This window comes from Homo sapiens, chromosome 12 (genome assembly GCF_000001405.40).
Source record: "Homo sapiens chromosome 12, GRCh38.p14 Primary Assembly".
Lineage (NCBI taxonomy): Eukaryota > Metazoa > Chordata > Mammalia > Primates > Hominidae > Homo > Homo sapiens.
In genome coordinates, this window is record NC_000012.12 from 104,434,118 (window position 1) to 104,971,253 (window position 537,136).

General features: G+C 42.9%; 2 protein-coding genes, 1 non-coding gene and 1 pseudogene across 27 annotated transcripts, besides 67 other annotated features; 3 read left to right on the top strand and 1 right to left on the bottom strand.

The window, feature by feature from the left end:
* Positions 2,044-2,213: an enhancer, noted in NCBI's record as "experimental_23909 CRE fragment used in MPRA reporter constructs". NCBI's record gives its function as "activates a minimal promoter by MPRAs in K562 erythroleukemia cells, with activity observed for both the introgressed and non-introgressed 12:104830024 variant alleles {active_cell/tissue: K562}" and the evidence as "EXISTENCE:reporter gene assay evidence [ECO:0000049][PMID:34662402]".
* Positions 18,218-18,720: an enhancer, noted in NCBI's record as "H3K4me1 hESC enhancer chr12:104846113-104846615 (GRCh37/hg19 assembly coordinates)". NCBI's record gives its function as "activates a minimal SCP1, AML or CMV promoter by ChIP-STARR-seq in primed H9 embryonic stem cells {active_cell/tissue: H9 hESC(primed)}" and the evidence as "EXISTENCE:reporter gene assay evidence [ECO:0000049][PMID:30033119]".
* Positions 22,500-22,549: an enhancer, noted in NCBI's record as "active region_6911". NCBI's record gives its function as "activates an Ori minimal core promoter by ATAC-STARR-seq in GM12878 lymphoblastoid cells {active_cell/tissue: GM12878}" and the evidence as "EXISTENCE:reporter gene assay evidence [ECO:0000049][PMID:35858748]".
* Positions 22,570-22,649: an enhancer, noted in NCBI's record as "active region_6912". NCBI's record gives its function as "activates an Ori minimal core promoter by ATAC-STARR-seq in GM12878 lymphoblastoid cells {active_cell/tissue: GM12878}" and the evidence as "EXISTENCE:reporter gene assay evidence [ECO:0000049][PMID:35858748]".
* Positions 22,720-22,849: a silencer, noted in NCBI's record as "silent region_4794". NCBI's record gives its function as "represses an Ori minimal core promoter by ATAC-STARR-seq in GM12878 lymphoblastoid cells {active_cell/tissue: GM12878}" and the evidence as "EXISTENCE:reporter gene assay evidence [ECO:0000049][PMID:35858748]".
* On the top strand, positions 22,831-327,897 carry CHST11 (carbohydrate sulfotransferase 11). Of its 4 annotated transcripts, none has more exons than NM_018413.6 (3): positions 22,831-23,412; positions 167,789-167,874; positions 322,832-327,897. In NM_018413.6, exons 1-3 carry the CDS (start codon positions 23,295-23,297, stop codon positions 323,684-323,686), a joined length of 1,059 nt encoding a protein of 352 aa, NP_060883.1. In that variant the 5' UTR covers positions 22,831-23,294; the 3' UTR covers positions 323,687-327,897. The 4 variants fall into 4 exon arrangements, with proteins under 4 accessions (NP_060883.1, NP_001167453.1, XP_047284870.1 ...); NM_001173982.2 differs by having other exon boundaries at positions 22,831-23,397; XM_047428914.1 differs by lacking the exon at positions 167,789-167,874.
* Positions 22,930-23,099: a silencer, noted in NCBI's record as "silent region_4795". NCBI's record gives its function as "represses an Ori minimal core promoter by ATAC-STARR-seq in GM12878 lymphoblastoid cells {active_cell/tissue: GM12878}" and the evidence as "EXISTENCE:reporter gene assay evidence [ECO:0000049][PMID:35858748]".
* Positions 23,140-23,419: a silencer, noted in NCBI's record as "silent region_4796". NCBI's record gives its function as "represses an Ori minimal core promoter by ATAC-STARR-seq in GM12878 lymphoblastoid cells {active_cell/tissue: GM12878}" and the evidence as "EXISTENCE:reporter gene assay evidence [ECO:0000049][PMID:35858748]".
* Positions 23,570-23,619: an enhancer, noted in NCBI's record as "active region_6913". NCBI's record gives its function as "activates an Ori minimal core promoter by ATAC-STARR-seq in GM12878 lymphoblastoid cells {active_cell/tissue: GM12878}" and the evidence as "EXISTENCE:reporter gene assay evidence [ECO:0000049][PMID:35858748]".
* Positions 24,010-24,149: a silencer, noted in NCBI's record as "silent region_4797". NCBI's record gives its function as "represses an Ori minimal core promoter by ATAC-STARR-seq in GM12878 lymphoblastoid cells {active_cell/tissue: GM12878}" and the evidence as "EXISTENCE:reporter gene assay evidence [ECO:0000049][PMID:35858748]".
* Positions 24,310-24,369: a silencer, noted in NCBI's record as "silent region_4798". NCBI's record gives its function as "represses an Ori minimal core promoter by ATAC-STARR-seq in GM12878 lymphoblastoid cells {active_cell/tissue: GM12878}" and the evidence as "EXISTENCE:reporter gene assay evidence [ECO:0000049][PMID:35858748]".
* Positions 28,819-28,868: an enhancer, noted in NCBI's record as "active region_6914". NCBI's record gives its function as "activates an Ori minimal core promoter by ATAC-STARR-seq in GM12878 lymphoblastoid cells {active_cell/tissue: GM12878}" and the evidence as "EXISTENCE:reporter gene assay evidence [ECO:0000049][PMID:35858748]".
* Positions 39,317-39,456: an enhancer, noted in NCBI's record as "active region_6915". NCBI's record gives its function as "activates an Ori minimal core promoter by ATAC-STARR-seq in GM12878 lymphoblastoid cells {active_cell/tissue: GM12878}" and the evidence as "EXISTENCE:reporter gene assay evidence [ECO:0000049][PMID:35858748]".
* Positions 39,317-39,582: a biological region, named in NCBI's record as "ATAC-STARR-seq lymphoblastoid active region 6915".
* Positions 39,413-39,582: an enhancer, noted in NCBI's record as "experimental_23914 CRE fragment used in MPRA reporter constructs". NCBI's record gives its function as "activates a minimal promoter by MPRAs in K562 erythroleukemia cells, with activity observed for the introgressed 12:104867393 variant allele {active_cell/tissue: K562}" and the evidence as "EXISTENCE:reporter gene assay evidence [ECO:0000049][PMID:34662402]".
* Positions 44,604-44,653: an enhancer, noted in NCBI's record as "active region_6916". NCBI's record gives its function as "activates an Ori minimal core promoter by ATAC-STARR-seq in GM12878 lymphoblastoid cells {active_cell/tissue: GM12878}" and the evidence as "EXISTENCE:reporter gene assay evidence [ECO:0000049][PMID:35858748]".
* Positions 48,815-49,315: an enhancer, noted in NCBI's record as "H3K4me1 hESC enhancer chr12:104876710-104877210 (GRCh37/hg19 assembly coordinates)". NCBI's record gives its function as "activates a minimal SCP1, AML or CMV promoter by ChIP-STARR-seq in primed H9 embryonic stem cells {active_cell/tissue: H9 hESC(primed)}" and the evidence as "EXISTENCE:reporter gene assay evidence [ECO:0000049][PMID:30033119]".
* Positions 57,891-58,094: a silencer, noted in NCBI's record as "fragment chr12:104885786-104885989 (GRCh37/hg19 assembly coordinates)". NCBI's record gives its function as "represses an EF-1alpha promoter that drives an FKBP-Casp9 reporter gene in an ReSE screen in K562 erythroleukemia cells {active_cell/tissue: K562}" and the evidence as "EXISTENCE:reporter gene assay evidence [ECO:0000049][PMID:32094911]".
* Positions 59,179-59,348: an enhancer, noted in NCBI's record as "experimental_23928 CRE fragment used in MPRA reporter constructs". NCBI's record gives its function as "activates a minimal promoter by MPRAs in K562 erythroleukemia cells, with activity observed for the introgressed 12:104887159 variant allele {active_cell/tissue: K562}" and the evidence as "EXISTENCE:reporter gene assay evidence [ECO:0000049][PMID:34662402]".
* Positions 59,971-60,160: an enhancer, noted in NCBI's record as "active region_6917". NCBI's record gives its function as "activates an Ori minimal core promoter by ATAC-STARR-seq in GM12878 lymphoblastoid cells {active_cell/tissue: GM12878}" and the evidence as "EXISTENCE:reporter gene assay evidence [ECO:0000049][PMID:35858748]".
* Positions 63,381-63,430: an enhancer, noted in NCBI's record as "active region_6918". NCBI's record gives its function as "activates an Ori minimal core promoter by ATAC-STARR-seq in GM12878 lymphoblastoid cells {active_cell/tissue: GM12878}" and the evidence as "EXISTENCE:reporter gene assay evidence [ECO:0000049][PMID:35858748]".
* Positions 63,541-63,590: an enhancer, noted in NCBI's record as "active region_6919". NCBI's record gives its function as "activates an Ori minimal core promoter by ATAC-STARR-seq in GM12878 lymphoblastoid cells {active_cell/tissue: GM12878}" and the evidence as "EXISTENCE:reporter gene assay evidence [ECO:0000049][PMID:35858748]".
* Positions 63,601-63,820: an enhancer, noted in NCBI's record as "active region_6920". NCBI's record gives its function as "activates an Ori minimal core promoter by ATAC-STARR-seq in GM12878 lymphoblastoid cells {active_cell/tissue: GM12878}" and the evidence as "EXISTENCE:reporter gene assay evidence [ECO:0000049][PMID:35858748]".
* LOC124903004 (ATP synthase F(0) complex subunit C1, mitochondrial-like) lies at positions 79,830-80,417 on the top strand (annotated as a pseudogene).
* Positions 86,333-86,382: an enhancer, noted in NCBI's record as "active region_6921". NCBI's record gives its function as "activates an Ori minimal core promoter by ATAC-STARR-seq in GM12878 lymphoblastoid cells {active_cell/tissue: GM12878}" and the evidence as "EXISTENCE:reporter gene assay evidence [ECO:0000049][PMID:35858748]".
* Positions 89,214-89,508: a silencer, noted in NCBI's record as "tiled region #14866; K562 Repressive non-DNase unmatched - State 6:EnhF". NCBI's record gives its function as "represses a minimal TATA promoter and a strong SV40 promoter by Sharpr-MPRA in K562 cells {active_cell/tissue: K562}" and the evidence as "EXISTENCE:reporter gene assay evidence [ECO:0000049][PMID:27701403]".
* Positions 92,674-93,264: an enhancer, noted in NCBI's record as "NANOG-H3K27ac hESC enhancer chr12:104920569-104921159 (GRCh37/hg19 assembly coordinates)". NCBI's record gives its function as "activates a minimal SCP1, AML or CMV promoter by ChIP-STARR-seq in naive H9 embryonic stem cells {active_cell/tissue: H9 hESC(naive)}" and the evidence as "EXISTENCE:reporter gene assay evidence [ECO:0000049][PMID:30033119]".
* Positions 117,662-117,721: an enhancer, noted in NCBI's record as "active region_6922". NCBI's record gives its function as "activates an Ori minimal core promoter by ATAC-STARR-seq in GM12878 lymphoblastoid cells {active_cell/tissue: GM12878}" and the evidence as "EXISTENCE:reporter gene assay evidence [ECO:0000049][PMID:35858748]".
* Positions 121,201-121,703: an enhancer, noted in NCBI's record as "H3K4me1 hESC enhancer chr12:104949096-104949598 (GRCh37/hg19 assembly coordinates)". NCBI's record gives its function as "activates a minimal SCP1, AML or CMV promoter by ChIP-STARR-seq in naive H9 embryonic stem cells {active_cell/tissue: H9 hESC(naive)}" and the evidence as "EXISTENCE:reporter gene assay evidence [ECO:0000049][PMID:30033119]".
* Positions 122,865-123,699: an enhancer, noted in NCBI's record as "H3K4me1 hESC enhancer chr12:104950760-104951594 (GRCh37/hg19 assembly coordinates)". NCBI's record gives its function as "activates a minimal SCP1, AML or CMV promoter by ChIP-STARR-seq in naive H9 embryonic stem cells {active_cell/tissue: H9 hESC(naive)}" and the evidence as "EXISTENCE:reporter gene assay evidence [ECO:0000049][PMID:30033119]".
* Positions 123,960-124,129: an enhancer, noted in NCBI's record as "experimental_23947 CRE fragment used in MPRA reporter constructs". NCBI's record gives its function as "activates a minimal promoter by MPRAs in K562 erythroleukemia cells, with activity observed for both the introgressed and non-introgressed 12:104951940 variant alleles {active_cell/tissue: K562}" and the evidence as "EXISTENCE:reporter gene assay evidence [ECO:0000049][PMID:34662402]".
* Positions 132,050-132,109: an enhancer, noted in NCBI's record as "active region_6923". NCBI's record gives its function as "activates an Ori minimal core promoter by ATAC-STARR-seq in GM12878 lymphoblastoid cells {active_cell/tissue: GM12878}" and the evidence as "EXISTENCE:reporter gene assay evidence [ECO:0000049][PMID:35858748]".
* Positions 135,853-135,942: an enhancer, noted in NCBI's record as "active region_6924". NCBI's record gives its function as "activates an Ori minimal core promoter by ATAC-STARR-seq in GM12878 lymphoblastoid cells {active_cell/tissue: GM12878}" and the evidence as "EXISTENCE:reporter gene assay evidence [ECO:0000049][PMID:35858748]".
* Positions 145,998-146,107: an enhancer, noted in NCBI's record as "active region_6925". NCBI's record gives its function as "activates an Ori minimal core promoter by ATAC-STARR-seq in GM12878 lymphoblastoid cells {active_cell/tissue: GM12878}" and the evidence as "EXISTENCE:reporter gene assay evidence [ECO:0000049][PMID:35858748]".
* Positions 148,776-148,825: an enhancer, noted in NCBI's record as "active region_6926". NCBI's record gives its function as "activates an Ori minimal core promoter by ATAC-STARR-seq in GM12878 lymphoblastoid cells {active_cell/tissue: GM12878}" and the evidence as "EXISTENCE:reporter gene assay evidence [ECO:0000049][PMID:35858748]".
* Positions 149,652-149,721: an enhancer, noted in NCBI's record as "active region_6927". NCBI's record gives its function as "activates an Ori minimal core promoter by ATAC-STARR-seq in GM12878 lymphoblastoid cells {active_cell/tissue: GM12878}" and the evidence as "EXISTENCE:reporter gene assay evidence [ECO:0000049][PMID:35858748]".
* Positions 157,516-157,599, top strand: MIR3922 (microRNA 3922). Its single transcript, NR_037487.1, has one exon. It is a non-coding gene; the product is annotated as a microRNA 3922 (primary transcript).
* Positions 169,386-170,013: an enhancer, noted in NCBI's record as "H3K27ac hESC enhancer chr12:104997281-104997908 (GRCh37/hg19 assembly coordinates)". NCBI's record gives its function as "activates a minimal SCP1, AML or CMV promoter by ChIP-STARR-seq in naive H9 embryonic stem cells {active_cell/tissue: H9 hESC(naive)}" and the evidence as "EXISTENCE:reporter gene assay evidence [ECO:0000049][PMID:30033119]".
* Positions 170,014-170,640: an enhancer, noted in NCBI's record as "H3K27ac hESC enhancer chr12:104997909-104998535 (GRCh37/hg19 assembly coordinates)". NCBI's record gives its function as "activates a minimal SCP1, AML or CMV promoter by ChIP-STARR-seq in naive H9 embryonic stem cells {active_cell/tissue: H9 hESC(naive)}" and the evidence as "EXISTENCE:reporter gene assay evidence [ECO:0000049][PMID:30033119]".
* Positions 171,062-171,649: an enhancer, noted in NCBI's record as "H3K27ac-H3K4me1 hESC enhancer chr12:104998957-104999544 (GRCh37/hg19 assembly coordinates)". NCBI's record gives its function as "activates a minimal SCP1, AML or CMV promoter by ChIP-STARR-seq in naive H9 embryonic stem cells {active_cell/tissue: H9 hESC(naive)}" and the evidence as "EXISTENCE:reporter gene assay evidence [ECO:0000049][PMID:30033119]".
* Positions 171,650-172,237: an enhancer, noted in NCBI's record as "H3K27ac-H3K4me1 hESC enhancer chr12:104999545-105000132 (GRCh37/hg19 assembly coordinates)". NCBI's record gives its function as "activates a minimal SCP1, AML or CMV promoter by ChIP-STARR-seq in naive H9 embryonic stem cells {active_cell/tissue: H9 hESC(naive)}" and the evidence as "EXISTENCE:reporter gene assay evidence [ECO:0000049][PMID:30033119]".
* Positions 189,636-190,373: an enhancer, noted in NCBI's record as "NANOG-H3K4me1 hESC enhancer chr12:105017531-105018268 (GRCh37/hg19 assembly coordinates)". NCBI's record gives its function as "activates a minimal SCP1, AML or CMV promoter by ChIP-STARR-seq in primed H9 embryonic stem cells {active_cell/tissue: H9 hESC(primed)}" and the evidence as "EXISTENCE:reporter gene assay evidence [ECO:0000049][PMID:30033119]".
* Positions 198,244-198,745: an enhancer, noted in NCBI's record as "H3K4me1 hESC enhancer chr12:105026139-105026640 (GRCh37/hg19 assembly coordinates)". NCBI's record gives its function as "activates a minimal SCP1, AML or CMV promoter by ChIP-STARR-seq in naive H9 embryonic stem cells {active_cell/tissue: H9 hESC(naive)}" and the evidence as "EXISTENCE:reporter gene assay evidence [ECO:0000049][PMID:30033119]".
* Positions 209,100-209,149: an enhancer, noted in NCBI's record as "active region_6928". NCBI's record gives its function as "activates an Ori minimal core promoter by ATAC-STARR-seq in GM12878 lymphoblastoid cells {active_cell/tissue: GM12878}" and the evidence as "EXISTENCE:reporter gene assay evidence [ECO:0000049][PMID:35858748]".
* Positions 210,047-210,096: an enhancer, noted in NCBI's record as "active region_6929". NCBI's record gives its function as "activates an Ori minimal core promoter by ATAC-STARR-seq in GM12878 lymphoblastoid cells {active_cell/tissue: GM12878}" and the evidence as "EXISTENCE:reporter gene assay evidence [ECO:0000049][PMID:35858748]".
* Positions 237,294-237,898: an enhancer, noted in NCBI's record as "H3K27ac-H3K4me1 hESC enhancer chr12:105065189-105065793 (GRCh37/hg19 assembly coordinates)". NCBI's record gives its function as "activates a minimal SCP1, AML or CMV promoter by ChIP-STARR-seq in naive H9 embryonic stem cells {active_cell/tissue: H9 hESC(naive)}" and the evidence as "EXISTENCE:reporter gene assay evidence [ECO:0000049][PMID:30033119]".
* Positions 253,826-254,021: a silencer, noted in NCBI's record as "fragment chr12:105081721-105081916 (GRCh37/hg19 assembly coordinates)". NCBI's record gives its function as "represses an EF-1alpha promoter that drives an FKBP-Casp9 reporter gene in an ReSE screen in HepG2 liver carcinoma cells {active_cell/tissue: HepG2}" and the evidence as "EXISTENCE:reporter gene assay evidence [ECO:0000049][PMID:32094911]".
* Positions 257,900-257,979: an enhancer, noted in NCBI's record as "active region_6930". NCBI's record gives its function as "activates an Ori minimal core promoter by ATAC-STARR-seq in GM12878 lymphoblastoid cells {active_cell/tissue: GM12878}" and the evidence as "EXISTENCE:reporter gene assay evidence [ECO:0000049][PMID:35858748]".
* Positions 261,605-261,744: an enhancer, noted in NCBI's record as "active region_6931". NCBI's record gives its function as "activates an Ori minimal core promoter by ATAC-STARR-seq in GM12878 lymphoblastoid cells {active_cell/tissue: GM12878}" and the evidence as "EXISTENCE:reporter gene assay evidence [ECO:0000049][PMID:35858748]".
* Positions 274,133-274,937: an enhancer, noted in NCBI's record as "NANOG-H3K27ac-H3K4me1 hESC enhancer chr12:105102028-105102832 (GRCh37/hg19 assembly coordinates)". NCBI's record gives its function as "activates a minimal SCP1, AML or CMV promoter by ChIP-STARR-seq in primed H9 embryonic stem cells {active_cell/tissue: H9 hESC(primed)}" and the evidence as "EXISTENCE:reporter gene assay evidence [ECO:0000049][PMID:30033119]".
* Positions 274,938-275,742: an enhancer, noted in NCBI's record as "NANOG-H3K27ac-H3K4me1 hESC enhancer chr12:105102833-105103637 (GRCh37/hg19 assembly coordinates)". NCBI's record gives its function as "activates a minimal SCP1, AML or CMV promoter by ChIP-STARR-seq in primed H9 embryonic stem cells {active_cell/tissue: H9 hESC(primed)}" and the evidence as "EXISTENCE:reporter gene assay evidence [ECO:0000049][PMID:30033119]".
* Positions 286,241-286,330: an enhancer, noted in NCBI's record as "active region_6932". NCBI's record gives its function as "activates an Ori minimal core promoter by ATAC-STARR-seq in GM12878 lymphoblastoid cells {active_cell/tissue: GM12878}" and the evidence as "EXISTENCE:reporter gene assay evidence [ECO:0000049][PMID:35858748]".
* Positions 286,389-287,017: an enhancer, noted in NCBI's record as "H3K4me1 hESC enhancer chr12:105114284-105114912 (GRCh37/hg19 assembly coordinates)". NCBI's record gives its function as "activates a minimal SCP1, AML or CMV promoter by ChIP-STARR-seq in primed H9 embryonic stem cells {active_cell/tissue: H9 hESC(primed)}" and the evidence as "EXISTENCE:reporter gene assay evidence [ECO:0000049][PMID:30033119]".
* Positions 286,389-287,040: a biological region, named in NCBI's record as "H3K4me1 hESC enhancer GRCh37_chr12:105114284-105114912".
* Positions 286,991-287,040: an enhancer, noted in NCBI's record as "active region_6933". NCBI's record gives its function as "activates an Ori minimal core promoter by ATAC-STARR-seq in GM12878 lymphoblastoid cells {active_cell/tissue: GM12878}" and the evidence as "EXISTENCE:reporter gene assay evidence [ECO:0000049][PMID:35858748]".
* Positions 288,982-289,600: an enhancer, noted in NCBI's record as "H3K27ac-H3K4me1 hESC enhancer chr12:105116877-105117495 (GRCh37/hg19 assembly coordinates)". NCBI's record gives its function as "activates a minimal SCP1, AML or CMV promoter by ChIP-STARR-seq in primed H9 embryonic stem cells {active_cell/tissue: H9 hESC(primed)}" and the evidence as "EXISTENCE:reporter gene assay evidence [ECO:0000049][PMID:30033119]".
* Positions 306,876-306,925: an enhancer, noted in NCBI's record as "active region_6934". NCBI's record gives its function as "activates an Ori minimal core promoter by ATAC-STARR-seq in GM12878 lymphoblastoid cells {active_cell/tissue: GM12878}" and the evidence as "EXISTENCE:reporter gene assay evidence [ECO:0000049][PMID:35858748]".
* Positions 308,632-309,253: an enhancer, noted in NCBI's record as "H3K27ac-H3K4me1 hESC enhancer chr12:105136527-105137148 (GRCh37/hg19 assembly coordinates)". NCBI's record gives its function as "activates a minimal SCP1, AML or CMV promoter by ChIP-STARR-seq in naive H9 embryonic stem cells {active_cell/tissue: H9 hESC(naive)}" and the evidence as "EXISTENCE:reporter gene assay evidence [ECO:0000049][PMID:30033119]".
* Positions 316,945-317,522: an enhancer, noted in NCBI's record as "OCT4-NANOG hESC enhancer chr12:105144840-105145417 (GRCh37/hg19 assembly coordinates)". NCBI's record gives its function as "activates a minimal SCP1, AML or CMV promoter by ChIP-STARR-seq in primed H9 embryonic stem cells {active_cell/tissue: H9 hESC(primed)}" and the evidence as "EXISTENCE:reporter gene assay evidence [ECO:0000049][PMID:30033119]".
* Positions 317,512-317,561: an enhancer, noted in NCBI's record as "active region_6935". NCBI's record gives its function as "activates an Ori minimal core promoter by ATAC-STARR-seq in GM12878 lymphoblastoid cells {active_cell/tissue: GM12878}" and the evidence as "EXISTENCE:reporter gene assay evidence [ECO:0000049][PMID:35858748]".
* Positions 329,144-329,293: an enhancer, noted in NCBI's record as "active region_6936". NCBI's record gives its function as "activates an Ori minimal core promoter by ATAC-STARR-seq in GM12878 lymphoblastoid cells {active_cell/tissue: GM12878}" and the evidence as "EXISTENCE:reporter gene assay evidence [ECO:0000049][PMID:35858748]".
* Positions 348,004-348,173: an enhancer, noted in NCBI's record as "experimental_24027 CRE fragment used in MPRA reporter constructs". NCBI's record gives its function as "activates a minimal promoter by MPRAs in K562 erythroleukemia cells, with activity observed for both the introgressed and non-introgressed 12:105175984 variant alleles {active_cell/tissue: K562}" and the evidence as "EXISTENCE:reporter gene assay evidence [ECO:0000049][PMID:34662402]".
* Positions 367,684-524,629, bottom strand: SLC41A2 (solute carrier family 41 member 2). 22 transcript variants are annotated; one of them, NM_001352169.2, is made up of 12 exons: positions 524,484-524,629; positions 497,515-497,674; positions 493,856-494,577; positions 475,538-475,645; positions 461,157-461,228; positions 454,916-455,060; positions 452,176-452,322; positions 432,315-432,462; positions 427,174-427,253; positions 411,726-411,857; positions 410,355-410,503; positions 367,684-371,220 (listed from the first exon to the last, which is right to left on the bottom strand). In NM_001352169.2, exons 3-12 carry the CDS (start codon positions 494,408-494,410, stop codon positions 371,035-371,037), a joined length of 1,722 nt encoding a protein of 573 aa, NP_001339098.1. In that variant the 5' UTR covers positions 494,411-494,577; positions 497,515-497,674; positions 524,484-524,629; the 3' UTR covers positions 367,684-371,034. The 22 variants fall into 22 exon arrangements, with proteins under 22 accessions (NP_001339098.1, NP_001374057.1, NP_001374055.1 ...); NM_001387128.1 differs by lacking the exon at positions 497,515-497,674 and adding an exon at positions 399,974-400,064 and having other exon boundaries at positions 524,473-524,629; NM_001387126.1 differs by having other exon boundaries at positions 524,473-524,629.
* Positions 390,274-390,568: a silencer, noted in NCBI's record as "tiled region #12146; K562 Repressive DNase matched - State 5:Enh". NCBI's record gives its function as "represses a minimal TATA promoter and a strong SV40 promoter by Sharpr-MPRA in K562 cells {active_cell/tissue: K562}" and the evidence as "EXISTENCE:reporter gene assay evidence [ECO:0000049][PMID:27701403]".
* Positions 431,211-431,340: an enhancer, noted in NCBI's record as "active region_6937". NCBI's record gives its function as "activates an Ori minimal core promoter by ATAC-STARR-seq in GM12878 lymphoblastoid cells {active_cell/tissue: GM12878}" and the evidence as "EXISTENCE:reporter gene assay evidence [ECO:0000049][PMID:35858748]".
* Positions 450,494-450,663: an enhancer, noted in NCBI's record as "experimental_24038 CRE fragment used in MPRA reporter constructs". NCBI's record gives its function as "activates a minimal promoter by MPRAs in K562 erythroleukemia cells, with activity observed for both the introgressed and non-introgressed 12:105278474 variant alleles {active_cell/tissue: K562}" and the evidence as "EXISTENCE:reporter gene assay evidence [ECO:0000049][PMID:34662402]".
* Positions 495,214-495,508: a silencer, noted in NCBI's record as "tiled region #3023; K562 Repressive non-DNase unmatched - State 22:ReprW". NCBI's record gives its function as "represses a minimal TATA promoter and a strong SV40 promoter by Sharpr-MPRA in K562 cells {active_cell/tissue: K562}" and the evidence as "EXISTENCE:reporter gene assay evidence [ECO:0000049][PMID:27701403]".
* Positions 495,214-495,508: an enhancer, noted in NCBI's record as "tiled region #3023; HepG2 Activating DNase matched - State 8:EnhW". NCBI's record gives its function as "activates a minimal TATA promoter and a strong SV40 promoter by Sharpr-MPRA in HepG2 cells {active_cell/tissue: HepG2}" and the evidence as "EXISTENCE:reporter gene assay evidence [ECO:0000049][PMID:27701403]".
* Positions 496,407-496,836: an enhancer, noted in NCBI's record as "active region_6938". NCBI's record gives its function as "activates an Ori minimal core promoter by ATAC-STARR-seq in GM12878 lymphoblastoid cells {active_cell/tissue: GM12878}" and the evidence as "EXISTENCE:reporter gene assay evidence [ECO:0000049][PMID:35858748]".
* Positions 523,562-523,891: a silencer, noted in NCBI's record as "silent region_4799". NCBI's record gives its function as "represses an Ori minimal core promoter by ATAC-STARR-seq in GM12878 lymphoblastoid cells {active_cell/tissue: GM12878}" and the evidence as "EXISTENCE:reporter gene assay evidence [ECO:0000049][PMID:35858748]".
* Positions 524,082-524,351: a silencer, noted in NCBI's record as "silent region_4800". NCBI's record gives its function as "represses an Ori minimal core promoter by ATAC-STARR-seq in GM12878 lymphoblastoid cells {active_cell/tissue: GM12878}" and the evidence as "EXISTENCE:reporter gene assay evidence [ECO:0000049][PMID:35858748]".
* Positions 524,630-537,136: the final 12,507 nt, after the last annotated feature.

A 537,136-nucleotide genomic window follows, 5' to 3' on the forward strand; every position in this document is an offset into this window, starting at 1 on the left:
GATCAGGTCACTGCACTCCAGCCTGGGCAACAGAGCAAGACTCTATCTAAAAAAAAAAAAAAAAAAAGATTTGCCTGCTTATAAACTTCACATGCTTGAACCATAGCCTGTGTAATTTTTTGTGGCTGCTTCTTTCCTCCACATGGTGCTTGTGAGATTCATTCTTGTGGTTGCCTGTGACAGTTTTTCCTTCATTTTCTTTCCTGTATAGTATTCCATTGTGTGACTATACCACCCTTTTTTTTTTTTTGGAGACAGGGTCTCACTGTGTTGCCCAGGGTCACTGCAGCCTTCGCCTCCCAGGTTCTATCAATCCTCCCACATCAGCCTCCTGAGTGGCTGGGACTACAGGCATGCACCACCACACCTGGCTAATTTTTTTTTTCTTTCTTTCTTTCTTTTTTTTTTTTTTTTAGAGATGTGATTTCTCCATGTAACCCAGGCTGGTCTCAAACTCCTGTGCTCAAGTAATCTACCTGCCTCGGCCTCACAAAGTGCTGGGATTACAGGCTTGAGCCACTGTGCCTGGACTGCACCACATTTTATTTATCCATTCTGGAGTTGACAGAGGATTTTTTTTTTTCCTCCTGGTTTGGGTAGCTCCACTTTTTACCATTTTACTATTATTTTATGTCTGTGTGCAGCTCACAGTCAAAAGTGCTGGATTCATGTCCTGGATACTCTACTTACCAGCTCTGTGAACCTTGGGAAAACTAGCCTTTCTGAGTCTCATTTGTCTCTGCAAACAATAATGCCTAATTTCCCTTGGTTTCCTATTCAATCAGCAAGCGTTTATTGGTCACCTGCTATGTGCCATCATTCTAGGAGATTTAGCAGTGACCGACACAAAGATCCCTGCTCCACACGTTTGTACCTTTGTCCCTTCAGTTCCCTTTCTTTGGGAAGCTCTTTCTTCCCAGATCCATCCTTCTTCTTCCTTACTCCCACCCACATTTTTGCTTCTTTATTTTCTGCTCATCCTTCTAGACTGAAGTCTGACATCCTTTCCTTTCCTCTAGGAAGCCTTACATGGCCCCTGGCAGAGCACTGGCCACTGTTTACTGAAATGTTGGGGGCTTGGTCTGCACACCTGTCTCCCCCGTGATCTGTGAGCTTCCTCAGGGCAAGGGCTGATTTCCTGCACCTTTGGCATCTGCAGTGCCTATCCCAGGGTTAAGCTCAGGGTAAAGTCTTAGTACAAGTTAAGAACTTTTGTTTTAGCCAAATAAGCCAGTGTGATGGCCACTCAGGTCATACCTGCTGAGTTAGCACATCAAGACGGTAGTCCTGCCCCTGAAACCAGAACTTATTCCAGGTGGTTTTCAGGGGGTTCAGCCACATTACGGGGGTGATTAGGTATAAGGAGCCCTGGAGTTCTTCGGGCCAAAAAACTTGCTCTCTCCAAGCCTCTATTTTGTCAGTTAAATGGCTACCTTTTCAAGGTTATCTGGGAGACTTAGAGAAAGTATACTCGAAGTGCCTGGCGTCTAAGAATAACGATTTCATTGACTGAAAGCTTATTATATATTCAGCTTAAAAGGCACTTTACATATTTTAACTAATTTAATCAACACAACAGCCTGTGATGAAGGAGCTGTCACTATTTGTGTCAACTTACAAATGTGGAAACTGAGGCACTGAGTGTTTAAGGGACTTGCCTAATGCTACACTGACACAGCCAGTAAGTGGTAGAACTAGGAAGGAGACTGGTCTTGACTGCTACAGCCCACCTTGCCCAGGAGCTGCAGCCGCCACCCAGAGACCCAGCTCAGAAACTTCCAGACAGCATGGTAGCACAAAAGGCTGCAAAAACCTTCCTGATCTTTCTCTTCCCCTTTCCTTTAGGGCCAGTTCAGGCAGTGAAGTCGGAGCTTCCTTTGAAGTCTTCTCCCTCCTCTCCTGATGAGGCCTCAGGGAAAATGAGTCCTTTCCTTATCTCAGCAGCAAAGAAATTGTCCAAAGACAGCAGTAGCATCTCCGTGGGAAGCTCAGGAATACTAATGATAAAACAAATTGATAAATTCAATTTCAAATGTGTTGATGAGAAAAACTAATTGATAAGCTCATTCATTTATTTAACAAGTATTTATGGAGTACCAACTCTATGCCAGTGTGGAGAATTAACTCTAAACAAAACAGCTGAGGTCCCTGGCCTGATGAAGCTTATGTTCTTGAGTTGGGATGTTACCAGAGGCGAATCTGTAGGGGTCTGCAGCAACCTCAGTTCTTGCCTCTTTAGAAGAAAGAATTTGACCAAGGGGCAGACAGTAAAAGGAGAGACTGAGGCAAGTTTTAGAGCAGGAGTGAAAGTTTATTGAAAAGCTTTGCTGGCCGGGCGCGGTTGCTCACACCTGCAATCCCAGCACTTTGGAAGGCTGAGGCAGGCGGATCACCTGAGGTCAGGAGTTCAAGACCAGCCTGGCCAAAATGGTGAAACCCTGTCTCTACCAAAAATACAAAAATTAGCTGGGCGTGGTGGCATGCACCTGTAATCCCAGCCACTTGGGAGGCTGAGAGGCAGGAGAATCGCTTGAACCCGGGAGGCAGAGGTTGCAGTGAGCCGAGATCATGCCCGTGCACTCCAGCCTGGGCGACAGAGTGAGACTCTGTCTCAAAAAAAAAAAAAAAAAAAAAAAAAAAAAAAAAAAAAAAAAGCTTCACTGCAGAAACAAAAGGAAGGAAAGTATACTTGGAAGAGGATTAAGTGGGTGACTTAAAAGACAAGTTTGACCTTTCGACTTGGGGTTTTATATGTGGGCATGCTTCTGGGGTCTTACGTCTCTTCTTTCCTGATTCTCCCCTTGGGATGGGCTGTCCTGTCCGCATGAGCAGTGGCTGCCAGTGCTTGGGAGTGGAGCATGCGCAGTGTGTTTACTGGAGTTGTACCCATGCTCACTCGAGACGTTCTTCCCTTACCAGCCCAATGTCCCTTAGGAGGTCATATTCCAGTTAAACTCCACCACTTTACCTCTTAGGGCACATGTGTGAGCCCACTCACCCAACTGCTAAGATCTTACCAGGAAGCTACTGATCACCAGTTTCAGGTTTTTCCCTTTGATAGGACGACTGCGTTTCCCTGGCACTGGCTGGACCAATTATTATTTTAGAGAGACAGTTAAGAACCACCTGACCATCACCTGATGGTCCCCTGACATTCCTGGTGGTGGGTGGGGGGCCTTTCCTGCCCTGTTCATGTCTGACTAGCTACCTACTGTAACAGTATAAATATCTTTTTGACACTTTCATTTACAGGAAAGAAAATGCAAGAATGCTTGGAAAAAAAAAGACCCAAATACCAAAATTTGGACAAACTAAACAAGTAAAAGAAGAAGTGGCAGAAAGAAAACTTAGACTTCTTGAAATAATTAATGAAAGGATGTTTTGAAATAGCAAGTTTGTCCAGTATAGGTATAATGAAATTTGATTTACCAAAATTCCATTTTTTTCCAAGAATTTGTGGTATAACATGAAGCTTACCTTTCACAGCCAAGGCAAGGTCATCCCCCCCTTGGAGGACATGGTGCTGCTGATGACTCTTGAGACATCTCAACCTACAGTGGCTTCAAAACTTATGCCTTCAGCTCTGCCTCCTCCCCACTCCCAAGCTTCAAACTCAAATATTCAGCTGCCTGCCTGTCTATAGATCCTCTTGGATGTATAATAGCATCTCAGCTCCAGCATAACCAAAAGATAACTCTTGATTTTCACCCAAATCTTGTTTTTGGTTTTTTTCCCCTTAGTCTTTACCACTTCCTTAAATGGCAACACCTATTCAATTGCTCAAGCCAAAAACTTAGGTGGCACCCATATTCTTTATTGTGGCTATCAATAGCAAAGGCAGCTATTGTTTAATTGAGGGTAACAGAGACCCAAAATAACTGTGACTTAAAAAAATAGAAATCTACTTTGCTTATTTCTTCCTCTGGTAGAGAGGGAGGTAGGTAGTCCAGACTTCCTAGTGTATCTAAACTCCATGAACTCCTCGGGGATGCAGGCACCTTTCAGGTCATTGTTCCACCATCCCTGGATGTGATCTACCTCTTCATGACACAATACGACAGCAAAAGCACCAGTCATTGCATCATGGGTCCAAGTGGCAGGACCCCTGTAGGAAGGAGGCATGGAAAAGAAGGGGCAGAGAGCATATACTAGCTATCTTTTAAGCAAGGTAATTTTGCTAAGACTTCACTGGCAGAACTTAGTCACATGACTACATCACCTAACTATAAGAGAGGCTGGGAGATGTAGTTTTTATTGTAGGAAGTCATGTGCTTAGCTAAAACTTGGAAGTTTTATTGCTATGAAAGAATAGACCAGATATTGGGGTTAGTAGGAATGGCCAAAAGTTCCTGCCGTATCTGGGTTGTAAACTCTAGGCTACTGGGCCCCTGCCTGCTATTTGACCCCACCTCCTCGACCATGTTCAACACAATGTAGCCATTCTGGCCTCTTCTAATGTCCTTTGAATACACCAGGCTTATCCCTGCCTTAGAGCCTTTGTGCTGCCACTCTCTGCCCCTGAGATGCACCCTCCAGATTTGCACATGGCTGACTTCTCATTATTCCAGTTTTGGCCCAAATGTCAGATCCTTACTGGGCCTTCCCTTGACCACCCTTTCTAAGGCAGTGTTTCTGCACCAGCCAGCTTCGATCACATAACCCCATTTCATTTTCCTCAAAGTACTCCAGAGTAACTCTCTGAAAACATCTTCCACTTTGTGTGTGTGTATGTGTCTCCCTGTTCCAGTGAGTAGCTAGTCAGACATGAGCAGGGCAGGAGAGGCCCCGCTCCAACCCAAGCAGGAATGTCAGGTGGCCATCAGGTGATGGTCAGGTGGTTAACTGTCTCTCTAAAATAATAATTGGTTGCAGCCAGCCCCAGAAAAAGGCAGTCTCCCTATAGAAAAGAAAAACCTGAAACTGATTATCAGTAGCTACCCGATAAGATCTCAGGAGTTGGGAGACTGGGCTCACACATGAGCACTAAGGGGGAAAATGGCGGAGTTTAACTGGCACATGACCTCCTAGGGACATTGGACTGGTAAAGGAGTAACACTGTAAGTGAGCATGGGTACAACTCTAGTAAACACACTGCGCACGCTCCCCTCTCAAGCGCCAGCAGCCCACCCCGAGGGAAGAATCGGGAGAAGGAACGCAAGACCCTGGAAGTATGCCAACATATAAAACCCCAAGTCAAAGGTCAAACCGTGCACTTGCCTTTCACGTTGCCCGCTTGGCCCTCTTCCAAATGTATTTTCCTGCCTTTTGTTTCTGCGGTAAAGCTTTTTAATCAACTTTCATTCCTGCTCTACAGCTTGCCCCAGTCTCTCCTTCTGCCTTCTGCCCCTTAGTCGAATTCTTTCTTCTGAGGAGGCAAAAATTGAGGTTGCTGCAGACCCCTACAAATTTGCTGCCGATAACATATTTTGGTACCATGTGAGTTGGATAATTTTCACCACTAACAATACGATCTAAGAAACATGAAACTGCAGCATCAAAAAAGAGCTTTCTGATCCTGACACCTGCCTGGAGTGAACTCCATCTGAAAAATCCTGGTCTATTAGCCCTGGCAGGTGCTTCTCAGATCTACTAGGCCAGTGTTTCACAGGCATCAATTTATGGAATGGCCCCTGGATTTCAGGGAATATTTTCTCACTGGTTAAACTTTTAGTGCTGAAGTTATTTACATTTGACCCACCTAGACACAAATGGACAAACACCTTATTCTCCATGGTCAAGCCAAAACTGGGAATTTTTTTTACGGATCTATATATAAATATAATTTCTTTATGAGGATTTGTGGATTGTATTAAGGATAATGAATAAAAAAGAAAGCTTAATAAAAAGTTCCTAAGTCTACTGAGGAATGTAATGTGTGCTTAGGATGTTATTTGTCTGTGCTGAGACATACACTCACACATAACTATGCAATTTTCATGTGCAATGGTCAACAATTTAGGTATTTTATAATTCCCACTCTCATCTGACAGATAAGAAAACAGGCCACCAAACGTGTGTGTGTGTGTGTATGAGATGTGTATATATGAGATGTATATATATGAGATTATATATATGAGACGTATATATGTATATATAAGATGCATGTGTATACATATATGTTAAATGTATATGTTAAAATATCTAAAAAACACACACTGGCCCTATCTCTTCCATATATATGCAGTCATCCACACCAACCCTAGGCTGTGAGGCTTCTCTCTCCAGAGAGAGAAAGGCTCCATCTAGAGCAAAAAGGTCATTCATCAGATTTGGGTATTGAAGTAGCATGAAAAGCCAGAATTTACCAAGAGAGAAAAGGATTTCTCTATTTCATATATATATATATATATATATATATATATATATATATATATATATATATGTATATATAAATGGAAGAGATAGGGTCAGTGTTCAGAGGAGATGGATCTGAGCATGGACTTGGTGCTGGAGAGTCCCAGGAACTGGCCTGATGAGGGGGAGACCAATTCTTTCGTGAACAGATTGCCCTGGACTTGGTGCTGGAGAGTCCCAGGAACTGGCCTGATGAGGGGGAGACCAATTCTTTCGTGAACAGATTGCCCTGTCACCTGCTGAGTGGGGAGGGTAGAGGTGGACACATGGGAATAGTGAGAAAGTGACATTTTACAATAACAATGACACAGGGCTTGAGTGTTTGTTCACATTACACCTAGAAGTATCCAAAAATGTAGTGAATGGTAAGAAGGAGAGAAATCAACATTTAGTCCAATAAGTAATATACACAACCTCTGGAAGGGACGTGCCTGTCAGCTGCACACTCAGTGGTTCAGATTCCATGCCACTCCTGCTTCTCTGCAAGAGTCAGCTGGGTGTATAGAAGAGAACTCAAGGGACATCTTGGAGGCAGGGGAAGAAAGGCCTGAGTCGGGGATCCCCACAACCACCCTCAGCTCCAAAGACTTGCTAGGAGGACTCATGGGACTCAGCATATAGTCACAGTCATGGCTATGATTTATTATAGTGAACAGGTGCAAAATAAAATGAGTGAAAGAAGGAGACACATGGGGCAAAGCTGGAGGAGACAAGATGCAAAATTCCAAGAAGTCACACAGGGTATACTTAGTTTATTTAGAAAGAATTGTGACAACCTATGTGGAATGCTGTCTACCAGGGAAGTGCCACTAAGCCTAGGAGTCAGTCCAAGGATTTTACTGAGGGTCAGTCACATAAGCATCTGTGGCCTAGGATGTACCAAAAGTCCGGGCTTCCAGAAGGAAGGCAGGTGTTCAGCATAAACCACATTTTTGTACAAAGAGTTCAGGCGCAGCGAACTGCTCCTGTCCTTTCTGGGAGTGCTGGGAACCCACCCCAAATCCAATGTAGATGCCAGCCAAGGGCCAACCTTGCAAGCAGTCTCAAACTGACTATGTTAACTCTTTTCTGCCAGAGGCCTCAGAGCCACATGTATCTCCCTCATCCCTGGACTGGAGGCCATTGAGTCACAGTAGGTTCTAGGTCCTGCTGGAGACCATTTGCTCTCTGAAGCCCTGTACATCCTGGGCAGGCCATGGAAAGCCAGGAGGGTTGTGGCAGGCCATCTAGCCAGACAGGCACTTCCCTCCACCAATGCTGCCACCCTGGGCTGGATGTGACCACATGGGGACTTCTTTGCCATGCTCTCCCCTCCACTGGTACACATGGGGAAGTCTAGCATGACCTCCTCACTGTCTAGTAACCTAAGTGCCCCTTGGGTCCTATTATCCATCTGTGTTTGTCCCAAAGTGGCGGATGGGAAGAGGGAACAAGAACGCTGGCATTTGAACTGCTCACTCTGCCTCTTTGTCTTTTCTCCTGCCCATAGAACACTGAGGTGGGAATACATGGCTTCCCATGTCTCTAAAACCACATCATATCTGCAGTAAAACTGGCACCTGGGCAGCCAGTTTTAGCTGTTGTTAATGTGTTAACACATTATATGACCTAATGGCCACATAACAGGACCTTGGAGAGTATAGAAAATCCTTTTATCTCTTGGCAAATTCTGGCTTTTTATGCTACTTTTTTTTTTTTTTTTGGAGACAGAGTCTTGCTCTGTCACCCACGTTGGAGTGCAGTGGCATGATCTGAGCTCACCACAACCTCTGCCTCCAGGGTTCAGGCGATTCTCCTGCCTCAGCCTCCCGAGTAGCTGGGATCATAGGCGTGCACCACCACGCCCAGCTAAATTTTTTTTATTTTTTTTGTATTTTTAGTAGACACAGGGTTTCACTATGTTGGCCAAGCTGGGCTCAAACTCCTGACCTCAGTTGATCCACCTGCCTCGGCCTCCCAAAGTGCTGGGATTACAGGTATGAGCCACTGTGCACAGCCTCATGCTACTTTAATATCCAAATCTGATGAATGACCTTTTTGCTCTAGATGGAGCCTTCCTTACTCTGGAGAAAGAAGCCTCATAGATTAGGGTTGGTGTGAATGACTGCAAAGGTGAGTGAAATTTCATATCCCCCAGTTTCATTCCATGATTTTCATTCTAGAAATGATAGTTTGCATTTGTAAACGTGTTTTCATGACCTTTTGGTCATGATAACTCAGAGATTGAGGTAGACATGTCCATTATACAGACAAAACTACTGAGTCAAAGAGGGCTAGTTAATGGTGGAGTTTAGACTTGAATTTATATCTTCACACTTGACTCTACTAAACTTCTTGCTACATATTATTTGTTGCTAGCATTAGATCTTTATTGTCTCTTATAATCTATGGGCAGGTGCAGATTCTGTAAGGAATATCTGTTCTTTCCCATCCACAAAAATGGCCTCCCAAATATATTCCTGTCCTAATCCATGGAACCTGTGATTATGTTACCTTGAATGGCAGAAGAGACTTTGCAGATGTGACCCAATTAAGGATTTTGAAATGGAAAGATTATCCTGGATTATCTGGGTAGACCTGATGTAATTACAAGCATTCTTGTAAGAGGGAAGCAGGAGGTGGGGTGGAGGGGAGAGAGAGAGAGAGAGAGAGAGAGAGAGGAAGAGAGGAAGAGAGGAAGTGAGGAGGAGAGGAGGAGAAGAGAAGAGGACAAGAGAAGAAGAGAAGAGAGGAAGAGAGAGAGGGGAAGAGAGAGGGGAAGAGAGAGGGGAAGAGAGAGAGGAAGAGAGAGGCTATACAGTGGCTTTGAAGATGGAGGATGGGGCCATGAGGCAAGCGATGCAAGTGACAGACCTCCAGAAGCTATAAAAAGACTAGGAAACAGACCTTTTCCCCACAGCCTCTGGAGGAGAGGCAGCCTTGCTGACACCTTGATTTTGGCCCACTGAGACTGGTTTTGTACTTTGGAACTCCAGAACTGTAAAATGACACATTTGTGTTGTTTGAAGTCACTAAGTTTGTGGTAATTTGTTACAGCAGCAATAGCAAACTAACACATGCAGTGTCCTCTCTTATTAACTACAATAGAATTCATCTCGGCCTCTCCAGGTAGTTGCCTCTTGGAGAAACTACCTGGCCCCATTCTTGGTCTGGTGATGTGAGTGGGGCTGACCCCACTACTGGCTCCAGGGCAGAACATAGCCTCCAGGCCTGGGCAACAAGCATGCTACATTCTCTGGTCACGGTGGCTGGTCAGGGTCGTGAGCAAGACCCTTCAGAAGGCAGCTCTAGACTCTTGCTGGAGCTGTTAGGAAGGGGGTATGTCCTTTCTACAGTGGATACTGAGCTGGAGAGAAGTCTGGAACAGGCGGGCAGCCACTTGAGAATGAAGACAACACAAAAGAAAGCTGAGCCAAGGACTGGAAAGAGAGGCATTCTCCTTAAGACACAGCTAGAAACCTGAATCAGGTCATGTCTAAAGACAGCTTAAAGATCCCAATGACAGGAGCCAACCAAGTCTCTTTTTGTTTAAGCTAGTTGGAGTTGAAGTTCTGAACCCAGATGTTTCTGACTAATAGTGTTATGTGGTTAGGAGTCACCTAAATTGGATTATCTGATTATTGATTTTGTGGAAGTTCAACACTATGGAGCACCATCCAGTACCACCCAAGAGAAGGCATGTTAGTACCCAAATGCCATTGATCTTACAATTAAAACCGGGGAGAAAATTTGAGTCCCTTTCCCCCAGAGGATGTTCCTGCTGAGAGTTACTACTTCAGTTCTTTTCACTTAACAAATCCTAACCCTTGTACATCAGTATACTGCTTCCTCACGCTTCATCTCATGCAGCTATGGAGACCCAGGGAAAGGGAGTGACTGGCTGCAGGACACATGTCGGCTGGTGGCCAGGCTGGGATAAGAACTCTGACCCTAAGCGCTGTGTGCTCTCTGAAGCATGCTGCTTCGAGCTTTCTTGGGAGCGTAGTCACTCCTGTTTCTATGGCTCTGAAAATTCACACCCTGCTGTGTGCAATTAGTTCTTGTTGCTCTCCCCTTGCTGATCAGCATTCTCAATTTCATTTTCAGAGCCTAGCTTTATCATTATCATGAAGAGATTATCTAACATATTGAATATTAAAAATCTGACACCACAGAGTAAGATTTGCATTCCAAGGTTATTGCTATTTACCAGAACTCATCACTTGACCTGCTGTTTTTTGAGAAACATCACTCCGAAGGGCAAGAGACAGCTCCCCAGAGCCTCCTTATGGAGATCACATTTTAAAGACTCTTCATTTGAGTTCCTAATATTGATGGCATTGATCTGTCACTTCTCCATGAACCAAGCTCAACTGACAATTCTAGAATCAACCAGAATAGGAAGGGATGTTAAAAGTTACTTGGTTCGATCCTTGCATTTTCCAGGTGGAAAAGTGAGACTTGGAAAGTCAAGTATGTATCAGTCAGAGTTCTTGCTTAGAGGCAAGTACTCTGCTAACTTAAGAACATGAATGTTTTAAAGGTAGCTTACAGAAATTCCAGGAGGGTCAGAGAAGCAGGTATGTGCCTATGCAACTGGAAACAAGAACTGCAGGGGCTGCCCCAGTAAATATATCACTATCACTGTCTACAGTCAGTTGAATGGTGGCCACCAAAAAGATATGTCTACATCCTGACCTGTACATGTGACCTTACTTGGGAAAAGCATCTTTGCAGATGTAATTAATGTAAAGAGATGGTTCTGGATTATCTTAGTGGGCCCTAAATCAAATAACAAATAATAAGCCTTTATAAGATACAGAAAAGGAGACAGCACAGACACATAGAAGGCCATGTGAAGACCGAGGCAGAGACTGGAGTGATATGGGGACAAGCCAGGGAACACTGGTTGCCGCCAGAAGCTGGAAGAGGCAAAGAAAGACTCTCCCCTAGAAAGTTCAGAGGGAGTACACAGCCCTGCCAACATCTCAATTTCAGACTTCTGGCCACCAGAGCCATGAGAGATTACATTTCGATTGTTGGCGTTTTATAGCAGCAGCCTGAACAGATTGATTCAGTGACTTTGGGTAAATCACTTTGTCCAGGCTTGCCAACATGGTGAAACCCGGTCTCTACAAAAGATACAAAAATTAGCCAGGTGGGGTGGCACACACCTGTAATCCCAGCTACTCAGCCGGCTGAGGCAGGAGAATCACTTAAACCCTGGAGGCAGAGGTTGCAGTGAGCCGAGATCGGGCCATTGCACTCCAGCCTCGGCGACAGATCAAATGCCATAGACTGGGTGGCTCCAACAACAGACATTTATTCTCATCATGCTCTGGAAACTAGAAGTCCAAGGTCAAGGTGCCAGCAGGGTTGGTTTCTGGTGAGGTCTGTAGACGGCTGCCTTCTTACTGTATCCTCGCATGGCCGTTCCTCTGGGCAGGCACAAAGAGTGAGCTATCTAGTGTCCCTTTCTCTTCTTGCAAGGATGCCAATCCAATTGGATTAGGGCCCCAGCCTCATGACCTCACCTAACCTCAATTACCTCCTTAAAGGCCTTCTCTCCAAATACAGACACATTGCAGGTTAGGGCTTCAGCATATGATTTTCAGTCCGTAACACTCCCACAGCTAGTTAGAGGCACGTTGAGATTTGAGCCTAGGCCTCCTGACTGCGAACCCACCTCTGAGTTCAACCCCCATAAGATTTGGGCAGGCTGGGTCACAAATGCATTTAGAAAAACAAAGGTATTTAGAAAATAGAATGACACTTACGATGACTGGTCTTTGGGATCCATTTTAGCTTACTGCCTAGTAGCAAGGGGCCACAAAAGGGAAAATATCAATCTCCTTAGACATTGGTGGCCCAGCTATAGGTTCTGCCTCTCTGCCCATACCTTGTGATCTGTATCTTCAGGGCTCTTAGCTGCAAGCAACGGAGAGCATGATTTAGGCAAAAAAGGAATTTATTGAAAGTGTTGTGGGTAACACAGAGAAACGCTAAAAAGGCTGGGAAATGGCTTGAAAATCAGCAGGAAGGAAGGGAGGTCAGCAATAGCCAAGATCACAGCACACGGTTGGTCCACTGAGGCCACCACGGCCACAGCCATTGGATTTGCTGTGGCCATCCCAAAAGTGGGTTCTCTACCAGCTCTGCTTCTTTGCACCACCAGCTCCTGTCCCAGCCCATGCTGTAGGTGCCTCTGAGTGCTCTGACTTAGGTTTGTGTAGTCTTCACAACATCCTGAAAATATGTATCATGATTCCCATTTTACAGATGAGGAACCTGAGGCTTAAATATGCCAGGTGACTGGCCACAGGCAAATTCAGGCCTGTCTGACTCCAAAGCCCACTCTCCCCGTAATCACAGTGTGGTAACTCCATCCCATGGCTGGGATAAAAGAATTCCAAAGTATACTTCAAAGAGGTTGTTCCAGTTGCTTCTACCAGCAACACCTGGGTGGCTCCTTTGCATTCCACCCTTTCCAGCCTCAAGGGAATTGTATTGTCTAACACACATCTTTGCTAATTTGATAAACTAAAATGGTGTCTTATTGTTTTGGTTTGCCTCTTTTTAATTATTGAGGTTGGATGCTGTATTAGTCTGTTTTCATACTGCTGATAAAGACATACCCAAGACTGGGAAGAAAAAGAGGCTTTATTGGACTTACAATTGCACATGGCTGGGGAGGCCTCAGAATCATGACAGGAGGTGCAAGGCACTCCTTACATGGCAGCAGCAAGAGAAAAATGAGGAAGAAGCAAAAGCGGAAACCCCTGATGAGATGTCATCAGATCTCGTGGGACTTATTCACTACCGCAAAAATAATATGGGGGAAACCGCCTCCATGATTCAAATTATCTCCCACAACATGTGGGAATTATGGGAGTACAATTCAGGATGAGATTTGGGTGGGGACACAGAACCAAGCCAGATTAGATGCTTCCTTATATTTTACTATCTGGTATATTTCGTGTGTGTGTGTGTGTGTGTGTGTGTGTGTGTGTGTGTGTGAAAAATCTTGTCAATTGTTTTTGTTCATGTGTCTATTGGGATCTTTGTGGGGTTAACTAGTTGTCTGTATGAGATCTTTATATATCACAAAGAAGTTTTTCTTCCTTTTATTTTAGATTCATGGAGTACCTGTGCAGGTTTGTTACATGAGTATATTACGTGATGCTGAGGTTTGGGCCTCTAATGATCCTGTCGCCCAAGTAGTGAATATAGTAGCCAATAGGTAGTTTTTCGACCCTTCTGTCCCCCATCCCCTTCCCCACCTTGTGGAACCCCCAGTGTCTACTGTTCCCATCTTTGTGTCCTTGTGTACCCAATGTTTAGCTCCCACTTCTAATGGGAGATGTGTGAGCATATCACAAAGACGTTTAACCTTTTATCTTTCATTTTTCTTTTTCTTTTTCTTTTTTTTTTTTGAGATGGAGTCTCACTTCGTTGTCCAGCCTGGAGTGCAGCGGTGCGATCTCGGCTCACCGCAACCTCCGCCTCCCAGGTTCAAGCGATTCTCCTGCCTCAGCCTCCCAAGTAGCTGGAATTACAGGTGCCCACCACCATGCCCAGCTAATTTTGTAGTTTTCACCATGTTGGTCATGCTGGTCTCGAATTCTTGACCTCAGGTGATCCACCCGCCTTGGCCTCCTGAAGTGCTGGGATTGCAGGCGTGAGCCACAGTGCCTGGCCTATCTTTCATTTTTCAATGAATATTTTCACCACATTTTTTATGTGCTGTTTAACTTTGCTCCTTTTCCTTTGACATACGAAAGTTTTACATTTATGAACAAATATTTAACAAATATTTCTCAGGCTGCCCGCATAATGCAAGGGATTGTTTTAGGCCAAAAACTCTCTGAATACTTAGATAATTCCTGTTCTTGGATTCCCTGCTACCTCCCAGTCCTTTGGGTGAGCAGGTTTATAGAGAGCCCTTTCATCTTTAGAGAGAGGTCCAGAAACAACTCTGAGAGACATGCTTTTTCACTGCACTTTAGGGCAAAAAAAAAAAAAAAAAAAGACAAAGGTGAGAATTGTTTGCACCAATTATTTACAGAGACTCATTTTATCCTTATTTCTAAACAACTATTTTTAGGGAAAGAGAAGGGGAGGACAGGGGGCTTTAAAAGTCATGAGATTTGCCCTGCGGAAAGTCCCTGGAAGTGAGCAAGTCTGTGAGTGAGAAGGGAGGACCTATCTGCCTGGGGGAAAAGCTCTCCTTTAATTGCCTGTTTCCTATCCTGCAGCCCCAGGCTTCTCCCAAGCTCCTTTAAAGGTTGATCTTGACAAGAAGCCTGGAGATGGTGCTTGCTAGACATGGGTAGAACATACAAATATGAGGCCAAGTGCTGTGGTGGTTCACACCTATAATACAAGCACTTTGGGAGGCCAAGGCAGGAGGATCGTTTGAGCCCAGGAGTTCCAGACCAGCCTGGGCAACATAGTGAGACCCCCATCTGTACAAAAAATAATAAAAAAATTAGCCGTGTGTAGTGGCGTGTACCTGTAGTCTCGGCTCCTCACGAGGGTGAGGCAGGAGGAGCTTGAGACTTGGAGTTTGAGGCTACAGTGAGCCGTGTTTGCATCACTGCATTCAGCGTGGGAAACAGAGTGAGACCCTGTATAAAAAAAAAAAAAAAAGAACGTATGCTGGATACTCTCAGACTCTCAGAAGCATGGGCCTTGCTGCCTTATAAGCTTGGTTCAAATCCCACCCCACCTCTGCCAATTAACAGATGTGTAAGTAAGAGTGAGTCCCTTAAGCTTTGTGAGGCTCAGTTTTGCCATCTGTGTGAGGGGATACTCATGCTGCCCTTGTGTGATGGATGAGGATCAGTGGTCGTGTATGTAAAGTGCATAGCAGAGTCTGCCCACAGTGGGTATGCAATCAGAGGCCATTCTAACATACCAGGAAATTAATCGGCAAGTTCGTGTGGGTCATCAGTGTGTGGTCAGCATTGCACCAAGTTCTGTGACAGCAGGTTCTAACAGTCAACCTGCGTGAGCTTGTATGGTGTGGCCAAGGAGATAGGGCACAGCTCACAAAATGACTCTGCAACTGTATATGAAGTGCCAAATTATAGAGGAGTGGTTTAATTCTTATAAGCATAAAGATAACTCTATGGTTTGAAATAATTAGAGAAAGCGTCACGGAAGAAGTAGGAGCTTAAGTTGGGTGTTGATGATTTAAGAAACATATTCTTTGATTAGACAGAATTTTTTCCATCTGAAAATGAAAATAGCTACATATTTTTCCTTTTAAACAATAATATGTACTCTTTTAAAAATACTTAGATAATACAGTAAATCAATTAAAAAGTCTCACTGCCCAAGAATACCTACTATCAATACTTTGTTGTATGGAGAACATATATATTTGTATATGAATACAATTATGTTTGCTTATTTATGCAAAAAACAGGAGAATATGTAAATATAGTATTGTAGAATATTCCATTATACAGAGGCTTTCTAATTTGTTTAAATCCTTATTACTAAAAATTTAGGTTATTTTAGCACGGCTAAGTACATGAATGCCTCAGTTTCATCAATCAATAACTTAGTGATTTTGGTCTTGGATCACTTTCCAGAAATGTCATAAAAGTTGTATCAATTTATACCACCTTCCACCATCAGTTTATAAGAGTTCCCTTTTTCCTACACCCTTCCCAGTACTGACAATTGTCAGTGTTTTACAGTCATTGCCAAGCTGCCAGGTAAAAATTATATTACTCATTTAATATGTATTTTTAGACAACTCTGTGTTAATCAGTGGTGATAAAGACATGGTCCTAGCCATCCCCTCTGAAAGCTCAGAGACCAGCAGGAAAAAGAGACATTAAACCAGTAATTACTGTAAACTGTGATGAGGGGTGTTGTAATTTGCATTTCTTGGATTATCCAGTCAGATCCTTAATGAATAAAGTAAAACGGGCCCACTGAGGTTTTACAGTGATGTGGCCTCTTGTTTCTTGGTGGACAGATGTTCTTTTTTGCCCGTTGTTAACTCATGGAATACAACAGCTAGTAGGTGAACAACACAGAACATCCTGAAGGATTTTCTAGGGGAACAACATGAACTAGATTATGCTTTTCTGGCCTCATTTCTACAACATCCTCAGAATCTTAGGTCTATTATCGATGCCTTGAGGACTATACCTTGCCTGTGAGGATTATGTCCCGATGTAGCATACTCTAATTGCACAACACGGGATAAAATAATAATACAATAAAATGGTGCTAGAACAACTGGATACCAGTATGAATTTAAAAATGGGCAAATGATTTGAACAGCCATTTTATAAAGAAATTCATGAATGATTAACAAACATGCAAAGATACTCAACACCACTAGTCATTAAGGAAATGTAATTCAAACCATAATGAGATACCATGTCACACTCAGTAGAATGGCAAAAATTAAAAAGATTGACAACACTCAGTGTTGGTGAGGATGTGAGACTTTCCTACCTTGCTGGTGGAAATGCAAAGGGATATAGCCACTTTGGAGAAGAGTTTGGCAGTGTTTTATAAAGTTTCCTAAGTATTTTCCCAAGATAAAATATTTGTCCATACAAAACCTTGTATGCAATTGTTCATAGCAACATTTTTTGGTAACAGCTAACAACTGGAAACAGTGTAAATGTCCATCAATCAAAACTAAATTATGGTAAATCCATGCTCAACAATAAAAAGGATTAAATATTAATACATGCAACAAGATGAATGAATTTCAAAATAACTTTGCTAAGTCAAAGAAGCCAGACATGATGGGCTGTGTCCAGTATGGTTCCTTTTATAAGAAATTCTAGAAAAGGCAAAACTATAATGAAAGCAAGATGATCAGTGGTTGCCTGGGTCCAGGGTCTGGGCTGGGGATCAACAGCAAAGGGGTAAGAGGGAGCTTTCTGAATGATGGAAATGCTCTGTGTCTTGGTTATGGTGATGAGGGTTTGTATACACCTATAGACAATTGCCAAAACTCAGCAGGCTGTATACTTAGAATGAATATATTTTATTTATGTAAATTATATTTAAATAAAGCTGAGAGAAAAAACATTAACAAATCTGAACTTTGCTCTTTTAAAAGGTATTTCCTTCTTGATTTATTATTGTTTTTTTGAGACAGAGTCTCACTCTGTCACCCAGGCTGGAGTGCAGTGGCACGATCTTGGCTCACTGCAACCTCTGCCTCCAGTGTTCAAGCGATTCTCCTGCCTCAGCCTCCCAAGTAGCTGGGATTACAGGTGCCTGCCACCATGCCCAGCTAATTTTTGTATTTTTAGTAGAGATGGGGGTTTCATCATGTTGGCCAGGCGGGTCTCGAACTCCTGACCTCAGATGATCCTCCCAAAGTGCAGGGATTACAGGCGTGAGCCAATGTGCCCAGCTTCCTTCTTTAGTATTATTTCTATTCTGAATTACATATGGGAGTGGTACACCATAAGCTCCCAGCACTCAGAGGTTCTCAGCATCTTAATCTGGCCCTGGCACCGAGCATGACAGGCCCTCTTGGCCACACGAATCACCTCCAAGGCATCTGCCTGGCTCTGTCCTTGAAGCTCCCTCAGGTCAGCAGTTCTGTGACTTTTGTGCCATGCTTAGGGCACTGGAATCCCTGGTGGCACTGGGATCACTGTGCCAGGTTTTAGCCATCCCAGGTACTAGTACCTATGGAGCATCCACCTCCCAGGCAAAAGGGGGCAGGGCACTCACTTATTCCTTCACAAATCCACCCCCAACACCCCCTTCTCTCCCTGCCATTATCTCTTCCACAGTTTTAAATTTTTCTCCCAGGAAGCCTTCATCAAATCCCTCAGGCAAGGTGGCACAAAGCCTGCCTGAAATGGAGGGGGCGTGGAGAAGTGGAAGTAGGAGGATAACACACACAAATGAATATTTCAATAAATTATCATGCCATGAATGTCAAAGTGTGCTCAAGAAATGCTAATGTCCTTACTGAGGAGCAGCAAGAGGCAGGCAGGGGGCCTGGAAAGACTCCATAGAAAGACCTGGATGATCTGGTGGATGGGGCCAGCAGAGGCGCTGGCAGGGGCAAAGTGAAAAAAACACAGTGAAGGCACCTGGTGGGGTGAGGAGGGGTACTGGGGTGGGTGGAGGGCCAGGAGCTGAAGGTTTCCTAGTTATGCAGATAGAGTTTAGGAGTTGATCAGGGGCCACCAGTTGAGAAATATTTGAGAGGGATGAGTGGCTCACGGAACTGATTTCTGGGCTGTGCCTGGAGACGGGGAGGTGGCCAGGGCTATCCAGAGGGCAGCTGGAGTCGGCTTAGGGTAGGGCCCAAGGGTCCCACAGACCTGGTCCTCAGTAAGGGAGGGAGAGGAGTCTTTCGGGCCTAAACTAGGTGGAGGAGCAAAGGCGGCATCAGAAAGTCAGACAAGGCCTGGCGCGGTGGCTCACGCCTGTAATCCCAGCACTCTGGGAGGCTGAGGCAGGCGGATCACTTGAGGCCAGGAATTGGAGACCAGCCTGGCCAACATGGTGACACCAATCTCTACTAAAAATACAAAAATTAGCTGGGCATGGGGGTGCATGCCTGTACTGAAGCTACTCAGAAGACTGAGGCAGGAGAATTGCTTGAACCCAGAAGGCGGAGGTTACAGTGAGCTAAGATCACGCCACTGCACTCCAGCCTGAGTGATAGATTCTACCTCAAAAAAAAAAAAAAAGAAGAAGAAAGTGAGACAGAATAATGAGGGATAGTCCTTTCCTCCTTCCTCTCCTCTCTCCTTTATTTTCTTCTCTTCCTTCTTCCCTCTCTCCTTCCTCCCTCTTCATCTTGTCTTCCCTTCCTTCCTCCCTCTCTCCTTTCCTTCGTCCTTTCTTCTTTTCTCTCCCTTTCCCTCTCCCATCCTTCCTCCTTCTCTTTCCCAGGCAATTCTTTTCTTTTCTTCCCCAACCCTTTCTCCTCTCCTTCCCTCCCCCTTCGTCTCTTCCCTTCCCCTCTTTTTCTCCCTTTCTCTTTCCCTTCTTCAATCCCTTTCTCTCTTGCTGTCTTTTTCTCCACCTTGTTCAGAAAAGCCTGCAAAGCAGAGCCTGCTCTCAGAGTCATGTCACGAGTAACCCATTTGTGTTACTTGCGGTTTACCTACCTGTAGAAAATTTGTACCCTAAGATCTCCACATACTGCGGGCAAATGGTTTATAATTCAACTTCACAAATATTTACTGTGCTCTGGTTAACTGAGTATCCTTTGTGCTAGAGGTGCCAGAGAGATGCAAATGGCAGCGCCAGTCCTTGGAGGAGCCAGTCTGGGGCCCCTGGCTGATGTTGGCAGAAGACACATCCCTCTCTCCCTTCAAGGATGCTGAAGAGCTCTCTGTCTACTAGTACCCTGGGCCCACTTTTCTCTCCAACAAGGTGCAGAAAAGGGCATCGTTGCCAGGTTTGCAAGATCGTAACAAGACAGTGCATTGTAGGTATAATCTGCCGGAATGAGGAGGCGCTCAGCCTGCGCGGATTGGAAGGGCCACATAAACATCTGTCAGTCCATTGACAACAGCACCCAGAAGCCCGAATTGTGACTTCACACCGATTTCTTCCCCTGCTATAAATTCTACAAGATCGTCAACATAAATAAGACTTTCTCCTCAACCAGTTTTTCAGGGCCATGCCAGGCTTTAAAATGGGCAGGCCCCTGGCCGGGCGCGGTGGCTCACGCCTGTAATCCCAGCACTTTGGGAGGCCGAGGTGGGCGGATCACGAGGTCAGGAGATCGAGACCATCCTGGCTAACATGGTGAAACCCCGTCTCTACTAAAAAATACAAAAAATTAGCCGGGCGTGGTGGCACGTGCCTGTAGTCCCAGCTAGTCGGGAGGCTGAGGCAGGAGAATGGTGTGAACCCGGGAGACGGAGCTTGCAGTGAGCCAAGATCGCGCCACTGCACTCCAGCCTGGGCGACAGAGTGAGACTCCGTCTCAAAAACAAAACAAAACAAAACAAAACAAAAATGCAGGCCCCAGTTTCACTTGCATGTTGTTGAATTTGGAGAGTCAATCAATCAAGCCAGGTCCCACAATGAGCACAATGCCAATCTGCAGAATCTTTCAGGGCAAAAGGGAATTTAGAAAGATGAGGGAGAAAGGATCTGAAGACTGATCCGTTCCTCTTTCAATGTTCAAAGTATAAAATTTTTCTCCTCAGTTTTATCAGTTAATACTGTCCTTTACTTGGCTAATATTTATTATATAGCATAAGATGTAACAAAATTTTCTTAGGCTAGGAATGGAAAGAAAGCAATGATTCTAACTGTAGTTGGGCAGTTTAGAGTGTGATGAAGGAGAAAACAGAATTTTTTCATCACCCCTCAATGTGCATAGAACAACAGAATCACAGACCATTACCACTGACCTTTGTCATAGATTTTAGAGGTGATCTAATCTAACTTCCTAGTCCAAGTAGGCATTACCTCTCTGCCTCTGACTTATTTGTACCTACTATGTACCAGTCATTGTGCTGGGCATTAGAAAGAGACAGAGATGAAGACAACTTGGATCTCCAGGAAGGAGTTCAGCCTAGTGGGTACAGTGGCCCAAAAGAGGTTTGGACCTAGTGCTCACAGCGCAGAGGAGGAAAGTTGCAATTTCAGGTGAGAAAACAGCAAAGACTTCTTGGGAGAGGTGGTAGCTTATGTGTCACAGCCTTAATCCTCACTGTGTTTGGGCAGGTTCCTGATTGTGGGAATGCAAGAATGGATGTTGGGCATGATTCACCATCCTCCCCCACCATGTGGGCCAACTCCATGATCTCTGTGACTCACAGGGAATTGGACTTCTGATCTCTTCCTTGACCCTGTGACTTCCCAAACTGCCTTGTGCATGTCCAGGCTTTGGGGCAGGTAACTGAAGTCTTTGGCCTATGAGGTGAGAGGTCACTTGGGTGACCTGGGAGTAAATCCCTTCCCCTCCCTGGCTCTGTAAAGCCAAGTGTTAAATGAGAGACTTATATTCCAGGCAAAGGCTTTGTGCAAATGCCCATCTAAGCCATGCCCTCTGCAAGGAATCCCCTTTCTTAGTGATGATGGTGGGGAGGTGGGGAGGGTGCAGTGCAACTCCCATTCCTGATCTCCTATCACCAGAGCAGAAGAATCACTGGAGAACGACTCTGTCTGAAGCTTGTTCAGCCTGGCTTCCTTGAGCAAGCAACTTATTCACAGGTAAGTCCAAATTAATACAGCGCACACCGGCTACATAAATATTGTGCTTTGATTGTCTTCTGTAATCAAAGGCAAGGCTGCTGAGTTTGTTACTTTCCCCACCATGCAACTGCTGGAGGAGAACTCTGGGGGAAGGGAACTGAGGTTGCCCAGGTGGTTTTTGTTGCATGTGTCTAACTGCAAGTTGTGTCTCTGTCTATCGAGGGGAGGATAAGGCCCATTACATTCAGATTCAATAAGAATTTATCAAATGCCTATTTTGTGAGAGGCATTGAAAGACACAGTATCTTATTTCATTTTTAATTGAATTAGTAATGACTTGATAAGGCACAAAGGTTAGTCTAACTAACATTTTTTTTTTCCCTGACATACGAGTGATCCCTACACTATTGGCTGTGTCCACTTTATTGATTGTGAAACAGCCTAAATGCATGGAATTGGAAACTGGAAGTCATTCTACACAATACAAGAAAGCAGCACCATCTTTCCATGTACCTGCCAGTGCTATGGCTGGCTTGGCTTTTCCAGCAGTTTTCTGGACTTGGTTGAGGTGGCTTCCTAGGGGCATTTTCTCACCCCCTCCCAGCTAAGACTGCTGTTAATTTTGAATAATTTGGAGGATGCTCTACCCTTTGGGGTAGCAGAGTTTTGCAACCCACAGATCCCTTTTGCCTTGAGGAATGGTGGTGATGGTGGGTGTCAGAGATTCTGTCTGTATAAGTCCCCGGGAAAGCTCAGCTGTCGCCTGACCCGAGGGTCGTGCAGTTTCCTTAACCCTGACTTTAAGTCAGCCCTCTTTAACCCCGACTCCCAAGCTGGGCTGTCCTTTGAAAGAAAAACGAAACCGCCCAGTTCTGAGCGTCGGAAAATGGGCACTCGCTCCCTGGGGGTTTGGGGCAACTTCCCCGCTACGTCGCCCAGGGATTTTAAATAATTGCCAGCCACCAGAAACCCCCTAACCCTTAATTCTTCCCTCCGAGACCCAGCCCGCTGCTTGCCACTTCCCTCTCCAAACGCTGGCGGGGGTGGGTGGCAGCACCGAGGCGATTTTCTTCGTCTTTTTTTCCTCCGGGTTTTGTCATGGAAACGCTGACACAACCTCCAGACGGCGGCCGAGCCCGGCCGGGGACTGAGGGCTTTTGGGACCCTGCGGGAGCGCGGCGCGCACACCGCACTCCCCGGGCAACAGCTGGACGCGACCATATCCCGGGTAGGGGCGGGGGGAGCGCGACGCTCCGCCCCGGCGCTAGGGTCCCTCCCTCCTCCCGGCTCTCCGCAGGCGCCCTCCCCTCGCCGGGGGCCGCGAGTTGCATTTGGTAAAACCCAGCCCCGGAATATATAGATCGTTGGAGCGCAATGAAGTAGCCTTTGGAGAGAAGGGAGAGGGCCCGTCGGACAGCCACAGCGGCCAGCGCAGCGGCAGCGGCGGCGGCACCACCATCACCGCTCGCACCCCAGCCGCCCGGCCCGCGACCAGGCAGCGGCGGCCGCCGGCGGGATCGGAGGAGGCGGCGGAGCGGCGAGGAGGAGGAGCAGGAGCGCGCAGCCAGCGGGTCCACGCATCTCAGCACTTCCAGACCAACTCCGGCACCTTCCACACCCCTGCCCGGGCTGGGGGCTCCGAGAGCGGCCGCGAAGCGACTCCGATCCTCCCTCTGAGCCTTGCTCAGCTCTGCCCCGCGCCTCCCGGGCTCCGGTCCGCGCGGCGGGGTCCCTGCTCCTGCGCCCCGGGCGCGCTTCCCGGACACCCCGGTCCCCGCAGCCAGGACAAAGCCATGAAGCCAGCGCTGCTGGAAGTGATGAGGATGAACAGAATCTGCCGGATGGTGCTGGCCACTTGCTTGGGATCCTTTATCCTGGTCATCTTCTATTTCCAAAGTATGTTGCACCCAGGTAGGGGGCGCGTTAGCGTGGTTTTGTTGGATATTTTCTTCTCTCTCGCGCTCTAGCTCGCTCCGCCTGATTTCTGCCTCTTCCAACCCTACCTCTCCGCCTTCGGCCTCTTCGGGGCTCCTGGCTGCCCAGAGCTCCTGGCTGCCCAGATCTACCCGGGTCACCGCGTCGGGATGGGGAGGAGAAGGGAAGGTGTGCTTCGCCCTCTTCTTCCTACCGGCTCCGGGCTGGAGGATGGGACCAGGAGGGGCGGTAGTTTTTTTTTTTTTTTTTTTCTTCTTCTTTTTTTCTTTGTGTCCCTTGTCTGTCTGTCTGCGAGGTAGCAGGGAAACGGAGAGGTGTGGGAAGCAACCGGGGGTGAGGGGCTGGTTTGAGGAGAACGAAACTCCCTCCCTGCTGCTGCCGAGGTCGGAGGATGAAAGAGTTACCCGGAGCCGGCTGCTCTGCGCCCGGGCGAGCCGCCTCTTCCTGGTTGCCGGGCCGGGGGCGAAGGGTGTACGCCCCGGCGAGGTTGCGAGTCCCTGCAGCAGGCTGGGAGCCCGGGACTGGGCTCCCACGTGTCCCGGGCTCCGCGCAGAGCTGAGCAGGTGTGGAGAGTGGTCGGGTGCCCAGCGTTGCCCCTCCACCACGCGCCGGCCGTTTGCCCCCGGGGTCCGGCTCCGCAGTGACCTTGCGGCTGGTGCCCCGGGGCCTGCTCCAGCCCCCAGCCCTGAGCTGGAAACTCCGAGCTCCTGGGTCACGCCTTGACCACTGCAGTTTTGGAGGAAACTTTGGCCAGGTCCTGGGCTGACCGTCCGTTTGCATCCCCCACTTCTGGGATCCGAGCAACGGGAATCCCCCGGGCGGCGTGGGAATGAACCCCATTCCTCCGGTCCCTTGTGGCTCAGGCAAAGTTCCACGTCCGAAATCTGGACTGGGGGAGGGACGAGGCTCGTCGCTTCCTAGGGGTGCGAGGGAAAGTTTGGGTTCTGGAGAGGGAGGGGCGCCCTCGAGCGCGGCGGCCGGGGGTGAGCAGCTCGGCTGCGAAGCCCAACAGGTAGAACGTTCCGAGAAGCCTTCCGGGTAACGCGGGTCTCCCCGCCAAGCCGTGGCTCCCCTGCTCCCTTTTACCCTCCCTTAGCAGCCCCCTGCCGGGCCACGTTGGCTCAGAAATCCATTTTCTACGCCTCCGAGTTGCCTTTCTCAGCGTAGTCACAGCAATAATTTGCTTTTCTAATTGCAAGGAGGAGGGAGGTGGAAACGCATTTCCTTCCAGGGAAGTGGGGTTGGTGTTTTTCATTTTTGCCTCCCGCCTTCTCCTTTCACTGTGTATCTAACACTTTAAACAGACGCAGTCCCGAATTCATCAAGCCTGCGTTTGGGTCGATGGCAGAGGAATAAAGCTGTTCTTTCCATCAAACAGGCAGGGCTGCAGGCTGCAGATTCCTTGACAGCGCAGGGACAGACGGCCCCTTTGCCCCACTCGGTCTGGAGCAGTTGTTAAGGCAGCCACACTGCCAAGGATATGGTCCGACTCTACCACATGTAACCTCAGGACGTCCGAGCCAGCCCTGTTAAAGATGGCTTTTGTTTGCAGCTGGGTATTTTTAGTTTAATGTCAGCAAACTACAGCGGTGTTTGTCTCCTCACCCAAACCTGCGGTTGTGAAACTTATAAAGGAATTTAAAAATGGACCTGGCTTGCATTCCGGCAGGCAGGCCTTGGTTGCAGTGGGCAGGGCCAGACAGCCAGGGGTATCTCAGAGTGCCAAGCTCCAGGGCCCACCGGAGACCGGGCCAGACTCACCCCAGAGCGCCAGGGGACTGGTGGTGTACAGATACACTCGGGTTCAAACAGTTTAAACAAGGGGCCGGTGATTTGGTCTAGACTCTAGAGCTGTGTTCAGGTTTCGCTGGGACCGTGAATGCCAGTAATGCTCTGTACGAATGCCCAGAACACGGATGAGTGTCAGCCTTCAGCAGGAATGCGCTTGAGCTTCTGTGTACCTGTTAATTGCCCAGGGAAATACAATTGTCATGGAATTCTTTGTGAGAATTGGGAAATAACTTTCTAGCCAAAGATACTAGAAAGAAACTTCCAACTTGTAATTGTCACTTTGTGAAAATTTCCAGCCCTTGTTAGTCTTAAGTTGACTTGAAAGTGACATCATATCTTTTCAGCCTAGCCTTTTGGAAGAGGCAGAGAACCTTTTCTAAGCTTGTGCTGAAAAAGATCCTCTGTCGATGATCCTGCCCCATCCTTTATGTCCCCCTCTAGTCCTATTTTCTCCCATTGTTTATTATTTAGATCTCTATAAATATACTTTTCTGATATTTCCCTCCAGTCCATAGCAAATACTACTTTCAAAACATTGTGTTGAATGTAGAATTACAGATAGTTCAGTTGAAAGGCCTTCCTTATTTCAGATTACTTACAGTCCACAAAAGCTCTGTGTCAACAGTTTATCATTACACGGGGCATAAAAATATACTTTCAAATCTACATTAAACATTTTCTTTTTGAGGGGTTCATTTTATTAAGCTACACTGTTAATGACCACTGATGTGGAATCTCTTTCACTGGTTTGAATTTCTTTAAAAGTTAAAGATCCTTGCTTCTCTGAAGTATCTTGGGGGTAAGGAGAGCTGATCCTTCAGCCTGGCTCTGCAGTTTCTGTCTCTCCAGATCACCCTGGGAGAGGCAGAAGGGACCACAGCATGGCACGGATTGTGTAGCTAAAAATTTGGAGGCCTCTGGCAGGGGTTCCAGATACCTACATGTGAAATAGAAAAATAGTATTGCAAAAGCAATGGGTTCCAGGCTTCGTTGGTGGCTGGAGGGTATGAGAGGAGGGAGAGAAAGAAAAAAAGGAAGGCAGGGCGCGGTGGCTCATACCTGGAATCCCAGCACCTTGGGAGGCTGAGGCGGGTGCATCACTTGAGCTCAGGAGTTCGAGACCAGCCTGGCCAACATGGCGAAACCACATCTCTACTAAAAATACAAAAATTAGCTGGGTGTGGTGGCACACGCCTGTAATCCCAGGAACTCCGGAGGCTGAGGCATGAGAATAGCATGAACCCAGGAGGCAGAGGTTGCTGTGAGCTAAGATGGCACCACTGCACTCCAGCCTGGGCGACAGAGTGAAACTGTGTCTCAAAAAAAAAAAAAAAAAAGAGACAAAAAGGAGACAGCTGGCAAGGCTGGCTGTCCCTCTCTCTGATTCTAATCTGGGGCCCATTATCTTTTCTAATTCATAGAATTGATTAATTTGCAAATTTGAGTAATTGGTCATCAGTTGCACAAGGGTTTAGCAGAAGTGGGCCTTGTCAGTAGGATAGTTACATTTAGAAGTTTTTGATACTCTGAGTTAATAGTCTTCCTTAAGAATATTTTATAGGGCAAGGACCAGGTTTTAGACTCCATTTTAATCCCGATGTTTTTTGCACGGTGTCTGACAACAGTGGGTTCTCAATAGAATGTTTGCTGGATGAATGCATGAAGTGGTTAAACTCCAGAAGTAGACCCACTTCTCTGGTTTTCAGGAAGGTCACTTCTAGCCTTGCCAAGAATGCCTGGTCAATAACTCTGGCTCTGTCTGGTGGGGAAACTTCCTGCCTTCCTGAACTGTGACACGGACCCAGTTTAAACTAATCAGGCGCCAGACAGGAGCTTTCACCGTGACCTAAATTTGCAGCCCGTGAGGTGTAGGCAGCTGAGGCACTGCTCTGTGTCCTGGATTCTGGAGAAGGTTGGTCTTGTTTAGCCACTTAGATGGATTCTAAGGAAATCCATCCATAGAACAGACACCTTCTATGGCCGTGAACTATTCCTAAAGCTAGGGAGAATGGAACCATATACCTGTGATTTCTACACAGGTTTGAGTTCACCAATGAATGCTTCCTATGCAAGTTCATCAGCTTGCATTAAAATGTCTTGCATACCTGCCCCAGATGGCTGGGTTTTGATGGAGCTGTGTCATGCAGTGCAAAGCTGAGAGGCCCCCCAGGCTGCATTGGCACAGAGTGTGTAAAGGCAGCTCTTCAGAACCTTCCTTTTGTGTTACTCCATAGGATTGTGGTTTTTGTTTGAAATCTACTGTTCATAGAAAGAAGCCTTCAGAGGAGAAAGCCTTTTCTCTCCTGTCTGCTTCCTCTCTATTATTTTTATTTTTGCAAAATGTTTATTTTCACTGTCACCTGGGATTTCTTTGCCTCGGTTGAATGTATTGAAAGATTATATCCTTTATTTAAAGATGTCTCATTTTACCCCCTTGCACTTTCACTTGATCAGGTTGAACCTAAAATGCATTTTGTATTATAATTTTAAACGAATTGTAAACATAACATGTGCTCATTTTAGAAAATTTAGGAGGTGGCCAGGTGCGATGGCTCACACCTGTAATCCCAGCACTTTGGGAGTCCAAGGCAGGTGGATCACCTGAGGTTGGGAGTTTGAGACCAACCTGACCAACATGGTGAATCCCCGTCTCTACTAAAAATACAAAAAAAATTAGCCGGGCGTGGTGGTGCACGCCTGTAATCCCAGCTACTTGGGAGGCTGAGGCAGCAGAATCACTTGAACCAGGGAGGCGGAGGTTGCAGTGAGCTGAGATTGTGCCATTGCATTCCATCCTGGGCAACAAGAGTTAAACACCATCTCAAAAAAAAAAAAAAAAAAGAAAAAGAAAAGAAAAAAAGAAAATTTAGGAGGTATAGAAGAAAAACAATCATTATTCCACCACCAAGAGGCAACTGGTACTTTAAAAATATATTATAGAATATATTTATATATATTTATATATTCTGTATTTTTCTCAACTATGCAAAATGCATATACATAGTTGAGATAACATCATGCATTTTGTATCCTGTTTGATAATAAGTATTTTAGACAAATACATCATTGTCACAACTAGTTATTAAAGTTAAAGACAAAGTTTAACCATAACTGTTTAAATGTATAGACTTGCATGTGTCTCCACCTCCCACCCTACCCCTTTGCAGGATGTCAGTCTGGTATTATTTTTTTTGCTGTGGTTGCACAAATTTAATGTTACGTTACAGAATCTTTTTGCTTATACATGGAATAGTTTGGAGTCTTACCAATTTGTAGGGGCTGTTCTTATGTTATACACCTGAAACTTCCATTGAAAAGGTGTCAAGAGGGTCTCAAATATGAGACTGTTATGAATTCTGAAAACAGCATTGAATCACTGAAGGATCTCATGTACCCCATAAATATATACAACTACTATGTACCTATAAAAATTAACAAGTAAAAAAATAACTGAAGGAGAAGACATTTTTAGCATGGGGTCTCTCCTTGATCATTTAAATGTTTGCACCTCGATGGAGCATTTTCATTGCTGTGCTCAGATGAGACAGATGTAGGTGATCTCCTTTGATTGTTACAGTCCTCATTTTCATTGCCTTCCAAAATAAAAAGGGGTGATCAGGCACCACAGAAAGGGTGGTTTGGGGGTTTCCGTGGGGTGAGGGGTGAGGGAATCCATCCTTCAGCAGAGGTATCTGCTGTCAGTATTTGTCTGGTTGAAAGATCATTTTGTTCATAGCTTTATCAGCACAGTCATTTCAAAACAGGAAGTCAAAGGCTCATAAGCAAAGGCACCACCCTTTCCCTTCTTAAACCCACCAAAAGGACCTCTCTTTAGTCTGGAGGTCAAGTGAAAAAGGCTCTCATGAAAGTCATTGCCAGCAGGCCTCTTCTAAGTTCAGACTCTGAGGAAAACCAGAAGTCATTCTGCTGATTCATTTTTTTTTCTTTTTAGTTTTTCTTTTGAATTTTTGGGACACCACCTTTATAACAAATAAAAGGGGAGGCAGTTCTTCCTATGAACAATCTGATCTGTCAGTTAAAATTTCCTAGAACTTGTAATTTGATGCATCTTAGATCCAATGTGAGTGATTGAAACTTACAAGCAGACTTGTTCTCCTCCTCCCCAGCCCCCTGTCTGTCTGTCTCTCTCTCTTTTCCTTTCTTCTACTCTGTGCCAGATACTGTTCTTGGCACTGGAGATGTAACACATACATACATCTCTGCCTTCATGGAACTTAGATTCTAGTGGGGCGGACAGACTTTAAGCAAATGCAGAAGTGACATATATGGTATATCAGATGGTGTTAAGAGAAAAACAAAACAGAGAAGATGGTTGAGGGGTGTGAGAGGCAGGGGTTGCAATATAATATAGAGGTAATTAGGGAATGTCATTGATAAGATGACACTGAGAGCAGACACCTGCAGGAAATGAAGGAGCCGGCCATGTTCCAGGCAGAGAGCAACACAAGTCAAATCTGGTCCCTGAGGCAAGAACACGCATGGCAAGGTGGTCAGAGTGCCCAGAGCAGAGGGACGGAGGCAGCCAACAACCACAGTGGGGAGAGACAAGTCGGAGAGAGACAATTGTTTTGAGCCTTGGGTTTAACTGTAGATGGGAGGGAAGCGCTGCAGAAGCTTGAGCAGAGGTCTCTTGGGGCAGGGAGGCAAGGAATAAGGGTGGAAGCAATGTAGCAAGATTGAAAATGAAGTCTCCTACTTGCACTTTTTTTTTTTTTTTTTTGAGGTGGAGTCTTGCTCTGTCACCTAGGCTGGAGTGCAGTGGTGCAATCTGGGCTCACTGCAACCTCTGCCTCCTGGGCCCAAGCAATTCTCCTGCCTCAGCCTCCTGAGTAGCTGGGATTACAGGCATGCACCACCACACCTGGCTAATTTTTGCATTTTTAATAGATACTGGGTTTTGCCATGTTGGCCAAGCTGGTCTTGAACTCCTGACCTTAAGTGATCCACCCTCCTCGGCCTCCCAAAGTGCTGGTAGAGGTGTGAGTCACTGTGCCCAGCTCTACTTGCACATTTGTGCTCATCTTTGGGCAGCCGGTAGTGTACTTTGGTTAAGTGGTCACCATATAAGTCCCATCTCCCCTCTACCACCTGCTCCCCCTTGACCCCCAACTAGACCATCTCCTTTTTCAATTTTTTAAAATTTATCTTTATTTTTAAAAACAGGGCCTTGCTCTATTGCCCAGGTTGGAGTGTAGTGGTGAGATCACGGCTCACTGCATCCTCGAACTCCTGGGCTCAAGGGATCCTCCTACATCATCAGCCTCCCAAGCAGCTGGGACTTACAGGTGTGCCACACACCCAGTCCCATTTCCAATTTTTAAAGCAGTAATGAAGAGATCTGAAAAAGAGATTTGAGAAAAATTTTGACTGAGCTTGTAGTGGGAAATTCGTAATATCTTCAGGGTGCAATCGGTGGCATTTGTTAATAAAAATATCCAGAAAAAGTGCCAGACTTAAATCAGCACTCAATAAAAATAAAACGATGAAATGGATCAGCGCTCTGGGAGTGGAAGACCCGAGTCCTAGTCTGGGGTCTCCCATGTCCTATCCCCATAAATTATTGTGTATTATTGATTCCAGAACATATTTTTTTCACATTTTAGTGATTATGCAATTTGTGTTGTGATTGATGGCATCTCAGCACCGTGCTGCCCTTTAACGAGCAACTGTTTCGTTTCTTAGTGTTCCATCAAATAGCAGTGTGCCTTCACCATGGATGCCTTCTGAGGCCACCTCTGTAAATTGTGAAAGTACTTTATGTAAACTGTGGCACACTTCATAACCTCAGTAAGTGATGAAAAATGGCATTCCTCCAAGATGCAGAGTCTGAGGGCTCAAAAGTACCTGGTTAGTCTTGAGTACTTGCTTCTCAATGGCCAGACTGGCATGCAGTCTGTCCAAGTCTTTTTAACTTTGCCTGGCACTTATTTTCAGAGCCCAGGGCTTGTAGTTAGTATTTGTCTGATTAACGATGAGGTTGGTTAAGAGTTAGAATGGGGAGGGTGGGAAGTAAGTGATTTAACTTGAGGCTTGAACCTGGAAGTTCATCTAGAAATAGACATAAACATTGCCCAGGGAAAGTATCACCAATGTGGATTTTTGTTTCTTTCAAGGCTACTGAGCTGTCATGACTTTGTCATTTCTCTTTTCTGGCCCTTTTAGAAATGTACTGTGGTTGTTTGTTTTTTTGTACATCTTCCTCTTTTGACATAGCAAGGCATGGATTCTGTCAGGTTCATCTTTATAGCCTCTGACCCTGGCCCAGAGGTGCCTAGGAAACATTTAAAGAGTAAATAATTGATTCTCAAAGATAAGCCTTTCCACCTCGGTCACCACCCAATCCATGTGCGCAGAACTCAGAAGGAGGAGCCAGGTTGGATTGTCATGTACAAACAGCATCTGCTGTGGTCTAGTCCCTTTGTCTCCCAAATCTCTTTGCTTCTGTTCTGCTGTGTTTCAGGGCAGGAAATAGAAATCAGTCTAGATATTTTATTTTTTAATTTAATTTAATTTTTTTTTTTGAGACAGAGTCTCACTCTGTCGCCCAGGCTGGAATGTAGTGGCACCGTCTGGCTCCTCTGCCTCCTGGGTTCAAGCGATTCTCCTGCCTCAGCCTTCTAAGTAGCTGGGATTACAGGTGCCCGCCATCACGCCCAGCCAATTTTTGTATTTTTAGTAGAGACAGGGTTTCACCATGTTGGCCAGGCTGGTCTCGAACTCCTGACCTCAGGTGATCTGCCCGCCACGGCCTCCCAAAATGCTAGGATTACAGGCATAAGCCACCGTGTCCAGCACCAGTCTAGGTATTTTAAGCAGAAAGATATTTACTAGAGGGAATTTTGTGCTTATAGAGGCATAAGGGGGCTGGAGGAATGGGGCTCCAGGAATGTCTCCCAGCTAATGGTAGTAGTTTATATAATAATTAATAAACAAACGTATGTTGGCATGGCTGTTCAAAAAAAACAAAAAACAAAAAACAAAACTGACTCACTAGGGGTGCTACACCCTCTGATACTGTGTCTGGAACTATTGAGTTCAAGAACAAATTGATGGCAAAGCCGGAGAGTGGACCCTATAATGCTGTTGCAAAAAACCCTCGTGACCCCATCTCCATGCTTGCCAGCGGCCAAACAGCCCCAAAGGCAAGAAGATGGCCTCTCTGCCCCACATCTGCTTTCTAAATCTCAAGTGAGTGCTTCTATTTGGGAGAGCCAAATTCACATCTAGAACCTTAGCTTCAAAGAAGCCTGGGAAATACAGCTTTTCAATTACCAGCCTCTGCAGGCTAGAAAGCTTTCTAGAAGGAGGGTAGAATGAACGATGAGCAAATAATCACAATACTCACCACACCCTATTGGTAAAACATATTTGAGCAGCCATCCCTCAATATATTTTGTTTATAAATAATTTCTGCATATTACTACCATTATCTACATATCTAGGATAGGATCCTTTCTGACTAGTGACTGCAAACCCCTATGTCGTTATCTGTTGGATAATTCCGTTGGCTGACTCTTTATCAATTCTGATTCTTTCATCCTTTTGACCTTGTAATGTTGTCCACAAAGATACAATGGAGAGCTAGTACTCAAGAGGGAGGAATGCCATTTTCTTGTGTGCCTGGATTGTGACAATTATCTTCAAGTTGTGGTTTCTTGGCTGGGATCTCTTTAGGCCTCAGTTCTATTTTGTGAGGAATAGGATAGTTAAAAGTAGATAATATAATCTGTAAATTTACTTATGATTCAGTTGTAAATGGTTATTCATTGAAATATGCTGAGAATGGTGGAATTATTGAGGTGGTCACTCCAGTTCATTTTGTGGTTGAGGATACCTGCCTGAGTTTCATAACTGACATGTAATTTGATATGACAGGTTAGATGGAGTTGTTTGTGGCCATTTGTATTCTTGATATAGTTAAAATTTTTTTAGGTTAACTGAAAATGGAAGGTCTGGTGTCTAGATGAACAAAAAATGGGAAGTCTGATGTTTCCTTCCCGGACCCCTTTTGTGGCACAGTGTCCACTAGGATTTTGGAACTCCAGGACTAGACCTGCCTTGAATGTCATTGGTTATTGTCAAACCTGCCATTGTCAACTCTGGGTAAAAGTACAGTGTTAACCTGGTGCCAGTTCTAGCGGTGGTGGAGGCTTAGTTTGGCTTTAGATAAGCTGTATGGGGAGGGCTGATATTTCCAGCATCACCAGGACTTGGGTTCTGTCTCATGTAGATATGGATAGAGACAAAGAAACCTGGTAATGGAAGTGTTTCAGTCCTTATCATTCTCTGGCTTGAATCGTTATCTTAAATGCCTTGGGAGAAGAAACTCACAAAGGCAACTCAAGTGAAAGAAGCTGGTGGCTGGGTTTCTGTTAGAAACTGTTAACTTCGAAGAATCTCAGAAGAGGGAAACCACAGAGGCCCCTCTAAGGTAGTGTTGTAACAGGACACTTAACATTTCTTAACGGTTGTCATATTTTACCTTTAATATCATTGCATAAGGTCACTCATTATAGTGAAAAGAGCACAGAATTTGGAGTCTGGACACCAGCTTTTAGGATTTGGCTGTTCCCTATATCCATTTGACATCATTCAAGATATTTTTGTTAAATGCTTACTAAGAGTTAAGCTCTGTTCTAGGTGTAGAATCAAACAGGTGAAAATCCATGTCCTCATGGAACATACATCATAGTGGGGGAGACACAATAACAAATGGATATTAAATTATAGAGTATGTTGGAAGGTGACAAATGCTACGGGAGGCGGGGAAGCAAGGAAGGGGGATGTGAAGTGGCAGTGGTGGGGGGATTGAAATTTTAAATAGGATTGTCAGGGAAGTTCTCTCTGCAAAGGTCGCTTTAAAGATTGAAGGAGATGAGGGTAGATGGGAGATGAACCAATGAAATAGTAAAGATATTTATTGGATATTATTTACCGAAGGCCAACTTGGGTCAGGCATTGAATATAGATTACTCCCCCATGGGACTCGTATAATGTATACGCTATAATTACCACCATTTTACAAGGGGGGAAACTGAAGCATAGAGCATTATCACTTGTCTAAGGTCCCCAGGAGAGGAATGGATGGAATAAAAACCAAACCCGGCTGTATGACTTCATATCCGCTGCTCTGAACATCTGGGAGGGCTCTCATTTGGGCATTACTCTTCCCATCCACCCTAAAGATTGGCGAGAATGATTGCAGTTTAGTGATAGACATTCTGCGAAGGGTGGGACCTTTCTGCCCATCAAAGAATCATTCTGCCCAAATGCCACCAATGCCCCTCCTTGAGAAACAGCTCAAAACTCTATGTGTAAACAGCATCTGGCGTAGTACTTGGCTGCATCCCATGACTTGGGCAAGTGCCTGGCAAGTGTAGGGGCTTAATAATTGATTGAATGAGTGACTGAGTGAAAGTCGCAGACAAGAGATTTGGTCCCCTCATTTGCCAAGTGAAGGTAGTAATGTTACCTCTTTTATGGGTGGCGGTGGTAAAGATTAAATGAGAAGTTAGATGTGAAAATGCATTGGGAATGGATGTAAACCTATGTAACAAAACTGCATGTCCTGCACATGTATCCTGGAACTTAAAATTAAATAAAATTAAATTTTAAGAAAAGAAAAAATGAATGTAAAAGCAGTATAAACATGTTGTTGTTATGATAAATTACCTGTGTGGTTCCTCGTTCAAGGATGTGAATCTCCATGTCAACAAGATGCTGTTCTATTTAATTCTGTTTGAAACCTGAGCAAGTTTTTATCCTTTTAACATGTGCGTCCTACACTGTAAGATTTACTGAAAGGATCTGACTTCTATAAGTGTGAGGCTCCTGTGAATATCTTCTCTCTGTATGTGCTCACCCTCTGTCTGCCGTACTAACAGGCATACCCGCTGCCAAGGCCAAAACTGTGTAGCAATTTGCAAAGCAGAGTTTATATTTGGTCAGAAATCAGCCTTGTGTTTTTTTGCTGAATGCAGTGACCGCAGCATTTCCTCCCAATTATGCACTTAATTACTCCTCAGGTTCCCATTAGCTTTAACTAGTGACACTTGGGAAATAACAGGCACTGGTCAATGCCATTTCTGAAGCTGAACTCCGAGGAGGATGAAAAGCAGTCATTTCAGAAAAATAACAGTGGTAGCATGGCAGCCTGTATGTGAGCAGTTGTTGGGTGGGTTAGCATGGCTCATTGCACAGGACAGCATCAATTGGCCCTATGTCTCCACATTGGGCTTGTTCTGTGCTGAGGAGGACTTTAAGGGCTCTTCCTGTATAGGGGTCAGTCCTTCCCACTGCTTAACTGCAGGTGTCATGGAGCTTGCTCTGTGGCTGGCATTTGTAGCTGGGGCACAGACCCATTTCCTCCCTTCTTCACCAGACCAGGTGCTGAAATTTAGTTCAAAGACTCCATAACCCTGATCTGGGCTAGGCCCGGCATTCTTCAACCTGAGGCCAGGCTCACATTTGAAATAGTCCCTGTTAGGCTGCAGAGTTATCATAGAGGAAGGGGAGCATATTTGTCAGGGCTCACATTTCTTTACAAGTTGAAAAAGTTTCTATCTTTTTAAGCACCCAGACCTCTTTCCATTCCACCTAATCATTGATTTAGACTATTTGTTTGCAACTGGTTTGGGACCTCCTTCTTCCCCCATAGGGGACAGGTGGCAATGTCTGGAGACATTTTGGGTTGTCATTAACTGGGGAAGGTGTGCTACTGGCATTTAGTGAGTGGAGGCCAGGGATGCTGTTAAACATCCTACAATGGATAGGATAGACTTCCCCACAACAAAGAATAGGCCAGCTCAAAATATCAATAGTCGGGAAACCCTGTATTAGTCTGTTCTTATGCTGCTGTGAAGAAATACCTCAGACTGGGTAATTTATAAAGGAAAGAGGTTTAATTGACTCACAGTTCTGCATGGCTGGGGAGGCCTCAGGAAACTTAAAATCATGGCAGAAGGCACCTCTTCACAGGGCAGCAGGAGAGAGAATGTGTGCAAGCAGGGGAAATACCAGACACTGATAAAGCCATCAGATCTCATGAGACTCACTCACTATCATGAGAACAGCATGGGGGAAACCACCCCCATGATCCAACTAACTCCACTTGGTCCTGCCCTTGACACATGGGGATTATTGCAATTCAAGGTGAGATTTGGATGGGGACACAGTCAAACCATATCAAACCCTTATTTGATTCAACATTTTTCTGATGCTTTATGAAAAAAACCAGTAACAACAATGACCACTTACCAAATACTTGCTCTGTATCAAACAGTATGTCAGCTGCTGTATTTGGATTATCCATCCTATTTAATCCCCACCACAACCTTGTGAGATGCACATTTACCAATCCCATTATACAGGTGAGGAAACTGAGGCTTAGAGAGGTGAAGGAGCCTGCCTAATCGGAAAGCTGGAACAGGATCCTGGCTCAGGTCTAACTGACAGCAAACACTGTACTCTTCACCTCACTAGTATGCCCATCTCCATGTTCTTGGTTTCAGATAATTAGGTCAAGAAGTAATTATTTCATAAAGGCCTTAAGCTCAGCTGTAAACTCTGTAAGTGGGACATTCAATGATAGCCCCTTCTCTTCTTACCCTACACGCTATCCCTGGTGAGCTCATCCTCTCTTGGGGCCTGGGGTATCATCTGTGTTTAGATGACGCTCATGTCTTTCTTCAACTTGGATGTGACCTTGGGTCGAAGTCTAGTTCATGTATTACCTCTTGTGTTACCATCCATCCCCTCTTGGTCAGAATGAGGGGATAGATGTCCTTCCTGTCATCCCTGTGGTACTTTGTGTGTGTACATCTCTAATATTACTCATTCTGATACATTGACTCCTTCAGGGAAGGGGCCATGTCTTGTTTAGCACAATATCCCAACATCTCCAATAGAGCCTGGTACATAATGGTCACTCAGTAACTATTTGCTAAAAGAAGGAATACACTGATGGTAATTGGTCACTAAGAAGAAAATCCCCCTTTTTGGGATAGCGGGTATGGAATTTTCAATGCTGATTTGATTTTCATTTTGATTCTATGGTGAGCTGTCACTTAAGAGAGCCAAGAACAACCCCTTTTATACCATGGCTAAATGTGAACAGCCAAAAAGTGAACAACTGTCAAAGTTGTAGGAATTGCATCACTGTAACCACAAAGGTAATTAAATGTGTCCCAGAAAGGGATCTGCTAATTTGGTTTGCAACGGGAGGGTCTGAGACAAGACTTCTGTAGAGCAACACTGTCCAGTGGAAATACACTGCTGCTGCACACAGAACTAAATCTTCCGGTAGCCATTTTTACATTGAAAAAAGTGAAAAGAAACAGGTGAGATTAATACCTGAAATATTGCAACAGGTACTCAATATTAAAACTCACTGCAATATTTTACATATTTTTGGTACTAAGTCTCCAGAAATCCAATGTGTATTTTTACAGGACATCTAAATTCAGGCTAGCTGCATTTCAAATGCTTACTAGCCATACGTGACTAGGGCTACTGTAATGTATAGTGTAGCTCTAAAGTGTTAGAGAACCTTTTCTACATTGAACTAGGGCTTTTTTTGGTCTCCCCTCACCCTAATTTAAAAAAAAAATTTATGGTGACAGAATCTTGCTCTGTCACCCAGGCTGGAATGCAGTGGCATGATCATAGTTCACTGCAACTTTGACCTCCTGGGCTCAAGGAATTCTCCTCAGCCTCCCAAGTAGCTGGGACTACAGGTGTGCACCATCACACTTAGCTAATTTTTGATTTTTTTTTTCTTTTTTTTTTTTTTGTAGAGACAGGGTCTAGTTATGTTGCCCAGGCTGGTCTCAAATGCCTGGGCTCAAGGGATCTTGCCTCAGCCTCCTGAAGTACTGGGAGTACAGGCGTGAGCCATTGCGCCCGCCCCTTCCATTTTCTTAAGGGGATGTTGTCTTTCCTGGGTTTTAGCTATACCCTTTGGGAATAATATTGATTATCTTAAGGCTCAACATGTTAAATACAAGATATTGGCTGCAAAGTTTTATACACACACACACACACACACACCCCTCTAAAGTCATTTCAGGCCTCTAAGGTATCTTCAGAGTCTTCTAGTTAATCAGTCGCTATCTGAAGCTTGATTGTGCTATTGAGATCTTGACACAGTCTGCCATGTAGCAAGAGCAACTGTTACTAGCTCCATTCTACAGATGAGGCAATGGAGACTCAGAAGGATTTAGGGAATTGCTTAAATTTTGTTTCAAATGGTTCTAATACCAACGTTTAGCTGCAAAGTCTGGCCCAAGGAACATTCATTCTATTAGGGTGGATGTAAACACACATACTTCACTGTCTTATGGGGCCAGATGCGATTGCTGTTACAAAGAGAGACAAACTGTGAAGGAAAGGGAGAGGAGGGTGATTGATTTTGGTGGTGGTGGTGATGGTGGTGGTTGTGGTGGTGGTGGTGGAAGGAAACCTTCCAGGGAAAGTTGAGGTTGGCACCGGGCTCTGAAGGATGAGTAGAAATTTGCTGGCGGAATCTGGGAAGGGAGAGGAAAGACATTCCAGGTGAGGACGCCTGCCAGAGCAGGGAGTGGGGCAGTGAGGAGAGTGATGTCTGGGAATACGGGAGCCCAGGGGTGGAGAGGTGAACCTGGATGGCTCTGAATGCTCTAAAGTTTGAGTTTTATTCTTGGTACCAGGGAGCCACAGAAGGTTTAGTGTCTCCTGTTTTTCAGATGATGAAATTTAAGCTGAATTTAAACTCTCTTGTTTCATTAGAAAGGCAGTAGTTTCAAACTCACTTTCTCAAAATGAACTCGGGGCCATTTGGAAATCGTTTCTATTATCATCATTTAATGGGAGGTAAGATTATTCATGAACGACTAAAGTGCAAAGTAAGAAAGAGCTTAAAGGCACTCTGTAGTGGGATTTGAAACTCCTCTGTTTTGCATTGCTCGGGCCAAAATTATAGGCCATGGAGGTTAAATTTCAGTCTCTCAGTTGCTAATGGTGCCCTAGCTTCACCCTCAGAGGGCTCTGGAAGCAGTGGCAGGAGAAAGGGAAAGTGTGTAAATAGTCGCAGGGAAGAGAGTTTCTTGCTTCAGTGGGAGCTCATGGGTGTATCCGGGTCAGGCTGCAGCTGTTGGGCTGCCCTAGAGATGAGCAGTGAAGGATGGAGAACAAAGTCTGCTGCTTCCTCCTGGAAGCGAGACCCAAGTTCACTGTGTGTGGGGTCTGAGTGCATTGTACCCCTGAAAGATGCCGCCCTGTGTCCTCTTTAAATCAAAAGACTGCCTCTTTTTTTAGGCTCCCCTTCCTGGGCTGTGGGAGAGGGCATGGGGCTATTGTAGAGCTCATACACAATGTAAAAAGGCATCTCTCTGTGGCTTTCACAGTCACTTCTGGGGGCCATTGTGCTTGGTACAAAGCTGAGGGCTGCCTGTATTTTCTCTGCTAGACTGTAGCACTTGACGCCTGTCGATGAATAATTGAGAGCTGGTTTTCTCATAGGGGCATCTCACCACCTTTGATCCCCTTTATTTTCCGTTAAAACATCACCATCATCACCACCACCACCACCACCACCACCGCGACCACTACAACCACGACAGGGAGAACTCTTCCAAAGGCTTAATTGAAAAAGAAACTAATATAATGTAATCACAGATATGCAGCGTGTTTTAAAGGGGGCATGTGGACAGGCAAGCTAAAAGGGTTTCTGGATTTACACTTGCAAACTTATAAAGATTTAGGGATTAGAGATTGGAAGGTCTAATTGAGGTAGTACTTATTATTGGAAGCCTATGCAAAGGTATTGGAATGGGGATTATTTTGCAATTGGAAGAATTAGTGAAATCCTTTAAGAGCGAAGGTTTCATTATATATAGGGTTTTCTGTATAATTTTGCTATTCAAAAATGGAAGTGCAGGTTTGAGATCAGAAACTGAACAGGCAATCTTTTAGTTAATTGTAATAAAACAGCTTTCTTTGGGAGAGTGTGAGCCATCATCCGAACGACAATTATGTGCTTAAAAATATTAACTCGGAATAGTGGCCTTGCTCACTTTAGGATAATCCATTGCATTCAGGAGGGGAGCAGCTCAGGGCTCTTTCTTGGGACTCTGCAGAGAATTCTTTCAAGGCTTATGCTGACTTTGTTTCCTGTGCCTGTAAAAGCAAAATGAGATTTTTAAAAATAAATCCAGGGCTGATAGTAAGTGCCTTCCTGCAAATGAGATTTGAGGGATGTGCAGGATGTTGTCATTGGAAAGTCACAGCAACATTCCTTTTTTATTTTCATGGGAAATAAACAAGGAATGGATTAGGAACACAGAGGTCATTGCTGAGTGTTCGATCTGTTATAAAACTCCAACAAAGTAGAAAGGGCATTGGGTGGGCATTGGGTGGGGCATCAGGGATCTTGGGTTCTTGTCCCAGTTCTTCTGCCCCCTTTGGGGACCCCACATGTGTTACTAACAATGTAGATGTTGGCAGTTTTCAAACTACTCCTCTAAGCCGAAGCATGGGGGAAGGTCCTTGGACGGCGGTAGGGGGTCCCAGTAAACCCCACCCCCATCAGAGTGGCTCCTTGCTTATCTGTTTCATATTTTTGGGTTCTGAGTAAAATTTTGTTAGAATTAAGTATTTCAGGGCTAAAACCAACAATTTTGCAGTTGACTACTTAGACTATTTAGACTATTTCTAAGGTCTCTTCCCAACTCAGATCTGATGCTATTAGCAGTTCTCAAAATCAATACACATTTACATGAGGGTTAAATCATAATTAAAATGAATAATTACTGTTCATGCAGTATGAACTGTCTGACATCTCTCCACCCCTCCATCCAGCACTCAAACATTTATTGACCAAATATTTATCTGAGCAAAGAGACAAATCTAAATAAGACTTAGTTCCTGCCTACAAATAACTTGCAATTTAGCAAGTGGTGACAGACCCATAATTGTTAGCTGTAATGCTTTATAATAATGGCTGTGGGTGGCTAGGAAAAAAAAAAGAGTAATTAGTTTAGGGGAGGTCAGGGAACTTGACAGAGGAAGGAACATTTGAGCTGGGCTCTGGTCATTTGTTCAGTTATTTAACAAGCATTTGTTGAATGGCTACTGTTTGTGCCAGGACTGTTCCTGTGCTAGGGAAACAGCAGGGGACAAAACAGACAATGATCCCTATCTTAATAGAGCTCACGTTCTTGGCATAAAATTTATCAAGGGGCAAGGTTGGTGGCCCCACTGGCTCCTTCACCATCATCTCCCTCCCCTGCCCTATGATGCCTCAGAGTAAAGCAGCATTATATATATATATATATATATATATATATATATTTCTGATTATGAAATTAATTCAAGTGTATTATAGAGAATTTTGAAAAAAGGAACTTACTTCCAAAAAAAGTTACCCCAATCCCTGCCATATATATGCATATATATATGTATTTATATGTATATATCCATGGAAAAATAGACCAGAAGGTCAAGAGATTTTTCCTGGGTGGCAGGGATTAGGGATGAATTTTTTTGAAAGTAGGTCCCATATATATATATATGACTTTTTTTTAGAAGCGGGTCCCTTATATTATATATATTTACAAAGATATATTTTAAAAAGTTATCCCTCATATATTATTATAAATGTATACATTTATAAATAAATATATTATAATATATACATATATGTAATACTTGTAATATATAATTACATATATGTAGTTATATATGTATAAATTATAATTATATATAAATATAAATAATAATATATAATATAATATATTATATATTATAATAAATATATAAATAAATAGAATTATAATTATAAAAATTATAATAAACACATGCAAAAACAATATTACATATATGTTATATGTAATAGCATATGTTACACATATATGTAATATATGTAATATGTACACATGTAGTATATACACATATGTGAATAATATATACATATGTTATACACACATATAATATATACACATATATGTAAGATATGTAATATATGTGTGTATATATATTTACAAAGATGAAATCGTCAGGCTTACAGTGTATTTTGCTTTTTCCATGTAGCACCGAATCATGGGCATTTTCTCATGTCATTCAGTTTTCTCTGACAACACTGTAATATTCCATCAGATGGATGTATTTTCATTTTGCCATTCTCCTTTGTTGAATATTTTTGAGAAAGATTTTCCCTTTTAAAAAAATGCCGTTTTTTTTGTAAACTAAACTTTTGTCTGAGTTTCTTAATGTCCCTTTCAGATAAAATTTCAGAGGGGCAATTCAGAGGTTATAAACCTTTGAAGGCTCTTGATAAGTGTAACCAAATTATTTTCTAGAAGATTGTATCTATTGATGCTCCAACCAGCAGTGTGTGAATATGTCCATCTTACTATATCCCAGCTCCTTTGATTAAGCTGTCATCCAGATTCCTGATGGAGCCTTCCTCTATCTCAACATTCATGCTTGCATTGAGTTTTTGGTCCATACTAGATTATAGGCTTCTGGAGGCCACAAACTGTGTCCCCAGTCCCTGGCGTATGACAGACTTGTAATAAAATAAATGTTTGTTGCATACATGCTTGCATGTCTGAATGAATGAGCCAAGGAAGGTAAGGAGAGGTTTCACTTGATCTGGGAAGAGAACAGAACTTTCTTCAGATGTCACAAAGTATCTTATTAATGGGCTTCCAGGGATAGGGGGATTCATGAATGGACAAGTAGCTTGCTGTAAAGCCACCTCCATACCCTCAGTGCCTGTCCAAGAGTCCTATAATAGATCATCCTTAGGATTCAAATTCAATGAAAAGATACATTTTCACTGCTACTCACTAGGTACCCATTACAGGTGTTAAATCATTTAGTCTTCTCCACAGCCTGGCGAGGAGAACTGGCCTCATCCTCATTTTTAGGTGGGACTCAGAGAAGTTTTGTAATTAACTTAAAGTAACCCAGCTAGTAGTTGGTGGAGCTCGGATGCCCTGGCTCATCTGACTCAAAGTGCTCTAATAAGAACTTCTCTCTGCAAAGCGTGGGCTGGCATCTGCGAGAAAAATTTCTTTTTGTGATTTAGGAGGAAAAACATATGGAGAAACCCTATTGTCTGAATGCTGCGTCTCTCCCTAATTCATGTGTTGAAACCTAATCCCCAATATGAGGCTCTTAGAAGGTGGTGGTCTTTGGGACGTGATTAGGTCATGAGGGAGCCCTCATGAATGGGATTAGTGCCCTTATAAAAGAGACCCCAGAGAGACCCTCACCTCTTGTGCCATGGGAGGACACAGTGAGAACCAGGAAGTGGGACCTTTCCAGACACCAAATCTGCCAGTGCCTCGATCTTGGACTTTCCAGCCTCCAGAACTGTTTGAGCAATAAATTTCTGTAGTTTACAAGCCACCTAGTGCAGGATATTTTGATATAGCAGTCCAAATGGACTAAGACAAGGAACGATCCTTGAGCTGAAAGGAAAATGAACAATTGCTCTGCAGTTGGAAAGACACAATGATAGCTCTAGGAGGCATTGTGCACTCAATTGTCCTCAACTGATTGGAGAAAGGAATTCAGTTATGAGGAAGTTCATTTAGTGAGAAGGTCTAAGAGCTCTTCACATGTCTCCTATGACTCTAAGAAGGGTGATGGCTGGCAGCACCCTGAGAATGAAGCCTCTCCAGGGAGCTGTGTGTTGATGGGGCTCTCAAGTTTGGGAAGCAACCCCCCTAACAGGAAGTGGGGGTGGGAGACAGGGAGAGAAAAACCAAAGCAAACCCATAACTCAAACTGTATCTTTCTTCTTGCAAAAGTGAAAGACATTGCTGATCGTTACACACACACACACAAACACACACGGCAGATGGAGCTTCCTGTGTAGTATTTCTGTTACTTATATCTCCAGAAGGAAGGCCTGGGTATATTTTAATTTTATTATTTTCTTTTCTTAAACATTAAAAAAATGATTTCCACTAGCCCATACCAGAGACCCCAAAATACACTGTAAGTAAAAATGTGATGTTTGCCACGTGAATGCAGTGCCAGCACCTCTCTTCCACCAGGTCCACGTCCCTAAGCCTTTTTATATCTGAATTCTGGAGTCTCCACTGACCCCTTCCCCATAGTCTCTTTTATGTACACCCTGACTTCCCAGCAGCAGAGTGCCGAGATGGAAGCGGATGAGGGGAAGTGAGAATAAGTCTAAAATAGCTGTCTATTAGGTTTCCTGTTAAGTAGGATGTGGTCAGTTAGCTTCGGTTATCTGTAAGTCTAGTTCAGGCTGTTCCTGTTAACAGCTGAGTATTCACGGGGCCCCAGAGCATGGAGGTGCTTGCCTGGGAAGGAAAGCAATTATCAGAAATGTTGGGGCCCAGTCACTACCTTGAGGAAAACCGGTGGGATTTAGCCTTTTGGGAAATAAAGGTGGTGTTCCCTGTGGCCATCAGCAGCAGTGGCAGGCAATTTCAAGAGCTTCAGGAGGTGACTGGAACCATCTAGTCTCTGGTCATTTGGGGGATGAGATGACATGGTTTGGTTCTTAACACATAGTGGGAGAGGCAGTGAACTGGTGCCTTCATTCTAGGGGGTTATTGAAAAGGAGGTTTTTAAAACTGGAAATGACAACATGGAAGGAGCCTTTAAACAGTGCATGTCCAAGGCATGTCCAAGGAAAAGCCGTTTTCAAAAGAGTCACCTGTCTTTACTTGGCATTTCCAAACTTGCCTCAGATATCTTTCTGAGGGACTCTTAACGTATTGGTAGAAATTGGATGCAACTCCTTCCTTTCCCAACCCAACTCAAATTGGTTTAAGCAAAAAAAAAGGGCCCCCCCTTTTTTTTGGCTCAGGGAACTGAGCCAAACTCAGTGTGGCAGAGACCAAGCACCCTAGCATGTGATTGTTCATGCTGTGTCTGTCTCCTCATGGTGGCAAGATGGCTGCCTGCGGTTCCAGCCTCCATCCTAGCCTTTCAGCAGTCCCAGTAGAAAGAGAGAGTACTTCTTTTTTCCAGCAGTTTCCACAAAAGTTCTGGAATGTAAAGTTCTTAAGGGCAGGGATTTTTATATTTTGTTTACTGTCATCCCCAGCTCCTAGAACGGTGCCTGTCCTACAGCAAGTGTTCAGTAAAAATCTGTTGAGTGAGCAAATCTCATTGGTGTGGCCGGGATCACATGCCCAGTTTGAGAGTAAGGTTGGGAGTGAGAGAAAGAAAACTGGAGATGCTCTTATCCAAGACAGGCATCAGATCTTGTTTTTCTGATGAATAACAACCAAGAGAGGCAAGAGGTAAAAAATATATAATTAGATTTTAAAAAGTCTTGCACTCTTAGGTAGTAGGTAGTATGCTAGGAAGTTTTTTGCCACTAGGAAAACCTATTTGGACTGAAAATGGCCGCATGAACTTTTGATTCTGTTTACCTCCTGTTGCTAGAAGACAAATGTGTTCCTATGGCTTGAAGAAGCCACAGGACATATTTTTCTCATGTATGCATGCCACTTGTTGAAGATGGCTCACCACCATGTCTGCCTTCCTGCCAGTGGGAAGAGGGAGAGAGGTCCAGCGGAGGGCATTCCCCTTGGATCCATCACTTTTGCTTAAATCTCACTTAGCTCCAGCCATTTATGTCTGTGGGGGAGGCTGGGAAAGGTAGTCTTCATTCCGTGTGGTCATGTGCTAAACTTGTGTTTTCTTTATTCTAAAGGAAGACAGAGAATGGATATTGGGGGTCAACCAGGAGTTCTGCTGCAAAAGGTTCTATACTTTAGTTGGTCAGTGCTCTGAGCCCCTGTTGAATTCAGGCCTATCTTTCATAAACATCTGCTTAGTCAGTGCACTGAGTTGATAGTGTCCCCGCCCCCCCCTCCAAATTCATGTTCTTCCTGGAACCTCAGAATGTGACTTGACTTGGAAATAGGGGCATTGCAAATATAGTTAGTTAAGATGAAGTCAACCAGGTGCAGTGGCTCCCACCTGTAATCCCAGCACTTTGGGAGGCTGAGGTGGGTGGATCACGAGGTCAGGAGTTTGAGACCAGCCTGGCCAAGATGGTGAAACCCCGTCTCTACTAAAAAATACAAAAAATTAGCTGGGCATGGTGGCGGGTGCCTGTAATCCCAGCTACTCAGGAGGCTGAGGCAGGAGAATTGCTTAAACCTGGGAGGCGGAGGTTGCAGTGAGCTGAGATCGTGCCACTGCACCCCAGCCTGGGCTACAGAGCAAGATTCCATCTCAAAAAAAAAAAAAAAAAAAAGATGAAGTCATATTAGAGGACAGTGTGCCCTTAATCCAATATGACTAGCGTCCTTATTATAAGAGGAGAAGAGACACAGAAACACACATAAGACCGTGTGATAATGGAGGCAGAGACTGGATTGATGCTGCCATGAGCCAAGGAATGCCAGGAGCCACCAGAAGCTGGAAGAAACAAGAAAGGATCCTTCTCTAGAGGCCTCAGAGAGGGCATGGATGGGCCTGCCAACATCTTGATTTTGGACTTGTGGTCTCCAGAACCATGAAGGAATACATTTCTATTGTATTAAGCCACCAAGTTTGTGGCACTTTGTTATAGCAGTCCTGGGAAAATACTGCAGTCTGAAGGAACACATTTCTTGCCTTGACCCAGTAGGGATTCTTTCCAGTTGGAGTCAGGGGATGTGGCTTCTTAGCTTCACCCCTGTGCCGGGATGTGACTCAGCAGAGGTCACTTAACCTCTCTGTGCCGTACTTTCCAGCTATGAAATGGGAAGAGAGCTGCCTTTCTGCTCTGCTGTAACACTGCAAAGGTACAGCCTTTCATGACTTCTCATTGCACCCAGAAGAGAAACCCAAATCCTTAGCCTGACTTCAAGGTCCCGCCTCACTGAGGCCTGCCTGGTCCCACTTCCTTGTTCCCCTGCCCAGCTGGACTTGCGCCACTCTGCCTTCTTTCAGTGCCTTATGAGCACCACACTCTTGCCACGTCACGAATTTTGCACTTGCCGTTCCCTGTGCTTGGCGTGCTTTTCCTTCAGGTCCCGTTTAATGTTGCTTCCTCGTATTGGCCTTCCCAGTTGGGTGCGCTGGAATAAGTTATCACTTAAAAAAAGTAATCTACTGTCATACTTTACAATTTTTAGAATTTGGCCCAGCTTTTTAAGCCACTGAAAGAAATGGTTTCAAAAACCAAACCTGGGTGCAGTCACCTGAGCCCACTGTTCCAGCTGGTGGCTTCCTTCTGTAGGGAGCGGTCATGGATTCTCTCACGCGTCGATGGGGGGCAACGATATCAGATATGGCAAAGATTGGCTAAGAAAGGGAAGGCATTTTTGGAGAGGGCTTTGGGGTTTCTGATACCTAAATGTCTCATCCAAGTGAACAGAGTATTTACTCGTCTATGACTTGAAAAAAGAATATCTTTTTGATGTTATTGTAAATAGGACTGTTTCCTTCCTTCTTTCCTTCCTTCCTTCCTTCCTTCCTCTCTCCCTCCCTCCGTCCCTCTTTTCCTTCCTTTCTCTTGCATTTTTTTTTTTTGGAGTTTTGTTCTTGTTGCCCAGGCTGGAGTGCAATGGTATGATCTTGGCTCACTGCAGCCTCCACCTCCCATGTTCAAGCAATTCTCCTGCCTCAGCCTCCCGAGTAGCTGGGATTACAGGAACCCGCCACAATGCCTGGCTAATTTTATTGTATATATATATATTTTTTAGTAGAGACAGGGTTTCACCATGTTGGCCAGGCTGGTTTCAAACTCCTGACCTCAAGCGATCCACCCACCTCAGCCTCCCCAGGATTGTTTTCTTGATTTTATTTTTGGATAGATTGTTGCTGATATAAAGAATGTATGGCTCTTTTTTTTTTTCCTATTCCTCACTACCTTCTGCCTTCCTTTCGCCTTCCCCCATCCCTTCTCTTTGCTGAAGACGGTGTGTCATCTGGGGTAACCCTGGGTATTTACGAGCCAGTGGAGGCTGCTCTGCCACCTGGGGCTGCTGGGCCCCAGAGCCACATCAAACAGGGAGCCCCCCCCCGCAAAAATGAAAGGAGGCCATGTCAAATGGGCAGCTGGTGTTTACTTCTTTTAAGTTTAGGCACATCCTTTACATCCACATGGCTTTATTTTTTAGGCAAGTGGGCTCACCACTTTCCTAGACCATGTGGCCACTGCCTCCCTTCCCTTTCCCCACCCTCAGTGTCATTTTGGCTTTTCCCACAGAGGAAAGGCTCACAGAACTCCAACGTGGTTCTGCTTGCTTAGATCGATGAGACAAGATTTTGGTCCTTTGAGCAAGGTAGGAGTTGTTGTAATAAGAGCTGACAATTATGGAGGACCTAGTGTGTGCCCGGAGCTTCACACACATTGCCTCAAATTCTCACAACGGCCTCATAAGGTACATGTTACCTGGACAAAGACAGCAGCTCAGAGAACTCATTCCACTTACCCAAGGTTGCAGATTTCAACTCGGTCCCAACTCACTCCAGAGTCTGTGCATCCCCCCACTTAAGACTTTAATGTCTTAAAAATGTCCCCACTTCTTCTGTCTTTTAGTGGCTTCACGTCTGAAGTCTCTGCTTACTTTTTGGAACAGATGGTGGTTCTCATAGACTTGGCCCGGAGTCAGCATGGGAGAAAGTCATCCTGTCTGAAACAGTGCTGATTCGGGTCACCACAGATTCAAGGTTTCTAACCTTGGCTCTACTTAAGAACAACTTGGACATCCTTTCATGTAGTTCATTGATACCCACATGCCTCCTGGTGCAATATCTCCAAAACTGGACTCCTGCATCTTCACATGCTCACCCTTCACACCCCATCCATTCTCCACACCCTTCACATCCCAGTTCCTGAAGGCAGGTCCCTTGGTTACAGTCTCTCCCCATGCATTTGGTTGTTTTTTGTTGAGATGGAGTCTTGCTCTGTCGCCCAGACTGGAGTGCAGTGACGTGATCTCAGCTCACTGCAACCTCTGCTTCCTGGGTTCAAGAGATTCTTCTGCCTCAGCCTCTCGAGTAGCTGGGATTACAGGTGCCAGCCACCATGCCCGGCTAATTTTTGTATTTTTAGTAGAGACAGGATTTTGCCATGTTGGCCAAGCTGGTCTTGAACTCCTGACCTCAGGTGATCGGCCTGCCTCGGCCTCTCAAAGTGCTGGGATTACAGGCGTGAGCCACCGTGCCCGGCCTCCCCATGCACTTTGACTTTTTTTCATTGCACTCCATTTGTCCATGCAGCAATCCCTCAGGATGTGATTCATTCAGCCTGCCAATTTTGGATAATAAGAGAAGAGAGTTCAGATACAAACTCCCCAATGTTACCTGCATCTCTTTGGTTCCTGCTTTTGGAGAGTAAGGGGTACCTGAGTTTGTTTTATGTCTCTTCTTCAGTATTCTGCTCCACAAGCTCCACGTGTACTTATTCCTCAGTACGCCCCCTTAGTGAGTTTGTTTATTGGGTGAGTGAAAGGAACAGATGAGTAGATGAATGACCCAGGTGAGGCCTGGGGTCGGGGAGGACTGTGGCTCTTCTTACCTGCTGTTGAAGCTGGCCTGGTGGAGGAGGCTGGAGGCAAAGGTGGGGACGTAGTCTCTGTAGCTTCTGCAAGTAGAGGGTCTGCTGCTGGGGTCAGGGAGGATCTGAACCTGGGCCTGCTTGACTCTACAGTCTGTTTGTTTCTACTACTGTCTGCGAAGGTCTGCTGTTTCTACTGCTACATAGTCACCTGCATCTAGGTCTTCTTTTTGCCATTGTTGGGAATTGGCATAAGATGGAATGAGATTAGATGGCATCATGGTCAGAGTGACCCATTTCCTAATGGTTCCTCTCCTGGTTAGTGGCTGGAGTGGGCAACAGAGACAAGTCATCTTTCAGTGGGTCATTGCCAAGGAGGGAAAGACTGGGCTTGGAGAGCTGTGTGCTGGTTCCTGGGAACAGGCATCCTTGGCTTGAGATCACAAATGGGACAGCCCCATCATGACGATTCACGATCACATTAACATACTCAGTGCTCTGGGAAGTCCTGCCATTAAGAACCCCAGTTAACCCAGAATTTCTTAAACTTACACAACCACAGAATCTTTTTTGGGGACTGGAGAGGTACCACTTCATTTATTCATTAAATAGTTACTGAGCACCTACCCTGTGCAGATGCTATTCACACCTGAGATATGGAGGTGACAAGGCAGACCTGGCAAACTTACAATGTTCTCATCTATAAAATGGGTATACAGGAGTGTCTACCTTGCAGGGTTATGGTGAGGTCTACATTTAATGAACTAATGCAGGGTAAGTGTTTGGCACAGCCCAGGGACATTGTAAGTGGTCAGTGATACATATGTATGATTGTTATCACCCTAGTGGAGGATCAGATATTAAACAATTAAACAGGTACCTATTTAGTAACAATGGCGTTAAGTTATACAAAAGAGAAGGACAGGGTGTCAAGAGAGCACATAGCAAGGAAACCTAATGAATGTTGGCAGGTGGGATGGCGGTAGTGGTCACAGAAGGCTCTCTCCTGAGCAAGCCATGCTGAAGCTAAGACATGAAGGATGTGGGGATTGTTGGAAAAGAGTGGGAAGGGAGTGAGGCCTCCTTGCCTTGGGAATCATGGCCCGAATGTCAGGGGCTTACACACACGGGTGCCGTCTGGGGAGTTAAATTCTCTGGACTGTCTATTTCAGAATTAGGGAGGTAGGGGCAGGCTCTAGTAGGCTGTGGGGTCCAGAAATGAATGTCTTTAAAACTTACCCCAGAAATTTGGAGCACCCTTGGGAATATTTTTTGGAATTGCTGCTCCAGGACAGCGGGCCTCAGAGGTTCATGTGCTTAGAAATCACCTGAGTCTCACTCAAAATGCAGCCGTGGGGCCTGGGAATCTATTTAACAGACACATCCTGAGGCGATTCTGCTGCAGGAGGTTCCCCGACCTTGCTTTGAGAAACACATCTCTGGAAGATTGACTCTTATAAAAAATCGGGAACACGAAGGCACGACAGCAAATGATTCCAGCAGAGAATATACAGGGGCACCTCTAGAGACTTTGTATTTGATCTTAGAAAGTACACAGTGGGCAAGAAGAGTGGTATGCAACCCCATGTCAGGAGGGCCACAGCTGCAGGGAGCGGGGCTCGGAGGAGCTGCAGATCCTAAGAAGGATCCACGACCTTTGGGAACCTCGCTGTTTCTGGCCTTCTGCTCACCGCAGAGGGTGAACTGGCCATCTGACACCCAGCTCCAACTTCAGGGTTGTTCAATGTCTGTGTGCAGTTGTGACAATGGCAGAAACAATCGGTTTAGACTTTCTCTGCAGAAGGTAGACTGACTCGGGCACTTCTCTATGTTCCCTGACATTGCCAGTCTTAGGAATTGGTCGTGGGGAGCCTTGAATTCAAGCCCAAAGCAACTTTAACATTCATAACCACAACGCATCTGTAATCAGCGGGACTTATCATGAGTTCTTGAGCTGCAAATGGAAACGGTGGAAACTGAACAGACCTCCTACCACAGACTTCCTGCTGATCCACCTGCCTCCTCCCTTCAGGGCCCCTTGGGTTGTAATCACTGATGCACCATTGTTAGGCGGCAGGGTGATTTAAGGTGAATTGGGCCTTTGCACGGCCTGCTTGGTTAAAAGCTGGAGCATAAGTCATCGCACCATTCTGTGTGCGTGTGTGTGTGGGCATGTGTGTGCATGTGTGCACGTGTGTGCCTGTGTGTGCCTGTGTGTGTGTGCCCATCTTCGTCTTCCTTCCCCTCCCAGCCTTCCCTGCCTGGGCTTTGGGGCTCCCTGTGCTGTGAATTTCACTTTGCTGGGTTACTTCCAGTGCATGCTGCTAGTCATTCTTGCTTGACCTTTAAATTTTTCTCTTTAGGGAAAATATGATCATTAGTCTGTGTTCTCCAGCAGATGTATACCAGTCACGGGCAGTCTTCCTGCTTCACTTCACATCCATGGGGAAAAAGTGTTTTAAAGTCAGTGTGATTTTTTTTTTTTTTTAATGACACAGAAATGAATATTAGACTAGAGGGCCGCTCTGTCGAATGGCTGTTTGGACAGGAATCGGGGAATGCAGCGGGGTGCTCCCAGCTTTCACAAATGATGACTTCAGCTGTTTGGGGGTCTGACTTCTTGCCTGTTGGTGACACAGTGTGGCTGGACTGTGGGGTTCACCAGCCAGAACTTAATCCTGGGCTTCACAGCCCATGCATGCATGAGAGAGTTTGACAGATGTGGGCTGCATTTTCTGGTACGTCTGGATGGTGAGATTGTCTAGAAGGGTGTGTTTCTGGAACTTTCCAGTCAGGCTTCACCATGGTGAGTATTTAATGACCACACACGAAAGCCTCATTGCCAGGGCCGCTCCCTGGCACAAACCGAATCATAGAATCATGGAATTTCAGAGCTGGAAAGAGCCCCTGAGCCGACTGAAGGGGAAAAGAACTTCCCTGGGAGTAGGAAGACCCAAATTCGGGGCTCCTGCCCTACTCCCATTGCAGCTGAACATGATTTCTGAAGGAAGAGCATGTTTAAAACGAAGGGGGGCATACTAGCCTTCTACCCTTTGTTACACAAATACATAATAGTCCAATTCAGCAATCCAACAGCGCAAGGCTTTTATAAAGAGGCATGCCCAGATAGAGTTAGGAATATACCAAAGCAAAGCACATTTCTGGTCTGAGATATTTTAAAGTCCTCTCTTGGTTTTCGGTGAATCCTTTGGTCGATACAGTAGACTTTATAAATGAAGAACACAGGCTTGCCAGATTATAGTTTCTGTCTGCCTAAAAATAGCCTTCTTTCCATCCCATGACTGTCAAGAATTCTTGCTTGTAATAACCCCGTTATCAACATTACTAGACTCATAATAATGACTGTCTCTTCTTGAGTGCCTGATACATGCTATGCCAGGTGCTTTAGAAACAATATGTTGGTTTTTCTTTTTTTGTTTTGTTTTTCTTGAGACAGGGTCTCACTGTCTTCCAGGCAGGAGTGCAGTGGCATGATCATAGCTCACTGCAGCCTTGACTTCTTGGGCTTAAGCGATCCTCCCACCTCAGCCTCACAACTAGCTGGGACTACAGGCACATGCCACCACACCTGGTTAATTTTTAAACTCTTTGTAGAGACAAGGTCTCAGTATGTTGCCCCGGCTGGTCTTGAATGCCTGAGCTCAAGCGATGCTCCCGCTTCAACCTCCCAAAGTGTTAGTATTACAGGCATGAGCCATTGCTCCTGGCATTGTCTTGTTTAATACAGCTTTAGAGATGTTTTCATTGTCCTTATTTTACTGATGAGGAAGTTGGGCTTGGAGAGGTAAAGATATTTATCTGAGCTCACCAGCTGAACTTAGATTGCTGGCTCCTTTAAGAATCCTGTAAAAATGCATACGAAACAGTATGTACCTATTTTTTTTTTTTTAAACAAAGTGGAGCTTCCTGGGTGAACATAGAGTTGCGTATCATTTAATTATTTGTATTCTCTTGCATGTCTCCTTGCGTGGTTAAAATACTGGTACATTTTTCTTTTTTTTTCTCTATTTTTTTTTCACAAGGAGATACCACTTCGTACATCTATTAGAAGATTTATTTTTATTTTTATTTTTTGAGACAGAGCCTTACTTTGTTTTCCAGGCTGGAGTGCAGTGACACAATCATAGCTCACTGCAGCCTCGAACTCCTGGGCTCAAGCAATCCCCCTGCCTCAGCCTCCCAAGTAGCTGGGACTACTGGTGCGTGCCACCACGCCTGGTTTAAAATCCTGGCAAACTTTTCAAAAACAAACATTATCTGGCAACTAATTTTTTTATATGGATGATTTTTTTTTTCTTTTTAATTAAGCTAGCTTGTTAGGGGCCCAGGGCTTCTGAGAATTGGCTTTGCACATGGGAACCACGTTCAAAGGACGGAGAAAGATGTTGCTGCCCAAGATGGCAGGTGCAGGTGAGGGTGCTGTGGAGGGTGAGGAGGTGCTCCACATGCAAAGCCCCTTGGGGAGCCTGAGAGTAGAGAGGTCTGTGTGTGTGTATGCATGTGTGTGCGTATGTGTATGCGTGTGTATGTGTGTGTATGTGTGCGTGTGTCCAGGTATGTGTATGTGTCTATGTATGTGTATGCATGTATGTATGTGTGTATATGCATGTATGTGTGTATGCATGTGTATGAGTGTGTGTATGTGTGTCCGTGTATATGTGTGTGTATCTCTGTGTGTATATGTGTGTATGTGTGCGTGTATGTGTGTGTATGCGTGTGTATGTGTGTGTATGTATGCGTATGTATGCGTATGTGTGTATGTATGTGTGCATGTATGTGTGTGTGCGTGTGTATGTGTGTGTGTATGTGTGCGTGTATGTGTATGCGTCTGTGTATGCGTATGTGTGTGTATGTGTGTATGTGTGCGTGTATGTGTGTATGTGTACGCGTGTGTGTGTGTGTGTGTGTGTGTGTGTGTGTCTATACACATACCAAGCCTGTTTGGTTGTTCACCGTTGTGTTAGTTTGCTAGGGCTGCTATAACAAAGTACTGCAAACTGGGTGGCTCGCAGTTCTGGAGGCCGGAAGTCCAGGATCAAGATATTGGTAGGTTGGTTCCTCCTGAGGCCTCTCTTCTTGGCTTGATGGCCACCTTCTCACTGTGTCCTCACATCCTCACATGGTCTTTTACCTCTGTGCACCTCCCTGATGTCTCTTTCTGTGTCCTAATTTCTTCTTCTTCCTCTTTTTTTTTTCCTTGAGATGGAGTTTTGCTCTTGTTTTGCCCAGGCTGGAGTGCAATGGCATGATCTTGGCTCACTGCAACCTCCACCTCCCAAGTTCAAGTGATTTTCCGGCCTCAGCCTCCCAAGTAGCTGGGATTACAGGCGTCCGCCACCATTCCCAGCTAATTTTTGTATTTTTAGTAGAGATGGGGTTTCACCATGTTGGCCATGCTGGTCTCGGACTCCTGACCTCAGGTGATCTGCCTGCCTCGGCCTCCCCAAGTGCTGGGATTACAGTTGTGAGCCACTGCGCCTGGCCCTAATTTCTTCTTACAAGGACACCAGTCAGATTGGATTAGGGTCCATCCACTGTTTTGACTTAATTACCTCTTTAAAGGCCCTGTTTCCAAATATAGTAACATTTTAAGGTCCTTGGGGGTAGGAATACCCTATCTTTTATTTATTTATTTATTTATTTTTGAGATGGAGTCTCACTCTGTCGCCAGGCTGGAGTGCAGTGGCACGATCTTGGCTCACTGCAACCTCCCCGTCCTGGGTTCAAGTGATTCTTCTGCCTCAGCCTCCTGAGTAGCTGGGACTACAGGCATGCACCACCACGCCCAGCTAATTTTTGTATTTTTGGTAGAGAGTTGGCCAGGATGGTCTCAATCTCTTGACTTTGTGATCTACCCACCTCGGCCTCCCAAAGTGCTGGGATTATAGGCATGAGCCACTGCGCCCGGCCAGAATACCCTATCCTTAAACATGAATTTAGGGGAGGGGAGGACACAATTCAATCTATAACAACTATCACTGGCTGATTTTGGCAGAGGCCTGTGGCCTCCAGTATTTTGAGGGAGCTGAGGGCCACTGATCTCTCCATATGCTCTCAACATCATGGGACTAGTAGGATGAAAGCAAGCCTCAGACCAGATTCTACCTCAAGCAGGCACACAAACATTCATGCAGCTTCTACTTGGAGCCTGATGAAGTTCAAATTGTTTGTCCTCTGAGGCTCTCTTTGCATGGAAATTTCTCCCATGACAGATGAGAAAGTTCTGGGGCAGCATTCAGCTTTCTAGTTGGATTAGGCAACAGAATCCTTTGAAAATGTCTGTGCACAGACCAGGTGGCTCTCTGGGCCAGTGTACTCTGAAAGATGTGTGTCCTGGCCTAGCTGGTTGAGGAAAAGCAGGGCAAGCCTAGCCAAATCACACATCTTGAACAGCCCTCATTCGTTATACTAACTTTCCCACCCTCTGGTGTGTATAGGAGATAAAGATGGCAGACGTGCTATTAGGCTGCCAATGGGAGTGGGCTCTGATATGGTCTTTCAAATATGAATCACCCCTGGCATGTGTGTTTCCTGTTTAAGGTTCTCAGGTATTACCCAACTGCACCAATATTAAAATGGACACATACCGTGTCATGCAGTTGGTGCCGAAGTGTTTTAAGGGAAGTTGTAGGCAATGTGAGTTTATCAGAAAACTTCACCATATCAGCATTTTGCCCTGAGCTTACACCATTCCCAGATCAAGGTACAAGCACAATGATTTCCTTTCTTGAAAAGTTCAACAAAAGCAAGAGAGAGAGATTGGAGTTGATGCTGCATTTTTATTCTGTGTTAAGTCTTGAACCTGCTGTTGCTGAACATTGGTCAGGGGAATTTGAGAAGTGGAAAGTGGGCTTTTTTCACCCTTTGAAAAGAGAGGATGGATTCTTCACCAGAACTGACATTTAAAAAAAGTCAGCGTGGCACGTTTTAGTATGTGTGGCAGATCTAAAGAGACAATATTTTGATCTCAGGAGTGTTTATTCTTGAACCATTTTCAGAACTCTAAGATTTGAGAAATAATAAAATATTGACCATCCTTCAAAGAGAAAAACACAGGGCGATCTTTGGCATAGCCTGTCATTTTGCTCACATTTCACTTCTCTCTCTCCAACTTCAGAGCCCCTGCTGTGGAACAGGTGCTGTGCTGGGTGGCAGGGGAGGTCTCTGGCTTTTTTTTTTTTGATCTCCGTCTTAACATCTAGCCTACTGGAGGAAGTGTATTTAATCATCCACTTATCTGTTAACAATTATCTCTGAGGGCCCGTCACATTCAGAGAAGATTCTAGGTTCTCTACAAGTATCCTCTCACTGTGTACATACTAAATCAACATCCTGCTGGATTTCCCCCAGACATCTCCCTTCATCACCATTGGAGAGTATCCTCTAATTGCCAGCCCTATTCACCATACTCATCTCATTTGATCTGGAGTTTTCTGAGAGTGACCGGGGGTGGGATGGACAGGATAATTTAGCAAGAGTGTATAAGTAAAATCTATATAATAAAAGTTATCTCCCTGTGCCCCCCATGATCTATTCTTTATGTAGCAGTCTGAATGAGATTTTCAGAAACAAGAACCACTTTACCTTAGTCTCTTCTTCTTCTTCTTCTTCTTTTCTTTTCTTTTTTTTTAGTATTATGGGGATCTGTTTCTGTTGCCCAGGGTGGAGTGCAGTGGTATGATCTTGGCTCACAGCAGCCTTGAACTCCCAGGCTCAAGTGGTCCTCCTGCCTCTGCTTCCCTAGTAGCTAGGACTACAGGTTTGTGCCACCACACCTGGCTAATTGAAAAAAGAAATTTTTTTTCAATAGAGACAGTGTCTTGCTATGTTCCCAGGCTAGTCTCAAACTCCTGGCCTCAAGTGATCCTCCTGTCTCATCCTCCCAAAGTGTTGGAATTACAGGTGTGAGCTACTATACTCGGCCAGTACCCTTCTCAAAACACTTCAGCACTTCCCATTGCACTTGGGTTGAAATTCCCACCACTCACTGGGGCCCACAAGACTCTTCAAGACTGAATCCTTGCTCAACATTGTGACCTGCCCCCTACCACCTGCAGCCTCACTTGCTGTGCTCCAGCCATGTGGATCTTCCTCCTGTCTCTAAAACTGCCTCAGGTCATTTGCACCTGCTGTTCTTCCCAAAGGCTGTGTGATTTCCATCAGTCAGTCTTAGCTCGTATACCTCCTTGGAGACACCTCTTCTGACCAACCAGTCCAAAGAATCTCCTCTTACCATGTCACTCTGTTTTATTTATTTATTTAGAGATGGAGTCTCGCTCTGTCACCCAGGCTGGAGTGCAGTGGCGCGATCTCTGCTCACTGCAAGCTCCACCTCCTGGGTTCATGCCGTTCTCCTGCCTCAGCCTCCTGAGTAACTGGGACTATGGGCACCCACCACTACACCCAGCTAATTTTTTGTATTTTTAGTAGAGATGGGGTTTCACTGTGTTAGCCAGGATGGTCTTGATCTCCTGACCTTGTGATCTGCCTGCCTCCACCTCCCAAAGTGTTTTATTTATTTTAAAGGCATGTATCACTCTCTGAAAATTAGCTTCTTTCTTCTTTTTCCTTGTTATCATCCATTTCCCCGAACCAGAATAGAAGTTCCTGAGGCCAGAACTTCTGTCTCTCTGCCCCTCACTATGTGTCTCTGGCACATACCCCAGTGCCTGCCTGCTCTAAAGTAAAATCTTAGTAAATATTACTGTTGACTAAATAAATGAATAAATCCCTTTTAATGCCCTTTGGAAGTTGCAAGTAAAGAATAGGATCCCTTTTTAAGATTACACTTTTGGCTATTGATCTGTGTGTCTGGAACAAGATACAGTTTGAAGATACTACCATGGGACATGACATCAGTTGAGCTGATTAAGGTTTTAGTAATAAGAATCCAGGATGTGTCCGGGTGCGGTGGCTCACGCCTGTAATCCTAGCATTTTGGGAGACCGAGGCGGGCAGATCACGAGGTCAGCAGTTTGAGACCAGCCTGACCAACATGGTGAAACCCCGTCTCTACTAAAAAATACAAAAATTAGCCGGGTATGGTGGTGTCCACCTGTAATCCTAGCTACTCAGGAGGCTGAGGCAGGAGAATTTCTTGAACCCGGGAGGCGGAGGTTGCAGTGAGCCGAGATCACACCAGTGCACTCCAGCCTGGGCAACAGAGCAAGACCCAGTCTCAGGAAAAAAAAAAAATCCAGGACGTAACTGAGGAAAATGAAGTGGAAATGAAATGCACACTTACCTATAGCTGTGTTTCCTACTGTCAGTGAGGTCAGATGTTTTTGACCAAAAAAAGATCGGAAAGTGAAATAAAACTAATGGAAATGGTGCACGATGGCTCAGTGGTTTGCAAGCAATGCAGATGGCCTCAGCCATTCACATTCAGGCAGGAGCCGCTGATCCTAGTGTTTACCTTGGAGCTGGTATCCAGTAATGTGGCAAGATGTTTATTGCTTTCTCATCAGATGATGGATGTGGAAGAGAATGTTTTTGCCCTGGAACCAGGTAGGCCTTGGGCTACTTAATTTGCTCTTTAATAGACATAGGTGTTCTTGAAGTACACCTGTCATTCCCTTAACAGAGCACCTATGAGGTGCCAGGTGCTGAGGGTTCGTTGGTGAATGAAGTACATTTTGTGGCTTCTAATCCAGTGGCTTTGGACATGTCCTGGTGAGAGGGGTGGAAATAGTGTATGCGAATGTGTGTCAAATGCCTCAGAAGTGGGAAATGGAGGGAGAGTTTGAAGGCCTGAAGGCGTTCCATCAAAGCTTCCTTCCTTGCCGTCTCTACCCTTCCCTCAACTCTGGCTCAGGCAAATGCTCAAAGTGACTCACCCTGGTAGGCACGGAAAGACAAGAGAGACTTGGATGTAGAAAGACACATTTACAGTTTGTGGAGGGCCGTCCCTTCGGACACATTTCATCAGTGGGTGTGATGCTGCCTGTGGTATCACATGTGCAGCAGCAGGGTGTTCGGTTTTGTTTTTTGAGACTGGGTCTTGCTCTGTCACCCAGGCTGAAGTGCAGTGGCACCATCTTGGCTCACTGCAGCCTCCATCTCTTGGGCTCAAGTGATCTTCCCACCCCAGCCTCCCAAGTAGCTGGGACTAAACACACACACCACCATGCCTGGGTAATCTTTTGAGATCTCACTGTATTGTCCAGGCTGGTCTTGAATTTCCGGGCTCAAGCAAGCCTTCTGCCTTGGCCTCCCAAAGTGTTGGGATTATAGTGTGAGCCACCGTGCCTGGCCTAACAAGATGTCTGTATGTGAAGCCACATTCCTGGCCCATCCACAGTCACGAGGACTTGGGACTACAGGCTGGGTGACAAAATTGAGCTGATTTCCCCAAATCTCCAAGGAGATCCCCTCTGAAGAGATGCCGTGCCGATGAGAGACAGAGCCTGCACCACGAAGCAAAGGCAGGAGCTTGTGAGCTTGTGAGCTGACCCCTCTGGCCTTGGCCTCTTAGTGTCTATAGCCCGTCACTGCCTTAAAGCCACCACATCACATGTCACTGTTCTTCAACACTGCTCTTATTTGAATGTCTCAGTGATAACATCTCAGAAATGAAAAACAGGGTCTCCACTTCTGAGGATGTGACAAGTGAGTTGGAGGCAGTTTCCCAGGGGAAGGATTTTTGTCTCAAAGCATTAAAATAGAATCCGTTCTAAGTCAGAATATTCCTTTTAAAGTTAACTTCACAAAACTTCTCTGATCTTGATCCTCTTGCTAGCAGCTGACTGCCGAGGATGGGTTCCAGCGCTTCTCAGAACAATGTCGTAGGCGTATTAGCTCTGTAAGTCACCACGAATTCAGAATAATAACTGTGGGGTGGGGTGCGGGCTCACTGATTGACTCGGAGGCATCTAGAGTTCATTTTGTAAAACACTTAAACAATTCAGGGTGTTTTGTTTTGTGGGTAGATTTTTAAAAATAATTTTAAAAATGTAAAATTGTGGTTAAAAAAGCACAATGTAAACTTTACCATTTTAATCCTTTTTAAGAGTACGGGTCAGCAGTGGTAAGTATATTCATACTGTTGTGCAACAGATCTCCAGAACTTTTTTGTTTTGCGAAACTGACATGCTGTACCCACTAAGCAAACAACAACTCCCCATTTTCTCAGACCCCCTGAGCTTCCAGTAACCACCGTTCTACTTTCTGTTTCTATGAGTTTGATAACTTGAGACACTTCAGATGCGTGGAGTCATACAGTATTTCTGTTTTTGGGACTGGGTTATTTTGCTTAGCTTAATGTCCTCAGAGTTCGTCCATGTTGTAGCATGTGACAGGATTCCTTCCTTTTTAAGGCTGAATAATTCATTGTATGTGTACACCACATTTTGTTTATCTGTTCTTCAGTTGATGGGCATCTGGGTTGTTCCTGTGTCTTGGCTGTTGTGGATACTGCTGCTGTGAACATAGGTGTGTAAATATCTCTCCGGAATCCTGCTTTCAATTCTTTTGAAAGAATTGAAAGAAGTGGGATTGCCAGGTTTTGTGGTAATTCTATTTTAAATTTTTTGAGGGCCCACCACACTCTTTTCCACAGTGGTCGTGCCATTTTATATTCCTACCAACAGTACACAAGGGTTCCAGTTTCCCCACATCCTTGCCAACACTTGTTACTTTCTAATTTTATTTTTTTTTGATAGTCACAGTCCTAGTAGGTGTAAAGGAATATCTTATTATGGTTAAACAGTGTAGTTTTATTATTTATACTTCAGGTAACCAATACATAAATTAGTACTAATAAAAATTGATAACTACTATTTATTGAGTGCTTATTAAGTGTTCTAAGCATCTTGCATGACTTAATTCTCATTACATCTCTGTGAGGAAGAGGTTCCATTTTTACCCATTTTATAGATGAGGAAATTGAGGCTTGGAGAATGTAAGGAACTCATACAAGGTCACACAACGAACTGAAGCCTGTGCCTGGATTTGAACCCAACCGTCTGGCTACTAGGGTGTTCTCTGGCTTTCTTTTCCTAATTGACTATGCTCTTTAAAATTCACATCTTCAGCTGACCCATATCAAGAAAGTTATAGAAGATAATGACATCCTGACTCCTGAATGGAGTTCCTTGAAGTGCCCAGGAATGAAAACTTGGAATAAGGCCCATGCCTCAGTCATCACTGATGCCTCGGATAGCAGACTTAAGCGAGGGCTTTAGAAATAGTGGCCTAGTCTCCTAAGCCCTGGGCTTGTAAAATACTCTGTACTTTTTTGGTTTGAATTCCCTTGTTAAATGAATAATAGAAAATGTGAGGAGAGAGGCACAACATTTTTTTCTTGACACTATTCCACTTTGAGTTTGGTTTCTATTCCAAATCTGTGTGTGTGTGTGGCAGTGGGGAGGAAGGTGTGTTGATGAGTTATTGTTGCATTAGAAGGTTCACTCTTAGAGCCACCAGATTTTCTGGAAAGCCATACATGTGCTATAATGCCTGTCAAATAAAAAATCAATGTGACACAGTTGGTTTAATTTTTGTTAATCTTTATCATATTTAATTTTGTTTTTTGACTAGACCTAATAATGGGCCAGAGGCCTTTAGGCACTGTTGAAGTGACTGCTGGCCACAATTCCCCAAATCAGCTGTAATGTTTGTGTTGGATTATTGTATTAACAAATGCTTCAAATTACATTAGAAAAAAATCCGTTATGTTATTTTAAGTTGGGGGACCAATTCCACACTCACATCTGGTAATCCTATCAGTAAATAATGGCACAGGGCCATTCTAACAGGGCCAATTAAGTCTGCAGGGCCTCTCTTCACTCTTTGATATGTTTTGTGAACATTTTTCTTATTTTGGTGCTATGAAATGAAGTCTCTGTCAAGAGCTCAAGTCATAGACTAATCCTCAAAACTTTTTTTTTTTTTAAACAAGACAAAGAAAATATGAGATGTTGTTTCCTGCAACAAAATCCTAGAGAGTTTGTAGGATGTTTTATGTATGGTGTGTTTTGAGGATCGTGGAACTGAGAAATCCACAAGAATTTGCCATCCAGAAAAACTTTCCACTGGAGGTGGGGAAGAGGGGCCTGCTTGACTCCCTCATGGGCTCAGGCCTACCTCTGCAGTTATGATTGTGGATAATTTAGCCCCTCTTGCAACAGTGTGGTACTTGCTACTCTCACCTCTGACTTGTGGATGAGAATACCTGCCTCCTGGGACCTCTCCTGGATATCAAGCCCCTGGTTTCTGTCATAAGACGTTCACTTAACAGGTGCTATACCTCAAAGGACAGATATTGTCATTTTTGTTTGCTGCAGGCTTAATTTTGTTCCCCTAAAGTTCATATGTTGAAGACCTAACCCCCAGTACCTCAAAATGTCACTACATGTGGATATGGGGTCTTAAGAGAGACAAATAAATGATTATGAGGTCATTAGGATGGGCCCTAATCCAATCTGCCTGGTATTCTTGTAAGAAGAGAAAATTTGGATGCACGGAGGCACCACGGTTGTGCACGCACAGAGGAAAGGCCTCATGGGAGGACACGGCAAGATGGTGGCCGTCTGCAGGCCGAAGAGAAAGGCCCCAGGAGAAACCAACCCTGCTTGACACCTTGATCCTAGACTTCCAGCCTCCAGAACTGTGAGAACGTAAAATTCTGTTGTGAAAGCCACCTACTCTGTGGTATTTTGTTATGGCAGCCCAGGCAAATCAATACATGATTAAACTCCTCTGATGCTTAAGTACCTCACGTATTAAAAAAAAATGTTTACATCCTGTTTTCTCTACACTGTTTCCTTGGTGGTTTCTTCTTAAGTTGTTTTCTGGGGTTTTCCATGAGGAACCAAAGTCTCTTGGTCTCTGCTAACCTTCTTACCGTATGTCCACATCTGTCTTCTTTCTCCCTGCCTTGCTGAGAACCTGGGTCTGTGATAGTGGGTGACATGGACTGGAGAGAGGGGACCGGATGGTAACAGTGTGATCAGCCTGCTGTTTCTTCACAAGCTGATTACATGCAGACAGGTGCATATGGGGCAAGTGCTCAGGGTCCCGCTCCACCCTGCATGTGCTGAGTATCTTCCTGCCCCCTCTTTTTTTTTTTTTTTTTTTTTTTTTGAGACAGAGTCTCACTCTGTTGTCACCCAGGCTGGAGTGCAATGGTGAGATCTTGGCTCACTGCAACCTCCGCCTCCCGGTTCAAGCAATTCTCGTGCCTCAGCCTCCCGAGTAGCTGGAATTGTAGGCATGTACCACCACACTTGGCTAATTTTTTGTATTTTTAGTAGAGATGGGGTTTTGCCGTGTTGGCCAGGCTGGTTTTGAACTCCTGACCTCAAGTGATCCACCCACCTCAGCCTCCCAAAGTGCTGTGAGCTGGGATTGCAGGCATGAGCCACTGCACCAGACCCTGTCCCCTCTCTTGTTCTGTCCTACAGCTCCAGGGCTGTTAGGCTTCACCTGTCATCTTAATAACAGTTGCCATCTCTGTCACTCTTCTCCCTCCTGGGCTGGGGGTGGGGCAAATGTAAGCTTCTCCACTTCCCCAAGCATATGGGTCCATTTTATTTTAAAGGCTTTATTGCCAATCATGACTGGGGAATAGTCAGATAGGATCGGAAGTGACTAGATTTTAGGGGAATTTTAAACTGTCAGTGGGGCTTAACCTCAAACCACTAAAAAGCCAGAAGAACAAAGGGATGTGTACAGGAAGGCTGGGGATGGTGTTAGCGCCTCATGACTGGGATAATCTACTGTGGAGTTCACGGGAGGGCCAGGCCTTCAAAGATGCTTTTATTGAAAACGTCCCTATAGGACCTTTTTCACTGAGAGTTTCACATCTGGGTTATCCAACTTGTTGGGAAAGGGTCTTGGTTATTTGTGCAACTCTTAATGATTTCCGAGAGAGCCTGCTCAAGCGGATGTGGGGTGGATTCAGTTCAAAGACTTGGAACACTTGAATTAGCCGTTGATTTTAATCGTCTTTTGCAGCCGATAACATTAAGGGTTTCTTTTATGAACCTTTAATACGATAGTTTTTAGGTAGTGGGAGAGAGGAGTTGTTTTTGTTTTATATGCTTTTCCAGAAGAAGAAGAAAGGTGATTCAACTTTGAATTTCCTTTGATCTTTTCTTGATCTTCTTAACCCGTTTTCAGAATGGCTACCACTCTACCTCTCCAGAACTTTCAGTGGCTCACTATTGCCAGTCCTCATTCTTTTTTCCTCCCATGGCTGGTTTAATTTAGATCTCCCTATCTGGAATTTGATTTCTTTGCAGCAGGGACCATGATTCTTGTTTTTCAGTTCACATGGATCCCAGAGAATAGAGTAACACTCAGCAAATACTTCTTTTTATGGGAGAGGGTGTTAGGTTTTTAAAATCCTTTTCTCATAGGCTGTTAGATTTGATTTACTGCTTCGTACCTGGGCTTTCTGTTGAGGCCAAGGGGTAGGAGTGTCTTTGGGAGTGCATCAGAGTCCGGGTGAGGCCTGTGACCAGCCAGTGGGGCCCCAGAAGCTCAGTTAGAACTGCTTGTACCTCCTGGTCCCCTGCCTTCATGGAGTGGAAAGGGATGAATTAGGGACTCCAAATCCAGGTCCTGGGCTGTTCTCCAGCCCACCCTAAGCCTGGAGCAGCAACTGGTGATTGGGCCATTAACTTTATGTAGTTCTGGGGCCAGACTGTGTATCCTATAACCTTGGCCTCAGCAAGAAAACATTAAAGGGGAGACCTGGAGAAAATGTGCTTTGATAAATAGATACAAATTCATCCTGGTGGGTCATGAGTGGAAAGAAATCATTATTATGTAAATCAAATAGACACTTAAGTCTGGACAGCAGGTAGCTCAACGCTGGAAGAGTTCACACCAAAAAAAAAGAAGGAAAAAAGGCAGGAAGGGAAATGATCAAAAATAGGGGTGGGTTTTCTGGGCCTGGGGCTGCCTCCGGTCCTCAGTGCTACCTTCCCTCATTCTGCCCCTCTGTTCTCTTGCTGTCCTCCTTCTGCCCCCTGTGGCCATGGGACTGCCCCCACAGGTTCTGGGGACATTTTCTGAGCCCCCTGCACCTGGTACAGCCAGCCCAGGGCTCAGTGGGGGAAGTGCTCCATCAGTATTTTTTTGATGGTGGTAAATAAGATTCATACAGCTTTGCAGTGTTTGATTGTGGACTTTTAATCTGGCACCCCAGGTGACCCTTAAGCTCCTTCTATTTTTCCCTGTAGCTGTCTTTTGAGATGCATTTGCTGGGCCTTGTTAATGGTTTGTTTTTTCCCTTTTGATTTATTAGATTAGAAGCTCAGTTCTTGGCCTCCCCCTTCCTGGGAGAAGTTCTTGCTTCATCTCCATAAAACGTTGCTCTTGGGCTTTTTCCTGTTTTATTACTTAGCATTAATACCTGGCAGCTTATATCTGAGCTCTCATTTTATTTTCGTAACATATAATATTGCCTCTCCTCTGGCAGCCTTGGTGCTTGCGAAGGGTTTAGTGGCCTCTTGTTTTTTTACATTGGGAGGTAAGAATTTAGATTTATTAGTCCCAGCTTGGCGATGAGTGGCACAGAGAATTTTAAATGATTTGTTTTAAGCCACGTAGCTAATCAGGGGACAAAATGAACCAAGGATACTAGAAATGAACGAGCAAGGAAGAAGGCAAATGAACTTCTGACTTCTTCTACCCTTTGATGTTTTACCAACACGAGACTTATTCGTTTTTTAGTTTGGTATTTCTCTGTGAAATGAGCAGAAAGAATGACATGAGCTAAGAGAGGAACAAATAGGCAAGGGATTTGTGAACACAGTGCTCTGATAATGATGACATTGGCTCTCTTGAAGCTACATATATGTTTTTCCCCACAAAGTCTATCTTAGAAGAGGAGTTGCAAATCCCTTGCAAGGGAGGGTTATAGTTGGATGCCAAAGTGGTCAGTTTTTGACCTGGGTTTGGTGTGGGGTGTGTCCACAGAGCTTTAGCTTTCAGTGCATCTGATTCTGTGAAAGAAATAAGAACGGAGTAGTGGAAATGAACTATTGCGGTAGGTTGGCAAGTAAGTCTGGTGACGTTAGGGAGTAAACTGGGAGGAAGTTCCCTAGGCTCTGATCTCTGTAGGATCACGGGTGGGAGGGCAGGTTTGATCTCTGCCCTTGTGAGGAGGTTGGATGGAGCCCTTTGATTCCATCCCTACCTCCGCTAGCTCAGCATTTACAGCAAACAGCACCTGCTGTTCAGGACACTTCATTATGCCTTCGGAGTCCTTCAGGATCTTGAGGATCAGAGGGTATCTAAGTTTTTCTGCCTTATAAAAAAGTGGAGGAGCTTTTCAGAGCATTCTAGAATAAGAGATAAGACTAGAGTCTGGGAACGGAGTAGAAAGATGCTCAAGGAAGGACTCCTCTTCCTTGTTTCCACAGCTGGGCCACAAGCCCAGGTCTCTTTTGCCTTTGACTGTACAACCTGCTGCCTGGGAGTTCCTGGGAGGGACAGGTTTCAGAGTGTGTCCTTGATGGACACATAGTAGAGCCCTGGGATCCAGGAAGTAACAAGAGGGCACTTCCCAGTCCCTGAAAGCAAACACCTTAATTTTGCTAGGTAATTTTGGGGAGGCACCAAACCTGAAGGTTCAGGATCTGAAGTACTTTTTCTCCCTCTTAGGAAATGTGGCCTAGCATTTGGTGGTCATGTTCAAATCCTGGTCCAGTCACTTACTAGATTTCTAATCTTGGGCAAATCGCTTAGCTCACAGATGCTCATTTGACCTGCAAAATGGCCCCAAGCCGACACTCTGAGCACCCTCCTTGGCATTTGTGATTATTAAATTCCATAATGCAGGTAAAGTGCTCAGCCGAGAGCCTGGTCTGGTATTTATAGTCAGCCTGGAGAAAATGAACTCATGAGTTATGGTCTGCAAACGGTGAGCTCCTTCAGGTCCACCCACCAGATGCTGGGTGAAGGAGTCAGCCTCTCTCTAGCCAGGCAGGGAGGCTGAGAGCCTTTGCAGAAAGAAAGTCATTGGCAAATCAGAAGTGCCATCCAGTAAACCCTGGCTTCAGTCACTGTGGAAATTGTTAATCAGACACGTGGCCCTTGCTGATTTTAGGGTAAGGCACAGCTGTGAGCAAACAGCTCACCTCTTTCTCTTTCCCTAGCAGCACATGAGTGGACTCCTAGGACACCACACGTGTGACCTCAACTGTTCTTTCCTTATTTCTTCTTTTTTACTTTTTTTTTTTTCTAGGACAGTGTCTCACTTTGTCACCCAGGCTGGAGTGCAGTGGCATGATCATAGCTCACTGCAGCTTGAACTGCTGGGCTCAAGGGATCTTCCTGTCTCGACCTCCTGAGTAGCTGGGGCTACAGGCCTGCACCACCATGCCTGGCTAATTTTTACATTTTTTTGTAAAGACCTGGGGTGTGGCGGGGCAGTGGTCTTGCTGTGTTGCCAAGGCTGGTCTTGAACTCCTGGCTTTAAGCGATTCTCCTGCCTCGGCCACCCAAAGTGCTGGGATTATAGATGTGAGCTATTGTGCCCAGATTCTTCTCTTATTTCTTCTAAATGCTTGGCTTTTAGAACAGTCTAGGAAAATAATAATTGGCCAGATGACTCAGTTAATAAAGATGTACATTTTTCGAGTACCCATTGGTTGCTGTGGGGAAAAAAAGTCATCTCCTCAGATTGCTAGTAATTTAATTGGAAGGAAATCAGTTGATTTGTGAGTGATGATTTATCTCCACTCCCTCTGAAATTAGTCCCTTAACTTTTAGCCCTACTCCCCGCATCTGAGAAACAAGGTGATCCAGATGGAGAGAGCACCAGGTGTTAAATTGGGTAGCTGATCTACGTTCCAAGGAGCTCATGGTGCAATTCAGACTGTCAAGTGCAAACTGAGTTAAGAGAGACACCAGCGTGGGGCATCATCAGGAAAGAGTTCATGAAAGAATTTTAACAATGGAAAGTTATAAATCTTCAGTTAGAATCCAAGCACTACGGAGGCCCAGAACCCAGGAGAGGAGAATTCAGAGGCAGGCCCTTCTACTGAGTCAGCAAGAAAAGTGCCATATCAGCGCCCCTCAAATCTGCACATGCATAGGAATCGCCTGGAGTTCTGGTTAAAGTGCAGATCTGGATTCAGTAGATGTGGGGCAGAGCTGGGATTCGGCCTTGCTAGCAAGCTCCCAGGTGATGCTGATGCTGCTGGCCTGAGGCCACACTTTGTGTAGCAAAGTCTTACATAATATTTAGGTTAGAGAGTAATGTATAGATGCAGGTAATATGATTAAAGGTGCTCATTACAAGAGAGAAGGAGCTGTTGGTAGATGGGAGCAATATGCCCATCCAGACATCGTCAGGGTGGTGCGCGACATTGCCTGTCTCTATCCTAACCCCAGATCTGCTGCTGCCTGGCTGTATGACCTCGGACAAGTCATTAACAGGTAATGTGATTAAAGGTGTTAGTTACAAGAGAGAAGGAACTGTTGTTAGATGGTAGGAGTATGTCCATTCAGACATTGCCAGGGTGGTGTGTGGCATTGCATGTCTGCATTCTAACCCCAAATCTGCATTCTAACCCCACACTTCCTGGCTATGTGGCCTCGGGCAAATCGTTAACACTATCAGAGCCTCACTGCACACCTGCACGTTGGGGCTGGCATTTAATACCCACCTTCTAAAGTGTGTGCATGTTTAGGAATAAAAGAGCAAATCCATGTAAATGCTTAGAACAGCTCCTGGCACACCTCAAGTAGCCAACAATAAGAGTCTTTCCATTCTCTCACTTGGGAGCTCCTCTTCTTACTGGGACTTGACCAGTGAGACCTTCCGTGCCTGGGCCCTGTATCTTGTGTCCCCTAGAGGCCCTGCAGGACTGGGAAGCTGGCCTCCGCTCTCCTGATTATGATGGTGCTTCCTGATCTTCCTGGGAGTTCTGGCCACCACCAGTGGGACATCAGCACGGGACACAGTTAGTACCCGTTCGCTTTCTCTGTGGCCAGGGATTGCTTCAGGAACTGACCAGCGGAAGCCAAGGAAGGGCTGTGAATGAATGCATGAGGACTTATGGGGAGAAAAAGAAAATTTTGTGTGGAGAGGAAAAAAAGTCATCAGGCAGATTCCTGATTAAAAATGGTAAAATGCTTTTGGACTCAACCTTGTAATTTTGGGCTCAGAAAGCTGGTGAAATGAGATGTAAAATGCCTCAAAAGTTGGACGCACCCAGTCAATGTTAGCTTTTCTTTCTGGCTCTGCAGAGAACATTCCATTGAGTTTTCTCCATCAAGATAATCATTCTCACTCTCTAGGTCTTACCTGGGTGTACCCCACACCCCCAGGGCAGTCATCAGCGCCTTGCTGTGGGGAGAGTTGGTGGCTGGGAGGAAGGGCTCCTCTGGGCCCACTTCAGTGCCTCCCATAGTTTTGCAGCGGCAGAAAAGTCCCATTTCTCCCCGACTGCTCATGGCTGAAGCAGCCCTGCCTTGCCCAGCTTGGTCGAGCTGTGTTAATGTAATTAGCTCACTGGCTTCTCACCGGGGTGGACTCAGGCGCAGTGGCATGTGTGTTAAGAAAACCAGATGCCAGACTCCTGACTCTGGCACTGCTGAGTCCTGTTTCTTCGATGTCACCTCAGTGGCAGCAGGTGGGCAGCCCGTGCTGGGCTAGATGGCTGCCCTGGGAGTCTGAGGACTCTCTCGGGTCTGGTGACTTCAAAGTAAGCTGTAAGTGACACATCTGGGTAGGGAGGAGGCCTGGGGCACAAGAGGTCAAATCCTACAATTTAGGGTCCCTGGGAGTGTTCTCGTCTAGTGATTCCTAAAAGCCTGTTCATGGCCTAGGTACATTTGGATCTTTTGAGGATCTTGTTTAAAAAGCGGGGGCTGAGTGTGGTGGGTGGTGTGCGCCTGTAGTCCCATCTACTAGGGAGGCTGGGGTGGGGTGATCCCTTGAGCCCAGGAGTTGGAGACCAGCCTGAGCAACATAGTGAGACACCCATCCCCCTGTCTTGAAAAATAAGCAACATCTGGGGCCCCATTGGAGGTTCTGATTTGGTTTGGGTGGTTGGAGTGGGGGAGGGGGAGCCTTAATCAATATTTTAAAAATGACTCCCAGGTGATCCTCATAGGCAGCAAGGTTTGGGGAAGCCATGCCAGAGTCCAGCCTTGCACTGGTGCTGAATGCAGAGGTGCAAGTCTGTGATTCTGTCACCAGAGCATGTCAGTGACAGACCTGTAGCCAAACCCAGACCTTGGAACTCAGAGGCTCTTGTTTTGGCTTACAGACACCTATTAGACTGGCTTCTGTAATTTTTGCCCACAAACCCCAGATTTATGCCAGAAATTCAGCCTGGCAGAACAGCGCTGTTATAGACACCAGCAGTTCTATTCTACCTGGGGGCTATTTCACTTTCCCAGGGGACGTTTAGCAATGCTGGAGACATTTTTGGTCATTATGACTTGTAAAGGGGTGAGAGTTGCTACTGGCATCTGGTGGGTAGAAGCCAGGGATACTGCATGGAACAGCACCCCCCACACCCCCCCAGCAGAGAGCTACCCTGCACATGATGTCAGTAGTTCAGAGGCTAAGCAACCCTATTCTAGACGAACGTTTCTCAGACTTAACTGCACTCACTGGGTCCTGATTTAATAGGTCTGGGGTGTGGCCTGAGAGTCTGTATTTCTGAAAAGCTCCTGGGTTATGTTGACGCTGCCTGTCTGGGGACCACACTTTGCATAGCAAGTTATTTTCAGAGCAATTGATTTCAGAGTGACTCAGGAGTGGGTTGGAGTCACAGCTGTACCATCAACTAGCTGCTTGATCTTGGACAAGTTATTTTAACCTCTGTCACCTTAAGTTTATTCATCTGCAAAATGGAGATCATATCACTTAGGGCCAAATTAGATAATATGTGTAAAGAGCTTAACACAGGTTATTGGCCTTGGCAAGCATTCAGCAAATGTAGCCGTTCCTTTCACTCCGTTATTATTTGCTTAGCAGTTCAGCTTTAATTGTCCATTGTTTCATTATTTACCTATTTTGTGTCTCATGCTTTGCTATAAAAAAATAAGATGAGGTGGGAGGTGATTGAAAGCATTATCTCTGTGATGGTGAGTTATAAAGATTACTAGCATTGTTTTTACTCCTAAGTCACCACACCTTCTGTCATGGGGTGGGAAGTGAGGCTGGAATAGGACTTAAAATCAACTCCAAGAGAAACATTTTGAGAACTGGAGGCATCACCAAGTCATTCTTCAAATTCTGGAAACATGGTAGTTATTCTCCACTCACTCAACAAAAGTGACTGTGGAAGGAATGTCCCAAAAATCAGGTGTCTGATCTGTGCGTTTCCATTCACCATGGTTTTAGGGACCATAGAGAAGGATGACAAGCGAACGCAGATAACCAGTTTCATCAGTGTCCTGAAATACTCAAGTCACCTATTGCAGGAGTATTTCAGAGTGAGTTTTGAGTATGGGATTGAGCTTTGTTCAAAGTCCAACATTGCCACGTATTAGCCGTGTGACCTGGGGTTATATAACATCACAAAGCCTCAGTTTCCTCATATCTAAAATGGGAACAAAATAGTATCTGCTTCTAGAGTTGAAGTGAGGCAGAGGTGAGATGATGCATGTAAATTACTGGATGACTTGACCAGGATGGACGGTCCTGCACATTAGAAAGGCTGTTTTCAAATGTTGGAGTGGGACAATCACTTGGAAACTTATTCAGAGGTCCCCCTCAGATAGTCGATTCATTAGGGCCAGGATGAGGCTTGGAATCAAACAGGCACCCTCAGGGATTCTAGCTGTGCTGTGCCACTTTGAGAAACCTAGTCCAGGTGCTAAATTTACAGTGATCACCTTGGGATTCTGGTGTCCGACAGAGATGGAAACTTCGCAGGAAATGTTCCCCAGGCGGGAGGGCTAAGAGGACACAGTAACTCTTGAGAGTTGCTCCGACAGACCTTTTATTTTGGCAAGGGCTTGTGCTTTCTTTGCCAAGCCATCATTCGTTACTTGGCTAGAGGAGGGACCACAGGGAGGGGAGAGGGGACATATACAGCTGGCTGTCAGAACAGTCGACCTCTAAATGGGATAACCTCAGAGCCAGGCATAAGCAATCTGGAAACAAGGAGGGGAGGTGATGGAAGGTGGGAGCAGAGGCAGGTGCTGGAGACATTGCTGCAGACTTCCTGGAAGGGGTTGCCAAGCCGGGAAGATTCAGAGGGGAAGAGCACAGCTGGGGAGAGAGCCCCTGCTGGCTCCAGGTGCTGGTCCCAGAAGGCATCTTTGGAGGGAAGGGTCTGAGCTGTGACGGTTCAGTGCAGGGACAGGTGGGGTAAGCTCAGGTGTGCCGGGCTCCCTGTGCGTGTTGCAGAGCTCCCGGGGAGGGCAAGGATGTGAAGTGCGAGCAGATGGTCTCCGTCACTGCCAACCTAAATCAATGACTGGAGAGGGCGAATGCTGCCAATTAGCAGGATATCCAGAGCTCTTTCTCCCAGCCCAGTGGCCCCACCTGGGAGCCAGGCAGCATGCTTTGCCTCCTGCTGAGACAGATCCTGCTTTTGCTGCTTCCTTGAGAGAAGTTTTAACACATGAAAATGGCTAAGAGCAAAGGCTTTGGCACCGCTGCCTGCTTTCAGATTGCTGCTTTTGCTAGCCATGTCATCTTGATCCTGTTTCTTCCCTTCTCTGGGCCTTGGTTTCCCCATTTGTAAAATGGTAATGGTGGCAATAGTACTCATCAGTTATTGCCACCACAATGCTGCCCAGCAAACTACCTCAGTAGCACACAGTAGTAAGTGTTTGTTGTTCACACATCTGGGCTGGCCAGAGGGCTTTGCTGGTCTTGGCTGGCCTTGCTCATGTCTGGATGGCTTTGGCTGAGGGGAATGACTGAGATGATTTGTCTCAGCTTCCTGTATCTCTCTCATCCTCCTCTAGTGGTGTAGCCCAGGCAAATTCTCATGGATCTGGCAAAGGTACAAGAGCCAGTGAGCCACTCATGTAACTGCTTTTAAGTTCTTTTCTCACCCGCCCCCCACCATGTTTGCTGCCATCCCATTGGCCACAGCAAGTCACATGGCCGAGCCCAGCATCAAGGCTCCTGGCAGACTGCACTTCCCAGGATGGCACTGCAGAGTCACAGTGCCAAGGTGTATGGAATTGGGGTGTTTTTTGCAATCTACCATGAGTACTAACCTCACAGTTTCGTATGCAAGCAAATCCTCATCCACTTACCAGTCTTAGGACAGAGGATCCTCACTGGTCTCCTCGACCTTGAGACACCCAGATTAGGAATTCTTTTCTCCTCTGACTTCTTGTAGTTCCCTCCATATACTGTTCTATTACCCCCGTCCATGACACCTTTGTACTGCTGTTCCTTCTGCCTGTAATGCCTACCCCTTGGCTTACCCATCTGATCAACTCAGCTCTGGGGTCAGACTGTTTGGGTTTAAAGCTGGTTCATGTCATTTATTTAAAGCTTCATGACCCTGGCAAGTTTCTCACCCTCTCTGGGCTTCAGGTGCTTCCTCTGTAAAGTAAGTATCGTAACCTTCTTCCTTCTCTGCCAGGGTTGTCGTGTGGATTAAATAAGAATTGTAAAGCACGTATCAGTGACTACAAAAAACAAAAAGGAAATGCTCAATAGATGTTTGCTTTTGTAAAGCAGAGTTTACATTTTCCCTGTTGCTGTTGAAGCAAGGGTGTGCATCATATCCAATAACTGGGAAAAACAAAGCAAAATAAACCTTTTTAACCTTGAGATGTGTCAGAAATAACAGGGTCACTCTGTCTCATTCTGGTCCCCTGAATAAAGGAAATCTTGACCATTTTCCATAAGCCTGGATTATCCAACCATCAGCTTTATCCTTAACTTGGCAATGATGATATGATTGCTTCTTGTGGTTATGATCATATATGAGAAATGTGGCAGCAGCAGAGGTAATTATCTCTTGTGATTATTTATGTGGTGTGACAGTCTTTCTTATAGCTGGTCCCCCTGAACCTCTTTGCAAGTAAGATTTTTTCTTTCTTAAATGCTTTTCTCTTCCTTCTATGTGTTGCTGCTACTGTTACTCCTGCTGTTTCTACCACTACCACAACAACCACCACTGCCGCGCCACCACCACCATCACTACCACCACTACCACCATCATCACCACCATCACCCCAGCTCAACCAGAATGACTATAATCCTTCACACCCCTGCCAGGTTATCTTCCCTATGATGACTTTCTTAACCAGCTTCCCCCAAACAAGTAGTAACATTTTCCCCACCCAAATCCATCTTGAATTGTGGGAAGGATCCTGTGGGAGGTCATTGAACCATGGGGGCAGGTCTTTCCTGTGCTGTTCTTGTGATAGTGAGTAAGTCTTATGAGATCTGATGGTTCTATAAGGGGGAGTTTCCCTGCCCAATCTCTCTCTTTGCCTGCTGCCATCCATGTAAGATGTCACTTGCTCCTCTTTGCCTTCCACCATGATTGTGAGGTTTCCCCAGCCATGTGGAACTATAAGCTCATGAAATCTCTTTCTTTTGTAAATTGCCCAGTCTTGGGTATGTCTTTATCAGCAGTGTGAAAAGGGACTAAGACAGCATTCTATTATTTTGTATCTTGTACCTGCTTCTGTTTTAACACAGTGTATTTGAAGTACAGTTTTTGAGTCTCCTGTTTTCCCCTATATAAGGGGGCAGAAAACATGTCTCTGTACCTTAACATCTAAGAGAAGGATTTGGCATATAATAGATGCTCAATTTATACCTGTTGAACATTGATAGAGGAATTTCATCTTACTCTCGTGATATTCTTGTTCTAAAACCAAAAATTGCAGTAAAAGGCCCCCGCCCCCACAACCATGGTTGCAGAGGTGTGGAATAGAGTAGAACTCATGAATGACATGAGACATTGGAATTCATGGATAGGCATATGCTAGCAAGCCTGAGATCCAGTGGGGCCTCTAATTTTGATATTTATAAATGGACTTTCCATATTGCCTGTGTTATTTAAGGTAACATGAACTTCTGTAACGTAAGCCCCAAAATCTTGGTGAATGAACACAAGAAAAACTTAATTTCCCACTGATGTGAATAGCTTAGAGTAGGTGTTCTTGGTTGGGGAACTCTCCTCCATTTGGTGTTTCAGGGACCTAGGCTCCTTCCATGTTGAGAATCTTCCATCTTTAACACAGGCTTTCAAGGCCACGGTGAAGGTCATCTACTTTTTTGGCATCTAGCTGGAGGGGATAAGGACATTGAGCTTACTGAATCAGGCCCAGAAGAGGTCCCCATCACTTCTTCTCCCATTCCACTGGCCAGAACTTGGTCTTGGGGAGGCTGACAAATCTAGTCAGCCATGTGTTCATTTTCTGTTTAGTAAGACCTCACACATCAGTGTTTATGCAGGAGATAGGCCAAAACATTTTTTTTTACACCTCTATCTGTTTTTCTACTGCTAAACCAATCTTAACCAAACCCTGCTTCCATTTCATGCAATATTGGCTCTAGACTGCAGCCATGTGACTAAAAGGGGGCCCTTGAACCAGAAATGGGGGAAGGGTTGGAGACTGTGAGCTGCTGTTTGCAATTTATGCATGATGAAGATAAGAATGTTACTTCGTGCTGTTCTTAGAACCCAGTTCATTTTTAGACTGAATGTTTATATGGCTGAGAGCTGCAGGAAACACCATGCCCACCTTGCTTGGTTTAAAGCCTTTGAGATCTATGGTGGCTGAATGTGCTTCCAGGAGCAGAATTTAATGTGCAGGGAGTGGGTGACTATTAAATTCAGTGACTGCAGCAAAACTTTGCTCCTTGCTCCTCTTTGTGGAAACACTGTTTGTACAGCATGTCTTTCATAATCAATACAAGGGAGACATTAATGAAGAGAATGTCTTGTTTGGCAGACAAAGCCTTCCCTTTGTTCGGATTGAGATGCTCAGTTAATTTCCTGGGAGTGTATTTATGAGAAGTTGGTTAGTGATTCTTGTAAGTGTATGTGAGTTTCTTGTTTTTTCTTTTTTTAAGAGAGGAGTCAACAACCCATTGTATTACTGTAAAATATTTGATAGCTTGTACTTTGAGGAATGTACTCATGAGAGCCTAGTCTTATAGATTTGGGATATTTATACATACTTTAAAATGAGTAGGTTGGAGGGGAACTTTAAATATGTATATTTTACTTAAAAAAATAAAAGCCCAAAACCTTTTGTTTGAAATGACCATAAATCAAAGCATTATGGGAGATAAATTTTCTAGACTTTGTGTGTGGAGGAAGTTCATTGAGAAAGATAAGGTGGACAAAATGCTGGAGAAGTTTGGGACAACCCCTGGGTTGAATCAGTCTCCACTTTCAGAGAGTTTATAGCCTAAGTTCCCTTCCCTTTTTCAAAAGGAATTTTCATCTGTCTTGTTTAATAATAGAATCTCTTCTTCCTCCTCCCAGCCTTCTCCTCACCTCCCTTCAGGCAAGCAGGGACTTCCTTCTTTGCATTGCTCAGGAAATTATGTTTCCCACTTGCGAGGCTGGCCAGCAAAACTTCTTTGGAAGTTGGAGAAGAGGATGCCAGTTTCTGCCTTTCTGCTTTCTGCTCATAGAAGGCTCGTGTGATATGTTATCATCCAGTCTTGCTGGCTTTCTTCTGGGTCTTCTGGCTTCCCTGAGTTTGAATCTGCATTATGTTACAGCAAATGCAGTTGACAGTCAGTGGTATAGTTGGAGCATGCATGGCCCATTTCATGGCTTTTTTAGTATGCTGAATGTTATGCCACCTCGGCTAGGTCATGAAATCGTTTAAACAAAATAATGCTTTGGAACTGAAATGTTCTGGTTGGTGAGTTTTCTGGTCAATGGAAGGGAATGACCTTGGGCAGAGTCTGTGACCACAAGTGAATTATCTATCCTTGCAGAGCCTCAGTTTCTTCACTTGGAGACTAGGCACACTATCACTTTCCTTATTAGGGCTGCTGAGAGAATGTAGCTGAGGTTCCTTGGCTACTTAGCAAATGCAGGACTCAGTAATGGTAACCACAGTCATCTCTGGGTATCCATGGGGGATTGGTTCCAGGACCCCTCTCAAATACCAAAATCCAAGGAAGCTCAAGTCAATGCTATGAAATGGTATAGTATTTGCATATAGCCTACACACATCCTCCCATATACTTTAAGTCATCTCCAGATCACTTATAATATTAATAACTAATATAATGTAAATGCTATGTGAGTAGTTGTTCCACTGTATTTTTTTATTTGTATTTTAAAATTGTTATATTTTTTCCCCTACATATTTTCAGTCTGTGGTTGATTTAATCTGTAGATGCAGAACCTGAAGTTATAGAAGACTGAATGTACTATTAATAATTATTAAGATATACAAAATCACTGTTAGTGAGAGATTTAAAAACATCCAGGGTAGAAAGAAAATGAAATAGACTATCAGAAGCAGTAATTTTCTGGTATGATTTTAATTAGTAGCGCTCTACAGGATCCTTTGTGGAGGCAAATGCATTCTAGTTAGTAGTATCTGTGATATCATTTAGGGCTCCTGTTTTATAGATTCAGTTCCACAAATATTTATTATCGAGTGCCTGTGTTATGTCAGGTGCTGTGCTAGGAACTGTTCAGTTAAATAGGTAGTACAGTTAAGAGAATAAGTCAGGGTGTTCTCCCTCCCAGGCCTTAGAGTTGGGGTGATTGTGTGTCCCAGTTTTCCCTGGACAATCCTGTTTACTGCTCTTGTCCTAGCATAATTATTCACAGTGCCCCTTTTATTTTAAGTGTCCTGGTTTGGGAAACTAATTATAGGGTCATCAATATAGGCTATTATTGAGGTAGAGGGAGTTTCTCCAGAAAAGGACTATGGAAGTTCTCTAAACAAGAAGGAGCATGATGAAAAGTATTTTTTAGGGAGTTGAATTCAGGCTAGATGGTAGGACCAGTGAAGAGGTGGGAGAGGGGAAAGCATTTTGGAGATAGAGTAAACCAAATACTACCAATGTGATGGACAGAACCCAACTGGAGGTGCCATCTGGAATTCCAGAGTGTGAAGAGCAGCCTCAGGTGCGCAGCCTTTTTAGGTTTCACCAATCAGCATATCTCAGATGTTTTCTTGGAGACTCCATTAGGCTTTAACAATTGCCTTAAAAATTCCCCAGCAAAAGCATTGTGGGAATAGGGAACAACTCCAGGTTGCACATGAGATGCTTAGCTAGGTCATTGGTTTGTATGGCCATTTCCCTCCTGAGTCTAGGTATGCAGGTCTTGAGGGGTGGAGCTCAAGGCTACTTTTGCATTTCTGCCAGTGCTTCCAAATGTCATGACTGGGGGGGGGGGGGGTTGGGGGTGGGGAGGGAGGGAGAGGTGGGCCAGGGTAGTACCCTTCCTTGACTTAGTGTTTGAAACTTGAAACACAGAAACTTAGTGTTTCTGTGCCATGTCTCACATACACAGAGAGAATACTGGTTGCAATAATTTCAGAGACAGTTAAAAGGTGATATTTTCTATATTCAGAGATTATTAAATTCGTTAGCAAGAGGAATGCAGTTCAGACTTCTCAGATTTGGGAGGTAAATCTCCCCCACCCCCAGTGTTTGCATTTGGTTTGAGTGTCTTAATTACCATTCCAGAACGTTTGTGAAATTAAGGTGGAAAAAAGAATTCTGGCTTAGGTACTAACATATAACCTTTGTGTGTTTATTATGAAGCCTTCATCTTTAAGATTCTCGTTTGCAATCCTGGGCAACACAACCAATTTTCTGTGTCATTAACTTTTTCCTGTAACACCAAAGGGCAGGAGGATGCTGGTCTCCACCTTTTCTTTCTCCAAGGCAAGTTGAACGACCATCTGTGCCATAAGATGGATGAGGCCCAGTGATCCTCTTGTTGATTTGGTATTTGTGTCTTCCCACAAGAATCTTTGCTGATTCCAATGCTCGATTCACTGGAATACTCCCTGCTGTTCTCTGAATTGATGATGGATTAGTTGAGGTCTTTGTATTCATTATTGGCAAGGTTTCGAGACAGTCCCTTAAGTGCAGGAAGAATTCTGGCAGTGGCGTCAGAAGGCCAAGGCTCGGCAACCTTGGATAAGTCACTGTCTGAGTCTGTTTGTGTTGCTATAAAGGAATACCTGAGGCTGAGTCATTTTTAAAGAAGAGAGGGTTAGAGCTGGGCGAGTGCTGTGGGCTTAGCAGGGGCTGCAGGGCAGTGGGAGTGCAGACTTAAAAAATGCAGACCCCCGGGGCACTACTCATTTCTCTAGCTCTGGTTTACTGTGGTACCAGGGGTCTAATCAGGCCTGTGTCTGCCTCCTTCTTGAATAGCCCAGAGAATTCATCTAAACAGCCTTCCTACAGCAGTTCCCTACTCCAGGTGGCCACATAGGAGTTCCAGACCAGTGTTGTCTCCGGGGACATTGACACAGCAGCCAAGTTTATTGGTGTTGGGGCAGCCACAGTTGGTGTGGGTGGTTCAGGGGCTGGCATTGGAGCGGTGTTTGGCAGCCTGATCATTGGCTGTGCCAGAAACCTGTCTCTCAAGCAGCAGCTCTTCTTCTATGCCATTCTGGGCTTTGCCCTGTCTGAGGTCATGGGGCTCTTCTGTTTGATGGTTGCCTTCCTCATCCTCTTCACCATGTGAGACTCTGTGGGGGTCACCTGCCTGTCCCTGCTGCTACGACTCCATACCATTACTGGTGCTGGGATGTGCTAAGCTTTACAACATTTCTCTAAAAAAAAGAAAAAAGAAATAGAGGTTTACTTGGCTCACGGTTCTGCAGGCTGTACACGAAGTATGACGTCAGTGTCTGCTCTTGGTGAGGGCTTCAGGAAGCTTCCACTCAGGATTGAAGGCAAAGAAAAACTGGCTTATCACATGGTGAGGGAGGGAGCAAGAGAGAGAGGGGAGGAAGGTACCAGGCTCTTCTTAACGATCAGCTCTTGTGGGAACTAACAGAGCGACAAGTCACTCGTTACCCCAGGATGGCAAGGTCTGCCCCCATGACACACTAGGCCCCATGTCCAACATTGGTGATCACATTTTAACATGAGATTTGGAGGGGACAAATATCTGAACTATATCAATGAGTCACTTTGTGCCTCAGTTTCCTCAGCGGTAAACTGGGGTAAAGAAGGATATGAAGAACCAATCTGTTAGGGTCGTTCTGAGGATGAATGAGATGGCCATTGTGAAAGGACTCTGGGTCGTTTTAATGTGGTGTCGTATTATTGGATGAAGCATCTAAGTTCATGACTGAATCTAGCCCGTCTCCCGCTTTTGTATAGCCTGTGAGCTAAGAATTGTTTTTACATCTTAAAATGGTTGGGAAAAAAAAATCAAAAGAAGAACAATATTTCTTGACACATGAAAAGTCTATGAAATTCAGATTTCAATGTCCTTAAATAAAGTTTCGCTGGAACTCAGCCATGCTCCCTTGTTGGCGTACTTTCTGTGCCACTTTTGTGCGATAATGGCAGAGTTGAATAGTTGCTCCAGAGACTGAATAGGCCTGTGAAGCTGAAGGCACTTATCTGGCCCTTTACAGGAAAAAATGTGCCAGCCCCTGATGTAGGACAGTGGTTATTGTTCATCTTGTAGCAAGGTGAATCGCGTTCTACACAGAGGTCTTTCCCTCCGATGGTGTTAAAGCTTGGGGAAAGCTAAGGCTCTCAAATTTCTGAGGAAGAAATCAAAGCTAGTTTGTTTTTTCATTCATTCATTCATTCATTCATTGTTTCACCAAATATTCTTTGAGTTCCTGCTGTGTGCCAGACACTGTTAGGGGTGGTAAGGAAAATGCAGTGACACAGGAGAAAATGCCTGCCCTCCTGGAGCTTACAGTCTAGGGGGAGGAGTAAGATAATACACAAATAAAAACTCCTGACCCGCCTGAGGGTGATGGATGATATGGAAGGGCAGGGGGAGAGAGTGGGGACTATTAGGAAAGGCCATACTGAGAAGGCCATAGGTGATGTGAAGGAGGTGGGGTGTGAGCCCTGAACCTACATGATGGGGCTGGGGCAGCGGGGAGTCTGCTTAGGCAGAGGGCGAAGCAAGTTCAAAAGCCTTGGGGTGCAAGCATTGGAGATGGTCAAAGGAGAGCAATGTGCATAGAGCATTTTTGTGTGTATTTTAATTTCAGCATTGGCTACAGAGCTGTGGTAATCTGATATGTGATCCTGTTTTAAAAAAATTATTTTATCTTCAGAACAATAGGAAACACGAAGGGAGACCATGTAGTGCAGTGGTTAAGAGAAGGAGTTCCAGGCAGATAAGAGTTGAAGCTCAACCTTGGCAGTATTGACATTTAGGGCTGAACAAAATCTTTGTTGCTGGAAGCTGTCCTGTGCAATGGAGGCAGTTTAGTAGCATTCCTGGCCTTTACTCACTAGATACTTGTTGTGATAACCAAAAATGTCTCCAAACAATGTCATATGTCCCCTAGGGGCAAAATTGGGGCAAATGTTAGTTGAGAGAGCAGAGACCCTGACTCTTTTTGTCTCCTGTTCACCTTTTCTTCAGCAGAGAGCACGGTGTCTGTTCATATCCTGGTGAGAAGTATACGATTTATGTGATTGGCTCAGATCCTTGTGTTAAAATACAAGCTACTAAAATGGTCATCTTTGCAATTTTTTCATTGCCTTTTTTTCTCTTGCTAGTCATCATCCCTTATGTGAAGCAATGAGGTGGATATCATTTCCTCCATCCACTTTTAGGCGTGGTTGGAATTGGAGGGCTTAAGGCTTACGAAAAGTGCCTGAGCCCCTGAGTCCATGCTTTTGGCCCATCTGAACTCCAGGAGGGGAGACATACAGATAAAAGAGTGAGGTGCTTTTATAGTGTTCCTCTGAGGCTCCCTGGTAACATGCCATCCATTGAAAATTGGCCTCTTTGCCTGGGGGAGCCCCTAGGATGAGTTGATACCTAAGTCACCACTGGGCATGCTGAATTAAAGGCATGCCTTGCTGTAAAGAGGAACGGAAGCTCAGGGCACCAAGCAGAAGGGGCACATTAGGAGAGCCTAGCAGAAATGTATTTTTGAATTTGTGTGCCCTGTTGGGCTCATTTGGATTGATTTCCTCCACTCTACCTTCTATCCTATGCCTAAGTTGATCATGGAGCAAAATGTTCCTGTTTGTTCTTCCTTCTAGAGTTACGAATGGTAAAAAGGCAATAACTGATGTTTACTGAGCACTTCTTATGTGCTCTAAGCTCTCTTCATGCATTCTCTTTCCCCCCTTCCAAATCCTCTCCATCATAGCTGTTACTGCCACTTAAAGATGAAGGAAGAGCCTTGAGAGGTTTAGTAACATTCCCAGGCTGAGTGGTTAAGTAACTGGGGGAAGCTGGAATTTGATCTCTGCAGCCTTTTTTGTCTGTAAAATCTTGGGTGCACTGTAAGAGAAGCCCAAGAATTGTCCAGCGAAATTAAAACTGCACCCCAAAGTTCAGCGCCTGGGCTCCATCCTCAGAGCCTTTTATTGCACCCGCGCTTGGATGGGTGTCTTGAAGCCGATTTAATCCTGGTCTGTCTACACAGGGGAGCAGCAAGCTGTTGACAGCCTCATTTTATGGTCATCAGTGCCCTCTTCCTTCTGAAGCTTGTCAATTTTAATGTCTGGAGAACCAGGGGGTGGTGTAGGGGCTTCCAGACCCCTGTTTGCAATCATCACTTGTACACCAGAGCTTCTCACACTTAGATGCATGTGGAATTCCCTGGGGTTGGAGTTAAGTTGCAGGTTGTGATTCCATAGGCCTGGCCTGGGGTCTGATCCTGCATTTGTAACCAGCTCCCGGGTGATGATGTGGAGGTGGGTGTCCTCTGGCCACACTGAAGTCCCTAGTTCTAGATGCCATCACCCTCACCCTACTTCAGAGGCTGTACCAAATTCTTAGAAGAGAAATTTTGCCTCAAAAGCGACCTGGGAACCTGACCTCAGGAAGAATTTCATCTCTGTGGGAATGTGGAATCGGAGTGATAGAGGTGAATGACAAGGATGTGGTGTTCCTTAAGCTGACTCCTGATGAGCTTGGCGAAATGAAGCCAGACATTTTATAATTGGTCCCTTTTCTTTGTGTAGTGTCTAACACTTTTTGAATACCTACTGCATGTCAGTGCCTTTTCCCACTGAGGATCGTACTGGATAACTTTGGATCTAAGGTCGCTTTGGCAGTGAGAAGTTCCCGCCTCTGAGTCAAGACCACCTTTGAGTCCAGAAATGGTGGCTCACGCCTGTAATCCCAGCACTTTAGGAAGCTGAGGTGGGAGCTTGGCCCAGGAGCTCAAGACCAGCCTGGGCAACATAGTGAGACCCTTACTTGACAAAAAAATAAAAAAATTAGCCAGGCGCAGTGGCACGTGCCTGTAGTCCCCGCTACGTGGGAGGCTGAGGCGGGAGGATTGCTTGAGCCCAGGAGTTCAAGACTGCAGTGAGCCATGATTGTGCCACTGCACTTCAGCCTGGGTGAGAGAGCGAGACCCTGTCTCAAAAAAATAAACATAAAAATAAAGACCACCTTTGAGTTAGCAAGTATGACAGGAGCGCGTGAGTAGGAAGGAGGGAAGATTCGGATGATACACATGTTATCATGCTGTATTTCCTTCACTAATTATATGGGCTCGGTAAGGGATATTCAGAGGTTGTCAGTTGCCTTTGTGCCAGATTCAGTTGGACTCTGATAAAGACCTAGGCAAATACGATGTCTGTGCACCGTGTTCTGGGAAGCACTTTGAAGGACCCCGGGCAGATTCACTGGCATAGTTAATACACCCCGGACTTTCCCTCGCCCTGCATATGGTGGCTTATGAGAAGAAAGCGAAGACTAGAAAATCATTTGTGTGTCACTTTGCAGGAAAAACACTTCAGGTAATGAGACAGGATTTGAGTGGGAAGGTGATTATAACCAACCCTTCATTCATTTTCTACAAAATAGTCAACATGCAGTCTTCCAAGCTGCATAATGAATATAGCATCCTTTAGCTGGGGATGTTGGGAGGATTTATTTTTTATCTGTGATCCAATATTAATTTGCCTTAAACAAAAGAAGCAATTTACTGTGTAATTCTGAGGTTTATGGTGTTTCTACTAAGTCCTTTCATCTTTGAAAGATGGTGTTATGCATTTTAATAGAAACCATTTTTTTCTTAAAATCTTTTCTTTTTCTTTTTTTCTTTCTTTTTTTTTTTTTTTAACTCTTTCTTCTCTTCAGTCGGATTATAGAGTTGGAGCAAATGTCATGATGAACTTTGAGGCCTAGGCCTGGACTCTTGAGGTGTGTGTGTGTGTGTGTGTGTGTGTGTGTGTGTTTCTTTCTCCATAATAGTCCCAACCCTAAACAGGGGTATGGCACAGTACTTCTTATGAACAAAAGTGCTATTGGTCTACAAGGGGACTTGAGCCTGCACTAATTGTATTTGATTAGGATTTTTGTGCTGTCTGTATGATGTTTAACCACACTGTCAATTACAGACTTCCTTTAAGGAATTTCCAGGAAACCCCCTTACCATAAGAGTTTAAATTAATAGTTTGCTAGTTTAATGACAGCAGTTGGTAAAGGAAGCACCTTTCAGACCATTAGCTAAAGCCAACTTCCTTTAAACTTAAAGGAGGGCACAGCATGATAGATGGAGATCTGCCCCAGTGCGTCATCATAAATGCCTCGAGGCAGCCACAGGATGGGTTTTGACCTCAGTGGGGATAGGTTTGGTTAGAGGGTTGGGTAGAACCCCCTAACCTGTAGAAGAATCTAGAAAAGTGAGATGAACGCCTTTCTCTTAAGGCTGTCACTTGTCCAATTCCAACTCCCTCTTTAGTAACCACCTCCCTGCCTCCCAGCGAAGTGACCCCAGGGAGCCGGTTATTATGGCCCTGCTTGATGGATAATTACTGGTTGAGGCTTGATTTGACACCAGCATTTTGCATGATAGCCTGTTAGATTTGCTTGGCTCAGATTGATATTTTCATTCCTCTAAGGCTGCAGCATGGAAACATGGTTGAGTGGGGTTTGCCAAGATGGGATGATTTCCTGTGCTGTGGCAGGACCAGGACAGCTGTTCTGAGAACTGTTTCGGCAAAGCCTTCACAGTTGGTTTTGTTGAAGGCTTTTCTGCAGGTGCAGGGTTGGTTCCTAAAGGACAGTAGTCTGGTTTTCCTAGGAAACTACTTATGGAGAGTGCGTGTGTTTAATTTAGGAGGCACAGCTGTGCAAGGGACTGGGACTCCATCAGGGAACGGGGTGCAGGAGCTCCATGTTCCTTATGTCTTAGCTTCATTCCTAGTTGCTGGCGTCGGAACTGATCAAAGTTGTCTGTTGTCTTTCTGCACACCCATGCTACAGGCAGTAAGGGATGAGGCAGCAAAACCAGTTCACTGCTCATCAGCTGGGGAGGCTTCAGGACAGTCTCTGAACTACTGAGCATTAGTTTCTTTATCTGTCCAATGGGCCCAATGGCACCTGCTCTGCTCATCTCTCAGGATCTTACATGCCACATAAGCTAATGGAGAAGTAAATGCTTTATAAGCCTAAAGGAATGGACATGGGTGCATTCAGTGAGAGGCAGTAGGACTAATGGTTAGTGATTAGTTTGCTAAGTAGGAGCAGCAGTTGTTAGTGTAAGAAGGGCGGGTTAGTACATGGGTGGTGGTCAGGAGGAGCACCACTGCTGCTGCTACTTAGCCACTTGTGTAACCTTTTTTTTTAAACAAAACAAAACAAAAAAAAACAAACCTCTCAGTCTGCTATAGGATAGATTGTTCCAGCATCTGAAATTGCAAAGCACTTCTTGAAGGGGATTCTTAGGATGGCGTAATTTTGTTCACTCATAGGATCTTCTTCCTGGGGCATGATCCTAGCCATGTTCAGGATAAGCCCTGAGCATCAAGCTGGTGCAGTGAAGTGTTCTGTGGCTGGAGGCTAAATCTGTCCCAGGCTCACAGCATGGGAGCGGGGATGGCAGGGGCTTTTGAATTCCCTTGAGGGCACTTGGCCTTTGCTTGTATCTGCTCAGGAAGTCAGACAGTCTGCAGCCAGTGGCGTGTGCAGCCACCCCTTCTGTTCTCTGACCCTGGAGGCTTGTGGTCCATTTGTTTTAAAGGTGACTGTCTGATATTCCTTTGGAATACGTGAGTCCGGTGGGAAAGAATAGAACATATTCTGAATCTTAATGGTGGATTTAAAAAATCTATTTAGAGAATCTGAGCACTTAATTAGACATGTCTTTTTTTCCCCAGCTGCCCTAATTAAATAGTAATCATAATAAGGATAAGGATAATAGTTGATCTCAGTATCCTGTCTCCCAGTGAAGTTGCTCAATACATATTTGTAGATGAATGACTTGGAGATCCAAAGGAAGGTTCAGAGATTTGCCATTGTATTCGAGTCTACCCTGGTGGGACCTTTAAGGTGAACATTCTTCTTCTCTGGGCCTCCACCTTTTCCCTTCCCATATAACTATTTTCTCCTTATCTGCATGCTTTTCTGCAATGCATATCCGCAACAGGTGAGCCTGGGTGAATATGATTACATGCAGGTTGGTTTTTCTCCCTTCTTTGTGGTCCGCGTTTTGGGATTAAATCCCCCTGCAGACTTTTGTCTGGTCAGCCTGGTTGTGACTGTGGATCTTGGTTTCGTATACTGTCAGAGATGGCAAGGAATTCAAAGATGATGTCGTTTTACGTCTTTATTTTATAAACTCGGGCCCAAAGTGAAATGACTTGCCCAAGAATACACTGAGTGAGTGAGGTGGTCATAGAGAGCTAGCTCTCCTGACGCTTAGCTCAGACCTAATTCCAGGAAGGTGACTGCATCTAGCTTCTGCCCCAACACATCCTGGGAAGAAATGGTATCCTGCTAAGAGAATGAGGGCTGGATGGAGGTGTCCTGCGTAACGGTGTCAAAGTACTTCACTCTGTCCTCTGGGGATCCCACAGTGATTCTTTGATTCTATGCCCACTGAGGAAAAGTTGATTTGAGTCTACTCCACTGTTTGATTGAAATGGGCCTCTTCTGTCCCCAGCCTGGTGAGTCGTATCTTGTTTCCCTGCCAGTGGGCATTTTCTGCCTTTATCCCCGCTCATGGCTGCTGAATGGGTCACCCAGGCTGGGGCAGGCTGAACTACAGGCTAATGAAATTGTTTGGCCTAGTTCCTGCTTGGTGGTGAAATCTCAGACAGGATCTTATCACCCTCTCTGTGCCCGGAAAATTCGACTCTCCTGGAGCTTATAAAATTGGGATGTCTGTTTCCACTAGCATTTCTTTCCCAGTTATATTAATCAATAATGTGAAATTAAATCAAGAAATTCCTTATGCCGGCACTGGCTTCTCCAATACATTTATCTCTGTATTCTAGTATTTGCTTTGGCTCTTTTTCTCAGAAGGGGATTTTTCCACACAATTTAGGAGCACAGAGCGAACTTCCTGGGAAAGCCTAGAAATTCAAACATCCTTAGCTGCATAAACTTGGGAGTATCAGTATATCTCACTGAGCCGTGTTATTTTTAATCTGTAAAATGGGCATCAGTGTGCCACCCTTGCAGATGTTGTAAGGATTACATGAGATTGTATGGTGTGTAGGATACACCTCACTTCGTGTTTGGCATTTAGTGGGTCTTCATGTGGAGGTCCGAGCTTTCAAGACAGCCTTTTGCCTGATGTAGATGTATTTACGTGTATTGGTGTAGGGTTCTCAGGCAGGCTTGATCATCAGAATTACCTGGTGTACTTTAAAATAATCCCAGCATGAGCATCAGATACCAGGGTTCCCCCAGACCACTCACTCATCCGAATCTCTGGAGATGGGCCCTATGTTCCATCATTTTATTTTATTTTTCTATTTTTTTTCAATATTTTTGTAGACGTGGCGGGTGGAGGGCTGGTCTTGCTATGTTGCTTGGGCTGGTCTTGAACTCCTGGCCTCAGGCAATCCTCCTGCCTCAGCCTCCTAAAGTGCTGGAATTACTGGTGTGAATCACTGCGCCTGGTCCTATCGCATCATTCTGAAAGGCTCCCCCTGTGCTATTTTGAATCCTCAGCCACATTTGGGGACCTCTGTAGGATGGGTTTTATTTTTTCTCATCATCCTTGATAAAGGCAAAATGGTGGTATGGTATAGAGACTTGAGGATTTCAATCTGATCATTTTTTCATGCTTGATTTGGGCTCTGTTCACAGCAAGTTTGTTGGGATAGGTGGGGTAGGAAAGGGGGACAATTTAAAAATAATCGTCTAATAAGAGAAGCTGTGATGCTTGACTAATTAGAAATGGAGAATTTGCTTCTTAAAAAGGCAATCTTCATAGTACTAAAGACAACCAGATTATATCTGTTCAGGCCACCATAGGGTTTGCCTTCAGATGCAGAAACTTATCTCTGAGATGGCTTTAAGATGGAGTGGTGAGAGTCCACATTGAGTTTCCTATCTGTTTCCAGATGTGTGGGTGGGGTTTCTTGTCTCTGTCTCTGTCCCTCCTCCTCTGGCTGGCTTAATACTGGGAGAATTCTTTTCGCTTCCTGGAGGACCCACATGCTTTGGAGTGAGGGAAGCCAACTTGAATTCTGGCTCCAATCCTTAAATCCCATCTGGAAGTGTCATATAGATGGGATCTGTTCCCAGCTTGGAATCTACCTGGGTATAACCTGGCACTCAACGTGTGGCCTCAGATGTTTTTGTTGAGCAAAGAGAAATATATCAGAGAAAGATGAAAAAAACCCCAAATCAGGAAATCTGTCCATTTCCACTTCCTGATTCTGTGACCTTCAGCAAGTCATTGAACCTTAGAGAGTGAGCCTTGGTTCCCTTATTTGTGAAATGGAGTGCTCACATTCCTTTCCTTAGCTTTCTCAAGTGAAATAATATTTTATGTAAAAATGCTTTTGTAAAACCGCAGAGCAGCCTCACCCTTACTGTAAAAGGAATATTTTGTTGCTTGTTAGAACACTGGCATTTACTCAGCATTTTTGCTGGTTGTTTACCTGTTATCTCTCTCTGTGTTAAACATGGAAAATTATTTGTTTATAAGTTTTCTTTCTGCTTTTTAGTCTTCTGGGAACCCTGCAGTGCCTAGGCACTTTGAGGAAGGGTTTTCTGGAATTTCACATGGGTTTCACCTCACCCTATCCACATAGCTTGTCTTTAGAAGTCCCTATCTCCCTGTGTTTTCTGGGGTGAAAGACAGAAGCTCTGATCTGCAACCTCAAAGCTGCAGTGTTCAGGAAAGCCAGATATTTTTGTTTTCTTTCTTTCTTTTTTTTTTTTTTTTTTGCCTCTCAATTGGAGTCATATAGTGCTGCAGCAAGACTTGTTTTCTGGATTAGTTACTGACCCAAAGTATTTTTCTTGCGAATAAATGTTGCTTCCCACCACAGTGACTCGAGAATAGGAAGGACACATGGAGAGGATTATAAATAGGTTTTGGTGCCAACAGATAGGGCAGCCTTCCAGAAAAATTATTTGCATTCACCATGTGTTTGTTAAATGGGCAATTATGGAGTGTACAGTTGCTAGCATTTGTTTGCCTCTCCTTGGGAAGGCGATAGTTCAGTAGTGGCCTGCATTTGACCCTTAGTCAGAGAGCTAGTGGGCTTTGCAGCTAGTTCATTCATTTGTCCTAATCCAGGATGGACTGTTTAAAAATATATATCCAGCCAGAAAACAGACATAGACACGTATAGGGAATGAGTTCTTGACAGAGAATTTCAGTATTTAACCATTGGTATAAGCATCCTTCCATCCATCCATTCATCTACTTATCCACCTTACCATCCATTTTCCATCCCTCCTTCCATTCATCCATCCACTCACCTACTCTTCTACCCATCCACTCATCCATCCGTCCGTCCATCCATTCATCCACCCATCCATCCATCCATCCATCCACCCATCCATCCATCCATCCTCCATTTTGGCAAATGGTTATCAAGCACCTACTGGGTGCCAGTTCTGTCCTGGGTTTTGGGGATGAAAAGTCAAATAAGACAGGATCTCTGACCTCAAGGAGCCTACAGTCTGCGGTACAGGATGTTTTCCTAAATTTTAAGTCAAATTCTTCCTTGACACATACCTATTTTTATTTTGTTTTGGTTCTCATCTCTGTGAACAGAGCAAAGCATGCAACCATTGTAACACTTTCATTTGTTTTTATAAACTCAAGTTCTAGAGTTGGATTTCATGATTTGCATAACTCGGCATAGTGTAAGTGCTTGTAGTTTTAAACAGAAAAAGAGGGAAGAAATGACAATCCAGAAAAAAGATCAAATCTTATGACTGTAATTTATTAAGGTATCCAATGGAATTCTTTCCTTTTTTCTTTCTTTTTTTTTTTTTTTTAAGAGACAGTCTCAGTTACATAGGCTGGAATGCAGTATCATGATCATAGTTCACAGCAGCCTTCAACTCCTGGGTTCAAGTGATCCTAGAACTTGTGGCCTCAAGCAGTCCTCCTGCCTCAGCCTGCCAAAGTGCTGGGATTACAAGCATGAGCCACTGCTCCTAATTCTTAAGAGATATTTTTAAACCTCATAGTGTATACTCTTCAGAATTACTTTTTGAACCATAAGTTTAAATGGCAAACACTTTCTAAATGTATTTTACTGAAAGGCCAGTTGAGAAGAAGAGGATTCCATCATCTTTTGAATTAGCATGAGGACAGGCCATTAAAATTCATGATTAAGAGCACAGGATTTAGGTCTGACAAACCTGGGTTTGGATTTCCATTTTGCTGTTCTCTACCTGTGTGACTTGGGGCAAATTACTTAATCTCCCTGAGCCTCAGCTTTCCTCTTTATAAAATGGGAATAACAACAGTATTTACCTGAGAGAACTGGTATTAGAATGAAGCGAGAGTAAAGATTTGCAAAGTACTCAACACAGGCCTGGGATATAGTAAGTGCTATTTTGATTATTTTTAAGGGCAAAGAGATTAGATAGTTAACAAAAAAAGGAAAACCAAATATTGGTCATTGGAGGGTTTCTGTGGAAATAAGATATGTGATGCCTTTTGGTATTACACAACTAACAATCTCCTGAGAAATCGTAAGGTTTCTCACATAGCCCTTATTTGCATCTTTGCTATGATGCCGATTTTTACCAAGCTGTTTTTTGCAGTTCAAGGATTGGTGGGAAACGTTTGTATGTGTTGGGGTGGGGGTGGGAGAAGAAAGAGCGTCAAGCCTATAAACAATGCTTCAGATTTTCAGCTAATTTTAACACGAATTAGATTTTAGGTTTTTAGCATGTCTTTTCGGCAGACGACCCCACTTAGAAAATCCAATTCTGAAATTAATTTCAACAAATCAGAAAGGCTGATTGGTAGTTGTATCTGACTTTTTTTCTTGTTGACCAGTGAGTTGACTTTTATATAACACTTGAGGCAAAGAGTTCAGTGTTGTGGGAATTATTTTCACAAATGGATCATTTTCTTAAAAAAAAAAAGAAAAGAAAAGAAAAAGAAAAGAAGGGAGAATTTCTCTTGGTGTTTTTGTTCCATGGAAGGTAGTTCTACATACTGTTTATAGAGGCCTTGATCCTTTTTAAACTTAAGGAGCCCAGTTGGCCTCTATTGCAATAAATTGAGCTCCATATAGGGGCTGAGGGACATTTAATTTATGTGCCTGACTCTTTTCCCCAGTTCAGCCGGCTACTTCCTGGGATGGTGTTCTTGATTGATGGCCCTTCTGGCATGTTGTGCTGCTGGGATGTCTTTTGAAGTTTCTCCTCCGGGCCTGAGGTTTGCCCCTGTGAGGTGTTAATGGGCTTCCTGCTGGGGCTTTATTTGTGAGGGGTGCTTGTTAGAGGGGGCTTGATGGGCCAGTGGGGGCACCAGAGCGCCAGTTCTTCCACTCTGAAGAGTTGATTCTCAGGCCCTGGACTCGTGTTCTCAACCCACTGCAAGTCTTGTTTTTATTTGTGCTCCTCAGGTAGAAATGTTTAGCTTCTGGGGGTTCCGAGAACCCTGGCAGGTTTTGGGAGTGGGTGATCAGGCCCAGCCAGGGAAGGGTTGCTTTGAGAACCCACACAGATAAGTGGACTCCTCCCCACAGGGGATGGCAGGGATTTGCGGTGAATAATAAGGGGTTGAGTCTTGAGCAAGATGGCCCATACCTTGTCCTCTTTTCTCCCGGGTTGGCAAGGCCTCCGTGTTCTCCTCCCTGGGTCCTCAGCGGCCTGACTGCCTCTAGCCTCCCCTCCCAAATTCCATTCTCCTCAGCACCACACGGCACTCTTTCTAAAATGGCTCTCCTCTTGCCAGTCCTTTCATGGTGTAACGGGTTGAATTGTGTCTCCCCACAAATTCCTAACCCCCAATGCCTCAGAATGTGACTGTATTCAGAGATAAATAGGGCCTTTAAAAAGGTGATTAAGGTAAAATGGGGTCATTAGGGTGGATACTAATCCAGTCTGACTGATGGGCACAGAAACCAGACCTGACCTGCCAACACCTTATCTTCCAGCCTCCAGAACTGTGAGAAAATAACTTTGTTGTTTAGGCCACCCAGTCTGTGGTACTTTATTTTGGCAGCCTGAGTGGATTAATACACATGGCTACCTTGACCGATGGGGTATATTTCCAACCTCATGGAGTGTCACAGGAGGTCTTTTGTCTCTGGCTGCTGTCTGCCTTTCTGACCTTGGGCAGAGCTCTCTTCTCTTGCCTGAGAAACTACAGATCCTTTATGACTCAGTTCTAGGCTACCTGCTCTGCGTGAGGCCCTCTGAGACCATCCTTCTCTCTGTCTCCCTCCCCTCCCCACCGACGTGGATCTTCTATACTCTTCTGAGAACCTTGAGGGCAGAGACAGCACCTAGCTCTGAGCCTGGTAGTTAATCAGTGTTTATTGAATTAGTTAAGACTTACACTTTATTGTTTTGTTTCCTTAGGAAGCTACCCGCTATGCCCAACTTAGTGCTCTATTAGAAAAGATGATGTATTAGTCTGTTTCCACACTGCTGTAAAGAACTACCTCAGACTGTGTAATTTATAAAGAAAAGAGGTTTAATTGATTCACAGTTCTGCATGGCTGGGAGAGCTCAGGAAACTTACAATCATGGCGGAAGGTGAAAGGGAAGCAAGGCACGTCTTACATGGCAGCAGGAGAGAGAGTAAGGGAGGAAGTACCACACTTTACAACCATCAGATCTCATGAGAATTCACTCAGTATCACGAGAACAGTATGGGGGAAACCACCCCCATGATCCAGTCACCTCCCACCAGGTTCCTCCCTTGACACGTGGGGACTACAAGTGGAGATGAGATTTGGGTGGGGACACAGAGCCAAACCATATCAGATGATAAACCTTGATTTTTCACAGGGTGTTAATAGCTTCATACAGGTATGTCCCAGATGATGATGGTTATGTCCGTGATAACACTAGTAATTTTAGCTAGTATTTACTGAGCACGTTCTATACACCAAACAAGCATGTGCCTCACCTAACTGTCACAACATCCTTTCAGGTAAGCGTATTTTCAAGTAAATTTGAGCCAGCTTTATCTGGGAGATGGCATAGCCCAGCTGTGAGCAAGAAGATTCAAAAGCTAAAGGCTTCTTTGCCTCCAGATCATTTCTGGCAGGGCTTGACACTCCAAAGTGATTTTTCTTCAGGTGCTCAATCACATAGTAAATTTCAATGAAACTGGCGAGCAAATGAAACCTCCTTTAACTCACTCTTCATTTGCAAACGTAGGAAGAAATTGTTCAGTGACAACTCTGTTCAGTAGAACCATCATGAGTTCACTGGGTCCCCCTGCAGCTTGGGGACTGGGTGGCCAGTGCTGTTCTTCCACCTGCCACTCTTTAGATATGGAAAAAGAGACCTGGAGGAGTTTTCCAAGATGTTGTCAGGTTATAAGAAGAGCTAGTGAGTGCACTAGACTGTGCTGTTTTTCCTTTGGTGTTCAGATAGAGAGAATTTTAAATTCACTTTTTGCTCTAGGTGCTATCAAGGCTTTTAGTTATTTTTCATTTTAAAACCCTGGGAAAGAAGAGGGATGACCTGGCCATTTTCGATCCAATGTACTTGACAGTATTTCCTTGTGCTGCAGTGTCCCCAGGACTGACTTTGCAATTCTTTCTGAGTTGTGCCATACCACTGAATCCACTGAGGGCAACCTTACCTTTTGGAAGGGAGGTGAGAAGAATAAAGAAATGTAGAAATTCAGTAAACACACCGCTGGGCAAGTAGGACCTCAGTCTAGTGTAGAGAGAGCTGGCTGCCATCAGGAAATAGCTGTGTCCACAGCTTTCTCATTTTACCTTAGTGCTCAGGCAGACCCTGTGGAGGAAATGAAATTTAAATAGAGAGGTGGACAAGTCTCTGCCTGAGCTTCCCTGAGGCTGGGGAAGGAGATGAGGGCAAATTGAGCACCTGGAGACCAGAGTAACTAAGGAGTTGTGCCTACTTACTCTTTGCTGGAGAGATTGTTAGGTCTGGCATACATTTCTGGGGGTTATTAGATTCCTTCCTTGGTTTAGGTCAACTTGTTGTGTGACAGGGAGACATTGTATTCTAATCTCTGGAATCTGGCTGCCTTTTTCCATCCCTGGCCCTGCCACTTACTTTGAGAGCTCAGACAAGTGGCTTGACTCTCTTTGTTCTTTTATAGGGCTGTGTGTGGATTAAATAAGATCATGCATGTAAAGTATGTAGCCCAGTACTTGTTTTATCAATTCAGCTGCTTTGACAGAGAGGCCCCAAATAATGATGACTTTAAAAAGATGTAAATTGATTTCTCCGTGATACATGGTCAGGGTAGACGGCCTAGGACTGGTTCTGCAGGTTCCACAATGATCAGAGACCCAGCCTTCTATAGCTTGTTGTTTTGCCATCTTCAATGTATGCCTTTCATCTCCTGGTCCAAGGTGGCTGCTTCAGTTCCTGCCATCATTTCTGCATTCCAGCCAGTAAGGGAAAAGGGGATATGGAAGGCATGGCTCTTTCCCTTAACAACATGACCGAAAAGTTACTCACAACACTGTCTCATCTCACTGGCCAAAGCTCAATCATGTGATCACATTATTCACAAGTGAGGCAGGGAAATTGTAGTCTTTAGCTGGATGCCCAACTAAAAAGCATGATTACAGGCTGGGTGCGGTGGCTCATGCCTGTAATCCCAACACTTTGGGAGGCTGAGGTGGGCGGATCACTTGAAGACAGGAGTTCAAGACCAGCCTGGCCAACATAGTGAAACCTCATCTCTACTAAAAATACAAAAAATTAGCTAGGCATGGTGGCACAAGCCTGTAATCCCAGCCAATTGGGAGGCTGAGGCACAAGAATCTCTTGAAACCGGGAGGTGGAGGTTGCTGTGAGCCGAGATTGCGCCATTATAGTTGAGCCTGGGAGACAGAGTGAGACTCTGTCTCAAAGCACTATTACTGTATAAGAAAGAGAGGTGGGATACTGGGGACAACTTGCAGTATCTATCCAAGAGTTAAATGCTCAATAAATGTTAGTTATCACTACCACCACCACCACCATCATTATAATCATCATGATCATCATCATTTCTGGTCTTAGCCTATAAATTCCTCCACGTCCTCACTTCTTATTTGATCCCCTTATTCTCCATTTTAGCCCATGTTAGCTTGTGCTTTGTTCTATTGCATGATTTGCCTCTGTCCCTGTCTTGAGACCTTTTTATACCCAGAGGCTGGCAATGTAACTAGAGTCCTACAATAAGCTCCTGTGTGATGAAAATGGATCTTAAAGCTGGTGAGGACATTGACAGTTTAGGGAGACTAGAGCATAAAGTCTTAGCAATCTACTTGGCAGCTTCATTGACATACTACAGGAAAAGGTGACGGAAGGAAGAAAAAAGTCTAGCTATCTTGAAATGTAGGTTAAGCACTTGCTTCATTTTGTTGTATTCTTTCCACTCACTTTTGTGAACTTCCACTGAAGATGTCTTGAATCTCCATGGAATTCTTCTCAAAGCTTCAGCCTGGATATCCAGCCTCCTGACTCACCTTTGGGGTTTCCAAAATATGATAAGTTCAAAATCTGTGGCCTTAAGAAGGTGGTGGAAGCCAAGTTTCTTTTGGTTCAGAAGCACTTTGAGTATATAAATGGATTCGTGCTGTAGACCCTGATTCATGATTTAGATGTTTCGCAGGAGCTTTTCAGGATAGAGATGGTTCATTGAAATTTCACGTGGATTTAAGGCTCATTAAGGTGTTGGGGAAGCCGGATGCCACTCTGTCAGTATAAATCCCAGTGAGGCTAATTTAGTGGAGCTGTAGCCAGCTTTCATGTTTTCCATCAGCCACACTTACCTTCATCTCTTCCCTTCTCCTTTCTAAAATACTGTATCAGAAAGTGACATTTTTTTTCTCCTAGGAGAAGAATCGCTCAAAGATGATGGTCTTCCTTCTTTCTACCATGGTATTTGTCTTTAAAGATTAGGCGATGTGGTGGGTGGGCATGGTGGCTCATGCCTGTAATCCCAACACTTTGGGAGGCTGAGGTGAGAGGGTCAGTGAGGCCAGGAGTTTGAGACCAGCCTGGGCAACATAGTGGGACCTTGCCTTTACAAAAAATGTAAAAAATTAGCCAGGTGTTGTGGTCCATGCCGGTACTCCCAGGTACTTGAGAGGCAAGAGGATCGCTTGAGCCCAGGAGGTTGAGGCTGCAGTGAGCTATGATTGTGGCAACAGAGGGAGATCCTGTGTCCAAAAAAAAAAAAAAAGAGAGAGAGAGAGAGAAAGATTAAGTGACATGGATACAAAGGATGGGAAAATCCTGCAAAGAAAGATTGAAGTCATTGTTGATTTATTTTTTCTTTCCCTCATTCTTTCTTCTTTTCAGTCCCTGTGGGTTCTCCCTGAGATCTCTCTTGGGAATTCCTCTCATTCATTTCTTCCCTTGTGTTACTGTTCTAATTCAGGCCCATAGTATCCCTTGCTAGGACTGGTGCAGTAGTCTTCTGGTTTCCTTGCCTCCTGCCTCTTCTCCATCCTGTGCATGTTCTCCCAGCACTGATCTGGCCCAGTCACTCTCTCTGTTACACATAGTACCTTCTTCCCATTACTGTCAATGGCATACACCCTTCCTTGGCATGGGATCCAAGACCAGACCATGACTATGGTTGTTTGCTAACAGTCAGAATATCTGGCATCATGGTAGGCATTGTTTGTAAATCTTTTTTACAGTGAAGGAAATGGAGGCTAGAGGGATTAAGTCACTTGCCCAGTGGCTCCTGCTAAAAAGCAATGAAACCAGGATTGGGCTCTGGGCAGCTGCACTCCAAAACTGGTGCTCTTAATCCCCACATCATGTGTTGGTCTCATCTCTGTCTATCCTCTTCTCCCACCGTCTCTTTCCCTCACACCCTGGCTTCCAGCCCCACGAATCGGCTTTCATGTCCCTGTCTTGTTGCCATCAACAGCATGACTTGAAGTTGCCCATGTCATGGTGTCTGAACCTTCATGTTTGCTGTCCTCTCTGCCTGGAGTGCCTTCCCTCTCCCTTTTGACTGGCAAAGTTTCACTCCAAGGTCTAGTTCACAGCCCTTTTGTGATGATTCCCACCCCCACCCCGTTATAAGAATGAGCCAAAGACGGTGTATTGGTTCCTAGGTTGTTTCTTCACAACAGACTGCACCTAACAGTCTCAAAAACCTGTAGGTTCCAAACTCAATTTTTAAAATATTTATGAGTTTATTACAAAGAATACCAAGGAACAGTCCGATGCAGAGGTACATAGGGCAAGGTGCGGGAGGGGTGCAGAGCGTCCATGCCCTCTCCAGGCATGCCATCCTCCCACCACCTGTGTGTTCACCAGCTCAGAAGCTCTCTACACCCCTTCCCAACCTCAAATTTTTACACATCCATTTGTTTTAAAAATAGCCAAAACAAGCAGATTTCTAGCCATTCAGGGCCTGCCTACTTTGCATACCCCACAGAACTATACCCACCGTGTGCCAGCCATTGATGAGACAGAGCCTTATGGTTATAAGACCTAAGACTGCTCACTGTCCCAATGATCCTACAATGCTCCTGAGCTACATCATCCCCTACAGTTCCCCTCCCCACCCCAGACAGTGGCCCCCACACCCACCATAACCCTCTGGATGGTCTCATGCTATGAGGGACTTCCCTCTCATGCAACCCTGTTTAAGTGCTGTTGTGTGTCACTGCCAAATCTTTTTTCTTTTTATTTCCTTTTAGAGATAGGTTCTCGCTATGTTGCCCAGGCTGGTCTTGAACTCCTGGGCTCAAGCAAACCTCCTGCCTCAGCCTCCTGAGTAGCTGGGGCTACAGGCACGCACCACCATGTCTTGCTTCCAAATCTCTTTTCTTGATGAGCTCCCAATTACTCAAACCCCTATACCCTCAACAGATTCCATCACTCTGTTTTATAAATTTCCATGGTATTTTGAACCCACCTCCATGACTGTACTCATCACATCATGCTATAGTTAGTTGTATACTTGATTATCATCCCTTTGGATTCCTGACCAAGACTTGAGGAAGCCAGGGAGCCCTGGGTTGGAAAGAATAGGAAGAAGTGTAATGAACTCGTAAACATGATCAGGTGTTCCCAGCGTCATGGATTCCTTTGTGGTTTTGTACTTGGCCATGCTTTATCTTGGTTGCTGGCATCAAACCTGAAAACACTGGCATTTTGTGAAGCACCTGGGGAAGAACTTATAAGTTTAATTTCCTCTGAGCCTGAAAATATGACCAGGTGAAATGTATGAAGTAGGGATGATTACTAAAATGGAGACTTTTCAAGGCTTATTTTGATGGTTCTTTTGTTTCCTGCCATCTCCCCTTAACCTGGACTTGACAACTAAAAAAATGAATAAATAAATCAATAAATAAATGAGTGGAAGGATTCTCCGCGTGATAATGATTCTTCTGAGCACATTTTCTTCCAAACTGTGCTCCCAGAAGACACTTGGAGTCTTAGATGGTTCATGGATCATTATCACTTGTCGGGGACAGTGGAAACGTAGGAGCTGGTTGCAAGTGCCAATCAATAAGCAATGAAAAGAAGGCACTGTGAAATGGCCTCAGCCAATGGATGTTCAGAGAGACAGAGACAGGCAGCTTTTCTGGATAAGTCTTTTTGGCTGTAGCTCATGTCCCGTTACAAAAATTTCCGTTGGATTGGGCCGAGGCTGGGAAATTGAAGGCATTTATTTAGAATGAAACTAAAATTTACCCCCATCCCCAAATCCTTTCAATGAAATTAAAGTTACTTATAATGAAAGAGAGATCTTGGGTTAGTAGAGATGCATTTTTTAATAGAGAAAGGGAAAACTAAAATGTGGTTTTCTTAAGCCTTTGGCAAGGTTCATGTTGAAATAACAGTTCTTTTTTTCCTTCAACATTGTCAGTGTAATAGTGATATAAAGTTTTATGAATAAATAAATGTATTTAGCAAAATGACATATTTCAGCGATAAATTTGGTTTCTTAGTTCAGAATATTGCTTTGACTAAGGAAGGAGAGTGACAGAATGAATATCAAGGACTCTACCCCTCATTTCCATTTTCTTTGACAGTGTGATATGGGCCACAAATGAAGACCTTGACCCTGAAACCGTCTGTGGTTTCTCTAGCAATTCTCACGACTTAGCCTCTTCCTCCTTCTTCCCTCAGAACCGGGCAAATAGAGCAAGGACAATTTCCCAGCAATATTTTTCCAAGTTGCGGTTAGTCACTTGCTGCTCACGGTTCCCATTTAGTGATTTCGATTTCAATGAACTTTTTGCTTAGTGACTTTTGAATTCGTTCTTATCACATTACAAACACATACCTGAAGGTTGCCAGGTGGATGGATTTCAGTTGATCCCACTGAGAGGGCAGGAGAGGCCACTGTCCTCTTTAATGTTTCCTCCCAGGAAGGAAGGATTCATCATGTAATCCTGTATCGGTGCTGCATGGTTTCTGGTGTGAGTGGTGCCTGGCCTTGAAGCTCTGCTAATCTCCAGACGGCCAGACTGAAGAGCATAATGCATGTGTAGGCTGATTTCTTGGGAGCTTTTGTTTTGATTATTTTCATTTGCATACTGATTTATTAAGCACCAGAATGTAAGGGCTAGAAATCTTTTTATTTCATCTTATTAAGAAGCTCAATTATTCTTTCTTCGCAGAAGCCAAGTTTCTGATTAGCTATACCAACCCCATCTCCATTAGGCAATTTAAGATGTGAATTATACATTTTTTAAAAAGTAGCTAATTATGGTAAAGCCTGACACATTTATATTTCTGTGAAACCCCTGTGGCAAAGATTCTGGCTAGAAGATGACATCATATGGGGTTATAAAATCACTCCTTGTGGAGCTGTTTCTTCATGTTGTAAGAAAACTTGTAAATCTGAAAAGATTGTACTTATGCCTTCTGATCCTCCTTCCCTAGGCCTCACCTGCCCTTTGGAGTCTGTGAGCTGAGTTATGGTGTAGGGACTCCGTCCTTGATATTCTCATAGAGATGCCCTCGTCCTCCTGGATTTCAGGGTGGAAGGAATGGGAATGGTAGGTCAAGTCTGAGACATTGAGGTCTGACGCTGTCTTCCTGTTCAGATGGTAGCTTGTTTTGGGGACCTTTCAGCGGAGTGTCTGTCCTTAGTGCCTCATGGGCTGCCATGCACTGGGTTTTAACTGCAAACTGTTTTAGAATAATCTGGTCTTAATGTCTGGGAGTTCTAATATGTGCATCCCAATGAGGTTCTTAGACCTCAGGGCCAGATCTCACACTGACTCTCTTTGACCATGCTGCATTCCACAGGCAATGTGGAATGTTGCTTACCTCAAGGAACATAAACCTTACATTGTGGAATAGAGGTATTTGCAAATATCTTCTCCTCTCCCATTGCCAGGGTGGCTCAGTGTCTGCTAAAATTGAATCCATATGGGTACACCGAGCAGAAGGGGAGGGCGGAATGGGTGGGAAAGTACATTGCAGTATTTGTTTGTGATGACATTCATTTAACCAGAGCTAACCTCGGAGTTATAAACCAGGGCATTATTTCCTAAACAGTATCATGTATTCATTTGTGGCAGTATAGAAGATTTAATTTATACATGTATTTATGCATAGACATATGAAAGAGATCATAACTCTGGATTCAATGTGATAAAAAGCAGATTCATTCTAGAGTCCCATATACAGTGGATTGTGAAGAACAATCCTTTTTATTATATAACATTTACTTTCCTCTAGGACATCTGTTAGTTCAGCTGTTTTCAATGGTGCATCAGCAACATACAGAGGGGATATGCATTAGAAATGAGGGTGAGACTGTAATTTGATAAAACATATCAATTCACTTTGCTGGTTTTTTCCATACAAAAATACAGACAGCAAAGCAGGACAAGTCTTCTTGCCTGGCAGGGACGTGAAAATGATGGACTGGGAAAGTATCTTCGGGATGAGGGCTCGTAAAGGCTGAGAAATGATGCCTTGGAGCTCATGAGAAATAGTATTTGCTCAAACCCTTTCAAGACAAACTATGACCACTTAATTTACTTTAAGTCTGGTGTTTATGTCATAGACTCAGTATTTAAGTCTAATGAGGCCAACCTCTTCTTCATATAGAACTGCCCATGAGTCGATGCCCATCATTGCTTGGTAAAGACTTCCTACTCAATGTGTGGTCATAGGACCAGCAGTATCAGCACCACAGTTGTTAGATGTTAGCAGTGCAGAATCTCAGGCCTCACTTGTCCATATGATGTACTTGTGTAAATTTTGCATGCCTTTGCTTCATTGTTCTTCCACGTCATCCACAGCAGCCCATGGTAGCATGTCTCATTCTCTTCCTTTGATCGGGAGGAGTCTGGATTTTTGGATCGGATCAGAACTGTGCTCAGCTTGGCTCTGCCTGTCTTTTCATTGCTCTGCCTTGCTTTTCTCTTCTATAAAGTGGAGATACCAACAGCAACCTCACAGGGCTTTTAAGAGAATGTTTATAAAACACTTGGCACAGAGCGAGGCAGATAGAAGATGGTGGTTATTACTGTGATGACAGTGATGTTTATGTCCCATCTCCCCTGGTGGTTGTATGTTCCTTTGAAAGAGCCTCCCTGTCCAGTTCATCTTTCTATTCCTCCAGGCCGGCTTCTCTGTGCCTGGAACATGTTTGATGGCTGAAGGGATAGTTGTGCAGCACTACCATCTGTACCTTAAGATCCTTGATCTCTGAAAAATTCAGTTTGAGTCAGAGGCAGCAGTCCTAATAACTTTAGCTCCCAGGGGAAGCATTCTAGAAGCTGTTAGGAAACAATTTCTTCACTGTCAGGTTCAGGCATGTGCATGGCTGCCCTCTGGTTACACACCACATTGCACGCAGGTGTGTGGAACAAAAAGGGGTAGTTGCTGAAAATATACCAGCTCAAGGTTTCCATTATCATGTCACTCTGGAATGAGATGGAAAGTGAAGAGCTCAAATAACAGGCTTCAATCATCCACCAACTTGGGGAGTTGTCATCTTGGATTGGGATTATGGTTCTAAGATACAGAAGACCTAAAACAGCAGAACCTAAGATGGTGGGCTGGTGCTATCCATAGAAACAGCTGACCAGGCAGGTGCCCAGCATTGAATTAGCATTGACCTTGAGATACCCAGCATGTGGCTTTCCACGACATTAGGGGGGTAGTGGGGCCAAGCAGTTAACAGGGTGGGCTCTGAGGTCCAATGACTTGGGTTGGAATCTTGGCCCTGCTTCTTATCAGTGGAATCACAGGCAAGTTACTTAACTTCACCAACCCACACCACTCACAAGAACATTAGAACACTGGAGATGGATTTATGCCCTGACTGGTTAAGTTCAATAGAATTTTTAAAAACCCTTTTAATGTATTTTTAATTTGGAATAGGTTTAAAATTCGAGAAAAGTTGTGAAAATAATACAGATAATATAGTTTTCATCTGCTCCTCCCAGTACCTCCCTGCTTTTTTTTTTTTTTTTTTTGGAGACAGGGTCTCACTCTGTTCCCTAGGCTGGAGTGCAGTGATGCCATCATGGCTCACTACAGCCTCAAATTCCCGGGCTCTGGTGATCCTCACACCTCAGCCTCCTGAATGACCGGGACCACAGGTGCGTACCACCATGCCCGGCTAACTTTTTACTTCTTGGTAGAGATGAGGTCTTGCTCTGTTGCCTAGGCTGCTTTTGAACTCGTGAGCTCAAGCGATCCTCCCACCTCAGCCTCCCACAGTGCCGGGATTCCAGGCATTAGCCACCCAGTGTTGTTAACATCTTACATTAGTATGGTACATTTGTCATGACTAATGAACGGATATTGATACATTATTATTAACTGATGACCATATTTTACTCAGATTTTCTTAGTTGTTACCTAATGTTCTTTTCTTATTCCAGAATTCCATGCAAGAGATCACATTATGTTTAGTTGTCATGTCTTCATAGGCATGTGGCTGTGGCAGTTTCTCAGACATTCCTTATTTCGGTGATCTTGCCCATTTTGAGGCATGTTGGTCAAGTGTTTTGTAGGACATTCCTCAATTGGGATTTTTCTCATGTTTTTCTCATGAATTGACTGAGGTTTGGGAATTTCAGGAGAAAGATCAGAGAGGTAAGGATCTGTTCTCATCTCATCCTATCAAGGGTGCATCACCCTCTCAACATGAGTTATCACTGTTGATGTTGACCTTCGTCTCTTGGCTAAGTAGTGTTCGTTGAGTTTTTCCGAGGTAAAATTGCTCTTTCCCACTCTTCCCCTACTGTATTCTTTGGGAGAGAGTCATTATACGCAGCCTAAAGTTATGGAGAATGTTAAAGAGAATATATATTTTTTGAACTTTGCCCATCCATACCTTTTTTCAACATTTTCTGTAGCCCACATCCTATTAAAATCCACTTCATTTCTTTCCTCCACCAGATTGTAACCTCCTTCATGGAAAAAGCCAAGGCTTATTTGTGTAAACAATATAGGTTAATTGGCCAAATTACTTGACATTTCAGATCAGTTCCCCCAATTGCCAGTGCATATTCTAATTCAGCATTATAACATCTGGCAGTGAGAAACAGAAATTTACTATCTTTATTTTGAGAAGTGTTGATTTTTGAGTAATTGAGGCCTAGAAGTTCCAAGCAGTAATAACAATGAAAGCTCACACTTACATAGCACTTCTTGTATTTCAGACACGGTGTCTGCATTCAACATATGCCAACTCATTGAATCCACACGACAATCCTATAAAGCAGTCACACTTATTATCCTCATTTTACAGATGAAGACACTGAGGCCAAGAGAGTTGTCGTGCCCAGAGAAGTGTTGCCCAAGGTTACACAGCTGGCAAATTGCAGAGCTGGGCAATAGGATTTTGAAAGCAAAAAGTTATCTATATATCTGCTAACCGTTCTTCCCTCTACCCACAAGCAGCTTGATAACGCGACTCTTCACTTTTTTCCTGTGATAGCACAGAGTCCAGACTTTGGAGCACCACAGCCATATTGTTTATTCCTGGTTCCAGCACTTGCCTGCTGTGTGACCTTGGGCAGGTTACTTCACTTCTCTGTCTCTGCATCTGAAAAATGGGGATAATAATAATATTGGTACCTCCCTGGAGGCTTTAATAAGATAATGCACCACACCTAGTAGTTAGTGTTTGTTTTTGTTATTTTTTAGCATTTATTACAAATACAACTGCTGTATTTCCTGAATTAAAAGTATGGGGACATGGATGAAAAATTGCAAGTGTCTGTATGGGGATACGATGAAATATTTAAAATAGGGATTGTTTCCTGAAAGTGGGATGGCTGAACAGTGGGATTATAACATGCTTGTAAGAAAGATGGAGGAGCTAAATTGTAGAAGGGACTGAGAAAGCCAGGACACGTTAGGACCCTTGGCACTGAGGAGGGATGCAGCTCACACCCCCAAAATTGTCAGCCACAATGGCATAATTCATAGTAAAGCATACACTGAAAGACTTTGGTTATCTTTTCAGACTTTTAATAGTTATCTAAATACAGTCGTCCTTTGGTATCCTTGGGGGATTGGTTCCAGAACCTCCTATGGATGCTAAAATCTACAATGCTCAAGTCCCTTATATAAAATAATGTAGTAGTATTTGTTTTTTCTTTTCTTTAGAGATAGGGTCTCACTGTGTTGCCCAGGCTGGTCTCGAACTCGTGAGCTCAAGCAGTCCTCCCACCTCAGCCTCCCAAAGTGCTGGGATTACAAGTGTGAGCCACCACACCCAGCCCTAAAAAGGTGTCTTAGTATTTATTTGCATATAACCTATGTGCCTCCTCCCATATACTTTACTCTCTAGATTACTTAAAATACTTAATACAGTGCCTATACATCACTTCGTTTGTGTGACTCAGTGTAGCACTGGTTGTGCAGCAAATTCAAGTTTTGCTTTTTGGAACTTTATGGAATTTTTTTCTGAATATTTTCCATCTGAGGTTGGTTGAACCCATGAGTGTGGAACCCATGAATGTGGAACTCATGAATATGGAGGCTGATTGTACAGGACAAAAAGTCATAAATAAAATGAATGAATAAAGCCTACTTTAAAATTGATATATATTTAAAATTTTTAAAATTGTAATTTGGGAGCCATAAAAAAGAATACAGGTAGTGTCTCAGATTTAGGAAAAGTCATTATTTTTAGCTAAGAACCATCAATTCTAGACTTGTTAATCTTATCTTCACTTTAATCAATAGCTCTGGCAGGCCACTTTTTGGGGAGAGCCATATTTTTTGTAAAGGAAGACTGAAAGTCAGAAAGAGTGTGTATGTGTGCAAGAGACAGGAACCTCGAGCTATTGGGCCACAAGGGCACATCCCCAGTGACCTGAGGCCCCTCTCCTGTACTCCTCCACCCTCACCTGGGTGATCTTGTCTTAGATTGGTGCCTCAGCAGAATCAGAACGATTGATTACATGTCAAGGACCACCAGGGAAACCTGCAGATGGGTGAAACCGCAGGGTTCAGTCTGGGAAAGCCACGGCTCCAATCTCTCTAATTACAAAATTAATGAGGGCTGGAGGCAAAGCCTCCAGACGGCCCAGGGTGAGCCAGGGAGCATTTTGATGCCCTAAAACAGCTCATGTTTATTTCGTGGTCTTACCTGATCGTGTGTGGATTGAAGTGAAGGGGTGAGGTAGAAATGGAGCTTCCCCTCTAAGATTTTGCTTCTTGAGTTAAGGTTGGGGTCAGGTCAGAAAATGCTTTTTCATCGCTAGTGTTTTGATAGCAAAAGCAAAGAGCCAGTGGCAGAACTTTTCAAATGACTCTTAGAGGAGATGACCCAGCGTCCCTGAGGTATCCAACACACTAGCTTGTAAGAATAAGGATCAGAACATGACTCGTATGTTTGTATTCTGCAGAATCTCTCCCTCTCTCTCTCTCTCTCACACACACACACACACACACACACACACATTTTAAAAGCTTTCATGTGCCCTGATCACGCTGTGCTTCTTTTGTGATTAATTGAGAGTCTTTGGCTTTGCTCTGGAGATGCAAAAATCCTTGAGGTGACCTCCACAGAGTGATGTAAACCTACAAAGTGATTCATCTCGTGTCAGTGAAGTTGACATCTTAAATGACAGTCTGGCTTGACATCCCTTTTGGGGGTATTTCTTCTCAGAGCCTGCAAGACCCTTTTCATGAAACGTGGTCTGTGTTCGGTTTGTATAGTCATCTCGGTGCAGCTTTTTCTTTTCACTATAACAAAATAACGATGGTGTTTTCTTTTTAATTCCTTTAGCTTCCTTGCCTGAGTATTTAGGAAGCAAGTACTCTTAACATTTTTTAAATGTCTGTGGTGGGCTAGTGGATATTCTGAAATAGAGTTTTGGCATCACCTCTTTCTTTCAAATCCCCCTGTTGGGCATAGGATATTTACTTTGAATGAATTTGTCTGAATTTTAGAGACTCTCTTGCTTTGCTCCATCTCATGGGGAAATTGGGAAAACAAATGAGAAAAAGGGCAGTGCAAATAACTTCAGGTCAGCTAATCTGGAGGGGAAAGAAGTGTCTTAGGAGTAAAGATGGTTATTAGTTAGGCACGGAGGCAGGTGCCTGTAATCCCAGATACTCGGGAGGCTGAGACAGGGAAAATTGCTTGAACCCAGGAGGCGGAGGTTGCAGTGAGCTGAGATTGCGCCACTGCACTCCAGCCTGAGAGACAGAGCGAGACTCCGTCTCAGAAAGACTGTCAGCTACCAGTTGCTATACCAGAGGTAATAACTGAATGATAATACCCCTGCATTTTACTTTCTAGCAACTTTCATGTCCACTATTTCATTTTTAACATCTTGGATGTGTAGGACCAAGTTATGATAAGCAACTAACTTCATCTTTCCTCAATTGAGAAGAGTGAGGCATGCTTCTAAATGTAGTGTTGAACATTGTGGAGGATATGCTAACATTTTAGAAATAATCCAATTTAGCCACTGTGGGAAATGGTATGGCAGTTCCCCCAAAAATTAAACGTAGAATTATCATGTGGTCCAGAATTCTACTTCTTGGATATATACCCAAAAGAACTGAAAGCAGGGACTTGAATGGATATTTGTACAGCTATGTTCATAGCGGCATTATTCACAATAGCCAAAAGGTGAAAACAACTCACGTGTCCATCGAGGGATGAATGGATAAACCAAATGTAATATAAACATACAATGGACAGCTATTCATTCAGGCTTAAAATGAAAGAAAATTTTGACACATGCTACAACATGGGTGAACCTTGAAGACATGATACTAAGTGAAATCAGCCAGACACAGAAGGACAAATACTGTGTGATCCAATTTCATAACAATGTAAAAAGCACAGGGTATTTTGGGAGAGACACACATGAAACTGGTATCAGTGATTATGCAAAATAGTCTAGGACCTGGAGCCCCAGTGTCCAGCACATAGTGTGTGTTTTAGAAATACTAATGAGTAGACAGTTGTTGCCTGGGTAGAGTGGGGATAGTGGGGAAGACCTATTTTTCACTGTATAAACCTTTTAGTGCCTTTTGGTTTTCATACCATGTGGCTTCGTTACCTCTTCAAAACATTAACCCTTTAGATCCAGTGGCAGTGAAGGTGGTAAAGGGAGATGTAAGTTCCCATTTAGGACATTTTAGGACCCCCAAGGGTTGTTACCCTAAAGAGTAGTTGATGATTAAATTAAATCTCTGAACCATCCTCATGCCGAAGGGGTGTTGACAGGGGACAGTGGCAACCAGTGTGTTAGTCCATTTGTGTTGCTATAAAGGGATACCTGAGGCTGGGCAATTTATAGAGGAAAGAAGTTTGATTGGCTTACAGTTCTGCAGGCTGTACAAGCATGGCACCAGCATCTGCTGAGCTTCAGGTGAGGCCTCAGGAAGCTTCCAGTCATGGCAGAAGGTGAAGGGGAGCCGGGGTGTCACATGGTGAGAGAGTGAGCAAGAGAGAGGGGGAGGAGGTGCCAGGGTCTTTTAAACAACCAGATCCCATGTAAACTCACAGTGTGAGAACTCACTCATTACCAAGAGGATAGCACCAAGCCATTCTTGAGGTATCAGCCTCCATGACGCAAACACCTCCCCCTAGGCCCACGCCCAACATTAGACGTCACATTTCAACATGAGATTTGGAGGGGACAAACCATCCAAACTGTGTCATGCAGTATTTTTCCAGGCTTAGTTTTTACATTAGCAGGACAGGCATTTTTGGCAACATGTCATATTTTGTGTTTCCATTTGCTCCTGATAGGGGAGGAGACTAGTGGTCTCTTCTAGCTTTTTATGCTTTTAAACTGTTTTGCAGAGAAATGTGGTGTTTTCCCCCAACCCCTTCCCATCCTTCTCGTCCCTGGACTCGGCTCAGAGTCTTACAGGAGTCCAGGAGTATAAGTTGAGGGAAATTAATGCATTTGGTTGGATCCTGCCTGATGTACTTTATCTATCAGTGGCATCATGAGACCTGACGACAGTCACTGAAGTCACTGTATACTTTTTTTCACCTCTTCCTGCCTCTTCCCTTACCCATCTCCCCTGCCCCGGTAACTAACAGATTCCTTCCAGTCAAGGAGCTGATTATTATATTTTTCCCTTTACTTTTTTGGGGCACTGCTAAAGATGTATCTGAAGCAGGGCATGGAGGTATGCACCTATAGTCCCAGCTACTCGGGAGGCCAAGGCGGGAGGATCCTAGGAATTCAAGACTAGCCTGGGCAACATAGCAAGATCCCCATCTATGCAAAAAATTTTAAAAAATTAGCCGAGCCTGGTGGCATACACCTGTAGTCCTGGCTACTCGGGAGGCTGAGGCGGGAGGATGGCTGGAGCCCAGGAGTTTGAGGCTGCAGTGAGCTATGGTTGAATCACTGCACTCCAGCCTGGGCAACAGAGAGAGACCCTGTCTGTTAAAAAAAAAAAAAAAAGAAAGAAAGAAAGAAAGAAAGAAAGAAAGAAAGAAAGAAAGACCTGAAAAGAACTAATTAACGCTCATACATAGAATTTTTGATGAGAACCTTCTGGCTCTAAAGAAAGTATTGGTCAACTATACTGTCTAGGCTAATTTCTTAGAAAATAATGAGCATAGTTAAGGATAACTGAGAAAATGTAAACTATGGAGACTGTATCCCATGTCAAAATTAAAAAATTGGTGGATTGATAGGGAGAGAGGAGGATAAGGGAGAAAATGTATTTTGCCATTGTAGAAATCAGAAATTTGGGCCGGGCACGGTGGCTTACACCTGTAATCCCAGCACTTTGGCGGGGGGATCACCTGAGGCCAGGAGTTCGAGACCAGCCTGGCCAACATGGTGAAACTGTGTCTCTACTAAAAATACAAAAATTAGCTGGGTGTCATGGCAGACACCTGTCATTCCAGCTACTCAGGAGGCTGATGCAGGAGAATCAGTTGAACCTGGGAGGCGGAGGTTGCAGTGAGCTGAGATCGTGCCACTGCACTCCAGCCTGGGTGACAGAGGGAGACTTGGTCTAAAAAAAAAAAAAAAAAGAAATCAGAAATTTGAGCAGTCAATGATGTGCCCTGGGGGTCACAGTCCCCCCACCCCGGAGATAATGGATTTGGTGCTTTCTTTTTGATTTTTCAAAATAATACTAAAGTCATTTTCGCTTCCCTCTGAATTACTGCAGTAAATTTATATAGGGTGGATGTTGGCCTTGCCACAGCAATTATGTCGTTTCGAAGTATGCCATTGTTTTGTCCTGCAGCTGAAAAATGGGTGGGTTTATTAGGTCCACAGGGCAGCGTCCTTGTTCTGAGAAGAGGGAGGCATGCAGGAATGGCCAGCATTCCTTTTTGTTGGGCTTGTCCCTGTGGATGGCAAGAATCCCCTGGAGCCAGGCACAAATCCTGTCTGAGCAGCCCTATTATTACCCTGCAGAGTAAAAGGGAGACAAAGACCCAAGGTGAATTTCGTTACAAATTGAAAAGCAAAAAAATCAATCCATTCATTGCCTTCTTAAATTCTCTGTCATGTTCCTCCACACTCAGAGGTTTAAGGACCATCAGGGAATGGCCCGTTTGAGGGTGGGGAGGGCAGGGCCCAGCCCCATGAGCTGCCTCAGGGCTTCTGCAGAGCTGGCCACATGTTGGGCTTTATTGACATCAGGTGTTGTGACCCATGGACTTGATCAATCATTTCGGCCTTCCCTTGTGGAGCCTGTCCAGGAGAATGGATGTGGACTGTGTTCTGATGGAGGAAAATAAATTGTTCTTGGTCAGGTTTTTGAAAATAACAGTCCTTGTCTCTCAGGTGGGCACATGCTTGGCTGATTGATGGAATATCTAGAAGCCTTGGCTTAAATATAGAACAAATGATATTGAGCTACTTAATCTTACTATCACTGTACCAGGTTCCATAAAGATGATGCCTTGGTCAGCTCAGGCTGCTGTAACAAACAAAGGCACGTTTCTTATAAACAATAGAAACTTGTTTTTCACAGTCTGGAAGCTGAAACTCTGGGATCCAGGTGGCAGCTAGTTGGTTGTTAGTGAGGCTCTCTTCTGGGTTTGCAGATGGCTAACTTCTCACCATAGCCTCACATGGTTGAGGATGGCTGGAGAACTCTCTAGGGTCTCTCTCTCTCTTGCTCTCTGTCTCTCTTTTTTTAAAAGCAGCATCTCACTTTGTCACCCAGGCTAGAATGCAATGGTATGATCTCAGCTCACTGCAACCTCCACCTTCCGGGCTCAGGTGATCCTCCCATCTCAGTCTCCGTGCCCATCCTCTAGGGTCTGTTTTATAAAGGCATCAATCCCACTTATGAGGGCTCTACCCTCATTACCTAATTACCTCCCACAGGCTCCACCTTCTAATACCAGCACATTGGGGATTTCGACACACGCATTCAGTCCATAACAGATGAGGAGCCAACATTGTTGAATCATAAGTGATCCATTTTTTTTTCTTTTTATTTCTGATTGATCAAGGCTTGCAAAAGATTTAACTTTCCTGGGTTGGGTAGAGTGGCTCATACCTATAATCCCAGCACTTTGGGAGGCTTAGGTAGGAGGATCACCTGAGGTCAGGAGTTTGAGACCAGCCTGGTCAACATAACAAGACCCCATCTCTACAAAAAAAAAAAATTAGCCAAGCATGGTGGTGCATGCCTGTAGTCCCAGCTACATGGGAGGCTGAGGCAGGAGAATCGCTTGAGCCCAGGAGCTCAAGGTTGCAGTGAGCTATGATCTTGCCATTGCATCCCACCTTGGGTGACAGACCCTGTCTCAAAAAAAAAAAAAAAAAAGATTTAAATTTCCCTTTTAAGTTTTTCTTAGCTAGCATAATAAGGGATAGTCTGAGCAACTCAGACTGCCTATTTAGAAAGCTCTGGGTTTTGCTTCAATATGGATGGAAAAGGGAATTGAAAAAGTTGACACAGAAGGGCATGCAGTCTCAGAAAGGGCCATTGCAGCACCTGGCGATTTTTTTTTCCAGGATGGAGAAAAGTTTTCTTGTCAGGCTACTTCCTGATAGGTTCCTGCAGCTGCTTTGATCTAACTTCCTCTTTTCCCCACTGGACAAAACCAAAACAAAGCAAAACAAGTCCAGAAACAAAAGAGAAGTGGGGATAGGACCAGCCACGTGTGTACCCTTGGGCGGTTGGTACATGCTCAGGGCATGAGCCCAAACTTGCTGTGACAAGTATGGTCCCAGGCTGTGCCTTTTAGAACAGTGTCCTCCAAAGTACTAGTGAAGTGGTACTGAGATTTCCAAAGACTGTCTTTGCAGTGCAGGATTTCTGATTCTGACAGAAACCAAGGGGAGAACTCACTTTTTCTATTTAAAAAATTATCAGTAATAAAGCACTCAGGTCTTCGACCACTCTTGCAAATACTGTTGTTTTTCTCTAGCTGAGTCTAGGAAGGAATACGAGTTTATAGTGCAGTGCCAGTAAGGTTGGAATTTTCTGTGATAGGGGAGTAATTGAGACAGGTACAAATCGTAAGATCTTCCCGAGGACTGGATACAGGAGAAAGAAATGCAGCCCCAGAAAGGGAGGTGTGCAGTTGCAGGCAGATGGGCCAAGGAGATGGTCTGATTGCCAAGTGGATTGGAGCCCAAGTCTTCAGGTTTTCAAGTGGGTAATTAGAACAGGAAGGAGCCAAACACAGGCCTGCTGGCGCCAGGAGCCGCAAGATTTTCCGTTCAGGTTGTGTCGTCTCAGAGCTAAGATGGGTGCATGCGAGTACTTCCCCGGCCAGTTAACAAATGCGAGCATCCAGTACCGTGCCCATGACTGTGGGTGCAGGGAGCAGAGTGTAGGCAGATGAGCAAATGGGGTTTCCATGCCTGAGGAACAAGAAGTCTTAGGCTAAGTGGTGAGTACCTGCAAAAATGAGAGAATAGCACAAGACGGCATAGCTGAGTAATACATTGCATGGTTTTGCTTCCAAGTGCCAGCATCTCCGAGTAGTGTATCTGACACCAGCACACTCTGGTGTCAGAATCTTGGGTTTATATTCTGGCTACTCAAACTGTGTGGTCCTGGGCAAATTCTTTAATCTTTTTTGGGTTTCAATTTCCATAGCTATAAAATGAGAATAGTTGTAGTATCTATCTCGTGAATTTATTATGAGAATTAAATTATTTTCTCTGTGGATTAAAAAAAAGGACTTTTGCCCCTGATTCTTGTTTTTGAATACAGTCTTGATCCCCAGAAGTGTGGCAGCTCTCTTGTACACATGATGAAGAGTGTGAAGGGGAAAAGTTGATATGCAAACAATGGTGGATGAGGGGGTGAAGCTGTTGGGATCCTTGATGACTGTGGGGTGGCCAAAGCTGACCTCCCACCTTCAGACTTTCTGAAATCAACCACTGATGGCTGGGCCTTCTGTTACTTGTAACCAAACGTATCTTAATTGATGCAGGCTTGTTGCCAGACTGTAAACTCATTGAGGGCAGAGCCATGTCTTATTCACCTTTGGGCTGTCAAGGACAGCCTAACCTAATGCACGGTGGCACACAGTAGGTGGTGCTTAGTGGTTTATGATAGGAAGATGTGTGGTTAGAAAGCAGGGAAGGAGGCAAGGAGGCAGGGAGAAGTGATGTGCTGGTAAACAGTTAACAATTAGATCTCTGGGGAAAAATTCTGATTTGTAGCATTTGCCAATTTCCAGGGTGTAAATATTCCTATCATGGCTGATTTCACGCTACCAGTGTGATGTGAGTGAGCTCAGTGTTGGGAAGAGATGGTCACAGTCAGTTCTTGTGAGTTGGTACAATCCAGCCGTAGCTCACCACTAGAAGGACAGGGAAAAAGAAAGGGAGAGAGAAAAGGGAAGAAAATTTATTATTAAAATTAATAGTAATCATGGTAACGACACTAACAATGTTTAAACTTTATTGAGAGCTTACTCTGTTCCAGGTTCTTCCGGTCCCTCCTAATGATCTTCCCTTTGCATCTCATTGACCATAGCTGGGTTGCATGCCCTTTCCTAGTTGCAGGAGAGGCAAGAAAAGTTTGGCAAAGGAAAGTGGAAGTGTTATGTCTTGCTTGGGCCATTCAGGTGTCATTCCTTAGGGCAGGGCCCCTTGCCTCCCTGAACGCAGGCAGGCAACTGTCAGCCAAGGAGGAGGACTGTGGGATAAGCAACCAAGACTATCTGAAAAGACAAGACCTTTCAAGTAGAATGGATTATTTTTCAGACACCAAAGTTGCCTTTTCAGCAAAGTGAACTAGGCTCCTTATCATCAAAATTCTAAAATTTCTCACTGCCTTCTTTCATTTCTGTGGATACCACTCCAAATATCATAAATTGACCTGGTCCTTCATATAGAATGGTTGGTTTTCTAAACCAAACAGATCCCAACCACGGTGATAAATGAGGTGGGGAGATGGGAAATCTATGCAGCTTGTCAAAATATGATTGCGGTAAAGCGTCCAGAAGTGAAAACTGGAGCCTCCTGTGTGCAGATTCACCATGTTTAGTGGGGCTGTGCAGTCCTGCATGGGCTGGAGTGGGGACAGCTGTGGCAGAAATGAGGTGGACAGAGTGAGGTGGTGGGCATGTCAACTGCAAAGTTCCTTCATTATGGATCGACATGCTCCTTTACATATCCTGCTGGGCTAGTTGCTCACAGTGGAGAGTCTGGAGTTATTGCAATTCTGTGGCAGGCAAAATATATAGAATAAAAGAAAATGCCTTAATTGGGACCATTGTTGGGAGAAAGAGGGCAAGAACTGTTCTAAGGGATATTTCTGTAGTCTTAGCATCCTCTTCTTAATTTTTGCAGATTTTATGTCCTGTTGTCAGTTTCTTTAAAAAACAAACAAACAAAAGAGATTACAAGTGATTTATGGGTTCCACCTCCTAAGAGGTCCAGTGTGGGAAAACAAAGGAAGGGAAGAAATCGATGTAAGGAGATTAATAATTCTGGTAGGAGGCACCACGTGATGCACAGGCCTAAACTTCCTATTGAAGCTGGTTGGAAGGCCGAGGCAGGAGGATTGCTTGAGCCCAGGAGTTTGAGACTGCTCTGAGCAACATAGAGAGAGCCCCGCCACTCAAAAAATAACAAAAATTAGTCAGGTGTGGTGGTGCGTGCCTGTAGTCCCAGCTACTCGGGAGGCTGAGGTGGGAGAATCTCTTGAGCCTGGGAGGTGGAGGCTGCAGTGAGCTGTGATCTCACTATTGCATTCCAGCCTGGGCGACAGAGTGAGACCTCATCTCCAAAAAAAAGATGACTAATTTGGAAGACATGGACCCTGTTTTGAAACGATGACTCACTTCAGCTAGAGGAGAAGCCTGGTGGCACCCAGGTGAAAAGAGGCCACTCATTATTTCTCAGCTGGCTGTAAATTGCACCGGGAGTCAGAATCGATACCTACCTGACCTCTTTGGGCTGTTGGTAAAACTAGAGGCACCCCTTGTGGCTGTGCCGAGTTGATGTCCAGAAGAACACTGGTTGGAGGCGACCGTTCTTTTTAGGCTTTCCAGTCTAGAGCTTACGACCCCCAGTGCAGGAGTAGCTTGGTTCTTTGTTGTCTGATAGTGTTTCCTGGGTCAGCTGGCATTTCCCCCATGTGGTCTGACCTCCTGTGTTATAAAGGCAAAACTACTTTAAGTTAGAGATCAGCATCTGGATATTCAGTCATCAGCCAAATATTTTGATCTTTCTCTGAGCAGAATGGAAAATGTCCTGCTTTGAAAACCTTGCCTTGTTCCTCGAAGGCAGGGGTTGGCAAACTTTGTTTTTAAAGAGCCAAGCAGTAAACTTTGGGTTTTGCAGACCATACAGTCTGTCACAACTTTTCAGTTGTGCAGTTGTAGAGTGAAAGCATCCATAGGCAATAAGTACACAAATGAGTGTGGCTGTCACCCAATAACACTGTTTACAAAAACAAGCAGTGGGAAGGATTTGGCCCACATGCCTTTGTTTGCCAACCATGATTCTAAGGGGTCTTGGATGGAATGGAAACCTCTGTCTTGCCCATATGGGTCCTAATGCATTTTAAAAGTCAGTGTGCTGTTTGGCTAAGAGACACTTCCTCACCTGAAATCACAGTGAAGAGCAAAAAGGGACAGCGAACTCCTTCTTATTCCACTGGTGCTCAAGGGGTAAAAGAGGAAGAAGATGTCGTTGGGCCACTTTATGTAAGTATATATACTAGGGTGGTGCAGGCTTTGAACTTCTCACTCAGTGATGTCCACGTCTTTTGTGTTAGCCGGCTGGCTAAAGTTTAACTTTCCCCTAGGACTTCACTAAATCCTCACGTCTGTAATTTTTTTTTTCCTCTTTCTAATAGCCTGGATAAAGAGGAAAATAAGGTGAGTGCTGATGGTCCGTACTTGAGACACACTACAGCTTATTTCTTAGCACTTTTCAGGCTTTGGGCTATTTCAAAGGCGACCTACTCTGTCATGTTGAAGTGTGGGTTGGGATTCACTTGCATATCCTCCCAGACTGGGGATGGCTCTATTAAGAAAGGAAAGCAGTTTCCAATTTTACAAATGTGACGATTTCCCCAGCAGACTTTCGACAGGAAAAATTAATAGGCAACTGCATGTTGCCTCAATCTATTTTCACATTAAGACCCAGAAGGAGGTGTGGGGTCAAGCTGACACCTCTTAGATCGGCACACCAGGGTGAGGGCCTCCAAACGCTGACAGCATCATTCCACCAGGTAGTGTGCAGGGAAGTTGGCTGGTTTTCAACGTATGTCCCGTGACTGCTTGCTTTTGTAAGCATGTGTTGGCTATAGATGGTTAGAAAGGTCAGCTTCAAGTGACAAAAGCCCTGGCTCAAGTTGCTAGAATCACCCAGTTTCAGTCCCTTTGAGGTCTTGCAAGAAGAAATGAGATAATCGCCCTCCTCCTTTCCGACTTGCGCTGTGCCAGTGTAACTTAGAAGGGCATCCTCTCTGTGAAAAGACTGGATTTACATATTTTGCTAATTACAGCTGTCAGATTCCTCGAAGTGATTTAAGGGTGGGGAGGCCTAACAAGTGTGAAGAGTATTTTTAGCCAAGTTGTGTGGGTTTGATAGCCATTTGGGGACTAGTAATTGAATCTAAAGCTTCATGTGAGGCCGTACGGAAGTGGTGCGAGGTGGAAGGAGACCGAGGTTGGGCGACGTAGGTGTGGGGCAGCTGTGGGGTGATTTGATCCTGGTGCGGGCTGGTGGTCTCTTTGCCTGCTGTGACAGCTGTCAGTCAGCCTGCTTTATGGGGTGTGAAATTGACACCTTCTCTGCTGTCTGGGTGCTGGAAGGGGTACAGTTGGAACTGGAAACTTGATCTGCAGAGCATTCATTTGTTTATTCATTCAACAAGCATTTTTTGAGTAAATTAGAGTTTCTGAAACTTTCTTGTACATACAGGATCACCAGGCTGTCTTGTTAACATGCGGATCCTGTTAGTAGATCTGGGATGGGTTGAGAGTCTGCCTTTCTAACAGGCTTTTGGGTGATGTCGATGCTGCTGGTCCAGGGACCATACCTCTACTCAGAAGGCCTAACACTGTATGCCACTTTGGTGTGACAAGATGAAACACTTTGAGCTTCCTCAGGATCTTCCTTTCCCATTTGCCCAGATGTTCTTCCTCTGGATCTTTTCTGTTTTTTGTATTTTTTGTTTTTTATTTTTCTTTGAGACAGGTCTTACTCTGTCACCCAGGCTGCAGTGCAGTGGCATGATCACAGCTCACTGTAGCCTTGACCTCCTGGGCTCAAGCCATCCTCCCACCTCAGCCTCCTGAGTAGCTGGGACTACAGGCGCACACCACCACACCTGGCTAATTTTTCATTTTTTTGTAGAGATGAGGTCTCACTATATTGCCCAGGCTGGTCTCAAACTCCTGGGCTCAAGTGATCCTCCTACCTTGGCCTACCACAGTGCTAGGATTACAGGTGTGAGCCACCGCGCCCAGACTTCCTCTAGATCTTTACTCGGCTGTCTTCCTTTCATTCCTATCTCAGCAAAAACGTCACCACCTAGAGAAACTTTGTTTTCTCCCATGGCCCAAATCTAAAGTAGCTCCCACTGCCTGTTTTAGCTCTTAGAAGACAGCCTCTGAGATGATCTTGTTTTGTATTTCTCTCTGTCTCTATGAGAAGAGGAGTTCTGCGAGAACAAAGCCCTTGCACTTGTCTGTCTCTGTCCAGTGCTGTTTCTTCCTCCCACCCTTGGCCGAGCCTAGCAGGATGCCTAGCACATAGTAGGTACTCAAATTGTGTTGAGAAGAAGGTCGCAATTCCTATCTCCAAGGGTCCCACTGACTAGAATGAGAGATGGAAAAGTCAGTAACTAGTTATAACTGTGGTGTTGAAAAGCAGTGTGAGAAGGAGTAGACCCCAGGCTGTCTGGGTTCTAATCCATGTAACTCTAAAATCGCTTGTGCCTCAGTTTTCTCATTAAAATGAGGTGAAGTAACAGTACCTTTCTTATACATCTGTTGTGAGGATTAAATCTAATAAATGTAAAGCCTGAGCAAAGTACCTGGTATAGAGTGGACCATCAGGAAATGTTAGTTGTGATGAAGAGGATGATGAAGATGATGAAATGGTGGTGGTGGGGATGGTTATGGTGATAGTTGCAGGGGGAGAGCCTAACTTTTCAGGGAGGGCTTCACATACGAAGTGCACTTTGAGCTGAATTTCCAAAGGCAAGTAGTAATGCCTTAGGGCAGTGTCTTAGTTACCATTGCTGTTTTATTAGTCTGATCTTACACTGCTATAAAGAACTACCTGAGACTGGGTAATTTATGAAACAAAGAGGTTTAATTGACCTACAGTTCCACAAGCTGTATAGGAAGCATGGCTGGGAGGCCTCAGGGAACTTACAATCATGGCAGAAGGCGAAGGGGAAGCAAGCAAATCTTCACATGGTGTCAGCGAGAGAGAGAGAGAGAGAGAGAGAGAGAGAGAGTGAGAACTAGGAGGGAAGTGCCACACCCTTAAACCATCAGATCTTGAGAGAACTCACTATCATGAGAACAGCATGGGGGGAAATCTGCCCCCATGATCCAATCACCTTCCAATGTTAGGTTCGTCCCCCAGCATTGCGAATTACAATTCAGCATGAGATTTGGATGGGACACAGAGCCAAACCATATCAGCTGCATAACAAATTGTCACAAATCTGGCAGCTTAAAACAACACACGTTTATTATATCACAGTTTTTTTGGGTCAGGAACATGAGCACAACTTAGATGGGCCCTTTGCCTTAGGGTCTCTCTCTGGCCTCAGTGAAGGTATCAGCCAGGGCTGGGGTCTCATCAGAAGGCTTGACTGGGGAAGGATCCACTTCCAAGCTCACATGATTGCTGGCAGGATTTGATTCTTGCCATGTTGGTGTCTCTGGTCAGCTCACAACAAGGCAGCTTACTTCATCAAAGCCATCGAGAGAGTGATGGCACAAGGGACGTTATAATCTTATATAATGTAATCATGGAAGCAATATGTCCTCACCTTTGCTGTATTCTATTATTTAGAAGCAAGTTAGGCTAGCTTATGCTCAAGGGGGAAGGGGCATTACACAGGCTGTGAATACCAGGATTTGGGGGTTACTGGGGTTGTCTTAGAATCTTTCCACCATAGATAACAAGAGGGGACCGAGGGTTTGACAGGAGGGGCAATCCAGGCAGAGGGAACAGCATGTGCAAGGGCCAAGAGACAGGGGGCACCATGTCCTAGTGAGGAAATGCCCATCTTGATGGGCCTGGCTGACCAGTGACTGGCAAAGTGTTTGAAATGAGGGTAAGACAGGGAGCAAGGATGCATGGGCTCTGGTGCTGGTATTACTGCTCCTGGTGATGATTCAGGGTATGTTCCTTGCTCTGGGCTTCCATTTCCCCAGCTGCGTAAAGCAAGAGGCATGTCCTGGATCAGGCATTTTCACCCTGGGTACCAGGGAAGCTGGGGCCCCACAGAGAAATCTCAGGGACTGCTGGGGAGGATGGAGGAGGAGTGAGCATCCCCTGCCTCTTTGCCAGAGCAGCTCTGCTTCGATCTGTGCAATACTGAGATTTCTGTATATGATTTTCTTTCTTTCAACAGAGGCTTCCATGACTTAAAAACAGGTGAAAATGCCAGCACTAGCTGCCCTCAGAGAGCCATCTTATGCTGACCGCATGTGGTTCTCTTATGGTTCCTATGGGCTTGAGCCAGGACCAAAACCTAAGACCCTGAGCCAGCCAACCAGTGATATTGCTTTCCCCATCCAGAATGAGGAAAAAGGGGGACTTGAGGCTGTACCGGGGTTGGTGGGGAGGTATGTTACTGAGTTACTGGAAAATCCAGTTTCCGAGCTTGTGATCTCAACTATTTCATTCATTCACTCACTCAGTTGTTCATTTGTTCTTTTACTCACTCAATGCTGTGTTGGCAAATGGCAGTCAGTGTTAACGTGGGGCTTTATTAAGTCCACCTCCAAAATGTTTTGTCAATGCCAAGCTTGTGAAATAAGAAACTCTGATTCTAGCCACATCAGGGAGGCAGGTAGCAGTCGAGGTTGTGCACACCTTGTGGCTTGCTCTCTAGAGAAAGGGCACCATGTCAGAGGCCATGTCTCTATTCTCTGGTGGAACCCATGGAAAAGAGTATCTGTAGGAATGGTGGGCAGAATGGGGAGTGGAGATGAGTAGGGTAAGGAAGAGTTGACCCATAGAAGGGGAAATATATTTTTGTAATAGGGTTTTTACTTTTTAGATTTGTGGGTTAAATTTCTGTAATCTGGAGTGACCTGAGAAGATACTTCATTCGTCTTCTAGACAGGAGGCACACACCTTTCCTTTTGCCTCTTTCCCCATCATTTCCTGTCTTCTCTGCATATTTTTAATTTTATAGAAGACACTGTTCTGTGTAGGACTCAGAGAAACAGCTGGTTCTCTCTGGTTTGGGAACTAATTGCCACTCCCTAGCTGTGGGATCTTGGACAAGTGGCCCAACCACCCTGAACTCAGGGGTCCAGGATGGGGGTTGGGCCCCACAATTTCTAAGCTCCTCATGGCCATGCCTGGGAGGCTGGGTTCTGCCAGACTGCTGTGTCCGGAAGCATTAAAATTCATTGTCTTCCCTGGAGCCAACTCTAGGCTCCATTAAACAGCTTGTCCCTGAGGCAGCTGGAGCTGGCAAGGGGCCTGTTCTTAAAAGCAACAGGTTGTGTGTTGGCAGCCGCACAAAGGCAGCCCTGGGGGCGTCCAGCCCCTGCTGCTCTCCGGGCAGGGAGTCCAGGTGGATGAGAAAGGAAGGTGTCTGTCCTCCGGGAAGGAAGGGAGAGGGATTACCATCAGGTGGTGGGAGGGGCAGCTCTCCTGAATCAGACCCTGGAACACTTGACCGAGGCAGCTCCACATTTTGGGGTCTCAGTGGTACAGGTGTGGAGCACATGCAGGGATGAGCTTTGGAGGGACCAGAAAGACCCCCCTCCGCTGGAAAGACAAGGCACAGGAATAGCAGCAGCTGATGCTTGTTTATTTTTTTATTCTGTATAAGTTAGTTACATGTATTATCTCTAACATCTAAGATGGTGTGGGGCCCTGTGGGACCCCATTTTACAGAGGAGAAACTGAGGCTCTGAGACCTCAGGAGACTTATTCTAGGTGGTTCAGCTGGCTCCAAAGCCCCCCTTTTCCCAGCTAAGAGATTATATGAGGGCTACAGGAAGAGGATCCCTGTGATCCTGGAGTTTGGCAGGGTGGGTATATTAGGTTCCCAGGGCTGCCATACAAATTCTCATTATCATAAAGTGGGTTGCTTGAAACAGACATTTATCCTCTCATGGTTCTGGAGGCTCGAAGTCTGAGATGAAGGCTTGGTTCCTTCTGGAGGCTCTGAAGAAGAATCTTTCCCATGTCTCTCTCCTGGCTTCTGTGGTCGTTGGCAATCCTTGGTGTTCCCTGGCCCGTAGACACGTCTCTCCAGGCTCTGCCTCTATCCTCACCTGACATTCTGCCCTGTGTGTTCTGTCTTCACACTGTCTTCCTTCCATGTGTGTCTCTGTATTCAGATTTCCCTCTTCTTGGGCTGGGTGCGGTGGCTCACGCCTGTAATCCCAGCACTTTGGGAGGCCAAGGTGGGCGGATCACCTGAGGTCAGGAGTTCGAGACCAGCCTGGCCAACATGGTGAAACCCTGTCTCTACCAAAAATACAAAAATTAGCCAGGTGTGGTGTCATGCACCTGTAGTCCCAGCTACTCAGGAGGCTGAAGCAGGAGAATCGCTTGAACCCAGGAGGTGGAGGCTACAGTGAGCTAAGATTGCACCATTGCGCTCCAGCCTGGGCAACAGAGCAAGACTCTGTCTCAAAAAAAAAAAAAAAAAAAGATTTCCCTCTTCTTGTAAGGACACCAGTCATTGGATATTGGATTAGGGCTCACACTACTCCAGTATGACCTTATCTTAACTTGATGACATTTGCAGAGACCCTGTTTCCAAATAAGGTCACATTCATAGGTACTGGTTGGTTAGGACCTGGACATTTCTTTTTCGGGGACAAAATTCAACCCACAACAGTGGGGATGTCTGTAAGGCGGGAATGTGCAGGGGCGGAGTTGGGCTGAAGGGAAGTGAACTCACTTCTGCCTCTTTCTGGTTCTCTGGGCTGTGCACCTGGGAACAGGGCTCCTTCACCGCTCATCACCAGCTGGGAACCTGGTTGCTGGAGAGGCCAGGTCATGAGGGGCTTATAGGCCTTGGTAAAGGCTTTGGACCTGATCCTGGACTAGGCAGAGCCATTGAAGGAGCTGAAGTGGAGGTGTGTATGGTCAGAGTGCATGGTGAGCATTGGGAGGGGGATGCACCGGGCGGGGACAGGAGAAGGGGGGCACCGGCCTGGGTCTCAGATAATGACGGCCCAGGGGAGAGGAGCAGGGCCTGAAGCCCAGAGGGGAGAGGAGGGCGGCTGGACAGGAATCCAGGTGGTCAGGTGGGCAGGCCTTGCTCTCAAAGGGAGAGGGCGGGAGAGGAGGGAACATTTGTTGAGTGAATTGAAGGAGTCTGTAGCGAAGGAGGGTGGATTGTCCCTAGGAGGAGCAAGAGCATGGTGGGAGGGAAGGAAGTGGGAAGAGAGGCGAGGAAACCAGCTCACTCCATCTCACTGACCGCGGATTCTTCTCCCAGGGAAATGTGGGAACGAAATTAATCCTGAAGCTTCCCCAGGTTTCTGTGATTCTCAACCAGTGTGGGCTGGAGCAATCAGAGAAGCCTTCGTGGGGGTGTAGGTCTGACTTGGGGGAAGGAAGTATAGAGGCAGGAAAGCAGGGGATGCATTTCAGGGGTGGGGACAACCTGTACAGAGGCCCAGGGCTGAAGCTGAGTGCAGTTCCACCCAGGGCCAGAGAGGACCAGCTCTGCTGTGCGGAGAGGACCTTTTCCAGCCGCAGCAGCAGCTTCTGTCCTCCAGCCGTGGAGATGTGCAGTTACTCCCCCTCATCAATATTTCAGCCTTGACTTTCACAAAGCACCCCCTCTGCCTCTTTGCCTCCCCCAGCAGCCTGGGTGAATAAAGGGAAGAGCTGACGCTGTCCCTGCTGGTGGGCATGCCAGGGCCAGAGCGGGACCTGTCGAAGCCTTCGCACCTGTCTGTGACTTGAGGTAGATGAGACTTCTTGAAACCGAGCCCCTAGCCCTCTGCCTGGCTGTCTCCTAGGCCCCTTCTCTGTACCTGTCTTTATGATTTGTTTTAAGGAAAAGCTGGGGAGGGAGCTCGAAGTCTCCTTATTCTCTGAATGATGTTCATCTGAATTGTACCAATTCCTGCAAATTGGAGGCCCCCATTTCTGTACCCTCTCCGCCCCTCCCCTCCCAAAGTGTACAGAATTAATTCTGTTGACTATTGTCATTCTCTCTGTTCAGCAGAAATTCCCCCCCCCGCCCCCCCGAGACAGGTTCTCACTCTTGTCCCCCAGGCTGCAGTGCAGTGGCGCGATCTTGGGCCACTGCAACCTCCACCTCCTGGGTTCAAGCAATTCTCCTGCCTTAGCCTCCCAAGTAACTGGGACTTCAGGTGTGTGCCACCACGCCCAGCTAATTTTGTATTTTTTGGTAGAGACAGGGTTTCAACATGTTGCCAAGGCTGGTCTTGAACTCCTGACCTCAAGTGATCTGCCCACGTTGGCCTCCCAAGGTGCTGGGATTACAGGCTTGAGTCACCGCACCTGGCCTAGAAATTTTTAATTCTAAGTCCTCGGGCACCAGGAGCATCTCTAATAGAGACTTTTCAAAAATGATTTTAGGTTTCTATGTGGGTGACTGCTTCCTAAGCAGGTGAGTAACAAACCCATCTTAATAGCACAGCTGCATTCTCCATTGGAGGTGGGTGCAATCTGCTTCTGGACGGTAGGCTTCTGAGGCAGGAGTGTGTCTTACAAGGTTGTGTTCCCACCGAGAGGGAGGAGCTGTGGTTCCCCAGTATCAATCAGTGGGGTGGGAACAGGGACGGTGTTGTCTTTTCTGTGCTTCCAGAACACCATGGGACTCTCCTAGCACTTCTGGGCTTGGCTACCTCTCTAGGTATCGCCTCTCTAAGCTGTAAACTCAAGGACAGGGATAGTATTTTGTTTTTGTTTTTCAGTTGCTGTATCCCCAGAGCCTAGCACAGTACTTGGCATGTAGTAAATGTTCAACAAATTAATTCATCCATTCACTTCTCAAGTACTTACTGAGCACCTACTATGTGCCAGCCTTCATTCCAGGACTAAGGAGATGGCATTAAAGTAAACAAAGTCCCTCCCTTCATGGAGCCTCCATTCTGGTGGGGAAGACAGACTGTCAACAAGTGAACACGGCTGGGCGCGGTGGCCCATGCCTGTAATCCCAGCACTTTGGGAGGCCAAGGCAGGTGAATCACCTAAGGTCAGGAGTTCGAGACCAGCCTGACCAACATGGTAAAACCCCCTCTCTACTAAAAATACAAAAATTAGCCGGGCATGGTGGTGGGCGCCTGTAATCCCAGCTACTCTGGAGGCTGAAGTGGGAGAATCGCTTGAACCTGGGAGGCAGAGGTTGCAGTGAGCCAAGATCATATCATTGCACTCCAGCCTGGGCAACAAGAGTGGAACTCCATCTCAAAAAAATAAAATAAATAAAATAAAATAAAATAAACACATGCATGGTAAATAACATAATTTGGGGTAATGAAGAATGCCATTTAAGCAGGGCTAGGAAATGGAGTGATGAAGTGGGAAAGCTATAGGTTGGTGCAAAAGTAATTGTGGTTTTTGCCATTTTAAAAGTAGTGGAGAAAACAGTAATTACTTTTGCACCAACCTAATATTTTGGAAGGTACCGTTGAGGAAGTCTTCCCTGAAGGGTGGCTTTTGAGCAGAGACTGAAGGGATGGGAAGGGTGAGCCATGGGAATTTCTAAGGGAAGAGTGTTTGTGGCAGAGGGAATACCAAGGACAAAGGCTCAGAGTTGGGGATGAGCTAGGCATGTTAGAGGAATGATGAGGCTGGATTGGGTGGGAGAGGCAGGCAAGGGTTAGATTACATAGGGTCTTAATAGTCAAGGTTGGGTGTTTGATTGATTATAATCCAGGTTAGTATTGACCAGATGCACATGAAAGGCCTGCAGGAAACCAAATTAGTATTGAAAAAAGATAAGGCAGTTGTATGAATATGGTTCTGTTCAACCCTGTTTGCAGTTTACCTTCTGCTCATAGATAGAGAGGCACTGCTTTGTAGTTAATCTAAGAATTCAACATGGCAGAGGAGTGGGAAGGTTTGGTTGAGCCATGGGGGGGTTCATGGTACCTTCTAGGAATTCAGTCTTTGATGGGGTGAATTTGATGTGTGCTATTCAAACTCAAAAACATGGATCAGCACCGGGAAGCATCTTGAGATAGGGGTGGGAAGAGACGGTCATACCTCAGCAGGCAGCATTAGTACTTTATGGTACTTTATAATTGGGCAGCAGAAAAGGCACAAGACTTGAATTTGAAAGATAAGGTTTCTAGTTCCAGTTCCTCCACTTATGGAGTGGTCTTGGATTTGTCATTTAACCTCTACAAGCTTAGTTTCTGCAGGTGATGTCCTTGTTCTGCTTTTCCATAGTGAATCTGAAAACCCTTTGCAAACTGTTGCTGCTACATCCTCCATTATAAACCCTTCTATTAGACTGTGAGCTCCTTGAGTATGGGGGCTGCATTTCACGCATTCTGGGTCTCTTGGAATTAGCAGAATGCCAAGGTGCTCACTGGATTTGCTGTGAATCGAATTCTGCTGTGACATTGCTGTGGTCAGCCATGTCTTCCGGGGACAGAGTCTGCAACAGAAGTGTCACATAACCTGGGAGAAGAGTGCTCAAATTGGAGCTGAAATTCTAGCTCAGTGACTTAGAGGGGCTTGGCTTAGACTAGTCACTTAACTTCCTTATGGTACTTTTTCCCATCTGCGAGATGAGTAAGATAATTTTACCAAACTCATGTGCTATTTGTGAGTGTCAGATGAAGAAACATGAGTGTATTAGGTTATAGGACTGGCTGCTATTCCATGGCAACCAGATAGCAATGGCTTTCAGAAGATGGGAGTTCATCTCTCACTAAACAGTCCTGACATGGCCTGATGTGGCGACGCCATGGCATCAGAAGCCCAGACCCCTCCCATCTTGTTGTTCTGCCCCCACACTGAGGGTTGACCTTATCCATGTAGCCCAGGATGGCTCTCCACTACATTCTTATCCCTTGCAGGGAAAGGGGGAACAGTGACAAAGGGTGTCTTCATAATCCCATTGGCCAGAACTGGGCCATGTGGTGTACTTCTTGTTCAAAGGGGTTTTTAGCTGGTCTTTATTCTAGGTACCAGCGTGCCTGACTCAGTTTCTAACACTATGAAAGAAGGCAAGACCAGGTTTTGGGGAACAAGTGAAGTCTCTGCCACAGCAAAATAAAAGATAATTCTGAATTTTGAAGTGGAATGATTCAGGGCTCACCCACAGCTTGAATTGGAAATGATTTGATTCTGCTGGAGTCTAATGGAAAACAACGCCCTGTATCTTCTGTATTATTATTGTCATTGAATGCTTGCTTGGTGCCAGCCACTGCGCTAAGGGTTTCATAGGTGCTATTTCTGGTTAATCCTCACAACGGTCTTACTGCGTAGGTCCCATTATTAGGTCCATTTTTTTTTTTTTTTTGAGACAGAGTCTCACTCAGTCGCCAGGCTGGAGTGCAGTGGTGTGATCTCGGCTCACTGCAACCTCTGCCTCCCGGATTCAAGCGATTCTCCTGCCTCAGCCTCCGGAGTAGCTGGGATTAGGGAGACTGAGGCTTAGGGAAGTCAGAGGAGGGATTGGAACTTGGGAATGCTGGACTCCAGAGCTCATACCCTCAATAGCTCCTACTGCCCAGTCTCCTGGTTCCAATCTGGTGTTTCTGCTCTGGATATATCTAGTTTTTCTGCCCCCACCTTCCTGGCTGGGCCTCGTTTCCAGAAATGCCACTGACATGGAGGGGACACTAGTGCTCTGGTTGGTGTTGTTCCTAGCAGCACTGTCATCCACCCGAAATGGAATTGATTCGCAGAAATACGGGTCACCACGGAGGAGCCTGCTCATGCTGGTAGGAGAGGGCTTAGGTCCCACAGAGGTCAAGTGGGCAGGGTTAGGAAAACCAGCTCTAGGTGGACAGATATGATTTGGGAATTACCATTTCGAAGGGATTTAGACTTCCTACTGCCTTTGAGGGTCACCTGCAGCTCTGTAAACACAGAGAAGATGAGGCCATCTTCCCCCTGCACCTGAGTTACTCTGGTAGGAAAAAGCGCAGAGCCCGTAATAGTGGTCAGAGCCTTTGCTTGAGCCTTCCAGAACCTTCCCTGGCCCAGAGCAAAACTCAAAAGTCTCCTCAGGCTAAAGTGACTGCACTTTGTCCTGTTGGCAAATTGGTTGGTTTAGTGTGTTTAGAATTCAGCACCCATTTCTCAATGATATCAAAATCATTATCCAACGAAAGGTGATCGTATCCTGGTTTAGTTGCAAGATTTTAGAGCTCAAGGGGGCTTAGGCATTATTAATCCAATCCTTATCTCACAGAGGACCAGAAAGCCTGCCTGCCGGGCCTGCCCAGGGTCCGGTAGCTACGTTGAGTTAGGGCTGAGTCTTTGGGGGCCCTACCTGAGCATGAGGGACAGGACTTTGTGAATTCTCATATAGGCAACAGAGGTGGCAATTCATGACGACTGGACATTTGTCTGCCTCTTGGCACCTTCTCAAAGCACATAATGGGTTAAAGGGGCATTCTTGATTCTCCACTGTGTTGGCTTACCATTTTGGTGCCTCAGTTTCCCCATCTGTGAAATGGGTATGGTAGTAACAGAACTCACCTCATAGAGGGTTGTTGTGAAGTGGTTTTTTTTGTTGTTGTTGTTTGTTTGTTTGTTTGTTTTAGATGTAGTCTTGCTCTGTTGCCAAGGCTGGAGTGCAGTGGCATGATCTTGGCTCACTCAACCTCCGTCCCCCCGGGTTCAAGTGATTCTCGTGTCTCAGCCTCCCGAGTAGCTGGGATTACAGGCGCTCACTACCAAGCCTGACTAATTTTTGTATTTTCAGTAGAGATGGTTTTGCCTGTTGGCCAGGCTGGTCTCGAACTCCTGACCTCAAGTGATCCGCCTGCCTCGGCCTCCCTAAGTGCTGGGATTACAGGTGTGAGCCACTGTGCTCGGCCATTGTTGAGCTGATGGTGTCTGCTGTGCTTAGACCGTGTCCAGCATGAGGGAAACACTCAAAGCAGTCGTTGTGATCACTTCCATAGTAGCCTTTTTCACTCTCGCTCAAGGGGCTGTATGCTCCTAAGAAAGCTTGGGGATCTTTGTCTCATTCATCTTTGTATTTCCTAGGTCACATCATCCATCAGCTTAAAAACTTTTTTGTTTACCTTGACTATCTCCAGTGTGCCATGCATGAATTCTTCAACAGTCATAATAGCCTTTTCATCCATAAATGTAATTTTAGCTTGTTTAATAGCCTCGCAGAACATGACCTTTTCCATGATAAATTGGCAGGAAATAAACCCATCCTTCTTCCATGGGGTAGACTGTTGAGATGGTGGGGGTTGGTGTTCTTGTTCTGGATCTGGTGGGAGTGGTTGTGGATGTTTGCTCTTGGTGGTTTTCAGCGCACATGTAAGGGGCTTTCTGGGGTTGTATGGTTCGGGAGGGGTTTGGAGTAGGCTCTGCTTGGCCCTGGAATGGGTCAGGTGGGGAGCGTTTCTCAGTTTCTTATAGGTGCTCAGTTGTCATTTGACTCCACAGCCTGCTCTTAGTTACCCTCTGTGTAAGTGGTTCTGGGGTCTGGCACTACTAAGGTGTGGCTGGAATATGTTCCTGGGACAGTTATTTGAGATCTACGTGGAGACACCCAGGAGCATCGAGGATCAGGTAGACTCAGTCTCTGCCCCTAGGAGCTCTAACAAAACCCTGTTTCCCCCTAGTCTTCCCCTTTTCTGCAGCTCCAAGGATGAGCACCCCCCAGAGTGGGCTGAGACCTGAGCTTCCCAGGTGGGTCTCCTCGGTGTGTCTTCATAGTTCAGCAAACACCTGATGTTTCCCTGTGGGGACCAGCCCACTGGGGCATTACAGAAGCCCAGACACACTCCAGAGTCCAAACACTTGGGTGTAGATCCCACTTTGCCACTCTGTGGCTCCCAGTCTGGGACAGTGCGGGAGGCACATGTGGAATAAATCTGTGTTGGACGAATGACAATTAGTGTGTTGCCTTGGGCAAGTCATCTCATCTCTCAATCCCTCAGCTTCTTATCTCTAAAGTAGAGATCATAGTGTCCACCTCATGGTGCTCTTGAGAGAATTAAATGAGATAGTGCCTCTGAAGCTGGAACCACAGTGCTCAGGGTTTAGCGGGTCTGCAAACAATGTAACTGTTGGTGTTATGATATTATTCCTGTGGCCCCTCACTGCAAGGCTCTTGGAGCCTAGTTCCCTCCCAATATTAAGCCTTGTTAAATCTTGCCTCTTTTTTCCCCAAGTCTGCCTAAGGATAGAATTGTCCAAGATGCACATCGGTGATCCTTTGCCAATGTATTTGTATTCGTACATTTTCATACTGCTATCAAGAAATACCCGAGACTGGGTAATTGATAAAGAAAATGAGATTTAATGGACTCACAGTTCCACATGGCTGGGGAGGCCTCACAATGATGGTGGAAGGTGAAGGAGGAGCAAAGGCACATCTTACATGGTGGCAGGCAAGAGAGTGTGTGCAGGGGAACTGCCCTTTATGAAACCATGAGATCTCTTGAGATTTACTCACTATCATGAGAACAGCACAGGAAAAACCCACCCCCTTGATTCAATTACATCCCACCAGGTCCTTCTTGTGACATGTGGGGATTATGGGAGCTACAATTCAAGATGAGATTTGGGTGGGGACACAGCCAAACCACATCAGTATTATTTTCCCCCCAATAAGATAATTTGCCATTCACATCTAGGGTGACTCCAGTGGTGGGGACTCAAGGGCTCCCTGGTGGCGAATGGTGGTAGGTGGAGAAACCAGCTGTATCTACCTCTGAATTCCTATCCTGGAAGGGACTCTTGGGACCACCTGGGCAGCCTCCATGTTTTCTAGGATTTTTTTTTTTTTTTTTTTTTTTTTGGAGACAGTGTCTCATTCTGTTGCTCAGGCTGGAGTGCAGTGGCATGATCTTGGCTCACTGTAACCTCCACCTCCCAGGTTCAAGCGATTCTCCTGCCTCAGCCTCCCGAGTAGCTGGGACTACAGGTACGTGCCACCATGCTGGGCTAATTTCTGTATTTTTAGTAGAGGCGGGGTTTCACCATGTTGGCCAGGCTGGTCTCGAACTCCTGACCTCAAGTGATCCACCTGCCTCGGCCTCCCAAAGTGCTGGGATTACAGGCATAAACCACTGTGCCTGGCCTCTAGGACTTTTGTAAATTGTCTACCTGAGTATTAACCCATGGCTCAGGAGGCCCCCAGCACTAAGACGCTCTATCACCAGTATTTGAGGAGTCTTCAGGCAGCGGGGCAGGGAGTAAGAGACAGAACAAATGCTCCAGGATGAGGAGACCCAGGGGATTTGTGCGGCTCCGGCATCGCCAGCATAGTTGTTAGGAAACCTGGGCTAATTAGGGTGCTCTGTTGTTCTTCTCAGCAGGCCCTTGAAATTGGGCAGACTTCTGGCTCACCTCTTAGAGAGAAAGGAACACTGTGTACCACTTTCTCCCTGTGTTTGCCACAGGGAAATGGCTATGGTTGCTGAGAAGTTGGGACAGAACCTGCAGGCGTGTGCTTACCACGTTTCTTGGGAGAGCAGGGATGGTCTGTGTGGCAGCCACATTCTCACTCCTTTGTGCTTCCCCTTTTGCCTCCATTCCTAGGCCTGTGAATGTTCTAGATTCTCTGGACACACTCAGCCTTCTGGAGTATGTCCAGGCAGCATGACTGTGGCATGCAAAAAACAAGGGCTTGGAAGCCATTCTCTGGCCGTGTGATGTTCATGAGAGTTAACCTGATGACTCTGTGCCTCAGTGTCACTGCTCTAATGGGAATCTAGAATATTCTTCACTGAGAGGTTTTGAGGCTTTATGGTCCCCCATAAATTACTTCTTTCTCTGTTCTTTCCCCTAAGCCCTATCTCAAAGTCTATTCCAGTCCTTATTGTCACTTGTGTGAAATTCTCCTTTCTCTGCTCTTTCTTCTAAATTGCATCTAGCGGTTGGGGTGGGGGGGCGGTCTGCCTACAAAATGAAAGCCACTCATAATGGAAATAATTTTAGACTCACACAGGAGTTACTGTGACTCAACAGCTGAACAAAAACGCTTGGTTTCTCATGCTGGGAGATAGTCCTCCATCCCCACAGGTCCTGGCAGAGGAGCAACTTTGTGACTTTCACCTGAGGACCTGTGGGGTGTGCTCTCAGGGATTGTGAGGGTGGGTTCTGGAGGGATCTTCTCAACACAGACAGCCTTTTTCCTCTCTTTGCAGCAGAGGGACTCCTTTGAACCCATGAGTGTGGCCTTTATAACTCAATGCTCAGAATGTTTGAAAGAATAGGTCTTTAGAAAGTCGAAATTACCCTCTGTTCGGGAAATTACAAACACCTACAGGTACATACACCTCCCATGTTCCCCTAGTGTGAGTACGGCAGACATCACTAATGGATCCCAGCACCTTTCTCTGTGCTGAACCTGAATGGAACCTTAGAATCTTTTCCCCATAGTGCCTGAGCCTGAGAAAATATATACTTTTATAGTTATAGAAATTGAGACCCAGAGACTTAAGTATCTAGTGTAAGGCAGTCTTCTTGTAAGGTGAATGAATATAAATATATATACACACACATGTATATGTAAATTTTATGTTGGCAAGTTTTGCAAATTGTTCCTGATGGAACACCTCCCGCCCAATACATTTAAATCTGAGGTTCTTTATCAGGACCAATTTGCAAAACTTGTTGCTGTCTCTAAAGAATGGAGTACACTATCACACTGACAAAGTAGTGTATCCCTTACGCTTGCCAGTTTGAGCTGCAGGAATATTTGGGAAAATGAGCTGCATGTGTCAGATGGGCCACATCACCTGGAGCAGGCAGAATGCACCTGAGATGGAGGATGACTGACAAGTTGGAACATTTTTTGCTAGGCAAGGAGGTGCAGTTACAAAATATCTGCCTGCTTCAATCAGATCTGGCAGAAAATGCAATCCTTTCCTAGAGGGTAGAGAAACATTTGTTTGAAATGATTAGTTTCTTTTTGGGTAGAAAGGTGTTCCCTGGGTGGATGTTTTATGAGGCTTATGTCTGTCCCTCTCTCCCTGCCTCTTCCTTTATTTCCTTTTGTCCTTTAAGATCCAGCTCCCTTCTCCAGGAATCTTCCCCTCTGCTGCCTGCCCAAAGTACCTCTAGTTCCATTCCTGTTGAAACACTTAATTCTGTCCCCAGTGAGAGCCTCACAGCTCCACCTAGCATGAGCTCTCCTGTGAATTTTTTCCTGTGTACCTGACAATGTTGAGCAAGGATCCAGGGTCACACAGCCCATGAGCTGTGTGCAAAGTTTAGAGGTTGCCATGGTCTGAATGTTTGTGTACCCCCCACAAATTCAAGTGTTGAAACCTAATCCCTAATGCAATAGTATTGGGAGGTGATTAGGTCTTGAGGGCTCTGCCTTCATGAATGGAATTAGTGCCCTTATAAAAGAGGCCTGAGGGAGCCTCTTCACCCCTCTGCCATGTGAAGACACAGAAGGCATCACTGTTTGGTGCCTTGCCAGACACCGAATCTGCTATTGCTTTGATCTTGGACTTCCCAGCCTCCAGAACTGTGAGCAATACATTGATAAATTCCTTAGTCTAGGATATTTTGTTATAGCAGCAGGAGTAGACTAAGACAGAGATACCAAGTTTGTCTGTGGATTTGTGGCTTCCCAGGGCAGGTGAGCCTGGAGGAAGGACTCGTATGTGTGTTGTTTTTCTATGCCAGGAGTCAGAGGTTGGGCTGGGTCCCATGATCAGGGCTGCTGTTTAGGGCCGGGGTCTTCCTGTCTTCTGGCCTTGTGAATGGCCTGGTGCTTTGCCTGGCGAGAGGAGTCAGACTTTCCTCTCTTGCTGCAGTGTGTTGTTGCTGCTCTGCTGTCTAGCAGCTACCGTTGCCATGGAGCAGCAAGAGGTACTGTGCCAGTGGCCCCCCTCCCACTGTCCTTGCAACAGCTCCTCTGTCTGCCTCCTTAGCCCTCAGCCCTGCCATGGGATGGGAACAGAGGAGACTGCAGCAGCAAGTGTGGCTGATTTTAATTGATTTCTGCTTGGTACACATTTACTGATGAGCTGTAGGTCAGCAACTTCCAACAGAGCTGAGATGGGAAGAGAATGGCTGGCTGCCTAGTTGCTTCCTGGGACTTTGAATGGCATCTTGGCATTTTACAAATGTGATCATGGGAGCTGCTGATGGGACCTCCCCTAGAGATACAATGACAGCGGCACCTGTCATCTCTACTATTATCTATAATGTGGCTTGTATTTATCAACTCACTTAAACCTGCAGGCAGTATTATCTCCATTTTACAGATAAGGAAACTAAAGCTCAGAGAGGTTAAGTAACTTGACCAAATTAACACAGTGAAAAAGGGGCAGAGCTGGGATCCAATCCCAGGCAATATGGCTTTATAGTTCATGTTCTTAACCACTATTTTATACTGCCTCTGTATTTCTAAACTAAAAGTTGAAACCTACCATTGGAGATCTTTAAAAATAAAAGTAGGTCATTAGCTCTTTAAGACAGTCTATGTATGTAGCGACATTTATTAAATACTGACTGAATAAAGTACCTAAGAGTATGCCAGGTACTCTTCTAGTTGCTCTCATGTATTAGCTCATTAATCCCCACAACACTCCTGAGAGGTAAGTATTATTATTTTCATCCCCATTTTGCAGAGGAGAAAACTGAGGCATGGAGAGGGTTAGTATCCACGGTCACAGAGCCAGGATGTGACAGGACTGGAACCCAATTGTCTGGCTCTAGATTCTAAATAAAAGTGAAACTACTAGCTTATGAAACAAAATTTGACAAACCTCTCAACTTGGTTATTCTGACGGAAGAAATTCTAGGAATAGAGAACCCTCCTGGAGTTACCGTCTTAGTTACTAGAGCTCAGTTTGTGAGACTCCATAGCTTTTCAGAATATTTTATATTCTGAATAAAAAAATGCACACAACAAAAACAACCAGATACATTTGTTCAAAGGAACGATCCTCAGGATTTGTGGACAGTTCACTTCGAGACCAGTGTCTCTTACAATCTCAGTTTTCTGTCCTGAGCAGTTACCTTCAAAACTTAGGGGAAGAGCTCAGAGGATGTCTGAGTCCATTTTGCATCTTCATCACACAGAGCTCTGTGGCTGAGTGCATCATAGCTCTTAGGTACAGCAGACCTATTGGATTGATCAGCAGCAGAACTGTTATGCCTGGGGTAAGAACATAATGAAGTGGGGGAGATTCCAAGCTAGGAATTTGGGGCCCAGATTCTAGGGGATGCCTCCAGGGTTTTCAGGCTGCACCTTCTCCATTGATCTGCCCAGTTTATGGAGCCACAGGGGAATAAGTCCTGCTATTGAAGGTGATGTTGGTGCAGGTGGTATTGGGGTGGCACCATTGACCATGCTGCACTGGGAGTCCCCAACCCTGGGCTTTCCCTTTTGAGGTTCAGTGTAGGCTCTTGATTCTGCTTCATAATCTTACTTTACAGTTGGAGGAAGAGGACGGGTTGCGAAAGGAACTTCCTTTGCATGCGGTCAGAGTGCTGGGCCATCTGAACAGCCCCCTCCACGGTCTGCAACATTTCTACATTCTGATAGAAACAGTTAGTGGTCTTGACGTGTCTGACAACCTACAAAACCAACATATCCTGGGGTTTGATCTCTCTGGTGGTGTCAGAGGAGTCCAAAGTGAGCATCTGTAAGCTCGGCTGTGATCCAGCCTATTTGGGAGGATCTGTATTAAACCAGTGACTGCCCTCCCCACCCCACCTCTACTCCTAAAGGGTTCTGTTTCACAAGAGCCAGGCTCAGGTACCTGTTTTTCTCCACCCACACCTTGTTTATTCCTCTTTTCCTCACTGTCTTCGTTGTTGTTCTTGTTGTATATGAGAAAATCGACTCATTTTTAACATTTCGCAAGCCTCCCCCTCCCACTAGTAGGTGTGTGAGCAGCTGCAGATTTTACCGTCTGTAAACCTTCCACACTCCAGCAGATCCTCTTTCCACCTTTCAGCACTGTGCAGCCCACCCAAGCCACGTGCCTTCTTGGTGTCCCATCTATGCCTCTCTCTGAAATCAGGAACCAAGCTCACTGGGGATGAGCATGGCAGGACCTCAGGAAGAAGCCTACTCCTTTCCTTCCTGCAAGAAAATGTGCCAGGCATTTAGTATTAGGGATACAGAAGTGGATACACAAGATTCTTGCCTTCAAGCAACTCGGGAATTTAGAAGGAATAGCAACAGTATTAACAATTGCTACCATTTATTCAGTTTCAGTATATGTAAGCCACTGCACTTTTTTTTTTTTTTTGAGACTGAGTCTCGCTCTGTCACCCAGGCTAGAGTGCAGTGGCGTGATCTCTGCTCACTGCAGTCTCTCCCTCCCAAGTGCAAGTGAATCTCCTGCCTCAGCCTCCTGAGTAGCTGGGATTACAGGCGCCTGTCACCACACCCGGCTATTTTTTGTATTTTTAGTAGAGACGGAGTTTCGCCATGTTGACCAGGCTGGTCTCGAACTCCTGACTGCTGGTGATCCACCCACCTTGGCCTCCCAAAGTGCTGGAATTACAGGCGTGAGCCACCTCACCCAGCGCACTGTGCTTTTCCTGAATGATATCATCTAATAATTCTCAAAACCAGCCTGGAACGTAGGAATTCTTGTTTTCATCTTGGAGATGAGAAAATGGCAGAGAGGATAAGTTAATCAGCTGAGGTCACATAGCTAGCAGGTGGTGGACTCAGTAGTTTGTCTTTGGAGGACAGACAATTTTTTTTTTTTTTTTGAGATGGAGTTTTGCTCTTATTGCCCAGGCTGGAGTGCAATGGCCCGATCTCAGCTTACTGCAACCTCTGCCTCCTGGGTTCAAGCGATTCTCCCACTTCAGCCTCCCAAGTAGCCGGGATTACTGGCATGTGCCACCATGCCTGGCTAATTTTGTATTTTTAGTAGAGATGGGGTTTCCCCCTGTTGGTCAGGCTGGTCTTGATCTCCTGACCTCAGGTGATCCGCCCGCTTCGGCCTCCCAAAGTGCTGGGATTACAGGTCTGAGTCCTGCACCCGGCGACAGACAATATTATTAAGAACAATGTTGACTGAACGCCTCCAGCGTCCCACTTGTCAGTGCTTGTAGACACAGGCTTTCAGTCTCCTGAAGTGCTGTGGACACTTTGATCAGAGAGGGTCATGGCTTGTGAGGATCACCACACAAGAGGAAGTGGCAGCTCAGGTCTGATGATGAAGTTTGTCTGACTCCAGACCTTTCTGGCTCCTAACCCCTGGACCGTATCACCTCTCATCAAAACAGTGCAAGATGTATTATCAAATCCAGCCACTGGTTAGACTAGAAAAAGGAGCTATTAGGAGTGGTGACAGAGGGCATCCCTGTCTTGTGCCGGTTTTCAAAGGGACTGCTTCCAGTTTTTGATCATTCAGTATGATATTGGCTGTGGGTTTGTCATAGATAGCTCTTATTATTTTGAGATACGTCCCATCAATACCTAGTTTATTGAGAGTTTTTAGCATGAAGGGTTGTTGAATTTTGTCAAAGGCCTTTTCTGCATCTATTCAGATAATCATGTGGTTTTTGTCGTTGGTTCTGTTTATATGCTGGATTATGTTTATTGATTTGCATATGTTGAACCAGCCTTGCATCCCAGGGATGAAGCCCACTTGATCATGGTGGATAAGCTTTTTGATGTGCTGCTGGATTCGGTTTGCCAGTATTTTATTGAGGATTTTTGCATCGATGTTCATCAGGGATATTGGTCTAAAATTCTCTTTTTTTGTTGTGTCTCTGCCAGGCTTTGGTATCAGGATGATGCTGGCCTCATAAAATGAGTTAGGGAGGATTCCCTCTTTTTCTATTGATTGGAATAGTTTCAGAAGGAATGGTACCAGCTCCTCCTTGTACCTCTGGTAGAATTCGGCTGTGAATCCGTCTGGTCCTGGACTTTTTTTGGTTGGTAAGCTATTAAGTATTGCCTCAATTTCAGAGCCTGTTATTGGTCTATTCAGAGATTCAACTTCTTCCTGGTTTAGTCTTGGGAAGGTGTATGTGTCAAGGAATTTATCCATTTCTTCTAGAATTTCTAGTTTACTTGCATAGAGGTGTTTATAGTATTCTCTGATGATAGTGTGTATTTCTGTGGGATCGGTGGTGATATCCCCTTTATCATTTTTTATTGCATCTATTTGATTCTTCTCTCTTTTCTTCTTTATTAGTCTTGGTAGCAGTCTATCAATTTTGTTGATCTTTTTAAAAAAACTAGCTCCTGGATTCATTGATCTTTTGAAGGTTTTTTTGTGTCTCTGTCTCCTTCAGTTCTGCTCTGATCTTAGGTATTTCTTGCCTTCTGCTAGCTTTTGAATGTGTTTGCTCTTGCTTCTCTACTTTTTAATTGTGATGTTAGGGTGTCAGTTTTAGATCTTTATTGCTATTCAACATAGTGTTGGAAGTTCTGGCCAGGGCAATCAGGCAGGAGAAGGAAATAAAGGGTATTCAATTAGGAAAAGAGGAAGTCAAATTGTCCCTGTTTGCAGATGACATGATTGTATATCTAGAAAACCCCATCGTCTCAGCCCAAAATCTCCTTAAGCTGATAGGCAACTTCAGCAAAGTCTCAGGATACAAAATCAATGTGCAAAAATCACAAGCATTCTTATACACCAATAACAGACAGAGAGCCAAATCATGAGTGAACTCCCATTCACAATTGCTTCAAAGAGAATAAAATACCTAGGAATCCAACTTACAAGGATGTGAAGGACCTCTTCAAGGAGAACTACAAACCGCTGCTCAATGAAATAAAAGAGGATACAAACAAATGGAAGAACATTCCATGCTCATGGATAGGAAGAATCAATATCGTGAAAATGGCCATACTGCCCAAGGTAAGTTATAGATTCAGTGCCATCCCCATCAAGCTACCAATGACTTTCTTCACAGAATTGGAAAAAACTACTTTAAAGTTCATATGGAACCAAAAAAGAGCCCGCATTGCCAAGTCAATCCTAAGCCAAAAGAACAAAGCTGGAGGCATCACGCTACCTGACTTCAAACTATACTACAAGGCTACAGTAACCAAAACAGCATGGTGCTGGTACCAAAACAGAGATATAGACCAATGGAACAGAACAGAGCCCTCAGAAATAATGCCATACATCTACAACTATCTGATCTTTGACAAACCTGACAAAAGCAAGAAATGAGGAAATGATTCCCTATTTAATAAATGGTGCTGGGAAAACTGGCTAGCCACATGTAGAAAGCTAAAACTGGATCCCTTCCTTACACCTTATACAAAAATTAATTCAAGATGGATTAAAGACTTAAATGTTAGACCTAAAACCATAAAAACCCTAGAAGAAAACCTAGGCAATACCATTTAGGACATAGGCACAGGCAAAGACTTCATGTCTAAAACACCAAAAGCAATGGGAACAGAAGCCAAAATTGACAAATGGAATCTAATGAAACTAAAGACCTTCTGCACAGCAAAAGAAACTACTATCAGAGTGAACAGGCAACCTACAGAATGGGAGAAAATTTTTGCAATCTACTCATCTGACAGAGGGCTAATATCCAGAATCTACAATGAACTCAAACGAATTTACAAGAAAAAAACAAACAACCCCGTCAACAAGTGGGCGAAGGATATGAACAGACACTTCTCAAAAGAAGACATTTATGCAGCCAAAAGACACATGAAAAAATGCTCATCATCACTGGCCATCAGAGAAATGCAAATCAAAACCACAGTGAGATACCATCTCACACCAGTTAGAATGGCAATCATTAAAAAGTCCGGAAACAACAGGTGCTGGAGAGGATGTGGAGAAATAGGAACACTTTTACACTGTTGGTGGGAGTGTAAACTAGTTCAACCATTGTGGAAGTCAGTGTGGCGATTCCTCAGGGATCTAGAACTAGAAATACCATTTGACCCAGCCATCCCATTACTGGGTATATACCCAAAGGATTATAAATCATGCTGCTATAAAGACACATGCACACATGTTAATTGTGGCACTATTCGCAATAGGAAAGACTTGGAGCCAACCCAAATGTCCAACAATGATAGACTGGATTAAGAAAATGTGGCACATATACACCATGGAATACTATGCAGCCATAAAAAATGATGAGTTCATGTCCTTTGTAGGGACATGGATGAAGCTGGAAACCATCATTCTCAGCAAACTATCGCAAGGACAAAAAACCAAACACCGCATGTTCTCACTCATAGGTGGGAATTGAACAATGAGAACACTTGAACACAGGAAGGGGAACATCACACACTGGGGTCTGTTGTGGGGTGGGGGTTGGGGGAGGGATAGCATTAGGAGATATACCTAATGTAAATGACGAGTTAATGGGTGCAGCACACCAACATGGCACATGTATGCCTATGTAACAAACCTGTACATTGTGCACATGTACCCTAAAACTTAAAGTATAATTAAAAAAAAAGAAAAAAAGAAAGAAAAAGGAACTATTAAAAATGACTGTAGAGGCCGGGCGTGGTGACTCATGCCTGTAATCCCAGGTCTTTGGGAGGCCAAGGCAGGTGAATCATTTGAGTTCACTAGTTCAAGACCAGCCTGGCCAACATGATGAAACCCCATCTTTACTGAAAATACAAAGAAATGAGCCGGCGTGGTGGCATGCACCTGCAATTCCAGCTACTCAGGAGGCTGAGGCACAAGAATTACTTGAACCCAGGAGGCAGAGGTTGCAGTGAGCCGAGACTGTGCCACTGCACCCCAGCCTGAGTTACAGAGTGAGATCCTGTCTCAAAAAAAAAAAAAGAGTGTAGGACCACAGGCCCACAGGCATAAACTGGGATGATCCCAGGGTGACGGGGCTTTGTGTTTGCCCTAAACAGGATACACAATCCAGTAAACAAGTATTTTCTGAGTGTCTGCTGTGTGCCAGACAGTGTTCTTGCTATGAACAGAAAAGGCCCCAGGAGCTTGCCATTAAGGGATGCAGGAGGAACTGGGGACAGGGATGAGGCCATGTCAGGTGGGGACAGTGCTCTGAGGAAGACATGAAAGGTAGTGGCATTGCAGGGATGAGGGTGCCAGGAAGGCCTCTGCGAGTCCTCTGTGATAATCCGGGTGAAGGGGGTCTTAACTTAGACAACTGATAGGCAAAGAAAGGCCTGGGAGCAGGAACATCTGTCCGTTTGAAGGAAGTTTCCTGGGTGTGTTCTGAGTGAGCTGCTGAGTGGCCAGCAGGTGCTGTTCTGTGGGGTTGGGTGGAGTGCAGGTTGCAGCCTGGCCTGCATGAGCCAGCTGTCAGGGTAAAGGATGCCGAGCCACAGAGTGGTCCTCTTCTGAAGGAGGCTGTTCTGCAGGCAACAGGTTTGGAGGCCACTGCTTCGTCAGAAGGGCCCGTCCTGCCCTTTCCTACTTCGGCAGTGCTCAGAAATTGCTTATCGGGGTATTCCTTGGTCTCTGCCTGGGGAGTAGAGGAACTCAACATTGTAAATAAAAGGGTTAGCTTCTTCAAAATTCATTCTTGTCTTCTATTGTTAGAAACCAAAGCTCATGCACGAATGCCACCCACCCTGTGATTACAAACCATGGCCCTCGGGTGGGTGGGTGGCATGTGTGCATGAGCTTTGGTCTCTAAAATAGAAGTGTGAGAACTGTTCTCTCTTATGCCTGTTCCCTCCCAAGTACAGTATATCCATGTCAACTTACTCACAGGCGTGATGGTGGTTCACGTTAAGTATTCACTGTGCTTCTCAGTGGCAGGAGAGCTTTTCTTGCCTTAGCCTACTGTGTCCTCCCAGGAACTCTATGAACTAAGTACTGTGTTTATTCCTGCTTTCAAGATGTGGAAGCTGAGACCCAGAGAGGTGAAACCTAAGGAGCCCAAGGTCACACGCTTGGAAGAACAGGGGCTGGAATCCCTGACACAGTGGGCCTAGCGGAAGCCAGGGCAGGTATTAGCAGGCCCATTTTGCAGAGGGGAAGACTGAGGTGCAGTGATGCAAAATGTGTGGTGGAGGGCTGGGCCTGGAATCTGGGAGTTCTGGTTCCGGGTGACCGTCCACTAGAAAGGGAAAGGTGGCAGAACCATATATATGAGCCTGTTACTTGTTCAAGGACTTGGTCAGGGGCCTCACAGAACTTGGAAAAGAGCAACGGACTCTTCAGAGAAGTTCTTCAGAGAAGAGCTCTGAACTGGAGAGCAAGAGCTGGGAGCACCTCCCATGGCTGCAGTCTCTGGTCATTTCCAAAGCCCAGGAGAAGGCTGCATTTGGTCAACCACCCACTTCCATTTAGCCAGGGCCTTTAAATCATTCCCAAATCCTTAAAAATCACCTGGAATGTGTTTAAAAGGGCAGATTTCTGGGCCTCGAGATAGGCCTATTGAATCCGGATCTGGATTTTGGGGGCCTAGGAATCTGCATTGACACCACTCCAGGCTGCGCTGAGGGACATTCACGTTCCTCCAACATTCATGTTGCCATTAAGGGATGGAGGAGGAACTGGGGACAGGGATGAGGCCATGTCGGGTGGGGACAGTGCTCTGAGGAAGACATTCAGGGTGGTGGCATTGCAGGGGTGAGGGTGCCAGGAACATTCATATTGGAGAATCCCTGGACCTCGGTACTAAGACTCCAGAGGGGTGGAAATGACTGTGGGTTCAGTCTAAGGCTCCAGGTGGGGTGCTTCAACAAAAGACCATGGTCACTCAGGGCCAGGGCAAAGGTTATTATCAGCAGCCCCAGACACTTTGGGGACGTGCTGGAAATATCTGCCTGACAGAGTGTTTCTGTTTTGCACCGGTATGATTCGTGTATCTGAGGGCTGCAGCCCTTCATTTTTTTTTTTTTTTTTTTTTTTTTTTTGGTATTTAAGAAAATGGTAAAATACACATAACATAAAATTTACCATTTTAACCATTTTTAGTGTACAGTTCAGTGGCATGAAGTACATTCACGTTGTGTTCATGCAGCCCAAACTTGAGAGCTCTTTTTGGAACACTCCAGGAAAGAAGGGCTGTGTACACACTAGGTGCTTAATAAGTGCTTTCAGATGACAGTGGGGTGGTGGGATTATCGGGGTGGTAGGCTACATTATCATGGATTAAGTAAGCATTCCCACTCTGTACTTTCTTAGGCAACTTAACTTCAGTCTGTAATGCTGAGGCAGACACTAGTGAGCTACGTTTAACACTTCATTTCTATTTCTGGGTGAAGCAGGATGATGAGTTCATTGTCTGGTCAATGCCAAGGGCAACTTCCCCTGCTTTCCTAGGCTCCCATGGCAGAATAGAGGATATCTGTGAAAAATCCAAATTTTCCTCCTATGTGTGTGTCGGGTAAGGGCAGCCCACAGTTATGACTGGGGCTCCAGTTTCAAATGCCGCTGACTCAAGACCGATCTGGTTGAGAACCAAACAAATGGGCCTTTTTATACTGAAGAGGAGATTTTTCTTACCACGTGTCAACAAAAGATCTGTAGACAATCTTGTTATACATTTCACACTGCTGACTTCATAAGTACAACAGCACTCACGACCCCTTTACATTTTTTGGTGTATTTGGGTTTATTTCTGTGGTTACCATGCACTGAGGGAAGTCCACAAAAGCCAGCCTGTTCAGGGCTGGAGCACGGTGCCAGTGGAATTTTGGTGAACTTCACAGCGGTAGAAGGGAGTGGACTGGGAGGTGCAGAAGTAGTGAATTTTGCAGCCGGAAGGAATCTTATATAGACTAAATCCCCCCTTATTTATAGATGAGGATATCAAGACCCAGCAACAGGGGGTGGTTCTGACCTGAGGTCACATCGCTGGTTAGGATCTCAGCCCATCACTGACTTCCTGGTCTCCAGACCCATTGACTTGCCACTGCTCGGATCTTCCCAGTCGTTGAACCCCGAGTTCCGTTGAACTAGATGCCTTGTAATATAATACACCTAACGATAAGTTTTCCTGAATTGAATATTCTTCCGAAAATCATTTATAGATTTGGTGACTTCTCCATTTTTCTTTTCCTGCATTTGGGTAGAATCAATCTTTGGCTCTGAGCAGATCTTTCTGTTTGAGTGTCTTTCCTAAGATCTTTATCTTTCTGGTTGCATTTTCAGAACCCCCTGCCTCTATTGTGATGAGAGCGCTGGGTCCGTTGGCTGTCTCTCTGGGATGACAGCACGAGTTGAAAAGTGGAGAATTGAGTCATCGGCTTTCTGGCGTGGTTTATTCTGTCCCAGAATCCCTAAGTCCTGTCTGATACTATTTAGTCACTGTCCTTGCAGTGTGAAAAGTGATTCACATGTAAGCCATGGAAAGCGCTCAGCAAGCTCTCTGAGACAGGAATTCTTGAGGAGGCAAAAGCCAACAGTGTTAATTGGAGATAGAGAGATAGGAATTCTTGAGGAGGCTGTGAAAAGCCAACAGTGTTAATTGGAGATAGACTGCCATGTGAGAGCCAAACCCCTCATGTTCTCAGGTAAAAGCTAGGAAAATGTTAGGCTCTTGTGACATGCAGTTGTCTCAGCTTCAAAGCTGGATTAATTAACTCACGTAATGCAAAATGTTTGTTGAGGGCCTATTTTGGGCCTGGTCCTACTCAAAGTAGCAACAAAAAGCAACTTGATGCTGTCTTTGACCAGAAGAAGCCATGAGAAGGTGCCCAGGTACTTATCAAAGGGCTTGGTTACATGCCCCTGTTTCCTTGTTACCCTTAAGCAATGAGAGAGAGATGCTTGAAGAAGAGCAGAAGCTCTGCTTGCTCTTTAAGCTTGGCGAGGGTTGGGTCTGTTTCCCCTCCTCCATTCCTGGGCTCCTAGTACCATGTGGTTGCTCAGTGAATATCTGCTCTTTCTTTTTAGCCTTCATGTGGGAGGCAGTTGTTGTGTAGAGGGAATAAGACTAGACTTGGGTCCAATTTACCTGGGTTGAAGTCTTTGCCCCACCACTTTGCTCTTGTCCCTGGACAAGTCACTTGATGTTGCCCAGCCTCCATTTTTGTTGCATCAATAGAGTGGAGATGCCAGCGATTGATCTTGTGACCTTGGGGGCATCACTTAACCTCCCTGACCTTGGATTTCTCATCTTTAAAATGAGGGACACTGAAGATGAGTGTGGAGCACATGTCGGAACAGACAATGAAACAGGCATTCGTTATTATCATTCCCATGTCAGAAATGGGCTACTATCTTACTGTTTTATCTCAAATGTAATTTCAAGAGAATGATACATGGTAACGTGGGTAACTTTCATTTGTCAATGTGTGGATGCGCCGCCCCTCTCCCCGGGGTGTATTCCTCAGCAGCCCGGCAGGGGAGGGCACATCCACACATTGCCTGCTTTAAATCTGTTGCCCGCTCTAATTGTGTAGACCCACTACACCCAACCAGCTTGTATCCCACAGATGGAAGGTAATTTGAATAACTGTTTAAGCCAAAATGTAATTGGAGATAAAAGCTAAATGTCTAAGGTCTAGCAGTATCAAGATGACCAGAAGTGATGCATTGGATCCTCTGCTGCTTCTGAATCATCTGGGTTAATTACCGTACTCTCCACCAGCTTTGGTCATCAAGGAGCACACAGAATCATTGCTTATAATTGAAGACTGTGGACAATGATCACATAAGATCATCCCTAAGTTACCAGTCCCTTTTATTCTAATGGACATTTGAAGAAAAAGGCCTGAACTTTCAATAAAAGCGTCGTCTTTTTGCTTTCAAGGCCCTTCAGCTAGTTCATTAGGGGATTGAAGCCAGACATCATTTGTGACTTTCCCCCTACATTTGGGGAATGGGGGATAGAATATCTTTTGTGGTTTTTGTTTACAAGAAGGAAGATTTCAGGCTTGAGCTGGAGTACGAAAGGAAATTGAAACTAAAGATTGGGTTCTGGATTTGACTAAAGTTTCTAATATTGTTCAGCCACAATAAAGCCAAAAGCGTTCACTGTATGCTCTGGCTGATATAGTAAAGCATGGGCATTTAAGAAAAGGGTTAATTAGGTCAATTAGATTAGATGTTAGGCTGCCTGTTTCTAAATACCATGGGATGTAATTTATTTCAGTGGAGCTTTAAGCCCTCATGCATGGTAGACATGTCGATTATGGATAAATTAAAGGCAAAATAAATGAATATTCAGTATGTCAGACACAATCAGAGAATGGTAGAAAAATATGTAACTTAACTTTCAACCTCTATAACAGCTAGGATTGTGCCCCATGCAAAGCTTCCTGGAAGTTTGGGAGCCCAATTTTTTCTCTCTACTTGTTGTAATTTACTTCTAGGATATAGCTGGGCCAGGAGGATTTTGTCAAGAAATGGGTGCTCAGTCTTCTGAGGCTCCATACTTCAGTTGGAAGGAAGGGGAATTTTCATATTTCTTGTTTTCTTTTTTTGTAGAGACGGGGTTTCAAGTCCAGGCTGGTCTTGAACTCCTGGCCTCAAGCAATCCTCCTGCCTTGGCTTCCCAAAGTGCTGGGATTAAAAGCATGAGCCACTGCACCTAGCCTGGGTTTTCATATTTCTTATAATTGTCTCAGAACTTTCAGTTCCAATACACTCATCGTGAAAAGCAAGTGAAGCCTTGAATATTGATGTTTATTGAGATCAGGACAAAGTGAAAGGCAAAAATCTGAGTGCCTTTTCTGCCTTTTCTGGTGTTTTTCTGGCCCTCCTGTTCTGTCCTGATTTCTGTCCCTGAACTCCTGACCTTGGACATGCAGGAGCTACTTCTCCCATCAGCCTTTTCTGAGTAGAACCTCTGATAAATGGATGCTTCTTGCATCCTTATCCTTGAGGACTTTGGACTCTGATCCCAAGGGTGTTGGCCTTCATTAGCTTCAGGGTGTTGACTTGCATTAGCTTCTGCTGGGGGAACAACCTCAAGCTTGGCCAGGTGGCAGATATCTGGAAGTCTTCATGACATACTAATATTTGTTGAGATATTAGTACTATCTATGTTTATATATGTATATCTGTGTTTATGATTCAAGCACAGCTGTGTCAACTGTTTAACAAAGTTTTATGGGAGAAAGCTTGATAATTGAGGAAAATTTATCCCTATTTATTTATTTGAACCACAACTTCTTGTAGTTTTTCAGACTTTGAGAAAGCTGGTTATGATTTGATGTAGTGGCCAAACATTGTCGAGTGACTGGAAACCGTTGATTTAAAGGAACACTGCCTGGGATTTCTGGCCTCAGTGAGGGCTGAGGCAGTTATTTGGTGGGCAGGAGGGTGGGGAGGGTCTTTCTGGGTACTGCTGAAGACCCACTACCTCTGTCTAACCTGACAGAGACTTCCCCAGCTGTTCATGACATCCAGGGCAGTGACCTTGGCTGTGTGAGGAGTGGCTCGGGCACAGGTGGTCTCAAAGGGCCTGTTACCCTGGAGCTGCCTCCCTGCATCTTAGCAAGCCTCAGAAGGCACAGGGCATTTTGATGCTGTGGCACTTTGCCATTTGAATTTGAGGAGATTTGTCTTGGCTTGGAAAACAAAGCATTCAACTTGTAGCAAACTAAAAGAAAAAGGAAGAGAAGTTGAGAACAAACACTCCATCCAGGAGTTTGGGCTTTGAGATGGGGATGGGGATGGGACGGAGGGAGGTGGAAAGGAAGTAAGGGATGCACTACGTCATTATCGTCAGCATCATCATTCTATCCTTATTTCATCCAGTCTAAGAAGACTATGGTTGTAGGATGCATCCTTATTTGCGAGAAATTGAAATATGGAAATGTGCGCCTGAGAGTTGTGGCAGCCAATGCACTCAGTGCTTTCCGCTCATGTCCTCCTCTTAATAACTTTATCAGGCAGGTTCTCTCATTATTTCCATCTTATTGGTGAGCAAACTGAGATGCAGGGGGTTAAGAAGCTTGCAGAAGATCACTCTGCTGGCCAGTGGAGGGGCCAGGATTTGAGGCAGGAATTCTAACACCCTTAGAGCCTACCCTTGGCTACAGTGCTCTGCTCCTGAGCAATGAAATCAGCGTTGGGGTAGTCATGTGTGTGTGCGTGTGTTTGTGCTTGAAGACTTTGATGTCAGCATTTTGACCAGATGTGTCAGACAGATATGTTGCCCCTGCCCCATCACCTTTACTGAGTTACTTAAACCCCAGGCCCCTGTTTTCATGTTATTATCTTTACTAAGGGATGCAACTGGAGTTTAAGTTCTTTCTGTGCATTTCACGTCCCCTCTGCACGCCCTTCTCATGGGGCCAATCACTGTTGGGAACACTCAGAGATAATAAACATTTCCCTGCTGTATCATCCTAGAGGATCTGTCATTTATTAACTGTGTACCGTTGGCAAGAACCTCTCTGCACTTGTTTCCTCATCTGTATGATAGAAATAATACATCTCGGGATGGTAGTGAGGAAGGGAGGGTTATATAAAATGACTTCCACTGAAGTGCCTGCCTGGCATTCAGCATTGTATAGAGCCGGAACTCCAAATGTCTTCTGCTTGTACCTGTTTTCCTTCTCCCCAAGTCACCCAGCTCACAGGTGGCCGCAAGCTCTGAACTGGAACTGTTTCTAACACATCTGGCTGCTTCCCCTAGAGACAGACATGCAAATAGCTTCATATCCTCTTGTAGCTGTAACCATTTGCAGACACCTTATTGTCTTACAGCTTTTTAATTTGCCTGCACAAATAGACCTGCCTGGCCAACTTGGAGGGAATTTTAATATCTAAGTGCGGCCACATACATATGTGTTGTATACTGGGGCCATGCCTTCCTGCTTATCAAGGCAACAGAAATCTTGTACATGGTTTTCTTACTTTCTGGATAAAGATGGGACCTTGTCTCTCCATTTTGTCATAACACTTTTTTATCTTTACTTTAAGATGAAACCCTCCTTAAAATTGTGAGTGTTTCCCTGGATTTCCCTGGGGAGAAACCACTACAGTGGCTTTGATTCTTTTTCCCCTCCTTGGGATCATTCTGATCCCATTCCATATCTTTGGAGGGTCTATGGAATGGGGCTCAGCTTTGCATCTTGGATTCACAAGAAGGGAAGCAGGGAGTGAGGGAGATTGGGGGACCGTGGGCGTGTTTCATCAGATGCAGCTCCAATGGCCTTTTCCCTCTGACCATATTTCAACAACCACACTTGACACACAGCCTAGCCTCCCCCAAAGCTCACGTGTGCACCCTCTGCCCCTGTCTGGGGCCTCCCCTATTCATTTTCAGATCGATTCTGACACCTGCTTTTATCTCCCTTACCCCTTCAGCACTTCTTGATGGCAGCAACTTAAGTTATACTTAAGCATCCTATATTCCTAAAATATGCAGAAATTAAACAAATGCCTTGTGCTCTCAGTTTTCAAAGATCTCTCTCTTTTTTTTGAGGATGGAGTCTCACTCTGTCGCCCAGGCTGGAGTGTAGTGGCGAGATCTCAGCTCACTGCAACCTCTGCCTCCTGGGTTCAAGCAAGTCTCCTGCCTCAGCCTTCTGAGTAGCTGGGATTACAGGCACCTGCCACCACACCCAGCTAATTTTTGTATTTTTAGTAGAGATGGGGTTTCACCATGTTAACCGGGCTGGTCCCAAACTCCCGACCTCAAGTGATCCGCCCTCCTCGGCCTCCCAAAGTGCTGGGATTACAGGCGTGAGCCACCGCACCCCGTCCAAAGATCCCTTGAGTAAAAATATTCACATCAGTGGCTGCAGATAGATAATTGTTTGGTTTTTGTTGGGGAAATTCCAACTCTTTGTTTAGAACTTGCCTGATTTTCAGTAGCATCTCTAACACTTAGAGTTGATTTGGATCTGGCATTATGTTGAGTCATCATTTTTAGTGGGAAGAATACTATACAATGTGAAAGAAAGTGTAAAAAGTACTCTATTTTAACAAAGTTGTTTTCTTTCTCTTTCTTCTTTTTTTTTTTTTTTCACAGCGTCTTACTCTGTCACCCAGGGTGGAGTGCAGTGGTAGAATCTACGCTCACTGCAACCTCTGCCTCCCGGGTTCAAGCGCTTCTTATGCCTCAGCCTCCCCAGTAGCTGGGACTACGGGTATATGCCACCATGCCTGGCTAATTTTTGTATTTTTAGTAGAGATGGGGTTTTACCACGTTAGCCAGACTGGTCTTGAACTCCTGACCTCAGCTGATCCCCCTTCCTCAGCCTCCCAAAGTGCTGGGATTACAGGCGTGAGCCACCATGCCCTGCCTGTTTTCACTTTCATATGCTGTCTTTTATATGTGTATGTGTGTTTACACAACCAAGGTCCCGACCCACATAATATTTTGAATTCTGTTGCTTTAACTTAAAGCAGCGGTTTAAGTGGTTAATTTAAACTCCATTTTCATGTCTTCATGTTATTTTAATAACAGTAGCATTTTTTGATTGGTCCAAGATTATAGGAATAATTTCATAAATGATAGTTCATATCCTAGAGTGTTTCCAATTTTTGGCCACTAGAAGGGAAATTCTATAGCAAACATCTTTGCGCGTCCATCTTTTAGTTTCTGTTGAATTAATCCCTCGGTGTAATTTCCCAAGAGGGAAATTGCTGGATTTGAAGGGTGTAAACATCATCATGGCTCCAGTAATGCAGTGCACGTGGGGAGATTTTTAAAATCAGTGTTCTCTCTGTTGGCATCTTGTGCCAGAAAAATGTCAGAAGAAAATAATGCGAATGAACAATTAAAAAGCTAATCCCCTCTTTAACTCTTAAAAATATGGAAATGAAATAGGGGTTTTGGTCCATGGATGCTGCCTGGGAAGCCCCAGCTCTGTTACTGCAGGCATGCCTTTCCTTGGGGGAGAGATCGTCTTTCCAGCTATCTTTGCTTCTGGAGAAAAGATGCTCACAGTACTTGTTCAACAGCCGCACTTCAGCCTCCTGCACTTGCCTCGTACTCACCTTCAGCAATGCCAAAGCGCTTAGGCCTCCAGCATACATCATCAACGCCTTCTGTCTGTTAACTGTGCAACAGCTCCTCTCTGATTTGTGAAATAATTGTGTGTCCACTGATTAATGTGTATGTTTTAAAACAGTGAGATTTGGGTTGGAATAGAAGAGGGTTTTGAGATACTCTCAAATAATTAGAAAGACAAGGGAGTGGACAATTAGAAATGGGAACTAATTATGGCTTATTGAGCACTTACCTTGGGCCAGGCCCTGCTCGAAACACGTGACATGGATGAACTTATTCAGTCCCCACAACAACTCTACTAGGTAGGCAAATTGTTCTCCCCATTTTATAGGTGAGATAACTGAGGCCAAGAGATTGAGTATATTGTCAAGGACACACAAGATGGGAACCCATGTGTATCAGTTTGCTAGGGCTGCCATGACAAATTCCCACACACTGGGTGGCTTTAAACCACAGAAATTTGTTCTCCCATGGTTCTAAAGGGAGACCAGAGGTCCAAAATCAAGGTGTCAGCAGGGCCGTGTTCCCTCTGAAGGCCCTAGGGAAGAATCCCTCCTTGCCTCTTCCTGGCTTCTGGTGGCTCCCAGCAATCCTAGGCATGTCCTGGCCTGTAGCTGCATCACTTGAATCTCTGCCTCTGTCTTCCATGGCCCTCTTCCCTGTGTGTGTCTCTGTGGGTCCCCTCCTCTTCTCATAAGGACACTAGTCTGACCTCACTTAATTTAACTCATTATATCTGCAAAGACTCTATTTCCGGAGGTCACCTTCTGAGGTTCCCAGTGGATATGTATTTGGAAGGGACACTGTGCAATCCACTATATCACGGTCATAGCACGTCACAGTGGATTGTACACTGCAATCCATGGTTGCAGGTCCCTAGTGGATATGAATTTTGGAGGGACACTGTGCAGTCCACTGTACCATGGTCATAGCCAGGACCTGTTCCTGCCTTCTAGGACAAGAGTGGAGAAAAGGGAAAGAAAGCAGAAGCCTGGGTAGGCTCAGGGTTTGCCCAGGTGCTCTTGAGATGGACAAAGAATGGGCGAAAATCCCTTGGGCTTTTAAAAGGTTGTGTGGCCGGGAGGGACTGGAGCCCTGGGCGAGATGCCTGCCTGAGTGAGGTGGGGTTGCTGGGCACAGTCAGACTGTGTGAAGACTGTGTGAGTGTGAGATTATCCTGGGCAGAACTAAACAGCTTTCTGGACTCAAGGGGAGGAGGCAGGTTTGGAGTTAATGCCCCGCCATGCTTGAGTAGCTTAAATAAAGGTTACCTGGACTATTTCCTTTCTCCAGCAGCTACGTTACTCTGTCTCTGAAGCCATGGGGGAACCCCAGAGGCAGACATCAGCGTGTCCAGGTTGTAAAATCAGACTTGGAGCGCCAGGCAGGGAAGAAAGCACTTCGGCATGTTTTCTGCCTCACTGCAAAATAAATGTATAAGCATTCCAGGGAAACTGCAGGGAGAGGGGAACATTCTTCAGCAGGCAAGGAAGGATAAATGCAAAGTAAACGTATAAGGCTTATAATTACTCATTTGAAGTGTGTAAAATGTAATTAATATGATCTGTGTTGCAGTGCTGTCTCTCTTGTTTTATTTAAGTGAACATAAAATGTAATTTATGAGGACTTCCCCAGGTTAACTGCCAATATCAATTCCTTGAACTGCGTTTTTTCCACAGCGTCTTAAGTTTCTCAGCAATAAAGTTCTTCTACTACTGTGGGGGTTTTCAGGGACAATTTATGCTGAGGTTTGGGGTAGGGGCTGGTTCTCCTTTACCCCAGACACTCACACCCTCCGCCCCTTAGGCCAGCCTGAAGATGCCAATTCCTATCAGTTATCTTCTCTGTTAATGTGAGGTCTTTTTCATGTCACTGTGATGACAGTGGTATACAGAAAAGGCTTCTAATAAAATTAAACTCACAAATCTAGGAAGCTACCTTTAAATTTCGAATCTTACTCTTCTATTCATAAGCCTTCAACAGATACATTTAGGGTGGCCTTTAATTAATATTTGGTCCTTTAACACACTTAATCTTCTGATAACAATTTAAATTGCATCTAAAATGTCATCTATTTACAGTTATTTTTGAATACTTCATTTGCCCAATTAATGAACAAGCATTTATTTATTCATTTGTTTATTTATTTTGAGATAGGGTCTCAAGCGGTTGCCCAGACTAGAGTGCAGTGGCAGGATCATGGCTCACTGCAGCCTCAACCTCCTGGGCTCAAGCTGTCCTCCCACTTCAGCCTCCCCAGTGGCTGGGACTACAGGCGTGCACCACCACACCTTGGTGGTGTTTGTATTTTTTGTAGAGATGGGGTTTTGTCCTGTTGCCCAGGCAGGTCTCGAACACCTGGGCTCAAGCAATCCACCCGCCTTAGCCTTCCAAAGTGCTGGGATTACATGTGTTCACCATCCTGCCCGGCTCAAGTATTTACATAATAGAAATCTAATGCCTCAAACTTAGAAATATGGTGAATCTTAAGATTTATTTATTTATTTATTTATTTATTTATTTATTTATTGTTTCAGACTCTTCAATTCGTTAGAGATTAAGTTTGTTTTTTGTTTTTTGTTTTTTTTTTTTGAGATGGAGTCTCACTCTGTCACCCGGGCTGGAGGAGATTAGGTTTTTTAAAATGCTCTAGTATTATATATAAACTTAGATTTCAGCTTAAAATTTCAAATCAAATAAATTGTTCAATTAAGTCTTTCATATTGTATTGCAATGTAGATCTATTCAAAGAGGCCAAAATCTTGAAAATATTAATATTATGGGTTGATTCTTAAACATCTCTATACTTATTTTAAAAACAGTTTTATTGAAATACTATTTACATGTAAAATTCACCCACTTTAAGTGTAGAATTCAATGAATTTTAGCATATTTATAGAGCCGTACAGCATCCCCGCAGTCTAATTTTAGAACATTTCCATCACCCTAGAAAGAAACTCTGTGTCTATTTATTGTCACTTGCCATCCCCACCCCTGGCCTTAGGCAATTGCTGGTCTACTTTCTGTGTCTATGTACTTACCAGTTCTGGACATTTTTTGCACTTCATTTGCAATCATCCTAGGTTTTTAAGAAAACAATTTTGGCATCTCAAACAATATTGGGGTCACCTTCTCAAGCCACTTTTCGGGTTACAGCCTCAGAAGGCTGAAGCTGCTTTCTTCAGAACTGAGCTCTGCTCTGAGTGGGTTCCTGCAGCCTATGACCCAGACTTGAGTCACAGACTGGCTCATTCCAATGTCTTGCCGCCAAAGACCAGACCCACCCAGGTGGCTTCCTTATGTCTTGATTCCTTCCTTGCCTGCCTCGGGCTCACAAACAGCTTTAAGACTTAGTTAAGTGAGAGCTGACTGAAGTCCATCCCGGTGATGTTTGACCTAAGGTCACTGTTCTAAAGTTCTGTACATGACAGCCATGCTCCATTGCCCACCTGCCATCCTTACAGCACCAACTTGGAGGCCACCAGCCAACCTGCTCACCAGCAGCCTCTGGGCTCCGCCTCAGGGTGTTGCTCCACGTCCCAGCAAAACAGCTTAAAAAGCAAAACCGCAGCCAGGAGTTGCATAGATACCTGAACACCCGTGTTCATAGCAGCATGAGTCACGGTGGCCAGAAGGTGGAAGCAACCCTAATGCCCATCAGTGGATGAATGAATAGTGGTATGTATGATGGGATATTATTCAGAATAATAATATGTCAGAATAACGAAATTCTCATACATCCTACAGCATGGATGGACTTAGAAAACATTACGCTAAGTGAAAAAAGCCAGACACAAAAGGACAGACACTGTATGATCCTACTTGTATGAAGTACTTAGAATATTCTAATTCAGCTGGGTTTGGTGGCTCACATCTGTAATTCCAGCACTTTGGGAGGCCGAGGTGGGTGGATTGCTTGAGTCCAGGAATTCAAGGCAAGCCTGGGCAACATGGCGAAACCCATCTCTATAAAAAAAATTCAAAAATTAGTCAATGATGGTGGCCTGTGTCTGTAGTCCCAGCTACTCTGAAGGTTGAGGTGGGAGGATTGCTTGAGACTGGAAGGCAGAGGTTGCAGTGAGCCAAGATTGTACCACTGCACTCCAGCCTGAGTGACACAGCAAGATCTTGTCTCAAAAAAAAAAAAAAAAAAATTCAAATTCATAGAGACAGGAAATAGAATGGGGGTTACCAGGGACAAGAGAGACGGGAATGGGGAGTTGTTATTTAATAAGTACAAAGTGATGTATAGTTGGTGATAGTTGCACAAGAATGTGAATGTACTTAATGCCACTGACCTGGACACCTGAAAGTGGTCAAAATGGTAAATTTTATGTTATGTGTATTTTATCACAATAACAAAAAAGCAAAACTGCAGTTGTATTATTTCTTGCCTTGAAGAACTTATTCAAGGGTTCTGGTTTGACTACAGAATCAAATGAATGCTTTTTCGGTTTGGCCTCAAATCCTTTTCTGGGATGACTTAAAGTTCCCAGCACTTTGGGAGGCTGAGGCAGGCGGATCACCTGAGGTCAGGAGTTCAAGACCAGCGTGGTCAACATGGTGAAACCCCGTCTCTACGAAAATACAAAAATTAGCTGGGCGTGGTGGCACATGCCTGTAATCCCAGCTACTCGGGAGGCTGAGGCAGGAGAATTGCTTGAATCCGGGAGGAGGAGGCTGCAGTGAGCCAAGATGGCGCCACTGCACTCCAGCCTGGGCAACAAAGCGAGACTCTGTCTCAAAATTAAATAAATAAATAAATAAATAAATGAAGATGCCTCACCCTAGCTGGCCCGTCCCTTGGCTATTAGGTGCCGCATGACCCTTGTAAGTACCTACACCCAGGCCCCTGGCCTCGTTGGCCCCATCTGGCACAGTTTCTCCCCCTCCTCTTCTCCAGATGGCCTGCACGTGCGCTGTCTATGTGCGCACCTGTTCCTCATGTCTAGCTGATCCAGCATCCCCAGACTCTTCCAAGATACAAATCCCCTGGGGTGCTCATCAAGCTTGAAGCTTCCCAGGCCCCTTTGTAGGAGAATCTGATTCAGAAGGGCTGGGAATATATGTTTTTTAAATAAGTACCTCGGATGACTCTTATCAGGAAAGTTTAGAAGACCTTGGACTGGGGTGACTGTATTTCAAAACGGTTTAGTTTCCTGTCTTTTGGGAAAGGCACTTCCATTCATTCATTTATTCATTCAGCCCTGAATTTAGGCCCCTTTTAGGAACCGAGGATATTGTGATAGACAAGACAGTCCAAGTCCTTTTGCTCATGAAACTTAGGGTCTCGTGGTGGCAACAGACAACAGCCAATAAAGCATTTAAGATAAAAAGACAGGAGAGAATCAATGCCTTGAAGAAGCATATGGCAGGCGGGGCGCAGTGGCTCATGCCTGTAATCCCAGCACTTTGGGAGACTGAGGCGGGCAGATCACTTGAAGCCAGGAGTTCAAGACCAGCCTGGCCAACATGGTGAAACCCTGTGTACTTAAAAATGCCAAAAATTAGCTGGACATGGTGGCACACGCCTGTAATCCCAGCTACTTGGGAGGCTGAGGCACAAGAATTGCTCGAACATGGGAGGTGGGGGTTGCAGTGAGCCAATATCGCACCACTTTACTCCAGCCTGGGTGAGAGAACGAGACCCTGTCTTAAAAAAAAAAAAGAATATAGCAAAGAATGGGAGGAACAGGAGAGAGAGGAAGTGAGGCCATGGGAGACAGTGTGTCCAGGGAAGCTCTCTCTGGGGACCTGATGATGCGGTCAGAGGGCAGAGTAAAGAAGAGAACAGTTGTTGGTGTTGGGAGAGGGACTCCAGGCTGACAGAGCAGTGAGTGCAAAGGCCCTGAGGCTCATGCTTGGTTTTTTGGAGAAAGAGCAAGATGACCAGTATGGTGGAGGAGGGGCAGAGGCAGGCGGGGCTATATCATGGGGGGCCTCTGGGCCGTGGAAAGACTTTGGATTTTGTTCTAAGATGGTGGCAGGTCTTTGGAGCAGGAAGGCTGTTATGATCTGATTTACGTTTCTAGAAGATTATTCTGGCCGCTGGTAGAGAATAGAGTAGGGAGGCCAGGGTGGCAGCAGGGATACCAGTTAAGAGGTTTTTGTCATAGCCCAAGGGGAAGGCGATGATGGCTTGTACCAGGGCGGTGAGGACAGAGACATGCTGATGGGTGGGGCATAGCAGACAGAAAAGGGAATTTAAGAAAATTCCTCACTGTTTGGTCACAGCTAGGGGCATGATGGTGGCATCCACTGTGATGGTGAACATTGTGGGAGGGAAATTTTAGCTGTGGAAGCCATGAGTTCTCTTTATCAATGTTTAACATATTCCATTCATAAGCACCCTCAAATTGAACTTAAAGGAAGAGTCAAGTCAAGGCCAGAGGTCCCACAGCAGGGCTGGAAAGCACACCTGTGGGACTTCTGGCCTTGACTTGACTCTTTCCAGATATCTGAGTCAGACGTTTTCAAAGCATGCACCATGACCCACGGGTGTGTTGTAAAATGGATTTAATGAGTTGTGACTAGTAGTTCATAAAAGAACAATAGAAAATGTTAGTTTGTCACACATAGTAAGGATAGTACTTTTAAAATAAAACTTGTCTCGGTTTTCTATATATATTTGTATGTAAATCACATGCAAAAAGAGAAAGGGATGAGGCCAGGAATCAGGAGATCTTCATTTTAGCTGCAACTCGGCCTATAGCCAGCAGTGTGTCCTTGGACAGATCACCTTCTATCCTGCACGTCCATTTCTTTACCTGCAAAATGGGGTTAGGGATGAGGTGGTTTAATCTTTTAATACCTGGCACCTCCTCCCCTCCCCTCCCCTCTTCTCCCCTCCTCTCCCCTCCCATCTCCTCTCCTCCCTTCCCCTTCTCTCCCTTACTCTCCCTTTCTCTCTTCTCCCTTCCCGTCTCTCATGCTCTCAGTGGGTGGGCAGCATACCCCACTGGCCAGGAGGATTATGTTTGAGGTTTGTGTCTTAATCTGTTCAGGGTGCTACAACAAAATACCATAAACTGGGTGGCTTATACACAACAGAAATTTATTCCTCACAGTTCTGGAGGCTGGGAAGTCCAAGACCAAAGCATTGGCAGATTTGGTGTCTGGTGAGGCCCTGCTTTCTGGTTCATAGACAGTCCCTTCTTGCTATGTCCTCACATGGTGGAGGGGGTAAGTGGTCTTTTTTGGGACGTCTTTTATAAGGGCACTAATTCCATTTAAGAGGGCTCTACCCCCATGACCAAATCACCTTCCAAAGTCCCCACCCTCTAAAATGATTATCTTGGGGGTTAATATTTTAACATGAATTTTAGTGGGGACACAAACATCCAGATTATAGCACTTTGCGTCCTGCCATTTCTCTTGCTCAGTCAGAATCAGTTTTGAGGATACTTTCCCTAACCACGTAGATTCATTCTCTTTCCTTCTGTGAAAGTCATTGGACTAGGTGGTCTCTAAAGGGCCCTTTTTGTCTTAGATGTGCCTGATGGTGCACTAACCTGTCAGGTTGACAACTGATTTGTACTTGGACAGGGATCTTATACTTTCGGAAGTAGGCATGCTGTCTGGGCATGTTTCTGCAGATGGGCCAGAATTCTCTAAAAGAGGGAATGGGTTGGCTGCTGGGGCCATTGGTTTGGGGGACTCCATTTGGTGACCCAGTTCTTCTCCTGGCCGGTAAATATTTTAATGTATACACTATATTCTTCAAAGCTGAGTATTAGAGTCCCCACTGGAAGGCTTCCATGTCAGTAAATCTCACGGCTCTTGGATGAAGCTGCATCTTTTCCCAAGCTATACCAAGCACATTCACGTAATTCTTAGATTTACTCCCTTGACCTTCATATGCCAAGTTTAATTCACTTTAGTTCTACAACCACCTTCTACAGGCTGGGCGTCGGGAGGGGCTCTTGCTTTGAGGAGCTGGAGTAGGAGAGGCCAACACGGGAATGGCTATGATATAGGTTCAGATTATTCTCAAATCAAATCAACCCCAAATCCCTCAGTATTCTTCAGTGAATTTGCTTATAGGGTCTCCAGTAAGGAGAGAGAGATTTGGGAATGGTTTTAATGGCTCTGAATTGTCCCTGTGGGAGGGACTGGGTGAGGGAAGGAATGGGAAGTTGGAAAACTTAAGTTTGATAATGGCATGAATGACAGGTTAGGCTGAACCCTATTTTCACCTCACTGTTTCGAGGCTCCTGAAAAGTCAGTTGTGAATACAAGCGTGCTGAATGTTTTGTAAAGCTCCTGAAGGCCTGATTGGTGGGAGGATATCGGGTCAACATTTGGGACTGCCTATTTGCTTGGTCTCTATCAGTCCCAAACATCTGTAAGCTGTGACATGTCCCATTTCCCAGGAGTGGGGGAAAGCATGCTGGTTTGTGGGTTTGAATCCCAACTCTGACATTCACTAGCTATGTCGCTGGGTCAGTCCTTAACTTCTTTGAGCCTCAGCTTCCTTGTCTGTAAAATGGGTGTGATACGACCTACCTCCTGGCTGGTGGTAAGTAATAGAGAGAGACAGTAATGAAGGCTCATGTTTACTGGGTCTTGGAGAGTTCATTTAAGGCACATCACAGCACCACGACAGCATATCATATTAATTTTTCTTTTTGATTTAACTACTTTGGCTAAGGTAATTAAACCACTTTGAGGAAGCATTGGCACTTTGAGAAGAATTTTTCAGGAGAGAACATGCTAACTCCTCTTCTTTGTTCATTTGCTATTAGTAAGTCATTTGGTCTGATACCCTTTAGTAGAATATCTTTGGTTAAGTCCTCAGATCACTTGATCTGTTGTTTTTATTCATTTGACACAAACATACCGAGTACCTGCTATGCACGGAGCACTTAGGCAGTGGACAGGTAGAGAGGGGCAAACCTGGCAGGTGAGGGGCTTGGCCAGGCCCAGGTGTGATCTCCAGCCCTGCTTTGGGACCTCTGGCCATTCTGTCCCCACACTGGGCCCAGTATTTTCCTCTGCAAATGAGCAGGGTGACCAGACGAGGGCTAAGAAACCCTCAGACTCCAAACATGAGTTTGGATTCAAAGAGCTACAGGATCCTTGAAATAAAATGAAATCTCACAGAGATAGTGGTTCCTGGGTATTTTTAAATCTCGGAGTGGATTAGCTTCAGATGTAGTTTTCGGGAGGACTTATTGGCTTCTGTTTACCTCTCATATTTATGAGAACGGTTTAGGATTGAACCATGTCTAAGCCAAACTGTGATGTAGAAGGCTTCGGGCTTCTGTACTCTCCCTCCTCTTCTCCCCCATCCCCGCTTTTATTTTGCTTTTTCTTCTCTTTCCTCCAGTTCTGGTATTCCTTCCAGAAATCAACTTAAACAATGCACTTGGGTTCTAAGTTTCTTCTTTTGCATTTAAAAGGAGAGTAGGGCTTGACGTGGTGGCTCACGCCTGTAATCCCAGCACTCTGGGAGACCAAGGTGGGAGGATTGCTTGAATGCAGGAGTTCAAGACCAGCCTGGGCAACATGGCAAAACTGTTTCTACAAAAAAATTGCAAAAATTATCTGGGCATGGTGGCATATGTCTGTAGTCCCAGGCACTGGGGAGGCTGAGGTGGGAGGATCGGTTGAGCCTGGGAGGTAGAGGTTGAGATTGGGCCACTGCCCTCCAGCCTGGATGACAGAGCGAGACACTGTCTCAAAAACATAAAAAATAAAATAAAGTAAAAATAAAAGGAGAGTGTTGGCAGTGCTGAACTCAACATAATGTTAGTCATTGCTAAGGAGAGCTTCAAGGTGCCTCTGTTAGAGGTCAGATTCTTCCCACTCTGAGATCCCCTAACTCTGATTCCCTCCTGGGAGAGCTTCAGGTTGCAGCTGGGTTACCGAGACAAGGAGTTTGTCCTAAAAGCTACCCCTGTGGCCCATGCCCCACTGAGCTACAGACTACCAGCTCTGCTTCTATATAAGGTTTTTTTTGGAGGGGATGTCACTATTTTTGTGTTATTATTAGAAAATGATAAAAACCTCACCACCAGGGGTTTTAAAACCCTGGTGGATTGTAACCAGGTAGAGATTGTTCTCACAGCTAGGTGTTGCTTTTCCATTCCCTGCCTCTCCTGGCCTCAGATTCTTTCCTCCTACACCAATTACTGTTTCACTGCTCCCCACCCACCACACCTTCCACCTTGACTCCCCAAACCTGAGCAATTCTAGGGCTTGTTTAACCCATGGTTCTACAGGGAGATGCCCCACCGCCCTGTGTTTGGAAGTTAGGAATTTAGAGTTGGAAGGGACTTAGCGATCACCTGGTTGAACCTCTTCACCTGACGAAGGAGAAAACGAGGCCCAGGGAGACCTTGTTCAAAGTGAAGATCTTAGTTTGGTGGCAGAGCCAGGGCTGGGATCCAGCTCTGTGGCTTTCCACATGGACAGTTTTTGAGTGCCATGGACCAGGCTAGTTGAGTGCCATGGACCAGGTGCCATTTCATTCCCACTACCACCTTATAATACAGGCATTATTAACTGCATTGCATAGTTGAGTTTCAGAGATTAGGAAGTTGACCCAAGGTCCCAAGCCTAGTTAATGGGTAAAACTAGGACTTGAATCCAATTCTGGTTGAAGCTTCTCCTTCCAAATGGTGTTGCTGGGTGAGCAACTCATCTTGGTTTGCCTGGAACTTACTTGGTTTTAGCACTCAAAGTCCTGAATCCTGGGGATCTCCTTGGACCAGGCAAACTAGACTGGTTGGTCACTCTAGTTTCATCACAGTGACCTCAGAAGAGGATGAGGAAGAGCTGGGAGATTTAATGTCCTTTGAGGGCTGACTTTGGGTCCCCCAGGTACAAAACAGAATTGCCTGTCTTTGCAGGAGCAGCTCCTTCTGAAGGAGCTGGGTATTGCTCACTCCTCTAACTTGATGAGGTTGAATCAGACACTGTTCTGTCTTGACAGATGGGCTGGGCCACACTGCTAGGGTTCCAGCATGAATTTGTGCATTTGGAAAAAACGTTTCTGCAACTGCATTGCTGCTCTGCACTCTCAGAGTGTGGAGCAGATGAATCATGCCCAGCCTGTTAGCAAGTCCGGAGATTTGGAAAGTGTCCGAAGTCAACCGAGTATTAGAGTTGTTTTGCCAGCGGAAGGAGCAGAGACCCATCTGGACTTGGGTGATTTAGTACAGCAGTGCTTCATTTCGAAATGTTGAGGGAAGTGACAGTCCAAAAATGGTAGGAGTTGTAAGGGTAAAAGCGTCTTTTACTGCCTTTCGAGACAGCACGGTGAAGAGCACCAGTGCTGGAAATAAACAGACGTGGGTTGTCAATTTGCTACTTGCCCTTGCTGACTGTGTGATCTTGGACAAGTTACTTAACCTCTCTGGGCTTCAGTTTTCTCAAGTGCAAAGTGGGACTAGATGATATCATTATTACATCTAACTTAAAGTGTTTTTTTATGAGGATTCAATGAAACAATGTGAGAAAAAGGCTGAGCATTGTGTCAGGCATCAGATACATGGTACATTCTCGCTACGTGGTAGTTTATTTTGTGAGATATGACTTCCGTCCCTGGTTCTGCTGCTAGCTACACTGGGCAGTTCAGGCAAGCATGTAAGGTCTCCGAGTTTCTTCTGTAAATCGAGGGGATTGGCCTATACTCGAATCCCTTGGAATTCTGAATGTCTTTGGTTTTAGGACATGCGTGAGAGGCAAGTTCCTACTCAGGGTCCCACAGTATTTCAGTTCTATGTCTTCAGACCTGAATTAACAATCCAGCATCTCCCCTGCATTCCAGCAGCACTGAGAGGGGTCACAGGGAGTCGCCCAGAGAACCAGGTGGGCTTCATTCCTTTGTCCTGAGCCAGCTCTCCGTGGGCTGCTCTCAGTTAGCAGACTGGGAATGGAGTGTCCACTTGAAAACAACGTGCTCTTCATTACAATGAAACAAACACGAGCGGCTTGAGTTTAATTTTAGCTTCATTTATGTATCGTGGGAGATATAGAACTGTTCCTGGGTCCAAGAAATCATACTGTAAATTGAGCTAATTAGATTCTTTAAAAAAAAATCTTTAATCCCATTGATTTGAGTTTAGAGAGGAGAAAACAAGTGTTGTGGCTAAATAAAACTCCCAGTGGGCGGGGTGGACAGCAGAAGCCTGCCGTTAAATGTCCTCAGGGCCTCAGGGATTTCTTTTGCGGGGCTTTTGATCATCAGACCTTTCATTTTTCAAAGGAAAAAAAAATAACCATAGCCTAATGCTACTGGCAGTTTTCTCCTTATATAGCAAGAACCAAACCTCTCTGATGCTCTTAAAGGAAGTGTTAAATCTTCTATCATTCATAAACCTTTTGAGTACCTACTACGTGCCAAGCACCACAGCAACAAATGAATAGGTTAGAGAGAGGCTCTATCCCCAAACCCAGTGCCTGGCGAGTTGCCCTGCACATCGTAGGTGCTTGATAAAAACTTGTCGAATGAATGAGTGTAATGAAACCATTAATTAATAGTTTGCCATCACAGCATTTTGATGAATCCTGTTGTATTTTGGACTTGTCCTGGAAGTGGCCAGCCAACCAGGTCTCAGGCCAGGAGGAGACTAGGGAGATGTTTGACTTACCTGTCAGTGAAGAGGTGACCCAGTGTGGCAGCTGAGACCATGGGCTGTCTAAGGCAGAATTCTGTCTCCACCTCTTTCTAGTCATGAGACCTGGGCAAGTTACCTAACCCTGCCATGCCTCAGTATTCTCATCAGTAAAGTGAGAATGGTAGTAGTACCCGCACCATGGGACTGTTGTGGGGATTAAATATGTGAACTGCTTGGCGAAGCATTGGTGCCCTCTAAAAGTTAGCTGCCACCATCTGGGCCTTGGTTACTCAAACTTCCCTAATGCCACTTGTAAGATACATGTGAGGTGAATATACTCATGTGCATAATTGCTGGTCCTTCCTTTGCATCCCAGGCAACAGAGTAGGTCCTCATTGTTACCATTTACATATGACTAGCCCAGAAGTCATTTGTGGCCCCTGGAAACCAAAAGCCCCCAGTGGTCTAAACCTGAGAGGGTACAGTGGAGCTCAGCTTCTAGGGAGGGTCCGAACCTTCGCACAGCATCAGCAGTAGGAGATGTTCTACAGCTCTTATTGTAGATGCTACAGTGTCTTCTGAGGTAGATGGAGCCAGGTTGTGTGGAAATTGTTTATTCTGTAATTGGATGCTCAAGAATCAGAAAGCATAAAGAGTATAATTTGTGTCTCTCTTCCCCATGGTGGGGAAGTCTTATTAAAATGCAGATTCCTGGGCCTTAACTTCCATCTCCCCCTCCTTCTGATTCAACAACTCTGGGATGAAGCCCAAGAATGTGCCCAGAAATCTGCTTTTTTAACAAGCAATATCATGGGGAAAGTGAGTAGGGCACACGTTGAGAAACTCTAGTTTTTGGAACATGACACGGAGGATTTGGGGAACTTTATCTTTTCTTGACTCTCCTTCTCATCCTTCCACAGATCACTGGGCCCCTCCTGAGTCGTCTGGCTCCTTCTTTCCTCTTGGGGAGAGATAAAGTGCTGGCCCAAGCCTCCCACCCTGGTGGGTGGGGTGGGCCTTGACTCAGTGGTCTGTATCCTCGTGGCCAGCTGGCCTAGCTGAGTTGGGAGGTGACCCTCACCTCACAGGTTGGGCAGCACCTGTCAGTCTCGAGGCTCAGCTTGGCTCCTTTCCACTCACATGACCTTGACCATGGCCAAGTGCCTGCAGCTAAGGGAGGCGCGGAGGGGTTATCTGTAAAATGCAGGTACTTCCTTTACCGTGGGAAGGATCACACTGCACCGACTGCCTGTTGCATAGCGAGCACTCCAGAAACGGTGGGGTTGTTATCATTCCCATAAAAGGCACACAAGGCCCCTTTAGCTTTTGTGGTCTGGGGAGCCAAGGCCGGTTCCCATGGCACCCAGTGAAGTCACGGGCAGGGCTGATGGCTGTGGGCAAAGAACCCAAGGTTCAGGCCCCACACGGTCAAAGCATTTTAAAGGCCTTGTATTAGACAAATAAACCAATTAAATAATACTGCCCCCCATAAAAGCAGACTTTTAATGGATTCCATGGTAGGCTTTTCACCGCGCGGTCCCGGAGCCATGGGCCTCGATGAGCCCGTCTGCCGCCATAGGGAGAATTTAATCTTGCCCGGCATGGGCATAATTTTACGAGTTTTATGGCTGTTTTTACTTCTCCGAAGTGTTGCTATGTCATTGTGCACCAAGGGCAACTTGCGTGCATTTCACAGTTTACCTCCTTTTTGGTGGAAATGAAAAATGAAGTCATAAATTAAAGAAAAACACAACATAGAATTTTTTTCCGTCTTCTTGGGGCAACTGGAGGAACAAAGAACCAGTGTTTCTCTGTACAGCCTGATCAAATTCTAATGGCTTTAATGTATTGACATTTGCCTGCGATTCCCTCCTCCCCAGGGAAGACTGTGGGCATGTAGCTATGTTTGGAGCTTGTACTACTGACCCCGAGAAGACCTGGGGCAGTTCTCTAGGGCAAGGGTTGGCAAACTCTAGCCCAAGGGCCAAATCTGGCCCACTGCCCATTTTTGTTCATTGGTGGAAAAAACTCAAAAGAAGAATAATATTTTCTGACACATGAAAATTAGATGACATTTTCCCAGATTTCCCTGTTCATCAGTGAAGTTTTGTTGGCACCCAGCCACACCCATTCATTTCTGTATCGTTTGGGGAGGATTTCACACCACAGTGGCCCTGCGGAAGAGTTATGACAGAGACTGCAGGGTGCAAAGCCTAAATACTGTTTGGCCCCTTACAGAAAATTTTGCTGACCCCTGCCCTAGGAAGTCAAGGAAAAGGAAAGAGAAAACATGGCATCTTGTTTCTGGGCATTGATGATTGACTTTCAGAGTTTCCACGTGGCTCAAAGTGACAAGTCAACGGAGGCTCACCTGAGCAGTAGTTTTTCCTCCGGAGACCTTCCAGATGTCATCAGCTGCTTTTGGATGACTCTCCTCCCTTTCCTGACCTCAGATTGACTTCTAAGCAGAGGTCCCTGGGCTAACCCCCTGCAGCCAGCCCTCCCAGTCATTTGAGCTGCACCCTGCTTGAGGTCTGGTCACTCCTCATCAGTCCCCTTGATAGCCACAAATAGAGAAGTTCCCGCCTTCCTCCCAGGGGGATCTAAAATAGCTTCTGAAATTTGTCACCAACACTTTTAAACTGTGGCTTTTGGCCAGGCACAGTTTTAAGCATTCTGCACATAGTAGTTACTCATTTAATCTTCACATCCAACCCAGGAAGTTAGATGCCCCTGTCATTCCCATTTTACAGACAAAGAAGCAGAGACACAGAGAGGTTAGGTAGTTTCCTTAAGGTCACACAGCTGGTAGTGGTAGAGCCAGTATTGAAACCCAGGCTATCTGTTCCAGGGAATGTCCTGCTGTCCATTCATTGCCTCTGTGGAGCAGGTGAATTCTTTAGGCTCATGAAAGGATCTAGTTTTCCTTGTTCCACTCATGCCACTGTTGCACCTCAAACCATAAGAAAACTGCCTCGTACTTGAGAAGAAAGCCCCATTTATTCTTCCCCCATCTCTCTTTTTTCCCTCTCTCCTTCTTTCCTTTCTTCCTTCCCTCCCTTCTTCCCTCCTTCCTCCTTCTCGGCTTCCTTTTTTCCTTTCCTCCTTCCTTTCCTCCCTCTTTTCCTCTCTCCTTCTTCCCTTCCCTTCCTTCCTTCGCTTGCTCCCCTCCCTTTCCTTCTCCTTTCCTCCTTCCCTCCTTCCTTCTCTCCCTCTCTACTGCTCTCTTTCCTTCCCTCCTACCTTCCTTTTTTCCTTCCTTCCTTCCCTCTCTCCCAATTTCATCCCTCCCTTCCTCCTTCCTCCTCCCTCCAACAAATAATGATCAAGCCCATGACTATGCGTTACATAATGCATGAGGGGCTGCACAGAGTGAACAAGAAAAATGAAAAAGAAAGAATTCATTGCCATTTAAAAAGAGCTCTTGGTGGCTTCAATGTTGGTGGGGTTTGAGGAGTTCACTTATTCCCCCTCTTTTATTAATTGTAAGTACCATCTCTGTCTGGAATCATAAACTCTTGTCTTTTCTGCTTCATGCTGATATTTTCACTAAAAGTAACATAATTTAGGAGAGGTTTTGGGGAGGCTGGGCCTCTGACCTGTCCAGTGGGAGGAGCCTCCTGGGGAAGGACCTGCCCATTCTCAGAAGCCCAGCTTTCAGGGACAAGGAATGAAAGGTCATTGACTGTTGCTGGAGAAGTCTGCGGAATCTTAAAATGTGTTACCAAGCCTGCTGCTGGGTAGAACTTGCTGTCTTGAAGCAGCCATTACGCCATCTTTTGTAAGTGGTTTCATTTCAATGAGCTTTAGATGCCTGTCCTGTTTTCTTAAAACACTTGCTGGGGAGACTTTTTAGCATGATCTAGATCCTTCTGGGTGTGGAGATGCCTGAATGTTGGGAAGACAGACAGCAGCTGTGCTGTTGGAGAAGGGACAGTGTGGAAATCTTCCTTTGCTAGAAGCTGGTTTTCTCTTTCTTTCCTGCCTGTTTCTTCTTCCCTACTCTGTGCCTTTTTCTTTGACAGACAACAAATCTTTGTTGCTCATTTCTGATGAGCCTTCACTTTCTTTCCTCAGTCATGCGGAGGAATCCCTTTGGTGTGGACATCTGCTGCCGGAAGGGGTCCCGAAGCCCCCTGCAGGAACTCTACAACCCAATCCAGGTAAGCTTCAAGCACTCTGTCAGCATGTGAATTTTTTTTTTTTGTAGGTATGGATACTAAAAACTCTAAAATTGTGGTCTTTGGGGGATTTAAAACTTCCTTTCACAGCCTGGCATTTTACCTTCAGTGGTTGCTTTCTCCGTCACCCTTTTTCTATGTAGCATCTCTGAAAAATCTAGCAGGGGATGTTTAGAATTAGAGAAATGCCTAGGTTTAGTGCTAAGCATTCAGACCTGCCCAGGGTTTGAACTCCTGAGATTAACAGTCTCAAGTTCGAGCAATGGGACTCGGGAATTAAAGGTCCACCGAAGCTGTGCAGTCTTCCCTTTGGTATCCCCAAAGGAAGAGTTGCACATGGGTACACTTGACACCCATTCCCACATCCCACATATTAAAGCCCAGTGATGCCCCACCTCACTGTGCCAGTTTGGCAAACTCCCTTGCGAGCGGGGACCTTTTGCTAAGTGACTGCCTCAGTAAATCTAACTCGTTAGTTTAATGAGGCAGCAAACGTGGCCTCTGTGCCATCAATTATGAAAAGAGCTCCTCTTTGAGCAAAAGAAAAGCTCCAACCAAGGAAAAGTGTCTTCTGTGGAAAGCTAGTGCAAAGTTAGGAGGCCTGGTTGCCATGGCAACAGCCTCAGTGGTGTGTGTGGGTCTTGATGTGGAGACTCTGGGGCTGATCCTTTTGTAGGAACATTAATTAGCACTTGATGCCCAGAACTGGTAAGTGAACAACTAGCAGCAGCATCAGTGGACCTTCGATAGCCGTAGAGAAAGAGGGAAAAATGTACTGCTTTGGCTACAGTCTCTGACTAAATTTAATACTTCTTTGGACCAAGGTACCTGGTGGAGGAAGATAATGCACGGGCCTCAAAGGTGTCGAATTTTTAGAACTCTTGTAAAGGGATGCACTTGAGAACTATCTGATGCCCCCTACCCCCCTTCCCAATCTCTCACCTGCACTCCCTTCTGGAAAAATGGACTCCTGAATTTATGCATCATGGGTGGCCTAATTAGGTTAACTCATGCCCTGTCTTGAGGTGTGACTTGGCCAGATTAGCCCATTAATTGCCAAGTCAGTATTGCCTGAGGCTTCCTGTACTGGGTTCGGTGGTGACTCAGTGGGGAATTTGATAGTTGGGTTCCCTTTGGTGCCCAAAAAATCTCCATATTATAGGCAGGTCTCCCAGCCTGTCCACACACACCCTGTCCTAAGGAAGAGGCAGAACTGTGCTTCAACAAAGGATAGGATTTCTGGTAACCCGTGTCAAAAACAACACAGGCTCCTCAGATGCAAACCATTCCCTTCTTTTTGTTGATATCCTCTGTTCTCAGATGATTTTCTCCTTCAAAACAAAACTACTGAAACACTGCTGCAAATTTTATGGGTAACATATGGTGTCATGGGAAAAGCTATATCTGAAGTCACCGCCCCTGTGGATGGAAGGTCCATGGACTGCGTCTGTCCTGTTCACTGTTGGCTCCTCAGTACCTAACACAGGGCTCTCAAATACTTGTGATTCAAAACATGAAAGTCCAGGTTCAAATCCCGGCTTCATCTCTAACTAGTTGTGCAACCCTGAATATATGATGAGTTATCTTTAGGGGTCAGTTTTCCTACCTAAAACTCTCCCTGGAATGTTGGGAGGATGAAATAATTCTGATGTGTCAGGGGCTCTGTCAGTATGATTTGTCATTTTTGTGGTCAGGAGGGTGGCTTCCATATCAGAAGCCTTGACTTAGGAGTCAGACCTGGGTTCAAAGCCTAGTTTCATCATTTCTTAGCTATGTGACTATGGGGTGTTTACTTAACCTCTCTGAGATTTCTTTCCTTGATTTATAATGTGGCATGAGCAATACCTGCCTTGCAGTGTTGCATGTGGTGATGTGTCTTGCTTGGAGCTTCCTGTGGAGTTTGCTCCTTCATGGGTTCATTCACTCCTTTTTTTCATTCATTTCTTCATGTGCTGTTACATGTACCTAGGAACATATAGCTTAGTAGCTTAGCAGCTTAGCACTAGGCGCTGGGCACAAAAGGGTGGAGAGGGTGTGTGCTTAGCCTTTTGTGGCTGGTAACTCTGGGCCCAGAGTTGAGGGGAATGATTTGACTGGCGAGGCAGACTCTGCTTGGTCCCATTGTAAACCAGTCATAGAAGAGATGCCTGTCCTGGGTAGGGGCCCTCTCTTCCTTCCGGTAGTGTTCTGAGCATTGTCTGGATGACAGGCCTATTGAGCAGTAGCCTGGGACTTGGGAGGGAAACTAGGGCTGGAGAGCAGCTCTGGGAGGCATTGGGGAGGGCGTAGGTGGATGAGTCACCATCCTCCCTCAAGGACGTCTTGGGCAAGTTGTCTGGCCCCATTAGCCAGCAACCAGGGAAATGTAGCTGCAGGAAAATCACCTCGTTTCCTCGGGATGTTTTTTCTTAGGCTGGTTTCCTTTACAAGCTGCAATTATGTTCCATCCCACGCAAGTTCAGTAAGTGGCACTTTTCAGAGAAACTGTCTTGGTGATCATTTGGGCTGCTGTGGGCCAGGGAGTTGAGGAGAGAAGGGAGTGAGAGCTTCTACTGAGTTTAGTTGGTTTTGTGTCCATGAGCCATTTACAAACTTTGCACCTGATTGGGCTCAGTTGCAGTTTCTTGTATTTCCCTACCAGCCAAGCTGTTGAAGCTGCTGAGCCCGGAATGATGTTATCACTGAGGCAGATGACAAACCCTCTAGTTGCTAGAAACCAAACTGCTCCCCGAGCTGGTGTTTCCGTTTTTTGTACTGACTGCTTATTTGGGCTTGATATATAATGGTGAAAACAGGAACTGTTTATTTTAGGTGATAAGAAACCAACATTATGACAAGAAGATGTCATCTTAGTTACTCTGTTACCAGTACCATAGGCCAGATACTATCTAGATGCTTATAAACATCTTATCTAATCCTTGTAATAATAAGCCCCAAGCTAGGTTTTATATCCCCATTTTATGGATGGGGGAACTGAGGCCAATAACTTCATATAACTTATCCAAGGCCACAAAACTAGTAATAAACAGAGTGAAATTCAACCCAAAAACAAACTACAAATCCAAATTTCTTTACCTCTATGCTGTCTGTACTTGCTGTTACTAGCAAAGTTCTCTTGGTGGGAGTTACCCCATCCCCTCTCCAAAAAAAAAAAAAAAAAAAAAATCAAACCCAGATTTTCACTGGACAAAGGGTTGGGAAAATTGGGAAATTTTGGCTATAATCTGGGAAAACTGGCTATAATATGGGGAAATTGGCTATAATCTGATTTGAGTGTACAGAGTTTTTTATTTTAGTGTCCAAGATTTCTTATTTTAGTGCCTTGCAAACCCCTAACCAATAAAACAACAACGGGGTCAGGAGATCGAGACCATCCTGGCTAACACGGCGAAACCCCGCCTCCACTAAAAATACAAAAAATTCTATGGGCGTGGTGGCGGGCGCCTACAGTCCCAGCTTCTCCGGAGGCTGAGGCAGGAGAATGGCGTGAGCCCGGGAGGCGGAGCTTGCAGTGGGCGGAGATTGCGCCACTGCAGTCCAGCCTGGGCGAAAGAGCCAGACTCCGTCTCAAAAAAATAAAAAATAAAAAAAAAAGTTTGGAGTTGATATTCTTAGAAAAACTGTACTCTGATGTCTTATAATTTTCCTGGTTCTCTGCTGTTTCCTTGGCCCCAAAATAAAATGTAATTGCCGATCAGATCAGCTGGAATCAAGTCACCGAAAGTTCAGGAGGTGTCAACTGCATATTTGTGGGCCGAGCACATCTGCGGGCCGCTCTGGCTCAGTTCAGAGGCACAGGGCAGAGCTGCATTGTCAGCCATTAATAGGGCCTAATTTCCCCTAAATGCCAGCTAGGGCGAGACAGCTTGTCCTTCTGCCCCGCCCACCTCCTGGTCCTCTCGTGGGTTCCCTGAAATCTTCACAACATCATCATGTGGTTCAGCCCTGCCCTGCTTGGTTCTTTCTTTAGCATTTACACTTGCTCTGTGATTACTATGTTGCAAGGGGAGAGACTCACAGCACAGGGCTGTCCGTGAATTTATAAGCGCTGAGTCTAGGAGGTTTGCATAGGGCACAGCAGATCCAATTGTTCTAGGGGTCTCTGAGGACCAAACAGTGTCCAAGGGATTTAGAGGAATTCTGGGGAACTCTCTGGGGCGGGGGGCGGGGGGGGGAATGGCTCCAGGAAAACTGAGAATGACAAGATCTTGGAGGCCCCCACTGAAATCTCTGTTACATGGTGGCGCCTCATTGGTCAAGTCTTCAGGGTGCTAAAGTAAACTTACTTCTCCATCAGTTAGACTCCAGGAAGCAGGATGAGGAGGAGGATGAGGAGGGAGAAGGAAGGTCGGAAGGAAAGAAGGATGAGAGAGAAAAAGGAAGACAAATTACTATTTACTAAATGTATAATACATGCCAGTGACCATTCTACATATTTTTCACACGTCTCATGGAATCTTTACAACAACCCGAAGAGGAAGGTCTCCAGTAACCCCGTTTTTTAGTTAAGTTAACTGAGGCTCAGAGGGTTGAGCAATGTGCCAATCACACAGCTCCTAAATGGGAGAGCCAGGCCTATGAAGCCTGGCTAGGTTGCAGGATGAGGAGAGGCTGGTGCTTTATTTTTCCCGGGTGAAAACATGCTTCCTTGAGATTCTCTTTCCCAGTGACTCAAGCGAGACCTGAGGTATGCTCAGGACCAGTTGCAAAATTCACAAAAGCAGGGGCCAGGACTTCTGGAATGGCATGGAATGGACAATAGCTGTAAACAATTACAGGCTGGGCACAGTGGCTCACGCCTGTAATCCAACACTTTGGGAGGCTGAGGTGGGCAGATCACCTGAGATCAGGAGTTCTAAACCAGCCTGGGCAACATAGTGAAATGTCGTCTCTACCAAAAATACAAAAATTCGCCCGGCATGGTGGCTCGTGCCTGTAATCTCAGCTACTCGGGAGGCTGAGGCAGGAAAACCTGGGAGGCGGAGGTTGCAGTGAGCCAAGATCATGCCCCTACACTCCAGCCTGGGTGATAGAGTGAGACTCTGTCTCAAAAAATAAAAATAAATAAATAAATAAATATATAAATAAAAATTGCAGATTTATTTTTTGCTTAGTGAACCTGATAGATAGCCCAGTGAAGGACAGGCCTTTGACTCCTGGCTGGAGCTGTCAGAGAAGGAGTCACCCCTGAGAATTCTGCCGTGGGATAGAGCATCGCATCTTGGTGACATTTGGAAGCTGGGCTCATTGATTTCATTGAATGTTTTAGATTGATAAAAGCTTGTAATAGTCCAAAGGTTGTTGGGGCAGTTGCGGGGGACTCTCTTAGCCCCAACCTAAATAGCTTTTTCAGCAATGCTTGACAAAATGTGTTCCTTCTATGGACACTTGTAGAATAAACAGAGGAAAAGGGCGTGGGGAGGAGAGGCACCTAGGTCATGTAACCTGATAAGCGGTATATAATAGAAGCTTTTTGCAAAGTTATGAGAGAATCAGGAGTGAGTGGTTAGCCTCTGAGGGGCGGTGCGCAGTGGGGGCCTTTATACAGGATTTGAGTCCGGTCTCTGAAGACACAGCACACTTCCCCATGTTAAAGAAGAGAGACAGCATCACAGAACGGGGAACATCAGCGAGGCCACAGGGAGACAGTCCATGGCGCATTCAGAGAACTGTGAGGGGTTTGTGGCTGGAGTGAAGGTGATGCCAGGGGCGGATCGGAGAGGGGGCAGGAGTGGCAGGTTGGTAGCATGTGGATCAGGTCATGTCTGCCATTCTGGTCATTTCCAATCCATCTGGTTTTTACCTATTGGCAGGGTTGGAGGTCACGAGGAGCCCACAAAAACTGGCGTGCATCTTATAACCTAGCTTCTCCTTTGGCCGCTTGCTAACTGTGGGGCTTCTCCAGGGCAGGTAATGTCCCCTTCCAGGCCTCAGCATTGTCATCTATAAAATGAAGGGGTTAGACTGGATCAGTGTTTATCAAGCCTGTGGTCTTCATATTAGGACCACTCTGGGAGCTTTTGGGAAATGACCAGTGCGCAGGCCTCACTGCTGGCGATTCTGATTTTATTGGTCTGGGTTAGGGCTGGGGTGTTGATATTTTTCAAAGCTCCCTAAGTGATTCTAATGGGTAGCCAGGGTTCAGAAGCCCTGAGTTGAAGGGTCTTTAAGCACCCCCTACTCCCTGGTACTAAAAGCCTTTGATTCTAAGATGACCTATAACTTGCGAATTTAGGGAGAGAGAAGCAGGCTGGCAGGACCAAGGGAAAACAAAAAGAGAAAGCAGATAAGCTATGTATCTGCCTTTCTTCACATTCCAGGACACATAGTCCTCCTGTGCAAATAACTCCCCATCTTCCTGCACCCACCTATCACCAGACCCTCGGCTGATAGAAAAATGCAAGTTAGTTCACTAAAACCTTGGCACTATCAGTCCTGCACAAAGCCCTCTTGAGCACACGGCACAAGCACCATCCTATAAAATCCCCAGCAAGCCTTTGTCTACTTGCAGTCAGTTCCTCTCTTGCTGACCTGCCCATTGCTCCCTTGCAATGTGTTTTCATACTTTTTCTAATAAATCTGCCTTTCTTTACCTACAATTCCCTTGGTAAACTCTTTTTACCACCCACATGACACCAACCCCAGAGAGTCACAATGCAGGACATAACCCATTATGTGAAAAGCAACTCAAAGCATACATGCTGAGGTTGTTCACTCTACGTAGTTTCTACTGTCTTTCTATATGAAGGCTCTGTGTCTGTGTTTTCCACTAGGACACAGAGATCATTGTCCCTCATCTACTCCATTTGGAGGTTTGTGGGTTCGATGCCTATAGTGCTAGACATCCAGCCAGTAGCATGTGGGCCAATCCGAGATGCCAAGTCTTCAGCCAAAGTATTGGGAGGAGCCCTGTGAAAGGGACCCTTGAGCCACTTCTGTCTTGAGCCAGTAAGAAGGAAAACTCAGACTTGCTCCAGGCCAGGCGTCAGATGGACATTTCTGAAGGATCAGTTACAATCATAGAAATGAGCATGGAATGAGAAGGGCCCTCTGCCTTTTGAATGCTATTCAGGAAGAACGATGCTGAGTGGTCACATATGCTGGGGAAGGCATGAAAGAGCAGACTTTGTACTGTCCCCAACTCTGGTCAATTAATCCCTTATTTACCAACCACCTGGTAAATGACGAGTTCGTCTAATTATCTTCTTTGACTCAGCATCTGTCTACCAGCCAAAGAGGGATTAATTGATTTGGTTGTAGACCGACTCCTTATGCAAAGATAATGCTTACTGCCAGCCTGGCAGCTGGCTGGCAAAGATGAAATATTACATTAACCTGATCTTACACACAGTACTTGGGAGAATGCTTCATTATTAATTGCAAATTACAATAGACTAGCGAGGCCCATTGCAAAAAACCACGGACAGTGAACTACCTCTTTCACTGTGGCTAGTGGATTCATTATTCTTGAACCAGGGAAGCTTCCCAGTCAGATTTCCAGTCAAGCCAGGAAGGATTTCCAGTCAAGCCAGGGGACATGACAGTCAAACACAATTTGGGTTTAGAGGAAAGGATTGGATGCCTGAAGGAACTGGGGAGTCCCAGCCCAGCTGTATGACCTGGGGCAGTCACTTACCCTGTTCAAGCCTTGGTTATCTGTAAAATCAGAGCTTGATACCAGTCTTGCAGGTTTGTGAGATTCAGAATTCTGTATGAAAAGCACCTAGGACAGTGGCAAGGTCAGAGTTGGTGTTAATCAGTAGCCATTCATTTTCTGGATGGAGTTAGGTAACCTGGGCATTTTCTTAGGGGTCTGGGCCCTTGCTGTGCTCTGTAATATAGGCTCAGACATTTTGCACATGCACATTTGGAATTTTGTTGAATAATAATAAGATGGATGATTTCCTCTTGCCTGGAAGCTACTAGCTATCTTCATTGTGAGTACTTCCTAACAATTTTGATTTATTTGTTTCTAGCAGAGTCTGTATTGATCAGCAAGCTTGACGCACTGATTTATAAAGCCATGAGTGCCTCTGTGTGTGTGTGTGTGTGTGTGTGTGTGTGTGTGTGTGTGTGTGTGTGTGTGTCTGTGGTATGTGTTACATATATGTTCACTCAACCTTTATTCTATAAAATGTGCAGATGCAGCTTTCATATTTTAAAAGTCTTCTGTGGGCATGTCTGTTATACTCCCAATGCCTAGTTAGGTACTCTGTAATGGTTGCTAAATAAGACCTCATCTCTGGGTTGTGTTCATGTGAAAGCATTGATCTCATTGATTCGTCCACATTTAACTCAAGCTTTCTTTATAGGCAGTTGTTCTGCTTCAGAAACAGAGGTTTCAGGATCAAGCCTAATTTGATCCAATATATTCAAATCTGGATAGTAAGCTCAATGCTCTAATGGAGTTTTTCTGTGTCAGTCTGTATGAATATAATCTGACATATTTAAACTGGAGAAGGGCATTCAAGTGACCAAATGACCTCGGCAGTTTCCACATGGTAACACAGCTGTACAATCTGCCATTTTCAGAAAGTTATTTCCTGAATTACCCTCAATTATAAGAGGCCTCCACATAATTTGATTTTTCTGTAAATGACACAACTCAAGTAGCTTCTCAGCCAATTGGATTTTAACCTTGTCAGAATGGATAGAACTGAAACAAAGCCCTGGCTTGTTCTGAAACTGACCGTAGGAGAGACATCGGGGGTGAGAGGGTGGCGGCAGCATGCATCTTCCTTTCCCAGTGGAGTCTGTGGGTCTGATGGACCACGCAGATCTCGGGAGAGTTTCCACCCCATCTTCACACTAGTTACTCTGAGATCTGAGGCACATGGCTGAACCTTTTTGAGCACTGGAGACCTTGTTTATAAAACAGGAATAAAATGCTTGTGGTTCAGTTATTAAGGATTAAATTAGAAAATATACAGAATCCCAGGCACATGGCAAGATGCCCAGTCAATGCTGATTTTTTTATTTGCATGCAAGAAACCTCCTCCAGGAAGCTCTGATTTTTTTCTTTCCCCTCCAAGCTCCGGTGAAATGTCCTTCTAGAATGGTGCTGCCCACTAGCAATATAATATAAGTCACATATGTCATTTGAAATTTTTTGGTAGCCACATTTTGAAAAGGAAAAAGAAGACAGGTGAAATTAAGTTTAATAATATTTAAAATTTAACCCAGTGTACCTAAAAATGATTATTTCCATATTTAGTCAATAAAAAATGTATTAGTATATTTTATGTTTGTGTTTTCATGCTAAGTCTTTGAAATCTGATGTGTATTTGATACCTACAGCACATCTCCATTGGGACAGGCAGTACATCAAGTGCTCAGTAGCTGCATGTGGCTTGTGACTGCTGTCTTGGACAGTGCTGGTCTGTAAAATGCCCCGTTGTCCCTGCATCCTGCCCATGTTATGACACTAATCTCACTCATTTAAAACGATTCCACCAGGCTTTGCGCCCCTTGAGGGAAGGAGCTATGTCTTTCTTATTCATCTTGGGGTGTCCAGTAGCTACTATGGGCCAGCCCCAGAAAAGGTACCCAGTGGATGTTTGGGCAGTGAATGAAGCCATTTGTTCCTGTGCCTCATGTGACTTCAGCATGGGGAGGTGACCAGGGCTTCACTCCCCTAGAGGTGCAGAGGCGGCTGGCCATCAGGGTGGACGGTTTCCTGGGACCCAGTGAAGAGTATGGCGCTTTTGTCCCAAGTCTCCGATTCATGCTGATGCCCGATGTTTCCCCCAGAAGTTCCTTCCGGAAAGCGTAAGTGTGAGTATTGTGGAAGGGCTAACACTTTGAAACATATCAGTCATTATATCTTAACTTTGATTTCATAAGACGTTATGTGACTAGTGTGCGACAGGTGTGAGGCAGTTGGAGAGAATAGGAGCAGGGGATTGGTTGCCTGAAGGAACTGGGGAAAGCAAGTCACGGGACTAGGAAGGGATTAGGGGGCTGCTTAAGCCCAGACCCCACCCTCTCTCGCCGCTTAGCCCACACTCAGCCCTGTTTCTCAATTCCTTCCGCTCCTACCTCCTTTCCTCCTTCTTCTGTAGTGTGCGGCACGCAGCAAATACGCACTGCGTGAAATGGAACTGGAATTCCCTCACACCCCAGCCTGCCTCCCTCACTGATTGCATATTCACTGTAGTAGTTCGCTGGGGCTGCTGTAACAACATACCACAGACTGGGTGGCTTAGACAATAGAAATGTATCATCTCACAGTTTTGGAGGCTGGAAGTCAGAGATCAAGGAGCCAGCAGGATTGGTTCCTTCTGAGGGCCGTGAAGAAGGGCCTGTTCCAGGCCTGTCTGTTAGCTTCCTGGTTTGAGGGTGATCTTTGGCTTCCTTGCTCTGATTGCTGCCTTCATCTTCACATGGTGCTCCCCCTGTGTGGGTGCCTGGCTTTGTGTCCACATTTCCCCTTGTTATAAGGACACCTGTCATATTGGAGTAGGGGCCCACTGACTCCAGTATGACCTCATCTTAGCTAATTACATCTGTAATGACCCTATTTCCAAATAAGGTCACATTTGAAGGTGCTGGGGTGAGAACTTCAACTTACAGATTTTGGAGGGGACACAATTCAATCCCTAGTGCTTACTGTGTGTGTCGTGTTCTGCTAGATGCTACGGCTTTTGAGATAAAAGTCCTTCTGTTAGCAAAGATAAAGGATCAGGGTTGGCAGGGACATGGAGAAGAGGGAACTCCTGTGCACTGTTGGTGGGAATGTAAATTGGTACAGCCATTATGGAAAACAGTATGGAGGTTCTCCAAGAAATTAAAAACAGAACTACCATATGATCCAGCAATCCCACTTCTGGGTGTATGCCCAAAGGAAGTGCAAGCAGCATCTGAAACAGACACCAGCACTCTCACTGTAGCAGAGTTGCAGCATTGTTCACAACAGTAAGATACGGAATCAGGCTGGGCGCGGTGGCTCATGCCTGTAATCCCAGCACTTTGGGAGGCTGAGGCAGCCAGATTGCTTGAGGCCCAGGAGTTTGAGACCAGCCTGGGCAACATGGCAAAACCCTGTCTCTACAAAAAATATAATAAAATTAGCCAGGCATGGTGGCACGTGCCTGTAGCCCCAGGTACCCGAGAGACTGAGGGAGGTCAGGTTGAGGCTGCAGTAAGCCATGATCATGCCACTGCTCCCCAGCTTGGGGAGACCCTGTCTCAAAAAGAAAAAAAAAAGATACAGAATCAACTTACATGTCCATCAATGGATGAATGGATAAAGAAAATGTGAGTGAGATAGATAGATAGATAGATATAGATATATAGATACATATAAAAGGAATGTTATTTAGCCTTAAAAAAGAGGGAAGTTTTCAGCCCTTGGTTACAACATGGGTGAACCTGGGGGGACTGATATGGTTTGGATTTGTGTCACCCCCGTCCCCAAATCTCATGTCGAATTGTAGTCCCCAGTGTTGGAGGAGGGACCTGGTGGGAGGTGATTGGATCATGGGGTGGATTTCCCCCTTGCTGTTCTCATGATAGTGAGTGAGTTCTCATGGGAATTGGTTGTTTGAAAGTGTGTAGCACCTCCCCCTTCTCTCTCTTCCTCCTGCTCTGGCCATGTAAGATGTGCCTGCTTCCCCTTCGCCTTCTACCATGATTGTAACTTTCCTGAGGCCTCCCCAGCCATGCTTCCTGTACAGCCTGTGGAACCAATGAAACCTCTTTTCTTTGTAAATTACTCAGTCTCAGGTAGTTCTTTATAGCAGTGCAAGAATGGACTAATACAGGGACAGTATGCTAAGTGAAATAAGCCAGGCACAGAAAGACAAATACCGCATGATCTCACTTATATGTAGAATCTAAAAAGGTTGAACTGGTAGAAGCAGAGAGCAGAATGGTTACCAGAGGTGGTGAAAACAGGGAGATGTTGGTCAAGGGGTACAAAGTTTCATTAGATAGAATGAATAAATTCTGGAGATCTAATGCACAGCTTGATGACTATGGTTAATAATAATATATTGTAGACTTGAAATCTGCTAGGAAAGCAGATCTTAAATGTTCTGACTACACGAAAAATGATAACTATGTGAGGTGATAGATGTGTTACTTAGCTTGATTGTGGTCATCACTTTCACTATCTATCTCTCTATCTAAGCATCATGTTGTATACCATGAATATATATAATTTTTATTTGCCAAATTAACCTCAATAAGTCTGGGGAAGTTTGTGCTCTAATTGGGGTGTCAAGCCAGTAAACTGACTGACCATTATAAAATGAGGTCCTGGCCAGACGCAGTGGCTCATGCCTGTAATCCCTACACTTTGGGAGTCTGAGGTGGGAGGATGACAAGAGTTTGAGACCAGCCTGGGCCAGATGGCAAGATCCTGTCTCTACAAAAAATTTAAGAATTAGCTGGGCATGGTGTTGTGCACCAATTGTTCCAGCTGACTCGGGAGGCTGAGACGGGAGGATCCCCTGAGCCCAGGAATTCAAGGCAACAGTGAGCTATGATTGTGCCACTGCTCTCCAGCCTGGTTGGATTTTTTTTTGATTAAAAAAATTTAAAAAATTATAAAATGATGTCCTATATGAGTTTAATACATGACGTTGGAGGAGCATAGAGATAGACCTAGACTAGGCATGTGTATGTGTGTGTGTGCATGTGTGTATGCATGCATGCTTATGCATGTGTGTGTGCATGCATGCTTGTGTGTGTGTGTGTGTGTGTGTAGAGCCTTGGTCATCCCGACAGAGCAAAGACACAGGAGGGTGGCACACGGAAGAACAAGTGACTCCACCCTCCCTTGCACAGTTAAAATCTGGCCAAGGTGAGAGGGGAGATGGGAGAGGGGAGAGGGGAGAAAGGAGAAGAGGCACTGACTGGAGGGGCTGAAGCTTTGTCCCTCCTGGGCAGGCGTTCTCCATCCACACCCCTCTTCTTGGATAGAGAGGATAAGCAGGCCAAAGATGCACGAAACCTGAGTTCCACTGTAGCTCCAGACTTCTAGAAAAGTCAACAGCCCCTGTATCTCTAGCTGATCCTCTGTTGTTCAATGTCTGCATTACCGCACTGGGAGACACTTGACAGATTGGGCCTGCCGCAGGCCATAGCAGACATTGGGCAGCCCTAGAACGAAGCTGACCGTCCTTGGAATGTGCCACAGGGGTGTGACGCCCCGGCCAACTCCAGTGCTGCCTAAAATGGCCTCTTGCAACATTCCCCTCTCTTCATCTTAAATCAGGGACTTGAAGCCACAAAATGGCAAATACACAGTTCTGGCAGTCGTTTTGAGTATTGGAGAAATCGCTCTGGCCATCTGTTTTGTCTCCAGCATGTTTCTCACGGAATATCCACGGATATATCCATGGATATAACAGACATCCTGCCAAGGCAGAGCTTGGCTCTTGAGAACTCGGCAAGCTCAGTGCTTGCCTGGATTCCTGCCTCATGTCCCATCCAGTGTTTGGAGAAAAGCTCTGAGAGAAAGATGAATGTCTGAGGCCACACAGCCTAGAAGTAGTCAAGAGCACAGGCTCTAGAACTAGCCCCACGTGGGCTGAAATCCCAGCACCAGCGCCTGCCGGCTGTGTGATGTAGGAGAGCTTCTTACCAGCTCTGTGCCTCACTTGTCTCACTTGTAAAATGAGAATAAGAATTGGCCGGGCTCGGTGGCTCACGCTTGTAATTCCAGCACTTCGGGAGGCTGAGGTGGGCAGATCACTTGAAGTCAGGAGTTCAAGACCAGTCTGGCCAACATGGTGGAAACCCCGTCTCTGCCAAAAATACAAAAATTAGCCAGGCGTGGTGGCGGGCACCTGCAGTCTCAGCTACTCAAAAGGCTGAAGCAGGAGAATCGCTTGAACCTGGGAAGTGGAGGCTGCAGTGAGCCAAGATCACACCACTGCACTGCAGCCTGGGTGACAGAGCAAGACTCTGTCTCAAAATAAAATAAAATAAAAATCAAAGAATAGCCCCTACCTTATTCTCTTTTGTGAGAATTTGATGAATCCGGACATGTGAAGTGCTCAGAAAGGTGTCTGGCACCAAGTGAAGGCTGTTTGCTATTTGCTGTTGTTATTGTTACTCAGGCACAAAGGCAGAGAGGAGCAAATGGTCCCTGGGAGCAAATGAGCAGGTGGAGGCTAAGATCACTTGGACAATGGAACTCCATCGTCTGCCGGATAATCTGCCATCATCTTATAAATCCACTATGTCTAAAAGAAACACCATCTTTTAGTGCAGGGGTTCACAGCTTTGGCTGTACTTTAGAAGCAAAAAAGGAAATTTAAAAAATTGCAATGCTCAGTCCACCCAATCAGTATTTTCTATAAACCCTCAATGAACAACCAAGTTTGAGAACCACCTCTCTAGGTTTTTCCTACTCAAAGACAGATCCAGGGACCAGCAACACTGACACACTTGGGAGCTTATTAGAATTACAGAATTGGCCCCCACCCCAGCCTGCCAAAGGGAAACTACATTTTTTTTTTTTTTTTGAGACGGAGTCTCACTCTGTCGCCTAGTCTGGAGTGCAGTGGCGCAATCTTGGCTCACTGCAACCTCTGCCTCCCGGGTTCAAGCGATTCTCCTGCCTCAGCCTGCTGAGTAGCAGGGACTACAGGCGCACACCACCACGCCTGGCTAATTTTTGTATTTTTAGTAGAGGCAGGGTTTCACCACATTGGCCAGGATGGTCTTGATCTCCTGACCTCATGATCCACCTGCCTTGGCCTCCCAAAGTGCTGGGATTACAGGCATGAGCCACTGTGCCCGGCCAGGAAACTTTTTAACAGACTCCCAGGTGGTCTGCACAATCATTAACTGGACAAGCCTTCTTAGAGCCTGGGAGGCCCTAGAAGAAGCAACCCTCAAGTAGGTTAGGTCACAAAGGACGAGTGGTCCCAGAGTTTGTGTAGATTGCTGAGACGGGACACCAGAAGAGGCCCTGACCTCTCTTGGAAGGTAGCATGCTTCTGCTTCCAGAAACCCTGGAAAATAAAAGGCCGTGTTTATGCAGCTGTGGAGTACTAGTCCGTGGCAGGGAGCTGGAGTCCCAAGGTGGGCCAGATGGATGTGCAGCCTCTCGGTCTCTCTGGATGCAGTAAATACTCATAATTTCATATGACTCAACCCAGGGAGAAGAGAAATGTGGCATTGAACGGGTGCCTTTAGAAACAGAGGTCACCGCAGTACCTGTAAAAGGAGAACCTGTCCAGCCTGGGTGGTGTCCCTGGAGTGAAGGGGATTTGTGGGGCTAGAGGATAGGGTCCCCTGGGTAGCCACAGTCAGAGTTATTAATAGTTCTCTTCATAGATTGGGTTGTTCCTTCACTTTTCACAAGAAACAAGGAGGAGGCAACCTAGGCTCTCCATGCCCGCCTCTCACCTTCACTCCAGCATTTTCCTTCAAAAGACATTTTTAGGTGTCATCTTACCATTCTCCCATCCCCCCTGCATGGCCCCCAAATACCTGGTGCAGCAAATCTCAAACAATGCAGTTTTGTGGGAAGAGCATGGAATTTAGACCCCTACGTCCTGAGTTCAAATCCTGCCTCTTCCACTTACTAGCAGTGGGATTTTGAGCAAGTAATTCAACTTCTAGGTTTCAACTTCTAGGTTTCCTCATCTGGAAAGCTGGAATCACTTATTTAAGTTCAGCTAACAAGGCCACAAAGTGTAACAGTTAAAACTGTGGGTTCTCAGAGTCAGGTTGCCTCGGTTCAAATTTATACTTACTGGCAGAGCAATTTGGTGTCAGTTTTCTAATCCCTCTGTGCCTCAGTTTCTTTCTATGTAAAAACAAGAAAAACAATACCTAGCTCTTTGGATTATTTTGAAAATTAAATGAGTTGATTTGTGTAAAGTGCCTAGAACAGTGGCTAGCAGTACACAGTCAAATACATATTTTTTTCTTTCCTTTTTCCTTTTTTTTTTTCCCTTGAGATAGAGTCTCACTCTATTGCCCAGGCTGGTGAGCCATGGTGCGATCTCGGCTCACTGCAACCTCCACCTCTAGGGTTCAAGTGATTCTCCTGCCTCAGCCTCCCGAGTAGCTGGGATTACAGGTGTGCACCACCACGCCCAGCTAATTTTTGTATTTTTAGTAGAGACGGGTTTTCACCACGTTGGCCAGGCTGGTCTCGAACTCCTGACCTTGTGATCTGCCTGCCTCGGCCTCCCAAAGTGCTGGGATTATAGGTGTGAGCCACTGTGCCTGGCTTCTTCTTCTTTTCTTTTCTTTTTTTTTTTTTTTTTAAAGCAGGGTGTTGCTCTGTTGCCCAGGCTGGAGTGCAGTGGCGCGATCATGGCTCACTGCAGGTTTGGCTTCCTGGGCGCAAGTGATCCTGCCACTTCAGCCTCCCAAGTAGCTGGGACCACAGGCCTGGGCCACCACACCCAGTTAATTGTTGTTGTTGTTTTCTTTTTTTGGTAGAGATGGGGTCTCACTATGTTGCCCAGGTTGGTCTTGAACTCCTGGGGTCAAGTAGTTCTCCTGCGTTGGCCTCCCAAAGTGCTGGGATTATTGACATGAGCCACTGCACCTAGCCAAGTATTTTTTTTCTTTTTTATTTCTATGTTCTCATCTTTAAAACTTTCCACTGTTCTTTCTTTAAAAGGAAAATTGTAATCATGATTTGGGTCCTAGTAAGTGTGTTTTAAGAGAAGTTTCTTTTGCCCAGTGACTTTCTTACTCCCTCACATTCAGACAGCCTTTCACTGCTTTTCAAATACATCATTCCCCATTTTACAGATGAGGCACCTGAGGCATAGAGAGGCGTTTTGTTGTTGGTGTGCAGCATCATCCAGCCTATTCGGGGAGTTGCAGAACCATGATTCAGTCCAGCTCTGGAGCTTGTTTATTGCTCATGGGACCAGGCGAGGCCACCTCCACCAGCTCAACTGGGGTCGACTCATTGATTAAATGAGTGACCTGAATTCCTTTGATTCTTAATTTACTGGTCTTTAAGTCAAGATGAAACCCCCTCCCTCTCCAGTGGTTTGTGGAAGGAGTATACAGAGCTTGTAAATGGGCTGAGTCAATGCCTGCCCGCAGATGGGTGGTCAGCTGGAATGAAATGCACAGTGAAGACCATCCATGACTGTCCCAGGCACACCTGGGTGGAGGGTCCTGAAAGCCCCCATCCTAGCAGGCAGGATTCAGTGAAATGGGAGCAAGGCATGGTGGGCTGTGTGCCCACCTGCGCCTGTGCCGGCTACACCTCTCGGTTTCCTGGATTGTCAGCTTCTCCTAGAAACTCACTCAGACCCCTCCTGAGTCAGACAGAGCATCCCTGAACCAGGACTGGGTTTGCTCAGGCCAGAGGCTGTGCTTGAAACGGGAGTTGCAGAGAAGGACTTCTGTGGGCTTGGAACTTTTTTTTTAATTTTCCGGACACACACAAAAATGTTAGGAGGCTGCTTTTAGATGTTTCTTTTTTGAGCTCTTCCCTGCCTAGGCACAGTAACCATGTGTAATTTTCTTATCAATTCACTCTTCTCGTCAGGGGAGGGCTATTTTTAGCCACTCCACTGGGTCGTGTTTCGAGCGCTCTCTTCTAAGCCCCAACCAAGAGTTGGTGTTCAAACAGGAATCAGAATGATTCGGGGTCTCTTTCCTAATTAACAAGAAGCCCTAAGTGAGTGAAAGCAAGCCCCAAACAAGCACTGGGAGAGGCTGGAGTGGGGGCTGCTTATCTGGGGGCTGCCCATTTTGAAGAAGGCTGTTTACACCGATCCATAGACTTACTGGGTTTTGGTTGGCTCCGGGTTCAGAAAGGGTTAACTCATCTCGCAAACCCATTCACCAAGGGTAAAGAATTAAATTAACTCATGCTAAGCCCATGGTTTTTGCAGATGGAACATTCTGGTTTCTACTTTTCAAGAGCAACTCAAAAGTTCATTAACAAGGAGGAACTTGTAATCTTTGCGAAGGACCAAATTTGAATGGGAGAAACGGTTCCCTTAGCCAATAGGTGAGCCCAGCCAACTCCTCAGCCCGGAAGCTTTGTCATTCTATAATTGTCATTCCCGGTGAGCCTTCATCCTAGGTCTGATGGGGCCACTTGAAGATCTCATTGAATTTTGTAGGGAAATTGCATGCTAAAGAGACATTTGGAAATTAGCAGGCTTGAAGGCTGCCTTGAGACATGTCCCCTAAAGGTATTTTGTCACCACACAGAATGGCTCCCAAATGGTGCCCCCCCAACTTTCTTCTGCTCTCTTCATTTGAGTTTCTCTCATCCATAGAACAGTTAATCTCAGTTCAGAATCTCAGCCTCGGCTCTCCATAGGTTTTCCTTCATTTTCCAGGATAAATGAGCTGGAGTTTGAAAAGAAGTGTGACTTCTTCAAGGAACTGGCAGATACTAGGGGAGTTCAGAAGCAGCTGACATCCAATTATTCACGGTCATGGGGGAAAGGGATTGAATGAGAAATAGAAATCCACAGATAATCTCCAAACCTTATGCTCATCCATAGCCTTCTCTTCCAACATGCCTTTAACAGTACCAAGAAATGGGCTGATTTAGCGCTGTTTTCAAAATGGAGGTCCTGAGAGATCAGTACAGTAAAATTAATTTGCCAATCCTTCTCTTAATGAGAAGCATTGCAAGGAATGGAAATTCTCCATTTATTTATTTATTTATTTGTTTGTTTGTTTGTTTTTATTACTTACCCAGAGTAAAGCGTCATTTTTCTTGAGCAAGTGGCAAAATGAGCTTATTTTCTTGGCTGGTTTTGTTCATTGTTTGTTGTGTCAGAGACTAGCATAGAACATTGTGACTTTCTTTTCACTAACACAAAACAAAACAAAAATGATTGGGATTCAGGCCTAGATAATCTTGAAATAAAAACCAGGAGCTAGGAGAATGACAGTCAATTGCAATTGATAATTGAGTCTCCTTCCCCAGGATATTAATGGTGTAACTAAACCAGGGAGGAAGAAGTGATAAGTATCTTGTTAAGATAAGTCTTTGCCAAAAACAACCCATGGCAAATTGCTGCCATTTGTTATCTAATACTGAGCGCAGAGTGTAGTCTTTCTTGAGCCTCAGAAACCCTGCTTGTCTCTATCAGTTCATTTCAAATTTAACTTGCTAAATATCATTGTCCAAAGCCTTGGCAGACTTTCAAAAGCAGCGTTGTTGCTGATCTCAAGCTTGACACAGTGGGATCTTGGGGAGTCTCACAGACCACAGCCCCCAGTTTGTGGGGGCATCTTGATCAAGGCCTAGGCAAAGGATCTGTTTGGAGAATAAAAGCCAAGCCAGCCTCAAAGATGAACATGTGTGGCCCGGCCTGTTAAACCCAGTCAAGGCGATGGGCTGCAGACATCCTGTCTTTCTCTGGTGCTGTCCTAGACCTTGCCATTGGCCCAGGGCCATTCAAAACCCAAGGCCTACAGTCACGGCTTCCCAAGCTATGGTAGGCAGAATGCCTTGCCCCTTTTCCAAGCAATAAGAATATGTTACCTTATTTGGCAAAAGGGACTTTGCAAAGGCAGTTTAAGTTAAGGGTTTTAAGATGGAGAGATTATCCTGGATTATCCGGATGGGTCCAGTATAATCATCAGGATGATAAGGGAGGCAGGAGTGTCAAAGCCAGGAAAAGAGATGTTGTGAGGATGGAAGCAGAGCTTGGAGTGATGTGAGGAAGGGGGCCACAAGCCTAGGAATGTAAGTGACCTGTAAAAGATGGAAAAGGCACAGAACAGATTTTCCCTTGGAGCCTCCAGAAGGAACGCAAGCCTGCTAACCCCTTGACTTTAGGACTTGTGACCTTCAGAATGGAAGCAGTTGTTTGTAGTGATTTGTTACAGCGGCAATAGAAAACTAACATGCACACACCCCTTTTTAGTTGGAGCTAAGCTTCCCTCTCCCAAGACCAGGGTCCAAAGGAGGCCTGGGAGAGGCCAGGTCTGTGACATCAGGTAAGCAGTCCGGCAGCAGCGTGGTGAGTCTGGAAAATGGGATGCTGATGGTTGTGGTGATACTGCCTTTTTCAGAATTGTTTTGAGGATCAAGTGAGGTACTGTGAAAATGCCTGGCAAATCTAGGTATAAGCCGGCAACCCCGGTGACCCCCACAGGCACATCATGGCTTACATACCGGCAGGGAATAGGCTGAGTTGATACAACCAAAATCCTTGTACATATTCATAAGAACTCTTTGACAACCACACATTCAACCTGAAATTTATATCAGATCACAGTTTTGTGGATAACCAAAATCCTTGTACATATTCATAAGAACTCTTTGACAACCACACATTCAACGTGAAATTTATATCAGATCACAGTTTTGTGGATGGGTTCCTATAGGTAGGAGGTACTACCACTGTTTAGTCAGTACATTTATTTTTTTTAAAAGGACGGAGTAAATATTTGGAATTAATGGTGTTATATTTGTCAAGATTTTCCTTCATGAAATGATTATATAATTCTTACAGTATTCTCAAAGTACCCGCATAGAGACTAGCTTCATTGAAACTCACAATTCTCTCAAGGTTGGCAGGGGAGATATTATCTTCCCATTTTAGACAGTGCAAAGAGAAGGAAGATCAGAGTATTAAATAACTCTCCCCAGCCAAGTAAGCTCTTAATAAATGTCAGGTAAGGCTAAACCTGAACGTCGAGCCTAGAGAGGGCAAAGAGCATGCCGGTTCAGAGCAGACACCCCTGCCAGGCACTAGCTGGGTGACTTTGGGCAAGTTACTTAACCTCACTGTGCCTCAGTTTCCTCATCTCCCAATGTAAGGATAATGTACCTACCTCACAGGTTTGTTGTGAAGACTAAATGAAGATAATGCAATAAACGGCTGAGACCCATGCCAAGCACATGGTAAAAGTGTGTAATTGCGTATTAGCAGCAGCAGCCAGAGCAATAGCCAAGGGTCAATTAACTCCCAGTCCAGTGTTCAGTTCATGATTGTCCATGCATTAAGAGCCAAAGCACCCCCAAAGCCATCTCACCCTGCTGAAGCAGTCTAAAGTGCTCAACTAAGTTGGTGCATTAATCTCTAGACCAGAGGTCAGCAGACGTTTTCTGTAAAGGGCCAGACAGCAAACATTTTAGGTCTCTGTTGCAACTACTCAGCTTTGCCCTTGTGAATGAAAGCAGCCAAGACAATATGTAAATGAATGGGCGTGGCCAGATTTCATCCACAGGGGTTCCCTGCTTTAGACTGTGCCGAGAGCCAGAGGTCTTGAGTTCAAGTCCCAGCCTCACCACACTGCAAGGGTGTTCTTGAGCAAGTCAGGAAGGCTCCCCAGAGTCAGGCCCTTAGCCTCTAAAAATGGGAATAATAATGCCTCCCTCAAGAGCTGGTGAGACAATGGAAGCTGTTTGTAAACTGTAAAGTACCGTGCCTGATTTGGTTATTAGTGTTTTATTGCTGATGTACGGTCGAGGTCCAGGCCACCCGTGGTAGATAAAAGTGCATGTGGGCTGGACGAAGTGGCTCACGCCTGTAATCCCAGCACTTTGGGAGGCCGAGGCAGGTGGATCACCTGAGGCTGGGAGTTCGAGACTAGCCTGACCAACATGGAGAAACCCCGTCTCTACTAAAAATACAAAATTAGCCAGGCATGGTGGCACATGCCTATAATCCCAGCTACTCGGGAGGCTGAGGCAGGAGAATCGCTTGAACCTGGGAGGCAGAGGTTGCGGTGAGCCGAGATCGCGCCACTGTCACCCAGCCGAGATCGCCTGGGTGACAGAGTGAGACTCCATCTCAAAAAAAAAAAAAGTTCATGTGCCCTTGGTGTAAAATACTGGGCTCTATCTCACCGTCTCTGCTGTCTGCAGTTGCATTATGAAATCAGGAAAGGGTTATTTAATTTCAATCACTTTCAACTTGTTTTGGGGTATGAGAAACACACCAGCCTCTGAAAGCTTCCCGTTGCTGTCATGTGATGTTTCTCTAGCCACGAAGCCTTGTGTAGTCTGAGTTGATCTTCATTCTGAAAATGGCAAATGAACAGAATGACCATGATGAATGGGGGCTCCTGAGAAACACAGCACTCGTTCTCAGTGTCTCAGGCTGGGGGAGTGAAGCCTGCAGCCTTGATGGAGGGAAGGTATGTGGAAAATGAATTGCTGAGCGGAATCTCAGAGAATGGCTGCTGAAGAAAAGCATTTCAAGGAGCAATTATGCAGCTCATTAAGATGCACTCCATTCCGGCCTCTGATCCTAGGGGAATTGTCAGAGCAATTATGTGCAAACCTCAATTTTGAGGTCTGAAAAGGGGTTGGTGCATAATCGGCAGGAGAAGAAAAAGAAGGGAGACGGTTTGAAACAATGGGTATTAAATGATTGTCACAGCAAGGAAGACAGGGATGGAAGGAGTGGACACCCTGGGTACTTAAGACTGAATGTGTGGTCTCAGGATTGCATACGGGCCATGTGGGCAGTGCATTTGGTACCCTTAATAGGACTTCTTGGAATCAAAGTGGTTTGCTTTGTACAAAGTTGTAAGCATGGTGTTTGGGATATGTTTGTTGAATGAATGAATGATTTGTGCTTGCCATATCAAATGAATGAAGGGAAAAATGAATGAAGAAGTTAAAAAGGTTAAGAATTCATGTAAAATGAAGATAATAATCATACATACCTTACACGACTACTGTGAGAATGAGGTGGTATAATGCACTTAAAGCTGTCAGCACAGAGCCTGACAGTGGCAGGCTCTCAATTCTAGCTAGTATTGGGATTACATTTTCCCAGGTGTGTTAGTCAGCTCAGACTGCCATAACAACATACCACGGACTGGGTGGCTTGAACAACAGACATTTGTTGACTCGGGTCTTGGAGGCTGGAAACCCAAGATCCAGGTGCCAGTAAGGTTGGTTTCTGGTGAGCCTCTCTTTTTGGCTCACAGACGGCCACCTTTTTGGCTGTGTCCTCACATGGTCTTTCCACGGTGCCCGTGCACTCCTGGTTTCTCTTCTTATAAGGACACGGTCATTCTGGGTTAGGGTCCCGCCTTTATGACCTCATTTAACCCTAATTACCTCTTCAAAGGCCTCATCTCCAAATACAGTCACATTGGAGGATAGAGCTTCAACATACAAATTTTGGGGGACCCACCTCATTCCATAACACCAGGTGAAGAATCAGACTTTGCTATTGAGGTTATTAGGCCTGATCTTGTGACTAAGCAGCTATGCAAAACCTTTTAAAGCCACTAGAATCACTGTTTCCTGAGATGCCAAACTGGAGATGCCCCAGTGTTCTAGAAAAGCAAATAGACTTCCAGTAACTTATGTCCTTCTGTGTTAGTGCCTGACTCTGCTATTCAGAGATGCCAGTGACCATCCTTTTTCTTTTTCTTTTTCTGAGACGGAGTTTCGCTCTTGTCGCCCAGGCTGGAGTACAATGGCTTGGTGTCAGGTCACTGCAACCTCTGCCTCCCGGGTTCAAGCGATTCTCCTGCCTCAGCCTCCTGAGTACCTGGGATTACATGTGCCCACCACCATGCCTGGCTCATTTTTGTGTTTTTAGTAGAGATGGGGTTTCACCATGTTGGCCAGGCTGGTCTTGAACTCCTGACCTCAGGCGATCCGCCCGCCTTGGCCTCCCAAAGTGCTGAGATTACAGGCATGAGCCACCACGCCCAGCTGGCCATCCTTTTTCTTTCCACTGTTAAGACAAACAGGCAACTCACTCATGCTGTTTTTCTGAAAAAAGCAAAATTTCTGAACTGTCTTCTTAAGGATTCCATAAAACAGGTGCCCTGGGAGTTGAAATTGACCATGTGAACCTGTGATTTTGTGTCAGAGTGAGCACTACTAAATCTCATTTTCTTCCCTGTCTTCTTTTTCATTTCCAAATCTGCCCAGAAGACAGTAAAAGCTCATTAATTTGAACCCTGCTAATTTAGAATATGTAACATTTCCTCCAAGCTCACCATGAAGGAGGAATTTGTGAAACAAATTAATAGTGTGAACATAATTAGAAAAGATGAGTCTTGTAGTGTTGGGAGGTACCTGGAGGTGATCCAGTCCTTTTCATTGGTGGCTTGTTTCTTTTCAAATGAGGAAATCGAGGCCCAGTGAGGTTCTGTGGCTCTTCCACACTCACACAGGGGGACTGTTTAACCTCCTTCAGGACACCAGCCTAAAACACGGAGTCTTATTTGTTTGTGAAAGACACAGGCTCTTTATTAGCTGTGGGTTCCTTTTACAATGTGAACCTCAAGTACTAAAAGTGCATTTTTAAAGAAATATTCTGCATTTCAGGTTTCCCACTAATTATGACTGGCCTTCTCCCAAGTTAGTTTGAGCTATTTTGGTGAGGTTTTATAGTGATTTAATAAGAAAAGCTTTTTTAAAACCTCATAAAACCTTCTGTACAATTCATTCTGACCAACATTCCCTCTTACAATTATGTCATTAACAACTTCTTTTTAAAAGACCAGAACTTTTGTCTATTCATGTTAACCTTAAAAGCAGCATTCACCGAACCCCTGAGAAACAAGGAGAGCTATAATACTTTACAGGATTGGGGCAGAGCACATGAAATCATGTGTGAGAGAGGGTTCTGTACATTTGTTTTTCTTAATTGCCATTTCTGACTTGGGCAGCCTCCCCACCCAAAAAAAAAAAAAAAAAAACATGGTCAAAATATACTTGTGCATGTAAATGTGGTATTTCCTGGGAGAGTCCTGAGGGAATGGCCTGTTTTCCATGTGATTTGTTTTTTAATAGACTTGATTTTTTTTTTTAGAGCAGTTTTAGGTTCATGGCAAAATCGAGCAGAAGGCACAGAAAATTCCCAGACACCCCTGCCCCCAGACATGCACGGCCTCCCCCGTCATCAGCATCCTCCACTGAAGTGGTCCATTTGTTACAACTGATGAACCTGTATTGACATGTCTTTGTCACCCAGGCTCACAGTTTACATTAGGGTTCACTGTTGGTGTTGTATATTCTACAGGTTTGGACATGTAGCCACGTGTCATTATACATTTTAGAGTAGTTTCACTGCCCCCAAAATCCTGTGGGTCTACCTGTCCATCCCTCCCTCCCCCCAAGCACTGGCAACCCCTGATCTTTTTACTGTCTCCATAGTTTTGTCTTTTCCAGAATGTCATATAGTTGGAATACAATATGTAGCCTTTTCAGAGTGGCGTCTTTCACTTTGTAATATGCATTTACATTTTCTCCATGTCTTTGCATGGCTTGATGGCTCGTTTCTTTTTAGTACTGAATATTCCATTGTCTGGATGGAACACAGTTTGTTTATCCAGTCACCTACTGCAGGACATCTTGGTTGCTTCCAAGTTTTGGCAATTAAGAATAAAGCTGCTCTAAACATCCATGCGCAGGTTTTTTGTGTGGATGTAAGTTTTCAACTCCTCTGAGTAAATACCAAGGAGAGTGATTGCTGGATCCTATGGTAGGAGTATGTTGACTGTTTAAAAAAATTTAATGAGATGCCTATTTATTAATTTAAATCAAACTGTAGCTGCCGCATGGACTGGAATGTCCTCATCAGCAGATCAGCGCATACTCTCCCCAGAGTCAGACCTACTGGGGCACCAAACCGCAATCAACAGGTTATTCAACAAGCGCAGGTTCAGAGCCCCCAGCAAGATGGCCAGAATTACTAAGTGTTCCTTAGCCTTGGGACATGAATTCTCTGCCACAGCCACAGCCAACAAGAATGGAGCACTCCCAAGTATTTGACGGGCTTCTTATTCTCTCCTTTTGGGCATTTAATACATCTTTAACACAAATCAGGATTGTAGAAGATTAGGGCTTATTTTCAAAGTGTCTTCTCAGCATAAAGTCAGATGATGATGATGATGATGGTGGTGGTGGAGGATGACAGAATTAGCAGGTGGTGGGTGTGGTGGTGATAACTAGCAGCAGCAGCAGTGGCAGGACTGGTGGTAATTATTGTTGTTAACATTTCTTGAACACTCGCTCTGTGCTTTACACACATTATTTCAATCATCACAACTCTTTAAGGCAGACACTCTGTTTGACAGATGACAATGCCAAGGCCCAAAGAAGTTAATCACTTTCCTAAGGTCACACAGCTGGCATGTGATAGCAGCGGGAGGTAATCCCCAGCCATCTAATGCCCTTATCCCCTTCCCCGCTGCCTGGCACAGTGCTCTAAGTCTCTATCTGCCAAGGCTTTTAGAAGTCATTTGATGCACGGAGTGATGTATCTCAGGGCCCCGACATTCGCCATTAAACCCGAGGTCAGGAGACAGGAGACTGCAGTTGTCCTGCTTAATCCCAACGGTCCCGTTCTTCCTGTGTTTCTTTTAAGGGATTTCTCTCCAGCCTCACAAATGCTGACAGGTGGCCCCTCACCCCACAGGGCTCGCTGACTGCACGTGCCCAGACCATCTCTTCAGGTTCCATTTTTTACATTCAAGAGAAGAAAAAGGGCAAAAGATTTCTATTTTAAGCTGTCAGACACAACATGAGCCTATCAAGACTTGTTGAGCTTGGAAGCAGTTCCAGCTTCTTCCTCAGAAAGCAGAAATTTTGACTTTGGGCCACTGATGCTCAGTGAAATGTGTTTCCGTTGTCCAGGGTAACGTGGCGTTGAATTCCGCTGACAGAAGAGGCTCTGCATCGGCTCTAATGAGCAGCATCATTTCAATAGAGCTGGCCCCTCCCTCCCTCTTCAGCCTCATCTTGGGCCCCTCTATTCCTTCCAGCCCTCCAGGCCTTGGTTTAGTTCCTCTGCTGTCCTTGCTTTTTCCTGCCACCGGGCCTTTGCACCTGCTGTTCTTTCTGCTTCACCTCTACTTGGCTGACTCCTTCTCAGCCTTTAGGGTCTCTAGGGCTGGTCACATGTTCCTCTAATACCCTTGCCTCTCTTTGAGAGCCCTTTGCTTATTGTAATTATTTTATGACTTTCTGGTTATTTATTTATTGCTGTCTTCCTCATTGGATGCTAAGGTCCACGCTGGCTGCCTCTGTGCTGGCTTTGTGCCTAATGTACTACATGAAACAAGGGGGAGCTGGATGGATGGACAAGCTGGGAGCCTCAGGGTGAGGATAACGGCACCCCAAGCTTCCTAAGAGCTTAGTCTTCTGGCTAGTCTACTCAATGCCTCATTCTAAACGATCTAGAGTTGCAAATTGCACAGGGGTTAAGAGCAAGTGCTCTAGAATCAGGCTGCCTGCATTTGTATTCCAGCCCTGCCTCTTACTAGCTGTATTTGTTTCTCTTGCTGGGTAACAAATCACACAAACTTAGCAGTTTACGACAACATACTTTTTTTAAATCCCACAGTTTTGATGAGCCAGGAGTCTGAGTATCTTTTAACTGGGTCCTCTACTTAGGATCTCACCAGGCTACAGTCTCATGTGAAGCTTAGGGTCCTTGAAGCTCACATGGTTGTTGGCAGAAATTGTTTCCTTGTAGCCATAGAACTCACAGTGGCTTGCTTCTTCAAGGCCAAGAGGACAGTCTCTCTGAGTTCAGAGAAGGTTAAGCCCTCTTTAAAGTACAGATGCCCCTTGACTTACAATGGGCTTATTTCTTCATAATTCTAAGTTGAAAATATCATAAGTCAAAAATGCATTTGGCCAGTCACAGTGGCTCATGCCTATAATCCCAACACTTTGGGAGGCCGAGGCAGGCAGATCACTTGAGGCCAGGAGTTTGAGGCCAACTTGGCTAACATGGTGAAATCCCATCTCTACTAAAAATACAAAATTTAACTGGGTGTGGTGGCACGCACCTGTAATCCCAGCTACTCAGGAGGCTGAGGCAGAAGAATTGCTTGAACCCAGGAGGTGGAGGTTGCAGTGAGCTGAGGTCGCGGCACTGCACTCCAGCCTGGGCAAGAGTTAATGGGACTCCATCTCAAAATTTTTTTTAAAAATGCATTTAATACACTTAACCTATGAAACATCACAGCTTAGTGCAGCCTACCTTAAACATGCTCAGAATACCAACATTAGCCTACAGTTGGGCAACATTATCTAGCACAAAGCTTATTTTATAATAAAGTTATCTTGAAGAATTTTGAATCAGATTTAAAGCCAACCCATTGTTAAGTTGGAGATTGTCTTACTTATTCCCTGGTTAGGTTAGCCGCATCCAGGATAATTTTTCCTTTTGATTAATACGTAACTCACTTACGGATCTTAGTTATATCTGCAAATCCCTTCGCCCTTGCTGTGTAATATAACATAACCGTGAAGTGATATCCCCTCACATCCCCAGGTCCTGTCCACACTCAAAGGGTATTGTACAGGACATGTATACCAGGAGCAGGAATCACCAGGACCATCTTAGAATTCTGCCTACCACACTAGCTGTGTGGCTTTGGGGAAGTTGCTTAACTTCTGTGTGCCGCTGTCTGTAGAGTAATACCCACTTCATAGGATTTGTTGTAAAGGTTAAACAAGTTGATTTATGGAAAGTGCTTAAGACAATTCCTGGCAGGTGGTGAGTACTCAATAAATGTTAGCTGTTACAACCATAAAGATGAGGATAATCTCCAGCCGAGCCAGTGGGCTCCCAGCTTAGAAATGCAGTCCACCAACTGGCTGGAAAATGAAATCCGAGAAGCCAGGCTGACGGGGAAAGAAGACACCAGAGAATATCAATGACTTGGTAAATTGGCCTTCCCGAAAGGGAAACTGACAGCTTCTACTCCACCAGGCGAAAATGGGCAAAGCAGGTGGAAAGCTGTATCAAGTTACTAAAGCAAATTGGATCTACGTGGGTGCACGTGCCCCTATTTTAGTTCGTTTCATGAAAACATCTCTTCTCAAGGCAAGGAGTCATGGCCTCATCTCTCTGGAAAGCTTTGAAATCCCTTACATCAGGGATTTAAATCAATTGATATCTCTCAGATATGAAGAAATGAGCATAATTGGATATCCTGGCAACTTGTGTCAGCAGCTGCACCCCAAAGTTTATGTCTGCCTTAAGGGAAGGCTTTCTTCTGAAACAGGATCTCAGTTGGTTCAGTTTAAGAATAAGGGCCTCTCATTAACACTAGTGAGACCCCTAATAACGTGAACAGGGTTATTAGGTCTCACTGACGTGTGGTCAGGAGGAGGCCCGCCTGGGAATTTGCCCCACGAAGTGTGCGTTTTGCTGGAGAGGAGAGTGTTCAGAATCGATTTGTTGCTCCGTCTGGGATGCTGTTAACCAAATGTGGGAAGAAGCAGCACAGTGAGTCAATGGAGCAAGTTCGCAGTGGCGTATTTATGAATACTGGCTGGTTGGGGGAGAGGAATGGTGCAGCTTCTTTCTTTGGAAGGGACTCGCTTTATTGAAATCCTTTTCAGTGGGGTCACCCGGGGCAAGTCATTCACTCTTCCTCAGACCTCATAGTTTGCATCTGATAATTCAACTCAAGTCATTTTATTGACGGTGGTAGCGGACCCTGTTGGTGCTGTGCCCAGACCATCCGTTTTAGGGTTTCTGGCCTCTCATCCCCCAGCGTCTATGTGCTTTCCCTCTAATGGCTGCCTGCACCTGCGACTTGCTTTCCGAGGCCACCTTTGAGCTACAAGAGCTGCTTCTCCCATGCCCAGAGATGGGAAGGAGGCTGGGAAGTTACCTCTTCATGGGGGACCCTCAGCCTGGCTCCCTTAAGTCAGGACAAATTCAGAGGAGTAAAGTTATGTTCCAGAGCTCCCCATGGGATCAGAATTAAGCCTGGCATGAAGGCCTGAATTCCATCCTTGCTGGGGCCTCTCCACCTCCCTTTGCTCTCAGGACTGGCTACATGATTTGCAGGACTCAGTGCTGAATGAAAATGCAAGGCCCCTTGTTAAAAAATGATTAAGAATTTTAAAACAACAGTGACAGCAGAGCCTAAAACCTAACCTAAGACCCTTCTGATTGCAGGGTCGGAGCCACGGCACAGGTTGCACAACTACGAAGCTGGGCCTCCCTGCTCCCCAACTTTCCCGGGAGCTCCCCCTTATTCAGTCCCTTGCATGTGAACTCATGTCTTGTACTCCGCTCTGATGAACCTGACTTAAGGCCACTGTTGAGGCACAATGCTGAGGGGCTGGATTCTACAGTAGATACAACACCAACCCTTCCCTCGAGGGGCCGACTCTTTAGCAGGGAAGACAGATGTAGGCACAGATCATCCTGTCACAGACTGTGAAGCAGAGCCCCGTCCCCGAGGTGTCTGCAATGTGGGGAGGTGATGCTGCCTGGGAACACGAGACCTCCTGGATTCCAGGCCAGGGTTCCGTCTTCTGCCCCAAATGATGGATGAATAGAATTGGGGGTGATGATATGGGGGAAGGATGGGGCACCACTTCAGAAGAGCACAGCGCAAGCAGAGGTGTAGTGGGGGGACTTCCATTTAGTTTGCAGGAGCCTACCTGTGCTCAGTACAGAAGACTTGAATTTGAAAAGTCCAAGTTCCTGCCCCCAGGTGGTTCACAAGAGATGCGTACAACCAGCTCTGGTGGAATTCTGTGCAAGGGAAGTGCCGAGCTAACGGGGATGAGGCGAAGTGCTAGATACAAGAGGAGCCTGGTCTCCTAAGAAGTTCCCACTAGGTGTTAGGAGTCCTAGAGCTTCTCATCAAAGAAAAGATTCTCTAACTGTGGAATTTCAGAAATTGGCAAGCTGTCAGGGTTGGTCTGGGGGAGGAGGGAACCTCCTGAAATCACTTTATGTGATGGGTTCCTCCATCCGCTCAAACGGGTTTCTTAGTTTTAGCCCATCAGTCTGCTGAGGTGAAATTAAGTTCTCTTCCAAGTTTGTTATCTGAAATGACCCTGGGTCCGTCAGTACTGCAGCTGCACCCTGACCTGGGCTGGTGACAGTGCTCTGCAGGAGGCGCCCACTCGTTCCCGGTCCTCCTCCGGGAGGAGCCCACAGACACCACACTGGTTTCCCAGTACACTGAAGCTATCGCTGACGTTAAGGAGCCTCTTCTAAGCTGGGAAATGTGGGCAGCTGGCTGCGGTCCTCCCTGGAGGGGGTGAGGGAAGGTGTTGGTGAAACGCTTGTGGTTCTCAGGGGCCCTGGGAAACTCTTTTCTTTATCATCGACTTTGTCAGGCTGAAGCCATCTCTCATTTTTCAGAGCATGCTCATGGGCAGGGAGGGTGAGAGCTCTTCCATCCGGGAATAAGTTTATAAATGCACGAAAGCAGCTGGGCTTTGCCGGGAAGCAGGATGAGGGGGCTGCCCTGGGTTTGATGTTGTGCTCTCTTCTAATGCTGGAAATATTCAGCTGCTCCTGGGTTGGATGTGAGCACCAACTGAGGCTGGCTCATAATTCTTCCTTGACAAATGCCTCATTTGGGACAATAACTCATGATTTCTTCACTGCCTCCTATTAAGCAATTAAAAGAAGGCACACATTATTCTATGAATATATATGATCAAATGATTTTAAATTATTGAGTGGTGTTGGAAGCCAGAGAACAGTGAGGGAAAGAACTGCATGTGCTCCTCTCCCTCTGTCTTTTTTTTTTTTTTTTTTTTGAGATGGAGTCTCACTCTGTCACCCAGGCTGAAGTTCAGTCGCGTGATCTCGGCTCACTGCAACCTCTGTCTCTTGGGTTCAGGCAATTCTCGTACCTCAGCCTCCCGAGTAGCTGGGATTACAGGTGCCCGCCACCACACTCGGCTCATTTTTTTGTATTTTTAGTAGAGACATGGTTTCACCATGTTGGCCAGGCTGGTCTTGAACTCCTGACCAGGAGTTCCGCCTGCCTCGGCCTCCCAAAGTGCTGGGATTACAGGCATGAGCCACACCGTGCCCAGCCTCTCCCTCTTGTCCTGTTTTAGAATTTTATTTTATTTTTTAGTCAGGCTTCAGAAGGGCCCTGGAACATGGCTCTGTGTGATCTGGCCCCTGCCTACCTCTGCCACATCTCAGAGCCCTCTGTCCCACAGCTGCATCTTCCTGTCCTCTGCCACTCCCAGCTCCCCCTGCCCCACCTCTCTGTTCCCTCTGCCTGGAGCATCCTCCACATTCTTTCTAGGGGACCCTGGTGCCCCCAGCTAGCTTAGGTCCTCTCCTATTCCCTTCCCTTGACTTTTGCTTTTCTTTTATAGCACTTCATTCAACAAATATTTTTTCAGTACTTACTATGCCAGGCTGTTGTGACATAGCAATTAACAAAACAGACACAAAGCTCGGTCCTTATAGAACTGGTAATCTAAGCTCATTGCCATTGTGTTGATGAGTAATTATTCAGCAATTGGTTTGTTAACTTGTCTTCTCCACTAGACTGGAAGCTCCATGAGGACAGGGCCATATCTGTCTCGTTCACAGTACCATGAATCCCCAGTGCATAGTAGGCACTCAGTAGGTTCCTGGGGAATGAAAGACATTCTGGGATTGATGGCTGCCATTTGGCCATCTAGGCTCTCTGAGGTAGCTGCATCTTCCTTGGGAATCCAGAGGTCGTCATGTGGAATTACCTCCTCAAGACTGAATTACACAGCCTGTTAGAGGGAATATAAGAGGAGCCGAGCTGGCTCCACCACAGGGCTGCCGGGCCTGGAGCTGGTCCCTGAAGAACTCCAGGGCCCGCAGGATGCTCACGGTTTGTCCTTTGCCACGTGCCCGACACGTCTCGCACCATTTCCAAACCGCTCCTCGAGGGTCTCTCCCCTCTTCAACTTCTGTGTATTTTTGCACTTACAACTTCTTGGGGTCATTTTACTTTATGTCAAATATATACTGGCTGGGTGATCATGTCAGGGCCCTTTACTTGCCCTGAGGCACCTCTTCTAGGTGTCAAGAGGGGTCTTCCCTGTTTGGGGTTAGCTGAGCAACTTCTGTTTCACCATTGCTTTTAACCCAGGGCTAGTGGCTTCCTACTGATGTCTTCAGACCAGGCATTAACCTCTTAAAAACCCCACACCTTCAGCTGAAAAACAGATCATCACTGTCCTCAACAATATGCATTTGCTCCATTTACTCCTGGGGTTGTCCATTTGGCTGTTCATTCATTCATTTGTTGAGTCATTCATCAAGGGAAGGAGGGAGGAAGGGAGGGAGGGATTGGGGCCAGGACTAGGTAAGGCAAGCTGGGCTCCTGGGTTGCAGAATTTAAGGCAGCATTCACCCTCAGGACCAGGCAAGTGCAGAGTCAGCAGTCCTGTTCCTGGGTATGGAGTCCTGTCCTGCCCCCGTACCCAGCTTCATTCTCCTTTGAGATTTCATTTGTCACAAAAGCCTTTCACTAGGTGATGACCAAGCTCCAAAGGTGACCCCAGGTAACCCACGAGGGGCCTCCGCACACCCTCACATCACCTCCCCACCATGTCCAAGCTTTGTATGTAGCAAAAGTCTGTGAAAGACAGCGTGGGAGGGAAGTGAGACTCTCCACATTTTCAGGAATAAAAAGTACATTTTTACACTTACTTGATTACTTAAAGGCCCCATCTATCGCAAATGTTGCCTGGCCTTCCGGTGGCACACGCCCGGGGCTTCCAGTGTTTTGATATAAACCCAGACCCTTAAGAAGATGTAATTGCCGGTTGTCTTACAAGCAGTCATCTCATCACAGGGGGGTTGGAAGGAGAATTCAGGAGCCAAACAGCCGCAAGAGCACCTGGCAGATCCAGTTCCGCTGGATGATGTCTTTGAACAAGACTAAAAATGACTGTGTTGATGGCTTCGCCGTTTTCCAACATTTGGTGGAATGACAGAGCCTTAGGACATGTCTGTAGCCACATCTGCCATCTCTGACATCAACTGAGTGTTACTAATTCCCATTCCTCTCTTTTAATGAAGGAAGAGTTCATCAGTGCTGGTCTCATCCAAAGAAGCAAATTAGGGAGTCTGTTCTTTGCAAATGTTGGGGCGTGGTTGGTGATTGCTCAGTGGAGAAGCAGCTGCTGGTGATCAAGTCCTCTGTGTTCACCAGACCCCAGTATGTACAACTATTATGTATCCATAATAATTACAAATTAAAAAAGAAAACAGCTCCCAGGCCAACACACAACACCGCCTTAATGAACATCATTGTCATTCAACCTGTGTAGTTTTCATTCCGGACAGGATGGGCTGCTGGATGCAGTACAATTTAATACTATTATAATTAACATTTACAGAGTGTATATTATGTACTATAAGCTTGCCATGAGGTTTGACTCTGGATTGTGACCATGATCACCCCCATTTTACAGATGTGGCTATTGAGGCCTGGAGAGTTCAGTGGCTGATCCAGGTTACACAGTAGGGCTGTGGCAGAGGCCAGATCAGATCCAAGCATTGGCCTCCCGTGTCCTCATTTCTGTGTTGTTCAGTGTCCTCAGACATCCCGCTCCATTTCTTTGTTCAACGCTACCACCCTCTACCCTGGCCAGACTGGGTTCCTCTCTAACTCAAAGACACATGATGGGACACACAGTGCTTTACAGGGAAGGACAGTGGAGGCCAGGAGAGAGAAGGCTGAACCAAAGAAACTTCCTAAGGCTCAACTGTTTATACAGTTCTCTCCGTCTGTTCTCCATGTTCTCTCCATCAGCCTCTGAGGAGCTCGAAGCTCCTGTAAAAGTCCTTGGCCCTTTAGGTGCGCTCTGGTACCGTCTTTCTCTATGGCACCTTTTGTGGCCTTCAGGTAAAGAGCCAAGAAGGAACACCCCTTTTATTTCCCCTTGATTTTTGTGCCGTTTATTTATTTATCAGTATTGTCTAGCCTTTTAAGAGCCTGGATGTGAGTCTCGGCTCTGCTACTTTGCAGCTGTGTGACCTTGGGCAAGTGACTTAACCTCTCTGTGCCTTGGTTTCTTTATCTGTAAAATGGGATAATAGTATCTAGCTCATGGTATTGTTGTAAGAATCAAAGGAGCTAATCAAAGTAAGGCACTTAGAGCATGACCAATATATATTAATAGGAGGCTCACAAAAAAATCTAGCTCTTACTGCAACTCCTACTACTCCTATTTTTTTTTTTTAAAACAACTTTTATTTTTGCACCCCTGTACTGGAATAGATGATCTTGGGCCTGGTTTCTGTAAGCAACACTGACTGTCATCATCTGTAAGGATAAGCACTTAGTGACTAAACTGAAATCTCCAAGTCTTGCTTTTAAAAAAGAAAGACCCTTGGCTGGCTAGGCACAGTGGCTCACACCTGTAATCCCAGCATTTTGGGAGGCTGAGGCAGGTGGATTGCTTGATCCCAGGAGTTTGAGACCAGCCTGGCCAACATGGTGAAACCTCATGTCTACTAAAAATACAAAAAAATGAGCTGGGTGTGGTGGCACGCACTTGTAGTCCCAGCTACTTAGGAGGCTGAGGTAGGAGGATCACCTGAGCCTGGAAGTTGAGGCTGCAGTGAGCTGTGATTGCACCAACAGCATTCCAGCCTGGGCCATGGGAGTGAGACCCTGTAAAAAAAAAAAAAAAAAAAAAAAAAAAAAAAAAGGGGGTTGGGGGAGGGGGGAGGGATAGCATTAGGAGATATACCTAATGCTAAATGATGAGTTAATGGGTGCAGCACACCAACATGGCACATGTATACATATGTAACAAACCTGCACGTTGTGCACATGTATCCTAAAACTTAAAGTATAATAATAATTTTTAAAAAAACCACAAAAACCTTTGGCTACAAAATGCCCAGCCTGTATCCAGATTAAAATCTGTGTGAGACCTTTCTATGGCTTCCTTCCTGTTGCACTTAGAATAAAATGCAAAGTCTCTAACAACGTCCATGAGGGCCCCGCCACTAGCCCCTGCCTGCCTTCCACCCTGGCACTCAAAGCTGGTCACTTCCCTGTTCCCCACTGAGACTTGGATTTTGTTGCCGGAGAGACTGCATCTGCTGTCCCCTTTGAGTGGAACTCTTGCTCTGACCTTCAACCCATCTGGTCACGTACATGCACTTGGTCTGCTTCCTGCTCAGCAGGACTCAGCAAAATGATCATCTCCTCCCTTCTCCCTTTGCCGCACCCCCCCACCCCAAATCAGGTGTCCATGTCACAAGCTCCCGGCACTTCTCTTTCTGTGTCTGGGTCCTGCCAGGCTGGAACCTCTATGAGGACAGGGACTCCTTACAAAATTCACCACCACCTCCTCAGTGCCTAGCACAGGTCCTGGCATAGAGCAGGCTCTCTCAGCTGAGCAACTCAAGGAGGCACAAGCACCAGGCAATGGTTTACCAGTGGTATGTTGTGACCTATTGTAAAATGGGTCTTCCGGGTCATAACCAACCTTGGAAGCAGGGGAAAAGGAGGAGGAGAAAGGAGGAGCAAAATGAGAAGGAGCTGGAGGAAAAGAAGGAGGAAGAGAGAAAGAAAAAGAACAGAACAAAACAAAATAGAAAATATCAGAAGACATTGCATGTGAAAGGAGAAAAATATTGTCTCGTAAGACTTTCATTTTGTATATGTGTGAACAGATGTGTGTGTGTGTGTGTGTGAAGTTGTACAATATGTTCTTACTATAGGTTGAAGTAAAAAAGAAAAAGGTGGGAAAGTTACCTGACTTAAAGTGTGATGATATTAGCAATAGGTGTCAACCACTTGACTCAACCTGAACTCCTGCCCTTCCCAATGGAGTGGGATGGGAAAATGCAGTCAGCATCCAACTGCCACTTGAATTACCAACATCCACTACTCTCATGATAAAGGGTGTACGTGGGGGTGATTTGGGTAGTGGGCAGGATAGGGTATTGTGAGGTAAGGGTTGGGGTAACAAAAAATAGCCTTGCATTTCTGCCAGAAATCCCCTTCTTTAAGCCTGCTAACTTTGCAGAAGAATGGGTGTGGGACATTTGTCTCAAGTTCCTTATCCTGTGTTGCTTTGGCTGAAATCTCCGATGAATATGTGCAGCTTACCTAAAGGAAGAATTTCTCTATCTGAATGGATCCAGGTCCTGCAACTTCTTTCATAGGGTATAACTTTAGTTTTCAGCCGCTTTTTTTCTGCTTCCTAGAACTCGAAAGGTACAGGCAGTCTGCAAAGTGCAGTGGCTTTTGAGTTGAACAAATCCCAAATACCAGTGGCAGGCACAGATCCCAAAAGCTGCGCATGTGGCTTTTCTCCTGGCACTTGAGCTGAGATTGTCTCTTTTAGAAATGTCAGCTTGGGAGTGGGAAGCTTGAAAATGTCAGTCTTGCTAGTCTGTGGCTTGGTGACTTTTAGGAACTGGGGTTCTCAGAATTGCATGTGCCTTTCCATGACCTTTGTTAGAAACGTATGCCATCCTGGAGTTTGCAGGGCATGTGGCAGGAACTTCTGATTAATATGCTTTGAAATTCAGGTCTGGAGTCACATAACCCATGTTGGCATTTCTGGTATCAGTTCACATAGTTTGAAGTATAATAAGACATACTTGTGTATTACAGGTTGAAGATTAAGATGGCAAAATACTTTAACACCACTGGTCACAGCCCAAGGACTATATATAAATAGCATCAATCCTAAAGGCCCCAAACTGGAAACAAATGTCCATAAGCTTGTGAATGGATACACAAAATATGGTATATCCATACAATTGATACCCAACCACATTAGTTTGCCTACACACAGTAAGCCAATCACTGTGATGATGGATTTTCCTAAAGAGAAGTAATTTTTTCATGAGGCAGCCAAGCTAGGAGGTAGGAGAACAGGTCTCAAATCTGCCTTCCCAAAGATGGGATTTTAGGGATCTTTATGGGATAGAGGAGCAAGGTGGCCTGAGGCATGGGGAAAGGCGATTGTGGGTAAGAGAACATGAGGTAATTGGCAATCCATGCATACGTGGTCAAGCTTCATTGCCCTTCACGGAATAAGAGTTCAGAAAATGGTGGCATTAACATGATCTGAGGGAGTAGTGTTTGGCCCTCTGATGTCAAAAGGTCACCTCTCATGCCTTTGTGCAGGCCCAGTTGGAGGTCGGTGGTCTCAACCAGCTTGTGTTTGCAAAACACATACCTAAAAAAAGACTCATATACCAAATATACAGAGAACTCTTAAATTCAACAATAAGAGAACAAACAGCCCAGTTAAAAATGGGTGAAAGATACAAACAGATGTCGCCAAAGGAGATCTACAGATGGCAAGTAAGCATAAGAAAGGATGCTCTACATCATATGTCGTTAGGGAATTACAAATTAAAACAAAAATGAAATAACACTTAATACCTATTAGAATGTCTAAAATCCAAAACACCAGCAACACCAAATGCTGGTGAAGACATGGAGTAACAGAAATCTCATTCACTGCGGGTGGAAATGCAAAATGATACAGCCCTTTTGGAAGACAGTTTGGCAGTTTCTTATGAAACTAAACATCCTCTTATCATGTGATCCAGCAGTTGCACTCCTTAGTATTTACTCAAATGAGCTAAAAACTTATGTATCCACAAAAATCTGCACACAAATGTTTATGGCAGCTTTATTCATAATTGCCAAAACTTGGAAGCTACCATGATACCCTTATACAGGTGAAGGGATAAACACACTATGATGCATCCATACAACAGAATATTATTCAGCAATCAGAAATATGCCATCCAGCCACAAAAAGATATGGAGGAACCTGAAGTGCATATTACTAAGTGAAAGAAGTCAATCTGAAAAGGCTACGTTCTGTATGATTCCAACTATATGACATTCTGTAAAAGTTGGCAAATGTCTGTAAACAGCAGTAAATGACTATGGGGGCAGTAAAAAGATCAGTGGTTGCCAGGGTTTCAGGAGGTGGGGAGAGGGATGAACAGGAAGAGCACAAGGGATTTTTAGGACAGAAAACTACTCTATGCAATGCTTTAATGGTGGATACATGACATTACACAAAGAATGAAGTCTAATGTAAACTATGGACTTCAATTAATAAGAATGCATTGACAGTGGCTCATCAGTCACAACATATGTACCACACCAATGCAAGATATTAATGATAGGGACAGGAGGCAGGGAAATTCTGGGCAGAAGAGGGTTGGTCCCCAGCGAGGTCCCTACCCTCAAGCTGAAAAGCCTAATACTGTAGCCCAAAGTGAGACCTTACATCCCTGTTTTCCCGCTCAAATGTTGCCTGCCCCGACCCCCATCCTGTGCCCATAAATACCCCAGGCTCAGCCAACAGAGAGGGGAGAAGCAGCTGGACATTGGAGACTACAGTTGGATGTCAGAAGCAGCTTGACTTCAGAGGGACAGCTTGATGGCATAGCTTTAGAGATGAGTCCAATCGGGGACCACTGGACTCCAGGGGAAAATTACCTTCCCACTCCTTCCCCTTTTTAGCTCCCCTTCCTGCTGAAAGCCACTTTCACTGGCAATAAAATCCCCCACATTGGCCATCTTCAAGTCATTTGTGTGACCTCATTCCTCCTGGATGCCAGACAAGAACTCAGGTGCCACAAATGTGAATGCAAAAGGGTGTCTGTCACATGGACCATCCACTGAGCTGTTAACACTTAATCTGTCCATGGATGGCAAAGCTAAAAGGGCACTGTAACACTTCTTCCGGGGCTTCAGGGGTCATGGACACCCTCCCCTAGATGCTGCCACAGGGTCAGTACAGAGTTCGCTCTTGCTGGCACCCAAAAGCGTTCACCCCCACCTCCTGCACCCATTCACCTGTGTTCCCCCTCCTCTGAGGGGTGGAACAGTGAGTGAGTGGAATTTGCCCCTGCCAGCACCCATGTACTCCAGTTCCTGCCTGCAAAGGGGTCAGGGAAGTATCCTGCTTCATTAATAATGGGAAACTGGGGGTTAAGGTATGAGTGTATGTATATGGAAGCTCTATATACTTTCCACTCAATTTTTCTGTCAACCTAAAACTGCTCAAAAAAGAGAATCTATTAATTTAATTAAAAACAAAACTGGGTGGACCCTACCCACCTTCCTACCAGCAAACATGAGAAGGAGGATGGCTGTTCCCCAGTGCTGACGGGGGCACTCAACCTTCTGGGGGCAATTTAGCAATGGATAAGAAAATAAAAAGTCTGTAATCACCTTGATCTGGCACTTCTAGGAGTTTATCCTAAAGCCATGGTTCTCAACCAGGGGGGATTTTGCACCCCATCCACCCCAGGGAGGACATTTGGCAACATCCGAAGATAGTTTTGATTGTCAGAGCTGGGGAGCTGCTACTGTCCTCTAGTGGGTTGAGGCCAGGGATGCTGCTGAACGTCCTATGGTGCACAGGACAATCCTTACAACAGAGTCATCTGATCCTGTACGTCATTAGTGACACTTCTGAGAAGCCCAAATGAGGAACTGGGTAGGTACATAGTACTCATCTCAGTATTGTTCACAGTAGTGAGAAATTAGAAATGATCAAAATATCATGTGGCAGTAATTAAAGGATGGTATATCCATACTATGGGATCCTGTGCAGCCTTTAGAATGGCAGTATGGGAGTATGATCTCTAATATGAAAAAAAATGCTCATGAGACATACATGAAAAAAATTACAAAGCGACATGCATAGAAGAATTGTATCATTGTAAAGACAGAGTACCTATGCGCATTTCTTTTTTTACTTTTTACAAATTAATTTGATTTTTTTAAATTTTGAGACAAGGTCTTGCTGTGTCGCCCAGGCTGGAGTGCAGTGGCGCAATCGTGGCTTACTGCAGCTTCATCCTCCCAGGCTCAAGCAGTCCTCCCACTTCAGCCTCCTCAGTAGCTGGGACTACAGGCGTGTGCCACCATGCCTGGCTAATTTTTGTATTTTTGTAGAGATGGGATTTCACCATGTTGCCCAGGCTGGCCTAGAACTCCTGGGCCCAAGCGATCCTCCTGCCTCAGCGTTCACAAGTGTTAGTATTACAGCTATGAGCCACTACACCCAGCCTGTTATGTATCTCTGAGAAGACACATAACAAAATCTCAAGCCTGTGTCTAGGTGGTTGGAATATAGGTGGTTTTTAACTTTTAAAATTATTTTGGGGATTTAGATTTTTTTTTTTACAATGAACATTTATTACTTTTATAATTAAAACAAGAATACTTTTTAAAATTAAGAAATTATGCAACTAGATATGTAGTCAAGTAGAGGTTGCTTAAATACTAAGGTTTATTTTCAACTACTAATTACTTTCAAAAGTATTTTAAGGAACACATTGTCATACCAATTAGATGCCCACTACATGCAGGTTTTGTACATTTCATTTACTTCTCAAAAAGCCGTGTTGTAGGCTGGGCATGGTGGTGCACACCTGTAATGCCAGCACTTTGGGAGGCTGAGGCGGGAGGATCACTCGAGGCTGGGAGTTCAAGACTAGCCTGGGCAACATAGTGAGACCCCTGTCTCTACAAAAAAATTAAAAAATTAGCTGGGCATGACGGCACATGCCTGTAGTCCCAGCTACTTGTGGGAGGCTGAGGCGGGAGGATAGCTTGAGCCCAAAAATTTGAGGCTGTAGTGAGCTATGATTGTGCCACTGTGTTCCAGCCTAGGCAATAGAACAAGACCCTATCTCTTAAAACAAAGCAAAACAAAAAACCGCAAACCTTGTTGTTGCTCCTCACCACCCATTTTAGAGATGAGGAAGCAGAAGTTTGGAGGGTTAGATACGTCAGATGCAGAGATGGGGTTCTACCCTGTGTTTTCAAAGTCCAAGTCTTTCCCTCTGTACCATGGTAGGGGCAGTGTGCCACTGTAGTGGGTAGCGTGTTTGTGTGGGATTATCAGTAACAGATTTCTTCCAATATGCTCTTTTCAAGAACTCCAGCACATTTAGGGGATTTCCATTTGAGGAACTTAAGAGGACATTCAGAGACTTTTTCTTCACACACACACACACACACACAAAGTTCTCATGACTTTTTTTTGTTGTTGCACTTGAGGAGTTTTTCCTATCTGGAAAATTCCTTTGCCTGGAATGGCTTATTCTAGATCAGGGATGGAAACATCAGTTGTGCCTGAGAATCTGGTCTGGGTCTCATGAGCGTGTTTTCCAGCTCCTGGAAAGCCAAGACTTCACTGTTTTAACCCAGGGTAAGAAGGGACCTCTCTAGAACATTTCTCAGCTGTCATCTCATAAAGAGACTTGTCAAACCTGATTCCTCTGGTACCAAGAGGAAGCAATTTGAATTTTCTTATTTCCTCTGGAGTTTAGGGGTGCAGTTAGCAAACAAAGGAACCTCTTAGGTCTCTCTGCCTTTGCTATCTGCTAGTGGAGACTGCTTTTCTTGGACGGTTTCTGCAAGGAGCTGTCCGGCCAGTTGTGGATTGGCTCACGGGATGGAGAACTGCTTCCTCTGAAGAGAGGGACTTCTGCTTCCTCCTCACTGTGCTTATTGCTGCTCAGAGGCTGCTGGGAAATCTCTGCCGCAGCCACCCTCCCAGCGTGCACCTCCTGGATATCTGTCCATGGAAGCTCCTGGACACCCCCTACCTTCCCTGCATCTGGGTGGACTCCCGCATGCACTTGCTGCATTTCGTCTCAGGTTGCCTTTTGACTCTCCACCGCTTATGATTCCACTCGGTGGCCTCCCTACTGATGTCTTTCCTCAGCCATCTTGTAAGTGGTTTCTCCTTGGTTCCAGCCCTCACTGAGGCCAGATTCTGTTTCCTGCCTTCAGTGTCTAACGTGTGGCCAATCCTCTTTCTTCAAAGGCAGAGTGGCCCTGCTTGCATCTGCCAAAAAGACACACCTGGGCTCCCTGCAGCTGGCGTGGTGCTGCCTGGGCATCCTGCCAAGCCAGCATGCCCTCTTTCTAGGGGAGCTTTCCTGCTTCTGGTTTTCAAATCCTTGAAGCAGCACTGGGGAGGCGATGAAGAGGGTCAGGTTTGGAGTCTCTGGCTGAGTCCTGGCCCTGGCCCTGGCAGGCAGAGTGCAGCTGGGGTGGTTCTGTCTCAGAGCCCGGTGGCAGACTGACCAGTGTAGGTAGGGGAAGACTGGCTGGACCTCCATCTCAGATCTGTCCCTTGAAAGTAGGGTTGGGATGAGACCCCTTAGAGGCTTCAGTCTGGAAGATAGTGCAGGAGCAGAGCTGGTAGGATTTGCTGTAGAGACCAGCCCTGTGCTGGAACAGGCCCATGGCTTATCTGCATGAAACCTGAGGACAGATCACTGCAGCGAGCCTTCTTCCACTTTTTTTGTTTTGTTTTGTTTTTTGAGACAGAGTCTTGCACTGTCATCCAGGCTGGAGTACAGTGGCATGATGGCTCACTGCAAGCTCTTCCTCCCAGATTCACGCCATTCTCCTGCCTCAGCCTCCCAAGTAGCTGGGACTACAGGCACCCGCCACCACGCCCGGCTAATTTTTTGTATTTTTAGTAGAGACGGGGTTTCACCATGTTAGCCAGGATGGTCTCGATCTCCTGACCTCGTGATCTGCCCACCTCGGCCTCCCAAAGTGCTGGGATTACAGGCGTGAGCCACCACGCCCGGCCTTCCACTTTTAAATTAATAATAATAGTTCCCATGGTTGGAGGGCACCCACTCTGAGCCAGGTACTTGGCAATAATCCTCTGAGGTGGAATCTGTGATTCTCATCCCCACCATACAGGTGAGGAAACTGAGGCTCAGGAAGTTAAAGAACTGACCCAACAGAGAGCCAGGGGGCTGGGCCAGGACTGGAGCTCAGGCCTCCTATTCTGCTTTGCAAGAAATATTTGTGTTGGAAGCCCAGCTGGGCTTGTTGGAAAAGCAACCTGCAGGTGGGGGTGGGCACCGCAGTTGTCTTTATTTTGGCCCCTTCTGAGTTTGCTGTTTGTCTGCCTGGGCTCTGGGGGGCCCTTCCCACCCACTCACCTTCCCCTGCTGGTCCTGGCCTCCAAGGGCTCCAAGTCCTTCCCCCCCACCCTCCCCTTGGCTTAGCTGTGGACTAATCCCTTTTCCCATTAGGTGAGCCAAGACAAGATTAGAGCTTTATTAAAAGGAAATTAAACTAGGAAATGAAAGGATAAACAAACCTCAAACAAGAAAAAACAACAGCACCAAATAAGATGAGTTGACAGAGCACCACTCTTTATCCTAAAGGGTATCCATCTACCTACAAATTAGGGTGTGGCTCCCAGTGGGGCCATCATCTCTTCTTCCACCCTCACCAGCTCTGCCTGTCATGATCAAGCTCGTCATCATGGTGGCTTCAGCAAACATGTTCTTTGGGGACCTTGGTGATGGCACCATACTCTCCAGCGCTTTGCTCACACTAGCCCCTCCCCTGATTTCTTTCTGAGTCCCGCATGCAGGATGCTGCCGGCTCAGCCAGTGCCTCCCTGGTGAATGGACCCAGGTAATGGCTCCCATGCTGGCTTCCCCTACAGGGGAGAAGTTGCATTTCATATCCTCTATTCCACTTTCCAGGGCCCTGCGAGATCCACTCCCCGCATCCCGTTAGTCTGCCCTCCTTCCATGCCTCGCTTCCACCCCACTTTCTCCTCCTCCTTTTCTCTCTTGCTGCAACCTCTTGGTGGCCTTTGCTGGCAGTGTTCCTCCTCTCACCTCCACTTCACTTGGCCAACACCTACTTAGTCTTCAGACCTTGTCTTAAATGTTGCTTTCTCAGGGTACCTTTCCCTAACCTCCCTAAACTGATTTCTCATGGAACCCTGGAGTTCACCTTCATCGTAGTGGTGATTAAACCATTATTTCTGGCCGGGTGCAGTGGCTCACCCCTGTAATCCCAGCACTTTGGGAGGCCGAGGTGGGTGGATCACGAGGTCAAGAGATCAAGACCATCCTGGCCAACACGGTGAAACCTCACCTCTACTAAAAATACAAAAAATAGCTGGGCATGGTGGCACGTGCCTGTAGTCCCAGCTAGTTGACTACAGAGGTTGCAGTGAGCCGAGATTGCGCCACTGCACTCCAACCTGGCGACAGAGCAAGACTCCGTCTCAAAAAGACAAAATAACTTATTATTTCCTTTGCACCCCTCTCCCGTCCCAGACTCTAAGCTCAGTGAAGACCAGGACCAATGTGCCAGGCTCAGCGCTGAATCATCAGAGCCTAAAGTGTCTGATAAATACTACTTATTCATTCATCCATTCATTTACTCAATCATTCATTCCACAGATAATCCCTGAGTGCTTATTCTGTGCTGGGTACCATGCTAGTTGCTGAGGATACAACAGTGAGCAAAGCCAAGTACCTGCTGTCAGACCAGCCACTCATTCTGTGTGTGTTCAATAAGTGATCAACAGGAAGAGGAATGCCTATTCATTCTCACATACACTTTTAATGATGAGCATTGCCAGCCAATAGACTGGCTGCCTCATGTGGAGGTGAGCTCCCCATCACAGGAAGTATTCAATAAGATCCTGGATAAGAAAGAGCCCATTGTCATGATGCTGCAAGTGGAGGCTCCTGAAGGTCCCTCTTACCTCCACGATTCTCTGGTTCTCTGGAGGATGCCATCGGGTGGCTGCTGTTGTGTGGCTGTCAGAGTCCGGCAGCAGCATGCAAGGTAGACATCTTTGTTTTTTCCTGATGGAAGCCAACTGGCTTCTCTTGAAAACCAGAGCTAAACACTTGCCTTTGATATAAAATAAATTTTCATTTAAAAAATGCCAGGAAATCTATTTTTTTAGCTATATTTTTTTCAAAGAAAAATGATCATTTTGGAAAACACAGAAAGACTGAAAGGAAAATTGGAAGGACTTTAATTCCTCTACTCAAAGGTAATTATTGTAAACATTTAACAATGGCCTTTTTGATGAATATATAAAAATATACATTTTTTTAAAAACAAGATCACATATTCTATCTTGTTCCTTTCATTTAAAAGATTGTGAGTACTTTTTACTTTGCTAAATATCGTTTCAAAATAAGATTTTTACCTCTGTGTGATATTTCCATATATATATGTTATCTATTGGTATGCTCTATCCCCCCAAAAGTTAGCAGCTTAACAATAATCGTGATCTCTCCTGATTTCTGTGGGTCAGGAATTTGAGAGTGGCTTAGTTGGACATGTGTGGTGTGGGGTCTGTGGTTTGGGCTGTAGTCAGATGTTGGCTGGGGCTGCCATCATCTGAAGACTGGATTGGAGCTTTCAAGGTGGTGCCCTCACATGGTTATCAAGTTCGTACTTTTCCACGTGGCCTTTCCACTAGACTGCTTGAGTGTCCTTACAACATGGTGGCTGCCTTCCCCAAGTGAACGGTCTGAGAGAAAGAGGCAGGTGGAGGATATGCCTTTTCTATGACTTGGTCTCAGAAGCCACATGCTGTCACTTGCATGGTATTCTGTTGGTCACATAGGTCAATCTATTGTGTTTTGAGAGCATGTGTACATAAGGTATGAATACAAGGAGGTGAAGTTTATTTGGAGACACCTCAGAGGCTGACTACTGTGTATCCTCTTTCTGCAATAATTGCTTCTTCACCAGTCCCCTCTTGTTGGGTATCTATATTGTTTCCACTGTTTCACTCTCATAGGGCACGTACATTCCCGAAAACCTTAGGTACCTGATGTGGAACAAGTGCCTGATCTACATTTGAATTCACTTAGTCCAACCAGAGTTTCAAAGTTACAACTTAGGAGCAGAGTCATTTTGGGGCCATACCCAAAGCTGCCTCCCATTTGGACCATTCCCTTTAAGCATTTTCACAGACCATCTCCTGAAGGGATGGTCATCGTGGTTCGGTAGGTTAGCAAGGTCTGGCAGGAAACAAAAATCAACTCAGAGACTCTCATGAAGGCCCCACTTATAAAGATCTGAGCAGGGGGCTGGGCATGGTGGCTCATGCCTATAATCCCAGCACTTTGGGAGGTTGAGGCAGGTGGATCACTTGCGGTCAGGAGTTCGAGACCAGCCTGGCTAACATGGAGAAACCCCATCTCTACTAAAAATACAAAAAAAAATTAGCCAGGTGTGGTGGTGTGTACCTGTAATCCCAGCTACTCGGGAGGCCAGGGCAGGAGAATCACTTGAACACAGGAGGTGGAGGTTGCAGTGAGCCGAGATCACACCACTGCATTCCAGTCTGGACAACAGAGCGAGACTCTCAAAAAAAATAGAAAAGAAAGATCTGAGCAGGGACTAGCAAACCAGCAAGATCTGAGGCACCCTGAAACTGGCAACAGAGATGAGCCATTGTCACCCTGAGGCCTGAAGAGCCGGGGTGACAGCTGCCTGAACTGCAGTGGAAGCAGGGGAAATACACCCTTACTCCAATCAACCTCCCCTTCCTGCCTCTCTTCCTTTCTGTCCTCTTGCTGGTTCCTCCTGTTGGCCAAACTGAAACAGAGGTCAGCCAGCTGCCAGCATGGAGCCCGGCTGATGTAGGATGGGAATCAGCCTCAGGGATGGGGGAAGCAGAGTAGAGAAGGGTGGGGAATGGATGGGGCTAGGGGTGGGAAAATGAGGGAATGGGAAAGCCAACACATTCAGTCAATATTCTTGGAACATCATTAAGACACAGAACAGTGTATCGGAACAGAGGTTACTGACTCCTGCCCTATTGTAGATCTGGGGTAATTTTATTATTAATAATAATCTTAACAGCAATATTAGCTATCCTGTGTTAAGTCTTTTCCATGTACAGGGCATTGTATTACATTACAGGGCATTTAACACATACAATTTCTAATCTTTACAGCCAATCTGTTAGGCACATGTTATTATGAGTCTCTTTCAGGCAAGGAAAAATGAGTTTGGAAAGGCTCAGTATCTGCCTGAGGTCACAAAATCTGTAGTAGAGCTAGGATTAAACTCAGGTCTGTTTTACTCTAAACTCCAAGTGCTTCTGTCTAAAAGCAGTCTAGACCAACCTAAGGGGGAGTAGGCGAACCAATGTGGTTTCTGTATGAAGCTTTCAATGCCTTCTTCCACAGTGGAGCAATAATTTTAAAAAGAAGAAGGAAGAGAAGAAAATCTTTAGCATGCCAACTCATCTGAACAACTGCCCAGGAGTCAGAGTATAGTGTGTTTGGCAAATTATGAGTTTTGTGTCAGTGCATACAAAGTAGGCAAGAAGTGAGGAAAAGATCCCTTGAAATAATGGGATGGGGAATGCAGCACTCAGCATGGTGAGCTCACATAATAAAGTCACCTTGGAGAGCTCAGTAAATTATTGTGCAGAGACTGCTGCTGATAGACGAGGCACACTGGCATCCCTCAGTGCCCCTGGTGGCTCTGAAAACAGTGCCCTGGCAGCTCTGGGCACCCAAAGGGCACTCCATCAATTACTTGGTTTTAGAAGAAAATTTCCCCCACAGTGCAGATGGATGGATGAGAGAAGGATTGGCAGAAGTCAGAGAGGGCAGGGGAGAGGGAGAGAGTTGCAACAGAATGACATTACTTTACACTTGGTATTTTGCAATAATGAAAATTACCTACTCTATCTTCAGCACTGGATGTGTAGCAAAAAATTTAGGAACTTCTCTGGTCTATATCCTTTGGATGCTTCCTGAAATGGAAAAGTGGACTTGATGAGATTGTGCTGGGGAGGTCACAGGGTGGAGGATGGGCTGGAGAGTGGCCAAAAGCCCACAGTCTCCAAAGACTTTGGCCCAACTCTTGTGTCAGCCTCTCCTTGAGCTGAAGCTGGAACCTGATGGGTTTGGCGGATTTGTTTGTGTTTTTCTACCAGGTAGAGAATTATCTGTTTATACCTCAGAACTCTGGATGCCATGATTGCAATACCTCATCAACCCTGAGATGCTCAGATGCTTGCCAAGTTAATCTCACTGATTAGAACCTATGTCTATGAGAGGAGTCTCTAGAAGGGTCACCAGAACTCTCTGCTTATTCACTTTGGAGACGCGGGCACAGTGCGAGGGGGAGTGGGACACAGGAGGGAGGAAATGATGGTGGGGGTGGGCAGCCCATGTGTTCACAAAGTCTCCAGGGCACTAAAGAGGTGACCAGGCACCCATCCAAGGCTTTGCTAGCCAATGGACAGTTCCACATAGGCTGGAATTGGAAATGGAATTTGATCTGAGCCTAAAACGTGAGAGGCACAATAGCACTTGGGGTGAACTTTGGCCCAGGATCCTGCACACAGCAGGTGCTTCCTCAGCCAGCATTGCTAAGAACCTTGCCAGTGTGGAGGTGGTTAAGAATGGGGACGTGGGAGCCAGAGGGCCTGGATTTGCATCCTGCCCTCTGTGATCCTGGGCAAGTCACAGATAATAATCACCCTGCTTCATGAGGTTGTTGCAAGTGTTAAATGATTTAATACTTGTGAAGAGCTTAGCACATAGTATTTATTAGTCATTATTATTATGTCTAATTTTTAGCCCCATTTTCAAATAGCCAAGCCAACCTTTGATACCCAGACGTTTTCAAGACCCTCAGTCTGGTGGCCCAATTGCCGATTCATCTCCTGGTCCAAAGCCATCCAGCACATCACCATCAGATTAATTTCTAAATTAACCTAAAACTTTGTGTTCATTGCTTATTTGCATTTAAAAAATTAATACCAGATGTAAGAGACCTGATTTGCAATTTGGCATCAGTTCACATGAAGATGATCTGTGGCTTCTCCCTGAAAAAGTTAATATGAGCCAAGAATGTGACACTCTGGTTTGTTTCTTTGGAAGCTGCTTGGATGCATATAATGTAATTAACAAGTATTGAACACCTACTCTGTTGGAGGTGCCGTGCCGTTCATCACTGCACACCTCAACAGTGTTACCCACCACTGTTTTTCGGAAGAAAAACAGCTTAAATAAAATATTACCTTGGAACCCTCGCCAAAAGGATTGGGGTAGGAGTGGGAGAAGCCCAGACCTCTCTTGCTCAGCCTCTCCTTGACCTGGGGGCCAGTCCTGCTTAGGATTCTCTGGCCTTGACCCCTGGTCACTCCTCCTTTGTGCCTTGAGAAGAACTGACCAGAAGTGACCCACCCAAGGCCATTCTAGAAGGTTCTAAGGAAACAAAACCAGGGCCTATGATTCCCAGCCCAGCACCCTTTTTCCTTTTCTTGCTTTTTATTGCTCTTTGCGCGTAATTGTAAAAATGCCTCCTGCTTTCTACTGCCTCTTGATTTCTCCCCATCTCAGCTCTTGCTAACCCGACCCATTTTCTTTTCTCATGCATGGATGCTGCTCTGAGAAGCTCCCAATCGATGCATTTGGGAAGATCCCCTTGCAGGGTTCTCCAACTGCACCTCATCTAATAGAGTTAACATTTCGTTCTCATTCTTTCCTTGCATGAGCCACAGCCCCTGACTTCTGCATTTCCTGGCTGGGTGACGTTAGACAAGGAAGATACTTTTCCTGAGCAGGGATAATTATACCCACTTAGCAGGCTTGTGAGGCACAAAGGAGGTGGCTTGTGTGACTGTCCCTAATGCAGTCGCCGCTCCATGCCACGTTCCATCCTTCCCACCCACCCCCAGCTCTTAGAGACTCAGGAAAAATGTGAAGATTTTTTAGTGTTGTTTAACAATCATTTACATTTTCAGTGCAATCAAACTTGTAGTTTGATTTAGATGAGAAGAATAACTGCCAAATAAACTAAAAATGGCACGGACAATGATGGTAATTGTCGGCAGCGGGATAATTGATCTAATTACACAAAGGAAAGCAGCTCCCCGATGAGTTGAGCCCGTGGGCTCCTGCAGGCAGCAGCTCAGGCCGTGTCCCAGGTCCTGAGTGGCTGTAAGAAAATCAGAAGTTTCAAGACAAGGTGAGGAGACAGTCACGGGAGCAGCATGTCTTCAGGCGGAAATTGTTCCAATTTCCCCACAAATGATCACTGATGTGTATTTTGCTGGACTGCCTCTGGAGAACAGAGCTCAGATTTGGAATGGTTTAGATGCTATTTTATTGCAGCTGTATTTACTGTTTGCTTTCCCAGCCATGGTGAGGAAAGTGGTACATTCCCAAGGCCCAAGACAGAGGAAGTGATTTACAAACCTAGCCCAGGAAGGGCCACCCTGTTCATCTTGGGGGAAGACCCGAAGCCCCAACAGGGCTCCCGGGTTGAAATGAAGCTGCTAATGGATGAGTCTTGTTGGTTTCGATCCTGACCTCTGTTTGCCTGTGGAAGCTGGCCCAAGGGGCCAGTGGCTTTGCTCAGGACAGTCTCATCCTGGCCAGCGAAGAGGGAGGCTGCCCTGCTTGGCCTCTGCTCCCTACACGCTCCCTACACACTCCCTACGCACATCTTAGTCAAACTGCTTCACCTTGGGCCTAATGACCACTCGTTCCATCTAGGGAGGCAGTGAGCTTTTTTTTTAAATTGTAAAAAACACATAACCTAAAATGTGCCATCGTAACCATTTTTAAGTGTACAGTTCTGTAGAGCTCAGTACCTTCACACTGTTGTGCAACAGCTCGCCAGAGCTGCTTCATCTTGCAACATGGAATCTCTATACCGTTTGAACAATAACTCCCCATTTCTCCTGCCCGCCAGCCTCTCGTAACCACCATTCTACTTTCTGTTTCTATGAGTTTGATGCTTTTAGATACCTCATATAAGTGGATTCATATAGTATCTGTCCTTTTGTGACTGGCTTATTTCCCTTAACCTAATGTCCTCAGGCTCCTCCATGTTGTAACATGGTAGGATTTCCGTCTTTGTAAGGTTGAATGATATTCCACTGGATATATGTACTGCGTTTTCTTTCTCCATTCATCTGTTCATAGACATTTGGCTTTCTTCCACCAGAGTTTACCCTTCTTTAACAAGTACTGAGTACCTACTGCGTGGTAGACAGTACCCCATTATCTTAGTGCTAAAATGTGTACTCATGGAGGGGCAGTATGAGTGAATCCGAGTACCTGAGAGGAAAGAAAACAAACGCCGTCTCCCACTGAGTGAAAACTAAATGTGGACCACCATCATAGCCACCCCATAATACAACAGCCCATGTTTACTGGGCCCTTACCATGTGCCTGACAGTGGTCTGATGTCTGTATTTGTGTCTCCATCTTATGTGATCTCATTCAATCATTAACAACCCTATATGCAGAAACCTTCTCCATCAACTTAACATTATCTCCAGTGAGGAACGGAGGCTCGAGGAGATTAAGTGACCTCCCGAGATCATGTAGCAGGTAGTGGCAGAACCAGGATTCAAACCCTGGCCATCTGGCTCTAGGTTCCTGAACTGCAGATGCAGTAGTTAGACTGAAAAACCTCAAACGGGTGCTGTGCTTCTATTTCACCTGCAGGGGGCCAAGATTCTTTTCCCAGGGTAGTAAAACGTCCCCGACACCACCTCTGCCCCATGGTCTCGAGCAAGCCGTAGATATGTGGTTGGTTTCCCAGTTGCAGAATGTAATGGAACCCTGTATGGGTGTCAGGCTGAAGAGGGTCATCCCACAAGTATTGAGCACCTCCTATGTGCTAGGTGCCGGGGATGCAGAGGTGATCTAGAAGGCAAGGCCCTGCCTTCAGTAAGGGGAGCTTTTTGAATACAGGGCCAGGGAAGTCGGGGGAGGGAGCTCCAAGGCTACCTGCAGTCACTGGAGTCTTGGACAAATAAGCCCTGGTGTTCAGAATCATCCAAGCTGGTCCCAGTACTTGGTAGAACCCAAAAATTTTCCATTGAGTCCTCTTTGGACAGTTGTATAATGGACAGTTGTATAAGAAGGTGTAGGGCTGAGAGCGTGAGAAGCTGCTTGATTGTCTCAACAGGATGATGATGAGATCCACAGAAAGACACCCATGGACACAGTAGGAAGTGACCAAGGACGTGGAAACATGGGGGAGGGCTGTGCAGTGAGGACAGTGCAGTGCACTGCTGGGTGGTCACTCCTGGGGTCCCTGGATTCCCCATGGTGGTAATACACAGCACAGAGTGAGAGTCCAGAGGAGGAGTCCACCTGGCAGGGAAGCTTGCTTTGCCATTCCTATGGGGGGTAATGTCCCCCATGCCACCCCCTGCCCCCAGCCCAGTGCTCCAGAGACTTCGGCCTGTCCACTCACCAGGAGCAAGGAACTGTACCTGCTAACCCCAGCTCATAGCTGAGGCTGGATGCTGCAAGGTCACACGCAGACAGACGCCAACCTCTAGCCTCCCCACAGAAGTGAACTGAGTTAACCATGAGCCCCTCCACCCCTGCTTTCTATTTATTTCCACTGCCAACATCCCCCTAGCTATGAAGTCATCACCAGGCCGCTACCCCCTCCCCCATCTCCAGAACAGGAGTGGTCATAGCATCCTCATTATAATGACTGAATGAAAGAAACTTGAAGCATCTGGTCCTGTGTCTGGCACTTAAGGAACACACATGTAGCTCTCCTTTCTCTCATCCTTTGGCTGTTTGCATGTGTGTCTTGGATCTCTGTCTGTCTGTGTCTCTCTTATCTCTTCATGGAATTCTGGGAAACACTCAGAAAGTGGTGGTTGGTGAGGGCACATTCATGTCCAGTAATAGCTGATGGAAATGGCAGAGGGCTTTGTCAAGTTGACGGGGAAGGTTTCTGCATGCCTTGCTTTTGGTGGAAGGGTGAGCGACTTCGCAGAGCCTAGAGCGGGCTTCCAGCTGCTCAGTACAAATCCCCCTGACCTTCGCGCCGGAGGCGCGGGCAGGTATTTTCCACTTCACAGCATTTCTTTTAATTCTTTCCTGATTGATGCGTGAGATGCCAGTGTGAAGGCAGCTCTGCCCCTCCAGCCTCGGCAGGATAGCTAGGGATGGATTCCACCACTGCTCTCACTCCCCCCAGCATCCCTTTATCCTGGATCCCGGGGTTTCTCAGCAAAGGTTTGAGGAATTTGACTTTCCTTTTGGGAGCAGGAGTCCTGGGGAGGTGGAGAAGGTGGTGGGAAGTAAGGGACAGCCTCCTTGCTTTTCATGGCCAGAGTTCACTAGCAAAAGTGGGGCTGCCTTGCCTCACTCCTTGTTGCTCAGAAAGATATACCAGAGAGTCAGTTTAACAGAGAAACAGTGTTACGAGCAATGGGTAAGAGATGTGGGTAAAGAAGGGAGTGGAAATGTAATCATTTTGAACCTAAGGAACACATTTGAGTTAAAAAGTCCCTGAGTACAAAAGGGGTGCTGTGCTCGTGTATAAACCAGGGTGGGCCCATTCAGGTATAGGTGACAGAGAGTTCTTCTGCCCCGCTCCCTGTATAGTTGCTTATGTAAATTCAGGGTGTTTTTCTCTCTTGTTGCAAGAAGTCAAAGTTGGAGTTACTCTTTTAAGTCAGCAGCTCAAAAATGGCAGAGCTGAAGTCTCTATGATTTTCTTAGTTTTTTCCTCTGGTTCCAAGATAGCTGCTATAGTGCCATCCGTCATGTCTAGATTCCAGGCAGCAGAAAGAAGGAAGGTAAGCAAGACGAAAGGGGTAGTTCCTAGACCTAGAAAGCAAGACTTTCGAACAAACCGTAAAAGATTTCTGATTGCAATTCTTTGCGTAGAACTATGTCAGTTGGCCACTGGTAGGGAGATTTGGAAATTTGGTGTCCACCTCGAATCAAATCAAACAAATGAGTGAGGAACAGAGGGAAGACCAGATGCTGGGTAGGTAATTAGCAACCCTGCTGTAGCACTTCTTTTGGATTAAATCAAAGTCTAGCCGCATATCACCCCTCCACCCACTTTTCCTCTTTTTTTCTCATTCATTTTCTATCTTTTTTCCAAGTGATGCATCAGGCTCCCTACTGCTGAGGTGCGGTGGTCAGCCTGGGATGAGGCCCTGGGTCTGTCTTCACAGACTAAAGATAGTGCCTTGACCTGAGCACAGCACTCAGGCTCCGTCTCAGGTGGCCACAGTAACTTTGCATAGATCCAGTCTTATCATCTCGTGTCATCTCCTATGAAGCCAACTATGGCATGCTGGCAGAGCTCAGCGTGCATGCGGTGACTCTTCGTTGGCCTCTGTGGAATTTGCACCGCAGGACATTCCCAGCCCCAGACTTACTGCGACTGGTCTCACTAACGCACAAGTAGCCCCTGCCGGCTTTGCTCATGGGATGTTGGGATGTTGTCCTCAGCCAGTGAGACACAGATACACACTCACAAACCATCTTCGTGACCACAGTGGGGGGTTGCTGGTTTAAAGCCAGAGACAGTGGAGGAGAAAGGAAGACCAAATCCTTATTTTTTTTGTTGCTGTTTACTGTCTTTCTGTTCAACAAGCTTTCAATGACCCCATCTAGGTGTTAAGGCTACAGAGGTGACAGTCCCAGTTCCCTACCTCTAGTTCATACTTCAGAAGTTTCAATGTTTCTAAGATATGGTGTTCCTTACAAAGGCACAGCATGCTGGGAAAGACCTTCAGGCATCGTCTGATCAAACTTCATCCTTTTTTTTTTTTAAATTGATGAAGAAAGCGTGGCATTGGGAAATTGAGTTGCTTAAGGCCAGAAAACTTGGAAGCAATGGAGCCCAGCCTCAGCTCCGGGCTGTCAGCCCAAGCCCATGCTGCCATCCCAGTTTGTTTTTCCTGTTACCTAACAGTCAAGGGGAATCATATTTCCTGGTTTAGCAAGCATCTTCAATCCACTATTTGCATGTCTTTCTTCTCATCTCTGGGAGCGAAACAAAAAGAGTAAACCTTAAAGGTTTTCACATCCTTCACCCTAAATGACCACTTACGCACATTTTAAGTTATTGTCAGCGATTTGTGTTTTAAAATACAAGCCTTGCTATGTTTAGCTAATTCTCCTGGGTGAGAGACATGATTGATTAGAAACTTTAACAGCCGTTCATGGAGAGAAGTATAAGTCTTTCAGGATCACGCCTCTCACCCAGCCTTTGTTGGGAATGGAGAATTGATCTGGGAGCCACAGCACTTCTTTCTTCCCTGGCAGATGAAAAAAAAAACCCTCGAGATCATTTGCAGGCCAGCCCCGCTCCCATGTTTTTTCTCTGAAGAGCATGGGAGAAATAATGCATGTTCCATTTCACAGCTTGGAAAATCAGCAGTAGTTGTTTCAGATTGCTGGAATTTTGGAAGGATTTTCTCTGTACTTTTCCAAGTGCCCCATGTGTTTGAATACCCAGGTGATGGTGGCGCTGGCTACCTAGACAGCTTCTTCCACCTTCACGCTCTGGACTCCGATGGCTGGACTTGCATTCTTGAGGGTCCCCAGGCTCCAGTGTGGTGTGTCGGGAACATAGGGAGAACCTTGCTCAATAAGCATCTGTGTCTGCCTTGGCTCAAGCTGGAGCAGGGTGTCCAAGGCAGCCTGGACCCGAATAAAGACACGCTTTATTTCCCCTTCAGTTGACGGAGGGGGATTTTGAAGGTAGCAGGGGAAACAGAGTGAGCAGTGTTCAGGGACGCAGCCCACCTTCCTGGGTAGTTTTCCACTGCAACAGACCCGCCGAGGCCAGCCAGCCAAGGATACTCAGAGTTTTACAAGCATGCTGTGTGGACTGGGGCGGGGGCTGGCTTAGAGCCCCCTATGCCGCCCCCAACCTGCAGTGCCTCTTGGTGAGGAGAGGAGGCAGGATGAGCGTCTGCAATCATTGCCATGACAAAGTACCAGAGGCCGAGGGACTTAAATAGCAATTTATTTTCTCACACTTCTGGAGGCTGGGAGTCTAAGATCAAGGTGTGGTCAGGGTTGGTTTCTTCTCAGGCCATGAGAGAAGGGGCTGTCCCAGGCCTGTCTCCTTGGCTGGTAGATGCACCTTCATGTTCACACAGCAGTCTCCTTGTGTCTCTGTGCAAATTTCCCCCTCTTGTCATGATACCAGACACATTAGATTGGGACCCCACCCTAAGGACCTCATTTTCACTTGATCACCTCTGTGCAGACACTATCTCCAAATAAGGGTACTGTCTGAACGACTGGGGGTTAGTACCTCAGCATGTGCATTTTGGAGAGACACAGTTAATTCATGACAGCGTGTACCTTACATTCCATGGTGTTTATCTGGAGAGGGGGAGGTAGCCCTGGGGACCGTAACTCTGGCACTTCCTAGCGCCTTGATGATTGGCTTTTCTCCTACCTTCTGCTTCCATTCTCCTCCTCCCAGACTCTCTCATCCAATAACCCCCGCATCTGTACCCTGTTCGCTCCATAATAATGATAACTACTCCTTAGTAGTTGCTTCTTAGGTGCCAAGCAAAGTGCTAGGCATTTTATTTTTATTAACTCATGTAATCCTCATGATGACCCTTGAAATAGGCTCTATTGCCGTTCTCATTGTATAAACAAGGGAACTGAGGCACAGAGAGATTTAGTAACTTGCCCAAGGGCACGCTGCTAGTAAGTGGTGAAGCTGGGATTTGAACCCAGGCAGTCTGGCTGCAGAGGATACTTTATAAACCACTTCTACTTCACTTAATAGGCGTAATATTCCACTTGAAGCCCTTCACATCTTACCAAGGGCTCCCAAAACGTTCTCTCACTTGATCTCCATCAAAAAAGAGCACCATTGGAGGGGCTCAGAGGAATGGGTTCTAACATGTGATGTGTCTGGATCCGTGCTCAAGAACTGGGATGATGCCATGGATAAGAGCACAGCTCTGTGTTCTGCATCACAGACTCTGCATTGACTAGCTGTGTGACTTTGGGCAAGTGATGTAGCCTCTCTGTGCCTCACTTTCCTCATCTGCAAAGTGGGGTGACAGTCTCTTAGGGTTGTTTAGGGAGGATTCCTTGAGGGGCTGGCACATGATAATTGCTCAAGACATATGATCGTTGGTGATAATATTACTTCTCCGTATCTCTAAGAGCTTCCGGGGATCTCCAAGAGCCATCACTGCCCCGATCCTCCATCCCCACAGTGCAGAGCTGTGCTGCTCAGGGTGGTAGCCCTGAGCTCCAAATGGCTGCTGAGCACTTGAAATGTGGCGAGTGTGAATTGAGACATGCTGTAAGGGTTAAATACATACCATATTTTGAAGAATAAGTACCAAAAAATGTAAATGATCTCATGAATAATTTTTATATTGATTTTATGTTGAAATGAAAATGTTTTAGGTATGTTGGGTTAAATAAAGATATATTATTAACATTAATTATGGCCAGGCACAGTGGTTCATGCCTGTAATTCCAGTGCTTTGGGAGGCCAAGGCAGAAGGATTGCTTGAGGCCAGAAGTTCGAGACCAGCCTGGGCAACATAGTGAGACCCCCCCCCGCCCCCACCATCTCTACAAATAATTTTTAAAAATTAGCTGGGTATGGTGGCGTGCCCCTGTAGTCCTAGCTACTAGGGAGGCTGAGGTGGGAGGATTGCTTGAGCCCAAGAGTTTGAGGTTACAGTGAGCTATGATGGCACTGCCGCACTCCAGCCTGGGCAACAGAGTGAGACCCTGTCTCTAAAAGAAAACGAATTAATTTCATTCTTTTACTTCTTAAAATTGTGGCTATTGGAAAGCTTAAAATTAAATATGTAGCTCACATTATACTTCTATTGGACTGTACTGGGCTAGACTAGAAATGAGACGCTCCAGGGACCACATCTGTTTTGCTTATCGCTGTATCCCAGCACCTAGCCCAGATCCTGGCTTTACAGTAGATGCTCAGAAAATACTTGTTGATGCTGTTTTGATTGTACAGATGCTCTGTTCTTAGCCCCAGAAAGGTCTCCTGGGTACCACGCCAGGACCAGAGGAAAGTCTTTCGTTCCCAAAGCTCAGGGAAAGGGCTACAGGCTGGGTTTTTAGCTCACTGGGTCTCTGCGGCATTGCCATTGCCCACGGGCTTGGCGCAGGTGGGCCCCCAGCTGAATGGCTGGGTTTGATGGCAGAGCCACCGTCTTGCTCTTCAGCCCAAGGGAAAACATGGCTATGGTAGTTTCTTCTATTTTCAGCACATTAGAGAAACCAACTTTGTATGGAGGACATGAAAGCTCATTTCATAGGCCAGAGGAGGCCCGTGAAAGAGAACACTGTGTGCAAACAGCAGGAGAGAAAGACCCGAAGGAAATTTCCATCCCGGCTGAGGTCCTCTCCTGGACTTGGCTGCTCACAGGAGCCTTGTGAAGATAGAAGTGTACTCCTTCTATCCCAGGCCCTTTTTCACACCCCCTTCTTCTCAGAAGAAAATCCGAAACCCAGCTCTTGTAAAGGGGTGCGTATCTGCCATTCCTCTTTGACCTTACATTTATGAAAACTGAGTCTAGCTCCACCTGCAATCTTGATCAATCCCAAGATTTGAGGCCACTGGGTGGAGCAATACAGGGAAGGAGTTATAGTTAAAGGATGCTGGAGTTCAAAGGGGTCTTAGTCTAAACTACTTACATTTGGGGTTTCTGTGGTTCTCATCCTTCTGTGACATCTCTGCTGCTATTGAGGGCTCAGCATGCAAGAGAAATGAGCCTAGATGACCACATCCTCAGCTCGATCCACTCTGTCCACTTCCAGACTGCCATGAGCCTGGGAAGGGTGATGTAGCTGAATCTATGAGAAGAGCGATTCACCTGTGCCCAAATCCTGACATAGCTTCGCCTGAGTTCTGTGTCTCTGAGCAAGTGACAACTTCTCCGAGACTCAGTTTCCTCATCCATAAAAACGGAAGGAGTAGCTCTTGCCTCATTTGTCAGTGGGGTTAAATGAGACAATATGTAAAAAGCAGCAAACAGGCCAGGCACAGTGGCTCACACCTGTAATCCTAGCACTTTGGAAGGGCGAGGCGGGTAGATCGCTGGAGATTACTAGTGTTTCCACCTCCTTAAGCCCAGGAGTTCAAGACCAGCCTGGGCAATATGGTAATACCCCATCTCTACTACTACTACTACTACTAATAATAATAATACAAAAAATTAGCTGGATGTGGTGGTATGCACCTGTAGTCCCAGCAGCTTGGGAGGCCGAGGTGAGAAGATCACTTAGCTTGGGAGGTTGAGGTGGGCTTTGAGTGAGCTATGATGGCGCTGCTGAACTCCAGCCTGGGCAACAGAGTGCAGTGGCACCATCGCTGCACATTTTAAAAAGCAGCAAACAGCGCTTAGCATGTGGTAGACATTTAGGAAGCAAGAGAGCCCCTTCTCTCCTGGGTCCTGAGTGCTAGTTTTTCTGTCTCACTCTCCTCTGCCTCCTGATACACAGCAGTAGTGGTGAAGGTGCTCCTGTCTTTGACCAGGACCCGGGATGCCTGGTTTCCTAGCAGCCACATGATTTTCACCCCAGTTTAACCATACCCAGTGATGGGGTCTCTTCCACAACAAAATTTGGATAAAGTATTCTGGAAGTTGGAGATGACTAGTGTTTCCACCTCCTTGCTTTTCAGAAAACACCTGTTCTTTCTATTTGTGTCAGGATTAGAACATGGAATCTTGGCAAAAAGAAGATGTTACTTTTAATTAAACATCCTGAGCCTCGTTTCTCAGTCTGAGATGAATCAGTGAGCTCCATCTGGGTGGAGGTGAAGGAGAGCAGGAAATCATTTTTAATAGAAATATAAACTCTGATGGCCACAAGATTAAAGTCAAGGATACGTGTTGGTAACAAGGCACCTGGCACATAGTAGGATCTCAGTGTATGTTACTTTCTTATCCTTGATGTCACACCTGAAGCAGGTCAGCAAGCAAAGGAAACGGGCTGGGAGTCCAAGATCTGGGTTTGAGTGTCAGCACGTCCTCTCATTAGCTGTGTGCCCTCAGGAAAACCACTTAACATCTCTGAGCCCCACGTTTCTCATCTTAAAGGCTGGAAATAATTGCAACTTTTACCTACCTCGTGGGGTGGTTGTGAGGCTTGAATCATCAAATGAAAGGGCTTTGTAAATGGCAGAACTCCATAGAATGGTAGTTCCTCCTCCTTATCATTGCGGTTAGTGATAATTGTGTATCTTTTTCATTTGACTTGGGTAAATATTAGCCAATTCCCAGTCATGACTCAAACTAGATATTTTTCAAATGATAACGATTTTTAGGCCATTTCCTAACTCTTGCAATGAAATATGGATCGTGTTTGCTTTCTGGAGTCAGAAATTCAGATTTTTTCCATCCTTTATTCCTTTTTACAACTGATGTGTAATTCCCAGCTCACCAAGGTACCAGATGGGAGATCAGGAGGTCTTTTGAGAAGAAAGAAAAAGCTCATTGAAAACTGCTGATATGGAATGTTTATTTAATTTCAGAGGAGGAGGGTCTGTTTTTGTTTTTTAGGTGTAATACAAGTAGGGTTTATTGCTGTTTGAGCTTTTAATTGATTTACTAATATTTTTTATAGCTTCTTATTTTAATGTTTACAGGTCCCCAGATGCTGAGATTTACTGACCTCCGTGAAGGAATTGATAAATGATTTAGTTGAAATAGCAAAACTGGAGGCATTGTGTGAATTAGAAATTGTGCCACGGAGCCCACTCAGGTGCCACTAATTTATTTAATGTGATTTGGTTTGTACAGCTGTTCCTCACCACAGACAAAGGAAAAACAAACACCAACTGTTCCCCTAGAAAAATGGGGAGTGCCCCGAGGGATTGGGCCAAAGACTAGGGAGCACCCGGGAGGATCCAGCAGGCTGGCCTGTGTTGGGTCAGTGCAACAAGGCTTCCTTCCAGAGGCCTGGGCGAGCCCTGTCTAACCTACTCCATCCTCACCTCCGTGCGACTTCCATCTCGTGACGTTCTACTGAATCTGTGATTTCGCTAAGGTTGATTTCAGTGGGTTTGTTTTGTGAATACTTTTTCTTCTCTGGCATCATCAGAGATTTCTTGCAATTTTTAAACTTTTTTTTGTAGGTATGAGACAAATACTTGTTTAGTATAGAAAGTATAGAAAATAAATGCAAGTCAAATGAATAAGGTAAAAATCACCAGCAAATCCACCACCCAGAGATAATCATTGCTAACAATTTTGATAAATATCTTTCCAGACTTTTTCTCTGATATTCATGTTTGTATTTTTTAAAAAATGAATACTCCTAGCTTATATTGTTTGGTAACCTGTTTTTATTCATGTGTCATTTTTGAGCAGTTTTTCTCCATAACATTCAACTGCTTTGCTTAGACTGGTGTTCAAAGGGGGCTCATACAGACCAACCCTAATTTAAAAAAATCTTACTAGGAATGGTTTGCCCAAGTGCATTGTGCCGTTGTAGAGAGCTGTGCATTTCTGTTTGGGTCGCTTTAATGTCATTTCAAGGGCACTGACATAATAAGAATGCCCTTCCCCCTTTCTTTAGCCCATTTAAGGTACTTTATTAACAAGTTCCCAAGGGTGACTTTGTTATTCTTGTTCCCTTTCTTCCACCCATCCATCTGTTCATCCATCCATCCATCCATCCATGTATGGAGCAATTAGGCTGTGCCAGGCATTGTGTCTGCTGATAAAAACACAGATACATAATTTCAGCAGCCCCTGTCCACTAGGGTACCAGTCTCCATCCAGAACTTCCATCTGCCCTGGACATGAGATAGGGACCTCCATCTTATTTCTTCACTATGGAGTTGATTACTTCCAGCGAGCTATCTAGCAGATAATTCCTCCCTTTACAGTGGAGGCATCTCAAGGGTAGGAACTGTATATCACCTCTCTTCTATAAACCGCGAAATGCTGACTGTGCCTGTAGCCTAATACTCAGGGAGACCACGAGGTGAACTGAATTTTAGAGCTGAGGGTGAAGCGGCGGGAACATTTTTAAAAAGCTGTTTCTCAACACAACTCTTATGTATGTCATCGATCAAAGAAAAATGAGGATGCTAACAAAAATGTTCTTTGATTACTTAAGACTTTATTTTTCTAAGTGTGGTCTTCTTAGGTCTTTGAGAGACAGCAAGGCCTTTTTGTTAAGGTTTAGACACATTTTCTCTTGGTGTGTTCTAGAGAAGCACGGCTTTATGTAAAAATGTAAGATTTATTTTTGCCAGTAAAATATAACACACAGCCCAGCCCAGCAACAGCATACATCCTCACTGGATGCCAGCAACAGTCACTGTGAAATGTTACAAGTGCAAACAGCCCCAGTCCCTCCTCAGACAGAGCATGCTGCCCATGCCGGCAACAGTCACTGTAAAATGTTACAAGTGCAGACAGCCCCAGTCCCCTCCTCGGACAGAGCATGCTGCCCTTTTTCCAGGGAAGTGGGGTTATTTCTTTTTATGGTGCCATTTTGACTTCCTAAGACTACCATAGATTTATAAGGAAATAATTCCTCCAATGGGCCTAAGTGACATCCTAAAGTTTTACACGAGCCGGTTATGAAATTGCAAGAACTGTTTCATGGAAACATTTCCATGTCACCAATGTAGGCCCATTTATTAAATTTATGGAACTTGCTGTATGTGCTTTTTTAAAGATACCAAAATATATTTAATAACCTCAACCCGGAGGCAAACCTCGAGGGTTAATTACAGTAATGAATGTGGCCAACACCCGGGCTATTCAGGAAGAGAGAGTGGCTCTGTGCTCTGCCTGAGTGCCTCACCTTGTGCTAGCAGACTCAGGGGGTAACTCCATAAACTTTCATCATCCAACCTCTTCCCACTTTCACCTCTCTAGGTAATCTGGTCACTCTTGGATGAATAGCAGATGTATGAGAATAACCTTGAGATTTGGGATCGAAAGGCCTGACTCTGAGATCTGATTCTACCCCATTTATTATGTACTGTGTGGCCTTGGTTATGTCACTGTCCTACTCTGGGCTTATTTTTACATCTATAAAAGGCCAGCATACTAATAGCACTCATCTCAGGATTTGAGGGGAAACAGAACTTTGGGAGGAGCAAGGAGCAGCATGGAAGAAAAGAAGAGAGTCTAGTCTTAAAAACGTTTACAAATGTATCATAGTCCAGAAAGTCTTGTTTCAAACTGTGCCATCTGCATGGAGGTAGTTGAATGTAACAGTGACAAGTGCAAATCCTGGGGTCACGCTGCCTAGGTGTGAATCACAGCTGAATCTCTTTTTCCTCATCTGTAAACTTGGGATCATAATGACTACTCACAGGGCGGTTCTGAGTATTAACTTAGTTCATCAACCTAAAGTGCTTTGCACAGCATCGGGTACATCATGTTCAATAAATGTAAGTAGTTGTATTTCTAATTTTTAACTTTTTATGCCTATTGAAAACTTGAACACTCTGCATTTAAATTTGAAACAACATACTTGGAATTTTCTCTGGATGCCAAGCAAATGTCCATGATTTGTGGGGTGGGGGGTGGGGGTCTTTCTTTTTTCTTTCCCTTTCTCTTTCTCTCTCTCTGTCTCTTTTTTTTTTTTTTTTTTTTTTTTTTGAGACGGAATCTTGCTCTGTCACCAGGCTGGACCGCAGTGGCGCGATCTCGGCTCACTGCAACCTCTGCCTTCCAGGTTGAAGTGATTCTCCTGCCTCAGCCTCCCGAGTAGCTGGGATTACAGGTGCCCGTCACCATGCCCAGCTAATGTTTTGTATTTTAATAGAGATGGGGTTTCACCATGTTGGCCAGGATGGTCTTGATCTCCCGACCTCATGATTCGCCCGCCTCGGCCTCCCAAAGTGCTGGGATTACAGGTGTGAGCCACCGCACCCGGCCTCTTTCTCTTTTAATCTTATTTAGACTATCATGTATAGAATTAAGATTGAATACTTTATTTAAATTGCTACTAATTGCAAGTTCTGTTTGGTAGGGGTTTAGAATATGCTTAGCATTTGAAATGATCACGGGTATAGGTTTTCTGTCCCTGAAAAACACCTGAACTGTTTCCCTCAAGCTTTCCAAAACAATTCAACTTTGGATGCAAGCGAGAATGGAGAAATTTAATAAAGATTTTTATTTGTTTTCCAAAATGCAATACAGAAGATTGGGGTTATTGTGAAACGTGGGCAGGCTTTTGTAGTCCCCTTTACCTTGAATTCTGCTTTGCCAAAGCAAGATTTTATTAAGATAGGACTATCCAATTTCCTTCCGTTGTTCTTGGGACTCTGTGTTTTTGCAACTCGTTTGCCTCTGTCTGCGTGTTGAATTCTAGAGGGTGCGATGATGGAAGAATAAAATGGGATGGAATAATACCAGTGTCCTGCTGCATTGGTATTCAAATTCAGTATCCAAGGCTCCACATGCCTGAAATACAGATTTACTCTGAAATACAGTGGATGGCCAACAAATGTTTCCTGATTGAAAAAAGATGGAAGGAAAGGGAAGGGAGAGAAGGAGAAGCTAGGGAAGTCCTGTGTGGAACAGTAGAGCTGGGATCAGGTACCTCATCAGAGAGGCGGGGCAAGGTCTGATAACCCCTTTTTTCACCGTTCTACAGTACCGTGTGCGGTGGGGTCTGGAGTGAGCCAGAACAGATAAGTCGTTGCCCCTTGCCATCCCCCAAAACTATGCCCAGGGTAGCTGGCCAGGACTCTGTCTGCATCACACTCCTGCCAGTGTATGGCATGGGGCCTGGCAAATAGGAGGTACCTTTAAAACGCTTGTTGAGCAGAACATTCCAGTTGACCTGATAGTTCTTCATGAACATAGTCATTCATTTTCATTGACAGAACTTATGTTAAATGATACGAAGTTATTTTGAGAGGTAAGTGACCCTGACCCTGTCCACAAGAATTATTCAGTTCCGTGAATTTGGTCCAGCAGAGTCTGGTTTTTAACAGTCATTTGGCCTGAGCTATTGACTGCAAACTTTTAAGATTCTTCCAGGCCGTCTCATTAGAAGTTGACAGCACTTTGGCACCACGGAGACCTACAGGTGTCCTTATTCCCCCACCACGCTTCTGGTAATGAGAAATGAAAGTCGTCCAGCCTCACTCAGCTCACTGTGTGTTCCAGATTACACACCAAGGTTGTGCAATCTAGCCTTGGTTTTGCTAGATACTGATCCGGCTCCAGATAAATGTCATTGGATGACAACATATATGTTCCTTAAAACTCCAGCTTTTGGAGTTTCATCCCAGTCCTTACCTTGCATCTCAATCAGGGACAGAATTTTGGCCGTCATTTGGGAAGGAGCCAAGTGGACACAGGATGGTTTTAGACGAGTGGTCCTAACTTTTTCATCTGCATTTCCATCCAGTGTTGGAGCTAGGACTTCCGCATGCATCCAGACTCTGCTTTCTGCTCATTTCATGACCTTAGGGGAGCTATGAATTCCTCTGGGCCTCAGTTTCCTCATCGGTAAAGCAAGCAAGTCATGGACCTACCTCAGGCTGGTTGTGAGGATGGAATGAGATGCTGCCTGTCAGCTTCTTAGCACCACCTAAGGTCTCTGGTGATGCTGGTTATTGCAGCTGCACATCCAAAGCACCTGGCGAGCTTTCAAACACCTTAGACACCCAGACCCACGGAATCAGAATCTCTAGGGGTATGCACCCATGAGTTCATGGTTTTTAAAATCCTCAGAGATGATTTGTGTGCCTAGTCAGGATTGAAACCACTAATTCTAAAGGAACTGGATTCATGGGGTTTTGTCTTTAGGAGGGAGTCTAGCCAGTAGAGCCAACCCACAGAAGCTGGAGTAAGAATACTTGGGTTCCAATCCCGGTACCACCCCTGGCTTACCCCCACACCATATACCCTGGCTGTGTGACCTTGAGCTAACGACTTAACTTCCCTGGAAGTCAGTTTACACAATAAGAAAGTGAGGACAGTATTTATGAGCACCCCTCATAGGGTCATATAGGGACTAAATGAGATTATCCATGCCAAGTCTTATATTAAAAAGTGCCTGCCACAAAGGAAGCCCCCAGGAAGCGGTGAGCACATGATACATGTTAACTCACTCTCCAGAACAACCCTGGGTAGTAGATTATGTCATTATCCAGTTTCCGTATGTGGAGCATCTCTGTAACTCCTCTAAGGTCACGGGTGTTAAACCCACTCCCGAGACACCATGACAACACAGAACACACTGCGTTGGGACGTCAGCTGGGTCAGCTGAAGGACTTGTGAGTGCAGCTCCCTGAGCTGCAGCTGACCACACAAGTGGGCAACTGAATACAGTCCCCATAAAGCATGTTTATCTTATCTGGGGCTGGAGATTAGCTGTGTTGTGCAGAAGGGAAGAGGCATTCCAGGTCTTTCCAGCTGTCTTGCCTGTGAACATTTATCGTCCCCTAGTTCCGACGTTTATTATCCCCCCGGGTGGATAGCACTAATTCATACCAGTCTGTCCGATGGCAGCAACCCCCATAGATGTATGGGTCATGGCGGAAGAGGGAGAAACCCCAGACTCTTGCTATTTGGAGGGAATGAGATTCTGATAGTCACAGCCCTCAGCAAACTGTTCTCTTTGGAACCAATACAGTTGTTTTCCTGTAAGAACACAGAGAAGACCCAGGCAACTCTGGGTTCCAGAAATGAAGGCCTCCTTGAGAAGCCACATTAACCCTGACATTTCTTTCTCCCCATTTCTGTGGGCAAGGAACACGGCCCCCAGGCAACTCTGGGTTCCAGAAATGAAGGCCTCCTTGAGAAGCCACATTAGCCCTGACATTTCTTTCTCCCCATTTCTGTGGGCAAGGAACACGGCCCCCAGGCACTGAGGAAGTCCCCACTGCAGCGTGCGTTAGACGTACGCACCCCTCTGCAAGCACAGGCTCGCACAATCGCCCGCTGTGTCTCCTGCCAGCCAGCTGGGTGAATGTTCCCGGGCAGCCAGAGCGTTTTTCCTCCCCTCCTCACACTCCCCTCCCCTTCTCCTGCCCCGCCAGCTCCACGCCCTCCTGAATGTTCCATTCTAAACAGCCACAATCAGGAGCCTGTTCTGCACTGGGAAAAAGAGCAGCATGAAGGCTTTTAAACTTGCTGGGTAATTTAAGGTATTTATCGCTATTTGGAGAGCTTTGCTTGTTTTGAATCCATTCCCCCTGCAGCTCTCAGAAATGGTGCAAATGATTTTTTTTCCCCCTTGAAAAGGGATGCTTCTAGGTCTTTCCACTGTCCCCGAGGCCGGATTCTGAATGCAGGCCTCCAGACCTGGGTGCATTCGCTGAGGTTTTGTTCATTCATAAACGTTAATTGGGCATCTCCCTGCTCCAGGCCTACATTGTGTTTGTAGAGTGCTCCCCCTTTCTGCAGTGGACTGTGTTTCTAACTCATGCGCAGTAAACGAGGTCAGAGAGCCTGGCTTTGGGATCCAGGCTGACCCAAGGTCAAGCTGCGCCCTGCAAATTAGCTGTGTGACCCTGGACACCGTTCTCAGCTTCTCCAGAACACAGTTTTTCATCTGTTAAATGGGTATGATGACAGCTCGTAGCTTACTTGCTTTGGAGGCCAGCCTGCCCGTGTCCAGATCCCAGCTCTGCCACTTCCTCCTCCTGTGAGCCTGGCTTTTCCGTTTTGTCAGTTGATTCACCTTCAGTCAGGAATAATAGCCAATCCCTCAAAAGGTGGCAAGAGAACTGAGTTGATGCATATCAAATACTTGTGCTTAGCACATAGAAATTGCTCAACTCAACAAATGTTAGTTTAGAGGAGGCCCTTAATAAATCTAAGTTCCCTTTTCCCCTCTCGCTTTCCTAAAGCTTCACCTAAGCCAACAGCTGGACAGAGGCGGAAGCTTGCCAAGAGAGTCAGAAGAATCTGGACTCCACACCGCCTGCTGCAGGGCCTGCTGGCCTCACAGGGAGAGGGAGGAAGGGGGGTCCACCCTGGCCAGGTGCACTCTGGTGAGAGCAGCCCACAGAGGCCTTGTGGTCTCCCAACTTCCTCAGTCCTTAGGATGCTAACAGGGCTGTAGCAGAGCGAGTCCTCAAAACCAAGGGGCTTCCCCACCACTCTGAATCCACCAGCAATCTCTGCCTCTGCACGGCACCCAGGGCAGGGTGGTCCTTCCCCGCTTTTCTATTCCAGACCGTCCATGAACTGCCTCCATTTCCTCCACCCACCCCCAACATAGCCTCCTTCATGGAGCATATACACATGTGCAAGTGCATATGTTCAGACCCACACACACACACACTCACACTCATACACACTCACACAAACACATCCATACACACATGCACTCACACTTACACACACACTCCCACACATACACACCCACACATGCACTCACACTCATACACACACTCCCACACAAACACATCCATACACACGCACTCACACTCATGCACACTCTCCCACACATACCCACACACACACAAATATACTCTCACACATACCCCTGCATACACACACATCATACATACACACCACATATACACACACACTCCCACACATACCCCTCACATACACAAACCAATACACACCCACACATACACTCTCACACACACCCCACATAAACACACACCCACACATACATTCTCACACACACTCCCACACATACCCCCCACACCTATACATATACACCAACAGAAACACACACATACATACATGCACATACATGCACACTCACACACACACTCTTTTCCAGCTTTGTGTTTCTGCTTCTGCCTTTTCAGTTTCTTTGATTTCCCACATATGGATTTCCTGCCCTGCCTTCTGAGGGTGTTGGGCAGGTGAGAAGCCCTAAGATCATGTTCAGAGCTGAAAACATAATCACCAGATTGGAATACTGGAGATGAGATGGTAGAGAATGGCTAGTTTTAGCTTTTCTCATTAACACGGGGTGGGAGCAGATGACCTTTTCCTTTTAGCTGACAGCTAGTCTGCTGGCCATGGGCACACCCTCCTCCGCAAAGCCTCTTGTGATCTCCAGTCTGACTGGACACGGCTTCTTGCTGCGCCCGTGATCCTAAGCATGGGGTGTGGGTGGTAGGGAAAAGCCTGGAGCAGGGCTGCTTGGTTGAAATCTTGGCTCTGCAAGTTATTTGGTTTTGCTGTGCCTTCATTTCCCCATTTGCAGAGTGGGGTCAGTATTTGCCCTGATTCTTAGGGTTGTTAAGAATATTCGATGAGGAGAGCCACATCAAGTGCTTGGAATGCCTGTCTACTGATCATTACTGTTACCAGCGCGATCATGGTTTTGATCATGGAAGCTCTTAGCCCACTGCACTGTGATCGGTCTAGGAAGTCCTGTCGCTTCCCCCACAGGTTTCGCAGCAAACGGGCCAGGACAGTTATCTCAGGCAGCCTAGAGAACGCCTACAGTGTGAGCAAAGCCACTGTTTAAAGTGAGGTGATACTTTATTCACCAAAGATTCCTTTACTTACAGAAAGTCCCCCTTGAACTTATGATTTGAATTTTAGACATTTTACCCAATCTCTATCTTTCTCTCTCTTTTTCTCTCTCTCTCTGTCTCTCTCTCCTCCCCGCCCCCAGCCCTCTTCTTGCATAATGTGAGAAGAGGCTTTCAACAGCCAAATGGAAACCCCCTTTGTCACCTTGTAGGCGTGTGGCATTGGGACACTGAAGTTAGCAAATCGGCCAGTGACTCATCAGTTTCCTCTCCATAACTGGGGTGTGGTTGGGGGATGGGGCAAAACTGGCACTTGGCAGGAGGCCTTGGCACAGTTCCCAGGCAGCATTCCTTCTGACCCGTCAGTGACCATGTCCTACCCATTAAGGAATATTGTAATGATCAGCCCTGGAGGAAGGAGCATTAAGATTTCTGCTCTGACTTCAGATGTTTTGATACAATTTGGGTAGCTCGAGTTCTCCATCCCTGACAATGAAAATGCCCAGGAATGTCAGGGAAGCGCGTTTTCTGGAAACCTACCTCCCTGAGACCTGTCTGGCCTGCACAGGGGGGTGGACCGTGTGGGAGAGAGGGGATTGTCCCTCTCTCCCCAAGGTCAGCTCTGGCTTGCGGAGTAATGGCTCGTGTGAGTGATGTGTGTGCAGGACTCCATTAGGGGCCCGGCTGTCCAGCTGTCTTGTGGCAAGTGTCTTTGCAGAGAGGGGCGAAAGGAGCAGATAGCTCCAGAAATGGAGAATAAAGAGACCATTGCTTTCTGCTTTCTGGCAAATTCTGCCAAAATACTGCAGAGAATGAAAAACTTTGAAGGAAAACCCCTTTATCAGCTATCCCATGCCTTGTGGCCATTGATTCCACGAGCAGGTGTTTCTGAGAGCTGGAAGCTGGCCTGGCCCTGGCCTCTTTCAGGAATAGAACATGTGAGGATGGTTGGCTTCACCACCTCCAAAGGGACCTCGGGAGGAGTAACCTCCCAATGGGGCAAGATTACTCACCATGACGGGCAGCTCAGTGCATGGCAACAAGCGTATGCTCTGCTGGGCAGCCTTCTTGGCTGGAAAACTGGCTCGTGATTCTGACTGTGACTCTCCCTCCTACACTTTCCAAGCCAAGAGCCTCCCCCAGATTTCACATGCCTCCCGCATGGCACCTCTGTTCTCCTGCTGCCACCACTCAGACACCCAGGCGTGAGGATTACTCTGAAACCCTGATGCTTGGCCATACCTGCCCCACCATTTCTGAGGCTGCCATAATGAATCACCACAGACCAGGTGGCTTAAAACAACAGAAATGTATTCTTTCCCAGTTCTGGAGGCCAGAAGTCCAAAATCAAGGTGTCAGCAAAGCTGTACTCCCTCTGGAGACTCTAAGGGAAGATTTATTATTTGCCTCTCCCAGTTGCCAAACTCCTTGGCTTGGGGCCCCATCTCTCTGCTCCATGTACACGTTGCTGCCCCCTCTTCTGTCTTCTTTTTTGTCTCTTATAAAGACACGTCATTAATATTTAGGGCCTACCCACACACTCCAGGATAATCTCAAGATCCTTAGCTTAATCACATCTGCAAAGACCGTTTATCCAGAGAAGGTCACATTCCCAGATTCTGGGAATTTGGATGTGGACCTATCTTTTGGGGAGGTACCATTCAGCCTACTGTACCTGTTAATGGAATGGTTTGTTACATGGATTAACACTGACTTGAGGCTTTCTAGGGTGAGCCTAGAGCATTTTCTCAAAAATACACATGTGGTGACACCTATTTTTAGCTATTTGACTTGGACAAGTAACTTACCCTCTTTGGGCCTCAGTTTCTTCACCTGTAAAATGGGAATGATAATAGTACCTACCCATAGGTTTGTTATGAGCATTAAATGAGTTCATGTAAGTACAGTGCTTCGAGTGCTATCTGGCAATTAGCAAAGCACTCCATAAATATCAACCATTCTTATGGTGATTATCATCATGGCATCATAATCATCATTGGAAGCTACCCCAGGCAATGAGACTGTCCTAGACAACTCATTTAACATGTAGCACAGCACATTCACAAACCGTTTGTTTCGACTTTTCGACCTACTTAAAATCACTTGGAATTTGTTGCCGTGTGACCTTGGGCAAGTTCCTTAACCTCTCTGAGTCTGGCAGAACATTCCCTGGAAGGGCTGCTGAAAGATTAAATGTGGTCAGCCTCGTGACACATGTTCTGCATCAATCCACGTTGGCTGAGCAGTGAGAAGGCAGCATGTTACAGTCTTGCCTCTCCACAGACGTTGGTGGCATCTTTCTTCCCTGCCCGTGTCTTTATGGCTGCTCGGTTTTCCTCTGCTGTCAGCTCTCCCGGCCTCTGTTGAATGGCCTGCACTTAGTTTTAGTCGATTTCCTCCCCTGAGTCTGATTTCTCTGCAGTTTCCAGCACAGATAAGGCTGTACATTTCAGACTGCGGTCCCAGAGCAGGATTTTTTTGCTGGCTTCTTTGGGGAGGATGTTTGTTAATACAGAATCAAACCTTAGCTGTTCTGCTAGTAAAAGATTTCCAGGTAGATTCTAACTTTGTGTGTTTAAAACTCTTAGCTGTTCATTAAAATGCTGCCTTGTTTCTCTCAGTGGTCTGTCAGAGTGATCCGAACCAGATCACTAATTCTACGACAACCAGTGTTTCTATAATGATAACCACCCTGCCATAGCACTTACTCTGTGCCAGGCATTGTTGTAAGGACTTTATACTTAATCCTTGCATCCTAACGAGGAAGGTGCTGTTACAATCCACATTTTAGAGATGAACAAACAAACAAGGCCCAAGAAACAAAAAGTGTTCAGTAACTTCTTGTCCAGTATCACCCAGTTTATAAGTGGTGAAGCTGGGATTCAAACCCAGGCCCTCTTGAGTCCAGCAGCTCTGCTCTGAGCCACCACCCAGGACTGTCCCTCATTAAATGCCTGAATAATTTCGAAGAGTCAGAGTTCCATAAATGTTTATAGAATTAATTGAATATTGAATGGCTTTTCCTGTTAACGGAGGAATCTCAGTCAGTCTTTGCTAACGGATTAGACTTTTTTTTTTCAGCCCCTGCCTTGAGACAAGTGTAGATTTTTCTCTCACTGGTTTTGCAGTTCTATATCTAGGATATAATGCCCTTGTCTTCTTGCCTGTGTATGGTATAAAAAGGATGGTCTTTCAAACCCAGATACTGTGTAACCTGGGCAAGTCACGTAACCTCTCTGAGCCTCACTTTTCAGGGGTTAATAACATTTAACGCATTAAATGTGCTAATGTATGTAAAGTGTCGGGCATAATAACAGGTCCTGATACATAGTGACTTGAAAAATAAAATACAAAATACTTTGCATTTTTCCGAAGAAAGGTACTGCGTAACTCTTAAGGTATATTTTTACTATATTTACCTTGCTGTGGTCAGTCTAGTATAGGTGTCTCTGTTATATTAATGTTTTAGTGGTGATCACTCTAAGCAGTTACATATATTAAAATATTCTGGCCAAATGAAAAGTTTATAAAGAAATGCTTTTAAAATTGAACCAGAAGTAGATGACGATAGTCGTCATTATTTTAAAAAGAGAGGTTTACCGTTGAAATAGATCTCATTAAGGACCTATAATTGACAGAAATTACTTCAGCTTCTGTTATGCTCACGTCTTGATGGCAGCATCGAATACACTCATGTGCCCTCTCTACAAGTAAGAATGGTATGGAATTGCTTCAACCGTAGATTTGCCTTTTTCCCCCTGGGTGATACAGACTCATAACTTTCCAATATTCATTTTTCTTATTTTCTCTTAGCTATGTAATGTGAGTAGGGTGTATTACTATCTCCTGTTCACAGGATCCAATTAACTGAGGCCATAAGAAATAAATGAATGAATGAATGAACCGAACTAACAACCGCTGTTATGAGCCGAGTGCTTACTCAGTGCCAAGTGCTTTGTTTGGACTTTATTCAATCCAGGGGTTGAAGAACCACTCACTCTGGAGTCAGATTCCTGGTCCTAAACCACGTACTTAAGCAAATTACTTCCCTGTGCCTCAGTTTCCTCTCCTGTGGAATGGGATTAATAACATTGCCATTCTTACAGGGTTGTTTTGAGGCTTAGATGATACATACATGCAAAAAGTCCACAGCATGCTGTCAGGCTGTAAGCACTCAGTTCCATTAATTGCTGTTGATTCCTTCAAGGACTCTGACAGAGGTACACCCCTGTTTTGTGGATGAGGAATTTGTGCTCGGAGAAGGTGGGGGCTTACTCAGGGTCACGTGTGCTGTGGTCAGGAGGTGTAGGCTAAAATCCAGGTCTGACTCCAGAGCCAAGGTTCACAAGCTACATCCCCGCATGCCTCGACTGGTCAACTCCTATAATTCTGTCTGCATAGGAAAGACCTGTTCAATGATCATCTTTTTATATTGTTTTGATTTTTGAGTCATGTATCTCATTTGAGCAAGAGATCAGCCTGCAGTTAGGGCACCGTATTGGTTTCCAATTGCTGCTGTAACAAAATGCTACAAAGTAGAGGCTGAAACAATATAAATGTGTTATTTTACTGTTCTGGAGGTCAGGAGTCTGAAATGGGTCTCCTGGGGCAAGAATCAAGGTGTCCGCAGAAATGAGTTCCTTCCAGAGGTTCCAGTGGAGAATCTGTCCCTTGCCTTTTTTAGCTATTAGATGCCTTCTGAATTTTTTGGCTCATGGCCGCATCTCCTCAACTCTGCTTCCATTGTCACATCTTTTCTGACTCCGAGTCACTGCCTCCTTTTCTTTTGAGACAGAGTCTCGCTCTGTCACCAGGCTGGAGTGCAGTGGCGCAATCTCGGCTCACTGCAACCTCCGCCTCCCGGGTTCAAGGGATTATTCTGCCCCAGCCTCCCAAGTAGCCGGGACTGCAGACATGTGCCACCACGCCTGGCTAATTTTTGTATTTTTAGTAGAGATGGGGTTTCCCCATGTTGGCCAGGATGGTCTCGATCTCCTGACCTTGTGATCGGCCTCCCAAAGTGTTGGGATTACAGGCATGAGCCACTGCACCCGGCCTCCCTGCCTCCTTTCCTAAGGAAGCTGCAGCTCACTTGGGAAATCCAGGATAACCTTCCCACCTCAAGACCCTTCACTCTACCGCAGCTGCAAATTCTCCTTTTGCCATGGAAGGTCACATTCACAGGTTCCAGGGATTAGGATGCGGCCTTTTGGGCGTGTCATTCTGCCTAGCACAGATGGCCATTCTCATCGTGCCAGGGTGCTGGCACATTCTTGTTTCTATAGGGGCTGTGTGGTGTGGGCCCCATCCCAGCCCCTGCCCTTACTAGCCTGTGAGCCTAGGCTAAGCAGACATTTCATTTCTTCGCCCTTCTCCAACCTTCTCCCGACCCTGCCCCATTTCCTCCTTTCCTCATCTGAAGAATAGAGTTTTCAGTACCAGTTTTGCGTGACTGTTGAGAGCACAAAATGAAGTAATGTGTGGAAAGTGCCTGGTCCTAATTGGCTCTCAAAAATGGGAGCCATTATTCTCGCAATGATTACTTTTCAATTATTTTTAATGTTCCTGTAATAACAAACAGAGCCCAGTGTCTTGGCCTGGTCAGAGGGAACAAAAGTCTTAGCATGCAGGTCGAGGGGTCCCCATGGCCTCCAAAAAGCAGAAAAACAACAAAACCTGGTTCTAACTAGCTAGAACTGGACTCAGTTAGGAACAAAAGGGTTATTCAGCTGACCAGAGGATGGGCGAGGAACAGAAGGGGAAGGTGAGTGGAGATTAGCTTGTCAAACAGTATTTTCTTGTGAATGCTGCAGATCAAGGCAGTCTTTTGTGACAGCATTTATATTAAAAGAGGCCCAAGATATTTATAGCCCCTATTGGAGCCTAGAGCCTAAATAGCAACTCTGTTTGATCAGCCTTTCACAGGTCATGTGATGTTTCTCCTTCAGGGTGTCCATTTGAAAGTGGGAGAAACCACTAGGAATTTGGGGGGAATAGAGCAGAGAGAGAGAGGTAGGGAAATTTGGTCCATTTGCAGATTCACGGAAGTTCAAATGTGGCGCATAGCTGCGCACAGCTTCCCCTCCTCCTTGGGTACCATGTTGCCAAGACGGGCGGTTAGAGATTCAATGGCAGAGGGCTAGATGATTCTGTTTCCAAGGGGCCCTGCTTGCCTTCCAGCCCCACCTCATATCACCCTGTCCCTCAGTTGCTGTTCCAGCCTCTTGGCCCACATTCCTCAAACATGTCAAACAGGTTCCACCAAAGGACTTGCATATTTGCTGTTCCCACTCCTGGAACATACTTCCCTGAGATCTTTCTGTGGTTGGTGCCTTCTCATCAAGTCTCAGATGAAATATCACCTCCTTTGAGAGGCCTTCTCCAACCTTCCAGGCACTGCTTCTTGCATTGCCTTGTTTTATTGTCTTCATAGCACTTGTCACCATCAGAAGTGATCTTGCTCATTAATTTGTCTGGTGTCTCTCTCATCACCTCTAGAATTTAACCTTACATTTAACTTTTATTGCTGGATATCTCTATTGGCCTATCTTAGGGCCCAATGGAGAAAGAAAAATGTTCTAATAACATATTGTAAAGGTTTGCCTAGAAAGGTATATCCTTCCCCAACATTTCCATTCACTGAAAGAAAACACCTTATTTGTCTGGTGTCTCTCTCACCACCTCTGGAATGGAACTTCTAGGGGAACAGGGACATTGGCTCTTATTGACTGCCATAACCCCAGAGTGAGACATTGCCTAACAAATGAAGGGCATTTATGAAAATACTTGCTAACATGCTGCGCTTATTATGGGCCACATCCTGTTCTAAATGTTTTGCATGATTTAATTCATTTAGTCTTCTCAACTAATCCATTTTACAGATGAGGAAATGGAGGCATAGTTTAATAAATGAAAAACATCAAATGAATTAGACTATTCAGGTATACTGGAGGTATTACTGAATTGATTCAGCAATTGTATCAGTTATCCGTTGCTACAGTAATTCTGCATAACAAAACACCCTATTTCTTCATGCTTGTTAAGGCTGCCAAGGAATGAAAGGACAAGGTTTTTATTTTTCTTCACGGTGGGGGAGATAAAAACCACATTTTATATTTTCAGAGAGTGACAATGAGCATTAATTGAGCATCTACTGTGCGTCAGGCTCTCGGTTACGTTTGGAATTAAATACTCAAAACAGTCCTCAGGAGTGTGGCATTGACCCCATTTCATTCAGTTTGTGAAACAGACTGAGAGGTAAAGTCACGTACTCTAGCTCACACAGTCTTAGGGTTATTTTAATTTCTCCCGCTCTAGCTCACACAGTCTCGCCGCTATTTTTATCTCTCCTGAGATTCTCCAGACAAAACCAGCTCGTAAGAGGGCACCCATGATGTCGTTGGTACTCAGTAGACATTAGCTGAATGAAGGAGGAGGAAAGGCCACCAACCGACCTGTGAGGGTGGATGTTCCTATCTTCGTAGTACTCAGATGAGGAAACTGGAATTTAGAGAGATTCAGTCCAAGGTCACCTGGCTAGTAAATGATCAAGTCAAGATTCCAACCCAGAAAGTTCCATTTCCAGAAGCCAGTGCTATCTGAGGGAAGTAGAATTTAGCAGTGAGGACTTCAGGACCCCAAATGCCTTCTCCACAGTTTACAGCCCCCACCGGCCAGGAGAGAGGCGAAGGGAGACCGAGGGCATATACGTTTGTCTGTAAACCCGTTGGGAGGGTACCCACCGAGGCCTGGAACCAATTCAGGCCCCGGAGCCTCCGCGTCCTGCTCCATATCCCCCTGAGCCGCAGTCTCCCTTGAGCAGAACTCTGGAGTCAGATCTTCTTCTTTGACCTCCGCCCCGTGTGTGGTTTGAGAAGGAAGAGTTGGGAATGGAGAGAGCCCTCATGCGAAGTCATTTGCTGATGAGACCCCAGCAGCTGGTGAGGGGGGCCAGGCCTGTGTGGATTTTGAGTGGGATTTGTGGCCTGAACATACTGGGGCCGCCGAGCCCCAGCTGCAGGGACAGCCAGCACTATCACCTGCCCTGCAGAGAGCAGGCATCTTTCTTTCCCTTTTGGAAACTGCCATGTGTAATTCATGGTAGAGCACAGAGAAAGACGCAATGGAGCCCCGCCCCATGGAAAATCCTAATTAGCTCCCCACAGGGCTGCCAGAATCATGGCAGGCTCCTCACAGCATCTCTGACTCTTGTCAAAGGGTGGCGGCCCTGACTGTCCAGAGGAAGAGGCCTCCCCACAACAAAACCCCTCTGGTTTGTTTTTGTTGTTGGTTTGTTTTTTTACTGCCCCAGGAATCAGGGTTATCTGCTGGACCACCTTATAATTTGCAAAGCCCCACCAACTGGTCTGCTTTCTTTAGAGTGACTTGAACCTCTGAGCATTCATCGACTCACCAAGCATCAACTGGACTCCTGCTGTGTGCAGGGGTTTTGGGCTAGGCCCCAGGGATACAGCAGTGCATAAGGCTGTGTAATCCTTGTTCTCAAGGGGCATACTTTCTGGTTGAGAGGACGCAGGTGATAGCAAATAGATATATAAGAAGATACAAGGTAGTAATAGCATGAGTGAGCCAGTGGGTGTTGCTCTTAAGCCACGCTCTTGCCTCTCAACACTGGAGTGACATGCAAATGCCATGGGGACATCTCAGGGACATACTGAGGCAGAGAGAAGAGCAAGTGCAAGGGCACCACAGCAGATGCAAGCCTGGTGGCTGGAAGAAGCAAACACAAAGGCTGTGCAAGGAAACCCTGATGAATGTGGGGATGGGGACGGACATGTGGCCAGGCAGGCACACAGGGGCCAATCTGCGGGGCCTGGTCAGACCACAGAAGTAAGGATGTTCTGCTAGGAAGCACCATTGCTTTTGCCTACTGGGCAGAAGTGCAGAAGTGTGGAGCCTCCCACTGGTGTCCTGTCATTCGAGGGTTTATTTCTGCTTATTGGGTCAGTGATTCAGCTCCTGCACCTGCTCCATGTGGGAAGGAAATGCTGTGCACTCAGTAAAGTCAGTTCCTCTCAATCCCTCCTCCTCTGGTATGTGCCCACCCAAACCACGTTTGAAATCATCAGGTCACCCTGACTTTTAACTTATACCACACTCCCCCGGGTTCTCACGTGCAAGCAAAGCTTGACTAGCTGGGCCCACATCTTTGAGTGCCCCGCCCCCCTGTTCCTGCTGTGAGTGAAGGGTTCAGGTGAAGAAGGCATAGATGTTAGGGGCAGACAGATCTTAGGTTTGAATCTCAGTCTTGCCACTTAATGGCTGTGTGGTCTTGGACAAGTCTCTTAAAGTCTCTGGACCTCAATAACACTGGGGATAATAATATCTACTTCAAAGGGTTGTTGTGAGGATGAATTGAGATAATAAATGAAGACATCTAGTGCAAGGCAAGTGCTTGATCAGTTTAAAGGTTCTCTCTTCTTGCAGTCTCTTACCAGCCTGTTGTGGAGTACCTGGAAGGAAAGGTACAACACTTCTCTAGTAACACATCACTGGGTGGCAGTGAGTACAGCTGGGCTGTCTAATGACTTTGTAATGAGTAACTTCATGCATTACCATCTAAATGATAGGATACATAGAAATAGATCATCAATAAAAAGGAATGCAGTACTGATACATGCTACATGGATGAACCTCAAAAACATTATGCTAAGTGAAAGAAATTACTCACAAAAGACCGCATATGATATGATTCTATTAATGTGAAAGTTCCAGAATGGATAAATCTATAGAGACAGAAACTAGATTAGTGGTTGCATAGGGCTTAGAAAGGGCATAGACAGAATCTTTTGGGGGTGATAAATATATTCTAAAATTAGGTTACAGCGATGATTGCACAACTCTGTAAATACATGAAAAACCACTAAATCGTGCATTTTAAATGGATGAATTTTATGGTACATAAATTATATCTCAAGCTGCTTTTTAAAAAAGAGATATAGTTTCATTACTTTCAGAAATAATACAAAGTTTAAAATGACATGCTAAGCCTGGGCAACATGGCAAAACCCCTTCTCTACAGAAAAAAATAAAATTAGCCAGGTGTGGTAGCATGCACCCGTAGTCCCAGTTGCTACTTGGGAGACAATTGAAGTCTGTTTTTCAGTCTGATAGGTCTAGAAACACTCATATACCTCTTTTTTCTTTTTGTCTGTTTTGCTTTTTTTTTTTTTTTTTTTTTTTGAGATGGAGTCTCGCTCTGTCGCCCAGGCTGGAGTGCAGTGGTGCGATCTCGGCTCCCTGCGAGCTCTGCCTCCCAGGTTCACGCCATTCTCCTGCCTCAGCCTCCCGAGTAGATGGGACTACAGGCACCCGCCACCACACCCGGCTAATTTTTTTTTGTATCTTTAGTAGAGACGGGGTTTCACCGTTTTAGCCAAGATGGTCTCGATCTCCTGACCTCGTGTTCCACCTGCCTCGGCCTCCCAAAGTGCTGGGATTACAGGCGTGAGCCACCGCGCCTGGCCTGTTTTGGTTTTTTAAAAAAGACACTGGCATAATATTTTGACAAATGCCGAAATAATATAATGTGGGATTGGGCTCTACTGGAAGTATATATGTTGTACAGCACTGGGAACAGCAAATTCCATCAGGGAGGGACAAAGTGAGGGAACAAGAGTATCAGGAAAGTTTTCTAAAGGAGGTTGCATCTGAGCATGCCGTTGAGGAATAAAAGTGTTCATCTGTCTGGCCAACCGCCACAAACTGAGTAGAGGCAGCAGCACACAAAAGAAAAGATCAGTAATATTCTATAAGCTTTGACCTGCCTGAAGAAACAGCAGCAGCATTTGTTATGGTTGTATTTTAGTTGTGTCCTTGGTGACAAGCAAACCCTCCCTGGCCATCGGACACAAGTGGATCATTGATATCAGTTGACTCCTGGTTACCCCAGTTTTGGTAACACCTGTAATGTCTTGGCCTGGATCTTGGTAGTGAAAGATTTCATCTCTCTGGTGTTTATGGTCTTGTTTTTCACCAAACTGACATTGGGAGAATCTGAGACAGACTAGAGATAGCAATGGTATCCTCCATATGGCATTAGGATTTCACCTGTATGATGTGTTTCTCCTGTGAAGCCACCTCATTGGGAAATAAATTCTGCCCCATGGCAACCGATGTTCAATCCCAGTGACAGCAGCATAGCCCGGCAGAAAGCACTGAGAATCAGGTTCCAGATTTCAACACTGCTCCTGGCCTTAATGAGCCAGCTACCGTAACCGTAGCCACCGATCACCAAGTACCAACCCTGTGTCCAGCCCCACCTGACTCTCTGTCCTTCTTCTCCAGACTTGTCTAATAGGGGTAAACTGTACTTATCTTCACGGGAGTGTTATGCATTCAAAGACAAAAGTGAAGCCACTTTAAAAGATGTACAAACCTCAAAAGGGAAACTAACCTTTGCAGGAAGGAAGAAAGTGTTGAAATGGCAAAAGGGGGCGGGGTCTTGAGCAGGAGGTGGAATGGAGTATGATTGGGCAGGGGGAGAATGTCACCAATGAGCAGGGTTTGACACTTTCAGGCCCAGTATCCACCTGCTCAGTGCGAGACAACCCAGCAGTCAGACAAAACTAAGGCAGAGGCTTCAGCAAAGCTGGACACATGCTAGCTCCCCACCCCAAAACAGAGAGAGAGGGAAAGAGAAATCATTTATATTTATAAAAATCATCAATGTAGTCATCATAGGACCAGTAAGAAATGAGGCCGGGCTTATACTTACTTTATGGTTTCACCTTATTTTCACTTCGAATCACATTTTGGAGGTGGCCCTATGGTTTTGTTAGGGTTTCAGACCTCTAAAGGTCTAAATCCAGCTGTGGCTACACTGAACAATTTTCCTGTAGTGGTTGGGAGCAACTTTGTGGGGTTGAAATATGGTATTCAGAAATATGGATAGATTTTCCCAGGAAATAGTAAGATATGAGATTCCCCTTTCAGCCACCCCAGAACTGATCACTCTCATGGGGCAGATCTTTGATTTGCCGACACCAGATTACCCACCTGCAAAGGAAAATTTTTAAAAATCATGCTTTGAACATTTTTCTTTGACATTTGAATTGTATCAATTGTTACATCCCTTGGGCGCATTGCCGGGCAGTGAGTAGATGCCAAGAACATCTACCAGGATGAATGAAGGAATCTGTCGGTGAATAAATGAATGTGGGAGTGAATGCATGCATTCACATCTATGGGAAAATTCACTATGATTAGATTCACCTCTGAACTCAGTTCCATCATGCTAGCATCTGTTAGCCAAGTAACCTAAGCTAGAGAGGCCTGGAGTCCTACCAATTCAGTGGATTAGAAGGGCAGAGAGGTGAAAGAATGTTCCCTTAATGCTTAGCACTTGACTGTAAGTGCACACTGCTGGCAGAATAGTCAGCAGTGGAAATGAGGGAGGAGCGAGGAGATGCGGCAGAACTAGCAGCGGGGCAGAGCTCCAGATCCCCAAGATGGTGGCATTATTTATGAGAAAGGACTCCTCTTGCAAAACTGTGCGTAGACGCATGGGTGTGGCTCTTCCCCCAAAGGACTGGCTTTCCTTTCCTTCCTTCTTGAAGGATTACAGAATAAATAGGAATTGGTACAAAATGTGGATGGATGGATGGATGGATGGATGGATGGATGGATGGATGGATGGATAGATGGGTGAGTGAGTGGATGGATAGATGGACAGATAGGTGGATGGATGAGAGGACATCTACACAGGGTGGTGAAAAGAGCATTGGCCTTGAATGGCAGAGCTACTCAGCTTCTTTGAGCCCAACTCTATCATCTGTAAAAAGGGGATGGTACACCCTGCCCCTCCATGGCTCCAAAGGCTATTAGAAAGCTCAAACTGAAAGCCAAGACACCTTTGTTTTGTTTGATATGGTTTGGTTTGGTTTGGTTTGGTTTTGTTAGAGACGGAGTCTCACTCTGTTACCCAGGCTGGAGTGCAGTAGCGCGATCTCAGCTGACTGCAACCTCTGCCTCCCAGGTTCAAGTGATTCTCCTGCCTCAGCTTCACAAGTAGCTGGGATTACAGGCATGCACTACCATGCCTGGCTAATTTTTTGTATTTTTAGTAGAGACAGGGTTTCACCATGTTGACCAGTCTAGTCTCGAACTCCTGACCTCAAGTGGTCTGCCCGCCTCGGCCTCCCAAAGTGCTGGGATTACAGGCATGAGCCACCACCACACCCAGCCCCAAAACACCTTTGTTCAGTCAAGGTGCTCTGCAGCTATAAGGAATTATTTTCTATGCAACCTCTTCCCTCCAAAGACTGCCTCTAATCCCCCATGCTGCAAATATATTATGATTAAAGTGCAAGAGTAAGTCAAAATCTTAGTAAACTCTATGATCACTTTGGCATTCCTCCAACAAACTCTGCATGGATTTTGTTCCTCCTCTCAGCTCCCAAGCAATTTTTCTTACATTGGAGGTTGCCAAGATTTTATGGCTATTTGGTTATCTTATCCATCCAGATGGTTAGCATTAATTTATGCTGAAGTAAATCTGCAAAACCTCATCTGTCTCATTGCTCCAGAAGCATTAGGTGTAAGGCCTAAAAAAATCTTAATATATAGCCTCCTGAGAGGGCTGAGGTGCGATGTTACTGCATGCTTTTTATTCAATTTGGCTTGAAATTCTGCTCTTCTATCCCTTGATATTTATATATAAGCAAATTAGGTTGTTTGGTATAAGAAACCTAAACTTATTTTATGACTTTTAATGCAGATGCTCATCTCAAGTTACACAGGTGCTTTTTATTGAGAAAAGTTATACCATGATTTATACCAATGATAAATTTTGAACACCTTTTCTCCATTTTTGAATATTCATCATTAAGACATAATGTATGGGTTGGCGACCAGGGATTCAAATACTCATTAAATGTGTGACCTCAGGCAAGTCTCTCAGCCTAGTTGAGCTCCATTTCCATCACCTAGATGAACACTTGCCTGTAGGACTACTGTGAGGATTATATGTTTAATGTATGTGGGGTGCTTGGCACATAATAGCACTTAATAAATGCTATTAGGGACTATTCTTGTTATGGTTGAGCCGGTGAAGAATTTTGTGTGAGAGATTGTGTCTGGACTTTCATTTGGAGCAAGTTAGGTCAAAATAACAGCTCCTGGCACTGCTGGTGCTGAACATGTGTTCTCTGCCTATTCCCTTGCTGAGACATGAATTATTAATATTTTATGCCATTTATTCCTGTGCTATTTGGGGACTTCTCTGGCAGACTCTGGTGTTTTCTGATGGTTCCAGAAATTCGTGCAAAACATTTCTATAGGCTGGGCACAGTGGCTTACACCAATAATCACAACACTTTAGGAGTTCAAAGTGGGAGGACCACTTGAGGCCAGGAGTTTGAGACCAGCCTAGGCAGCCTTAGTGAGACCCTCATCTCTACGAAAACATTTTTAAAAAATTAGCTGGGCATGGTGGTGCATACCCGTAGTCCTAGCTACTCAGAAGCCTGAGGCAGGAGAATCGCTGGAGCCCGAGTTTGGAGGCTATAGTGAACTATGGTCCCACCACTGCACTTCAACGTGATCACAAAGGGAGAACTCACCTCTTAAAAAAAAAAAAAAAAAGACAACATAGTGATTCATAGGGTTGACCTGACTTTTCCTAGGAGTCTAATGGACAGCTGCTTAGCCGCTGATCCAGCGCTTGGCTGACTGATTCCAGGTGCCAGAATGTGGGACAGCTGTGCTCTGAGAGAGAGTCCTCTGCTCACTCAGGTGCAGAAGACAGTAAAGACTAGAAAGTTGGTTGATGATTGCTGGAATAAAGGATGAGAAACTTGAATCTGGTACTAGGCCCACACAAATTCAGTTACTATGTGTCACTTCCTGTTGGCTATTTATTTAAAATTGTAGGACTTCTGGACAAGATTTGCAACTGTGGCTGCTACTGTATCAAAAGTTACAAAGTAACTGCTAAGTAGAGCCTTTAGTTTGTTGTTGTTCTGGTTTATTTTATTTATTTGTTTTGTTTGTTTGGTTGGAGACGGAGTTTCATTCTTGTTGCCCAGGCTGGAGTGCAGTGGCGCGATCTCAGCTCACCGTAACCTCCGCCTCCCAGGCTCAAGCAATTCTCCTGCCTCAGCCTCCCAAGTAGCTGGGACTACAGGCACCCGCCACCACGCCTGGCTAATTTTTTTGTATTTAGCAGAAGCAGGGTTTCACCACGTTGGTCAGGCTGGTCTCAAACTCCTGACCTCAGGTGATCCACCCACCTCAGCCTCCCAAAGTGCTGGGATTACAGGTGTGAGCCACCACACCTGGCCATTCTTGTTTCTTTTTGTTTTGTTTTAAAATTGTATATTTTGGATCAGTTTGCATCTCTCTCTCTCTACAGGGATTGGTTTGAGCATTGTGCAGGTCCCAACTGCCAAGGCTCATGGTCCTTCTGTATAGATGCCACAAACCTACAGTTAACACAGCAACCTTTCTGGCCTTGCCAAGTGCTAAGAGTGGTTGCAATAGGGCCTAGGATTCAGAAGTTGCACTGGGCAGTCAGCAGGGCCCATGCCCCTCACCAGCTCTTCTGGAACTATTTTGTTTTTTTAGCATCCAAGTGCTTTACACCTTGTTCTCATTTGGGTGGTCAAGCCAAGGGTTGTTGACTGAATTCGTAAAAGCACCTTACACATCAGAGGCACTAAGTAAATGTGTATAAATCCTGGACAATACAGCAATAGTGATGGTTAATAACAATGGTTCTCATTTATTGAGCACTTACTATGTACCACACACCATGTGAAGCGCTTTACCTGAGTTATCTCATCTCACCGTCCAACCACTGCATTAAGTAGATGCTGCAGTAGCCCTTATTTTACAGATGAAGAAAGAGGCCAAAGAGCTTAAGAATTTGCCCATAGTCATAGCTGGGAAGCCAGAGGCAAGGATTTGATTCCAGGGTAGTCTTTAGACAAAGACCTGGGCAGTGAGGAGGTACTTCCCAAAGACCTGGGCAGTGAGGAGGTTCTGGGAAGTGAGGAGGTACTACGAGTTGAAATGAGAAGATAGATGTCAAGGCCAGTTTAGCTCAAGATTCTTTTTTAAAGAAATGGCCTTTCCTGCCTAGAATGATCCTGTTTCAAACAGCGGCCCCCGCCCCCCCCAAAATTTTTTTTTCCCTTTGCAGCTTTGGATTTTAGTAACACCAACAATATTTCCTGGAGAAATACTCCAGATGCAGTTTTCTGGTACAAGGGAAGCTGTTTTCATACCGTACCAGCATTTCACAGTTTAATGCCGTTGGGTGAGGGTGGCGGTTGTTATTCTGTGTTTCCTGCTCTCAGCCAGTGTGTGGTTCACACTTGAATTTGGCAACAGTGTGGTTGTGTTTTCTGTGCATCACTTCCCTGCATGGCATCAGATGGGCCTTCTGATTCTTAGAAAACGCAAAGATGTGGTCATTTGTGTGGCTGGAAATTGGCATCCCTGTGTGCGCGTTAAGAACGCCAGGCTGTTGCAGCAGAGGAAAACAATAGGGACCATTTTAAAATGAGATACAAGTGTTCAGGTGACTGTTGCTGTGGGATTTTAACTCTGGATGAATAGCTTGCTGTTAGGGTGGGTACTGACAGATTCCTGGAGCTCTTGTTCTGATCCTTGATCACAAATGCTTTCCGTCTAGATTGACAAGTTGAACCTTCACAGCAACCCTGTCTGGTGGGCGCCACTCCACCCATTTTATAGATGGGAAGACCGAGGCAAGGAGAAGTAACTCACCACTAGTCCCTGAGCCAGTAGGTGGTAAAATGAGATGTGGCCCCAGATAGCAAGGCTCAAGAGCCCCTGAGCCTACTGAACTATAGGGCTAGATTGACGTATTGGGAAGTCTTCTGAATAAATTGCTTCTTCCTCTCACTTGTTTTGCTAGAAACATAAATTAATGTTAAAACATCAACCTGAAACGTGTATTTAAAAACCTGTAAGATATTCTCAAGATAATCTTCAGAAATATGTGAAAAATAAAATGTTAAGGATCCTTAAGGATGTTCACACAGGTATTATTTCTAATAACAAAAAATTGGAACTAGACAGTAACCAAAATAGGGGTGTGGTTAAGTATATTCTGTCACAGCCATATAAGGAAAATGTATAGAGCCCTTAAGATGATGTTGTAGCATAAAGTTTATGGACATGGGAAGATGTCAGTTACAAGCCATTGCTACTGGGCATGGTGATGAGCCTGCAGGCCCAGCTCCTCAGGAGGTTGAGGCAGGAGGATGGCTTGAGCCCAGGAGTTCGAGACCAGCCTGGGCAAGAAGGGGCAAGAAGGAGCAAGAGGAGGAGGTGAAGGAGACAAGCTATTGTTAAATAAAAATAGTAGACTTTTTAATATAAGTATTATATGATACAATTCTTTCTATATACACACATTCGTGAAAGAACATTTCTAGGACAAATGTCAAAATATTAACAGTATTTCCTTTAGGTGTTATGGTCTATTGTGATGTTCTTCATTCTTTTGTGACTTTCTCATTTTCCTTCCAAGCTGCCTGCAATGAGTAAGGATTAGGAAAAGAAATTTTTAAGACCAAAATAAACCTTGGCCTCAGCCAGAATCCCTTCCTACCCAACCTGAAACCTCAGGGCCATAAATCGCCTGCTGCCTCCTCAGGTGGACATGCTTGCTTCCAATCGAAATACAGTGGAAGCTTTTTCCATGGCCAAGGATAGGCCCAATGGCTGTTCTATCCCATAGCAGGCAGACGCCTGAGACCCTCGTTTGTGTGTTATGCTCTGTTGAAGATGGGGCAGAACATACTTCCCAGCAGCTGTGAGGCTGAGACGAGGTGAGCAAGTCCTTTTGAATTCTCTTTCATGCATTCATTCAGCAACCTTGTATCATGCACTTACTATAATTACGTGATTAATCATTGCAACTACATTTATGTGATTCTTCTCCTTGCCAGGCACTGTGGTAGATGCTGCCTTATACCAGTGCCCAAGGCGGCTAGCATACCTGCCTGAAGTTAGAGACGGGGTTGGGGAGACAGCTGTCCTTTAACAATGGAGAGATTTGGACTGTCCTGGGAGAGACAGAGCCCTATGAAGACCATCATGGGAACATAGAGCCTAACACAGGCACTGTCTGCTTAACTAGACAGACAAGCCCAGTTCCCTCTCTCCTTCCCCCTCCCAATACTGTCCCCAGCTCTGCCCCTGGATGCTCTTCCCCATTCCCCTCTGCTGTGGTCTCTCCCCCGTCTCTTCCCTTTCCTCTTTCACAAAATGTCTGTGCATTTTTTTTTTACTTAAAACCACTACGCAAAAATCATAATTTAAGTCAAAACTGGGTCGATTCAACCCAGAGGGGATTTTGCATGACATTCTCAAGAATATTTTCAATTTGTCTAATATCAATTGTCTCCCCATTCAGGTGGGCTCACACTCTTGTGACGAAGGTGAAGATTTAAAAATAATTTATTCCCATGTAGCCACAGGAAATCAATTGAGCAGAGAAAGGATTGAGCAGAGCAAGCGAGATTTAGTTTTCATTAAAATAACACAGTACCTATAAATAAGGTGAGAATCCAGTTAATAGCTTTCTATTAAAGTGGAGTTGACGGAAAGAATTGCATTGGAAGGATTTTGTTTTGGGACTCCGTGAGGATTTAAACATTCCCTTCCTGTCTCTGGGTCTCTGTGCATTCTGAAGTTTGAATCATTTCATTTGTATTTCTCTTTTCAATTTGCTAAAAACTATTCTTAAAGTTGCATCCATTTGTCGCTTCTTGTTGGGTAGGAATAAAAGTCGATTTCTGATCCCCTCTTATATGAAAAATGGATGCATTAGGTCCAACATCTGAGGTCTTCCTCTGGCCAGTCATAAAACAATGACAAACAGGCTGCTTGAAAAGAGATACGAGACTGGGCGCGTTGGCTCATGCCTGTAATCCCAGCACTTTGGGAGGCCGAGGAGGGTGGATCACTTGAGCCCAAGAGTTCTAGACCGGCCTGGGCAACATGGTGAAACCCCATCTCTACATAAATAAATACAAAAATTAGCTGGGCATGGGGGCATACGCCTGTGGTCCCAGCTACTGGGAAGGCTGAGGTGGGAGGATCATCCAAGCTGGGAGGTTGAGGATGCAGTGAGCCAGGATTGCACCACTGCACTCCAGCCTGGGCAACAGAGTGAGACCCTGTCTCCAAAAATAAAAATAAAATAAAAGAGATATGAGCAAGAGAATAAAAACAGAGTGATCGGGGAATGTCAGACCAAAACAGGATTTTCACAAGTGCAGCTTACTCACTGTAGTTACTGCATATCAGAATCATCTTTGGCCAGCATCAAAGACTGGTCTTTTCTTGCCTGAAAGAATCCATTATTGGCTATGTTGAAAAAATTAGGTCATGTATAGACTCTTACCATCTTCTTTCCTCCCAACTCTCACCAGGTCTGGGGTCAAAGATGTGGGTTCTAGCCGCAGTCCTGTCCTCGAAGAACAGATGGCCTTAGACAGGTCTCCAGGTCCTCAGTTTCTCTACTAAGAAAATGTGCCAGTGCCCAATAAGGCACGGGAAGGGTTGGTTGGTTCAGCCCGTTCTGAACTGCCTTTCAGCTCTGGATGGGCTGTGAGGATGTGATGTTCTGTGTCCTGTTGTCTTTCACCAGGGAAGGGTGCCTAGAGAGGGCGTCAGGTGGGTGCTAAAGTGAGAGTTAGACTTCCAGTTCATCCACTGTTAGATGAGCACAAGCCAGCATTCCCCAAAGCATGCTACCCACACCAACCATTTTTCTCTTAATGGTGATGTGTCTATTTTAAAGAATACTGGGGGCGGGGGGGAAACCAGGCACATTAGAGGCACAATTTTTTTTTTTTTTTTTGAGATGGAGTCTCACTCTGTCGCTAGGCTGGAGTGCAGTGGTGTGATCTCGGCTCACTGCAACCTCCAACTCCCTGGTTCAAGCGATTCTCCTGCCTCAGCCTCCCAAGTAGCTGGGATTACAGGCATGCGCCACAGTGCCCAGCTAATTTTTTTTTATTCTTCATACAGTTGGGGTTTCACCATGTTGGCCAGGATGGTCTCGATCATCTGACCTCATGATCCGCCCGCCTCAGCCTCCTAAAGTGCTGGGATTATGGGCGTGAGCCACCGCCCCCAGCCTAGAGGCACAATTTAACACAGGTATTGTCACCTAAGGGCAGGACAAGGGACACCAGGCTTTGGCAACCAGCCTCATGCAGACCAGACGAATTCCGAGTGTGTGGCTTGGTACTTGGATGTGTGACAATGTGGTGAGTGACTGCTGTTTAGGAAGTCACTGCCTCAGGAAACCCTTTCTCTGCTAAGCTGCAGATTCTCTGCAGAGCAGTGCCACACTACAGACCAGACCTCAGCGTGTCTCCTTGTTTTGACTTTATCATCACTTTTAAATACATACAATTGAGAGCAAGATGATGAAGTCATTCAAGGATTGCATTTCTTCCTGAGTGGAGGACCTGGTTCTAGGCACAGCAACTTCCCCCAAAGCAGCTCCTGTTCACCGTCTCTGCAGTTTCACCCACAGAGCGAACCTCGGTCCGCAGTCCTCAGAGCGTGCAGCCCACGAGCACAGCTGCTCCGACGCATGCAGTGCTCCCTGGCCAGCTCATCCTCACTCTGAAGTCGGGCATTGTCCATCCAGACAATGTGTTTGACTGCCTACCACCTTCAAGACATTGCATTAGGAACCAGGGATTTGGCGTGACCGGCAAAAATAGCTAACACTTTCATAGCATTTGCAATTTGCCGAGTGATGTTTTCAGTGTTTTGCATATATTAACCCACTGAAGCCTTACAAACCTCTGAGGGAAACTGTTGTTATTTTACAGAGGAGAGAATTGAGACACAGAGGTTAAATAACTTACTGTATTAGCCTGCTCTGACAGGCATAATGAAACATCACAGACTGGGTGACTTAAACCAGGGGTCCCTAATGCCCCTGGCCACAGACCCGTACCAGTCCCTGGCCTTTTAGGAACCAGGCCCCACAGCAAGAGGTGAGTGGCAGGCGAGCAAGCATTACTGCCTGAGCTCCACCTCCTGTCATATCAGTGGCCTCATAAGATTCTCACAGGAGCACAAACCCTATTGTGAATTGCATATGCAAGGATCTAGGTTGCATGCTCCTTATGAGAATCTAATGCCTGATGATCTGAGGTGGAACAGTTTCATCCTGAAACCATCCAACCCCGCCCCTCCCACCCCCATCCATTAAAAAAAAAAAACAAAAAAAAAACTGTCTTCCATGAAACCAGTCCCTGGTACCAGAAAGGCTGGGACTGCTGACTTAAACCACAGAAATTTATTGTCTTACTGTCCTGGAGGCTGGAAGTCCAAGATCAAGGTGGCTGCAGGTTGGTTTCTCCTGAGGCTTCTCTCCTTGGCTTGCAGATGACTGTCTTGCTGCATCCTCACTTGGTTTTTCCTCCATACACACACATATCTTATGTCTCAATTTCCTCTTCTTATAAGGACATCAATCAGATTGGATCAGGCCCCGCCCCCCAAAGAACTCATTGTATCTTAATTACCTCTTTCCAAATCTTATCTCCAAGTACAGTTACATTCTGAAGTGCTGGGGGCTAAGACTTCAACATATAAATTTGAAGGGGTCACAGATCAGCGCAACACGCCCAGTGTGACACCACTGAAAAATGGAGGGCTGAGATTGGAACCCAGAGGCCATGCTCTTAAGCTACTATGCCATACCTAGGGTAGCAGTACTATATAATTTATCCTCCAAATTGGGACACTTTGAGAGGGAAGGATCGTCATTAATATTTGTGCTGGGTCAACAGGCATAAGATGAGGCTGTCTCAGGCACACCAGGATGTGTGGTCACTTAAATTACACAACTTCTTAACTCTGACAGAATGGTGCCTGCCCTTGTGGAGTCTACAGTCCACTGGATGGGAGACAAGAAAGTGGCAATGCTAATGCAGCATGCCAAGTGTCAGGACATGGGGGTTTTAAGGGACCATGAGAAGTTGGGAGCACAGAGAAGGGCCCCTGATTTGGTCTCTGGGGGTCAGGGAGGGCTTCCTGGAGGAGGCGACAACTAAGATGAGATTGATGGATAAGTAGGAGTTAGCCAAAGTGAAGTACATAGTGGTGAGAGCTGAGATGGAATGGATACCAAGGCCTCAATCTAGAGATTAGGCCTCTGGGCTCGGGCACACCCCTACTCTCTGGGACCGCTTATATAAAATGAGATACAGTTTACATCAAGGATCTGTCACTTTTTCTTAAAAAGTCAGATAGTAAATATTTTAGATTCTGTGGGCCAAGAGGCAATATCAAGGATATTACATAGGAACTTGTATAGTTACTTAAAACAAAACCATGTAAAAATATGAAAATTATTCTTAGCTCCAGGACCATATTAAAACAGGCAGCTAACTGGATTTGGCCCGCACATTTATCTCAAAGTTTGTGGTCTTACCCAGCTTTATGGCATATCTATTCATCAGAAAGCTTTGCCAGGTATTGTATAGACCATGGGGCAGGGGGTAGCTTGTATCATGGACGTACCTACATTAAAAGCCCCCAAGAGCCAGCAAAAACCCATATTCAAACCTACCTCCACTCTCCAGCCGCAGTCCAGCCCCAGCCAAGCCACTTAACCTCTCTGAATCTGTTTCCTGATCCTGTGGAATGTGGGTAATAGCACTGCTTCTCAGGGCTGCTGTTAGCTGCCTTCTCATTCCTCTTACTCAGCATTCATCAAACACTTATCCTGCACTGGGCGCTGCACCAGGCCCCGGAGTTCAAAGGTGGCCAAGATGCCACTTTTGAAAAAAATGTTTTTTGAATGTGTTTTTTGGTTTTGTTTTGTTTTTGTGGTCATTTTCTTAAAAAACCTGGGTGTGGTCAAGAGCACAGCCCCCTGTTTTGACGCTGCATTAGTGGAGGGAATGAGTTTAACGAAGCGGGTGACTTCACCTGGGTCACCTGCCAGGATTCTATCTGGGGTCACAGTTACTTCAATAAAGTGAAGCAGGAACGAGGCAGAGGGGACATGGGCCTTTGTGAGAATGAACGATGGAAACTCTTTGAACTCCTGGGATAGAAAGGCCAAGCTGTCACTAGAGCTGTTCGTGATGGGAGAGTGATTAAAGCTCGTTGGAGTTTCCTGCCTTCTTCTGGCATCAGAACTTTATGCCTGCTCTGTGTTCGGAACCAGTGCAGCTCCGAGTCCTGAGCTTTGACGTGGGAATCAGATTTCCCTGGGCCTGAGTCAGATTCTGGGCCCCACAGAAGTCAGTGGCTCCCATTTGGCTGAGGGGGTTCCCACCGGACCCTTTGCTGGGTAGAAAACACAGCAGCCAAGAAAGATCTGTTGGTCCTTGAGTCAGCTGTTGAGAAATGGAGCCACAGGGGATGCTGGGGGGTTCTCCGAAGCTTGACACCCTGCCTTCAGATCCTGGCATCATCATTTGGCAGGAACACGTGTGGCCTTTCACAAGCAACAGGATTTCTTTGAGCCTCAGCTGTCCCATCTGTAAGATGGACATGGTGTTGCCTTCCCAACTGGCTTGCCCTGAGACTAAATTTGGAAATTGCCAACATTCCTCGAATGCTCCTTATGTGCCAGCTATTGTGGGGAGGGCCTCAGCTCAGCCCCCTCCAAGGCCTGATAGTTTGAAGGCACTGAGGTAGAGGTTTTGTGTCTGTTCCTAGAATTAGGCAGTTTGGTTCCAGAATCAACATCCTTAACCATTAGATGACACTGTCTGTGAAGAGAAAGAAAACTCATGAAAACACAATTCACAACACAATGAGTGTGTGTGTGTGTGTGTGTGTGTGTGTATGTGTCCTTGTGGTTTGCTTATTGAACAAGCATTTCCTGAGCACCTACTTTGTGCAAAGCCATGGAAACATAAAGATGACTAAGGCACAGTTCCCAGCTGCAAGCGGGGAGCTTCCAGACATTTCTATCTTACCTCAGAGCTAGTGATAAGAATAGGTTCCCTCACTCTCACTTCCACCCAGCATGTGCCTTAGCTTACAATTGATAGATTTTTTTAATTCTGTGACCACAGAGCTCTTTGCCAGAAATGGGGGCGGGGGAAATCCATTACCCAGAAGCGGCCCCAGCTCCCCCTTCACAGCCCTCCTTTCTTGTGGGTAGCTGGCATTGCCACGTACAGAGTAACTTGGACGTGACGCTTCACCGTGAAGTCACACTCCTGGCCTGCTGGGAACAGTGGGGCAGCCCTGGAGGAGCCAACCCGATGAATAACGTTATTGGAGGTGTCCATATAAAGAGGACCTTGTGTAAATAAATGATGTGACCCTCCCACCCCCACTTTGGCAGGGCTGCGGAGCTGAGAAAGGGAAGCACAGGAAATGTGTTTATTTTGCCTTTGCTGAGCAGTCGTTCTGAGGGTACACAATGCAACATTAAACCCCAGGGGAGCCTCCTAGGTATGTTAACTCGCCATCTGCATGCTCCCTTTGCTGTGCAAAGAGCACAGAAATGGTTTCCAAGCCTTCTGTTTGGCTCCCACCCACCCTACCTTTTTTCTTTTTTCCTTTTGTCTACTTGGGAAATTTTTGAAGATAAAGTGCAGCAGATGATATAATAAACACTTTTTACTCACCATCCTGAATTCACAAATGTAACATTGTGGCATATTTGCTTCAGATCTTTTATAGATCTGCCTATATAATAGAAATAAACCATCAGGGTCAGGCACGGTGGCTCACGCCTGTAATCGCAGCACTTTGGGAGGCTGAGGCGGGCGGATTACTTGAGGTCAGGAATTCAAGACCAGCCTGGCCAACATGGTGAAACCCCGACTCTGCTAAAAATACAAAAAAAAAAAAAAAAAAAAAAAAACATAGCTGGGCGTGGTGGTGCACACCTGTACACCTGTACTCCCAGCTACATGGGAGGCTGAGGCAGGAGAATTGCTTGAACCGGGAAGGCAGAGGTTGAAGTGAGCCGAGATCACGGTACTGCACTCCAGCCTGAGCAACAGAGTGAGACTCGGTCTCAAAAAAAGAATAAAATAAAATAAACAAACCATCACCAAGGTAGAAATCTCTTTTGAATCTCCTCTTCTCCCCTTCATCCCTGCCTCTCAACCTCTTATGAATTTACAATATAAATTCCAGTGTTTGTTTTATACTGTGACTCCTATATCTGGACCCAGATACAATATGCAACACAGGTTTATGTTTTCATAATTTATGTAGGTGCTATCATACTGAATATATTACTCTTCAATTTGCCTGTTCTGTACAACTATGTGTTTTGATGTCCAGCCCTGTGGATCCCTCAGTCTGTTCCAATTACTGTATCATGTTCCATCATATGATTATATTGCATTCTATTTATGTATCTACCTATAGGTAGACAGATAAATTGCTTCCATTTTTTTATCATTATGAATAACATTGATCAAAGCATCCTGGTGCATGTCTGCCTTCAGATGCACAAGTATAAGTGTGTCCCTATAGTGTGTGTCTCAGGACACCCGCCAGCAGTGGATGGGGACCCCGATTTCCCTGGGTCCTCCTCACTGCTTCGTGTTGACATATTGTGATAGTTAATTTTTTGTGACAATGTGACTGGATTAAGGGATGCCCAGATAACTGGTAAAACATTATTTCTGGGTGTGTCTGTGAGGGTGTTTCTGGAAGAGATTAGTCTTTGAATCAGTAGACTGAGTAAAGAAGAGCTTCCTCTCCAGTGTGGCCGGGCATCCTTCCAATCACTTGAGGCCTTGGATCAAACAAAAAGGTGGAGGAAGGGCCAATTCTCTCTTTTCTTGAGCTGGGACGTCGGAGCTCCTGGTTCTCCGGCCCTCGTATCCAGACTGAATCTCACCACCAGCTTTCCTGGTTCTCCAGCTTGCCAATGACATATCATGGGACTTCACAGCCTCCATAATCACACGAGTCAATTTCCATAATAAACCTCCTCTTATATATGTCTTATATATCCTACTGATTCTGTTCCTCTGGAGCACCCTAACACACAGATGTTTTGTATTTCTTCCCAACTAAGTGGCCTCTCCATTGAAAAAAATAAGAAAATTTAAAACAAGGAGCTTGCTCAGAAGTGGCATGACCTGCCCATGAAAAGGAATGCTTTGTAAATCCCAGAGTTCAACATCATCTTTCCTCAGGGCTCCTGGAGATTCTGGACTCAGGAGCACTTTTCTTTTCTTTTCCTGGGACCATGCACAGTGGCATGGCATGTCAGCCTTTGCCAAGTAAAGGGCGACTTCCTATGGCATTTTTGACCAAGTCTTGACTTTCTTACCTGGGTCATTTAAGAATATTTGGGCCTCTTCTCCCATCTGCTGTCAGCACCTGGTCCAAGCCTCATTACTCATCTCTTGCCTGGATGGGTGCCCTGTGTCCTTACTGGTCTCCTGGCGTCAATGTCCCCTAGTTGAATGCATCAGCATGTTTATTTCATGCAGTCACATATCAAGCCATTTATTCATCCATCATTGACTGGAGCCCTGTTCAGTGCACCCCTGTAACTGTTGCTATGGCCTCTCATTACCTGCAGAACCCAACCCAAATGCCTTAGCCTGGCCATCAAGGCATTTCATCATCCCAACCTCAACCCATTTCTCCAGCATCATCTCCATCTTCTCCACCTCCTCACCCACATGACTCCAAGCACTTGATGACAATGTTCTTGCTCCCTCTGCCAATGTTCCCTGTCTCTACTTGTGAAACACTTTCCTGTCACCTAGAAGTCACTTGGTAAGCTCAGTTCTTACCCAGGGAGCTTTCCTCGGGCTCCAGTGCAGGACTATCTTTTTCCTTGTCTGCTTCCGTAGAGTTATCTACCTATCATCACCTGTCTCTTCAGCTACAGTGCGCGCTCTGTAATTCCAAAGTTCTCACCCATCTCTGTAGTCTCAGGGCTAAGGGCTGTGTCTGGTATACAGAAGGCATTCAATTAAAGCATATTGGTGAATGTCTCCTGACCTTCCTTCCTGCACTTACCAGCTCGGCATAGGCAGTGCTACCACTCAACTGTCTGTTATCTGTTAGAAAGTTTTTCTGCTGAGCAAATTACTGGAGACATGATTGAAGGTTTGTTTAATCTTGAGAAGATAAATTAGTATTTCAAGAGTTTAACATAGCATGTGCAAATGAATATTCTTTATTATTAATCAGGAAGTCTTATCTGTTTACTAAAGCAAGCACTGTTTACTTGGAAACTCTTTTGAATTTACTCTTTATACTTAAAAGTAATTCAATTGAATGTGATTGAATATTGTCTTTAATTCTGACGTAGCTAGTTAAAAACCAAGCTTTTCCTAATCAATATGAATTAGGGAAGACTCTTCACTGGCTATCTGGCCAGTCTCTAAGAAGGCACAATAAATGACTCGGCTGCATTTTCTCAGCTCACTGCTTCCAAAATGACTAGTTGCATTAGAATCCCCTGGAATGCTGGTTAAAATACAAAATCTCAGGCCTCACCCTAGATCTAATGAATCAAATCTTTGGGTGGGGCCTGGAAAGCTGTATTTTTGTAGATGTTCCCCACATGATTCTAACATATACTGAGATTGAGAACTGTACATACAGATCTGTGCTTTCCAGTATGGTAGCTCACGTGTGGTGACTGAGCTCTAGAAATTTTGCCAGCCTGAATTGAGATGTGCCATAAGTATAAAATACAGATTTCAAAGAGTACAAAGAAAGTAAAATATCTCTTTCATTAATATTTGTTAAATATTAATTACATGTTAAAATGATATTTTGGATATATTGAGTGAAATAAATGATTAGAATTTATTCCACCTGCCTCTTTTTGCTTTCGAAGGTGGCTGCTAGAACATTTTAGATTGTAAGTGTGGCCTGCATGATATCTCCCTCTATGGGACAGCACTGGTCTCAATTGTAGGGTCACTGAGGACATGGTGCTTCCCTCCTGGTGGCTTTCGGATAGTTGGTGTTCATTGAATGTCTTTTGAGTGGACAAATGAGTGAATGAGGTTGACGCATAACACGTGGTTTCCACTTACCTACTATGGGACCTAGACAGGCTGTTTCACTTCTCTTATATCTGTAATATAAGCAGAGTAACTGGAGCCCTTTTGTTCACCTGCAGTTGGATCTCAGTGATTTGGGGAAGGATCTTGGGCCTCCACTTGCAGTGACTATAGTCACTATAGCTTCATCAGCAGGGGCGGGAAATGATGCTGCCTCCAGCTTGAGAGTGATGAGGCCAGCACCTCCTGGGAGCCCTCGATAATTTTATCTTCTTTTGCAATCCTTCCCCAAATCTCTTGGTTCCACTCAAAACTAGGAACAGTCCTGCCCACTGTGGCAAGCTGTGGTGCCCATCTCTCTTACAGCTGTCCCCACAGGACTACTATAATTATTCACTTTTATCCCATTGCCTGTAATGCATGACTCAACTCTAGAAATACCAGATTAAACATTTTCTTTTACATTTAAAACACTGGCTGTATTCAAATACTACCCATCTGGTTTTTTTTAAATCAGATTAGAAGTAAATGTCTTATTCTTCCAACTAAATTCCAGTACTACAAGGATAGCAAAACAATGAAACAGTAATACACTGGGGGTGTCGGGAATGCAGCAATAAACATTTATTAAAAATACTGATAGAATAAAATTTTTAAACTACCAAAAATAAAAAAGAAAATCATATGAACCCATTCTGAAATCCCCAAAGTCCTGGAATACAGAAGTGCCTGCCTCCTTCATTATTCCACAGGAGTCACTGTAGGCTTAAATGGCTCTGAAAATTACATATTTACTATGGTGGTCAAAAGAGCAGTCTTCAAAATCCAATCATCTAGGCTCATATCCCATCCCTACATCTTACTAGTTATGTGACTTTGGACAAATGAACTGAGCACCTCAGTTTCCTCATCTGTAAAATGGGGATAATACTAGTAATTAGCTCCTGTGTAAGATGGGAGGGTTATAGGTGACTAATGTATGTAAAGCAATTAGCGTGGTACCTGGCACCTGGTAATACATTCATATTGCTATTGATTGCTGTTTCAAAAACTTTTTCTTTTTGGCACCTACTCTATGCCAGGTATTATTGGATATCACCCAGTATCCCAGAGAAGGGAAGCTTTTTGGGAGAATGGCATAATGAAAGGATTAAGATGTAAACCGACATAGATTCAAAAAAGGAAAAGTTGGGCTGGGCGCGGTGGCTCACCCCTATAATCCCAGCACTTTGGGAGGCTGACGCAGGTGGATCACGAGGTCAGGAGATCAAGATCATCCTGACCAACATAGTGAAACCCTGTCTCTACTAAAATACAAAAATTAGCCAGGCATGGTGGTGCACACCTGTAGTCCCAGCTACTTGGGAGGCTGAGGTAGGGGAATTGCTTGAACCCCATAGGAGCTGGACAGGCAAAATATAGCAACAACAATAATAACACCAGATGCCTGCCATAGTCCAGTCCCATGACACACACAGTCTCATCTCCTCTTTATAACCCCTCCATCTGACACAGATGAGGCTCAGAGGGGTTGAGTAACCGGGCCAAAGTTAACTAACCTGCTGCTAAGTGGCCAAACTGAATCCAAACCCATGTCTTTCTGCCCAGAATGTGTCCCCTCTTTCTACTGACTCAGTTCTCTCCATTAAAGAGATGGGATCAATCCCTTTGATGTATCTGAAAATCTGTTTCATAATAAGACATCTCTTATACTCAATGTTATTGGGGACAGGCAAAAATAAATCATTGAGGTTGAAATGAGAAGGTCCCTGCTTTCTGTGAGCCCCAGACTGACCATAGGTGCATGAAGTGAACCCGGCGGGCACACTGCGTGGGGTGGGCTAATAACCTCCAGTACGAGAGGCCCAGATCTGAGAAGATGGGGCGGGCTGCCTGGGAGTACAGAGCTCCCTGTCACTGCAGGAGTCAAGCAGAGGCTAAAGACACAGTTGTTCAGGAATGTTCGGCATTGAGCAGACTAGCAGGATCCCTCCAGGTGAGACTTTAGGATGCTCTATGACATTTTCAAAGACCATTGGAGAAAAAGTATCTCTACCCCGGGTAACTCATAGTGTTTAATTCACCCTGCCATCTTACCAAGCCATGGGAAGTAGGGGGAAGCCTGGACTTGGGCTGCCCCAGGCCGGTCTGTGTGTTCAATTCAGGTGGGACTGAGCAGGGAAGGTGCAGCCTGATATGCACTTGGGTGCTGGACATGGCAGGGGGCACAGTGACTCTGGCTGTGTTCCCCTCCTGCCAGTATTGGGCTCCCAATATTGCTTCAAGTGGAGTTCACCTTGGTTTGGGGTCAGGGAGGGACTGAGAGGCATTCATTTCTGGCAGGCAGCCAGGCTGGCCTCACAGGTTCATGTGAGCTGCACCAAGCACTGCCAAGATCACCTTGGGTTCTAGAAGCCCATCTTTTATTCATTCGAGAAGCAGGCCGAGAGACTCTGCTCTATGACATTTTCAAAGACTGTTGGAGAAAATGTCTCTACCCCAGGTAACTCATGATAGTGTTTAATTCACCCTACCATCTTACCAAATCCTCCATTGCCCATTTCAAAGAAATCCCTATACCAGCACATGCTGGGTGCTTGATAAATAATAATAATAATAGCTAACAATTACTGAGTACTACTGCATGCCAGACACTTCTAAGTCATGCTCTGTGCTATTTCATTCACTTCTCTCAACAATTCTGTGAGACTGCACAGCAGCTCTAATTTGTAGATATGGAAACTGAGGCATAGGGAGGTTAAATCATTTGCACAAGGTTCACAGCAAGCAAGTCTGGGAACCTGGGTGGTCCTGAACCCATTCTGTGATGTCAACTGATGGGACATGGGAGGACTGCACCCAGCTGATTCCTCACGGTGGTCCTGAACCCATTCTGTGATGTTGACTGATGGGACATGGGAGGACTGCACCCAGCTGATTCCTCACAGTCCCTCAGGAAGCTGCAGGGAGAGGAGAGACAGCCCTTTGTCCCAGTGGTTGAGCGACTCCCCCGCACTGGGGCAAATCATCTCTCCCTCCCCATTCTCTCAGCTCCTTCCCAGATTCCACCCTGCCCCCAGCAGTCTCTTCAAGCACGTTGTGAACATTAAGTTATCCCCTGCTATTCATCTGAGCTGATGTTGGCTCAGACAGTACCAATTCGACGTTTCTCCAAGGGCGGACAGCGGGTCGGCGAGAGTCGATAATGGGTTCCAGCAGATTGGACGCCGTTCAGATCTAACTCGAGCCTGGCGCCCTTTGCAGACTTGGAGTCCAAGTCCTCCTCATGCCTTAGCAGCAAGTTCCAAAGCAGCCTGGAGGGGACGGCAGGCGTGTGGTCACCACTGACCTCCTGGCCCCACAGCCCCACACCCACACTCTCTAGGACTAATCACACGCAATGCTGGCTTCTCGCATTCCCCAGTGACTTTCCCTGTCATCTTGCCTGCTGCGTGCCTGCTGGCTCATGGGAACTCACCGGGGCGGAGACTTTGTCTGCTTCCTGCTGCATCCCCTGCACCTAGCACAGTGCCTGGGCCATAGTGGGTGCACCCTAGAGTATGTGCTAGGTGAATGCATTCATAATTCCTGTTCTTAGCATGAGGCAGCTGACACCTCGGGCCTCTCGGACCCCAGACTTGTTCCCGCAGCTGCCTCCTGGCCATCTTTATTTGGCGTTGCAAATTTGACAGGTCTGAAACAGCTCAGATATCCCACCTCAACAAATGCAACCTGGTCTTTTCAGGGTAAAATCCTCAGAGGCCTCTGTGACATCCTCCTTTTCCATGCCACACGTTTAGCCCACGCAGGTCCTCTCAGCTCTACTTTCAAAGGAGATCAATAATTCAACCACTTCCCCCCACCCCGGCTGCCGTCTTTCTTCTCCAGTCTCACCTGGATGAACCCATCCTCCACCTCCTCTCCCACCTGAGAACATTCTACTGCCGCAGCCAGAGCTGGTCTACAGCGTAAGTCGGATCATGTTCCTCCCACACTCACACCTCCAAGGGCTCCCAGCTCAGAGTGAAAGCTCAGAGCCTCCTTGTGGCCTGTGAGGCCTGGCACTGCCCACTCCATTCCAGGCTCACTGTGTGGTTCCTCGCATGTACCAGGCACATGCTAAGCACACACCAGGCACATGCCTTTGCCTTGCTGTCAACGCTGCCTGTAACACCCTTCCTCCAGGTTTCCCCATTAGTTCCCTCACTTCCTTCAGGCCTCTGCTCAAAAAATCACTTATCATCGACGCCTGGTTTTGAGGATGGATGAGTTTGCATGTGAGGGGCATTTAGAACAGTGCCTAGTTCAATAGCTGGTAGTTACGACCGGGTTCTTGTAACGGCTCCTTAGGGCCTGGTTCGTAGCTGATTCTCCTTTTGTTGAATGGGATATGTGTCCAGGGCCTGGTCCAATGCCTGGCACCAAGTGGGAAGTCAAACGTTCGTCGAACGGAAGGTGTAGAGACGAGCCTGGGAAGCAATGCACACACTGCTTAGTTCAGGCCATGGGAACTGGACAGTGTGAGAGAAAGGTGACAGCCCGTCACTTCGATATATTCTGGAAGCAAACTCCTTCCACCCCTACCTCCCCCCACTGTCTGTGTCACTTCCCTGGGGCCTAACCCTTGCCTTCTGGCTCCGTGCTCAGGGAGACCCAGGAAGGCCAGGGCTGTGGTCTCCTGGAAGGAACTGGGCTCCAGACCTGGCTTAATTGGGGCGGGGGAGGCTGCAGGTGAGGGAGGAAGGGGAAGCTGCGGGAGCCGGGCAGCAGCCCCTGCAGAGGTGAGACCTTGTGTTGGGCTCTCCCCGCCTCACCTGTGTTGCTCAGGTTCTGCCCAGGCATTCTGGGAACTGCTGCTGGTTAGAGGAGGGGGTGGGACCCAGCTGCCTTGACCGTCACTGCTTGTGGCCTTTCTCTGCCTCTCAGCTGGAGGCTTTAGCCAGAAGAGTCTGAGAATGAAGGCCATGGCCCAAGTCTTTTGTTCTCTTTCCAGGGCATAAAAACCTTGTCAATCTGCTGTTTAGAGTAGTTCAAAAAATACAAACAGCTGTTGTCCCTAACCAAAATCATGCTGCTGATAGCCCCAGAACCCTGGCCTTTGGAGGCCTCAGAACCCCGGCCTTTGGAGGGCTCAGATGCCTGGCTCATTTGTTCTTGGTGGCTTGGCCCCGAGGTATGGAGGAAAGCGGAAGGTTGTTGTCACATCCCGCATCATCCGGCCACCTTGGCCCCTCAGTACTCCTCCTGGGGCACTGAGAGGAGCGCACCCAGCTTCAATCTCAGGGGACTTGACAAAGGGTATTTAGTGGCATAGGTTTCTACCTGTTTATGTTCCGTATGCCTTAGTGTGTTGAGAAACAAAAAGCATGGACATTTTTTATGAATAATATTATAATATGAAACTCTCCTTCCCCTCAGAGAGGATGGGCCAGCTGTTTGGCAGAGAAGCCTCTCTGCTGATTAATAACAGCACCTTCACACTTTCTTTAGGCAAAATGTGGAGAAGTGCTTGCTGCCTACGGAGCCTGCTTTTGGGAAGATCTTGGTGTGGGTCACCTGGTGTATACAGTGTTACTGTTTGCTAAGTGGAAGCGTCATGGCCTGGAGGGTTTGGAGCCAGGGAGACCCAGGCTTCGGCTCCAAATTCATCGCTGATTCCCTGTGTTGCCTTCACCTCTCAGAGCCTCCGTTTTATTATCTCTAGAATGGGAATGATAGTAACCACTTTGCAGGGTTTCTATGAGGACCAGGGGTCGCAGGTATGTAAAGGGCTCAGCACATCCCAGGCGCCTGGTAAATGGGAGCTGTTATTCATTGACCTGGGCAACAGCTATTTTTTGGAGCACCAACTGTGCCTTAGATGGGAAATAAAATAAAAATCTCTGCCCTTGTGGTGCTCACACTCTAGATGGGGAGCCGGGTAATAAACAGATAAGCAAGCGAAATATTAATATATAGCAAGTCCGGAAGGTAAGGGCTGCAGGTTAAATAACGTGGGCAGGGCCAGGCGCGGTGGCTCACACCTGTGATCCCAATATCTTAGGAGGCCAAGGCAGGAGGATTGTTTGGGGCCAGGAGTTTGAGAACAGCCTGGCCAACATGGCGAAACTCCTTCTCTACAAAAAATACAAAAATTAGCCGGTCATAGTGGTATGCGCTTGTAATCCCAGCTACTCAGGAGGCTGAGGCAGAGAATTGCCTGAGCCTGGGAGGCAGAGGTTGCAGTGAGCCAAGATCGCACCACTGCCTGGGAGACAGAGCGATACTCTGTCTCAAAAAATAAAAAAAAAAAGAAATTTAAAATTAGGCATGGTGGAACATGCATGTAGTCCCAGCTACTGGGGAGGCTGAGGCAGGAGGATTGCTTGAGTGCAGAAGTTTGAGGTTGCAGTGAGCTGTGATTGCACCACTGCACTCCAGCTGGGGAGACAGAATGAGGCCCTATCTCAAAAACAGATAGATATTGGTGGGTACAGTGGCTCACGCCTGTAATCCCAGCACTTTGGGAGGCCGAGGCGGGCAGATCACCTGAGGTCAGGAGCTCGAGACCAGCCTGGCCAACATGGTGAAACCCTGTCTCTATTAAAAATACAAAAATTAGCCAGGTGTGGTAGCGCATGCCTGTAATCCCAGCTACTCGGGAGGCTGAGGTAGGAGGATTACTTGAACCTGGGAGGCGGAGGTTGCAGTGAGCCGAGATTGCACCACTGCACTCCAGCCTGGGCAACAGAATGAGACTGTCTCAAAAAAACAAACAAACAAAAACAGATAGGTAGATAGGTAGGTACACAGGTGGGTGGGTGGGTGGGTGAGTGGATGGAGAGGGAGAGAGAGAGAGAGAGAGAGATGATATATAGAGTGGTCAGCGAAGGCTCACTGAGTAGATGGCATTTGAGAAGCGACCCCCTGGCAGTGAGGGAGATGACCCTACCTACACCAGGAGACATTCACTTTCTATCCCTGGAGAGGCAGCCCCCAGCCTTGAATGACTTTGGGGGCAAGGTCTCTTTTCACTGTTTTTGTCTCATTGGAAGTGGGCTTTCTGACACGAGGCTCTCAACACCACCTGCCTGGCCTCTCCCCTTCATTCCTGAGCCTTATTGATCAACCAAATTGCCCTCCACAAACTCAGCTATCTTCTGTCAGACTAATGTTATATTTTAATGTCCCAGGGGGAAAAAATGAGTCTATGCCACTGTAGAGCTGCCACATTTTAATATGGAGAACTTGGGGCAAAATGTAGCTGAAAGGGGAGAGGAGAGAAGGGGTCGGGAGGAGGATGGGATCACAGCGAGGCTCTGAATTGAGGTCCATTTCCACCCTTTGGCGGCATAGACTGGAAAGAAAATACGGGACAGTCGTCCTCCCACCTCCTGCCAAGGCCACCTCCTTCTCATCATCCGAGTCTCAGTGCAACTGTCACCTCCTCAGAGAAGTCCTCCCAGACCAGCCCACTGCAGCACCTTCCCAGACCCTGCTACCACCTGAAATGATGGAAGTGTTTTAGGTTGGTGGTTCATTTTCTCCGTTAGAATGAAAGTGCCAAGAAGGCAGGAAACTTGTTTTCCAAGAATCTAGAAAAGTAGTTGGCACAAAGTAACTGCTCAGTGCTCATTTGCTAAATGGGTGGGTGAAACCCCTTCCTACAGAGTCGGGGCAGGGGTCCCCCAGCCAGCGTTTTTCAAAGTGTAGTTCATGTCCCACGAATGGGCTGTGATATCACTTTAGTGACTCATAGTTACTGGCATTTAAAAAGTGAAATAGAAAAAATAAAAAATAGCGCACACTACACATGGTAAGGATAACTGTTGTTTTAAGAAATATATATGGAATGATATACTTTATTTCTCATGTAGTAGTCAAAAAATTTGAAACTCAGCAGTGAATGCTAAGTTTTCTCAGCCTAGATGACTTCAAAAGGAACATTCTTCCCCTGGAGACTGTAAACCTAGTCGCATAAAGTTTACATTCTGGGGCCCCAAAGCAGAACCTGAAGAAAAGATTCCTTTGTTTTCTATTAGCTGAAAAAAATGAATAACTTTCCACTGTAGGGGACCCAGTCTCCTAAATCTCCACTGACATACATGGGATCATTTACACACTCACATACAAATGCACACACACACAGATACATGTATCATATATACCCACTGACAACGAGGACACATAGACACATACATACATGCAGGCAGATACATCCATACATTCAAACACACACAGGTGCAAGCACACAGCAGTGCACTCACAGATGTGTGCATATACAAACACACATGTGCACATAGACACATGCAGGCATGCACACAGATACAAACACATACAGACTCATGCTCACAAGCATGCATGTGCATACAGACACAGTTTTATTCAACACATGCACATACACACAACACACATGTCCATACACAATCATCCTTATTCTGTTCCATGCACTGACACCTTCTCCTCCCCGGGGAGATTGTCGGGCCATGTTCAGATGTGCACCCTGGCAAGGGAGAGTGTGGAACACAGCCTCTCTACTAACCAAAGTCAGTGGGGTGTTAGGGGTGGGTGCATCCACAGGCTTTGCAGTTAGGCCAACTTGGGTTCAAATCTCCACAGAGTGACTGAGTGACCTTGGTCAGGTTACTTTATTTCACAGAGCCTGATTCGTCACCTGAGAAATGGGGCTGATGACAGTCATGCCTCCTTCCCGGGGGCGGCTGTGGGGATGAGCTGGGAGCAGGGTTGTCAAAGGCGCCAGCTTTCCCTGCAGGTGTGTGGGACCCACTTGTGCCCCTGCCCAGCTGTACGGCATTGGACCAGCTCCCTGGGCCCAGATACCTCTTTTGTAAAGTGAGGATCTCCTATCTCTGGCAGGATCCTGGTGAGGAGGAAACAAGGCTCTGTATGAGGAGTGACAGCTCCGAGGCTGGCCAAGCTTGCAAGGTGCTCAGGGTGTCCCTACTCCGTCCTCCAAGGCTTCATCTTCCTCCAGGTGCCCCCTCCTAGCCAGCCCACCCCATGCCGTCCTCACCATCTCTGGGGTCACACGGAAGCCAGGCTGGGCTCCCCTCTGACAGGGACGCTCTCTAGAAAACCACAGTCTGGGCCATGTAGAGACATCCCCTTGAAATGCCATCTGTGACTTCTCAGATGGGTCTACTCTCGCTCCATCTTCCCCCATCTCCAGAAGGCTCCAGCACGATGACCCTGTATTACCTGCGATGCGGCAGGGGCCCCTCGGGTGCCCCAGTGAGCATCGGTTGAAAAGTGTGTCATTTTCACCTTAGTAGCTTCATAGAATGTGGCCTTACGGAGAGGAGATGACAAAGCTGTGAATGTAGGGAAAGAGAAAGGTCATGGGGCAAGGAATGGGGATCAGCCATCCTGGGCCCAAGGACAGAGCATGTTCACATAGGGCACCCGGGATGAGGAGGAGCAAAGCACCAAGACCCGGTTTCGGCTTTACATTTGCCTTCAGAGCAAGACAAAGCAGCAGATGTCAATGACAAAGAAACTGCAAAACAAAGAAATGCTTAAAACTTGACCAGAAAGCAACAGAGTTAGCCTGCCATCTGATGCTGCCTCCTGGCCCTCCTGTGGGGACCTACGAGCCCCCTGCACCCACAGCCTCGCCCCCACACCCAGGGTTCGCTCCAGGGCCTTCTCTCTCTCCTCAGCTTCCTCCTGTCATCAGGTAGCAAGTACATGAGGCTCTGATAGGAGCCAGGCATGTGGCAGGTGGCTTTGGGGACAGGAAAGCCAAAAGGCAGACGTGGCCCTCACAGGCTGTCGTCCGGTAGAGGGACAGGCACTGTCCTCATAGTGATGCCCACCATTGCAAAGCATGCTGGAGATTTCTCTGCCAGCTCTGGGTGGGGCCGGGGAGCTGGAGTGAGCTTGTGCAAATGAAAGAGTTGACTGGGAACATCTTATTTAATCCTTACCACCTTCCTTTGAGGCAGGTGCTACTGTGACCTGCCGAGAACCCAAGACTAGGAAGCTGCAGAGTTCAGCCAGCCCATGCGGTTCTTTCATTAAGAAGCCCGTCGCAGGGCACCCTGCGGTCCATTTCTATGAAATGTCCAGAATAGGCAAATCCGTGGAGACAGAGAGCAGGTCAATGGTTGCTTAGGGGTAGGGGGATGGGGACAGAGGGTAACAGCGAAAGTGGGTGGTGGGTACAAGGTTTCTTTTTGAAATAACAAAAACTGAAAACCATTGAATAATGTACTCTAAATGGGTGAAATGTATGGTATGTGACTCATATCTCAGTAAAGCTGTTATTCAAAACTTTCAGCTGGGCATGGTGGCTCATGCTTATAATCCCAGCATTTTGGGACACCGAGGTGGGAGGATCACTTCAGTCCAGGAGTTTGAGACCAGCCTGGGGAACACAGCCAGCAAGACCCCATCTACACAGAAATTCAAAAAATCTGCCAGGCCTGGTGGCATGTGACTGTAGTCCCAGCTACTTGGGAGGCTGAGTGAGAGAATCTCTTGAGCCCAGGAGGTTAAGTCTGCAGAGAGCCATGATTGCGCCACTGCACTCCAGCCTGGTCCACAAAGCAAGACCCTGTCTCAAACAAAAAAAGAAGTTTTTTCATGTGAAGCCAAGCCCTTGATTCCTCTGTCAGCTGGCCTGTGGCTGCAGCGAGGAGGGAGGGAGAAAGGGAAAAGATGCACAAAAATTCTTGCACCGCTGGCGTGGTCTTCAGTTGGTGCTGGCTGTCTCCAGACTGGGCAGACATTCCCAGCAGGCTCTTTTCTTCGGTGGCACTTCCGTGGGCTCTCTGGGGAATCAGTTTCCTTAATAAGGCTTCATTCCCGCTTGCGGTTCCCAACTCATTCCTCAGCTCCTCTAGGACTGGAAATCCATCCTATACCCTTCCAGGGGACCCCTCCTCCTGGACAGGCCCAAGCATGACCCCTCCCTGGAGCAAGGCCCCCTCTGGTCCACAAGAAGCTACATTCATCTTCTTCCTGGAAGGTCTGGGAGGGCCAGCTGCACTCCAGCTTTTCCTTTGATGTTAGTTAGCAGTAAGTCACAGGTTTGAGCCCCCAGACGATGAGTAAACGTGGCCCCTCAAACTGTAAGGGCACATATATTAGGCTCTTCAGTGATTTAACCTCCCCTCTTCTATTTAACACATGGGAGGACATCTCCCAGGCTTCTCCCATAGGTATATGGGCAGGTGTGACTTCCAGCTCTGAAGCATCTCTCCAGCAAACTTCTCTACAGCTTCTTTCCCCATCTCCTAAAATCCAACCCTTTTGTGCTCCATGTGGGCAAAGTTGAGTGGGACTGTGGTTACAAGTTGAGAGTAGTTCACCAGCTATTAGCCTCTATCGTAGAGTCTGCTTTTAGTCCAGGACCTCTTTTGGATCGAGCATCTAGTATATTTTGATGTTTTAGCAAAACTTCCATTTTAACATCCTGTTGCAATTATCAAATATTTGCGTGGGGGGTGTATATTCTTTCTTCTTCCCTAGAGCAACTGTGTTGTGTCATACTCAGTAAAACTGTATTCATGCCAAGATGGGCTTGTACACAGAGCACATTTCCTGAGATGCCCTGTGGATGCTTTTTTAAATGTCCCTTTTAAAACAGTGCCTGAAGTTCGCAGATGGATTTAATTTTTTTCACTGGTTTATAGATGCACTTCCTTTCATAGGCAGTCCCTGGCACTTTCTTGCCCTAACTCTTGCATAGGTTATATATCCAAATAAAAAATGCTTCTTACAAAAAGAAAGAAAAGAAAGCTGACGTTTCAGCGTCACATGGAGATGGTAGGAAATAGAATTAGAAATGATCCCTCCTTCCCTTATACTGTGAATAAACAGCCAGGCTCATTTTTTTTTTAAAGTCCTTAATGGCGATTTCCCAATTAATCTTGGGAACGACCCAAGGACAATGTCAGCCAATTTATAATTGAATCCAAAGTGGGGGATGGCAGGAGTGGGAAGTGAGAGGTTTATTCTCTTCTCAGCCATGTGCACTGACATTTTTTTAAGCCTACAAGGGTGAATTTAAAAGGGCCTGAGAGGGTGAAGTAGAGGTGACAGCCAGATTCTTTAAAGACAAGTGATGCTTTAAAAATTAAAAAAAAATAAAAAATAAAAAACTTTGGAAGGAAATAGCTAAACAGGACTTAGATGAGTCTTACATCTCTGGGTTCCAGGTCCACCTGGGGCTCAGGATTTTACAAACTTGCACTGTCTCATTCCAACAAGGAGAAATAGGAGGCCACTGAGGCAGAAGAAGCTTCCGGGAGGCTTCAGACTAGTCCAGCTGGTGCTGCCTCTGACCACAGTTTAGCTTTATGGGAGGGACGGGACAGGCAGCACCTGATGTTGGAAGGAGAGGAGTGTTCTGGGGGAAAAGCTGAGTCTCACTGGGAATGTGTTGATTGGGTAAGAACACGTTAAGGTTGGGCTGGGGCAGGTCAGGAATGAGTGGTTAGGATGGAAAAGTCAAGCTGGGAGCTCACACTTATCAAGTGTTCACCATGCAGAAGGCGCGGGGTGAGCATTTGACACCAACTGTACCATTTGGTTTCTGTGAGGTGGGTACTGTTACTCCTATTCCCATTTGACACCTGAGGAAACTGAGGCCCACATAAACACAACATCTTGTCCAGGTGCACAGCCAACTGAGGGGTGAAACTCAAGTTTGGAGTGTGCCTTCAGCATCTCACCTTGACTCCTCATCTTCTGTAATGAGGTAACAGACAAAGGGAACAGATAGTCCATTTTGATCTCGTATTTACTGTGTGCCAGTATAAAGCGCCTCACAGCAGCCGCCCCTTCTTGTACAACCACTTCTTTACACGTGAGGACATTAGGACCCAGAAAGGTGAAGGAACACACAGCTAGAAGATGGTGGAGCCAAGGTCAAAATCCAGGTCTGTCTGTTTCCAAAGGCCAGGCAGCCATTTTCTCCCAGCCCCTGAACTCCATTCGGAGTTGCCTGGAAAGCATTTGGTGTGAAGGAGCTGGCCACGTCTACACTAATCAGCTGTTAACCCTCAGAACTACCAGCCGAGAGAAATCCTGGTCGGCCAGAGCCTCAGTCCCTGAACAGTCCCCCTGACATTGCATGGAAATTCCTAAAACCAACGTCATCATTCTTGAAACCTCCCTCTACAACACCATAAATGCCCTTTTCTCCTGGGCTGAATGAATGGAGACCGTTTCTCCCAATTTATGGGGTGATGCCAGTTTGGCTGGGTAGTTCTCATAGGCCCTGACCCTGGCAACTTAAAGTCTTCCGTTATTTGGCTGGGGACAGGGGGATTGTTATTTTAGGAGACAATCTTCTATTGTTCTGTGCAAGCAAACCCCATCCCCCTTCCCACCTTCCCCTCCAGGACCCCCGAGATAAATAAGAAAATGCACTCATTAAACAAGTCCAACCCCTAATTCATGCGGCTTGCAGTAAGGACATAGGGAAAATGGTTAGCACACAGCAGCGTGTTCTTAAGGATCTGCTGGCAGCTACAGAAGACAAATAATGAATGCCTTGTAACCCAGCCTGGCCACACCATTCCAGGAGCTCAGCCTTATCAAACACAGGCCAGGTTGTAGATATTTCCACCCCGGGCCCTCCTCCGAATCCAATAGGTATTCAAGGATGTGGCTGGACTGCATTTATTCTGCTTGGGGATTTGACATGACATGACTGTCTCCCACTCTTTAGCCAAAGTGAGACAGTGGATTGTAGGTGTATTTGTGAGATGGAGCCCTCCAGGATAGAAATCAGCCAAGCTAAGCCAGTGTCCTGGGAATGGGACTATTTGCCTGCCTTGCCTACTCTGAGCACCATCAATGTACCTGCAAAATCCAGGTGGGAACCAGGGTGTGTATAGCCAAATGTAAAGAAATTTTTCAAAACGGCTCTGTATGAAGATAAAAGATCTGAACAGCTTACTCTGCGTGAGTTTCGAATGGCAGCTAAAGGGTAGGTAACAGGAGCCGATACCTGGCTCTGCACCTCCTCCCAAAGGAGTCCTGCTGGTGAAGGATGCCGTGCTGGGCCACTCTTCTGTTTGCCGACTTGGCTGACTCCTGAGGCCAGGTCCACACCGGGCTATGTGTTTCCTGATTTGAGGCCATTTATCCTCATTACCCCATGATGCTGCAGTTCAGGCTCTCTCATTGCAGCCAGGGCTTCCTAACCGGTTTTCTCCCCAGGCCAGCTCCTATGGATGAGCAGAGGCTGCCTGAAGAGTTGGAGCAGCAGGCGAGGCTAGGGTGTAGAGAGATACGTTCGTTGCATTTTTGCCAACCCACCCATAGCTGCCCCTTTATTTTCATTCTGGCAGTGGGTTCTCCTTGGGTTCTCCAACCTGGAAGCAGCTTGAGCAGCCTCCCTGCCACCTGTCATGTGCTCTAAAGATGCCTCCTGGGTAGTAAGGCTACCCCCTGCCTCCCACCTAAGCATAGCTCAGAGCATTGCAATGTGACCATTACATGTCCAGTATGGTGGGTTGTACAAGCACATGGATGTTTATATATGTATCTCAAAGGTCAGAGCATGTGAAGAAGGCGCACTGGGAGAGTCCCACTAAGGGGAGCCCCATCCCTGTAAACAAACTTGTTCAAGTCCCTATCACTGAGGCCCCCTCCCTTTGGCTGGGGAGTGCTTCCTGCTTCCTCTCCCACAAATGCCAAAGGATGCAGCAGATTGAGGCACTGGGGAGAAAGTGCCCAGCCTGGGAGATTGTGAAGTGGAGTGCAAAGCCTTACCTGCTAGTAGAGGACCATGGGACCTTGGTCAGTTTCACTGTCTGCAAACTGAGCTTGTTTTTCCCACCATAGTGGTGATCTGTCAGGGCTGGGGCAAAGGTCAGAAGCCTGATGGATGGGAAAGGGCTTTAAAATATAAAATTGCCTGATAAATGTGAGGAATTTGGGTTTGCTTTTGTGGAGGTGGTGATGATGATGATGATGATGATGATGGTGACGGTGATGATGACAAGGACAATAATGAGCTCAGCCAGACACAGCGGCTGCTTGACGTTCACCCTGGCACCACATGGGAGGCCTTTCTTCACAGTGAGCTTCGTGGTGATGAGCACAGCACAGCCCAGCGTAGTGTAGGATTTATTTTAGGTGCAGCGTGGGGTAGAGATAAAAAGACTACCTGGGTTCCAAATCTGGGTCCACCACCCAGCTCTGTGACTTTGGGCTGGTCACTCATACTTTTTGTGCCTCAGTTTCCTCATCTGTAAAATGAGAATGATAACAGTATCCTAGAGTACTCAGTTTCAAAGACCATGGGCTAGAACTCAAGACCTAATGTTCCGATCCAGACCCGAAGCAAGCTGGGGTAGCTGACCTCGAGGCAGAGCTGTGGGAAGAGCCCACTCGTGACCTGGATGCGAACCCTTGACTTGCCAGAAGTCCATGGGCAAGTTCTGGCTCCTGTGCCAGCCTTAGTTTCCACATCTATAAAATAAAGACAGGCCGGGCATGGTGGCTCACGCCTGTAATCCCAGCACTTTGGGAGGCCAAGGCAGGCGGATCACTTGAGGTCAGGAGTTCGAGACCAGCCTGGCCAACATGGTGTAACCCCATCTCTACTAAAAATACAAAAAAGAAAAAAATTAGCTGGATGTGGTGGTCGGCGCCTGTAATCCCAGCTACTTGGGAGGCCGAGGCAGGAGAATCGCTTGAGCCCAGAAGGTGGAGGCTGCAGTGAGCCGAGATCATGCCACGGCACTCCAGCCTGGGTGACAGAGTGAGACTCTGTCTCAAAAACACAATAAAAAATAAAAATGAAGACAGTAACGGTTACTTCTCTCAGAGCCACTGGAAGGGATTAAATAAGACCCTGCATGACATAATCATGTGATTATTAAGTGCCGGCTGCCAAGCTAAACACTTTATATTGTCTCAATCCTCCCAGCGATACGGAGGTACTATTATAAGTCCTCACTTTATAGATGTGCAAGTTTGGACATCCAGAGGAGCATGTTGTAGGTCACCCAGCTAGAGAGGTACAGGTAGAGGAAATGGACCCAGGCCAGGGTTTGCCTGGCTGCCAAAGGATGCTGCTGCCCTAACTCCCAGGAGGGCCCCCACATGCACCAGCCCCTCCCGGCTTAGGCTCCTGTGACTCCCCTCCCCCTGACAGGAAGCCTTGCCACCTTGCTGTCCCCACCCCTGGGGGATATCGCTCAGGGATGAAAGGGTTCTGGGGCTGCAGGCTGTTGTTGGAATAAATGAGCTCGTGTGTGTCGCGCCTTTCTCTCGTTGAGAGAGCATCACCCTGTGCATTCTCGATGAGCTAACCTGACCTATAGCAGTATTAGATCCGCGTTTAATGGACAGCCGTGTGCTGCAGAGAATGAACAGTCAGTAAAGGCCTGTTGACTGTCAGCAGGCTCGGCTTGGCTCAGCTCCAGCCCAGGCCTGGGGTCTGTGCCAAGCCCAGAGAAAGGTATAGCTCAAGCCCCTAGCTTGGGTGGATCTGGTGGTGCTGTGTCTGCACACGGGGTGCCAAGGGCTCTGTCATATTTAGCCCTTTGAATATCAGCCCCAGAGCCAATGTCGCAGACATCTGCTTTAAATGGGGACTCCCTTCCTTTAGGGTAGAGAGAAACCTTAGAGGCCAGAGTCACACCGTCCTTCTTCTCTGGGATGGCCCCCATCCCTTGTCATTTCAGATGCAGCATAGTATAGTGATGGAAGCACTGCCTGGGTTCCAAATCTGAGTCTACCCCCACCCAGCTGTGTGACCATGAGCACCTCATGCAAACACTCTATGCCTCAGTTTCCTCATCTGTGAAATGGGGATGATAATGTTCCTTTCCTCATGAGTATTGTGAGAAGTAAACGAATTAATATATGGCACATTGCCATGCACGTAGTAAGTACAGAAGAGTGTTTCTATGATCGTCTCGCATCCATACCTGTCGTAAATTAGTGTCCACTTTTGGCTGTGAGTGCCATGAGGGCAGGGGATGGCCTGTCTTCTTCATTGCTGTGTCCCAAGGAAAGTTCTCAGGAAATATTTGCTGAATACATGAAGGATGCATGAGCAAACACATACGTGATCGCTCCCAACGTGCCTGGGGGAGGCAGGGGCAGGGTCTGTGAATGCTGCTCATCCACGGAGGGCTTCACAGGCCCAGAATTTACCTTAGATTCGAAGACGAAGGAATCATCTGGTACTATCTTAGTTTCCTATTGCTGCTGTAACAAATTACTGCAAACTTAATGGTTTCAAACAATACACATTTATATCTTATGGTTCTGGGGCTCAGAAATCTGATGTGGATCTCACTGGCTAAAATCAAATCAAGGGGATTATTGCTTCGGGGGCCACCTTCATTCCTTGGCTCATGACATGCTTCCATCCTCAGAGCCGGCAATGGCCAGTCAAGTCCTTCTTGCATCTTATCACTGAATCCCCTGCCTCCCTCTTCCACGTTTAAGGGACCCTTGTGATTACAGATTACACAGGACCCACCCACATAATCCAGGCTAATCTTTTTATTTTGTGGTCAGATGATTAGTAGCCTTAATTCCATCTGCTACCTTGATTCCCCCTTGCCATGTAACATAACGTATTCACAGCTTCTGCAGGTTAGGATGTGGACATCTTGGATGCAGGAAGAGCGGGAGGTTATTCTTCCAACCACAGGGATTTTCAGTTAGTCAGGAAGATGGGAAAGTGAATGAAGGAATTCTCCATTTAGCTGCCCCAAAACCATTTTGAGAGGGAAAGGACTTAGACCAGCGCTTCCTTCAGTAGGTCTTCATGGTATCTCTTTCTGAATTGCATGGCTCCAGGCTTCAGGGATTTTTTTAGTCATTTTCCGGGGATGGTCATAAGTGCCAGCAAGACAAGCCTCAATAAAGGCCAATAGGCTGGGCGCTGTGGCTCACACCTGTAATCCCAGCACTTTGGGAGGCCGAGGCAGGGGGATCATGAGGTCAGGAGTTCGAGACCAGCCTAGCAAATATAGTGAAACCCCGTCTTTACTAAAAATACAAAAATTAGATGGTGTGGTGGTAGGCGCCTGTAGTCCCAGCTACTCTCGAGTCTGAGGCAGGAGAATCACTTGAACTTGGGAGGCGGAGGTTGCAGTGAGCCGATATCACGCCACTGCACTCCAGCCTGGGTGACAGAGTGAGACTCTGCCTCAAAACAAACAACAACAACAACAGCAACAAATTCGCTGGGCAAGGTGGTGGGCGCCTGTAATCCCAGCTACTTGGGAGGCTGAGGCAGGAGAATCGCTTGAACCCAGGAGGCATAGGTTGCAGTGAGCCAAGATTGTGCCACTGCACTCCAGCCTGGGCGACAGAGCAAGACTCTGTCTCAAAATAAATTAATTAATTAAATTAATAAATAAAAGTAAAAGACAATAGGGCAGTAGCCCAGATGCAGAATCAGGACTTGTTCATGGAGCCCCTCCCACGTGCCAGCGTTGGTTGCATTCAGCAGCGGCCCCACTCCTGGGCCCATCTTTATTGAGCACTTACTATGCGAAAGGTACTTTGCCAAGCATGAGATGCCCATTCCCTCACTAAATTCTCATGACAGTCCCTTGAAGTAGTTTCAGTTGTCAGCCCCATTTGACAGATGAGACAGCTGTGGTACAGAGGGGTTTTGTGACTTGCCTGAAGCCACACAGTCTGTCAGTGGCAGAAGTGGGATTTGAACCCAGGGAGTTGGACTCCAGAATCTTCTCTCTTTCCTGGCTTGACCTCCTACTTCTCTACCATTCACGCACATTGTTCCATTGCAGCTGCACAACCACCAGGTGAGGACGGAATTTCGTTTGAATCCCTACTGCTTAGATACGGAGACTGAGGCTGACAAGGATTGTGTGGCCAGCCCAGTGTCACTCAGCTGTTCAGTGAGCTGCCTGGGCTCTTTCTCCACATCACACTGCCTTCCGTGTGTTACTAATGAAGAATGAATTTCTAGAAAATGAATATTTTCAAAACACTCCCTGCCACCTGCAGTCCCTTTGAGGAGTGGCGATTGTTTGTAGTTCCCCAGGCCCCCCATAGAGGTAAGCAATCACTCCTACTTTAGAACTGAAATTGGGGGCGTCTCCTCCCTGCCACCCAGGACTGTCATTTAGCCAGCCAGCCTGAAGACTGCAGCAAGCAGGCAGATGCAATGCTTGCGAGAGTAAACTTGGCCAGTCTCCCAGGAACTCCTTAATGAAAAATTTCATTCCGGTGGACGAGAGTGGAGTCGACACAGTCCTCATTACTGCCCAGGTCTAAATTAAACAAGACAAGGGAGGTTCTTGAGGAGCAAGGCAGAAGTTACTGAAGGCTTGAACAGTAAATTGCAGGAAAGGAGCTTCTGTCGGGGAAGGTTCTCCGACTTTCCAGGGTGCATGGAACCCCAATGCATTTCTCCTTTGGAGGATCAACGGCCACTTAGGTTGAGGGTACAGAATGGGGCACAGTAAACCCAGCCTCCTCATCCTTCCCTCTCTTGCTGGGTGAGGGCTGGGCTGCAGGCGCGGCCCCCAGGACTCTGCCTTGGTGGCTATGGTTCCAGAATGGTGACGCCCGGAAGCAGACACTCCGCAACGTACTGTCTTCTAGGCTGACAGCTCTTGCCTCCCCAGCTTGAATACATGCTCAGTGGGCCAGGGTTGAGTTCTGGAGTCCCCATGTCCCTTTGTAGTGACACCAGCATCTCTTTCTAGATAAGGGGCTTGCATAAAGAAATGCCATGTTGGCTTACAAGTAGGAAATCATGTTCTTTCCCATCAATTGGATTTCTAGGTGACCACCTGAGATCCGAAGTTCTGGAAGTCAACACACCATCCACCCACGCTCCCCTTGCCCACTTCACTCTGTCTCTCTCGTGCACAGGTGCACGCACACAGGGCTCAGGCTGCAGTCCGACAGAAACATAGGCTTCCTGCCATTAATTGGAGGGCCCTGACTGCAGACACAGCATAACTATCTATTCATAGTCTTTTTTTAATTCTAAGAAATGCTGCTCTAGCTATTACCTACTTCAGGGCAAATGACTGGCTGGCGTTATCAGCATTTTTCAAGTTATAAACACCCCCTCTTAGCTGGGACCCCTCTTTATTTTCAGTGTTCTTCAGAATGAGGAGTTGGGGCATGGCCAGCCGGCCCTGGCTGTGGCATGGAGGATGGACTGGCCCTGGGCACTCAGGGAGGGGTGGCGGGGGCTGCACCCCATGGCCAGGGGACAGTTACAGGCACCACTGTCCCCAGATGCCCCAGGGAACACTGTGTCCCAGCTGCTTCTACGTAACAATCCAGGCCATGGCTTTCCTTGTCTTGCACCCATTTCCTGGAGGAAAAGCGGGAATGGTTTAGGAATGGGTCCCTGCTCCGTGGCTCCTGAGAAGAATTCCCTCTCTCCAGACTAACGCTGGTGTCCAGGCACTTTTCCGCCTTTAGATCCAAAGCTATGGAGGGGCTTGTAAACATGTTGCTTTTTGTAAATTGAATAAGTGGACTTGTCTAGTTTCGTAAACATTGCTGGCGGCATCCGGAGCCCCAAGAAGCACGCTTCCTCCTGAAACACTGCCCTGCAGGCAGGACAGCTCCCCGACTCTGGCATCAGCTGCCATGTCTTGAGAGTCTACTGTGTGCCAAGCATTTTACCTGCAGAGTCTAATTTTATCCTCAATCTTATGCAGTGGGTACCAGGATTTTCCCTTTTTACAGATGAAGAAACTGGAATTGAGGAAGGCCGAGTTGCTCCCCACAGCCTCACGATCGTGAGAGGCAGGGCTGGGACTCATGGCGTCCAAGGCGTTTGGTGCTGTGTCTCTCCCTGAGGGCTGCGTGCAGCCTCCCCTTCCAGACCCCGCACGGTATTTCCTCATCCAGGAAGACAGGACCTAGGGCTGGACGGCAGCTACACTCATGTCATGCGCTGGGAGGGTCTCCCGGGGTCTCCCCAGGACCACGGCCACCTACCACCCCTGTCCCCTGAAGATAAATGATCGCAGCTGCAAATTTCAAACAGTGTGACGTGCTGCGGTCGGCAGCCAAGACAAAAAACCCACAGACGTTTGGCCTTTGAGGCAGAGGAACACCACGAGCTTTCTGTTGCTTTTCTTTTGATCTGCTGTTTGATTTTAAAAAGGGGAAAAAAAAAATGGAGAGGATCAGTGAGTAGAAATCTAATTTGAAAAAAAAACAAAACAAGTTCACAAAAACAGGAAATGTCGTCTACCGTGGACCAGTCGCTGCTGCTTTGGGACTTTTAAAATGACAGCACGTCTTATAGACGCCGTTCACCTCTCCTAGTGAGCCTGGAATTCTGGGGCTCAGAGGAGCAAGGTTGAGAGGTCGTGGATGTAGGAAGGGCGGAGAAACCATCTCATGTGCCCCGCAGCGTTTGCTCCAGGGCCGGGGCTGGTCCTCGGCTAAGCTGGCTTCCTTGGTTTTTCTAAAGGAAGACTCATGACTTCCCTGAGAAATGTTTGCTTACAAAAGACTGAAACCCACCCTGTGGTGCTGAAACCAAGGGGAATTTAATGCAAGAGCAAACCCTAAAGCCAGAAGCTGGGTTTGGGCCTGGCCCCATCCCCATCCCCATCTCATCAGGCATCACAGATTTAAGGAGTAGGGCTGTGGGTCCCTGGTGCTCTCTGAGCCCTTAAGTCTCTGGTGGGGCTTATCTCTGTGTCTCTCTTTCTCTCCCACACAGATACAGACACACACAGCCACACACACACCAGAGCTACCTCAGAATGGTGCCTTCAGCATAGAGCCTTTAATCCCACATGGGTCCAGGGCCCCACTGGCTCACTGTCTCTGACCGTCTGTGCCACCTTTATGGGAAAGAGAGTCAGATCGGTTCATGTATCTCTGTGCCTCAGCTTCCTCTTCTGCAAAATAGGAATGCTAATGGTATTTCTATCCCGGAATGTCTGTGAAGGTGCCATGGGTTAGACAGTGTGCTCAACTCATTCAAACTCAGGCAAGTGTACCCCTGCGCCTGATAGAGAATGAGTGCTCAAAATGGGGTGTGACTACTGTCCTTCCTATTGTACAGCGTCCCTGGTATAAGGAGTTACGTGAACAAACGTTTTCAGAGCCACCTCAAAGAGAACACAACCAGCATAGAAAAAAAAATAGATCGTTTCACTGAAAGAACCACTATAAATACTCCATGATAAGTCAGATTTCTGGAAGATATTGTATAATTTTCAAAGCACTGCCACATACATGGCTCAGGCGATTCCCCCAATATTCTGAGATATTACTGAGACTAATAAACAAGGAAATAAGAAGTTAAGGTATTGCCTGAGGTTGCACTGTCTGCAAGTGATGGAGTTTAAACTCAGATCCACGTCCCACCTCTAAATTCTCTGTGGGTTTGTTGTTGTTTGCCTGTTTGGTTTTGGGGGGTTTTTTTGAGACAGGGTCTTGCTCTGTCACCCAAGCTGGCGTGCAGTGATGCAGTCATAGCTCACTGCAGCCTGGACCTCCCAGGCTCAAACCATCCGCTCCCCTCAGTCCCTGGAGTAGCTGGGACTACTGGCGCATACTACCACACTCAGCTAAGTGTGTGTGTGTGTGTGTGTGTGTGTGTGTGTGTATGAGATTTTACCATTGTTGCCTGGGCTGGTCTTGAATTCCTGGGCTAAGCCATCTGCCCGCCTTAGCCTCCCAAAGTGCTGGAATTACAGATGCGAGCCACTGTGCCTGGCCAATTTGGTGTGTTTTTAACTTCATCAGAGGTAAAAGTTTTCATAATCCATCATATTTCTCTTTATACCTTGGCTACTGGGAAGCACAAACTAAGTGTGATGCCCAAACTCAGCACTGCCCTAACCGTGGTTTTTAGTATATTTTGTATATTGACTGAACTGCAGTACTTAGATGAGGTAGATTGGTTTTCTGAAACACAGTGTAAGTGCCTCTGTAAAGTGGATGAATTGTGCCTTTGCAGACGTTCAAAAATGGTGAGGATGAGTTTTATTTCTAACACGTCATCGTTTCTGCTTGTGGAAGAGGACGGGCTATGGTGGACGTAGCCTGGCACCTGTTCCTTCCTGTGATCTGGTTCTCTCTTCCAGCCTTGCTGTCTGGAGTCGTTGCTGGAAAGAGTGTCCAAAGAAAACAAGGCCCCATCCCCCTGCAGGTCATCTTTCTGTTTCCTGCTGATACCTGGGGGGAGGTGAGGGGAGACTTTCTCAAAGGCCCTGGCAGTGAAACATCATCAAAGTGAGCCAAGACCTTTGTGAGGCTGAGATGGGGATCACACCTTTCCAGAACGCTCATAAGTGTCACTTCCTAAGGATTTCAAACCTGCACAGACAAACCCACGTGTCCTACGGGAAGGCTGCTCTGTGTCTAGGGGAAGGCTAATGACTTTCTTGGCCTTTGTCCCTCAGTTCTCAGGGGGGTGGTGCTGGCGTGCCCTGTCAGACCCACTTACCCCAGACAGGAGCCTGACATGCCTGGCTGAGTCCTGCCTCAGGACTGAGGCCCTGTGGCTCAGTTTTTTGATCTGTGGTGTGAGCGTAGTATCACCTCCCCTGGGAGTCATGATAGCAGTCAGCAGTATTAACAACAATGACAACAACGGCAGCTGGGCCCCTCAAGGACTGTATTTAATACTCACGATATCCCTAATACAGCTGTGAGCCCTTTGTTTTAACTCATTCCTGTCTTAAAATCGCTGATGAGAAAACAGAGAGGCTGCCGACTTGCCCGGGATCACACAGCAAGTACACACACAACATAGTCAGGACAGCCTGGCGGGCGGGGTGGGCGTCTGGGGGGCCGTGGGTCTGCCCCAGGCCTCTGCCTGCACCACCCCTAACCCTGAAGGCTTGTTCAATCTGTGGCCTGCAGTGAAGTGAGAATTTGCGCTCCCCTTTCCCGACACTCACTCCGATAAATCACTCCCTGTTTTAGTTTTATTGTTAGAGCGAGAATGAAACCTCCATGGAGTGCCCCATATATCTGCCTCTGGCTTCTTTATAGGGTCTTTGGCATAGAGAGACATGCCCCTGGGAGGTGGTAAGAGTTGGGTTAGCCAAGAGGTGGTGCCCAAATTAGACTCTGGGGTGAGGGGCTGCCTTGCTCACCCTGGCCAGGTACCCCTAATTACTGTGACCCTAAGTGGCCCTCCCTGGAAAGGGGCTCTGTCGTATCACTTTAGTGCCCAGAAGACCGAGCGATTGGACTGGGTGTTTTCTGACCTCTTCTCAGAGAAAAACAGTTCCTATATAAAACGAATTCTGTTCAGTGTTTAGAAAGGAATGAAATTTTGACACAAGCTATGTGGATGAGCCTTGAGGGTTCATACTGGGGAAGTAGGAGAAAGACATTTCACAGACATGGTGGTAAGTGTATATGTATATAATTGAACATATAAGGCATTACAGGCAATTATGTAAATTTGAGTTGAAGGAGAGCTATTAGAGGTTTATAGGGAGAGTGTGATATGATCTGACATTTTAAAATAATCACTTTAGCTGCTCTGTTGAAAATAGATTATAGGGAAAAGAGCAGTAGTGTGGTGAATAGTTAAAGGGCTACTGAAGTAGTCCTAAACAGAGAAAATAGTGGCCTTCAAGTGGTGAGAAGGGCATTATGTTAACTGAAAGAAGCCAGACACAGAAGGACAAATACTTTACCATGTATCTGACGGCACCCGGAGTAGTCAGGATGCCTCAGGAGGATGGCTACCAGGGGCTTGGGGGAGGGGAATGGGGAGTTCATGTTTGATGGGTACAGAGAATCCATAGGGAAAATGAAAAGGTTCTGGAGATCGGGGGTTGGTGATGGTTGCACAGCCATGGCAATGTGCTGAATGCCACTGAACTGGAAGGAGAAGATGGTACATTTTGTGTTGTGTATATTTCACCACCATTTTTTTTTAAAGGGGAGACTTCTGGGTGGTTTTCTGCCCATGTCGCTACCTAGGGAGCTCTTGCCATGTGGAAGCATTTGTTCACACAGGGTTAGGAGCAGCAGCCAGGGTCCCGGGAGGCAAAGAAACTTGTCCTCAGGCCTCCCCTCTGCACCTCTGAGGCTCACCGTGGGCTTTCTGGGCCGCTCCTTGCCCAGAACAGTTGCTGGAGGACTCCCTTAGTCTTTCCCTCCACCGGTGGAGCTGCCGCAGTTGCCTTACAGAGCATTTGAGATCGGCTGTGGTCAAATAATACACACGTTAGAGTAAGATGGACTGTTAAATACAAGAACACCCAGTTAATATTGAATTTCAGATAGACAATGAATAATTTTATAGTATATGTATATCCCATGTGATATAGGGACATACTCATACTAAAATGATCTGCAACTCCCATTTAACTAGTGTTCTGTATTTTCTTTGCTAAATCTGACAAGCCTGTGTGAGAGGCAACCCAGGAGTGGAATTCTCCCCAGTGTGTCTTGGTGCTTTAGGGCTGGAAGTGGGTGGTAGAGTGTCAGCCTTGCGAGCCCCAGTTCTGGTATGGACTCTTCTAAGCCCAGCGCCCCCATTTTGTAGCCACTTATCTTTGAGCACGTTCCCAGCTTTCTGACTCTCAATTTCCTTATCTGCACATGTGGATAATAATGGTTCCCTCCTCATGCAATGGCAGAGGATGAAATGACAGTAGCTGTGCTGTCGTTAGCATAGCAAGCGTTGTGTTCGTGTCAACACTTCAGGTTGTTTCTGTTTCTTTGCCTTCCTTTATGAATTAAAGATGACCATTTTCTAGATGAGCCTGAGGCCGTGGTGCCGAAACAAGAAAACAGCAGTGAAGACCTGGTTCTTCAGCCCAGCCTGGTCGTATGGGTTCATGACCTCGAGTGAGTCAGTTCACCTCTCTGGGTCTCAGTTTTCCCAGCTCTAAATTCAATTACACAGTTCTCAGGTTCCTTTCAAATTCAAAAGTGTACATGATACCTCAATAAAGCTGTTAATTTTTTTTTTTTTTTTTAATTCTGAGCCTGCCTCCCCTGTGTCTCCTCCCCGCCGTGGTTGTTTTCTCACCTAATACTTGCAATCGTGGGAAGTGGGTGTCACTTCTCCACTTAAATAAGTCTCAGGACTCAGAAAAGTTCTAAGCCCCTAACTCAGGGGCACATAGGTCTTGTGTGCTGGAGCCTAGCTTTCAACCCTGGACTTCCTATAGGCCAATTCTTATCACCCTTTACACACCAGGGATTGGTTTTCTTGGAGAGTGGGCAGTGGGTCTCACAGCCCCAGGTCAACCCACACAGGACGGATGGTCCGTGGGCAGGTTCATCACTCACCAGACTCAAGCAGGACAAGGTAGGGCAGTCACCATGGCTCCCAAGGGCCAGTAGGAGCAGTGTATGGATGATCTTTTCAGCTGCTTTGCCTCTGCCATCTTGATTAATCAAGATGTGGCCAGACCACACGGAGCTCTTCAGTCTTGACATCATCAATCCCTTTGTGTCCATCTCTTGAGCCAATGAAGCAGGATTGGCAAGAACAAGGCCTATGGTGAATAGGCCTGAGCCAAGCCTCTGTTGACAGAGGTCAGAGAAGACAACAGAGAGATAGCAGAAAGAAATATTGCATATTTCATAAGGAGTTCTAAGTGTCTCATCTAGAATCCTTAGTGAAATATGTAATCAGAGACTCTTTAATTCTTTGCTTTAGGCCTAGCTTCAAAGTTCAATGGTAATTTTTGTCCTTTTCATTTTCTGACAGACCTTGTCAAAATTGGGTGGTCTTGTAGGCCAGTGAAGTCCATATTTGTACATCCCCTGGTGCAGAGTCCACGCTTGAAGCAGACACTGGATCTGCCGTTGAGCATATTCAAAGAGAAAAACAAAGCAGCTGAATTAAAATGAAAAACTAAGGGGCTTGTAATTAAAAGGCTGTGGTGTAAACCAGAGGCCTGGAATTGGTACCTGGTACCGCAAACTAAAAATAGACTCTTTCCACAGAACAAGCAGGGAAATCCCAGTGATCATGGACCACTGGGAGGTGGACAGAGGAGGCAACATGCATCTTCCTCCCCTCCTCTCCCCCAAGACAGAGAAGCTCAACAACCCTGCTTCAGGATGGGGTTTTCTGGAAAGGGCCAGGCTGGTCTATAGGTGTAATGGGCTGGGAAAGGGTGTGCCAGGATTTGAGCGGCATCAAAACCTGCTGTAGGGCTGAGACATTAGAGTGTAATTCCTCAAAAATATCCCCGACATACACATTTTAACTGGGCTTAGATGTGGTTGTATATGTGATTAGATTACACTGCCTAAGGAACCCATAGCAAGATCTGATATATCTGAACAATCTCATCTATCTTACAGAATTCAGGGCCCTGAAAGGTAGGATGTAGGGCAGATAAATATTGGTGGATAGAGTAAGGAGGCTATTAGGGACATGCCTGGGACTGGTCACTATCATGACAAAGGATGATTATGCCCACCTGGCATTTTTGTCTGGTCCACCAAGCTGCCTTAGTTCACCAGTGTAATTGTGGATAAGTGGGTCTCTAGGGATCCAAAAGGAAACAGACATTTATTTGGCCATCCACCCCCACCCCAAATGATGGTGCACTCATGGCAATGGCAAATTACATTATTAGAACCTTCTAGAAGGGAATGGTTCTAATAATGTAATTTGCCAATTCCTGGAAGTCCCTAAGGTCTTGATTGGTTAAATTTTGTGTTGCACCCCTCAGGGGCCTACATTCAAGATCCTTCAGGGCCAAACCTTGCTCCCAGCTCATCCTATTCAGCCCTTGGAGGAGCAATAAATGTGTTAATCTAGCCAAGAATATACAGCAAGGCCAGGGAAGTTGGCCATCTGCTCAGGTGCTGAAGTTACACCAATGCAAACAGAAATTTACTCCTCAAATCCCAGCACAGACTGTGGCTATGGGGCCAGCAGGAAGGCTGATGGGAGTGGGCAGGCCCCAGGTAGCAGGGGTCTGGGGAGGCACATTCACCACACCTTGGAGCAGTGTTTTGGGTATTGGTAGAGTGGAGATGATAAGACTGGACCAACCAGTCCACCACCCAGCACATGGTAGGTGTTCCTACATGTTTACTGAATGAATGAGTTAATCAACTGATTTTATAATCGAGTATAGACAGCAGTCTACACTCAGAGCCCAAGTAGAAAATGCTTCATTCTCCAATCCCTTTCAGTCATTCAACAGGTGTTTATTAAGGCAGTGTTCTAGGTGCTGGAGACACAGCCATGAAAATGGCAAACGAGCTCCTTGAGCATAGGAAGCTTATGGACTAGTGGGAGGATAAGGAGACGGTTAGAGAACTGAGAACAGGGACCCTAAGCTACTCAGGAAAGTCCCTCCAAGGAAATGATATCTTAGCCAAGCCTGGCAAGCAAGTTAAAAATCAGGCAGGCACAGGGGAGAGAGACGTGGATCCAGGCGTGGATCCAGGCACAGCTGTGCCTTCCGGCATGTCTGGGGATAAAATCCAGTGTTGAAAGAGTTGATGCCCTCTGGACATAGCATGATGTTAAAAACAATGTCAGCAATAATAGTAATAATAATAATAGCTGCAATTTCTCATTCTCTACATCAGGAGAGTCTTCACTTCTTTCCCTTTCATGGGCTGCGGCTTTAATTGGGTAAGTGGTTCCTTTAGAAACAATTAGGGATTGTAATCAGTCGCCATTCAGAAGTCTTCAGCAGGAACTGATTGGCAGGTCTCTTCCGGCTTGACCTTAAAACTTCCCCATAGCTGTGACTAATGTAAAGCAAAGCCCGGAGGAGCATGATGGATTTCAGAAGAAAGGAAACAGAAATTTGGATGCGCCCACAGTCTGTGCACACACTTAGCACCCAGCATTTTGTGTTCTATGGAGAAACATCTGAAATGATCAGACCATCTTCAACTCCAAACTCTTCCTTAAAAAAAAACAAAAACTGAGTTGTTCTCTTTAAAAAGCAAGGGGTTGGAGGAGGAATTTCAGACAGGAGCCACCCATCTGTCTGAGGTTAGGATGAATTTCAGAGTTCCCAACTGTGTTTTACAGGTGCCCTGTGGAAGGTGCCAGCTCCTGTACTTCATTGGCCATGATGTGCTCTTGTCCCACTGGTTTGACTCAAGAAAACACTGGGGACCCTTGAAGTCCTGAACTGAGGGCCTTGATCCTCCTGAAGTCCCAACCCTACCCGGGAAGGCTTGCTCCCACCCTACCCTGCTGGGCCTCTGCCCTCCTGGGTCCCACCAGCTCTTAGACTCCTTGGAGGGCAGAGGGGAGAGGATAAAAAGAAGCCACTGAGAAAGGCAGACATGAGTGTGGAGATGGACAGAAAGGGGAAGCTCCAAGGTAGATGGCCAGTATCTTTCTTCCAGAATCAAGAGCCAGTTAGAGCAATGTCGTGCTGGTTAATTGTCAGATGGAAAAATGTGACTTACAAAACAGTATAATACCAATTAAAACATACCCCAAAAAGCTGGGAAAACATCAAAACAGGGATAATAATTACCTCTGGTTAATGGGAATTTAGGGGAATTTTATTTTCGTGTTATTGTTTTCCTCTAATTATTACCATTAGTTTCTGCAGTTGTTTTAAGGATAACAGCAAGCAGGAAACAAAAGAGACAGAAAAAACACAGAGGCCAAGATGAGCTGACAGAAGCAGACACATGGCCAGAATGACCAACAGACTAGGGGAGACTGACCTCCTGCCCCACATACTCTGTCCCCTTGAGCAAGCCTCTCTGTGACCTACAGCTTCCTCCCCTGTGAAATCGTGCTTCCTGTCCTGACCATCTTATCAGTTGTCCTGATGCTCAAGTGAGAAGACAGGGGACTTGGCAAATTGTGTAGAGGATGATTGTGAGCCAGTCATTAAGTACTGAGGATTCAAGCAGTGTTTCTCTGCAGACAGTTCACCCAAATGATTTGTGAAGAATGCAGATTCCTGTGCCCAGATTGGGTTTCTGGGAGCAGGGCCCAGGAATCTGCATTTTAACAAGCCCCTGCCCTCTGACTTTGAGATCCAGGCATTTCAGACAGACAGTATCAGGGCAGGAACATGGAAGGATGGCTGTCATAGGTGCCATGAGTGACAGAAGCAGCGTAAGGTCTAGCGTATTGTCTTCTCGCAACTTGAACCTTGCTGGAGAAGTGAGAAGTGGGTGTGCAGAATCGTACGGTGTGCAGACGGTGGCCTGGTGAAGTGCCGTGTACCTAGGAGTTGAGGGGGAGCTCGATGGCGCTGGGGCAGAGGTCTGCGGAGAGTAGGTTGGGTTTAGAAAAATGAAGAGGAGGAGCAGCACAGGCCATCTGGATGGGGGAGCCCCTGGTGAGCAAGGTCCACCAGGTGGGAGGGCAAGGCCTCCTCCTCTGGCCGTGCGTGTCTGGCTGCTGGTTGGTGTCGGGGTGGTTTTGCACTTTCTGTTTCCTGATCTCACCTGTCCCAGGACTTGGGGCTCTAAGTAGCATTACACTGGCTGGGCAGGTAGTCACCCTCATCCTCTGACCTGTCAGACTGGCTGGTGTCAGCTGACAGCGGAGCTACACTGAAAACAGAGACAGTACTGGGGCCTCCGTCTAGGGCCTTGTACTCACTGGTTTGCTTCCAGTCGACTCTGAAAGCTCCCTGCTGCTTCCTCCACCATTCCTTCACTCGTTCTGGAGGAACTACCCGACCTGGGTTGGCATCCTGCCTCTGCCACTCATTTACTGTGTGACCTGAGAGCAGTTAATTAACCTCTCTGTTCACACGGCCTCTTGTATGACATGGGAGAAGAGTGACTCTTGCCACAGAGGGTTGTCATAAGGATTGTCCCTGAGATAATCCACACAAAACCTTTGATGCAGGGCCTGACATTTAGCAAGGGCACAATAAATGTTAGCCACTGATACAGGTGTTCACCTGGCAACTGTTTACTGAACTCCTGCCATGCTAGGTGTGAGGGAGGGGCTAGAGGCACCAAGAGCTCATGATGGGCCCGGATGGGTATGAAATAGCCTCCTGTGACACAGTATGATGAAATGGTGTGTCTCGGATGCAGGTGGCACAAAGTGTGGCGTGGCTGGCCCAGCGACGGGCCCAGAGGAGGAGACACTTGGTTGGATCTTGAAAGGACAGAATGGGAAGGCGAGAGGACATTCCAGGTGGAGGGAATGGCATATGAAAAGTCCCAGTCCAGGATATAACATCCTCACTCCTTTATCCTCTGCTTTGGGAAGAAATGGGGAGAGGAGTGGCTTCTGCTCGTCCACACTGTTCATCTCTAGGAGTGGCCAGGTTGAATCCAAGGCCAACTTGGAGTGGACGGAAGGTGCAGCAGTTTCCCAGAAGGGCTCTACAAGGCTCCTGGGTTGCAGCTGCCAGAAAAGTCTGTTCCCCACAGCTCCCTGGTCCCAGCTGTGAGGTAGTTAACTGCAGCTGCCTCAATGTCAAAGCCAGGGAGAGGATGCCCATCTTACCTTCTGCCCTGGACTGCTGCAGCTGTCCTGCATCCTGAACATTTGCTGTCCGTGCTCCACTTACGAGCTGTCTTCCTCAGGCCAGTCCTGGCTGCCAGCTCCATTTCATCTTGTTTATCTGTGTGCCTTGACATTGGCTGTCTCCTGCATCCTTCCAAGCCAGAGAACCCAAATTGACCAGAACCCTCATCGGAGGGCTAACTTACTGTACACGACATGGCTTAGAGGCATGGAGGGTGAATGTATCTATCACCCAGACACGGCTGCCCCCGCCCTGGAAAACAAGGGCAGCCCGAACAGGGACACTCCCACCAGCAAACTAAACAGGCAGTTCAATCCGTAAGCAAACCAAAGCCGAAAGAAGTACACCAAAGAGATGTCATCCTCCTCCAGCCTGTGCAGCGAGGTGGCTGTCTATGCTGCTGAGACCTAAGAGAGTAAGTCCTGCTTGGGCTGGAAGTATGAAAACAGACCTGAAAGGCTTCTCCCGGTTTTATTTTGGGGGGATCAGAAGGAGAAGAGGGGAGAACCTGGTATCCCTGTTCTGAAAATGGGCTCGAGGGCTGTGGCTCTAAGGCCACATTTTGTAATAGGAGAGTAAGCAAACTGGGTGTAAACCCCCGCACCCCTGAGACTCGGGACCACGGACTCAGCCTCTGCGGGCCTCAGCGTTTCCATCTGTAAATTGGAGCTGAGCATGTCCACCTCTCAGGGTTGAAAGGATTCGGGGTATAATGTGTCCAGTTTCCAGCACCAAGTAAAGGTTTCCTATTTTTAGTTCCCTTCCTTCCCTGGCATAATGTCCATCCGTGTCATGATTCCAAAATGTAGTTTTGCACCAACGCAACTGCGGCCTCCTTCAAGGTGCATTTGTTTACTAAATACTGTTTAATCCCCAACGTACTGGGCATTGGGAATAGAGCTGTGAATGAGACAGATGAGCCTGCCCCAGGGGCTGGCAGCCCAGCAGATTGGCCTTTGGTGGCATTTTGGGGGAATCAGCAGTGATGGCAGAAAGTCCACCCCAACATCCTCCCCTCTGTCCTAGGGCAGGAGAAACTGCAACCAGCTCCACAGCTATGCTCGGTCCCTCCAGGGAAGAGGATTGCGCTGCTGGTGGTCAGTTTTATTTGGGTACACCTCAGCATCAGTGGCTCAGAAGCAGGAGGTGGCAGGTTATGGCCATGCCCTGTGGTGGCTGGGCCCCCTGGGGTTCGTGAGCTTTGCTGGCATGGACCTGGCTGTGCCAGGAGCCTGTCCTTCTGTTCGCCTATGTGCCATAAGCCAGACCCCAGCAAGGCTTCTCCCAAAGACGTGGGTGCCTCAGAAAGATGAAAGCAGTGATCCCTATTTCCCTAAGGGCCTCCCCAGCCTTTGACAGGGTCCTGGCAGAAAAGCTAGACTCAGTGGCTGGTTTTCGTAAGTTTTGACCCCAGGGACATTTATAGATGGCCTGAAAACTAAATCAATGGATTTTACTTACTTTTTAAAAATTCACCTTTCATCACATTAGAAATAGACCTTCTTGCCCTATCTCTGAGTCTCCTCACGTCTCTTCTCCCTTCCCCAACCCACCCTCTAAGGGTCTAAGGGTGAAGTAACAGGCGGGAGTGCCTGTCATGCACAGCACTAGGTAATAAAACACCTTTTGGGGCTTAGCCACCAAATGTCCCTCCTGTCCAAGTGTCCATATCCAAACCTGAGCTCAGTCAGGTATCCGATTGGTGTTGCTGTCACCGGGGCATTTGCCACACCCAGGTGCTCACATCATCTATTGATACCCCCAGTCTCCAGATTCTTTTTGGCATCCTCCTCCCCAGCTTCCTAATCACTGATGAGACCAGATGGCAAAACAAATGGGGACTGATTTTGCAGTGACATCGGAATTGGAAGCTTTCTTTCTGGAACTAAGTATTAAGTATTTTTTTTAAGCACTTATTTCCTTACATGTAGTTCACAAAGAGGGCGTCAGCCCTGTGCTTTGAACTTGACATGCATCGTCTCACTTAATCTTTGCTCCACACCCTTGTGTAGTAGGTATGACCAGCCCTATGAGAGATGGGGAAACTGAGGCCCAGACCAGTGAGGTGATGTGTGCAAGGTCACGCACTGGGATTCCACCCATGCACCTTGTCTCCAGGGTGTGTCCTCTTCCCACAATGCTGTTCTGCCACCGGGTTCTTTAACTGGAAGATGATGTAGATAAGACATATCTTGAATGTAGCTGTGGAGGGCATGAGGCCAGACTGTTTTTGCTAGATGCAAAATCTGGAGTCTAGCTTTCCAGATCCCACAGGGAAAAGACCTCAGAGTAGATCCAAGATTTCCCCATGGCATGGAAGAAAGAGGAAAGGGGACATTTATAAGGCCTTTGTGGGAGGCAGTAACACTGACTGTGGGTATCAGGAAAGGGCCTTGCCTGATTCTGGGGGCACCTTTAAACCCAGCAAGTTCCCCCGTGTTCAACCCTCCCTCCCAGGGCTGCATGATGGAACCCTTGAACCAGGATCAGTTGTTGGGAGTCGCAGCCAACACTTTGACACACACTGTGTTTCAGGCAGTCTTCTGAATGCTTTGCATATTCTGTGAGGTTGGTACTTCCATTAGGTGGGTGCAAAAGTAATTGTAGTTCTTGTCATCAAAAGTAATGGTAAAACTGCAATTACTTTTGCGCCAACCTAATACTATCCCTACCTTATAGATAAGGAAGTTAAGGCACAGAGAGGTGAAGTAACTTGCCTAAGATCACACATCATTAAGTAGGTGGCAGAACCAGATTCAACCCAGGGAGATTGGTTGGCTGCACTGATCTTATCTATACTGCCTCTGAGGAGGGGAACCCTGCTTTTGACGTTGTAAGGTAGGAGGAGTTGGGTGATGGGTCTGGTTTCTTTGAAAAGCCAGCGGGGGGCGCTTTGAGCCTTCTGATGATGCCATGATGGCTGCCATGCCCCCATGGCCCAGCCCTGGCAAAAGTGTGTGCCTGTGGGGGCTGCCCAGGAATGTGGGCTTATGCCTCCTCCCCGCCACCACCAGCAATCTCTGTAGCTTTTGGCTGGGCACTGCTCCTCCAAAGAAGGCAGCAGGGCTTCCCCTGCCAGGAGGGCCAGCTTCCGCCAGCAGAGCTGCTTATTGAGAGGTACCTGGTCAGCACTGGCGCCAGAGGGGCACAGGGAGGTGTTTGCTCAGGCCCAGCCCATGCTTCTCTGCAGAAGTGGACGTGCTTTTCTGTTTATTTTTCTTATTTAAAAATTTTAAATCCAACTATCTTGAAATAGTTGGAGGTACAGAGCTGCTTGAGGAAAATTCAGCCCCAAAATTCATCAGAAAGATGGTTGGCCTCAGGATCACAGGGGCACGATCCCTCCTGAAGGACCAGCAGTTCCGGGCCCTGTGTAGGCACAAGATGAATGTCATTCATTTAAATCTCACCCCGGGCCCGTTGTATAGTTGCAGAAACTGGGGCTCAGAGAGGTCAGCTTGCCCAAGGCTGTGCTGCTAACAAGGGCAGGGCTGGACCTTAAGATCCGGACCCAAATGCCTGCTGTTTCTCCCGCCCCTAGTTCTGAATACGGTCACAGGTGGAAAACGGGGTGGCCTGTGATATTCCAGTCCCATGTTTCTTACTTTGCCATGGGGAGGAATGAGGACCTGGGGTTATTGCCCTGTAGTTCATTCCACCCTTCACCCCATGGGATACCCAGTCAGCCACCAACAGCCTTTCCTGGTAGGCACTCAGGGAAGTGCCCCAGGGTGAGGAGGATTTGTGAGAACTGGCGCTCTGCCTCCTGGGAGCTTTATGGCAAAGTAACAGCAAGAGAACACAGACAAAAGACAGATAATATGGAGATCCAGAGGAGGAGGGTTTGGGATGCTTAGACAAGGGTGGGGCCTGCGTTTATCTGATAAATAACACAGTGATTCTGTATCATCATCGTGTTGTTTACGTGAACCCTGCCAGGCACCACATGCCCTCATCAGGGCAAACTGCAAAATTGCCAGGTTTGCTTCTGTTCTGCAAACATTTTTTGAGCTCCTGCTCTGGGGGCAGGCATGGTGCTCAACACAGGGGATTCCAGGATGAGCAAGGCAACAGTCCTGAACTTCAGGGAGCAGAGGTAGGGATCTATGGGTAAACAGACAGTTACAGTATGTTGTGAGAAGAGAGTAAGCTCCAGAGTCCAGTTACCTGGGTTCAAATCCTGGCTGCACCACCGGCTAGCTTTGTGACTTAAATGACCACCTCTCTGGGTTTCAGTTGCCTCATCTATAAAATGGAAATATAATACGTCTCTACCTTGTAGGAGTGATAGAAGGACTAAATGTGATTACACAAGAGCTTAGGACGATGCTTGGCACCTGGCACTCAAAATATATTAGCTCTTCTGGTGGTGCTGGTGGCTGTGCTGTGAATGATAACAGCAATAATGGTAAAAATAATAATACCACGTTCTATAAGAGAGATGAGCCTAGATCACTGGCGGAGCACCAGGAAAAGGGGATACCTGACTGATCCAAGCCTGGTGGTGGGGCTGGGTCATCCGAGACATCATCTTAGAGGAAGTGAGGAATATGGTGAGGTCTGAAAGCCCCACAGTTAGCGGGAAGAAGAGAGTGAGCAAATCCAGAGAGACTTGGGGGCAGGGGACTTGCTCCTGGGCAGGTCCCTTAGGTGCAAGAAAGCGCAGTACTTCTAGAGAAATCACAGGGGTCCAGTGCCCTGCATGGGACAGGGCTGCTGAGAGACAGAGCCTGAGGGGCTGGCAGGGGCCAGGATGCAGATGCTGGGTGCCAGGCTCAGGCATCTGCGCTTTCCATGGAAGGCAGTGGGGACTCGTCATGGGTTTAAAGCACAAGGACAGCAGAGTTAGAGCTGTGATCAGAGCCTCTGTTTTGGTCTGGAGGGGACCCAGGCTTGGAGCCCAGAAACTAGGGGATTGTCAGCAGCAGTCGAGGCTCAAGGGGATGTGGTTTGTACCAGGGTTGCCAGGATGCGGGGTTGTGGCCAGGCTGTGGGGAGTGGGTGCCTAGGTACCTGGCAGGGAACCTGGGCAGACAGCAGTGCCATTCCCTGAGATGGGACACAGGAAGAGGGCAGTGACCACTCTCAGACATTCCAAGTTGGAGGTTCCTGTGGGACATTCCATGGGCAATGTCCAACGGGAAGGTGAGAGCATGCTTCTCGCCTCTGGTATAAATCCTCCCTTCCCCAAAGTTCCCCCTGCAAGATACCATCCCTGTGCCTACAGAATCTGGGGAAAGAACATTCCATGGAGAAGGAACAGGACATTCACTGCCCTGCGTGTGGCATGTTCAGTGGAAGGAAAGGAAAGGAAGAAGAGAGAGAGAAGAGAAGAGAGAAGGAAGGTTGGGGAGGGCCATTTTGTAGAGGGTGATGATAAGAAAAAGACCAGTGACTCACAAGCTCATACAGAGAATGCCCAGCCTGGCCGAGCTGGAGATTTACCCAGAGGCATCCAGCAGAGTCCCATGTATTTCCAGATGTTTCTGGTTAGAAGTTCGTATAACTTTCAGAGAAAATGCCCTGCCCTCCTGGATTCTGGCCCAGTTTGAAGAGCACCCCAGGCTGACTGAGCGTAGCAAAGCCTCAGAGAGGCAGTGGTGGGCTGTTGGGCTGGGACCCACTGCACGTACAACTCGGGAAGCCCACCTGGCCCTCTGTGAGTCTGGCCTGTGAACTCTGATTTACCCGGAGTTGGCAGGGTTGGGGGTCTTAGAGTAGCCCTTTGAGAAGCTGGTTCAGTTCTGAACTCCATCCAGGTGTCCATGAAAGAGACTGCTTCGAGTCCCTTTCAGTCCCCCACACAGCGCTGTAGGTGTACTAGAAGTCATGTATAAACTGCCCTGAAAATCTGATTTTTGAAAGCATAGGAGAAATGCATCCTTCTGCTGCATAAAGCATCTTCATTGTGAGTCTTGATAGAAACCAAGTGTGGCTTCAGGGCTTAAGAAGGCCAAACCTCACCCTGTGACTTACACAACTGAGACCAGGAGTATCTATGAGAATAAAATGTGACTTTCCTTTAACACCATTTATAGATGATCTTTATGGGATATTCTGCCTCAGCAATTAGCTATGGGAATTTTAAAACTCCATAACAACTTTAAGGAAAGGAAGTTAATCAGAACTTCCCGACTAAGAACTGAGTTCAATAATCATTGCCCAAGGGGCTTCCCTGTACCCAGAAGCCACGTAGATCTGGGCTGTGGATCAGCCTGCAGGCTCCTTGCCATCCCCCGTGGGAATGACTGAGGTCACACGGGAGGTCATCGTGGGGGTGGCTGACTTGGGGGCCAAAGACATGTACTTCAGAACAGGACAGCCAGGGTGGAACCTGGGCCTCACCACTTGCAAGGCCTGAGCCTTGGGACATGAATTCAAGCCCTCTGAGCCTCAGTTGACTCATTTGTAAGTTGGGGATATCACTTTGGGGATTATTGTGAGGATTAACTGAGATGGTGACTGTCAAGTACTTCGTGGGATGCCTGACGCATCACAGAGCCCTGCAGGTGAGTTTGTAGTTTTCCCTTGTCTGGCCACCTTGGGGTCATAGATTAGTTAGTGAATGATCAGTTGATCTAGAGCCTTCTAGATCTTTCTGCTTCATTCCAGATCTCGCATTGACCCTTTTGCCCAGTGCCTTCCTCGGGGCAGTGGAGGAAGACACAGAGTGGAGGTATTTCTGACTCCTCTTGAGCGCCTGTGGTTTTGATGTTTTTCAAAAGAAAAGAACATTTCAGAAATAGAGGAGGGAGAATCCCCCACCAGGCAGTTTTGCAGGGAGGGCCTGGCCTGAGAATGTGCTGGGCATGGGGAGGTGAAAGATGAGCCAGGCGGAAAGGGAGGGCGAGGCTGTCCCCTGGGAAGGCTGGGTGGCCTGTCCCCAGCTGTCACTGGATGCCTTTGTTCCCTGGAGCCAAGAGGCCTCCCTTGGAGGCATCAGTTGCCACAGGAAGCAGATTCATTCATGAAAACCCACCCCCCAGGCCCCGATCCTACTTGCTTTTTTGAACCTTTCTGTTCTTTGCTTTGGCTCAGAGAATGCCACTTAGTGTATAAAAAAGGATCCCAACGTCCCGCCCTGCTGGACCGGTGTAATTATGTCTGCTACACTTCCTTTCTGGAAGGCCCTGGTCAGGGGGTGCTGCAGCCTTCCCAGACCCCGCGGGCTCATCCTTCTTCAGCAGACCGGCCTGCCCTGTCATTTTGGGCATAAAGCCTGTGCAGGGACAGCCATGGAGCCCTTCCCCTTCCCGACCAGCTTTGAGGTTCGCAGAGGTGCCCCGCTCTCTGTCGCCTCAAGGCTGCACTCCCTGTTCCCCCACCCAATCCTCTCTTAGATGGCCTTCGGCGCCAGCTCACTCCTCCTCTGTGGGCTTTGCATGAATACTTCTTTCTTGGGAAAATCATTCCCTGCTCTCCCAAGCTGGAACGGCACTCCTGTGCCATGCGTCCATGGCACCTGTGCTTAATAAAAGCAGTGAACATGAACTAAACACACACCCAGGCAAGGGCCTGGTCTGGCCTTCCTGACTTCATCCTCACACCCGCCCCATGATGCAATGAGGCGTTTCCTGAGCACTTACCTGCAGGGGCACGTGCAACTCCCTCCTCTCATCTGAGCTTTACAGCCACCTTTAAAGCAGGGAGTACTGTTTGGCTCATTTTACAGTGAGGAAATAGAGGCTTTAGGAGAAAGCCCGGACCTCATAGCTAGTAGGTGCTAGATCTGGGAATCTGACACTAGTGTCTTCTCTTGGCCACTAAATTACACTCCAGCTGCCACACTGCATTGCCATCTTTTCTGTTCCTTGTCCCTGTTAGAATGTGTGCTTTCTCCCTGAAATCATATCTTGCTTCAAACTGGGCTCCCCCAGCGCCTCAGGCTGTGGCCTGTTTGCATAACTGGCAGTCACTGGACTGATTCAGGCCAAGGATGGAGCTGCCACCAGGTTGCAGGGTCCCTCCTGAAGACGGAGGACCAGGCTGGGAGGTAGACAGCCTGCTGGGCAGGGGTGAGGGGTGAGCTGACCAGTCTGAAGCTCATCCAGGGCAAAGCGGGACCTGCAGGTGGCAGACGCTGTCAGTGGGAGGTTGGGAACCAACGCCGGTGTGTGCCAGAGGAGCCCGGGTAGTGGGTGCGGGCAAGAGCAGGCCTGAGCGTTCTCTCCCTCTCCACCTGGAACACCCTGAACTCATCACTTTTTGGGCTTCAACCAGGGGAGGCAGGGAAAGTGAAAGGAAAAGTGACATCAGCCACTCTCCCTCCTTGTCAGCAGCTTAGGGCAAAATTCTAGTTGGGAAAGGTGTCCTCATCTTTTCATTACTACATTGGCCTGAATTTCTAGAAGGTAGAGTGACTTCTCTCGGCCAGTGTATTCATCCGTGCACCAGGCATACAGTCAGCTATTCTCACCATCATCTATAACCACAGGAGGTCCGTGGCACCGTCATCCCCATTTTACAGATGAGAATGCTGAGTCTCAGATTAAGTAACTTGCCCAAGGTCCACAGCCAGTAAGTACTAGAGCCGGATTTTAAGCCCAGGCTGTCTGGCTGCAGAGCCTGTGTTCTGAACCACTCTGCTCTGCTGCCCCTTGATGGAAACAGCCACATAGTAAAGAACTCTATTTTTTTCATGAGAAAAAACTTTTAACTGTGAATATTAATTGCTTGTCCCTTAAGAGCAGCTGTGGGTCAAGTGACACAGTAAGTTCTTTGCAGACTTCATCCCTTTAAACCTCATAAGAGCCAGTGAGGTTTGTGCTCTCTCAGCTCCCACTTTACTGATGAGGAGACTGAGGCCAGGAGAGTGAATCTTACTGACCCCAGATCATGGGGCTGGTCAGGGCCATTGCCAAATTTTACATCCAGATTGGTCTGCCTGACTCCAGAGTCTGATCTCCAGCCTGTGCTGATGAGCTTGCTCATCTCCGCAGAGTTCCAGACATCCTAGGGAGAGTAAACCTTTGTTCCATCAAAGCAAATACTCTCCATTTTTGTTCAGTATTTATTGAATGAGATCAGGGAGACACTGATTTTCTGTAAAAATTGTATCCTGAAATCAATGTATTTAGTTTCTACCACTTAGTTTTAGTAGGGTCACTGGCCTTTAAAGAAAAAAATGCAAAGACTTTTCCCAGTTCTTGCCTCACTTTTCTTTAATGAGCTCTGAAATCAGGCCAGCCCAGGGGGACCTATCCCACGTTCCCTATTCTGGATAATAAAATGGGTCACTCACTTCTTTTTAGTTTTATAATTTCCATTGATCATAAATCTACATGTGTTGTCAAAATACTCCTCTGAGGTTGATGGAAGGTAGCAAAGATGGTTTTTCTATTTCATAGGAATGTTATGGCACCACACAGATGACACTCCCTGCCCTCTCACTCTGCCCTGGAATCCATCCCTGCACCTCCAACAAGGGCTGCTGGGTGGATAGAAGGAGAAAATCCCTCTTTTTGCTCTGCTGTCCAGCAGCACAACAAAAAGGCATATTTGGGTTCCAGTCTTTGCTCTGCTGCTTTCTGGGAGTGGGTGGATGAGCTCTCATCTCTGGGCCTCAGTTTTGCCATCTGAAAATCAGAGGGTGGTATCAGATAATCACAAAGGTATTTTGTAACTCTGAAGTTCTGGGTTCTAAGGACTCTGAGATGCAAAATTATTTGAAAGCTCTACAGGCAGAAGAATATTAATACCTCTGATGTCATGCAATTGAGGGTGTCTTATTCACCTCTGGGCCCCGGGTCTGTGTCCCTGCCATTGTGTGTGACTCTGTTCCTGGATATCTGTATCTTCATGTCCTCGGCCATGGCCTAAGAAGCCGCAGAGATGTCTGACTTCCTCAGTGAACAGCAGATGGATGGATTTAGACGTGCTTGTCCCTCTAGCACTCCACGATGGTCTTCCTGTTCCACTTTCACTATGATTGAGAATGGGCCGTCCTTCTTGAAAGAGGAAAAAGGCAGTGAAGTGATAAACAAAATCTTCTTAGTACTCTGCAAAGATGTTCATGTGTTGCCACAAAGCTAATCACCCTTTTCTGAATTCTGCAAGTATTGGGCACCAAGTGCCTGGGACACTGAGATACCTGGGCCTTATCCCAGCTGCCCTGGAGGGAGGGCATGAGTTGAGCTCACATTGTTCATAGTGACATTAACTATGATCAGGATGGAGCAGGTTGAGGCAAAGGGGTGAAGGTAAAGGTGGTGGAAATGGCTCCGTTGGGGCCCCAGGCTTGGTGGTGGTGGTTACTGGGGAGAGAACGAGGGTGTCTTCCAGGCAGGGGTAGGAGGAGGGCTTTGGAGCCCCATCTGCAGAACTAGCTCCACCTCTCTCTTGGGGGAGGACCAGCCTTCCTCTCACTGGAAGCATGCAACATGCAGAAACGAAAGGCCCAGAGCATGGCTCATGCGTGCCTTTGGAACAATGGAGAAATCGGGTATTGTTAAAACATGCTGCTTGACTAAGAAATAAATGGACCTCTTTGGGTGCCTCTCAATTCATAGTTCAGTTACTGTGAAATTCCATGAATCCTTTACAGTCTGTTAATACATATTAATAGCTAATCTTGATATTGCCAGAAAATTGCTCTTCAGACCTCCAATTTGCTTAACAGCTGCCAATCTAAGTTGCCGCCAATTGCCTCTATCGGTCTTCTGTGTCAGTGAGATATTAAGTCGCCATGAGCCAGGCATTTTGCACAGATGACAAATGTGTTTGGCGTTCACTGCAGAACCCGCTCATGTAAAAGCGACGCTCAATCATCAGTTCTCAAAGTGAAACAGAGACCACCAGCCTCAGAATTGGCCTGATAGAATCATCACGGGGCAGCGATCAAGAGCAGGTTCCCAGGACAGCCCGACCCACTGAACCAGAATTACTCAGGGTGGTGTCTGGGAACCCGCATTGCATCAGATTCCCGCTGTGATTCTTACATACACTGAACATTGAGAAATGCTGTCAGGTGAAAGGCAAAGCAACATTCCTGCTATCCTGCCCCCGGCACTTGGGAAACCACCCTCTGTAAGGTTTACAGTAGCTACTTCCTGAGTGCCTACTATGTGCCAGGTACCATGCTATGTGCTTTCCTTGTGGGCTCTCATCTAATCCTCAAAATGACCCTGAGAAGTAGACTTTATTGTTGTCCCCATTTTGCAGATGAGGAAACTAAGGCCTGAAGGGCTCAAGTGATTAGGCCAAAATAGAAGTAGAATATTCTGGTCAGTCTGGGAAGAGAACCAATGAAGCCAACTGGTTCAAAGAAGGGAGAGGCCAGGAGGAGATCCTGAAGGGAGGCAAGCCCCTGCCTCCCAAGAGCATCACCCTCTGGGAGGCCCATCGTGGTAGGGGAGGTTGACGGCCTCCCTGGCTAGGGGAGGGGTAAGCCACCCGGGACTGCTCAGTGGACCCATGCTCCTCCTCCCCTACTCCTGCCAGCAGCGACTTCCGAGGACCCCAAAGCACTAGCCAGCAGGTGCTCAGCCTGCCTGCCCTTACTTCTGATTTCCCAAGCAGTGTGGGAGCTGCATCCCTTCCTCACCGTTGTTCCTGTTCCGGGCCACCATTCATCGGAAAGCAGGCCAGCTTGGCAGCAGCCCCATTCCTATTCCTGCCCCCCTCCGGCACCCTGCCCAGGCCTCCGGAAGCCCAAACAGCTGATCTGAGATGTCAATAAGGCCCTTCCAGCTGCACCTGGCCTGGCTGAAAGGGAGCCCCGGGGGTACCACACAGCCTCAGACCAAGTCCTTCCTGGGCAGCCCTTGGCGCCCTCCCCCTCCAGCGTGATTTGATTCCCCTCCTCTTGTTTCTTGGCCTCACCAGACGGGTGGAAAGTGCCAGCGTCCCTCCCTCATCAAAAGCTGTTGCATTTCTACCCAGGGCTGAGAGTCCCCGCTCTTCTCTCTTGGCCTCCAGCCCCAGAGCTGATGCTAAGCTCCTGTGTGGCAGCCACAGGCTCTAAGCCAGAAATCTCCACCAGAAGATGAGGTGGGGGCTGCGGGTTTAGGCACAGGAAGCCCACGAGGCCTCATTGGCCGTCTTGTGACCCGAACAATCCCTGCTGTCCCAAAGTCATTCATGCATTCAACAAAGCTTTCAGTGTCCACCGTATGTGAAGCACTGGGAATACAACAGTGAACAAAAATTAGTGAAAACTACCTGCCATCTCAGAGTTAACGTTCAAGAAGGGAGAGACCAGCAAAATAAGTAAATTGAGATAAACTAAGGAGATAAGTACTACAAAGAAAAGGGAAGCAGGGAAGGGGATGGGAGAGCTGAGGTTCCAGAGGTGTCTCTTAATATCCACCACTGAGTGTGAGCCTTCCTAACTGCACCCAGGGACTCCCACAGTCTGGCTGGTTCCGCCTTGTCTTTCTCTTGCAGTTGCCCACAGGTTCCACTAAGTGAGCAGGGGCAGCTGGGCTGGAGGCAGTGGGGGCTGAGAGCAGCCAGAGGAAGGCACCCCCTTACTATCCTCAAACACCTGGGGGAGGCACCAACCCTACAGGGATGGTTCGGCTCACACCACTAAAATGATTGTAGCTAACATTTAAGAATACAGAGATATCACATGAAACCTAATATTCTGACTTCTCTTTTTTTAATTTATATTTTTCTAACTTTTAAGTTCAGGGGCACATATGCAGGTTTGTTACATAGGTGAACTTGGGTCATGGGGGTCTGTTGTACAGATTCTTTCATCACCCAAGTATTAAACCCAGTACCCATTAGTTGTTTTTCCTGATCTTCTCCCTCCTCCCACCTTCCACCCTCCAAAAGGCCCCACTGAGTGTTCCCCTCTGTGTCCATGTGTTCTCATCATTTAGCTCCCACTTATAAGTGAGAACATGTGGCATTTGGTTTTCTGTTCTGCATTCGTTTGCTAAGGATTATGGCCTCCAGCTCCATCCATGTCCCAGCAGAGGACATGATCTCTCTTTTTTTATGGCTGCATAGTACTCCATGGTATATATGTACCACATTTTCTTTATCCAGACTATTATTGGGCATTTAGGTTGATTCCATGTCTTTGCTATTGTAAACAGTGCTGCAGTGAACACATGTGTGCATGTGTCTTTATAATAGAATGATTTATATTCCTTTGGGTATATACCCAGTAATGGGATTGCTGAGTCAAATGGTATTTCTGTCTTTAGGTCTTTGAGGAATTGACACACTGTCTTCCACAATGGTTGAACTAATTTACACTCCCACCAACAGTGTATAAGTGTTCCTTTTTCTCCGCAACCTTGCCAGCATCTGTTATTTTGACTTTTTAGTAATAGCCATTCTGACTGGTGTGAGATGGTATCTCATTGTGGGTTTGATTTGCATTTCTCTAATGATCAGTGATGCGGAACTTTTTTTTGTATGATTGTTGGCCTCATGTATGTCTTCTTTTGAAAACTGTCTGTTCACATCCTCTGCCCACTTTTTTATGGGGTTGTTTTTTTCTTGTAAATTTGTTTAAGTTCCTTATAGATGCTGGATATTAGACCTTTGTCGGATGCATAGTTCGTAAAAATTTCCTCCCGTTCTGTTATTGGTTGTCTGTTTACTCTGTTGATAGTTTCTTTTGCTGTGCAGAAGCCCTTTAGTTACATTAGATCCCACTTGTCAGTTTTTGCTTTTGTTGCAATTGCTTTCGGTATCTTCATCATGAAGTCTTTTCCCGTGTGTATGTCCTGAGTGGGATCGCCTAGGTTGTCTTCTAGGGTTTTTATAGTTTTGGGTTTCACATACAAGTCTTTAATCCATCTTGAGTTAATTTATGTCTGTGGTGTAAGGAAGGGATTCAGTTTTAATCTTCTGCATAGGGACAGCCAGTTATCCCAGCATCATTTATTTATTTATTTATTTATTTATTTATTTATTTATTTATTTTTTGAGACAGAGTCTTGCTCTCTTGCCCAGGCTGGAGTGCAATGGCATGATCTCGGCTCACTGCAACCTCCGCCTCCCAGGTTCAAGCAATTCTCCTGCCTCAGCCTCCCAAGTAGCTAGGATTACAGGTGCCCACCATCATGCCTGGGTAATTTTTGTATTTTTAGTAAAGACCGGGTTTCGCCGTGTTGGCCAGGCTGTTCTCGAACTCCTGACCTCAAGTGATCTGCCTGCCTCAGCCTCCCAAAGTGCTGGGATTACAGGCATAAGCCACCACGCCCGGCCCCTAGCACCATTTATTGAATAGGGAATCCTTTCCTCATTGTTTGTTTTTGTCAGGTTTGCTGAAGATCAGATAGTTGTAGGTGTGTGGTCCTATTTCTGGGTTCTCTATTCTGTTCCATTGGTCTATGTGTCTGTTTTTGTTCCAGTACCATGCCGTTTCGGTTACTATAGCCCTGTAGAATAGCAAGTAGGGTAGCTGATGCCTCCAGCTTTGTTCTTTTTGCTTAGGATTCCCTTGGCTATTCGGGCTCTTTTTTGGTTCCATATGAATTATAGAATACTTTTGTCTAGTACTGTGAAAAATGTCAGTGGTAGTTTAATAGGAATAGCATTGAATATATAAATTGCTTTAGGCAGTAGGGCCATTTTAATGATATTGATTCTTCCTATCCATGAGCATGGAATATTTTTCCATTTGTTTGTGTCATCTCTGATTTTTTTGTGCAGTGGCTTATAGTTCTCATCATAGAGATCTTTCACCTCCCTGGTTAGCTGTATCCCTAGGTATTTTATTCTTTTTGTGGCCATTGTGAATGGGAGTTCATTCCTGATTTGGCTCTTGACTTGACTATTGTTGGTGTATGAGAGTGCTAGTGATTTTTGTACACTGATTTTGTATCCTGAGACTTTGCTGAAGTTGTTTATCAGCTTAAGAAGCTTTTGGGCTCAGACAACAGGGTTTTCTAGATGTAGGATCATCTCATCTGCAAACAGGGGTAGTTTGACTTCCTTTCTTCCTACTCAAATGTCCTTTATCTCCTTCTCTTGCCTGATCACCCTGGCCAGAAATTCCAATACTATGTTTAATAGGAGTGGTGAGAGAGGTCATCCTTGTCTTGTGCTGGTTTTCAAGGGGAATGCTTCCAGCTTTTGCCCGTTTAGTATGATGTTGGCTCTGGGTTTGAATTCTGACTTCTCTTGAGAAATTGAAACATCTCGAAAGACCAGGTCCTCAATTCCCTAATGACGGTATCAGTGAGATCTATGTGGCATCAGCCACCTTCAGTGGCCCAGTGGACGCTGACTGGGTTCATTCCCATTCAAGGTGCCGAGGCCATTCATTTCTATTTCCTGATGGTTCTGGAGAGCCTTTGAGTTTGTGACTCTAACCCAGGTCACCCAATATAAACCCTGCCTACAAAAGAAGTACTTTAACTACACTAGGGTGAAACAACCCTTTCTCATTGCTCAGCAAATCCTGGGCTTTCCTTTCTGCTCATTTTTTTCTGCCTATAAAGATCCCAAGGTTAAAATGGAGCTCAGAACTATCACCCACCTGTGCCAGTGTCAGCTGAGGCTGGCTTGGGGGCTGATCCAGAGGCCAACACCAGGCCCTCCATCACTATCACCCAGAGCCTCCTACCTCACCTTCAGGGCTCAAAATGCTTTCCAGCCACGGTGCATTTTCCTTCTTCCTTTTGCCTTGGAAAGGAAGGCAAAGCTTCTGCAGAGATTCAGTTGTTGTTCCTTGCAGTCAAACAGGTGCTTCCCTAGTGACAAGTTACAATCCAGAGAAACCAATTTCCCTGACAACGTTAATGTCAGTTAACATGAAGCCACTTCTTTCCTAAACCCTTTACGTTTTGTACCAGGTCCAGACCAGATCGTTTCTTTAAAGGCCCAATATTTTTCTCCTTTCTTTTCTAAACCTAAGAGGTTTTGAGCATTATGTAATTCTTAGTGCTTCCCCTAAAATGCACCCAAAGATGTCTGAGACCTGTGACCTTCTAGACCTTTGACCCCTGGCTCTACTGAATGAAAAGTCCCCTATCTTAAACCTGAGGACCAGGAAGGTGAAACTGGCCCAAGATCATATGCCGGTCACCACTCCAGTCCAGTTCTTTGCTTTAGCTTATAGCTCCTGGCATTGGAGCCCCTGAAATAGTGGAGTCCCACCCGGGCAGCCTCAGATTTCCAGGAGCAATTAAATATAACAGATCTCTGGGGTGGGACTCAGTCCTCAGTGTTTAAAGCTCTCCTATGATCCCAGTGAGCTGCTAGGGTTGAGACCCACGCCTCCAGCGGCTGCCCGGGAGCCGATAACTCCCGGGTGGGTCTCCAGACCCCAGGAGGCTGCACCATGCAGGGTCTCAGACCACAGTCTGCCTGGACTCGAACCCCAGACCCGGTTCCTAGCTCCCTGAGCTTGAGCAAGTTAATTATTCTCCCTGTGCCTGTTTCCTTATCCACAAGTTGAAAATACTAATGATACCTACCTCATAGAGTGTGAAGATCAACAGTAGCTGGTACATAGTAAGTGCTCAATATATGGTAGCTAGTATAAATATGTGACCCTTTTTTTGCTGTGGATGTGGTGTCTTCGGTGATTCCTCATGACTAGCCCTTTTCATGAGAGTTTAGTAATTCCTCTGCCAGAAAGAAACGTCATATAATCAGAGCAAATCAGCTCATCAGGTGCTCCTCCCCCTCCCCCAATTCTGAAACAGAAAGATGATGGCAGCACAACTGACATGCTGAGAGGGGTTTTGCATTCAGATTTTTAAGTGGAGAAACTGAGGCTAGACCCAAGCTAACAGTTGTTAAAGGCAGATTCAGAAAACCCTCAGTCACTTAATGCTTCCAAATGTACCTGTTTCTCTGGGTCTATTTGCCTGCATGTCCCCCGACTCTGCCCACCCCGAGACAGTCAAAGGGGGCGACCTCTCTTCCTCCTGTTTGGGTTCTTGTGTCTGAGGGAAATTGCAAACGCTGCAGTAATGTTTTAATTTAAGGGAAACCAGCTCTTCCTTTTAAGATGAAACGTAGTAAAATTTTAAAGACTTTTTCAAACAGTCCCTAAATTTGTTACTTAAACTAATTATGGTTGCCTTTTATAAATGTCCAAATTAAAAATAGACATCTAAACGAGAATGCAGGACACAGCCCAGAGCCCGGAGCCATGTTCACGGTTTCCTAGAATCAGCCCTCCTCTGACCTAATTTATACTTTTGAGAGATCAAAGCGAGATGAAGGGAGTTGGAGGCTGGGGCTGGGGGTGGATCTAGGAGTCTGTCGGCAGCAGATGGCGAACCTGGGTTCTGTGTTTTGTAATTAAGTATAGCTGTGAATTGGTGAAAGACATTAGATTACAGTCATTTCCAAATAGTATAAAGCTGTGGTTCTCAAAGTTTGGTTCCTAGTCCAGCGGCATCAGCATCTCCTGGTGTTATAGGGGTCGAATTGTGTCCCTCCCAAATTCATACGTTGAATTCTCAACACCCAGGACTTCCAGAGGTGACTGTATTTGGAGAAAGGACTGTTAAATGGGGGATTGAGGGAAAATGAGGACTTTTGAGTGGGGCCCTGATCCAGTCTGACTGGTGTCCTTATTAGAGGCAGAGACACCTGGAGCGCATGCCCGGTGGGGGCTGGAGGGGGGAGGGGGGAGATTAAGAGGAAGAGACACCTGGGGAGTGGAGTCGGGGGAGAGATGGCCGTGTGAGAAGGCAGCAAGCAAGGCACATCTACAGGCCAAAGAGAGAAGCCTCAGGGAACACCAGCCCCACCCGGCACCTTAGTCTTTAAATCCCAGCCTCCAGAACTGTGAAAAAATAAATCTCTGTCGTTTAAGCCACCTGGTCTGTGGTATTTATTATGGCGGCCCAAACACTTTGGGGGCTTGCTAGAAATGCAGGTTCTCAGGCCTGTCAGACCTGCTGAGTCAGAAATTCTGGGAGGAGAACCCAGCAAGCTGTGTTCTCACAAGCCCTCCAGGTAATAACGTTCATGTAGGCTCAAGTTTGAGAACCACTGGCATGAAGTATGATTAGTACTCAGGGGTAGCCAGCCCAGGAGAGAATGACGCATGGTTGGAGTAGGGACTGGTCGGCTAAATATAAACTTTCTTTTAGTAGGCTCTGCAGCCTCTGGAAGAGTCCCAACGGGTTCCTTAAATGGGATGTGGTATGTGTGAAAGTGTTCCATACATGAGGAAGCTTTCTGTTGACCTTAGGTGGAAGTGAATCGTGGCATTATTCAGTCAGCTGAAGAAAGCAACCCTCCAAATACCCCAACACAGGCAAACTGAATCCAAGAATCTCCCTCCTGCACTGAATTTTCCGAGTCCTTTGAAATCTTGTGCATGTTCCTCTCCAAACAACTGGAATGTTTCTCTTTTCTGATAACTAGAGCAAGAAGATTTAATCATATTTCCCCTTTTGTCCTTGCTGCTAGGAAGCCCACAGCCAATTGAGATTCTAAATCCCAGCCCTCATAGAATATTTTTTTTCTATTTTTATTTCATACTGCACATATGTCCTTTGTTATGGTCTCTTCAAAACCTTTTGAGAAAGCAAACAAGAAGAGGGGAGAGAAAGGGAATGTAAGAAGAAAGACATTGATCTCACAGCTCAGATAATTGTCAGATCAACAAGTCCTTTCTTTGTAAAATTGATCAAACTTGGTTGGAAAATTTGGGCATTCTCTTTTACTATGAGGGAACGGGTTTTTCTTCATTAATGAGTGAGTCTTCTTCACTCTCTTGTCTTCCTGATGTCCCCAGAGCTGTTGGTCCCATCAGTAGTTCCGGAACTGTGCTCAGGGAACGTGTTAGTTGCTGAGGGGTTATGACAGTTACAAAAGCTCTTCTGAGCCCTGGTGGAGCCAGGCTGTCATCAGAAATCTCTCCTGCCCCATTTTGACATGGTGGCAAAGAATTCCTCTCTTCCGTCTGGCCTGTCCAGGGCTGTCCTTACTCCAGGTTTCATAAACCAAGGTTCAAGAAGTCCACAGATAGAACCCCCAGGAGTCTAGAGTTCCATAGAAGAACTTTATTGATTGAGTGTTTTTATTTTGGTGATAATCTTTTGAAAAATGATTATCCATTTCTGGATCATCAGGTCTGCCCCGGATAACCTAGTTCTGCCATATGAAGTCGTGGTGCCTGTGTTCATTGATGTTCTTGGTGGTTCCGTGTAGCTCCATTTTTATTGTCTTGGGCTAATTGGAAATGAGCAGAAAAGGAAAATATATACATGATGAGCTTTTACCAAGTAAAGGTCAAATGAGATTCCAGCGTGCCGAGTTTCACAGTAACTAGGAATGAGGAAGTGGTAAGGAAACCGAGTCCTCATGCAGCACAGAAAGGGAAGCTCTACTCCAAACACCCTGACCCACAGCAGTGAGCAAGCATCTGCGTGGTTTCAGGCAGGGCTTTAGTTCCAGTAAAACATCACCCCTCATGTTAATGTTGTGCATTTGAATGTTTATGTTTGTTTTGAACTTGTAGTTGTGTACCTGGTTTTATATTTCTGCACTTTTTTTTTTTTTTTTTTTTTTTTTTTTGTTGAGACTGAGTCTCGCTCTGTCACCCAGGCCGGAGTGCAATGGTGCAATCTTGGCTCACTGCAACCTCTGCCTCCCGGGTTCAAGTGATTTTCCCCTGCCTCAGCCTCCCCAGTAGCTGGGAGTACAGGTGTCTGCCACCATGCCCGGCTAATTTTTGCATTTTTAGTAGAGACAGGGTTTCACCATGTTGGCCAGGCTGGTCTCGAACTCCTGACCTCAGGTGATCCACTCGCCTCAGCCTCCCTAAATGTTGGGATTACAGATGTGAGCCACCGTGCCTGGCTTGTGCACATTTTAGTACCATTTTATTTTTAATAATTTAAATCAACACTAGTCTGAAAATATTTTTATTTTTTGAGACAAGGTGCTTACTGTCACCTGAAATTATTTTAAAATTAAAAAATTATAAAAACCAATTAAAATGTATTTTTAAAAACATTAATAGTAGAGGCCCAGGTGAATTTCTCTCTTGGATTTGAGAAGCATTCTCTTGACCCCTACCCCAGAGTCTTCCTGAGGGGAAACTGTGTGTGCCTTGTTGTGGCAGGTGCACCATTTGCCCCTTAAACTGCTGTGGAGAAGAAGGAAATGGAGGGGAAAGAAACCTCAAATACCAGGTTTAAAAGCCCCACTGAGTTATTTTCCGCCTCTGCAACTGAATGTAAAATGATATGCTGGTGTCATTTCCATTTTTCCTGCCTTTGTGGTCCTGAATGCAGTATTAACTGGCATGCTACCTCCCTGGGGATTCAGGTGGCCAGAAAATTGTCTCCAGCTCAAAAGAGGTTGGGAGGGTGATGAGGGGGAGATCCCCTTATTTCTCTGCTCATCTTAGTAACTTATTGCCTTCAGAATTGTCCTTAGTGATTCAAATGGCAGAATTGATGGGCCCTGTTTCCTTCCTAGTCCTTTCATTTCCTTTAAACACAGGTTTGGTTTTGTTTAATGGCATTGTTCAATAGCCCAAGAGGCCCATGAATGCTTCTCTTAGGGTGATGAATACATCGGCTAAGAAGTCATGAATTGCAAAGGTCAGAGTTTTCCTATTCAAAATAATTATTAATTGAATCCAGTGACCTAGGGCTGACCTGCAACAAAATTACAGAGCTGGTGAAATTTGTCTTTGAGATTCCTATCCAGGCGTTCTTTTTCAGATTTCTTTTTTCTTCTTTGATAAAAGAATGCCTACGTATTAACTACCTGTTTTGTGCCATACCTTGTCCAAATCCTGTACTAGAGTTGATCTTATTTACTGAATGCTGAAATGTACCTTATTTGCTGTAGTCACCACCCCTGCGGGGTAGGTGGTACTATCCCCATTTTGCAAATAGAGGAACTGAGACTCAGAAGGGTAAGGCTCTTGCCCAGGATCAAGCCCAGACCTTCTTATTTCAAATCTTATCTTCACTGTACTTTACAAGTACCCTAATACACTGTCCTTATTCTTCTATATAAAATAGCCTCTTATATGATGTTATCTTCTCTTTAAACTTATAGTTTAGTACCAACTTGCTCAAAGTTATCACTTGAATGATTGACCTCCTCTTTTAGGTTCCTGAGGCCATCATAACAAATTACCACAAACTGAGTGGCTTAAAACTAAGGAAATGTATTCTCTCACAGTCCTGGAAGCCAGAAGTCTGAAATCAAGCTGTTGGCAGGGCATGCTCTCTCTGAAGGCTCCAGAGGAATGGATCCTTCCTTGCCTCTTCCCAGCTGCTGGTGGTGGCCGGCAGTCCTTGGCATTTTTTGGCCTGGAGACACATCATTGCAGTCTCCGACTCTGTCCTCACGTGGCATTCTCCCTGCGTGTCTCTGTGTCTCTGCTTTCTCTTCTTATAAGGACACCACCCATTGGGTCAGGGCCCACCCTAATCCAGTATCATCTCATCTTAACTAATTACACCTGCAAAAACCCTATTTCCATATCAAATCACATTCTGAGGTTCTGGGTGGACATGAATTTGGGAGGGACATTATTTGTCACAGTACAGCTCTATGAAAGAACTTTATGATAATCAACAAACAATTGGGAAATTTATTTACTTATTTATTTATTTATTTATTTATTTATTTATGTATTTTTGAGACAGAGTCTCACTCTGTCGCCCAGGCTGGAGTGCAGTGCCGCGATCGCGGCTCATTGCAACCTCCGCCTCCTGAGTTCTAGCAATTCTCCTGCCTCAGCCTCCCGAGTAGCTGGGATCACAGGCACCCGCCACCACGCCCAGCTAATTTTTTGTATTTTTAGTACAAATGGGGTTTCGCCATGTTGGCCAGGGTGGTCTCACACTCCTGACCTCAAGTAATTAGCCCGCTGCTGCCTCCCAAAGTGCTGGGATTACAGGCCTGAGCCACCACGCCTGGCCTAGAAATTTCTTTAACTAGAGGGGTCTTCCTGCTTACAGATCAAGTATCCCTACAGAGATTATTAAGCCATTCATTCATTCATTCACTCAACCAACACTTATGGAGCATCTCCTATGGGGCTGGCACTTTTGCAAGCACCGGGGATATCGCTATGGAAAGACAAAGTTCCTGCTCTGTGGTACCTCTATTTGATAAGGCAGACACTTCATGCCAGAATGGTGTGACAAGCATAGATCTGAGTCACACACTCTGGCTCAAGTCACAGTTCTGCTTCTCTTAGAAGGAGGCACCTTGGGCAGTCACTTTGCCTGTCTCAGCCTGTTTCCTCGTTGACAGAAGGCAATGCCGAGACCACCACAGCTTTACAAATGTTGGGAGAATCTCCTCAAGGTAGTGAACAAGGAGTGCTCCACAAATCGTTTTCCACGTTCTCATTCATGTGTTGGTGCGTCTGACGGATCCTCAGCTGTAAAATGGAGATCCTAATAATCTCCGTTATTACTGATTGCATTAAAGAAGTTAGTCAGTGTGAAGCATGAAGAGCATTACCTGGCTCACAACGAGCACTCACCCAGTCAGTGTTAGGTGTCATCATCATCCTGATATATACTGTGCAGGAGGGAAAATTAGAAAATTCTGCAGCTTGCTTTTGATATTTCTTGGCATATGCCTAGTGTCACTTATACTTGGAGAACTAAAAAATAGCATCACTGGAGATTTGGATTGATGGGGACCCATGACCACTGGGCATTGAGCCTTTGTGGCAAAATCTCAGCAAGACAAAACAATACCCAGGCACTAAGGAAGAATATTCTGGAAGATTCTCTGTGGGACCCAGAAAAGAATACATGGCCACCAGTTGGCTACCCTGGAAGAAACTGGGCTCTACCCAACATTAAAGGTGGCCAAGACCCCGGCAGTCAGCTAATCTAACTGCCTCTTTCTACAGGCAAGGCAGGGGCAGCCTAGAGAGGGAGGAAAGGAAGAAATAATACTGATTGCGTATCTACTGTGTTCAGGCCACGGAGTACACACCTTATAGTCCTCACACCAGCCTAACAAGGCATCGGAGTGAGGATCTCCTTTGCATAGGCAAGGAAACAAAGGCCAAGAAAGGCCCAGGCCCCATATTTGGGTCATAATAACATGCAAACTGGATCCGTGGTTCAGTAGCCCAGGCCTCTTTGCACATATAGATTATTGCTCTGCCCTTTATAGTGGGGATAAATTTGTTGAGTGGTGGCATTTGGTCTGTGAATAACCAGAGGTCGGTAATTTGCCAGTTATTTCCAAGCTGGGAAACTCCAGGCCAAGCTGGTTTTACCAAGTGGAACCCGAAAATATATATATGGTGCCCTTGCTTCTCTGGAATCTGGCTGAGGGTCTCAGCATCGTATCCCGGCTAGGACCCTCAGCTCTCCTGTTTTTCAGCTCTCCTGTTGCAGTTATTTATTGCTGGGCAACAAATCACCCCAAAACTTAGTGGCTTAACACAGCACTGATATGTCACCTGCCACAGCTCTGTGGGTAGGTAATCGGGCAGGTCTGCTGGTCTCACCTGGGATCATTCACATCACTGTGGTCCGTGGATGGCTGGCAGTTGGTGCTGGTCTGCAGTGCCCCAGTCTTCATCCTCCAGGAGGCTGGACAGGTCTTTCCATAGCATGACTGTCTCAGGGCAGCGTTCCAACAGCGTGAAGGCTAGGAACTGCAGGGCTTCCTAATAGGCTTCAGAACGTGTTCATCGTTGCTTCTACCTCATTCTACTCATCAGAGCAAGTCACAGCCAGCCCCCATTCAAAGAACTGGAGAAATAGAGTCTCTGCTTCTTGATGGGAGGAGTGTCAGTGTCAGACTGCAAAGGGGAATGCACATCGGGGGATACTAGCAACTCTTTCCAGATTTCCACCAGTTATTTGTGAGGCTAAAGCAGTGAGAGAATCACCATACTCTTCACACATAGACCTTGCAAAGTGTTGGTACTCTGTCTTGGTTTGCTTCCTCCCTTGGGTATAAAAATTTTTAGTGGCGATGGCATGTTATAGTTCAGCGTGTTGCTGGGAAGATTAAACATAATGTATTTAAATCACCTGTGAAGGTGCCTCCTACAGAGTAGCTCCTTAGTCATACTGTCTGCTGTTGTCATGGTGACCATCACCATCCTTTGTCCTGGGGACCATGAGAGGAGATGGACATGGAGCTTAATGCAGGGTGCAATGGCTTCTCCCTGGTGGCTACCATGATGCCCCTCAGTTCCCCAGCAAACTCATCAGTGGCCCTACTTTAGGCCCATCCCAATGGCCCTGTGCACCTTTTAGTAAAAATTGTGCAGATTGAGGTTCAAAGTTGGAGGAGCAGGGGCAGATACTTGGGTTGCACTCAAGTCCTAGGCTCTACTGACTTGGCTGTCCAGGTGACTGGAGGATTTCACGGATACAGCTGCATTCTCAGGACTCAAAGCCACCCACAGTCTGGCCTGGAGGAGGCGGTGACTCTGGGGCTCCGAGTCCCTGTGAAGTGAGTGGCCACAGGAGTTGAGAAAACCAAGAATGAACTAGACAGGAGGGTTGTGCTATGAAGCACACTCAGTGTTGTGGGTGTTCAGTGGAGGGAATGGTTATTCCACTTGTGTGGCAGGGGAGTGTGTGGGGCCATGAAGAATTGTCAAGTTTGGGGCCAGGCACAGTGGCTCACCCCTGCAGTCTCAGCACTTTGGGAGACTGAGGCTGGCCAATCACCTGAGGTCAGGAGTTTGAGACCAGCCTGACCAACGTAGTGAAACCCCGTCTCTACTAAAAATACAAAAATCAGCAGGGCATGGTGATGCGTGCCTGTAATCCCAGCTACTCGGGGGGCTGAGGCAGGAGAATTGCTTGAACTCTGGAGGCGGAGGTTGCAGTGAGCTGAGATCGCGCCACTGCATTCCAGCCTGGGCAACAGAGTAAGACTCTGGAAAAAAAAAGAAAAGAAAAGAATTGTCAAGTTTATACCAGCAGAGATTGAGAGGGGAGAATCCCAGATGGGCCCAGCCTAAGGAACGCTTGCGGCAAAGAGGAAAGAGTGAATCATTGGTTTCTCGGGACCCCCCCCTCCGGTTATGAAAGGGTGAGGAGTAGGAATCAGGCTGGAAAAGTAGGTTGGCATTGGGCTATGGAGAACCCCAAAAGGCCAGTGTATGAATGGGGGCTTGGTTCCTGGGGCAAGGAGGCAACCAAGACACCACCTCATCTGTAGCTCCAGAGCAACTATTCCATAGCCCTGTGCCCCCAGTTTCTCTGTAACTTTAATCACAATTAATATTATTCCATTTATATAAAAGAAGGACCATACTGAACTTTCATGAGTGGTGGTGGAGGTAAGGCAGGAATCCGACAGTAGGGTGCCACCACTCCGTGAAGGTCTCTGAGCCTCTGGGTGCTGGAGACGCAGGTGGTGGCAGAGCAGGCAGAGTGCCCTCCTGTTTCCTGTTCTGGGTAGACTGTGAGTACTGGTTTGGACTGGGAGTGAATGGCCTTTGGGGAGAAACTTTTGCTCTTAGAATTCAGAGGAACACACACATCTTCCCAAGCATTTCCCTTTGCCCTCTACTGAGGCTGACAGCTCTCTGCCCTGGCACCTCCTAGACTATGAGTGATTTAGGTTATGTCTCTTTGCAGTGCTGAGCAGAGCACTTTATACATCATGAGGTCTGGATCCATGTGGGGTGTGTGTGTGTGTGTGTGTGTGTGTGTGTTTAGAGACAGGGTCTTGCTCTGTCACCCAAGCTAGAGCACAGTGGCACAGTCATACCTCAAGGTAACCTTGAACTCTGGGGCTTAAGTGATTCTCCTGCTTCAGCCTCCCAAGTAGCTGGGATGTCAGGTGTGCGCCACCATGCCTTCCTAATTTTTTAGTTTTTTTAGAGATGAGGTCTCACTATGTTGCCAAGGCTGGTCTTGAACTTGTGGCCTCAAGCGATCCTCCTGCCTCAGCTTCCCAGAGTGCTGGGATTAAAGGCATGAGCCACTGCACCCAGCTTAGATATGTGTTTGAACGGGTGGATTTATGATCTACTTGTAGCCAAGTGGAAATGTTTCAGGCAAGTACTGAGTTCTTATTCGTCTTGTGTCTCCTCTGCAGCTGGAGCTCTCAAACACTGCTGTCCTGCACCAGATGCGGCGGGACCAGGTGACAGACACGTGCCGAGCCAACAGCGCCACAAGCCGTAAGCGGAGGGTGCTGACCCCCAACGACCTGAAGCACTTGGTGGTGGATGAGGACCACGAGCTCATCTACTGCTACGTGCCCAAGGTGGCCTGCACCAACTGGAAGCGGCTCATGATGGTCCTGACCGGGCGGGGGAAGTACAGCGACCCCATGGAGATCCCGGCCAACGAGGCACACGTCTCCGCCAACCTGAAGACCCTGAACCAGTACAGCATCCCAGAAATCAACCACCGCTTGAAAAGCTACATGAAGTTCCTGTTTGTCCGGGAGCCCTTCGAGAGGCTAGTGTCCGCCTACCGCAACAAGTTCACCCAGAAGTACAACATCTCCTTCCACAAGCGGTACGGCACCAAGATCATCAAACGCCAGCGGAAGAACGCCACCCAGGAGGCCCTGCGCAAAGGGGACGATGTCAAATTCGAGGAGTTTGTGGCCTATCTCATCGACCCACACACCCAGCGGGAGGAGCCTTTCAACGAACACTGGCAAACCGTCTACTCACTCTGCCATCCCTGCCACATCCACTATGACCTCGTGGGCAAGTACGAGACACTGGAAGAGGATTCTAATTACGTCCTGCAGCTGGCAGGAGTGGGCAGCTACCTGAAGTTCCCCACCTATGCAAAGTCTACGAGAACTACTGATGAAATGACCACAGAATTCTTCCAGAACATCAGCTCAGAGCACCAAACGCAGCTGTACGAAGTCTACAAACTCGATTTTTTAATGTTCAATTACTCAGTGCCAAGCTACCTGAAATTGGAATAAAGGGGGTGGGGAGAGGGAGAGAATCATGCTTTTTAATTTAAGATTTTTATTTGTCAAAAGAATTATATGGATATTGGGTTATTTTGTAAATTAATATTTCTTTGGGGATGATGCTGCGAGCAGCATAGTGAGAATTATTTAAAATCCTTCGTAGGGAAGGACAGCTGTCTTTGCAGGGGAAATAGGATGGGTCGTCCTTGTCTGTAGAAGTGAATACTGCAACACTGTCTCAAAGGTTTCTTGTGTTCTGGTGAATTCCATGAATTGTGCATTCCATAAATTCTAATTAATATTATTTATAGTTATTTAAACATGGTCTCATTATTTCTTTTTGTGGCAGCAAAATTCTAACATCTTTCCAGAAGAAATCTATGATTCCTGCTTTGCTTGCTACAGCTCATTTGGGGGCATGAATGTTCTCCTTACTAACCTCTCATGGAGTCATGTGATAACAGCCATTGTCATGTGTATGGATGCCACCATTCTTGAATTTCTGCTAGAAATAAGTAGGTTGCTATTGCACTTAGAGTCATCTTTGCAAGGGACTCATTCCAAACCAATTCCAATCGACCTGAAAGTCCCTTGCACTAAAGAAATGTGATTTTTTTTTAACCCAAGGAGAAAGTTGGTTGTAACAATTTTTCACCAGAATTAGCAATCTGATAGAATAGGCTTTTTTAACAGGAATTTTAAACTGGCGGTGCCAGTTGCAGTGAAGGTGAAGTGGCTATTGCTTTATATTCGACAAATATTTATTGAGCATCTACTATATACTAGGCCCTGAAGATAGAGCGTTGAACAAACCCAATAGTCTTGGCCCTCAAAAAGCTTTATGTGACATAGAGCATCCAGCTCGACAATTAGCAAACCCCTGATATTATTCATGGACTTGACATGAGGTTTGGACTATTCATGAGCAACAGCAGAAGGTCCATGACCCCTACAAATTTACATTTTTCTATGGCCCATATTTGAAAACCTCACATTCGGAGCAGGCCACTTTATATTCGTGAGTGATCCCAAGCTCACTGACCAACAGAAAAGATGCTAAAAAAATGTGTCCTATCATGTGCCTGCTCCAACTGATGGGTAATGTCTGCCTTTAAGCCCCAGAATGGATTCTCCAGGCACAGTGTGGAAGAGTGCTGTGGTTGATTAGCAATGTCTGCCTTGGGTGAGGAAAGGGGAACACTCCTCAAGTGCCTCCTACTGTCATCTCCATTCAGCCTAGCACCACATCCCCATGTAGAAGTGTTGTCTTCTACTGCTTGCCACGTACAAGTGTGAAATGCCAAGGTGAGACTCGTACACTTGGGGATTTGCAATGGTTTTTACCCCTCATGAAGGTCAGAGGTGGACTATTTGTACACATACACACATGCACACCCTCTCACGTCCTCCAGAGGCTGAAAGACTATCAGCATCTTGGTAACTGCCATGCATGAGCAGCAAGGACAGCCTTCCATAATCCATGCCCCATTTCCTCTGGAAGCCTGGAAACTTTTCATTTCCTGTTCCTTGCTAATTAACATCTAAACATGCTTCTCATTTCCAGCCATTGCTGATGCTTCTCAGTTGAAGTTTGAGCCACATCCCTCTTACAGCTAGTGAATGAGTTGGTAGCAGCTACTGTATATAATAATAATAATAGTTTTAATAATAGGGGAGGGTGGGATGGGGTGTGGGTAAGTTTTGCCTTTTGTTTTGTTTTTGATGCCGTATATAGTGAAGGGGTGAGGATATTCTAAACAAACAAAAATTGAATAATTTATTCACAGAAACTATTAAGATTGTATTGTAAAGCTCACAGCAAGCTCAGTGGGCAGCAGCTGCAACATCTCACCGGGGAAATTATTTTATTTAACGTGAGTGAGATGTGGGCCGGAGAAGGTAGCTGAAGCTATTTATAAAACGTTGTGTACCTTCTTCCGAGCTCTCTCCCCTTTGTGAAGGGCGCAGCAACTATACCCTTGATGGATGGAGATTTACGCAATGTGTTTTACTGGGTAGAGTGACAGACCTTGGCTGTCCCTGGAATTGAGAATCTGGACCTTATTTCCAGGCAGAGAACACTGTCCTCAGAAATGGGACTTCTGATAATGAAACAGGTTGTCCAACATTTTCTAATACGCATTCTACAGAACACAGGTTCCAGGAGGCATCAGGTTGGTGTGATGCAGACTAAGGGTTTTGTGGTCAAATATCCTTAAGAAACAAAGTTAAGTCAGTTTCCTTTCTGCAAGGACTTTTCAGCCTTCAATGTGTGCTGTGCATGGTGAATCCCCAAAAATAATCCTTGAGTCTGTAGCATTTCCTGAACTTACATGACCAGGATACTCTATTTTGCAGATCACCCCACAGAGCTAGGGTTCCACCGAGTATACTTTGCTTAGGTTGACTTAGCATATCTGAGGTCTTCAAGGATAAAAACTGCCACCCCAACACCCTTCCATTAAAAAAAAAATACAAAATAGCACCACAGTCTCCATCTGGTTTATAGCAACAGAGGTACTTTATTTAATGAAGCAATGGTTCTAATCCTGGATACTGCCACGGACTACAATTCTATCCCTCCCAGAGGGAGTGGAGGAAGTCTTGGGTGGTGTGGACAGAAGGAAGAGAGGAGAGGGTGAGTGGGGTATAGGGCCCAGGGTGGCTCCCTACTCCTCAGGCTCAAAAGGATGCTCAGTGGGAACAGATGATCTCTTGATGAGTGCTTCTTCAGTTTCATAGTTTGGAATCGTTCACTGTGTGCTTTTTGGGGGGTTTTCAATGGAAATTCACGTTGCTTTGCATTTCTGTGTCCGTCTTTGGTCAGTTGTGCAAGCCTGCTCACTGTCATGTGAAGATGGCCTTTCATCTGGCTTCTCTCTCTTAAGTGAGAAAGATTGTCCTTCAGGGGACATGACATCAATAGGTTTCTGGAATGAGGGACTCTTTCTCCCCGTGTTTTGCTTTGTGTTCACATTTTCTTTTCTAATGGCATTGAAACTTTAAAAAAAATGGATTCAACTGTTTTTGCAGAATGTAGAAAGTATTCTGTGTCCTTGGTTAAAGAAATCCACTTGTGAAGTGTGCCTGGAAAATGAAAGTTTGTGTTTTTTAAAGAGGAATATTTGAAACTGCTTTCTATGCATGCTTAGCTGGAGAAAAGTACAGGCAGGCGTCCCATCTCCCAGCCACTTCTCAAAGGTGCTGCTGTGTTTTAAAGACCAGGTACAGCCAGGGCAGTATTTGCAAGGACATTCCTGCTTACTTTATCCCTTTGGTTGGAAAGCTCTAGATGATTCCCGCAGCTCCTCCAGACCCCGCCTCCCTGCCCTCCCCAGCTGGTCTGGGAAGAGGTGGTCTGCTGACCTGTGGTATCTCAGAGGGGACGTTCCTCCTCCTCCCTGTGCACCAGGTGGGCTGCACCCTCCTGCCTATTCAGGATGTGGATGCCACAGGAGAGCAGCAGGCAGTGGAAACTTCAGTTGCACTGGTTCTCCTGGTGGCAAAGGCATGAAGCACAGGGGTCGATTAATCCAGGCTACTAGAAAGCTCCAGAGCAAAGTGTGCGGGTCCCACAAATGCTTGGCTGGTGGGGTCTGGATCAGTGCTGAGATAGAGTTGGCAGAAGAAGCAGAGGCACTCTGCTTGCTTTCCTAGCCAGTCCTCCCCTACACACACACACACACACACACACACACACACACACAATCTCAGCTGCGCCATTCTGTGCAATCCCAGTGACCAAATCCCTTCCTTGCCCACCTCTATGTCAGCAGGACTGACCACATCACTCCCCCGAGTTCCCACCACCAGCATTTCCTCCAACCTTTTTCCATCACAACCAGTTAGAACCCTACAGGCAACAAGGCCTTCTAGAATCCGCTTAACCCTTGGCTGATAACAGGCAAATTTCAGTCTGCTACACTTTGTTAGGTCCAGAAGGAGCTGCCCATACTACTTTCTTATGAGCATGCTCAGTATGGCATATGGACATGTAATGTCACATCTTTGTGGAGTGTGATTTTCTTTTTTCACATATTTGTATGCAGTAGAGAGCCTGTTGTAGAAAACGCTCCCTGTATCTTGCTGTACTGTTAAAGAAAGCTGAATTCCACATTGCCAACAAAAGCGTGAAAATGTTCATGAACCTTCCTCCAGGAAAAGCCATTCAAGCCTGATTATTTTTCTAAGTAACTTCAATTAAATTGAAGAAAAAAGAAGCTGCTTTCTGTGTATGGTTTGCTCATGGCTCATTAACAAAAGACTGTAGGGGTGGGGTGGGCCGTGGACCTTAGCATGCGGGGGGCCCTGCTCATGTGTATCAAAGGATGGAGATGCAGGCTTCGTTGGAAGACTCAGCCCTGGTAAAAACCGCCATAGATCCAAATTCTTTCTGTTCATCGGGTGAATGGAAGCTTTTCTTCTTTCCATTTTTTCTATAAAGTCTTTGTAGACTAATGCATTAGAAGGTGCACTGTGATCACACAGTTCCACCACTCGTGTGAAAAGGCATGAAGGCTGTCAGTAAATGGCTTTGGTGGCAGAGCCAGTATTCAAGCCCAGGTTGATGTGCCTTCAGAACTCCATGTTTTTGGCACTGAATGACATGCCTCTCTAAATGGCCATCCATGGTGCCACTGCTAGGAAGTTGCAAGCCTGCACTTCAAGTCCCAGTTTTTCAATTCCAAATCCAATCCTGTTCTGATTCCCCACATAGCTTATTTCGGCTCTATGGATGAGCATCTTTTAGCTTTTTTTTTTTTTTTTTTTTGGAAACGGAGTCACACTCTGTTGCCAGGCGGGAGTGCAGTGGTGAGATCTCGGCTCACTGCAACCTCCACCTCCTGGGTTCAAGTGATTCTCCTCCCTCAGCCCCAGAGTAGCTGGGACTACAGGTGTGCACCACCACACCCAGCTAATTTTTGTATTTTTAGTAAAGATGGGGTTTCACCATGTTGGCCAGGATGGTCTCGATCCCTCGACCTTGTTATCCACCCGCCCCAGCCTCCCAAAGTGCTGGGATTACAGGCATGAGCCACCGTGCCTGGCTGCATCTTTTAGCTTTATTGGTAAAAATGATTTCTGTATATTTTTCCAAAGAAGAAATTATACTCAATGTTGTTTCTGTTTTTCATTGTATTCTAATTTAATTTTCTTTTAAGAGACAAGGTCTCACTCTGTCACCCAGGCTGGAGTGCAGTGGCACGATCGTAACTCACTGCAGCCTTGACCTGGGTGCAAGCGATCTCCCGGCACAGCCTCCAAAATACCCAAGGATTATAGGCGTGTGCCACCATGCCCGGCTAACCAATTTCTTTAAACATAACATCTAAACATTTTTAACATTACAATATTGGGTGAGAAAATAGATCCCGTTTTCAACCATGCTAGATATGGTTTCTAATCACCAGCTGGCTTTCCCCACTGGTAGCTGGTGCCCACCCATGGGCATGATATCCAAAAAGACCAGGAACCATTGGCTAAGAATACATTTGGCCAAGAATACATTGCTAGTGTCATCACTGTCCTTGCTATGGTCCCATCTGGTTGGGAAATGCCCAGACCACAGAGCTTAGTCATCTTAGATTCATAGAAAACATACATCCTTTTTCATCAGTGAATGGATGTGACTTTGCGATAGCCTGTCTCTGTCTCATTTGGAACATTGTAAATGTCAGTGGGAAGCAAAGCTAGACGAGGTCATCTCTAGCCTGTTTGCTCCCCTTGGAGTGACACTGACATGCTTTCTTGCCAGCTAATCGGGAGGTGTTTCTGATGGTGCCCCAGGTGCCCTATGTCTGACCTGCAGAAGCTGCAGAACCTGAGGAGCCTGTGGCCCAGAACATTGCCTGGGCCAGGTCAGGGTAAGGTAATTATTGATCCCCCAAGTGGACAAAAATAGGATGAGGCAGAATCAGTAGTGTAAGATGTAAAGTACTCTTTCTCGGGAAGAGCTCCCTTTTCTCAAGTTACGTCTTTCCTACATTTTTGGTATTAGAATATCTTTTTTTGTTTCCTTTTTTTTGTTTGTTTGGGTTTTTTTTTTTTTTTTTTTTTTTGAAACGGAGTCCCGCTCTGTCGTCCTGTCATCAGGCTGGAGTGCAGTGGCATGATCTTGGCTCACTGCAACCTCCACCTCCCAGGTTCAAGCGATCCTCCTGCCTCAGCCTCCCAAGTAGCTGGGACTACAGGCACCCGCCACCATACCCAGCTAATTTTTGTATTTTTAGTAGAGACAGGGTTTCACCATGTTGGCCAGGATGGTCTCGATCTCTTGACCTTGTGATCCGCCTGCCTCGGCCTCCCAAAGTGCTGGGATTACAGGTGTGAGCCACCACGTCCAGCCTCTTTTACAATAATAGATGTTAATTGATACTAGGACATAAAATATTGGTAACTTAGTGTCAGCCCCCAATGTCATCTTAAACATTTTCTGAAAAAGTCATGATATCCAAAAAGACCAGGAACCACTGGTCAAGAATACATCTGAGGCACGAAGTGATGGGAGAGAAACCTCAGGGCTTGGTGGACAGAACTCTGTGGAAATCCCTTCTGAAGCACAGTCCTGAGTGCCCCACAGCTGGACACCACAATGTGGCCAGTGGCTATGGCCTCTGGGTTCTGGGGTGACTTACAAGAAGCTGAACACTGGGCTAGCTACATTCACTGTAGATAAAGTTTATCAGACATCTTGGGTCTGGGGTGATGAATATGTCTGGTGTAATAGGAAAAAGGAACATTCTAGCAAGGCTGATATGAGAAAAACAACCACCTTTTCCCTATTTCACAATCTTCACCAGCACCCGCCTCTTCCCCAAATTGTAAGAACCCACAGGTGGAGAAAACAGCCAGAGGTTGTGAGTGGAGGCAGCCTGCTGGTTCCAAATGCGTTGCTGGCTGAGAACCATTCCCAAACAAACTCCCGTAGTCACTTCCTCTTTGAAATAGGGAAAACAATAATATCTGGATTGTGCCACGACTGAAAACCCTTTCCTAGCTGCAGTTCATCCACCAAGGAGCTGTCTGCAACCTACAGGTAATTACTTCCTATGCAGGGAGGGGACTTACATTTCCTCATCTGCGGAACAAAAGAATTGAGCTATATCTGTGGTTTTCAATGCGGTTTTTAAAAATGAGCCTCTTAAAAATTTTTGCATTCTGAACACTCATATGTAAAACAGATGAGGCAGAGATGCTGTGATTGAATGGTTTGAGGCCCAGCTCTGCCTTTTTCCCATAAAGTCCCTGTAAACCATCACGGGCCATAGGGTTCTAAGGAAAACAGTTTGAGAAGCAGTAAGTTACGTGACCTCTGAGCCTTTCCTGTTTGACTAATGATCTACCTGAATCCTCCTCTGTGGCTTCTGCTGCTTTATGCCTAAGAGATTGACCAGTTAGATGGTACCACGCAGGTAAAAACTGCTTTGAGAAGGGAGTTAAGGGGATGGCGTTAGACAGAGATTAAGATGCAACAATAGAAATTATTTAAAAAAAAAAAACGTAAAAGCTGATGCAGCAAAGAAATAGCTCATAGCTAGATTCAAGATGGGAACCGAAATTTACACTCCTCTTTCCAAATGCTCTACCATGGAAACACAGGCTCCACCTTTGTACAAAACCCTATTAATTTGAAATACAAGAGACTGGAATGAAAAACAGTCTCTGTATTAATCTGCTTTTTATTTTTCCATGGTTTTGTTTTGTTTTTCTTTTTTGTTTCGTTTTGTTTTTTTGAGATGGAGTCTCACTCTATCACCCAGGCTGGAGTGCAGTGGCGCAATCTTGGCTCACTGCAAGCTCCACCTCTCAGGTTCCCGCCATTCTCCTGCCTCAGCCTCCCGAGTAGCTGGGACTACAGGTGCCTGCCACCATGCCTGGCTAATTTTTCTTTTTTTTTTTTTTAGTAGAGACGGGGTTTCACCATGTTAGCCAGGATAGTCTCGATCTCCTGACCTCGTGATCCTCCCGCCTTGGCCTCCCAAAGTGCTGGCATTATAGGCATGAGCCACCACACCCGGCTCCAAGTTTGTTTTTAAAAATAATAGAGCATCTCATTATGGGAGAAGAGTAAGGGCTTTGGATTTCACGTTGGTTTGGACAAGCCAGCAGCAGCTAGAGAAGATTATTTTGTGGCTAGGACCAGCCTTGGGCTTTATCTGATAGATCAAGCCAGAAACAACTTTGTGCCCGGAACCAAACTGGCAAAAGGATAGAGAAAAAAAATGCCTAAAGAAGAGATGAAGGAAGAAGGAACTCTGACTATAGAAATTATACCTTTATGCTGAGCTTCTTTGCACAGTGAACACAAACTCAACTGTGGGTGCCTTGGAAATGTTTGCTTTTAATGTGCTCTTTTCCAAATTCTATCTTTTCATAGGGAAAGCTGACCATAAAGGTAGCTAACTTTTATTAACTATTAGTTTATTATATGCCACACAGTGTGTTACATGCTTTCAATTTAATCCTCACAAACAACAAACAAGGTAGATACTGGGACCCTTTTTACAGATTGATATGGTTTGGCTGTGTCCCCACCCAAATATCATCTTGAATTGTAGCTCCCATAATTCCCACATGTTGTGGGAGGGACCTGGTGGGAGATCACTGAATCACGGGGGCAGTTTCCCACATACCGTTCTCATGTTAGTGAATAAGTCTCACGAGATCTGATGGTTTTTAGGAAGTTTCCCCTTTCACATGGCTCTCATTCTCTCTTGCCTGCCACCATGTAAGATGTCCCTTTGCCCATAATTGTGAGGCCTCCCCAGCCATGTAGAACTGGGTCCATCAAACCTCTTTCCTTTATAAATTACCCAGTCTTGGGTATGTCTTTATTAGCAGCATGAGAATGGACTAATATACACATAAAGATGCAGAAAATTAGAATAAATAACTTGCCTCAAGTTACCCAGAATTCAGATCCAGGTCTGGTTGACTCTCCAGCCCACTAAAATTGGGCGTTATTGGTGGACCAAGAGTGGAGGAGGCCAGAAGTCTAAACCTGGAAGCCAATGGTGCTACAAAGAGACATGGATAGAGATGAAAACTTTAGCCCAGTTGGCAAAAGCTTGGAAAACCTACTGGACTGATGAACATCAAATTTGGACAAACTGTTTAGAAAGCTTGGACTTCCAATAAAAGCCAATGAATGGCAAAGTGAAATTCAAATCAGGGTCTCAGAGGGAGCTGTGAGACTGCTGAATGGAAAGAACAAGCCATAAGTATTCTGATGCTCTAACAGAACAAGCCAGCCTAAGGTTCCAACATAGCCCCAAATCAAGTTCCAAGGGCAGCCATTCAGGGTAAAGGTTGTGTTCAAGCAGCTGTACACACAGCAACACTGCCATGCAATGCACTTGGGCAAGCAGCAGTGGGACTGGAGTCATTTGGCCCAAATGAAGGACATTTCCAAGCAGAACAGAAAGGCAGACAAAAATAGGGTAAGAGAAAGAGACTCCATGGCAGGTGGGAGTGTCTTAGGGCACCTTTGGATGTCTCTTCTACAGAGTTCCCTCTGCGTGGTAGCACCCTGCACACAGCCCTAGGCCTTACTCTGTAAGCTGAGAGCTCTGAGCTTCCCCAACTTCCCCTCCTCCATCTCAGCCCCAGGGACCTGCAGCTGTCAAGAGATACATTCATTCCTTCATCTGTGCAAACATATATTAAGCATCTGCCTATGTCAGCCCCTGTGCAAGATGCCAAGAATATGCGAATTCTTAAGATTCATAAGTGGACAACATAGAAATGTTAACGGGTAGTTATGGGATAGTTGACACATGCATGAAGACAAAACACCAAATTCCCCTTGGGAAAGAAGTGATGCAAGTCAGTAGCTAGAGAGATGGAGAAAAGTTGAGGGTTTGGAACAGTGGCTCCCAACCAGGAATGATTTTGCCTTCCTATGGATAGATCCCCACAACAAAAACTTGCTCAGTTCACAATGTCAGTAATGCTGAGACTGGAAAGCCCTACATTGGAGAAATATTAATTTGGGATAGAACCTATGTCTTTTAGTAACTGAATGGAAATGTAGGTGAGGAAGAGGGAAATAAGAAGGGAAGGAGGATTGCCACGAATTGAGTTTGAGCAACCATAGCTGGATAGTGGGGCCATTATTGGAGATCAGTTAATTAGGAGCAGAAACAGGTTTTGGGGAAGGCTCTCAGTTAACTATGAGACATGCTGAATTAAGGTTCAGGTAAAACATCCAGGAGAAGTTGGAGTGGTTCTAGAGCCTTACTACTCAAAGTGTGATTTGTAGACCAGCAACATGGAAATTACCTGGGAGCTTGCTAGAAACCCAGTGTTTCAGGCCCCACACCAGCCTTCCTGCATTTTAGCAATCTCCCCAGGTGATTCACATGCTTCACATTTGAGAAGCCCCTGTCTAAGCACAAGAGAGAGCCTGAGGAGAAGCTGTGGCTTTGGGAGATGGGGTCATGTTTCATTACTGTTTACTCTTCCAGCAACCCTGAGATGTGTATGATCAGGTCCACTGTGTCTGGTTGTGCAGGCTGTGCACTGCACAAAGGTAGGCCCAAGATGGGGTTGACATTTGTCATTTACTCTGAAGGACTGGATGCCTTTTTCTTACCCCACTTGCCAAGTTATGGGCCCAAAAGCTGTACCCACCCAGAAAATGAATTGTCAAATTTGCACAAAAGCTCTGTGACTTAGCAGTGGCCCAAATATAATGATTTCACATCCCTTTATCTGCAGTTCTGAAATCCACAAAACTCTGAAAACGAAATGTTTTTTCATAGATTTGCAGCAAGCTCACTTGGCAGAGAAACCTGACCTTAGCTAGCATGAGACTAATTATAGTCTTTATTTATCCCACTTACTGTGAATATTCATGCATTTTCCTGCAGAAATATTCATGTGTTTTATGATGGGAGTTCAGCCCCATATTCTACTGGGGTATTAAGAAATACATGATATTTGCACAGTATTTGGGGTGGGGGGAATTATTAATTCTTAAACACATCTGATCCAAGGGTTTCAGATAAAATTGTGAATTTGTACTACCCCAATTTTACAAATGGATCAACTGAGGCTCAGAGAGGTTAAGTCACTGCAAAACTAGTATATGAGAGAGCTAGGGTTCATTCAGACCCCATGCTCCTTTGGCATGACACTTGCTCCAAGAGGATTATTAATGAGCTAGACACTGCTCAATTAACAGTCCAGGCCTTTTTTTTTTTTTTTTTTTTTACAAGCCATGTGGATTTTCAGACAGAAACACAGGTAAGGGGCACAAGGAGCATAAAATAGAATAATCTGCTTTTTGTGTGGGTCTGCCATAGCAGAATGCTAACTCTGACACCTGAGCTGTATTTTTCCAAACAAGCCTCTGCGTGTTCTGACAGCATTCAGCCCAAAGCCAGGCACCCCTGTGCTGCAAGCATCCATCAACTTCAGCCTCACTGGCAGACATAGAGAATCCCAGCTATATTATAAAAGAATGAAAGCAGGCGAATTCTCTTGTTAGATCTGTGATTGAGATGAGGCGAACTACAGCAAAACAGCAGGATGATCTTCTGTTGTACTATTCTTATTCACCAGAGACACAAGTCTCCATCAGCGGCAGCAGGATCCAAATGCCAATTCCTTCTTTAAAAGACATTTGCGTGCTTTGGAGAACAATGCCTGTCATTGCTTCAGAACCAAGAGTTGCTCCCGTTTCCCTGCTCCATCAGGAAAGAATAGGCTTTATTCTTCTTCCAGAAATAAACCTACAGCTATAAATTATTAGCCAGATGAGAGTCAATGTACCTTCCTCTTTGAGATGTTGCAAACTCTAAAATTATATTCATGTGATATACCCACGTCTATAGTCTTCCCTTTTGAGCTTACATCTTGGGGTGTTGCCATGAGGTGAATGTTGGAAATTTGGTATCTTGGCACCAAAATCAAGGATTATTCATTATTCATTTAAATGAATTTAAGCTTTCCTTAAAATATTTGTATGTAAAAAAGACCCTTTATTTAAATATATTCCACTGAATATTGAACTCAAAATCATTTTTGTGATCCATTTCTGATTCTTTCCATCGTTTATACATGAATTACATATTTATATGTATGTATCACTTTAGATTATTCTATATACACATTCCTATATATTCTTTGGAGAAATGTTTATTCAAATCATAAATCCTTTATCAGAAATATGTTTTACAAATATTTTCTCTCAGTCTGTGGTTTGCCCTTTTCATTTTCTTAATGTCTTTCAAAGAGCAAACATTTTAAATTTTGATGAAGTCCAATTTATCAATTTTTATTTTACAGCTGGGTTTTTTGTGTCCTGTGTAAGAAATCTTTACCCAACCTAAAGTCTCCAGGATTTTATCCAATGTTTTCTTTTAGAAGTGTCATAATTTTTGCTTTTACATTTACGTTTATGACCATTTAGTTAGTACTGTATATATGAAGTAAGGGTCATAGTTCAGACCTTATAAATATCCAGTTGTTCCATTACCATTTGTTGAAAGAGCTGTACTATTTTTACATTGGTGCCTTTGTCAAAAATCAAGTGATCACATATATGCGAGCTGCTTTCTGGACTCTCTCTGCTGTTCTGTCGATCTATATGCCTGTTCCTATGCCAATATCACACTGCCTTAATTATTATAGCTTTATAGGAGGCCTTGAAGTCAGGTATTATAATTCCCCAAGTATGCTTTTATGTTTTTCTTTATTGCACTGGCTATGACTTCCAATACCAGGTTTAATAAAAGTGGTTAAGAGGAAAGCTTCAGTTTTTTACTATGAAGTATGATTCTAGCTGTAGGTTTTTTGTGGATGCCCTTTATCAGATTAAAGTGGTCAATTTGCTAATATTTTATTTAAATTTTTTCGCCTATGTTCCTAGAAAATATCACCCTATATTTTTCTTGTGATGCTTTTGTCTGGTTTTGATGGGAGGGTAATGCCGGCCTCATAATACAACTTGGGAAATATTCCTTCCTCTTCTATTTTCTGGAGGAATTTGTGTAGAAATTGTATCGTTTTTTTCCTCAAATATCTGGTAGAACTCACTTGCAAAGCTATCTGCTCCTGGAATTTTCACTGTGGGAAGGTTTTTAATTAAAAATTATTTTTATTTAATAGATAAATATTTAATAGATAAATAAAATTATTAATTTTAAGTAAGCTACTTAAGTAATCTAATTTTTCTTGAATGAGCTTTGGTAAAAATACATTTGAAGGAATATATCTGTTTCATCTAAGTTGCTGAATTTATTGGCATAATGTTGTTTATAAGTTTCTCTTATTAACATTTAATGCCTGTTGGATAAGTAATTATATTCTGTTTTTCATTCCCGATATTGGTAGTTGATGTCTTCTCTCTTTTTTCCATTGTCTGGCTGGAAATTTATCAGTTTTATTGATTCTTTCTAAGAACAATCTTTTGGTTTTGTTGATTTTCTCTGCCTTTTTTTGTTTGTTTTTGGTTTCATTGATTTGTGCTCCCATTTTTATTATTTACTTCCTTCTGTTTGCCTTGTGAATAATTTGTTCTTCTTTTTCTAGTTTATGCCAGAACTTTAGATTATTAATTTGAGTCCTTTCTTCTTTACTAATATAAGCACTTAAGGCTAAAATTGTCCTTCTAAGTACTACTTTAGCTGCATCCCATAAATTTTGGCAAATTGTGTTTCCATTTTTATTCAGTTTAAAGTATTTTCTAGTTTTCTTTATAGTTATTTATTTAATTCATAGATTATTAAGTGTGCTGGGAATTTTTTTGATATCTTCATTTTATTTCTACTTAAATTCCATTGTCGTCAGATAACATATTTTGTATGATTTTTGTCCTTTTAACTTCATAGAGACTTGTTTTAAGGCCCAGAATAGGATCTATCTTGGTATATGTTCCCTGTGGACTTTAAAACTATGTTTATTCCGCTATTGTTGGATGGAAGGTTTTATAACTGTCAACTGGATCAAGCTGGTGGATAATGTTCTTCAAGTCTTCCATATCTTATTCATTTTCTGAACATTTATTTATCAATTATTGGAAAAGGGGAGTATTAAAATGTCCTATTATAATTGTGGATTAATCTATTTCTCTTCTCAATTTTTGCTTAATTTTAAAACTTTAAAAATTAGTTGCATACACATTTAAAGTTATGTTTTCTTGATGAATTAACTCCTTTATTATTATGAAATGTCCCTCTTTTTCCCCAGCTGTATTCCTTGTTCTGAAGTCCACTTTGATACTACTATACTAAGCCAGCTTTCTTTTTTCAGTGTTTGCATTATATACCATTTTCTCTCTTTTACTTTTAACCTATCTGTGTATTTATGTTTAAAGTAGCTTTCTTTGTTAACAACCTATATTTGGGTCTTTTAAAATCAAATTAAATTTAATTAAAAAAATTTTTAGAGACAGGGTCTCACTCTGTCTCCCAGGCTGGAATGCATGGTGTGATCATAGCTAACTGCAGCCTCTAACTCCTGGGCTCAAGAGATCATCCTGCCTCAGCCTCCCAAGTAGCCAGACTACAGGTGCACACCCTTTTCCCAAGTAATTTTTTACTTTTTGTAGAGGCGGGATCTTGCAATGTCATCCAGGCTGGTCTTGAACTCCTGGCTCCAAGCAATCCTCCCACCTTGGCCTCCCAAAGTGCTCAGATTACAGGCATGAGCCACCACACTTGGCCAGATATTTTTTAAAAAAAAAATCTAATATGAGAACCTCTTCCTTTTAGTTGGAATATTTAGACTATTTACATTTAATGTAATTATTGATATAGTTAGGTTTAAACCTACTATCTTGTTGTTTTCTATTTCTTATCTTTCTTCCTTTTTCCCTTTTTTTCCTTTACTTTGCTTATATTGGGTATTTTTATTATTCTAGTTTTCCATTTACTTTTGGCTAATTAGCTATTTCTTTGTTGGTTTGTGTTTAGTGGTTGCCTTTGGATTTATAATATGTGTATTTAAACTTATTACAGTCTATCTTTAAAAATTTATGCTATATACACATTTAACACGAGAACCCCACAACAGATTACTTCCATTCCCCTTCTTTTTGCCCTTGTTGTCATATATTTTGTTCTACGTGTTACAAACTATAAAATGTTATCATTTTTGCTTTATCTGTCAATTATCCTTTAAATATGCAAAAAGTGAGAAAGACAATTTAATATCTACCTTCACATTTATCATTTCTGGCCCTTGCTCTTTTGCATAACTCCACACATCTGGTCTCATTTTCTTTCAACCTGAAAAATTTCCTTATTCCTTGTATTATAGGTCTGCTGGCAGCAAATTATCTCATCTTTTGTTTAACTAAAAATTCTTGATCAAATTTGAAAATGTGTGGCCATTACTTGGCCATTACTTCTCTAAATATTCTTTCCTGCCCCTACACTCTTTCTAGGACTCTACTTATATGTTAGACCACTTGATGTTGCTCCATTGATCATGAATGCTTTGTTCATTTTTTAAAGTTTTTGTTTTCTTGGTGTGCTTCATTTTGAATATTTTCTAATTGCTCTTTCTTCAAGTTTACTGATTCTTAATCCTGCGGTTAATGCCATCCCAGGGAAATTTTCATTTCAGATGTTGTATTTTTTATTTCTATAAGTTCCATTTGGATCTTTAAAAGTGTTACATTTCTTTCCTTATAATGATCACATGTCCTTTATATCCTTGAGAATGTGGAAGTGTGTGTGTGTGTGTGTGTGTGTGTAATCTTTTAAAGTCATTATCTGCTAATCCATCATCACTATCATTTTTAGGTCTGCTTATATTGACTAATTTTTCTCCTGATTACTGTTCCAATTTTCTTGCCTTTTTGTATGTCTAGCAACTTTTAATTTGATGGTGGATATTTAATTTTACATTTTTCAGGCTGGGTTTTACTATACTCTTTAAAGGGGTGTTGGACATTTTCTGGCAGGCAATTACATTACTTATGGATTAGACTGATCCTCTTCAGGTTTGTTTTTAAACTCAGTTAAAGTGGGTCTGGAGCAGCCTTTATTCTAGAGCTGATTTAACCCCATTTGTAAGGTGTGGTCTTTCTGAGGGTTCCACTTAATTCCATGAATATTTAATGAGGTCTTTTACACTTGCTAGAAGCAATTCAAATAACTCCCGGCATTGTGTAACCTCTGGGAAATATTTTTCATATAGCACCTCAGCAATTGTCCTTTCCTTGTAAGTTGTTCTCTTCTGGCCTTGTAGGATTTTACTCTATGCATGCACTTACTGGCATTCATTCAAAGACACAAAAGGACCTCTATCCAAATTTCTGATGCTCTTTCTTAGTGTAGCTCTCTTCACTTGCGTACCCTGCTCTGCACCTAATTCTAGCCACCTAGGCATTTCAGAATTTCAGTCTAACTCCTCGACTCAGAGAGACTGTATGGAATTTCCTTCTGTGAACCACAGTCTGGTAATTACCTCAGACAGAAAGTCTTGGCAATGTGGACCTTACCTCCTTTGTTCCCTTTTCTAAGGAATCATAGTTCATTTCTGCCTGTTGTTCAGTGTCTGAAAATTGTTATTGTCTATATTTTGTCCATTTTTCTAGTATTTTATTGTGGGAAGTTAATTCTGGACTGTCTTATCCTGTCATAGGTGGATGCAGAAAAATGCCTGTTTTAATACCTATAGTTAAGCCAACATCTTATGGTTATTTAGTTAATCCCTTAACACTAAGAGTTTAGTGTTATTTCTCTAGTTTTAAATATTATGTTTCATAATGCTTTTTCTAATTATTTCTATGTAAAACATTATACCTAGTGCCAATGAGAACATTATTATTAAAAATGATTTTTTTCCTTTAGAGGATATTTTCTTAAGATTTAGAGTTACCAAAACAAAGGATATGAACAACTTTATAGTTCTCATTGCAGTATTTCCTGATTGTCTCCAGAAAGATAAGACTCATTTACAGTGCCTCTAGGAGTATGAATACATATTTCTCCTGATTGCTAGCATTGGACTTTATCACTCTAATTTATTTTCATTAGTTGAACCCGTGAGTAATGGTGCCTAGAAGATGGTTCAATTTGTTATTTTTTCTCATAGTGCTAGGAGTGCATTTTCTCAATAGATAATTAAATGTCTGATTTTTCTTGTATATAAACTATCTGTTCATCAATCTTGATGATATAGCAAGTGGAATTATGGTATTTATATTATAGGACCTCATTACATTTGGTAGAATTGTACGCTATTATCTGTTGTGTTTTTCACATAGCTTAATCCCCTCTTTTAGTTTACAAGTAACTTTCATTTTTCAGTCTTCTTTAAGCAACAGATTGTTAGATTTTGTTCTTAATTCTGTTACTGGTTCCTCTTCCTCCTCCGCCTCCTCCTCTTCTTCTCATCTCTTCTTCTTCTTCTTCTTTTTTTTTTTTTTTTTTTTTTTTGAGACAGAGTCTTGCTCTATTGCCTAGACTGGGACAATCATGGCTCACTGCGGCTTCAGCCTCCCTAGCTCAGGCAATCCTCCAGAGTAGCTGGGACTACAGGCATGTGCCACCACACCTGGCTAATTTCTTAATTTTTGGTAGAGATGGCATTTTACCATGTTGCCCAGTCTGGTCTTGAACTCCTGAGCTCAAATGATCCACCCATCTTGGCCTCCCAAAGTGCTGGGATTACAGGCGTGAGCCACCACTCCTGGCCTGGTTCTTCTTTATCCAGAGGATTTTATCTTTTTGGCTTAAATATAAGTTGATATATTTATGCTTTTTACTACTTCCTAAGTCTATTTTTAAGGGCTGCTATGGCCTGCTTTCTCTTTTTATTTGCATTGCCACTGTAGTAAATTTTAGCATCTTGATTTCCCTTCATTCTGCACTCCCAATCTACTGGACTCTAAATTCCATGTCTGTGTTGTGAAACCATGTCTGTGTTGTAACTGCCATATTCTCAGTATCTAGCACAGTATCTGGCACATTGATGTATTCATTTAAAAATAATTACTGAGACCCTGCCGTGAATGCCATGGAGACCAGGTATATGTGACTTAACCCCAGTAATCAGCTCTTTTCAGGAATCTAGTTTTATCTTGTGCTTCTCATATTTTATTGTCTGTTTTATAGTTATTAATGTTTCTTTGTTAACTGTGCCCTCTGGGGATGTCCTAGACAATTTCTCTTTCAGAAGGGTTTTCATGTAATTCAAATCTGCCTTGCCCCTGATGGAAGTTCTTGCAGCTGTGGGATGTGGGGTTGACAAATTATTTCAGTACCTCTGACATATCTCATATTAGCTCATAAAAGGTCAACCTGGCCTAGGTTAAAGGTCAAGCAAAAGGCCAATCAGACCTTGAAAGGTCAACCTGACCAGCCCTGCAAGGATACTGACAACTCCATTTCTCTTAGTTTTGTATGTTTTCCCCGAAGCCTTCCTTTTCTGTTCTCTATAGTTTAAGGGGTAAACTCCAGATTTGTTTTCTTCTTACATCTCTCAATGCTTCCTTTCTTTTTAAATCCTTAAAAGAGGCTGTCTTTAATTCTGATGTCTAAACATTGACCAGAAACTGTCTTTCTTAGAATGTTACTCTTCAATTTTTAAATTAATGTTATTCTTTAATTTTTTGAATGTGGATTTCTGTCATTCTCTCCCAGTGACTGAATCAAGATTGCCATTCAGGATAGAATACGGATCTTTAATGATTTTCTTGGCCCTAGTGTATCCCTTGAAGCCTTAGACACTGTTGGGATCTGCTTGTCCTATTCTATTTAATGAGTTCTTCCCAGGACTCCCAAGATCTGTCCATTTTTCCTGCATTCTAGTCTCTGTGTCTGCGATTTGGTATTGATTTAGGTTGCTGTGCAGGTGCATCTCCCACCTTATTGACTAGCTTTTTGAGCTGATGCAATAGCATCTGTGTAAACTTTTCCAAACACTTGGTTCAAATGAAATCTTATGCAGAAGTCCAATCTGAAAAAAAGGCATACCCAGTGCTGCTTTGGTCATTGGTGGTGGTGAGGGAAGAGGATTGAGAGGGTATGGAGCCCTTCCAACTTCTCCATCCCCCATCGCCATAAGTCCCCAAGATAATTCTGAGAACCCAAGGATTCCAGGTAGTTTTACTCAAGCTGCACTTGCATCAGGTCTGCTTTCCCACCTTGGTTTTACGTCCTAGACACATTTATAAGCCTGAGTTCTGTCTTTCATGTTTGCTCAACTTCCCTTTTTAATACTATCATTTCTTACTTAATATTTTACATTAACCTATGTCTTATCCCTCATGCTTCCTCGAGGGTCTTTAGAAAACTAGGCAGATTTGGTTAATTTTTAAAACATCTATTTACACTTAGGGATTGTGAAGAAGCCAGGAAATAAGTGTTTTGGATTTCTAAAATACACATATGGGCATCTTTTTATTTATTAACAGCTTTTATATGTTTTCAATATTATTCCTTAAAGCAGCTGTTTCTTTGAGTTCTCTTTCACACCTGCCTGTCACTTAGAATTTCCATTTGTTAATTTACAAATCCAAATTGGAAGCAACAAAAGCAAAGCACAAGGTAATTTTCCTGATTTTAAATTTTACTTATAAATTTGAGGGTCATTTAGAAGCTCTGTGCATACCCAGCTAGGGTCACAGAGAAGCCACTGGCTTTTACTCTATCCCTAAATACTGTTTTTGAGGTGCAAATACTAATATAGGACTTACCAGACTTATAATAGTTAGGTTTGTGTGGTTTTCCTCCATTAAATTGTAAGGCCCTGAAGGAAGCATTTTTCTCTTTATCCATTATTGTACTTAGTACGATGCAGGTGAATAATACATACTTAAATGGGAAGGGCATCATCTATTTTTACTTCCAGAAAGTCTTAAGAAAGCCAATTAAAAATTTTAATTATCTTGGCATTAGAAAAAATCGGAGATAAAGTGACTTAGAGAGGGAAAGAGAGTGTGGATAATGTTTCTCTCCCAGATGGAAAAGGACACGATGTTCACTATTGATCTCAAGAGGGCACATTTTCAGATGACAAGTGGCTCTTCAGGATAGTTAAATGGCAAAATGTCTGGGATGACATAGGACCAGTCGTGCTTTAATGTGGAAAATACAAAAGGGGAACACATCTAAACCACATAGACACAAGAGTGGTTTGGGATCACTGTGTAGTTGGGAGCCATTATTTCCATGGCTTGTTTTGGCAATAGGGACCCAACAATGAGCTCAGCCCCACTAGTAAGAATGAGCAGCAACACAACATGGCAGGCATGACTCTTTTCCTACTGGGCACATGTGTACCTTCCCTCAGTCACATGAGGTCTGAGCTGCCTCACCTGGAGCTGATCTCTCAGGGCCTAGGCCGGGGCCTCTGCCACAATCAGCAGTTTGTTGGCCAACATTATTCGGTTTATGTAATTTGAGGTGCTGGGCAAGGGTCTAAGTAGAGTTGTTGCTTGGGATTCATGGGGGATTGATTCCAGGACCCCTACAGATGCCAAAATCCAGAGATACTCAAGTACATTATATAAAATACTATAGTACTTGCATATAACCTATACCCATCCTCCTGTATATTTTAAATTATCTCTAGTTTAATTGATGTACATGTTATATAAATAGTTGTTATACTGTATTTAAAAATTTTGTTATTGTTATATTGGGTTTCTCTCCCAAATACTTTTGATCTGTGCTTGGTTGAATCAGCCAGTGCCAAACCCACAATATGGAGGGCAGACAGTAAATTCCTACCAGGCTTGGCTTATCAATTCATTCATTCCACATGCATTTATTGAGACACTGAGGAATATCAAAATGAGTCAAAATACTTGTCCTCAATTTGGTCACAAAATAGATGATAATAAAGCCATATATGGTAAGGGCATAGCTCACCATCTTGGGGGACAATCCTGCTTAGACAATGCTACTTTATCACTGATATTTGCTGCTCTGTGATTGACTATGATTCCTTGCTTCTTAATGTGGAAATAAGCCTCTTTCAATATAAATTTCAGTCAGGCTCCTGAGAAATAACCACCATAGAAATGCTCAATTGTCCTAATTATTCTACAGTGAAACCCATTTGTCAACAAATGAAGCCCATGCATGGTCTTACTCTTACGATACATAAGCATACAGCCAGGAATCTCCAAATATTTGGGAAAGCCAACCAACGCAAGAGGAAGAGCACAAAGCGAAGGCAAAAAATAAATCTAGAGGAAATACAGAAGATTAAAACAGACAAAAAAAAAAAAAAACAAGTAGAGGTAAGACAGGATATTATATACATAAAACAAGAAATGCCAGAAACAAGGAGAATAAGCAATAGAGAATAGAGAATAAAAAGAGCTCTTGGAAATTAAATATAGCACAGCCAAAATAAATTTAATTGAAGGATAGGGAGATAAAGTTGAAGAAATCTCATAGAAAAAATGTTTTAAAATACACAGATAGAAAACGAGAGATGGAAGAGGTGGTTTATCTACCCAGGAGGTACAATTTCCATCTAATAAGAATTCCAGGAAGATAAAACAGTGAATAGGAAATTATCAAAAAGTAGTGCAAGTTTTCCCAGAAGTAAAGGAGGGACTCTGTGTGCTCAGCACAGTGAATAAACAAATGCCCACACCAAGAGGCTTATCACAAAGTTTCATAACGCCAGGAACAAATCCTTCTGGTAAAAGAAAATAAAGACAAATAGATAAATAAAACTACCATATAATGGGGAAGGCAAGTCATAAAAATTACAATATAATGAGGTGTCTTTAGGTTGAAGATGATATACTGAGCAATTGAGTTTACCACCTCTTAGTCCTAGCAACGCATCAGGATTGAAATAGAATCAAGTCATAAAATTGCTGAGAATAGAAAAGAGAGTGGGCATCTGCATTCTTAGATTGTGGCTACCAATGGATGGAAAGTGGATGGGGTGACACGAAATTGCAGGGAATGAGCCCCCATCCCCAGACATACTGTAGAGAGCTCTTTCCTCCAGGTGCCCTCAGAGTCAGCAGGTACAATGGGCGAATTTCAGACAAAGAGCAGACGTTGATAGAAATTGCAGAAAAACATCAAGTACCTGCTTCCCTTACCCCTATGAGTGATGGTGGCATTTGCCCCCAGGCTTAAACCAAATAAACATCCTCTAAAAAGTTGAACTAGAATTTAGGGTTCCTCTAGTAGTGGTTGAGTTCTCAAAGTAGGGAAAGCCATCCCCATTGAACATTTGGAAGAGAAAGTATGTCTGCTTGTTCCTAACCTGGACATGTTTTCATGAAAGCTTTTAGTGATGCCCACCATTGGATATGCCCTACACCCCTAAACACAAACACACACACACACCACACACAGAAAAACACCCACATTATATAGTCAACCATATCAGGCAAAAAGAGAGGCCAGTAAAGACAGAGAAAATCATGCCAATGACCTAAGTGAATGAACCTACTGACACAGGATCCTTTCAGTGCTGCTTTGCCAGCCAGAAATTTCCATGGCCAATGGTGCCCCTGCCCAGGCTTTCCTTGGCCCTTGGTTTGACACTGGGCTCACTCTGCCCACTTGGCTTGACAGGCTATGCTTGGCTTGTGCCCTGTCCTGGATCCTGCACCCACCTCAGGATCTGTGCTCAGCCTGCAGCTGAGCCAGTTGTGCCGTGACCTGCTTCTGCCTTGGGCACCAGCATCTGGATGAGGGGAATGTGGTGGCACCCAGAAACTCAGAGATGCCGGTAACCACTGAGCCCCAAAGGGCATTATGGCTCTCACCTGGGGAGTCTCAAGGTTTGAGCCCCCAAGAAGTGTTACAGCCCTCTCTTGTCCCCGCCTCCTGCAGTGTGCGGCAAATGGGGGATGTGTTATAGCTCATTTGTGTTACAGCTCATTCGTTCCTGCTGCCTGCAGTGTGGTGAATGGGCGTGTGTGGTGCCCAGTGTCTTTTACTCCCCAGTTGCTTGGTAAGCAGGAGGGAGAATTACAGTGTTACAGCTCTTTTTGCCCCAACATTCAGCAGATTCCAGGTTCTTGTCCTATGACCAAGAAGAATGAGGTTATGTGGACACCAGAGAGTGAGCAAGGCAGGGAAGAATTTTACTGAGTGACAGAAAAGCTCTTGACAACAAGAGGGGGCCCAAAAGCAGGTAGCCCAATGTGTGGCTGAGTCCGGGGTTTTTATGGGCTCAGAATGGGAGAGTGTGTACTGATAGTCCATGGGCAGGCCTGGAAAAAGCACCATTTGATTGGCTAAAAGGCATTGAGGAAGTTCTCACTCCAGTTGTGGACTCTACCTGGAACTGGCAGCTCAGTTTTTAGACTTTAAGCTATTTTTGGCTTGAAAGTTGGGTTTCACCAGGGACCTATCCCTGTCTGCTGAGAAATCTGTCTGCTTCCTTTCACTATCACTAATACCATAAGACATTCAAGGAAAAGCTACTTCACAAAGGAGAAAAATTTAGGGGAACAAAGAAAACAATGAATGCTACATATCAATCTGGGTTTTTAGCTGCAGAGTGAAGTGTCTACTCTACCTGGGTTTATACATTTATTCAACAAATATTTAAAGGCCTACAATGAACCAGGTACTTTTTCAGGTGTTGGTGGTACAGCAACGAATAGATTGGACATGACCCCTTCCTTTCAGTCAAGTGCAATCAGGCCTTCTGGGTGAAGAATGGCCAGTGCAGAGGCCCTGAGATGACAGCAGGCTTTGTGTATTTGAGGAGCAGCAGGGTAGCAGTGTAACTTGGGAAGATAGCACAGGGAAGCATAGTAGGAGGTAAGGTAAGGCCACATAAAGCCCTTCAAGAGACTGTCTTTACTATGAAAGAGAGGGGAGCCACTGGAGAGCTTTGAGCAAAGGAGTAAAATGATCTGATTTTACACAGATCACTTTGGCTGTGTGCGGAAAAGGCTCTAGAGGGTCAAAATGGAAGACAGGAGACCAGTGAGGTGGCTATTGCAATAATCCATACCAGAAGTGACAGTGATTTGGTACAGGGTAGTAGTAGTAGAGGTGATGAAAAATGATCAAATTTTAGAGACATTTTAAAGATATAATTGGATTTGCTGGTGGTTTGGCATCAGTTATGAGAGAGGAAGAAAGGTAAAGGATGGCTTCCAAGTTTTTGGCCTCAGCAACTAGAAGGATAGAGTAAGATAAATATAAAGATAATGATGAAACTAAGAAAAATAGCTAAAACTTTTATAGTACTTACTATGCGTGATCAACTGTTTTAAGCACTCAACATATATTCATTAATTTCAACCTCACAATAGTCCTATAAGTTAGCTAGTCTTATTAGCATTTTTCAGATTAAAATATCAAGGAACTTACCCACGGATATACACCTAGTGAGTGGCAGAACTGAGACTCAAACTCAGTAGCTTGGCTTAGTACTCTTAACCACTATTTTCTTTTTTTTTAGGAAAGACTATGAGAGGAGCGTGTTGAGGGCAGACTTGAAGATCAGGAGTTCGGTTCTAGACAAGTTAAATTTATGACACCTATATTCATTATCTGTTGCTGCAAAATAACACTCAGTGGCTGAAAAACCCCAAACATTTATTATCTCACAGCTTCTGTGAGTTTGATCTTGAGTGCAGTTTAGCTGAGTATCTGTGGCCCAAAGTCTCTCTTGGAGTCACTGGGGCTTGGGCTGTGGTCTCATTGGAAAGTTTGACTGAGAGTGAGGGATCTGCTTCCCCTCTAACTCACATGGTTTTTGGGAGGCATTGGTCCCTCACCACAGAGGCCGCTCTGCAGGGCTACCTTATAATATGAGAGTTGGCTTTTCTCAGGTTGAGTCATCCAAGAAAGGGCTAGAGAGAGTGAGTGCCCAAGATGAAAGGCACAGTCCTTTTATAACGTAATCTTGGAGTGACATCCATCACATCTACCCTATTCTATTAATTAGGAGTGAGTTAACATGCCCAGCGAGCCCACACTCAAGGAAAGAGGATTACACATGGGCACAAATGCCAGGTGGTGTGGTTCACTGCATATCCATGTGGCAAGGTCATATAGGCAGTTGGAAAAAATCTGGAATCTGAGGGATAAGTCCAGGCTGGAAAGCCATCATGGGGAATGTATTTATTATTGGATAATCTTTGAAAGGACTGGAGGAATCATCTCAGGCTGAGTCTCCAGGAACATCTCCCTGAACCATACTCCAGGACTGGTCTGAGAAGAGATCTGCTGCGGCCACTGCTGCTATGGACTCCAAAAATGTTGCACCTCTGCCTTCCCCCAGTGCCAGCAAAATAGGCGCCAGGTGTCCTAGCACGTTCTTCTTGCAACTAACTTTAGAATCAAAGCTCTCAAAAGAGCCTATGCTGGTTGGCTGAATCAAAGTCTATATTCTAATTACAAGGAGATGGGAAATGTAATATTTGTAATGTCTATGAGAAGATGAAATTAATATTATGAAAAGGTATCAAAATATGGGGAGAGTGCTCAAAGATTTCAAGCATCTATAAGTGACTTTTGTTCATCACATTCTGGGAGGAACTGAGATAACTTAGGAGAAAATGAAGATCATAAAACGAATCTAATTAAGAGCCACAAAGATATGGATCGATATCATATCCATCCATTCAAAGTACTAACAAAAAGAAGCAAAAAACAAGAAGTAGGTTGTGAAAAATTAAAGATATAAATGCATAAATGAAGAATGTAATACATTGGGTGAAATAAATAGATGAAAACATCTCCCAGAATATAGAACAACAACAACAAAAACACCCCAAAGAAATGGAAAATCTGAGGGGAAAAAAATAAGAAATACATAAGATCAATCCAAGAGGGTCCAAATTTAACTAAGACATCCTAGAAAGGAAAAGAGAATAAAAAGCATGAAACGTTTTTTTTTTTTTTTAATCCCAGAACTAAAGGAAGATATTCAAAAAAGTTTCCTAAGTTCCAAGCTCAATGAGTGCAAAATGACCCACATAGCTATAGTACCATGATGTTTTGGAACATGGAGGATAAATATAAAGATGAAAGAGAAGGGAGCCACTTTGCTTTGAGCAAAGGAGGAAAATGATCTAACGTTTTAATAATAAATGTTAATAAGCTAACATTTTAATAGGCTTACTATGTGCGATCAGCTGTTTTCAGCACTTGACCTATATTGGTTAATTTCAACCTCACTACAGTCCTACAAGGTAGCTACTCTTATTATTACCATTTTTCAGATGAAAATATCAAGGAACTTACCCATGGATACATACCTTGTGAGTGGCAGAACTGAGACTCAAACCCAGCAGTCTGGCTTAGTACTCTTAACCACTATTTTCTTTCATTAGTGACAGTGAATTCTAGAAAGCAGTAAAGAAATGCCTTCAAAGTTCTGAAGAAACATAATTTTAAATGGAAAATTACCCAAAATATTAATCAAGTATTAGAGGGATATAATACATTTTCACACATGTAAAAACTTAGATATACAAAAACCTATCTTCAAACATGCATGTGTGTGCAAGCATGTTTGTTATATAAGTTATGCATGTTTATAGGTTATATATAACATGCATATACAGGTTATATAACATGTTATAACATGCATATATAGGTTATATATGCATGTTTGCATATAGGTTATATATAGATACACACATATATATAGGTAAGTATATACACTTTCTGAAAAAGTAAATTAAGGATTTACTGCAGCAAAAGGAAAAATAACTTGAAGACAAACAATGGCATGACCTCCAAGAACAGTGAACCAATTAAAGAGTGCAACAAAAAGTAATCCCAGATAACTTCTATGCAAATGGGCATAAGCACTGGCCATCTTGCCCCTATTTTTACACTTCTTTGGTAAGAAACTCAATTCCGGGAGACAGATTTTTCAGTTTGGAGTCTATCTGTATGCTTCCTCTTGTACTGAGACAGATATGATATCTGTTCATTTGCCAGCCTATAGGTATGGTCTGGACACAGGCTGCAGGTAGAATCTGATGTCGTTTCCCAGGGAACTCAGGCAGACACAGCAGGGAGCAAGTGGGGCTGCTTCAGCATAAAATGCTGCTGAAAAGCTATTGCCCTCTGCTATGTGCAACATTCCATGGCTTCAATTCAAGGATAAAGCCCTGTTCTGGCCTCTCAAGTTTCTGCAGCTTTGGGATCCTGGGAGACAGTGCCTTAGGAGTAGACACCAGGGCTGTCAGGGCAGGAATGGCACCAACAGGAGTAAAGCCCCTACCCAAACAGTGTCTTGAGCTTTGAGCATGAACAAAGGGGATCCTGAGCTGAAGACCCTGAGAGGACAACTCTTGCCAAAGTGAAGTGAGAGACCCCCAGGGACTCCTAGAAATAATTGGGTGAGGCTTAAAGAGAGGGAGCTAGTGTTTCTGTGATATGCAAATAGACTAATGAGCAGGATAAATCTGAGTACTTACTGTAAACATATTGTGAACATAAGACCTTATTTGTACGCAGGTTGGTGAGGTCTGGGGAAACCTGAATTATATTTATCCAGCCTAGCATTGTCATTATCATCATCATTAACATCCTATTCTGCACAAACTCAGTATAATAGCAATTGTGCTTTATCTGAACTTCTTTTTGGATGCAAAATGATTTCAGTCTATGTGTCCTTTTCTACCTTTCCCATTCCAGCCTTGCTATTCATTCTGTGGTCCACAGACCAGCAACATAAGCATCACCTGAGAACTTTTTTGAAATGAAAAAGTTTGAGAATGTCAGGCCTCACCCCAGGCCCACTGAACCAGAATCTGTAACAAAATCCCCCAGTGACTTACATGCACATCAAAGTTTGAGAAGTTAATAACCACTCTTAAGGAGTGGTTATTGACCTGGCCTGGAACTGCTAAATTCCTGGAACTACTAAACTCCAATGATAAATGTCTGGCTCCTGTAACTCTCAGAATCACCTGGAGAGCTGGGTTTACAGTTCTGGAGTCTGGGAGCATGGCACTGGCATCTGGCAAGGGCCTTCATGCTGTGTCATCCCATGGTGGAAGGTGGAGGGGCAAAAGAGGAAAGAGATGAGAATGAGTGGGAGCCAAACTCGCTTTTGTGACAACCCACTCAAGAACTAGCCCATTCCCACAATAACAACATTAATCTACTTACGAGACCAGAGCCCTCATGACCTCATCACCTTTCATTAGGCCCCACCTCCCAACATGGTTGCATTAGGGATTAAGTTTCCAGCACATGAACTTTAGGGGACACACTCATGCCATGGCAGCCTCATTACAGATTCAAATATGCATCCTTTCTTCTTTCTACCATAGGCTTACTTACTTCTGACTCCCTTTTTCTCAATAAATGATTCTTCGGCGACGATTGACAGGAGTCAGCCATTGAGGAGCTGGGAGATAAGGAGGAAATGAGCTCACTGGATAAAATAGATAACGAGGAGGCCAGCCCTAACACTGGCAAAAACACACATCAAAGTGAAATGAGGGTAGTAGGGAGATTATGAAGGACCTTGTTGGCTGGGCAGAAAAGTCCATTTAATGTGGTGGGAGAAATGAAGGCCAGTGAAGATTGGAGAGAAGTGGGGAGAAAGGATACGCTGAAATTTAAGTTGAATTTAGTAAACAATTTGTATTTGAAGATACATATTTACCCACTTAAAACCAAGCATTGAAATGATGGTCATTTAAGCATTCTTCTCAGAAAACTACCTACCTAGGTGTTTCTCATACAAATCTGCTCTGGAGCCAATAATGACATTTAATAAAGTCTTGCTAATTACGTTCTCTAACGAATTGTGAGACTGCTTAATCCACAGTGCAGAGATTTGTATAGTCAATAACTGCGTTAAATAGCCTCAGTTACTTACATACGGTGTCTATTGGTGTTAATTGTATCCATTAACCCAGACAGAATTGTTTTAAATTTCTGCAAGATGGTTAATGTGCTGATTCCTCTGAGGCCACTAACCACATTTTTCCTTTGGCCACATTCATAATTGGGGCTTAATAAAGCTTCTTAATCTGAATTTAGCCTCTGGATAAACGACCAAGAAGTCTAAAATTCTTCCTCATGTGGAATACTTCATAATATGCTTGAATTGAAACTCAAAATTAACCCTATTGGTGTTTCCCCATTTCTTTGATTTAGGATCTTTAAGATGAGAGCATCCTTCAATGATTAGGAGAACTACAAGATGGAAATAAAGACTGTATTACTTACAGGTCCTTGGGCGGGACATGGCATGCCTAGAGGCCACACAGGGAGGTCAGACAGCACAGGCAGGGAGAGAAAAAAGAGACCCATGGGCCAATGCCTTTATTGGGTATTGGGCATTATCCAAACAGGTTTCCTGCACGGAGTTTTAATTGGGTTTAAACCAAGCAGGCACAAGTTCCAGGTCACACAATAACTGATACATGGTCACTATGGCAGATCTGCACAGTCTCTGTGGGGTGTAAGAGTGAGTGGGGCCAGTCAAGCAGGCTGCATCTAGCTGTCCCATGGGGAAGTGGTCACTAGGGAGCAGTTGTATAAGGCAGATATCTGGATGGGGCACATTGAGGAACTCGGCAGGGAGTTGGACTGGAAATAGTGTCAGGAATGACTGAGCCCTGCTTCTGGTATGAGAAAGTCTAATGTATTTAAAATGGATGCCAAGGCAACACAAAATTAATACATAATTGTATAAACATAAACATAAATTTTGTTGGGTATAGTGAATTAAGCATTCAGTTTACCCAACAAAAAATTGACTGAAAGAGGGGGCCAGACACAGTGGCTCACACCTGTAATTCCAGGGCTTTGGGAGGCTGAGGCAGGAGGCTCACATGAGGCCAGGAGTTGGAGACCAGCCTGGGCAACAGAGAGAGATCCTGTCTCTAAAATAATACTTTTTTTAAAAAAGTTGGCAGAAAGATATACTAAATAAAAATACATAGGCTTGTATCCTTCAAATGCCCTTAAAGAAAGATATTTATCATTGGAATTTAGTAGTTCCAGGAGCCAAGGTCTTCCTCAGCTGAACAAGTCACCCCCATCTACCTGGTCGACTGGGCTTGAAATGTCCCTATATTTGGCCCTTTACTTTCAGGGGCACCTACTGTTAATATTCTCAAGGGCACTATCTTACTTCTTATGGTGCATTTCAAAGGTTGTGGTTGATTTGTTTGGGTCCAAAAATAGTATAGTCCAATAATCTGATCAGTAGCCAGACATAACATCACAATTGAAGTTGTATTTACTATATTTTGTTGCACACTAGGTCTTAGGGAGATATCAAGCTGGGTAACAGTTGATAGAACAAGTTAGAATATAATTTGCCCAATATATGTCTGCAGACGTTTTGGAAGCCTGGGAAATGCAATGAAGAACTCTCGTCCTGTATGCTTCTGGCGGTGTCATATAGAGGATCACTTGCTCACCAAAATCGCCTTAAAAGGATGCATTAAATCCTTAAATCACTATCCTGTGATGATATCAATCAACATGGTTTTATCACTAATGATAGTGATAGACAGTAGCCTGGGCAATGAGGGTGCCACAAGTAAACCTGACATCCCCTGTCGTAAACGCTACAGCCAACTTCATTTGAAAATCTCATTTAGAACACACTTTTGGCACGTTTCTTTCTCTTCTAGGACACACAGCTTTTTAAAAAATACAAAAATAGGCTGAGCACAGTGGTTCATGCCTGTAATCCTAACACTTTGGGAGACCAAGGCAGGTGGATCACCTGAGGTCAGGAATTCAAGACCAGCCTGGCCAACAAGGTGAAACCATGTCTCCATTAAAAAAATACAAAAATTACCTGGGTGTGGTGGTGCATGCCTGTAATTCCAGCTACTCAGGAGGCTGAGGCTGGAGAATCGCTTGAACCCAGGAGACAGAGGTTACAGTGAGCCGAGATAACGCCATTGAACTCCAGCCTGGGGGACAGAGCAGGAATCCATCTCAAAATAATAATAATAATACAAAAATAATACATGTTCATTGCAGACAATTTGAGAAAGAGAAGCATAAAGAGAAAATAATCTAAAATCTCACTGTAAGATAATGAACATTTCCTTCCAATCTCTTAAAAACGCAGTTACATATTACATGTATATTTTGTTCTGTGTTCTTTTATGTGATGGTCAGTCAGATGTGGCCACAAGAGGACACAGGAGAGGCTCAGGAAAAAAACAGTTTATTGTATTCACAGATTCTGGAAACAGGAAGTGTGGCACTCCTGCAGGGTCACATGGGGAAGCCACATGGGATGATCAAGGGGCAGAAAGCAGGGGCAAGGGGAAAGTCTAGGCCAGAGGTTACAGGGGTTTCCTGGGAAGGGCAGGCTGAACTGTTTAGAACTGGCTAGTTTGAATAATTTTGGTGGGCTCTAAACTATAGGAGTGGTCCCTGGTTGCCCAGTACCTGGCCCTGGGGTGACTAAAGCCAAGGAATACTGTCTCCTGGGAAGTATAGGCCAGATGAAGGAGGTGTGGCTCTGGAGTGGCTAGTTGGCATATCAAAGACATGCTCCCAGCTGAGTCCTTTGCTTTCCCTAAGAATTGGCTAGCCCCAGAGAGTAGCCTGTCTCCAGCCCAGAAGGATTTTTTGTTTGAATCTCCTCTGTTGTTTTTTTTTAATAGGACAAGAACTTGTTTATTTTATTTATTTATTTATTTTTGCCAAATAAAGCAATTGGACAGCGTTCCTTCCTCTTTTCTTTTTTAAAAAAAAAATTCCATAGGTTTTTGGGGAACCGGTGGTATTTGGTTACTTGTTTTGTTGTTGTTGTTGTTTTTTTTTTTTTTTTTTTTTTTTTGAGACAGAGTCTCACTCTGTCGCCCAGGCTGGAGTGCAGTGGCGCGATCTCGGCTCACTGCAACCTCCGCCTTCTGGGTTTGAGCGATTCTCCTGCCTCAGTCTCCCAAGCAGCTGGGATTACAGGCACACGTCACCACGCCCGGCTTATTTTTGTATTTTTATTAGAGACGGGGTTTCCCCATGTTGGCCAGGCTGGTCTCGAACTCCTGACCTCAGGTGATCCATCCGCCTCGGTCCCCCAAAGTGCTGGGATTACAAGCGTGAGCCACCTCGCCCAGTTGAGTAAGTTCTTAAGTGATGATTTGTGAGATTTTGGTGCACTCATCACTCAAGCAGTATACATTATACCCAATTTGTAGCCTTTTATCCCTCACCCTTCCCACCCTTTCCCCCGGAGTCCCCACAGTCCATTGTATCATTCTTATGGGTTTTTAAGAAGTCAAAACATCACGATATACAGACAATAAAATGTATACAAGATATATTTTATTGTATATATATATATATATATATATATTTTTTTTTTTTTTTTTTTTTTTTTTAATGCATATTTCATTCTTCTGAGCCCCATCCCGAGTCTTCCACTTCAAAGTCAGTGTGGGCCCTTTGGGAGTCCCTTCTTATTTCTGTCCCCAGAGCATGTCTCAAGCCACCTTAGGGGAAGAGGGATGTCCCTCCGTGTTCAGGTGAGGGGCTGCTGTCGTTCAGTGAATGTAGGACGGGAGGCCAGCCTCCCCACCGGCCCTTTTGCTGAAGCAGGCATACACGGCGCCCCCAAAGAGGATGGAAAGTCCTTTAATCAATCCCCCAGGGGCTGTCAGGAAGCTGAATCGGGGAGGTGGCAGGAGCTGATCAGCCGTGTCCCTGACTTACTGAACTTGTACCGCACTGCTCTCTCCTTCTGTACTATGGCCCTGAGGTGCCCAGGCCCCACAGCTGACTCAATTAATCTGAAGTGGGGTGGAGCCATCTATGTTTCTTTTAGGGATTCAGGTGACTCTAATGTGCGAGTGTGAAACACTGGCTAAGCCCTCAGCGCTGTGCTAGGCAGCCCTCGCTTATACCCTACTTATTCCCACTTCTGCCTTCTCCCCTTAGTGTCCCCAACCTCTTCCTTTCCCTTGGGCACACTACCACTCGCTCCTGCAGAAATAGCTCACGACGACGTGCTCCTCAATTCCACGACCTGTGGATTCTCCGTGGCCACTGGCCTCGCAGTTTCTGTTGACGCCATCAGGGGCAGCAGCGAGCGCGGTCTCAGTGAAGGAGGCCTCTAGCTTGCGGCGGGGAGTTGAGCTGGAAAGGGTCTGGATAAGGGTGAGCTCTGATGCTGTTTTCTCCAAAATAGGGTCTGAAAGTATATACCTGAGCTTTGTGAGGATTCACTTATTCCTCCCTGAGTTGTATCACAGTTTCTCTGTTTTGACTTAGGAAAACTGATAAACCTATGTGACTTTCTTTGCTTCTCTCAAATACCTGGGTGGGAGATGGTGGAGGACAGTCCACAGCAAACTCAAGTGAATCCATTACTTTTCATTCTCACCAAAGGTCTGGAGCTGTATCTGGTCTCTGGTTTTGGCCTATAGACACTGCCCTTTTGATCTGAGGGTGAAAAGGGGATTCAATCTAAGAGTATTTCATTTCCTAAACAATCTGGAAGAGATGTATTAGTTTAAAAATCACTCATTGTTTGAGCAAACACTTTCCACATATATTCTATGCATTCTCTCTTTCTCTGCATATGCCATGCCTTCTTTCACTTCCATTATATTGGGAAAATTTCCCCCATGTCATTAAATGTTTTTGGAAAAGATGATTGTGCATGATGATACCTATTTTGCAAATTTTATGTACCATAGTTTTTTAACCATTTCTCTGTTGCCGGACATTTAGTTTGTTTATGATTTTCACTCTTATCAACAACTGATATAAATTTTCTCATATATAAATCTTTGGCCCTCTCACATATCATTTACCATGAACATTGGGAGTACCGTATTTTATCCTTTTGGAGTCCTCTCGGTGTTAAGAACAGAAGTGGTTTCACACGTGGCACTTAATTAACGCTTGTTAACTTCACTCATGGCCTAGATCAACTTGCATTGGCGCCCTATAAAACCTGTCTCTTTAATATTAAGCCATATGAAATCACAAGAGTATGCCAAATCCAATTAGCATCTATCACGACCTATCCACTCTATAAACAGGCATTTCATGTTTCTGTTACATTCAACTTCTGAAATGCTATAAGCAGAATCTATTAAGGCAAACAATGAAAACACAAGTAATAATTTCTTAAAAAACACTTTGCAATGCCTGCATCATACATATTAATTTATAGCTGCAGCAACAGAATCTCATATTCAGATGGTGTCCTTTCAAAAGGAACTGTGTAACAAATCCCAGGCAGTACTTAGCTTAACTTACCTTCCTGGTGATTTATATGATGCACATCATTGTGTGCATAAAGTCCAAATTTCATGACACAGACACATACAATTACATGGATGACAGTAATATGCCAATGAATGATATAAACATCAACTGTTAATTCACTAAGAGAAATAGAAAGTCAAGGCAAAAGAGACTACGTCCCAAAACTACCTGACTACTGCCTTTAGGCAAAAGATCTTTTGGAAATCAGCTTTTAAAGACTTTAGTTTTACCACTGCCCTGAAGCAGGCTGAACCTAAAATGGGACTTTACTATCTGCCCAACCCTGGGCCCAGAGTTACTCATGGAATACAGGTGACTTCACCAAGATTCAGGTGAATCCATTACTTCTTATTCCCACAAAACGTCTAGAGCTGAGTCTAGTCTCTGGTTTTGGCCTATTGACACTGACATTTTGATCTGAGGGTGAAAAGGGATTCAACCTAAGAGTATTTCATGTCTTAATCTAGAAGAGAGGTATTAGTTTAAAAGTCATTCATTGAGGAAACACTTTCCACATATTTTCCATGCATTCATTCTCTGTGTGTGTGTGTGTGTGGTGTGTGTGTGTGTAGACTACCTTTTAGGATTTTACTCTATGTTATATAACTTTACTTTGCAACTTTTACTTTCCCGAAAGTGCCTGGATAAGTAATGTGTAAAGTGTAAGGCAAAGTTGTTTCTGTTCTATCTTGAGCAGTTCATAAAATAACCTTCAGGTCACCTTCCCTGTGATCTGCAGATTGGCTTGGTGCGTACTCTAGAGGTGCCAATCATTCTTTCTCCGCTTACTCCTCTCTGTGAGAGGACTCACGGCACTGGAAGAGGCAGTCCAATCACCATGTGATATCTGCTCCTTAACTTGGCCACAGCAGATCAGAAGCCAGAGCCAAAGATGAGTCATTAGATTTTCTGCCAGGAGGAGTTGGAATTGTGACTTAGTGACTGAGTCTGTTAGCTGCATGGGTTTCTCTTTCTTCTGTTTCTCAAATAGCCTCAAGCCCTTCAGCCTCCTGGGTGATGTCTTCCTTGAATATCCGAATAAAATGTCTTAAGTCCTGCAGTGGAGACAAATGCTATGTGTTAAACTCAATTTCATTTCTTCTTCCTCTTCCTGGGCACACAGGAAGACCACATTTCTGAGCTTCCCTTGCAGTTAAGTTGTGCCATGGCTGTCGGGTGCTAAGCAGAGAGGCAATGGCCAGGAAGAAGAGGCAGGAGTCTCTTCTTGTGCAAGAGTTGACAATTAAAGAGGAGAAGAGTAGAATGGTGTTGGTAAGGTCAGATGGAGGCTTTCCCTTCCAAGGAAGTCTTGTGCATATGATGGAGCAGAGAAGTGGGCCACTGGTGCTAAAGAGAGGAAATGTGGTAGAAATGGATGGGTTGAAGGGTGAGCTTGAAACAATATGGGCATGTCAAGGCAGGGACAAGGAGTTACTGAGGAAGCTTATCCAGAGGCCTCAGCCTTCTCCCTGGAGTCAGAACCACCTGCTGAGGGCAGTGGAGGAGAAAGAGTGGGAAGAGAGAAGCTCTGAAACTGCCCTCTGGGCAAGTTCGTGGAGCTGGACAGCATGGATTTGTAGTAAGCCAGACATGAATGGTTTTGTGCCAAACCCGCGGAATTTGGTGTGTGATCTGGGAGAAGGACCAGAGAAGGCTGTCTGTGGGAATTACCAGAAGTCAGAAGCCTATGTTAGCATAACATTATCACTTGCCTAAAGAACAGATGATAGGGAGAAAAATGTTATTCTTCTAGGCCCATATTTATTCACTATTTCTTCCTACTAATAATACCCCAGTGTCTTTAAGTACTAAAACGTTCCATTTCTACAGAATGTTTTCTCTCATCTGTAAGAATAAAAAGGATGTTCATTTTTTTAAAACATTAGGTACTCATTACTAAACAGGACAAAAATCAATCTTTTTTTATTTTTTAAGACCCAAAACAATAGTTAACTACTATTTGAGCTGGGGATCTATTGTCTAGAAAAGTAATAATTATTAAGTAATTCAAAAAATAAATATAAAAGTAACAGGTTCATTTTTGAAAATTTGTTCAGCACAAAAGAGTTTTAAAAAGAAAAAAAATCCATAATCACATCATCCAGAGCAAAACATTTAAAATATTTTGGTGTCTTAAAAAATTAGTGTCATTCCAGATAAAGTTTTGTACTCAGTATTTTTCACACATTATTTTATAAATATTTTCCTAACTCATCAAATGAGCTTTAAAATATAAATTTGCTGACTATAATATATAGTACCAATTTTTTTGAAGTTTATGCCTGTTTTGTTTGTTTATTTTTTGAGACAGGATCTTGCTCTGTTGCGCAGGCTGGATGGAGTGCAGTGGTGCAATCATATCTCATTATAACATCAAATTCCTAGGCTCAAGTGATCTTCCTGCCTCAGCCTCCCAAGTAGCAGGGACTACAGGTGCATGCCACCATGCATGGCTAAATTTTTTTTTTAGGGATGGGGTCTCGCTGTGTTGCCCAGGCTGGTCTTGAATGCCTGGACTCAAGAGATCCTCTCACTTGGCCTCCCAAAGTGTTGGGATTACAGGCATGGGCCACCAGTCCCAGCTTAAGTCTGTTTTCAAATGAAAAATGTAAAGCTGAAAATTGCTGCAATGTATATTGTGATTATTACCTTAGGACCGATTTCTACAATGGTATGTCAATAGGGCAAAGAATATATTTTTCCTTAAAAATAAATTTTCTTTAAAAATAAAAGTTCTAAATGATTTTTTGAGATACACATACATCATTCAAAAATGAAAATGATCTATAAAGTATACACTGACCAGTCTTGTCCTCATCCCTATTCCCTTTCAGCTTATTATGCCTTGTCCTCTATAGGTAACCGTTTTTCTCAGTTTCCTGATTTTTCTTCCAGTGTTTCTTGCCCAAATGTTTATTTCCCAATGAGAGAAATATCCTGTTTCTCACAACCTTACAAAAAGGAAGGATATTTTATACACTGTTCCATGCCTTGCTTTTTTCACCTTACTATGTATCCTGGAGATCTTACCATATAAATCTGTAAAGATATTTCCTATTCCTTCTGTCTCTCAGTTGCATAATGTTCCATTGTATGGATGCACCATAATTTATTCCACTAGGAGCCCTGAGTTGTTGTCTTATCTTTTACTATTACAAACAAAGCTATAATAATCTTGAAGTACGTCATGACATATATGTCTGCGAATATCTGTAGAATCGATTTCAAAAAGTTGGATGCCAGGCGGCTCCTAGGATGTGTGGAGCTCCAGGCAAATATTCTTTGCAGGGCCACTGCCGTCTTACGCCATTTGGCTTTAAACTGTTGTTGCAAAATCCTTGAACCCATTTGAAGCTTAGTGATTTATCAATGAAGATTTAGTGTAATGGATAGAAAAGAGGTACTTACACATTTGGCTACTGTCCAGTAAGTACAGATGAAGATTCTTCATAGTGTCCAGGTACCATCTTTTTGTGTTTTTTCTTTATTGTCAAATATGTTATTCCTGGCTAATTTCATATCTCCCACTGCAAGGAAAAGTTAACAATATTGTTACTGGTTGCAATGCCAGGGCTCTTCAGAACCTATTTGTATTGAAATGGTACCACATCGACATCACCACATTGACGGTAGGCAAGAAGGACACCAATTGAAAGGGCCGGCTGTGGAGCAGTGGTCTTGAATACCTTTGGGAGAGAAAGGGACAGCCATCCCTAGAGAACTGCCTGACATGTGTTCTAGAGCCAGCAAAGGGGGTTGGGAAACCTCCCTAAGTGCAAGTGATGAAGTATGCACAGGGTAAAGGGTGACTGCTACCACCGTGTCATACTTTAATGCTCTAGACGGGAGGCAACGCTGCAGCCAGAATGCTGATATAAGACAGCTACGGCTTGAGTCCAAGGGTTAACTATGGACAGTTAGTGGCCCAGAGCTCTCAACTTCCCCTGTGTCTGACATGAAAGTCACACAAAATCAACATGTCATTTTGGTCAGTAAGAGCAATCAACTCATCAAAATGCCTTTCTGGAACTAGGGCTGGCCATAGAATCCTGGAACTACCCCATAGGCATGAGTCTCTGGTCTCTGGTGGACCTCAAACAAGGGGAAAAACAGAAACTGGGCCAACTGCCAGCCCACTGGCCAGTCTCAGGCTTTGGATGGCAACTTACAAAACTGTAAGGTAGGAGCTTCTGCCAACTGGAGACCATACAGGATCAGTTCCAAGTTGGGGCACCCTGCCCAGATGGCACTGCTGACTCCAGCTAGTCTCGCTATCAGTGGGGAGACTTAGAAAGAAGATTTAGAAATTAGGAATTCACTCTAAAGAAGGGGTAGGTGAACGTGTGTGTGTGTGTGTGTGTGTGTGTGTGTGTGTGTGTGTGTGTGTGTGTGTGTATGTGTGTGTATGTGTATGTGCAGGGCCAGATAGTAAAGATTTTAGGCTTTCAGGCTCTATGGTCTTTTTTAAGGCTACTCAATTCTACTGTATAGAGGGAGAGCAGCCATAGGCCATATGGAAATGAATGGACATGGCTGAATTCTAATAAGCTTTATTTATCCAGGCAGCAAACTGGATTTGGCCCACTGGCTGAAATTTGCCAAACTTTGCTATAAATCATGCAGCAAAGGGCCCAGCCTTTACTTGCCTAGTAATGGTGAAATTACAAGATAGGATGACAAGTGCATTTGTAATTTTGTTATATATGGCTAGATTCCCCACTATAGAGCTTTTATTCTGCTCTACCACCAGCAATTTTGTCTCCCTACAGCCTTGCCAAGAGAATGTTTTATCCAGTTTTGAATTTTTGCCAATCTGATAGGTAAGTAGTATCTCAGTGTGATTTTAATTAGCATTTTTTTGAGTGGTATTAAATTTTTTTTTCTGTGAACCATCTCTCCTCTGGTTATTTTACTATTGGGTTGCTGGTATTTTTTCCCTTGATTTATAAAAGTTCTTTGTTTGCCAAGGAGATTAACCTTCAATATGTATTCTGCATTTGTTGGATAAAGTGTTCTACAGATGTCAATTAGGTCAAGGTGGATGAGAGTGTTCAAATGCTTGAGATACCTAGTCGTCATTCAAGTAGAGTTGTCTGGCAGGTATTTGGAAATACAGATTTAAAACTCAGTTGAGAGGTTGGGACTAGACAGTTTTGGAATAATCAGTACAGATGATATTTATAACAATAAGATGGGTAAGATCACATCGGGAAAGAAAGTAGATAGAGAAGAGATGATAAAACTGAGCCCTAGAGCATTCCAACATTTAGAGATTGAGAACAAGAGAAGCGACCAGCAAAACAAACTGAGAAGGGGCTTTTAGTAGGGTAAGGAAAGAAAGCGAAGGGCAGACTTTTGGAAGCAAAGTAAAGAAAATATTTCAAGATGGAAGGAGATTCTGTTAAATGACTTTAGAGATTAAATAAGGTAAGAATTCTTATTAGAAATTGATCATTGGATTTGGCAATGTGGAGGCTATTGGTGACTTTGACAGTGAAGATATGTTTTTGGTAAGGAAGTTTAAGAGGAAGAGAATAATTTTGTATAAGAAAGAATCTTGAGTGGCATATTTTTGTCCTAACATCAAATGACTGGTTATTTAAGAAAGACGAAGTAGAGGACAAAGCAAAAAAGCTAAGCATATCGAGTGTCTGAGTAAATCATGATAAGGTTTGTGAAGAATGAATTTATAAAAGCAATTTTTGTGTGATCATGTTGGTTACAATTAGAAGGGAATTATTTGTAAGTTTTTCTAAAGATTGAACTTTGATATTAAAAATACACTAATACAAAATTAAATTTTTGGTCCCCTATGCTAGAATAGCCAGGTTTTCTCAAATTTTTGATCTGCTCTTAGCAAAAATTACAAGACATTTTTATTTTTAATTCTAAAATCTGTTTCTTTAGCAGGCATTTTCTAAACTGTACAGTTTCTATTTCTGCCACATTTCTTCCTGACATTCATTTAATGTCCCTAGTTTCAGGCTGAAAATGCTGTCTTCATTCAGGTTGGTAATTTCATTTAACAAGGTAGAGTTTTCCTGTTGAAGCTTCTCAGATCTATTTCTCAGAAGTTCGACTTTGGCTCTATCTTGCGACATGTGATTTGCAGGTCATAACATCTTGCCTCCTGTTCTTCTTTCTCTACTTGAGAAGGACTGAGATGATCTCTCTCTCCTTCAACTTTTTTGTCATTCCTTAACTTTTTTCTCCAGCTCCAACTCTGTCGTTATAACCTGACAGTAAAATGCTTATCCTGAAGGCCTGGAAAATCAGTGTTTTCTTCTAGTATAACTTAATTCTGTTGGCTTTTCTTAATGTGTCTGAATTGTTCCATGTAACCAGGAAACTTCTGATGATGTTAGTAAGAGACATATATTCCCCTGCTCAAGGTACTAGTTTTCTTGTTTATATTTCTCTATAATATGGTATACATTCATAACCTTGGGCACACTCTTCCTGTGTCTGATTAAGTTCAAGTACCCTTTCATGAGGTTTGACTTCCAGATTATCTAAATAGGCTTCCCATAAGGAGAAGCAGTTACACTGGAGGAGGTTTTTATTTTTGGTAACTGGCCTAAAAAGCAAATATTTTATATTTACCAAGATAATTTCCTGTTGTTATCTTTATTTTTATTATTATGTAGAAAAATTGAGCTTTGAAAAAGTTGCTTTTTTTTTTTACATTTATGAAACTTTATTGCTTTTGAAGTCTTTGGATTATCACTCTGGTTAAATGAATGGCTATTATTTCACAGTGACCTGCGATCCTGTTTTGATCAAGTATTTTGAACTTTTTGGCATCTTTGGCAGGCTTCTCCAGGATCAACATTCTAAATTAAATCTTTTTGACCTAGAATTAACTTCAGGATTTTCCATGTGGGCCACTGGAGAGCCTCAAAGGATGTATCTTTCATCTTGTAGAGATATTAAGTGACTAGGCTTGTTTGTACGGGAAGTATTGTCAAATGATAAGTGATGCTAGGTTTTCTTTCAGTTACATTTATGGGTATGTTATTGATATGAATGTCCCCAACTGTACAAAACTCTTAGAAATCTAATATCTTATTGGCCATAATTCTGGTTATTATATTGTATGCCATAAAATAACCAAATTTCCTTGTCAATTGCTGATTGTAATGAATCAAAGTCAGATTCTTAACCATGGCTATTTTAAGTCTCTGTCATTCACAATTATTGTTTTGATTTTTCTCCAAAAGCATTTGCAATTAGTTTCATGAAAAATACTCTAACAACTACTCTTAAATACAGGTTTCTAATAACTGTAAGATCAATGGACTACATAAAAAATTTTCAAAAATTTAATGAAGAAACTGATGGGTTCATAAAACAGATAAGATCAAGCAAAACAAAAATTAATTACATGAGATTAAGTAACTGATGAAGATGTTTTTATGTTTATTTGAAACATTATTGGTTCTTAAATGTTTTATTTTCCAGATTGAAGGAACTTTTTTTTTCTTAGTTATCCATAGTTTACAGAAATTTGGTAAAGTGTACTCGTGTGAACAAAGATGGAAGCAATTGCTTTTCTACCTACTTGATGCCTCCAAAATGTGGGAACTATTCATGGTTATTTGCATAAATTCAGTAAAAATCTGCTTTCTATAACTGGATACAATGAAAATACTGGTTATATTACCAAGGCTTTGAGTGAAATAGATTGGAGAATATGCATAGAATACCTGACTTCAAGGGTTCTCAGCCTTACGGTGAATAAAAACTCACTTCCTGGCAGGCTCAGGAGCCTTAGGACTGTAGGTAACATCTAAAGTCTTCCTTAGTTTGGTTTCCTAGCCTCAAGAGGTTTTTAAATCTGAGATTCCTGTGTGATCAACATAGGCAGAAATAGTTATATTTATAAAGAAAAAGCTATAATACATCTGCTATTAGATTATAGCTCTGTGCATTGTTTTCAGGTTCTTATTTACCTATAGAGTAGACTAGATCCTGAATTCTTTTATATTCCTTTAATCCAACTTTCTTCCATGGAATTACTAAAAACAGGAACTGCTCTGTTCCTAAATCTCTATAAGCTGAAATGATAAATTTTAAGGAACAAGTCTTGTGCCTGATGTATGAGCCACACAAAGAGTTCACCAAACTGCCTAATGCCATAACCAGAGACATTCAAACTGCAAACAGGATAAGAAATTGACATTTTCATGCTGTAGACAGCTTTTCCCAAGATATTGGCACAAGACTCTATATCATAACAAGACCCTGACCTCCCTTACTGCTACCTTTTTCACTTGGCTGGATAATGGTGTAAATTTCTTAATCAGTAGCTTCTGCCAGTAACTAGACAGAAACTAATCTAAAAGATTCCTTAGCCCACTTATTGGGTGACTTTGGCAACATCCTTAATACAATTGGTGCTCACCTTTTGCTTTAATTCAACCCAGTCATGGGATACTAGATGATAAATAGCTCTATATTATTTACTGGCTAAATAAGAAAATTTCTGTGCTATTGCAAATATTGCATGCTGTACCCGGATAAATCCCTCTGGGAAAGTTGAAACCCATATAAGCAAAATAAAAACATAGCCACATGGTTACAACAGGTCTTACCTAATTCCCTATGGTCATTTGTTTCATTCAAATAGTTGTCTTTAAGCCTAGATTCACAGCTCAAAACCATTATGCAAACAGGGATTTTCAAATTACTATTATTTCCTTTTTAAAGTTTGCACTATTACTTGTTAAATTTTTGCAGAAGTAGAACTCCTAACAGAACAATGCTGGCCCAGCACTTTGAGATAACAGCAAACGACTATGGAACAGAAAAAATTGAACTTAATAATGGACTCCAGGTAGACTTAGCCTGAGATCCACTCCCTTCAAACCTCCCTTGTTGCTCAAACGTGGATAATAGGGTTTTGACACGGACTCCTAGCCACCATTCACTTTCTCTAACATAGGACCAGATCAGCAACCCAGGACGGGCCCATCCTGGCATCAGGAGCTATCAACACCTGAATACAGGATGATTGGTCAGTGATGCTTTTGGAGAAATATCTTGATCAAAAGGGGGAAATGTGAAACTTGTCAGAAACATAATGGAGTCACTTGTGTTAATAAAACTCTGACAAATAGAGCCAGAGAAGGCCATGAAGAAAGGTTTCTCATGCATAAATGCCCAGTAACAAAAACCATCACAAAAGACTCTGCAAAAACCACAACCTTGTACAATGGCCATTGCAACCTTACACACAAAAAATACTTCTGTGAGAATATCCGCCCAGCAAACACCTGTTCAACCTCAGACTGGCGTTATGCTTGCTGTCGATCCTTGTAGCCAAGGATAATTATCTCAAAATAATTTGTAATCCTTCTTTAAAAACCTCCTCCTTCCTTTACCTCCCTGAATATGCAGGTAGTTCATATGCAGTGGGAACACTGTGGCACGTGTATTCCCATTGCAATGCCTATTCCTGAATATCATTTTCTTTTAGAAACCTTCTCTCTGTTTACTATTTAGGTTGACAACAAGTTTGCTTTCAGTAAAGTGCTGGGGACAAAGACCTGTCTCTCAGAAAGTAAAGTCATTAGAGAAACAGAGTAGGTTGCTGGGCAGTTGGGGGTTAACTTGATGTCTGAGGTTATAAATTTAAAGATCTGTCAGAGGAGTTGTGTGTTTTTCATGAGCCATATTGAGCACTCAGGTACAGGCAAAACACAGAGAGCTGTCTTTATCCAGAGTTTGTATTCTGTCCTGCCAGCATGAGAGAGGCAGTTGCAGATGTATGGACTGATGAACCAAGCAATGTAAGCTGGATAATGAGAGGAGTGAAGAAATGAGGAGAGTATTTGACAGTCAAAAAGTAGTAAAGCAATGCATTGGAGGTCTAGATATGGTCAAAGCCCAATTTATTATAATTCATAAATATCATATGTATACATAAATTACCCCAGTCTCTTCTGGGAGATTTCCACACTGGCTTGATGTTCTCTAGTTCATCAAGAAGTAAGCATAACAAGACTGGATAATTATTTCTTAAATTTTATTCTTTATTTGAGTTTAAAACAATTCGAAGATGGCAGAACCCCGTTATAAATGGGTACACTATACCATAGATATAAGGCAAGGAATCCCAATTACTGATTTTTTTGAATGGCCTTTATTTGGCTATATCATTGATAGTCTATGGTGTGGAATTTTTGGACACCTACCAGAACACATATTACCATAAGTTTCCATTTTATCAGGTTCTAAGAAACTTTATTTTTGAAAGAAAAAAATGGACAAGAAAGAAAAATGTTTCTAAAAGTGTTATCTGTGTATAAATAAAGTGGCTGATAAATTAGTGAAAAGGAAGAAGTTTGGAAAGCAGAAGTTTTTATGTTGTATAAAAAGAAATACAGTGAATTCACATTACTTAAGACTGATAATAGATTATTGTTGTGGGTAAATGAGTCATTTTATCTGTTGCATACTTACGTGAAGGCTTTCAAAAGGTCAGTAATAATTTAAAGGAATCTACATCCCTTTTATAATCGGCGAATTGGTGACTAATGTTTTTATTTTTTTCTCCTGTTACATGCCTTTTAGACATTTGGTTGCTCTAACCAAGGTTGGGTAGCAAAAGAGAAAGGAGACAGAACTCTATCAGTCATTGTATTTATTTACCAGCATTTATGGCAAATGGCCAGACCTGGGCAGGGTGGTAGCAATGATAGATTTTACAAATTAAGGCATTGTTCTTTATTTCAAAATTTTCATTTACCTATATTTTCCTTGGTCTTAGAAATATGAATAATTTAGAGCTGGCAATACTCACCATCAGGATATAATAAACGGAGGTTTCTTTGTCTGAAATCCATAAAATGTAGTAATACTCTATTGTACTTTTAAAAATCCTATTTTTGCAGTTGGCTTCCTCTCAGTGAATTAGTTAGGTAGTTTTGGTACATTTGGAGGGTCATAAACATGTCATAGAAAGAGTACTGGCATTATGAAAACCTGGATGTTAGGGACTTCACAATTTGGTCATTTTGCAGCTGTACAACCTTAGAAATGTAAGTTCTCTGAATTTCGGTTTCCTCTGCTGTAAAATAGAGATAGGAATATCCATCTGATATATTTCACAGGTACTACTGTGAGTATTAAATGATATTGTGTGTTTGTGCACTGGAATGTGTAATATAATAAAGTTGTTGATTAATGCTTTAAAAATGTAGCTTGCCCTGTATATTTTTTAAAAATCAAAATAGAAATCATTGGGAAATGTAAATGTTTATGAATCTTACAGCTCAAATGCAAATAATTTACAAATGCTTTATAATAAAATCAAAGATATTCATGGATTTTTTTAAGTAAAAAATCTTTGCAGCTAAATATTCATCAACTTAAACTTATTCTTTCTTTTATAAGAATGTTCACTATGTAACATTATAACTCTCCAAAGGAGAAATTCTATAATTAGTTCAGTTCTCTGCCTTAAAAGTTTTATTATAAGGCAGAAGAATGGAATAATTGAAGTTTAAAAATAAGCAAAAATATATAACTCTAAACCACAGTCCCCTCATTTAAAAGAGCTTAACAAGAATACTTTCTGCAATATATTTATAAACAACCTAATATTTATATAATAACACAAAGTTACAACTTAAATCATGATGATCAAAGTTAATGTGCATTTTGATACCCTTATCAGCTTAAATTATTAAATATCTAACGGTCTTGAGAGATTGAATTTTAAAAAATGAACCACATGTACTTTAAAAATGGTTACCTATTCAATAACTAAGGTGTTGGTCAAGTGTTTAGAATATAGGCCAGAGTTTTAGAAAAATTATTTGAGAAATATAGTATATATGATTGGGTCCCACGTAGAAATAAGCCTGTACAAATGGATATGTTTAAGCATGAACAATAATTGAGGTAACCCACCAACTTCTTTTTTAAAAGCGTAAGTCAACGGGCTTCTTTAAAAGAGCAAATGAATCACTTGCTCATTTTAAATCTCCTATCTTGATTATATTAAATAGTACTACTTTTTAAAATAAGAAATTATTAATTATTAATTAGAGTGTAGGTAACAAATTAGCTGGGCGTTGTGGCGCATTCCTGTAATCCCAGCTACTCGGGAGGCTGAGGCAGGAGAATCACTTGAATCCAGGAGGTGGAGGTAGCAGTGAGCCGAGATCACACCACTGCATTCCAGCCTGGGCGACAGAGCAAGACTCTGTCTCAAAAAAAAAAAAAAAAAAAAAAAAAAAGAATATAGGTAACAAATAGTAAATTCTGGTCAGCAGCAAAATTTTTGGACCCAATGACAAAAACATGTTAATAGAATGTGTTTAAGAATAACTCTATATTGCTGATATTCCAACAGCACTATGATCTTTGCTATCAGCAATCCAAGATTTAGTTCTTCATCAAAAGTCTCTCTCTCTCACACACACACACACACACATTCTCGTACCGTCTTGTCTCTACAAATGCATCTCAGGTTATATTCTGTTTTTGAAGATTACATTTTTTAAAACACATCAACATTTTTCCAACAAATCAATCATCAAAAAATGACTCACTGCTTTCATTAACAATCTCTCAAGATCACTCAATGTTTAAAGATTAGCCTGACAAGAACTTGCAGAGCTGAAATTGAATTGGCATCAGAACAGGATAATTTTAGATGGAGGTAAAAGTGAGTTTATCTTATGCTCAGCAAAACATATTTAGGTCAGTTTAAATATGAGCAACTGGTAAATTTATCCTCAGCTAGCATAGAGGTGGGCATTGTTAATACGATTCAAAGCTTGGTTGGGCACTCTTCGTTTTATAGTATGCCTGGGATACAGCACATCTGTGAGACAAGAAAGGCTAAACTAGAGCTCTGCTTCTTCTAATCCTGCATTACAAATTTAATAATAAAGTACATTTCTGCTATGTTTGTGGTTTTAAAATTATTCACTGTAAACATCCTATATTCTTTCCTAATTAATTTCAGAGCTGGAACTTATATCTATGTCTATGTCAAATTATCATTTATTCTATGAAAAGCAGCACGAATACTCTTCATTCTGGTTTTGACACAAATTCCTTAAAAAAAAATTAAGGCCATTTAATTGAATCAGGGCCAACTGAAGATTACCCTGGCAAAAGTCAAACTACTGATTTAAGAGTTTTGAAAAAGAGCCATAAGTGGTTGTCGTGTATTTTCTTCCTTGGTAACTTGAGAGCAGTTTGTAGAATTTATTAGTCTCCAACATCTCCATCTCGATCTCCAATAAGCCAAAGAAAATGAAAACTTAAGGCTAACAGAGCTGTCCCGAGCAGATCACCCAATGCTGTTAGGTAGGGGATGGAGAAACTATCCGGGTCCTTTCCTTTCCTCCAGAAGTGATGGACCATCCAGTCAGCAATCCACAGCAAGGTAAATACCTAGAAGAGAACAACAGAGATTACTCCGGCTGCCTGGACATTCCTAGCCCATGAAACATGGCCACAAGCCTAAACCACTGGCTTCTGGAAGGGACCGTATGTGTCTAAGTCAAGAACCATGCTTGAAAATAAGAAATACTTAGATGACAAGAATACTTTCATTTCACAAGAAAAAAAACAGCATGTATGTTTACAGGTACTAAAATTTTTCTTCAACTTTTCATATAGATCTCATTCTAGCCTCCCAATAGCCATAATAATTTGGATATTTTAATAGCACTGTACAGTTTCCAAAAGACTGTTTTTCTATGTGATAAACCTGTGAAAAAGGAAGACATTATGAAGAAGGAAATAAAAATTTAAATAAGGAATTATTTAACAGTCTCCTGCTGCAGGTATATCAAATAAAGATGGAAAACTGACCATTCGTTTACTAATTATAAGGCCATTTTTGACTTGTCAAGGAAAATTTCAGTGCAGTAGTAAGACCAATAACTAGAAGGTAAATGCATTTAGAAATGGCTCATCTATGTAGTTATAGATAGATATATACATAAAATGGAAATATTTTAAAAGATTATTCAAACATGAAGATGCTGTATATAAATATTTTCTAGAATATCAGGAATATAAAGACTTTTGTGAAGCTTTGAATTTTGGGACCAGATAAATGTTTTTTTCTTTGATCCACCTAGAGTAGGGGGATTTTCTTTATTTATTTATTTTTACTTTATTTTTTACTATACTTTAAGTTTTAGGGTACATGTGCACAACGTGCAGGTTTGTTACGTATGTATACATGTGCCATGTTGGTGTGCTGCACCCATTAACTTGTCATTTAGCATTAGGTTTATCTCCTAATGCTATCCCTCCCCACTCCCCCCACCCCACAACAGGCCCCGGTGTGTGATGTTCCCCTTCCCGTGTCCATGTGTTCTCATTGTTCAATTCCCACCTATGAGTGAGAACATGCAGCGTTTGGTTTTTTGTCCTTGCGATAGTTTGCTGAGAATGATGGTTTCCAGCTTCATCCATGTCCCTACAAAGGACATGAACTCATCCTTTTTTATGGCTGCATAGTATTCCATGGTGTATATGTGCCACATTTTCTTAATCCAGTCTATCATTGTTGGACATTTGGGTTGGTTCCAAGTCTTTGTTATTGTGACTAGTGCTGCAATAAACATACATGTGCATGTGTCTTTACAGCAGCATGATTTATAATCCTTTGGGTATATACCCAGTAATGGGATGGCTGGGTCAAATGGTATTTCTAGTTCTAGATCCCTGAGGAATCGCCACACTGACTTCCACAATGGTTGAACTAGTTTACAGTCCCACCAACAGTGTAAAAGTGTTCCTATTTCTCCACATCCTCTCCAGGACCTGTTGTTTCCTGACTTTTTAATGATTGCCATTCTAACTGGTGTGAGATGTTATCTCATTGTGGTTTTGAATTGCATTTCTCTGATGGCCAGTGATGATGAGCATTTTTTCATGTGTCTTTTGGCTGCATAAATGTCTTCTTTTGAGAAGTGTCTGTTCATATCCTTTGCCCACTTGTTGATGGGGTTGTTTGTTTTTTTCTTGTAAACTTGTTTGAGTTCATTGTAAATTCTGGTTATTAGCCCTTTGTCAGATGAGTAGATTGCAAAAATTTTCTCCCATTCTGTAGGTTGCTTGTTCACTCTGATGGTAGTTTCTTTTGCTGTGCAGAAGCTCTTTAGTTTAATTAGATCCCATTTGTCAATTTTGGCTTTTGTTGCCATTGCTTTTGGTGTTTTAGACGTGAAGTCCTTGCCCATGCCAATGTCCTGAATGGTATTGCCTAGGTTTTCTTCTAGGGTTTTTATGGTTTTAGGTCTAACATTTAAGTCTTTAATCCATCTCGAATTAATTTTTGTATAAGGTGTAAGGAAGGGATCCAGTTTCAGCCTTCTACATATGGCTAGCCAGTTTTCCCAGCACCATTTATTAAATAGGGAATCCTTTCCCCATTTCTTGTTTTTGTCAGGTTTGTCAAAGATCAGATAGTTGTAGATATGTGGCATTATTTCTGAGGGCTCTGTTCTGTTCCATTGGTCTATATCTCTGTTTTGGTACAGTACCATGCTGTTTTGGTTACTGTAGCCTTGTAGTATAGTTTGAAGTCAGGTAGTGTGATGCCTCCAGCTTTGTTCTTTTGGTTTAGGATTGACTTGGCAATGCTGGCTCTTTTTTGGTTCCATATGAACTTTAAAGTAGTTTTTTCCAATTCTGTGAAGAAAGTCATTGGTAGCTTGATGGGGATGGCACTGAATCTATAAATTACCTTGGGCAGTATGGCCATTTTCATGATATTGATTCTTCCTGCCCATGAGCATGGAATGTTCTTCTATTTGTTTGTATCCTCTTTTATTTCATTGAGCAGTGGCTTGTAGTTCTCCTTGAAGAGGTCCTTCACGTCCCTTATAAGTTGGATTCCTAGGTATTTTATTCTCTTTGAAGCAATTGTGAATGGGAGTTCACTCATGATTTGGCTCTCTGTTTGTCTGTTATTGGTGTATAAGAATGCTTGTGATTTTTGCACATTGATTTTGTATCCTGAGACTTTTCTGAAGTTGCTTATCAGCTTAAGGAGATTTTGGGCTGAGACGATGGGGTTTTCTAGATATACAATCATGTCATCTGCAAACAGGGACAATTTGACTTCCTCTTTTCCTTAATTAAATACCCTTTATTTCCTTCTCCTGCCTGATTGCCCTGGCCAGAACTTCCAACACTATGTTGAATAGGAGTGGTGAGAGAGGACATCCCTGTCTTGTGCCAGTTTTCAAAGGGAATGCTTCCAGTTTTTGCCCATTCAGTATGATATTGGCTGTGGGTTTGTCATAGATAGCTCTTATTATTTTGAGATATGTCCCATCAATACCTAATTTATTGAGAGTTTTTAGCAGGAAGCATTGTTGAATTTTGTCAAAGGCCTTTTCTGCATCTATTGAGATAATCATGTGGTTTTTGTCGTTGGTTCTGTTTATATGCTGGATTATGTTTATTGATTTGTGTATGTTGAACCAGCCTTGCATCCCAGGGATGAAGCCCACTTGATCATGGTGGATAAGCTTTTTGATGTGCTGCTGGATTCGGTTTGCCAGTATTTTACTGAGGATTTTTGCATCGATGTTCATTAGGGATATTGGTCTAAAATTCTCTTTTTTTGTTGTGTCTCTGCCCAGCTTTGGTATCAGGATGATGCTGGCCTCATAAAATGAGTTAGGGAGGATTCCCTCTTTTTCTATTGATTGGAATAGTTTCAGAAGGAATGGTACCAGCTCCTCCTTGTACCTCTGGTGGAATTCGGCTGTGAATCCATCTGGTCCTGGACTTTTTTTGGTTGGTAAGCTATTGATTATTGCCTCAATTTCAGAGCCTGTTATTGGTCTATTCAGAGATTCAACTTCTTCCTGGTTTAGTCCTGGGAGGGTGTATGTGTCAAGGAATTTATCCATTTCTTCTAGATTTTCTAGTTTATTTGCGTAGAGGTGTTTATAGTATTCTCTGATGGTAGTTCATATTTCTGTGGGATTTTTAAATTTTCAAACCCCTGAAGCAGCAAAATAAATTTGGGACTAGAAAGGATAATGTTCATGGTTTTGGACAAGTTGGCAAGTATAGCACAGTGGTTAAAAGCACTTCTTTACAGCCCTTCTCTATTGTCTACTAGCTGACTGAAGGCAAGTTACTCAACCTTTCTGACTCTATATATCCAAATGAACATTAAAATGGTACTTACCTTGTAAGAATGTTCTGAGGATTAAATAATATACTAAATAATTCAGTGCCTGGCACACAATAAACTTTCAATAAATGTCTGTTATTAGTCTATTTTAACAGGATTATTCTTATTACTATTTGTGGCCCCTGGTATGTGCAGGAGGAAGCCCACCCCAGGTCCACGGTCTAGGCCAAGAGACCTTTCACTAACCTGGCAAGTAGGCCGTGGGTGTGAGGCATTTGCCTTGGGACCCAAACTGCTGTGTGCTATCATTTTAGCTCTAACACCTTTACCAGGAAGGAGAGTGGCTTGTCCAAACGTAGGAAGACATGTACCTATTCCAAAGGCATGAATTTTACATGCCTTTGGACATCTGTCAGAGAGAGGTTGTACTTTAAGCCCTATTGTCTTTTCCATGTGGTCAATTCTTCATTAGTGTTTCACTGGTAGAGACTGTTTTGGAATCATATAAAGTTTTGCTAGGACAATGTGTTTTGGGTATGGAGGAAGCATGAAATATTAGAAAGAATCCTGGAGTGGGAAGTTGTAAAATCTGGATTTGATTTTCAGTTCTGCCTTTGGGTAAATTTCTTACCACTCTGAGCCTAGTATTCTCATTTGAAGAAAATATGGGGCCTAATATCTGCCAAACTTACTTCGAAATAATAAGAGCCTTGGTTTGGGGGATGAAAGGAAAGGCAAAAAGGCAGCATGATGTCAAGTTCTATCACTAAAAGCATAGTGCACAGACTGAGAGAAAGAGAGTCATCCCATGGGACCCCCCCAGTGAGCCAGGCCACATCTAGGCTCTGTTTTGGATGCCCTATTTTCAGAGAAACTGGTTCACACCTGCGTCTTCAGTACCTAGCAAAGTGACTAACTTAAAAAGTAGACAACATCTGATTGACGGAATGCAAATCAGCTTGAGACAGTGTCATATAGGAGATTCCTATGAGAATAAGAATTGTTTGTCCTGGGCAAGGAGGGTAGGAGATGTGAACTTAAGACAAAGATTATCATGTCAGCAGACGCTAGGTATATAATATGTTGCTTCAGAGAGTAGAGTGTTAGGTTAAGGAAGAAAAGACCAAAAGCAGAACTTAAAAAAAATTTGGCTATCTATAAATAGAACAAGTTATGCAGTAAACTCAAAATTACTGAAGTATATGGAGGTAAATTTACCTTCTGTATGGAGGTAAATTTGCTGATTGAATAAGTAATGTATACAGGAGGAAACAATAGCTTTTAAAAGAATGAGGGTAGCTAATTTCTCTGGGATTAGCAAGAAAAATAAATGAATAAATTTATATTACATATTATAATATTACATGTTTACATATTAACAATGTGTTAAATACATACTTATATACACAGATTTATATATTATATGATACATACACCATTTAGTAATTTATTGTATAATATTTGCCCTGAATGATTTTTCTAGAGTAAGGTTGGCAAACTACAGCCCATGGGCCAAATTCAGTCTGCCACCTATTTTTGTAAATAACGTTTTATTGGAACGCAACTCAACCCATTGTTTACTTATTGCCTATTTAGCCGATTATTCCTTGCCACATTCTCAGGAAGTAGGTAGGTTTACTATTCCTAATGTTCATTTGGAGAAATTGAGTCGGAGAGGTTAAGTGGCTATGTAGTTGTCACAGAGAGCATATGGTCCACTAATCCTCTGACATATAAAAAAAGCTAAGGCAAAGTCCAAGAAACCTGCCCACGATCACACAGCTTGCAGGTGGAGTCAGGCTCAAATTCACAGAGTCCAACACTAAAGCCCATGCTCTCAACCATCACTACAGTACCTTGTTTTAGTAAAAATAGAACTTTACATTGATGAGAGCGTAAACTGGTACAACTACTTTGGAGAACAATTTGGTAATATCTATTAAATGTGAAAATGTGTATCTCCTTAGTTCAGCAATCCTACATAGAAATAATGATTTTTTTTTCCTGTGCCACTGGGGAAAAATAAAATTGTTCATGGCCAAAGGATACTAGCTCAGGGGCTCTGCTGACTCTAGGTCTTCCTGTTGCTACCCTAAGGACTGAGAAGACCAGTATCTTGGTGTACTTATGGAAACCATACAGAGAAATTCTTATACAAGCATACTGAGAGATGTGCAAGAATATTCACCACGTCTGTTGTAAGAGCAAAAAATTGTATCTATTGACACAGAATGGCTAAATTCACTGTTAAGTCACACAATTGAACACTATATAGAAGCAAAAATAAATGAAAATGAACTATATAAATCAACATGAATATATCTCAAAAGCACAAGACTATGCATATCATTTTAATAAAGTGTATAAGTATAAAACTATGTTGTTTATAGATATATACATTTGTAGCAATAGTATAATAAATAGTTTAGTATAATGGCAAGAATAGATGCCAATTTAGAATGCTGATAACTGTTAGGGAGGGATGAAATGAGCACAAGAAGGGATAAACAGGAGTTACCAACCATATATATGATGCATTTTTATTTATTTTGAAATATTTGCTTCGGATCATTGATAAAGCTGAGTGGTAAATACATTGTTATCTTATTTCCTATTACTTCCTGTATGTTTATATTTCATAATTTTAAAAAATGTAAACCATTGTGTTAATGGTAACTCACTGACCAGGGCCGCATGAGCTACAACTTAGAATATCTACTGAGAGGGACACATGAGAAAAGAAGTCAGTATGTCCTGTAGAATCCACGAAAGGTTTGGACTTGGAAGTATTAGATGGTGCTGAGGCTGAAAGCAAGGCTAAGGCCAAAAGATTACTTACATGTCTGTGTGTAGAGCTAGCTCCACATTCACCATTTCTGCAAACTGTCCTCTCCATGTAGGAAAATAGAAGGATGTTTTCTGGAGAAACTGAGTGGTAGAGATGCAGGACTCAAGGACACTAGAAACTATGAGGTACTAGCTGAGAATCAGGGATAATTGAGAGTCTGCATACCTAACCAGAGGATTCCTCTAGACTTGTATTTTGTTCTGAGAACAGTGGCAGGCAGGAGGATGACCTCCAGAGAGGAGAGCAGATGCTCACATTTGGAGGCCCCCAGTTAAATGGTCAGTCCCCATGTCCTTTAATAGTAAAGCATCCAGTGAACAGCCCACCCCTACTTCCATGTTACTTAACCTCTCCATGTCTCAGTCTCCTCCCCGTTCAAGACAGAGATGTGATGTGAATGTTAAATAATGCAGAATGGTTAGAACAGTGTTTGGCACATTGGAAGAACTTAAAAAATTTGCTATGATTTTTAAAAACAGGTTATTTATGAAGAAATAAGAATCTGATTTTTTTCAACAGCAATACTGGGAGACAAGGAGTAACATCTTCAAAATCCTGAGAGTGAAATATTTCCAATCTATACATCTGTGCCCAATTTATCAGTCAAGTGTTGAGAGTAAATGAAAGGCCTTTTAAGTAATGCATGCACTCAGAAAATATTTCTCCCATGTTCTCTTTCTTTGGAACTATCTAGAAAATGTGTTGAAGCAAAATGAGGGCTTGAACCGAGAGAAAAATGGGATTCAGGAAATGGAAGAGGCAACATAACAGAGCAGTGAGAGAAGGTTCCAGGATGACAGCTGTGCAGTGGCCCGGGGCACCAAAGCCAGACCAGGAAGGTGGAATGCTCTGGATACCAGGTCTCCATGATAAAGGCAAGTGGGCAAATTATCTGATATAATAAACTTTTGAGGGGCAAAACACTAATTTAGGTATGTGATAGCTATTGATGGAGCACTTGCAAAAAAAAAAATTAAGAAATTTAAAAATTCAGGCCAGGCATGGTGGCTCACGCCTGTAATCCCCAGCTGTTTGGGAGGCCAAGGAGGTGGATCACCTGAGGTCAGGAGTTTGAGACCAGCCTGGCCAACATGGTGAAACCCCATCTGTACTAAAAATACAAAAATTAGCCAGATGTGGTGGTGCACGCCTGTAATCCCAGCTACTTGGGAGGCTGAGGCAGGAGAATCGCTTGAACCCAAGAGGTGGAGGTGGCAGTGAGCTGAGATTGTGCCACTGCACTCCAGCCTGGGCGACAGAGCAAGACTCTGTCTCAAAAAAGAAAAAAAAATAAAATAAAAAATTCAGAAATGTAGAAAACTATGCAAGTGGAAAAATATGGTAATGATCTCCAGAAGAAAATTAAAAAGAGATAAAGGGAAAGAAAATAGAATACACTACATGGCTCTGTGAGAAATGACATTTATAAGTCATAGTAATAAAACAATTTATTAAAAAAAGATTGAGCATTACTACACTAGGAGGATGGAAGGTGGGGAAATAAGGCACAGGGCAAGGTAGCAAAATCCTCGTCTATGACAACTAGAAGTCAATAGATAATTTCTCAAGTTAATAAAGCAAAATTAGCAATCCAAACAAAATATAGGGATAAATAACAAAATAAATAGCTAAAGGAGCTCTGGAGGACTATTTAGTAGTTAAAGAGTTTTACACAAACACACACACAGAATTTAAATATATATGTATATATCCATATAAATACAAATGGGTTTTTTGTTTTGTTTTGTTTGAGATAGAGTCTCGTTCTGTTGTCCAGGCTAGAGTACCGTGGCATAATCTCAACTCACTGCAACCTCTGTTTCCCAGGTTCAAGTGATTCTCCTGCCTCAGCCTCCTGAGTAGCTAGGACTACAGGTGCGCACCACCACACCCGGCTAATTTTTGTATTTTTCATAGACATGGGGCTTCACCATGTTGGCCAGGCTGGTCTCGAACTCCTGACCTCAGGTGATCTGCCCACCTTGGCCTCCCAAAGTGCTGGGATTACAGGCTTGAGCCTCCGCACCCAGTCACAACTGGCTGTTAAAAAATTGAAATAGAATAGAATGGACTAGAATAGAAAGTAGCATGTGTAACACACTGTAAGGGTATTTCGTAAAACTTTTAGCTATGAATTTACACATATTTATGTATGTATATGTTTCAGAATAAACATATTTCTTACAAGTGCTGTGGTCAAAACATATGAAATCTACTCAGTCAGGCATGGTGGCTCACATCTGTAATCCTAGCACATTGGGAGGCCAAGGCAGGTGGATCACTTGAGCCCAGGAGTTTGAGACCAGCTTGGGCAACAAAGTGGGACCCTGTCTCTACAAAAATTATAAAAATTAGCCCCCTGTAGACCCAACTACTCAGGTTGAGGTGGGAGGATCCCTTGAGTCCAGGAGGCAGAGCTTGCAGTGAGCTGAGATCTCACCACTGCACTCCAGCCTGGGTGAAAGAGCAAGATTGTGTCTCACAACAAACAAACAAACAAAAAAACACTACTCATCTTACAGATACTTCTTACATGTTAGGTTGTAGGGATCTAATGTGTCAATCCCCGAAAGAAGAAAACCATGTCTTCTTTCTGTTTGATCCCTTGGTTTCTAGCAAAATACTTATACATGACAAATGAAACAAATGTTTGCTATTGAAGAAGCTCTATCACTGAATAACTGTTACTGTCTACAAGTGAAAAAAAAAACTCTCCAAGTCTTAGTTTCCTCATCTGTACAATGAGGTTATCATTACCTACCTGATGGACTGATTGCCAAAATTAAACAAGATAATATAGGTAAAGGGCTAAGCAAATGCTTGGTTTATAGTAAGTACTAAGTAAATATTGGTGCCATCATCACTAATACATCAATTATTACACTGTCTCAGAATTTATGGACTTTATTTAAAAGATTGTTGGAATAGAAGTCTGGTTTCTAACACTAACCAGTTATATTTGTCACTTCTCTGATCCCTCAGTCTTTAAAACGAATAAATTTATGTCTTCATAGTCTGTTCTAGCTCTAAATTATAGAGCTAAGAAATTTCATTGTCAACTATGCAGAAATTGCTCTATTCACCTTTGTGATATTCCCTCTCTGCCTTTGCACATTCTCATTCCATTTATTGGATTTACTTATACAATATGAATAAAGTTTTCTTCCCGTGCAATTTATTTTTAAAGGTATTGTGATGACATAGTTCAAGCGGGTTTAAATTTATTCGTTTTTTGCAAGTCAGCAAAAGATATCTGTTTCCTTGGAACTCTGTGTGTAATAAATTATTAAAATGACAATAAGTAGCAGACACTTCTTAAATGCAACATTTTTTGTTTTAAAGCTGAATGATAATTTAAGGAATGCAGGCTTTTCCTTGGGAAAGCACACTGAACACACCAAGGGTAGACTGTGTTTTTATATCATCTGTTTGTTCTTTATGAAATATGCATAACCTCTCTAGGTAAATATGCCTTTTGAAAAGGCAACTTTGTAACCTCAGCTAATTATGCATGTTCTAAATATATTTCTTGGAATTTAAATAAATATATAAAGTACAAAATATATATATTTGCTTTGGATGATATTGATTCCTTCAGCCAGCTCCTTCTTTGAGCTAGAATCAACATTCCCTTGTGTTAGCATCCCCTTAATGCCTCAACTGCCAATAAACACCTTGTATATAGTGTGAAGAAAGATGATTTCTTTGGGAGAGGAAGGCTTAGAAATATGATACAAATAAACCCGAGAAGTAGCAAATTAATACAGTTCTTCCTAACCCCTAGCTTTACAAAGGTTGAATTCATGTCCCCTACAAAAATATGCTTCCCTAATCCAGGTTTCCAGGCTGGAAACCCTACTCATTAAAATCTAATATAAATCTAATAAATATTTAAATGTCTGCTAAGAATAATTTAGCATTATCAATCAACAGGAATTCAGTCTACTTCTTTTATATTCAGATATAAGCATCTTTTCTTTGGCTTGAACTATTTTGTTGGGTGGCAGGTGGGGGAAGGTGGGAAATAAATGGTGTCGCTGAAAAGAAAACTAATGTTTGATCACCTACCTTTTTTCCTCCTGGGTACTATGGTGGGTATTATTATCTCTATTTTCAGAAGAGAAAATTTAGATGCAGAAAGGTGAAGTGGTTGCCCGGTAACACAGCTAGCAAGTGGTAGAGTCAAACCCAGGTCTGTTTGATTCCAAAGCCCACACTGCTTCTCCCATACCACATTACCCCTGCTGGGCACTGACTGGGGGCAGCCAGAAAGGAGAACGAAGTGTTTCTACTTGTAGATACGAAAAAACAAAAATAGAAACACAACCCAAAAAACAAGAACACAAAAAAAGACCAAGATGAAACTTCCATTTTTAGCAGCATTATAAACAAAATACCCCAAATGACCTACCAACAGAAAACGATGTAAAATGTTCAATAAAATACAAAAACTATCTTTTAAAGTGCATCACTGAGCTGGCACGAAGGAAAGGAATCCTTGGAGGCCCAAAACAAAGGGAAACAGCATGCCAGGGTAAGACTCTGAGGATCCTGAGCAGGCGGCTGCCCTGGGCCACTTGTGCCCTCTGCCTCTCCAGGGGACATGGAGGCATCCTCTGCTGGTTTTGATGGTGGCACAGGGCACAGCAGACAGGAGACAAAAGCAAGGCCTGTCTCAGGTAGAGAGTCTAATAAAAGAAGATTTTCACATAAAATAAAAAGCTGCACCTCTGAATAAGAAATAAACCAGCCCCCACAGAAGGAGCAGGAAAGAAACTTATCTGACTGTGGTACTAACATGGTGGGAAAAAAGTCTCCCCTAAAAATTTACAACCACAATGTGACCCTTACATGGATTTGCGCAGGATCCAACTACCTATGTGGTCTAACAATCCCAAATTGAGGACAGTTGTCCCTCGGTATCCATAGGGGAGGATTGGTTGCAGGACCCCCCTCCCGCAAGGATACCAAAATCCAAGGATACTCAAGTCCTTTACATAAAATGGTGTAGTATTTGTATATAACGTATGCATATCTTCCCATATACAATTATGCTTTGCTTAATAACAGGGATACATTCTGAGAAATGCATCGTTAGGCAATTTCATCACCGTGCAAACATCAGAGAGTGTATGTACACAAACCTAGATGGTATGGTCTACCACACACCTGGGCTATATGGTACAGCCTGTTGTTCCTAGTCTACAAACTATATAGCATGTATGTGACTGTACTGAATACTGTAGGCAACTGTAACAGAACCAGAAGTATTTGTATACCTAAACACAGAAAAGTTGCAGTAAATATACAGTATAAAAGATAAAAAATGGTACACTTACCATGTAGGGCACTTACCATGAATGAAGATTGCAGGACTGGAAGTTGCTTTGGGTGAGTCAGTGAATGAGTAGTAAGTGAATGTGAAGGCCTGGGACATTACTATACACTAATGTAGACATTAAAAATACTGTACACTTAGGCTACACTAAACATATAAAAATCTTTTTGCTAATCATTTAACTTAGCTGACAGTAACTTTACTTTATAAATTTTTTAATTGTTTTTTACTTTTTAAACACTTTTGTAATGACAAAACACAAAATCATTGTACAGCTGTACAAAAATATTTTCCTTCTTTATATCGTTATCCTATAGGCTTTTTCCTATTTTTATTTTTTCTTTGCCTCTCCTCTTTTTTTTTCTATTTTTGAGTTTTTACTTTTAAACTTTTTTGAATATAGTAGTAAGTACACAAACCAGTAACAGTTGTTTACTATCATTATCAAGTATTATGTACTATACATAATGAAATGTGCTAGACTTCTATATGATTGGCAATGCAGCAGGTTTGTTTATACCAGTGTAACTGGGACACACTAGATAACTAGCGTACACACTAGGTACAGCATAACTAGTAACACACTAGGACGGTACAGCCACGACATCACTAGGTGACAGGAATTTTTCAGCTCCATTATAATCATAGGATGCAATCATATATGTGGTCTGTTATTGACCAAAACCTTGATACACAGCACATGACTACACTTGAAAATTGTTAAAAGAGTAGATTTTAAATGTTCTCATCACAAAAAAATGATAATTTTGTGAGGAATGGATATGTTAATTAGCTTGATTTAGCCACTCCACAATGAATACATATATCAAAACAGCATGTTGTATACTATAAATATATACAATCCTTATTTGTCAATTTAAAAATAAAAAGCATCAATGCTTAAAAAGAGCAAGAGCTCGGTGTAAATAGTCATATGACATAGACATGAAATGAAACAAGATACTAATAGCAAAAATAATAGAAAGCAGAATCAGAACCTGAAGGATTTTAGACACTGGAAAAATCTGGCACAGAATATAAGTATCATATTTTTAAAGAAAAAGAAGAAATGAACAAATTAGTTAGAAAACCAACTAGAACTTTTAGAAATAAAAATTTCATCCTCTGAAATTTAACTCAATAAATAGGTGAGATTAATAGCACATTAGACACACTTGAATATATAAGTAATGAAAGATGAATCTAGAGGAATGGAAAGTAGCACAAAGATATAAAGAGTTGGGAAATATGAAAATAGATGCCATAAATATGGAGGATAGCATAAATATGTAGGATAGTAATTCTCAAGCACATCTATTTGGAGATCCAGAAGGAAAGAAAAGAGAAAACAGGACAGCCGGGTGCGGTGGCTCATACCTGTAAGCCCAACACTTTGGGAGGCTGAGGTGGGCAGATCACGAGGTCAGGAGTTCAAGACCTGCCTGGCCAACATGGTGAAACCCCATCTCTACTAAAAATACAAAAATTAGCTGGGCGTGGTGGCAAGCACCTGTAATCCCAGCTACTCGGGAGGTTGAGGCAGGAGAATTGTTTGAACCCAGGGGGCAGAGGTTGCAGTAAGCCAAGATTGTGCCATTGCACTCCAGCCTGGGCGACAGGGCAAGACTCCATCTCAAAATAAATAAATAAATAAATAAATAAAATTTAAAGAGAAAGTCACCATCTTAGTGGGAGATGTTATAACCCATTTCTCTGAGAAATTAATAAATCAACTGTATAAAATCTGAAAAAACACAGATCATTTCAAATATACAATCAACAAATTTGATCTAATGGATGTATACAGAATACTGTAGCCAACATTTAGAAAATATACTTTTTTTTCAAACGCATAGGTAATATTCATAAAAACTGTCCACATACTAGGCAATAAGAATATTCTCAATAAAATCCCAAAGGATTACTGTCACAAAGGCCACACTCCCTAATTGCAGTACAGGTAGAAATCAGTAACAGATAGCAAAAAAACCCCATATTTTTGGACATTTTAAAATATACTTCAAATTAAATCATGTGTCAAAGGGAAATCATAATGCAAATTATTAAATATGTAGAGCTAATCAATAATTAAATCTTATGTATCAAAATTGTAGAATGCTGGAAATGCAGCACCTAAATGGTTACGTTAGAAAAGAAAGACTGAAAATAAATGAGCTATGTATTTATATCTAGAAGTTAGAAAAAGAACAATAAACCTAAGGTAGAATGAAAAAATATTAAAGGTACGTACAAACATTAATAGAAAACAAACATGATAGTGAAGACAAAGTCAAAGTTGATCCTCTGAAAAGGCAAATAAGACTAATAAATGTTAGATAATCTTAAGATAAAAAGAGAAGATACAAATAAACTATGAAGAATGAGTACTGTGCTAGATATTGACTATTGGCACTCAGCATCCATTCTCACTCCTTTTACAGTCTTTCTTACAGAGAGAGAAACACCTAGAGCTATAATTCTCAGACTCCCTTACCAGTAGGGTTCCAGCTAGAGATTAGGTTACACCATGTTGCACTCATGTAAGACTTTGGCAGTATGAATTCAGTAGAATCCCCTTTCCCCAACCCTTCTTTTCCTCCTGTAAGGATACAATGCTGTGGAGTCTTTAGTAGGTATGAGTTTTCACAAGAGCTGACTGGATTCTGCATTCTTCAGCCAGTTAACAGCCTCAAGGTCTGGGAATAGCTGTGATGCTGTAGTAGTTGTGTTAAGTTTCCTAACGTCTCAGTAATATCAGGCATCCTGACTCTCTGGACCAAATCTGCTACAGCAAACCTAAAGCCAGTGTCAGCTCCCTTCCCTCCACACTGGCTTTCTGTCCTCCCACCCTGCCAAGGTCTAATAATGCTTTCAAATACCTTCCTCCATTCCTATCAACACACCTCTATGAGACTGGTATGAGCATCAGTAAACCAAATCTAGGCCAGGCATGGTGGGTCATCCCTGTAATCCTAGTGCTTTGGGAGGCCAAGGCCAGAGAATTGCTTGAAACCAGTAGTTTGAGACCAGCCTTGGCAACATGATGAGACCCTGTGTCTACTTAAAAATAAAAAAGCCAGGCATGGCGGTGCACACCTGTAGTTCTAGCTACTCAGGAGGCTGAGGCAAGAGGATCACCTTAAGCCGAGGAGTTCAAGGTTACAGTGAGCTATAATCATGCTACTGCACTGCAGCCTGGGCAACACAGTGAGACCCATCTCTTTTAATAACAAAACAAAACAAAACCTAGAAACAATTTACGTATACATTATCCTTGTCAATAGTGTTACAGCAGAGTAGATAAGTTAACAAGAAACAAGGTCATTTGTCATATTTAACGTTTTAAATATTTACGTACTTGACATTTAATGAAAATATGCACATAGTTATTTAATGTAGGGAATTTTTTTCTTTTTCCAGACAGAGTTTCGCTCTTGTCGCCCAGGCTGGAGTGCAATGGTGCGATCTTGGCCCACTGCAACCTCCCCCTCCTGGGTTCAAGTGATTCTCCTGCCTCAGCCTTCCGAAGTAGGTAGGATTACAGGTGCCCGCCACCATGCCCAGCTAATTTTTTCGTATTTTTAGTTGAGACGGGGTTTCATCATGTTGGCCAGGCTGGTCTTGAACTCCTGACCTCAGGTGATCCACTCACCTCAGCCTCCCAAAGTGCTGGGATTACAGGCATGAGCCACTGTGCCCCGCCTAATGCAGGGAATTTCTATATCACTCTTGACTTTTTATTTAGTTCTAATGCGAAAAGACAAAAAGTCGTGAGTATAATAACAATCTTCTATATTGTTATACAAGAACTTTCAGTGAACAATGTGTACAGTTTCTGTGATTCTTTTCTTTTCCTCTATGTTTCTTCTGGCTGTATTTCTTGAAATGTAATTTTATATCTGTTGAATCTAATAATTTAAAAATCAGGGCTTTAAAAATATGTAGATATGTATTTTACATTACATATATAGAGAGAGAGTTGGTTTCCTTTATAAACCTATGTATTTTATTGCATGCATTTAAAAACCTTAATTTGAGAAGAATCCCATAATATTAAAAAAAATTCCCAAGGAGTCCATGACATAAAATGGTTAAGATCTTCTTTACAAAATAAACTCTTATAATACGTTCCAGGAGACCTACATGATAACATTCATAACCTTGATTTTTAATAGCAAAAAACTAAAAACAATCTAAAAAGTCCATTAAAAGAAAAATGGTTGAATACATTGTGGAATATTCACACAATAGAATACTATGTAACAGTAAAATAGCTGAATGGTAGTCCCGCTAAATATAGTAGATGAATAATACTTACATATATGAATGAATCTCAAATACAATGCTGAGCAAAAAAAGTCGCTTAAGCATATATTCAGTATGATTCAATTTTCTAAAACTTAAAAACATGTTGAAATAAAACAATATTTAGGTGTCCAAATACACACAGTAAAATAACAAGGGAAAACGTAGCCATGAAAGCTATCAGGATGAAAAGTTTCCTCTGGAGAAGAGAATGGGGCACATAGGTGTCTTCTAAACCTGTAGGTACTAGGGCAATTGTAGTGTTGTATTTTTGAGCTGACAGGTTAAGTGCACTAGCATTCACTATGTTATTATTCTTTATACCTTATACATATCATTGTTCTTTATTCAACAGTTAATGTACAATTTAGAATTTTAAAAGATATCATCATTCTTGGCTGGGTGTTCATTAACTATTGCCTAGTTACACCTGCCATGGACACTCCCTTATCTGACCATGTCATTCTGAAGGAATAATGCAAAGAACTAGAGACAGCTAATGTCACTTGATATTAAGAAATGATAGCCTAAAAATCAAGGAAATATTCAAACTAAAGTTGTTTCTTGGTTTCTAACAAGAAGAAGGAAAAAGAAAAAAAAGTGTGAATGAAGCATATATAAATAACTAAAATAAATGAACACATTGATTTTCTACTATATGCTAAGTATAATTAGTACAATACTCTTGATATCCATAGAATATTAAGGAAAGGTGCAATCAGCAGAGGCTAGGCCCTGTACAACTTATGTGCTCCCTTTTTGCCCATAGCCAAAATGGTCCTGAGTCTACTACCATGCCCACTTCAAATAGGCCTTCTGCAGGTTGCCCAGCAAAACATTTCACTGGAAAAAGGCATATTCGCTTACTTAAAACTGTTTATTGAGTGTCTTTCCAAAGCGCTACTCAAATTTGAAAAATTATTTTTAAAAAAGTTTTAAAAAATAGCATACACACCAAAATTATTTGTGATGATGGCCTTTGAGTGTGGGGATTGTGAGCAATTTTGATAATAAGGAATATATGCTGTTTTATGAGAAGAAACAAAACTCAATAAACTGAAAAACAAAAACAAAAAATAGCCCCATGAGACAATGACCTAACATCCCTCTCTTGACTAAGCTCAGTATAGAGACCTATTTCTTAAGTAGGGGACATATGGTCTCAGAAAACAGATTTAGAAAGATAATTTTGAAATCTGTAGGAATTGAGTAATAGATATCTCTAGAAAGTGAAACTACCTGAAAAAATTTTAATTGCAGGTAAAAAAAAATCAGAAGTATAGCTCTGAACTCCTTTGACATAAAAAAGGTTAAGAAAACAAAACAAAAACTGTGATAAGAAGAAAACTCACTATATTGAGAGGGAATTAAAGAAAGGGGCAAAGAAATAACTGAGAAATTTGAAAACTATAAAAAGAATTTTGTTTTGACATGGGAGAGTCTAAAGTCATTGCTTAGAGAAAGAACATAGAGAACAAAAGGAAAAAATGCCTAATTAATTAACATATTGGAAAAAGCAGCTATGAGAAGTGACAAGTGTGAAAACCCAGACATAATCAACTTGGACTTCCAGAAGGTTTGAGATAGAGCATCACATAAGGATTTGTAGATATAATTACTACTGCTGTTGAAATGCCAAAACTCTATGTTGAGAGTAGAGAATAAAAGGATGTTGATTTTGGCAGAAATCACAGTGGCAAAAGCATCTACATTACATTTGGTTATTTAGTATATCTATACCTGTCAACATAAAAATATATGTATGAGAGCTACCTACAGAAGAGTTTGCAATTTTAAAAAAAGGTAAATGATTTCTTTTTAAAACTAAAATCAACAACAAGTTAAGGCTCAAAAGAAAACAACAGTTGCTTAAGAATAGACATATAAATCAGTGGAACAGAAGAAAGTCTAGAAATAGACCTGCATATATATATATATAGTAAATTGATTTTTGACAAAGATGCTAAGATAATTCAAGGGAGAATGATAGTCTTCCCAATAAATGGTGCTGTAACAACCGGATGTTCATACTGAAAAATATGAACCTCAAGCCTTATCATATACCATACACAAAAATTAATTCAAAATGGTCAGAGACTCAAATAAAAGCTAAAACTAGAAAATCTCTAAAACAGAAAGCCCTCACAACTGAGGGATAGGCAAAGATTTCTTAGGATATGAAAAGCACTAATCATTTGCAAAAACTGATAAACTGAACTTCATTCAAATTAGAACTTCTGCTCTTAAAATACATGGTCAAGAAAATAAAAAGGCAAAATTTAAAGATCTAATATACAGCATAAGGACTAAAGTTAATAAAATTATATTGTATTAGGGATTTTTGTTAAATAAGTAGATTTTAGCTGTTTTTGTCACACACAAAAAAATAACTACATGAGATGACAGATATTTTAATCTACTTCACTATAGTAACCATTTTACTATCTATATGTATTTCATAACATTGATACGGAAGTGCCAGGAGGGGCATGGTCCCTTTAAATGATACGGAAGAGGTGAAGGGAAGTGCTGAAGGGAAGGGAAGTGCTGTGTGGAGGAGGGTGTGGTCCTTGGCTAGGGCTCCACCCCCGGGCCTGTGCCCATGGACCTACGTGAAGACAGGCATTTTTTTTTCCCTGCCCAAATGTTGCATTTCCCAAGAACACCCTGGCCTGCCACGCCCCCATCTTGTGCCTATAAACCCCCCCGAGACCCCAGCAGGCAGACACACAGGCAGCTGGACATCGAGAGGAGCACATCAGTGGAGGAACATATGGGCGGCTGAACATCAGGAGGAACACACCAACAGGCACCAGCATGCAAGCAGGCCATCCACCAGCAGAATGATGTGGAGTCTGGCTGGGGCAGTTGGAGGAGAGCCCAGGCCTCCAAGCGGCCCGACTCCAGGGGAAAACCATCTCCCTTCTGGCTCCCCCATCTGCTGAGAGCTACTTTCACTCAATAAAACCTTGCACTCATTCTCTAAGCCCATGTGTAATCTGATTCTTCAAGTACACCAAGACAAGAACCCAGGATACAGAAAGCCCTCTGTCCTTGCGATAAGGCAGGAGTCTAATTGAGCTAGCACAAGCTGCCTACAGATGGCTAAACTAAAAGAGCACTCTGTAACACATGCCCACTGGGGCTTCAGTTGCAAACATTCACCCCTAGACAATGCTGTGGGGTCAGAGCCCCACAGCCTGCCTGTCTGTATGCTCCCCTAGAGGTTTGAGCAGCTGGGCACTGAAGAAGTAAACTACACTCCCATCACGTGCCCTGAGAGGAGGACAAGGGAAATTTTACCTTTTCAACTGGGGGCTCATCCAGGATTGTGGAAGGTGTGAGTGAATGTGAAACTGTCGGGTCTGCCTCTCTTCCGAAACTCCACCACCTTTCTCTCTTTCCTGCGGGTAAGAGGCTCTGTTTCCCTTCACAGAGTTTTAAACCGCCCTAACTGGGCCAGTCAAAACCCCCAGACTTTGTCTCTTTTTTCTCTCTCTCTCACATGGTTTAAAATGGCTCTTATCTCTTTCTTTATAATATTAAGAGTTTTGCTACAGGCTGCGGCAATGTTACTAAGTAAAATGAGCATTTGGCTCAGCCACCAAAGGTGCAAATCAGACCAATTTTTTCCTAGAGGTGCATGTATGCCTCCACCTCGACAGTCACAGGCATGCGTGGCTCAGGGCACCTCTCCTTATTCTTACCCCTCCCAGCTCAGGCACCTGGGCATGCCTGCAGCAGGCAAAAGCCAAACCCAACAGTCACAAGGGGGGCAGGAGAAAACCAGTGGTAGCCAGGACCCCACGGGGTCAACAGATAGGGCGCTTCTCGCCTGCTGTGTCAATGGAACATTTCTCCTTTGGCCAAGGAATTCAACCCAGTCTGAACCAGGAAAAAGATATAAGAATTAGAGGAACCCAGTTGCACTAAGCAAGGGGTTCTTCCCCCAGAATCTCCCCCTTTTTGCCCCTTAAACTGTTTTTCTGTTTTTTCCTTTTCCATGTGAGAGGGCTCCCCCTCCCAACTCTGTTTCTGATATGGAAGTTAAGGGAGGAATGACCCCTGCTGGCTGAGAACTGCAAATTCAGCAGGGCTCATTTGAGACACTCTAAACAGATACAAACAGCCTCTGAAATATCTTTTCAGTCCCAAACTCGATTCCAAGCTTCAGGCTGAAGCCCTAGAAAGAAAAACCAGGTGCGAGGGATTCAAAGCCAGGCAATAGGCACAATGTAAATGGGCAGGACCAATTCCTGCCAACTGAAACCCACCCCACAGAAGGAGGCCATGCTTTATGGCATGAACAGTCCCTGGGACCTCAAAGATTGCCAACAACAGGGAGAATGGGAGGCATAGGTGACAGCGTTTAATTCCTATTCTCCAGGTTTTCTCTGCTTCATGGGTACATACTGCAATTGCACCTACGGCCAGCACCTGCCAAGGTCACCAGGGCTCAGGGATAAGAGGTAGAGAGTGAAGGGAAGATGCTCGCTTTCTCTCTCCATCACATCCTGAGTTTTCGCTGAAAGAGGGAAGGGAAATGAGGGAAGCCTCTATTCCCTGTCTTTCAGAATGGGCAAACAGTTCTCTTCACCACCGCCAGCTTATACTCCTCTGGAGTGTATCCTGAACCATTGGGACTGCTTTGACCCTCATAATCTGGAGGAAAAGCACCTCATAGCTCTCTGCACAAAGGTTTGGCCAAATTATGATTTACAGGAAGGACTGGCTTGGCCTCAGGAAAGGACCATTCATTTCAATACCATATGGCAATTGGAACTTTTCTGTAGATGCGAGGACAGATGGTCTGAGGTCCCATACGTGCAGGCTTTCTATACCTTGCAAGGCAATCCCGACCTTTGCCGACAATGTAGGATTGACCTAGCCCCTGTGTTTGCTGTCTCAGGAAGGCTGCAAGTGGCAAGGCCAGGAAATTAAAGACATGAGTCCCAGAGGCACCCCCAGCAGAGAAGCCAGCACCCTCAAGCCCTGCTCCTCTGGGTCCACCCCAACCTTTCTATCCAACTTCAGCCTCTCCCTTACCCCCTCCTAGAAATCATCACTCTAAACAAGCCCCAGTCTCACTCTTGCCTTTCCAACAGATGCCCAGTGAATTTGGGCCCAGTAAGGTCCAGGTCCCCTTCTCCCTACAGAACTTAAAGCAAATGGGGGATCTTGGCAAGTTTTCAGATGACCCTGATAGATATATAGAGGCTTTCCAGAATTTCACCCAAATATTTGAACTCTCCTGGAGAGACATTATGTCACTTTTGAATTAGAACCTGATGGACGCTGAGAAGCAGGCTGTTCTGCAAGTAGCAGAGAGATTTGGGGATGAGCTTTGTATCATGTAAAGTGTCAGGGAAGAGGGTAAATATTATCCAATTGGAAGAGAAGCAGTACCAGTGTATGACCCTAAATGGGATCCCAGTGACAAGGTGGAAGACTGGAAGAGGAGACATCCTTAGGTGTGCATAATAGAGGGCATATGTAGAACTAAGACCAAGCCTTCTCTGAGACGGCAATTATACTAAGTTGTCCATGATCGATCAGGGATTTGATGAGAATCCCACTGCCTTCCTGGAGCGGCTAAGAGAGGCCTTCGTAAAGCACACCTCTCTTATCTCTTGATTCAGTTGAGGGACAGCTAATCCCAAAGGATAAATTTATTATTCAGGCAGCCCCTGATATCAGGAGGAAGCTATAAAAACAGGTCCTGGGACCAGATAGCACTTTAGAGAACCTCCTTAAAGTAGTCACCTCGGTCTTTTATAATAGAGACAGGGAGGCCCAGCAAAGGGAGAGAAATGCAGGAAAGAGAAAGAAGCTTTAATGGCCCCCAGGCAAGCCTACAAACCCTAGAATTCCCAGAGTGCACCTGTTAACTGCTAAAGATAAGGCAAGAACAGTTTTCTCTCATTCTAAAAGTTTATCCGCTCCCATATAAGGTTTAATTTCTTTCACCAGGGTGATACAATTCAAGGTACAATATTGTTGTTCGTATATTTCACTTATCTCTGTAATCTTTGGCACTAAATTCTTTCCTTGTATAACACACGTATAACCCATGTATACTTAACCTTATAAAACTTGTTTTTTTTCTCTCATGCCTAGAAGCCATCAAACTCCAAACGGTCAGGCAACCGAAGCCTTGGACGATGGCTCCCCTTTGCTAGGAACACTTAGATAGACTGGGAGAAATCTGACTGCTGTTTTGCCCAAAACAGTGCCCCCTGTCGTCAGGAAACAGCTAAGGCCGGTCATCGTCCATATTCTAACGGCAGTAAGATATACCTCTTCAGAGGGGGATAATGATACAGAAGTGCTGGGAAGGGCATGGTTCCTTTAAATAAGACGGAATTGGAGAAGAAGTGCTGTGTAGAGGAGGGCATAGTCCCTGGCTAGGGCTCCACCCCCAGGCCTGTGCCCATGGACCTAGGTGAAGACAGGCATTTTTGCTTTCCTGCCCAAATGTTGCATTTCCCAAGACCACCCTTGCCTGCCAAGCCCCATCCTGTGCCTATAAAAACCCTGAGACCCTAGCAAGCAGACACACAAGCAACTGGACGTCAAGAGGAGCACATCAGCAGAGAAACAGATGGGCGGCTGAACGTCAGGAGGAACACACCGACAGGCACCGGCATGCTGGCAGGCCATCGACTGGCAGAATGATGTGGAGTTTGGCTGGGGCACTTGGAGGAGAGCCCAGGCTGCTGAGTGGCCGGCTCCAGTGGAAAACCATCTCCCTTCTGGCTCCCCCATCTGCTGAGAGCTACTTCCACTCAATAAAACCTTGCACTCATTCTCTAAGCCCACAGGTAATCTGATTCTTCTGGTACACCAAGGCAAGAACCCCAGTATACAGAAAGCCGTCTGTCCTTGCAATAAGGCAGGAGTCTAACTGAGCTAACATAAACCATCTACGGATAGCTAAACTAAAAGAGCACCCTGTAACACACGCCCACTGGTGCTTCAGCTGTAAACAATCACCCCTAGACACTGCTGTGGGTTTGGAGCTCCACAGCCTGCCCATCTGTATGCTCCCCTAGAGGTTTGAGCAGTGGTGTACGGAAGAAGCGAGCCATACCCCCATCACATGCCCTGTGAGGGGGACAAGGAACGTTTCCCGTTTCAACATCATATTGTAAACCTCAAAAATACACAATATTTTTAAAAATGAAAATAAAAAGACAATTGATAGACTGTGAGAAAATATTTCCAATACATATATCTAACAAAAAAGTAGTATCCATAATATACAAAGAACTCTTATAACTCCATAAGTCAACCCAATTTAAAAAAAAAATAGGCATAAGAAAACATGAGTGGTTAATAAACCCATAAAAATATAGTCACTATCATCAGTCATCAGATAAATGCAAATTATGATCACCATGATACTACCTTTACAGCCACTACAATGGCTAAAGGTATTAATAGAAAGCCTGACAATACTAGGTGATAGCAAGGATGTGGAGCAACTAGAACTCTCATAGTAGTGGGAATGCAGAATGGTATAATCATTTTGGAAAACATCTTGGCAGTTTCTTATAAAGTTAAACATTTACTTCCATAAGACCCAGAAATTCTACTATAGGTATTTACCCAAGAGAAATGAAAATATATCTGCACAAAAATGTGTACATGCATATTCATAGCAGCTTCATGCATAACAGCCCCTACTGGAAACAAACCAAATGTTCATTCACAGGTGAATGGATAAACCAGTTGTGATTTATTCATACAATGGACTACTACTCAGCAATAAAAATTATTAAACTACTAATACATGTAACCATATGGATAAGTTTCAAAATATTATGTTGAGTAAAAGGAGGAAACAAAGAGGACATACTTAGATTCAATATATAAAATTCTAGAAGAGGGAAATATAATTTATAGTGACAGAGAAGAAACCAGTGGTTGCCTAGTGCCTGGCATGGAGGGGAACTGACTGCAAAGGAGCATGAGGAAACCTTTTGGAGGTGAAGGTAATATTCTGTATGTTGATTATGGTAGTCATTACATGGGTGTACACATATGTCAACATGGGTATACTTTACTGTATATCAAGTATGCCTTAATGTCGATCTTTTTAATTGTCTTTGAAGATTGCAGATTTCATCTCTGTATATTGAATAGAAGTGTGCAGCCCTCCAAGCAACAGCCTTTAGCCAGGGTCACCTAATGATAGCCTGCAGGGCAAATCTAGCCCTATATGGCCCACAAGATGGGAATAATTTTAGTTTTCAACATTTAAAAAATCAAAGGAAGAATATTACTTTGTGCATATGAACATTATATAAATTTCAAATTTCAGTATCCATAAACAAAGTTTTATTGGGACATAGCCATGCTTATGTGTTTACATATCATCTATGACTACTTTTGCACTATTATGGCAGAGTTGAGTACTTGCGACAAAGACTATATGGCCTAAAGGCCTAAAATATTTACTGTCTGGCCCTTTACAGAAAAAGTTTGTGGCCTCTACCCTACAGTACAGGAATTCTTCCTGTCACTTCCCATTACCAAATAATGGAATTAACCAGATTGTTCTCAATCCTTTTACTTATCTCCTGTGACTGGGGAGTTGGTTCATAAGCTTTGGAGTAATATAAGGCTAAGCTCAAATCTTATTTATCACTTAACTACTACAGTTGTCCCTCTATATCCATGGAGATTGATTTCAGGACCTCCTGCAGATAGCAAAATCCATGGATATAAAAATCTGCGGATACTGAAGTCCCTTATATAAAATGGCACAGTATTTGCATATAACCTACACATGTCCTCCTGAATACTTTAAAACATCTTTAGATTACTTATATAATACCTAATATAATGCCAACACATCACTTCACTCATGAGGATTCAATGTAGTGTGAAGCAAATTCAAGTTTTGGTTTTTGGAACTCTGTGGAATTTTTTTCCTGAATATTTTTGATCCAAGGTTAGTTGAATACACGTATGTGGAACTCATGGATGTGGAGGGCTGGCTGTATATTACTTTGGGCAAATTTTTTAAGTTTTCAGTTTTCTCAGATTTTTCACTTGGAAAGTAGGGGAGATGATATACATCTCAGAGGACCACCGAAAGGATTAATGAGATAATGTAAATAAAATACATATTGTCTAGCAGTTAACAAACACTTAATATTTCTTCATATTCTCCTTCTAAATAAAGTATTTAAAAACAAGGGCTTGTCAAATGGGGGAAAAAATGAGCCTGATCACCTACCCATTAGTTTTCAAATTAGAAGGCACAAGCTATTTCCTACATTATATTAGTTCTTATGCTGGCAGAAGTTAGTTATCAAACTTCATTTACTTTTAAAAAACCTTTTATGCCTATCTTTGTACTTACATAATCATACAATATGTAGTTTGTGTCTGGCTTCTTTTGATTAACCTTATGTTCATGAGATTTACTATATTGTTGTATAGAGTTGTAGATCATTCATTATCCCTGATGTATATAGTATAATAGTACTTCACTATGAAGCTTTACTTTCTTTTCTTTTCATTTTCATTTTTAAGAGATGGGGTATCACTATGTTGACCAGGGTGGTCTTGAACTCCTGAACTCAAGCAATCTGTCTGCCTCAGCCTCCTAAAATGCTGAGATTACAGGCATGAGCCACCACACTCAGCCTATTTACTTTCGATCATAAAATTAAAATCTCTTTCTCTCTCTCTCTCTCTGTAGAGACTGGGTCTCCCCATGTCTTAAAAATAAAATGTCTTAAACTCCAAGCCTCAGGCGATTCTCCCACCTCAGTCTCCAAAAATGTTGGGATTACAGGCATGAGCCACCATGACCTGCCAAACGTAAAGTTTAACATTCTAAACTGGCCATGATGTTAAAATACCCACAGTCATGCTCCAAATAATGACATTTCTGTTAACAATGGACCACATAGATGATGGTGGTTCTGTAAGATTATAATACCATATTTTTACTGCACTGTTTCTAAGTTTAGATATTGTATCCCCATTGTTAAGCAACATATCACTGTAGTTGTTCATAGAATATTTTATTACACTTGTTGAGAATGTAATTTTACATTTAAAAAATATACCTTCAAATTGTTTATGGGTGTATGTTTAATCTCTCCAACTGATATGTTACCTCTTTCAGATAGAGAACCTTGTCAGGTGCTTCCCTATTACCCATACAAAATACACTCAATATATCTAATTTAATGAATACTTATTTATATCTAACATAGAAAACAGTGTGATGAGATTCCTGAAGCATTCAAAGAATAAGACATAGTTATTGCTTTCAATGGGATATCAGAATCGAAATGAAGAAACATAACTGAAATGCCTAAAATAATTCACAAATAATAAAAAACAATATTCATTTTATAAATATTTACTGTGCCAGGCAGAGGGTTGGGTGCTGAAACTTCAGTGATGAATAAAACAGAATCCCTGCATGAGCCTGAACTGGCCACATCCTCTGCTATCCTCTGGAAAAATGAAAGAGACTTTGGCAGAGCTAAAAAGTAACAACTCATCAGAGAACATAAACTGAGGTTCTTCAGCATACCTTCAGAAGCAGATGATCCATGGGAATTGACTATTAACCCAAGATTCTCAGAACAAAGAGTTGACTACACAAAGCAGACAGATTCCACCCATGACCATTAGAACAAACTTTTTCTATGTCACACTCTCCTTTCCATTCCTGTCTTTACGGATTATCTCTCTTGTACAATTCCTGGCTCTTTCTTCCTATGTAGGAATTAGTTTCTTTAATGCCAATCCAGGAAAAGATTAATTGTTATGCAGAGTTATTAAGCCAATTCAAGGATATGACTCCCCAGTACCCTTGGATGGATTATGTCTCATTAGAGTCCTTTCTGGGAAAACAATAACTAGTGGAACAAATGCCTAAAAATATCAACCCCATCAACAGGACAGTCAATTGGACAATTTGAACTGACAATTCAAAATTGTCCATGAAGATTTACCTCTCACTTTGGCTGATACAGTAAATAACACAGTCCAAGCCCTGGGGGAACAATTTAATTTCCTTAACTCAAATAGTTATAGTTAACTGTTATAGCTATAGATAATACAATGGTGTTGTATTTTCTCTTGGCCAACCTAAACCATTGCTAACACTTCACGCTATACCTGAACTAACATTACAGATGAAATGAAGCAACTTATATCTAAGCTAAAAAGAAAAAAAAAAGGCAGTCAAGCTACCTAGAGAAACATACAGACTTGTTTTCTTGGTCAGGCCTCAAAAATCTTATGTCTTGGTACTGAAGTGCCTTCTTGTCCCTTCTTAAAATATTTCTTGTTATTCTTGTTTGTCTTACAGTCACTTAATGCTTATTGTCCGGTCTCAAATGCTTTTGCACAGCTATTGTCCCAGCAGATGGTTCAACAAATGATTCAAAGATAAAAAGAATATGAAATCATGCTGATTGACACTTAAACTGAAAAGAGTTCTCTACACTGAAATCTCATCTTTAGGGAGAATCAACAACAGAGTTGAATGTCTGGATAATTCTTAATTATTTCTCCTGAGTGAAGAGCAAAAGTGAGAACTAAGAATAAATAAGTTTCTACACTCATTGGAAAAGACTGATTGTTCTTTAGCCACAGTAACGAGTAGCCACCACAACTGGTTTTAAATTCATTCAATCAATAAACTTGCCTCATTGAACATGCTTTAGAAGCTAGCCAATCAATGATAGTCCTTGTTCCTGAAGTAGCCAATTAGGAACTAATCAATTCCATTAAATGTATCCCTAGGGGCCAACCAAACAATGGTCATACCCAAGTAATCATACTTCTACAGATGACATTAGTCCAAATATGCTTTTGAACATTTGCCAGTTCCTGAAGCCATGCTTCTCTAAAACCCTACAGAAGATCAATAGTTGGCTCTGCTTGTGCCTGATCCCAGTATAACTCCATTACAATAGTAAGTAAAAATTCAGCTTTGTCTTTTTATTTCAGTTACTGAGTGACGGTCTCACCATCCTTTGATACCCTTTAAGCTTCCCTTTTAATAAATGCAAAAATCTTTGGAAACTTTTTGCTTTAATACATTTCCCTAGATAGTACAAAAATATAATTTAATTACCTTTGTTACACTGAACTAATACAAATGTTTAGCTTTCAAATTAAAAAGTGGTATTGTGCTAATATCTATTCTTAAAAATAGCTAAACATTTTCAATTATAGAATCATTCAGGTCAGTGTTTTGTTGTTTTTTTTTTGTGGGGGGTGAATATTCTAGGGTCACAAATCAACCTAGATTTTATTCTGGCAAATTTCCTGAGTAATTATTTTTACACTTTTCAATTATGTGGTTTCACTCAGTTATAAGATTTTTTTTGTAGATGATGTGAAAATTCCTCTAAATCATATCTGCAATGTCAGCAGGATTCAGAGCACAGGAAGCAATGTCCTAAGCAGAATACTTGAGAAAAGATGGTTGAGCTTCCCTGGTTCTACCTTCACCTTTATCAGGCTTTACAAGACCGAAAAGAGCTCTTTCCCAATGCCTCACCTCACAGGAATCAAGCATGCTGTGCCTCCAATAAAGCAGACAGTCATTTCATCTTCTGTGCATCACTGGCCTGGAGCCCAAGCATACCTATCTAAAGAATTAACCATAAATATGGATTTAGAAAGGTGTCTCAATTTGAGACCTTACAACCTAAGCTATAATAGCATAATCACACATAACAAAAATGCAATCACGAGGCTGTTAAAAAATAATCTCAAAAATTCACCTGCTTTAACTTCCTATCTTAAGGTAAGCATATTGATCAACTCCAAAAGTTAAAGGAGCTGTTTTTACAGCTAGAAAAAAAATTCTAGGAACTATAGGCCCTCCCTTCATATCTCCTTTATCATTCTCTTTATACTTCTCCTTCAACCCAAGCTGACAGACAGAGAAACCAATTAAGAGACAGAGGCAGAACAGTCACATAGACAAAATAAAGAGCTCCTACTTTCAGTTAGAATCTGGTAGAATTAAATCCTGAGGAGTGAGAAGAAATATGAAGATTAAGTAACCTGTTTAAATCTCCTGGTTGCTTAGGTTTTTCCTTTGAGATGCCATCTGGGAACAGGGTTTGAGTTAGCATCATGATTTAAAAAAAAAAAAAGACATAACTACATCATTTAATGAGGGCCTACTATGTGTCAAGTATTTAAATATTATAACTGCTGTGCAAAAAGGAAGCCTTATCATTTTATATGCAAAGAAAATAAGACTCCAAGGAATAAAGTAACTTGCCTGAGGCCAAGCTAATTAACTTGCTCAGCTACTGGGTAGTTATCCTGGGATTCCAATTATAGTCATGTTGTTACCATATGGCTACATTCTTCCTTATCTAGAAAAGTGACTCCAAGGAATGGAGTAAGGTATCAGAATCAAGGTAGAGACTCTTAATGCTGGTTTCATAGGTTCTGATTGCTCCACTGCCACCCTAAGAGAGTCACTGTCCCAGTAATCCATAGCTATTGATGATGATGATGTTGATATTAAAAAATAAGACAATAATGATGAAAATAATAGCACCTTAAATGCATCATTTCATCCTTATAACAACCCACAAGGTTGGTCTAGTCTTAGCCCCTTTATACAGGTGGGAAACAGTGCCTGAGCAGTGACTGCCTAGCTGATGCAGGTATTTGATGGTGGAAGCCAGAGCCCAAGCCCTATAAATTATCTCACACTGCATCAGAGGAATGTGTCAGATCTCTCAAGTTTGTTGGGAGTGGAAAATAGTTGAAAATCACCACTCTATAGAATAAACTAAACTCTTTATCATCTGTTCTTTAAGCTCCTTGATGATCTTGCTACAACCTATAATTTCTAACCTTATTTTTCATCACTCCTTTTAACTCCAGGAAATTTCTGGCTGTTTTCCATAAATACCCTGAGTTTTTCTCATTTGCCTAATGCTACTCCTTTTAGCTGAAACGGCATTTTCTATGGATTCCAACAAAGCAAATTGTTATCCACTATAAAACTTCCTCCCCACATAGAAAAACCTCTCCCACTATTGAACTTCCATAGCAGTTTGTCCTTCTCTCAGAACATTCAGGAGATATTTATGTGCTTGGAATGGATTCCTACTTGACTTCAGTAGGCATTGATTCGGTATGGATCCTGTGGAATGAATATCCTTCTGGGGCAATATGCCTGGCTGGAAGAAGTTGAAGATCTAATGAAACCACAGAGAAGAGGCAGCTGTAAATCTTTAGAAGTTGCCATCCTAAAAACTATGATCCTCACTAAGAGCAAAACAAAGCATCATTTTTTTTTTGAGACAGAGTCTTGCTCTGTTGCCCAGGCTGGAGTGCAGTGGCATGATCTCAGCTCACTGCAACCTCCGCCTCCTGGGTTCTAAGTGATTCTCCTGCTTCAGCCTCCACAGTAGCTGAGATTACAGGCACAAGCCACCATGCCCAGCTAATTTTGTATTTTTAGTAGAGATGGGGTTTCACCATGTTGGCCAGGCTGGTCTCAAACTCCTGAGTTCAGGTGATCCATCCGCCTTGGCCTCCCAAAATGCTGGGATTAGAGGTGTGAGTCCCACACCCAGCCCCAAACTTATTCTTATAAAACACAGTGGTTAGGAATGTAGACTGGAGCCAGTCTCCATCTTGCTGTGTGGACTTGGACAAATCACTTAACTTCTATGCCAACTGCCTCATCTGTGAATAGGAAATGATAACAGAACCTTCCTTACTGGGCTGTTGTGAGGACTCAATCAGTTCATATACATAAAGTGCCTAGAACATTGTATGGCTCATGATAAATACTATACAAATATTTGCCATTATTATTTTTGAAACTCATATGTAGATTGGAAAAGTGGCTCCAGTTCCAAGAGGGGAACTGTTAGAGATCAAAAACTTTCAGAAGAAACAATTTAGGTGAAGCATATAAAATGGCTTATATATAAATGAAGCAGTACCATTTTCCTCTGAAAAGTTACAGATCAAGAGAAGATATAACTGAACACTATAAAATAATAAATCAAATGATGGCAGAGATAGGTGAATATACACTTTCTAGGTAAAGTACAGAGACAGTAGAACCAAGGAGTCCATCTGGAAACCTGAAGGAGATTGTTTTAGGTCAAACAAATTTAAAAATTGATAGTGTCTAATAGATGAATTTAAAATTAGCTATTTAGACTTGGAATACAATTGTTTTCAGGAAAACAAGGTTTTCTGTATTGCCTGGGTTTTCTGGCTAATCCATACAAGCCAGTTTAACTTAATATTACTCTAGGAGTAACAACAGATGATTTTAATATTAATAGACTATTTTAATTGCCAGATTGTTTTAGTATTAACATATATTTTACTAGTTATGTACGACAATGGTTTTGTAACACATCATCTGTACTGTAGGAATGGCAACTCGTAAAATCATACATCATGAATGCTGGATGGGATCTGAGTGATAGCTAGGGTCACTATACTTCCTAGTTTGCCTAGCTTAGTAATGGTTTATGCTTGCCACCTTAATTATTAACAGCTCCCCCTGTTAATTAAATCACAGAGGAAATTAAGTCACAGAGAGTGTTGTGACTTAGCAAAAGTCATAAAGTTAAGAAGGGGCTAGAATTAGAACCCATAAATACTTATTCCTAGTCCAGGAGTCTTCCTATTAGACTGCATGGACTCACCAGTATTAAGACAATGGTGATGACCATGACGGTCAGGATTTGGGGCACCCGTACACATGAAATACAGAGTCTATGGGAGTAAAGCTCTTCTTATCCCAGAGGGACTTTCTGGGGTCAAAGGCTGAGGGATTCAGGGGATCCTTGCTTGTATATCTAAGGCTGGCCTATTTCCTTTCTCATTGTCCCTACTTGTGGGTTCTTGCTCAACACCTCCCTGGAATGGGAAAGGTTATGGGGGATATAAGGAATTTATTTTGGGATGTGTTGAGTGTGAGATGTCTCTTCAACATTTAACTGGAGATGTAGAACAGGAGTCCAGACTGGAGATATCAGTCTGGAAGTAAGCAATGAAAGCGTGGTATGTGAAGCTTAGGGCAGTCATCAGAGAATAAATAAGAAGAGTTCTGCAGTAAAGAACAGGGGCCAAAAGGAAGGTGAGTGGTAAGGAGATGAAAAGGGGCTCAGGGTATTGAATAACCAGCTCTAACACTGAGGGAAAGAAAAAAATGAGGCCCGTGACAATAAGCATGATAAACTGCAGCTACTACCATTATTGGAAACTCACTATGTTCTAGGCACTCTAGCAAGTACTTTATATATATTTTCTTAGCCCTCATTTCTAACCTCTGATGTAGGGGAAAAATAAGGTTACAAGAGGTTAATAAACCTGACTATGGATACAAAATAAGTAGCAAAGAAGAAATTCAGACTCAAGAGTGACTCTGAAGACTGATATTTCTACAATGCTCTGCTTACTGGGGGCCTATCTTTTGCCCTTCGTATGTGATGTCTGGATGACAGACAGTCTGGCTTGCATTTTTCTTTTGTGGAAAAATTTATTTTTATGTCTTTGTAGTTAAGATAATAACACTGAATCATGTGAACATGACTTCAGAATGAAGATACTGTCAATGCTCCTTTTGGTAAGTATGTAGAGGTCACTGGCTGTATTTCTGCTCCAAGCATGTTCTACTGGATGAGAAATGGAACATTTTTGCTCTTAGTCTGCACTGTTAGTGTCGTAGGTATATTCACATTACAAACACATGTTCAACAACCAGGAGCTCTGGTTATTTATAAAACAGAAATACTTATTAGGAAGTTTATTAGTTAATATACTGGTTATAAGTTTTGTCATGAGGGGCATTTATCTGGGCTTGGGCTTTGCTGAGAACAAGTTTTTTTCTTGAGAATATGAGTCTGTTGGAAAATATGAGATGGTGCAATTTGCATGTATGCATAAAATTCAAAAACAAGTATTGCCTAGTGAAAGTAATAGCAAAAACTAACTAGACTTTTGTTTTTAAAATTATATTAATAAAAAGTATAAACATTACTATTTTGCTAAAAGCAGTTTCATATTTGTTGATACTGAATTTCTCAGTGGTTAAAACTTATATTGTCTGATCTCCTTCCTCCAAAAAGAATCTATTAAAGCACTTTCAAAGAGTGAAAGTTAGGCATAGGCACAAAATTTAATTTATTCTGAAGTTACAGAGGAAAAAGACTGTATTGTTATAAGGAAGTAAGTCTTGGGTTCTTCTCTGGCTGTTTCATGCATTTCAATCTAATCTACAGCTAAGAGAAGATTCTTAAGGGCAGGGACAATACCTTTTATTTCTTTTGTACAGTGACTACCACAGTAGTTGGCACACTATATGTACTATATACTTGACAAAATCCTGATATTTACAATTCTCAACTTTATGTATTGAGAATTTGTTGCCATTCTACCCTTTAAAGGAAACATTTTGTTTCTCCCATGTGAAAACAGACATAGCCAAAGGCAAAGTTTTTCTACAACTAAGCTTTCAAAATAAATTTCCCATGGAATTTGGTGCTGTTAGAATTTTAGTAGAGTTCTTAATAATCTAATTTTCTGTAAGAAACAATAATTGCCTAAAATAGAAAATTCAACATTTCATTTAGAAATAGTTTAAATTCATTGTTACTAATAATATTAACAAATACCTTGTTGGAATTCAATAGAATAGGGCTATTGAATTTAAAGGCTAGAGAAGTCTCATTTTTCTTTTTCCACTGGGATACTTTATAGCAGAAAAAATATTTATATACTCCATATATACATAATCATCATAATAAAACAGAAAACCGTTAACAGTAAAACAAAAGGGGTTATTGTTGTTTTTAATCAAATGAGTAAAATAGTGGATAAGAATAATGAGATTTGAATAGTAATAGACTTATTTACATTTGTGATCACCCATCTAATTATAGTCTTTTTTTCTCCTCTTTCAGTTTTTCTTTTTTTTTTCTTTTTTTTTTGAGATGGAGTCTCGCTCTGTCACCCAGGCTGGAGTGCAGTGGTGTGATCTTGGCTCACTGCAAGCTCTGCCTCCCAGGTTCAAGAGATTCTCCTGCCTCAGCCTCCTGAGTAGCTGGGATTACAGGCGTGCACCACCACGCCCTGCTAATTTTTTGTATTTTTAGTAGAGATGGTGTTTCACCATGTTGGTCAGGCTGGTCTCGAACTCCTGACCTCGTGATCCACCCGCCTCAGCCTCCCAAAGTGCTGGGGTTACAGGCGTAAGCCACTGCGCCCGGCCTCTGCTTTCAGTTTTTCTAGGGGCAATCTTTTTGCCTCTTATAGGATGTGTCATCCAACAGATGACATGTTTATGTTTTTGTTTTTTCATAGAGGATATATATTTAGGATTTCTAATACAAAGGGGAACAACTAGTAGAAGCCTTAAATTAAATAGGGAAACAAAGATGTACTGCTGTTCCTTCTTTGCTCAATAGATTGTCAGTATGCTTATTTAACTGATAGTTTTCTTTGTACCTTCTCAGGTTTATTATGCTGTCAAGGGACTAGCCTTTGAAGAATACCGTAGGGCGTAAGGCAAACAAACAGAAAACCCTGAAGATGACAGTAAGATTCCCTTCGTTACATCTTAAAAGGAAGGCCAGCAATGCCCATCCAAACTTGGAATCCCATATTATGCTTTTGAGTTCATAAGTTAACAGGCTTTGAGCAGTCAATGGAGCATCCGAGTAAGTAGATGTGAAGGCTGGGAGAATCACTGCTTAGAGAGAAAGAACCCAAGAAACATGTCTAAGTTTGTGGAGGAAAGTATACTCTGCTTCTATGAAATCAAAGCTGTGGGTTCAATGTGCTAGTTTAACATAAATAAAAAAATTATATTCTAAAACAAACAATTGTGCCTTAAGCACACCTGGTAGTCTCATAAATGCTGACTGATGGTATAAAAGGTATAACGGATCAAGATGGTTAGCTAGATACCAACTCATCCTTACTGTTGAAGAAAAATAAACTCAAAAAGCAATGTGATTGGTGGTATGTCAAATAGGAATGTCTCTTAGCACATTACTCTGGTCTTGATATGGTCTAGCTACTCTGATTGCTCTTGGGGACTGGGCAAGAACATGAATAGAGTATAATCCATCACATCTTCTGACTGTGGTCCAGTGGCCTAAACATCACATAACAAAACCACATTTGATAGCTTCCTTCTAATTGCAAGACACATAACAAATACCACCAAACAATGTAATTTGTCACATGTAAGTAGTTTTTCTTAAATTTAAAAAATAATTTCAAAAAATGGCTAAGGGCAAAATAAGAAACTAACTCAGCCATTCCAATGCCAAAGAATTTCAAATTTAAGTTGGCTTTTTACTTTTCATTTGAAGTAAGAAATACCCATTCAGCTACAAGACCAAAATTGAGAGATGATATACTCTGAAAAAAAAATCTTATACTAACATCTAAAATCTGAAAGTTTTATTTTAAAAACTCCTTATTAAGGAAAACTTCAAACATATACAAAAGTAGAATAGTATAAATTAACCCCACTCACTCTCAGGAACCATCACTCAGTTTCATCTATTATCAACTCATGACCAGTTTTACCCCTCCACTTCCACTTCCCCAGAAATCAAGTTATTTCATCTCTAAACATTTCAGTAAAACCTTACAATTTTAACTGATCACTGTTAGAAGTTGTGGGGTTCTGTGTTTCATTTTTAATTGTTTTTATTTTGGATACCTATGTCAGTGAGGAAACTGGTGTTTATTGAAGACAAGGAGAATAAAAAATCTAGGTTTTTTTTTTTAGTTCTTCTGTGATTTCTTGTACCTAAATACAGTTATAAAATTTTCTCCTCCTTCCACTGAAGGAGATGGAGCTGGCAAGATACAGTCATTCAGTTTTAACAAGCATTAATTGAGCACTAGGGACAGGGCTGGGTGCTGGAGATACAAAAAATGAGTAAACAAAGATCCTATTTCTAGAATGGATGAGACAGACACAATAAATATTATAGATAATGTCGATATAATATGGAAAATGCTAAGATAATGGTATTCACAGGGTACTTTGGGAAATAGAGAATAAGGCAATTCAGAGGAAATCAGATATTCAAGAAAGGCTTCCAGGAAGAGATGACATCTGAGTAAATGCAAAAGTGCTGCAAATGATTGTTACTATGTCATTATAATAAGTGCAATATGAAGGTTCCTTCAAATAGATTTCCTTCATTTAGTGGGTTGGGGAATTAGCAGGGAAGCTCCTCAAAGAGTATTAGTCTGTGAAGTGTGTAAAACAACAATAATTTATAAAACCAGCCACTATATCATGTCCTGTGGGGAATACCAAAGGGAAAGGCATGGTCTCAACCCTCAAGAAGGTAGGAATGTAGATGGGGAGAAATTCAGCATGCATTGGAAAACTGCACTATAGAATATCCAATCAAATTAGAGAGTTTAGGGATGAGAAGAGTGGTATGAACTAAAATATTTGAATAAGAGCTTGGACCAAGGTTTTGAATATAAATTTAACCTAGATCAAAAAAGGAAGACAATCTAGTAAAGAATATTAAAAGGTAAGTTTTAAGTGGTGAAAGATTCTTTGTCTTTAAGGAGTTATTTCTTCATTCTGTTCATCTTTGGATTGACTGAAGCCAGGTGGGGAAGGTCAAGATCTTTTACCTAAACCTTAAAGAGGTGTGTGTGTGCATGTGCTTATGTGTATGCTAGTGTCAGAACATGAAGATTTGATCTAAGAATTTACAACCTATCCTAAGCTATTCCATTAGAATAATGCACAATGTCAGGCTGCAAATGCAAAGGTCTACTCTGGCAGATATCTGATTCTTGGGGGAAAAATGAAAAGCAAAGCCCATAAAAATTAAAGTTATAAAAGACACATAAGAAAATTCAATCAACAGTATAGTTTCCAGCTGTCCTTCTGAAATCAATGACACACCATTTATAATACTATCTTTAATAACAACAACAATAGCGTCAGCTAACACTTATATAGCATCTGCTATAAACACACTTTATATAAATAATTCATTTAATCCTCAAAGCAGCCTGTCTGGTAGATAGTACAACCTCTCCCATTTTACAGAGGGGGTAACTGAGACACAGAGAGACTAATAATTACTCTTTTCTCCATTCTAGTTATTCAGCTTTCACTGGTGAGACTTTAGATCAGAGGTTTAAAAGGCATGTAGGTACACAGTGGATATATGTTGAAATCTATTTTTAATAAACTAGAAAAATTACTTATATCCTTCATTGACTTAAGTGAAATGCTGCATGATAGTATAATGGCACAGAACCATAAACATAAATGTCAAATAATCCATGAGGCTAAGAGGTAGAGTTGCAAATAGGAATATGCTCCAGCAATGGCTTGTTTATCAGCAAACCAAACACTAGTCTCTGAATATTTCCCCTGGGATTGAAGAATGCATCTTTTTCACAATAGTTACACAGAGAACAGCATCAAACATATATGACAATAAATGACCATATAATATACAGCAATAAAAGTAGCAATTTGCTATAAGTTTTGTCCCTACTGAACTATAGAAAAATATTACTCCCCAGGTAGAGGTACTTCCTTTTCCTTTCAAACTCTGAAAGCACTTCATATATAGCTAAACTCAGTACTTACATTATAGTACATTATAATTATTTTTTCGTATAGTGGCCTTCCCTCTAGACTACGAGACCTTGAGCACAGAGTCTGAACTTATTCCTCCTGGGATTTAAAAGCCATCCCTCCATCTAGTAGCATGAAGGTTTACTGGATGAATAAATTAATTAATTATTCGATAGGTGACTTTTAGTAAAATCTAAGGCACTATAAAGCATAATAGACAAGTTAAAAATGTCAAGTTGTAAGGGTTTTGTTATTTTAAGGATAGATTCTAATTTCCCTTGCATTTAAGGCCTTTTCTATACCAGCCCTAATCAACCTTCTTAACCTTATCTTGTCTGTTAGATCCTATATATGAATTATTTTATCTTGCACAAGCCCTGTGCTTTCTCACCTCTATGTTTTAACTCAGTAATCTCCAAAAAGCTTTAGATTATGCAGCTCTCTCAGTATAAAATATTTGGTATACTTATTTAACATTGTGCTAAAATATATTTATTACTAAGCAAACACAAAAATAGAAGAAAACAGATATTTTAAACAAATGAAGTTTTAATCTTTTCTTCCTCCACACGATGCATTGCTTTGTATGTATCCCACTTTGAAAATCGCTGATTTATATCAAAAGAACAAATATCATAGCATTTTGTGAGAATTAAATGAATCAATACATATAAAGCACTTATAATGCTTCTGAGCATATAGGAAACACTATACATGCCAACTAATTTCATTACCATCATTATCATCAATGTAGTTTCTTTTGAGTGTAATAATGTCTACATACCTACCTTCTAGCCTCCTTCCTACACGCCAAACTCCTTGAAAGCCAAATGATAAATGTTATCTCTTCAAAGAACTATTTGAATCCATCTCTTAAGGGATTAGGACTTATCGCACTGAAGAAGGTACCAAATCTACAAAGTTTAGCAAGAAGCCATGCCCAGGAAGCCAAAATAAAACTAGAACCATTGGTAAAAATTAAAGATGGGTTTATGGAAAATGATGCAAATGCAAAGAGATATGATTATTAGCTCCATGGGAAAGAAAATATAAGAAAAGTAAATATAGCCATAGTGAAATTATCTGACTCTATAATAAACAATGTTTACATGAACCTAATAATATAAATATTGATGACTAACACAAAATTGTTTATTGGTTTTAAGAAGATCAAATCAATATGAAGATGTTCAGTTGATTTTTGAAATGGTAAAATGTGTCATGTGTTTTTATATTTCCACAGTTGTACTTTTACAGCAGTCTCAGCATAAAAGAGATTTCAAGAAGTTTTAACTCTTACCTGTAACACAGCGCCAAATAAATACACTACTATGAAGATTATAGTTAAAGAAGTATGACCACTTTTCATCAAATGAATAGTGTAGAGGAAAATTAAATGTCCAGGAATCACTAAAAGCAGTAGAACTTGAGCAGACTTATTATTTACTCCTGTAATATAAAATGTAAAAGTAATTAAAACAAAATTATATTTTGGTTAATAATAGGTCATAGTTATTAAAATTTGAGGATTACTTTCTAGTTACTATACTTCATACTATCACATGAAATTTGATTGCCAAAAATAAATTTCAAGTAGTTACAATTCATTTCATTCTCTGAAATTTCCACTATATATGTTAATTAAATGAAAGGTGGTTGATAAAAACTTGCTATGAAGAACATCGGTCACACTTTAATATCTATCATAAAAACAGAGAAAATATAAAGTTCTTACAGTACAAGAATGTTTTAATTTTATTAATTTCTTTAGAATTCTATCACTGGTATTAAAAGGGTAGCCATTCTGATCTTCATTCAAAGGTCAATAATGGCCACGCACAGTGGCTCACACCTGTAATCCCAGAGCTTTAGGAGGCCAAGGTGGGAGGACTGCTTGAGGCCAGGAGTTCAAGACCAGCCTGGGCAACACAGTGAGACCTCATCTCTACAAAAAATAAAGATAAAAAAAAATTAGCCAAGCAAAGTGGCTCGTGCCTGTAGTCCCAGCTACTCAGAAGGCTGATGTGGGAGGATCACCTGAGCCCAGGAGTTTGAGGTGCAGTGAGCTGTGATGGTACCACTATTCTCCAGCCTGTGCAACAGAGCAAAGCCCTGTCTCAACAACAACAAAAAATTTTCTAAAACAAAAGTCAATAATCATACTTATTTTCATCAGGGAAAAAAAATGACAAGAATTGTGAAGTTTAAAATTGTGGTCTTAGTTTTTTGGTAATCATGTGCCTTTGTTTTTTCATAGCCACATAAATAATGCACTGTTCCTTGAAATCGAGTTTATCCCTTCTCAACTGGTTTGTTTGAGATCAAATGCCTACATTTAGAAAGGCCAAAATAATAATATAGATAAGATAGTACATCTGCCTCCCGAAATCACCTGGCAATTATTTTTTTTGTCTTTCACAAAATAAGGTTTCTCTTTCACAACTAATAAGCAAGATACCCCAGAAAGAGGCATCAAAGAGAAACATTATACAAAGATCCTCAGCAACTGCAGACTTGATACACATGCCTTTTCATTCACTGGGATTAGCTCTCAGAAATCGGAAAGTTGAGCAACTTTCACAAAACACATATTCAATAAATGTTGCCTGCCTATAATCTTAGAGAGCAATAGCCCTTGATCTAAAATATGCAAAAATCCATAAGCACATACCTGGACCAAAGAAAGTTCTAAATGGGTAGTAACAACCTTTGGGTTCATCAGGCAATTCTCCTGGAATGCTATGTAAATGGAGGTAGGTAGAAATCCTGCTAGCCTGAATGGCCACCAAATTACCACCAATACCTGAAACACAAGGAAAAACAAAGTAGCAATCCTCATATTTTAAACAATTTGCATAAATTCAACCAAAAGCAAGCCTCTTCGTGTAACATTCTGGGCCAATAAAACAAAATAAAGAGTTCTTCTGAAATGTTGATCTATTTAATGTTGAAGTAGACATTCCAAAGGCATAAAATCATTGTTAGATAAGATTAATTCATTATTTTTTCAAACTTGACTGGTATGCAAGCAGACCAGAGCAGGTAATTTTTAAAAGTCATTATCAAAACCAAGAAATAAAATTAGGTACCAAGATCCTTCATGTTTATCACCTTAATGACAGGGAAGATAAGCTGGACTTACTCAAATAGATAAAGCTAGAAACTTTTCTTCTCAGCTTACTAAAGAAATTGGTACAGAGCCACTGGAAAAAATACTCATTACCCTCTCACATACTCTGAGGCAGAAGAGTTGATGCCAGGATGTGAAATGAATTCCAAAGAGTGGTAAGCCCCTCCAAGGTAAGATATGATACTTAAATTGTTTCTCCTTTTGCAGAGTGCAGGAGAAAGAAGTTAAGCCATAAAAGTGAGTAAGAAGAAAACTGAAAAATTCAAATTCTTAACTGATGAGTGTAGGACTGCCTAAGATTGGGGACAGAGCAAGAGAATCTCAAACTCCATCCCATGCCTTTCACTAAGAAACATCAGCAACTGACTGTTGGGGGAAGAGCAAGAGCACAGATAGTTAAGCCTTCCAGGCTGCAGGCATACAGCCCTCCACGCTTCACACTTAGCACAGGGTAGCCGGAGCATGCCCATAAAGAAAGTTGAGGTTAGTGGTGAGCTGAGGGTAATGATAATAACCATAAAAAACAAACCCAGTTCAACTGCTGACTAGATTGACTCAATCCTCCATCCTAATGATCTAGCAGAAGAAAAGAACTCCCATTTCTAGGCATAAATAATATTTATCTCAGTCTCCAATGGTCTTGTATGTATAATGTCCATCATTCAATTAAAAAATTAAAAGACAGGAAAAAGCAATAAAGAATATAAACCATTGAAGGAGTTAAGAAGTCATCAGAGCCAGACCCAGAGATGAATCGGGTGTTGAAACCATCCAACAAGGAATTTAAAATAATTATAATTAATAAGTTAAAGGATCTAGTGGAAAAGATATACAAATATATTAAAAGACAGAGACATAAATTAAAAGTAAAAATATGGGAAAAGATATATCATGCAAACACTAAGGAAAAGAACGTAAGAGTGACTATATCAATATCAAGGGGGAAAAAAATGGCATTCTAACAGGGAATATTACCAAGGATAAAGACGAACATCGAATAAAGTTTAAGAAGGTCAAGACGGCCAGGAGCAGTGGCTCCCGCCTGTAATCCCAGCACTTTGGGGGGCCGAGGTGGGTGGATCACGAGGTTAGGAAATCAAGACCATGCTGGCCAACATGCTGAAACCCCGTCTCTACTAAAAAAAATACAAAAACTAGCTTGGTGTGGTGGCGCGTGCCTGTAATCCCAGCTACCCCGGAGGCTGAGGCAGGCGAATCACTTGAACCCTGGAGTTGGAGGTTGCAGTGAGCTGAGATCACACCACTGCACTCCAGCCTGACGACAGAGTGAGACTCTGTCTCAAAAAAAAAAAAAAAAAAAGTCAAGTCCTCAAAATACATCAAGAAGCAAAAACTGATAAATCCAAGAGGAAAAATAGACAAGTCTGTTTTTATACACAGAAAACACTGTATCTCATTCATTGAGTACACATATAGTAAGTCCTCACTTAATGTCATTGATAGATTCTTGGAAACAGACTGTAAGCGAAATGACATACAGCAGGTCCTAGAATAGCATCATTCAATGTCGTTGTATTATAACATTGATGAGAAAAAAGTTGGTTTTGTTATGTATTGTTTCACCTAAAGTCACAGTTTTAAGAACCTATTAATGATGTTAAGGGAGGACTTACTATATTTTAAAAATCAACAGTGATATAGAAGGCTTTAATAATACTATCAGCCAGTTTAATCTAAATTACATTTTTAGAACATACTAGCCAACAACAGCAGAATACATTTCACACATGCACTCATGGAACATTAATGAAGATAGACCATATTACAGGCCATAAGACAAGTCTCAATAAATTAGAAATGATTGGAACATGCAAAGTATGCTCTCTTTCCATAACAGAAAAGTAAGATATCTGAGGATTCCCCCAAATATCTGGAAAGTAAACAATACATTTCTAAATAACCCATAGTTCAAAGAAGAAAACACAAGGAAATTTGGAAAGTATTTTGAATTTACTACAAATGAAAACATAAAATATTGAGATATGTGGGAGGCACATAAAGCAGTACTTAGCAATTCATAGCATTACTTATATTAGGAAAGAAGAAAGCTTTCATATCAATGATCTAAGGCTCACATCTTAAGAACCAAGAAAAAAAATTAAACCAAAAGAAAGCATAAAGAGGGAATAAAATAAGAACAGAAATCAATGAAATAGAAAATAAAAACAGCAGAGAAAAATAAATGAAACAAAAAGCTGCTTCTTTGAATAGATAAAAAAGAGGTAGAAGACACAAATTCTAATATCAAGAATGAAAGAGAAGTCATCACTACAGTGCATGCATTAAAAGGATAATATAGGAATATCATAAATTTTAAAAATACTAAACAATTAGCAAATCAAATCCAGCAAAACATTTAATGTATATCATAACCAAATTTGATTTATCCTAGGAATGCAAGACTGATTTAATAGTTGGAAAGAAAGTAAAACAACTCAGCACATTAACAAATGAATGGAGGAAAAAATAATATAATTGGATGAATAAATGCAGAATAATTTATAAAATTTTATATTTATCATTAAAAACTCTTAGCAAACCAGGAATCAAGTAGGACTTCTTTAACTTGATAACCACACACACACACACACACACACACACCAAATCTGACATATGACAAAGGAGGAACTGCAAATCAATAAATAGTGCTATCGACTTTTAATAAGTAGTGCTAAGATAATTATTAATATGCCAAAAACCTATGCAATTTGATCCCCACTCATATCATGCACAAAAATAAATTCCACATGATTAAAGACCTCGTGCAAAAGAAAAACATATTAAGTTTTGCAAGATGATAACGAATGGATGAAAAGGATTTTTTAACAAAATAGATAAATTACACACCATAAAGGAAAATGTTGACAAATCTGACTACAGTGTAATTAAAACCTTCTGTTCATCAAAAGACATCATGGAGAAAGTGGAAAGACAAGCCACAGAGTGGAAGAATTTTTTTCAACACGTATAATTGTCAAAGGACTACTATCCAGAATATATAAAGAAATCCTACATGTAGAGAGAATCAGTAATTGCAGAAATGTGAATAAAAGCACAATAAATATCATTTCATACTCATCAGATTGGCAAACCTTTTAGCCTAAAAACATCAACTATTTATAACGACGTGCAGCAATGAGAACTCTTACACAAAGCTAGCAAGAGTGTCAACTGTTATAATCCCTTTTGAAAACATTTTGGCATTGTGTAATAAAGTTGTTGAGGCCAAGTGCAGTGGCTCACACCTGTAATCTCAGCCCTTTGGGAAACTGAGGCAGGAGAATCGCTTGAGCCTAGGCGTTTGAAACCAGCCTGGGCAATATAGTGAGACTTTGTCTCTACTAAAAATAAAAAAATTAGCTGGGTGTGCTGGTGCACACCTGTAGTTGCAGCTACTCAGAAGACTGAGGCAGGAGGATGGCTTGAGCCCAAGAGATTGAGGCTGCAGTGAGCCGTGGTCATGCCACTGCACTCCAGTCTGGGTGACAGAATAAGACCCTATCTTTAGTAAGTAAGTAAGTAAATAAATAAATAAAGTTGTTGATATGCATACTCTACAATCTAGCAATTCCACTCTTAGACAAATACTCAAATAAATGCCTACATATGTACAACAGTTCGAAGAATGAGCTCTGAAAGAAGTATGAAATCAAGAGAACTTGACATCTTAAATTTATGAAGGACTCCATTTAAATCATACCGAATACACTGGTGCAGGAGATTTTTGAAGAAGAATTAGAGAACAATTGCAACAGGATGTCTGAACCAGGTGCTAAAAGTTGAAAGCTTTGATGATATCACAGAGAATCAGAAGGCAGCAATCCTCTGGCCAGGTCTACTGTTGATCCAAGTTACCTGGAAGCAAAATAGATTTCCCTCCAAAAAAAAGTGATGAAACTACATTGTTTTTGTTTTGTTTTTATAATAGGATTATCTGGCTTGTGCTAGATTATTAATTCTTTGCTTAATAATTTAGGATGTGATGTTTAGGATCCAGTTTCTTATTAAGAAAAAACCCAGCCCTAGCAGCCTCCAAATCTACGCAGTTTAATCTTGGGCATACATAAATATTATACTCAGAAATAAAGATTGAGTAATTCTGTTCAAAGATATTTAGGTCAATATTACCTATATATCACCTATATATTGCCGGATACCTAGTGAAGTTTTGGCATTCGCTGCATTCTAATAATGTTAATTTGTTATGTGGAATAAGAATTTAGCATTTTTTAATTGCAGAAAAAATGTAAGTACAGAAACAGGAAAAGCATGAGCTTCCCCCCTTCTAAGCTGAGAGGTTGATCACTTTTTGTGCCAATGCACCAAAAATGAAGCAATTTAAACATTATTGTTTTAAGGCTGAAATTATAATGTCTTGATCTTAAACTAAATGTAGCTTCATGATTTCCTCATCACATCTCATTTAGTAAATACAAAATTCATTAAAGCAAATGCTTAAGATAATTTAAAATGCAGTTCATCATAAAAATGTTTAAAATATGTATCCCAGGGAGTTCTGAAAAAAATTCTAAAGGAAAATAAATTTCTTTAAAAATGTGTTTAAAAGTCACATGGACTAGATAGAATAATTAAGGCACATAAATGCAGAGCTGTGTTCTCTGTAACATTCTGACTGTGGCTCAAACTATGTGGGTTTTTCTGAAAACCACCTCAGTCACTTGCTATGACATCACTGATATTTAACTTCTTAGAGCTTCCATTTTCTAATCTGAAAATAAGGATAATACCTATCTCATAAGGATGCTGAGAGAATTAAATAAAATAATGCATACATGAAAGATGCTTAGCACAGTTTCTGGACATGGTAAAGGCTTAAAAAATGTTAAATATTATTGTTATTATCAATAATAAATTTATGTAAATAATGTGATTCTGACTTGGCATTTTCTTAATTATAGATCCTGACATTTTCTGGAGAATTCATTGGTCAGAGGATGTCCAGAAACTGTATAGATTTTCAATTCACAGACTATTTTGTTTTAAAATATATATATGAAAGAGAATAAATCATTTGGTGCCCATTCTATTTATTTATTTATTCATTTATTTTTATTTTTAGAGACAGGGTCTTGTTCTGTCTCACAGGCTGGAGTGCAGTTGCGTCATTGTGGCTCACTGCAACGTCGAACTCCTGAGCTCAAGTGATCCTCCTGCCTTAGCCGCTTGCGTAGCTGGGACTACAGGTATGCATCACAATGCCTAGCTAATTTTAAAAAAAATTTTTTTTAGAGATGGGGTCTCACTGTGTTGCCCAGGCTGGTCTTGAACTCCTGGGCTCAAGCAATCCTCCTGCCTAGGCCTCCCAAAACACTGGGATTCAGGCATGAGCCACCAAGCTTGGCTAGCACCCATATTTTAAACAATCAATTAAACTGCCTTCTGTTTACTCAATGAATTTTCTACTAGAAGTTAGAGGTGACTATCTTTTTTAAAGTCTGGATTCTCTAAATCTGAACTCACTTTCTAAAGAAAAGAATAGAGGCTGGTCCAATGGTAGTGGTTTATCAGAACTTATTCACATTAGTGTTGCTAAAGTTGGTATATGACTATCCACTGCTAAACTCACTGACATTAAAAAATAAAAAAATAAACAAACAATTAGAACATTGAATAATTAGCATGTATCGGTACTCATCTGATAATAGCATATAAACAAGGCCAGTAGCTTATACCTCTAAGTGAAGGTAAATGAAAATGTCTCAGAAATTGAAAGCGGCAAGAGTATTTAACTACATAATGCAAGCATTTTCACAAAAAGTTACTGGGTAAGCCAATAAGGGGTAAACTAGCAAAAACAGCTTTGTAATCTTTCTCTTTATAGTCACTCAAAAGGAAAAGAATCTAATATCAAAAATTATACTTAATGCAAAGCAGAAGATTACATTCAGATACGTTTTTCAATGATGGATATTTTCCATAGGAATGCATAAATTGCATTCCTCTTCAGTTACTCTGGGGATTCTCTTGGGGGTAATGTTCTATGTGGTATTTTATTGGATATGGAATGCTTCAATGCAAACACAGAAAGCATCTGCTATTAAGCCAACGTATATCTACTCTACAACTGCAACTTCTCTTGAGTTTGAAACAAAAAGCTACTGATGATTAATTGTAGCTCTCTTCTAAAACCCACAAATTTGTTGGTAAAACTTTATAAAACTACTTTTATCATTTCTTTGTTACCATATAACAGACTAAGATAATGATAATAAATATAAACAGTCTTATAAATAAACAGTTTATCACCTTATCACACTGTAGTCCAGGAAACACAGACATAACTGATGTTATAATTGTACCAAACTAAAAAGAAAATGAGTGAGGGACTTCAGAAAGACACTGATATCATTTTTCCAGATAAGGTGAATAAAATTTTTAAGTAAACAACATAATTATTGAAGGGGCTAATTAAAGTTTTAACCTCTCATGGTTTCATCATGATCATTGGTTATATTTTTAAACTATAACAAAATTATTACCTTAGAATAGTTTTCTTTAATGTCAAAAAATGCTTTCTTGCTATAATGACATACACTATGTTTCTACTAAAAGCTAGTCTGTCAACATTTCTTTTAAATTATTTAAATTCTTCAGGGACTAATTGCACTATTAAAGCCAGTGGAGAGCATCTAAAGATAGTCTCACACAAATTAAAAACATTAGTAAAAACAACTTGTCAATATACTAAATAATATGTGAGATTCCTCAGTATCCACAAGACAGAATTTTAAGTGCCTAATGCTTGAATAAGCTCAGTTGATGAAATAAAGTTTGAGAGTGGGAAGAAATTATCAGCAGGTTAATCTAGGGACTGTTTTAAAAATCCAAATTTATGTTTTGTTAAATTTAGAAATATATGTTTCCAGTAAATGTTTAGCACTAACGTCATGGAATATATTTCAAATTCTGTCAAGAATTCCTTTGCACATTCCGAAGGAAACCCAAAGCAAAAGTTCATTTTCTTAAGAAATAAATCTTTATAATCAACAGCATAATAAGTCTGGCCCCTTCCTATATCCCTACCTGTTTTCTCCATCTCTATGTACCTCTGCATTTTCACCTATCCTCCTCTCAAGACTTACCAGAACTCACATGCAGAAATTACTCTTTGAGTTTCAAGAAATGCAAAAAGATGGAGGAGAAATATTTTCCATTTTTTTCATATTTTTAAGAAGAAATGCATTGGAACACCCTTTTAGTGAAGAGCTTTTTATTTAAACAAGGGTAGGCATATTTACCTCCCTAGTCCCTAATCCATTACCTTTACCATTTCCCTCCCACTTGTAGACAAGGTGGTAAATGGCTGACGAACTCTCTAAATTTTCTACTTCCTTTACCATAGATCATGCATTATTTTTTAAATAAATGTATGTATGTATGTATGTATGTATGTATGTATGTATGTATGTATGTATTTAGAGACAGGGTCCTGCTCTGTTGCCTAGGTTGGAATGCAGTGGTGCAATCACGGCTCACCGCATCCTTGATCTCCTGGACTCAAGTGATCCTCCCACCTCAGCCTCCCAAGTAGATAGGACTTACGGGTGCATGTCACCATGCCTGGCTGATTTTTTTTTTTTTTTTTTTTTTTTTTTTAGTAGAACTGAGGTCTCACTATGTTGCCTTGGCTGGTCTCAAACTCCTGAGCTCACACAATCCCACCTCCTTGGCCTCCCAAAGTGCTGGGGTTATAGAAGTGAGCCAGCGTGCTCAGCCTAGATTATACATTCTTAACAGAGGTGAAAACTGGTTCTTGAGAGGAGAAAAAATATCACTCATTTTATTTATAAAGCCCATTTACACATACAGCACATAAATGGATAAACAGTAGATGTGCAAAATGAAAATTTCATGGGTAGGTATATTTAGAAAAAAAAATTGATTCAAACGGCTCCTTCAAAAGGTGATGATGAAAATAAAAGATTGAAAAACACCGCCGGCTGGGCGTGGTGGCTCACGCCTGTAATCCCAGCACTTTGGGAGGCCGAGGTGGGCGGATCACGAGGTCAGGAGATCAAGACCATCCTGGCTAACACGGTGAAACCCCGTCTCTACTAAAAATACAAAAAATTAGCCGGGCGTGGCGGCGGGCGACTGTAGCCCCAGCTACTCGGGAGGCTGAGGCAGGAGAATGGCGTGAACCTGGGAGGCGGAGCTTGCAGTGAGCCGAGATCGCGCCACTGCAGTCCAGCCTGGGCGAAAGAGCCAGACTCCGTCTCAAAAAAACAAAAAAAAAAAAACACCGCCTTAGATCAGAAATTCCCAACCAGTGTGCCTCACATGGGTTACAGCTGTGTCAAGATACTATCCTCCAAGCTCTTGGCATGGCTGCAGTTCCAAATCAGGTACCTCTGGTTACAAATGGCTGTTTTCTTCACCCTAGGGTGCCATCCAAATATTATTAATTTTTATGTGTGCCATGACATGAGAAAGATTAGAAAACACTGCCCTAGAGAAATGAATCTCTCTACTTTCCTGGGACAACTGAGGCTGTCAGTTGTAAGACCCTTCATCTTAGTCTCTATCCCCTAGCCCGTATCTGTGTATTTTCACCTGTCTTTCTTCAAGACTCCTTTTCTTACCACAGTGAGATAAGGGGTTATCCTTTCTTTCCAAGGCTACTGTGTGGCCCACCGTTTCATGGGCCTTGCTCCCTCACTATTCACCATCTCTCATGCATCCTTGATCTTTCCTTCTCTATTACTCCTTTGCCTCCTTGCCAACAAACGTACCCACATGTCTCTTCTCTTGGAAAAAGTTCCTCATCTGGACTTCTAAGTGTCATTCTAATTCTTTTCTTTTCATTGTCAATTAATTAATATGAAGTCTAAAAGTGCTACTTCTAAGATGTTTATTGTTTTATACTATTTAATAAATGCAAAAATAATATTTATAAAATACATGTAAGTTACAAAGACTTACACTACAAAAAAACACCCATGTACCCACCACTCAGTTTAAGAAAAGGAATTCATTATCTTTAGATTTGTAGTGCCCTCTGTGCTCTTCCTTAATCCCATATCCTTCCTTCGCTATCAGAGTGACTATGTTTGTGTTTTTTATTCTCGTGCTTTTCTCTGTGTTATTACTACATACATGTATATTCCTAAATACTATATAATTTGGTTTTACGTACCCTTGAACGTTATATAAATGGAATAATTTATCACATAAGTTTCTGAGATTCATCCTTGCTCTTCTGGGACATGTAATTAATCCATTTTTATTGTTAATAACATTCTATTGTAAGACTGTACTTTCATTTATCTAGTCTGCTACTCAACAAAACTGAACTCTCAAATGACTTCCTGATCACTGAATAAACAGTCCGTCTTGAATCCTTCTTGGCTACAATAACATAGCTTTCATCCTCCTTCTAACCAATGCATCTTGAATTCAGAAGCTATTTCAAGAGCAGATAAAAATAGAGACGATAAGGGAGAGGAAGTATGCGATTGGGGATATCTTGTTTGGGACACTGGGTAGCTAACACCGCTAACTGACACAGGAAACACCAAAGGGCAGGTTTGCGGGGAAGAGGATGAGTTCAGTTAGAAGCTTCAGATGTTCCATGTGGAAATATCCAATTTAAAGTATGGATCTAGAAAGGAACAGATGTGTCAAGACTAGGGATAAAGCCATGAAATGAGCCGTATGACAAGGACAAGTTGTTCTCAAACTTTTGCATATATCAAAATCAATTGATGAGTTCTACCTCCGAGCTGCTGATTCAGGCTTAAGCATCTGCATTTCTAATAAGATCCCAAGTGATATTGCTGGTCTGGGGACCACACTTTGAAAATCTCTGGATGAGACAATATTGCCCATAAAGAAGGTGAAAACTAAGAATAGAAGCTCAAGAGCAGGGTCTTGAAGAATACAAAGAGACAGGTAGAAAGAAGGAACCAGTGAAGGAAAATGAAAAAGAATTTTCAGAGAAGCGATGAGAATGGTAGAATTGCAAAAAGGGTATAGTAAATAGTATTAAACAACTGAATAGAATGAAGACTGAAAATAAGTTATTGGATAAAGTAATTAGGAGGTCACTGGAGAGCTTAGTAAAAGCAGTTTTGTAGAGTGAGAAGGAAGAAAAATACTATAATGAGTTGAAAAAATACAGACTACACTTGGGAAAGTTTGATTGTAGAGAGTAGAAGAGACAGAACAGAAGCTTGAGAAGGCAGAGCACTATGGGAAAGGTGACTTGGGATAAAAAACTTGTGCACATTTGTAAGCTAAAGGGAAAAGATGTAAGAGAGGAAGACATGGGAGATACCGGAAAAGTTAAAATAATTGATGGAGTAAGGCTCCCATTGGAATTGTAATGGAATAGTATCCAGGGCACAGGTCAACTAGTCAGTCCTGGGCAAAAGAATCAGCTCTTCTGAGATAGGGGTGAAAGAAGTTAAAAATAGACATTGTTAGAGATACGAACAGAGGTGAAGGGAAAGGAAAGAGCACGCTGGGAGAGACATGCCTAAAGACTCTATTTTCTCTGTAAGCCTGCCCTACAACAAACATTAAAGGAATTTCTCCAGGCAGAAGGAAAATAATACCAGATAAAAACCTGGATCTACACAAAGGAAAGAGTGCTGGAAATATAACTTTATATGATAAAATCTAAAAGATATATTTTTCATTTTTAGTCTCTTTTTAAAAATAACTGAAGCAAAAAATAATAACAATATATTACAGGATTTACTATTTCAAAAAAGTAAAACGTATTTCAAAAAAGAGTACATAAGTAAAACGTATTTCAAAAAAGAGTACATAAGAAAGAGGAGTGGTATTTCAAGTATAGTGACATAAGCTTCTTATCCTATATGTAAAGTGGTTTACTATTGTTTGAAAGTAGACTGTGATAAAAAAGATATAAGCTCTAAATCAATGGTTCTCAAAGTGTGGTCTAGGGGGTCTGAGGAAGGTTAGATCTAGAAATCCCAACACCTAGCTAACAGAAGTACCAGAAAGAGAGACTCACGTTTATGTTAGCATGATAAAGGCTTTAAGAAATCCCGTAGTAGGATGTGGAGAAATAGGAACATGTTTACACTGCTGGTGGGACTGTAAACTAGTTCAACCATTGTGGAAGACAGTGTGGCAATTCCTCAAGGATCTAGAACTAGAAATACCATTTGACCCAGCCATCCCATTACTGGGTATACACCCAAAGGATTATAAATCATGCTGCTATAAAGACACATGCACATGTATGTTTATTGAGGCACTATTCACAATAGCAAAGACTTGGAACCAACCCAAATTTGTCCATCAATGATAGACTGAATTAAGAAAATGTGGCACATATACACCATGGAATACTATGCAGCCATAAAAAAGGATGAGTTCATGTCCTTTGTAGGGACATGGATGAAGCTGGAAACCATCATTCTCAGCAAACTATCGCAAGGACAGAAAACCAAACACCGCATGTTCTCACTCATAGGAATTGAACAATGAGAACACTTGGACACAGGAAGGGGAACATCACACACCGAGGCCTGTTGTGGGGTGGGGGGAGGGGGGAGGGATAGCATTAGAAAATATACCTAATGTAAATGACGAGTTAATGGGTGCAGCACACCAATATGGCGCATGTATACATATGTAACAAACCTGCACGTTGTGCACATGTACCCTAGAACTTAAAGTATAATAAAAAGAAAATAAAAAAATAAAGAAGAATTAACACCAACAACAATAAAGAAATCTCGTAGTAAGCAAGTTTGTTTAACTTAATGTTTAACAAATTTGATTGACCACAGAACTCACTTTTCAAGTTATACTTATTAACATCTCACAGAACTAGTGTTACCATGAAATATATTTTGGAAAATGCCACTAGTTCTGAAAGACATTAATAAATATTAAAAAATATCCTAGTCACAATATGAACACAGATATGCCTTAAACAATGTATGCATTCTTGTAGCTAATAAAACATAAATTAGTAGCTGCATATTTTGAGAAAAAAAAAATCACAGGCTTTAGAATAGACCCGATCTGGTTTTCAATCGTGACTCACCACTTACAAGATAAGAGACCTTAGACAATCTACTGATCTTATTGTGAGGATTATACGACACAACATGTATAAAAAAAACCTGTAAGTTACCTGGTACATAGTGGTAGGTACTCACTAAATAGCAGATAATGATGATAATGATGAAGATAAACAAGAGTCCTTTAAATAGTACATTCCCCAACACATTTTAAATGAAATTCAATTCTCAAAAGTTCCATCTTATTTGAGGAGCATAGAGTAAACCATCTCTATTAATGTTTTTTAAAGAGTGGAATTTATAAGCTCATAGTGTACCACCATGCCCGGCTAATTTTTATAATTTTTGTGCAGACAGGGTTTGGTCGTGTTGCCCAGGCTGGTCTCAAACTTATGAGCTCAAGCGATCCACCTGCCTTGGCCTCCCAAAGTGCTGATAGCCAACTAAGAGGTTTACTTACTGAGATACTAAAAATATATTACTATGAATATCACACAATGCCACAGCACAGACATCCAAGGAGAGCATTTCAGTGAAGCTCTAGAATTGTTTCTTACTTAAGGTAAAACAACTGAAATATGCATTAAAGCCTTATAATAAAAGGGTTATTGTAATTTAAGTTAAATTTCTTACTGAAATGTTGTTTAATATAGCTCTAACAGTCATTATGAGTAATGTTTATGCTAATGAACTCATCCATTAATATTCACAGAAGAGGATCTGAAGAGGAGGGAGGAAAGCAGTAGTTATTCCAGGCAGTGAAAATTAGATGAATCTTTGTAGGGACAATATAAAAACCTAGTTAGAATGATAATGAAAAAATTGCGCATGTCTTTGGGAAACAATGAGTCCAACCATGTACAGAGGGCCTTGAAAGCTAGGCAGAAGAATTCAAATTTGATCTGATAGGCAGGGAAAAAAACCACTGTTAAATTCATCATCTTAGGACCCATGTAATAAAAACAATGTTTAAGAATGACTAGGCTATTAGTGACACTTAATTTGCCTCAAATAGAGAGTGAGTCAGGAAGCCTACTTTATTACTTGAATGATGGCTATATTGAGACATTAGGCTACAAGAGTAAGACATGCTTGTTATATAAATAAATGATTGAGCAAGTGAACTGTGTTAAAGGGCAAGCAGACAATGGCTTGGTCATTTTTCAGTCAAAGAGGATGAAGGACCAGGTTGAAATAGATGGTCCCACAATTTTATGTGTGGGTGACGGGGAGAATGGTGGCATGAAGAGAGAGACCTATAGGGAAAATTTGTTCATTGATATTCTAAAGTGATATAAAAATTAAAATATTCAGTAGAAATTTTAGACATGAAATTAGATTTTGAAGAACTTGCCTTTATATGTCATATATATTTTTTACATATATACATATATACATTTTTTTTGAGACAAGGTCTTGCTCTGTTGCCCAGGCTGGAGTGCAGTAGCGTGATCTTGGCTCACTGCAACCTCTGCCTCCCTCCCAGGCTCAGAAGGTCCTCTTGCTTCAGCCTCCCAAGTAGCTGGGACTACAGGCGTGTACCACCATGCCTGTAAAAATATAATTTTTATATTTTTTGTGCAGGCAGGGTTTGGTCATATTGCCCAGGCTGGTCTCAAACTCATGAGCTTGAACGATCCACTTGCCTTGGCCTCGCAAAGTACTGGGATTACAGGGATGAGCCACCGTGCCCAACTGACATATTTTCTTTTTACATAGATATGCAAAGTAAATTACATTAAATATGTAGTATATCCTGGGACATGTTTTTCCCCAAGTAGAATTACTTTTTAAATTATATTGATCTAGGCTGTACTTAAAATCTACTTTAGTGTTCAACAATGAGAACACATGGACACAGGGAGAACATCACACACCAGGGCCTGTCAGGTGGGGGGCAAGGGGAGGGAGAGCATTAGGACAAATAACTCATGCATGCGGGGCTTAAAAACTAGATGATGGGTTGATAGGTGCAGCAAACCACCATGGCAAATGTATACCTATGTAACAAACCTGCACGTTCTGCACATGTATCCCAGAACTTAAACTAAAAAAAAAAAAAAAAATCCACTTTAATGACAGTCACCCCAGAAGCCGGTAGACTGGATTAAAATGATCTTATTAAATGTAATTCATATATAAATGTCTGTGAATTTAAGTATTATAATTCCCATTTCATAGATAACAAAAAAATATACGACAGATTTTTAAAGGGATCAGCTGAGGACCAATAGATTTTTTTCTTTTATTTTTTTTTAAGACAGGGTCTCACTCTGTTTCCCAGGCTAGCATGCAGTGGCTTATTGTAGCCTCTAACTCCTGGGCTCAGGCAATCCTCCTGCCTCAGCCTCCTGAGGACATACCTGGGACTACAGGTGTGTGCCACCACATCTGGCTAATTTTTGAATTTTTTATAGAGATGGGGGTCTCACTATGTTGCCCTGGCCTCAAACCCCTAACCTCAAGCGACCCTCCTACCTAGGCCTCCCAAAGCACTGGGATTGCAGTCATGAGCCACTGTGCCCACCCCAGATTTTAATGAACTGAATGGATAAGCAATGTTGAAACCCAGCTGTCTCTAATTTATCCACAAAAATTGACAAAAGAAACAACAAAACAATATACAATAGCTGATAATCCCAATGTAAATAATAAACAAAATCTGAAATATATTTTGCCACATTAATCTTAAGTCAGGTATACCTGACTCTCAAACTAGTAGTTCATGATAAGATTAAGAAAGATTACTTTTCAGAAATGTATTCTGCCTGTTGAGACCTGGGAATGTAATTTTCACTGTGAGCAACAACTTGGGGTTGGAGGCAGAATGGTTGGGATGGGAGGACAGACCTCTTGAATCTGAGCCCTAAGACTTCTAATAGTACCTAAGACTAAGAGGATACGAAGATTTGATATTATCATGAAACAGTATATCTAATTCTTACCATTAATAACTGGCGTGTAAACAACAATCCCAACCAAGTTTGGGTCTGATACAGTTGTGTCCAGAATAAGGCCCCCAATGCTGAAAGAGATAAAATTATATAATTTAGAGAAGAGGGAAGAGAACATACTTGAAGTTATTCTGTACATACAGACACCCCTCCTTTTTAAAATAAAATATTCACACATTTTAAAAATAGAGCAAAAATAAAAATATTCAAAGTAAAAATCAATGTCAACAGTAAAATGTTGAAAATAAAACACGGCATAAGCTCTAGCCCCAAATTTCAGAATTCTGATGTCTAAGATATGCTACTTGTGAAAAGAAAAAGCATACGCTTTAAATGCATTAAAATGTCTTGAACAGTATACGAGAAATTATTAACCATGTCTATTTCTGGGGGTGAGGGTGACAGGGGACTGACGGTCATTTTATATCCTTCTGTGCTTATTAATTTTTTAAAACCATGCCATTGATCACTCTTATAATTTAAAAAATAATTTAAAAAAGAGTATGGTTTCATATTTGAAATAAAGCATAAAAGAGGTTATTTTTATTGTATTAAAACTAGATATTGTTAGGATGTGTCTTATTACTGGCAAATTAAAATAATGAGTTATAGCCACAGAAAGAGCTGATCTTGAGAACAGAAATCTGGAAAACTAACATATCGTTATATGGTAGCAAGCCATACACTCTCAATGTGTCAGTGGAACTTGGAGATTTTTCTAAGTTTCCAAGGCCATTATCAACTGGTTAACATCAGTTTCTGGGTCTGTGTAGTATAAAACATTGCCAGTCCTAATATTCCATGGGATCCTGTGCCCAAATCTTCCAGGAAAATGCCATCCACATTACAACAAAATGAACTACATGCTGTCACAGAATGGGATTGTCAAAATATCAGATCAAATGTTCTTACCTGATAGTTAACATTAGAAAATTATCAAATCTTTATTATTTTAATTCTTTAGTAAAATAAAGGAATTATGCCTTAATAGGCCTAAACTGTGGGCGTTCTCATTAAAGAGGTACACTGTAGAGTCCCAAAATAGTCCTCTTTAGAAATATTTTAACATTTTAAGCCCTAATTAAAAGAATAAAGTACATACTTCAAGAACAAACTAGTTCTGAGTCAAAAAATAAACCTCCCTGACAAAATATATAGATCATGTTGTGGATATAACATAACAATTGCTAAAAATACATTTTTTAGATTCCTGTTAAGCCCAGTGATAAAAGTTACTATAGAAAAAATTAGAAAAGACAAAATGAAGAAAGTAAAAACCAACCCTAGTTACACCATTGAGTTACACTGTTAGTATGCTGTTATATAGGCTTCTAGACTTTTTTTAACTTATTTTGTTACTTATTTAAATTGACAATAAAAATTGCACATATTTATCCTATACAACATGTTTTGAAATATGTATATATTGTAGAATGACTAAATTGAGCTAATTAACTTATGCATTACTTCACATACTTATCTTTTGTGGTGAGAACACCTATACAACATGTTTTGAAATATGTATATATTGTAGAATGACTAAATTGAGCTAATTAACTTATGCATTACTTCACATACTTATCTTTTGTGGTGAGAACACCTAAAATCTCTTGGCAATTTTGATGAATACAATACACTGTTATAAACTATCACCACCATGTTGTACAATAAATCTCTTGAATATGTTCCTGTAGTCTAACCAAAATTTTTAATCCACTGACCAACATCTCCGCAACCCAGCTTTTTTACTATATACATTTTTAAAAATAAAAATTAAATGATAAAAGTAGTTTTATTTGCTTTTATTAAATTTTATTTTTATCATATAGATGTGTGTCATTAAAAAAGTAAAAGTACAGCCAGCATGGTGGCTCATGCCTATAATCCCAGCACTCCGGGAGGCCGAAGTGAGAGGACTGCTTGAGACTAGCAGTTTAAGACCAGCCAGGTCAACATAGTGAGACCCTGTCTCTACAAAAGAGTAAAAATATTATCTGGGTGGGTGCATGCCTGTAGTCCCGGCTGTTCAAGAAACTGAGGCAGGAGGGTTGTTTGAGCCTAGGAGTTTGAGGCTGCAGTGAACTACAATCAAGCCACTGTGCTTCAGCTGGGGAAACACGGCGAGACACAATCTCTAAAAAGAAAAAAAAGAGGTATATAAAAGTACCATAAAGTTCATAATAAAATAATGGTCCCTAGCCCCACCTCCAGGTCCTTCTCTGTACTAGAAATTCTTTTTATCTTCTTTAGTAGTTTCTTATGGCATTTAGTTTTTCTAAATAACATGCTTATACTGCTATTTCTTCATATTAAATTTTAGACATTTAGCAAATGACTTCCTACTATGGCAGATGAGGATTTGACCTCTCTTACACTTCCCTCCCACTTTGATCCCTTCCCAAATCCCTTCCTCCTCCCATCCTGCTAATCTGGTTATAATTTCTGGTGAAATACTTAGGGTTGACTTTATTATAACAACAGAAATTTCATTACTCATAGCTGAGCCACAGAGTGTATTATTAGATATCCTCACGTACGCTTTTTGCTTTGCCTCATATTTTTCTTAACTTTTTAGGTACCTATTACTAATTCAACCTCACATGTGTAACTAAGTTTATGAAGTACCTTTCAATACAGTCAAACTCATCAATTCCACTTTTTTTTTTTTTTTCTTAGAGACCTCCCTCCTTAAGTCCCCTGTCCTCCTGCCAATCTGGATGGTTGCCTGTCTAGGCCTGATGTACAGCTGTCATCCTGTACCTTCCCTCCAATACCCCCTTGGATCCTGGTCTATGTACTATAACAAAAGCCCAGTATTTCATGGGATTCTGTTGCCTGAATCCTCCAGGAAAAAAGCAATCTACATTACAGAAAAATGAACCACATGCTGTCACAGAATAGATTTCTTCTTTCCTGTATCATCTTTCTTAATTTGTTTCCTAATTTTGATAGACCACACCTCCTTTCAGCTTTATACAAAGGGGTAGAGGGGCAGTAAATTCCATGAGATCCTGCCTGTCTGAAAATTTCTTTAGTCTTCTCTTACACGTGGTTGATATTGTGACTGTATTTTATGTTCAAAATAATTTTCTCTCAGAATTTCAAAGGAATCATTTTAGTGTTGCTACTGGACATCATTCTGGTTCCCAGTGCTTTATATGTAACTTATTTTTTCTCTGGAAACATTTGGGATTCATGATAATATGCTTTCACTTGGGTCCCACCTACTTTAATTTATTGCACTGGGTACTTAGCAGGCGCTTTCCATCAGGTAGCTCATGTTTTTCAGTTCTGGGAATTTTCTTGTATTATTTATTTGAGAATTTTCTCTCCTTATCATTCACCTCCTATTGTCTATCTCTTTGCTTCATGGTTTGCTTTTCAGGAGGGTTCCTCTACTTTATATTCCAACTCTTCTACATAATTTATTTCTGCCATTTATGTATTTTTTTAATTCCCAAGAGCTCTTTGTGTTTTTCAAATCTTCTTTTGCATTCTGTTCCTATATTATGAATATTATGCAATAGCTATTATGCAATAGTTTCTCTTATTTATCTGAGGATACTGATAAGAGTTTTCTGAAAGTACTGATGGTACTTTCCTTGAGTACTATTTTTTTTTCCCATCTGTCTTTTATGTTAGAGGCCTTTATGAAATGTCTAGCAATCCTTTACTGGCTGCCCTGTTTAAGGGGCACTGCAAGGCATACTTGGAACTCTCTGTGTACATGGGCAGAGTTTGTCAGCAAGTGGGACTCATGGAAGACAATCAGGTGGGTTTGTAGCTCTTTCATTAAAGGACTCACAAGGGTTAGTATCTGCAGATCTGATCTTTTGTGCTGGTAAGTTCCCCCACAAATGAATTATCTAATTTTTTGCCTGGGGGTAAAAGGCTGTCTCTCAGCATTATACAAAGAAAAGGAAGTGGGATAGGGTTCTCATTGTTCAGTAGACTTTTACTTAGTCTTGCTATTTGTCACACAGTGCTTGAGCCACATCCTCACATGTACAGATGTTTCTGAATCTAGAACCTCTCCGATTTAGCCTCTTGAGAGGTTATTCTTGTCTTCTGCTAGGGTGTGAGGGGGCAGTCACATGGGTGCTAAAGCTGGAGAAAGATTGTGGGGATCTAATTGCTCCTTACCTAAACTTTCAACCAATCTTCCTCATTGCAGCTTTCAGATGTACTTGATGCCTTTAATTCCTCTTTCTGGGTTTCTGAGACTTGCTTCTGATAGGCAGTTAGGTGTCAGCTTTTTTCATTCTGCTCATTCAGTTAACAACTCTTCATCTGATTCCTATCTTCCTAATGTTGTCTCTCACCTGCTGCCCTCTTTGCTCCTCCTCTGTCTTTGTGGTTTTATAGCATTTTTATTCTTTTACTGTCCTTTTAGTAATTTCAGGAAGGAAAAGAAACGTTTCTTAATCTAACATGTTTAATAGGAAATTCATACTCTTTTCTAGGTTGTTCTTCTCATCAGATGTATCATAAACTCTTTCCATAGCAATAGAAATGCTACAATGTTATTTTAATGGCTGATACTCCATTTTGTGACTATATAATAATTTATCTGATCAATACCGTATTGCAAGACCTTTATGTTGTTCTATTTATTTTTGTTATTAAAAACTCTGGGGTGATGAGGATGCTTGCAGCTAAATCTTTTACATATGTCCTTAATTACATCTTTAAGGTCATCAGAGTCCTAGATATGGAAGTAGCCAATGGAATATACATTTCTAAGGCTTTATGATACTCATCTGAGCAACTTAATACTCAGAGTAAGTAATGTCCTTGTCAGGTTAACATACACATACACACACAAAGACAAACACCACTAAATTTTACTCAATCTGGTAAGGCTTTGGAGAGAAGTTTGAAATTGGTAGCCACATGAGGTTCTTTACATCTACTGATTTCATTAATTATGCCTGTCATTTAGATCCCTTGTTATAATACCCGGGAGAATAATGAATTGGCTATATAAAATAATTAACCTAAGAAATAAAAACAGGCAATTCATTTATTTTAATATGCATGTACATATATGCTTATAGAAGACACACAAAGACAGACAGACGTACACACACACACACACACACACACACACACACACATATTTTAATACTAACCTACTTATAACCATAGCTGTTATGACAGGCTCCCAGCCTGAGTGGAGAACTGTTCTTGTGGCTGGATGTTTGGCAGCTATTATAATCCAAATAGGGGTTAGAGCCAAGAAAAATACACCAACTAATGGAGAAATGTAGTAATAGGTCTCTAAAATTAAAAAAAAAAAAAAAAAGAGAGACAACATTTAAATCTCTCTTCTATGTAGCAGATCTAAATTATCAAAGTTTACTAGAAGGTACGACACTATCAAACATATTAACATGCTATACATTTTCTATAAACTTCAAACAAATTTATAACTGTAAATAAGGTAAAAATATTAAACAATGTAACTGAAAAGTAACACATTAATTCAATAAACATTTACTAAAATAGTTACATAACCTACATGAAAATAGCATAATAACAATAACAACAAGAACAGTAACAGTAAAAAAGCTAACATTTATTGGGCTCCTACTATATACCAAGTACTATGCTAAATGCTTTACATTCATCATCTCATTTCATTGTCCCCACCAATATAAAATAGATACTGTCATTTCTATTTTATGAAGAAACTGAGGCTTAGAAACTTAAGAATACAGTGAGGAAATAGGGAGAGCCGGAAGAAAATATGTATCTGACACCAAAGTTAGTGCTCTTAACTCTAAAGGTAAATAGGATATTATTTTTGTCCATAGGGATCTTATAGTACAGGCATTCCATAAAATATTGGCTGCCTACTGATAATAGATATCCAAGCTCCAAAATGAAATAGAAAAACTAGGTTTGATTCTCAATTCATATTTAATTCTAAATCTCCCTAGGGTTAAAAGTTGCATATCCCTTACTGAAAGTCTTATCATCTCAAGGCATTTTTTGGATAATATCATTTTAACTGATCAAAGTTTCATTATTATCAGAGATATTCCTGGCTTCTTCTCCATAACTCTAATTAATTTATTATGCAGAATAAGTACTTTTTAACTTAAAGGCAGAGTTTGCCTCGCAGTCCTATAGCCTACAGCCTTAGATTACTTAATCTAAGTCAAATGTTACTTAATATTTTGATCTTACAGAATGCTGCAACCCTTACCCCAACTCTTATCTTTGACTGAATTTTCTATTTTTTTTGCTTCTTAAGGTATTTAAAGATCTTCTCACCTATGACTAAAGATGCTTGAACTACATACAAACCCAAAATTTTTATTTTTTCCATATCATGTAGGAATAAACAATTATTATAGATATTAAAATAAAGCTAAACAAAGTTTACTCCTAAGCTTTTGTATGGATTTGCCATCACATCTTCTCACAGTCCTGTAGCCTACAGCCTTAGATTACTTAATCTAAGTCAAATGTTACTTAATTTTTTGATGTTACAGAATGCTACAACCCTTACCCCAACTCTTATCTTTGACTGAATTTTCTTTCTTTTGCTTCTTAAGATATTTAAAGATCTTCTCACCTATGACTAAAGATGCTTGAACTACATACAAATCCCAAATTTTTATTTCTTCCATATCATGTAGGAATAAGCAATTATTATAGATATTAAAATATAGCTAAACAAATTTTACTCCTAAGCTTTTGTATGGATTTGCCATCACATCTTTAAAATAATTATACTAATAAAATTTATTTTTATATTTTCTTCTATTTAAAGGAATATGACTAATGCTACATTGTGTCATTTTCTCCATGATTTTTTAAAAGATGAAAAAAACCTTTTATTTGTTGAATGGATTCACAGTTCTCCTTGTAAGCCAACAGATAAGGATAAATAACATCCCAGTTAGGAAGCATTTCAATCTACTAAAACAACTAAGGTTGCCAATAATTTCTTTAATAGAACGAAATAGAAAACAAAATGCATTGAAAACCACTAAACACAAATGAAAAGAACTATTCTGCTAGGTCAGATCATCTTAGTATTTTATTCTCAGGTCAAGAGAGGAGCACCCTGCTAGACTTTAAAGAAGCTATCCTCAACATTAAATCTCTGGAAGGACATCTGAAGCTGAAAAACGCACCCACCACACCCACCCCAGAATCACTGCCCTGAATTTTCAAAGAGGAGAAAAAATACCTTAGGAAAGAAACTAAAAATAATGAGCAGGCAGTTCCTTAAAAAGTTAAACAGAGTTTAACTTGACCCAGCAATTCTACTCCTTCATGTACACCCAACAGAATGGAAAACATATTTACATAAAAACTTGTACATTACATAAAAACTTGAATGTTCATAGCAGCACTATGCATAATGGCCAAAAAGTAGAAGCAACCTAAATGTTCATCAAATGGTGAATAGATAAACAAAACTTAGTATATCCATAAATGGACTATTACTTGGCCATTTCATTAATCCATACAATTGGATGTTACTCTGCACTTCATATGATTCAAAAATGATGCATGTGACAACGTGATGAACCTTGAAAACATTATGCTAAGTGAAAGATGCCAGACTCAAAAGGTCACATATCAAATGATTACTTTTACATACAAGCCCAGAATAGGCAAATCCGAAGAGAAGGTAGATTGGTGATTGTTAGAGGAGGGGTGGGATGAGGAATAACTGCTAAAGTATTCTGTTTTGTTTACAGATAGGGTCTCACTTTGTCACCAAGGATGGCGTGCAGTGGCATAATCTTGGCTCAGTGCAGCCTCAAATCCCTGGGCTCAAGTGATCCTCCCATCTCAGCCTCCCAAAGTGCTGGGATTACAGGCATGAGCCACCATGTCAGGCCCAGCGTTTCTGTTTGAGGTGATGAAAATGTTCTGGAATTAGATCACGGTGATCCTTGTACAACCTTATGAATATGCCAAAAACCACTGAATTGTATACTTTAAAAAAGTGAATTACATGGCATGTGAATTACATCCAATTTTTAAAAATCCTCACAGAGGGGAAAACAGGAAGGAGGACTACATTCTTCAAAAATGTCTGTCATTAAAGACAAAGGATATACACACGTACATAGACAAAGAGAGAGAACAAAAGATAAAGCAAATGGGGTAAAATGTTAACCTTAGGTGAATCCAGATAAAGAGTATGCAGGGGTTTTTTTTGTACTGTTTTGATTTTTGCAACTATTCTATAAACATATAATTATCTTCAAATAAAAGTTTGTTAAATGTTAAAAAGGTGGGAAAACCATGATAAAACCCAAATTTCCAAATGTTTACTGTAAATGTATTCTACTTCAATTACCTGCCAAATCCAACATGCCCATTCCCACCAAATTAGACCATATGGATAATTCTATAGGACCCTCCTAACTTATTCCTGGCTAACTTCTAATCCAATTTTGATAGGTAGGGAAAATTACAAATATATAAAAAGAGATGCTACAAACATTTCTCTTTTTTGGATATACTGGTGTTTTATAGATGTCATAAAATTAAAGAATTACTTTTAGAAAACCACCAATGACACAATCAACAGAGCAAATAGTCAATTAAAGGCCAACTATGAACTTCCACATTAATATTAAAATGTAAAATCATCTTCCTTCTAAATGAAACACATTTAAAAGATCCTGGTTAAAATAATATTTTGTATTAAAATCTGGGTATATCATAATGGGTATTAGGGTAGGATGAATAAAATCTAGTAATAATTCACAGGACCTGTGAATGCTACCTTATACGGCAAAAGGGGCTTTGTAGAAATGATTAAGTCAAGAATTTTGGGATGGGAATATTATCCTGGATTATTTGTGTGACCCCTAAATATAATTGCAGGTATAGGAGGGAGGCAGGAGCAGATGTGGCTGCAGAAGAGAAGAAAGCAATGTGACCACAGAAACAGAGATTGGAGTCATACAGCTACCAGCCGAGAACACCGGCAGGCAGCTGCCAGAAGATGGAAGAGGCAAGGAACAGATTCTCCCCAAGACCAGAAGGATCCAATCCTGATGACACCTTGATTTTATTCCTATATAACTCATTTTGAATTTATACTTAATTGTAATTGTTCTGGTTTCCAGAACTGTAAAAACAAAACAAACAAAAAAACCCAAAAAACATTTCTATTGTCTTAAGCCACAAGGTTTGTGCTAATTTGTTACAATGGCAATAGATAACTAATACATGCATATTTAAAACTTCTTGGAATTTTAAGCCTAATAAATGTCCATTATACATTAATACTGACTCTGTGATATAGGCAAACTACGGAAAAGTAAAGATTAACACAGCTAAAGTGGTTCAAATCGCTCTGATGCCTCCTAACTGGCAAACATAACTAGCATCTTTTGTGATCCAGTTTTCACATTTTATATTGTTGACGGCATTTCCCAACTGCTGTTATATCATTTCATTAATAGTGTTCATCATTCTCACCCCAAATTCTTCTGAAACATGTAGCTGTTATGATTGACAATTTTTATGTATTAGCTGTTTCTATGTAAACAACAAAGCAATGGGCACTGTAAGTTGTGATTTTTTTCTAAATGCCCCTTAATAATTGATCTAAATTTTCTGAGGGAACTGATACTCTAGAAATCACTCTAACCTAAGATGGTACTGTGCTAAAAATCCCTCAAGCATAGAGACATTCAAGATAAATTTAGATTCTACTCACACCACCACATTAAGGCAGAGATATTCTAGAATGGTCTGTAAATAACCAGGTGGCATCCTTGTTAGTCTCCATAGGAATGCAGTAACCTGAGGCTAATTGCTACTGCTCTTACAGCTTCAGCTAAGCCATCTGTTTAAAGTTAATCTTGAAAAATGAAAAATCAATCAACATTTTGCCTCTCAGATCTCGCCTACAAAGAGAATATCTAATAATTTTTTCAAATCAATAAATATCATGTACACACAAGAATTAGATAGCCATGCAGTTATAAATATGTGAAAAAGAATTTTTTAAATCTTCTTGGAACTTATGCAAACAGAAAGAAAGGAGCAACAATCATGTGAACATATATATATTCCAGTTACTGGCCCAATGTTGAATCTTGTTAATAGCTTTTAAAGATTACTGTATGTTTAAAGATTACTATACGAATGTATAAATGCCTTTATATTGTCCCTGCAAGCCACACAAAAGTATATCAGAATCCAGAGCTTAGATTACTCTCTGAACTTTCTATTTCCATTTGAAATAGATCTTTTCTAGCCATGTGTTGCCATTTTTATTTTTCTATAGTGGTACTAATTCCCAGATACTTTCTGCTAAGATATCCTTCCAATATTTCCCCAATACTATATCCTCATCAAAATGATTTTTTGTTACAATCTATTATGTTATTGGACAATTACTGTGCCAAAATCATTCTGAATAACTTCTAATCACGTTAATTGGAGTGCTTTCAAAAGGAATAAAGCATTTGGTGAAGTACTGTTTATTAAACATCTGTTTTGTATATGGCACTATAGGGTGCTACAAAGAAATAAAATAAGAACGCAGTTTTGTCCTTAAGAAGCTTATATCCTCATAAGAGAAGGTATAACATTTATAGAAAAAGCTATAATGACCAGCCACACATTAAACATGTCACAAGAGAAGTGTCAATTAAGTGTTATAGGAATTCAGAGGAGAAAAAAGATCACTTAAGACTAGGAAAATCTATAAATGTAGGCTTTAAAAATGAGAAGGATTTGGATTGGCCTTGATGGGAAGAAGAGGATGAACTGGGAGAGGGGAATGAGGAATGAATTGAGGGAGGGGAATAAGAAGGAAAAAAAAAACAGATGGTATATGAGATCAGTAAACAGCTGAGTTTGGCTGGAGTAAAAGGTATAGAACAGGAGAAGCAGGCAGAAGCTTAAGAAGGTAAGTTTCCAACTGACTCCGCGAGGCCTAAATACCAGGGTAAAAACTTTAACTTTGTCCATTAAGCAATAAAGAGTTACTCAGGATGACTACAAAAAATAAAGTCAATTGGAGTAAACAAAGCTTTAGGCTTGTTTGTTTCACTCTTTTTTGGAGGAGTGGAGAGGAAAAGGGGGAAAATTGCATATTTACTTCAGATAGCAGAAATCAGCAAATTTCAGCAGAAGCAAAAGAAAGGTAGCACACTTTAGCTGGGTGTGGTGGCTCACACCTGTAATCCCAGCAATTTGGGAGGCCGACACGGGTGGATCACTTGAGATCAGGAGTTCAAGACCAGCCTGGCCAAGATGGCAAAATCCCGTCTCTACTAAAATACAAAAATTAGCCAGGTGTGGTGGTAGGTGCCTGTAATCCCAGATACTTGGGAGGCTGAGGCAGAACTGCTTGAGCCTGGGAGGCGGAGGTTGCAGTGAGCCGAGATCACACCACTGCACTCCAGCCTGGGCGACAGTCGAGCAAGACTCTGTCTCCAAAAGAAAAAAAAGAAAAGTAGCACACATTGAATTCCATGGATGCAGAGAGCCTTAGTACATGTATGAAAGCTAACAGCACATGAGGGGGTATTCAGTCATTTCAGAATACTCAGAATTCTAAGTAGTTGAATAAGACTTTTTTCTTTTTTTGATACATACTTAAGGTGTACAACTTGGTGTTTTCATAGACATATTACAGTTACATGGTTAGATATATAGTTAAGTGGTTACTACAGTCCAGTGATTTAACATCCATCATCTCAGATATTTAACCTCTTTCCACTTTTTTGTGGTAATTACATCTAAAGTCTACTGTCTTGGCAAACTTCTAGTTATAACTATAGTCCTCATGTTGTACATTCATTGGATCTCTAGATTTTTTTCATCCTACATAACTGCAACTTTGTAGTCTTTGATCTACATCTCCCCATTTCCTGCCTCACCTCCACCCCTAACCCCCATCCCCCGTAACTACCATTCTACTCTTCGTTCCTATGTATCTGACATATTTTTAAAGATTCTCTATATAAAGTGAGATCATGCAGTATTTTTACTTCTGTGTCTGGCTTATTTCACTTGACATATAATGTCTTCCAGGTTCATTCATGTTGTTGCAAATGGCGGATTCTCCTTTTTTAAGACCGAACAATATTACATTGTATATATACTACAATTTTATTATTTACTCATCCATCAGGAACATTTAGGTTGTTTCCATATCTAGACAACCGTAAATAATGCTGCAATGGACATGGGAGTGCAAATATCTCTGTGAAGGGCTGATTTCATTTCCTTTGGATACATACCCAAAAGGGAGATTGCTGAGTCATGCAGTCATTCTATTTTTAATTTTTTGAGGAACCTCCATACTGTTTTCCATAAAACTGCACCAATTTACATTTCTACCAAGAGTGTACAAGGATTCCCCTTTCTCCACATCCTTGCCAACACTTGTTATCTTTCATCTTATTGGTAATAGCCATTATAACAGATGTGAAATGATATCTCATTTCAGTTTTGGTTTGCTTTTCTCTGATGATTAGTGACATTGAGTACCTTTTCATATACTTGTTCGTCATTTTTATGTGCTCTTGGGGGAAATGTCTACTCAGGTCCTTTGCCCAGTTTTAAATTGGGTTATGTGTTTTTTATTGAGTTATGTGAGCTCCTTATATATTTTGGATATTGACTCCTTATCAAACATATGGTTCACAAATATCTTCTCCCAATCCATAGGATGCCTTTTCCTTTTCACTTTGTGGATTGTTTCTTTTGCTGTGTAGAAACTTTTAAATTTGGCGTAGTCTCACTTATTTTTACTTTTGTTGCCTGAGTTTGTTTTTTTTTTTTTTTTTTGAGACAGAGTCTTGCTCAGTTGCCCAGGCTAGAGTGCAGTGGCGCAATCTTGGCTCACTGCAAGCTCTGCCTCCCGGGTTCACACCATTCTCCTGCCTCAGCCTCCCGAGTAGCTGGGACTACAGGCGCCTGCCACCCTGCCCGGGTAATTTTTTTGTATTTTTAGTAAAGATGGGTTTTCACCGTGTTAGCCAGGATGGTCTCCATCTCCTGACCTCGTGATCCACCCGCCTCGGCCTCCCAAAGTCCTGCGATTACAGGCGTGAGCCATCACGCCCAGCCAAATGCTGCCCGATTTTTTGATGTGATATCCAAAAAATCATTGCCAAAGTCAATGTCAAGGAGCTTTTCTCCTATGTTTTCTACTAGGAGTTACATGGCTTCAGGCGTTATGTTTAGGTCTTTAATCTATTTTTAGTTGTGTAAGATAACTATCTTTGTGTATGTGTAAGATAAAGGTCTAGTTTCATTCTTTTGCATGTGGATATCCATTCTCCCAACACCATTTATTGAAGAGACTATTCTTTCCCAATTGTGTCTTCTTGGTGCCCTTGTTAAAAATTATTTGACTGTATATACTTGGGTTTACTTCTGGGCTCTCTATCCTGTTCCACTGTCTGTTCCCATGCCAGTACTATACTGCTTTGATTACTATAGCTTTGTGACATAATTTGAAATCAGGAAGTGTGATGCCTCCAACTTTGTTTTTCCTAAAATTGCTTTGGCTATTCAGGGTCTTTTGTGGTTTCATATGAATTTTAGAATTCTTTTTTCTATTTCTGTGAAGAATGCCATTGAAATTTTGATAGGAATTGCACTGAACCTGTATATTGCTTTGGGTAGTATGGATGATACTAATTCTTCCAATCCATAAACATGGAATACCTTTCCATTTATTTGTGTCTTCTTCAATTTATTTCATTAATGTTTAATCATTTTTATTGTAGAGATATTTCACCTCCTTTGTTAAAGTTATTTCTAGATATTTTATTTAACACAGTGTGCTATATTACACTGATTGATCTGTGTATGTTAAACCATACTTGCATCCCTGGGATGAATCCCACTTGGTCATGATGTATAATATTCTTTATGTATTGTTGAATTCAGTTTGCTAGTATTTTATTGAAGATTTTTGCAGCTGTGTTCATCAGAAATATTAGCCTATAGTTTTCATTTATTTTGTTGTCGTTGTTGTTTAGGTCATTTTTGTCTTTGCTTTTGTTTTAGAGATGGGGTCTCACTATGTTGCCCAGGCAGGACTCCAACTCCCAGGCTCAAGTGATCCTCTCACCTCAGCCTCCAGAGTAGCTGGAACTACTGGTATGTGCCACCACACCTCACTAGTTTTGTTTTCTTGTGGTGTCTTTGTCTGGAAAATTGGTATCAGGTGATGGTGACCTTATAAAATGAGTCTGGGCTGGGTGCAGTGGCTCACACCTGTAATCCCAGTAACTCAGGAGGCTGAGGCAGAAGGACTGTTTGAGACTATGAGTTTGACACCAGACTAGACAACATAGTGAGACCCTGTCTCCAACAAAATATTTAAAAATTAGCCAGGCATGGTTATATGCACTTGTAGTTCCTGATACTTGGGAGGCTGAGGTGGGAGGACTGCTTGAGCCAAGGAGTTCAAGGCTGCAGTGAGCTATAATCATGCCACTGCACTCCAGCTTGGGTAACAGAGCAAGACCCCCATCTCTGAAAATAAAACTAAAAATAAAAATAAATGAGTTTGGAAGTATTTCCTCTAGTTCTATGTTTTTGGAAGATAAGGATTGGTACTATTTGAATGTTTGGTAGAATTCAGCCATGAAGCCATTTGGTTCTGGGCTTTTCTTTGTTGGGAGGATTTTAATTACTACTTTAATAACTATTTGTTATTGGTCTGTTCAGGCTTTCTATTTGTTCCTCATTCAATTCTGGCAGGTATATGTTTCTAAGAATTTATCCATTTCCTCTAGGTTATCTAATTTGTTGGCTTAAAATTGTTCAATCGTCTCTAGTGATCTTTTTTATTTCTGAGGTCTCCACTTTTATTTCTGATTTTTTAATTTCAGTCTTCTCTTTTTTTTTCTTAGTCTAGCTAAGGCTTTGTCACTCTTATATGTTAGAAGAGCCAACTAAGTTTTGTTAATGTATTTTTCTATTCTCTATTTGATTTATTTCTGCTCTGGTCTTTATTAACTCCTTCCTTCTGCTAACTTTGGGTTTACTTTATTCTTTTTTTCCTAGTTCCTTGAGGTGTAACATTAGCTTGTTTATTGGAGATCTTTCTTCTTTCTAAATGCAGGTGTTTATCGCTATAAACTTCCCTCTTAGAACTGCTTTTGCTGTGTCCCTTAGGTTTTGGTATGTTGTGTTTCCATTTTCATTTGTCTCAATATATTTTTTTAATTTCCTTTTGGATTTCTTCTTTGACCTCTTGGTTGTTCAGGAGCATGATGTTTAATTTCCACATGTTTTTGAATTTTCCAGTTTTTTTCCTATTATTGATTCCTAGTTTCATACCACTGTGATCATCAAAGATACTTGATATGATTTCAGTCTCTTAAATTTCAATCTTCTCAAAGTCTTCTTTGTTAAGACTTGTTTTGTGGCCTAATATATGATCTATCCTGGATAATGTTCCACGTGCACTTGAAAAGAATGTGTATTCCGCTGCTGTTGGATGGAATGTTTTGTACATATCTGCTAGATTCATTTGGTCTAAAGTGTAGTTCAAGTCCAATGCTTCCTAATTGATTTTCTGTCTGGATGATCTCTCCAGTGTTGAAAGTGGGGTACTGAAGTCCCCTACTACTATTGTCTTACTGTCTATTTCCCCCTTCATATCTGTTAACAATTGATCATATATATATTTAGGTGCTCTGATATTATGTGCATATATATTTACAATTGTTATATCTTCTTGATGAATTGAGACCATAAGACTTTTCTTAATGTCCAGTTCTTTGAGCACTATATAATACATGGCCTCTATAACTAAAGCCTACTGCTATCATAAAATCCTCTTTTTATCTCTAAAGACTGCTAAGTGTTTTCAAAATAGTTCAGGAAATAAACTTGAACTATAAGTTTATCAGGAAATAAACCTGAAGCTTCTCAGCAGGATGAATGGAGTCTTGGAATTTAAATGTGCCTGTTCCTAATCTTTGTATTCAGAATAAAAATATTAGGCATCCAACTGCTGATCTTAGGAGGCCCCCTAGTGCGCACAGAGCAGACACTTTAGCAATCTGAACACAGACACTTTAGAAATACCTTTAACAAATTAACTATGGGATTGATCTGTAACACAAAAAATATATTTTTAGGAGAATCAATGATACAGAAAAAATGTAAAAGACTATTTTAGTTAATTCATCTTGAATTACTTTGAGCCAACTTTCAGAAGACAAAGATTAGAAAATCCTAAGCAATATTTAATAATATTATTTTTCAAAATCATGATCTGTGATAGTAACATTCCATTTTACTTTTTTTATTTCTTGATCCAGTCAAATTATGTATGCATCACTATATAACATTCGAAATACCGAAAGCTTTAGATGGCAACACATTATGATTAAGTCTTTTATAAGGAGAGTTTATCCCTTGTATAATTTAAAAAAATAAAATTTCAGGTGGGGCGTGGTGGCTCACGCCTGTAATCCTAGCACTTTGGGAGGCCGAGGCAGGCAGATTCCCTGAGCTCAGGAGTTTGAGACCAGTCTGGGCAACACAGTGAAACCCCGTCTCTACTAAAAATACAAAAAATTAGCCGGGCATGGTAGCGTGTGCTTGTAGTAGCTGTAGTCCCAGCTACTCAGGAGGCTGAGGCACGACCATCACTTGAACCCCGGAGGCAGAGGTCTCAGTGAGCCAAGATCGTACCACTGCACTCCAGCCTGGATGACAGAGCAAGACTCTGTCTCAAAAAATTAATTAATTAATTAATTAATTAAATAAAATTGTAAAGGTCAGTGTGCATTATTTTCCTCAATAGTTGTTTATCTTCTGGAATCTCATAGTACTTAATTCTGTAACATTATAACAATTGCCATGTTTATCATGATAACATTCTTCAACGGCATTCTCTTTCTTACTTTCTTACCACTGTCTTTAACTGAGGAGATATCTGGTATTTGCAAGCAGCTGAAAAATGTGTTATAAATGACTTAATGGTAATTTAAATATCCAAATCTGCAAATAATATACCTGTATTTTATATATATATATATATATATATATATACATTTTTTAAGTTCTAGGGTACTTGTGCACAACGTGCAGGTTTGTTACATACGTATACATGTGCCATGTTGCTGTGCTGCACCCATTAACTCATCATTAACATTAGGTATTTCTCCCAATGCTATCCCTCCCCCGTCCCCCCACCCCACCACAGGCCCTGGTGTGTGATGTTCTCCACCCTGTCTCCAGGTATTCTCATTGTTCAACTCCCACCTATGAGTGAGAACATGCAGTGTTTGGTTTTCTGTCCATGCAACAGTTTGCTCAGAATGATGGTTTCCAGCTTCATCAATGTCCCTACAAAGGATGTGGGCTCATGCTTTTTTATGGCTGCATAGTATTCCATGGTGTATATGTGCCATATTTTCTTAATCCAGTCTATCATTGTTGGACATTTGGCTTGGTTCCAAGTCTTTGCTATTGTGAAAAGCGCTGCAATAAACATACGTGTGCATATGTCTTTATAGCAGCATGATTTATAATCCTTTGGGTATATACCCAGTAATGGGATCGCTGGGTCAAATGGTATTTCTAGTTCTAGATCCTTGAGGAATCGCCACACTGTCTTCCACAATGGTTGAACTAGTTTACACTCCCACCAACAGTGTAAAAGTGTTCCTATTTCTCCACATCCTCTCCAGCACCTGTTGTTTCCTGACTTTTTAATGACCGCCATTCTAACTGGTGTGAGATGGTATCTCATTGTGGTTTTGATTTGCATTTCTCTGATGGCCAGTGATGATGAGCATTTTTCATGTGTCTGTTGGCTGCATAAATGTTTTCTTTTGAAAAGTGTCTGTTCGTATCCTTCACCCACTTGTTGATGGGGTTGTTTGATTTTTTTCTTGTAAATTTAAGTTCTTTGTAGATTCTGGCTATTAGCCCTTTGTCAGATGGGTAGATTGCAAAAATTTTCTCCCATTCTATAGGTTACCTGATCACTCTGATGGTAGTTTCTTTTGCTGTGCAGAAGCTCTTTAGTTTAATTAGATCCCATTTGTCTATTTTGGCTTTTGTTGCCATTGCTTTTGGTGTTTTAGTCATGAAGTCCTTGCCCATGCCTATGTCCCGAATGGTATTGCCTAGGTTTTCTTCTAGGGTTTTTATGGTTTGAGTCTTTAATCCATCTTGAATTAATTTTTGTATAAGGTGTAAGGAAGGGATCCAGTTTCAGCTTTCTACATATGGCTAGCCAGTTTCCCCAGCATCATTTATTGAATAGGGAATCCTTCTCCCATTTCTTGTTTTTGTCAGGTTTGTCAAAGATCAGATGCTTGTAGATGTGTGGTATTATTTCCGAGGGCTCTATTCTGTTCCATTGGGTTATATCTCTGTTTTGGTACAAGTACTATGCTGTTTTGGTTACTTTAGCCTTGTAGTATAGTTTGAAGTCAGGCAGCATGACGCCTCCAGCTTTGTTCTTTTGGCTTAGGATTGTCTTGGCAATGTGGGCTCTTTTTCGGTTCCATATGAACTTTAAAGTAGTTTTTTCCAATTCTGTGAAGAAAGTCATTGGTAGCTTGATGGGAATGGCATCCCCATCAATTTTCATGATATTGATTCTTCCTATCCATGAGCATGGAATGTTCTTCCATTTCTTTGTGTCCTCTTTTATTTTGTTGAGCAGTGGTTTGTAGTTCTCCTTGAAGAGGTCCTTCACATTCCGTGTAAGTTGGATTCCTAGGTATTTTATTCTCTTTGAAGCAATTGAGATTGATTCCTAGGTATTTTATTCTCTTTGATGCAAAGAGATTGAATGGGAGTTCACTCATGATTTGGCTCTCTGTTTGTCTGTTATTGGTGTATAGGGATGCTTGTGATTTTTGCACATTGATTTTGTATCCTGAGACTTTGCTGAAGTTTCTTATCAGCTTAAGGAGATTTGGGGCAGATAAAATGGGGTCTTCTAAATGCGCAATCATGCCCTCTGCAAACAGGGACAATTTGACTTCCTCTCTTCCTATTGGAATACCCTTTATTTCTTTCTCCTGCCTGATTGCCCTGGCCAGAACTTCCAACACTATGTTGAATAGGAGTGGTGAGAGAGGGCATCCCTGTCTTGTCACACTTTTCAAAGGGAATGTTTCCAGTTTTTGCCCATTCAGTATGATATTGGCTGTGGGTTTGTCATAAATAGCTCTTACTATTTTGAGATATGTCCCATCAATACCTAGTTTATTGAGAGTTTTTAGCATGAAGGGCTGTTGAATTTTGTCAAAGGCCTTTTCTGCATCTATTGAGATAACCATGTGGTTTTTGCCATTGGTTCTGTTAATATGATGGATTAAGTTTATTGATTTGCATATGTTGAACCAGCCTTGCATCTCAGGGATGAAGCCAACTTGATTATGGTGGACACGCTTTTTGACGTGCTGCTGGATTCGTTTTGCCAGTATTTTATTGAGGATTTTTGTGTCAATGTTTATCAGGGATATTGGTCTAAAATTCTCTTTTTTTGTTGTGTCTCTGCCAGGCTTTGGTATGAGGATGATGCTGGCCTCATAAAATGAGTTAGGGAGGATTCTCTCTTTTCTATTGATTGGAATAGTTTCAGAAGGAATGATACCAGCTCCTCTCTGTACCTCTGGTAGAATTCAGCTGTGAATCCGTCTGGTCCTGGACTTTTTTTGGTTGGTAAGCTACTAATTATTCTCTCAATTTCAGAGCCTGTTATTGGTCTATTCAGGGATTCAACTTCTTCCTGGTTTAGTCTTGGGAGGGTGTATGTGTCCAGGAATTTATCCATTTCTTCTAGATTTTCTAGTTTATTTGCGTAGAGGTGTTTATAGTATTCTCTGATGGTAGTTTGTATTTCTGTGGGATTGGTGGTGATATCCCCTTTATAATTTTTTATTGCCTCTATTTGATTCTTCTCTCTTTTCTTCTTTATTAGTCTTGCTAGCGGTCTATCAATTTTGTTGATCTTTTCAAAAAACCAGCTCCTGGATTCATTGATTTTTTGAAGGGTTCTTTTGTGTCTCTATCTCCTTCAGTTCTGCTCTGATCTTAGTTATATCTTGCCTTCCGCTAGCTTTTGAATGTGTTTGCTCTTGCTTCTCTAGTTCTTTTAATTGTGATGTTAGGATGTCAATTTTAGATCTTTCCTGCTTTCTCCTGTGGGCATTTAGTACTATAAATTTCCCTCTACACATGGCTTTAAATGTGTCCCAGAGATTCTGGTATGTTATGTCTTTGGTCTCATTGGTTTCAAAGAACATCTTTATTTCTGCCCTCATTTCGTTATTTACCCAGTAGTCATTCAGGAGCAGGTTGTTCAGTTTCCATGTAGTTGTGCGGTTTTGAGTGAGTTTCTTAATCCTGAGTTCTAATGATTGCACTGTGGTCTGAGAGATAGTTTGTTATGATTTCTGTTCTTTCACATTTGCTGAGGAGTGCTTTACTTCCAACTATGTGGTCAATTTTGGAATAAGTGCAATGTGGTGCTGAGAAGAATGTATATTCTGTTGATTTGGGGTGGAGAGGTCTGTAGATGTCTATTAGGTCCACTTGGTGCAGAGCTGAGTTCAAGTCCTGGATATCCTTGTTAACTTTCTGTCTCGTTGATCTGTCTAATGTTGACAGTGGGGTGTTAAAATCTCCCACTATTATTGTGTGGGAGTCTAAGTCTCTTTGTAGGTCTCTCAGGACTTGCTTTATGAATCTGGGTGCTCCTGTATTGGGTGCATATATATTTAGGACTGTAAGCTCTTCTTGTTGAATTGATCCCTTTACCATTATGTAATGGCTTTCTTTGTCTCTTTTGATTTTTGTTGGTTTAAAGTCTGTTTTATCAGAGACTAGGATTGCAACCCCTGCTTTTTTTTTTGTTTTCCATTTGCTTGATAGATCTTCCTCCATCCCTTTATTTTGAGCCTATGCATGTCTCTGCACATAAGATGGGTCTCCTGAATACAGCACACTGATGGGTCTTGACTCTTTATCCAATTTGCCAGTCTGTGTCTTTTAATTGGGGCATTTAGTCCATTTACATTTAACATTAATATTGTTATGTGTGAATTTGATCCTGTCATCATGATGTTCGCTGGTTTTTTTTGCCCATTAATTGATGCAGTTTCTTCATAGCATCGATGGTATTTACAATTTGGCATGTTTTTGCAGTGGCTGGTACTGGTTTTTCCTTTCCATGTTTAGTGCTTCCTTCAGGAGCTCTTTTAGGGCAGGCCTGGTGGTGACAAAATCTCTCAGCATTTGCTTGTCTGTAAAGTATTTTATTTCTCCTTCACTTATGAAGCTTAGTTTGGCTGGATATGAAATTCTGGGTTGAAAATTCTTTTCTTTAAGAATGTTGAATATTGGCCCCCACTCTCTTCTGGCTTGTAGAGTTTCTGCTGAGAGATCCACTGTTAGTCTGATGGGCTTCCCTTTGTGGGTAACCCAACCTTTCTCTCTGGCTGCCTTTAACATTTTTTCCTTCATTTCAACCTTGGTGAATCTGACAATTATGTGTCTTGGGGTTGCTCTTCTCAAGGAGTATCTTTGTGACGTTCTCTGTATTTCCTGAATTTGAATGTTGGCCTGTCTTGCTAGGTTGGGGAAGTTCTCCTGGATAATATCCTGAAGAGTGTTTTCCAACTTGGTTCCATTCTCCTCATCACTTTCAGGTATACCAATCAAATGTAGATTTGGTCTTTTCACATAGTCCCATATTTCTTGGAGGCTTTGTTCATTTCTTTTTACTCTTTTTTCTCTAAACTTCTCTTCTTGCTTCATTTCATTCATTTGATCTTCAATCACTGATACCCTTTCTTCCACTTGATCAAATCGGCTACTGAAGCTTGTGCATGCATCATGTAGTTCTCATGCCATGGTTTTCGGCTCCATTGGGTCATTTAAGGTCTTCTCTACACTGTTTATTCTAGTTAGCCATTCATCTAGTCTTTTTTCAAGGTTTTTAGCTTCCTTGCAATGGGTTTGAACATCCTCCTGTACTTTGGAGAAGTCTGTTATTACCAATCTTCTGAAGCCTACTTTAGTCAACTCGTCAAAGTCATTCTCCATCCAGTTTTGTTCCATTGCTGAGGAGCTGTGAATCTTTGGAGGAGAAGAGGCGTTCGGTTTTTAGAATTTTCAGCTTTTCTGCTCTGGTTTCTCCCCATCTTTGTGGTTTTATCTACCTTTGGTCTTTGATGATGGTGACCTACAGATGGGGTTTTGATGTGGATGTCCTTTTTGTTGCTGTTGATGCTATTCATTTCTGTTTGTTAGTTTTCCTTCTAACAGTCAGGACCCTCAGCTGCAGGTCTGTTGGAGTTTGCTGGAGGTCCACTCCAGACCCTGTTTTCCTGGGTATCACCAGCGGAGGCTGCAGAGCAGCAAATATTGCACAACAGCAAATGTTGCTGCCTGATCCTTCCTCTGGAAGTTTCATCTCAGAGGGACACCCGGCTGTATGAGGTGTCAGTTGGCCCCTACTGGGAGATGTCTCCCAGTTAGGCTACTTGGGGGTCAGGGACCCACTTGAGGAGGCAGTCTGTCCGTTCTCAGATCTCAAACTCCGTGCTGGGAGAACCACTACTCTCTTCAAAGCTGTCAGACAGGGACGTTTAAGTCCGCAGAAGTTTCTGCTGCCTTTTATTCAGCTATGTCCTGCTTCCAGAGGTGGAGTCTACAGAGGCAGGCAGGCCTCATTGAGCTGTGGTGGGCTCCACCCAGTTTGAGCTTCCCAGCCGCTTTGTTTACCTAGTCAAGCCTCAGCAATGGCGGACGCCCCTCCCCCAGCCTCGCTGCCACCTCGCAGTTCCATCTCAGACTGCTGTGCTAGCAGTGAGCAAGGCTCCATGGGTGTGGGACCCACCAAGCCAAGTGTGGGATATAATCTCCTGGTGTGCTGTTTGCTAAGACTCTTGGAAAAGTGCAGTATTAGGGCAGGAGTGTCCCAATTTTCCAGGTACCATCTGTCACAGCTTCCCTTGGCTAGGAAAGGTAATTCCCTGACCCCTTGCGCTTCCCTGGTGAGGCAGTGCCCCACCCTGCTTCGGCTCACACACTGTGGGCTGCACCCACAGTCCAACTAGTCCCAATGAGACGAACCCAGTACCTCAGTTGGAAATGCAGAAATCACCCATCTTCTGCGTCGCTCACTGAGAGCTGTAGACTGGAGCTATTCATATTTGGCCATCTTGGAACTGTATACCTGTATTTTTTATGTATATAGGGTAACCTGTCCCAGAACCACTACCAGCCCTCCATCCCTACCCCCACCCTCTATGTTCCTGGGCAAACCCATAGAATTTCTGTCCTTTTAATGATATTGAGACATAACCCTTTATCCTCTTCTACCCCTCTTTTCTTCTCTCTTTCCTCCTCCTCCAATTGGGAGAGACTTATCTAATTAGTAATACTAGGGAAAGGGGCACTAACTCATGCCTAACTCATGCCGTTACTGGCTTTCTCTTTTGAGATACAGCCTATTAGTGACAGTCTCTCTTCACCAATACAGTTAACAGCTTATTCTATGGGGTCAGGACTACAAGTTATCCAACTGTCTGGCTGAGAGTGTGTGGGTGAGTTTAATAGAGTAGGACAAGAATATTAAGCCACATTTTCTAATGCTAGCCATAAGCTAATATTTTAATCCCTGACTTCAGCATCTATTTCTAAATTAAAGTATTATCAATTTATCATCCAAACAATACAAATTAGAGCAAATTTAAGATTATCCCTTTAATAACATAACCCACTTCCTGTGCTTTTTTTTTTGAGTGGGAGGGAAGGGAATTAAGTGTTGTCCTTAATATACTTAAACATGTATCATTCTTTGCAAATTGCACAACAACATAAAAAAGCCAAGACCTTTGGGAACAAGAGCTTACATTTAGGCCATTGATCATTTCTTGTCTTATACCTCACTTAAAGTGGATGCAACCTTATCTTCTAAATGAGAGAAATATTCCTTGAACATACACACCAAGTCTTATTAAATATTGTTTTTATGCCACTCACTAAATAACTTAAGGCAATTTTATATGCTAAGTGAAGCTTCCTTGATGTCTCCAAAAGTCACAGAAAATTATTGCCTTTGGTTGGTTAAAGCCCTTTCTTTATTTCAAGAACATATATCTGAGACCCTTACTTCTTAAAACGAAACATGCTTTAGATTTATTTTAAAGTACACCATAAATCTGTATAGAATCCATGAACATATGTGAGGATTTGTGAATAAATGTTTGCCTCTGGCTTGGCTTATATACTCATGTTTTTTTCTTGTATTACTGTAAGTTTCTGTTTTCCTTAATTTGGCATCTAAAAATAATAAAACCACAATGAACTTTTAGCATGTCATCAACACTCACAAATCATATGTATTTACCATTTCCAGAACACAAATTTGCATTAAAACAACTCATTAGATTCCATAAATACTCTATCACTATTTATCAGGAATTACATATATGGCTCCAACTTTATACAGCATTCAGTCTAATTTTTGTGGTGATTTTTTTTTCCCTTTTGTTAACTGCCATGAAGCTACTTATTGGTGTGGGTTTCTGATGGGGAAAAACATTCCATTGGTAAATTTTAAGTACCACTTATAAGCTTATATTCTGAGATGGTTCTATACAGAGAACACTGCAGGTTGACTCCTAGCTGCTGTACACTTACAGGAAAGGACAGAAATCACAAAATATGATAAGCCTGTGTTCAACTTTTTTACTAGTAGTTATATAAACTTGGGTAACATACATAACTTCTATGATCCTTGCTTTTCTCATCTAAAATTAGAGATGATAATCCTTATTTTACAGAGTTTTAAACTCTACGAGAAAAAAGAAAGTGGGAATCATAACACATAGTAGGTATAAAACAAATGATAGTTATCCTAATCAGTCTCAACAGCAGTTCTAATGCAAATGAAGGCTACCATGGATTCATGGCATTGCTGCAACAATATTTATTTAAAGAGACTTGAGACAACACACAATATTTAGTTTTAAATCAACTTACCAAGACAGGAGTATAAGCCCTGACTTATCCAAGCCAATATGGCAAGAGTTATAAGGTCGCCAAAACTAGCAGCAATGGGTGTAGCAACATTATCAGGATTTATACCAGTCTTCTTTGAACCAACGATAACCCCAACCATTATTATTCCTAGAAGAAAGAATGTTCATTACTTTTTAGGCTATGATTTAAAGAAAATCAATCCCCCAAATACCAAAATGTGTAGGATAGAAAAACAGCATATCAATTCCAGTTAGACTGCTTAGATAAGCTGACTAAAGCAAACAAAACATTTACTCTAACGCTTTGGCAAAATGCCTTTCAACAAACTCCAAGTGGGGATCATAGAAAATTTAAGAAGTTCAGCATTGTATTTAGAGGCCTGAAAGCTACTAAAATTATGGTAAAGCTAAAATTTCAGATTTAGTGACATGTATATCTTAGATATAATGTATTTGTGTGTATTGAATCCAAAGGTTTTAATTTTAACCCTCAAATAAAGTATGAAAACATCAAAAAAAAAGGTGAGTCATATGTATATGTACAACAACTGGGAAGAAGGCCAACAAAACCAGATTTGTTTACATATGGCAGCTAGAAATGCTTATTTCATTTTATTACTTAAAGACGTTGAAGTATTAAGCAGCAGGACATAATTAAATTTTAAAACACTGAAGGCCAGAATACAAGAAACAGTCTTTGTAAAAGATATTCTTTAAACCTGAAGTTTCTGTCTATAAACCTACGAGAGAATAGAAGATGAAAATTTAACTGTGTACTTGTACTTTTACATCCTAATTTTCTTAAATTATACAAATGGGATAAAACTATTAACATTTATATCCACTCTAAATTGTGTAGATTTTGTCACACCAAGATACTCATTAAGAGGATGTAGTAAAGAGAAAACTTTAAATGTGCTAACCACAAATCAATATGAAAGCCTAAATATGGCTATGGAGAAAAACAGTAACAGAATCTCACAGCACTTTTAGAGTTAAAATGACTCTAAATGTTTTTGTTCCAGCATACTCACTTTATAGATAATAAAACTGAGGTCCTGTAGAGTAGGGCTTAAATTCTTGCCTAAAGTCACATAGCTTGTGACTCTAGCCCAGTGTTTTTTACTCTACCTATTAAAGCCAAAATTTTAATAAGCAGAATTTTTGTCTTGCATCAAACAGTGCCTTATATTTTAGTATTCTGGAGGCTTTTTAAATTACTAGACTTACCTTTCCCATAATATCATTGAAAAAGAAAAAAAGCTATAGCAGAAAACTTTTTAAAAAAAATACATTATGCAATAATCAGGCAAGATGTAATCGCTTAGAATCTTTTTCCAAAATCAGCACATTTGAAGATGTATATGGGAAGTTCTCCTACACATAGTACCATCTATATCTTTTCAACTGAAAACAAATATTTTGTATGTATCATAGTCCAGTGGAAAGAGCTAAGAGTTAGGAAACGTGTTTTAGTTCTGATTCAGCTGGTAACAAGTTGATGAGATTGGACAAGTCACCTTACCTAAGTTTTCTCACCTACAAATATGGCTAAGAGTTTCTACTTTACATATACTAAAGTGCTTATAAAGGTCAAGTTATCATAAAATTAGAACACACATTATTCAAAGTCAGAAGCTTTAAACAAATACTTTTTAAAATTCTGAATTTTGGATAGTTTTGAAAAGCTTTCAAATACTTGTTAGACTGAAAAATTTTAAATGACACTTTCTAAATGAAATAAAATCAGAAAGAAAAAAGAAGCAAATGAGCCTAAAAAAATAGCATGCTGATGGCATAATTATTTTTGTACCAACAATTTAATTTTCCAATAGCTTAACTTCACTCTGCTTTGGTCAATGTTAACTCCATTCAACTATAGTAATTCTTTATGAAGACAAGAAACTACCCCGATACAATTAAACTACTAAAACAAAATGCTTGAAAATATTTTGGAAATCGAGTTATAATTTTAATAAGATTCCCTAAATTCCCAGAACCTAGCCAAAAAAGTTAGCTGCATTGTATGATCACCTAACATGACAATAATCCACTTTAAACTTTGCTGGTGATATAAGGGCAAGAAAATGGCAATTATAAAATAAAAAGAACAAAGTCTTTATGATTGTGATTCCACAATAAGCTAATTCTCTAGTGTAAAGTTCATACGAATAAATATAAAGAAAAATAACCCAAATAAAAGTTCTAAAGTAGTTAATTTTTAAAACCTTCTGGCTCTTTAAATTCTATAGCCAACAATATGCTATCTTAAGTATAAGGTTATATTTGTATTGCCACAGAAACAGGGAAGAAATTTTTCTTGAAATCTGAAACAAAAAAATTTCAACAGAGGATGACTTTTGAAACCCAGAATTCCTGGAACACTTGTTACTCAAGTGACAAGCTAGTAAATCCCCTGCATGATGTCCAGAAAGGAGTTTCCCAATTTATTTAACTTACAGAAACAAATGAATGTCTAGGCGATTTTCCTGATCTTTTTGAGGAACTATAACGGAGTATCCAAGGCCAGGAGACAACCTCAGAAAAGCCTGTTCTACACTAAGTTTTATAAATAATGAAATGTAAATATATCTGGAATAACTAAGGCATTTTTTAAGTTTGTAGATATGTTTTTTCTGTTGTTTTCATAACAGGTATCATTTAAATAAAAATAGTCATCTTAAGAAATAAACCATTTAAATGTAAAAGGCTATAGAGTAGACATTTATAAATTCACTTACCCTGCAGAAGAGATGCAATGAAGGCAGTTGCCACACTGCTAGAGCACAGAAGTATGGAATGATCAAGGTAATATTTTCCTTCTGGAATCCAGCCCAATATAATTGCTGCCACAGCTGCTAGAAAACCCACTACTGTTGCCTGAACCTAAAATTTTTTTCATAAATCCAACTGAATTATTCACTTTAAAAACACATTTAAACATTTTGATTATGTAAATATTACTACAAAAAGTCAAAAAAAGTATTGCATGTAATAATTGAGCTACATTACCTTTTAGAGTAGTTACTATATTTTGGTTTTAATATTCCCTAAGATGGTGGGTTCTCAAACTGCTCTGATGATCTGGTGACAAGTATGGAACGGAGTCCAGGAATCTGTTTTTAACAAGCACCCCAAGTGATGCTGATGGTATAACTAATAGATCACCTAAGAAAATGCCACCTTCAGACTGAGAAGTACCCAATCCACACATCTGAAGTCTGACTCTAGAGGTAGTGCTGGCAAGAGATTGGATTTTATAATAGAAAGATAGGAGTTTGACTCCTGGTTCTAGCACTTAATCTTGTAGCAAATTATTTAAACTCATTCATTCAAGGAGTATTTATTTAGATTCTACTATGTATAATGTGCTATGTTTTGTGTTGGGCTACAGCAGTGGTCAACGTAGATTATTCCCTGCCCTCACAGAGCTCTTGGTCAGTGGGAGAGACAAACATTTGAAAATAACCTCACAAATAAGCACAATTGTGATTAGTGCTATGAAAATTTCAGTTCCTAATCAGTAAGACCACAATAACCTCAAACTTTGTGATTTAAATTAATTATATAAATATATAAACTGCTTTCCACAGTGCTGACACAAAGCAAGAATAAAAAAAACCTGCCACTAAGAAATAACACTCACCGCTAACTCAGCCTCAGATTAATAGGATGTCAGAACTAAAAGAAACCCTACAAGAATCATCTATTGCACTCACTCTTAGCTGAGTTTGTGTCATGGACTCCTTTGACAATCTGGTAAAAACTCTATAGAATAGAGTTCTCTTTCTCTAGGCAAACACAGAGGCACTCAATATTTTGAGTAGAATTTCTTGATGTTCATGGACTCTCTGAAGCCAATCCACGTGCTGGAATCGAGGGCTCCAAGTAAAAAATTCCTGAAGTAGTCATATAGTAAATCAACAGAAGAGCCAGGACTAAAGAGACCATATATCCTGGACTCCAGCCCCATGATCTTGTATTAATATTACAGCTTCTGTGGATGTCATCCACAGATACAGAGCTGAGATTCAAACCAATAAGCACCATGATGAGTGTAGCAGTTAAAATATTTCAGGATTTTCATTCTGGTTAGTAAATGATGTAATTACACTTTAAAGCAGTAAAATTAATTTATAATATAAATTCTAGCACTATGATTCCAAGTCCTGTCTGGCTTGACATTGGAACACAGAGCTAGAGAACCTACTGCAGACATCATGGTGTGTATATATGTATATATAAATCTGTCAATTTCTGAGAAAATAAAAGCACACAGCTGAGATGAGGAAGTCCTATTCTGGAAATATGCAAAATAATGACTAACTGAAAAATGACTAATTGTACCCAAGAGAAAGCAAAGTCTGGGTTTAAGTAGTAGATGTGAAGGTTAACAGGGGCCATAGGCCTGAAGAGATGTTTGGTACAGGACACGTCCCTCCTGGTGAGGCAACAGTTCCTCATGTGGGACTGGAGACTTTGCTTTATCTGACTACTTATGTATGTATTTGGTCCAGAAGACCATTCTGTACAATCGTGAAGAAATCTGTGACAGGCGATCTGCCTGGGGCTCCATTTAACAGTGAGAAGAGCACAACCCTGAGCAAGTGGGAGTGTGGGCCTCGTCTGTGCTTTCTACCCTTCTCTCTTTCTACCCTCCATGGCCAGTCTCCAGGCAGAGGAGGCTTGTGCCAGCCCATCCTACTCCCCTCCCACACTCATCATCTACTCTTTCACAAGTGTTAGCAGAAGAAGCCTCAGGAAGAAAAAACCCTCTCCCCCAACCATTACCCCCACCGCTCCATCTTCTTTTCTTCTCACTTTTGTCTACTTGTGACTGGGCTTCAACCAATTGCTGCCTCACTGGCTGGTACCAGGTGTGTCCTGAGGGGCCTGGTTGGGGTTCCCTGTTCTTCACACTTTCTTGGTGGAGTAAGGCACATAAAGACACAGGCTTTGGGCTATGGCAACTAGAATCAGTGAATCCCTAGCCATGTCTGACTCCTATCTTGACTGACAGTTGCAGGGAGAGAGGATGATAAAGGAAAAGTGAAGACAAAGAATGGGAGGAAAAATGAAAAGCTGAGATGGAAATTATTAGGATAATTTGACAAATAATTTATACTACAACTCATATTACTTTGTAAGAGTTCAGGGTATTTAAAAATAAATGGAATATATTTTCAAATTTTATATATTATTTATATTATTTTTATATATTATTTATATATATATTTAACAACTCTACTGGTTGTTAAATGTTTTGATTATTACCCCTGCATAGATTTCTACAATTTCAAGCTGAAAAAGATCTTAGACATCTCTAATACAATAATGATATTTAAAAGAGGAAAGAGACTTTCACCACTGTTTTTTTAACATACTACTAGAAGTCCTAGCTAAAGCAATCAGATAAGAGAAAGAAATGAAGGGCATCTAAATTGGAAAGAAAGAAGTCAAATTATCCTTATTTGCAGATGACATAATCTTATATTTGGAAAAACCTAAAGACTCCACCAAAAAACTATCAGAACTGATAAATTCAGTAAAATTGTAGGATACAAAATCAACACACAAGAAGCAGTAGCATTTCTATATGCCAACAGTGAATAATCTGAAAAAGAAATCAAGAAAGTAATCCCATTTACAATAGCTACAAGTAAAATAAGATAGACCTAGAAATAACCAAAGACATGAAAGATCTCTATAATAAAAACTATAAAACAGGCCGGGAGCAGTGGCTCACACCTGTAATCCCAGTACTTCGGGAGGCTGAGGCAGGTGGATCACCTGAGGTCAGGAGCTTGAGACCAGCCTGGCTAACATGGTGAAACCCCATCTCTACTAAAAATGCAAAAATTAGCTGGGCATGGTGGCACACCCCAGTAATCCCAGCTGAGGTGGGAGAATTGCTTGAACTCAGGAGGCGGAGGCTGTAGTGAGCCGAGATCACGCCATTGCACTCTAGCCTGGTAGCCTGGGCAACAGAACAAGACCTCATCTCAAAAAAAAAATAAAATAAAATAAAATAAAATAAAATAAAATATTGATGCAAGAAATTGAAGAGGACACCAAAAAGTGTAAAGATATTCTATGTTCATGGATTAGAATAATCAATATTGTTAAAATGTCCATATAACCCAAAGCAATCTACAGATTCAATGTAATCCCTATCAAAATGCCAATGACATTCTTCACAGAAATAGAAAAAAAAAATCTTAACATTTATGTGGGATCACAAAAAGACTCAGAATAGTCAAAACTATCCTAAGCAAAAAGAACAAAACTGGAGGAATCACATTACCTGACTTCAAATTATGCTACAGAGCTATAGTAACCAAAAGACAGTACTGGCATAAAAACAGACACAAACCAATGGAAGAGAATAGAGAAACCAGAAACAAATCCATATATCTACAGTGAACTCATTTTTGCCAAAAGTGCCAAGAATATACACTGAGGAAAAGACAGTCTTTTTAACAAGTGGTGCTAAGAAAATTGGACATCTACATGCAGAAGAAATGAGACCCCTATCTCTCACCATCTACAAAAATCAAATCAAAATGGATTAAAGACTTGAATCTAAGACCTCAAACTATAAAACTACTACACAAAAACATTAGGGGCACTCTCCAGGACATTGGTATGGGCAAAAATTTATTGAGTAATATCCCACAAGCACAGGCAACCAAAACAAAAATGAACAAATGGGATAATATCAAGTTTAAAACTTTCTGCACAGCAAAGGAAACAATCAACAAAGTAAAGAGACAACCCACAGAATGGGAGAAAATATTTGCAAACTACCCATCTGGCAAAGGATTCATAACCAGAATATATAAGGAGCTTAAACAAATCTATAGGAAAAAAAATCCAATAATCTGATTTTAAAACAGGCAAAAGATCTGAATAGGCATTTCTCAAAAGAAGACATACAAATGGTAGTCAGTCATATGAAAAGGTGCTCAACATCACTGATCATCAGAGAAATGCAAATCAAAACTACAATGAGATATCATCTCACCCCAGTTAAAATGGCTTTTATCCAAAGGACAGGCAATAACAAATGCTGGTGAGGATGTGGAGAAAAGGGAACCCTCGTACACTGTTGGTGGGAATGTAAATTAGTACAAGCACTATGGGGAACAGTTCGGAAGTTCCTCAAAAAACTAAAAATACAGCTACCATATGATCCAAAAATCCTACTGCTGAGTATATAATCCCAAATAAAGGAAATCAGTATGTTGAAGAGATATCTGCACTTCTATGTTTGTTGCAGCACTATTCACAATGGCCAAGATTTGGAAGCAAACTAAGTGACCATCAACAGATGAATGGATAAAGAAAATGTGGTACTTATACAAAATGGAGCACTATTCAGCCATAAAAAAGAATGATATCTGTCATTTGTAACAACATAGATGGAACTGGAGGTCATTATGCTAACTGAAATAAGCTGAGCAGAAAAACAAACATTGGATGTTCTCACTTATTTATGGGATGTAAAAATCAAAACAATTGAACTCATGGAGACAGAAAGTAGAAGGATGGTTGCTAGAGGCTGGGAAGGGTAGTAGGAGGGTATGGGGGAGGTAGGGATGGTTAATGAGTACAAAAAAATAGAATGAATGAGACCTAGTATTTGATAGCATAACAGGGTGACTTCAGTCAATAATGTAATTGTACATTAAAAAATAACTACAAGAGTATAATTGGATTGTTGTAACACAGAGGATAAATGCTGGGGGGATGGATATACCATTTTAGATGATGTGATTGTTATGCACTGCAGCCTGTATCAAAACATCTCATGAATATATACACCTACTACGTATCCACAAAAATTAAAAATTGAAAGAAAAGACCAGCCTGGACTACATGGCGAAACCCCGTCTCTACAAAAAGTACAAAAATTAACCAGGCGTGGTGGCGCGTACCTGTAGTCCCAGCTACTCGGGCACTCAGGTGGGAGAATCACTTGAGCCCAGGAGGTCAAGGCTGCAGTGAGCCATGACTGCACTACTGCACTCCACCCTGGGCAACAGAGCAAGACCCTGCCTCAAAAAAAAAAAATAAATAAAGGAAAAATGTATTTCAAAGAAAAAAATAAATAAAAGAGAAAAGTGAAGCCCAGAAAAGTTAAATAGATTAACAAAGGTTATAAACTGTTTAATGTTACAGCTGAGGTCAGATCTCAGATTTTCTCATTTCTACATCTGTGATCTTACAAGCACTTGTACACGTATTCAAAAAATGTGCTTTATTTCTTTGTCCTTGAATTACATTACATGAAATTCTGTTCCTGCAACCAGGTTCTCAACATTATGTCCTAGGTGAACTAATACCAAAATTAGTGTGCATTCCCTAAGCTCACACTAGCTAGAGAATTACTAGGGGTAGTCGCAGTCTTCAGTCTTAGGGGTAGGAGAGGGTGAAGGCAGAAGAAAAAGAGAAACTCATCTAAGATTAGAAAAAGCTGTAGATTATACACGATCTACAGTTCACAATTCAGTGTACGTGTAATTGGTAAACTACTGTATTGTTTATATTAATACTAGTAACTAACAAATTAAGGAAAACAAACAAATATCTGATCATAATATATAGAAAAGAGCTCAGTTTATCTTTAAATATCAAAGTAAAAAATAGCACTTAATGAAGTGCTAAATATTTACTAAACAGATATATTAATGCAAATTCTGGCTCTATCACACACTTATGATAGAAAATATTTTGTATATTTTTCCACATTTTGTATATATTTTTCATATTTGTAAAAACTAGTTTCTAAACAACGAATAGTTTCAGAGCTCATAGGTATCCATTTATTCCATCACTTTTTCAAGGTACTAAATTATTGTTTTGGTGTTTCTGAAAACAATTAAAGGGTAGACTCATAGTACTAAAATTTACACCAATCTTATAGATTACAGTCAAAATTTGTACACCCAAGATCTGTAAACAAATATGTGTACCACTTACCTGCTTTAAAGCCAAGTTGCCAATTATTAGGTTCCACTTTTCAATGGGTGAATCCATCTTCCCAATATTTACCTGTTAAAGTGGATATTTTCATGTATCACTGAAGAAAATCTACATGTTCTCTGCTGTGTTCAAACAGCACATGAAATCTTAAAGCCCAAAATAATTCTTCAGTAAATCCAATGAGCTCACATTGTACTTTGAAAATAATTCTGAATTCACTACCAGTCTTTCAGCTAACGCTAGGCTTGACTAACATGTTTAGAGAAAAAAAATTTTTTTTACTTACCTGTCTTACAAGAACTAGTGGACCCATTAGTATTACCCACTTACTCACTGATGTTATCTTACAACTAGCATCATCAGATATTATCTTAGCATGCCAAATTTTGTGTATTGAGGTCCAAGGTAAATAATTACATAACTTTGATCCACTAGCAGTTAATTCCACATTATAAAACTAATGTAACTTAAAGAATTATTGACCCAAAAACAAGATATAATCATTCACATGTATACAATTTATATTTGAGTCACGACTAAAACTGTTAGCAATAAAATTCATTGTTTACAAATTAATTTTGATCATGTACCGCAACTATTAAATTTTACACATCTTTCTGCTAAATGGAAGAACACTCTCCAAAATAATATTATCACCCACATACTCAATTGTTCTGTGAGCTAATTCATATTTCTCAACCACTTAGAATTCAAAAAGTGTATTTCCAAATCTGCCAAGTTTTTCTAAAGTAGTTGTTTGGAAAGCAACGAACAATCATTTAGTAAAAATACTGAGTTGCATTTCAATTACTCATCATCTGCTTTGCTATGAAAGACTTTCTTTCAAATGATCTATAGATAAGTTGATAAAGAGGAAGGTAAGTAAGGGTTGTTATTCATGGGTAGTTTTAACCAGGTACAGTCTAGAATTTAGGTCACTGGCTTTAGACAAGCAGGTTAAGTGCTATATAAACATTTCCTCTATCAATCTGGAAAACAGATTCTATTCTGTAATCTCACTGTGGACTTTAGTCTCAAAGCATCCAGCAAATGCAAATATTGAGATTTCTCAGTATTTCAGAATAATTATTAATGCAGTCTTTATTTACATATTTCTTTACTAAGCCTGGGAATCTAAATCATTGGTGAAATTCATGTTTGTAGTTCTAACAACCTGGGGCTTTGCTCAAGTGAGTAATAAGGTACAAGCAATGTTTACAGAGTGAACCTACCTCAGGTTTAGAGTTCAAGAAATAGGAATGAGTGAAATTAGTGTTATTTTTTAATAACTCTTAGAAAGATGTCTATATCTGTAGGAAGCAATCTAAAATGATTCAATGAAAAAGTATAAGACATCAAGACTCCAGGGTTGCTTAATAACAAATGGAAACATACATACATTCGGGTCTAGGAAAAGATCAAGAAAGGTAGGAGTTAAAGAATGAGTGAGTGCTATGAATTGGATTTGCAACTGTGCCACGTTAATTTGGCACTATCACCACCAGTCCCTTCTAAGGCTTGGAGCTACATTCCCCAAAATCCCCTCCCCTATAGCTTCAGGTGACAGTCTACCAGTGAGAAGAACTTGCATAAGATTTGGAAGTCACCAGTGAAGCAAAGACTATTATTTTTGGAAGGTGATCAGACACGCAGGTGTCCAGACTTCCTCGCTGTAATGCATGCATGGCTTTCTTTCCTGCTCCAGGGCTTCAGGTGGCTTCACTGAGTTTCCTACCACAGATCGTCATTTCTCCAACTTCTCCTACAGTCATGTAACCCCAAACTTCTCTATTAAATTCCCTATTGATTCAATACATACCATGGCTCTGTTTTCCTGACCAAACCCAGAGTGACACTTTTCTTTTTTCTTTTTTTTTTTTTTTTTTTGAGACAGAGTCTTACTCCGTCACCCAGGCTGGAGTACAGTGGCATGATCTTGGCTCACTGCAACCTCCACCTCCCAGGTTCAAGCAATTCTCCTGCCTCAGCCTCCCAAGTAGCTGTGATTACAGGTGCCCACCACCATGCCCAGCTAATCTGTGTATTTTAGTAGAAACAGGGTTTCCCCATGTTGGCCAGGCTGGTCTTGAACTCCTGGCCCCAAGTGATTTGCCTGTCTTGGCCTCCCAAAGTGCTGGGATTATAGGAGTGAGCCACCACACCCAGTGTCACTTTTCAATTAATCAGTTTCTTTTTTTTTTCATGATCTCTAGGGTGGTACTAATCAATTAATTTGTTTTATAAATGATGAAGATCACTTTCTCTGAGACCCTTTCTAATCTAGAAGTCTCTGAATCTTTACTCTTCTTAGTCTAAGATAAAACAATAAATAACAAATTAAAACAATGTATGACATAAAATAAAAAATAAAATGTAGACTATATTTATAAACAATAACTTTTTTTATAAAGCAAAGATTTTCAGGAGTAAGAATTTTTTTAAAAAGTAAAGAGAAATGTTGCCCCAAATTTACCTTGTTAGGGAAAATATGTATAGTATAGGCTTGCATTGGCATGTGGATAGAGGTATGGCAGGACACAGAAAATTGATTTTGTTGCCTCCATCTTGTAAAAACTACATCAACAGTTGTGCTGACCCATCCTACTGTCCAGTGGTTTAGGGTTAATATGAGCCATCTAAGTTTTTTCTAAAGTGGAGAGGGAGAAGTATGAGTGTTCTGTGTAAAGGCCTTTGCTAGACCTACTTTTATTAGATTAGCTGACCTGATGGTGCCCAGCTAGACAAACCAAGAGCTTAGAAGGTGATAAAATATAATAGGGCATGATCTAGTAAAGACTTCTGTGTAACCCAGTTTTATTTAAATTATGTATATCTTAAAGTATTAGAAAAATAGGCCATTATTTTTGCAGAGACATCAACTAATTTTTTAGGAAAGAGTAGAGCTGAGGTGGCCAGAGCCTGAAGATGTGTTATGTTTGGCCAACACAGTGGTTTTAAAATTTTTGAATCTGAATGCCTTTAGGTGGAATCTGCCATCTCTAGTTTTTATAATCCCAAAAGCCTTCTTCTGCATAAACAGACGTTACTTATCTGACACTGAGACATATTAGTTATAAGCAAGACTTAGGATTTATTGGAGCTAAATATAAAAGTGGTCTTGGATGACCTTGAAATTATAGATTTATAAATATAGCCACTACAATTAATACTAGAAAAAAATATGTTTAATGAATAAATACTTGAAACAAAGGTACTGAAAGTCTCCATTCATGCATTATTTTAAAAAACATGTATTAACTATATGTGCAAAAAAAAAAAAAACTATATGTACATTTTTTTAAAAACCAGAAAGTTACCATTGTTACTTCCAAGTGTTAGGTGTATGGATAATTTTTAATTTTTACTTTGTCCTTTAGTGATTTTTTCAAATTTTTACCACTGAACATGTAGTGCCAGTATAATCATTTTATCTAAAAACAGATATTTGCAAAAGAAATATCTAATAAAGGGCTGCTATCCAAAATACTCAAAGAACTCTTAAAACTCAACAATAACAAACAATCCAACTTAAAAAGTGGGTCAAAGACGTTAACAGACACCTCACCAAAGAAGACATACAAATGGCAAATAAGCATTTGAAAAGATGCTCCACATCATATATCAGAGAAATGCAAATTAAGACAAGATAGCACTACACACCTATTAAAATAGCCAAAAGCCAGAACACTGACAATACCAAATGCTGGTAACAATGTAGAGCAACAGGAACTCTCATTCATTGCTGGTGTAAAGGCCTTTGCTAGGCCTACTGTTACTAGATTAGTTGACCTGATGGTGGGAATGCAAAATGGTACTCTTCACTCGAGAACTTCCATTTAATTCTTTTTTTTTATAGTTACTAGTTCTCTTTTAAGGCTCCCTATCTGATCACTCATTAAAACATATTTGTCTTTATTTGAACATGTTTTCCTTTAGTTCTTTGAACATATTCATACTAGTGGCTTTAAAGACTTTATTCAATCTAATATCTGGGCCCAATTAGAATCATTTTTTATTAACTGAATATTAATCATACATTTCTTGAATATCAATCACACTTTTCAGTTTCTTTCCACATCTAGTGATTTTGGGTTAAAAACCAGACAGTGTAGATAACATGTTGTAGTGACTCTGGATACTGTTATGCTCTTGTGATGATAACTGAGCTTTCATTCTAATAGGCAGTTAACTTGACTAGACTCAAACTAGGCTTTTGTCTCTCCCATAGAGTGAAGCACCTCATCTCTCTGCTTGGTTCTTGCAGCTACCAACAAATGCCTTTTAGTATAGCCCTTTGAAGGTCTCTTCTGTACCTGTGCAGTTTAAACAAACTACACAACCAAAGATTTGAGCACAATTTATGCTCAGATTTCAGGGCTCACTCTCTGTGCAATTCTCTTGCGTATGAGATTTCTTTATAAGTTTCCATATGCTCTATCAGCTCCCAACTCTGTCATCTGATAATCCAAGCCACTAAAACTTCAACTTTCTGCCACTATAGCTATGCATAGGTCACAGAAGACACTCAGTCAACAAACACAGAAATCTTAACCAGTGTATTTGCTTTTCAAGTGTAGGCCCCTCTCACATTTCTGCCTACTTTTTTGTTGTTTTTGTTGTTGTTGTTGTGGCTGTTGTTGTTGTTACCAGACTCATTTAGGTTATTCCTATGTAAATGCACTTTAGTACTTGGTCACAGATTTCACCAGATCTTATACTTAGATTTTGGATCTCCCCTTTTCTGTACTTCTAGAATCTCCTCCCTTAATTCTCAGCCACTCTGCCAGCTCTGAACTCTGCTTTGAGCTAATAAGACTATCAGTTTTCTGCCATATGAGATCCAGGGATAGGGGAATTCCCTCAGGCGAAAACATCACAAACTTTGCAATTCTTACTCATTGTAGTATGGTCTTTTAAAGGTAAACCCTACTTTCTACCTGCTTCTGATCACTTTTCATTGCCTTCAAATAGTTTTCCAGATTTTATAATTGTTAATCTCTGGAGGCTTCATCCAACCATTTCATTCTGCCATTAATTAGAATTAGAAACACTGTTACATATTTTCATGTGCTTGAAATATTTTATAACAAAACATTGTACACAAAACACACACACAAATAGCTGTCTGAATGTACAGAGATGATATATATGTTTGTTTTCTTGATTATGATGGTAGTTTTTACAGGTATATATTATATATCTAAACTCAGCAAATTGTAGACTTTGAAGTTGCAGTTTATCGTATGTCAGTAAAGCTGCAGAAATGGGGAGGAAAACCTAATTGATTAAAAACCTAGTTGACTATAACAGTTTTCGATTATACATAAGTAGTTCTACTCCACAAAGCTATGGCTAGGGACTGATGTTTATAACTTAAGAAAGACACTTTAAAGTGAGGAACTAACAGGAATATGCAGTTCCATTTGTATCTAGCAATCAGGTGTATAACAAGAACATGGAGAATTATGCCAAATTTAGGAAATAATACTGAGATTGTAATTATATCTAAATTGTGCCATAGTTATTAATATAATTATCTAGGTTTTAATTTGACTTTATTTTAGAACTTTTAGAATCTGAATTGGAAATCTAACTTAAAGTTACTAGGGAAAGACATTTTGCCAACTTCTTCATATCCCTCCACTGAAATGTAAGCTCAGCAAAGGCAGAAACATTTTCTGTTTTGTTCGTTACTGATCTCCTGGCACACACAGCAGTGCTTGGCATAGAGTAAGGGCTCAAAAATATTTTTGCAATTAATGAATGAGAAAGGTAGAGTGTTGCTAAATAATTCAGATAGTCAATTAAGTGTTCTCTGAGAAGAGGTTTGAGGCAATAGAAATCAGTTTTGCCTACAGTAGAAAAGGACTAATCAAATCATGCTAGGTGATTTGCTCCTGGGAAATAGTTTTACAAACTTTTTTTTTTTCAAATACTGTTTTTAGGGCAGTGAACATAATTTTTGACTCCTTTATACCTAACATTAAAAAGCAGAAAATTTTAGACCTCAAACAATAGAAAAACTCAACAATTTATAGAATCACTGTACTTGATTCATTTTCCAATTATACACTACTATTACATACCTATAATATCTACTATAATTTCATATATACTATTGAAAAGATTAAAATCCAGGAAAAAAATTATTCAAGTTAATCATCATAACTTTAGAAACAAGTTTTGACTCAAGTAAGATGGCAAGATAAAGTTGATTTGGATACATCATTTTTTAATTCCCTTGTAAAAATAGGAAACCTATTTTTATTTATTTATTTATTTATTTAAAGACAGGGTCAGTCTCACTCTGTTGCCCAGGCTGGAGTGCAGTGGCCCCATCTCAGTTCACTGCAACCACCTCCTCCCAGGCTCAAGCAATCCTCCTGCCTCAGCCTCCCAAGTAGCTAAGACCGCAGGTATGTGCCACCAAGCCCAGCTAATTTTTTTATTTTTTGTAGGGATGAGATTTCACCACATTCCCCAGTCTGGAAACCTATTTTATTGAAATATCTTTTTATCTGTGAACGTTTGGTCTTTAGGTTTATAGAATAACAAGCTTTAAAAACAAATGACCTTCCACAGATTGAATGAGTAGACTGTATCTTATGATATCTTATGTTTTAAGTTCTTTATCTTTATACTTATCAAAGGTCTTCCTTATAATCTTATACGCTCATTTATCCTGATTCTCCCTCAGATAATCATAAAAATGAGAAAGGACCCTTGAGTGGAGCAAAAAGATTAAAGTAACCATTGATTGGCCTTCTATAGCTATAATTATTTTTCTCCTAATTTTACAAGTGAAAACAAATACTACATAAAAAATGTAAAATGTTTAAAAGCATTATTGTTTTTGCACATAAATGAAAAAAAAACAGCTTTCAAATAGTGACTGCTTTAAGTTAAAAAGAGACCATACTAATTCACCCTTCTCCCTGGAACCATTGAGTACAGTTAGAAATCTGCTTCAGTAGTCCCAATTACAAACAACAGGCAAATAAATCAAGGTGGTGACAGGTGGGGCATAAGGAAAAAGAAAGAGGAATTTCATAGGCAGAACTGATAGACTGGACAGTAACTGGATAGAGAGTGAAGAGGGACAAGGTGATTGGTAATGTTAATAAACTGATAGGAAATACAGAAAAAAGAGTATAGCTGGAAATAAGAGAAACTAATGAGTTTAGTTTAGAATGTATTGAGTGGTATCCAAAAGGCAACTGAAAATTCAGCTCTCAAAGTCAGGAAAGAGTCTGGAGGTACAGATCTGAGAACAGCAATGTGCAAGCAGTGCTGGACTACACGAAATTACTGAGGAAGAACATGTTGAACAAGGTACTAAAATTTCAAGAAAACCTCAAATTTAGAGGATGAGCAAAGAAAAACAAAAGACATAGACTAACAAGCAGCGGTGAAAGACGTGGGAGAATGAGAAGACAGTGGGGTCTCAAAGCCAAGGGCTATAAAGTTTTCAACTAGAAAATAATCAGTGAAGAGTCCAGAGAAGATGAGGCTTTCAGATTTTGCCATCAAGAAGTCATTAACTTAGAGTTTCTTAACAGCCCGTAGAGTATCAGAACTGAAATAAACCCAAAACTTCTCTAGCATTCTGTAAGAACTATAGTTTTCTACCCAGCAAACTTGAGATCTAGTTCTCTAAGCAATAAAAATGCCGTAAACTAGAAGAATATACCATGTTATCATAACTTGGCACTACAAGTTGCTACTTTCCCATCTACTAATTTGCTTGCTTTTACTCCTCTCAGATCCAGAAAGAATTTTTAGTGATGGCTCCTAGTGTTTAATTTCAGTTAATCCATCAATCAATTCTGTTGATTCTCTCTGAAAATTAATTCTGGACTCCAACCACCTCTCACTGCATTCCCTGTTACCATCTTGAATATTATCTCTAAGCTATTATTGCAACAGACTCCCTGCTTCAATCCTTAGCCCCCTATACCCATATCTCAATGCAGTAGTCAAAATAATCTGTTAAAAAATATCTATCAGATCACATTAACTCCTCTGTTTAAAACCTTCCATTGGTTTCTTATCTCACAAACTAGGCAAATCCGTACATAATCTGGCCTCTGGCTCATCCCCTAAAATTGTCCCCCCTCACTCACTCGGTCCCAGCCCTATTGGCCTCCATGCTCTTTATCTAACACAGTGGTTTTCAAACTTCAATGTGTATCAGAATCATCTGGAGAGTGTGTTAAAATTTAGATTGCTGAGCCACACCACTGGAGTTTCTAATTTAGTAGTTTTGGAGTGGGGCTGAGAATTTGTATTTCTAACAAGTTGCTGATGCTGCTGATCAGAAGAGCACACTTTGAGAACTACTGATCTAACATACCAACAACAGTCCTGCCTCTGGCCCTTTGCATTGCCTAGGGCATTCCTATCACAAATGGCCTCAACACTTCTTATTTACGTTTTCTTATTTCCTTATAATGTTTTCTTATTTCCTTGACTGAACTATCTTCTTATCAGTAGCACAGCTCTCAACCAATGGAAGCTGGCAGCTCTACCCCTACCTCTCTAAAGAAATACTAAGTTAGATCACCCTGCAGCAGAGTAGAGACCACAGATGGCAAGCTTCTCCCCTGTGCTGGGCTTGTAATCAGCTCCTGAGACTCCTTCTCTTAAATATGGACACATACATATAACCAGACATTTGAGAAAAATACCTAGTGTAAAATATAGACACCACAACAAATTAACGAAGGTTAAAAAAAGATTAAATTCACCTTCATTCAGGTTTAACGGTAGTATGTGATCAAATTAAACAGCAAATATCATTTGCAGCATTTTGTTTTTTAACCAGATTCCCTACAGCATGGCCTATTTCAAAACAGACTGGTGTTTTAAATCTATTATTATTCTGGATAATGCTCAAGAACAATACTTTTGAAATATTTTCTTTGAGATAAGCTAGCCAAAACTTCACTTTTCCTGCCAAAGTTATCAAGTTGCTTAAATTCTTGTATGCTTAACTATGTTTATCAGAGCAAAGTTCAATTTCCAACAAATGAAACTAAAGGCACCTTTTAACTCCCATTCAAATAACTTTCTTCTTCAAATGTTGCCACTTTTGTTTCTCAAGGCCTCTTCATTCTCTTCTCCCGCCAAAAAGCCTCTCGGATTGAGTTCTATCTACCTAGGTAATTCACCAGTTCTTATAACATAATACAAGTAGGAAAAGATGAAACACATGCATATAATTTCACTAATTCTCAAAATCTCAGTAAGACTGTGTCTGGAATTGGTGGGTTCTTGGTCTCACTGACTTCAAGAATGAAGCCGCGGACCCTCGCAGTGAGTGTTACAGCTCTTAAAGTGGCGCGTCTGGAGTCTGTCCCTTCTGATGTTCAGATGTGTTCGGAGTTTCTTCCTTCTGGTGGGTTCGTGGTCTCGCTGGCTCAGGAGTGAAGCTGCAGACCTTCGCGATGAGTGTTAACAGCTCTTAAGGCATCGCGTCTGGAGTTGTTCGTTCCTCCTGGTGGGCTCGTGGTCTCGCTGGGCTCAGGAGTGAAGCTGCAGATCTTCGCGGTGAGTGTTACAGCTCATAAAAGCAGCGTGGACCCAAAGAGTGAGCAGTAGCAAGATTTATTGCAAAGAACAAAAGACCAAAGCTTCCACACTGTGGAAGGGGACCCAAGCGGGTTACCAATGCTGGCTCGGGTAGCCTGCTTTTATTCTCTTATCTGGCCCCACCCACAACCTGCTGATTGGTAGAGCCGAGTGGCCTGTTTTGTCAGGGCACTGATTGGTGCGTTTACAATCCCTGAGCTAGATACAAAGGTTCTCCACGTCCCCATCAGATTAGTTAGATACAGAGTTTCCACACACAGGTTCTCCAAGGCCCCACCAGAGCAGCTAGATACAGAGTGTCGATTGGTGCACTCACAAACCTTGAGCTAAACACAGGGTGCTGATTGGTGTGTTTACAAACCTTGAGCTAGATACAGAATGCCAATTGGTGTATTTACAATCCTTGAGCTAGACATAAAGGTTCTCCACGTCCTCACCAGAGCAGCTAGATACGGAGTGTCGATTGGTGCACTCCCAAACCTTGAGCTAAACACAGGGTGCTGATTGGTGTATTTACAATCCCTGAGCTAGATATAAAGACTCTCCACGTCCCCACCAGACTCAGGAGCCCAGCTGGCTTCACCTAGTGGATCCCGCACCGGGGCTGCAGGTGGAGCTGCCTGCCAGTCCTGCACCCTGTGCTCGCATTCCTCAGCCCTTGGATGGTCGATGGGACTGGGCGCCGTGGAGCAGGGGGTGGCGCTCATCGGGGAGGCTCGGGCCGCACAGGAGCCCATGGAGTGGGTGGGAGGCTCAGGCATGGCAGGCTGCAGGTCCTGAGCCCTGCCCCGTGGGAAGGCAGCTAAGGCCCGGCGAGAAATCGAGCGCAGCGCCGGTGGGCCAGCATTGCTGGGGGACTCAGTACACCCTCCGCAGCCACTGGCCCGGGTGCTAAGTCCCCCATTGCCCGGGGACAGCAGGGCTGGCTGGCTGCTCCGAGTGCGGGGCCCACCAAGCCCACGCCCACCCGGAACTCCAGCTGGCCCGCAAGCGCCGCACACAGCCCCGGTTCCCGCTCGTGCCTCTCCCTCCACATCTCCCTGCAAGCTGAGGGAGTGGGCTCCGGCCTTGGCCAGCCCAGAAAGGGGCTCCCACAGTGCAGTGGGGGGACTGAAGGGCTCCTCTAATGCCACCAAAGTGGGAGCCCAGGCAGGGGAGGTGCCGAGAGCAAGCGAGGGCTCTGAGGACTGCCAGCACGCTGTCACCTCTCAAGACTACATAAAAGTTTTTTTGTTTTTTCTTCTTAAAGATAAAAGCTAGAGATATACTTGACACACATTGCAGCTGTATGCCAAATGGTCAAGTGTTGAAATCAACATTCAGCTGACACCAAATGTCACCATTATATAAGGAAATACTGGGATACAGGAACCAATATAAATCTTAGACTATATGCTCCAGATACCTGAGACCAAGGTATCTCAAGTTAGTGTTCCTGAAGGCAGACCATGCCACCATTAGGTGCCAATGAACCCCAGGAACGCCAAGGGGTGGGTGTTTGTTGGAGGTGTAGATGGAGCTTGGACATGGGGCCTGGTGTATGTGTGAGGTCTTTCAAAATGCAGTACCTATTACCAAAGGTGGGAAGGGAATTGGGGCAGGCCTCAGACCAGGGGGTGGCTCAGTGGCTCTCTCTACAACACCATGTTCCAAAACAGAACCCAAGAAGTCCAAAAATTCTAAATCTGATCTTGGACTTCCAGGTATTCCTAAGGATATATTTGTCAAGGTACACAGAAAGAGAAAATATTTAAGTGTGTAAGTTTGTTGTATAATTTTAAACTATGTAGACATATGTTATATAGGTCTCCATTTGTATTGCTACCCCAAGCCTAGCTGTTAAATGCTTAAAAAGCATTTAAAATGCTTTTAACGACGAACGCATTTAACATGCTTAAAAAGCATGTTAAAAGCCCAGCTGTCTAGAATGCTTATAAATATTTGACATTGTTACATTTATTAAATACAATAGTAACCTGGATTGATTTTTCCTCAGATTCCGATATGGCTGACTCACCTTTACTACTCAGGTTCCAGCTTACATATACCTCCTCAGAGAAGTCTTTCCTGACCACGTTGTGTAAAATAGCCCTCAGGAATCATCCATCATCACATTATCCTGTTTGATTTTCTTTACTTCCCTTACCGATATCCAAATTTATGCAAATTCCATCACAGCAGAGACCTTGCCTGCCTTGTTATTCATGTATAGACTAATGGATTCTTATTTTTTTCCATGGGTTATATATAATCTGTAACTGTCATTATCTATTGTATGGCTCCAATTTTCCAAGATCTGGCCAGTATGTCACTCGTTATCCTTTTGTCATGTCCCCATCTTTTTTTTTTTTTTTTCATTTTTAGCACTTCTTTACTTTCTGGCACCACAAGATATTCGAGATTCATTGTATACTTTTCTGCTTCAGCCCAAGGAGCTCCTATTATTTTTTCAGTCCTTTTAATGTTCAATAATTACAATGGCTACATACTATAGACTAAAGTGAATTTACTAAAGTAATTCTACTCCATGAGTTTGGCTCTACCTAAGTGGCTGACTGATACCCCCAAACATCATCTATAGTTTACCAACTAACTACATGGAAAAGCATTATATCTGTAAATAATAATGTTTGAAATAACATTTAAATATTTTAAATATTAAGTACCAAAAGTATTGGTGCTAAGACCAAGACCTTAGCAGATCATTCTTACAAAGTACATGGGGAAGCTATTAGGTTTTTGTTACTGCTGTTATTTATTGGTTTTATAAATTCTGACAGAGTTACCCTGTGCAGGTAAAAGGAACATTCTGGAATGTGACTTATTCCACTATATGTAGAGCTGTGTGCCCTCAGGAAAGTTACTCAACTGCTCTAAGCCTCAATTCCTACTCTGCAAAGCAGGATAATAGTGCTTATTCCATAGGGTTGGTATAAGATATCACTGGAAAGCAGTTAGCAAAGGACCTGGCATATAATAAGAGCTCACTAATACCAGATATTTCATTATTGTCCTCTGCAGATATAGCTATATGACCTTTTATATACTATATAAGGAAGGAACTTACAAAGCTCTGTAGGGTACATGAGCCATTTTCCCTTAATTAAGCAAACCAGGCCAGGCACAGTGGCTCACGCCTGTAATCCCAGCACTTTGGGTGGCAGAGGCAGGCGGATCACCTGAGGTCAGGAGTTCGAGACCAGCCTGGCCAACATGGTGAAACCCCGTCTCTACTAAAACTACAAAAATTAACTGGGCATGGTGGTGCATGACTGTAATCCCAGCTACTTGGGAGGCTGAGGCAGGAGAATTGCTTGAACCCAGGAGGCAGAGGCTGCAGTGAGCTGAGATCACGCCACTGTACTCCAGTCTGGGCAACAACAAGATTCCGTCTCAAAAAAAATAAAAAATTAAGCAAACTAGTAATGTTAATAAAACATTATTTTATGCATTTTCTTTCCAAGCATCTGCTTTACTCAAGAAACTTTAGGAAACTGGCAGTTGCCTGGGTGGAAAAGGGGGAGAGGAGAAGTGGGACAGAGGGTGGAGAGTCCTCCCATCAACAGCACAGTTGTTCAGTTCCCATTTCTTGATTACCTTTAGATACATAAATTTTTTCCTAATTGATACATGGATCAACTCTATCTTGCTTTATCTTCTTTAAAGGAAAAAAACTTTATATACTAAAGGAATTTCAGTTAGTAATATCATCTGGTGACTTAGTTAAGTTTTGGCTAGCATTTCACAGGCAGATAGCTCATTGAAGTGAACCTCACTAGCTACGTGGTTTTAACCATAACTTGGTTCCACAATGGCAAACCCCAAAATCATATTATAATAAGATAACAATGTCCTTTTGAGCTTCTGAAAATAACTCAGAACTCTGCTACTGGCAGTATTTTTTAAAATGTTTATGCTTTTCGAATGACAATTTTGCAATATGTAGCTAAAGACTTAAAAGTACAGATTTCTTTTTTCTGAATAGTAATTACAATCCTAGAACAGGCCCTAAAAAAATAAGAATGGAAAAATGTATGTACAAGAATATTCATCACAACATTGTTCATAATAGAAGAATGTTAGAAGGAGTTTAAACATCCAATAATAGATGATGAAGTAAACTGTAGTAGAGCTATACAACAGAAAAGTACATATTCAATAACGACACAGATCTACATTTACTGATATGGAAAGATGATCATGATGTATTTTTAAATGGAGATCACAGATTATAAATGAGAATATATAGAATTCTAGTTCTTTTTTAGAATACACAGTATGCATTTACATTATGATATACCTAACTATATATAAGCATAGATATGCAGGTATAGAAGGATCTGTACCAAAATATTAGTAGAGGTTATATCTAAGTGGATAATTAGGGGTAGCTTTAGATTTTCTTTTTTATATTGTTCCCTTTTCTGTAGTTTTTATAATAAGAATGTATTACTTCTACAATTACAGAAAGTTTAAATACCAATCAACCAACCATCGAACCACAAAGAATCTCAATATCTGATTTACCCCATGCCTTAAGCATTGATGATAAATGCCAGAATGTCCTGGCATCAAAGGAGGCAAGTAACTACTTCCTGGGATAAAAGAGGGCCTATAATTATCAGATGAGACAATATTTCAGAATATGATATCAGGCATAACTACTTAGCACAGCCCTGAAGTGCAGAAGCATATCAGAGAAAGAAATATTTTCCTGATACAAGTTCCCCTTAACAGAGAGAAACAGGATAGGTAATACACATAATTTGAGGTAGGAAAAAACTTACTGCAGTGGATAATCTGGATGCCAATGTCATTTCCAAGTTCCCTTTGAGACCAAGAAGTGCAGGGACTAAAATGAAAACTTCTGTAACTTTTCTGAACACCTCCCAGTGCTGTAAGAAAAAAAATAAAATAAAATTTTCTGGCACTCTTTAAAAAATACTTTAGAACAAAGACATTTCTAAAAATCTCAGCCTTTTTCCCAACTTGGCATCTACATTTTGAATAACCACACAGTTCATGTAATCAGCGAGCACTTAGCTTAACTCCATTCTCCTGAGCTCTGAAGCTCTGAGTCACTTTAAAAGATGCTGTTAGAGTTGGGGGTCAGCTGATATGTTGCTACAACCCATTCTACATCTACTTGTTACACAACCCTTATATTCCTAAAGGTTTTACTTTATCCCTTTATGATGACAATCGTTAGACTGGCTAGTGGTTAAGAGCACAGATTCTGGAATCAGACAATTGATTTGAATCTTGCTTCCAATACTAATTAAAACAAACCCACTGGAAAATTAGTGCTATTACTACCTAATTTCACAAATGAAGGAATAAAGACTCAGAGAGATTAAATTATTTCCCCAAGATCAAAAGATGGGACCTAGAGTTGACCCCAGGAGTTCTAAGTAATCCCATGTTTTAATCCCCATTTTAAGGTGTGAGGCAGAGAGGTTCATAAAAACAGCACTAAACTGGAAATAAGGTTTGTGCTTCTAGCCATGGATCTGTCATAACTTGGCTTCATGATCCTGGATGAGTCATGTATCTTTCTGATCTCAATTTCTTCATCCATTAAATGAAAATAATATCCACCCTATCTAGTCTTTGGAGAAATACCATGTATAAATGAAAAATAAACTTCTAATGTCCCCAACCAATGGAATAGACCCCCTTCTCAGCCAAGGGCATTCCAAAGTAAACCTAAAATCTAGCTTAGGCCATAATGGGAAGGGGGCGGGTCAGACATGCCTCATTATACCCTCTTCCCTTTAAAATTCAGGCATAACTGACCAACATTAACATTAAAACAGAGATCTTAAGACTGACAAAATAGACTCTTTGTAGCAATGAGATACCAAATTCCAAACAGTCTTTAGTATAGCATCACATGACAGCAGACCCTGAATGAAACTGAAGTATTTTACCCCAAAATATATTTCTTTGACATATTTTTAATGGCCCTGCAAAGCTGTCTCTTGTGGAGAAAATCTACATTCTGTAGCAAAACTTTTTCCCTTTCCAGGTCTTTTCCTGATCCAGGAGAGATTAACTAAGAGTCTGGCAACTTTTTAAGTCTGATAAGAAACATTTACCATCTATTCTCTCTGAAGCCTGCTACCTGGAGGCTTCATCTGCATAGTAAGAACCTTGGTCTCCACACCCCTTATCTTAACCCACATATTCCTTTCTATTGATTCCAGGTCTTCAAATAATTTAATTCTTTAAACCAATTGCCAATCAGAAAATCTTTGAATCCACCTATGACTTGGAAGCCCCCACTTTTAAGTTGTCCCACATTTCTGAACCAAACCAATGTATAACTTACATGTATTGATCGATGTCTGCCTGTAACTTCTGTCCCCCAAAAAATGTACAAAATCAAGCTATAACCCAACCATATTGGGCACATGTTCTCCATACCTCCTGAGGCTGTATCACAGGTCATGATCCGTAACTTTGGCAAAATAAACTTCTAAATTGAGGCCTGTCTTGGATGATTTTGGTTTACACATGATAATGAAAATAACAGATATTAAAATAACAGATATTAAAGATATATATAAAGATATTAAAGATACAAATATCTTAATAACACAAAGTGACATTTTACAAGTGCTATTAAGAGGTGATTATCCCAGTAAGATATTTTATGAGCTAGGCATATTAACTTTATATCAAAAAGTATCAAAAATATACATGTCATGAATACCAAGACAGATGAGAAAAGTAAAACTTATATCTATCAGATAAATGAAGGAAAATTTTGATTTGTTCCCAAACTTTCCCTAGGCTGTTCCAAACAGATGTAGAACTGGGGGGCCTAAAGAGACCTCAGAAAATATTTATCAGATCAGTCTTCTGTAAAATCCTGGTTCAAAGAGTTCACAAGGGAAATCCCTCTAATTGGGTTCAAGCCAATTAAGGATGGGCCTAAGAAAGCACTGGGTGGGGGGGGTTCAATGGCACCCCAGATTATTAGTCTTAAAAACTAACCAGCAAACGATTTTGTCCATGTTTTATGATGGGCTAACAATTCTGATGTGCTAATGAAATATGTATCTTTCAAAGACATTGGTAGCAATGATGATAATGATGAATAACAGATAATAATAATAACAAATATTAATAATATCTAACATTCACTGATCGTTATGTTCCAGGCACTGTTCTTTAGACTCACTCACTTAATCTTCACAACAAACCTAAGAGATAGGTATGATTTTTATCAGATCCCGGATATACTTCAGAATACCTTTTACCTAGGTCATCATTTTATGACACTTGCTGTGATACTGCGAAGCATATATTTGGTCTTCAACCCTGTTTCCTGGCATACATCTAAAATCGTTAGAATTTAGTGATACACAAAGTGATGTCTTTGTGTATGCTGATTGATGACAGCTGGCAGCCCCAGGTAGCTTCAGGATAGGGGCTGGTCACCAGAAAGACCAAGGCATTATTAGAGGACTGGGACTTTCAAACCACCCCCACCCACACAAACACCTTTGGGGAGGATGGAGGGACTGAAGGTTAAGTTGATCACCGATGACCAGGGGTTTAATAATCATGCCTACATAATGAAGCTTCATAAAAGTCCAAAAGGACTTGGTTTGGAGAGTTTCCACACAGCTGAACATTTGGAAGTTCCTGGATGAGGGAGCACACAGGGAGGGCATGAAAGCTCCGTGTCTCTGCCCCCATACCTCGCCCTACATATTTCTTCATCTGTATTCTTTGTAATAACCTTAATGAGAAACAGGTAGAGTTAAGTGTTTGCCTGAGTTCTGTGAGCAGCTTCAGCAGACCAATCAAGCCCGAAGAGGAGATCACCGGAACCCCAGCTTAAAGCCAGTTGGTCAGAAATTCTGGAGGCCAGGACTTGCATCTGGTATCTCAAGCGGAGGACAGTCTTTTGGACTGAGCCCTCAACCTGTGGGATCTGATGCTACCTCTGGATAATGTCAGAATTGAATTGGAGAACACTAATTCTGCATCAGCCAGTGTCTGCTGCAGAACTGACTGCTTGCTTGGTGTGTAGGGTAAAACCCCCACACATTTGGTCACAGAAGTCTTCTGTGTTGGTTGTTGCAACATGAAAGCATCACATGCCATCATGCTTTAGACCTGTTGGAATGCACGCCTATAGGTTACTCCCTTTGGTTATTCTTTCCACATTCAACTCAAATGAAATACTTATGGGAGAATTACTATGAAATACTTAACACCTCAGCATTGGTGTGACAACAATAAGAGCTATGAATTATTGATCTCCTATCTTGTGCCAAAAAATTCTACATTATTTTTTCCATACTAGTGAGAAATAAAAATCCAAATGCCCCAAAACCAACTGAAAGAACACTCTTACGGCCAAGAGGACAGCGTGACCTTGAAAACTGAGTTCTCGGCCAGGACAGCATGGGAGATCAACCACACCCCATTATACCCCTTTACCCTTGTTAACTGCCATTAGGCTTTCTTCCCTAAGGGCTACACAGAAATCAACCTTTTCAAAAGACTCCACTGCTGATCTTGACTGCTCCCACCCTCTTTTGTAGTTTCAGCAAAACAACTGACCAGGATTCCTTCCTGGTAAGAGACCAGTGATCACAGAGTGGTTCTGGCCAGTCTACATGGGACTCATGAAGGGGTATGAAGTTCCACTGCACATGCACGTTTCTCTTTTCACAAATACTCATGACTCCTCTTATAGCATATTAAATACGTACATTTGGCCACCCCACCCAGCATAAATTCCTATTTCCTTTTTCCCCTCCTTTGAAGTGTCTGTTTCTGGCTTCTGGCTAGAGGCGATGCTTCCCAGACTGTCAGAATGGCCACCTTGCAGGCTGCAACCCTGTATGAAATATAAAGCTCTCCTTTCCAAATTTATGTACCTCATCATTCAAAAGTTAACACCAGGTTGGGCAGCGGCTCACGCCTGTAATCCCAGCACTCTGGAAGGCCGAGGCAGATGGATCACTTGAGGTCAGGAGCTCGAGACCAGCCTGGCCAATATGGTGAAACCCCATCTCTGCAAAAATTAGCTGGCATAGTGGCAAGTGCCTGTAATCCCAGCTCCTTAGGAGGCCGAGGCAGGAGAATCGCCTGAACCCAGGAGGCAGAAGTTGCAGTGAGCTGAGACGGCGCCATTGCATTCCAGCCTGGGTGACAGGGCGAGACTCTATCTCAAAAAAAAGAAAAAAAAAAGTTAACACAACCTGATGTGCTTGCAGAAGTTCCCAAACTTTCTCAGTTCACGGCACGCTTAGTATCTGAGAAATATTTTCATAGCATCCTTAGGACAAAAAGAATACCTAACAATCCTATGTATTAAGTAGTTAGGTCCGAACAACCTAGTAAGTATTTATTTCCTAACACTTTAGTAACCATTTGAAGAACTTATACAGGTAAATTGAAAGAAAAAATAGTATTTAATGTCATTTTTTACAACCATAATTATTTACTAATGGGGTATAAGTACCTGTTTGGCACTGCATAACTTCTCAAATGTTGGAATTGGAAACTATCACCTTCATTTCCTGTTTTATATTGATTTTTGTGTGACTCTTGCTTTTTATCACAGCACTACTGAAAACCCAGTTCTGCAAAAGACATACCATCCAAAGAAATGGAGTGTGATCTAATGTTGAAATGTTAAGCCACCTTGAGCTAGTAGTCTACAGTGCATCCAGGAGACATCATTGTGTTTCCCTCAAAAACTTAAAATATCCCACAGTAACCCTGGAGTGTCTTGACACACAACTGGGAACTATGAGAAGAGTATGAAGTAGTATGCACAGGGGTCAACAGCAAGGGCTCTAGAGTCAGATCACCTTCACTGAAATTCTGACTCTACTACTTACTGTGTGATTTGGGCAAAATTATGCTTTACTTTCTGCATCTAAAATATGGACATACTTGTACCACCTCAGAAGATTCTGCTCAGGACTGTGCCTGCACATAGTAATTAACTGAGTGTTTATTAGCTGTAAGACCAGGATGCATTATCAGTTAATTTTCCTGTCAAGAGGACATAATGCAGAAAATGTCCAGAGAGGGAATGCTGAAGCAGCTAGTGCCAAAAATAATGTTCACTTACTTACAAATTTTACCATGATCCAGTATGTGCTCTGGAGCTATGAACCTGCCGTAAAGTATGACTTCTTGTCATACCTAACTTTGCACATGCATCACTGCAGAAACTGAGGTATACATCTACAAGTCAAACATAATGTCAGATTACTTACATAAATAATAGACTCAAAACCTAAAAATCTGTTTAAATCCACAAGAATAAACAAAAATGAAAATTCAAAATAATAAGTTGAAGAACACATCTATAGACTCCTAACTTTAAAATGACAGAGAACATTTTTTAATTGGTAAAAGAAGGTTATGCAGTTAAAAAAACACATACTCCAAATCCTTATATATGGAAAAAATTTTTATTGTCATTTAAACTTAGTTTGAAAATAAACCTTGGGCAGTATGGCCATTTTCACGATATTGATTCTTCCTACCCATGAGCATGGAATGTTCTTCCATTTGTTTGTATCCTCTTTTTATTTCATTGAGCAGTGGTGTGTAGTTCTCCTTGAAGAGGTCCTTCACATCCCTTATAAGTTAGATTCCTAGGTATTTTATTCTCTTTGAAGCAATTGTGAATGGGAGTTCACTCATGATTTGGCTCTCTGTTTGTCTGTTATTGGTGTATAAGAATGCTTGTGATTTTTGTACATTGATTTTGTATCCTGAGACTTTGCTGAAGTTGCTTATCAGCTTAAGGAGATTTTGGGCTGATATAATGGGGTTTTCTAGATATACAATCATGTCATCTGCAAACAGGGACAATTTGACTTCCTCTTTTCCTAATTGAATACCCTGTATTTCCTTCTCCTGCCTGATTGCCCTGGCCAGAACTTCCAACACTATGTTGAATAGGAGTGGTGAGAGAGGGCATCCCTGTCTTGTGACACTTTTCAAAGGGAATGCTTCCAGTTTTTGCCCATTCAGTATGATATTGGCTGTGGGTTTGTCATAGATAGCTCTTATTATTTTGAGATATGTCCCATCAATACCTAACTTATTGAGAGTTTTTAGCATAAGGGGTTGTTGAATTTTGTCAAAGGCCTTTTCTGCATCTATTGAGATAATCATGTGGTTTTTGTCTTTGGTTCTGTTTATATGCTGGATTACATTTATTGATTTGCGTATATTGAATCAGCCTTGCATCCCAGGGATGAAGCCCACTTGATCATGGTGGATAAGCTTTTTGATGTGCTGCTGGATTCGGTTTGCCAGTATTTTATTGAGGATTTTTGCATCAATGTTCATCAAAGATATTGATCTAAAATTCTCTTTTTTGGTTGTGTCTCTGCCCGGCTTTGGTATCAGGATGATGCTGGCCTCAGAAAATGAGTTAGGGAGGATTCCCTCTTTTTCTATTGATTGGAATAGTTTCAGAAGGAATGGTACCAGCTCCTCCTTGTACCTCTGTTAGAATTCGGCTGTGAATCCATTTTAGCCAAGGTAATTTATAGATTCAATGCCATCCCCATCAAGCTACCAATGACTTTCTTCACAGAATTGGAAAAAACTACTTTAAAGTTCATATGGAACCAAAAAAGAGCCCGCATCGCCAAGTCAATCCTAAGCCAAAAGAACAAAGTTGGAGGCATCACGCTACCTGACTTCAAACTATACTACAAGGCTACAGTAACCAAAACAGCATGGTACTGGTACCAAAACAGAGATATAGATCAATGGAACAGAACAGAGCCCTCAGAAATAACGCCACATATCTACAACTATCTGATCTTTGACAAACCTGACAAAAACAAGCAATGGGGAAAGAATTTCCTATTTAATAAATGGTGCTGGGAAAACTGGCTAGCCATATGTAGAAAGCTAAAACTGGATCCCTTCCTTACACCTTATACAAAAATTAATTCAAGATGGATTAAAGACTTAAATGTTAGACCTAAAACCATAAAAACCCTAGAAGAAAACCTAGGCATTACCATTCAGGACATAGGCGTGGGCAAGGACTTCATGTCTAAAACACCAAAAGCAATGGCAACAAAAGCCAAAATTGACAAATGGGATCTAATTAAACTAAAGAGCTTCTGCACAGCAAAAGAAACTACCATCAGAGTGAACAGGCAACCTACAAAATGGGAGAAAATTTTCACAACCTACTCATCTGACAAAGGGCTAATATCCAGAATCTACAATGAACTCAAACAAATTTACAAGAAAAAAACAAACAACCCCATCAACAAGTGGGCGAAGGACATGAACAGACACTTCTCAAAAGAAGACATTTATGCAGCCAAAAAACACGTGAAAAAATGCTCACCATCACTGGCCATCAGAGAAATGCAAATCAAAACCACAATGAGATACCATCTCACACCAGTTAGAATGGCAATCATTAAAAAGTCAGGAAACAACAGGTCCTGGAGAGGATGTGGAGAAATAGGAACACTTTTACACTGTTGGTGGGACTGTAAACTAGTTCAACCATTGTGGAAGACAGTGTGGCGATTCCTCGGGGATCTAGAACTAGAAATACCATTTGACCCAGCCATCCCATTACTGGGTATATACCCAAAGGACTATAAATCATGCTGCTATAAAGACACATGCACATGTATGTTTATTGCGGCACTATTCACAATAGCAAAGACTTGGAACCAACCCAAATATCCAACAATGATAGACTGGATTAAGAAAATGTGGCACATATACACCATGGAATACTATGCAGCCATAAAAAATGATGAGTTCATGTCCTTTGTAGGGACATGGATGAAACTGGAAATCATTCTTAGTAAATATCACAAGGACAAAAAACCAAACACCGCATGTTCTCACTCATAGGTGGGAATTGAACAATGAGAACACATGGACACAGGAAGGGGAACATCACAATCTGGGGAATGTTGTGGGGTGGGGGGAGGGGGGACGGGGTAGCATTAGGAGATATACCTAATGCTAAATGATGAGTTAATGGGTGCAGCACACCAGCATGGCACATGTATACATATGTAACTAACCTGCACATTGTGTACATGTACCCTAAAACTTAAAGTATAATAATAAAATAAAATAAATATATATATAAAATATATATATATAAAAAGAAAATAAACCTATTCACTTTTAAACATATGACAAAATGACCAACTTCAATCATAATTATAGAAATACAAATGAAAAGGTGAAAAGTTTTCACTGATGAGATTGGTAAAGATCAAAAAGTTGGAAAATACACTTTTGCTAAGAGTATAAGGACATAGGCACTCTTTTGCACTGCTTGTGAAAACGTAAATGTTTAACTTCTTTGGTGGAATCTGGTAATACCTATCAAATGTAAAATGACCAAAATTTTGACTCAGAATTCTACTTCTAGGAATCTGACCTATAAACAAACTTGCATATGAGTTCAAAAACACACCCATATAATGACTCTTCTTCATCATTGTTCATAACAGCCAAAGATTTGAGGCAATTAAAATCCCCTTCATAAGGTAACTCGGCAGATTAATTATGATACATCCTTGTATTAGTGCATTATCTGTCTGAGAAGAATTTGGTAAATCTGTGTGTACCTACAGTGAAAGAGCTCTAAGACAAATTAAGAAGATCAAAGTGAAGAGCAACATTATAGAGTGTTACTTAGTTTTTGTTTTTTAGAAAATATATATATTAATGCAAATACATTCATTTCATGTCTGTTGAAGGAGATACATGAAAAAAAAAAAAAAAAAAACTAAAAACAGTCATTTCTAAGGAAGGGCCCGGGCTAAGGGTGCATACAGCAGAGGACAGACTTTTTTCTCCATCACTTACTCTTTCATACTGCTTAAATATGCTTAACCAGGTACACATATTACTTTTTTTAAATTAAACTTTTTATTTTGAAGTAATTGTAGATTCACATGCAGTTATAAAAAACTAATACAGAGAGATCCCATGTAACCCTTACCCCATTTTTCCCCAGTGGTATCTTGCAAAAACTACAGTACAATATCACAACCAAGATATTGGCATTGATACAGTCAAGATATAGAACATTTCCATCACCACAAGGAGCTCTCCTAATTCTCTTTTAGAGCCATTTCTCTCCACTACTAATACCTCCTTAACCACTGGCAACCACTAATCTGTTCTCCACTTCTATAATTTTATCAATCAGAGAATTTTGTATGAATGAAGTAATACAATCTATAATATTTTAAGATTAGCTTTTCACTCAGCATAATTCTCTGGAGATTCATCTAGGTTGTTGCATGTGTCAATAGTTTATTTCTTTTTGTTGCTGGGTAGTAGTATTCCATCATATGAATTTACCAAAGTTTAACTCAACTGTTGAAGGACACTTCGGTTGTATCCAGTTCTTAGCCACCATGGATAATGCTACCATAACCATTCTTGTAGAGGATTTGTATGAACATAAGTCTGCATTCTCTGGGGATAAATGCCCAGGAATGCAGTTGCTATGTCACATGGTAGTTAATATTTAGGGTTTGTTTTTTTACAGAACTGCAAAAGTGTTTCCACAGCAGCTGTACCATTTTATATTCCCAACAGCAATGCATGATATCCTTTCTCTACATGCTAACTCCATCCAGTGTTGTCACTATGTTTTATTTTAGCCATTCTGATAGGTGTGTAGTGATAGTTCATTGTGGTTTTCATTTGCATTTCTCTAATGGCTAATGATGTTGAACTTCTTTTCATGTGTTTATCTGCCATCTGTATATGTTCTTCAGTGAACTGCTCTGGGTCTTCTGCCAATTTTCTAATTTTTTTTTAACTGTTGAGATTTAAGAGTTCTTACATATACTAATCCTTTGTCAGATAGGTGGTTTGAAAATATTTTTTCCCACTCTGTAGCTTGTCTTTTCATCCTTTTAGCATTGTTCAGAGTAAACTGTTTCTTTTATGAAATCCAATTTATTAATTTTTCTTTTTATGGATCATGTTTTTGGTGTCAAGTGTAAGAACTCTGCTTAGTCTGAAATCCTGAGATTTTCTCCTGTTTTTTCCCTAAAGGTTTTATCATTTACATTTCATATTTAAGTGTGTGGTCCATATTGAGTTAATTTTTCTATAAAGCACGAGACTCAGGTCAAATTTATTTGTTTGCCTATGGATGTTGAATTGCTCCAGCACCATTTGCTGAAAAGGCTATTTTTGCCTCCACTGAATTGCTTTGGCACCTCTGTCAAAAATTAGTTGGATGTATTTGTGTGGGTCTCTCTCTCTAGGTTGTCCATTCTGTGGCATTGATCTCTGTGTCTATCCATCCTCTAATATCATGCAGTCTGGATTATTAAACCATATAATAATTCTTGAAATTTTTCCTGTCTCAAAATTGTTACAGCTATCCTATTTTCTTTCCGTTTGGATATGAATTTTAGAATAATCTTATTTATATCTACAAAAAGTCTTGCTGGAATTTAAAAGGGAATTCTGTTAAACATTCAAGATGACAAGGAAAAGTAATGCAGAAATTTATCAGAGAAATTTAACAAAGAGATTGAAATAATAAAAATAAAAGAAAACAAATCGTAAAACTGAGAAATACATTTGCTGAACTGATAAATTCATTGAAAGCTCTCAACAGAATGGATCAAGCAGAAGAAAGAGTCGGTGAGCTATTTGAAAATACACAGAGAAGAAAAAAAGAAAAAGAAAAACAGCCTGCACAACAAAGCAAGACCCTGTCTCGACAAAATTTTTTTTAAATTAGCTGGATATGGGCTGGGCGTGGTGGCTCACACCTGTAATCCCAGCACTTTGGGAGGCCGAGGCAGGCGGATCACAAGGTCAGGAGATCGAGACCATCCTGGCTAACACAGTGAAACCCCATCTCTACTAAAAATACAAAAAATTAGCTAGGTGTGGTGGCGGGCACTTGTAGTCCCAGCTACTAGGGAGGCTGAGGTAGGAGAATGGCATGAACCTGGGAAGCAGAGCTTGCAGTGAGCTGAGATCATGCCACTGCACTCCAGCCTGGGTGACAGAGCAAGACTCTGTCTCAAAAAATAAAATAAAATAAAATAATAATAATAATAAAAAATTAGCTGGGTATGGTGTCACATGCCTGTGGTCCCAACTACTTAGGAACTGAGGTGGGAGGATCACTTGAGCCCAGGAATTTGAAGCTGGGCTCCAGTCTGGGAGAAAGAAACCCTGTCTCTTAAAAAAACAAGAAGGAAAAAAAGGATCAAAGATTGTCTACAAGCTATAAAAAACTACCTTGAAAGACGAAATCTAATAATTATTCATATTCAAGAGGGAGTTGAGCAAGAGCAAGGGATAGAAAGCTTATTCAAAGAAATAAAAACTGAAAACTTTCCAAAACTTGAGAAAGCTATAAATATCCAGATACAATAAGGTCAGAGAACACCAGATCTGACCCAAATAAGACTACCCCAAGGCATATAATAATAAAATCTCAAAAGTCAAAGAGAGAGAATCCTAAAAGCAGCAAGAGAAAAAGAAGAAATAACATGTGAAGGAGCTCCAGGTCATCTGGCAACAGACTTTTCAGCAGAAACCATACAGGCCAGAAGAGGGTGAAATAACATTTTCAAAATGCTGAAAGAAATTTGAAAAGAAAAAAAAAAAAGCTACCATCCAAGAATACTATAACCAGCAAAGCTATCCCAGACAAACAAAAGCTGGGAGAATTCAGCACCTCTAGTTTTGTCTTATAAGAAATACTAAAGGGAGTTCTTTGACCTGAAAGAAAAACACACTAATGTGCAAAAAGAAAACAGTTGAAGATAAAAAATCCACTGGTAAAACTAAGTGCACAGCAAAACCAAGAATACTCTAATACTGTAATTAGGGTGTGCAATCCGCTCATAACTCTAGTATGAAGCCTAAAACACAAATCTATCAAAAACAATAATAGCTACAGCAACCCATTAAGAGATAGGCAATATAAAAATGTGAAAATTGGAATAACCAAAGGTCAAAAATGGAGGGGGTGGAGTTAAAGTGTAGAGTTTCTTAGTTTTTTCTTTGTTTCTATTATTTTCTTTGTGATCTAAGATAAGTTGTCATCTCTTTAAAATAACATTATAAGATTTTTTTTTAAGCCTTATGGTAACCACAGTGTAAAAATCTATAACTTATTCACTAAAAATAAAAAGCAGCAAATTGAAACATGCAACTAGAGAAAAATCACAAACGAATCACAGAGGAAGACAGTAAGAAAGGAAGAGTTACAAAACAGGCAGAAAATAAGCAACAAAATGTCAATTGTAAGTCCTTACTTATCAATAATAATACTGAATGTAAATTACTCAATTCTCCAATGAAAAGGCATAGAGTGGCTACATGGGTAAAGAAACAAGACCCAGGTTTCTGCCTACAAGAAACCCACTTCATCTATAAAGACACACCTAGACTGGAGGTGAAGCAGTAGAAAAATATATTCCATGCAACTAGAAACCAAGAAAAGAGCAAAGAATAGCTATATTTATGCTAGATAGAATAGACTACAAATCAAAGACAGTAAAAGAGAAAAAGAGACCACTATATAATGATAAAGGGGTCAATTCAGCAAGAAGACATAACAATTGTATATATATATATATATCCACCCAACACCAGAGCTTCTAAGTATATAAAGCAAACATTTATAAATCTAAAGAGAGAGAGATAGACTACAATACAGTAATAGTAGGGGACTTCAACACTCCACTCTCAATAATGAACAGATCAGTCAGACAGAAAATCAACAAAGAAACACTGGAGTTAAACCACACATTAGACCAAACAGACCTAACTGATAATTAGAGAACATTTCACCCAACTGCTACAGAAGATACATTCTTTTCATCAGCACGCAGAACATTCTACCAGAATAGATTATATCTTAAGCCACAAAATATTCTCCACAAATTCAAAAAAGTAGATATCAGATCAAGTCTCTCTGCAGAGCACAATGGAATAAGACTAGAATCAATAAGAAGATGAACCTCAGAAACTACACAAACACATAGAAATTAAACCACATGCTCCTGAGTGACCAATGAAATGAAGAAATTAAGAAGGAAATTTAAAATTTAAAATTTTCTTGCAACAAATGAAAATGAAAATACAACATGTCAAAATCTATGGAATACAGCAATAGCAGTATTAAGAGGAAAGTTTATAACAATAAATACTATGTCAAAAAATAGAGGCCGGGCGCGGTGGCTCATGCCTGTAATCCCAGCACTTTGGGAGGCCGAGGCGTGTGGGTCACGAGGTCAGGAGGTCGAGACCATCCTGGCTAACACGGTGAAACTCCGTCTCTACTAAAAGCACAAAAAATTAGCCAGGCGGGGTGGCGGGCGCCTGTAGTCCCAGCTACTCAGGAGGCTGAGGCAGGAGAATGGTGTGAATCCAGGAGGCGGAGCTTGAAGTGAGCCGTGATCGTGCCACTGCACTCCAGCCTGGGCAACAGAGTGAGACTCCATCTCAAAAAAAAAAAAAAAAATAGAAAGACTTCAAATAAACAACTTAACTATGCACCCCAAGGAACTAGAAAAGCAAGAACAATTCAAACCCCAAATTAGTAGAAGAAAAGAAATTAAATAAAGATCAGAGCAGAAATAATGAAATTCAGACTAAAAAAATACAGATCAATGAAACAAAAAGTTATTTTTTGAAAAGATAAAATCAACAAACTTTTAGCTAGACTATGAAAAAAAGAGAGAAGTCCCAAATAAGTAAAATTAGAAATGAAAAAGGATTCATAACAACTGAGACCACAAAAATACAAAGAATCATCAAAGACTATTATGAACAACTATACACGAACAAATTGGAAAACATGCAACAAGGATAAATTCTGGACACATACAACTATTGAACCATGAAGAAATAGAAAACCTCAAGAAACCAGTAACCAAACATAAGCCCCATTTCATACTCTACACAAAAATCCATTCCAGGGAGGGAATGATCTAAATGTAAGAGCAAAACAGCAAAGCTTCAACAAAGTAATGTAATAGAATATCTTAATTACCACAGGGTATGGAAAGATTTCTTAGACGAGAGACATAAAACACAAACTATGAAAAAGCAGGAGGAAAAGAACTATTTCAAAATTAAGAACTTCTGCCACAGAGGAGAGAAAAGATGTTTTAAATATATAGCACTAAATGGCTCATATCCAAAATGTAACTCCTATAAATCTATAAGAAAAACAAATAACAGCTCCCATAAATCTATAAGAAAAACAAATAGAAAGATGGACAAAGAAAGCTTTACCAGTAATATCCAAATATACATCATTAGTTATCACAGAAATCTCTATTAAAACGACAATGAGGTACCACTCCACATGTGCCAGAATTTCTAAAAATAAAAAGACTACTGATTCCAAGTAGAAATAAGAATATAGAGTATTGAGATCTCTTGTACTCTGCTAATTAGACTGTAAATTGGTGCAACCAATGTGGAAAATCATATGACATCTACTAAATTTGAGTATCTCCATATCCTAAGACCTGGAAATTCCATCTCTACATATATACCCAAAAGAAATTCATGCATATGTGCATCAAAAGTCTGGAAGCAGCCTGGTGTGGTGGCTCACGCCTGTAATCCCAGCACTTTGGGAGGCTGAGGCAGGCGGATCACCTGAGGTCGGGAGTTCAAGACCAGCCTGACCCACATGGAGAAACCCCATCTCTATTAAAAATACAAAATTAGCCAGGTGTGGTGGCACATGCCTGTAATCCCAGCTACTCGGGAGGCTGAGGCAGGAGAATCGCTTGAACCTGGGAGTTGGAGGTTGCAGTGAGGTGAGACTGCACCATTGCACTCCAGCCAGGGCAACAAGAGTGAAACTCTGTCTCAAAAAAAAAAAAGAGTCTGGAAGCACCATTCCTCCCAATGTCCATTCATAGCAGAATAGATAAATTGTGGTACAGTATATTCATATAATGGATTACTATCCAGCAATGGAAATAAACTACAGTTTCATGAAATTTATATAATGTTGAGGGAAAAAAAGCCACACACACACAAAAAACCATGTTCTATACTTCCATTATATAGTTTAAAAAGAGTCAAGTAAAACCAAACTATGTTGTTTAGGGATACACACTTATAAAGACAAGCAAAGAGGTGCTTACCAGAAAATCAGATTAGTGATTACCTTTGGTGATGGGGACAAAAAGGGCAGCAATTGGAAGAAGGCACAAGGAGGACTAAAGAAGCAGTACTGGCAAAATTATATTTCTTGAGCTGGTTGATAGTTACATGGTTGTTTATATTACGAAAATCCAGAGTCTCTATTTTTTATTTTATATACTCTAGATGTATTACATTTCAATTAAAAAGTTTAAAAGAGCACATTCAAATAAAGTCTTTAAAAATATTTATATCGGCCAGGCGCGGTGGCTCACGCCTATAATCCCAGCACTTTGGGAGGCCGAGACAGGCGGATCACGAGGTCAGGAAATTGAGACCATCCTGGCTAACATGGTGAAACCCCATCTCTACTAAAAATACAAAAAATTAGCCGGGCGCGGTGGCGGGCGCCTGTAGTCCCAGCTACTTGGGAGGCTGAGGCAGGAGAACGGTATGAACCCGGGAGGCGGAGTTTGCAGTGAGCCGAGATAGCGCCACTGCAGTCCGGCCTGGGTGAAAGAGCGAGGCTCCATCTCAAAAAAAGAAAAAAAAAAATTTATATTACGTTTCTACAATGTTTAACACTAAAGTTTAACATTATAAAGTCCTTAGGGCTAGCACTGTAAAAGTTCATAAAATCATAAAAGGAACTTTTTCCAATTATATGCGTGCTGTTCTCTCAGTATCAGGAAGTAAGTCAACATTACTCCAGATACATAATGAGCTATATAAACATTCTGCTAAGCTGTACTCTAACACCTTAGTCCTATAGATGTTACCATTCTATAGTTAAATACTGAGTGTTTCTTCAGAATAATTGGTATCTCAAGAAAAAATCCAAACCAAAACCAGCCTATTTATTGTCGCAGCTGTGATACTACTATAAGAACCTAAAACAATTATATTTCAAGTGGATGTAGGTTTGCTCTCTCTTTGGTATTATTATCTATTTAAAACTTTAATGTACTGCAATATAGTTCCTCTCATATCCTTTCTCCAACTGATGGTGGAAAAATGTTTCTATTTATGTATATTTTCCATTTAGATAAAAATGTTACCTCTTGAATAGCATCTTAGAGTCACAAATAACCTGAGGTTCCTTTAGGGAACAAACAATGAAAGATAAGAGCACATTATAAGATAATATATCTAATAGTTTCCCAGAGGCAACCTTTCTATGACTGATAAACAAAAACTGACAGAACAAAATGTCACATTTTGGCAACTTATTACTTTAGAAAGATAATTATATAATAGGTATTTGGTAACCACAAGGCATTAAGAACACCTACAAATCGGCTAGACATGGTGGGTCATGCCTGTAATCCCAGCACTTTGGGAGGCAGAGGCAGGCGGATCACTTGAGGTCAGGAGATTGAGACCAGCCTAACCAACATCTCTACTAAAAATACAAAAATTAGCCAGGCATGGTAGCGTGAGCCTGTGGTCCCAGCTACTCAGGAGGCTGAGGCAGGAGAATCACTTGAACTTGGGAGGTGGAGATTGCAGTGAGCCAAGATCACGCCACTGCACTCCAGCCTGGGTGACAAAGCTAGACTGCGCCTTAAAAAAAATAAAAAAAAAAAGAGAATACCTACAAATCAATAAGTAGCACATAAATTTTAAAAATAAATAAAAGATACAAAAAATAATTCACAGAAAAAGAATGGCCAATAAACACATGACAATATGCTAAACATTAATAATAATGTTAATTAAAACATGATAACATTTTCCTGCCATTTGGCAAATATGAAAAAGATCAAGAAGACCCAGTGTTGGCTGGGCACAGTGGTACACACCTGCAATCCCTAGCACTTTGGAAAGGCCAAGGTGGGAGGATTGCTTGAGCCCAGGAGTTTGAGACCCGCCTGGGCAACACAGCAAGACCTTGTCTCTAAAAAAAAATTTTTTTTAATTAGTGAGGTGTAGTGCGCCTGTAGTACCAGCCACTCAAGAGGCTGAGGTGGGAGGGTTACTTGAGCCCAGGAGGTTGAGGGTGTAGTGACCTAGGCCACAGAGCGAGACCCTGTCTCAAAATAAAATAAAATAAAATAAATACCCAATGTTGATAGGGACATGAAAAAATAAAAGTACTTCTATTTTGACAGTAGGAGTATAAATTGATACAAATTTTTTGGAATGCGACTTGACAGTATCTACAAAATTTTAAACATAGATATTAATTCATACCCTAATATCCAACAATGCTGTTTTTAAATCTATCCTATGAAAACATTACTATATGAATATATATTCTTATAAGGATAGTTATTACAGCACCAATAAGGAAGAATGAGTAAGTAAATTTTGGTATATACATACAATGGAATATCATGCACTCAGTTTAAAATGCAGAAAATCTTTGTATACCAATTTGGAGAGATGTATTATTAAGCAATGAAAATAAGTTGCAGAAAAATATATGCAACATTTTATTTTTATTTTTGGAAAAACTCTCATATGTATATATGTAAGCATAGAAAAGAGGCTGCAAGTGTATACAACGAACACTTCACAATGATAATCTCTGGAGAGGAGGAGAGTTTTGATTCGGAGATAAGGAATAGGAGAAACTTCATGTTTTATTTAATACCCTCTAATGTTTGAAGTCATTTTAATGAGTATATATTAATTTTTATTTTAAAAGTAAGAAAGTATTTAAATATAACATTTTGGGAAGATTTTCTTTTAACCAAGCTCTTCCAAGGTCTGTAGAGAAGAGTTACTTTACAGTCAGAATAACTATTCTTTCAGAATTTCTAAAGGGGAAAAAAGAAAAACTCCCACCTAGAAATAGATTCTCTCCCAGAGTCAGCATCTGTTCATTTTACCAAGGGATAAATTAAATCTAAAGTGAATGTTTGAGAGTAGTAACCTACATAAAGCATTTTAAACAGAAATGGAATAACAAAAAAAGACAGTAAAGTTAAATAAAGATGAAAACCCACCTGTACTATATCCAGTACCATGCCAGCTGAAACTGTTCCAAAACCAGCTAGCAAAAAGGGCACAAGTATTTGCAATGCCATGATGCCACTGGATTCCTTTGGTAATTTTGGGGTCACTTCTACAATAGCATCTTCATCACCATCACTAGATATATCTTCATCTTGTAACATGGCAGTGGTTTCTGAAGTCTCCCTTCCATCACAGTAATTATAATTGGCATAGTCATCATACTTTTGGCTGCAGCTTGATGATGCGTGCCCATTATTGGCATGAAAAGACTGCTCTGAGAAACTGTGATACTCCATGTGTTGCTCAGATCTATTACTAAAAGTCTGTACTGCAGTTGATAATCCATCTTGCCAAATGCCGTTTGCTTTTTTGTGCCTGTCTTCTTGGTTTTTCTGGTAAATCACTGGAACCATACTCAAGAGTAAATTTAAAAACTTGTCGGATTGAATTGTGTTTAAACGTAAAGTCCAATCTACAAAACCTCCTCCACTACTTGGACCACCACTTGTTTTATCGGTAATAGATCTTCCTTTACTATTAGTCATATTGTCATCACAAAAGACCCTGTACTCCTTAGATCTCAAGCTTCGGGAACCACAGCAGATGAATCAGAACCGCACAAACACTGGTTTAAATTAAGTTGTTGACTTCATTGTGTAGAAAATATTTCCACTAATAAAAGATGTTCAGAAGTTCCACAGAAGGACTGGATCTGGAAAAATAAAATAATTTTTAAAAATCAGAGAAACAAGATAGTTTCAGTATCAAGATAGATACTTCAATTCTTATAAAGGTATTAAAAACACATGTTCTTAAACCAACCCTACGGTACTGATACTATACTTTGTGGGCTTAAAACATAACTGTTTTGTGCCACACAACTGCTTTGTGTACAGAAATATAATACAGAGCTATTTTTGTGCTCAATCTTGGTTAAAAGTATTTCTTATCTTTGCATACTTTATGTGATCAATATCCACGTAAGGTCTTCAACTGCCTCTTGAAATCCCACAGTGGACAAATGTTTTAAATAAAGTAATGGCTTTTATTACTATTGCAAGGACTCAGAATCAAATTGCTATACCCTTTGCATCTGTCAGTACACAACAAAAGATATATGGCATTATACTTTAAACATTAAATAATAAACCATATTACTTTATTTACAACTTAATATAATATACATTTTATTATTAAGATATGAAGAGACAAGGATGATGTTTACTATAAAAACACTTGGTAGGTATCCTGAATACTATATAGGGCATTTATTTCACAAATAAAATGAGGCTGGAGTCATATTTGTAGTTCTGAGATATAAAAGCTCATTATAATTGATTTAGGAATATAAACCTTCTTTCATTTAGGAATAACAAAACTAAAAAGAAATTACAAATATTCACTTAAACCTCCATTTGCAAACCAGCCAGAAGAAAGCTTGTAACGCACTTATTTATGCCCTGCCCTGTCCATTCATAGTTCTCAGTCTGCTCTGGCCCATAATCCCAGGGTAGAACCCTGACTGGCTGGCCACTCAGTGACTAGAGTCTCTTTGAAGACTTTGAACTAAGAGACACAAACACATAACTGTGGCACATCAAAGAGTGATGGGCACTGAAGCTGCAAGGTCACCCACGACCTGACCAGGAAGAAAACCTGACAATTGCTGCCATAGCTGGCAAGGCTTTCCAAGCTATCAGGTGTTTCTCAGAAACACCTAGGCCTGTCTTATACTTCCAAGAGCATCTAAGACCAAAAAAATGGCACTGATTTGATAAGGGATGGGTGGCCCCAAAACCTAACTGGACTGCGTTCCTGCCAAGCTAGACTGAGAATTGTTGCTGCTACTATTGCTGCTTTTAATGAAAACTACTATATTCCTCAGTATTTGTTTCCAATGTCTTAGAATATCCATCTCCTCTCTGGATAGGAAGATCAATAGCAAGGAATGGCAAAGGGAGAAAGAGAAGGGGCTATGTAGGACGTAAGTGGGTGTTAGGGCCTGGTTCATCAATTCCATCACTCACTCACTTTCCTTTCCTCTCTCTTGTGATTACAGAGGGGTCTGGGATCTGGGAATTCCTTCTGAGGAACATTTTTAAAATACAGATTCCAGGACACCAGACCTACTGACTCAGAATGTGTGTGTTTGAGGCCCATAAATCTTTTTTATTTTTAACTTTTCCATGTGATGATTATGGTGCAGACTTCCTGTGGACTTGCAATGAGTAGATTAAGCACTAGTTCCCATTTTTGCCACTTATAGGCTGGCCAGTATAGACAGAAAGTTGGTGTTTAAAGAAAATCAGATTAATGAAACCAATGGCCAGAGTGAAGCAGAGATAAAACGATGTAGTCCCCGAAAGAGAGAAAAGGGCAGAGAGCCTTCCAGGTAATGAAAGGCTGAGCTATACATCTGGAACTTAGGAGATTCCCTTCAGCTTCACATGAGTTAGATTGAGTGGGTGTCTGTTCCTTCAACTCATCTACCTTTTTAAAAAGTAGTGAGTATTTCACTGCCCCAATAGATCTTTAATCAAATAAAATGCAAAACAAACCCCAAAGAGATTGAGCTATAAGACAGGTCTATTCCATAGGAGGACCAGTGATAGGAAACTTCCCTCCTGATGCAGAATTACCAGGATGATCAAAATGGAAATGCAGAGAAATGTAGGTAAACAAGAAAGAGAGATGACAGTGTCACCATTCAGCCATTCTAAAGTTCAGAAAGCTCAAAATCTGTGCTTTGAAAACCTGACCAAATAGCAAAACTAGGTAGAAAAATAGAGAGGAGAGAAAGAAAACAAGGGGGAATTTCCCAAGACCAGTCATCTCAGAATTTCCCAAGATCAGTCATCTCGCAGAATATGTGCAGAACGTGGCTAAGCACATAGTCAACACTGAACTGGCCAGGGGGATCCAGATGCACAGACACATCCAGGTCATACTTTTGCTCCTAGTATTCTTACTTCGGTATAAGCTATCCAGAAGTTTAGATGCAGAGATGGATACTCAACCAGGTATACCATACACAGAGACCATCCAAATGTGTACAAAATTAAAAACAGAGTGCCTCCTGGAAAAAGGAAGCCCTGTAAATGGAGCTCTGGGCTGGATTTTAGCCCACGCTCTGTCCCCTCAGCAAGTACCTTCATGCAGTGCAGAATCTGCATAACCTTACACATCAGACTAGGCAGTTGGGTAAAATATGAAACTGTGCTTAAAAGACAAAAAACATATATGCTAGACAGATATTTTTTGTTGTTGTTTGCTCAGCATCTTTTCCCAATTCCTTTAGCTAATGGTATCTCCATTACCTATGGTAAATCCATTTCCCTATTCCATGAGATTCTAGTAGGTATATCAATCACAGTACCCTACCCTGCAGACCACAATAATGACAAATGGCTCAAGGAGGATCTGAGTCCCTTCCTGGAATTTTATATATTTGCTGCTTACTATTTCCTGAGTGCCTACAAGATGCTGGGGCTACAGTAATGAAACAAATAGGCACAGTTACTGCTCTGATGGATTTTACCTTGTAATTGGAAGGAAAAACAATAATCAGGTAAGCACATAAATAAAAGAGATAATTTGTGATAAAGGCTATGGAGGAAACAGTTGATTAAACAAAGAATAAATGACTTACAGGGCTATTTCAGAGGGGAAGGCCTTTGGGGGAAGACTTTCCTTTGGAATGACTTAATTCTGAAACTTTCTGTCACTGTGTCTTCCTCCTCACAAAGCTCCTTCTACCACCACCATCATCACCACCACTTGGAAGAAAGCCGTCTACATGAGAAGAGGATCTACAGAAAGAGGGAATCAGAGCTAGGCGGTAAGAGAGTCCTGACAACATAATTAGAATCTCTATACCATTTAGTTAAAACCCACTCCATTCCTGTTCTTCCCAACTATAGGCCAATAAATCTTCTTCATTGCTTAAGCTACTCTGAGTGGTGTTTCTGTCCTAACAGCTGTTTTTGTTTTTGTGTGTGTGTGTTTTTAAATAATATAGTTTGAAAGTGCCAGGAATGACCTTGATACAAGTATATGCCACAGACCACATATCACCATCATGCATTGAGGAAAATGTGGGCCTTTTAAAATTTTATCCTTCTTTTTATCTGGTTAATGAATACTTATCAGTTATTTCAATGCTTGCTTATTGACAAGGTCTATTATCTCCTTAATGATTCCTTAAACTTTCTTCCTTTAACTAAATAAATCACCTATTATAAACTCTTCTCGCTGAATAATGAATTACAATCAAAATAGCTTTGTGAGCAGTCCTAAGCAAAAAGAACAAATCTGGAGGCATCACATTACCTATCTTCAAACTATACTATAAGGATATAGTAGGCAGGGTGCAGTGGCTCATGCCTGCAATCACAGCATTTTGGGAGGCCGAGTCAGGAGAACTACTTGAGCCCAGGAGTTGGAACCAGCTTGGGCAACATGGCGAAACCTTGTCTCTACAAAAAATGCAAAAATTAGCTGGGCATGATGGCGTGCACCTGTAGTCCCAGCTACTCGGGAGGCTGAGGTGGGAGAAGCACTGGAGCCTGGGAGGTCAAGGCTGCAGTGATTTGTGTTTGCCTCACTGCAGTCCAGCCTGGGTGACGCAGTGAGACTTTGTCTCAAAAAAAAAAAAAAAAAAAAAAGATATAGTAACCAAAACAGCATGATACTGGTATAAAAGTAGATATATAGACCAAAGGAAGAGAATAAAGAACCCAAAAATAAAGCCAAATACAACCAACTGATATTCAAGAAGCACATAAAAACATAAATTGGGAAAAGGACATTCTATTCAATAAACAGCGCTGAGAAAATTAGACAGCCACATGTAGAAGAATGAAACTGGATCCCTATCTCTCACCCTATACAAAAATTAACTCCAAATGGATTAAAGACTTAAATCTAATACCTAAAGCCATAAAAATTCTAGAAGAAAACCTAGGAAAAAAACTCTTCTGGACATTGGTGTAGGCAAAGAATTTATGGCCAAGACCCCTAAAAGCAAATGCAATAAAAATAAATAAATAAATGAGACATAATTGAATGAAAAAGCTTCTGCAGAGCCAAAAAAACAATCATCAGAGTAAACATAACCTACAGAATGGGAGAAAACATTTGCAAATTATGCAGCCCACAAAGGACTAATATCCAGGTTCTACAAGGAAGTCAAATCAGCAAGAAAAAAACAAATGATCCCATCAGAAAGTAGGCAAATGACATGAATAGACACTTCTCAAAAGAAGACATACAAATGGCCAGCAAACATATTAAAAAGTGCTCAAAATCACTAATCATCAGGGAAATGCAAATTAAAACCACAATGAAATACCACCTAACCCCAGCCAAAACTCCCATTATTAAAATGTCAATAAACAATAGATGTTATCATGGATGTGGTGAAAAGAGAATGTTTATATACTGCTGGTGGGAATGTAAATTTGTACAGCCTCTATGGAAAATAGTATGGAGATTTCTTAAAGAACTAAAAGTGGATCTACCATTCGATTCAGCAATCCCACTACTGAGTATCTACCCAAAGGAAAAGAAGTAATCACATCAAAAAGACACTTGCACGCGTATGTTTATCTGTTTATTACAGCACAACTCACAATTGCAAAGATATGGAACAAACCTAAGTGCCCATCAATGAATTAGAGGATAAAGAAAATAAATACACACACACACATACACACACACACACCCATATATATACACCATGAAATACTGCTCAGCCATAAAAAAGAAAAAATAATGTCTTTTGCAGCAACTTGGATGGAGAGCTAGAGGCCATTATTCTAAGTGACGTAACTCAGGAATGGAAAACCAACTACTGCATGTTCTTAGTTTTAAGTGGGAGCTAAGTTATGGGTATGCAAAGGCATACAGAGTGGTATAATGGACACTGGAGACTCAGAAAGGGGGAGGGTGGGAGGAGGGTAAAGGACAAAAACCACCTATTAGGTACAATGCACACTACTTGGGTGATGGGTGCGCTATCCCAGACTTCACCACTATACAATTCATCCATGTAGCCCAAAACTACTTGTACTCATAAAGCTACTAAAAAAAAAAAATTGTTTAAGTTTTATGGTCGATTTAAAATGGGCATTGTGCATATATACCACAAAATTTAAATCATTTGTTCTATATTTGTTATCCATCAATCCATCAATGAATGGAAAAAAAAGTAAATTAAAAAAATAAGAAATAAAATTGGGCAGTTTCCACTGGCTTTACTGTGCTTAAAGAGTGCCATTGGGATATTTATCTCTAGCTACTTTAATAAGTTATGCTAATCTAATAGTAGCACAGCTGGGAAGAACCAGTGTCTTTAAAACTCCTAGGATTCTTACTTCAGTATAAGCTATTCAGAAGCTTAGATGGCTTAGGTTTAAATTCTGGACTCTCTTTGTAAACTATAAAGCAACAAAATGCTTAGATGAAAAGATCCACTACTTAATTCCTTAATGGCCAATATTTGTACAAGACAGACGTTTAGAGAAAAAAAAAAGAGCATCTACAACAGGTACAGAAAGTAGAGTGGTTAAAATCATGGCTTGGGATTCTATCTGCACTCCCATGTTCATTTCAGTATTGTTCACAATATCCAAGATATGGAAGTAATCTAGGTGTTCATCAACAGATGAATCGATAAATACAATGTGGTTTATAAACTACAATGGAATACTATTCAGCTTTAAAAAGTAAGAAAATTCTGTAATTCTTGACAACATGGACGGAACCGGAGGACATTACGCTAATTGAAATAAGCTAGGCACAGAAAGAAAAATATTGTACTTATGTGGAATCTGAAAAAGTTGATCTCTTAGAAACAGAGAGTAGACAGGTGGTTACAATGGGCGGTGGGGAGGAAGAGGAATGGGGAAAGGAAAGTTGTTGCTCAAAAGGTATAAAGTTTCAGTTAGACTGGGAAAGAAAGTTTTTGTTTTTTTTGTTTGTTTGTTTGTTTTGAGATAGAGTTTCGTTCTTGTTGCCCAAGCTGCAGTGCAATGGTACGATCTTGGCCCACTGCAACCTCCGCCTCCCAGGTTCAAGCAATTCTCCTGCCTCAGCTTCCCAAGTAGCTGGGATTAGAGGGGCATGCCACCACGCCCGGCTAATTTTTTGTATTTTTAGTAGAAATGGGGTTTCACCATGTTAGCCAGGCTGGTCTCAAACTCCTGACCTCAGGTGATCTGCCCTCCTCAGCCTCCCAAAGTGCTGGGATCATAGGCATGAGCCACCACGCCCGGCCTGGAAGAGTAAGTTTTGGTGATCTATTGCACTGTATGTTGACCACAGTTAATAATGTATTCTATGTTTCAAAATGCCAAAAAAAAATAGATTTTCAATATTCTCACCACAAAAAAAAGTCAGTGAGGTGATGTATATGTTAGTTATCTTGATTGAATATTTTCTATAACGTATACGTAGATCAAAATATCACATTACATATCATAAATATATAGCTATTATTTATTAAAAATAAATAAAATTTAAGAATTATTGAAATTGTTCATGTACTGTCAATAAAAATATCAAGCATGACTCAAAAATCCTGGATTAAATTGGATGTAACAAATGTTGTTATTTACTGGTTTTGTTCCAAAGACTCTTTAGGTGCTACAGGCAAACAACACAAAGGCCACTCTGACTACAGTCACGTACTGCCTAACAACATTGTGGTCAAGGATGGACCACATATATGATGGTGGTCCCATAAGATTACAATGGAGCTCAAAAATTCCTATTGCCAGCCCAGGTGCAGAGAGCTCACGCCTGTAATTCCAGCACTTTAGGAGGCCATGCTAGGTGGATCACTTGAGGCCAGGAGTTTGAGACCAGCCTGGCCAACACGGCGAAACCCTGTCTCTAGTAAAAATACAAAAATTAGCTGGGCATGAAGGCACACACCTGTAATCTCAGCTACTCGGGAGGCTGAACCATGAGAATTGGTTGAACCCAGGAGGCAGAGGTTGCAGTGAGCCAAGGTTACACCACTGCACTCCAGCCTGGGCAACAGAGCGAGACTGTCTTAAAAAAAAAAAAAAATTCCTGTTGCCTAGTGACATCATAGCTGTAAAAATGTCATAGCATGAGGCATTAGCCACATGTTTGTGGTGATGCTGGTATAAATACACCTACTGTGCTGCCAGTCATATAAAAGTATAACACATACAGTTACATATATGTAGTACATAATATTTGCCAATGATAATAAATAATGATTTTGTTACTGGTTTATGAATTTACTATACTATACTTTTTATATTATTTTAGCATGTATACCTGCTCCTTTGTGTGCTACTGGCCCAGGAAACCTTGCAGTGGGGCAAGATGTGAAGGTGGAAGACAGTGATAGTGATGATCTTGACCCTATGGAGGCCTATGCTAATGTGTGTGTGTATTAGTCCATTTTCATGTTACTGATAAAGACATACCCAAGACTGGGCAATCTACAAAAGAAAGAGGTTTAGTTGGACTCATGTGGCTGGGGAGGCCTCACAATCACGGCAGAAGGCAAGGAGGAGGAAGTCACATCTTACGTAGATGGTGGCAAGCAAAGAGAGAGCTTGTGCAGGGCAACTCCCATTTTTTAAAACCATCAGATCTCATGAGACCCATTCACTATCATGAGAACAGCACAAGAAACACCTGCCCCCGTAATTCAGTCACCTCCCACTGGGTTCCTCCCACAACATGTGGGAATTACAGGAGCGACAAGATGAGATTTGGGTAGGGACACAGAGCCAAACTATATCAGTGTGTGTCTTAGATTTTAATAAAAAGGTTTTTAAAAGTAAAAGAAAAAAACAAAAATTGAAAAAAGTATATAGAATAAGGAAACAAAGAAGGAAAATATTTTGTGCAGCTGTACAATGTGTGTGTGTTTTAAGCTAAGTATTATTACAAAAGTCAATATTTTTAATATTTAAAGTTTATAAAGTAAAAATGTTACAGGCTGGGTGCAATGGCTTATGCCTGTAATCCCAACACTTTGGGAGGCCAAGGCAGGAGTTTTCCTTGAGTCCAGGAGCTCAAGATTACAGTAAGCTATGATTGTGCACTGCACCCCAGTGGATGACAGAGCAAGACCCTGCCTCTAAACAATTTTTTAAATTAAAATTGAAACAATGAAAAATTAAAAGTTGCAGTAAGCTATAGTTTAACAAAGAAAAATATTTTTGTACATTTTGTGTAGCCTAAGTGTGTTTATAAAGTCTGCAGTAGTGCACAGTAATGTCCTAGCCCTTAACATTCACTCACCATTCACTTACTGACTTACCCAGAGCAACTTCCAGTACTGAAAACTCCATTCATGGTAAATGCCCTATACAGGTGTATCATTTTTTATTTTTTATACTGTGTTTTTACTATACGTTTTCTATTTTTAGATACACAAATACTTACCATTGTGTAACAACTGCCTATAATATTCAGTAGAGTAATGTGCTATACAAACCTGTATAACACGTTACTGTACTGTAGCCTAGGAGCGATAGGCCATACCACACAGCCTTGGCGTGTGGTAGGCTCTACCATCTAGGTTTGTGTTAGCATACTCTATGATACGCAATGATGAAATGCATCTAACAACACATTTCTCAGAATTTATCCCCATCATTAAGCCCTTCATTAAGTGATGCATGACTGTATTTAGTGCCTTAGATTCTTGTTATCAAAGTGTGGTCTTGGGTCCAGTGGCATGGCATCAACTGGGAGACTAAGAAATGCAGGACCTCAGTCAGCTCCCATCCCAACTCAACCTCCTGAATCAAAGTCTGTACTTTAAATGGTATCCCAAAGGATTTGTGTTACTTTGAGAAGCACCTCCCAATACATTCAAAAAGGAATCATTTGATATTACCAGGCTTTCAAGTGTGAACAAGGATGTAAGCAGTGGTAATGCATACAGCCCTACTTGTGCAAGTATAAACTGCCAAAAGCACTTTGGAAAACAATTTGGCATTATCTACCAAAACTGAGAGGCATGTGCCCCACAGTCCAGCATTTCCATCCTTAAATCCCTGCCCTAAAGAAATTCACACTGTACACCGGAAGACACATGAAAGAATGTTCTTGGTAGCATTATCCATACTAGCAAAAAAAAAAATGGAATTAATCCATGAGAAAGGATAAATTGTGGCATATCTATACAATGGAATATAAGAATAAGGATATGACAAACACACATTTCAAGAGTGCTTACATTTGGTGAAGTGATACAAAAGCACCCAGGAGGTTCCAAAGGTATTGGTTATATTTTTTAAGCTTGGTGGTGGATACCTAGTGTTTATTATTGTTCTTCAAATTGTGCATATACAAGACTGCTTCGATGTGATTAATACTGTGATGGATGTTATTATTACTCCCCGTTATTGGTCCCCTCCTACAGGAGGATTCTCGTCTCTACCTGTTGCCATGTTATTTGCAAGGACTGTAGGAGAATTCTACTTCCTCATCTCCATTAGCATCAGGTTTGGCCATGGGACTCTCTTTGGCCATCAGAATAAGAGCAGCAGCAACACTTACAAACAGAAACAATTCAGCTATGTCTCTTTGCTCCCTCTGTCATGAGAATGGCATGTCCTAGGCAGTTGCTGCTTCTTCAGACTGGGTCCCAAGACAACGACAGATGGAGAGATACAGCAACCACAGCCACCCCACAGCAATCAACAGGGTACACATAACAGGAGAAAGAAATAAAGCTTTGTCCCAGAAAGCCACTGAGAGTTTGGAATTGTTTATTATCACAGCATGACCTAACAAAAGCTAACTTAAAAAGTATATGTTTTAAAAAGTAATCTGACCCACAAATTCCTATCCATTTTAGTTTAGGAGAGTCTCTCTGATATACTGAGCACTTAAAGATTGCAGTCTATGGACAAGGAGTTTTAAAACACTGGCTTCCAAACATTTGAATCTCAAAAACCAAAATTTCCTCCCAAAATTTTACAAAGTTAAAAACAATCTTTTCCTAAAAAATAAGTATACATTTTAACACCAAAAATGTAGAAAGGACAAAATCTCAGACTAAAGGGCAGTCCTTTTCACTGAACACATTTAGATTTATGGAAAAGTTCATTTCATGTTTCCTGTGAGACCTTTGTCATAGTTTACCACTGGTTTATAGAGTCATGTCAGGGAATCATTGACTTAAAGGAAAATAAGACCAGACACTCCTTATGAATTCAACTTTACTTACAAAAATAAAAAAGGGTCTTGTTCTGTCACTCAGGCTAGAGTGCAGTGTTGCAATCATAGCTCACCAAAGCCTCAAACTCCTGGACTCAAGTGATCCTTGCACCTTAGCCTCCCGAGTAGCTAGGACTATAGGTGCAGGACACCACACCCAGCTAATTTTTAAATAGTTTGTACAGACAGGGTCTTGCTATGTTCCCCAGGCTGGTCTCAAACTCCTGGCCTCAAGTGATCACTTCCTCCTGCCTATGCCTCCCAAAGTGCTGGTATTACAGGCACGAGCCACCATGCCCAGCCATAAAATTGCTTATTTTTAAAAATAAAGAAAACAAAGTATATTGTATGTATGTGGATTTACCAAACCAGAATATTGGAGAAACTCTGCCTATCGTACTGAAAGAGGCATTCTGTTCCATTGCAAAAGTTAAATAACAATGCTTAGGAAATCCAGTAGAGCTGAAAGTCAGGAGACACAGGTCATTCCTAATTACTAAGGATGGTATTAAATCAGAGTTTAACATTTTGTTTTCTTCCCACAACAATAAAAGAAAAAGTTTTAATGCAATCTATTACCAGTAATTATTTCATTTAGTTGAATATCCCAGAACTTGTTGAGCAGATATGTATATTTATATAAACATACTAAGATCCACAGTACTATCAGACACACATACACACATACAGACACACCTAGAAATAGACTTATTTTATGGTTATTATATATTCTTACTTTTGCCACTCTGCAAGGGTACCTTGTTCTTTTAATTTTTTCTTAAAGTATACCTCCTCTACGTTTCTGTTTCCTATTATTATTATTTTTTTTTTGAGACGGAGTTTCACTCTTTTTGCCCAGGCTGGAGTGCAACGGCGTGATCTCGGCTCACCGCAACCTCTGCCTCCCAGGTTCAAGCGATTCTCCTGCCTCAGCCTCCCGAGTAGCTGGGATTACAAGCATGCACCACCACCCCGGCTAATTTTGTATTTTTAGTAGAGATGGGGTTTCTCCATGTGGGTCAGGCTGGTCTTGAACTCCCGACCCCAGGTGATCCACCTGCCTCAGCTTCCCAAAGTGCTAGGATTACAGAAGTGAGCCACCGAGCCCAGCCTTATTATTTTTATTTTTATTTTTTTTAAAAAGGCTCACCTGGGGGGGAGGGGGGAGGGATAGCATTAGGAGATATACCTACTGTTAAATGACGAGTTAATGGGTGCAGCACACCAACATGGCACATGTATACATATGGAACTAACCTGCACGTTGTGCACATGTACCCTAAAATTTAAAGTATAATAAAAAACAAAAAAATAAAAAAATAAAATATAAGCTAAAAAAAAAAAAGGCTCACCTCTAAAATGGAATGAAAGTATCTGAAAGTATCTCCCTTTTATCTCCTTTTTTTTTTTGGCTAAAATACATAAAGTTAGCTCCTGGCCGGGCATGGTAGTTCACACCTATAATCCCAGCACTTTGGAGGGCCAAGGCAGGTGGATCACCTGAGGTCAGGAGTTTGAGACCAGCCTGGCCAATAGGGTGAAACCCCATCTCTACTAAAAATACAAAAAATTAGCTGGGTGTGGTGGCAGACGCCTGTAGTCCCACCTACTCAGGAGGCTGAGGCAGGAGAATTACTTGAAAACGGGAGGCAGAGGTTGCAGTGAGCCGAGATCATGGTGATCCCGACCTCAGGTGATCCGCCTGCCTCCGAGTGACAGAGCAAGACTCTGCCTCAAAAAAAAAAAAAAAAAAAAAGTTAGCTCCGAAGAAAAATCTTGACTTTTTGGCTTAACCTAGAAACTTTCCACTGAAACTGAATTCAAGAACTCACATAGGTTTCATTTAGGGAACAGAGAGTGAAATCAAACTTTCTTAACAAGTTGGGGAACATGGAAGAGAGGTGAAAGGACAATCAACTGTCATGTCGGTAACACCAAATTGCTATAAAATGGGTATTCCTGAATTATCTGCACAAACACAAAAGCTTGAGAGCTTGAGACATCACAGACACAATTTTGCTACTGATACCCCAGAGCTAGCTGATTCCATAAAACAATTGCTCATTTCTAGGGTTGCCCACTGACAGAAAAGAATAATGTCATAACATTTATCAATCCTAAAGTTTCTACATGACTAAACATTTGTAAAGCATTTGTTTAAGCCTACAGAATAATGGATCCATTGAATAAATCCTCTATATAATAAATCCTCAATACATCGCAAATAATTTTTCAAATAAAACCAGACCCAGAGCCACGGATTTTGTTCTCAGAATCACAACCCTCAACTCTCGCCTCCCAAAAAAAGTTAATATAAATTTTTTAAAGGAATTTTTATTTGGAAGAAGGATATATCAAAAGCAAGCCAATGAATCAACTCAAACACAATCCAGTTAAACCAACTCTTAACTGAGAAAATGTTGACAGAATAAATATGCTATGTGTCCAAAGAACTAAGTGGATTGCATAAACAGAGTACAGTTCATTCTATCAGTTAGATTATATCTAGCTCCTATCAAACCAGGCAACTGAAAAGTGAAAAATATCAAATAGCTAATGCATGTGGGGCTTAAAACCTAGATGATGGGTTGATGGGTGCAGCAAATCACAATGGCACACGTATACCTATGTAACAAACTTGCACATTCTGCACATGTCTCCCAGAACTTAAAGTAAAATTAAATTTTAAAAAGTGAAAAATAATTCAGTCATTTAATTTGGAATTATGATTAAACTGACAGCAATGAATAAACAGTTTTTATTCATTCAAACAATTACCAAAAGTATTAGTGTTGCTGTTTGAGACAAGTCAACCAGTAGATGGATGGCAAACAAGGTGAATTAGAGAACTCTATTTTGAAGTTGAGAAAGTGCTTTTAAACAACAAAAAAAAGAGGTATATTTATTCCCCCTACTCTGTCTTAAACATTTCTTACATGTATCTTATTTTTAAAAAACCACCAAACACTTAATGACTCTCTCTTACAATTGACATGTGGCTGGGCACAGTGACTCACACCTGTAATCCTAGAACTTTGGGAGGCCGAGGCAGGTGGATCGCTTGAGCCAGGGAGTTTGAGACCAGCCTGAGCAACATGGCAGAAACCCGACTCTACAAAAATACAAAAATTAGCCAGGCATGGTATCTCATGCCTGTATTCTCAGCTACTCTGGAGACTGAGGTGGGAGGATCACCTGAGCCTGAGAAGTCGAAGCTGTAGTAAGCCATGATCATATCACTGCACTCCAGCCTGGGCCATAGAGTGAGATCTTGTCCAAAAAAAAAAAAAAACCATGTTAAATTCATTAATTTCCTGCAAATGATTTCAGAGAACTTTACCTCCTCATCACTCAGCACCTCCTCCCCTATACAGTCACAGGAACGTTTATTTAGAAATTACAGCTATAGAAGGTCTTGCTACTTAAAAATAGTATTTTTGCTTTTCTTCAATAAAAATTGAGCCAGCTTTTTTTACTTTAGCAGTGAGGAAACTTACAGCTACGTCTGAAACTCAAATTTTATAATTGATTTACTCATCTAATGTTATACTCCTAGTTTTATTTTCTCTGGTACTCTGTAAGTTGTATTATTTATGTTTTATTCTTACGTACTCTATCTTGTTACACAGAGTCAGCTTATAAAAAATACCTACACGAAATAATGAGTTCCCTGGCACTTATAAATCTGAAATAGCTAAATTTAGAAACTAAGTAACTGCAGTTCATTAGCATTTCAAATGAGTAGAAATTGTTATTCAGGATTCATACAAAAGTATACTTCCATACTTTATCCTTAACACATTTTTATACTCTCACAGTTCAATTTTTAAAATGCAAAACCCACTCAAGGACCAAATTAAAATACACACTTGACTTTGTATAATTAAACTGAAAGTTAAAAGCTTCCAGAATTTTAAGGTGCAGAAAAGATGCCAATGGGTTAAAGTTTAAAAGGAAAAAAAGCAAAAACCTTCTTTTTAAGAGAAGAGAAAGGAAGAAAGGGAGCCAATGTATCAATGCTTAGAAGAAAAACAAAATTATCTTTTTAAGAAAACTAAACAATCTGGAATCATCACCGAGAAAGTTAAAGAAATTCGAGATCAAATACAACGTAGAGCAGAGGAGCTTCAAAACACCAGACCCTGGGGCCTCCTCAGCCAATGGATGCCCTGGAGTCTCCCCTTCTTAGGACCTCTAGCAGCTATAATATTGCTCCTCCTCTTTCGACCCTGTATCTTTAACCTCCTTGTTAAGTTTGTTTCTTCCAGAATCGAAGCTGTAAAGCTACAAATGGTTCTTCAAATGGAGCTCCAGATGCAGTCCATGACTAAGATCTACCACGGACCCCTGGACCAGCCTGCTAGCCCATACTCCGATGTTAATGACATCGAAGGCACCTCTCCTGAGGAAATCTCAACTGCACAACCCCTATTATGCCCCAATTCAGCAGGAAGCAGTTAGAGCGGTCATCGGCCAACCTCTCCAACAGTACTTGGGTTTTCCTGCTGAGAGGGGGGACTGAGAGACAGGACTAGCTGGATTTCCTAGGCCAACTAAGAATCCCTAAGCCTAGCTGGGAAGGTGACCGCATCCACCTTTAAACACGGGGCTTGCAACTTAGCTCGCACCCAAACAATCAGGTAGTAAAGAGAGCTCACTAAAATGCTAATTAGGCAAAAATAGTAGGCAAAGAAATAGCCAATCATCTATCGCCTGAGAGCACAGCAGGAGGGACAATGATCGGGATATAAACCCAGGCATTCGAGGCAGCAACGGCTACCCTTTTTGGGTCCCCTCCCTTTGTATGGGAGCTCTGTTTTCGCTCTATTAAATCTTGCAACTACAAAAAAAAGGGAAAAAAGGAAAAGGAAAAAAATTACTTGCCATCTGTAAGGTTATCATTTTTATTCTACAATTTTAGACCACGAATATCTCATAATTTTCATGGCTATCACATCTTAAATACTTATTTGGAGGACTCATCCACAAGGCCTTCTCTTTCCCCTATCCCCAGAGAGAAGTAGCATTCTGCCATGAACTGGTGGCACTGAAGCACATTACCTCCCATTAGATTATGAAATGGGCAGTGCAGGACAGCCTCCACACCAAGGTCTTCCTCAGGTGGTGGCCTAACATCACCTTCCCTTACTGGGACACCTTCGTAATGGCACCACCCAAGGGATGAGGCCAAGCTTCTACCTTCTCCAAACTGCACTTTCCGTAAATCAGTTCAAGTGCACCAACTAATCACAAGAAACTAAATTGAGATTACGTAAATCACAGGTACACAGTATCATGTTACTCAATTATCTTGGCATCAAGTTGAAACAATGACCTAACTCTGAGTTCTTTACTCCTGCAATCAAGTTTCTCTTCTACCCTTTGGTCAGGGCTGAGCACTATTTTATTCAAATACCAGTTTGTGAGTTTGTCTGTTTTCAAAAGAACTTTCTTCTGGAGGGTTCTAAGCCCAGCTTGAAATTTAGGCTAAAACTATTCTCAAAACCACCCCAAAAGCCAATTTAGCTGTCATATAGTGATCTTTGCTCATAAAAATTCCCAACTACCCTTCTTTCCCAGATTAGTTAAAAGTGTGTTTCTAATATCCACTGGCATAGAGTTCTCTTCTATTGTTTTAATTTTTTTCATAAGAGTAATATGTATTCAATGTAAAAAAAAAAAAAAAGGTCAGGCATCACAGTGGCTGATGCCTATTATCCTAGCACTTTGGGAGGCCAAAGTGGGCATATCACGTGAGGTCAGGAGTTCGAGACCAGCCTGGCCAACATGGTGAAACCCTGTCTCTAATAAAAATACAAAAATTAGGCAGGCGTGGTGGTGCACACCTGTAATCCCAGCTACTCGGGAGGCTGAGGCAGGAGAATCGTTTGAACCCAGGAGGCAAGGTTGCAGTGAGCCGAGATCACACCACTGCACTCCAGCCTGGGCAACAGAGCAAGACTCCATCACACACACAAAAAATAATAAAAATAAAAAGTAAGAAAAGAAAAGAAAAGAAGGCTGGGCACGGTAGTTCACACCTGTAATCCCAGCACTTTGGGAGGCCAATGGGGTCAGATCACAAGGTCAGGAGATTGAGACCATCCTGGCTAATGCGGTGAAACCCCATCTCTACTAAAAATACAAAAAATTAGCCGGGCGTGGTGGCGGGCGCCTGTAGTCCCAGCTACTCAGGAGGCTGAGTCAGGAGAATGGCATGAACACAGGAGGTGGAGCTTGCAGTGAGCCGAGATCGCACCACTGCACTCTAGCATGGGTGACAGAGCGAGACTCCGCCTCAAAAAAAAAGAAAAAAAGAAAAGAAAAAGAAACCACAAAAGATACACAAAAACTGTTTATCCTGAAAATCCACCATCCAGAGATATTGGTATATATAAATTTACTATATTTTTTCCAAATATATGTTTAAGACAAAAATAGGCTCATATTGGACATACTGCTTTGCATCCTGCTTTTTTCCATTTCATAACATATCCAAAAAATTGTCTCAATCAATATTCTACAGTTATCTTTAAGTAAAAGGCAACAGCCTTCATTCTATTAATACATCCTAAATACTTTCAGACAATTCAGAATTCTGCTGTACTCCATTTTTTCATAGCCATAATTCACTTATATCTTATATGGGTTACACACTTGTGAATAAATAACTACAAATGAACCATCAACCTCCAAGGTGAAGCAAGGTGATACACCAAGTCCATGGTGTATCTCCCCTTCAATCCATCACATATAATTCAAAATGAAAATAACGCCAAACAAAACAAGTATAAGAGTCAAAAAAGGTATGATTTTCCCCCATGAATTCTACTTCATTGTTTTTAAAAAATGATAAAACATTAAAATTTTTTTATCTTTTTTGGCGACCCTTTCTAGTGCTCAAACATGCTTCGACTGCATATTAAGCATTATTCCCAGGGATTGAGAAAGGAATAGATTTTTTATTCTAAGAAGTAGCATAGGAGTTTTAAATTCAAGTTATAAAATCCATACACAATCAAAATCCCATAACTGGGTTTACAAATTTCAATCAGGCACTTTCTTTTTCTTTCTTTTTTTGTAGAGACATTGTCTCACTCTATTGCCCAGGAGGAACAGGATGGAGTGCAGGGTGTGATCCTGGCTCACTTTTTCCTTGAACTCCTGGGCTCAAGCAATCTTCCCACCTCAGCCTCCCTAGTAGCTGGAACTACAGGTGCATGCCACCATACCAAACTAATTTTTAAAAATTTTTTTGTGGAGACAGTCTCACTACATTGCTCAGACTGGTCTTGAACTCCTGGCCACAATCTATCTTCCCACCTTGGGCTCCCAAAGTGTTGAGTTTACAGGTATGGGCCACCACATCTGGCCCAGGCACATTTTAAAAGGAGAATACTAACTGCTTATTTAAAGTTGTATTATTCACATGGAATCTTTACGGCAAGTACTTTATGCTATGTTTGAAACTGTACAAATTTTACTGAGATGTTTGCAATGCTTTCATTCAATGAAAGATGACTTGTATTGAGTGATTTTTACGGGGGAATTTCAAGTGACTTATTTGTCAAATCTTCACACTTCAATTAAGAGAGATAATCTGCTTCCAAAAATTAACTGTCAAGAAGTGTCGACACACTAATGATAATGAGAGCAGTTAAGAGCTAGGGCTTCAGAGTCAAACTGGCTTACATCCTGACTTTCACTAACTGTGGGACCTATGCCTCTATACCTCAGTTTTCTCATGTAAATACATCTCCTTCACTGGTTTATGGTGAGGATTAAATGACTTAATACATATAAAGTGCTTAGAACAAACTTCAATAAATGTTAGCTAATATTATCATTATTCATCACTATTATTACACATTTTTTAAAAAGGCTCAAAACCTAACTTCCCACCTCTTTCTCCTCTTACCAATGAAATATACTATGTCATACAATCACAAAAATGTTGTACGCTGCTGTACTGAATTTCTGGCTTTTATTTTTGTCCTTTTTTTTTTTTTTTTTTTTTTTTTTGAGACAGAGTTTCATTCTGTCACCGAGGCTGGAGTGCGGTGGTGCTATCTCGGTTCACTGCAACCTCCACCTCCTGGGTTCAAGCAATTCTTCTGCCTCAGCCTCCTGAGTAGCTGGGACTACAGGTGCGCACCACCATGCTCGGCTAATTTTTGTATTTTTAGTAGAGACAAAGTTCACCATGTTGGCCAGGCTGGTCTGGATCTCCTGACCTCAGGTCCACCCACCTCAGCCTCCCAAAGTGCTGGGATTCCAGGCGTGAGCCACCATGCCTGGCCATTGGCTTTTAATTTTAAGATGAACTATTTTGTTCTAATTTTCTATTTAAAAAATCAACTGGATTTTAATATTCATATTTTATATAACTTATCCTATTTTTCATTAAATTAAATTGCCAGTATATTTTTTAAATTACATACATATTTTACATATATATATGTATGCACTGACCAGTATAAATACATACTAAACGGTACATATATATACCAAAAAGTACAAGTCTTCAGGGAACCACAATGTTTTAAAAGGAAAAAAAGACAATGAAAGTTGGATAAGGAACTAGCCCTAATACTGTTTTTTAATTTAAATATCATATCTCATATATATTTTAATTTACAAAGGACATCTAAATAACATTTTTATAATTTACAAATAAACCAGATTATCTTAAATCATACAATAAGGGTTATCCTGGGCTAATGAACTAAGTCTACTCAACCAGAACTCATGAAAGCATTAGAATCCACCATGAGTTTGCCTGGGGTCATTTTGAAATTCCACTAATCTAGAAATGTGACAAAAGAGTTTGCTGACTTTTCTCGGAAATAATTAAAATTGTTATTATGGAAATTCTTTATTGTTTCTTATCTAAAAGACAGGCTAATGTAGTAGATATAATGTAGCAGCTGAGCTTTTGGGAGCTAGGGATCCCTAAAAATTTTGCTTTCTTTGTCATATTTATAACAGTAGCCTTTCACTAAGTCCCAGTAGAATACACTGGATAATGACGAAAAAAATGTTTATTTCCCCAGGAAGTTGTCCTTTGGCCTAATTTGCTTCCTACATCATTTATACTTACCAGGAATATGAATAGCTTATAAAAATGCCACTCTCAGACTTAAAAAGCACTGCTCCAAAGAACTAAACTCTAATCAGTAAGTCCTAAAAAATATATAAAAACTTAAACCTAAAGGAAAGGAGATCACCCATTCTATCTACATCAATACTATTTAAAGCAAAAAGAATTGCTTTCTCTTATATATACTGACCTCATTTTATCTTTTGTAAAAAAAACCTTGAAGATAAGTATGTTCATCCTTTACAGTTTAGAAAACTGCATCTCAGAGAGGTTAAATAATATGCCCAAAGTTACAACGTTAGTAAGATAAAGACACAGGACTTGAGTTCATGACTTTCTGACTAACCAGTTAATGATAAGGAAGCCCCTGTAGACATTTCTCTGTGTTATAATCCTCTGGCGCCAGTGTACACAGCCATGGGCACAAGGATGATAGAACCAAGGTGTATCATCAGTGTTCCCTCTCAGCTCCTTTCATGCCAAACACTAGAACCCAGTAAACTGGATTCAAGTTATTTTTGAACACAGTTTATTGCTCAAGAATGGAAACAGCTCCTTCACAGGTTTCACCTCTGATCCATAGGTGAACTATCTCTGCACTATCTTCTGTTACTCAATCAATAAATGAACAAATACGGCTGGGCGTGGTGGCTCATGCCTGTAATCAGCACTTTGGGAGGCCGAGGTAGGTGGATCACCTGAGGTCAGGAGTTCGAGACCAGCCTGATCAACATGGAAAAACCCCATCTCTACTAAAAATACAAAATTAGTGGGGCATGGTGGTGGTGCATGCCTGTAATCCCAGCTACTTGGGAGGCTGAGGCAGGAGAATCACTTGAACCCAGGAGGCAGAGGTTGCGGTGAGCCAAGATCACACCATTGCACTCCAGCCTGGGTAACAAAAGCGAAACTCCGTCTCAAATAAATAAATAAATAAGTAAAATAAATGAACAAATATTTTCTGAAGATCCAGAAAAGTAATCATATCATAAATTGCCTTGTTTATAAGTACCAATATAAAAAACAGTGTGGAAGAAATAAGGGAACACTTATAACTTTAGTACCTGCTCCCAGAATGCTCTTACTTTATAACACATTATTTCACTTATTTACATTAAGATCATCCTTTACACAAAGATTTACATACAGATTTACATAAAGATCATCCTTTAATTTTGTAGCTTTTGCTACCAAATTCTGCAAATTATCCACACAGTATTAGACAAAATGTAAGTGTTCACCAACTACAAGTTGAAAGGAGGAATGAACAAAATGATGGTGAGCTAAACTTTTTCTTTTTTTAGACGGAGTTTCGCTCTTGTTGCCCAGGCTGGAGTGCAATGGCACGATCTCAGCTCACCACAACCTCTGCCTCCTGGGTTCAAGCAATTCTCCTGCCTCAGCCTCCTGAGTAGCTGGGATTACAGGCATGTGCCACCACGCCCGGCTAATATTGTATTTTTAGTAAGGACGAGGTTTCTCCACGTTGGTCAGGCTGGCCTCGAACTCCCGACCTCAGGTGATCCGCCTGCCTCAGCCTCCCAAAGTACTGGGATTACAGGTGTGAGCCACTGTGCCTGGCTGGTGCACTGAACCTTTAAGAACAGGTAAGATTTAGAGAAATTGAGGGGAGGTGGGGAGGGGAGAGAAGGAAAAGTGCCTTTCAACAAGGTGAATGGTAATCAGGCAGAAAACTGATGGGAAAATGGGAAGGTATGAGTAGACTATTCAATATGACCAAGCAGCAAAATGAGAAACTTGGGGAAGACATGGAATGCCTGACTATGGGGCTTAGGACTTTGTTTTCTAAATGAGGACAGTTCTAAATGAGGAAGAATAAATAACTTCCATTTATTCATTTATTTTAATTTTGAGACAGGGTCTCTGATATGCTCTGGTTGTGTCCCCACCCAAATCTGATCTTGAATTGTAATCCCCATAATCTCCACGTGTCTAGGAAGAGACCTGGTAGGAGGTGGTTGGATCATGGGGTTGGATTCCCCCACGCTGTTCTCATGATTTTGAGTGAATTCTCATGAGATCTGATGGTTTTATAAGGGACTGTTCTGCCTTCACTCCTCACACTTCTCTCTCTCCTGTTGCCATGTGAAGAAGGTCTTTGCTTCCCCTTCGCCTTCCGCCATGACTGTAAGTTTCCTGAGGCCTCCCCATGTGGAACTGTGAGTCAATTAAACCTCTTTCCTTTATAAATCAGCCAGTCTTGGGTATTTCTTTATAGCACTGTGAGAACGGACTAACACAGTCTCACTACTTTTCCCAGGCTGGTCACGAACTCCTGAACTGAAGCCACCCTACCACCTCAGTCTCCTGAGATAGCTGGGACTACAGGAACTGTGGCTGGCTAAGCCTTTATTTTTAATGCAGAGGAACCCTTTATTTAAATTAAACCCTATGTGAAATCCCAATATATAAAACAGTTTTGTAAAAGCAAAGCAGTACCCATTGAAGCACCCTGGTTTCCACCCACTGGGTCCCCATATTACCCAACTTGAGAAGACCCTGAAACTCCTTCTCGGTTTAAAAACCACTGGATTAGAAAAAGATCTGCAAGGCTAATAACAAAGTGCTCAAAGCATTTACCTCTAAGGAACTGGGTATGCCTAGATTGAGGTGGCTGGGGGAGGGGTAAGCAGTAATAGAAAGCAAGATTGAAATATCATTTTCACTTTTTTTGATTCTACATATTTTTATATTATTTGAACTTTTGTTTGAGTACTTTTTACTTTTTAATTTAAAAAGTAATTAACAGGAAGAAACTATTGCTCTAAAAAAGTATTTTTAATGGTTAAACTTTTTCAAATGGATTCCCATATTTTAGTAAATAATTTCCCTATAGCAGGACATTATTTGGCTAAATTACATTGCAATGAAAATGAATATCTCTGTGCCTAATACTTTCCCATATTTAGAGTTATTTCCTTAGGATAAACTTATACAAGTTAACAGTTTCCATTTAGTTCTACAATGTACTACTTAAATTAAGACTCTGTGGAATATAAAAAGATAAAATTCTCTGAGTGCTTTTTAAAAGCCATCTCATATTAGCAAAATTTGATTTTGGCATTCCAGTTTAAGATACATAAACCCTAACTTAAAAACTAACGAGCAAAATTTTTCACAAATCAAAAATTTAGTAAGATAAATTTGAATCAGAACTGAAATCTCCTTACCTTTTATGAACTGTTCGTAACTTCTTTTACCACTGATCGGAACCAAACACTGAAAGAATTTTTCCTTTATGGTTGGGTTTCACAATTTAATTCTGTGAAGTCATAATACTGTGACAGTAGAATCATGCTCTGGCAACAAACTGACATCATTAAATTCTTATTTGTAAATTCTTTAGGGTATATGGATGTTCTATTTTCATTTGTAAGAACAAAATCTATTTTCTGTTGATTCTTCATTAAGCTCATATGATTGATATATTTTCATCCATTTAGGTTGGTGCAAAAGTAATTGCAGTTTTTGTCATTACTTTTAATTGCAAAAACTGCACTTACTTTTGCACCAACCTAATAATTTATTCCTTTTGTCCTTAGCCATTTTTCTAACACTGCCTTTGGGTGAGTGCTCAGAGAATGCCTCTAAGTTCAAACAAAACAGAAATGATTTCTGGATTGGCTGCTCCTGTGAGCAATCTGTGTCACTGTACTCCCTGGGAAAACATCAAAACCACAATGTTTATTGTTCTTTTTATTATCTCTACTACTGTTTCAATGTAAGAATGCCCTCTGTTAAATTATCTTTTTAATAAATGTATGCAGTTCTATCATTAACATGATTTCAACTGAGAAAAAAAATTTGAATGAAAACTTTTTCTTTGTCCCAAAGCAGACATTACCAGAAACAGCAACGTCATGTCTACTACTGCATAATGTTCCTAATATTAAAGGTATTTAGACTCTATCAACGAAGATTTGCTTAGTCTCTATTGTGAGCCAGGCACTATACTAGTTGCCAGAGACTCAATGTTAAAGGACAGAAGTGAAATCTGTTCTCACAGACCTTTTGGTCTTGGTGCAAAGGTACTTAGGCGAACGAATCTTTATGAACTGGGAAATTCCAATAACAAAAATAGTGGGAAGATTTTTTACAAGAAATAGATTGGAACCAGGTTTTGGAATACCTGTAATGCTGGGCCAATGAATTTGAAGTTTACATCCGAGTTAAGAAAGACCAGGTACCCAAAGAGACCTTTTTCTAAAGATCTCTAATCAGGCCCCGATTAGAACTTTTCAATGATTTGTCATTTCCTCTAAGATAAATCCAACTTCTTTAATAAGGTTAACTAAATCCTGCATAAACACCCCTACTTACCCCTACAATCCAGTAAGTATCTATGAGTGGCACACCCTCATTTTCTATTGTATTCCTTTTAAAAAACATGTGGATTACAACTCACTAATTTGCTTTCACAATCTACTAGTAGGTGCCTGCAGTTAAAGAAAAAAAATGTCACTTTAGTGTACCACATTCTCACACCTCTTGGCCTTTCCACATGTTCTTTTTGCTCAAAACACTTCTGCTCAACCTCACTCTTCCCTTTTACCTAGCTACTTCCTATTCAGCTTAAGATCTCAGCTCTTTAACATCCATGTCCCTGGCCCTCATAGATAAGTTCTCCTTCTTCTGTGGTTCCAAAGCACTCTACACTTAACCAATGCTTATTACGCTTTATCGTAATGGTACTTGTACTAACTGTTTTTCTAGGTTGTAACTCTTAGAGCAAGGACCCATTCTTGTTCACCACTGAATCCCAAAGCCTAGCCCAGTGCCTGTCACGTATTAGACATTCCATAAATATTTAACCAGTACTGGTAAAACAAGGAAATAGACTTGAATAATCTATATATTTAACTACACAATAAAATAATCACTCAAAAGTGTCTAAGAGATTTAGTTATTTCCAAGGAAAATATACAGTCAGTTCATTTTTATAAATGGTGAATTAGTTCCTAGGCTAGCCTACAAAACACTATTTATTTCCCATAACATACTTAACTATGAGAGGATGGCTGTTTACTTCTCTCTGCAATGACAACAGAACTTTCACTCCTCTAAGTAGGAGAAAACAAGATTAAAGGAACACTTTTCTTTCTCTCCACCCCCATCACTAATTCCTCCCACAGGAAAGTGACTTATCTAATTGCTAGGATAGGTATAAAGGTCAACTGTTCAGACAGGCTCCACCCGTGAGCTCTCACTGGCTTTCTTGGACTTGCTGTGCCCTCAAGGAGAGAAAGTTTTCCTTTCCATTCTAACTGCTATAAGATAAGCTCCTTAGGACAGGACTTTCCCTTCCATTTCCTGGTGCAACAGTTTCATCTGGGTAGGTAAATTAAGAAAGAACAGTAAGCATGGGTCTAAGCTCAGTTCTCCAATCCAGCTTTACCGGAAATGAAAATTACACTATTATTTTAATAGTATTTAAATTCTTATCTGGCTTGAGTCTGATCTCAATTTGACTAGAATATGGAGAGAGAAGGGGTGTAACTAGCACACTTGAAAGCTTCAACATGAACAACAGTAATCCCAGTCTGATTTCTGGGTCCTAGGAGAACAGTTAGCATGGAGCAGCAAGGTGGGGCAAAAGGAAAGAGGGATCAAATGAAGGAAAAGGTTTCCACTTTTCCTATTTAGACATTTTTCTTGGGCAAAAATGTCTAAATAAGTCGAATCTGTCTTTATATCCTACAATCTTTCCTTCCAAATTGTTTCATTCTTGCTTTTCTTTTCTCATCTTTCAGATCCCTCATGCTATCTAAAGCTTTCCATTTTTTAACATCCTCACTTTTAGAAGTAGGGCAAACTTTGCCCAATATTCCAAAATGTTCCACGATCTCATAATACTTACATCTACTATCCCTCCTCAAGTCAAAACTCCCACTTCCTTAGTGTAGCTAACCAAGAAGAAAGCAATCTGATTAAATCCATTCACATTAAAATAGAATAACTGACAGTTCTAGTCATTTCCATCTAAATATTTCTGTATTTGTTATTTTTAAGCTAAATAAATCTAACTGCAGTACGTTCAGAGAGAAGAAAAAGTGTCCCTACCCTCATCTACCATAAAGGAGACAGGTCAGCTGTGACCATCACTTCTCAGGGATATCTCCATAGCGATTCCCAATTGTCACTGCCCTCTACTTTCAGTCCTTCCCAATAAGCGCCACTAAAAACCCCAGCGGGCAGAGAAAACATCTGTAGCTGCAGGATATTTGTATATCCATTGGGTAAGTTGGTAACAATCAATATTAGGTTGGATAGTTTATATTTTCAATACGTTTGATAATAATTTCATTAGTTAAAACAAAGTAAAAACACATTTTGGGTTATAAACCCGAAATTACCAGCCTCATTCTTCTAAATAAAGGCAGTGGCATAAAAGGGTTAATTCATATATCCATCATTTTGTAATGTATAGGTTGAAGCAGAGTTAGGCTATGCTTCACATGCTTTTTATCAGTTGCTTATCTATTATTTCCATTTGGAAACCTTTACTTGTATTTTCTATAAAGTTTTGGAAATTGGGAAGTGTACTTTCCAACAATGAGAAAGATTCTTTTCTTGACGAAATTTTACTCAGGCCCCTGAACCTTCTAGGCCCATTTGTGCACTTCCTTGTAAAATGCAGTTTTATCAAAGAACCTCGTCAAGTGAGTTTAGCAACAGCCCCTGACTCTTGGCCCTTGCTTTTTTTTTTTTTTTTTTTTTTTTGAGTTAAGACGAAGTTTTGCTCTGTGCAGTGGCGTGATCTCGGTTCACTGCAACTTCCACCACCTCCTGGGTTCAAGCAATTCTCCTGCCTCAGCCTTCTGAGAAGCTGGGATTACAGGTGCCCGCCAGCACACCAGGCTAATTTTTGTATTTTTAGGAGAGACAGGGTTTCACCATGTTGGCCAGTCTGGTCTCGAACTCCCAACCTCAGGTGATCTGCCCGCCTCAGCCTCCCAAAGTGCTGGGATTACAAGCATGAACCACTGCACCCAGCTGGCCCTCGCTTTCTGATTACCCTCGCTACCTGATTACCCTCACAACCTGATTAGGTTCCTCAGCTTCCACTGTCCCCCAGGTGGTGTCTGATCACTCTGGCCTGTCTTCAGCAAGAATCCTGTTAGGTTGGTTTGGTCTGAATATCCACTACCCCCGGTGTTTCCTCTCAGTACTTTTCTGTCCACTGACCATGACACTGCTCCTTGGCTATAAATTCCCATTTGCCCACACCGTATTCAGAATTGAGCCTAGTCTTCCTCCCAAACTGCAAAATCCCATTCCATGGTCCCTTTACCTATCACAATGGTCCTGAATAGACTTTTTTTTACCACATTTTAACAAGTATCATCGAATAATCTTTTTCTTTAACAACAATCATATTAGATCAGTGGAAAATTGAGTTTGAATTCCTGGGAGGTAACATCAGGTCTTTTTAGTGGTTTTTTTTTTTTTGGCCATGAAAGACCTGATGCTGAATTTGTGTGCGCTCGGAAATTAACCATGAAATAAGCACAGCAGCATTCATTTAGCTGTAAGTGGCTCTTAACTTTAGTGCCATCAAAAATATTTATTTACCACCCACACATGAACATAATTGTAATAAAAACTACACTGCACAAACTTAAGAAAACAAGATTCTCCACTTTACTGAGAAGTTAAACATAAATTTTTGAGTGATTTGTGCTTGCCATTTATTGTTAGTTTGTTCAGCTGGCCACTAATATAAATTTTTTGTAATTAAAGTGATAACTGGGATTTTCAAATTGAGCATAGAATATATGAAAATACCAATTAAGGGTGGTCTCTCTTGACTCCAGTCAGGAATATGCCTTCTGTAGCTTTGCTCAAAATACCAGGGCAGTAAATGTAAAGGGGTCAGTAAGATGTCCAGAATGAACAGGTAGGGTATTCTTAAAGAATGAAGTGGCACTTATTCAACCTTTACCCAAGAATAAGCATTAAGTTTTTCGGTATCAGATTGGTTGGATTTTTTCAAGTCAGTGCCAGTATCCAAACCTATTAACAGAAATTTTTTTCCATAAATGAACAATAAAACTCAATAAAAAGCTAAGCAACCCAGACTGGCCGTGGTGGCTTATGCCTGTAATCCCAGCACTTTGGGAAGCCGAGGTGGGCAGATCACTTGAATTCAGGAGTTGGAGACCAACCTGGCCAACATGGTGAAACCACGTCTCTACTAAAAATACAAAAATTAGCCGGGCATAGTGGTGTGTGCCTGTAGTCCCAGCTACTTGGGAGGCTGAGGCAGGAGAATCGCTTGAACCCCGGAGGTGGAGGTTGCAGTGAGCCAAGATTGTGCCACTGCACTCCAGCCTGGGTGACAGACTGAGAGTCAGTCTCCAAATAAATAAATAAATAAATAAATAAAAATAAAAAGCCAAGCAACCCAATTAAAATATGGGTAAAAGATATGAACATTTTCTCCAAAGAAAATATATGAATGGCCAATAAGCACATGAAAAGATGCTCAGCATCCCCAATCATTAGAGAAATGCAAATCAAAACCACAAAGAGATACCATTCCACACTCACTACGATGGCTATCATAAAAAATAACCAGTAAAAAAGTAACAAGCCTTGGGGAAGATGTGAAGAAATCGGAACCCTCATACACTGCTTAGTGGGAAAGTAAAATGGTACAGCTGCTTTGCTTGGCAGTTCCTCAAAAAGTGAAACACGGAGCAATTGCCCTCCTAGGTATATACCCAAGAGCACTGAAAACACATGTCCACAAAAACGTGTAAACAAATGTGCATAGCAGCATTACACACAATGGCCAAAAACTGGAAACAACCCAAATGTACATCAACTGATGAATAAACAAATGTGGTACACTGATACAACAATATTAATATGCTATAAAAAGTAAAGTACTGATACATACTACATGAGTGAAACTTGAAAACATTACAGTATGTCTTTCGACGCCAGACACAAAAAGCCACATATTGTACGCTTCCATTTATATGAGATTTCCACAACAGGCAAACCCATATAAACAGAAAGTAGATTAGTGGTGGCTAGTGGGGTGGGGTCAAGGGGAAATGAGGAGTGATTACTAAGAGAGACAGGGTTTCTTTTGGGGATGATGATCTGGATAGTGGTCATATTTGGAAAACTCTGTGAATATATTAAAAGCCACACTTTAGAAGAATGAGTTTTATGGCATGTGATGTATATCTCAATTTAAAAATTGTCACTACAAAAAAAAGATGACATATATACGTAATATACACATCAATGTATATCGGTAACACATAGATATGTGTCATCTCTCTCTGTAAATGAGCATTTGGGCTTTTAAATTTGAGATATGCTCCGTGTATATAAAGAGAAGAATGAAAGAAAAGGGTGACGGGGCACTCGCGGAGCCCTGAACAGGCATCTGGGGTGTGCCCGAGCCAGCCTCGCAGCATCTCCATCCCAGCTCACCTTCAGCCATCACTCATACACCACCCGCCGCCTGTCCCTGCCTTGGGCGCCCGGGACCGCTTGTCCGCGGTGGCCGCGGAACAGCTTCCCTCAGCCCGAGGTGGGGCAGGCGCGGGGGCCTGGGCTCGGGCGCTGCCCGGCGGCCCGGAGAGGCGTCCGCAGGGGGCACGGCTGCTCGGGCGGGGCCGCTCCCTCTGCTCCCCGCGCCCCCGCCGCCGGGTCCCGAGCCCAGGCCTCTCGGCCCCACCTCCCTCCCGCACCTGATGCGCCCGAACGCGGCGCCGCGGCCGAAGCCGAGACTTCCCCTCCATGGTCACCTGTTCCGGAGCGCGGCGGCGGCAGCGGCCGGTGTGAGAAGGGTCCCCGTCTCCTCAGACCAGACCGAGACACCAGGGGCGGGGGATGGAAGGGGCATTCACCTGGTGCCCGGCACCGGTGGTGGCGGGGAGGACAGCGGCTCCCAGCCCACAGCTCCTTCCTGCTCCCGCGCCTCCTCGCGCGGCTGCGGCCCCAAGCTGACAGCCCGGCCGTCGGCGCCCGCGGCCCCCTGACTCCCCGCCGCCCCGCCCCCGCGCGGCAGCCCCGCGCAAGCGCAGCCGCGCCGCCGCCGGGGAAGCCCGGGCCTTGGTGATGTGGCCCGCGGGGCGGCGACCCGGAGCGACAGCACCGCCCCGCCCGGACCCCGGCCGCGCCCTGGCAGACAGCTGTCGGGAACGGGGGCGCTGGATGACGGCAAGGGGGCAGTTTTCTGGGGAGCCTGCCCAGGAGAGAAGGGCTGTGGCCTCCTTCGGCATCCCTCTTCCCCACCAGCCCACGCACGCCCACTTCACCGCCTGCTCCAAGGTCCGAACCCCCGAATCCATGACTCATGATTTCTCTTCTCAGACCAGCGGCCTCTTTTTGGCTGAGGTCATGTTTCTTGCAGACTGGAGTTAAAACCGAACCACGTGTCTTTCGGCCCAGCAGCGCATAGTGTGGGCGGTGCAGGAGCCGAGACGGGCAGGAACCACCGCAGGAGGGGGTGAGGTTTAGGGCAGCCCCATAGCACCCTCCCCGTGCCAGGCAGGTGTAGGCGCCAAGCGCATGGGGCGCTGAAGAGTTGGCTGGGGTGCCAGGCTTTTCAAGTTTCCCCACACTTGCTTTTAAACCTAGATCAAACTGATCCAAAGTCTGCATGTAAATCCGAGAGCTCATTTATTTTATTTACAAAACTATTGAGCATCTACTGTGTATGATTCAGGGAATGAGACACACCCCAGGGATACTCCAGTGAACAAAAGAAAGGTGTTGGTCCGAAGACAGTTATTTTAAAAATTACACAGCTAATGCCATAATGCCAGGATTGGTGGCTCATGCGTGTAACCTCAACACTTCGGGAGGACCAGGCGAGAGGATCGCTTGAGGCCAGGAATTTGAGACCAGCCTGGGCAAACACAGCGAGACCTGGAGTGGCTAGGAGACTGAGGTGGGAGGATCGCCTGAGCCCAGGAGTTCAAGGCTGCAGCGGGCTATGATCGCATCACTGCACTCCAGTCTGGGCCACAAAATGAGACCTTGTCTCTAAAACAACAACTCAAAATTACACAGCTAATGATACTCTTTTCCTCAAATCAAAGCTTCTACCAATTCCAAGCCACACCAGTGATTTAGTAGCAGCTTTTCTGGTGCTGAAGGACACCAGCATACATTTATCCATGTTCTTTTTTTTTTTCCTTATGCTTTGCGATCAGACTTTGAGCTTTAACCTTAACCTTCAGGGTGAAGGGTGCTTCGGTATCACTCTTGGCCATCTGCAGTCATGCTTTTTATAATGACTCATCCTGGTGTTCCTCACCACCTAAAAATGAAAGTATAATTGCAAGGAATATGGAAAAGCAGTGTTTTGACTGCATTTCCAGCTGGTTTTTGTTCTGGTTGTTTTTTGAATTACAGATCATTAGAAAGTAGCTGCTCTTGAAAGTTTGGCAGAAGTTCCACCCAATATGTGTTCCTCCCCTGAGTGTGTAGTCTTTCAAGATTTCTACACAAAGCATATACAGAAGCCAGCCTGTCTTGGTTTTGAAAATTCTTCCACCATTTTTTTCTGAGAGAGCTGGTGGTTTCTACCGTCCTTCAGAGCATTACATGGCATGTGGCAGGCAACCTTCTACTTACATTCTTCATTCAGTACCGCAAAGTAGTGTGTACTTTGGAGATATGTTAAGCTTCAAGTTGGAATCCAAATTTAAATCAAATTTCAGCCCTGAAAATAACTCACATTGGAATCGGGCGAGGAAATGCCCCCTTGTAAAAAACTGGGTCCTAATGGGTGCAGACAACAACAATCCCATTTCTACTTCATCTCCCGTCTGACAGCTGGCAACTTCAAATGTGAAGCAAGTGGCTTGGACTTGAGGCTGTGTGGTGATGCTGTTGTGATTGCTGGAAAAAAGCCTGAGAGTTATGAGAGTGTATAACAAAGGAGCGTGTCTGTGCTAGGGGGTAAGAAAGATCTCCTGGAGGAAGTGACATTTAATCTCAGCCTTGAAGAATAAGGAGGAGTTAGGGCAGGCAACATAGAGAAGGGGGTGGGGTGGGCAGTGCATTTAGCTGTGGAAACTGCAGGTTTGAAGGCCCTTTGGTAGGAAGAGGCTCTGTCTGTGAAGGCTTTGGGAAAAGGCCACTGTGCTTAGACTGAGAGAGCTACCTGGGAGGGAGAGGTGGGCGGGCCCTTGAGGGTCAGGTTAAGGACTTTGGATTTAATCCTAAAGACAAAAGAAGCCAATGAAGAGTTGAAAAGGTCCTATCTGGACATGAAAAATTGCATTTGTAAAAGATGATCCTGGATGCAGTGGCTCACACCTGTAATCCCAGCACATTGGGAGGCTGAGGTGGGAGGATCACTAGAGGCCAGGAGTTTGAGACCAGCCTGGGCAACATTGCAAGACCCCCATCTCTACAAAAATAAAATAAAATTAGCCAGGCTTGGTGGCACGCACCTGACTGAGCCCAGGAGCTCGAGGCTGCAGTGAGCTATGATCGTGCCTCTGCATTCCAGCTTGGGCAGCAGAGTGTGAGACATTGTCTCTTAAAAAAAAAAAAAAAAAAAAAAAAAAGAGATTATTCCGGCTGCAGAGTGGAGAATTAATAAGAAGGGTGCAACAGAGGATGTGTGACAACCAGTTTGCAGGCAATGGAGATTAGGAGATGATGGTGGATTGAAGATATAGGTCAGGGTTAGAACTGTAAGGATTTGATCAAATGCATGGAAGGTAAAGGCGAAAAAGTGTCAAAAAATGACTCCCAAGTTTCTAATTTGAGTTTATGCCATTTCCTGATTTGGGAAATGTGGAGGAGGAGATCAGAAGGGGACAATTTTGAGTTGCTTTATATATGTTGAGTTTGATACCCCTATGAGACATTCAAATGAAGATACTGACTCTATGTTTGAAAAACTGCAACTCAGAGTAGAGATCTGGATTGAGGTGAATCAAAACTAAATTTTAGGAGAGCACATAATATGAACTGTTCATAAGATTTAACCTCTAAACTTCAGAGAAAACCTGAGCAGGCCAGGTGTGGTGGCTCATGCCTGTAATCGAGCACTTTGGGAAGCTGAGTCAGGTGGATCACTCGAGGTCAGGAGTTGGAGATCAGCCTGGCCAACATGGTGAAACCCTATCTCTACTAAAAATACAAAAATTAGCCAGGTGTGGTGGCGTGAACCTGTAGTCTCGGCTACTCAGGAGGCTGAGGTATGAGAATCACTTGAACCTGGGAGGTGGAGGTTGCAGTGAGCCAAGATTGCGCCACTGCACTCCAGCCTGGGCATCAGAGCTAGCCTCCATCTCAAAAACAAAAACAAAAACCTGAGCAGAAGCAAAGGGAATCTAATATTTACTATGTGTGAGACACTTCGCACAGATGATTTTCTTTAATCTTGACACTCTATAAAATGATGTTATAATCCCATTTTACATACGAGGAAACTGAGGGTTAAATCCTTGCTCAAAGTTACTCAAATTCCCAAGACCTACCTCAGACCCATTAAATAAGAATCTCTATGGATATTTCTGGTGATCACTGAGGCTCAAGAACCACCATGTGGCCTACTTAAAAGTGGTCCCACAAACCATATAAATGCCCACAAAGAAAAAGAACTAGAGAAAAACCATCATTCAGGGGACATGCAGCCCATGCAGCCAATGTTCCAGACACATGTGCTAGTTTCTGCCCCTACCCCCATTATCAGTGCCCTTCCTGGGAATCTCTGCAATACTCATTTGTTCATTCATTCAACAGGTAGCTATTGTGGGCCTCTTTTGTGCCAAATATAAATCATCATTCATTCATTTATAAATATTTTTTGAGCACTTAGCTAAATGCCACATTTTGTCCTATGCTCTGGGAATACAGTATTGAACAACATAAAGGAATGCCTGCCTTACAGAGTTCATGTTCAAATGGGGAAAGAAAATAAACAACTAATAAACAAATAAGCAAATATATATATCTAGGTATATGGTGATAACTACTATGAAAAGAAATAGAGTTAAAGAGTTAGAGAGTTTGGGGGCGGGGTGGGGAAGGTGTGGAGAGGAGCGGGGACTGTTTTATATAAACTAATCCAGGGAGACCTTGATGGCTTGAACAAAAAGGAGTGAGGGAACAGTAATAATACCTGGGGAAAGTACAGCAAGCACAAAGGTCCTAAGACAGGAGTGTGTATGTTGTGTTCAGGAGACAGCAAGGAGTCTCCTGTGTCTGTAGTGAAGTAATCAAGTGGTTGAGATGAAGCAAAATTAAATTTGCAGGCCAGGTGCTGTGGCTCACGCCAGTAATCCCAACACATTAGGAGGCTGAGGTGGGCGGATCACTTGAGGTCAGGAATTCGAGACCAGCCTGGCCAACATGGTGAAACCCCGTCTTTACCAAAAATACAAAAATTAGCCGAGCCTGGTGGTGCATGCCTGTAGTCCCAGTTACTCAGGAGGCATGAGAATCACTTGAGCCCGGGAGGTGGAAGTTGCAGTGAGCCAAGATTGCACCACTGCTCTCCAGCCTGGGCAACAGAGTGAGACTCCAGGGAAAAAAAAGAAAAAATTAGATTTGCAGATGCAGTCAGAGAAGTGGCTAGGGGCAGGGCTTGCAGGCCATTGGCTTTGACTCTGAGCAAGGTGAGGGCCACTAAAAGGATCTCAGTGGAAGTGGCCCCCTGTGACTTAGATTTCAGTGGGATCACTGTGGAGAGCCAAGTGCGGAAGCCAGGGCGGAAGCAGGAAGACCCCTGAGGAGGCTTTTGTGATAATCCCGATGAGAGGGATGGTAGCCCAGCCCAAGGTGGGCACAGAGGAAAAGCACTGGACTCTGATACATTTGTTTGAGAGTAGAGCTGAAATACAGGATTGCCTAATGGATTAAATGTAGAGTTTAAGAGGAAGAGAGGCGTTAAAGATGCCTCCAAGGTTTTTGGCTCAAGCAGCTAGAAGAATGGAATTCCCATTTGCTGCAGTGGAAACGGCTGTGAGAATAAAGTCTTGAGGCAGGTATGAGATCACCTAGTGGGGTTTACTGTTCTAACTGCCTTGTCTCTATGAACTCCTTCAGTACTCACGACAACTCTCTAAGATAGGTACTATTTTCATTCCTGTTTTATAGATGCGGAATTGAGGCTTTACCCTACAATGTGCCACAGATTCCACGTCTGTAAAATGAGAATAGTACTCCAGAGTTTACAGTTGCATTGCCTATCGGGGAAGCCAGACAATTAGATAAGCAATATAATAATCTACAGTTATGGTAGGGAAAGTCTGAGGGGCTATAGTTACACAAAGCAGAAGCATCTTTCCAAGTTTGGGGGTAGGGGCAGAAAAACATCAGGGAAGACTTCTAAGAGGATGTAATATTAGACTAAAAGCTAAAGAATCAATAGTCATGCTGCTGTGGTTTGAATGTGTCCCCCAAAGCTCATGTGTTGGCAGATTAATTCCTGATACAACAGTGTTGAGAAGTGGGTGATTAAGAGATGATTAGGTCATGAGAGTTCTGCCCTCCTGAAAAGATTAATGTTGTTATCTTGGGAGTGGGCTCATTATCACGAGAGTGGGTTTGTTATAAAACTGAGTTCCGCCTTCTCTTACATGCATGCTTGCTCTCTCTCTCTCTCACACACATATGTGTGCACATGCACACACGCGCACACACACACACACACACACACCCCTTTGCGATGCCTTCTGCCATTTTATGAAGCACCAAGAAGGCCATCACCAGATACAGCCCCTCAATCTCAGACTTTCCAGCCTCCAGAACTGTGAGCCAAATAAATTTCTGTTTGTTATAAATTACCCAGTCTGTGATAATCTGTTACAGCAACTTAAACTAAGACACGTGCTAAGAGAAATTTTAGGACTAGGGATAAGAAAAGAAGGAAAGAGTATTCCAGGAAGAGGTAACTGCTTGTACAGAAAAAAAAGAGGGGCGATTTTTAGTAATTGAAAGGATTTCAGTGCAATGTTTGTACTCTCTCAGAGCACCTTATTGATTGGTCCCTGCTGAGAGTTTTTCTCCACAAGTACATGGTAATGCTGAGGCAGGATACGTAGTCAAGGAAACGACCATGTTCTCAGAATGCAGCAACCATGGTGACCGTACAGCCAACACAGTAAGCCTCAGTATTCGCATTGGAATTGAGTTCATTCAAGCAAAGCTATCTTCAGTAGGGACTTTGCCTTCTAAAGAGCATGCACATTTTGATTTTACCTGTCCTCAAACTGACCCTTTGCTCGGTATAATAGTAAAAAACCCCTGGGTGGAGATTTAAGATGCTAATGAGACATGCGACATATGAACAAGCATGAACAGCTACTGTGCATGTGCACCCAGAAGACCACCCAGAACATGCTTACTAGTAACACTTCTTCCAACCTCCTTATGAATAGCCATGTAAGACTGGGAGTTTCTCCAGCAATAATCAACGCTGCCCCACCCTTACAAGCAGCCCACCCTGAATTCTCTCTCTCAGGATGTGCTGTCTATTCTGCATGTAACTTTCAAAATATTCTTTTTCTTTTGCAAGAAATTACTCTATGCCATGTGTCTCCTGTTTAAATTCTTTTAAACTAAGAAGACAAGAAATGAGGTTTCAAAACAGCTGTCAACAGTGCTTCAAGGGATTTCTATTTCTGCTGTCTTTACAATGTATCTCTGAGAAGGCAGAAGTCCACTGTCCTTGAATGCTCACTGGGTCCCTGTTGTTCCTCAACCATGCCCACGAGTTCCTGCCTCCAGACCTTAGACTTGCTGTTCTCTTTAACTAGGACATTCTATTCTCCCAGAAATCTTCCCGGATCCACACCCACCAGGTGGATTTAAGGGTCTCAGTCCTCTTTGTTTCCATAACAGCCATTGAATAATATGATCAACTCTTAAAAATACCAAGTCATAAAGGTTTGCTTATCTGTCCATTTCTCTACTAGGTTATCAACAGCTTCTTTATATCTCGGCTAGCATGATGTTGTTAGCCCTAAGTGAATGCTCAATAACTTTCCCCCTGCAATCAATGAATGGATACATTTAAATTTATCTCTCTTTACTATTAGTGGTGCTGCTACTGGCATTTTGATTTTCTATTCTGGTTCTAGCAGAATTATTAATTTATTTTAAAATCTTAATTGTATATTACAGTATCTTGGCTTTCTTAACCTGATTTTGTTAGGTTTTTGCCAGGAGGCAGGATTTCCACAACACTGGGATGTTGAAGGCTAAGATATTTTTCAGGAACATATAGGCATTGACTGCTCTTCTGGGGGATGAGGGTGTGCCCTTCCCTACACTGTTTGGTTTAAGGACTATGGAAACTCAATTATCTGTTACCATTCCGTTAAATGGAGGCTCATCTATCCACAAGAAGACTTGCATAAGACTGCCGATAGCAGCTTTATCATAGTAGTACAAAACTGGAAAGGATTCAAAAGCTCATCAACAGGAGAATGAAAAAACTAACTTGGGTATATTCATCCAATGCGATACTACTCAGTAATAAAATGAAACAAATTAGGGATATGCTTAACAAAATTGTGAATCTCACTAACATTCTGAAAGAGAGAAGGCCCTGATAGAAAAAAAAATACTAGGCTTCTGTACCAAATTATCACAAACTTAGTAGCTTAAAGTAACACGAATTTGTTATCTTACAGCTTGGTAGGGTAGAAGTTCTAATACATGTCTCATTGCACTAGAATCAAGGTGTCAGCAGGGCTGCATTCCTTGTAGAGGTTCTAAGGGAGAACTTTATTCCAGCTTCTAGAGGCCACTCACATTCCTTGGCTTGTGGCCCCTTTTATACCTCTTCAAAGACAGCAATGTATTAGGTTGGTGCAAAAGTAATGGCGGTTTATGCCATTACTTTCAAAGGCAAAAGCCGCAATTACTTTTGCACCAGCCTAGTAGCATTTCTGAGCCTGCTTCCATCCTCACATCTTTCTCTGCCTCTCTTTTCCTGCCTCCCTCTTCCACTTTTAAGGGCCCTTGTGATTATATTGGACCCACCCAGATAATCCAGGAATCTTTATTTTAAAGCCATTATCAAACTTAATTTCATCTGTAACCTTAATTCCCTCTTGCCCTGTAACATAACAGGTTCCAGGAATCAGGACAGGTACTTATTTGGGGATTGTAGGGAGCATTATTATGCCAGCCACACTGTGTGATTTCATTAAGTTTTTAGAGAAGGCAAAACTCAGCTGTGGTTTAAAAAAAAAAAAGAAGAAGAAGAAAGAGGAAAGAAGAAGAGAAAAAAGAGACCAGGAGAAGGGAGTGGGGAGGGGCAAGGGGAAGGAGAAAGAGAAGAAAAAGAAAGGTGATTGCCTTTAGGTGGGAGGAAATTGACTAGAAAGGCACATGAGGGAACTTTCTGGGTATTGGAAATTTTCTGTATCTTTAGAGGCATGTGGGTTAAATGTGCACATGGATTTATCAAAACTCATCAAATTTTACGTGTAAGATTTGTGCAATTCACTGTATGTAAATTATACCTGTAAAAAAGAGAACTGTAAACAAATCTTGATCTCTAGATTTGCTTTTCATAGTGCTATGTGTGAGCAGGTCTGAAACTAGTTTCTGAGTACGCCGAATGAAAGTAAGGTTTCCAGTGGTGTACCGCTAAACTGGCTCTCTGGGGGAAAAGAAAAAAAAAAAAGAACACACACATACACACACCTTGATTTGTAGCATTTGCTAATTGCTATGTTGTAAATAGCCCCATAGCTGATTTCAAAACCAGCTCACAAAATTACAAATCTTTAGTAATCAGCCCTATGAGCTGATTCAAACTGGCATACCACTGCAGATTTCTCATCGTTTAAGTTTTAAAATATGCATAAATAGATATAGAAATATAGATCTATGAGGAGATGAGTGCGTGTGTGTGTGCATGTGTGTATCTGTCTGCCTCCTTTCCCTCTGCAATAAGAGGACCTAAAAGCTAGGACATATTGGTAGCAGGTGCACATTTCGCTTCCAGATGTATCTTTCTACATACCATTCTCCACTTGAAAAGGAACCAGTGTTTCTTGGGGAAAAGGCTAGTTCCAGGGCTGGAGTATAATAGAAAAGTACAAAAGGAGCTTGAAATAATGGATTGCACCAGAAATTAAGGAAGTGCTTAAAGAATGATGGACATTGGCCAGGTGCAGTGGCTCAGGCCTGTAATCCCAGCACTTTGGGAGGCCGAGGAGGGTGGATCACTTGAGGTCAGGAATTCAAGACCAGTCTGGCCAACATAGAGAAACCCCAGCTCTACTGAAAATACAAAAATTAGCTGGGCAAGGTGGTGGTGTGCCTGTAATCCCAGCTACCCAGGAGGCTGAGTCAGGAGAATCACTTGAACCCGGGAGGCGGAGGTTGCGGTGAGCCAAGATTGTGCCACTGCACTCCAGCCTGGGTGAGAGAGCAAGACTCCGTCTCAAAAAAGAAAAACAAAAAGAAAGAATGATGGACATATATAAAAAGGAGATATTTGCATAGTGAACAAGTTCTACTTGGACAATTTTAGTATCAAGTATAATAAAATTACTGTTATATCAAATGTAATAGTAATGGACTAAAGCTCGTTAAATAAAGATACATGTCTCAAAACTGATACAAATAAATAAGTAAATGGGAGAACAGAAAGCTCTGCCTCACAGTAGAATATCAACTAATACATAAAGAACAAATAAAAGCATTAGAAAATCATTAGTAGACAGAAAAATTCAGGAGTGAAAGTTTGGTAAGGGACAGGATGTTGACATATATCCCCACAAATACTTGTTAATTACAAAGAGGAAAGTATTACTACTTTCTTTCTTTCTTTTTTTTTTTTTTTTTTTTTGAGATGGAGTCTTGCTCTGTCGCCCAGGCTGGAGTGCAGTGGTGCGATCTCGGCTCACTGCAACCTCCACCTCCCGGGTTGAAGCAGTTCTCCTGCCTCAGCCCTTCTGAGTACCTGGGATTACAGGCGTGCACCACCACACCCAGCTAATTTTTTTTTTTGTATTTTTAGTAGAGGCGGGGTTTCACCACGTTGGTCAGGCTGGTCTCGAACTCCTGACCTCATGATCCACCCACCCCGGCCTCCGAAAGTGCTGGGATTACAGGTGTGAGCCACCGCGCCCGGCCATTCCTTATTATTTTCAAGGGTGATTTGTAACAATCACCCTTTCCCATGTGATTAAAGTTAACATCACCAGTAAGGGTCACCCTTCAAGTTCAGGGGTGATTAATAGTAATCACCCCTACCCATGTGATTAAAGTTAACATCACCAGTAATGAGACAAATCTACATCATGGGCCTCCTGGTATGATACAGTGAGAAAGACCCAGTATCACTTCTGTGGTGTTCTTGGCAAAAACGTATAATCTGAATCTAATCCTGAGGAAACAGCAGACAGACCTAAACTGAGGGACATTCTAAAAATTCTGTAGCCTATCCTCTTAAAAAATGTCAAAGCCCCAAAAGACAAAAATGACTGAGGCACTGTCACAGATTGATGAGAGAAGACTGGGTGCAATGCACGATCTTATGTTGGATCCTGTACTTGGAAAAAAAATGAAGCTGTACATGACGTTATTGAGACAACTGAAATTTGGAAACACACACTAGATTCCATAGTAGTACTGTATGTTAAATGTTCTGCTTTTGATCATTGTTCTCTAGGTATATGAGAATATTGTTGTACTTAGAATTTATACACTGAAGTATTTAGGGATAAATAGGCATACAGTCTACAACTTGCCCTTGAATTTTTTTTTTTTTTTAAGTTTGGGAGCAGGAAGAAAGAGATAGAAAGAACGAGATGTGATAAAGCAAAAAAAAAAATGGAGCACAATGTACCCATGTTTTAATCTATGTAAAAGGTATACAGGAGTTATACTACTGTTGCAACTTGTTTGTAAATTTGAAATTATATCAAAATAAAAAGGTACAAAATAGGGTACCTGTAGTGCCAGCTACTGAGAAGTTTGAGGTTACTGTGAGCTATCATCGTGTCACTGCACCAGCCTGAGCAACAGAGCAAGACTCCATCTCTAAAAAAAAAATTAAAAAAAAAAAAAAGTGGGACAGGCACATAGCAAGCTACTTTGGCAGGGCAGAGAGGTAAAAGCCCTACAAAGGTAAAAGCCAATGCGAAGAGGTAAAAGCCCTACAAAGATATGCCCTTTCTGTTCCTGTTCTCTGTAGCCACCCCTTTTTCCCATATTCCCCGTATTCTTGGCTAAATAAATCAGGAACTGATAGGCAGTGTGTAGGTGGTGTGTTTGGGCAGCTTCAAAGGGAAAGACAGCTGTTGTGACTATATGAAAGTATTCATTTTGAAATAATTGAGACCTCTCTGTCCCAGAGAGCAACTAGGGGCCCTGTAACGGTTTGTAATCAGAATATGTAAACTTGCAAAATGTTCTTAACATGAAATAGATAAAAAACAGGTAGTGTAGGATGAGGAAAAAGGAACAGTACAAACTGTACACAATTTACTGATGTAAAAAAGAAAGTTTCCTTGCAGTCCTCTCCCATTATTAATTCTTCTATGTAGTCTCTCTTCTGATAGTTTCTATCAGATTGTACACCTGTCATAAAACAAATCATCAGAATGCATAGACATCGGCCTAATTATTCCTATGTCTCCTAAATAGTTTTGAGGAAATGCTAGTGACCTAGCCCGATATACTTTGTTTTGCTAGAACAAGATCCTGGAGAAGAACTACACGGGAATAAAAATAACTAAAATTGATTAAAATGGAACAAATACTGTTAATCAAAAAACAATGAATTATAGGAAATTGTTCTCCCCTGCTATAAATCTGAATCTTTGTGTCCCCCCACCTCAAATTCATATATTGAGACCTAACCCCCAAGGTGATAGTATTAAGAGATGAGGCCTTTGGGAGGTGATTAGGCCATGAGGGCTCTGTCCTCAAGAATGGGATTAGTGTCCTTATGTAAGAGGCCTAAGGGAGCTTGTTCACCCCTTCTGCCATGTGAAGTCTCAGCAAAAAGGCACCGTCTTTGAAGCAGAGAGTGAACCCTTGCCAGACACTAACTGCTGGCACCTTCCTAGCCTCCATCACTGTGAGCAATACATTTCTATTGTTTACAAATTACCCAGTCCAAGGTATTTTGTTACAGCAGCTTGAACAGAGTAAGACATTCCCCCTGACCAGGTGCTGTTGCTCAGGTCTGTAAACCCAGCACTTTGGGAAGCCGAGGCAAGAGGATCTGTAGAGGCCAGGAGTTCATGACCAGTCTGGGCAACATAGTGAGACCTCATCTCTACAAAAAAAAAATTTTAAAAATGAGCCAGGCATGGTCCCAGCCACCCAGGAGGCTGAGGCGGGAGGACTGCTTGAACCTAGGAGTTCAAGGCTGCAGTGAGCCGTAATCACACCATTGCACTCCAGCAGCCTGGGCAACAGAGCAAGACTCTCAAAAAGACACTGCCCACCCACCTGCCTGTGCACATTTTCACCCTTTGTTACTAAGTTGTCATTTCTGATTCATTGATATTTAGCAGAATTGAACACCAGTTTTTAATGCCATGCCATGGGTGAAATTTTGAGGAAGAAATGATGCCCTACGCTATGTTCAAAATTCAACACTTAAAAAACTAATTTAAAAATTCCAGCACATGAGGCAGAGAATGAAGCTAAGTCCAGTTTAAGATGGCTACTCTTCAGAATAGTAGTCTACTAGAAATAAAATCCTGCTTCTCCACCAGTGGAAATATTATGTTGCTAGAAATCAAAGCATTCCTTTGACGCAAATGCTTTATTTTATCCATACGATCAAAATAGGTTAAGAGCTAACCAAAATAAATGATTTGCACTATAATTACACCATAACTTTCAGCATTAATATACATGTCTCTAGAGATAAAATAGTTTTAATTGGCAAAATTAGGTAATTAAATTAAATACATAATTGTTCCTAAGGGCCAGGTAATAGCAATTTGAAAACTTACCAGCC

What these genes read in the sequence shown, in the direction of transcription:
- CHST11 (NM_018413.6), top strand. Translation starts at nt 23,295, where the DNA reads ATGAAGCCAGCGCTGCTGGAAGTGATGAGGATGAACAGAATCTGCCGG. An exon ending in CCAAAGTATGTTGCACCCAG is followed by an intron (nt 23,413 to 167,788) that starts GTAGGGGGCGCG and finishes TTCTTTCCTCAG; the next exon opens with TCATGCGGAGGAATCCCTTT. An exon ending in AACTCTACAACCCAATCCAG is followed by an intron (nt 167,875 to 322,831) that starts GTAAGCTTCAAG and finishes TCTCCTCTGCAG; the next exon opens with CTGGAGCTCTCAAACACTGC.
- SLC41A2 (NM_001387125.1), bottom strand. Translation starts at nt 494,410, where the DNA reads ATGACTAATAGTAAAGGAAGATCTATTACCGATAAAACAAGTGGTGGT. An exon ending in GCAACTTGGCTTTAAAGCAG is followed by an intron (nt 455,061 to 461,156) that starts GTAAGTGGTACA and finishes AAAAAATTTTAG; the next exon opens with GTTCAGGCAACAGTAGTGGG. An exon ending in TTACACGCCAGTTATTAATG is followed by an intron (nt 411,858 to 427,173) that starts GTAAGAATTAGA and finishes CTTGTGTTTCAG; the next exon opens with GTATTGGTGGTAATTTGGTG.